The sequence below is a fragment of the Taudactylus pleione genome, unplaced genomic scaffold (assembly GCF_031769625.1).
Source record: "Taudactylus pleione unplaced genomic scaffold, aTauple2 ptg001064l, whole genome shotgun sequence".
NCBI lineage: Eukaryota > Metazoa > Chordata > Amphibia > Anura > Myobatrachidae > Taudactylus > Taudactylus pleione.
The window spans coordinates 45,824-622,539 of NW_028285465.1; the positions used below are offsets into that span (position 1 = coordinate 45,824).

General features: G+C 48.1%; 1 protein-coding gene across 1 annotated transcript; it reads left to right on the top strand.

Annotated features, from left to right (window-relative positions):
- Window positions 1-22,322: 22,322 nt before the first annotated feature.
- On the top strand, window positions 22,323-402,666 carry LOC148453897 (cell adhesion molecule CEACAM19-like). Its single transcript, XM_088461548.1, has 7 exons — window positions 22,323-22,404; window positions 27,373-27,739; window positions 242,573-242,589; window positions 394,000-394,108; window positions 395,644-395,690; window positions 401,840-401,862; window positions 402,586-402,666. Exons 1-7 carry the CDS (start codon window positions 22,323-22,325, stop codon window positions 402,664-402,666), a joined length of 726 nt encoding a protein of 241 aa, XP_088317674.1.
- The last annotated feature ends 174,050 nt before the right edge of the window (window positions 402,667-576,716 follow it).

A 576,716-nucleotide genomic window follows, 5' to 3' on the forward strand; every position in this document is an offset into this window, starting at 1 on the left:
AATGACATTGAGGGTACAAAGTAGACGATGTGCCCGATAGCTCATCCGATCTGCCCGGATCGGTAGAGATATCATCTAGTGCAGTGGTAGCCAAACTCGGTCCTCAAGAGCTACCAACAGTTCACCTGTGCACCAGATAGGTGGTCTGGAAAACTTGAAGTCATTACACACTAACACATTTGAAAAGATCCACAGGTGGAGCTAATTATTACACTTGTGATTCTGTGAGGAGACATGGAAAACATGCACTGTTGGTAGCTCTTGAGGACCAGGGTTGGCTACCCGTGGTCTAGTGTGTACCGGGCATAAGATACATAGTCTGAGCAGAGAGCGAGCCTTTCTGTTACTGAAGGAGGACCAGGGTGCTGTCGCCATGATTTCTACAGTAGGGCTAGGGGAGACAGGGAGAGAGAGACAATGAGGAGACAGATGTGGGGGAGAGAGAGAGAGACATGGAGCAGAAAGAGACACGAAGGGGAGAGAAAGACATGGAGGTGGAGAGAGAGAGAAACATGGGGGTGAAAGAACAAGACATGAGGGACAGAGAGAGAGATGAGAGTAAAGGGAGAGAGATACAATGGAGGTAGAGAGAGACTGGGGGGAGAGAGGAACAAAACTACAATAGCTAGTAACCCCAGTGGGTTCAAATATGCCTTCCCACAAACATGTAACTCAGACCTCCCCACAGGCATGCATGTAAACACAGGACCTCCACACATAACACAAACTTACATGTCTCTGAAACCCCCCCAAAGCAGTATCATCGGCCCACACTCTCCATGTCTGTGCCCTCCCCCACATAACAGTATCAACAGCCTCCTCTCTCCATAGTTCTCTGCCCCCTCCCCCCCTCCAGCTCTTACCTGTATCTTGTGTGGCTGGGGCAGGTCCTGCTCCTGTAGTTCCGCGCTCTGGCTGGCTTGTCCTCCTCTGCAGCTGCTCAGGGCTCAGACAGGAAGTGAAAGTAAACAAACTTCCTGTCTAGCTGAGGCTGAATACGGGGTCTCTGGCATGCTGCTGTGATCTCCTGTTATTTACTCCTGGCTGGCTCAGAGCGCAGAGTACGAGGAGGAGCCACACAGTAAGGTAAGGGCCATGCAGCTTTGGCTATAGAGGCTGTGCCGCACCGCTGCACAGCCTAATTAATAGTGATCTCCAGCCCTAGCTTCTGCTGCAGCTCACGCATGCGCGTAGTCACAGCTCAGCCTCTGCAATGTCAGTGCCCCAACCACAGCCACGGCACTGTCACTGTGTGACAGCGGCCACGGCTGCTAATGATAGGGGCGTCCAGTCTAGTGATGGTCAGACCCGCTTTCACGGTGGCTCAATCTGCCCCTGCTCACAGTGTGTCAGACCTTCCTTGCAGCTCCCTTTGCACTAGTAGGCTAACGCCGGTGACAAGTACTGCAGCTCCACTATCTTCCACTCGTGGCCATACTCCTCCCCCCGCAGCTGTACTCACGAGACCCGACCTTCTCCGCCGCGGCTGTGCTCCAGAGTCCTGACACCCCCCCTTCCACTCACGCCAGTACTTCAGACCTGCACTCACAGAGGAGCTGTACTAGGGGATGTCCTACACTGACACTCTGACAGCCTGTGAGCAGTGTCAGTGTAGAAGGCGGGCAGAGACATGTAGCTCTCCAGCTCAGCGCTGCAGCCACTCATCTGCCCTCAGCTCAAAAAAAATGTTTAGTGCTCGAAGTGCCGGTATGCCATTCCGCTGTACACCGCCACACTTCGAGCACTGCTTGAAACCAAGAAGCCAATGTAAGGGCATTACCATACGGTGTTATTTCTTTCATATTAAAGGTGCATCTATTCTAATGTTTATCTTACACAGATATGGGAGCTGATGCACCTATTTCCAGCACTATTACTTACAGAGGGGCCTCTCACTGGGTGTGAGTGTGGAACACAGAATGAACTCTTAAATCCGCTTTAGTCAGAGGTTCCCAAACTCCGCCATTACAGTCCAGGTTTTAAGGATATCTATGCTTAATCACAGGTGACTTAATTAGTACAGCAGTCAATATGATTTAACCATCTGGGTTCAAGCATGGATATCCTTAAGACCTGGACTGTAATGGAGGAGTTGGGGAACCACTGTGCTACGTTATTACCCTATGAACATTTTTGCTTTTTACTTCCCTTAAGTTAACAATCAGAGGAGGAAAGAAAGAGAAAAAAAAGGAGACCTCTGGAGAAACTCGTCATTAGATGTCTCTAAGGGGCCCATTTATCAATGATCACATGGTCAGTGTGATCTGGGCGCAATATTAGTGCTCATGACCGCATTGCAGTAAGCGATCATACCGGCCAAGTGTATTAAAGAGCACCCGCAGGGACAGGGGCTCCGAGTGAAGTGACCAAGTCAGCGGCCATTCCTGTGCCAGGACTTCTGTGCATATATATAATACAATCTACAGACCACACGTGTGGTGGCGATTGTAGAGGGTGGGTAGGGATTCCCGGTAATTTTTGTGATGTGTAGCTTATAGGCTACAGCAGCACAACGCCATCTAATGATGGAGTTAGCGGTGGAAGCCAATCTCCGTAATGCTTCACATTCCAGATCTTGGTAAATCTGGCAGTATTGCACCTTTGAGGGTTGCGGCTACTGTCAGAAATAGAGGGATATCGGCAGCAGATATTGCAGATACATACAGAAACATGAACAAATTGTGCCTCTGTTACCTACATCCCAAAGATCATTCTTTACCCATCTGGCACAGCGAATATTACTGTATTGTATTCTTTAGTGAAAATTACACGTGTCACGTTTTTACGGCAGGCGTGTTCCTTTCAGTGTCGTGCAAAGTGAGTGCTGCTAATGGGAGCTCCAGAAATGACAGTCTGATACCCTAATGACAGTCTGCTGCCCTAATGCTTCATTCACTGCTCTTCAGGACCAGCTCATGTCTTTTTGCCCTGAGAGATCCCATGTTCTAGGTGCAGTGCTGCTTCCTCCAGTTGCCATGGGATCTATCATCAATGGTGATGCATTATATTCTCTGCATGCCAGGTCTGGATTGAAAACAGCAGAGACTGGGAATGGACTTTTCTCTCCTTCTCTAGTAGATCAGCAGCATCTTTTGTTGCCATCAGAACAAAGTTGGTTCAATTCCCAACTCATTAAAGCGCACTCACCAGTTTCCTTTATTTGTAACCATCTCCATGGCGCTAGCTCTATTAACTAAGCCCTAATTTTCCATTAGTATTACAAAATAATAATTTATTTATCTGTCATCTATTTAACACGTAAGTTGTTTGTAAGATCAGAAGGACAGAACCGTCCGTCCTTTTTGCTAATATGTGTTTCTTATGTTATACTACCATACGCATACGCATTGTAGGACAGGATTTTGTCTTATGCGTTTGCCTGTACCAATAATAGATTGTAAGCACAGGTTATATTTTCTTATGATTACTTCCTACTTATTGTATAGTTTAGGCTATATAAAGCAATATAAAGAGAACAAGATATTCCTTAATTGGGCACACATGGAACAATAATTTCTACTATTGGAGGAATTTAGCAATGGAGATATTGACAAAACTTAAAATACAGTATAACTGTTATTATTATATCAAAAATTGTAAAGTTGTCCACAAAATATAACAGTATGAATTCATATAAGGATCAAGAATATGACCCAAAAAATATGTAAAAAATAAAGAAATGAAACCACTATATATCTCTTGTATAATTATTTCTTGAAATGAGTATAGTAATATTCCATTAATGATGGTACATGTATTTTTCGGGTGTATGTAGAGCTGAGGACAAGTCGTATTTCTAATATTGAATAAATGTAAGATAAAGATAATATTCAGGGGTCTTATCCCTTAATCATCATTCCTGTCTTATATATCCAAATTAAGATTGTACAATAAATCTGAGAGATGTTTCAACCCAACAGGTATAATGTATTGATCTAATAGGTGCCGTATCTCTTAGGTGACCCAAATCGTTATCCAGATCCGATAAGTTGGTCAGGACATAGATATAATCCAGCAATATTGGTTATGATGTACAAACAATAACATAACACTCACTTAGGAATTGTAACAAATTCCAGAGCATTCATATAATTCGGGGTGTAATGTATTACCCTATTAAATATCTTACACATAGATTATTCATGTTATTAAACTTAATAGCTTGGTCTGGACAGAAGCATAATGAAAAAATATATCAGGATGTATATGCGTAATGTTACAACACCTTATTTACTTAAGGACTATTGTAATTCCCACAGCATATGTGTGATAAATGGTGTGTGCACTGCAACAAAATCACCCCTTCTCAGGAGGCTTATCCATAGATACATTTTGTCTCAGACATTCTTCAGCTAGTGTAATAAAATCTATAAGGGACTTAAATAAATCCTACACATAAACCAATGGGATGCAGTCAGGAAGCCGACGGTCGCAATGTCGACCGCCAGCTTCCCAACTATCAAATCCAGGCAAGGTACAAATGGAGCCCGACACTCGGTTTACAGATCGAAGGTAAGCCGGGTGCCGGGCGCGGACAGCCGTGGGGGGGAGGGTTAGGTTAGCCACACCTGTCATCAGTGTAGGTGCACAAGGGTGCTGTGCTCCTGTCTGTCAAGGGGCTGCTGCCCAAAAAATAAATAATTTTTTTTGTTTGCGGTTGTGTGCGTAGTCACATGATCGGAGAGCAGGATCCACATACCAGTCTTGTAGCTGCCGGCAGCAGGCATGATGACGATGCAAGGCCGTCAACGTCATCTATGAAGGCAGATGTACCAGGGCTTAAGTCAGGCCAAAAAGTCAGGCTAAAAAAATCTACTTTTACCCTGTTAAAGCAAAAAAAATGTAAAGCTAAGTCAGCTTTAGAGAAACAAAAAATTGGCAATATACCATTCACTACACGAAGTGGCAAGGAAAGGATAAGGCATTGGCCTGTATTTATGACTGATGGTTCTAATGATAATTTAAGCCCCTCTGCTGGTAGGACAGGTAAAAAGAAAATTCAAATTGTTAAGATGAGAAAGACACTGGAACCAACTGTGTGCTCGGAAAAATCACAAATCCCCGAGGAGAGTCCAAGTGTGTCTGCGGTTGCCATGTGTGAGCCTAACCTTTCTAATACTGTACTTGAAGAGGATCCTCCTTCCACCATTTGTGCGCCATCTGACGTAGAAATCGAGGATGCTTCTGTGGAATCGCACGAGGAAGATGAGGAGGATATTTATCTAGTTGGCGATAACAACAAGAATGATGAGGATGTTGATGATGATGAGGATGTTGACTGTGTAAAAACTGTAAATCAGGCAACAGTTGTTGCCATGGTGGGAAAAATCCCATTGTTGGCATGCCTGGGCAAAGGACCAAAAACTCCACATCTCATGTGTGGAATTATTTCCACCCATATCCGGACAACCTTTGCCAAGCCATTTGTAACCATTGCCAAGTGAGTAGAGGTAAGAACCTTAACCATCTTGGGACCTACTCCCTGTTACGTCACTTGCAGCACATTCATCAAATTGGAAAGGGTATTTCAAAATCTAAAACTTTGGGGACAAAGAAACCAAACAACAATCAGTCCAGTGTCACCTAGCTGTTCCCTTCTATCTGGATCCAAGCGCCTGCAATCTCTACCACCAACACATGCATCATCATCAACATCCTCATTTGTGATCAGAAGTAGTCCTGCATCCAAATTCATAAGCATGACTGACTCCTCTCCTTTCTGTGATAACTCAGAAGGATCCTGGAGTGCTACGCCTGTTGCTGCTGCTGGGGGTGGATTTTCATCCCAGAAAGGGACCAAGAAGACTACTACTAGCAGTGATTTAAAAAAAACAATTGACTATTAAACAATCCTTTTGATAGAGGAAGTAAGTACTGTATAACAGCTGTGTTCACAACGGATCACTGACGCCATGATGGCTCTGCTAGTATTAGATGGTGAAATAATAATAAAATGAGGATGATAGTGTGGAGGAAGTGCAAAAGGAGGATGAGGGGGAAATTTGTGTCCTATCTGATGGTAATGAGGATGTTGATGATGAGGATATTGTTTGCGTAAATCAGGCACCAGTGGTAGCAGTTCTTGCTTATGATAAAAAGAAAGCCAGAAAAGCCACATCTTGGGTGTGGAATTATTTTAATCTAAATTCTGACAACAGTTGTTAAGGCATCTGTTCCATTTGTAAAGCGAAAGTTAGCAGAGGAAGGGACGTTAACCATCTAGGCACCTCCGCCCTGTTACATCATTTGCAGCGAGTTAATGCAACTTGTTTAACAAAGTTATAATTTTTAATTTAATAACAACAGTCCAGTATCAGCTACCAGCAGTTTGGACCAGCACATGCAATCTCCACCACCAACACCCTCATCATCAACCTCCTCCTTTATAATTTCAGGTAGTCCTTCCAAAAAATGTTTTGTGGGGGCCCAAACAAACCAAGGAGTTCAGCCATGAAAGTGTCAGTCCTGGTGGCTAAAGTGCTTGGTTTGTTAAATTGTGCATGTCCATTTTAATATCTCACATAAGAGTCGGTGGGAGGGACTATTCCATCTTGCATCTCTTTTCTTTACATTTTGCATAATAGGGGCATTGCCGACTGACATTATTATAATTTATTAAAGAGCCATCCAGTCTGCCACTGCTGTGGCAATGTTTCATAGATGTCCTACATATTTTTTAAACTGCGGTGCATTTGTGTCGCTGCTCTGTCGCTTACTTTAGTCAGCCAGCTCGCTGCAGTCTTTGACCTATATTGGTGAAAAATAGTGAGCTGTGAGTTGGTTAAAAATGCATGGAAATGCCTGAAATTTATTGTTATTAAGGTTAATAATACTGTAGGAACAAAAATAGGCCCACATTATGTGGTTTTAGCTGTTTATAGAATTTTGGGGAAAACATACAGATCCAAAACCAAAACCTAACAACAAAACACCAATAAAAAAAATCCAAAACCAGATCCAGATCCAAAACCAAGGGACACCCAGATCCAAAACCAAAACACTGGGGTCAGTGCACATCTCTAGTTTTAACACTTTTATCCAATTCAAAAGTTTGCCTTCAAGTGTGATACTTTTTATGCAGGGGCCATATAACTTACGTATCCGTTATAATTTTAATTGGATCAAGTGTGCCAATTCCATTCCTTCTGTCACCCCAGGACCTAAAACTATACATATAATATCCATGGGGGTCTGAAAGCTAGACAGATGTTTGCTGTCCGCATTACCCATATCGGTGGGTTCTACAAAACCCTATTCTGTGGATTTTACCAAACCCTTATTCTGTGGGTTTCACCAAACCCTTATTCTGTGGGTTTCCTTAGTAGTTCTGGGCACACCATAACCGTACCTTTGGGATATAGATTGATTGGCAAAGTTGATATAAACAAATCCCAAAATTCTCCTACTATGGTCTGGAGATAATCTCCATCAATATGGCAACCTACCAACAACCTATACTTCCAGAGTCTATTCACTCTGGAAGTATAAAGATCACAAGTTGTATTAAGGGACAATACTCATGCGAATCAGGGAAACAAATTATCAGACTGTTAAACATAATAACACATTTGCTCATATTCAAATCTATAAGGATTATAATCTGTATACATTTTTAAAGGTTCATTAGACATGTCATTTCATAAAACAAAACCCAAAACCTTAAAAACAAAAACAAGAGTCAGAGACACATCCGTACCTGAATCCTCAGGCAGACACAGGAGTTCCCCAATACAGCGCAGTCTAACTTGAGCAGAAAACTACTGATCCCAGGGTTAGAGTTAGAATCCACTGTCCCGGTCACTCCCGACGTATCCGCCCTCAGATCAGCACAGGACATCTCGGTACGGGAACCTCCAAGTTTGACGGATCAATTAATAAATTTTCTTTGGTTAATCACCAACCAAAGCTCATTTATAGTATGTTAGACCCTTGTGTTACAGAGTACTCTCGAGAGGTAAATCAACACACAGCCACCAGTCTTGTGCTTTAAGATCCTCTGACTATAATTACATATCATATAATAATATAAAGCATCACATTGCAACATATCAGTATTTTCACACTACATCTTAATACAGCAGTCATTGTTAGTATTAATTACATTATTATCTATACACGAGGGAGTGAACTGTTAGGGAGGTTAGAATACACAGTCTATTCATAACATTATCTGGTGTGAAACCATCTGCACATTTGCACATTCCAAGGTTGTAAAACTCAAAGGTTAGCAAAAATCTTTCTCTGTAATATTCTGCAATTTAAAGCTATGAATAACTTTATAGGCACAGATCATCCATCTTGTTACAAAATGGAGTCTTATGTGGATCGCTTAATATCAGATTCTTCAATGGTATGTCTATTTTATACTAGTCTATGCTATTTGCTGCTCACCAGCCACCTTTCTCTCACTAAAAACATAATGTGGAGGGTACATAGGTGCAAATAATGTGGAGGGTGCATAGATGCAAATAATGTGGAGGGTGCATAGGTGCAAATAATGTGGAGGGTGCATAGGTGCAAATAATGTGGAGGGTGCATAGGTGCAAATAATGTGGAGGGCGCATAGGTGCAAATATTGTGGAGGGTGCATAGGTGCAAATAATGTGGAGGGTGCATAGGTGCAAACAATGTGGAGGGTGCATAGGTGCAAATAATGTGGAGGGTGTATAGGTGCAAATAGTGTGGAGGTGCATAGGTGCAAATAATGTGGAGGGTGCATAGGTGCAAATATTGTGGAGGGTGCATAGGTGCAAATATTGTGGAGGGTGCATAGGTGCAAATATTGTGGAGGGTGCATAGGTGCAAATAATGTGGAGGGTGCATAGGTGCAAATAATGTGGAGGGTGCATAGGTGCAAATAATGTGGAGGGCGCATAGGTGCAAATAATGTGGAGGGCGCATAGGTGCAAATATTGTGGAGGGTGCATAGGTGCAAATAATGTGGAGGGTGCATAGGTGCAAACAATGTGGAGGGTGCATAGGTGCAAATAATGTGGAGGGTGCAGAGGTGCAAATAGTGTGGAGGTGCATAGGTGCAAATAATGCGGATGGTGCATAGGTGCAAATATTGCGGAGGGTGCATGGGTGCAAATAATGTGGAGGGTGCATGGGTGCAAATATTGTGGAGGGTGCATGGGTGCAAATAATGTGGAGGGTGCATAGGTGCAAATAATGTGGAGGGTGCATAGGTGCAAATAATGTGGAGGGTGCATAGGTGCAAATAGTGTGGAGGGTGCATAGGTGCAAATAGTGTGGAGGGTGCATGGGTGCAAATAGTGTGGAGGGTGCATAGGTGCAAATAATGTGGAGGGTGCATAGGTGCAAATATTGTGGAGGGTGCATGGGTGCAAATAATGTGGAGGGTGCATGGGTGCAAATATTGTGGAGGGTGCATGGGTGCAAATAATGTGGAGGGTGCATAGGTGCAAATAATGTGGAGGGTGCATGGGTGCAAATAATGTGGAGGGTGCATAGGTGCAAATAATGTGGAGGGTGCATAGGTGCAAATAATGTGGAGGGTGCATAGGTGCAAACAATGTGGAGGGTGCATAGGTGCAAATAATGTGGAGGGTGCAGAGGTGCAAATAGTGTGGAGGTGCATAGGTGCAAATAATGCGGATGGTGCATAGGTGCAAATATTGCGGAGGGTGCATGGGTGCAAATAATGTGGAGGGTGCATGGGTGCAAATATTGTGGAGGGTGCATGGGTGCAAATAATGTGGAGGGTGCATAGGTGCAAATAATGTGGAGGGTGCATAGGTGCAAATAATGTGGAGGGTGCATAGGTGCAAATAGTGTGGAGGGTGCATAGGTGCAAATAGTGTGGAGGGTGCATGGGTGCAAATAGTGTGGAGGGTGCATAGGTGCAAATAATGTGGAGGGTGCATAGGTGCAAATATTGTGGAGGGTGCATGGGTGCAAATAATGTGGAGGGTGCATGGGTGCAAATATTGTGGAGGGTGCATGGGTGCAAATAATGTGGAGGGTGCATAGGTGCAAATAATGTGGAGGGTGCATGGGTGCAAATAATGTGGAGGGTGCATGGGTGCAAATAATGTGGAGGGTGCATGGGTGCAAATAATGTGGAGGGTGCATGGGTGCAAATATTGTGGAGGGTGCATGGGTGCAAATAATGTGGAGGGTGCATAGGTGCAAATAATGTGGAGGGTGCATGGGTGCAAATATTGCGGAGGGTGCATGGGTGCAAATATTGTGGAGGGTGCATAGGTGCAAATAATGTGGAGGGTGCATAGGTGCAAATAGTGTGGAGGGTGCATAGGTGCAAATAGTGTGGAGGGTGCATAGGTGCAAATAGTGTGGAGGGTGCATGGGTGCAAATATTGTGGAGGGTGCATAGGTGCAAATAATGTGGAGGGTGCATAGGTGCAAATATTGTGGAGGGTGCATGGGTGCAAATAATGTGGAGGGTGCATAGGTGCAAATATTGTGGAGGGTGCATGGGTGCAAATAATGTGGAGGGTGCATAGGTGCAAATATTGTGGAGGGTGCATGGGTGCAAATAATGTGGAGGGTGCATAGGTGCAAATAATGTGGAGGGTGCATGGGTGCAAATATTGTGGAGGGTGCATGGGTGCAATATTGTGGAGGGTGCATGGGTGCAAATAATGTGGAGGGTGCATAGGTCCAAATAATGTAGAGGGTGCATGGGTGCAAATACTGTGGAGGGTGCATGGGTGCAAATATTGTGGAGGGTGCATGGGTGCAAACAGGGCCAGTGCTTAACCACCCCTGCTTTCCCCAGCACATGTGCTGTAGTCACATGCCCCCCACAAACATAAATAAAGTTAGTATGGGCCGCACATCCAGGGGCATATCTATAATGGGTGTGCGGTGCACACAGGCCCCCAGAACTAGGGGGGCCTGCACCGAACGCCCTGCGCCCATATTATCTAAAACTTACCTCTCCAAGCTCATGCGTCAGATTTCTCAGGGCTGCTCAAAACGCCAGAGAATGACCGCCGCGGCCATTTTTCCGGCATTTTTGCGCATGCATATCCCATCTGCATATCTATGGATGGCAACATACTTAGCACAAAGAGACCGACTGCCAGCAGAATAACGAACATTGGTGCCACCCTACTGTCAATGACAATGATAAAAAACAATAAGAATGGTACTGCACACGTGCAGTCTTCACAATCGTAGTCCTCAGTATCAACTCATATCAGGTACAATAGTGCATTCTCCCTTATAGATTGCTAATGGAATAAAAATGGTCATATACAAGCTCAAGTTGTGAGCGCCCTCAGCAGAAAGAAGCAGGTTGGAGTTTTTAATGGACAAACAAGGACCACTGGAGAGGATGTAGGGCTTACTTCCCAACTCTCCCGGAAGGTCCTTGTGAGTCTTGAATTTGGGGGGTTCTTCCGGTCTCCTGACAGAGTTAGCCAGTCTCCCGGTGCCAGCCTCTACCTGACTGAAGTGGGCGGCAAGTTGCTCCCAAATGCCAGAAAATGAACAAAAACTGTTGTTTGAACAAATTGTTTAGATCAAATATTTAACAAACTTGTCTGATGACCATTTTCCTCTGTTTTCTGGCATTTAGGAGTAAATTGCTGATCATCAGTTACTCCCACATGTTACCAGATTTTCATTCCAACCAATCAGCTTAAGAATTAACGTTTACTATGCAAATGTTAAAATATTACTCTGTCATAATGAGCAAGAAAATAAAGTTTAAAAAGTTGTTGTGCATACTATTCCTTGTAGATACATACACTCTATATGTCAGTGATCATACACCTGACACTAGGTAGAGATGGTATACATAATGCTACCAAGCTAATATTTAAATCTCTGATGATGTTCACAATGATAATTTTGCACACACAAATAAAGGTTATTTTAAATAATATAGAAAAACTGTAAAAGTGCATAAAGGAGATAGAAATTCCCCTGGCCTATATATTAATGGCGAAAAATCACACAGTTGTATAGTAAATGAATATCATAATAAAATTACTAGTATCCCTAGACTTCAATTTGTCTCCATGATATTATCCTTTTTAAGAAAAGAAAGTATAAGGATGGTCAGGGTAAAGAATCTGCTATTACTGATGCTGCTGCTCCTCACCTGGGCCTAAGCTCATCTATGAGGAGGGAGTGATCACTAAAGAGCAGGTTGCCCCTAGAAACAACAGTGTAACAGTGATGTTGCTCAGCTGTTCATTTCTGCTGTTGAAGGTCTTACTAATTTAGCATTGGACCCACAATGAGAGAATTACTAAACCTGAGATAAGCAGCTGTTAATAGAGAGATAGAAGGAGAAAGTTTTAAGATGTTAACATATATAAGTATTAAATGACATTCAATAACCTTCAGTTTGCAATCCAAAAAAATAACATTTAAGCATTTTTGTCAGATTTTTCTGTCATTGTTTTGATACAGATGGTAATAAAACTTGCTGTATTTCTATCTTAGTTTCAAAAATATGTTACACTTTCTCAGATTCATAGTAACAAATTGAAGTCTAGGGGTACTAGTAATTTTATTATGATATTCATTTACTATACAACATTTGTGATTTTTCGCCATTAATATATAGGCCAGGGGAATTTCTATCTCCTTTATGCACTTTTACAGTTTTTCTATATTATTTAAAATAACCTTTATTTGTGTGTGCAAAATTTTCATTGTGAACAACATCAGAGATTTAAATATTAGCTTGGTAGCATTATGTATACCATCTCTACCTAGTGTCAGGTGTATGATCACTGACATATAGAGTGTATGTATCTACAAGGAATAGGATGTTAACATTTGCATATTAAAAGTTCATTCTTAATATTATCCAATCACATTTTTTCAGAGTGCTCACCAAACAGAGTTCTTTTCTTTCTATCCTTTTACTGATATCTCTGTACCCCAACTCTAGTGAGCACCACCGTGACCTCGATAACTTACTATTGGTAGTGTGACAATAAAGGAACCACAGTTCTTCCATCCATATATATCTTCTTATTATTATTAAATGTTCTGTATTGCTATTCAGCCAGTGTGACGATCTCTCCCTTTTCCCTCACTACATTTTCACATACTTTTGGGAAAAGTAAGTGTCGGGGCTATTCATCAAGTTCCGAAAAAGCATTGTTTTCGGAACATGATGATATTACTGAACGCCACTTTCAGGTGGAGTTCAGCTCAACCCGATAACCTCCACAGGCTGCTGTTTACACGGTATACAATCGGGAAGCCGGCTGCCTTAATATCGGCAGCCGGCTTCCCGACTGTCATATCCCGACGAGGGTGAAATGCCGGGCGTCTGGATGTAGATGCCTGACATTTCCCCGATGCCTGGAGACAGGTGCCTGGTATCCCGATCAAAGGGATGCGGGCGCCGCGAGCGGACAGCCGCGTGGGGGGGGTTAGGTTTAGTGCACCCGGGGGGGACTTAGGGTTAGGCACCCCCCAGGAGGGTTAGGGGTAGGCTAGGGGGAGGGAGGGTTAGAGTTAGGCACCCTGGGGGGGACTTAAGGTTAGGCACCCCCCTGAGGGACTTAGGTTTAGGCATCGGGAAAGGGGGGGTTAGGGTTAGGCACTTAGAGGGGGGTTTAGGGTTAGGCACTTGGGGGGAGGTTAGGGTTAGGTACCCCTAAGGAGGGTTAGGTTAGTCAGTACTTACCTATCGACGATCGTGATTTCCAGCGCTGTCGGGCTTCCGCTGCCGGGAACTCTGCTGTCGAAGCTGGATAATTGGCTGAGACAAGATCAGTTTAAAATTGAAGAGTGTGTGACGCCATCTTGCGAATGGCAGCTAGACTCCATTTTAGAAACAAGAATCTGCAAGACGCCATTTTGCGACCAGCGCCATTTTAAGTTACAACTCACGAGCTAAGTACAGATGGCAATGTTTTTGATAATCTACCAAGGGCAACTGGAAGAACAGCCTCCTGAGAAAAAGTAAATAGAATAGACAATGCACCAGAATACTGAGTGTTTTACATACAAATTGGGAATCCCTGTATGTAGACAAGTATAGTTGTGGCAATTGTAATATAACCCAGGCATTGATCTACACAATTGAATTTGTCTGAACCCTAAACAGGTTTTAATCCCGCACCCAGACAGAATGGCCCCGGCTTCACAGCTGGGGGTAACACATTTGCATTGCAGTCTGAAACTGTGAGTGAGGAATGTATGTATGTATGTGTGTGTATATATATATATATATATATATGTGTATGTACATGTATATATATATGTATATGTTAAGTCCATCATAGATGGAATCTCATGCATAAGCACCACACATTACGCACAGCTGAGCTGCTAACATGACGCTCAGTAGCGAATACACAATATACTGCATGCGAATGCTGTTTATTAGCCTCATGCGCATGCATCTGCCCCAAGTTAACTAGCGTCTTTTCCCATATCCCTAATACTTACATAATGCACACTTACACAAAAGGTTCCATAGCTATAAAGTAAAAGATTCAAGTTTTATTCATTTATTACAAATGCTGTGAAATAAAGACTATTTTGGTATCTAAGGTTTAATACATGATAAGTAAGCCGTTTTTGATATTATACTGATCCGCACTTTATCCACAGCTTCCCGGTATCAACGGTGTGAAGATCGGAACATGCATTCGCAACTTATGGACCGTAAAGACATAAAGAACCAAAATGTATTTTTGTGCATGCAGGGGAAATAGAGGAGGCAACAAGCTGTTAGAGGCTGTTCTGTGTCCATTTGAACCAACCTGTTAAATGCTCTGTAACAGATGCGCCCCCCTTGGGAACCAATGGCATCAGCAACAAGCCTTTCTATTGTGTTGTCTATTTCTGGGGGGTATAAATATGTGTGCTCTAACCCCGGGTTGTTAGTCTTCTTGCTGAATGCTGATTGACGGGGTTTCTTCCTGATGCCTACATCTGGTCCAGAAGCGCTGCGTATGTATACTGTACTTGGGTCTGTATAATTCCTTTGCGCTTAATTGTACACAGATCATAGTGTGTAACTGACTGTACTTTTTCTTGAATAATACTTTGTGCTTTGGAACCACATGTTCTAGGTCTGGAGTCTTTATTTACTGTATGATTGCATACGCAAAATAGCGTCATCCTTAGAAGGTATAGGCAGGACATTAGAAGGTATAGGCATGAGTGTATAGAGGTTCAAATATAGATTCCTTAGTTGGGGGCTCATAGTGAAGTCACTTATCTACTCACACGGCACATACGGTTATCGATATCTCACCAAAGGGTGGAGTGGCCACATGCAGGGTTTGCCTGCAACCACTCGGTGCTGAGAAATCGCTACCCATTTTCGTATGCGCCAAGGACGCTGACTAGAATCCAGGGACAAGAGAGGAAAAAGTTTGTTTTCCTTTGTTGATAGAACAATAATGTTTAAAGGGGTGCCGCAGTATTGAACACGTGGCTGAGTCACAGTTTTGCGCACCGTAAAGACGCACTTTTGTGTACGCAGCTAAAGGTTGTTATATGGTTGTGTGGTAGTCGCATTATTGTGTATGAGACTGGTTGCACAATAACGTATACGTACTTCCGGTTGTGCTGCCACGTGTTTAAACAAAGCCATTGAGGTTTACATTCTTTTCAAGTGTTGCCAATAATTGGGTTAACATGTAGTTTTCTGCGCATGAAAAGAGTGTGTGATTGTGAGTATTTGTTTAGGGTGTAACACGGGACCTAAAGGTTAAGGGTATTGTATGATCCTTAAGTACTAGGCGCAGGGGTTGGCCTAGTATCTCGGTAAGTAGCTTACCATTCTATACACATCGGCAGGTGTACATGTTGTCTTTGTTGTAGGGACCAGCTCTCAGTGTGATTGCAGTGTTCAGTAATTAGGTTGGGTTACTAGAGCATTGTAATTAAGCCGCATTGGAAACTTGTGATTGTAAACTGAGAGATAATAGGTGAGCTGGGGCATCTAGAAATTTCTTCCGTAGGTGAGCGAAGGCATCTAGAAATTTCTTCCGTAGGTGAGCGGGGGCATCTAGAAATTTCTTCCGTAGGTAAGTGAGAGTATCTAGACTGTCTTTCACCAAATTAAATCTTTATTGAAAAACTTAGGGTTCTCCCAGGATGAGGACCAAGCGATTGGTAGAGATGTTAAATGATTTGCTGGTGTTGGAAGCGCCTCTTGGGTCGGCGCGGCATATTATGCATATCAAGTACGGTGCCAATGCAACTAGGTATTGTGATTTATGGTTTAATATGACTAGGAAGAGTGTTAAACTGTTTCCTAGAATTAGTAGTTTTGATAAGGATGTATTAGATAATGTCCGGGAACACATCAGTCTGATGCGCTCCCGAGAGAAAAAGGTAAAATATTATGAATGTTTAAAGTTGTGGCAGCATGAAGGGGATGCGTGGCTTAAAAATGCGCAAGCGACGCAAACTAGCGTTGCAAGCGCATTGCCAGAAAATACATCCGCGACGCTAAATTGCAATACGGGTGAGCCGCAAAATGGCGCGCACGTGTGGCAAGGTAGCGTTGTGGAAGGTATTGCCAGCAGTTCACGCACACCACCTCCACCTTATGTGGATGGAGGTGCAAGTGCAGTTATCAAAAATACCCATAAAAATGTAACAAGCAATTTGTACCCTCTCTTAAGCAACCATAAAGAAAATGTTCATGATGTGGATGATGAGCCTATTGTAATGTCTGCCATTTCCCATGCTGTACAGATGATAGATGCTGCATCACCACAATCATGAGTGGTGCCATCATCTCCATCAGTAACAGTAAGGGAAGTGTTAACACCCTCTGCACCCGTAGAGGAAGTTGTTCATACCATACGTAGCAGCAGCAGATTAAACCCCCAGCCAGGTAACAAGGTCAAAGGTAGCAGCGCTGCCAGTCTGCATCCCATTCGGACAATAACTGTTCCAAACGGAAATGCAGATGCGAACGGTGTAGTGCCCACGAGGGAAGTGGTGATGCATTGTCCTTGGACAAGAGCAGTACTAAATTCCATCATAAATGATTTCCACAATCCCAAAAAGGAACTAGCCAAATGTCAAAGATTTTTGAGTAATTTGGGTAGTTCTCATGAGCCAACTAATAAAGATTGGCGTGTGGTGTTAAGGGCCTGTCTACCACGTAATACCGACGTGACAAAATTTGTCACGGATTGTGTATTGGATGGTGACGTTCCCTTAACAGACCAAGTAAACCAAGATAATATTTCCCGCATCATAACTCAATTGGGTACATATTTTCCAGTAGTAGTTAACTGGAACAAAATTTTCACTATAAAGCAAAAGGAGAGTGAATCTGCAGAAGATTATTGCGACCGGGCTCTGCAGGCTATCACCCAGTACACTGGGTTAGAGGATATTAAAGATAGCACTCACCACAGGGGAATGATTGTCACTATACTCATGGATGGTCTTAAAGAAAATCTAAAGACCCGGGTTCAGACCTCACAACCTGGGTGGAGGGGAGTCACAATAGATACCCTCATAGAATCTGCCATAGAACATGATAAAAACATCCCAAAGAAGAGAGAGACCCAGAGCGAAAAACTAATGGCTGTCAGTATCCAAGCTCTGGAAGGAATGAAGGTAACATCACAGCCAGCAGACACACCTGCACCCACACACACCTACACCTGAACAGTTACACGTCCTCACCAATCCCACACCACTGCACGCACAGCCTTATCCCACTTATCGCGCACTACCACAAGTCCCATACTACCCACAAACTCCATACCCCCCACAAAATCCTTTCCTTCAATATCCTTACCCATACCCACCACCTTTCCCTCTTGCTCAAATCCCACAACAATATTTTCATCCACCCCACTCAAAAACATGTTTTAACTGCAACCAAGTGGGACACATAAGTAAGTACTGCAAAGTAAAGAACACCACACATGAACACAGGTTTCCCATGGGTTCATAGGCAACCCCAGTATCTTCTCCGAGGCCTTATATGACTGTTTACAATCTTTTCAATCTGCCAATGGATCTGTTCTAATGTAAAATGTGGATGATTTATTGTTGTATTTAGGTCATGTTTAAATGATATTAAACTGTTGTGCTTTATCTCCCACCCACAGGACACAAGGTTGCTAAGGATAAACGGCAGCCATGCCAGGCTAAGGTCAAATACTTGGAATACTGTCCAACCCAGGGGTCCAGGCATTATTTAGAGCAGTAGCTATTAATAACAAGATTTAATTGCAGGAACCTGTATGCAGATACTATATCCCTAGAATTATTAAAAGTGATAGGGGGACTCATTTTACAGGTGACGTTTCCCAGAACACGTGTAAGGTGATGGTAATAACACCAAGATCATTCCAGATTATCATTTCTTTAATTGTCCCCCCTTTGAGATACTGTTTAAACAGGCAGCCTCATGTGAAAAAAAAATGATAATGATTAAGAGGTTATTGTACAGGGTCTGACTAAGATGACACAGTACAGATTCCAGTGCATGCACAGGGAAGTGTATAGGCAGTATGGGGCATTCGTAGACAGAGATCAGGAGGTAACAGAGGGGTGCCAAATCCGGCGCACGCAGAGGTAGCATGCTATGCGAGTGTTGCAGGTGAAAGCGGCTATACTCAGACATACAGCTGCTTAAATGGGAGGCCGTACACCAATGGAAAAATTACCCTGACAAAGGGCTGGTGCAAGTTTCAAGGTGAGACCGATGGTGTGTCTAAAGATGCACCAGCCAGTAATGCAGCATTGTACGATACTGCGAGTGGGCGTCTCAGTCCTTACGTCTGCATCAGTGTCCACCTCTGAATCAGGCCATAATCTTATCATCACTGAAATAAAGTGCTAGTTTTTCTGGCACTAATTAAGAAATTATTAGCACATAAGTCCTTGGAGTAATTCAAAATTAACTCCTTGTGTTAAGTGACACTTTCAAACTGGTGGTGAAATGACGAGTGACAGACAGATGTTGTCAATGGTCCTAGTCATTACTCACATTGGGGCATATCCAATTGCAACCGTAATTTTGAAAAACACAGCAGCGATGGGTTTTACCTGCAGCCATAAGGTTTTTCCTATCCATTAGGGTGCGTGATTTTTATCAAATTCTATTTCAACACCTCCAAACCAAATCTTATTTCTAAAATCTTTATTTTTCGGAAATATTGTCAGGACGTGCCTCTAAGACACTCCCCCATGACTAATTGTGGAAAGTTTCCAATTAGCTTAATTAGTCCAACAATTCCATGTAATTATTGTTTGTCAAAACTAAAAATGGCTTCAAATAAATCATCATTTTATATATATATATATATATATATATATATATATATATATATACAATCGAATCCTGCACTCACATCAAGAATAATTCGTCGGTGGGTTGCTATCCAAGATCAAATTTTAAACTGATCCAATTAATATCCACACAATATCCAGTCTCCAAGAAGTCATTCAATATGTAATCCAAAAATGACACAATTTATTCAGCATAATTTGTCCAAACGATTGCCATATAAATAATTTGTCGACGTTTCGGTTCGAATATGAACCTTTTTCAAGACCGGCAACAAATTGCAAAAATGCACCATGTGTGCATATTTCATATTACATCTAAAAATGAAACAACAAAGATATAATCAATATAAATTGAAAACTCAAATTACCAATAGAAAAATAGAAAATACAAGACACAGTGACACAGTCTATCAGGCTCCATACAAAATCTGCACAAAAGACCAACCACATTAACACATACACGACTGGACAAGAAGATTATGTGTATATATATGTACACATATTAGCATTCCAAAAGAAAAAGCTAGGAGTATCACAGAACTCCAAATGCTGCAACGCAAAACCCAATCAGGGCTATGTTACACAATTGTCCCAGCGAGTGTGCATCATGGATACCTATACAGTTGAATATCAATGAAGTGTGCACAATCACATAAAGAAATATATATTATATCACAAACATAAGTGCTAACGATGACATTGCCACACAATCATTGATAGCCTAGAAACATTAAATAGTCAACCTTAGATACAACATCCAACTAAACAGCGAGCATATGACAAAAAGACGTGCGCTTACCAGGTTCAAATGAACACCACACTCCGCTATCTCCACTCATGGGCAACGTGGGACTCCGGTACACTAACACACACACACGTGTGTGTCCCCAACTGCTTGCAATCCCCCGGGTTGCCCAACTACGCATCCCGGCAGAAGTGGTCACAGACCAACCCCTGGTCACATGTTCCCTGTCAGGCCTGAAGTTCCCTACACTAGAGTCTGTCACCATCAGTCTGGGTGCGTTCCATAGGTTGCCATGTATACATGGTAAACGATCGGGGCATAGCGCACTCTATACTGACTAAAGTAACTCAAAGTTAATCTGCATATCTACTCACAGGGAGGGACACGGTTAACCATTCATTCTTTGGATAAAAACGAACATTTAATAGACTTAATCGCTATAGTACATTAATGTAGAGGAAGACAGATTATTGGAGCCTGAATAGACACAGTGTTAGATTCCATCCATGCTGTCAATACCAAGAAGAGATAAATGGAAACTCTACACATACGTCTACAATGGAAAAATATTAAAGCCTGAGTAAACACATTGGTATATTCCATCCTATAGTAACAATATCACAAAAACAGAGAGAAAAAAATATAAACACCACACACATCTCCTATGTGCAAAAAGAAAAAATGAAAAAAATAAAAAAAATGAAAAAAAATACGAGATCAACAATAAGAAAATCAACAATAAAAAAATATATAAAAATATATACAAAAATTAAAAATACACACTAATAGAACTTAAACAATAAACAGATACAAATAAATTAAATATATACATGTGGGTACATGCATGCCTTGATGTACACATGCATCCTCACATGTACAAATAAATATTTAAACATAAATCAAGTATAGATGTGCACAGATGTAACCGTGGTAGTAAGATAATATATTAATTCAACGTAAAATATAGAGTATATTTTAAACTAATGCAATCTACCACTGTGTCAAGACAAAAGTCCAAGGGAGGACTGAAACGTCGACTACTTATGATGGCTTTCTGTTAATAAAATCCTTTTTCTACAACTACAAGTCTGGTGAGTGCGCTCAATATGTTTCTATGCTTTTGGAGCTACTATGCCCGTTCGAGTCTGTGATCCCAGCAATGGTGATACAAAAACGTGAATGTGGACCTTTTTGCTTATATATATATATATATATATATATATATATATATATACACAAGAAATAACTGTCACTCCCAGTCCAAATACTCAGAGCAAAAACAGTACAGTAAAGCACTGTTTTTTCTCTGAGTATTTGGACTGGGAATGCCACTTATCTCTTGTATATATATGTGGAGGGATACCACACCCCAAGGTGAGCACCCCAGCAAGCATTTGGAAGGCTCTGGAACAAAGTGAGTGCCGGTATTTTTTTATGTTTTATATAAATTTGTGTTTTCATTTGAATCTAACCTAAAATGTTTTTTTAGAATTTTTTACATATTAATTTTTTTATTGACCTAAAATTACCCCGAAATCACTTTTTTTTAGAATTTTTATTTGTTTTATGCGTACAAAATTAAACAAGAAAATGTTTGACAAGAAAAAGTTTGTTTTTTATATTTTATTTTATTTTTGGGGGTGACAGACTGATTTTTTCTAATTTTTGCATGGGTATGTTTTCATAAAAATATTTGCACCCGATTTTTTAAAATTGAATACCGCAGGAATTGGGAGTGCACATACCCTAGGTGAAAAAATGGGCACGACATTAGTTTTCTCTGTCGCAAAAATTGCACTCTCAAATCGATATTACAAATTCAGTGATCAAGTATGAACATTTTAAGGCACTTACAAACCAGACAACATTCCAGGGCTGTAGCTGTGTTACAATGTTGGAGTAGCTATCTCCACTCTTCTGAAATCAGCATTTCTTTGCCATTTTTAATTTAAAACCCCCATCCACCTCTGATTACTCACTGTAGTGATCTGTACCTTCCATTTCTTCACATAAACTTTTACAGAAGAAAGTGGAGAAGGTGGCTTCTGGAGAGTGAATACTGAAGACTCAGAAAACATCTCCAGTGTTAAACTGTATGAGGGAACTCAACCTTCTCCATCTAATGAGATTGAAATTATATTTGCACGGCCCTGTATATACTATTCATTGATCTGGAAAGCTATCTCAGCAGGGCAGGCGTGGAGGAAGAGTAGAACTATAGATCACAGTACACAATGGGATCAGAGATCTTGGGCCAGAGTGCATGGGAAAGTTGGAATTGGAATTGTAAAATAAAATATAAAGCCTCTCTCTTAGGAGAGGCAGGAAATTCAGCATGAAAGTTCACACAGCAGTGGTTCAAGTAAAGACTGAACTTAAATTAAGTATCATTACTAGAATTAAGATATTAGATGGAGGCAAGTGAGATTAGAGTGGTGATGGGACAGTTGACAGTTGGTGAATGATTATTGGACGTATCGGGGGTTGGCTAGTGAAACCCATGCTCTCGCAAGCACTTTGTGGCCCTCTTTTGGTCAGGGACTGTTTGTGGGCATCTCTGTACAAATCCCAGGCACATCTGCATGGTGGATTGGTGGTCCATAAGTACAATTAGTTCTCCATCTTTGGTATTAATATAGTTGTCATAACCCCTATTCCAGTTATCGTGATACATCACTGAAATGGTTTCCCAGCGCAGATACAGTCAGGTGCATAAATATTGGGACATTGACAGAATTTTCATATTTTGGCCTCTATTCACCACCACAATGGCTTTGAAATGAAACAAACAAGATGTGCTTTAACTGCAGACTTTCAGATTTAATTGAGGGTAATTACATCCAAATCAGGTGAACGGTGTAGGAATGACAACGGTTTCTATATGTGCCTCCCACTTTTTAAGGGGCCAAAAGTAATGGGACTATCAACTCAAAAGCTATTTCATGGACAGGTGTGGGCTATTCCCTTGTTATTTCATTATCAGTTAAGCAGGTAAAAGGTCTGGAGTTGATTCTAGGTGTGACATTTGCATTTGGAATCAGTTGCTGTCGACTCTCAATATGAGATCCAAAGAGCTGACACTATCAGTGAAGCAAGCCATCATTAGGCTGAAAAATTAAAACAAACCCATCAGAGAGATAGCAAAAACATTAGGTGTGGCCAAATCAACTGTTTGGAACATTCTTAAAAAGAAAGAACGCACCGGGAAATAATTCTTCTGTCATCCACCACAGTTGTTTTCCGTGGTCTTCCGGGTCTTTTGGTGTTGCTGAGCTCTCCGGTGCTAAGGGGTGTGCAGGTGCACAACCTATATGCATGCCAACAGTTAAAGACACATATATACACAGACACATATATACAGCTACACAAAAAGTTTCACAAACACACACACATATATAAATTTATATATTTTTTTTTACACCGACACTATTGTACAGACACATATATACAGCTGCACAGACATATCTGCACACACACACATTTATATATATCAGCCATAACCTTACAGGTGAATAACATTAATTATCTTGTTACAATGGTACCTGTCAATGGGTGGAGTATATTAGGCAACAAGTGAGCCGTCAGTTCTTGAAGTTGATGGGGTTTATTTACAAAGTGTCTGGTTGTAAATCCGGGTGTTTCTGATCATATTTATGACTATGCCCAATATTTAAAAGGGCAATGCTTTTAGTAGCCGTGTCTTGCTAGGAAAAGCATCACCCTTTTACATATCGGGCATAAAAATGATCAGAATAGACCCCGAACTTTGAAGTAGGAAAAATGGACAAGCGTTAGAATCTCAGTAACTTTGACAAGCGTCAAATTGTGATGTTTAGACGACTAGGTCAGAGCATTTCTAAAACGGCAGCTCTTCCAGTATGCAGTGCTTAGAACTTACCAGAAGTGGTCCAAGGAAGGACAGACAGTAAACCAGCAACATGGTCATATGCGCCAAGGCTTATTAATGCGCATGTGGGATGAAGGCTAGCCTGTCTGGTCCTATCACACAGAAAAGCTACTGTAGCACAAATTGAGCAGGGGACCAGAATCAGAAGCTGTGCTGGCTTTTTCACAGAACACATGAAATTGCCATTGAGGCCAAAAGCAGGGAAGAAATGAGGAGATAGTGTCGGTCCCAGCTAATAAGACCTGTGGCAGTCGTAGGCATCATCGAAAAAAGGAGTCTGTTTCAGAGAAATCCCTCATTTGTTTGATAGGCGGCCTCAACAGTGGCCTCCTTAGGTGACGACACCTGTGGTAGCTCTCTACAGCTGCCTAGTGGTAGCGCCACTGCTGCATCCAAGGATGCTAACAGCATCCATCTCTGAATCAGGACCAGAGTACACCCCTGCAACATGCCCGCAAAACTCCCATACAGGGGCCTGTGTGCAGCCTTATGGGCCCTCTCCTCTTCAGCAGAGCAGTAGACTGTGGCTTTGTGCCTGAGTCTACTGCACATGCGCAGGTCTCCGGGAACATGGCGTCCGTGACTTATTTCTGGGGACATCTTTACTGAATATGTGCAAATCACTGGGAAAATGTCCACAGCGTCATTTTCCTGGTGATTAAATTCTATAGAACTGGTCAACGTGGTACTCCTCTGGAGAGGTAAATATAATTTTTATATGAGTGCAAGATGTTCAGTGTGGGCCCCCCTGCACCCCGGGACCTGTGTGCAGCGCACACCCTGCATCCATTATAGATACGCCAATGCTCCCATAACATGCCTATCAGATGGAAGATCTTTGTGCATCTGCATAGCCACCTCCCAGTCACCGCCCAGGAACACCTATCATTTTCCAGAGTCTATGCATCTCAATTTATCCTGCATCTCTGTGCACACTGCACAGAGGGCCTGATTCAGACCCGCTCACGAGCGCAGGACGCTCACAAGCGGGTCGATTGTGCCCTACTGCGCATGCGCACGACGGAGGGAGCTCCATCGTGCGCATGCGTGAGACCCGGCGAGCGATGGGCTTCCCATGGGAACGCCTACCGTCTGAAGCCGGCCCCACTGACATCATTAGTGATGTCAGTGGGAGTGATTTTGGCTCTGATAGAACCAAAATCACTCCAGGGCTTGCGGCAGCGAGACCCTACTGCAGGGTCTCCGTAGCAAGCCCGATGGTTGCGATGGTCAAGACCATCGCGACCATCATCATGGACGCTCGCATATGCTGTGGGTGGTCACCCACAGCTATGCAAGCGGCCAGGAGGCCGCTCCAAGTTGAGGGAGGAGGGCCCTGATTGAGAGTGAGCGCTCTGGTCAGAGCGTTCAGCTCTGAATCAGGCCCAGAGACCAAGTGACGCATACGCGGTGCAACTTTAGGGATTTAGACGGATGCACAGTCGCAAAAAAACATCAGCATTGTACCCAACTCAGCCCCTACATGTGGTTATATAGCATCAAAAATATATCACTAAAAGCAGTAGACAATCAATTACTTCTAGCCAGTCACTAGGAATTCCCTTCCCTGTATTAAACCTTTGGCATTATACAATGACACAAGGCTAATAACAACATAACTGTATAAATTACTCTGAAATGTCCTTATTTATCAACAAATGTAATCATGCAGTATTATATTATATTGTATTTGTACAAGCCTTGGTAACATCTGACTTTGTCCTATTACCCATATTTGCCTACTTTTGAAAAGTAGTTTCAGGGAGATTACACACTATAGTAAAAAGTGCGGCGCTAGATGTCTGACACCACCCAAAAGGCGTGTCTAGATCCACCTATGGGCGTATCTGTTGCCAATTGGGTGTGTTCTGGACCAAATTAAATTACAATTACTTTATGTAAATACTTGGCATGTGATACCAAAATATTCTGTATTGCTGACATGGAGGCAAATTATGGCCCTCATTCAGAGCCATTGGCTATTTGCGGTCGTTCGTTTTCTAAAAAGGGGTGGCTATTCAAATGAACCGTTCGCACTTTGCGGACTGTTCACGCTTCTAAGTCTGAACGAGCGAGCAAAACATGCGAACGTAAATTTGAAAAATACGCCCCCTGGCCGCTCGCACCATACGTCATGTCCGCTATTTATTAGATTAATCGAGTACATCGACCAGCGTATGAACTGCTCGCTATTCTTGTGGTTGGTTTTTTCAACCACTATTTTGCGAGCAGTTCTGAGTTAAAAAAAAACAAGTGACGTGGTCAATGACGCTGCTGGATTAATTATGCACTCCCTTAAAACGCCCGTTTTGACCTTTAAGCACGCCTGCGATCGGATTTCCACTCCCCGTTTTCAAGCACCTTCCCCTGTTACCACCCACATACGCCTCATTCTGTCACTCAAAATAGCAGGCATTCGCTATTTTGCGAACACATGAATTTTGACCGCACTGACTGGTTCGCGCACGCGTATAGCGATCCGTACGCATGCGCAGTTGGGCAAACATCGCTCGGAGCGAACGAGCTGCCGCTTATGAGTGGCTCTGAATTAGGCCCTATGTCAGTACATTCCCATAGACACGGGCATAAGAGGGCCTTGCAAAAGGAAATGTGGACAAAATAAGAATCTGTTCCCCCACAACGATTCTAATTAAAATTCTTCAATAGATGACCACACAAATATAATAACACATCTTACTATATGCTGACACCCTAGCCCCCCCACTGACATTAATATGTCTCTTCTCTGCCACACTGACATTACTAGATCTCCCCCTACCACATTAACATTATCAGATCCCCCACACACACATAAACATTCACATTAATAGATTCCACCACCCACAAACATGCACACACACACACATTCCCCTCACCTCACCTCTCCTGCAGCACTGACACTGACCACAACAGATATAAAGGAGATTTTTTGGGCTCAACCTCTGAATTGTGAAACACTCACACACAGCTCCTCGGGCTCAGACAGCTCAGCATCAGCTCCTCCTCCATGTGTCCTCCTCGGGCTCAGACAGCTCAGCATCAGCTCCTCATCCATGTGTCCTCCTCGGGCTCAGACAGCTCAGCATCAGCTCCTCCTCCATGTGTCCTCCTCGGGCTCAGACAGCTCAGCATCAGCTACTCCTCCATGTGTCCTCCTCGGGAATGGCTGGGCAGAGAATGCTGGGAGCATCAGTCTCTCCCAGTAGTCTGTGTGAACTTTGGCTGGTGAGTCAGCTGCTCTGTGCAGGGGTGGACCCAGGAGGGATCTCTCTGTAGTAAACGGACTCCCTGACCCTGCGTCTACATCTGGACTCGCGCATGCGCAGTCCGGACTTTCTGCAGCGCTGTGAGGAAAGCGGGGGATTACATCTAGTTTGCGGGGTAGCGGGAGCTCCCACCTCAATTCGGGAGGCTCCCGCGGAATTTGGGAGGGTAGGCAAGCATTCTATTACCTGATATATGTTTGTTTCTCTTTCAGCTCTCCTCAGTCTGTGGATGGATTTGACTAGTGGGATGATTAATATTCAGCTGATCCCTCAGTATCCAGTGATCCAGGAATCTGTCACCCTGAGTGTTACTGAGATCACTGGGAGTATTGTGTCTGTCACTTGGTATAAAGGACTAAACACCAGTGCTGGGGATCAAATCCTCACATATATTCCTGATGTTACTCCCTCACTAATTCCTGGGCCTCAGTACTTCCCTCGGGCCAGGCCTTTACCTAATGGCTCATTACTGATCTCAGATCTCCATATAACAGACAGCGGTGATTACACAGTGCAAATACAGACAGAGAAACCACAAGAACAAGCCTCTGTGACCCTGTCTATGGTGAGTAACGTGTAGTCACTGTGCCAGGCAGATGTGTGATGAATAATCAGAGCCGTAACTAGACTTTTTGGTGCCCTGTGCCAGAAAGAGCATTGGTGCCCCCCTCATTTTTCAAAGGGACAAAATGCACCCAAAAAAGGGCCATGGCTTCATGGGGAAGGGCAAGGGAAGAGATAGGAAAGGCCAGGAGATGCTGGGGATGAAATAAGAGGAAGCTATAAGCAAGAATGATAATAAACAGAAATTTGACAGGCCCAAACAGCGCCCCTTGACCTGTGGTGCCCTGTGCGATGGCACCGGCCACACTACGCTAGCTATGGCCCTGTGAATAATGATTGGTGCCTTCTCTGTGTGCGGCTGCTGGGTACAGTGGTAGCTCCAGCTCTGCATATGTATATATTACATCAGCCCTTACTACTAGGCTGGAAATCATAGAGTGGGACAAGCAGGCCCAGATTAACAATTCGGCAGATGGGACTACAGCCCCAGGCTTCCACATAAAACTAGGCCAATCATAATGACAGCATGATGATCAGTCACCCAGCTGGCCACATGGTCATCCATAAATCAGAAGTAATAAAATTGTGTTTGTATTTTCCTCACAAAATTATGCAATTTTTCTGCTTATATGTATTTAGGGAGACATTGGGGCTGATAGTGAAGGAATGTACACTCCTACATGTTACTGGCCACACCCACAAAGCACTGGCCACACCTCCTCCACTTTATGGGGTCTATTTACTAAGCTTTGGAGAGAGATAAAGTGGATGGAGATAAAGTACCAGCCAATCAGCTCCTAACTGCCATTTTTCAAACACAGCCTGTGACATGGCAGTTAGGAGCTGATTGCCTGGTACTTTATCTCCATCCAAGGCTTAGTAAATAGACCCCCTAAGACTCAACTGCCACTCTTTGACCATCTGAAAGGTTGGGATGCAATCTCGGTCTGACAATGATGGGTCTTTCTCCTCATTGGTGAGAGACACTCTCGGCCTCATGCAGAATATTACTTACATCTGTTCTGTTAGTGTAAAATATGCTTTCTGTATTGTAAATGCACTCCAAAAAATACATACATATACAACTATATCACCTCTAAAGTCCGTATGACTGGAGAGGTGAAACAGGTTCAGGGGTAAATGCAGAAATATGACAGTGGGGATATATATATATATATATATATATATATATATACACACAAAGAAATGCCCTTAACCTGCGCTCAGCTTTTATTAGTATATAATAAATGGCTACAAAACGTCTAAAACAATCCCCCTGTTAGTAGGGGCTAGAACACAATATTTTATAGAGTAGTATAGAAGATGTGCCCCAAAGAAAACAAATAACGAATTGTTCACTTCAATTAAATATATAAAAAAAGTCCAATATAAAATAAGCTCGTAATCCAATTTGCAGTATTATAAATTCTTAGAAGAGATGGATCCTACGGCCGACTTGTGCACTTTATGTATACTAAACACTTCAGTGTGGCTTTTCTCCCATACAATTGGATTTTCTTAATATGAAGAAAAACTCCTTATCTTCTTAAGGAGATAAATATCTAAAAATAAACCCTTGCACCAAGAATACACCCAAAGAAGGCCCAAAGGCCACCATTAATATAAAAATATTTATTATACATAAAATCTTTTTCAATCAACAGTATACAGCCAGATAGAATTCAGAGTTGTATTGATATAAAATAATATCACACCTCAATATGTATAACGCCCTTATATAGGGTAGATAGCACACACCCTTATATATACATAAATATATATATGGAGATGGAAAATTGCAGCACCAAAAGAGGTAGAAACTCATATGGTGCATACACACGATCAGATTTTTCCTTCAGATATGAACGATAACGATTTAAAAATCGTTCAGTCGTTCATATCTGAAGGAAAATCGTTCATATCTGACATGCCTGAACGATGGACGATCAACGATGCGCGTTCCCGTTTGTCAGATAACGATATCTGACATCTGATGGGTTTGCAGTCAGACTTGGACGATTCCATTCATTTTAATGCAGTCAAAAATCGTTCAATCGTTCAAATCGTTCAAATCGTTCAAAACTTTATTCAAATCGTTCAAATCGTTCAGATCGTTTAATCGTTCAATCGTTCATCTGACAAATCTGACAAGTCTGACAAATCTGACCGTGTGTACGCTCCATTACACTGATTTATAAAAAATAATTGAATAATTGTATACACAAATTAGTGTATAGAGGCCCTGATTCAGAGCCGGACGCTCTGAAAGAGCACTCGCTCTGAATCAGGGCATTTTTTTTTTGTGCGGCCTCCTGGAAGCTCGCATAGCTGTGGGTGACCACCCACAGCTATAGCGAGCGGCCAGGATGATGGTCGCGATGGTCAAGACCATCGCGACCATCGGGCTTGCGATGAGACCGTTGTGGTAGGGTGTCGTGGCCGCAAGTCCCAGAGAGATTTCGGCTCTAACAGAGCCGGAATCTGTCCACTAACATCACTCATGATGTCAGTGGGGCCGCCCCCAAATGGCAGGCGTTCACATGGGAACGCCTCTGTTTGGGCAGCCACCCCCCGGTCCATCCACCAAAGGGGGCGAGCTGTCACTTAACACCGACAGCTCGCCCCCTTTGTTGCGAGACCCGGATCGACGGATTTCCCGTCGCTAGCCGGGTCTCGCGCATGCGGACAACGGAGCCGGCCACTATCGACCCGGTTGCGAGCGCTCAGTGCTTGCGACCGGATCTGAATCAGGCCCAGAGACCAATGGGAAAGAAAACCTGTATAGATGGTGAGCTACCTGTATACAGCACTCCCCAGCAATAAAGGTGTCGGCTCAATCAGAAGTGCAACACTGGAGATCTGTTGCTGACGGAAACATACAATAATTAAATCTGCATTTGAGCGCCCAATGTCTTATATATTTTATGTGTATACAAAAAGGAATATTCAATTCCATGTAATAAGGTAATTATTTCAAAGTGCAATATGTGCTAATGTGCAAAAAATGTGATAAAACTCTAATAATCTTTGGTATTTTGTGTATTCGAAAATTATAGTACATTCATACCATAGAGTGCATCATGCAAAAAAAGTAGTACATAATAGACTTTTCTTAATGCTTTTAAAGTGCACCATGTTTATGTATACATTAGTAAATGCAACAATATACCCTTAAGTATCTAAAACAATGATAAAAATAATTGTTTATATCAGTGCATTGTGCAAAAAAGGTGCATACTAGAATTTTACAGCACCTATCATTTTGTGCAGCAATACTATCACCTATTAATATATATAAATATGCAAAAAATGGATACACAATTACTTTGAGCTAAAAGAGCAATTTAATAAGACAATATCTAGACATAAGAGGTGGAGTAGACAATAAGTCAACATGCATTGGACATTTTTTTTAACCACTTGCCTGGCACGGTCGTATCAGATACGACCATACCAGACTGGGCTTTCCCTGACTTGGTCGTATCTGATCTGATACAACTAGTCAGAAATGCCCTGTGGGTGGCTGTTGGAGGAGAATGTTCCTGCAGCCACCAGCCCCAGAGGGACCTCCACGGTCCCTCTGCAACTACATTTTCTAATCGTTTCTGCTGATCACTGCTGGGCACAGGGATCAGCCAGCCTGGCGCCTGCTCCCCTCTACGCACACACCCGGTGCTGCTCCTGGCAGATGCCGGGTTAGTGAACTAAATGGAGCCTCTGCTCCTATGTAAGCCCCGTGCAGCCTCTGCCTGCTCCCTCCCAGCCACTCGCTCCCCTCTTCACTGATCAGCTCGGCGCTGCTCCTTGCAGATGCCAGGCTGTTGCTATGAAAGGAGCCTGTGCTCCTGTGGTAATGAATATATAGCCGCTGGCCCCCTGATTAGACCTGGCGCTGCTCCACGCAGACGCCGGGTTATAAGACTGAATGGAGCCTGTGCTCCTGTGTAACCCCAGCGTGGCTACTCGCAGATGCCGGGGTAATGAACACATACACAGCTGCTGCCCCCCCCTGGTTTAGACCTGGCGCTGCTCCTCACAGACGCCGGGTTATTAGAATGAATGAAGCCTGTGCTCCTGTGTAACCATGATGCTGCACTGCCGGGGAAATTCAGTGACTGGAAACTCTGGGCCTGATTCAGACCCTGATTCAGACCCCTACCATCTGGGGCCGGCCCCACTGACATCACAAGTGATGTCAGTGGGAGTGCTCTCGGCTCTGATAGAGCCAAAAGCACTCCAGGGCTTACGGCAACGAGACCCTACCACAAGGGTCTCATCGCAAGCCGATGGTCGCAATGGTCTTGACCATCGCGACCATCTATTTGGCCACTCGCATAAGCTGTGGGTGGTCACCCACAGCTATGCGAGCAGCCAGGAGGCCGCTCTAAAAAAGAGAAGGACGGCCATTGGCAGGTTACAGTGATTTATCCCCGATCCATCCCTTCTCCCCTGCTTACAGAATATTTGGTGCTCTTGAAGTGTGCTGCTCATTCCTGACTGACACAGATCATATGCTGGCCCCTGAAGTGTGTACTGCTCATCCTTGACCCACACAGATCATACTGTATGATGGCCCCTGAAGTATGCCCAATTCATACCTACACACACTTCTCCTCCTTCTTCTCTTCCAAACAACAGGGGTGGGCAATCCTAAGGATTGTTCACTCCTACCTCTCCATATCTTCCCAGCAACAGGGGTGGACAAACCTATGAGGATTATTCACCTCATGATATTGGTGACATAGGGCCTGATTCAGACCCACTCGCAAGCGGCTGTCCGCTCACAAGTGGGTCGATGTTGTGCACTGTGCATGCGCACGACGGCGGGAGCTCCGTCGTGCGCATGCGCCAGACGCGACGAGCGAAGGAAAGTCCTTCGCTCGTTGTGTCTGATCAAACGGGGCGTGCTGTCGATGTTGATTGACAGCACGCCCCCTTTGGTGGGCGTGCCGGGGGCGTGCCTCCTGACGGGGGCGTTCCCAAGGGAACGCCTACCGTCAGAAGCCGGCCCACTGACATCACTAGTGATGTCAGTGGGAGTGATTTTGGCTCTGATAGAGCCAAAATCACTCCGGGCCTTGCGGTTGAAAACCTCAACCGCAGGCTCCGGCTCGCAGTTTCGATGGTCGCGATGGTCACGACCATTGCGGCCATCAAACTGCACACTCGTATAGGCTGTGGGTGATGACCCACAGCTATACGAGCGTCCAGGAGGACGCTCCATAATTATGGAGGGCGGCCCTCATTCAGAGCGTGCGCTCTGCTCAGAGCGTACGGCTCTGAATGAGGGCCATATTGTTGAGAGTCCTGTGATAGTGTAGCTGAGGAGAGAGAGAGATAGACATCAGTGATTGAGATAAGGATACAATTGTTAGATATTACAGTGACTGACACAATTATAAAAAAGTTATAAAAACTGTGATCATCAAAGTACGGTGAAAACCATTATCCATGTATCATCTACAATAAGAGTGCAGCGATGTCCACCAGTGATACAGATTCTGATTCTGGAAGTGACATGTATTCCAGTGATGAAGAATAACTACTTTTGGATGCCACTCACGAAGAGCAAGATCAAGAGGAGGGGCGCCAATTTTGCGCTCTAGACGCGCAAAACTGTGCTCCAGCGCCACCACAATTTCCCTTCATGGGTGAACACCAAGTGACAATAGAAAGTGGAATTCTGGGATATTTCAAATTGTTTTTTGACCTACACTTGGTCGAATTGATTACTGTGGAAACAAATCGGTATGCTGAACGGTGCAACACCACGCCAGTTTTCAAGAAGCAATGATTGGGTCCCAACAAGGGCTGCAGAAATACTGGTATTCTTATCTCTGCTAGTGCTGCAAGGCTTGATACAAAAACCTCTGCTGGAGTGGTACTGGTCTAAGAGGAATGCCCTGGCGACACCATTTTTTGCATCAATAATGTCCCACAGATGGTTTATCTTACTGAAAAAATTCCTACATTTTGTAGATAATCAGGCTGAAGAAAAAGCCCATCCCAACCCCAAACACCAGAAAATATGGCTTGTTTAGTCCTACTTGTCCAAGAGGTTTTCTGAACTACTGACCCCAGAACGAGACTGTCAGGACTTTAACTATTTCAGTACATAAAGACAACACTTGCCGAAAGTTCCACTGTGGTCATTGGAGGATCTATCCTTGTTACTGGCGCTCATCACATCCAGTGTACAGAGTGTTAAAGTGATCATCTGTTTCTTAGGTGTCGTCAGGTTGTTGGATTCCTTGATTGCTTATTATTCCAAACCTGATTCTATTTGGGTCACATGTTCTGAACTTCCTATGGATCACAGACCTCTAGTATAAACCCCTGTTACTAACTATGCCTCATATGCCTCAACTATGTCTGTGCAATGTTACTTTCAGGTCTTCCTTAAACTCTGCCAGATCCCCGCTGTGCCTGGTGTATGCTGTGGACCTCGCTACATTCCTGCTCGTGTTCCGGTTCAAGTTCTGATACATGTTATCAGCTGCACTACAGAGCTCAGCATTGCCATTGTTTTTCCGTTGTTATCCTGCTCTATTATTGCTATTCCATTCTACGCTACACTATTTGGTTTACTTGTTATTATTGACTCATACGGACACTGGGGTTACTTCTTCTACAGTTGTCAACTGCACTGTTACAGTCTATCCTACCAGGACCGCATTATGCCTCAGGGCTCAACCCCACTCCGGACCTTCATTACCCCGCAGGGCTCAACCCTGCTCCGGACCTTCATCCTGCCGCAGGGCTCAACCCTGCTCCAGGCCTTCATCACATCGCAGGACTCAACCATGTTCCGGACCCTCATCACATCTCAGGGCTCAACCCTGTTCCGGACCCTCGTCACATCTCAGGGCTCAACCCAGTTCTGGACCCTCATCACGTCTCAGGGCTCAACCGCATTCCGGACCCTCATCACGTCTCAGGGCTCAACCCTGTTCCGGATCCTCATTACATCTCAGGGCTTAACCTCATTCCGGATCTTGTTACATCTCAGGGATCAACATTGTTCCGGACCTCCGTCACGCTACAGGGCTCAACCCTGTTATTGACCTCCATTCTATCCTGAGGCCCTAGCCTTGTGTTGAACTCGGGGTTCCACCCCACACCAGTTCAATGTGTACTTTGAACTTTGTTTCTCACAGGGGCATTCCCCTGCACCTGTTAGTGCATGTCATGAACTTTGTGTTATTGAGATTTAATGTGGAACTTTGCCATATAGCTTTTGTTCTTGAATTCTTGTTCTTCTATTTACTTTTTTTTCGTGTCAGTGATATTTCATGAAAAAGTCATTCCTAAAACCACCTCAGTTTATATTTTCTAGTAAGAATGACTCTTCCCAGGAGCCTCAAGTGTCTATAGCTGTGACAGAGACATCTCCATTGCTGAAAGTCTACTGCTGTACAAAGGCAGACTGGGGTGGAAGCAGTATATTCCAAGTTAAATATCCAGATTTGGAATAAAAATGTACATGCTGTGTGAAGCAAAATCAGGATACATTTGGCACCAGCATTATATATACAGGCAAAGGGACTATAGTGGACACATAACAAGAGATATGGTAAGAACTTACCTTTGTTATCTCTGTTTCTACGAAGTCCATAGGGTCCACAGGGTTGACCTTGGGGTATAGGTTGGGAACCAAATCCGGGCACCACGCAGTTAAAGCTTTTAGCTCCCAGGATGCACTTGGGTCCACTCTCCCTATAACCCCACCCCCAGCCAGAGGCACCTCAGTTTGTAAGTAGCCAAAGGCCGGAGGAGGAGAAAAAAAGAGAGAAAACTGAAACACTCGATAACCATACTCACAGAAATGGGAGACGGAAAACCGGTGACCAGTCACACAGCCCATTTGAAGCCAGGTGCGTCAGGGCGGGCGCCCTGTGGACCCTATGGACTTCGTAGAAACAGAGATAACAAAGGTAAGTTCTTACCATATCTCTTGTTTTCTACTTCAGGGTCCATAGGGGGTCCACAGGGTTGACCTTGGGGATGTCCCAAAGCAGTTCAACCAAGGGAGGGGACGCTCCTGTGCTGAGAGGAGAATCCGCCGCCAAAAAGGAAGCATCCTGAGAGGCAAAGGAAAACAATGCCTAGAACCTTAAAAAGGTGTAGACAGAAGACCAGGTGGCCACCTAGCAAGGCAAACCAGCCAAGGCGCCACCGCGAGCCACCCACGAGGGTTACATGGCCTGAGAAAAAAACAAGCAGCAACAACAGAAAGGCCTACCCATGGGTAGGCCCCTGAAGAAGACATACGAGGCCGTCCAGCCAACATATGGCCATAGGCCGGCCATCCTTTCCTGTTAAAACCAGAAATCTCAGACCACCAATAAGGAGTCCGATTTCCGTCAGGAACTTGAATGGATCACATAAATCCACAGAGGCCGGACCACAGTCAATGAGGCCACACCAGCCGAGAGGACTGGGGACTGAATGGCCGCACCATAAGTTCCAGAATAATATGGAACCTGAAAATCACTAAGAAGAAACACAGGGTGAGAGCAACTCACACCCTAACAAGATGCCCTCCAGAAGAGGGAGCCACATGAGAACGCTCCCAATTCCGACACTCACCTGGTTGATATAAACTCCCTGATAGAAAGAGAGAAAGCCAAAGCAATAGACCATGTAATGGCTATTACAACCAGCGGTTCCATTAACTTTCCCCGGAGTTAACGAAGAACCACTCCTAACTCCCAAGGAGACCCTAGGGAGGACAAATGGAGGCATAATCCAGAAAACACTCCAAAGGATGAACTGGATATCAGAGCAGAGCAATTCCATAACCTAATCATACTGACAGTGTAGAGATCTGCACTGTCAGGAAGGCCAGGCCGAGGGAGAAACCCAAGCCAGCCGGAAGGAATGCCAGAATATCTGGAAATCCTGGACACCAGAGGATCGTATTGATAGGTATAATACCATAAGAATTATGGCTGCCACAGATTGTGGTAGGTCCCAGCAAAAGCTGATCCATGTGCTCCAATCATTCCAACGATGACAAAGCCATGGAAGCCGTAAGACCACTATAGGGACGTAGTCAAAGACAAATGACCCAGGTCCAAGGCAAACCCCAGGACCCTGAGACAACAGGTCTGGGTAGCGAAGCATCAGGAATGGAGTATTGATGGAGAGACTCCGAAAAACCAAGTACCCCTGACATCTGGGGCAATCAGGAGCCACCAGCAGGAAAGCATCTCTGTCTCTATTGAAACACTTCCCTCGAGGAAGAATGGAGACTGGAGAACACAGGTACGCAAATTGGAAGAACCCCTTCACCGACAAAGAGTCACTGAAGGTTGCTTCAGAATCCCCAGAGTTGGACTGTAACACCATAGTGTGATAGAGTCAGAAGGCCATGAGTGTCACCTCAGGAGGGCCCCCCCCCCTGCTCACCAGGAGATGAAACCTCTCTTGGGGAAGAGACTAGTCCCCGGGATGCACGTCGTAACGGCTGAGGACTCCCGCTTCCCAATGGAGAGCACCCGAAATGAACACTGTCGAGATGGTCGGGAGGAGACCCTCAGACAATGCCCGAATGTATGACATACCTGACATTGCCACCCAACGAACAGTATTGCTAAAAAGGAAGCCACTGTTCTGACCCTGTCGGACTGAACTTTTTCAGGTTCACCTGGAAACAAGGGCTATGCCAGAGTGAAGCCCAAGACAGGCTAAAGTTCCAACAAGTTAATTGACAGGGTGGAATCGACAGACATCCAATTGCACTGAAATGGATGCGAACCAGACACTGTCCTTAGCAAAGAATACCCTGGACGAGATGGCCATAGTCACCCGAAAAGGGACCGACTTGCCTCCGGGGAGAGCATCATCGTTTGAACAGTGATCCGACAGAAAAAACTCGTTCCATCTGGAGATAAGCCAATTATGGAAAGGCCTGGAATGGAACTGAGCCCATTCCACCCTTCCAAAGGCAGACACTGAATAGTGGACCATGCATCCCAGAGTGTAAAGACATATGGCGACTGCGCAGACATCCATGTACTCCTAATGGAAGAGTGGAGATGCCGTCTTAAGCCAGAAGAATTCTCAGATTTTGAGAATCCAGTAGGGCTCCTAGGTGAAGAATACCCAGAGAGGGATGCAGGGAGGACTTTTTTCCCCTTGATTAAACGTCTGCACCCTGAAGAACCCACAGTCAACCAGACCCGGCTGTAAAGTACCCCGGTGATCCTGCTAAGAGCAGGAGGCCATCCAGGTACAAGAGCATTGGGATATACTGAACAGAAGAACTGTCAGAAAATCCAAAACGCTGGTAAACCCCTGTGGGGCTGAGATCAGTCCCAACAGGCAGAGCCCGAAAAATCGTAAGTGCTGTGATACAGCAAACCTCAGTCCATGCTGAGGTAAGGTCTCTGTAAGTACCCGTAGGCACGCGTCCTGTATATCCAGTGATACCATAAAGTCCCCGGGTTCCAAACATAGTATGATGGAGCATAGGGATTGCTTCCTGAACCCAGGTAGCTTTAGGAACTGGTTCGGGGAATTGAGACAGAGAATAGGCCAAAGAGGACCATTCAGCCACCGCACCAGAAAGAAAGCAGAACAACCAGTCCCTCGCTGAGAAAGTGGGGATGGCCCAATTAGCTCCGCTTACCGCAACAACTGTATAGCTTTCTGGATTTGTAAGGCCCTGTTCCGAATAAGGGCCTGCATACCATCACATGGAAATAGGCCGCCTGAGCAAAGAGAGGGCGTACCCTCCTACCCACGTAGCCGCGGCAACTAGACACTAGTACCGGGCAAACTGAGAAATCGCCATCTCCCAGTGGTAGGCCTCTCTCGTCAGGCTGACGATATATCCGTTGGTTCAGAAGCAGGATCGGCTGGCAGTCCAGGCTTGCTCGGAACTGGATATGTCGGCCCTTGTAAAGGCCGACAGTCTATGAAGAAACAGACCTTTAGGCTGACCCAGAGGACAAAAAGACTTAATAGTCTGAGGCCCGGTAGTGAGCATAGCTGACGGCGGGAAATTTGTACTGCCACTGTCAAGGTCAGATATACCCTATAGATGGTATCTGCACCTCTGCATTCCCAGAGCGCAGCCATAGGGTATTACGGAGGATACCGTCGCAGCCGGAACTCTGAAAGTTTGGAGCTGGTATCCAATATAGGCATGTCCACCTATGACAACTGCATATATTACGTGAGCGACCAAATACACTTGAACCCCAGACGTGTTGGAGGGGAAAAACATTACAAATGCATCAGCTCAGTATGCAATAGTATTAACCAACCATGCTATCGCCATGGTAGGATGGGTAACAACCCCTGAAAGCGAGTATACTGATTTCAGGCAGAGTTACCACCTACGGATCAGAAGTATCCGACCACGCAGGAATGGGATGCGTAGTAACGTCTGTAATCCGACGAGTAACACGCCCATCCACCCCAGGAGGGGCTCATGATGACCCTCAGGGAATTTGGGACAGGAGACCAAACACTGTTGTAATACCTCATATCTGGCAACAGCCAGAGTCCCGCCCTGCGATCCACCCGCTAGTCAGCAACAGGGACCCAGAAGGCACGTAATACTGAGGGTGTATGATACAGGTGCAGGTCAACATTCACTCTAACCAGAATGGACCTGCTACCAGCCCTAAAACAGGGATAAAAATACTTGAGATAGGCTTCCCCCCCGTGTAAGAGGGAAAGAGCCCAAAACAGTATCCAGTTCACGGTAGAGCCAAGTGGGAAGTAAGCACAGGGCGTCCACCACGCCAATTTGCGTTTCATAGAAAAACGACTTCCACCCAGGGTGGCTGTTGTGGTAATCCCTGCAAGGGGCATGACAGACTATTGTGGCACCAGGGGGAATTCATATACTCGAAAAAACCCCTGTAGGGAGCGGTAGTCTGTGTCACAGGGGAAGAGTGCAAGAAACTGCGAGATACCCTGAGATGAAAAGGGCAGTATGGTGAAGTAACCCCAAGTGAGGTACAACAATGGGGCCCGCCCGGCGATCCGCAATTAAGAGGATCCCGAGAAAACAAACCGCCCAAGGGGGTCGTGAAAGGGACCGGCACCCGATCACGCCACATACAGAACCCTTTAAGAGTTAAATCCTCCGCACTAACACCTGCAGCACATGGCTTGCAGGATAGTAAAAATGGGTGCAGTATAACGCTCTATCTCCTGGTCAGACATATCTGACCAACCCTCTTGGCGGAAATATTAAGCAGCGCTATACTGGTCCTGACTGATGCCAAAAATTAGCTGCAGGGACCCATTTTCAGCATATGCAACACACAGTTCCACTCAAAATATGGCAACGTGCAGCACGCAACAGTATGTGACAAACCTCACAAATATTAACAAGTATATAAATGTGAGGTCTCAGAACCACCCCAAGTACAGTTGTATTAGGGCAGATAAGGAAAGGGATAGATATACACTGACAGGTGAGAGAATAAAGTACAGTCAGCACTAGCATAAGTCACATACCATGCAGATATACACATATATACATAAACATGTCATATAATATACTGCACTATTACACTGCATGCAACTTACCCAGATTCAGTGTCTGGGAAGGCTACAGCGCTGTGTACACTGACCTGATGGTGAGGTACGCAGGGGGACTGGACTCACTGCCATCTCCAGAGATTTCTGCTGCACCACAGAGAAAATGGCCGCTGGAGACCTCAGAAGAAGCGTGGCCCGCGGAGGAAGCAGCTCAGCGACGCCAGACTATGGATACTGAAAGGCGCGCTGAGCTGAGGGGAGGAGCCGCTGTAACAGGGAAGGCTGTCTCCCCTGGCCGGCTATTAACCCCCGGGACGCCGGCTCCCTGCACCGAACACTAAGTCCCTGGTGGTCTAGTGGACACACGGGGTATGGGGGGCCCGCTGCCACTGCCGGCGCCTCCGGTCTGTCCCCAGAGACCGGAGGCACAGGACTGCATTTCAAATGCGCGGATCACCGCAAGCGGTGACCCGCGCCTTACCTGCTCCCCGTGGATCCGGCAGCAGTCCTGGGTGCCCGCAGAGTCCGGCTAGTACAGACTCTGGGGTCCCGCTGAGATCCCCAGATCTGTACTGGCGTCTCAGCACCAGCGGGGTGACGGAGCGGCAGCTTAGACGTCCTATGGACAGTCTGACACTGCCGCTCTGAAGAATCCAAAGGAAAAATAAAAAACTCTGTCCTTCAGAAAAAATAAAGCTTAGGGGCTGCTAATCAGCTCCCCACTGCACTAAACGGTGACCCGATTCCGGCCGGGCACCAACTTAAACTGAGGTGCCTCTGGCTGGGGGTGGGGTTATAGGGAGAGTGGACCCAAGTGCATCCTGGGAGCTAAAAGCTTTAACTGCGTGGTGCCCGGATTTGGTTCCCAACCTATACCCCAAGGTCAACCCTGTGGACCCCCTATGGACCCTGAAGTAGAAAATACCAAGGTTTACCATTATCTGTGCAAATAGTAATGAGTCTATTGAAACCCTTACTCAATAAGGGATATTGCTTCACAACAGACAATTTTTATACATCCCCTCTATTGGCCGATATATTGCTGACCTATCGGACTGACCTGAAAAGATGCCCCTGAAGCACTGAAGAAGAAAAAACTGCAAAAGGGAGATATTGTAGGCTTTCAACGGGGAAAAGTGTGTGTGATGAGGTGGAGAGATAAAAAAAAGATGTCTGTATCATATCTACAGTCCACAACATAGAACTTGTAGAAATTGAAAAATCCTACACAACCAAAATCAAACCACAGGCTGTTATTGATTATAATTTGACAATAGGTGGGGAAGACCGTGCAGACCAGCACATTACTAATTATCCCATAAGCCGTAAAAGGGGTAAGAAATTTTATATCAAAATATTTACCCACCTATTAGACCAAGCAATTTGGAATGTTTACATCCTGTTTAAAAAAAATGAAGGTGGTAAAACCCACCTACAATTTAGACTGGAGCTAATAGAGAATCACCACACAGCAGAGACCTGCACAACAAAACGTGGCCGGCCACCACCTAGCCCAAACCGCTTACAGCTAACAGAGAGGCACTTCCCAGAGTATGTCCCTACTACAGAAAAAGACAATGCAGCCAGAAAATGTGCTGTTTGCTGCTCTAAGAGAGATGAAAGTGGCAAAAAAATACGCAAAGAGACACGATTCTACTGCATAGAGTGCGACGTTGGACTTTGTGCTGTGCCTTGTTTCAAAGTCTTTCATACTGAAAAAAATGTCTAAATGTTCCATTACACTGAAAACTACTGTTACATGAGTTTTATATAAGTCTTAAATAGTTTAAAAGTGTTTAAAGTTCAAGTTCATGAATTTGAAAAAAAATAGCTATTTTATGGTATACAGTGTACTATGGGCCTGATTCAGAGCCACTCGTAAGCGGCAGCTCGTTCGCTCTGAGCGATGTTTGCCCAACTGCGCATGCGTATGGATCGTTATACGCATGCTCGAACCAGTCAGTGCGGCCGAAATTCATGTGCTCGCAAAATAGCGAATGCCTGCTAATTTGAGTGACAGAAAGAGGCGTATGTGGGTGGTAACAGGGGAAGGTGCTTGAAAATGGGGAGTGGAGATCCGATCGCAGGCGTGCTTAAAGGTCAAAACGGGCATTTTATGGGTGTGCATATTTAAAACAGCAGCGTCATTGACCACGTCACTGGGTTTTTTTTAAGCCAGAACTGCTCGCAAAATTGTGGTAGCAAAAACCAACCACAAGAATAGCGAGCAGTTCATACCCTGTTCGATGTACTCGATTAATCTAATAAATAGCGGACAGGACGTAGGATGCGAGCGGCCAGGGGGTGTAGTTTCCCAAAAAACGACCGCAAGTTTTGTACGCTCGTTCAGACCTAGAGGCGTGAACAGACCGCAAACAGCGAACGGTTCATTTGAATAGCCACCCCTATTTTCTGGACGAGCGAGCGCTAATTGCGTCCGGCTCTGAATCAGGCCCTATGTTTCAAAATAGAAAAAAAAAACTGAAAAAAAAAGATTTTCTTTCATAAAATTGTGTTGAATAAGTTTTAACTAGATGTTCTTGACCTAATTCAATCATAAAAAACCCGACAATTTCGGAGCTGTTTTTGGGAAAAGAATTTGCCCGTTAAGTGGTTAAAAAAATTAATTAATTAATAATATACTGTACATAACACATCACATGAAGTATATAAAAATGGCTTATCAGGTAAAACAATGGTAAGTTCATGAAAGGTGAGAGAAGTCTCCAACGCGTTTTATCCGGGTAACAGACTTCTTGAAGAAGGAAGCACAGGTACATACAGAGAATAATCAAATGAACATAAAAGATCCCAGCACTCCTCTTGCTTGTCAGTCCACTGCAGTGGCTTGCAGCAACAATCAGCCATGCTCTCGCAGCATAGCCCTTTGTCCCTGGCACTACAGCCACTTAGGCCTACTAATTGGCTGCTTGCCGGCATCAGTGCATGGAAGACTAGGTGAATGGGGGGTTCAGAATCCTCCTCTGCTGCTGATTTCATGCTGGCTCTGGGTGACATAGAAAACCCGGAATTCCATATTTCCACTTTGAGCTGTGCAGCCGTGAAAACCCGAAGTTCCAAACTGCTGCTGTAGCTGCAGAATATGCTGGTCTTGTTTTCTTCTCCCTTAGGGGTATATTAACTAAAGTGTGGGTTTTTAGAAGTGGAGATATTGCCCATAGCAACCAGTCAGATTCTAGCTATTATCTTCTAGAAGCTGCTAGATAAATGGTAAGTAGAATCTGATTGGTTGCTATGGGCAACATCTCCAATTCAGAAAACCCGCACTTTAGTATATATTTCCCTGCTGATCCCACCAGAATGTGGGCAACTCAGGTGAGAGACCACCCCTCTCACCACAATGTAATATAAAAAAAAATATATACACTGTATATATATATATATATATATATATATATATATGTATATATAATTATATATATATATAAATCTCAGTCTGCCGGCACTCAAATAAACCAAACAACTTGCTCCAGTGCACAAGTAACAGAAAATCCAGGATAATGAAAAAACTGTCACTTAGAGTCAATAGTCACCAAAATCCACGTATATATAGTCAAATGTTTTCGGGGTCATAGGCCCGTCCTCAGGACAAAATACATACAACAATAAATTATAAAATATTGTTGTATGTATTTTGTCCTGAGGACGGGGCTGTGACCCCAAAAACGTTTGACTATATATATGTGGATTTTGGTGACTACTGACTCAGTGCTTTTTTTTTCATTATCCTATATATATATATATATATATATATATATATATATATATATATAATATATATATACACATAGTTATATACACAGTCCAGTATGCTGCACTCACAATTCAGAGTGTATTATCCAGGGTGCTCCACTACAGGCCGCAAAGTGCAAATAAAAAAAATGGGCACTCACCAATCAGTAGAAAAAATCTCCAATTTATCACTTACAAAGTACATGACTTTGGTCAACATTTCGGTCCCCAAAGGACCTTTGTCAAGACAAGTGAACCACCACAATGCTACCTTAACCAAAGAAGTCCATAGCCCAATGACCCTCCAGTCACCTAAATAGCCACCCCAATTAGTTAAGCACCACTCCCAACACAATACCCGGAAGTAGGAGCATATACATAATACAACAAATCAGTTGTGGCTAATGCCAGTACTTACAATCAAAAATGCATGGCCACCATCAAGTTTTATCGGCAGCAGCTCTGACACATAGTGTCTGTGGCTCATACTGTCCCCAAACATGCAAAGCACGTGGCGCCACGAACCGGAAGTGCCATGCGTTCCACTGCGTGGAACCGCGTGGAACGCACCCCAACCGGAAGTGACGCGGCCAGCCACACTTGGTTGCTAGACAGCGTGCTAAAGCCAATACTGCTAGTGTTAACAATCAGAAATCTATGGCCATCAACAAGAGTGTCAGCAGCAGCACTCTAGTACATAGTAACCATAAAGCATACTGTAAATGGCGCCGCAAACCGGAGAGCCTTGCGCTCCACAGATTGGAACACATCCCAACCGGAAATTACGCGGCTAGCCATGCACAGTTGCTAGGCAACGCACAAACGCTGCTAGTACTGTCAAATAGCAACAACACAGCCACAGATCTGACTGCTGAAACAACACTGGAAATAGAGCTGATGTAGATCTAATCCTGACATCCATAAGTGACTACACAAATAGGTAATAAAGGACAAGGATATACCTATTGACAAGAACATACACTAAACATATATTACAATAATCATAATAAATAACTGTTTGAAAAAACACAAAAACCCAGAAAAATAAATAAACAATGTGTGCCAGCATAGCTAAGTATTCCACATGTACACGAATATCACATATTTGTGCATGTACATATCATAGAGAACTCATCATCATGGAAAACATATATATGCACATACATGTACACGAATACACATGTACCCACATATACATGCACTTCACCACAAAAAAATGCTATAAGGGTGATATTCATTCAGGCCTCTTGGTGCCACAGTGTCCAACTTGAATATCCATCTGGCCTTCATTTTCTTCAGGAGAAGCTCCCTATCACCACCACGACTCGGTGGGGGTACATGATCTATTAGTATGCAATTCAATGAAGCCGCAGGGTGACCAAGTGCCGCAAAGTGCTTGGCCACTGGCTTATCAGAGTGCTTTGTTTGTAAAGCAGCTCGAATTGTCGATCGGTGGTTAGCCATATGGTCCCTAAACGGTCTTGTTGTCATCCTGACATAATAGAGACCGCACGGGCACATCAAAATATAGATAACAAAGTCCAAAGTGCAATATAACTGATGGCAAATTGCTATATTCTTCCCACTGTGGGGATGGGAGAAATGAGTCCCCGTGGCCATGGATCGACACGTAATACAGTAAGGACACCTGTAGCAGCTGGGTCGACGAATAGACAACCAATGTGTCTCTGTCACCTTCGGTTATTGCATAGTAGTTGGCGCAAATTGGGACCACGGTGGTACGCCATCAAGGGTGGTTGTTTGTTAATACTTTTAGGAGCTGGATCAGTGGTGATAATGGACCAATGACATCTGATGGCCTTATTTGTAGCCTTAGCAGCCAAATCGTAGGTAGCAGGGTATATCATTCTTGACGGGTTAATATTTCTTTTGGTGGTAATTTGTAAATGACGCTGGCGTGCCTTTGACAAACATCTATTTACTACTGTCGGTGAGTACCCTCGTGCGAGGAATCTGTCACGCATCTCCAACAATTGTATTTCAGACACATCCTGAGATGTATTATTTCTTAGAACACGTAGAAATTGTGATATGGGGAGTGACTCCTACAGGTTGCTTATGTGATGGCAAGATGCATGCAGCAATGTATTACGGTCTGTAGATTTGCGATATAGGGTTGAGCTCACACCTGTACCATGATGTGAAATGGTCACGTCAAGGAAATTTATAGTATATTTATCTAAATTAGTGGTGAAGCGTATGGGGCCATCGATTGCATTGAGGGCAGAAACCATGTTGAAAAATTCAACATCGGTACCCCTCCAAATCAAAAACAGATTGTCAATATACCTTTCATAACAAACAATCTTTGGGCCAAAATGGCCCAAAATATATTTCTTTTCATACTGCTGCATGTACAGATTGGCATACGATGGGTCCAGATTCGACCCCATCGCCATGCCCAACAATTGAATATAATAATCACCACAGTAGAAAAAATTATTAGAACCAAGTACAAGATTAATTAGCTCACATAGGAACTCAATTGGAGGTCCCACATGCGTACCACTACCAAGACTGGTTCTGACCGCCTCAATACCATCCTGGTGTGGTATCACGATATAAAGGGATGATACATCCAAGGTGGCCAACCACATCACATCAGTAAGATCATTCAGTAACAAAATTTTGTCAAGCAAATCAGTTGTATCACGTAAATAACTCTCCATTGCAACTACACGCGGTTGGAGAAACCCATCAACAAAAATCGCTAGGGGCTGAAGCGCAGAGCCCCTAGCAGATATAATTGGACGCCCTGGCGGGTCGACCAATGTCTTGTGTATTTTGGGTAGTAGGTAGATAATCGGGCATATAGGATGTGGAACTGTTAAATAGGCTGCCACACTTTCATCAATCCACCTATTTTGCACTGCCCTACTAACTACCTTATCAACCCTACCTTTGATCTTATACATTGGATTGGTAGCCACCTTGGTCTAAGTATGTGTATCACTCAACTGGCGAAGCACACCCGGTCATAGTCGTACCAGTCCTGTACCACAACGGCCCCACCCTTATCAGCCTGACGTATCACCAGTGACTCATCATGTATCAATCCATGTAATGCTTGTCTCGTACATAAGTCAAATTGTCATATCTTTTGGAAACATCGGAGACGGACATATCATGTTCCACTAGTCGTAAAAAAGTCTTGATACTGGCGTTACTTGACTGAGGATCAAACGAGCTGGGATTTTTAAATTTGCTAATGGTGTTCATTTCACTAGAGTTTGAGAAATATTCATGAAGATGTAATTTACGTCCAAATTTATAATGTTCTATAGACCAATTAAATTTATCGTGTTGTACCGTAGGTACAAAAGAAAGACCAAGTGAGAGGACCTCTGTTTCAGCCTGAGTAAGTGATCTACTAGAGAGATTATAAATAGGCTCTAGTTCTTCTGTCGCCCCCTTCCCCATTTTCTTGTGTTTACCCCTGCACCTGCTTGGGTATCGGGGGCCCGTCTGGAACCTAGGCCTTGGCCTCTGCCTAAAACAACTCCACTAGGAGGACGTTGGTTACTCGATTCACTTTCAGAATTTGATTGGGAAGGTGACATATCAAATCTAGCAGGAACCGTATATTTTGGGGTGCCACCTGGGCATCTAGAAAAATTATCGCCCCTAAGCCACCGAAAGACTTGGGGGTTAGTATAGTCAGAATTAACAGTAGCTATTTTTTTATGTTTAAACGTAATAAGGTCCCTCTGATAACTGTTAGTCTGTTCTTGCAATTTCACCAACGAACTCTCAGTATTATCAGTGGTCAAGGTATCAAGATGGCTGCTATTAAACAGCCTTATTTCATCTCTGACTTTGGGCAATTCAGTCCCCACCTCCTCAATTACATATTCACACACACACATGCTTATATATATATATATATATATATATACAGAGAAATATAGCACACATATATACACATACATACATATTTGCACATACACACACGTACACATCACACATACTGTACCTTATACACACACACACACACACACACACACACACACACACACACACACACACACAGGTCACTTGTTGAGCATGCAATTACAACAATGGGTACAGATGCAGAACAAGCAGGCCTTTGTGTAGAGTAGTAAAGAAATGTCTGTGCTGCACTGGCTGTAACACTGAAGAAATATCTTTACACTCTGCCCCGATTACTGGACCACAAATGTATATGGAGAACATACCCACTTTTCAACCAGACACACCAGGGTAAGGGAGAGGAATATTTAAATCCCACTGAGGATCTATATAGAAGGAGTGGGATAGCACTGCAATGGGGGTGGTGATAGGCCCTCTTTTATATATTTTTCTCTCTCTACACACATTAAACACCACCAGTATTTCAATCACCCCCCCCCCGCATTACAGTGCTGATTCACTCCTTCTATCTATGACAATTAGAGAGGCTGGACACCTCCAAACACAGCTGCACACAACTCCCTCCCCGTGTGTCCCAAACCCCCCCCATGTTTCACTTTGAGCGCACTGTCACAGAACTTCACTTAGGATTTAGTTGGCACTTGTTTTCTTATCCTACTGACTCCTGCTTTTACCACCTACACAGCTTCGGTTCTGCGCTCCTCACTGGTCAGTGCGTGAGGCTGCGATGGTACTCGATGTTATAAATGGTTTTGCGGTCTTGCTAAGGATTATGAATGTGTGTAAGGTAAAGTGGCTGTACTTATCACAGCCGTAGGGAGGGTGCTGCGGCTGGTACCTCCGCACAGGGCGGTAGCATCCAATGTCACCGGCCGCAACCTGTCCGGCTCCGGAGGTCTGTAGAGAGACCTCCTGCAGTGCTGCTTGGAACTCGCAGAGCGACGCCGAAGAAGTTACCCACCCTCCACCCACCCCCAGGTGGAAATAGGTAAGCACTCAGAGGGAGGAGGGGGTGGAGGGGAATGCGAGGGGTGGCAGTGCAGCACAGGGCACACTGCCGTCCAGATACGGTACTTATGTTGTGCTGCATCCACATAGCGATCGCAGTGGATTAGCATACTATCGAGTAATCGCTATTGCAATTGCAGTTGCAATCCGTAACGAAGCAGGCCATTTATCCCTTGCTTTGGAAGGTCCTCTTATAGCAGCATCTGACTCAGACTGCAAAGTCCACTCAGATCTTATACTAAGGGGGAAATATACTAAGATTCATATTGGTGTGTGATCTCTAATCACATCTCTTCATCTGAACATTTTCCACAGTAAATCACAAATTTACTAAAGAGTGTATTTGGCTGGCATTTGATGGTGATACTCACCATGTTCTGGTGTGTGCGACTTCACTTGTATTGACCCATAATCACACATGAATTCACAAATTCCAGTAGCGTGTTTATCAGAAGCAAATATAGATTAGTGAGATCCGTGTATGCTTCTCTGTGTAAAAAAAGCCTTTAAAGTGTTAATTAAAAAAATAATGATGTTGGGTCCCCTCTCCCAAGCCTAACAAGTCCAAGGCTCTTTTAAGCCAGCCTTGGTTCAAAAAATACAGTGAAAAAAATGTGCAGGGGTCCCCCGTATTTATTGACCCAGCACCGGGCTCTTGGATCTGGCCCTCGTCCTAAAAATATGCAGAAAACTTTGAGCAGGGGTCCCGTATTTTTAGAACCAACACCAGGCTCCACTAGTGAGTGGGTAATGCCACAGCCTCCCCTGCATGCCGGTACTTCATAGAACCACAAGTGCACAACATGAGGGGCATTAAGGGCCCGCTGGTACCTATAGTCTCCATGTAAGAGAAATATAAAAATAATGACAGTATACTGTACACATACTAAATATTTTATTCTTTTATTATACATGCAGTCACTCATTCACTCGCTCGCACTCACACTACATACTTAACTTGTCTCTTGTGTTGGTTCGTCCCCTTGTCCAGTAGCATCCTAGGTGAAGATTAGTCCTCTTAAGTAGCATCCTTAGGTAAGAAAATAACAAACCTAACAGACGGACATAGCAGAGCTATATATGTACATACTATACATACAGTACTGATGCCGAATGTGGCACGAGTGTGTTCCTGCACTTGGAGCCCCGCCAGCCAATCAACGGCTGCTGCAGAAGGAAACAGACCTTTGATTGGCTTTGAATGACTATCTCTGAGCCAATCAGCAGGCTGGCCATTGATAGACGTAGACAGTCACTCACAGTGGGTTGGGTACGGGATCCCGATGTCACGGCCAGGGTATTTCAGCATGGCGCTAGGCAGGCGTTACCTGTGAGGTCGTTGTGGCGCGGGCTGTCTGGTGGCGGAGCTGGTGTCTGGCGGGGGGCTTTGGCAGCACGCGTTGTTGTTCGGCCCTGTTGTCACTCTGCGCTGGTGAGGCCTGGCGGTGTCTCCGTTCCGTTTGGCATGGGCGCCGCCATCTTGCCTTCTGGCCATGTGATGCGGCTGGCCAATCCTGGTGAGTCACATGTTCCCTCTGGCCAGTAACAGCACAGCATGGGGTATTTAGGAAGGGTCAGTGCCTTCCTTCTTTGCCAGTGCAACGTGTATCTCAGCCTAGCTGAGAGGGAGTTCTCTGTGCTTTCCTGTTCCTGTGAATTCGCTGTCTGCCAGTCTGCCTGTCAGCTCCTAGCTCCCACTGGACTACCCCGCTTCCTCCATCACCCTTGCCCATACCTGAGTGCCTGAGCTTGCTGACATCCTGCGCTTCAGTTCACTACTTGTATACCTGGCTTGTTTATTTTCAGCTCACTACCTGCAAACCTGGCTTGACTATTTTCAGTTTCACTACCTGCACACCTGGACAGCTTTAATTGTTTCTACTTGGACATTAACCCTTTTACTCCCACCACAGAACTGTTGTGCACATTATATATTCCTGGACTTTTATTTACTGCCATTATCTGTCTACTCAAGCACTTATTAAAAATTCTAGTTTTATTTTTAAATTTGCTTCTGTGATCACTCCTGCTACCACCCCGGCTCCACTAACAACCCAGAACATCACAGTTTGCACTGGCCCCATGGAGCCGGCCACGGATCAGGAGTCAGGAGTGGATTTGTTCAGGTGCATTTCTGGTCATTTAGAAAATCTGGAAAACATGCAGCATCAGATGGCTCAATTTCTGCAAGAGATGTCCAAGCGACAGGATAGTTTGCAAACTTCCTTTTCTACCCCTGGAGTACCAGCATCTACATCCGCTTTAGCGTCTGGGAATACAGGAGGCAGATCATCTCCCCGCTTACATCTTCCTTTACCAAGTAAATTTGATGGCAACCCTAAACTCTGCCGAGGATTCCTAAATCAGTGTGACATACATTTTACCCTGCAGCCTGACAACTTTCTAACTGCAAGAACTAAAGTGGCTTATATAGTCTCTCTGTTATCCGGCCAGGCCTTGGAATGGGCTTCCCCACTCTGGGAGCGCTCAGATCCGCTGCTGGATAATTACGCAGGCTTTGCGTCATCCTTCAGGAGGATTTTCGATGAACCTGGGCGTACTGTATCAGCATCATCAAACATCATGACACTGAGACAAGGGGTCCGTCCTGTCAGTCAATATGCCGTGCAATTTCAAATTTTAGCATCAGAGCTCAAATGGAATGAGGAAGCCCTCACCTCGACCTTCTGGCATGGGTTGTCAGACCGACTAAAGGATGATCTAGTCACTCGAGAGCTTCCTACTAATCTGAACGACATGATTTCGTTGTGTATCAAAGTTGACCTACGCTTCAGGGAACGTCAGGCTGAAAAAAACAGAACTGACCGGCAAAGGTCATTTACCCCCTCCATTTCTACCCGTCCCATTCCTTCCCCTACTGAAGAGGAGCCTATGCAGGTGAATCATACACACCTCTCTAAAGAAGAACGTCAGAGAAGAATGCAAAAGAACCTCTGTCTGTACTGCGGAGAGTCCGGTCACCTGCTGATCTCCTGCCCCCGTAAACCGGGAAATGCCAAATCCTAACTGACCCTGGAGACATCAAGTTAGGAGTTATGAACCCGTCTCCAAAGATTAAAGATTTCACGATTACCCTAGCCTTGGATCTTAAACCCAAACCTGTCTTTGCTACTGCTCTACTCGACTCGGGAGCAGCCGGAAATTTCATAACGTCTAGTTTCATAGATAAATTTCAGATTCCTTGTTTGTCTCTCAACCATGCCATCTCTCTGACCTCTATAGACGGACGCCCTCTAACTAACGGGATAGTCACCAAAGAGCCTCAACCAGTATTGGTCCGAATTGGGGCACTTCATTCTGAGTCCTTAAAATTCCTGGTTATATCAGAGGCCTCTCAAGAAATTGTTCTTGGTCTACCCTGGTTACGTCAACATAATCCCAGGATTGATTGGAGTTCTATGCAGATTCTGTCATGGGGTATGGACTGTCAGAGATCCTGTCTTCCAAAAATTCGACCTGTGAGAAAGACAGTTCCATTAGTTTCTTCTGCCATTCCCAAGGAATATCAGATGTTCGCCGATGTTTTCTCTGAACAACAAGCAAATATCTTACCCCCTCATAGGGAATGGGACTGTCCAATTGAATTGATACCTGATAAGATACCACCTCGTGGTCGTACCTATCCGCTGTCCTTGCCTGAGACTCAAGCCATGACCGAATACATCCGGGACAACCTGGCAAAGGGGTTCATTCGCCCCTCTACTTCACCTGCCGGAGCTGGGTTTTTCTTCGTTGGCAAGAAGGACGGTGGTCTAAGACCATGTATCGATTATCGAGGCCTTAATGACATTACTGTAAAGAATCGATACCCTCTTCCCCTGATTACTGAGTTGTTTGATAGGGTCAAGGGCTCTGTCATTTTTTCTAAATTAGATCTAAGAGGGGCTTACAACCTCATTCGTATCCGAGCTGGCGATGAATGGAAGACCGCTTTTAATACCAGAGATGGACATTTCGAGTATTTAGTAATGCCTTTTGGATTGTGTAACGCCCCTGCTGTCTTTCAAAGTTTCGTTAATGAGATTTTCCGGGATCTGTTATATGTTTCTGTTGTTGTCTATCTGGATGACATACTGATTTTTTCACCCTCTGTGGCTAAACATCAAGAACATGTTAAAGAAGTTCTGACCCGTTTGAGAGAAAACCACCTTTACTGCAAACTGGAGAAGTGCGTCTTTGGAGTGCCCAGTGTACCTTTTCTCGGCTATGTAATATCTGGCTCCAGTTTAGAAATGGACCCCAAGAAGGTACAGGCAATTCTGGATTGGACCCGACCTCAGACACTGAAGGCCATCCAGAGATTGTTGGGCTTCGCAAATTATTATAGATGCTTCATTAAGGGATTTTCTACACTGCTGGCTCCCATTACAGCCTTGACCCGCAAAGGTGCTAATCCTGCCCAATGGTCACCTGAGGCAGAGTCTGCCTTTCATCTTCTAAAACAGGCCTTTATCTCAGCACCAGTTCTTCGACAACCCGATCTGGACAGGCCTTTTTTGTTGGAAGTAGACGCATCATCTGAAGCTGTGGGAGCAGTCTTGTCTCAACATTATGAGGACAACCGAGTCCATCCGTGTGGGTTCTTTTCTAAAAAATTCTCTCCTGCCGAAAGGAACTACGCCATAGGTGAGCAAGAACTACTAGCTGTAAAGTTGGCGTTGAAGGAATGGAGATATTTGCTAGAAGGCGCTAAGTTTCCATTTACTATATTTACGGACCATAGAAATCACCTATTTCTCAAAAACCTCCAATGTGTGAGTCCTCGTTTGGCCCGCTGGGCAATATTCTTTGCCAGGTTTCAGTTCACCCTGACCTTCCGGTCTGGAGCACTTAATCAGAAGGCTGATGCCCTATCGAGATCTCTCCTCTGTGATGATCAATCTGAAAATCAAAGCAATACCCCTGTCTTGGAATCAAGAGTTTTTGCCGCATTACAACTTCAGCCTCTTTCGGGAAAATCATTTGTGGCCCCGGAATTAAGGAAGCAGCTTCTCACTTGGGCACATTCCTCTCGCTTCGCAGGGCACTCAGGCACTCGGAAGACCTTGGAGTTCCTGAAAAGACACTATTGGTGGCCTTCTATGAAGGCAGATGTAATGGAGTTTATCTCTTCCTGCTCCTCCTGTGCCCAGCATAAATCATCACGACAAGCTCCAGCTGGGGAATTGCTTCCATTACCTACCCCATCACGTCCATGGACGCATCTCTCCATGGATTTCGTCACAGACCTGCCAGTCTCTCAAGGTTTCAACACTATCTGGGTTGTAATAGACCGATTTTCTAAGATGGTCCACTATATACCGTTGAAGAAGTTACCTTCTGCCCCTGACCTGGCACAGTTGTTTGTCCAACACATATTTCATCTACATGGCCTTCCTGCTGAAATTGTCTCTGACCGTGGTGTGCAGTTTACTGCAAAATTCTGGAGGGCTTTGTGTTCTGTTCTTCAAGTGAAGTTAAACTTTTCCACGGCCTACCATCCGCAAAGCAACGGCTCCACCGAGAGAGTTAATCAAGATCTAGAGACTTTCTTAAGAATTTTTATGTCATCTTCCCAGGACAATTGGGCTGCCTTGCTGCCGTGGGCTGAGTTTGCACATAATGCTTCCTACCACTCGTCAACTAACCAAACGCCATTTCAGGTTGTATATGGCCTTCATCCTCGTGTTCCCGAATTCCGAAGCCTGCCTGTTTTCGATGTTCCGGCCGTGGAGGACACGGTGCAGAATTTTGCTGCCATCTGGACTCCAGTACGGTCTGATTTGTTGAAGGCATCCTCTCGCTATAAGACCCAGGCCGATAAGAAGCGTAGAATAGTCCCACGCATGCAAGTAGGAAACCAGGTCTGGTTGTCTACTCGGAACCTTCGTCTAAGAGTTCCGTCTATGAAATTCGCACCCCGCTTCATCAGTCCCTTCACCATAACAGAAGTCATTAATCCAGTGGCCTACCGTTTACAGTTACCCCCATACCTAAAAATTCCCAATTCCTTCCATGTTTCCTTATTAAAGCCCCAAGTCCTGAATAAGTTCCATAATGCTCTACCTGCTTCTCCTCGAGTCCAGACGGAGAGAGGAGTTGAGTTTGAAGTCGCCCAGATCTTGGACTCTCGTCTGCGCAGAGGTCATCTTCAGTATTTGTTGGACTGGAAAGGTTACGGTCCAGAGGAACATTGCTGGACTGATGCTCGTGATGTCCACGCTCCCACGCTCATCAGGAGATTCCATTCTGCCCATCCGGAGAAGCCTGGTGAGTGTCCTGAGGCCACCCCAAAAGGGGGGGTACTGTCACGGCCAGGGTATTTCAGCATGGCGCTAGCGGGTGTTACCTGTGAGGTCGTTGTGGCGCGGGCTGTCTGGTGGCGGAGCTGGTGTCTGGCGGGGGGCTTTGGCTGCGTGCGTTGTTGTGCGGCCCTGTTGTCACTCTGCGCTGGTGAGGCCTGGCGGTGTCTCCGTTCCGTTTGGCATGGGCGCCGCCATCTTGCCTTCTGGCCATGTGATGCGGCTGGCCAATCCTGGCGAGTCACATGTTCCCTCCGGCCAGTAACAGCACGGCATGGGGTATTTAGGAAGGGTCAGTGCCTTCCTTCTTTGCCAGTGCAACGTGTATCTCAGCCTAGCTGAGAGGGAGTTCTCTGTGCTTTCCTGTTCCTGTGAATTCGCTGTCTGCCAGTCTGCCTGTCAGCTCCTAGCTCCCACTGGACTACCCCGCTTCCTCCATCACCCTTGCCCATACCTGAGTGCCTGAGCCTGCAGATATCCTGTGCTTCAGTTCACTACTTGTATACCTGGCTTGTTTATTTTCAGCTCACTACCTGCAAACCTGGCTTGACTATTTTCAGTTTCACTACCTGCACACCTGGACAGCTTTAATTGTTTCTACTTGGACATTAACCCTTTTACTCCCACCACAGAACTTTTGTGCACATTATATATTCCTGGACTTTTATTTACTGCCATTATCTGTCTACTCAAGCACTTATTAAAAATTCTAGTTTTATTTTTAAATCTGCTTCTGTGATCACTCCTGCTACCACCCCGGCTCCACTAACAACCCAGAACATCACACCCGACGGACAGAATGCCAAAGTTCAGAATACTCACAGTGACCCCCCCCCGATAGTCAGAATGCCAACAGACTTTGATAAGTATTCTAACCCTAACCTACCCCTAACCCACCTTTCCCGCAGCCTAACCCTAACCCCCCCTCGCAGCTTAACCTTAACCCTTCCCTCCCACAGCCTAACCCTAACCCTGCCCTAAATGCCTAACTTTAAACCTAACTCTAATACTAACCCTAACCTTAATACTCACTGTTGGGATGTCATCGGTCAAGATCCTGGAGCCGGGATTCAGACTGCTGTCGTGATTTCAGTGCCGGGATTCTGATCACCAGTATCCTGAACGCCTGGATGCTGACTACATCCCCTCACAGCCATTCAGCAGCTTACCAGTAAGGAAATGGTTATGGTAACTGAAGCACATTCAAGTAACTGACTGTAAGTGCCAGATCATGGCCAGATTTAGGGTATGCTAATAGGCTGCAGTCTCGGGGCACCACCACCAGGAAGAAGGATCATATTTTGTTATTACATTACTCCTCGCCGACACCTGGCGGCATCCAATGAAAAATCTCTCTTTGCAATATCCAGTGGTAACTCAGGGCCTGATTCAGACTTGGACGCTAAGTCGCGAACAAACGCAGCCAAAAGGGGCCGGGTATGCAAATGCCGCGATCACACTGTCTGTTGGAAGGACGCCCTATATGCCTTAGAGAGCGACGGCAGAGCGAACGCAAGCCAGTATAAAGACGCCCACCTTTCTCTCTTAGCACACGTCATCTCCAGGAAGTGTGTGATTAATCGGTGACATTGAGAGCCATCGGAGCTGCACGCAGCGCTTGAGGTAGACCCTACCCCACCGCAAGCACAGCGATCAGTGCTGTCTAAAATACAACCAAGTGACTTGTACAATGACGCATCTTTGCTAATTATGCACAACCCTAAAACACCGTTTAGACGCCCAGACACGCCGGCAATCGCAGCACCACTCCCCCGTTCACAAGCACCTTCCCCTGTTACCACCCACAAACGGCGCTGTCACTCAAATTAGCATCCCGTCTGTGTAATAAGAGCGCACAATTCCTGAGCGCAGTGAGTGACTCACGCATGCGCATATTGATGCATACGCATGCGTGAATATGCAATTATTGGCCATAGCGTGCGTTCACGGCTTAGCATCCGGGTCTGAATCAGATCCTCAGTCCCACATGAATCCGGAGCTGCTGCCTCACACTGACACTGAATGGTGCTCAGCTCTCTGCTTTTATCCCTGATGAACATCATCACGCAGCAACACAGCAATACTGCCAGAAAGGAGCCGTGTAATAGCACCGCAGTTCATGCAAAAAATAAAGAGGAGAGAGAAAAAGGAAGGAAAAGAGAAATAGAGAACCAGATCTAAAATAGTTATTGCAAGAGGGAAGGAGTCACTTAATGGCATATGACAGTCGTTACCAAAATGAGTGCTGTGGCACTCTAATGTTGCCATGGGGCACTTGCAGGAGTGCTATGGGTATGATAGGCAAAACCAATATAGGTTGCTGCCAATCATAAAATATGTGTACAAACAGGAACGCAATCCTGTCTACCATCACACAACTGAACCTCAGGATGACATATAAGTAGAATTTACTTCATATAATATTTGTTGAATTTCTCATTAAAAATTTTGGCCTAGGGATGCCGTGAAAACAATGCTGATACTGTACTCTAGGGCACCAAGTTTGGAAACCAATGGCATAAGGTAAGAAAATGGTGGAGTAGAGGAGGCTTAATGATCTGTATGACATTTGTAAAAAGGCCCACATGAACAACTATATAAGGGATGGTGTCAGATAGGACCAGGCATGAATACATAAAAAAATATAGTATGGGGGCAAAGAGAATCAGACCCTCTAAAAATAGAAGGAATGTGTAGAAAGAAACAAGCCCAAATGATAAATATATAGGGGGGGCAGATATATGTAATGGCACTTCACTAACCATTAATATGTGTATTGGCACTAATAAAGCAGCATACTGCATACTAAGCACATGAGAAGAAATGGTCACTGCACTATTATAAAATCCTTCCAGCCCCCATTCTAACCAGCTGCTCCATTCTCCATTCTCTCTGTCTATCTACTCCATCTGTGTCACCCATCTGTATGCCCAGAGCCGTAACTAAACTTTTTGGTGCCCTGTGCCAGAGAGAGCACCCCATTTTTTAAATATGGACATAAGATAGTGCACCTGAAAAAGGGCCATAGCCTCCTGGGGAAGGGCCAGGGAAGAGATAGGAGAGGCCAGGAGATGCTGGGGATAAAAGAAGAGGAAGCTACAAGTGAGAATGATAATAAACAGGAAAATTGACAGGCCCAAACATCGCACCCTGCCCTGCGGTGCCCTGTGCCATGGCACTGGTCAGACTACCCTAGATATGGCCCTTTGTATGCCTCTCCCCATTAGAATGTAAGCTCTTACAAGCAGGGCCCTCTTCCCTTATGTGCCTCTCCTTTCCTTACTTATACTATCATCTACTCCAAACTCCCCACAAGGGCACCTAACACTTGGTTGCTGCTGCTGCTTATTTTGAGTGTTATGATCGCTAATGGTGCAATGTGTATAACCATGTCCTTGTCCTGCATTGTTATGTACTGTAAGTCACTGGTTTCTTGTTCGCTCATTTGTTTATGTACTTTGTTAGGTGCTGCAGAACCCTTGTAGTGCCATATAAATAAATGAATAATAATAATAATAATTATAAATATGTATCTATCAAATTAGCAGTTATGACATGCACATGCTTGCCATAATTATAGTATATAAAAGGTATAAAATCAGCATTTTATATACTCACAGGCAGATCAGTTACCATGAACTAACAAATGTGGTCAATAGATTAGTAAGCCATTAAGTGATGCCATTATGTTGCATATTCAAAGAAAAAGATGTGTAGTGTGGCTAAGTCGCAAGGTCCGTGGCATGATTTGAGCACAGGTGTATGAGGATGAGGACACATCTGTACATAAATCAGGGAAGCAAAAAAACCAATACAATAAACAGGGGTAAGGGATGATGGGGAAAAGGGGAACGCAGCACAAGTAAATACAGACAATGTGTTCTCTAAATTATAGAAAATATAATCACATGATGCAATGGTTATGTCTGACAGAGGTGCTCTCAAGGAGTAAAAAACTGAGTACAAGGGAAAAAAGAGAAAAGTAACTCCTTTGATTGAGGCACACTGTGTCACATATATTAAAATGTAACTTTTAATTGAATAAATTAAACATTCTTTGTACAAAAAAACACATCATATGGTCATCATGTTTAAACCAAAGAAACTAGAGTGTGATCACACCTAGTATGAGAAATAGGAAGGTATGCAATCATATATCATTTATGTATTTAAGAGATACCATACCCATTCGAATTAGCAGCAAACAAATCAAAGTGTTAGTGCAATCAAGAATGTCCTAGAAATAGCAGCAAAAATTAATACACATATATCTGAAAGATACCATTGATATATAGATTAACAATAAATGAAATGTCAAAGTGCTAAGCGCAAAAATATCCTAAAAATAGCAGCAAAAAATTCCTAAGTGTTGATACACATGTGAATAACAATGAAAAAATATAAGTTTGGTATAAAACAATTCATCCAATCAATATCTTCATTGTGTATATGATCACTAATTATTCCCATGCTATAACTTTGTGGTACCACTATGATTGATGTACAGTGCAAAAATACAAACCTACACAAGTCAAGTAGATGTTGTAGAAAAAACGTAAACACAACAATGTCATTTAAATTAATATAAATATGAAAAGAATATGAAACAAATTTGTCAAACAGTTATTAAATCAGAATATTCACTGCATGCATGAACAATGACCATTTCTCATATCATGCATTGTTAATACTATAGGTGCATCAATACAAAGTGCAAAAGTGCATACGTGTGTGTATCACAAGGACATGATGAGACAACCCTCTATATTAGTTAAAAAGAGTGTAGAAGGCGAAAATAAAAATACATTTAAATATAAATGTCAATAATTAATACATAAATCATTGCCTATTTCAATGAATGCAGTGATAACACGGACCTGACAGTTTGGTAATTGACAGAAAATCTGAGGCATCCCTCATTATTCAAAAATCATCCCCATGGCAGATTGCAGGAAATTGAAAAGAAAGTATCTGTGCATTTACAGGGAATTGTGGATCTCCTATTGCCAGCCTTACATAAGCATAGGACTGGGAATGAGAGTCCCCGTCCCAAAGCACAGTGAAATATAGAAAGCACTCTCTCTGCTGTCATTGCAGGCAGTGGGATCCCCCTGTTGCCGCAGTATTGCAGGGTGGGAACAACATAGCTGGCAACTGATGAGAGTCTGGTGAAAGGAGGATAGTACAGAAAATACCTGGTAGCGCAATCAGCGGGGAGAGGAAGAGAAAAATAATGCCTGAGCTGCCGTCCGTGTGATCCAGAGTGCCTGTGTGCACAGGGACTCCCGGCCCCCGACGCGCATTTCGCCTGAGAGACTTTGTCAAGAGGGCTCACGTGTTGATGTTGTGGCCGGAAATAAATCCCACCGGCCATCTCATGATTGGATAGGATGCTCTGATAGACAGAGTAATCCTCCAATGCCAACTGCGGAAATAATGTTCCAATAGCGCAGTAAATAACACATCTGAGGGCTGGTTTAGTGTCTATAAAGAAAACATAGCAACACAAACCATCCCTACTATAATCAATTAATTTACTTAATGTTGACTCATGGAAACAGGACTACACGGCATTATTAAATTTAAGAAAAATATATAAATGAATATTGGTCAGGATTTGATGTTAATAACGAAACAAGATAAGTGCGGGGAGAGGGAGGAGGGTTAGGGGTAGTGTAGTGTTTGCGGGGAGTGGGATCAAGGTTAGGGGTAATGTAGTGTGTGAGGGGAGCGACAGCAGGATTAGGGGTAGTGTATTGTGTGCGGGGAGCAGGAGCATGGATAGGGGTAGGGTAGTGTGTATGGGGAGTGGGAGCAGGGTTAGGGGTAATGTAGTGCATGTGGGAAGCAGCATCAGCATTAGGGGTAGTGCAGGGTGTGCGGGGAGTGGCGGTAGGGGAAGTGTAGTGTGTACGGGGAGTGGCAACAGGGTTAGGGGTAGTGTAGTGTGTGCGAGGAGTGGCAGCAGGGTTAGGGGTATTGTAGTGTGTACGGGGAGAGGCAGCAAGGTTAGGGGTAGTGTAGTGTGTACGGGGAGTGGCAGCAGGGTTAGGGGTAGGGTAGTGTATGTGGGGAGCAAGAGCAGAGTTAGGGGTACAGTAGTGTAGCGGGGAGCGGCAGCAGGGTTATGGGTAGTGGAGTGTGTGCGGGGAGCAGCAGCAGGGTTAGGGGTAATGTAGTGCGTGTGGGGAGTGGGAGCAGGTTTAGGGGTTCTGTAGTGTGTGTGGGGAGCGGCAGCAGGGTTAGGGGTAGTGTACTGTGTTCGGGGAGTGGCAGCAGAGTTAGAAGTAGTGTAGTGTGTGCGGGGAGTGGGAGCAGGGTTAGGGGTAGTGCATTGTGTGCGGGGAGAGACAGCAGGGTTAAGAGTAGTGTAGTGTGTTTGGGGAGTGGGAGTAGGGTTAGGGGTAGTGTAGTGTGTGCGGGGAGTGAGAGCAGGGTTAGGGGTAGTGTAGTGTGTGCGGGGAGTGGGAGCAGGGTTAGGGGGGGTAGTGTGTTCAGGGAGTGGGAGCAGGGTTAGGGGTAGTGTAGTGTGTGCATGGAGCGGGAGCATGGGTAGGGGTAGTGTAGTGTGTTCAGTGAGCGGCAGCAGGGTTAGGGGTAGTGTAGTGTGTGCGGGGAGCAGGAGTAGAGTTAGGGGTAGTGTAGTGTGGGCAGGGAACGGCAGCAGGGTTAGGGGTAGTGTAGTGCGTGTGGGGAACAGGAGCAGAGTTAGGGGTAGTGTAGTGTGTGTGGGGAGTGGGAGCAGAGTTAGGGGTAGTGTAGTGTGTGCGGGGAGCGGCAGCAGGGTTAGGGGTAGTGTAGTGTGTGCGGGGAGTGGCAGCAGGGTTAGGGGTAGTGTAGTGTGTGCGGAGAGTGGCAGCAGGGTTAGGGGTAGTGTAGTGTGTACGGGGAGTGGCAGCAGGGTTAGGGGTAGTATAGTGTGTGTGGGGAGCAGGAGCAGAGTTAGGGGTAGTGTAGTGTGTGCGGGGAGCGGCAGCAGGGTTAGGGGTAGTGTAGTGTGTGTGGGGAGCGGCAGCAGGGTTAGGGGTAGTGTGTTGTGTGCATGGAGCGGGAGCATGGTTAGGGGTACTGTGTCGAGTGTGCGGGGAGCAGAAGCAGAGTTAGAAGTAGTGTAGTGCATGTGGGAAGCAGCATCAGCATTAGGGGTAGTGTAGTGTGTGCGAGGAGTGGCAGCAGGGTTAGGGGTAGTGTAGTGTGTACGGGGAGTGGCAGCAGGGTTAGGGGTAGTGTAGTGTGTACGGGGAGTGGCAGCAGGGTTAGGGGTAGTGTAGTGTATGTGGGGAGTAAGAGCAGAGTTAGGGGTACAGTAGTGTAGCGGGGAGCGGCAGCAGGGTTATGGGTAGTGGAGTGTGTGCGGGGAGCAGCAGCAGGGTTAGGGGTAATGTAGTGCGTGTGGGGAGTGGGAGCAGGTTTAGGGGTTGTGTAGTGTGTGTGGGGAGCGGCAGCAGGGTTAGGGGTAGTGTACTGTGTTCGGGGAGTGGCAGCAGAGTTAGAAGTAGTGTAGTGTGTGCGGGGAGTGGGAGCAGGGTTAGGGGTAGTGTATTGTGTGCGGGGAGAGACAGCAGGGTTAAGAGTAGTGTAGTGTGTTTGGGGAGTGGGAGTAGGGTTAGGGGTAGTGTAGTGTGTGCGGGGAGTGAGAGCAGGGTTAGGGGTAGTGTAGTGTGTGCGGGGAGTGGGAGCAGGGTTAGGGGGGGTAGTGTGTTCAGGGAGTGGGAGCAGGGTTAGGGGTAGTGTAGTGTGTGCATGGAGCGGGAGCATGGTTAGGGGTAGTGTAGTGTGTTCAGTGAGCGGCAGCAGGGTTAGGGGTAGTGTAGTGTGTGCGGGGAGCAGGAGTAGAGTTAGGGGTAGTGTAGTGTGGGCAGGGAGCGGCAGCAGGGTTAGGGGTAGTGTAGTGCGTGTGGGGAACAGGAGCAGAGTTAGGGGTAGTGTAGTGTGTGCGGGGAGAGGGAGCAGAGTTAGGGGTAGTGTAGTGTGTGCGGGGAGCGGCAGCAGGGTTAGGGGTAGTGTAGTGTGTGCGGGGAGTGGCAGCAGGGTTAGGGGTAGTGTAGTGTGTGCGGAGAGTGGCAGCAGGGTTAGGGGTAGTGTAGTGTGTGTGGGGAGCGGCAGCAGGGTTAGGGGTAGTGTGTTGTGTGCATGGAGCGGGAGCATGGTTAGGGGTACTGTGTCGAGTGTGCGGGGAGCAGAAGCAGAGTTAGAAGTAGTGTAGTGCATGTGGGAAGCAGCATCAGCATTAGGGGTAGTGTAGTGTGTGCGAGGAGTGGCAGCAGGGTTAGGGGTAGTGTAGTGTGTACGGGGAGTGGCAGCAGGGTTAGGGGTAGTGTAGTGTGTACGGGGAGTGGCAGCAGGGTTAGGGGTAGTGTAGTGTATGTGGGGAGTAAGAGCAGAGTTAGGGGTACAGTAGTGTAGCGGGGAGCAGCAGCAGGGTTATGGGTAGTGGAGTGTGTGCGGGGAGCAGCAGCAGGGTTAGGGGTAATGTAGTGCGTGTGGGGAGTGGGAGCAGGTTTAGGGGTTGTGTAGTGTGTGTGGGGAGCGGCAGCAGGGTTAGGGGTAGTGTACTGTGTTCGGGGAGTGGCAGCAGAGTTAGAAGTAGTGTAGTGTGTGCGGGGAGTGGGAGCAGGGTTAGGGGTAGTGTATTGTGTGCGGGGAGAGACAGCAGGGTTAAGAGTAGTGTAGTGTGTTTGGGGAGTGGGAGTAGGGTTAGGGGTAGTGTAGTGTGTGCGGGGAGTGAGAGCAGGGTTAGGGGTAGTGTAGTGTGTGCGGGGAGTGGGAGCAGGGTTAGGGGGGGTAGTGTGTTCAGGGAGTGGGAGCAGGGATAGGGGTAGTGTAGTGTGTGCATGGAGCGGGAGCATGGTTAGGGGTAGTGTAGTGTGTTCAGTGAGCGGCAGCAGGGTTAGGGGTAGTGTAGTGTGTGCGGGGAGCAGGAGTAGAGTTAGGGGTAGTGTAGTGTGGGCAGGGAGCGGCAGCAGGGTTAGGGGTAGTGTAGTGCGTGTGGGGAACAGGAGCAGAGTTAGGGGTAGTGTAGTGTGTGCGGGGAGAGGGAGCAGAGTTAGGGGTAGTGTAGTGTGTGCGGGGAGCGGCAGCAGGGTTAGGGGTAGTGTAGTGTGTGCGGGGAGTGGCAGCAGGGTTAGGGGTAGTGTAGTGTGTGCGGAGAGTGGCAGCAGGGTTAGGGGTAGTGTAGTGTGTACGGGGAGTGGCAGCAGGGTTAGGGGTAGTGTAGTGTGTGTGGGGAGCAGGAGCAGAGTTAGGGGTAGTGTAGTGTGTGCGGGGAGCGGCAGCAGGGTTAGGGGTAGTGTAGTGTGTGTGGGGAGCGGCAGCAGGGTTAGGGGTAGTGTGTTGTGTGCATGGAGCGGGAGCATGGTTAGGGGTACTGTGTAGAGTGTGCGGGGAGCAGAAGCAGAGTTAGAAGTAGTGTAGTGCATGTGGGAAGCAGCATCAGCATTAGGGGTAGTGTAGTGTGTGCGGGAAGTGGCAGCAGGGTTAGGGGTAGTGTTGTGTGTTCAGTGAGCGGCAGCAGGGTTAGGGGTACTGTAGTGTGTATGGGGAGTGGCAGCAGGGTTAGGGGTAGTGTAGTGTGTGCGGGGAACGGCAACAGTGTTAGGGGTAGTGTAGTGTTTGCGGGGAGTGGGATCAGGTTTAGGGGTAATGTAGTGTGTGCAGGGAGAGGGATCAGGGTTAGGGTTAGTGAAGTGTGTGCGGGGAGCGACAGCAGGATTAGGGGTAGTGTATTGTGTGCGGGGAGCAGGAGCATGGTTAGCGGTAGGGTAGTGTGTATGGGGAGTGGGAGCAGGGTTAGGGGTAATGTAGTGCATGTGGGAAGCAGCATCTGCATTAGGGGTAGTGCAGTGTGTGTGGGGAGTGGGAGCAGGGCTATGGGTAGTGTAGTGTGTACGGGGAGAGAGCAGGGTTAGGGGTAGTGTAGTGTATGGGGGAGTGGGAGCAGGGTTAGGGGTAGTGTGTAGGGGGAGCGGGAGCAGAGTTAGGGGTAGTGTAGTTTGTGCGGGGAGTGGGAGCAGGGTTAGGGGTAGTGTAGTGTGTTCAGGGAGTGGGAGCAGGGTAAGGGGTAGTGTAGTGTGCGCATGGAGCGGGAGCATGGTTAGGGGTAGTGTAGTGTGTTCAGTGAGCGGCAGCAGGGTTAGGGGTAGTGAAGTGTGTGCGGGGAGCAGGAGCAGAGTTAGGGGTAGTGTAGTGTAGGCAGGGAGCGGCAGCAGGGTTAGGGGTAGTGTAGTGCGTGAGGGGAACAGGAGCAGAGCTAGGGGTAGTGTAGTGTGTGCGGGGAGTGGGAGCAGGGTTAGGGGTAGTGTAGTTTGCGCGGGGAGCAGGAGCAGAGCTAGGGGTAGTGTAGTGTGTGCTAGGAGCGGGAGCAGGGTTAGGGGCAGTGTAGTGTGTGTGGGGAGCAGGAGCAGAGCTAGGGGTAGTGTAGTGTGTGCGGGGAGTGGGAGCAGGGTTAGGGTTAGTGTAGTTTGCGAGGGGAGCAGGAGCAGGGTTATGGGTAGTGTAGTGTGTGCGGTGAGCAGGAGGAGAGTTAGGGGTAGTGTAGTGTGTGCGGGGAGTGGGAGCACGGTTAGGGGTAGTGTAGTGTGTGCGGGGAGCAGGAGCAGAGTTAGGGGTAGTGTAGTGTGTATGAGGAGTGGCAGCAGGGTTAGGGGTAGTGTAGTGTGTGCAGTGAGTGGCAGCAGGGTTAGGGGTAGTGTAGTGTGTATGGGGAGTGGCAGCAGGGTTAGGGGTAGTGTGGTGTGTGCGGGGAGCGTCAGAGGGTTAGGGGTAGTGTAGTGTGTGCGGAGAGTGGCAGCAGGGTTAGGGGTAGTGTAGTGTGTACGGGAAGTGGCAGCAGGATTAGGGGTAGTGTAGTGTGTGTGGGGAGCAGGAGCAGAGTTAGGGGTAGTGTAGTGTGTGCGGGGAGCGGCAGCAGGGTTAGGGGCAGTGTAGTGTGTGTGGGGAGCGGCAGCAGGGTTAGGGGTAGTGTGTTGTGTGCATGGAGCGGGAGCATGGTTAGGGGTACTGTGTAGAGTGTGCGGGGAGCAGAAGCAGAGTTAGGGGTAGTGTAGTGTGTATGAGGAGTGGCAGCAGGGTTAGGGGTAGTGTAGTGTGTGCAGTGAGCGACAGCAGGGTTAGGGGTAGTGTAGTGTGTATGGGGAGTGGCAGCAGTGTTAGGGGTAGTGCAGTGTGTGCAGTAAGAGGCAGCAGGGTTAGGGGTAGTGTAGTGTGTATGGGGAGTGGCAGCAGGGTTAGGGGTAGTGTGGTGTGTGCGGGGAGTGGCAGCAGGGATAGGGGTAGTGTAGTGTGTGCGGAGAGTGGCAGCAGGGTTAGGGGTAGTGTGGTGTGTACGGGGAGTGGCAGTAGGGTTAGGGGTAGTGTAGTGTGTGTGGGGAGCAGGAGCAGAGTTAGGGGTAGTGTAGTGTGTGCGGGGAGCGGCAGCAGGGTTTGGGGTAGTGTAGTGTGTACGGGGAGTGGCAGCAGGGTTAGGGGTAGTGTTGTGTGTTCAGTGAGCGGCAGCAGGGTTAGGGGTACTGTAGTGTGTATGGGGAGTGGCAGCAGGGTTAGGGATAGTGTAGTGTGTGCGGGGAACGGCAACAGTGTTAGGGGTAGTGTAGTGTTTGCGGTGAGTGGGATCAGGTTTAGGGGTAAAGTAGTGTGTGCAGGGAGAGGGATCAGGGTTAGGGTTAGTGAAGTGTGTGCGGGGAGCGACAGCAGGATTAGGGGTAGTGTATTGTGTGCGGGGAGCAGGAGCATGGTTAGCGGTAGGGTAGTCTGTATGGGGAGTGGGAGCAGGGTTAGGGGTAATGTAGTGCATGTGGGAAGCAGCATCTGCATTAGGGGTAGTGCAGTGTGTGTGGGGAGTGGGAGCAGGGCTATGGGTAGTGTAGTGTGTACGGGGAGAGGCAGCAGGGTTAGGGGTAGTGTAGTGCGTGTGGGGAGAGTAAGCAGTGTTAGGGGTAGTGTAGTGTATGGGGGAGTGGGAGCAGGGTTAGGGGTAGTGTGTACGGGGAGCGGGAGCAGAGTTAGGGGTAGTGTAGTTTGTGCGGGGAGTGGGAGCAGGGTTAGGGGTAGTGTAGTGTGTGCGGGGAGTGGGAGCAGGGTTAGGGGTAGTGTGTACGGGGAGCGGGAGCAGAGTTAGGGGTAGTGTAGTTTGTGCGGGGAGTGGGAGCAGGGTTAGGGGTAGTGTAGTGTGTGCGGGGAGTGGGAGCAGGGTTAGGGGTAGTGTAGTGTGTTCAGGGAGTGGGAGCAGGGTTAGGGGTAGTGTAGTGTGCGCATGGAGCGGGAGCATGGTTAGGGGTAGTGTAGTGTGTTCAGTGAGCGGCATCAGGGTTAGGGGTAGTGTAGTGTGTGCGGGGAGCAGGAGCAGAGTTAGGGGTAGTGTAGTGTGGGCAGGGAGCGGCAGCAGGGTTAGGGGTAGTGTAGTGCGTGTGGGGAACAGGAGCAGAGCTAGGGGTAGTGTAGTGTGTGCTAGGAGCGGGAGCAGGGTTAGGGGCAGTGTAGTGTGTGCGGGGAACAGGAGCAGAGCTAGGGGTAGTGTAGTGTGTGCGGGGAGTGGGAGCAGGGTTAGGGTTAGTGTAGTTTGCGAGGGGAGCAGGAGCAGGGTTATGGGTAGTGTAGTGTGTGCGGTGAGCAGGAGGAGAGTTTAGGGTAGTGTAGTGTGTGCGGGGAGTGGGAGCACGGTTAGGGGTAGTGTAGTGTGTGCGGGGAGCAGGAGCAGAGTTAGGGGTAGTGTAGTGTGTATGAGGAGTGGCAGCAGGGTTAGGGGTAGTGTAGTGTGTGCAGTGAGCGACAGCAGGGTTAGGGGTAGTGTAGTGTGTATGGGGAGTGGCAGCAGTGTTAGGGGTAGTGCAGTGAGTGGCAGCAGGGTTAGGGGTAGTGTAGTGTGTATGGGGTGTGGCAGCAGGGTTAGGGGTAGTGTGGTGTGTGCGGGGAGTGGCAGCAGGGTTAGGGGTAGTGTAGTGTGTACGGGGAGTGGCAGCAGGATTAGGGGTAGTGTAGTGTGTGTGGGGAGCAGGAGCAGAGTTAGGGGTAGTGTAGTGTGTGCGGGGAGCGGCAGCAGGGTTAGGGGCAGTGTAGTGTGTGTGGGGAGCGGCAGCAGGGTTAGGGGTAGTGTGTTGTGTGCATGGAGCGGGAGCATGGTTAGGGGTACTGTGTAGAGTGTGCGGGGAGCAGAAGCAGAGTTAGGGGTAGTGTAGTGCATGTGGGGACCAGGAGCAGAGTTAGAAGTAGTGTAGTGCATGTGGGAAGCAGCATCAGCATTAGGGGTAGTGTAGTGAGTGCAGGGAGTGGCAGCTGGGTTAGGGGTAGTGTTGTGTGTGCAGTGAGCGGCAGCAGGGTTAGGGGTAGTGTAGTGTGTATGGGGAGTGGCAGCAGGGTTAGGGGAAGTGTAGTGTGTGCGGGGAACGGCAACAGTGTTAGGGGTAGTGTAGTGTTTGCGGGGAGTGGGATCAGGTTTAGGGGTAATGTAGTGTGTGCAGGGAGAGGGATCAGGGTTAGGGTTAGTGAAGTGTGTGCGGGGAGTGGGAGAAGAGTTAGGGTTAGTGAAGTGTGTGCGGGGAGCGACAGCACGATTAGGGGTAGTGTATTGTGTGCGGGGAGCAGGAGCATGGTTAGCGGTAGGGTAGTGTGTATGGGGAGTGGGAGCAGGGTTAGGGGTAATGTAGTGCATGTGGGAAGCAGCATCTCCATTAGGGGTAGTGCAGTGTGTGTGGGGAGTGGGAGCAGGGCTATGGGTAGTGTAGTGTGTACGGGGAGAGGCAGCAGGGTTAGGGGTAGTGTAGTGCGTGTGGGGAGAGTAAGCAGTGATAGGGGTAGTGTAGTGTATGGGGGAGAGGGAGCAGGGTTAGGGGTAGTGTGTACGGGGAGCGGGAGCAGGGTTAGGGGTAGTGTAGTGTGTGCGGGGAGTGGCAGCAGGGTTAGGGGTAGTGTAGTGTGTGTGCGGAGCAGAAGCAGAGTTAGGGGTAGTGTAGTGTGTGCGGGGAGCGGCAGCAGGGTTAAAGGTAGTGTAGTGTGAGTGGGGAGCGGCAGCAGGGTTAGGGGTAGTGCAGTGTGTGTGTGCATGGAGCGGTAGCATGATTACGGGTATAGTGGAGTGTGTGCTGGGACCAGGAGCAGAGATATGGGTGGAGTAGTGTGTGCGGGGAGTGGCAGCAGGGTTAGGGGTAGTGTAGTGTGTGCGGGGAGCGACAGCAGGATTAGGGGTAGTGTAGTGTGTGCGGGGAGCAGGAGCATGGTTAGGGGTAGGGTAGTGTGTATGGGGAGTGGGAGCAGGGATAGGGGTAATGTAGTGCATTTGGGAAGAAGCATCAGCATTAGGGGTAGTGTAGTGTGTGAGGGGAGTGGCAGCAGGGTTAGGGGCAGTGTAGTGTGTGCGGGGAGTTGGAGAAGGGTTAGGGGTAGTGTAGTGTGTGAGGGGAGTGGGAGCAGGGTTAGGGGTAGTGTAGTGTGTATGGGGAGTGGCAGCAGAGTTAAGCGTAGTGTAGTGTGTGCTGAGAGTGGGAGCAGGGTTAGGGGTAGTGTAGTGTGTGCTGGGAGTGGGAGCAGGGTTAGGGGCAGTGTAGTGTGTGCGGGGAGCTGGAGTAGGGATAGAGGTAGTATAGTGTGCGCGGGGAGTGGCAGCAGGCTTAGGGGTAGTGTAGTGTGTATGGGGAGTGGCAGCAGGGTTAGGGGTAGTGTAGTGCGTGTGGGGAGAGCAAGCAGTGATAGGGGTAGTGTAGTGTAAGGGGGAGTGGGAGCAGGGTTAGGGGTAGTGTGTACGGGGAGCGGGAGCAGGGTTAGGGGTAGTATAGTGTGTGCGGGGAGTGGCAGCAGGGTTAGGGGTAGTGTAGTATGTGTGCGGAGCAGAAGCAGAGTTAGGGGTAGTGTAGTGTGTGCGGGGAACGGCAGCAGGGTTAAAGGTAGTGTAGTGTGAGTGGGGAGCGGCAGCAGGGTTAGGGGTAGTGCAGTGTGTGTGTGCATGGAGCGGTAGCATGATTACGGGTATAGTGGAGTGTGTGCTGGGACCAGGAGCAGAGATATGGGTAGAGTAGTGTGTGCGGGGAGCGGCAGCAGGGTTAGGGGTAGTGTAGAGTGTGCGGGGAGCGACAGCAGGATTAGGGGTAGTGTAGTGTGTGCGGGGAGCAGGAGCATGGTTAGGGGTAGGGTAGTGTGTATGGGGAGTGGGAGCAGGGATAGGGGTAATGTAGTGCATTTGGGAAGAAGCATCAGCATTAGGGGTAGTGTAGTGTGTGAGGGGAGTGGCAGCAGGGTTAGGGGCAGTGTAGTGTGTGCGGGGAGTTGGAGAAGGGTTAGGGGTAGTGTAGTGTGTGAGGGGAGTGGGAGCAGGGTTAGGGGTAGTGTAGTGTGTATGGGGAGTGGCAGCAGAGTTAAGCGTAGTGTAGTGTGTGCTGAGAGTGGGAGCAGGGTTAGGGGTAGTGTAGTGTGTGCTGGGAGTGGGAGCAGGGTTAGGGGCAGTGTAGTGTGTGCGGGGAGCTGGAGTAGGGATAGAGGTAGTGTAGTGTGTGCGGGGAGTGGCAGCAGGGTTAGGGGTAGTGTAGTGTGTACGGGGAGTGGCAGCAGGGTTAGGGGTAGTGTAGTGTGTGTGGGGAGCAAGAGAAGAGTTAGGGGTAGTGTAGTGTGTATGGGGAGTGGCAACAGAGTTAGGGGTAGAGTAGTGTGTGCTGGGGGTGGGAGCAGGGTTAGGGGCAGTGTAGTGTGTGCGGGGAGCTGGAGTAGGGATAGAGGTAGTGTAGTGTGTGCGGGGAGTGGCAGCAGGGTTAGTGTAGTGTGTACGGGGAGTGGCAGCAGGGTTAGGGGTAGTGTAGTGTGTGTGGGGAGCAAGAGAAGAGTTAGGGGTAGTGTAGTGTGTATGGGGAGTGGCAGCAGAGTTAGGGGTAGAGTAGTGTGTGTCGGGAGTGGAAGCAGGGTTAGCGGTAGTGTAGTGTGTGCGGGGAGTGGGAGCAGGGTTAGGGGTAGTGAAGTGTGTGCGGGGAGAGGGAGCAGGGTTAGGGGTAGTGTAGTGTGTGAGGGGAGTGGGAGCAGGGTTAGGGGTAGTGTAGTGTGTGAGGGGAGTGGCAGCAGGCTTATGGGTAGTGTAGTAGTATGCAGTGAGCGGCAGCAGGGTTAGGGGTAGTGTAGTGTGTGAGGGGAGTGGGAGCAGGGTTAGGGGTAGTGTAGTGTGTATGGAGAGTGGCAGCAGAGTTAGGGGTAGTGTAGTGTGTGCGGGGAGCGCGAGCAGGGTTAGAGGTAGTGTAGTGTGTGCGGGGAGTGGGAGCAGGGTTAGGGGTAGTGTAGTGTGTGCGGGGAGTGGGAGCAGGGTTAGGGGTAGTGTAGTGTGTGAGGGGAGTGGGAGCAGTGTTAGGGGTAGTGTAGTGTGTATAGGGAGTGGCAGCAGAGTTTGGGGTAGTGTAGTGTGTGCGGAGAGCCGGAGCAGGGTTAGAGGAAGTGTAGTGTGTACGGGGAGTGGCAGCAGGGTTAGGGGTAGTGTAGTGTGTGTGGGGAGCAAGAGCAGAGTTAGGGGTAGTGTAGTGTGTGTGGGGAGCAGGAACAGAGTTAGGGGTAGTTTAGTGTGTCGGGGAGCGGCAGCAGGGTTAGGGGTAGTGTAGTGTGTGCATGGAGCGGGAGCAATGTTAGGAGTAGTGTAGTGTGTGCGGGGAGCAGGAGCAGAGATAGGGTTAGTGTAGTGTGTGTGGGGAGCGGCAACAGGGTTAGGGGTAGTGTAGTGCGTGTTGGGACCAGGAGTAGAGTTAGGAGTAGGGAAGAGTGTGCTAGGAGCGGGAGCATGGTTAGGGGTAGTGTGTAGTATGTGTGGGGAGCAGGAGCAGAGATAGGGGTAATGTAGTGTGTGCGGGGAGCAGGAGCAAAGTTAGGGGTAGTGTAGTGTGTGCGGGGAGTGGGAGCAGGGTTAGGGGTAGTGTAGTTTGCGCGGGGAGCAGGAGCATGGTTATGGGTAGTGTAGTGTGTGCAGGAAGCAGGAGCAGAGTTAGGGGTAGTGTAGTGTGTGCGGGGAGTGGGAGCACGGTTAGGGGTAGTGTAGTGTGTGCGAGGAGCAGGAGCAGAGTTAGGGGTAGTGTATTGTGTGCAGTGAGCGGCAGAAGGGTTAGAGGTAGTTTAGTGTGGATGGGGAGTGGCAGCAGGGTTAGGGGTAGTGTAGTGTGTGCAGTGAGCGGCAGCAGGGTTTGAGGTAGTGTAGTGTGTGCGGGGAGTGGCAGAAGAGTTAGGGGTAGTGTAGTGTGTACGGGGAGTGGCAGCAGGGTTAGGGGTAATGTAGTGTATGTGGGGAGCAAGAGCAGAGTTAGGGGCACTGTAGTGTGTGCAGGGAGCGGCAGCAGGGTTAGGGGTAGGTTAGTGTGTGCATAGAGCGAGAGCAGGGTTAGGGGTAGTGTAGTGTGTGCTGGGAGTGGGAGCAGGGTTAGGGGTAGTGTAGTGTGTGCGGGGAGCGGCAGCAGGGTTAGAGGTAGTGTAGTGTGTGCATGGAGCGGCGGAAGCATGGTTAGGAGTAGTGTAGTGTGTGCGGGGAGCAGGAGCAGAGTCAGGGGTAGTGTAGTGTGTGTGGGGAGCGGCAGCAGGGTTAGGGATAGTGTAGTTTGTGTGGGGACCAGGAGCAGAGTTAGGAGTAGTGTAGTGTGTTATAGGAGCGGGACCAGGGTTAGAGGCAGTGTAGTGTGTGCGGAGAGCAGCAGCAGAGTTAGGGGTAATGTAGTGTGTGCGGGGAGCAGGAGCAGAGTTAGGGGTAGTGTAGTGTGTGCGGGGAGCAAGAGCAGAGTTAGGGGTGGGGTAGTTTAGCGTGTGCGGGGAGTGGGAGCACGGTTAGGGGTAGTGTAGTGTGTGCGGGGAGCAGGAGCAGAGTTAGGGGTAGTGTAGTGTGTGCGGGGAGCGGCAGCAGGGTTAGGGGTAGTGTAGTGCGTGTGGGGACCAGCAGCAGAGTTAGGAGTGGTAGCAGGGTTAGGGGTAGTGTAGTTTGCGCGGGAAACAGGAGCAGGGTTATGGGTAGTGTAGTGTGTGCGGGGAGCAGGAGCAGAGTTAGGGGTAGTTTAGTGTGTGCGGGGAGTGGGAGCACGGTTAGGGGTAGTGTAGTGTGTGCGGGGAGCTGGAGCAGAGTTAGGGGTAGTGTAGTGTGTGCGGGGAGCAGGAGCAGAGTTAGGGGTAGTGTAGTGTGTGCGGGTAGTGGGAGCAGGGTTAGGGGTAGTGTAATGTGTGCATGGAGCGGGAGCATGGTTAGGGGTAGTGTAGTGTTTGCGAGGAGCAGGAGCAGAGTTAGGGGTAGTGTAGTGTGTGCGGGGAGCGGCAGCAGAGTTAGGGGTAGTGAAGTGCGTGTGGGGACCAGGAGCAGGGTTAGGAGTAGTGTAGTGTGTGTGGGGAGTGGGATCAAGGTTAGGGTTAGTGAAGTGTGTGCGGGGAAAGGCAGCAGGGTTAAGGGTAGTGTAGTGTGTGCGGGGAGTGGGATCAGGGAAAGGGGTAGTGTATTGTGTGCGGGGAGAAGGAGCATGGTTAGGGGTAGGGTAGTGTGTATGGAGAGTGGGAGCAGGGTTAGGGGTAATGTAGTGCATGTGGGAAGCAGCATCAGCATTAGGGGTAATGTAGTTTGTGCGGGGAGAGGGAGCAGAGTTAGGGGTAGTGTAGTGTGTGCAGTGAGCGGCAGCAGGGTTAGGGGAAGTGTAGTGTGTATGGGGAGTGGCAGCTAGTATAGGGGTAGTGTAGTGTGTGCGGGAAGCGGGAACGGAGTTAGGGGTAGTGTAGTGTGTGCGGGAAGTGGGATCAGGATTAGGGTTTGTGAAGTGCGTGTGAGGGGAGCGACAGCAGGATTAGGGGTAGTGTATTGTGTGCGGGGAGCAGGAGCATGGTTAGGGGTAGGGTAGTGTGCATGGGGAGTGGGAGCAGGGTTAGGGGTAGTGTAGGGTGTGCGGGGAGTGGCAGCAGGGTTAGGGGTAGTGTAGGGTGTACGGGGAGAGGCAGCAGGGTTAGGGGTAGTGTAGTGTGTACGGGGAATGGCAGCAGGGTTAGGGGTAGTGTAGTGTGTGCGGGAGAAGGGTGAGGGGTACAGTAGTGTCTGCGGGGAGTGGCAGCAGGGTTAGGGGTAGTGTAGTGTGTACGGGGAGTGGCAGCAGGGTTAGGGGTAGTGTAGTGTGTGTGGGGAGTTGAAGCAGAGTTAGAGGTAGTGTAGTGTGTGTGGGGAGCGGCAACAGGGTTAGGGGTAGTGTAGTGCATGTTGGGGTTAGGAGTAGTGAAGAGTGTGCTAGGAGCGGGAGCATGGTTAGGGGTAGTGTGTAGTATATGCGGGGAGCAGGAGCAGAGATAGGGGTAATGTAGTGTGTGCGGGGAGCAGGAGCAGAGTTAGGGGTAGTGTAGTGTGTGCGGGGAGTGGGAGCAGGGTTAGGGTCAGTGTAGTTTGCGCGGGGAGCAGGAGCATGGTTATGGGTAGTGTAGTGTGTGCAGGAAGCAGGAGCAGAGTTAGGGGTAGTGTAGTGTGTGCGGGGAGTGGGAGCACGGTTAGGGGTAGTGTAGTGTGTGCGAGGAGCAGGAGCAGAGTTAGGGGAAGTGTATTGTGTGCAGTAAGCGGCAGAAGGGTTAGAGGTAGTGTAGTGTGGATGGGGAGTGGCAGCAGGGTTAGGGGTAGTGTAGTGTGTGCAGTGAGCGGCAGCAGGGTTTGAGGTAGTGTAGTGTGTGCGGGGAGTGGCAGCAGAGTTAGGGGTAGTGTAGTGTGTACGGGGAGTGGCAGTAGGGTTAGGGGTAATGTAGTGTATGTGGGGAGCAAGAGCAGAGTTAGGGGTACTGTAGTGTGTGCAGGGAGCGGCAGCAGGGTTAGGGGTAGGTTAGTGTTTGCATGGAGCGAGAGCAGGGTTAGGGGTAGTGTAGTGTGTGCTGGGAGTGGGAGCAGGGTTAGGGGTAGTGTAGTGTGTGCATGGAGCGGAAGCATGGTTAGGAGTAGTGTAGTGTGTGCGGGGAGCAGGAGCAGAGTTAGGGGTAGTGTAGTTTGTGTGGGCACCAGGAGCAGAGTTAGGAGTAGTGTAGTGTGTGCTAGGAGCGGGACCAGGGTTAGAGGCAGTGTAGTGTGTGCGGAGAGCAGCAGCAGAGTTAGGGGTAATGTAGTGTGTGCGGGGAGCAGGAGCAGAGTTAGGGGTAGTGTAGTGTGTGCGGGGAGCAGGAGCAGAGTTAGGGGTGGGGTAGTTTAGCGTGTGTGGGGAGTGGGAGCACGGTTAGGGGTAGTGTAGTGTGTGCGGGGAGCAGTAGCAGAGTTAGGGGTAGTGTAGTGTGTGCGGGGAGCGGCAGCAGGGTTAGGGGTAGTGTAGTGCGGGTGGGGACCAGCAGCAGAGTTAGGAGTGGGAGCAGGGTTAGGGGTAGTGTAGTTTGCGGGGGTAACAGGAGCAGGGTTATGGGTAGTGCAGTGCGTGCGGGGATCAGGAGCAGAGTTAGGGGTAGTGTAGTGTGTGTGGGGAGTGGGAGCACGGTTAGGGGTAGTGTAGTGTGTGCGGGGAGCAGGAGCAGAGTTAGGGGTTGTGTAGTGTGTGCGGGGAGCAGGAGCAGAGTTAGGGGTAGTGTAGTGTGTGCGGGTAGTGGGAGCAGGGTTAGGGGTAGTGTAATGTGTGCATGGAGCGGGAGCATGGTTAGGGGTAGTGTAGTGTGTGCGAGGAGCAGGAGCAGAGTTAGGGGTAGTGTAGTGTGTGCGGGGAGCGGCAGCAGGGTTAGGGGTAGTGTAGTGCGTGTGGGGACCAGGAGCAGGGTTAGGAGTAGTGTAGTGTGTGCGGGGAGTGGGATCAAGGTTAGGGTTAGTGAAGTGAGTGCGGGGAAAGGCAGCAGGGTTAAGGGTAGTGTAGTGTGTGCGGGGAGTGGGATCAGGGATAGGGGTAGTGTATTGTGTGCGGGGAGAAGGAGCATGGTTAGGGGTAGGGTAGTGTGTATGGGGAGTGGGAGCAGGGTTAGGGGTAATGTAGTGCATGTGGGAAGCAGCATCAGCATTAGGGGTAATGTAGAGTGTGCGGGGAGAGGGATCAGGGTTAGGGTTTGTTAAGTGTGTGTGAGGGGAGCGACAGCAGGATTAGGGGTAGTGTATTGTGTGCGGGGAGCAGGAGCATGGTTAGGGGTAGGGTAGTGTGCATGGGGAGTGGGAGCAGGGTTAGGGGTAATGTAGTGCATGTGGGAAGCAGCATCAGCATTTGCATTAGGGGTAGTGTAGGGTGTGCGGGGAGTGGCAGCAGGGTTAGGGGTAGTGTAGGGTGTACGGGGAGAGGCAGCAGGGTTAGGGGTAGTATAGTGTGTACGGGAAATGGCAGCAGGGTTAGGGGTAGTGTAGTGTGTGCGGGAGAAGGGTTAGAGGTACTGTAGTGTGTGCGGGGAGTGGCAGCAGGGTTAGGGGTAGTGTAGTGTGTACGGGGAGTGGAAGCAGGGTTAGGGGTAGTGTAGTGTATGTGGGGAGCAGAAGCAGAGTTAGAGGTAGTGTAGTGTGTGCGGGGAGCGGCAGCAGGGTTAGGGGTAGTGTAGTGTGTGAGGGGAGCGGCAGCAGGGTTAGGGGTAGTGTAGTGTGTGTGCAAGGAGCGGGAGCATGGTTAGGGGTAGTGTAGTGTGTGCTGGGAGCAGGAGCAGAGTTAGGGGTAGTATAGTGTGTATGGGGAGCGGGAGCAGGGTTAGGGGTAGTGTAGTGTGTGGGGAACAGGAGCAGAGTTAGGGGTAGTGTAGTGTGTGCGGGGAGCAGAACCAGAATTAGGGGTAGTGTAGTATGTGCGGGGAGCGGCAAGAGGGCTAGGGGTAGTGTAGTGCGTGTGGGGACCAGGAGCAGAGTTAGGGGTAGTGTAGTGCGTGCGGGGAGCAGGAGCAGAGTTAAGGGTATTGTAGTGTGTGCGAGGAGAAGAGTTAGGGGTAGTGTAGTGTGAGCGGGGAGCAGGAGCAGAGTTAGGGGTAGTGTAGTGTGTGCGGGAAGCGGGAGCAGGGTTAGAGGTAGTGTAGTGTGTACGGGGAGTGGCAGCAGGGTTAGGGGTAGTGTAGTGTGTAGGGGTAGTGTAGTGTGTGCATGGAGCGGGAGCATGGTTAGGGGTAGTGTAGTGTGTTCGGGGAGCAGGAGCAGAGTTAGGGTTAGTGTAGTGTGTGCAGGGAGCGGCAGCAGGGTTAGGGGTAGTGTAGTGTGTATGGGGAGTGGCAGCAGGGTTAGGGGTAGTGTAGTGTGTGCAGTGAGCGGCAGCAGGGTTAGGGGTAGTGTAGTGTGTATCGGGAGTGGCAGCAGGGTTAGGGGTAGTGTAGTGTATGCAGTGAGTGGCAGCAGGGTTAGGGGTAGTGTAGTGTGTATGGGGGGTAGCAGCAGGGTTAGGGGTAGTGTAGTGTGTGCGGGGGGTGGCAGCAGGGTTAGGGGTAGTGTAGTGTGTGCGGGGAGTGGCAGCAGGGTTAGGTGTAGTGTAGTGTGTGTGGGGAGCAGGAGCACAGTTTGGGGTAGTGTAGTGTGTGCAGGGAGCGGTAGCAGGGTTAGGGGTAGTGTAGTGTGTGTGGGGAGCGGCAGCAGGGTTAGGGGTAGTGTGTTGTGTGCATGGAGCGGGAGCATGGTTAGGGGAACAGTGTAGTGTGTGCAGGGAGCAGGAGCAGAGTTAGGGGTAGTGTAGTGCATGTGGGAAGCAGCATCAGCATTAGGGGTAGTGTAGTGTGTGCAGAAGCGGGAGCAGAGTTAGGAGTAGTGTAGTGTGTGCGGGGAACGGCAACAGTGTTAGGGGTAGTGTAGTGTTTGCGGGGAGTGGGATCAGGGTTAGGGGTAATGTAGTGTGTGCGGGGTGAGGGATCAGGGTTAGGGTTAGTGAAGTGTGCGCGGGTAGCGGCAGCAGGATTAGGGGTAGTGTATTGTGTGCGGGTTGGAGGAGCATGGTTAAGGGTAGGGTAGTGTGTATGGGGAGTGGGAGCAGGGCTAGGGGTAATGTAGTGCATGTGGGAAGCAGCATCAGCATTAGGGGTAGTGTAGTGTGTGCGGGGAGAGGGAGCAGGGTTAGGGGTAGTGTGGTGTGTACGGGGAGAGGCAGCAGGGCTAGGGGTAGTGTAGTGTGTACAGGGAGTGGCAACAGGGTTAGGAGTAGTGTAGTGTGTGCGGGGAGTGGCAGCAGGGTTAGGGGTAGTGTAGTGTGAGCGGGGAGCGGCAGCAGGGTTAGGGGTAGTGTAGTGCGTGTGGGGACCAGGACCAGAGTTAGGGGTAGTGTAGTGTTTGCGGGGAGCAGGAGCAGAGTTAGGGGTAGTGTAGTGTGTGCGCGGAAAAGGAGCTGGGTTAGGGGTAGTGTAGTGTAGCGGGTAGCGGCAGCAGGGTTATGAGTAGTGTAGTGTGTGCGGGGAGCGGGAGCAGGGTTATGGGTAGTGTAGTGTGTGCGGGGAGCGGGAGCAGGGTTAGGGGTAGTGTAGTGTGTGCGGGGGAGTGGGAGCAGAGTTAGGGGTACTGTAGTGCGTGTGGGGAGTGGGAGCAGGGTTAAGGGTAGTGTGTGTGGGGACCAGGAGCAGAGTTAGGGGTAGTGTAGTGTGTGCGGGGAGCAGGAGCAGAGTTAGGGGTAGTGTAGTGTGTGCGGGGAGTGGGAGGAGGGTTAGGGGTAATGTAGTGTGTGGGGAGCAGTAGCATGGTTAGGGGTAGTGTAGTGTGTGAGGGGAGTGGGAGCAGGGTTAGGGGTAGTATAGTGAGTGCTGGGAGAGGGAGCAGGGTTAGGGGTACTGTAGTGTGTGGGGAGCAGTAGCATGGTTAGGAGTAATGTATTGTGTGAGGGGAGTGGGAGCAGGGTTAGGGGTAGTGTAGTGTTTGCGGGGACTGGGATCAAGGTTAGGGGTAATGTAGTGTGTGCGTGTAGATGGATCAGGGTTAGGGTTAGTGAAGTGTGTGCGGGGAGCGACAGCAGGATTAGGGGTAGTGTAGTGTGTACGGGGAGAGGCAGCAGGGTTAGGGGTAGTGTAGTGCGTGTGGGGAGAGTAAGCAGTGTTAGGGGTAGTGTAGTGTATGGGGGAGTGGGAGCAGGGTTATGGGTAGTGTGTACGGGGAGCGGGAGCAGAGTTAGCGGTAGTGTAGATTGTGCGGAGAGCAGGAGCATGGTTAGGGGTAGTTTAGTGTGTATGGGAAGTGGGACCAGGGTTAGGGGTAATGTAGTGCATGTGGGAAGCAGCATGAGCATTAGGGGTAGTGCAGGGTGTACGGGGAGTGGCAGCAGGGTTAGGGGTAGTGTAGTGTGTATGGGGAGTGGCAGCAGGGTTAGGGGTAGTGTAGTGTGTGCGGAAGCGGGAGCAGAATTAGGGGTAGTGTAGTGTGTGAGGGGAACGGCAACAGTGTTAGGGGTAGTGTAGTGTTTGCGGGGAGTGGGATCAGTGTTAGGGGTAATGTAGTGTGTGCGGGAGAGGGATCAGGGTTAGGGTTAGTGAAGTGTGTGCGGGGAGCGACACCAGGATTAGGGGGAGTGTATTGTATGTGCGGAGCAGGAGCATGGTTAGGGGTAGGGTAGTGTGTATGGGGAGTGGGAGCAGGGCTAGGGGTAATGTAGTGCATGTGGGAAGCAGCATCAGCATTAGGGGTAGTGTAGTGTAGCGGGGAGCGGCACCAGGGTTATGGGTAGTGTAGTGTGTGCGGGGAGCGGGAGCAGGGTTAGGGGTAGTGTAGTGTGTGCGGGGAGTGGGAGCAGGGTTAGGGGTAGTGGAGTGTGTGGGGAGCAGTAGCATGACAAGGGGTAGTGTAGTGTGTGAGGTGAGTGGGAGCAGGGTTAGGGGTAGTGTAGTGTGTGTGGGGACCAGGAGCATAGTTAGGGGTAGTGTAGTGTGTGCGGGGAGCAGGAGCAGAGTTAGCGGTAGTGTAGTGTGTGCGGGGAGTGGGAGCAGGGTTAGGGGTAGTGGAGTGTGTGGGGAGCAGTAGCATGACAAGGGGTAGTGTAGTGTGTGAGGTGAGTGGGAGCAGGGTTAGGGGTAGTGTAGTGTGTGCTGGGAGTGGGAGCAGGGTTAGGGGTAGTGTAGTGTGTGGGGAGCAGTAGCATGGTTAGGGGTAGTGTAGTGTGTGAGGGGAGTGGGAGCAGGGTTAGGGGTAGTGTAGTGTGTGCGGGGAACGGCAAAAGTGTTAGGGGTAGTGTAGTGTTTTCAGGGAGTGGGATCAAGATTAAGGGTAATGTAGTGTTTGCGTGTAGAGGGATCAGGGTTAGGGTTAGTGAAGTGTGTGCGGGGAGCAGGAGCATGGTTAGGGGTAGGGTAGTGTGTATGGGGAGTGGGATAATGGTTAGAGGTAATGTAGTGCATGTGGGAAGCAGCATCTGCATTAGGGGTAGTGCAGGGTGTGCGGGGAGTGGCAGCAGGGTTAGGGGTAGTGTAGTGCGTGTGGGGAGAGCAAGCAGTGATAGGGGTAGTGTAGTGTAAGGGGGAGTGGGAGCAGGGTTAGGGGTAGTGTGTACGGGGAGCGGGAGCAGGGTTAGGGGTAGTGTAGTGTGTGCGGGGAGTGTCAGCAGGGTTAGGGGTAGTGTAGTATGTGTGCGGAGCAGAAGCAGAGTTAGGGGTAGTGTAGTGTGTGCGGGGAACGGCAGCAGGGTTAAAGGTAGTGTAGTGTGAGTGGGGAGCGGCAGCAGGGTTAGGGGTAGTGCAGTGTGTGTGTGCATGGAGCGGTAGCATGATTACGGGTATAGTGGAGTGTGTGCTGGGACCAGGAGCAGAGATATGGGTAGAGTAGTGTGTGCGGGGAGCGGCAGCAGGGTTAGGGGTAGTGTAGAGTGTGCGGGGAGCGACAGCAGGATTAGGGGTAGTGTAGTGTGTGCGGGGAGCAGGAGCATGGTTAGGGGTAGGGTAGTGTGTATGGGGAGTGGGAGCAGGGATAGGGGTAATGTAGTGCATTTGGGAAGAAGCATCAGCATTAGGGGTAGTGTAGTGTGTGAGGGGAGTGGCAGCAGGGTTAGGGGCAGTGTAGTGTGTGCGGGGAGTTGGAGAAGGGTTAGGGGTAGTGTAGTGTGTGAGGGGAGTGGGAGCAGGGTTAGGGGTAGTGTAGTGTGTATGGGGAGTGGCAGCAGAGTTAAGCGTAGTGTAGTGTGTGCTGAGAGTGGGAGCAGGGTTAGGGGTAGTGTAGTGTGTGCTGGGAGTGGGAGCAGGGTTAGGGGCAGTGTAGTGTGTGCGGGGAGCTGGAGTAGGGATAGAGGTAGTGTAGTGTGTGCGGGGAGTGGCAGCAGGGTTAGGGGTAGTGTAGTGTGTACGGGGAGTGGCAGCAGGGTTAGGGGTAGTGTAGTGTGTGTGGGGAGCAAGAGAAGAGTTAGGGGTAGTGTAGTGTGTATGGGGAGTGGCAACAGAGTTAGGGGTAGAGTAGTGTGTGCTGGGGGTGGGAGCAGGGTTAGGGGCAGTGTAGTGTGTGCGGGGAGCTGGAGTAGGGATAGAGGTAGTGTAGTGTGTGCGGGGAGTGGCAGCAGGGTTAGTGTAGTGTGTACGGGGAGTGGCAGCAGGGTTAGGGGTAGTGTAGTGTGTGTGGGGAGCAAGAGAAGAGTTAGGGGTAGTGTAGTGTGTATGGGGAGTGGCAGCAGAGTTAGGGGTAGAGTAGTGTGTGTCGGGAGTGGAAGCAGGGTTAGCGGTAGTGTAGTGTGTGCGGGGAGTGGGAGCAGGGTTAGGGGTAGTGAAGTGTGTGCGGGGAGAGGGAGCAGGGTTAGGGGTAGTGTAGTGTGTGAGGGGAGTGGGAGCAGGGTTAGGGGTAGTGTAGTGTGTGAGGGGAGTGGCAGCAGGCTTATGGGTAGTGTAGTAGTATGCAGTGAGCGGCAGCAGGGTTAGGGGTAGTGTAGTGTGTGAGGGGAGTGGGAGCAGGGTTAGGGGTAGTGTAGTGTGTATGGAGAGTGGCAGCAGAGTTAGGGGTAGTGTAGTGTGTGCGGGGAGCGCGAGCAGGGTTAGAGGTAGTGTAGTGTGTGCGGGGAGTGGGAGCAGGGTTAGGGGTAGTTTAGTGTGTGCGGGGAGTGGGAGCAGGGTTAGGGGTAGTGTAGTGTGTGAGGGGAGTGGGAGCAGTGTTAGGGGTAGTGTAGTGTGTATAGGGAGTGGCAGCAGAGTTTGGGGTAGTGTAGTGTGTGCGGAGAGCCGGAGCAGGGTTAGAGGAAGTGTAGTGTGTACGGGGAGTGGCAGCAGGGTTAGGGGTAGTGTAGTGTGTGTGGGGAGCAAGAGCAGAGTTAGGGGTAGTGTAGTGTGTGTGGGGAGCAGGAACAGAGTTAGGGGTAGTTTAGTGTGTCGGGGAGCGGCAGCAGGGTTAGGGGTAGTGTAGTGTGTGCATGGAGCGGGAGCAATGTTAGGAGTAGTGTAGTGTGTGCGGGGAGCAGGAGCAGAGATAGGGTTAGTGTAGTGTGTGTGGGGAGCGGCAACAGGGTTAGGGGTAGTGTAGTGCGTGTTGGGACCAGGAGTAGAGTTAGGAGTAGGGAAGAGTGTGCTAGGAGCGGGAGCATGGTTAGGGGTAGTGTGTAGTATGTGTGGGGAGCAGGAGCAGAGATAGAGGTAATGTAGTGTGTGCGGGGAGCAGGAGCAAAGTTAGGGGTAGTGTAGTGTGTGCGGGGAGTGGGAGCAGGGTTAGGGGTAGTGTAGTTTGCGCGGGGAGCAGGAGCATGGTTATGGGTAGTGTAGTGTGTGCAGGAAGCAGGAGCAGAGTTAGGGGTAGTGTAGTGTGTGCGGGGAGTGGGAGCACGGTTAGGGGTAGTGTAGTGTGTGCGAGGAGCAGGAGCAGAGTTAGGGGTAGTGTATTGTGTGCAGTGAGCGGCAGAAGGGTTAGAGGTAGTTTAGTGTGGATGGGGAGTGGCAGCAGGGTTAGGGGTAGTGTAGTGTGTGCAGTGAGCGGCAGCAGGGTTTGAGGTAGTGTAGTGTGTGCGGGGAGTGGCAGAAGAGTTAGGGGTAGTGTAGTGTGTACGGGGAGTGGCAGCAGGGTTAGGGGTAATGTAGTGTATGTGGGGAGCAAGAGCAGAGTTAGGGGCACTGTAGTGTGTGCAGGGAGCGGCAGCAGGGTTAGGGGTAGGTTAGTGTGTGCATAGAGCGAGAGCAGGGTTAGGGGTAGTGTAGTGTGTGCTGGGAGTGGGAGCAGGGTTAGGGGTAGTGTAGTGTGTGCGGGGAGCGGCAGCAGGGTTAGAGGTAGTGTAGTGTGTGCATGGAGCGGCGGAAGCATGGTTAGGAGTAGTGTAGTGTGTGCGGGGAGCAGGAGCAGAGTCAGGGGTAGTGTAGTGTGTGTGGGGAGCGGCAGCAGGGTTAGGGATAGTGTAGTTTGTGTGGGGACCAGGAGCAGAGTTAGGAGTAGTGTAGTGTGTTATAGGAGCGGGACCAGGGTTAGAGGCAGTGTAGTGTGTGCGGAGAGCAGCAGCAGAGTTAGGGGTAATGTAGTGTGTGCGGGGAGCAGGAGCAGAGTTAGGGGTAGTGTAGTGTGTGCGGGGAGCAAGAGCAGAGTTAGGGGTGGGGTAGTTTAGCGTGTGCGGGGAGTGGGAGCACGGTTAGGGGTAGTGTAGTGTGTGCGGGGAGCAGGAGCAGAGTTAGGGGTAGTGTAGTGTGTGCGGGGAGCGGCAGCAGGGTTAGGGGTAGTGTAGTGCGTGTGGGGACCAGCAGCAGAGTTAGGAGTGGTAGCAGGGTTAGGGGTAGTGTAGTTTGCGCGGGTAACAGGAGCAGGGTTATGGGTAGTGTAGTGTGTGCGGGGAGCAGGAGCAGAGTTAGGGGTAGTGTAGTGTGTGCGGGGAGTGGGAGCACGGTTAGGGGTAGTGTAGTGTGTGCGGGGAGCTGGAGCAGAGTTAGGGGTAGTGTAGTGTGTGCGGGGAGCAGGAGCAGAGTTAGGGGTAGTGTAGTGTGTGCGGGTAGTGGGAGCAGGGTTAGGGGTAGTGTAATGTGTGCATGGAGCGGGAGCATGGTTAGGGGTAGTGTAGTGTGTGCGAGGAGCAGGAGCAGAGTTAGGGGTAGTGTAGTGTGTGCGGGGAGCGGCAGCAGAGTTAGGGGTAGTGAAGTGCGTGTGGGGACCAGGAGCAGGGTTAGGAGTAGTGTAGTGTGTGTGGGGAGTGGGATCAAGGTTAGGGTTAGTGAAGTGTGTGCGGGGAAAGGCAGCAGGGTTAAGGGTAGTGTAGTGTGTGCGGGGAGTGGGATCAGGGAAAGGGGTAGTGTATTGTGTGCGGGGAGAAGGAGCATGGTTAGGGGTAGGGTAGTGTGTATGGAGAGTGGGAGCAGGGTTAGGGGTAATGTAGTGCATGTGGGAAGCAGCATCAGCATTAGGGGTAATGTAGTTTGTGCGGGGAGAGGGAGCAGAGTTAGGGGTAGTGTAGTGTGTGCAGTGAGCGGCAGCAGGGTTAGGGGAAGTGTAGTGTGTATGGGGAGTGGCAGCTAGTATAGGGGTAGTGTAGTGTGTGCGGGAAGCGGGAACGGAGTTAGGGGTAGTGTAGTGTGTGCGGGAAGTGGGATCAGGATTAGGGTTTGTGAAGTGCGTGTGAGGGGAGCGACAGCAGGATTAGGGGTAGTGTATTGTGTGCGGGGAGCAGGAGCATGGTTAGGGGTAGGGTAGTGTGCATGGGGAGTGGGAGCAGGGTTAGGAGTAGTGTAGGGTGTGCGGGGAGTGGCAGCAGGGTTAGGGGTAGTGTAGGGTGTACGGGGAGAGGCAGCAGGGTTAGGGGTAGTGTAGTGTGTACGGGGAATGGCAGCAGGGTTAGGGGTAGTGTAGTGTGTGCGGGAGAAGGGTGAGGGGTACAGTAGTGTCTGCGGGGAGTGGCAGCAGGGTTAGGGGTAGTGTAGTGTGTACGGGGAGTGGCTGCAGGGTTAGGGGTAGTGTAGTGTGTGTGGGGAGTTGAAGCAGAGTTAGAGGTAGTGTAGTGTGTGTGGGGAGCGGCAACAGGGTTAGGGGTAGTGTAGTGCATGTTGGGGTTAGGAGTAGTGAAGAGTGTGCTAGGAGCGGGAGCATGGTTAGGGGTAGTGTGTAGTATATGCGGGGAGCAGGAGCAGAGATAGGGGTAATGTAGTGTGTGCGGGGAGCAGGAGCAGAGTTAGGGGTAGTGTAGTGTGTGCGGGGAGTGGGAGCAGGGTTAGGGTCAGTGTAGTTTGCGCGGGGAGCAGGAGCATGGTTATGGGTAGTGTAGTGTGTGCAGGAAGCAGGAGCAGAGTTAGGGGTAGTGTAGTGTGTGCGGGGAGTGGGAGCACGGTTAGGGGTAGTGTAGTGTGTGCGAGGAGCAGGAGCAGAGTTAGGGGAAGTGTATTGTGTGCAGTAAGCGGCAGAAGGGTTAGAGGTAGTGTAGTGTGGATGGGGAGTGGCAGCAGGGTTAGGGGTAGTGTAGTGTGTGCAGTGAGCGGCAGCAGGGTTTGAGGTAGTGTAGTGTGTGCGGGGAGTGGCAGCAGAGTTAGGGGTAGTGTAGTGTGTACGGGGAGTGGCAGTAGGGTTAGGGGTAATGTAGTGTATGTGGGGAGCAAGAGCAGAGTTAGGGGTACTGTAGTGTGTGCAGGGAGCGGCAGCAGGGTTAGGGGTAGGTTAGTGTTTGCATGGAGCGAGAGCAGGGTTAGGGGTAGTGTAGTGTGTGCTGGGAGTGGGAGCAGGGTTAGGGGTAGTGTAGTGTGTGCATGGAGCGGAAGCATGGTTAGGAGTAGTGTAGTGTGTGCGGGGAGCAGGAGCAGAGTTAGGGGTAGTGTAGTTTGTGTGGGCACCAGGAGCAGAGTTAGGAGTAGTGTAGTGTGTGCTAGGAGCGGGACCAGGGTTAGAGGCAGTGTAGTGTGTGCGGAGAGCAGCAGCAGAGTTAGGGGTAATGTAGTGTGTGCGGGGAGCAGGAGCAGAGTTAGGGGTAGTGTAGTGTGTGCGGGGAGCAGGAGCAGAGTTAGGGGTGGGGTAGTTTAGCGTGTGTGGGGAGTGGGAGCACGGTTAGGGGTAGTGTAGTGTGTGCGGGGAGCAGTAGCAGAGTTAGGGGTAGTGTAGTGTGTGCGGGGAGCGGCAGCAGGGTTAGGGGTAGTGTAGTGCGGGTGGGGACCAGCAGCAGAGTTAGGAGTGGGAGCAGGGTTAGGGGTAGTGTAGTTTGCGGGGGTAACAGGAGCAGGGTTATGGGTAGTGCAGTGCGTGCGGGGATCAGGAGCAGAGTTAGGGGTAGTGTAGTGTGTGTGGGGAGTGGGAGCACGGTTAGGGGTAGTGTAGTGTGTGCGGGGAGCAGGAGCAGAGTTAGGGGTTGTGTAGTGTGTGCGGGGAGCAGGAGCAGAGTTAGGGGTAGTGTAGTGTGTGCGGGTAGTGGGAGCAGGGTTAGGGGTAGTGTAATGTGCGCATGGAGCGGGAGCATGGTTAGGGGTAGTGTAGTGTGTGCGAGGAGCAGGAGCAGAGTTAGGGGTAGTGTAGTGTGTGCGGGGAGCGGCAGCAGGGTTAGGGGTAGTGTAGTGCGTGTGGGGACCAGGAGCAGGGTTAGGAGTAGTGTAGTGTGTGCGGGGAGTGGGATCAAGGTTAGGGTTAGTGAAGTGAGTGCGGGGAAAGGCAGCAGGGTTAAGGGTAGTGTAGTGTGTGCGGGGAGTGGGATCAGGGATAGGGGTAGTGTATTGTGTGCGGGGAGAAGGAGCATGGTTAGGGGTAGGGTAGTGTGTATGGGGAGTGGGAGCAGGGTTAGGGGTAATGTAGTGCATGTGGGAAGCAGCATCAGCATTAGGGGTAATGTAGAGTGTGCGGGGAGAGGGATCAGGGTTAGGGTTTGTTAAGTGTGTGTGAGGGGAGCGACAGCAGGATTAGGGGTAGTGTATTGTGTGCGGGGAGCAGGAGCATGGTTAGGGGTAGGGTAGTGTGCATGGGGAGTGGGAGCAGGGTTAGGGGTAATGTAGTGCATGTGGGAAGCAGCATCAGCATTTGCATTAGGGGTAGTGTAGGGTGTGCGGGGAGTGGCAGCAGGGTTAGGGGTAGTGTAGGGTGTACGGGGAGAGGCAGCAGGGTTAGGGGTAGTATAGTGTGTACGGGAAATGGCAGCAGGGTTAGGGGTAGTGTAGTGTGTGCGGGAGAAGGGTTAGAGGTACTGTAGTGTGTGCGGGGAGTGGCAGCAGGGTTAGGGGTAGTGTAGTGTGTACGGGGAGTGGAAGCAGGGTTAGGGGTAGTGTAGTGTATGTGGGGAGCAGAAGCAGAGTTAGAGGTAGTGTAGTGTGTGCGGGGAGCGGCAGCAGGGTTAGGGGTAGTGTAGTGTGTGAGGGGAGCGGCAGCAGGGTTAGGGGTAGTGTAGTGTGTGTGCAAGGAGCGGGAGCATGGTTAGGGGTAGTGTAGTGTGTGCTGGGAGCAGGAGCAGAGTTAGGGGTAGTATAGTGTGTATGGGGAGCGGGAGCAGGGTTAGGGGTAGTGTAGTGTGTGGGGAACAGGAGCAGAGTTAGGGGTAGTGTAGTGTGTGCGGGGAGCAGAACCAGAATTAGGGGTAGTGTAGTATGTGCGGGGAGCGGCAAGAGGGCTAGGGGTAGTGTAGTGCGTGTGGGGACCAGGAGCAGAGTTAGGGGTAGTGTAGTGCGTGCGGGGAGCAGGAGCAGAGTTAAGGGTATTGTAGTGTGTGCGAGGAGAAGAGTTAGGGGTAGTGTAGTGTGAGCGGGGAGCAGGAGCAGAGTTAGGGGTAGTGTAGTGTGTGCGGGAAGCGGGAGCAGGGTTAGAGGTAGTGTAGTGTGTACGGGGAGTGGCAGCAGGGTTAGGGGTAGTGTAGTGTGTAGGGGTAGTGTAGTGTGTGCATGGAGCGGGAGCATGGTTAGGGGTAGTGTAGTGTGTTCGGGGAGCAGGAGCAGAGTTAGGGTTAGTGTAGTGTGTGCAGGGAGCGGCAGCAGGGTTAGGGGTAGTGTAGTGTGTATGGGGAGTGGCAGCAGGGTTAGGGGTAGTGTAGTGTGTGCAGTGAGCGGCAGCAGGGTTAGGGGTAGTGTAGTGTGTATGGGGAGTGGCAGCAGGGTTAGGGGTAGTGTAGTGTATGCAGTGAGTGGCAGCAGGGTTAGGGGTAGTGTAGTGTGTATGGGGGGTAGCAGCAGGGTTAGGGGTAGTGTAGTGTGTGCGGGGGGTGGCAGCAGGGTTAGGGGTAGTGTAGTGTGTGCGGGGAGTGGCAGCAGGGTTAGGTGTAGTGTAGTGTGTGTGGGGAGCAGGAGCACAGTTTGGGGTAGTGTAGTGTGTGCAGGGAGCGGTAGCAGGGTTAGGGGTAGTGTAGTGTGTGTGGGGAGCGGCAGCAGGGTTAGGGGTAGTGTGTTGTGTGCATGGAGCGGGAGCATGGTTAGGGGAACAGTGTAGTGTGTGCAGGGAGCAGGAGCAGAGTTAGGGGTAGTGTAGTGCATGTGGGAAGCAGCATCAGCATTAGGGGTAGTGTAGTGTGTGCAGAAGCGGGAGCAGAGTTAGGAGTAGTGTAGTGTGTGCGGGGAACGGCAACAGTGTTAGGGGTAGTGTAGTGTTTGCGGGGAGTGGGATCAGGGTTAGGGGTAATGTAGTGTGTGCGGGGTGAGGGATCAGGGTTAGGGTTAGTGAAGTGTGCGCGGGTAGCGGCAGCAGGATTAGGGGTAGTGTATTGTGTGCGGGTTGGAGGAGCATGGTTAAGGGTAGGGTAGTGTGTATGGGGAGTGGGAGCAGGGCTAGGGGTAATGTAGTGCATGTGGGAAGCAGCATCAGCATTAGGGGTAGTGTAGTGTGTGCGGGGAGAGGGAGCAGGGTTAGGGGTAGTGTGGTGTGTACGGGGAGAGGCAGCAGGGCTAGGGGTAGTGTAGTGTGTACAGGGAGTGGCAACAGGGTTAGGAGTAGTGTAGTGTGTGCGGGGAGTGGCAGCAGGGTTAGGGGTAGTGTAGTGTGAGCGGGGAGCGGCAGCAGGGTTAGGGGTAGTGTAGTGCGTGTGGGGACCAGGACCAGAGTTAGGGGTAGTGTAGTGTTTGCGGGGAGCAGGAGCAGAGTTAGGGGTAGTGTAGTGTGTGCGCGGAAAAGGAGCTGGGTTAGGGGTAGTGTAGTGTAGCGGGTAGCGGCAGCAGGGTTATGAGTAGTGTAGTGTGTGCGGGGAGCGGGAGCAGGGTTATGGGTAGTGTAGTGTGTGCGGGGAGCGGGAGCAGGGTTAGGGGTAGTGTAGTGTGTGCGGGGGAGTGGGAGCAGAGTTAGGGGTACTGTAGTGCGTGTGGGGAGTGGGAGCAGGGTTAAGGGTAGTGTGTGTGGGGACCAGGAGCAGAGTTAGGGGTAGTGTAGTGTGTGCGGGGAGCAGGAGCAGAGTTAGGGGTAGTGTAGTGTGTGCGGGGAGTGGGAGGAGGGTTAGGGGTAATGTAGTGTGTGGGGAGCAGTAGCATGGTTAGGGGTAGTGTAGTGTGTGAGGGGAGTGGGAGCAGGGTTAGGGGTAGTATAGTGAGTGCTGGGAGAGGGAGCAGGGTTAGGGGTACTGTAGTGTGTGGGGAGCAGTAGCATGGTTAGGAGTAATGTATTGTGTGAGGGGAGTGGGAGCAGGGTTAGGGGTAGTGTAGTGTTTGCGGGGACTGGGATCAAGGTTAGGGGTAATGTAGTGTGTGCGTGTAGATGGATCAGGGTTAGGGTTAGTGAAGTGTGTACGGGGAGAGGCAGCAGGGTTAGGGGTAGTGTAGTGCGTGTGGGGAGAGTAAGCAGTGTTAGGGGTAGTGTAGTGTATGGGGGAGTGGGAGCAGGGTTATGGGTAGTGTGTACGGGGAGCGGGAGCAGAGTTAGCGGTAGTGTAGATTGTGCGGAGAGCAGGAGCATGGTTAGGGGTAGTTTAGTGTGTATGGGAAGTGGGACCAGGGTTAGGGGTAATGTAGTGCATGTGGGAAGCAGCATGAGCATTAGGGGTAGTGCAGGGTGTACGGGGAGTGGCAGCAGGGTTAGGGGTAGTGTAGTGTGTATGGGGAGTGGCAGCAGGGTTAGGGGTAGTGTAGTGTGTGCGGAAGCGGGAGCAGAATTAGGGGTAGTGTAGTGTGTGAGGGGAACGGCAACAGTGTTAGATAAACGAAATGACTGTATAGGAGTGGAGAGGGTTAAACTTCCTAGGCTGGGGGCAGACCAGTGTGAGGAATCATGTGATAATTAGGGCCAATGGGTTTTTAGGGTTGTAGGTTATAGCAGGGATATTAGAGATTGTTGGAGGCGGAGTCAGCCTCTTTTGTTCCTGTCTTGGAGTGGGGTAAGTGCTCTTACCTGAGCTGTTATAGTATCTGCATAGCTATCCTTCTCTGTGTTTCTTTACTCTTCTTATCTTTATTCTTCAGCTTCTTCTGCATCTATCCCTCTCTCTTTTCCACACCCCCCCCCCCCACACACTTGCGCTGTGCACTCTCTAGCTACCTCCTAACCCTTATAAGGACTGTGAGCCCCAACCCCCCCCCATTTGTTACCATGCCCCACCCGCACCGCGCATCGCGGACCCCCGCCCATTACCGGGTGCAGGAAGAAGGCCCAGGGAGTTCTGGGGAGGCTCCTGCCTCTCAAGAGGGAGCTGAAGGGGCTAGCGCGAGTCGCGCGGCCCCACGGCGTCATGGGCGGCCGGGCGCGGCCACGCTTACCCGCGGCCGTCAAGCAGGTGGTGTCAGGGCGGCTGGATACAGCCGCCAGCGGGGGGAAGGCGCGGCTGCTCTGAGCAGCCGCGAGAGGCAGTTAGTGAGCCCGCGGGAGGGCAGAGCTGCCGCGATTAGGGCGGTAAGCGCTCGCCCCCCGCGGGTTCAAAGGTCACAGGCGCACACGCGCACCGCGAGAAGGGCTGCTAATAGCCCTGTTAGTGCCCAGAGGGGCAGGGGGGACTTCCCCACAGTTAATGAAGTGGGGAATGTGGAGGTAGGGGAGATGGACAGCCCTGGCAGCACATTAGGGGCTTTGTCAGACAGGGAGGCAGGCAGCCATTTTAGGACAGGGAGAGCTGATGAAAGGGGGGCGGGGCTTGCACTTAATATGGAGGATGATTAGCAGGCTAGTCAGCAATCAGCAGACAGGGCCATGTCTGGGGCAGCAGCTTCTGGCTATGTGGATACTCAGGTCCCTAGTAGGGGTGCAAGTCAGTCCTTTGACCCTGCAGCTTTTGCGGCCATTATGTCATCAATGACATCTGCTTTTGCTCCCATGGTTGCGGCATTGGCTCCTAGCCAAGCAGATAGTGAAAGGGTGGATCAGAGGCAGCGTTCAATTTCTGCTACTCTAGGGCCAGCGGTAGATCAGTTCATGCAGGCTTGCAGGGCTATGGGCTCCGCTGCGGCTCAGTTGGCAAGACCAGAGGCGTCTGGGGCTGGTGCGGCTGTGTCTTCTCCTGCTGTGTCGACCGTGCCCAGGGTTTCGGCCCAGGGGGCGGCTTCATCGTCTGCTTCAGATACTGCTGAGGGCGAAGCTATGGAACAGGATTTCAGCGTCGAGGAGGCTTCATCATCGGTCATGTCCGGGAGGGAGCAGTCCGGATCGTCAGGTGAGATCTCAGAAGATGATGATGTTGCTGACTCTGCCTCCTCTTCTTCCTCTGTCTCTGACTTGTCGTCGACCTCTTCTTCTCTGGCTTCTTCTGTCAGCAGCGCGAAAAAGGCGCGGAAGAGGGCTGCTAAATATGCGCGCAAGGAGGCGGATAGGCGGGATAAGCGGGCTAAGCGGCAGCGTCAGAGTAGTAGCGCGCGGAAGTCCAAGAAGCGTCAGCATCAACCAGGTGTGGTGCACTGCGACAATACAGCAGTATTGCGGGGTCTGCGCGATTGTTGCAAGAAAAAAAATCAGGAAGGGCGATTATGTGGACATGTTCATTTTAACTGAGCAAGCCAAAAAAGATTTCAAGGCAGCTAAGCTTAAAGGCGGAGTGGGGTTGGAAGCTTTTCGTTCCTATGATAACTGGCTTGCTGGGTTTTGCGTATTCGCAGCATGCTACTTGAAAGATCACCCAGGGGAGCACCTGAACGTAATAAGGTATATCCACCTGATTCATGGGATGCAGCGTAAATCCAGGGGCAGCGCCTGGAGAACATATGATGAGGAATTTAGGCGCAAGCAGGACGAATCCAAGCGCTTAGATTTTGGGTGCAAGGATGTGGAAGTGTGGCTTGACGTCACGCAACCACCAAAAGGTGGAGGGGAGGATTCTCGGGTAGGCGGGGATACTCATAAGGGGGGGTCTGGGGCGTGGCGCCCGAGTTCTGATCCCTCCCCGGGGCGTCGACAGACGGGCCCCGGTCGGCTTTCTGCGCAGACACCTTTTAAAGGTAAATGTTTTGCCTTTAATAATGCCTCCTGTTCCCAGGGCCAACGGTGTCGTTTTCGACACCTTTGCTTGCGTTGCAACGGATCGCACCCCGCCTCTAATTGTTTCAGGTTGTCAGCCCAACAGGGATCTAAGTCGGGAGGAGGAGCTATTCCCAAAGCGGGAGGTAGCGCAGGCGCTAAATAGGGCACCAACCCCTATCCGTTTGGATGCTATGTCCAGGTGGCTAGGGTGGTACCCTAATAGGCAGGACGCTAAGTTTTTGTTTTTCGGGTTCAAGTTGGGTTTTCGTTTACCAGTTATAGGGGAAGTTCGAGTCGGTTCCCCGAGAAATTTACTATCAGCTCGACTTTTTCCTGACGTTCTTCAGTTAAAAGTCGAGAAAGAGGTTCAGTTAGGACGTATGGTGGGTCCATTTGCGCATCCTCCAATGGGGAATCTGATTCTTTCCCCAGTGGGGATGGTGCCTAAGAAAACTCCAGGAAAATTTCGGCTGATCCAGCATCTGTCTTATCCATTGGGGTCCTCCGTTAATGACGCTATACCTCCTGAATTCTGTTCAGTGAGGTATCAGTCTTTTGATGATGCTCTCAGTATCGTTAGGGCATATGGACGCGGGGCCCTCATGGCTAAGATGGATGTGGAGTCAGCTTTTCGTTTGCTTCCTTTGCACCCCGAATCGTTTAGGTTCATGGGTTTTCGCATTGGGGGGGAATACTTCATAGACAAGTGCTTGCCTATGGGGTGTTCGATTTCTTGCGCATACTTTGAAAAATTTAGCACTTTCCTTCATTGGTGCGTAGAGTTTTCATGTGGGGGTCATGGGATAGCGCACTATCTCGATGACTTCCTCTGCGTGGGGCCCGCTGGGTCAGAGCGTTGTAACGAGTTACTTGGTTCCATGAGAGCGCTGTTTTTTCATTTTGGAGTACCTGTGGCAGACGAAAAGACAGAGGGACCCCTCTCGTGTTTGTCATTTTTAGGTATCGAGATTGATACCTTGGCTGGATCCCGTCGGCTGCCGCGCGATAAAATTGACAAATTGCGAGATTCCATTTCAGAGTGTTTGGTTGCGCGCAAAATTTCGCTCAGGCAGGCCCAATCACTGTTGGGTTGTATGAACTTTGCCTGTAGAGTTATACCGATGGGGAGGGTATTTTGCAGAAAGCTAGAGAGGGCCACAGCGGGGGTTTCCAAACCTCACCATTTGATCCGTTTATCGTCAGAAATAAAGAGAGACCTGGAAGTTTGGGTTTCCTTTTTGGCAGATTTTAATGGGATCAGGATATGGTTATCCCCTCTGGTGGGCAATGTCGATTTGCAGCTTTTCACCGATGCAGCAGGATCTTCGGGGTTCGGTTGCTACCTGAGGGGATCCTGGTGCGTCGCAACTTGGCCGGAGGAGTGGATTCGTGCAGGTTTGACAAGAGATATGCTGCTCTTAGAACTGTTCCCAATAATGGTCGCCTTGGAGGTCTGGGGCGTGCGCATCTGCAATCGCAGCATTCTGTTCAGATGTGACAATCTGGGCGTGGTGCATGCGATAAACGGGCAGCGAGCAAAGTCGTTGCTGGTTTTGCGTGTGCTAGTGCAGCTGGTGCTTGCCTGTTTGCGCCATAATGTGCTGTTTCGAGCTCAACACGTACCCGGAGTTGACAACGGGATTGCCGATGCGCTGTCCAGATGTCAATGGGGTCGGTTCCGTACATTGGCTCCTGATGCAGAGACTGATGGTGTGCTGTGCCCCTCTTATGTTTGGCAGGTTATCAAGCCGGACTGGAGGGGTTAGCGGAGCTGTCCATTGCACCAAGTACCCTCAAGGCTTACCGTCGGTCTTGGGAAGAATGGGAAGTTTTTTCCCGTAGCCAAGGCCTTGGAGGTAAGGGTCAGCATCAATTGATGCTTGCTTTTATTTGGCAGCTGTATGTATCTGGCAAATCGAGAGCGGTAGTTTCACGGTACCTGGCAGGTATTTCGTTTTTCTCCAAATTGCAGGGAATCCCTGACCTTACAAGGAGTTTTGTCATCACAAAGGCCTTGAAAGGTTGGGCGCGCGCTGAGCCGGTTAACCCCGGTAAAAGACGGCCTATAGACATTTATCTGTTACCGTCCATTCTAGGAGCGGTTGCGGACGTGGCGGCCTCCGGTTTCGAAACGCTTTGTTTAAGTTAGCTTTTTCCATGGCTTTTCATGGTGCTTTCCGGGTGTCGGAATTGGTTGCTCCCTCCAAGTGGAGGGATTCAACTATGCTGCGTTCGGATGTGAAGGTGGGTGAGAGGTCCTTGCTGTGCAGATTGCGTCGTTCTAAGACCGATCAGTTAGGCAGGGGTCGCTGGATAACATTGGTCCCCTTGTCGAATTTGTCCGGTCGGCTTGGCCACTCGTTATGCATCTGTCAGACCCTCAGCGGAGGGCTCATGGCTGATGCATGGCGATGGGCTTCCGCTGACAAAATTTCAGTTTAGTTGGATGCTGCGGCGATGTCTTTGCAGCGTGGGCCTCTCACCAGGGGAGTTCGGCACGCATTCGTTTCGAATTGGTGCTGCCACTTCCGCCGCTGCTGCGGGATTTCCAGAGTCACAGATTCAAGCTCTGGGCCGATGGAAATCAGCCAGTTATAAGCGTCACATTCGACCGAATCATTGAGGTTAATGTTGTGCATGCACGTTACATATGGTTTGTTATGTTTTACGAAATGTCATTGGTCCTGGTCTTGTTTGTTTTCCCCTGTCTTTCCTACTCGGGGACTAGCTACTCGCCATTGATTTCAGTGGGAGTCTGGAGAGTTTTGACGATTTTTTTACCTGATCTGACGGATTTAATTCGGCTATTTGGTTTATAATTACAATTATATGTCCCTCAGCAGGTTTTACGTTTTCTCTCTGGTCGAGTTCACTTGTGTTATCCGATATCTCTCCCAAACCTCCCCCCCCGCTCTCCCCCCCCCTTCTTTTTTATTTTAACTTATCCTCTTGTGTCTTCATGTTGCTTCAAATTGGCACAGAAGCTTGTTGATCTTTAAAGATTCAAATCAAAATTTTTTCTTTTTGGCAGATCCTCAGTAATATGTTCCCCGTTAGATACACATGATTAAATATGCTAAAATTTTACAATAACTTTAATGTTTTCTTTGTTTTTCCCTCATTATAGGAATGGCTTTTGATGATTGTACTGTATGGATAATTGGCCATTCATTTGTTTTTTGGGCGGCTAGGTTCATGCAGGCGCAGGACGCGCCGTTGTTTCCGGGGGCTAGTGGAGTTAGATGGATAGGGGTCAGAGGTATGTTGTGGGAGAGCCTTAAGCCTAAACTCTTGCAGCAGGTTCAGCGGTATGGCTTACCGAGAGTCGTGGTTATTCATCTAGGCGGGAATGATTTGGGCAAGAGGACATCTCTGGATTTAAGGCATGCGGTGGTGGAGGATTTGGGTCAGATTATAATGGCATGGCCAGCTTGCACAATAGTTTGGTCTTTCATGGTCCCTAGATTGTGTTGGCGTGGTGTGGTTGACGGCAGAGCCATTGATGAAGCCCGGAAGAAAGTGAACTTTGCGGTTTCAAAATTTGTGTTGGAAAATGGTGGGGCAGTGGTCAGACATCCTAGGATAAAATTTCGGTATACTTACCTTTTTCGGTCTGACGGGGTTCATTTAGCGGAGGAAGGTATGTTTATTTTTCTTGAGGATCTGTTTGAGGTTGTGGTTTCTGTGCGTTAGTTCTATGGTGGCGGTGCAAGGTTTCTTTTGGCAGAACCTTGCTTTTGGCGGGAAAGAACGGCAGGTTACCTATTAGCACTGTGAATATTTGTTTACTCATTGTTTTGCTCACCTTCGTTGACTCATAAAGTCTGCTGGACCACCCTGCCGGGGGCAGCATCATCACCTTACCGGGTGGGTAGTCAAGATAGAAGGCTTGAGCGTATTGTGTTGTGGTTGGAGTGTTTATAGTGTTAGGCTTGGGCTGTTGTTAGCCGTTCTTTCTTTGCCACCATATTTAAATTAATTTAATTAATATAGTAACTAATTCATTATATGTTTCTAAATAAATAGCTAACAAATTCTGCCAAATACAAGTCTCCGTGTCTTTATTTCAATTAAGTATGTTATTGTCACTGATTCACACGCAGGTCAATCCTCAGACGATGGGAAGTTTAGATAAACGAAATGACTGTATAGGAGTGGAGAGGGTTAAACTTCCTAGGCTGGGGGCAGACCAGTGTGAGGAATCATGTGATAATTAGGGCCAATGGGTTTTTAGGGTTGTAGGTTATAGCAGGGATATTAGAGATTGTTGGAGGCGGAGTCAGCCTCTTTTGTTCCTGTCTTCCCACCCTCCCTCCCTAAAGTTTATTTTTATGGGCTCTTTTTGATTTGGGTTTGGTGATTGTTTCGTTGGCTATTTTAGGCGGGAAAGAACGGCAGGTTACCTATTAGCACTGTGAATATTTGTTTACTCATTGTTTTGCTCACCTTCGTTGACTCATAAAGTCTGCTGGACCACCCTGCCGGGGGCAGCATCATCACCTTACCGGGTGGGTAGTCAAGATAGAAGGCTTGAGCGTATTGTGTTGTGGTTGGAGTGTTTATAGTGTTAGGCTTGGGCTGTTGTTAGCCGTTCTTTCTTTGCCACCATATTTAAATTAATTTAATTAATATAGTAACTAATTCATTATATGTTTCTAAATAAATAGCTAACAAATTCTGCCAAATACAAGTCTCCGTGTCTTTATTTCAATTAAGTATGTTATTGTCACTGATTCACACGCAGGTCAATCCTCAGACGATGGGAAGTTTAGGGGTAGTGTAGTGTTTGCGGGGAGTGGGATCAGTGTTAGGGGTAATGTAGTGTGTGCGGGAGAGGGATCAGGGTTAGGGTTAGTGAAGTGTGTGCGGGGAGCGACACCAGGATTAGGGGGAGTGTATTGTATGTGCGGAGCAGGAGCATGGTTAGGGGTAGGGTAGTGTGTATGGGGAGTGGGAGCAGGGCTAGGGGTAATGTAGTGCATGTGGGAAGCAGCATCAGCATTAGGGGTAGTGTAGTGTAGCGGGGAGCGGCACCAGGGTTATGGGTAGTGTAGTGTGTGCGGGGAGCGGGAGCAGGGTTAGGGGTAGTGTAGTGTGTGCGGGGAGTGGGAGCAGAGTTAGGGGTAGTGTAGTGTGTGTGGGGAGTGGGAGCAGGGTGAGGGGTAGTGTAGTGTGTGTGGGGACCAGGAGCATAGTTAGGGGTAGTGTAGTGTGTGCGGGGAGCAGGAGCAGAGTTAGCGGTAGTGTAGTGTGTGCGGGGAGTGGGAGCAGGGTTAGGGGTAGTGGAGTGTGTGGGGAGCAGTAGCATGACAAGGGGTAGTGTAGTGTGTGAGGTGAGTGGGAGCAGGGTTAGGGGTAGTGTAGTGTGTGCTGGGAGTGGGAGCAGGGTTAGGGGTAGTGTAGTGTGTGGGGAGCAGTAGCATGGTTAGGGGTAGTGTAGTGTGTGAGGGGAGTGGGAGCAGGGTTAGGGGTAGTGTAGTGTGTGCGGGGAACGGCAAAAGTGTTAGGGGTAGTGTAGTGTTTTCAGGGAGTGGGATCAAGATTAAGGGTAATGTAGTGTTTGCGTGTAGAGGGATCAGGGTTAGGGTTAGTGAAGTGTGTGCGGGGAGCAGGAGCATGGTTAGGGGTAGGGTAGTGTGTATGGGGAGTGGGATAATGGTTAGAGGTAATGTAGTGCATGTGGGAAGCAGCATCTGCATTAGGGGTAGTGCAGGGTGTGCGGGGAGTGGCAGCAGGGTTAGGGGTAGTGTAGTGTGTACGGGGAGAGGCAGCAGGGCTAGGGGTAGTGTAGTGTGTGCAGGGAGTGGCAGCAGGGTTAGGGGTAGTGTAGAGTGTACGGGGAGCGGCAGCAGGGTTAGGGGTAGTGTAGTGCGTGTGGGGACCAGTGCAGAGTTAGGGGTAGTGTAGTGTGTGCGGGGAGCAGGAGCAGAGTTAGGGGTAGTGTAGTGTGTGCGGGGAGAGGGAGCTGGGTTAGGGGTAGTGTAGTGTAGCGGGGAGCGGCAGCAGGGTTATGGGTAGTGTAGTGTGTGCGGGGAGCGGGAGCAGGGTTAGGGGTAGTGTAGTGTGTGCGGGGAGTGGGAGCAGAGTTAGGGGTAGTGTAGTGTGTGTGAGGAGTGGAAGGTTAGCGGTAGTGTAGTGTGTGTGGGGACCAGGAGCAGAGTTAGGGGTAGTGTAGTGTGTGCGGGGAGTGGGAGCAAGGTTAGGGGTAGTGTAGTGTGTGGGGAGCAGTAGCATGGTTAGGGGTAGTGTAGTGTGTGCAGGGAGTGGGAGGAGGGTTAGGGGTAGTGTAGTGTGTGTGGGGAGTAGTAGCATGGTTTGGGGTAGTGTAGTGTGTGAGTGGAGTGGGAGCAGGGTTAGCGGTAGTGTAGTGTGTACTGGGAGTGGGAGCAGGGTTAGGGTTAGTGTAGTGTGGGGAGCAGTAGCATGGTTAGGGGTATTGTAGTGTGTGCAGGGAGCAGTAGCATGGTTAGGGGTAGTATAGTGTGTGCGGGGAGTGGGAGCAGGGTTAGGGGTAGTGTAGTGTGTGGGGAGCAGTAGCATGGTTAGGGGTAGTGTAGTGTGTGAGGGGAGTGGGAGCAGGGTTAGGGGTAGTGTAGTGTGTGCTAGAAGTGGGAGCAGGGTTAGGGGTAGTGTAGTGTGTGAAGAGCAGTAGCATGGTTAGGGGTAGTGTAGTGTGTGAGGGGAGTGGGAGCAGGGTTAGGGGTAGTGTAGTGTGTGCGGGGAACGGCAAAAGTGTTAGGGGTTGTGTAGTGTTTTCAGGGAGTGGGATCAAGATTAAGGGTAATGTAGTGTGTGCGTGTAGAGGGATCAGGGTTAGGATTAGTGAAGTGTGTGCGGGGAGCAGGAGCATGGTTTGGGGTAGAGTAGTAGTGTGTATGGGGAGTGGGAGAATGGTTAGGGGTAATGTAGTGCATGTGGGAAGCAGCATCTGCATTAGGGGTAGTGCAGGGTGTGCGGGGAGTGGCAGCAGGGTTAGGGGTAGTGTAGTGTGTGCGGGGAGTGGCAGCAGGGTTAGGGGTAGTGTAGTGTGTACGGGGAGAGGCAGCAGGGCTAGGGGTAGTGTAGTGTGTGCAGTGAGCGGCAGCAGGGTTAGGGGTAGTGTAGTGTGTACGGGGAGTGGCAGCAGCGTTAGGGGTAGTGTAGTGTGTGTGTGGAGCAGGAGCAGAGTTAGGGGTAGTGTAGTGTGTGCGGGGAGAGGGAGCTGGGTTAGGGGTAGTGTAGTGTGTGCGGGGAGCAGGAGCAGAGTTAGGGGTAGTGTAGTGTGTGCAGGAAGCGGAAGCAGGGTTAGGGGTAGTGTAGTGTGTACGGGGAATGGAAGCAGGGTTAGGGGTAGTGTAGTGTGTGCGGGGAGTGGGAGCAGAGTTAGGGGTAGTGTAGTGTGTGTGGGGAGTGGAAGGTTAGCGGTAGTGTAGAGTGTGTGGGGACCAGGAGCAGAGTTAGGGGTAGTGTAATGTGCGCATGGAGCGGAAGCAGGGTTAGGGGTAGTGTAGTGTGTGCGTGGAGTGGGAGCAAGGTTAGGGGTAGTGTAGTGTGTGGGGAGCAGTAGCATGGTTAGGAGTAGTGTAGTGTGTGAGTGGAGTGGGAGGAGGGTTAGCGGTAGTGTAGTGTGTACTGGGAGTGGGGTTAGGGTTAGTGTAGTGTGTGGGGAGTAGTAGCATGGTTAGGGGTAGTGTAGTGTGTGCAGGGAGCAGTAGCATGGTTAGGGGTAGTATAGTATGTGAGGGGAGTGGGAGCAGGGTTAGTGTAGTGTGTGTGAGGAGTGGAAGGTTAGCAGTAGTGTAGTGTGTATGGGGACCAGGAGCAGAGTTAGGGGTAGTGTAGTGTGTGCGGGGAGCAGGAGCAGAGTTAGGGGTAGTGTAGTGTGTGCGGGGAGTGGGAGCAAGGTTAGGAGTAGTGTAGTGTGTGGGGAGCAGTAGCATGGTTAGGGGTAGTGTAGTGTGTGCGGGGAGTGGGAGGAGGGTTAGGGGTAGTGTAGTGTGTGTGGGGAGCAGTAGCATGGTTAGGGGTAGTGTAGTGTGTGAGTGGAGTGGGAGCAGGGTTAGCGGTAGTGTAGTGTGTACTGGGAGTGGGAGCAGGGTTAGGGTTAGTGTAGTGTGTGGGGAGCAGTAGCATGGTTAGGGGTATTGTAGTGTGTGCAGGGAGCAGTAGCATGGTTAGGGGTAGTATAGTGTGTGAGGGGAGTGGGAGCAGGGTTAGGGGTAGTGTAGTGTGTGGGGAGCAGTAGCATGGTTAGGGGTAGTGTAGTGTGTGAGGGGAGTGGGAGCAGGGTTAGGGGTAGTGTAGTGTGTGCTGGGAGTGGGAGCATGGTTAGGGGTAGTGTAGTGTGTGGGGAGCAGTAGCATGGTTAGGGGTAGTGTAGTGTGTGAGGGGAGTGGGAGCAGGGTTAGGGGTAGTGTAGTGTGTGCGGGGAACGGCAAAAGTGTTAGGGGTAGTGTAGTGTTTTCAGGGAGTGGGATCAAGATTAAGGGTAATGTAATGTGTGCGTGTAGAGGGATCAGGGTTAGGGTTAGTGAAGTGTGTGCGGGGAGCAGGAGCATGGTTAGGGGTAGGGTAGTGTGTATGGGGAGTGGGAGAATGGTTAGGGGTAATGTAGTGCATGTGGGAAGCAGCATCTGCATTAGGGGTAGTGCAGGGTGTGCGGGGAGTGGCAGCAGGGTTAGGGGTAGTGTAGTGTGTACAGGGAGAGGCAGCAGGGCTAGGGGTAGTGTAGTGTGTGCGGGGAGTGGCAGCAGGGCTAGGGGTAGTGTAGTGTGTACGGGGAGTGGCAACAGGGTTAGGGGTAGTGTAGTGTGTGTGTGGAGCAGGAGCAGAGTTAGGGGTAGTGTAGTGTGTGCGGGGAGAGGGAGCTGGGTTAGGGGTAGTGTAGTGTAGCGGGGAGCGGCAGCAGGGTTATGGGTAGTGAAGAGTGTGTGGGGACCAGGAGCAGAGTTAGGGGTAGTGTAGTGTGTGCGGGGAGTGGGAGGAAGGTTAGGGGTAGTGTAGGGTGTGGGGAGCAGTAGCATGGTTAGGGGTAGTGTAGTGTGTGCGGGGAGTGGGAGGAGGGTTAGGGGTAGTGTAGTGTGTGTGGGGAGCAGTAGCATGGTTAGGGGTAGTGTAGTGTGTGAGTGGAGTGGGAGCAGGGTTAGCGGTAGTGTAGTGTGTACTGGGAGTGGGAGCAGGGTTAGGGTTAGTGTAGTGTGTGGGGAGCAGTAGCATGGTTAGGGGTAGTGTAGTGTGTGCAGGGAGCAGTAGCATGGTTAGGGGTAGTATAGTGTGTGAGGGGAGAGGGAGCAGGGTTAGGGGTAGTGTAGTGTGTGCGGGGTGTGGGAGCAGAGTTAGGGGTAGTGTAGTGTGTGTGAGGAGTGGAAGGTTAGCGGTAGTGTAGTGTGTGTGGGGACCAGGAGCAGAGTTAGGGGTAGTGTAGTGTGTGTGGGGAGCAGGAGCAGAGTTAGGGGTAGTGTAGTGTGTGCGGGGCGTGGGAGCAAGGTTAGGGGTAGTGTAGTGTGTGGGGAGCAGTAGCATGGTTAGGGGTAGTGTAGTGTGTGCGGGGAGTGGGAGGAGGGTTAGGGGTAGTGTAGTGTGTGTGGGGAGCAGTAGCATGGTTAGGGGTAGTGTAGTGTGTGCGGGGAGTGGGAGCAGGGTTAGGGTTAGTGTAGTGTGTGGGGAGCAGTAGCATGGTTAGGGGTAGTGTAGTGTGTGCAGGGAGCAGTAGCATGGTTAGGGGTAGTATAGTGTGTGAGGGGAGTGGGAGCAGGGTTAGGGGTAGTGTAGTGTGTGCGGGGGGTGGGAGTAGGATTAGGGGTAGTGTAGTGTGTGCGGGGGTAGTGTAGGGGGTAGTGTAGTGTGTGCGGGGAACGGCAACAGTGTTAGGGGTAGTGTAGTTTTTGTGGAGAGTGGGATCAAGGTTAGGGGTAATGAAGTGTGTGCGGGGAGAGGGATCAGGGTTAGGGTTAGTGAAGTGTGTGCGGGGAGCGACAGCAGGATTAGGGGTAGTGTATTGTGTGCGGGGCGCAGGAGCATGGTTAGCGGTAGGGTAGTGTGTATGGGGAGTGGGAGCAGGGTTAGAGGTAATGTCAGGCATGTGGGAAGCAGCATCAGCATTAGGGGTAGTGCAGGGTGTGCGGGGAGTGGCAGCAGAGCTAGGGGAGTGAAGTGTGTACGTGGAGTGGCAACAGGGTTAGGGGTAGTGTAGTGTGTGGGTTGTGGGAGCAGGGTAAGGGGTAGAGTAGTGTGTGCGGGGAGCGGCAGCAGGGTTAGGGGTAGTGTAGTGTGTACGGGGAGTGGCAGCAGGGTTAGGGGTAGTGTAATGTGTGTGTGGAGCAGGAGCAGGGTTAGGGGTAGTGTAATGTGTGTGTGGAGCAGGAGCAGAGTTAGGGGTAGTGTAGTGTGTGCGGGGAGCATGAGCAGAGTAAGGGGTAGTGTAGTGTGTGCGGGGAGCAGGAGCAGAGTTTGGGGTAGTGTAGTGTGTGCGGGGAGAGGGAGCTGGGTTAAGGGTAGTGTAATGTAGCGGGGAGCGGCAGCAGGGTTATGGGTAGAGTAGTGTGTGCGGAGAGCGGGAGCAGGGTTAGGGGTAGTGTAGTGTGTGCGGGGAGTGGGAGCAGAGTTAGGGGTAGTGTAGTGTGTGTGGGGACCAGGAGCAGAGTTAGGGGTAGTGTAGTGTGTGCGGGGAGTGGGAGAAAGGTTAGGGGTAGTGTTGTGTGTGTGGGGACCAGGAGCACAGTTAGGGGTAGTGTAGTGTGTGCGGGGAGTGGGAGCATAGTTAGGGGTAGTGAAGTGTGTGCGGGGAGTGATAGCAGAGTTAGGGGTAGTGTAGTGTGTGTGGGGACCAGGAGCAGAGTTAGGGGTAGTGTAGTGTGTGCTGGGAGTGGGAGCCGGGTTAGGGGTAGTGTAGTGTGTGCGGGGAGTGGGAGGAGGGTTAGGGGTAGTGTAGTGTGTGGGGAGCAGTAGCATGGTTAGGGGTAGTGTAGTGTGTGCTGGGAGTGGGAGCAGGGTTAGGAGTAGTGTAGTGTGTGCGGGGAGCAGGAGCATGGTTAGGGGTAGTGTAGTGTGTGTGGGGAGCAGTAGCATGGTTAGGGGTAGTGTAGTGTGTGCGGGGAGTGGGAGGAGGGTTAGGGGTTGTGGAGTGTGGGGGGAGCACCATCAGCATTAGGGGTAGTGCAGGGTGTGCGAGGAGGGGGAGCAGGGTTAGGGGTAGTGTAGTGTGTGGGGAGCAGTAGCATGGTTAGGGGTAGTGTAGTGTGTGCGGGGAGTGGGAAGAGGGTTAGGGGTAGTGTAGTGTAGGGGAGCAGTAGCATGGATAGGGGTAGTGTAGTGTGTGCGGGGAGCAGGAGCAGAGTTAGGGGTAGTGTAGTGTGTACAGGAAGCGGAAGCAGGGTTAGGGGTAGTGTAGTGTGTGCGGGGAGTGGGAGCAGAGTTAGGGGTAGTGTAGTGTGTGTGGGGAGTGGAAGGTTAGCGGTAGTGTAGTGTGTGTGGGGACCAGGAGCAGAGTTAGGGGTAGTGTAATGTGCGCATGGAGCAGAAGCAGGGTTAGGGGTAGTGTAGTGTGTACGGGGAATGGAAGCAGGGTTAGGGGTAGTGTAGTGTGTGTGTGGAGCAGGAGCAGAGTTAGGGGTAGTGTAGAGTGTGCGGGGAGCGGCAGCAGGCTTAGGGGTAGTGTAGTGCGTGTGGGGAGAGGGAGCAGGGTTAGGGGTAGTGTAGTGTGTGCGGGGAGTGGGAGAAGAGTTAGGGGTAGTGTAGTGTGTGCGGGGAGCAGGAGCAGAGTTAGGGGTAGTGTAGTGTGTGCGGGGAGTGGGAGCAAGGTTAGGAGTAGTGTAGTGTGTGGGGAGCAGGAGCTTGGTTAGGGGTAGTGTAGTGTGTGCGGGGAGTGGGAGGAGGGTTAGGGGTAGTGTAGTGTGTGCGGGGAGAGGGAGCAGGGTTAGGGGTAGTGTAGTGTGTGCGGGGAGTGGGAGAAGAGTTAGGGGTAGTGTAGTGTGTGCGGGGAGTGGGAGCAAGGTTAGGAGTAGTGTAGTGTGTGGGGAGCAGTAGCATGGTTAGGGGTAGAGTAGTGTGTGCGGGGAGTGGGAGGAGGGTTAGGGGTAGTGTAGTGTGTTTGGGGAGCAGTAGCATGGTTAGGGGTAGTGTAGTGTGTGAGTGGAGTGGGAGCAGGGTTAGCGGTAGTGTAGTGTGTACTGGGAGTGGGAGCAGGGTTAGGGTTAGTGTAGTGTGTGGGGAGCAGTAGCATGGTTAGGGGTATTGTAGTGTGTGCAGGGAGCAGTAGCATGGTTAGGGGTAGTATAGTGTGTGAGGGGAGTGGGAGCAGGGTTAGGGGTAGTGTAGTGTGTGGGGAGCAGTAGCATGGTTAGGGGTAGTGTAGTGTGTGAGGGGAGTGGGAGCAGGGTTAGGGGTAGTGTAGTGTGTGCTGGGAGTGGGAGCAGGGTTAGGGGTAGTGTAGTGTGTGGGGAGCAGTAGCATGGTTAGGGGTAGTGTAGTGTGTGAGGGGAGTGGGAGCAGGGTTAGGGGTAGTGTAGTGTGTGCGGGGAACGGCAAAAGTGTTAGGGGTAGTGTAGTGTTTTCAGGGAGCGGGATCAAGATTAAGGGTAATGTAGTGTGTGCGTGTAGAGGGATCAGGGTTAGGGTTAGTGAAGTGTGTGCGGGGAGCAGGAGCATGGTTAGGGGTAGGGTAGTGTGTATGTGGAGTGGGAGAATGGTTAGGGGTAGTGTAGTGTAGCGGGGAGCGGCAGCAGGGTTATGGGTAGTGAAGAGTGTGTGGGGACCAGGAGCAGAGTTAGGGGTAGTGTAGTGTGTGCGGGGAGTGGGAGCAAGGTTAGGGGTAGTGTAGGGTGTGGGGAGCAGTAGCATGGTTAGGGGTAGTGTAGTGTGTGCGGGGAGTGGGAGAATGGTTAGGGGTAGTGTAGTGTAGCGGGGAGCGGCAGCAGGGTTATGGGTAGTGAAGAGTGTGTGGGGACCAGGAGCAGAGTTAGGGGTAGTGTAGTGTGTGCGGGGAGTGGGAGCAAGGTTAGGGGTAGTGTAGGGTGTGGGGAGCAGTAGCATGGTTAGGGGTAGTGTAGTGTGTGCGGGGAGTGGGAGGAGGGTTAGGGGTAGTGTAGTGTGTGTGGGGAGCAGTAGCATGGTTAGGGGTAGTGTAGTGTGTGAGTGGAGTGGGAGCAGGGTTAGCGGTAGTGTAGTGTGTACTGGGAGTGGGAGCAGGGTTAGGGTTAGTGTAGTGTGTGGGGAGCAGTAGCATGGTTAGGGGTAGTGTAGTGTGTGCAGGTAGCAGTAGCATGGTTAGGGGTAGTATAGTGTGTGAGGGGAGAGGGAGCAGGGTTAGGGGTAGTGTAGTGTGTGCGGGGTGTGGGAGCAGAGTTAGGGGTAGTGTAGTGTGTGTTAGGAGTGGAAGGTTAGTGGTAGTGTAGTGTGTGTGGGGACCAGGAGCAGAGTTAGGGGTAGTGTAGTGTGTGTGGGGAGCAGGAGCAGAGTTAGGGGTGGTGTAGTGTGTGCGGGGAGTGGGAGCAAGGTTAGGGGTAGTGTAGTGTGTGGGGAGCAGTAGCATGGTTAGGGGTAGTGTAGTGTGTGCGGGGAGTGGGAGGAGGGTTAGGGGTAGTGTAGTGTGTGTGGGGAGCAGTAGCATGGTTAGGGGTAGTGTAGTGTGTGCGGGGAGTGGGAGTAGGGTTAGGGTTAGTGTAGTGTGTGGGGAGCAGTAGCATGGTTAGGGGTAGTGTAGGGTGTGCAGGGAACAGAAGCATGGTTAGGGGTAGTATAGTGTGTGAGGGGAGTGGGAGCAGGGATAGGGGTAGTGTAGTGTGTGCGGGGGGTGGGAGTAGGATTAGGGGTAGTGTAGTGTGTGTGGGGAGCAGGAGCACAGATAGGGGTAGTGTAGTGTGTGCGGGGAGCGGGAGCAGGGTTAGGGGTAGTGTAGTGTGTGTGGGGAGTGGGAGCAGGGTTAGGGGTAGTGTAGTGTGTGTGGGGACCAGGAGCAGAGTTAGGGGTAGTGTAGTGTGTGCGGGGAGCAGGAGCAGAGTCAGCGGTAGTGTAGTGTGTGCGGGGAGTGGGAGCAGGGTTAGGGGTAGTGTTGTGTTTGGGGAGCAGTAGCATGGTTAGGGGTAGTGTAGTGTGTGAGTGGAGTGGGAGCAGGGTTAGCGGTAGTGTAGTGTGTACTGGGAGTGGGAGCAGGGTTAGGGTTAGTGTAGTGTGTGGGGAGCAGTAGCATGGTTAGGGGTAGTGTAGTGTGTGCAGGGAGCAGTAGCATGGTTAGGGGTAGTATAGTGTGTGAGGGGAGTGGGAGCAGGGTTAGGGGTAGTGTAGTGTGTGGGGAGCAGTAGCATGGTTAGGGGTAGTGTAGTGTGTGCGGGGAGTGGGAGGAGGGTTAGGGGTAGTGTAGTGTGTGTGGGGAGCAGTAGCATGGTTAGGGGTAGTGAAGTGTGTGAGTGGAGAGGGAGCAGGGTTAGCGGTAGTTTAGTGTGTGCTGGGAGTGGGAGCAGGGTTAGGGGTAGTGTAGTGTGTGGGGAGCAGTAGCATGGTTAGGGGTAGTGTAGTGTGTGAGGGGAGTGGGAGCAGGGTTAGGGGTAGTGTAGTGTGTGCGTGGAACGGCAAAAGTGTTAGGGGTAGTGTAGTGTTTTCTGGGAGTGGGATCAAGATTAAGGGTAATGTAGTGTGTGCGTGTAGAGGGATCAGGGTTAGGGTTAGTGAAGTGTGTGCGGGGAGCAGGAGCATGGTTAGGGGTAGGGTAGTGTGTATGGGGAGTGGGAGAATGGTTAGGGGTAATGTAGTGCATGTGGGAAGCAGCATCTGCATTAGGGGTAGAGCAGGGTGTGCGGGGAGTGGCAGCAGGGTTAGGGGTAGTGTAGTGTGTACGGGGAGAGGCAGCAGGGCTAGGGGTAGTGTAGTGTGCGGGGAGTGGCAGCAGGGTTAGGGGTAGTGTAGTGTGTACGTGGAGCAGGAGCAGAGTTAGGGGTAGTGTAGAGTGTGCGGGGAGCGGCAGCAGGGTTAGGGGTAGTGTAGTGCGTGTGGGGACCAGTGCAGAGTTAGGGGTAGTGTAGTGTGAGCGGGGAGCAGGAGCAGAGTTAGGGGTAGTGTAGTGTGTGCGGGGAGAGGGAGCTGGGTTAGGGGTAGTGTAGTGTAGCGGGGAGCGGCAGTAGGGTTATGGGTAGTGTAGTGTGTGCGGAGAGCGGGAGCAGGGTTAGGGGTAGTGTAGTGTGTGCGGGGAGTGGGAGCAGAGTTTGGGGTAGTGTAGTGTGTGTGAGGAGTGGAAGGTTAGCGGTAGTGTAGTGTGTGTGGGGACCAGGAGCAGACTAAGGGGTAGTGTAGTAGTGTAGTGTGTGGGGGGAGCAGGAGCAGAGTTAGGGGTAGTGTAGTGTGTGCGGGGAGTGGGAGCAAGTTTAGGGGTAGTGTAGTGTGTGGGGAGCAGTAGCATTGTTAGGGGTAGTGTAGTGTGTGCGGGGAGTGGGAGGAGGGTTAGGGGTAGTGTAGTGTGTGTGGGGAGCAGTAGCATGGTTAGGGGTAGTGTAGTGTGTGAGTGGAGTAGGAGCAGGGTTAGCTGTAGTGTAGTGTGTACTGGGAGTGGGTGCAGGGTTAGGGTTAGTGTAGTGTGTGGGGAGCAGTAGCATGGTTAGGGGTAGTGTAGTGTGTGCAGGGAGCAGTAGCATGGTTAGGGGTAGTATAGTGTGTGAGGAGAGTGGGAGCAGGGTTAGGGGTAGTGTAGTGTGTGCGGGGGGTGGGAGTAGGATTAGGGGTAGTGTAGTGTGTGTGGGGAGCAGGAGCAGAGTTAGGGGTAGTGTAGTGTGTGCGGGGAGCGGGAGCAGGGTTAGGGGTAGTGTAGTGTGTGGGGAGCAGTAGCATGGTTAAGAGTAGTGTAGTGTGTGCAGGGAGCAGTAGCAGGGTTAGGGGTAGTGTAGTGTGTGAGTGGAGTGGGAGCAGGGTTAGAGGTAGTGTAGTGTGTGAGGGGAGTGGGAGCACGTTTAAGAGTAGTGTAGTGTGTGCAGGGAGCAGTAGCAGGGTTTGGGGTAGTGTAGTGTGTGAGTGGAGTGGGAGCAGGGTTAGGGGTAGTGTAGTGTGTGAGGGGAGTGGGAGCACGTTTAGGGGTAGTGTAGTGTTTGGGGAGCAGTAGCATGGTTAGGGGTAGTGTAGTGTGTGAGGGGAGTGGGAGCAGGTTTAGGGGTAGTGTAGAGTGTGGGGAGCAGTAGCATGGTTAGGGGTAGTGTAGTGTGTGGGAGGAGGGTTAGGGCTAGTGTAGTGTTTGCGGGGAGTGGGATCAAGGTTAGGGATAATGTAGTGTGTACGGGGAGTGGAAGCAGGGTTAGGGGTAGTGTAGTGTGTGTGTGGAGCAGGAGCAGAGTTAGGGGTAGTGTAGAGTGTGCGGGGAGCGGCAGCAGGCTTATGGGTAGTGTAGTGCGTGTGGGGACCAGTGGAGAGTTAGGGGTAGTGTAGTGTGTGCGGGGAGCAGGAGCAGAGTTAGGGGTAGTGTAGTGTGTGCGGGGATAGGGAGCTGGGATAGGGGTAGTGTAGTGTAGCGGGGAGCGGCATCAGGGTTATGGGTAGTGTAGTGTGTGCGGGGAGCGGGAGGAGGGTTAGGGGTAGTGTAGTGTGTGCGGGGAGTGGGAGCAGAGTTAGGGGTAGTGTAGTGTGTGTGGGGAGTGGAAGGTTAGCGGTAGTGTAGTGTGTGTGGGGACCAGGAGCAGAGTTAGGGGTAGTGTAATGTGCGCATGGAGCGGAAGCAGGGTTAGGGGTAGTGTAGTGTGTACGGGGAAAGGAAGCAGGGTTAGGGGTAGTGTAGTGTGTGTGTGGAGCAGGAGCAGAGTTAGGGGTAGTGTAGAGTGTGCGGGGAGCGGCAGCAGGCTTAGGGGTAGTGTAGTGCGTGTGGGGACCAGTGCAGAGTTAGGGGTAGTGTAGTGTGTTCGGGGAGAAGGAGCAGGGTTAGGGGTAGTGTAGTGTGTGCGGGGAGTGGGAGCAGAGTTAGGGGTAGTGTAGTGTGTGCGGGGACCGGGAGCAGGGTTAGGGGTAGTGTAGTGCGTGTGGGGACCAGTGCAGAGTTAGGGGTAGTGTAGTGTGTTCGGGGAGCAGGAGCAGAGTTAGGGGTAGTGTAGTGTGTGCGGGGAGTGGGAGCAGGGTTAGGGGTAGTGTAGTGTGTGGGGAGCAGTAGCATGGTTAGGGGTAGTGTAGTGTGTGCGGGGAGTGGGAAGAGGGTTAGGGGTAGTGTAGTGTGTGGGGAGCAGTAGCAGAGTTATGGGTAGTGTAGTGTGTGCTGGGAGTGGGAGCAGGGCTAGGGGTAGTGTAGTGTGTGAGTGGAGTGGGAGCAGGGTTAGGGGTAGTGTAGTGTGTGCAGGGAGTGGGAGGAGGGTTAGGGGGTAGTGTAGTGTGTGCGGGGGTAGTGTAGGGGGTAGTGTAGTGTGTGCGGGGAACGGCAACAGTGTTAGGGGTAGTGTAGTTTTTGTGGAGAGTGGGATCAAGGTTAGGGGTAATGAAGTGTGTGCGGGGAGAGGGATCAGGGTTAGGGTTAGTGAAGTGTGTGCGGGGAGCGACAGCAGGATTAGGGGTAGTGTATTGTGTGCGGGGCGCAGGAGCATGGTTAGCGGTAGGGTAGTGTGTATGGGATGTGGGAGCAGGGTTAGAGGTAATGTCAGGCATGTGGGAAGCAGCATCAGCATTAGGGGTAGTGCAGGGTGTGCTGGGAGTGGGAGCAGGGTTAGGGGTAGTGTAGTGTGTGTGGGTTGTGGGAGCAGGGTAAGGGGTAGAGTAGTGTGTGCGGGGAGCGGCAGCAGGGTTAGGGGTAGTGTAATGTGTGTGTGGAGCAGGAGCAGGGTTAGGGGTAGTGTAATGTGTGTGTGGAGCAGGAGCAGAGTTAGGGGTAGTGTAGTGTGTGCGGGGAGCAGGAGCAGAGTTTGGGGTAGTGTAGTGTGTTCGGGGAGAGAGAGCTGGGTTAAGGGTAGTGTAATGTAGCGGGGAGCGGCAGCAGGGTTATGGGTAGAGTAGTGTGTGCGGAGTGCGGGAGCAGGGTTAGGGGTAGTGTAGTGTGTGCGGGAAGTGGGAGCAGAGTTAGGGGTAGTGTAGTGTGTGGGGGGAGTGGGAGCAGGGTTAGGGGTAGTGTAGTGTGTGTGGGGACCAGGAGCAGAGTTAGGGGTAGTGTAGTGTGTGCGGGGAGTGGGAGCAGGGTTAGGGGTAGTGTTGTGTGTGTGGGGACCAGGAGCAGAGTTAGGGGTAGTGTAGTGTGTGCGGGGAGTGGGAGCATAGTTAGGGGTAGTGAAGTGTGTGCGGGGAGTGATAGCAGAGTTAGGGGTAGTGTAGTGTGTGTGGGGACCAGGAGCAGAGTTAGGGGTAGTGTAGTGTGTGCTGGGAGTGGGAGCCGGGTTAGGGGTAGTGTAGTGTGTGCGGGGAGTGGGAGGAGGGTTAGGGGTAGTGTAGTGTGTGGGGAGCAGTAGCATGGTTAGGGGTAGTGTAGTGTGTGCAGGGAGTGGGAGCAGGGTTAGGAGTAGTGTAGTGTGTGCGGGGAGCAGGAGCATGGTTAGGGGTAGTGTAGTGTGTGTGGGGAGCAGTAGCATGGTTAGGGGTAGTGTAGTGTGTGCGGGGAGTGGGAGGAGGGTTAGGGGTTGTGTAGTGTGTGGGGAGCACCATCAGCATTAGGGGTAGTGCAGGGTGTGCGAGGAGGGGGAGCAGGGTTAGGGGTAGTGTAGTGTGTGGGGAGCAGTAGCATGGTTAGGGGTAGTGTAGTGTGTGCGGGGAGTGGGAAGAGGGTTAGGGGTAGTGCAGTGTGTGGGGAGCAGTAGCATGGATAGGGGTAGTGTAGTGTGTGCGGGGAGCAGGAGCAGAGTTAGGGGTAGTGTAGTGTGTGCAGGAAGCGGAAGCAGGGTTAGGGGTAGTGTAGTGTGTACGGGGAATGGAAGCAGGGTTAGGGGTAGTGTAGTGTGTGCGGGGAGTGGGAGCAGAGTTAGGGGTAGTGTAGTGTGTGTGGGGAGTGGAAGGTTAGCGGTAGTGTAGAGTGTGTGGGGACCAGGAGCAGAGTTAGGGGTAGTGTAATGTGCGCATGGAGCGGAAGCAGGGTTAGGGGTAGTGTAGTGTGTACGGGGAATGGAAGCAGGGTTAGGGGTAGTGTAGTGTGTGTGTGGAGCAGGAGCAGAGTTAGGGGTAGTGTAGAGTGTGCGGGGAGCGGCAGCAGGCTTAGGGGTAGTGTAGTGCGTGTGGGGACCAGTGCAGAGTTAGGGGTAGTGTAGTGTGTGCGGGGAGAGGGAGCAGGGTTAGGGGTAGTGTAGTGTGTGCGGGGAGTGGGAGAAGAGTTAGGGGTAGTGTAGTGTGTACGGGGAGCGGGAGCAGGGTTAGGGGTAGTGTAGTGTGTGCAGGGAGTGGGAGCAGAGTTAGGGGTAGTGTAGTGTGTGTGGGGAGTGGAAGGTTAGCGGTAGTGTAGTGTGTGTGGGTACCAGGAGCAGAGTTAGGGGTAGTATAGTGTGTGCGGGGAGCAGGAGCAGAGTTAGGGGTAGTGTAGTGTGTGCGGGGAGTGGGAGCAAGGTTAGGGGTAGTGTAGTGTGTGGGGAGCAGTAGCATGGAAAGGGGTAGTGTAGTGTGTGCGGGTAGTGGGAGGAGGGTTAGGGGTAGTGTAGTGTGTGTGGGGAGCAGTAGCATGGTTAGGGGTAGTGTAGTGTGTGAGTGGAGTGGGAGCAGGGTTAGGGGTAGTGTAGTGTGTACTGGGAGTGGGAGCAGGCTTAGGGTTAGTGTAGTGTTTGGGGAGCAGTAGCATGGTTAGGGGTAGTGTAGTGTGTACAGGGAACAGTAGCATGGTTAGGGGTAGTGTAGTGTGTGCAGGGAGAAATAGCATGGTTAGGGGTAGTATAGTGTGTGAGGGGAGTGGGAACAGGGTAAGGGGTAGTGTACTCTGTGCGGGGGGTGGGAGTAGGATTAGGGGTAGTGTAGTGTGTGTGGGGAGCAGGAGCAGAGTTAGGGGTAGTGTATTGTGTGCGGGGAGCAGGAGCAGGGTTAGGGGTAGTGTAGTGTGTGGGGAGCAATAGCATGGTTAGGGGTAGTGTAGTGTGTGCGGGGAGTGGGAGGAGGGTTAGGGGTAGTGTAGTGTTTGGGGAGCAGTAGCATGGTTAGGGGTAGTGTAGTGTGTGAGGGGAGAGGGAGCAGGTTTAGGGGTAGTGTACTGTTTGGGGAGCAGTGGCATGGTTAGGGGTAGTGTAGTGTGTGAGGGGAGTGGGAGCAGGTTTAGGGGTAGTGTAGTGTGTGGGGAGCAGTAGCATGGTTAGGGGTAGTGTAGTGCGTGCGGGGAGTGGGAGGAGGGTTAGGGGTAGTGTAGGGTTTGCCGGGAGTGGGATCAAGGGTAGGGGTAATGTAGTGTGTGCGGGGAGAGTGATCAGGATTAGGGTTAGTGAAGTGTGTGCGGGGAGCGACTGCAGGATTAGGGGTAGTGTATTGTGTGCGGAGAGCAGGAGCATGGTTAGGGGTAGGGTAGTGTGTATGGGGAGTGGGAGCAGGGTTAGGGGTAATGTAGTGTGTGCGGGGAACGGCAACAGTGTTAGGGGTAGTGTAGTTTTTGTGGAGAGTGGGATCAAGGTTAGGGGTAATGAAGTGTGTGCGGGGAGAGGGATCAGGGTTAGGGTTAGTGAAGTGTGTGCGGGGAGCGACAGCAGGATTAGGGGTAGTGTATTGTGTGCGGGGCGCAGGAGCATGGTTAGCGGTAGGGAAGTGTGTATGGGGAGTGGGGGAAGGGTTAGAGGTAATGTCAGGCATGTGGGAAGCAGCATCAGCATTAGGGGTAGTGCACGGTGTGCGGGGAGTGGCAGCAGGGCTAGGGGAGTGTAATGTGTACGTGGAGTGGCAACAGGGTTAGGGGTAGTGTAGTGTGTGGGTTGTGGGAGCAGGGTAAGGGGTAGAGTAGTGTGTGCGGGGAGCGGCAGCAGGGTTAGGGGTAGTGTAGTGTGTACGGCGAGTGGCAGCAGGGTTAGGGGTAGTGTAATGTGTGTGTGGAGCAGGAGCAGAGTTAGGGGTAGTGTAGTGTGTGTTTGGAGCAGGAGCAGAGTTAGGGGTAGTGTAGTGTGTGCGGGGAGCATGAGCAGAGGAAGGGGTAGTGTAGTGTGTGCGGGGAGCAGGAGCAGAGTTAGGGGTAGTGTAGTGTGTGCGGGGAGAGGGAGCTGGGTTAAGGGTAGTGTAATGTAGCGGGGAGCGGCAGCAGGGTTATGGGTAGAGTAGTGTGTGCGGAGAGCGGGAGCAGGGTTAGGGGTAGTGTAGTGTGTGCGGGGAGTGGGAGAAGGGTTAGGGGTAGTGTAGTGTGTGTGGGGACCAGGAGCAGAGTTAGGGGTAGTGTAGTGTGTGCGGGGAGTGGGAGCAGGGTTAGGGGTAGTGTTGTGTGTGTGGGGACCAGGAGCAGAGTTAGGGGTAGTGTAGTGTGTGCGGGGAGTTGGAGCAGAGTTAGGGGTAGTGAAGTGTGTGCGGGGAGTGATAGCAGAGTTAGGGGTAGTGTAGTGTGTGTGGGGACCAGGAGCAGAGTTAGGGGTAGTGTAGTGTGTGCGGGGAGAGGGAGCAGGGTTAGGGGTAGTGTAGTGTGTGCGGGGAGTGGGAGAAGAGTTAGGGGTAGTGTAGTGTGTACGGGGAGCGGGAGCAGGGTTAGGGGTAGTGTAGTGTGTGCAGGGAGTGGGAGCAGAGTTAGGGGTAGTGTAGTGTGTGTGGGGAGTGGAAGGTTAGCGGTAGTGTAGTGTGTGTGGGTACCAGGAGCAGAGTTAGGGGTAGTATAGTGTGTGCCGGGAGCAGGAGCAGAGTTAGGGGTAGTGTAGTGTGTGCGGGGAGTGGGAGCAAGGTTAGGGGTAGTGTAGTGTGTGGGGAGCAGTAGCATGGAAAGGGGTAGTGTAGTGTGTGCGGGTAGTGGGAGGAGGGTTAGGGGTAGTGTAGTGTGTGTGGGGAGCAGTAGCATGGTTAGGGGTAGTGTAGTGTGTGAGTGGAGTGGGAGCAGGGTTAGGGGTAGTGTAGTGTGTACTGGGAGTGGGAGCAGGCTTAGGGTTAGTGTAGTGTTTGGGGAGCAGTAGCATGGTTAGGGGTAGTGTAGTGTGTACAGGGAACAGTAGCATGGTTAGGGGTAGTGTAGTGTGTGCAGGGAGAAATAGCATGGTTAGGGGTAGTATAGTGTGTGAGGGGAGTGGGAACAGGGTAAGGGGTAGTGTACTCTGTGCGGGGGGTGGGAGTAGGATTAGGGGTAGTGTAGTGTGTGTGGGGAGCAGGAGCAGAGTTAGGGGTAGTGTATTGTGTGCGGGGAGCAGGAGCAGGGTTAGGGGTAGTGTAGTGTGTGGGGAGCAATAGCATGGTTAGGAGTAGTGTAGTGTGTGCAGGGAGCAGTAGCAGGGTTAGGGGTAGTGTAGTGTGTGAGTGGAGTGGGAGCAGGGTTAGGGGTAGTGTAGTGTAGTGTGTGAGGGGAGTGGGAGCAGGTTTTGGGGTAGTGTTGTGTGTGGGGAGCAGTAGCATGGTTAGCGGTAGTGTAGTGTGTGCGGGGAGTGGGAGGAGGGTTAGGGGTAGTGTAGTGTTTGGGGAGCAGTAGCATGGTTAGGGGTAGTGTAGTGTGTGAGGGGAGAGGGAGCAGGTTTAGGGGTAGTGTACTGTTTGGGGAGCAGTGGCATGGTTAGGGGTAGTGTAGTGTGTGAGGGGAGTGGGAGCAGGTTTAGGGGTAGTGTAGTGTGTGGGGAGCAGTAGCATGGTTAGGGGTAGTGTAGTGCGTGCGGGGAGTGGGAGGAGGGTTAGGGGTAGTGTAGGGTTTGCCGGGAGTGGGATCAAGGGTAGGGGTAATGTAGTGTGTGCGGGTAGAGTGATCAGGGTTAGGGTTAGTGAAGTGTGTGCGGGGAGCGACTGCAGGATTAGGGGTAGTGTATTGTGTGCGGAGAGCAGGAGCATGGTTATGGGTAGGGTAGTGTGTATGGGGAGTGGGAGCAGGGTTAGGGGTAATGTAGTGTGTGCGGGGAACGGCAACAGTGTTAGGGGTAGTGTAGTTTTTGTGGAGAGTGGGATCAAGGTTAGGGGTAATGAAGTGTGTGCGGGGAGAGGGATCAGGGTTAGGGTTAGTGAAGTGTGTGCGGGGAGCGACAGCAGGATTAGGGGTAGTGTATTGTGTGCGGGGCGCAGGAGCATGGTTAGCGGTAGGGAAGTGTGTATGGGGAGTGGGAGAAGGGTTAGAGGTAATGTCAGGCATGTGGGAAGCAGCATCAGCATTAGGGGTAGTGCACGGTGTGCGGGGAGTGGCAGCAGGGCTAGGGGAGTGTAATGTGTACGTGGAGTGGCAACAGGGTTAGGGGTAGTGTAGTGTGTGGGTTGTGGAAGCAGGGTAAGGGGTAGAGTAGTGTGTGCGGGGAGCGGCAGCAGGGTTAGGGGTAGTGTAGTGTGTACGGCGAGTGGCAGCAGGGTTAGGGGTAGTGTAATGTGTGTGTGGAGCAGGAGCAGAGTTAGGGGTAGTGTAGTGTGTGTTTGGAGCAGGAGCAGAGTTAGGGGTAGTGTAGTGTGTGCGGGGAGCATGAGCAGAGTAAGGGGTAGTGTAATGTGTGCGGGGAGCAGGAGCAGAGTTAGGGGTAGTGTAGTGTGTGCGGGGAATGGGAAGAGGGTTAGGGGTAGTGTAGTGTGTGGGGAGCAGTAGCAGAGTTATGGGTAGTGTAGTGTGTGCGGGGAGAGGGAGCAGGGCTAGGGGTAGTGTAGTGTGTGAGTGGAGTGGGAGCAGGGTTAGGGGTAGTGTAGTGTGTGCAGGGAGTGGGAGGAGGGTTAGGGGTAGTGTAGTGTGTGCGGGGAACGGCAACAGTGTTAGGGATAGTGTAGTGTTTGCGGAGAGTGGGATCAAGGTTAGGGGTAATGTAGTGTGTGCGGGGAGAGGGATCAGGGTTAGGGTTAGTGAAGTGTGTGTGGGGAGCGACAGCAGGATTAGGGGTAGTGTAGTGTGTGCGGGGCGCAGGAGCATGGTTAGCGGTAGGGTAGTGTGTATGGGGAGTGGGAGCAGGGTTAGAGGTAATGTCAGGCATGTGGGAAGCAGCATCAGCATTAGGGGTAGTGCAGGGTGTGCGGGGAGTGGCAGCAGGGCTAGGGGAGTGTAGTGTGTACGTGGAGTGGCAGCAGGGTTAGGGGTAGTGAAGTGTGTACGGGGAGAGGCAGCAGGGCTAGGGGTAGTGTAGTGTGTACGGGGAGTGGCAACAGGGTTAGGGGTAGTGTAGTGTGTGCGGGGAGCGGCAGCAGGGTTAGTGGTAGTGTAGTGTGTACGGGGAGTGGCAGCAGGGTTAGGGGTAGTGTAGTGTGTGTGGAGCAGGAGCAGAGTTAGGGGTAGTGTAGTGTGTGCGGAGAGCAGGAGCAGGGTTAGGGGTAGTGTAGTGTGTGCTGGGAGTGGCAGCAGGGTTAGGGGTAGTGCAGTGTGTATGGGGAGTGGCAGCAGGGTTAGGGGTAGTGTAGTGTATGTGGGGAGCAAGAGCAGAGTTAGGGTTACTGTAGTGTAGCGGGGAGCGGCAGCAGGGTTATGGGTAGTGTAGTGTGTGCGGGGAGCGGGAGCAGGGTTACGGGTAGTGTAGTGTGTGCGGGGAGCGGGAGCAGAGTTAGGGGTAGTGTAGTGTGTGTGGGGAGCAGGAGCAGAGATAGGGGTAGTGTAGTGTGTGCGGGGAGCAGGAGCAGAGTTAGGGGTAGTGTAGTGTGTGCGGGGAGTGGGAGCAGGGTTAGGGGTAGTGTAGTGTGTGGGGAGCAGTAGCATGGTTAGGGGTAGTGTAGTGTGTGCGGGGAGTGGGAGGAGGGTTAGGGGTAGTGTAGTGTGTGGGGAGCAATAGCATGGTTAGGGGTAGTGTAGTGTGTGAGGGGAGTGGGAGCAGGGTTAGGGGTAGTGTAGTGTGTGCTGGGAGTGGGAGCAGGGTTAGGGGTAGTGTAGTGTGTGGGGAGCAGTAGCATGGTTAGGGGTAGTGTGTGAGGGGAGTGGGAGCAGGGTTAGGGGTAGTGTAGTGTGTGCGGGGAATGGCGAAAGTGTTAGGGGTAGTGTAGTGTTTTCAGGGAGTGGGATCAAGTTTAGGGGTAATGTAGTGTGTGCGTGTAGAGGGATCTGGGTTAGGGTTAGTGAAGTGTGTGCGGGGAGCAGGAGCATGGTTAGGGGTAGGGTAGTGTGTATGGGGAGTGGGAGCAGGGTTAGGGGTAATGTAGTGCATGTGGGAAGCAGCATCAGCATTAGGGGTAGTGCAGGGTGTGCGGGCAGTGGCAGCAGGGTTAGGGGTAGTGTAGTGTGTACGCGGAGAGGCAGCAGGGCTAGGGGTAGTGTAGTGTGTGCGGGGAGTGGCAGCAGGGTTAGGGGTATTGTAGTGTGTACGGGGAGTGGCAGCAGGGTTAGGGGTAGTGTAGTGTGTGTGTGGAGCAGGAGCAGAGTTAGGGGTAGTGTAGAGTGTGCGGGGAGCGGCAGCAGGGTTAGGGGTAGTGTAGTGCGTGTGAGGACCAGTGCAGAGTTAGGGGTAGTGTAGTGTGTGCAGGGAGCAGGAGCAGAGTTAGGGGTAGTGTAGTGTGTGCGGGGAGAGGGAGTTGGGTTAGGGGTAGTGTAGTGTAGCGGGGAGCTGGAGCAGGGTTAGGGGTAGTGTAGTGTGTGCGGGGAGTGGGAGCAGAGTTAGGGGTAGTGTAGTGTGTGTGGGGAGTGGAAGGTTAGCGGTAGTGTAGTGTGTGTGGGGACCAGGAGCAGAGTTAGGGGTAGTGTAGTGTGTGCGGGGAGCAGAGTTAGGGGTAGTGTAGTGTGTGCGGGGAGTGGGAGCAAGGTTAGGGGTAGTGTAGTGTGTGGGGAGCTGTAGCATGGTTAGGGGGTAGTGTAGTGTGTGCGGGGAGTGGGAGGAGGGTTAGGGGTAGTGTAGTGTGTGTGGGGAGCAGTAGCATGGTTAGGGGTGGTGTAGTGTGTGAGTGGAGTGGGAGCAGGGTTAGGGGTAGTGAAGTGTGTACTGGGAGTAGGAGCAGGGTAAGGGTTAGTGTAGTGTGTGGGGAGCAGTAGCATGGTTAGGGGTAGTGTGTGCAGGGAGCAGTAGCATGGTTAGGGGTAGTGTAGTGTGTGCAGGGAGCAGTAGCATGGTTAGGGGTAGTGTAGTGTGTGCAGGGAGCAGTAGCATGGTTAGGGGTAGTATAGTGTGTGAGGGGAGTGGGAGCAGGGTTAGGGGTAGTGTAGTGTGTGCGGGGGGTGGGAGTAGGATTAGGGGTAGTGTAGTGTGTGTGGGGAGCAGGAGCAGAGTTAGGGGTAGTGTAGTGTGTGCGGGGAGCGGGAGCAGGGTTAGGAGTAGTGTAGTGTGTGCAGGGAGCAGTAGCAGGGTTAGGGGTAGTGTAGTGTGTGAGTGGAGTGGGAGCAGGGTTAGGGGTAGGGTAGTGTGTGAGGGGAGTGGGAGCACATTTAGGGGTAGTGTAGTGTTTGGGGAGCAGTTGCATAGTTAGGGGTAGTGTAGTGTGTGAGGGGAGTGGGGGCAGGTTTAGGGGTAGTGTACTGTTTGGGGAGCAGTGGCATGGTTAGGGGTAGTGTAGTGTGTGAGGGGAGTGGGAGCAGGTTTAGGGGTAGTGTAGTGTGTGGGGAGCAGTAGCATGGTTAGGGGTAGTGTAGTGCGTGCGGGGATAGGGAGGAGGGTTAGGGGTAGTGTAGGGTTTGCGGGGAGTGGGATCAAGGGTAGGGGTAAAGTAGTGTGTGCGGGGAGAGTGATCAGGGTTAGGGTTAGTGAAGTGTGTGCGGGGAGCGACAGCAGGATTAGGGGTAGTGTATTGTGTGCGGGGAGCAGAAGCATGGTTAGGGGTAGGGTAGTGTGTATGGGGAGTGGGAGCAGGGTTAGGGGTAATGTAGAGTGTGCGGGGAACGGCAACAGTGTTAGGGGTAGTGTAGTTTTTGTGGAGAGTGGGATCAAGGTTAGGGGTAATGAAGTGTGTGCGGGGAGAGGGATCAGGGTTAGGGTTAGTGAAGTGTGTGCGGGGAGCGACAGCAGGATTAGGGGTAGTGTATTGTGTGCGGGGCGCAGGAGCATGGTTAGCGGTAGGGAAGTGTGTATGGGGAGTGGGAGCAGGGTTAGAGGTAATGTCAGGCATGTGGGAAGCAGCATCAGCATTAGGGGTAGTGCAGTGTGTGCGGGGAGTGGCAGCAGGGCTGGGGGAGTGTAGTGTGTACGTGGAGTGGCAACAGGGTTAGGGGTAGTGTAGTGTGTGGGTTGTGGGAGCAGGGTAAGGGGGAGAGTAGTGTGTGCGGGGAGCGGCAGCAGGGTTAGGGGTAGTGTAGTGTGTACGGGGAGTGGCAGCAGGGTTAGGGGTAGTGTAATGTGTGTGTGGAGCAGGAGCAGAGTTAGGGGTAGTGTAGTGTGTGTGTGGAGCAGGAGCAGAGTTAGGGGTAGTGTAGTGTGTGTGGGGAGCATGAGCAGAGTAAGGGGTAGTGTAGTGTGTGCGGGGAGCAGGAGCAGAGTTAGGGGTAGTGTAGTGTGTGCGGGGAGAGGGAGCTGGGTTAAGGGTAGTGTAATGTAGCGGGGAGCGGCAGCAGGGTTATGGGTAGAGTAGTGTGTGCGGAGAGCGGGAGCAGGGTTAGGGGTAGTGTAGTGTGTGCGGGGAGTGGGAGCAGAGTTAGGGGTAGTGTAGTGTGTGGGGGGAGTGGGAGCAGGGTTAGGGGTAGTGTAGTGTGTGTGGGGACCAGGAGCAGAGTTAGGGGTAGTGTAGTGTGTGCGGGGAGTGGGAGCAGGGTTAGGGGTAGTGTTGTGTGTGTGGGGACCAGGAGCAGAGTTAGGGGTAGTGTAGTGTGTGCGGGGAGTGGGAGCAGAGTTAGGGGTAGTGAAGTGTGTGCGGGGAATGACAGCAGAGTTAGGGGTAGTGTAGTGTGTGTGGGGACCAGGAGCAGAGTTAGGGGTAGTGTAGTGTGTTCAGGGAGTGGGAGCCGGGCTAGGGGTAGTGTAGTGTGTGCGGGGAGTGGGAGGAGGGTTAGGGGTAGTGTAGTGTGTGGGGAGCAGTAGCATGGTTAGGGGTAGTGTAGTGTGTGCTGGGAGTGGGAGCAGGGTTAGGAGTAGTGTAGTGTGTGCGGGGAGCAGGAGCATGGTTAGGGGTAGTGTAGTGTGTGTGGGGAGCAGTAGCATGGTTAGGGGTAGTGTAGTGTGTGCGGGGAGTGGGAGGAGGGTTAGGGGTAGTGTAGTGTGTGGGGAGCACCATCAGCATTAGGGGTAGTGCAGGGTGTGCGAGGAAGGGGAGCAGGGTTAGGGGTAGTGTAGTGTGTGGGGAGCAGTAGCATGGTTAGGGGTAGTGTAGTGTGTGCGGGGAGAGGGAAGAGGGTTAGGGGTAGTGTAGTGTGTGGGGAGCAGTAGCATGGATAGGGATAGTGTAGTGTGTGCGGGGAGCAGGAGCAGAGTTAGGGGTAGTGTAGTGTGTGCAGGAAGCGGTAGCAGGGTTAGGGGTAGTGTAGTGTGTGGGGAGCAGTAGCATGGTTAAGAGTAGTGTAGTGTGTGCAGGGAGCAGTAGCAGGGTTAGGGGTAGTGTAGTGTTTGGGGAGCAGTAGCATGGTTAGGGGTAGTGTGTTGTGTGAGGGGAGTGGGAGCAGGTTTAGGGGTAGTGTAGAGTGTGGGGAGCAGTAGCATGGTTAGGGGTAGTGTAGTGTGTGCGGGGAGTGGGAGGTGGGTTAGGGGTAGTGTAGTGTTTGCGGGGATTGGGATCAAGCTTAGGGATAATGTAGTGTGTGTGGAGCAGGAGCAGAGTTAGGGGTAGTGTAGAGTGTGCGGGGAGCAGTGCAGGGTTTGGGGTAGTGTAGTGTGTACGGAGAGTGGAAGCAGGGTTAGGGGTAGTGTAGTGTGTGTGTGGAGCAGGAGCAGAGTTAGGGGTAGTGTAGAGTGTGCGGGTAACGGCAGCAGGCTTAGGGGTAGTGTAGTGTGTGTGGGGACCAGTGCAGACTTAGGGGTAGTGTAGTGTAGCGGGGAGCGGCAGCAGGGTTATGGGTAGTGTAGTGTGTGCGGGGAGCGGGAGCAGGGTTAGGGGTAGTGTAGTGTGTGCGGGGAGTGGGAGCAGAGTTAGGGGTAGTGTAGTGTGTGTGGGGAGTGGAAGGTTAGCGGTAGTGTAGTGTGTGTGGGGACCAGGAGCAGAGTTAGGGGTAGTGTAATGTGCGCATGGAGCGGAAGCAGGGTTAGGGGTAGTGTAGTGTGTACGGGGAATGGAAGCAGGGTTAGGGGTAGTGTAGTGTGTGTGTGGAGCAGGAGCAGAGTTAGGGGTAGTGTAGAGTGTGCGGGGAGCGGCAGCAGGCTTAGGGGTAGTGTAGTGCGTGTGGGGACCAGTGCAGAGTTAGGGGTAGTGTAGTGTGTGCGGGGAGAGGGAGCAGGGTTAGGGGTAGTGTAGTGTGTGCGGGGAGTGGGAGAAGAGTTAGGGGTAGTGTAGTGTGTACGGGGAGCGGGAGCAGGGTTAGGGGTAGTGTAGTGTGTGCAGGGAGTGGGAGCAGAGTTAGGGGTAGTGTAGTGTGTGTGGGGAGTGGAAGGTTAGCGGTAGTGTAGTGTGTGTGGGGACCAGGAGCAGAGTTAGGGGTAGTATAGTGTGTGCGGGGAGCAGGAGCAGAGTTAGGGGTAGTGTAGTGTGTGTGGGGAGTGGAAGGTTAGCGGTAGTGTAGTGTGTGTGGGGACCAGGAGCAGAGTTAGGGGTAGTATAGTGTGTGTGGGGAGCAGTAGCATGGATAGGGGTAGTGTAGTGTGTGCGGGTAGTGGGAGGAGAGTTAGGAGTAGTGTAGTGTGTGGGGACCAGGAGCAGAGTTAGGGGTACTGTAGGGTGTGCGGGGAGCAGGAGCAGAGTTAGGGGTAGTGTAGTGTGTGCGGGGAGAGGGAGCTGGGTTAAGGGTAGTGTAATGTAGCGGGGAGCGGGAGCAGGGTTAGGGGTAGTGTAGTGTGTGAGGGGAGTGGGAGTAGGTTTAGGGGTAGTGTTGTGTGTGGGGAGCAGTAGCATGGTTAGGGGTAGTGTAGTGTGTGCGGGGAGTGGGAGGAGGGTTAGGGGTAGTGTAGTGTTTGCGGGGAGTGGGATCAAGGTTAGGGGTAATGTAGTGTGTGCGGGGAGCGACAGCAGGATTAGGGATAGTGTATTGTGTGCGGGGAGCAGGAGCATGGTTAGGGGTAGGGTAGTGTGTATGGGGAGAGGGAGCAGGGTTAGGGGTAATGTAGTGCATGTGGGAAGCAGCATCAGCATTAGGGGTAGTGCAGGGTGTGCGTGGAGTGGCGGTAGGGGTAGTGTAGTGTGTACGGGGAGGGGCAACAGGGCTAGGGGTAGTGTGGTGTGTGCGGGGAGTGGCAGCAGGGTTAGGGGTATTGTAGAGTGTACGGGGAGTGGCAGCAGGGTTAGGGGTAGTGTAGTGCGTGTGAGGACCAGTGCAGAGTTAGGGGTAGTGTAGTGTGTGCAGGGAGCAGGAGCAGAGTTAGCGGTAGTGTAGTGTGTGCGGGGAGAGGGAGTTGGGTTAGGGGTAGTGTAGTGTAGCGGGGAGCTGGAGCAGGGTTAGGGGTAGTGTAGTGTGTGCGGGGAGTGGGAGCAGAGTTAGGGGTAGTGTAGTGTGTGTGGGGAGTGGAAGGTTAGCGGTAGTGTAGTGTGTGTGGGGACCAGGAGCAGAGTTAGGGGTAGTGTAGTGTGTGCGGGGAGCAGGAGCAGAGTTAGGGGTAGTGTAGTGTGCGCGGGGAGTGGGAGCAAGGTTAGGGGTAGTGTAGTGTGTGGGGAGCTGTAGCATGGTTAGGGGGTAGTGTAGTGTGTGCGGGGAGTGGGAGGAGGGTTAGGGGTAGTGTAGTGTGTGTGGGGAGCAGTAGCATGGTTAGGGGTAGTGTAGTGTGTGAGTGGAGTGGGAGCAGGGTTAGGGGTAGTGAAGTGTGTAATGGGAGTAGGAGCAGGGTAAGGGTTAGTGTAGTGTGTAGGGAGCAGTAGCATGGTTAGGGGTAGTGTAGTGTGTGCAGGGAGCAGTAGCATGGTTAGGGGTAGTGTAGTGTGTGCAGGGAGCAGTAGCATGGTTAGGGGTAGTGTAGTGTGTGCAGGGAGCAGTAGCATGGTTAGGGGTAGTGTAGTGTGTGCAGGGAGCAATAGCATGGTTAGGAGTAGTATAGTGTGTGAGGGGAGTGGGAGCAGTGTTAGGGGTAGTGTAGTATATGCTGGGAGTGGGAGCAGGGTTAGGGGTAGTGTAGAGTGTATGGGGAGTGGCAACAGGGTTAGGGGTAGTGTAGTGTGTGCGGGGAGCGGCAGCAGGGTTAGGGGTAGTGTAGTGTGTGCAGGGAGCAGTAGCATGGTTAGGGGTAGTGTAGTGTGTGCAGGGAGCAGTAGCATGGTTAGGGGTAGTGTAGTGTGTGCAGGGAGCAGTAGCATGGTTAGGGGTAGTGTAGTGTGTGCAGGGAGCAATAGAATGGTTAGGAGTAGTGTAGTGTGTGTGGGGAGCAGGAGCAGAGTAAGTGCAGTGTGTGCGGGGAGCGGGTGCAGGGTTAGGAGTAGTGTAGTGTGTGCAGGGAGCAGTAGCAGAGTTAGGGGTAGGGTAGTGTGTCAGGGGAGTGGGAGCACGTTTAGGGGTAGTGTAGTGTTTGGGGAGCAGTAGCATGGTTAGGGGTAGTGTAGTGTGTGTGGGGAGCAGGAGCAGAGTTAGGGGTAGTGTAGTGTGTGCTAGGAGTGGGAGCATGGTTAGGTGTAGTGTAGTGTGTGAGTGGAGTGGGAGCACGTTTAGGGGTAGTGTAGTGTTTGGGGAGCAGTAGCATGGTTAGGGGTAGTGTAGTGTGTGTGGGGAACAGGAGCAGAGTTAGGGGTAGTGTAGTGTGTGCTAGGAGTGGGAGCATGGTTAGGTGTAGTGTAGTGTGTGAGTGGAGTGGGAGCAAGGTTAGGGGTAGTGTAGTGTGTGCGGGGAGTGGGAGCAGGGTTAGGGGTAGTGTAGTGTTTGCGGAGAGTGGGATCAAGGTTAGGGGTAATATAGTGTGTGCGGGGAGAGGGATCAGGGTTAGGGTTAGTGAAGTGTGTGCGGGGAGCGACAGCAGGATTAGGGGTAGTGTATTGTGTGCGGGGCGCAGGAGCATGGTTAGCGGTAGGGTAGTGTGTATGGGGAGTGGGAGCAGGGTTAGAGGTGATGTAGTGCATGTGGGAAGCAGCATCAGCATTAGGGGTAGTGCAGGGTGTGCGGGGAGTGGCAGCAGGGCTACGGGAGTGTAGTGTGTACGGGGAGTGGCAACAGGGTTAGGGGTAGTGTAGTGTGTACGGGGAGAGGCAGCAGGGCTAGGGGTAGTGTAGTGTGTACGGGGAGTGGCAACAGGGTTAGGGGTAGTGTAGTGTGTGCGGGGAGAGGCAGCAGGGTTAGGGGTAGTGTAGTGTGTGTGTGCAGCAAGAGCAGACTTAGGGGTAGTGTAGTGTGTGTGGAGCAGGAGCAGAGTTAGGGGTAGTGTAGTGTGTGTGTGGAGCAGGAGAAGAGTTAGGAGTAGTGTAGTGTGTGGGGACCAGGAGCAGAGTTAGGGGTAGTGTAGGGTGTGCGGGGAGCAGGAGCAGAGTTAGGGGTAGTGTAGTGTGTGCGGGGAGAGGGAGCTGGGTTAAGGGTAGTGTAATGTAGCGGGGAGCGGGAGCAGGGTTAGGGGTAGTGTAGTGTGTGAGGGGAGTGGGAGTAGGTTTAGGGGTAGTGTTGTGTGTGGGGAGCAGTAGCATGGTTAGGGGTAGTGTAGTGTGTGCGGGGAGTGGGAGGAGGGTTAGGGGTAGTGTAGTGTTTGCGGGGAGTGGGATCAAGGTTAGGGGTAATGTAGTGTGTGCGGGGAGCGACAGCAGGATTAGGGATAGTGTATTGTGTGCGGGGAGCAGGAGCATGGTTAGGGGTAGGGTAGTGTGTATGGGGAGAGGGAGCAGGGTTAGGGGTAATGTAGTGCATGTGGGAAGCAGCATCAGCATTAGGGGTAGTGCAGGGTGTGCGTGGAGTGGCGGTAGGGGTAGTGTAGTGTGTACGGGGAGGGGCAACAGGGCTAGGGGTAGTGTGGTGTGTGCGGGGAGTGGCAGCAGGGTTAGGGGTATTGTAGAGTAGACGGGGAGTGGCAGCAGGGTTAGGGGTAGTGTAGTGCGTGTGAGGACCAGTGCAGAGTTAGGTGTAGTGTAGTGTGTGCAGGGAGCAGGAGCAGAGTTAGGGGTAGTGTAGTGTGTGCGGGGAGAGGGAGTTGGGTTAGGGGTAGTGTAGTGTAGCGGGGAGCTGGAGCAGGGTTAGGGGTAGTGTAGTGTGTGCGGGGAGTGGGAGCAGAGTTAGGGGTAGTGTAGTGTGTGTGGGGAGTGGAAGGTTAGCGGTAGTGTAGTGTGTGTGGGGACCAGGAGCAGAGTTAGGGGTAGTGTAGTGTGTGCGGGGAGCAGGAGCAGAGTTAGGGGTAGTGTAGTGTGCGCGGGGAGTGGGAGCAAGGTTAGGGGTAGTGTAGTGTGTGGGGAGCTGTAGCATGGTTAGGGGGTAGTGTAGTGTGTGCGGGGAGTGGGAGGAGGGTTAGGGGTAGTGTAGTGTGTGTGGGGAGTAGTAGCATGGTTAGGGGTAGTGTAGTGTGTGAGTGGAGTGGGAGCAGGGTTAGGGGTAGTGAAGTGTGTAATGGGAGTAGGAGCAGGGTAAGGGTTAGTGTAGTGTGTAGGGAGCAGTAGCATGGTTAGGGGTAGTGTAGTGTGTGCAGGGAGCAGTAGCATGGTTAGGGGTAGTGTAGTGTGTGCAGGGAGCAGTAGCATGGTTAGGGGTAGTGTAGTGTGTGCAGGGAGCAGTAGCATGGTTAGGGGTAGTGTAGTGTGTGCAGGGAGCAATAGCATGGTTAGGAGTAGTATAGTGTGTGAGGGGAGTGGGAGCAGTGTTAGGGGTAGTGTAGTATGTGCTGGGAGTGGGAGCAGGGTTAGGGGTAGTGTAGTGTGTGGGGAGCAGTAGCATGGTAAGGGGTAGTGTGTGAGGGGAGTGGGAGCAGGGTTAGAGGTGATGTAGTGCATGTGCGAAGCAGCATCAGCATTAGGGGTAGTGCAGGATGTGCGGGGAGTGGCAACAGGGTTAGGGGTAGTGTAGTGTGTACGGGGAGAGGCAGCAGGGCTAGGGGTAGTGTAGAGTGTATGGGGAGTGGCAACAGGGTTAGGGGTAGTGTAGTGTGTGCGGGGAGCGGCAGCAGGGTTAGGGGTAGTGTAGTGTGTGCAGGGAGCAGTAGCATGGTTAGGGGTAGTGTAGTGTGTGCAGGGAGCAGTAGCATGGTTAGGGGTAGTGTAGTGTGTGCAGGGAGCAGTAGCATGGTTAGGGGTAGTGTAGTGTGTGCAGGGAGCAATAGCATGGTTAGGAGTAGTATAGTGTGTGAGGGGAGTGGGAGCAGGGTTAGGGGTAGTTTAGTGTGTGCGGGGGGTGGGAGTAGGACTAGGGGTAGTGTAGTGTGTGTGGGGAGCAGGAGCAGAGTTAGGGGTAGTGCAGTGTGTGCGGGGAGCAGGTGCAGGGTTAGGAGTAGTGTAGTGTGTGCAGGGAGCAGTAGCAGAGTTAGGGGTAGTGTAGTGTGTGAGTGGAGTGGGAGCAGGGTTAGGGGTAGGGTAGTGTGTGAGGGGACTGGGAGCACGTTTAGGGGTAGTGTAGTGTTTGGGGAGCAGTAGCATGGTTAGGGGTAGTGTAGTGTGTGCAGGGAGCAATAGCATGGTTAGGAGTAGTATAGTGTGTGAGGGGAGTGGGAGCAGGGTTAGGGGTAGTGTAGTGTGTGCGGGGGGTGGGAGTAGGACTAGGGGTAGTGTAGTGTGTGTGGGGAGAAAGAGCAGAGTTAGGGGTAGTGTAGTGTGTGCTGGGAGTGGGAGCAGGGCTAGGGGTAGTTTAGTGTGTGCAGGGAGCAGGAGCATGGTTAGGTGTAGTGTAGTGTGTGAGTGGAGTGGGAGCAGGGTTAGGGGTAGTGTAGTGTGTGCGGGGAGTGGGAGGAGGGTTAGGGGTAGTGTAGTGTGTGCGGGGAACGGCAACAGTGTTAGGGGTAGTGTAGTGTTTGCGGAGAGTGGGATCAAGGTTAGGGGTAATATAGTGTGTGCGGGGAGAGGGATCAGGGTTATGGTTAGTGAAGTGTGTGCGGGGAGCGACAGCAAGATTAGGGGTAGTGTATTGTGTGCGGGGCGCAGGAGCATGGTTAGCGGTAGGGTAGTGTGTATGGGGAGTGGGAGCAGGGTTAGAGGTGATGTTGTGCATGTGGGAAGCAGCATCAGCATTAGGGGTAGTGCAGGGTGTGCGTGGAGTGGCGGTAGGGGTAGTGTAGTGTGTACGGGGAGTGGCAACAGGGTTAGGGGTAGTGTAGTGTGTGCGGGGAGTGGCAGCAGGGTTAGGGGTAGTGTAGTGTGTACGGGGAGTGGGAGCAGGGTTAGGGGTAGTGTAGTGTGTGGGGAGCAGTAGCATGGTTAGGGGTAGTGTAGTGTGTGCGGGGAGTGGGAGGAGGGTTAGGGGTAGTGTAGTCTGTGCGGGGAGCAGGAGCAGAGTCAGGGGTAGTGCAGTGTGTGTGGGGAGCAGGAGCAGAGTTAGGGGTAGTGTAGTGTGTGCTGGGAGGGGGAGCAGGGCTAGGGGTAGTTTAGTGTGTGCAGGGAGCAGGAGCATGGTTAGGGGTAGTGTAGTGTGTGAGTGGAGTGGGAGCAGGGTTAGGGGTAGTGTAGTGTGTGTGGGGACCAGGAGCAGAGTTAGGGGTAGTGTAGTGTGTGCGGGGAGTGGGAGCAGGGTTAGGGGTAGTGTTGTGTGTGTGGGGACCAGGAGCAGAGTTAGGGGTAGTGTAGTTTGTGTGTGGAACCAGGAGCAGAGTTAGGGGTAGTGTAATGTGTGCGGGGAGTGGGAGCAGAGTTAGGGGTAGTGTAGTGTGTGTGGGGACCAGGAGCAGAGTTAGGGGTAGTGTAGTGTGTGCGGGGAGTGGGAGCAGAGTTAGGGGTAGTGTAGTGTGTGTGGGGACCAGGAGCAGAGTTTGGGGTAGTGTAGTGTGTGCGGGGAGTGGGAGCAGAGTTAGGGGTAGTGTAGTGTGTGTGGGAACCAGGAGCAGAGTTAGTGGTAGTGTAGTGTGTGCGGGGAGTGGGAGCAGGGTTAGGGGTAGTGTAGTGTGTGGGGAGCAGTAGCATGGTTAGGGGTAGTGTAGTGTGTGCATGGGAGTGGTAGCAGGGTTAGGGGTAGTGTAGTGTGTGCGGGGAGCAGGAGCATGGTAAGGGGTAGAGTAGTGTGTGTGGGGAGCAGTAGCATGGTTAGGGGTAGTGTAGTGTGTGCGGGGAGTGGGAGGAGGGTTAGGGGTAGTGTAGTGTGTGGGGAGCAGCATCAGCATTAGGGGTAGTGCAGGATGTGCGAGGAGGGGGAGCAGAGTTAGGGGTAGTGTAGTGTGTGGGGAGCAGTAGCATGGTTAGGGGTAGTGTAGTGTGTGCGGGGAGTGGGAAGAGGGTTAGGGGTAGTGTAGTGTGTGGGAGCAGTAGCATGGTTAGGGGTAGTGTAGTGTGTGCGGGGAGCAGGAGCAGAGTTAGGGGTAGTGTAGTGTGTGCGGGGAGCAGGAGCAAAGTTAGGGGTAGTGTAGTGTGTGATGGGAGTGTGAGCAGGGCTAGGGGTAGTGTAGTGTGTGCAGGGAGCAGGAGCATGGTTAGGGGTAGTGTAGTGTGTGCGGGGAGTGGGAGGAGGGTTAGGGGTAGTGTAGTGTGTGCAGTGAGCGGCAGCAGGGTTAGGGGTAGTGTAGTATGTGCGGGGAGTGTGAGCAGGGTTAGGGGTAGTGTAGTGTGTGCAGTGAGCGGCAGCATGGTTAGGGGTAGTGTAGTGTGTGCAGAGGATTGGGAGCAGGGTTAGGGGTAGTGTACTGTGTGTGTGGAGTGGGAGCAGGGTTAGGGGTAGTGTATTGTGTGCTGGGAGTGGGAGCAGGGTTAGAGGTAGTGTAGTGTGTGTGGGGAGAGGGAGCAGGGTTAGGGGTAGTGTAGTGCGTGTGGGGAGTGGGAGCAGGGTTAGGGGTAGTGTAGTGTGTGCGGGGAGCGGCAGCAGGGTTAGGGGTAGTGTAGTGCGTATGGAGAGTGGGAGCAGGGTTAGGGGTAGTGTAGGGTGTGCGGGGAGTGGGAGTAGGGTTAGGGGTATTGTAGTGTGTGGGGAGTGGCAGCAAGGTTGTCGGTAGTCTAGTTTGTGCTGGGAGTGGGAGCAGGGTTAGGGGAAGTGTAGTGTGTGCGGGGAGTGGGAGCAGGGTTAGGGGTAGTGTAGTGTGTGCAGTGAGCGGCAGCAGGGTTAGGGGTAGTGTAATGTGTGCGGGGAGTGGGAGCAGGGTTAGGGGTAGTGTAGTATGTGCGGGGAGTGGGAGCAGGGTTAGGGGTAGTGTAGTGTGTGCAGTGAGCGGCCGCAGGGTTAGGGGTAGTGTAGTGTGTGCGGGGAGTGGGAGCAGGGTTAGGGGTAGTGCAGTGTGTGAGGGGAGTGGGAGCAGGTTTAGGGGTAGTGTAGTGTGTGTGGGGAGCGGCAGCAAGGTAAGGGGTAGTGTATTGTGTTCGGGGAGTGGGAGCAGGGTTAGGGGTAGTGTATTGTGTGCTGGGAGCAGCAGCTTGGTTAGGAGTAGTGTAGTGTGTGCGCGGAGTGGGAGCAGGGTTAGGGGTAGTGTAGTGTGTGAGGGGAGTGGGACCAGGGTTAGGGATAGTGTAGTGTGTGCGGGGGATTGGGAGCAGGGTTAGGGGATGTTTAGTGTGTGCGGGAAGCAGCAGGAGGGCTAGGGATAGTTTAGTGTGTGCTGGGAGCGGGAGCAGGTTTAGCGATAGTGTATTGTGTGCAGGGGATTGGGAGCATGGTTAGGGGTAGTGTAGTGTGTGCGTGGAGTGGGAGCAGGGTTAGGGGTAGTGTATTGTGTGCTGGGAGTGGGAGCAGGGTTAGGGGTAGTGTAGTGTGTGTGGGAAGAGGGAGCAGGGTTAGGGGTAGTGTAGTGTGTGTGGGGAATGGGATCAGGGTTAGGGGTAGTGTAGGGTGTGTGGGGAGTGGGATCAGGGTTAGGGGTAGTGTAGTGTAGGGTGTGTGGGTAGTGGGAGCAGGGTTAGGGGTAGTGTAGTTTGTGTGGGGAGTGGCAGCAGGATTAGGGGTAGTATACTGTATGCTGGGAGTGGGAGCAGGGTTAGGGGTATAGTAGTGTGTGTGGGGAGTGGCAGCAAGGTTGTCGGTAGTGTAGTTTGTGTGGGGAGTGGGAGCAGGGTTAGGGGTAGTGTAGTGTGTGCGGGGAGTGGGAGCAGGGTTAGGGGTAGTGTATTGTGTTCGGGGAGTGGGAGCAGGGTTAGGGGTAGTGTATTGTGTGCGGGGGATTGGGAGCATGGTTAGGGGTAGTGTAGCTTGTGCGTGGAGTGGGAGCAGGATTAGGGGTAGTGTATTGTGTGCTGGGAGTGGGAGCAGGGTTAGGGGTAGTGTAGTGTGTGTGGGGAGTAGGGTTAGGGGTAGTGTAGTGTGTGCGGTGAGCGGGAGCAAGGATGGGGGATGTGTAGTGTGTGCGGGGAGTGGGAGAAGGGGTAGTGTAGTGTGTGCGGGGAGCGGCAGCAGGGTTAGGGGTAGTGTGTGTGGGGAGAGGAAGCAGGGTTAGGGGTAGTGTAGTGTGTGCAGGGAGCGGCAGCAGGGTTAGGGGTAGTGTAGTGCATGTGGGGAGTGGGAGCAGGGTTAGGGGCAGTGTAGGGTGTGCGGGGAGTAGGGTTAGGGGTATTGTAGTGTGTGTGGGAGTGGCAGCAAGGTTGTCGGTAGTCTTGTTTGTGCGGGGAGTGGGAGCAGGGTTAGGGGAAGAGTAGTGTGTGCGGGGAGTGGTGGAGCAGGGTTAGGGGTAGTGTAGTATGAGCGGGGAGTGGGAGCAGGGTTAGGGGTAGTGTAGTGTTTGCAGTGAGCGGCAGCAGGGTTAGGGGTAGTGTAGTGTTTGCGGGGAGTGGGAGTAGGGTTAGGGGTAGTGTAGTGTGTGCGGTGAGCGGGAGCAAGGATTGGGGATGTGTAGTGTGTGCGGGGAGTGGGAGAAGGGTTAGGGGTAGTGTAGTGTGTGCGGGCAGCGGCAGCAGGGTTAGGGGTAGTGTAGTGTGTGTGGGGAGAGGAAGCAGGGTTAGGGGTAGTGTAGTGTGTGCAGGGAGCGGCAGCAGGGTTAGGGGTAGTGTAGTACGTGTGGGGAGTGGGAGCAGGGTTAGGGGTAGTGTAGGGTGTGCGGGGAGTGGGAGTAGGGTTAGGGGTATTGTAGTGTGTGTGGGGAGTGGCAGCAAGGTTGTCGGTAGTCTAGTTTGTGCGGGGAGTGGGAGCAGGGTTAGCAGAAGTGTAGTGTGTGCGGGGAGTGGGAGCAGGGTTAGGGGTAGTGTAGTATGAGCGGGGAGTGGGAGCAGGGTTAGGGGTAGTGTAGTGTTTGCAGTGAGCGGCGGTAGGGGTAGTATAGTGTTTGCGGGGAGTGGGAGCAGGGGTAGTGTAGTGTGTGAGGGGAGTGGGAGCAGGTTTAGGGGTAGTGTATTCTGTGCAGGGGATTGGGAGCATGGTTAGGGGTAGTGTAGTGTGTGCGTGGAGTGGGAGCAGGGTTAGGGGTAGTGTAGTGTGTGCGGGGAGTGGGAGCAGGGTTAGAGGTAGTGTAGTATGTGCAGGGAGCAGGGTTAGGGGTAGTGTAGTGTGTGCGGGGAGCAGGGTTAGGGGTAGTGTAGTGTGTGCGGGGAGCGGGAGCATGGTTAGGGGTAGTGTAGTGTGTATGGGGAGTGGGAGTATGGTTAGGGGTAGTGAAGTGTGTATGGGGAGTGGCAGCAAGCTTAGGGGTAGTATATTGTGTTTGGGTAGTGGGAGCAGGGTTAGGGGTAGTGTATTGTGTGCAGGGAGAGGAAGCAGGGTTAAGAGTAGTGTAGTGTGTGTGGGGAGTGGGAGCAAGGTTAGGGGTAGTGTAGTTTGTGCAAGGAGTGGGAGCAGGGTTAGGGGTAGTGTATTGTGCGCTGGGAGCAGCAGCATGGTTAGGAGTAGTGTAGTGTGTGCGGGGAGTGGGAGCAGGGTTAGGGGTAGTGTAGTGTGTGAGGGGAGTGGGACCATGGTTAGGGATAGTGTAGTGTGTGCGGGGGATTGGGTGCAGGGTTAGGGGATGTGTAGTGTGTGCGGGAAGCAGCATCAGGGCTAGGGATAGTTTAGTGTGTGCTGGGAGCTGGAGCATGTTAGGGGTAGTGTAGTGGTAGTTAGTGCGTGTGGGGAGTGGGAGCAGGGTTAAGGGTAGTGTAGAGTGTGCAAGTAGCGGCAGCAGGGTTAGCGGTAGTGTAGTGCGTGTGGGGAATGGCATCAGGGTTAGGGGTAGTGTAGGGTGTGTGGGGAGTGGGATCAGGGTTAGGGGTAGTGTAGTTTGTGTGGGGAGTGGCAGCAGGATTAGGGGTAGTATACTGTATGCGGGGATTGGGTGCAGGGTTAGGGGTATTGTAGTGTGTGTGGGGAGTGGCAGCAAGGTGGTCGGTAGTGTAGTTTGTGCGGGGAGTAGGAGCAGGGTTAGGGGTAGTGTAGTGTGTGCGGGGAGTGGGAGCAGGATTAGGGGTAGTGTATTGTGTTCGGGGAGTGGGAGCAGGGTATGGGGTAGTGTATTGTGTGCGAAGGATTGGGTGCATGGTTAGGGGTAGTGTAGCATGTGCGGGGAGTGGGAGCAGGATTAGGGGTAGTGTATTGTGTGCTGGGAGTGGGAGCAGGGTTAGGGGTAGTGTAGTGTGTGTGGGGAGTGGGAGTAGGGGTAGTGTAGTGTGTGCGGGGAGTGGGAGCATGGTTGGGGGATGTGTAGTGTATGCGGTGAGTGGGAGCAGGGTTAGGACTAGTGTAGTGTGTGCGGGGAGCGGCAGCAGGGTTAGGGGTAGTGTAGTGTGTGTGGGGAGAGGGAGCAGGGTTAGGGGTAGTGTAGTGTGTGCAGGGAGCGGCAGGAGGGTTAGGGGTAGTGTAGTGCGTGTGGGGAGTGGGAGCAGGGTTAGGGGTAGTGTAGGGTGTGCGGGGAGTGGGAGTAGGGTTAGGGGTATTGTAGTGTGTGTGGGGAGTGGCAGCAAGGTTGTCGGTAGTGTAGTTTGTGCGGGGAGTGGGAGCAGGGTTAGGGGTAGTGTAGTGTGTGCGAGGAGTGGAAGCAGGGTTAGGGGTAGTGTATTGTGTTCGGGGAGTGGGAGCAGGGTTAGGGGTAGTGTATTGTGTGCGGGGGATTGGGAGCATGGTTAGGGGTAGTGTAGCTTGTGCGGAGAGTGGGAGCAGTATTAGGGGTAGTGTATTGTGTGCTGGGAGTGGGAGCAGGGTTAGGGGTAGTGTAGTGTGTGTGGGGAGTGGGAGTAGGGTTAGGGGTAGTGTTGTGTGTGCGGGGAGCGGGAGCATGGTTGGGGGATGTGTAGTGTGTGCAGTGAGTGGCAGCAGGGTTAGGGCTAGTGTAGTGTGTTCGGGGAGCGGCAGCAGGGTTAGGGGTAATGTAGTTTGTGGCGAGAGGGACCAGGGTTAGGGGTAGTGTAGTGTGTGCAGGGAGCTGCAGCAGGGTTAGGGGTAGTGTAGGGTGTGCCGGGAGTGGGAGTAGGGTTAGGGGTATTGTAGTGTGTGTGGGGAGTGGCAGCAAGGTTGTCGGTAGTCTAGTTTGTGCGAGGAGTGGTAGCAGGGTTAGGGGAAGTGTAGTGTGTGCGGGGAGTGGGAGCAGGGTTAGGGGTAGTGTAGTAGGTGCGTGGAGTGGGAGCAGGGTTAGGGGTTGTGTAGTGTGTGCAGTGAGCGGCAGCAGGGTTAGGGGTAGTGTAGTATGTGCGGGGAGTGGGAGCAGGGTTAGGGGTAGTGCAGTGTGTGCAGTGAGCGGCAGCAGGGTTAGGGGTAGTGTAGTGTGTTCAGAGGATTGGGAGCAGGGTTAGGGGTAGTGTACTGTGTGTGTGGAGTGGGAGCAGGGTTAGGGGTAGTGTATTGTGTGCTGGTAGGGGGAGCAGAGTTAGGGGTAGTGTAGTGTGTGTGGGGAGAGGGAGCAGGGTTAGGGGTAGTGTAGTGCGTGTGGGGAGTGGGAGCAGGGTTAGGGGTAGTGTAGTGTGTGCGGGGAGCGGCAGCAAGGTTAGGGGTCGTGTAGTGCGTATCGGGAGTGGGAGCAGGGTTATGGGTAGTGTAGGGTGTGCGGGGAGTGGGAGTAGGGTTAGGGGTATTGTAGTGTGGGTGGGGAGTGGCAGCAAGGTTGTCGGTAGTCTAGATTGTGCTGGGAGTGGGAGCAGGGTTAGGGGAAGTGTAGTGTGTGCGGGGAGTGGGAGCAGGGTTAGGGGTAGTGTAGTGTGTGCAGTGAGCGGCAGCAGGGTTAGGGGATGTGTAGTGTGTGCGGGGAGTGGGAGCAGGGTTAGGGGTAGTGTAGTATGTGCGGGGAGTGGAAGCAGGGTTAGGGGTAGTGTAGTGTGTGCAGTGAGCGGCAGCAGGGTTAGGGGTAGTGTAGTGCGTGCGGGGAGTGGGAGCAGGGTTAGGGGTAGTGCAGTGTGTGAGGGGAGTGGGACCAGGTTTAGGGGTAGTGTAGTGTGTGTGGGGAGCGGCAGCAGGGTTTGGGGTAGTGTATTGTGTTCGGGGAGTGGGAGCAGGGTTAGGGGTAGTGTATTGTGTGCAGGGGATTGGGAGCAGGGTTAGGGGTAGTGTATTGTGTGCTGGGAGCAGCAGCATGGTTAGGAGTAGTGTAGTGTGTGCGGGGAGTGGGAGCAGGGTTATGGGTAGTGTAGTGTGTGAGGGGAGTGGGACCAGGGTTAGGGATAGTGTAGTGTGTGCCGGGATTGGGAGCAGGGTTAGGGGATGTGTAGTGTGTGCGGGGAGTAGCAGGATGGCTAGGGATAGTTTAGTGTGTGCTGGGAGCGGGAGCAGGTTTAGCGATAGTGTATTGTGTGCAGGGGATTGGGAGCATGGTTAGGGGTAGTGTAGTGTGTGCGTGGAGTGGGAGCAGGGTTAGGGGTAATGTATTGTGTGCTGGGAGTGGGAGCAGGGTTAGGGGAAGTGTAGTGTGTGTGGGAAGAGGGAGCAGGGTTAGGGGTAGTGCAGTGCGTGTGAGGAGTGGGAGCAGGGTTAGGGGTAGTGTAGTGCGTGTGGGGAGTGGGAGCAGGGTTAGGGGTACTGTAGTGTGTGCGTGGAGTGGGAGCAGGGTTAGTGGTAGTGCGTGTGGGGAATGGGATCAGGGTTAGGGGTAGTGTAGGGTGTGTGGGGAGTGGGATCAGGGTTCGGGGTAGTGTAGGGTGTGTGGGGAGTGGGAGCAGGGTTAGGGGTAGTGTAGTTTGTGTGGGGAGTGGCAGCAGGATTAGGGGTAGTATACTGTATGCGGGGAGTGGGAGCAGGGTTAGGGGTATTGTACTGTGTGTGGGGAGTGGCAGCAAGGTTGTCGGTAGTGTAGTTTGTGTGGGGAGTGGGAGCAGGATTAGGGGTAGTGTAGTGTGTGCGGGGAGTGGGAGCAGGGTTAGGGGTAGTGTAGTGTGTGAGGGGAGTGGGACCAGGGTTAGGGATAGTGTAGTGTGTGCAGGGGATTGGGTGCAGGGTTAGGGGATGTGTAGTGTGTGTGGGAAGCAGCATCAGGGCTAGGGATAGTTTAGTGTGTGCTGGGAGCTGGAGCATGTTAGGGGTAGTGTAGTGGTAGTGTAGTGCGTGTGGGGAGTGGGAGCAGGGTTAAGGGTAGTGTAGAGTGTGCAAGTAGCGGCAGCAGGGTTAGCGGTAGTGTAGTGCGTGTGGGGAATGGGATCAGGGTTAGGGGTAGTGTAGGGTGTGTGGGGAGTGGGATCAGGGTTAGGGGTAGTGTAGTTTGTGTGGGGAGTGGCAGCAGGATTAGGGGTAGTATACTGTATGCGGGGATTGGGTGCAGGGTTAGGGGTATTGTAGTGTGTGTGGGGAGTGGCAGCAAGGTGGTCGGTAGTGTAGTTTGTGCGGGGAGTAGGAGCAGGGTTAGGGGTAGTGTAGTGTGTGCGGGGAGTGGGAGCAGGATTAGGGGTAGTGTATTGTGTTCGGGGAGTGGGAGCAGGGTATGGGGTAGTGTATTGTGTGCGAAGGATTGGGAGCATGGTTAGGGGTAGTGTAGCATGTGCGGGGAGTGGGAGCAGGATTAGGGGTAGTGTAGTGCGTGTGGGGAGTGGGAGCAGGGTTAGGGGTACTGTAGTGTGTGCGTGGAGTGGGAGCAGGGTTAGTGGTAGTGCGTGTGGGGAATGGGATCAGGGTTAGGGGTAGTGTAGGGTATGTGGGGAGTGGGATCAGGGTTCGGGGTAGTGTAGGGTGTGTGGGGAGTGGGAGCAGGGTTAGGGGTAGTGTAGTTTGTGTGGGGAGTGGCAGCAGGATTAGGGGTAGTATACTGTATGCGGGGAGTGGGAGCAGGGTTAGGGGTATTGTAGTGTGTGTGGGGAGTGGCAGCAAGGTTGTCGGTAGTGTAGTTTGTGTGGCGAGTGGGAGCAGGATTAGGGGTAGTGTAGTGTGTGCGGGGAGTGGGAGCAGGGTTAGGGGTAGTGTAGTGTGTGAGGGGAGTGGGACCAGGGTTAGGGATAGTGTAGTTGTGCGGGGGATTGGGTGCAGGGTTAGGGGATGTGTAGTGTGTGCGGGAAGCAGCATCAGGGCTAGGGATAGTTTAGTGTGTGCTGGGAGCTGTAGCATGTTAGGGGTAGTGTAGTGGTAGTGTAGTGCATGTGGGGAGTGGGAGCAGGGTTAAGGGTAGTGTAGAGTGTGCAAGTAGCGGCAGCAGGGTTAGCGGTAGTGTAGTGCGTGTGGGGAATGGGATCAGGGTTAGGGGTAGTGTAGGGTGTGTGGGGAGTGGGATCAGGGTTAGGGGTAGTGTAGTTTGTGTGGGGAGTGGCAGCAGGATTAGGGGTAGTATACTGTATGCGGGGATTTGGTGCAGGGTTAGGGGTATTGTAGTGTGTTTGGGGAGTGGCAGCAAGGTGGTCGGTAGTGTAGTTTGTGCGGGGAGTAGGAGCAGGGTTAGGGGTAGTGTAGTGTGTGCGGGGAGTGGGAGCAGGATTAGGGGTAGTGTATTGTGTTCGGGGAGTGGGAGCAGGGTATGGGGTAGTGTATTGTGTGCGAAGGATTGGGAGCATGGTTAGGGGTAGTGTAGCATGTGCGGGGCGTGGGAGCAGGATTAGGGGTAGTGTATTGTGTGCTGGGAGTGGGAGCAGGGTTAGGGGTAGTGTAGTGTGTGTGGGGAGTGTGAGTAGGGGTAGTGTAGTGTGTGCGGGGAGTGGGAGCATGGTTGGGGGATGTGTAGTGTATGCGGTGAGTGGGAGCAGGGTTAGGACTAGTGTAGTGTGTGCGGGGAGCGGCAGCAGGGTTAGGGGTAGTGTGGTGTGTGTGGGGAGAGGGAGCAGGGTTAGGGGTAGTGTATTGTGTGCAGGGAGCGGCAGCAGGGTTAGGGGTAGTGTAGTGCGTGTGGGGAGTGGGAGCAGGGTTAGGGGTAGTGTAGGGTGTGCGGGGAGTGGGAGTAGGGTTAGGGGTATTGTAGTGTGTGTGGGGAGTGGCAGCAAGGTTGTCGGTAGTGTAGTTTGTGCAGGGAGTGGGAGCAGGGTTAGGGGTAGTGTAGTGTGTGCGGGACGTGGAAGCAGGGTTAGGGGTAGTGTATTGTGTTCGGGGAGTGGGAGCAGGGTTAGTGGTAGTGTATTGTGTGCGGGGGATTGGGAGCAGGGTTAGGGGTACTGTAGTGTGTGCGTGGAGTGGGAGCAGGGTTAGTGGTAGTGCGTGTGGGGAATGGGATCAGGGTTAGGGGTAGTGTAGGGTGTGTGGGGAGTGGGATCAGGGTTCGGGGTAGTGTAGGGTGTGTGGGGAGTGGGAGCAGGGTTAGGGGTAGTGTAGTTTGTGTGGGGAGTGGCAGCAGGATTAGGGGTAGTATACTGTATGCGGGGATTGGGTGCAGGGTTAGGGGTATTGTAGTGTGTGTGGGGAGTGGCAGCAAGGTGGTCGGTAGTGTAGTTTGTGCGGGGAGTAGGAGCAGGGTTAGGGGTAGTGTAGTGTGTGCGGGGAGTGGGAGCAGGATTAGGGGTAGTGTATTGTGTTCGGGGAGTGGGAGCAGGGTATGGGGTAGTGTATTGTGTGCGAAGGATTGGGAGCATGGTTAGGGGTAGTGTAGCATGTGCGGGGCGTGGGAGCAAGATTAGGGGTAGTGTATTGTGTGCTGGGAGTGGGAGCAGGGTTAGGGGTAGTGTAGTGTGTGTGGGGAGTGTGAGTAGGGGTAGTGTAGTGTGTGCGGGGAGTGGGAGCATGGTTGGGGGATGTGTAGTGTATGCGGTGAGTGGGAGCAGGGTTAGGACTAGTGTAGTGTGTGCGGGGAGCGGCAGCAGGGTTAGGGGTAGTGTGGTGTGTGTGGGGAGAGGGAGCAAGGTTAGGGGTAGTGTAGTGTGTGCAGGGAGCGGCAGCAGGGTTAGGGGTAGTGTAGTGCGTGTGGGGAGTGGGAGCAGGGTTAGGGGTATTGTAGTGTGTGTGGGGAGTGGCAGCAAGGTTGTCGGTAGTGTAGTTTGTGCGGGGAGTGGGAGCAGGGTTAGGGGTAGTGTAGTGTGTGCGGGGAGTGGAAGCAGGGTTAGGGGTAGTGTATTGTGTTCGGGGAGTGGGAGCAGGGTTAGTGGTAGTGTATTGTGTGCGGGGGATTGGGAGCATGGTTAGGGGTAGTGTAGCTTGTGCGGAGAGTGGGAGCAGTATTAGGGGTAGTGTATTGTGTGCTGGGAGTGGGAGCAGGGTTAGGGGTAGTGTAGTGTGTGTGGGGAGTGGGAGTAGGGTTAGGGGTAGTGTTGTGTGTGCGGGGAGGGGGAGCATGGTTGGGGGATGTGTAGTGTGTGCAGTGAGTGGCAGCAGGGTTAGGGCTAGTGTAGTGTGTTCGGGGAGCGGCAGCAGGGTTAGGGGTAGTGTAGTTTGTGGGGAGAGGGACCAGGGTTAGGGGTAGTGTAGTGTGTGCAGGGAGCTGCAGCAGGGTTACGGGTAGTGTAGGGTGTGCGGGGAGTGGGAGTAGGGTTAGGGGTATTGTAGTGTGTGTGGGGAGTGGCAGCAAGGGTTGTCGGTAGTCTAGATTGTGCTGGGAGTGGGAGCAGGGTTAGGGGAAGTGTAGTGTGTGCGGGGAGTGGGAGCAGGGTTAGGGGTAGTGTAGTGTGTGCAGTGAGCGGCAGCAGGGTTAGGGGAAGTGTAGTGTGTGCGGGGAGTGGGAGCAGGGTTAGGGGTAGTGTAGTATGTGCGGGGAGTGGGAGCAGAGTTAGGGGTAGTGTAGTGTGTGCAGTGAGCGGCAGCAGGGTTAGGGGTAGTGTAGTGCGTGCGGGGAGTGGGAGCAGGGTTAGGGGTAGTGCAGTGTGTGAGGGGAGTGGGACCAGGTTTAGGGGTAGTGTAGTGTGTGTGGGGAGCGGCAGCAGGGTTTGGGGTAGTGTATTGTGTTCGGGGAGTGGGAGCAGGGTTAGGGGTAGTGTATTGTGTGCAGGGGATTGGGAGCAGGGTTAGGGGTAGTGTATTGTGTGCTGGGAGCAGCAGCATGGTTAGGGGTAGTGTAGTGCGTGTGGGGAGTGGGAGCAGGGTTAGGGGTACTGTAGTGTGTGCGTGGAGTGGGAGCAGGGTTAGTGGTAGTGCGTGTGGGGAATGGGATCAGGGTTAGGGGTAGTGTAGGGTGTGTGGGGAGTGGGATCAGGGTTCGGGGTAGTGTAGGGTGTGTGGGGAGTGGGAGCAGGGTTAGGGGTAGTGTAGTTTGTGTGGGGAGTGGCAGCAGGATTAGGGGTAGTATACTGTATGCGGGGAGTGGGAGCAGGGTTAGGGGTATTGTAGTGTGTGTGGGGAGTGGCAGCAAGGTTGTCGGTAGTGTAGTTTGTGTGGGGAGTGGGAGCAGGATTAGGGGTAGTGTAGTGTGTGCGCGGTGTGGGAGCAGGGTTAGGGGTAGTGTATTGTGTTCGGGGAGTGGGAGCAGGGTTAGGGGTAGTGTATTGTGTGCGGGGGATTGGGAGCATGGTTAGCGGTAGTGTAGCTTGTGCGGGGAGTGGGAGCAGGGTTAGGGGTAGTGTATTGTGTGCTGGTAGAGGGAGCAGGGTTAGGGGTAGTGTAGTGTGTGTGGGGAGTGGGAGTAGGGTTAGGGGTAGTGTAGTGTGTGCGGTGAGCGGGAGCAAGGATGGGGGATGTGTAGTGTGTGCGGGGAGTGGGAGAAGGGTTAGGGGTAGTGTAGTGTGTGCGGGTAGCGGCAGCAGGGTTAGGGGTAGTGTAGTGTGTATGGGGAGAGGAAGCAGGGTTAGGGGTAGTGTAGTGTGTGCAGGGAGCGGCAGCAGGGTTAGGGGTAGTGTAGTGCGTGTGGGAAGTGGGAACAGGGTTAGGGGTAGTGTAGGGTGTGCGGGGAGTGGGAGTAAGGTTAGGGGTATTGTAGTGTGTGTGGGGAGTAGCAGCAAGGTTGTCGGTAGTCTAGTTTGTGCGGGGAGTGGGAGCAGGGTTAGAGGAAGTGTAGTGTGTGCGGGGAGTGGGAGCAGGGTTAGGGGTAGTGTAGTATGAGCGGGGAGTGGGAGCAGGGTTAGGGGTAGTGTAGTGTTAGCAGTGAGCAGCAGCAGGGTTAGGGGTAGTGTAGTGTTTGCGGGGAGTGGGAGTAGGGTTAGGGGTAGTGTAGTGTGTGCGGTGAGCGGGAGCAAGGATGGGGGATGTGTAGTGTGTGCGGGGAGTGGGAGTAGGATTAGGGGTAGTGTAGTGTGTGTGGGGAGCAGGAGCAGAGTTAGGGGTAGTGTAGTGTGTGCGGGGAGCGGGAGCAGGGTTAGGAGTAGTGTAGTGTGTGCAGGGAGCAGTAGCAGGGTTTGGGGTAGTGTAGTGTGTGAGTGGAGTGGGAGCAGGGTTAGGGGTAGGGTAGTGTGTGAGGGGAGTGGGAGCACGTTTAGGGGTAGTGTAGTGTTTGGGGAGCAGTAGCATGGTTAGGGGTAGTGTAGTGTGTGCGGGGAGTGGGAGAAGGGTTAGGGGTAGTGTAGTGTGTGCGGGGAGCGGCAGCAGGGTTAGGGGTAGTGTAGTGTGTGCGGGGGATTGGGAGCATGGTTAGGGGTAGTGTAGCTTGTGCGGGGAGTGGGAGCAGGGTTAGGGGTAGTGTATTGTGTGCTGGTAGAGGGAGCAGGGTTAGGGGTAGTGTAGTGTGTGTGGGGAGTGGGAGTAGGGTTAGGGGTAGTGTAGTGTGTGCGGTGAGCGGGAGCAAGGATGGGGGATGTGTAGTGTGTGCGGGGAGTTGGAGAAGGGTTAGGGGTAGTGTAGTGTGTGCGGGGAGCGGCAGCAGGGTTAGGGGTAGTGTAGTGTGTATGGGGAGAGGAAGCAGGGTTAGGGGTAGTGTAGTGTGTGCAGGGAGCGGCAGCAGGGTTAGGCGTAGTGTAGTGCGTGTGGGGAGTGGGAACAGGGTTAGGGGTAGTGTTGGGTGTGCGGGGAGTGGGAGTAGGGTTAGGGGTATTGTAGTGTGTGTGGGGAGTGGCAGCAAGGTTGTCGGTAGTCTAGTTTGTGCGGGGAGTGGGAGCAGGGTTAGGGGAAGTGTAGTGTGTGCGGGGAGTGGGAGCAGGGTTAGGGTTAGTGTAGTATGAGCGGGTGAGTGGGAGCAGGGTTAGGGGTAGTGTAGTGTTTGCAGTGAGCGGCAGCAGGGTTAGGGGTAGTGTAGTGTTTGCGGGGAGTGGGAGTAGGGTTAGGGGTAGTGTAGTGTGTGCGGTGAGCGGGAGCAAGGATGGGGGATGTGTAGTGTGTGCGGGGAGTGGGAGAAGGGTTAGGGGTAGTGTAGTGTGTGCGGGGAGCGGCAGCAGGGTTAGGGGTAGTGTAGTGTGTGTGGGGAGAGGAAGCAGGGTTAGGGGTAGTGTAGTGTGTGCAGGGAGCGGCAGCAGGGTTAGGGGTAGTGTAGTGCGTGTGGGGATTGGGAGCAGGGTTAGGGGTAGTGTAGGTTGTGCGGGGAGTGGGAGTAGGGTTAGGGGTATTGTAGTGTGTGTGGGGAGTGGCAGCAAGGTTGTCGGTAGTCTAGTTTGTGCGGGGAGTGGAAGCAGGGTTAGGGGAAGTGTAGTGTGTGCGGGGAGTGGGAGCAGGGTTAGGGGTAGTGTGGTATGAGCGGGAAGTGGGAGCAGGGTTAGGGGTAGTGTAGTGTTTGCAGTGAGCGGCAGCAGGGGTAGGGGTAGTGTAGTGTTTGCGGGGAGTGGGAGCAGGGTTAGGGGTAGTGTAGTGTGTGAGGGGAGTGGGAGCAGGTTTAGGGGTAGTGTATTGTGTGCAGGGGATTGGGAGCATGGTTAGGGGTAGTGTAGTGTGTGCGTGGAGTGGGAGCAGGGTTAGGGGTAGTGTAGTGTGTGTGGGGAGAGGGAGCAGGGTTTGGGGTAGTGTAGTGCGTGTGGGGAGTGGCAGCAGGGTTAGGGGAAGTGTAGTGCGTGTGGGGAGTGGGAGCAGGGTTAGGGGTAGTGTAGGGTGTGCGGGGAGTGGGAGCAGGGTTAGGGGTAGTGCAGTGTGTGCAGTGAGCGGCAGCAGGGTTAGGGGTAGTGTAGTGTGTTCAGAGGATTGGGAGCAGGGTTAGGGGTAGTGTACTGTGTGTGTGGAGTGGGTGCAGGGTTAGGGGTAGTGTATTGTGTGCTGGTAGTGGGAGCAGGGTTAGGGGTAGTGCAGTGTGTGTGGGGAGAGGGAGCAGGGTTAGGGGTAGTGTAGTGCGTGTGGGGAGTGGGAGCAGGGTTAGGGGTAGTGTAGTGTGTGCGGGGAGCGGCAGCAGGGTTAGGGGTAGTGTAGTGCGTATGGGGAGTGGGAGCAGGGTTAGGTGTAGTGTAGGGTGTGCGGGGAGTGGGAGTAGGGTTAGGGGTATTGTAGTGTGTGTGGGGAGTGGCAGCAAGGTTGTCGGTAGTCTAGATTGTGCTGGGAGTGGGAGCAGGGTTAGGGGAAGTGTAGTGTGTGCGGGGAGTGGGAGCAGGGTTAGGGGTAGTGTAGTGTGTGCAGTGAGCGGCAGCAGGGTTAGGGGAAGTGTAGTGTGTGCGGGGAGTGGGAGCAGGGTTAGGGGTAGTGTAGTATGTGCGGGGAGTGGGAGCAGGGTTAGGGGTAGTGTAGTGTGTGCAGTGAGCGGCAGCAGGGTTAGGGGTAGTGTAGTGCGTGTGGGGAGTGGGAGCAGGGTTAGGGGTAGTGCAGTGTGTGAGGGGAGTGGGACCAGGTTTAGGGGTAGTGTAGTGTGTGTGGGGAGCGGCAGCAGGGTTTGGGGTAGTGTATTGTGTTCGGGGAGTGGGAGCAGGGTTAGGGGTAGTGTATTGTGTGCAGGGGATTGGGAGCAGGGTTAGGGGTAGTGTATTGTGTGCTGGGAGCAGCAGCATGGTTAGGAGTAGTGTAGTGTGTGCGGGGAGTGGGAGCAGGGTTGGGGGTAGTGTAGTGTGTGAGGGGAGTGGGACCAGGGATAGGGATAGTGTAGTGTGTGCCGGGATTGGGAGCAGGGTTAGAGATGTGTAGTGTGTGCGGGAAGTAGCAGGAGGGCTAGGGATAGTTTAGTGTGTGCTGGGAGCGGGAGCAGGTTTAGCGATAGTGTATTGTGTGCAGGGGATTGGGAGCATGGTTAGGGGTAGTGTAGTGTGTGCGTGGAGTGGGAGCAGGGTTAGGGGTAGTGTATTGTGTGCTGGGAGTGGGAGCAGGGTTAGGGGTAGTGTAGTGTGTGTGGGAAGAGGGAGCAGGGTTAGGGGTAGTGCAGTGCGTGTGAGGAGTGGGAGCAGGGTTAGGGGTAGTGTAGTGCGTGTGGGGAGTGGGAGCAGGGTTAGGGGTACTGTAGTGTGTGCGTGGAGCGGGTGCAGGGTTAGTGGTAGTGCGTGTGGGGAATGGGATCAGGGTTAGGGGTAGTGTAGGGTGTGTGGGGAGTGGGATCAGGGTTCGGGGTAGTGTAGGGTGTGTGGGGAGTGGGAGCAGGGTTAGGGGTAGTGTAGTTTGTGTGGGGAGTGGCAGCAGGATTAGGGGTAGTATACTGTATGCGGGGAGTGGGAGCAGGGTTAGGGGTATTGTAGTGTGTGTGGGGAGTGGCAGCAAGGTTGTCGGTAGTGTAGTTTGTGTGGGGAGTGGGAGCAGGATTAGGGGTAGTGTAGTGTGTGCGCGGAGTGGGAGCAGGGTTAGGGGTAGTGTATTGTGTTCGGGGAGTGGGAGCAGGGTTAGGGGTAGTGTAATGTGTGCGGGGGATTGGGAGCATGGTTAGCGGTAGTGTAGCTTGTGCGGGGAGTGGGAGCAGGGTTAGGGGTAGTGTATTGTGTGCTGGTAGAGGGAGCAGGGTTAGGGGTAATGTAGTGTGTGTGGGGAGTGGGAGTAGGGTTAGGGGTAGTGTAGTGTGTGCGGTGAGCGGGAGCAAGGATGGGGGATGTGTAGTGTGTGCGGGGAGTGGGAGAAGGGTTAGGGGTAGTGTAGTGTGTGCGGGTAGCGGCAGCAGGGTTAGGGGTAGTGTAGTGTGTATGGGGAGAGGAAGCAGGGTTAGGGGTAGTGTAGTGTGTGCAGGGAGCGGCAGCAGGGTTAGGGGTAGTGTAGTGCGTGTGGGAAGTGGGAACAGGGTTAGGGGTAGTGTAGGGTGTGCGGGGAGTGGGAGTAAGGTTAGGGGTATTGTAGTGTGTGTGGGGAGTGGCAGCAAGGTTGTCGGTAGTCTAGTTTGTGCGGGGAGTGGGAGCAGGGTTAGAGGAAGTGTAGTGTGTGCGGGGAGTGGGAGCAGGGTTAGGGGTAGTGTAGTATGAGCGGGGAGTGGGAGCAGGGTTAGGGGTAGTGTAGTGTTTGCAGTGAGCAGCAGCAGGGTTAGGGGTAGTGTAGTGTTTGCGGGGAGTGGGAGTAGGGTTAGGGGTAGTGTAGTGTGTGCGGTAAGCGGGAGCAAGGATGGGGGATGTGTAGTGTGTGCGGGGAGTGGGAGAAGGGTTAGGGGTAGTGTAGTGTGTGCGGGGAGCGGCAGCAGGGTTAGGGGTAGTGTAGTGTGTGCGGGGGATTGGGAGCATGGTTAGGGGTAGTGTAGCTTGTGCGGGGAGTGGGAGCAGGGTTAGGGGTAGTGTATTGTGTGCTGGTAGAGGGAGCAGGGTTAGGGGTAGTGTAGTGTTTGCAGTGAGCGGCAGCAGGGTTAGGGGTAGTGTAGTGTTTGCGGGGAGTGGGAGTAGGGTTAGGGGTAGTGTAGTGTGTGCGGTGAGCGGGAGCAAGGATGGGGGATGTGTAGTGTGTGCGGGGAGTGGGAGAAGGGGTAGTGTAGTGTGTGCGGGGAGCGGCAGCAGGGTTAGGGGTAGTGTAGTGTGTGTGGGGAGAGGAAGCAGGGTTAGGGGTAGTGTAGTGTGTGCAGGGAGCGGCAGCAGGGTTAGGGGTAGTGTAGTGCGTGTGGGGATTGGGAGCAGGGTTAGGGGTTGTGTAGTGCGTGTGGGGATTGGGAGCAGGGTTATGGGTAGTGTAGGTTGTGCGGGGAGTGGGAGTAGGGTTACGGGTATTGTAGTGTGTGTGGGGAGTGGCAGCAAGGTTGTCGGTAGTCTAGTTTGTGCGGGGAGTGGGAGCAGGGTTAGGGGAAGTGTAGTGTGTGCGGGGAGTGGGAGCAGGGTTAGGGGTAGTGTAGTATGAGCGGGAAGTGGGAGCAGGGTTAGGGGTAGTGTAGTGTTTGCAGTGAGCGGCAGCAGGGGTAGGGGTAGTGTAGTGTTTGCGGGGAGTGGGAGCAGGGTTAGGGGTAGTGTAGTGTGTGAGGGCAGTGGGATCAGGTTTAGGGGTAGTGTATTGTGTGCAGGGGATTGGGAGCATGGTTAGGGGTAGTGTAGTGTGTGCGTGGAGTGGGAGCAGGGTTAGGGGTAGTGTAGTGTGTGTGGGGAGAGGGAGCAGGGTTTGGGGTAGTGTGTGCGGGGAGCGGCAGCAGGGTTAGGGGAAGTGTAGTGCGTGTGGGGAGTGGGAGCAGGGTTAGGGGTAGTGTAGGGTGTGCTGGGAGTGGGAGTAGGGTTAGGGGTATTGTAGTGTGTGTGGGGAGTGGCAGCAAGGTTGTCGGTAGTCTAGTTTGTGCGGGGAGTGGGAGCAGGGTTAGGGGAAGTGTAGTGTGTGCGGGGAGTGGGAGCAGGGTTAGGGGTAGTGTAGTGTGTGGGGGGAGAGGGAGCAGGGTTAGGGGTAGTGTAGTGCGTGTGGGGAGTGGGAGCAGGGTTAGGGGTAGTGTAGTGTGTGCGGGGAGCGGCAGAAGGGTTAGGGGTAGTGTAGTGCGTGTGAGGAGTGGGAGCAGGGTTAGGGGTAGTGTAGGGTGTTCGGGGAGTGGGAGTAGGGTTAGGGGTATTGTAGTGTGTGTGGGGAGTGGCAGCAAGGTTGTCGGTAGTCTAGTTTGTGCGGGGAGTGGGAGCAGGGTTAGGGGAAGTGTAGTGTGTGCGGGGAGTGGGAGCAGGGTTAGGGGTAGTGTAGTGTGTGCAGTGAGCGGCAGCAGGGTTAGGGGTAGTGTAGTGTGTGCGGGGAGTGGGAGCAGGGTTAGGGTTAGTGTAGTGGGTGCAGGGAGCGGCAGCAGGGTTAGGGGTAGTGTAGTGTGTGCAGGAAGTGGGAGCAGGGTTAGGGGTAGTGTAGTGTGTGTGTGGAGTGGGAGCAGGGTTAGGGGTAGTATAGGGTGTGCGGGGAGTGGGAGTAGGGTTAGGGGTATTGTAGTGTGTGTGGAGAGTGGCAGCAAGGTTGTCGGTAGTCTAGTTTGTGCGGGGAGTGGGAGCTGGATTAGGGGAAGTGTAGTGTGTGCGGGGAGTGGGAGCAGGGTTAGGGGTAGTGTATTGTGTGCGGGGGATTGGAAGCATGGTTAGGGGTAGTGTAGTGTGTGTGGGGAGAGGGAGCAGGGTTAGGGGTAGTGTAGTGTGTGCAGGGAGCGGCAGCAGGATTAGGGGTAGTGTAGTGTGTGCAGGGAGTGGGAGCAGGGTTAGGGGTAGTGTAGTGTGTTCGTGGAGTGGGAGCAGGGTTAGGGGTAGTGTATTGTGTGCTGGGAGTGGGAGCAGGGTTAGGGGTAGTGTAGTGTGTGGGGGGAGAGGGAGCAGGGTTAGGGGTAGTGTAGTGCGTGTGGGGAGTGGGAGCAGGGTTAGGGGTAGTGTAGTGTGTGCGGGGAGCGGCAGCAGGGTTGGGGTAGTGTAGTGCGTGTGGGGAGTGGGAGCAGGGTTAGGGGTAGTGTAGGGTGTTCGGGGAGTGGGAGTAGGGGTTAGGGGTATTGTAGTGTGTGTGGGGAGTGGCAGCAAGGTTGTCGGTAGTCTAGTTTGTGAGGGGAGTGGGAGCAGGGTTCGGGGAAGTGTAATGTGTGAGGGGAGTGGGAGCAGGGTTAGGGGTAGTGTAGTGTGTGCAGTGAGCGGCAGCAGGGTTAGGGGTAGTGTAGTGTGTGCGGGGAGTGGGAGCAGGGTTAGGGGTAGTGTAGTGGGGTGCAGGGAGCGGCAGCAGGGTTAGGGGTAGTGTAGTGTGTGCAGGAAGTGGGAGCAGGGTTAGGGGTAGTGTAGTGTGTGTGGGGAGTGGGAGCAGGGTTAGGGGTAGTATAGGGTGTGCGGGGAGTGGGAGTAGGGTTAGGGGTATTGTAGTGTGTGTGGGGAGTGGCAGCAAGGTTGTCGGTAGTCTAGTTTGTGCGGGGAGTGGGAGCAGGATTAAGGGAAGTGTAGTGTGTGCGGGGAGTGGGAGCAGGGTTAGGGGTAGTGTAGTGTGTGCAGTGAGCGGCAGCAGGGTTAGGGGTAGTGTAGTGTGTGCGGGGAGTGGGAGCAGGGTTAGGGGTAGTGTAGTGGGTGCAGTGAGCGGCAGCATTGTTAGGGGTAGTGTAGTGTGTGCATAGAGTGGGAGCAGGGTTAGGGGTAGTGTGCATTGTGTGAGGGGAGCGGGAGCAGGTTTAGGGGTAGTGTAGTGTGTGTGGGGAGCGGCAGCAGGGTTAGGGGTAGTGTATTGTGTTCGGGGAGTGGGAGCAGGGTTAGGGGTAGTGTATTGTGTGCAGGGGATTGGGAGCAGGGTTAGGGGTAGTGTATTGTGTGCTGGGAGCAGCAGCATGGTTAGGAGTAGTGTAGTGTGTGCGGGGAGTGGGAGCAGGGTTAGGGGTAGTGTAGTGTGTGAGGGGAGTCGGACCAGGGTTAGGGTTAGTGTAGTGTGTGCGGGGGATTGGGAGCAGGGTTAGGGGATGTGTAGTGTGTGTGTGGGAAGCAGCAGCAGGGCTAGGGATAGTTTAGTGTGTGCTGGGAGCGGGAGCATGTTACGGGTAGTGTAGTGGTAGTGTAGTGCGTGTGGGGACTGGGAGCAGGGTAAGGGGTAGTGTAGTGTGTGCAAGTAGCGGCAGCAGGGTTAGGGGTAGTGCAGTGTGTGTGGGGAATGGGATCAGGGTTAGGGGTAGTGTAGGGTATGTGGGGAGTGGGATCAGGGTTAGGGGTAGTGTAGGTTGTGTGGGGAGTGGGAGCAGGGTTAGGGGTAGTGTAGTTTGTGTGGGGAGTGGCAGCTGGATTAGGGGTAGTATACTGTATGCGGGGAGTGGGAGCAAGGTTAGGGGTAGTGTAGTGTGTGCGGGGAGTGGGAGCAGGGTTATGGGTAGTGTATTGTGTTCGAAGAGTGGTAGCAGGGTTAGGGGTAGTGTATTGTGTGCGGGGGATTGGAAGCATGGTTAAGGGTAGTGTAGCTTCTGCGGTGAGTGGGAGCAGGGTTAGGGGTAGTGTATTGTGTGCTGGGAGTGGGAGCAGGGTTAGGGGTAGTGTAGTGTGTGTGGGGAGTAGGGTTAGGGGTAGTGTAGTGTGTGCGGGTAGCGGGAGCAAGGATGGGGAATGTGTAGTGGGTGCGGGGAGTGGGAGCAGGGTTAGGGGTAGTGTGTGCGTGGAGCGGCAGCAGGGTTAGGGGTAGTGTAGTGTGTGTGGGGAGAGGGAACAGGGTTAGGGGTAGTGTAGTGTGTGCAGGGAGCGGCAGCAGGGTTAGGGGTAGTGTAGTGTGTGCAGGGAGTGGGAGCAGGGTTAGGGGTAGTGTTATGTGTTCGTGGAGTGGGAGCAGGGTTAGGGGTAGTGTATTGTGTGCTGGGAGTGGGAGCAGGGTTAGGGGTAGTGTAGTGTGTGGGGGGAGAGGGAGCAAGGTTAGGGGTAGTGTAGTGCGTGTGGGGAGTGGGAGCAGGGTTAGGGGGGGTAGTGTAGTGTGTGCGGGGAGCGGCAGCAGGGTTAGGGGTAGTGTAGTGCGTGTGGGGAGTGGGAGCAGGGTTAGGGGTAGTGTAGGGTGTGCGGGGAGTGGGAGTAGGGTTAGCGGTATTGTAGTGTGTGTGGGGTGTTGCAGCAAGGTTGTCGGTAGTCTAGTTTGTGCGGGGAGTGGGAGCAGGATTAGGGGAAGTGTAGTGTGTGCAGTGAGCGGCAGCACGGTTAGGGGTAGTGTAGTGTGTGCGGGGAGTGGGAGCAGGGTTAGGGGTAGTGTAGTGGGTGCAGTGAGCGGCAGCAGTGTTAGGGGTAGTGTAGTGTGTGCAGAGAGTGGGAGCAGGGTTAGGGGTAGTGTGCAGTGTGTGAGGGGAGCGAGAGCAGGTTTAGGAGTAGTGTATTGTGTGTGGGGAGCGGCAGCAGGGTTAGGGGTAGTGTATTGTGTTCGGGGAGTGGGAGCAGGGTTAGGGGTAGTGTATTGTGTGCAGGGGATTGGGAGCAGGGTTAGGGGTAGTGTATTGTGTGCTGGGAGCAGCAGAATGGCTAGGAGTAGTGTAGTGTGTGCGGGGAGTGAGAGCAGGGTTAGGGGTAGTGTAGCGTGTGAGGGGAGTGGGACCAGGGTTAGGGATAGTGTAGTGTGTGCGGGGGATTGGGAGCAGGGTGAGGGGATGTGTAGTGTGTGTGGGAAGCAGCAGCAGGGCTAGGGATAGTTTAGTGTGTGCTGAGAGCGGGAGCATGTTAGGGGTAGTGTAGTGGTAGTGTAGTGCGTGTGGGGAGTGGGAGCAGGGTTAGGGATAGTGTAGTGTGTGCAAGTAGCGGCAGCAGGGTTAGGGGTAGTGTAGTGCGTGTGGGGAATGGGATCAGGGTTAGGGGTAGTGTAGGGTGTGTGGGGAGTGGGATCAGGCTTAGTGGTAGTGTAGGTTGTGTGGGGAGTGGGAGCAGGGTTAGGGGTAGTGTAGTTTGTGTGTGGAGTGGCAGCAGGATTAGGGGTAGTATACTGTATGCGGGGAGTGGGAGCAGGGTTAGGGGTATTGTAGTGTGTGTGGGGAGTGGCAGCAAGGTTGTCGGTAGTGTAGTTTGTGCGGGGAGTGGGAGCAGGGTTAGGGGTAGTGTAGTGTGTGCGGGGAGTAGGAGCAAGGTTATGGGTAGTGTATTGTGTTCGGGGAGTGGGAGCAGGGTTAGGGGTAGTGTATTGTGGGCAGGGGATTGGGAGCATGGTTAGTGGTAGTGTAGCTTGTGCGGGGAGTGGGAGCAGGGTTAGGGGTAGTGTATTGTGTGCTGGGAGTGGGAGCAGGGTTAGGGGTAGTGTAGTGTGTGTGGGGAGTGGGAGTAGGGTTAGGGGTAGTGTAGTGTGTGCGGGGAGCGGGAGCAAGGATGGGGAATGTGTAGTGTGTGCGGGGAGTGGGAGCAGGGTTAGGGGTAGTGTAGTGTGTGCCGGCAGCAGGATTAGGGGTAGAGTAGTGTGTGTGGGGAGAGGGAGCAGGGTTAGGGGTAGTGTAGTGTGTGCAGGGAGCGGCAGCAGGGTTAGGGGTAGTGTAGTGCGTGTGGGGAGTGGGAGCAGGGTTAGGAGTAGTGTAGGGTGTGCGGGGAGTGGGAGTAGGGTTAGGGGTATTGTAGTGTGTGTGGGGAGTGGCAGCAAGGTTGTCGGTAGTCTAGTTTGTGCGGGGAGTGGGAGCAGGGTTAGGGGAAGTGTAGTGTGTGCGGGGAGTGGGAGCAGGGTTAGGGGTAGTGTAGTATGTGCGGGGAGTGGGAGCAGGGTTATGGGTAGTGTAGTGTGTGCAGTGAGCGGCAGCAGGGTTAGGGGTAGTGTAGTGTGTGTGGGGAGTGGGAGCAGGGTTAGGGGTAGTGTAGTGTGTGAGGGGAGTGGGAGCAGGTTTAGGGGTAGTGTATTGTGTGCAGGGGATTGGGAGCATGGTTAGGGGTAGTGTAGTGTGTGCGGGGAGTGGGAGTAGGGTTTGGGGTATTGTAGTGTGTGTGGGGAGTGGCAGCAAGGTTGTCGGTAGTCTAGTTTGTGCGGGGAGTGGGAGCAGGGTTAGGGGAAGTGTAGTGTGTGCGGGGAGTGGGAGCAGGGTTAGGGGTAGTGTAGTATGTGCGGGGAGTGGGAGCAGGGTTAGGGGTAGTGTAGTGTGTGCAGTGAGCGGCAGCAGGGTTAGGGGTAGTGTAGTGTGTGCGGGGAGTGGGAGCAGGGTTAGGGGTAGTGTAGTGTGTGAGGGGAGTGGGAGCAGGTTTAGGGGTAGTGTATTGTGTGCAGGGGATTGGGAGCATGGTTAGGGGTAGTGTAGTGTGTGCGTGGAGTGGAAGCAGGGTTAGGGGTAGTGTATTGTGTGCTGGGAGTGGGTGCAGGGTTAGGGGTAGTGTAGTGTGTGTGGGGAGTGGGAGCAGTTTTAGGGGTAGTGTAGTGTCTGTGGGGAGCGGCAGCAGGGTTAGGGGTAGTGTATTGTGTTCGGGGAGTGTTAGCAGGGTTAGGGATAGTGTTGTGTGTGCGGGGGATTGGGAGCAGGGTTAAGGGTAGTGTTGTGTGTGCGGGGAGTGGGAGCAGGGTTAGGGGTAGTGTGTGCAGTGAGCTGCAGCAGGGTTAAGGGTAGTGTAGTGTGTGCGGTGGAGTGGGAGCGGGGTTAGGGGTAGTGTATTATGTGCAGGGGATTGGGAGCAGGGTTAGGGGTAGTGTAGTGTGTATGGGGAGCGGCAGCAGGGTTAGGGGTAGTGTATTGTGTTCGGGGAGTGGGAGCAGGGTTAGGGGTAGTGTATTGTGTGCAGGGGATTGGGAGCAGGTTTAGGGGTAGTGTAGTGTGTATGGGGAGCGGCAGCAGGGTTAGGGGTAGTGTATTGTGTTCGGGGAGTGGGAGCAGGGTTAGGGGTAGTGTATTGTGTGCAGGGGATTGGGAGCAGGGTTAGGGGTAGTGTATTGTGTGCTGGGAGCAGCAGCATGGTTAGGAGTAGTGTAGTGTGTGCGGGGAGCGGGAGCAGGGTTAGGGGTAGTGTAGTGTGTGAGGGGAGTGGGACCAGGGTTAGGGTTAGTGTAGTGTGTGCGGGGGATTGGGAGCAGGGTTAGGGGATGTGTAGTGTGTGTGGGAAGCAGCAGGGCTAGGGATAGTTTAGTGTGTGCTGGGAGCGGGAGAATGTTAGGGGTAGTGTAGTGGTAGTGTAGTGCGTGTGGGGACTGGGAGCAGGGTAAGGGGTAGTGTAGTGTGTGCAAGTAGCGGCAGCAGGGTTAGGGGTAGTGCAGTGCGTGTGGGGAATGGGATCAGGGTTAGGGGTAGTGTAGGGTGTGTGGGGAGTGGGATCAGGGTTAGGGGTAGTGTAGGTTGTGTGGGGAGTGGGAGCAGGGTTAGGGGTAGTGTAGTTTGTGTGGGGAGTGGTAGCAGGATTAGGGGTAGTATATTGTATGCGGGGAGTGGGAGCAAGTTTAGGGGTATTGTAGTGTGTGTGGGGAATAGCAGCAAGGTTGTCGGTAGTGTAGTTTGTGCTGGGAGTGGGTGCAGGGTTAGGGGTAGTGTAGTGTGTGCGGGGAGTGGGAGCAGGGTTATGGGTAGTGTATTGTGTTCGGAGAGTGGGAGCAGGGTTAGGGGTAGTGTATTGTGTGCGGGGGATTGGAAGCATGGTTAGGGGTAGTGTAGCTTGTGCGGGGAGTGGGAGCAGGGTTAGGGGTAGTGTATTGTGTGCTGGGAGTGGGAGCAGGGTTAGGGGTAGTGTAGTGTGTGGGGAGTGGGAGTAGGGTTAGGGGTAGTGTAGTGTGTGCGGGGAGCTGGAGCAAGGATGGGGAATGTGTAGTGGGTGCGGGGAGTGGGAGCAGGGTTAGGGGTAGTGTAGTGTGTGCTTGGAGCGGCAGCAGGGTTAGGGGTAGTGTAGTGTGTGTGGGGAGAGGGAGCAGGGTTAGGGGTAGTGTAGTGTGTGCAGGGAGCGGCAGCAGGATTAGGGGTAGTGTAGTGTGTGCAGGGAGTGGGAGCAGGGTTAGGGGAAGTGTAGTGTGTTCGTGGAGTGGGAGCAGGGTTAGGGGTAGTGTATTGTGTGCTGGGAGTGGGAGCAGGGTTAGGGGTAGTGTAGTGTGTGGGGGGAGAGGGAGCAGGGTTAGGGGTAGTGTAGTGCGTGTGGGGAGTGGGATCAGGGTTAGGGGTAGTGTAGTGTGTGCGGGGAGCGGCAGCAGGGTTAGGGGTAGTGTAGTGCGTGTGGGGAGTGGGAGCAGGGTTAGGGGTAGTGTAGGGTGTTCGGGGAGTGGGAGTAGGGTTAGGGGTATTGTAGTGTGTGTGGGGAGTGGCAGCAAGGTTGTCGGTAGTCTAGTTTGTGCGGGGAGTGGGAGCAGGGTTAGGGGAAGTGTAGTGTGTGCGGGGAGTGGGAGCAGGGTTAGGGGTAGTGTAGTGTGTGCAGTGAGCGGCAGCAGGGTTAGGGGTAGTGTAGTGTGTGCGGGGAGTGGGAGCAGGGTTAGGGGTAGTGTAGTGGGTGCAGGGAGCGGCAGCAGGGTTAGGGGTAGTGTAGTGTGTGCAGGAAGTGGGAGCAGGGTTAGGGGTAGTGTAGTGTGTGTGGGGAGTGGGAGCAGGGTTAGGGGTAGTATAGGGTGTGCGGGGAGTGGGAGTAGGGTTAGGGGTATTGTAGTGTGTGTGGGGAGTGGCAGCAAGGTTGTCGGTAGTCTAGTTTGTGCGGGGAGTGGGAGCAGGATTAGGGGAAGTGTAGTGTGTGCGGGGAGTGGGAGCAGGGTTAGGGGTAGTGTATTGTGTGCGGGGGATTGGAAGCATGGTTAGGGGTAGTGTAGCTTGTGCGGGGAGTGGGAGCAGGGTTAGGGGTAGCGTATTGTGTGCTGGGAGTGGGAGCAGGGTTAGGGGTAGTGTAGTGTGTGGGGAGTGGGAGTAGGTTTAGGGGTAGTGTAGTGTGTGCGGGGAGCGGGAGCAAGGATGGGGAATGTGTAGTGGGTGCGGGGAGTGGGAGCAGGGTTAGGGGTAGTGTAGTGTGTGCTTGGAGCGGCAGCAGGGTTAGGGGTAGTGTAGTGTGTGTGGGGAGAGGGAGCAGGGTTAGGGGTAGTGTAGTGTGTGCAGGGAGCGGCAGCAGGATTAGGGGTAGTGTGCAGGGAGTGGGAGCAGGGTTAGGAGTAGTGTAGTGTGTTCGTGGAGTGGGAGCAGGGTTAGGGGTAGTGTATTGTGTGCTGGGAGTGGGAGCAGGGTTAGGGGTAGTGTAGTGTGTGGGGGGAGAGGGAGCAGGGTTAGGGGTAGTGTAGTGCGTGTGGGGAGTGGGAGCAGGGTTAGGGGTAGTGTAGTGTGTGCGGTGAGCGGCAGCAGGGTTAGGGGTAGTGTAGTGCGTGTGGGGAGTGGGAGCAGGGTTAGGGGTAGTGTAGGGTGTTCGGGGAGTGGGAGTAGGGTTAGGGGTATTGTAGTGTGTGTGGGGAGTGGCAGCAAGGTTGTCGGTAGTCTAGTTTGTGCGGGGAGTGGGAGCAGGGTTAAGGGAAGTGTAGTGTGTGCGGGGAGTGGGAGCAGGGTTAGGGGTAGTGTAGTGTGTGCAGTGAGCGGCAGCAGGGTTAGGGGTAGTGTAGTGTGTGCGGGGAGTGGGAGCAGGGTTAGGGGTAGTGTAGTGGGTGCAGGGAGCGGCAGCAGGGTTAGGGGTAGTGTAGTGTGTGCAGGAAGTGGGAGCAGGGTTAGGGGTAGTGTAGTGTGTGTGGGGAGTGGGAGCAGGATTAAGGGAAGTGTAGTGTGTGCGGGGAGTGGGAGCAGGGTTAGGGGTAGTGTAGTGTGTGCAGTGAGCGGCAGCAGGGTTAGGGGTAGTGTAGTGTGTGCGGGGAGTGGGAGCAGGGTTAGGGGTAGTGTAGTGGGTGCAGTGAGCGGCAGCAGTGTTAGGGGTAGTGTAGTGTGTGCAGAGAGTGGGAGCAGGGTTAGGGGTAGTGTGCAGTGTGTGAGGGGAGCGGGAGCATGTTTAGGGGTAGTGTAGTGTGTGTGGGGAGCGGCAGCAGGGTTAGGGGTAGTGTATTGTGTTCGGTGAGTGGGAGCAGGGTTAGGGGTAGTGTACTGTGTGCAGGGGATTGGGAGCAGGGTTAGGGGTAGTGTATTGTGTGCTGGGAGCAGCAGCATGGTTAGGAGTAGTGTAGTGTGTGCGGGGAGTGGGAGCAGGGTTAGGGGTAGTGTAGTGTGTGAGGGGAGTCGGACCAGGGTTAGGGTTAGTGTAGTGTGTGCGGGGGATTGGGAGCAGGGTTAGGGGATGTGTAGTGTGTGTGGGAAGCAGCAGCAGGGCTAGGGATAGTTTAGTGTGTGCTGGGAGCGGGAGCATGTTACGGGTAGTGTAGTGGTAGTGTAGTGCGTGTGGGGACTGGGAGCAGGGTAAGGGGTAGTGTAGTGTGTGCAAGTAGCGGCAGCAGGGTTAGGGGTAGTGCAGTGTGTGTGGGGAATGGGATCAGGGTTAGGGGTAGTGTAGGGTATGTGGGGAGTGGGATCAGGGTTAGGGGTAGTGTAGGTTGTGTGGGGAGTGGGAGCAGGGTTAGGGGTAGTGTAGTTTGTGTGGGGAGTGGCAGCAGGATTAGGGGTAGTATACTGTATGCGGGGAGTGGGAGCAAGGTTAGGGGTATTGTAGTGTGTGTGGGGAGTAGCAGCAAGGTTGTCGGTAGTGTAGTTTGTGCGGGGAGAGGGAGCAGGGTTAGGGGTAATGTAGTGTGTGCGGGGAGTGGGAGCAGGGTTATGGGTAGTGTATTGTGTTCGAAGAGTGGTAGCAGGGTTAGGGGTAGTGTATTGTGTGCGGGGGATTGGAAGCATGATTAAGGGTAGTGTAGCTTCTGCGGTGAGTGGGAGCAGGGTTAGGGGTAGTGTATTGTGTGCTGGGAGTGGGAGCAGGGTTAGGGGTAGTGTAGTGTGTGTGGGGAGTAGGGTTAGGGGTAGTGTAGTGTGTGCGGGTAGCGGGAGCAAGGATGGGGAATGTGTAGTGGGTGCGGGGAGTGGGAGCAGGGTTAGGGGTAGTGTGTGCGTGGAGCGGCAGCAGGGTTAGGGGTAGTGTAGTGTGTGTGGGGAGAGGGAGCAGGGTTAGGGGTAGTGTAGTTTGTGCAGGGAGCGGCAGCAGGGTTAGGGGTAGTGTAGTGTGTGCAGGGAGTGGGAGCAGGGTTAGGGGTAGTGTTATGTGTTCGTGGAGTGGGAGCAGGGTTAGGGGTAGTGTATTGTGTGCTGGGAGTGGGAGCAGGGTTAGGGGTAGTGTAGTGTGTGGGGGGAGAGGGAGCAAGGTTAGGGGTAGTGTAGTGCGTGTGGGGAGTGGGAGCAGGGTTAGGGGGGGTAGTGTAGTGTGTGCGGGGAGCGGCAGCAGGGTTAGGGGTAGTGTAGTGCGTGTGGGGAGTGGGAGCAGGGTTAGGGGTAGTGTAGGGTGTGCGGGGAGTGGGAGTAGGGTTAGGGGTAGTGTAGTGTGTGTGGGGAGTGGCAGCAAGGTTGTCGGTAGTCTAGTTTGTGCGGGGAGTGGGAGCAGGATTAGGGGAAGTGTAGTGTGTGCGGGGAGTGGGAGCAGGGTTAGGGGTAGTGTAGTGTGTGCAGTGAGCGGCAGCAGGGTTAGGGGTAGTGTAGTGTGTGCGGGGAGTGGGAGCAGGGTTAGGGGTAGTGTAGTGGGTGCAGTGAGCGGCAGCAGTGTTAGGGGTAGCGTAGTGTGTGCAGAGAGTGGGAGCAGGGTTAGGGGTAGTGTGCAGTATGTGAGGGGAGCGAGAGCAGGTTTAGGGGTAGTGTATTGTGTGTGGGGAGCGGCAGCAGGGTTAGGGGTAGTGTATTGTGTTCGGGGAGTGGGAGCAGGGTTTGGGGTAGTGTATTGTGTGCAGGGGATTGGGAGCAGGGTTAGGGGTAGTGTATTGTGTGCTGGGAGCAGCAGAATGGCTAGGAGTAGTGTAGTGTGTGCGGGGAGTGGGAGCAGGGTTAGGGGTAGTGTAGCGTGTGAGGGGAGTGGGACCAGGGTTAGGGATAGTGTAGTGTGTGCGGGGGATTGGGAGCAGGGTGAGGGGATGTGTAGTGTGTGTGGGAAGTAGCAGCAGGGCTAGGGATAGTTTAGTGTGTGCTGAGAGCGGGAGCATGTTAGGGGTAGTGTAGTGGTAGTGTAGTGCGTGTGGGGAGTGGGAGCAGGGTTAGGGATAGTGTAGTGTGTGCAAGTAGCGGCAGCAGGGTTAGGGGTAGTGTAGTGCGTGTGGGGAATGGGATCAGGGTTAGGGGTAGTGTAGGGTGTGTGGGGAGTGGGATCAGGCTTAGGGGTAGTGTAGGTTGTGTGGGGAGTGGGAGCAGGGTTAGGGGTAGTGTAGTTTGTGTGTGGAGTGGCAGTAGGATTAGGGGTAGTATACTGTATGCGGGGAGTGGGAGCAGGGTTAGGGGTATTGTAGTGTGTGTGGGGTGTGGCAGCAAGGTTGTTGGTAGTGTAGTTTGTGCGGGGAGTGGGAGCAGGGTTAGGGGTAGTGTAGTGTGTGCGGGGAGTAGGAGCAAGGTTATGGGTAGTGTATTGTGTTCGGGGAGTGGGAGCAGGGTTAGGGGTAGTGTATTGTGGGCAGGGGATTGGGAGCATGGTTAGTGGTAGTGTAGCTTGTGCGGGGAGTGGGAGCAGGGTTAGGGGTAGTGTATTGTGTGCTGGGAGTGGGAGCAGGGTTAGGGGTAGTGTAGTGTGTGTGGGGAGTGGGAGTAGGGTTAGGGGTAGTGTAGTGTGTGCGGGGAGCGGGAGCAAGGATGGGGAATGTGTAGTGTGTGCGGGGAGTGGGAGCAGGGTTAGGGGTAGTGTAGTGTGTGCCGGCAGCAGGATTAGGGGTAGTGTAGTGTGTGTGGGGAGAGGGAGCAGGGTTAGGGGTAGTGTAGTGTGTGCAGGGAGCGGCAGCAGGGTTAGGGGTAGTGTAGTGCGTGTGGGGAGTGGGAGCAGGTTTAGGGGTAGTGTAGGGTGTGCGGGGAGTGGGAGTAGGGTTAGGGGTATTGTAGTGTGTGTGGGGAGTGGCAGCAAGGTTGTCGGTAGTCTAGTTTGTGCGGGGAGTGGGAGCAGGGTTAGGGGAAGTGTAGTGTGTGCGCGGAGTGGGAGCAGGGTTAGGGGTAGTGTAGTATGTGCGGGGAGTGAGAGCAGGGTTAGGGGTAGTGTAGTGTGTGCAGTGAGCGGCAGCAGGGTTAGGGGTAGTGTAGTGTGTGTGGGGAGTGGGAGCAGGGTTAGGGGTAGTGTAGTGTGTGAGGGGAGTGGGAGCAGGTTTAGGGGTAGTGTATTGTGTGCAGGGGATTGGGAGCATGGTTAGGGGTAGTGTAGTGTGTGCGTGGAGTGGGAGCAAGGATGGGGAATGTGTAGTGTGTGCGGGAAGTGGGAGCAGGGTTAGGGGTAGTGTAGTGTGTGCGGGGAGCGGCAGCAGGGTTCTGGGTAGTGTAGTGTGTGTGGGGAGAGGGAGCAGGGTTAGGGGTAGTGTAGTGTGTGCAGGGAGCGGCAGCAGGGTTAGGGGTAGTGTAGTGTGTGTGGGGAGTGGGAGCAGGGTTAGGGGTAGTGTAGGGTGTGCGGGGAGTGGGAGAAGGGTTTGGGGTATTGTAGTGTGTGTGGGGAGTGGCAGCAAGGTTGTCGGTAGTCTAGTTTGTGCGGGGAGTGGGAGCAGGGTTAGGGGAAGTGTAGTGTGTGCGGGGAGTGGGAGCAGGGTTAGGGGTAGTGTAGTATGTGCGGGGAGTGGGAGCAGGGTTAGGGGTAGTGTAGTGTGTGCAGTGAGCGGCAGCAGGGTTAGGGGTAGTGTAGTGTGTGCGGGGAGTGGGAGCAGGGTTAGGGGTAGTGTAGTGTGTGAGGGGAGTGGGAGCAGGTTTAGGGGTAGTGTATTGTGTGCAGGGGATTGGGAGCATGGTTAGGGGTAGTGTAGTGTGTGCGTGGAGTGGGAGCAGGGTTAGGGGTAGTGTATTGTGTGCTGGGAGTGGGTGCAGGGTTAGGGGTAGTGTAGTGTGTGTGGGGAGAGGGAGCAGGGTTAGGGGTAGTGTAGTGCGTGTGGGGAGTGGGAGCATGGTTAGGGGTAGTGTAGTGTGTGTGGGGAGCGTCAGCAGGGTTAGGGGTAGTGTAGTGCGTGTGGGGAGTGGGAGCAGGGTTAGGGGTAGTAGTGTAGGGTGTGCGGGGAGTGGGAGTAGGGTTAGGGGTATTGTAGTGTGTGTGGGGAGTGGCAGCAAGGTTGTTGGTAGTCTAGTTTGTGCGGGGAGTGGGAGCAGGGTTAGGGGTAGTGTAGTGTGTGCGGGGAGAGGGAGCAGGGTTAGGGGTAGTGTAGTGTGTGTATTGAGCGGCAGCAGGGTTAGGGGTAGTGTAGTGTGTGCGGGGAGTGGGAGCAGGGTTAGGGGTAGTGTAGTATGTGCGGGGAGTGGGAGCAGGGTTGGGGGTAGTGTAGTGTGTGCAGTGAGCGGCAGCAGGGTTAGGGGTAGTGTAGTGTGTGCGGGGAGTGGGAGCCGGTTTAGGGGTAGTGTAGTGTGTGTGGGGAGTGGCAGCAGGGTTAGGGGTAGTGTATTGTGTTCGTGGAGTGGGAGCAGGGTTAGGGGTAGTGTATTGTGTGCAGGGGATTGGGAGCATGGTTAGGGGTAGTGTAGTGTGTGCGTGGAGTGGGAGCAGGGTTAGGGGTAGTGTATTGTGTGCTGGGAGTGGGAGCAGGATTAGGGGTAGTGTAGTGTGTGTGGGGAGTGGGAGTAGGGCTAGTGGTAGTGTGTGCGGGGAGCGGAGGCATGGTTGGGGGATGTGTAGTGTGTGCGTGAAGTAGCAGCAGGGCTAGGGGTAATTTAATGTGTGCTGGGAGCGGGAGCATGTTAGGGGTAGTGTAGTGTGTGTGGGGAGTGGGAGCAGGATTAGGGGTAGTGTAGTGTGTGCGGGGAATGGGAGCAGGGTTAGGGGTAGTGTAGTGTGTGTGGAGAGGGAGCAGGGTTAGGGGTAGTGTAGTGTGTGCAGGGAGCGGCAGCAGGGTTAGGGGTGGAGTGGGAGCAGGGTTAGGAGTAGTGTAGGGTGTGCGGGGAGAGGGAGTAGGGTTAGGGGTATTGTAGTGTGTGTGGGGAGTGGCAGCATGGTTGTCGGTAGTGTAGTCTGTGCGGGGAGTGGGAGCAGGGTTAAGGGAAGTATAGTGTGTGAGGGGAGTGGGAGCAGGGTTAGGGGTAGTGTAGTGTGTGCAGGGAGTGGGAACAGGGTTAGGGGTAGTGTAGTGTGTGTGTGGAGAGGGAGCAGGGTTAGGGGTAGTGTAGTGTGTGTGTGTGGAGAGGGAGCAGGGTTAGGGGTAGTGTAGTGCGTGCAGGGAGCGGCAGCAGGGTTAGGGGTAGTGTGGGGAGTGGGTGCAGGGTTAGGCTTAGTGTAGGGTGTGCGGGGAGTGGGAGTAGGGTTAGGGGTATTGTAGTGTGTGTGTGGGGAGTGGCAGCAAGGTTGTCGGTAGTCTAGTTTGTGCGGGGAGTGGGAGCAGGGTTAAGGGAAGTGTAGTGTGTGAGGGGAGTGGGAGCAGGGTTAGGGGTAATGTAGTGTGTGCAGTGAGCGGCAGCAGGGATAGGGGTAGTGTAGTGTGTGCGGGGAGTTGGAGCAGGGTTAAGGGTAGTGTATTGTGTGCGGGGGATTGGGAGCGTGGTTAGGGGTAGTGTAGTGTGTGCGGGGAGTGGGAGCAGGGTTAGGGGTAGTGTATTGTGTGCTGGGAATGGCAGCACGGTTCGGAGTAGTGTAGTGTGTGCGGGGAGCGGGAGCATGGTTGGGGGATGTGTAGTGTGTGTGCGGGAAGCAGCAGCAGGGCTAGGGGTAGTTTAGTGTGTGCGGGGAGTGGGAGCAGGGCTAGGGGTAGTGTAGTGTGTGCGGGGAGCAGTAGCATGGTTAGGGGTAGTGTAGTGTGTGAGGGGAGTGGCAGCAGGGTTAGGGGTTGTGTAGTGCGTGTGGGAAGTGGGAGCAGGGTTAGGGTTAGTATAGTGTGTGCGGGGAGTGGGAGCAGGGCTAGGGGTAGTGTTGGGTGTGCTGGGAGCAGCAGCAGGGTTAGGGGTAGTGTAGTGCTGTGGGGAGTGGGAGCAGGTCAATGGGTAGTGTAGTGTGTGCAAGGAATGGGAGCAGGGTTAGGGGTAGTATAGTGTGTGCGGGGAGTGGGAGCAGGGCTAAGGGTAGTGTAGTGTGTGCTGGGAGCAGCAGCAGGGTTACGGGTAGTGTAGTGCATGTGGAGGGTGGGAGCAGGGCTAGGGGTAGTGTAGTGTGTGCGGGGAGTGGGAGCAGGGCTAGGGGTAGTATAGTGTGTGCGGGGACTGGGAGAAAGGCATACTTGCTTACTTTTTGAAAACTAGTTTCAGAGAGATTATAGTCGGTCGCTGTTGAGGGTGTGCCATGCTCCTCCCAAAGGAGTGTCTAGCTTCATCGATGTTATCGGTGGTTGACATCGATGGTATGAAACTATCGCCTGAACCATCAATGTTTTCATCTACCGATGGTCATCCCTGTTTTAATACGGGCAGCGGGCCAATCAGGGAGAGGGGCTTTGTGGGCCGTGTCGGGTGGCGGAGCTTAGCTCCAGTGTACCATCGATGGCAAAACCATCAACCAACGGTGGTCAACCATCAATGTTTTTTTAACCATCGATAGTTGACTGCCATCCCATTTCAACAGTGGGTGCTCCAGACAGGGCGTGCAATCAGAATGCCGGCCGCTGAGATTCCGGCGGTGAGAATGCACTTGTCAGAATACCAGTGCCGACATCCCGACTGCCTGCATCCTGAAGGTACGTACTGGTGTTAGGGGGAGGGTTAGACTTTGGGTAAGGGGATAGGATTAGGCACTGGGGGAGGTTATGTTTAGGCTATAGGGAGGAAGGGTTAGGTTTAGGGGTAGAGTTAGGGGTTAACTTAGACTTACTTATCTGGGGGCATCGGCATTCTAAACTTGTCAGGATGCCGGTGTCGGAGTTTCTGACTGCCGAGTGCCAGCATCCCGTACCCAATCCCTTAACTAGGATACATTGGCCAAATGAAATAGGGTGAGAGTTTAGATAATGTGAGAGTTTAACAGTAACTCTCACATTGGTCGAGTTTTATCTTCAAAATGGGAAAATATCTGGATGAGAGTTTAAATCGTGAGAGTTTTTCGAGTCTAAAAACATGTGAGTTTATAATGGCTGAGTTTAAAAAGTGTGAGAGCTTACTGCTAAACTCTCACATTTTCTAAATTCTCACTCTATTACATTTAGCCCATGAACTGGTTTCTGTGTTCTTTACATTTTTTTTACTTTGAAGTACAAATAAAAAAATAATTTCCCATTGGATTTACAAAGAATGTCAATTTTGTCCTCTGTCATTCTCATAAATAATAATATATAATTATAATATATATTTTAATTGAATTTGTTTTTAATGATGCAGTTATGTGGATTATATTTATACAGTAGCTACATGATATTAATTCACTTTTAGATATGATACTGTGGGCTTTATTTAACAACGAGTTTTATCACTCACGAGTGATAAAACTCGCTGCATATGATAAATGGTGCTCCAGCCAATCAGCTACACACAACTTGTGGTGGCCAGCGGCTAGTATTCAGATTCCAGACATCGCGCATCATGTAGTCCTATCATCCGGTCCCTATCTCATCATGACTTGTGCATGCCCAGACAGCATTCCCTATGGGGAATCCAGGGTGCTGTCAAACCATCTGGGGTAGCGGGAGACTCTGCAGTGATGCAGGGGAGTAGGTGTGGTACCCTATATTCTGTACTAGTATGCCCCTCCATATGTGTAAATACTAGGGGTGAGCGGGTTCGGATTTCTGAAATCCGAACCCCCCCGAGCCCCCCCGATCCGAGTCCGATCCGAGTCAGGCTCGACTTTTCCCGCCTGACTCGGATCTGACATCGAGGCAAAACGTCATCATCCCGCCTTCCGAGTCTCGCGGGTTTTGGATCCTATATAAGGTACCCGCGTCGGCGCCATTTTCTCACTCGGCTGTGGACAGTGAAGAGGGAGGGTGGGAGTTAGTGCTGTGTAGTGTAGTGTAGTGTAGTGCTGCTGTTGTCCACTACTTCAAAGTCCATAGGGGCTGGCTGTGTTGTGCTGTGCTGCTGTTGTTAATAGGGGCTGTGTCCACTACTTCAAAGTCCATAGGGGCTGGCTGGACTGTGTTGTGCAGTCAGTTCTCCATAGGGGCTGTGTCCACTCCAAAGTCCTGTGCAGTGTCCCAGTCCTAAAGGGGTGCTGTAGTGTTGTCCAGGGGGTGCTCTGTCCATCAGGGGTGCTCCCCCCAAGTGCTAAAAAAATAATATATTTTCTGTGTTTGTGAATTGTGTGCGCAGTAGCCGCACGTGCATCAACAAAGTAGTGCCAAGCGTGCGCCTGTGTCATAAGTAAAGGGCCGGCTGGCTTGACCGTTAAAGGGTGCTGTAACCCCCGAAAGTACACTCCAGTCCAAACCAAAAAAAAATTATTTTCTGTGTTTGTGAATTGTGTGCGCAGTAGCCGCACGTGCATCAACAAAGTAGTGCCAAGCGTGCGCCTGTGTCATAAGTAAAGGGCCGGCTGGCTTGACCGTTAAGGGTGCTGTAACCCCCGAAAGTACACTCCAGTCCAAACCAAAAAAAAAATTATTTTCTGTGTTTGTGAATTGTGTGCGCAGTAGCCGCACGTGCATCAACAAAGTAGTGCCAAGCGTGCGCCTGTGTCATAAGTAAAGGGCCGGCTGGCTTGATCGTTAAGGGTGCTGTAACCCCCGAAAGTACACTCCAGTCCAAACCAAAAAAAAAATTATTTTCTGTGTTTGTGAATTGTGTGCGCAGTAGCCGCACGTGCATCAACAAAGTAGTGCCAAACGTGCGCCTGTGTCATAAGTAAAGGGCCGGCTGGCTTGACCGTTAAGGGTGCTGTAACCCCCGAAAGTACACTCCAGTCCAAACCAAAAAAAAAATTATTTTCTGTGTTTGTGAATTGTGTGCGCAGTAGCCGCACGTGCATCAACAAAGTAGTGCCAAACGTGCGCCTGTGTCATAAGTAAAGGGCCGGCTGGCTTGACCGTTAAGGGTGCTGTAACCCCCGAAAGTACACTCCAGTCCAAACCCAAAAAAAAATTATTTTCTGTGTTTGTGAATTGTGTGCGCAGTAGACGCACGTGCATCAACAAAGTAGTGCCAAGCGTGCGCCTGTGTCATAAGTAAAGGGCCGGCTGGCTTGACCGTTAAGGGTGCTGTAACCCCCGAAAGTACACTCCAGTCCAAACTAGGGGTGAGCGGGTTCGGATTTCTGAAATCCGAACCCCCCCGAGCCCCCCCGATCCGAGTCCGATCCGAGTCAGGCTTGACTTTTCCCGCCTGACTCGGATCTGACATCGAGGCAAAACGTCATCATCCCGCCTTCCGAGTCTCGCGGGTTTTGGATCCTATATAAGGTACCCGCGTCGGCGCCATTTTCTCACTCGGCTGTGGACAGTGAAGAGGGAGGGTGGGAGTTAGTGCTGTGTAGTGTAGTGTAGTGTAGTGCTGCTGTTGTCCACTACTTCAAAGTCCATAGGGGCTGGCTGTGTTGTGCTGTGCTGCTGTTGTTAATAGGGGCTGTGTCCACTACTTCAAAGTCCATAGGGGCTGGCTGGACTGTGTTGTGCAGTCAGTTCTCCATAGGGGCTGTGTCCACTCCAAAGTCCTGTGCAGTGTCCCAGTCCTAAAGGGGTGCTGTAGTGTTGTCCAGGGGGTGCTCTGTCCATCAGGGGTGCTCCCCCCAAGTGCTAAAAAAATAATATATTTTCTGTGTTTGTGAATTGTGTGCGCAGTAGCCGCACGTGCATCAACAAAGTAGTGCCAAGCGTGCGCCTGTGTCATAAGTAAAGGGCCAGCTGGCTTGACCGTTAAAGGGTGCTGTAACCCCCGAAAGTACACTCCAGTCCAAACCAAAAAAAAATTATTTTCTGTGTTTGTGAATTGTGTGCGCAGTAGCCGCACGTGCATCAACAAAGTAGTGCCAAGCGTGCGCCTGTGTCATAAGTAAAGGGCCGGCTGGCTTGACCGTTAAGGGTGCTGTAACCCCCGAAAGTACACTCCAGTCCAAACCAAAAAAAAAATTATTTTCTGTGTTTGTGAATTGTGTGCGCAGTAGCCGCACGTGCATCAACAAAGTAGTGCCAAGCGTGCGCCTGTGTCATAAGTAAAGGGCCGGCTGGCTTGATCGTTAAGGGTGCTGTAACCCCCGAAAGTACACTCCAGTCCAAACCAAAAAAAAAATTATTTTCTGTGTTTGTGAATTGTGTGCGCAGTAGCCGCACGTGCATCAACAAAGTAGTGCCAAACGTGCGCCTGTGTCATAAGTAAAGGGCCGGCTGGCTTGACCGTTAAGGGTGCTGTAACCCCCGAAAGTACACTCCAGTCCAAACCAAAAAAAAAATTATTTTCTGTGTTTGTGAATTGTGTGCGCAGTAGCCGCACGTGCATCAACAAAGTAGTGCCAAACGTGCGCCTGTGTCATAAGTAAAGGGCCGGCTGGCTTGACCGTTAAGGGTGCTGTAACCCCCGAAAGTACACTCCAGTCCAAACCCAAAAAAAAATTATTTTCTGTGTTTGTGAATTGTGTGCGCAGTAGACGCACGTGCATCAACAAAGTAGTGCCAAGCGTGCGCCTGTGTCATAAGTAAAGGGCCGGCTGGCTTGACCGTTAAGGGTGCTGTAACCCCCGAAAGTACACTCCAGTCCAAACTAGGGGTGAGCGGGTTCGGATTTCTGAAATCCGAACCCCCCCGAGCCCCCCCGATCCGAGTCCGATCCGAGTCAGGCTCGACTTTTCCCGCCTGACTCGGATCTGACATCGAGGCAAAACGTCATCATCCCGCCTTCCGAGTCTCGCGGGTTTTGGATCCTATATAAGGTACCCGCGTCGGCGCCATTTTCTCACTCGGCTGTGGACAGTGAAGAGGGAGGGTGGGAGTTAGTGCTGTGTAGTGTAGTGTAGTGTAGTGCTGCTGTTGTCCACTACTTCAAAGTCCATAGGGGCTGGCTGTGTTGTGCTGTGCTGCTGTTGTTAATAGGGGCTGTGTCCACTACTTCAAAGTCCATAGGGGCTGGCTGGACTGTGTTGTGCAGTCAGTTCTCCATAGGGGCTGTGTCCACTCCAAAGTCCTGTGCAGTGTCCCAGTCCTAAAGGGGTGCTGTAGTGTTGTCCAGGGGGTGCTCTGTCCATCAGGGGTGCTCCCCCCAAGTGCTAAAAAAATAATATATTTTCTGTGTTTGTGAATTGTGTGCGCAGTAGCCGCACGTGCATCAACAAAGTAGTGCCAAGCGTGCGCCTGTGTCATAAGTAAAGGGCCGGCTGGCTTGACCGTTAAAGGGTGCTGTAACCCCCGAAAGTACACTCCAGTCCAAACCAAAAAAAAATTATTTTCTGTGTTTGTGAATTGTGTGCGCAGTAGCCGCACGTGCATCAACAAAGTAGTGCCAAGCGTGCGCCTGTGTCATAAGTAAAGGGCCGGCTGGCTTGACCGTTAAGGGTGCTGTAACCCCCGAAAGTACACTCCAGTCCAAACCAAAAAAAAAATTATTTTCTGTGTTTGTGAATTGTGTGCGCAGTAGCCGCACGTGCATCAACAAAGTAGTGCCAAGCGTGCGCCTGTGTCATAAGTAAAGGGCCGGCTGGCTTGATCGTTAAGGGTGCTGTAACCCCCGAAAGTACACTCCAGTCCAAACCAAAAAAAAAATTATTTTCTGTGTTTGTGAATTGTGTGCGCAGTAGCCGCACGTGCATCAACAAAGTAGTGCCAAACGTGCGCCTGTGTCATAAGTAAAGGGCCGGCTGGCTTGACCGTTAAGGGTGCTGTAACCCCCGAAAGTACACTCCAGTCCAAACCAAAAAAAAAATTATTTTCTGTGTTTGTGAATTGTGTGCGCAGTAGCCGCACGTGCATCAACAAAGTAGTGCCAAACGTGCGCCTGTGTCATAAGTAAAGGGCCGGCTGGCTTGACCGTTAAGGGTGCTGTAACCCCCGAAAGTACACTCCAGTCCAAACCCCCCAAAAAATTATTTTCTGTGTTTGTGAATTGTGTGCGCAGTAGCCGCACGTGCATCAACAAAGTAGTGCCAAGCGTGCGCCTGTGTCATAAGTAAAGGGCCGGCTGGCTTGATCGTTAAGGGTGCTGTAACCCCCGAAAGTACACTCCAGTCCAAACCAAAAAAAAAATTATTTTCTGTGTTTGTGAATTGTGTGCGCAGTAGCCGCACGTGCATCAACAAAGTAGTGCCAAACGTGCGCCTGTGTCATAAGTAAAGGGCCGGCTGGCTTGACCGTTAAGGGTGCTGTAACCCCCGAAAGTACACTCCAGTCCAAACCTAAAAAAAAATTATTTTCTGTGTTTGTGAATTGTGTGCGCAGTAGCCGCACGTGCATCAACAAAGTAGTGCCAAGCGTGCGCCTGTGTCATAAGTAAAGGGCCAGCTGGCTTGACCGTTAAAGGGTGCTGTAACCCCCGAAAGTACACTCCAGTCCAAACCAAAAAAAAATTATTTTCTGTGTTTGTGAATTGTGTGCGCAGTAGCCGCACGTGCATCAACAAAGTAGTGCCAAGCGTGCGCCTGTGTCATAAGTAAAGGGCCGGCTGGCTTGACCGTTAAGGGTGCTGTAACCCCCGAAAGTACACTCCAGTCCAAACCTAAAAAAAAATTATTTTCTGTGTTTGTGAATTGTGTGCGCAGTAGCCGCACGTGCATCAACAAAGTAGTGCCAAGCGTGCGCCTGTGTCATAAGTAAAGGGCCAGCTGGCTTGACCGTTAAAGGGTGCTGTAACCCCCGAAAGTACACTCCAGTCCAAACCAAAAAAAAATTATTTTCTGTGTTTGTGAATTGTGTGCGCAGTAGCCGCACGTGCATCAACAAAGTAGTGCCAAGCGTGCGCCTGTGTCATAAGTAAAGGGCCGGCTGGCTTGACCGTTAAGGGTGCTGTAACCCCTGAAAGTACACTCCAGTCCAAACCTAAAAAAAAATTATTTTCTGTGTTTGTGAATTGTGTGCGCAGTAGCCGCACGTGCATCAACAAAGTAGTGCCAAGCGTGCGCCTGTGTCATAAGTAAAGGGCCGGCTGGCTTGACCGTTAAGGGTGCTGTAACCCCCGAAAGTACACTCCAGTCCAAACCAAAAAAAAAATTATTTTCTGTGTTTAGCCGCACGTATATATCAAATCGATATAACATAAATGGAGGACCAAACTTTCTCCGATAAAAATAAAATAGAGAAAGATCAAGAACCACTTCCTCCTAGTGCTGAAGCTGCTGCCACTAGTCATGACATAGACGATAACATGCCATCAACGTCGTCTGCCAAGGCCGATGCCCAATGTCATAGTAGAGGGCACATACAATCCCAAATGGCAAAGTTCAGGAAAATGACCTTGAAAAAGACATTTAAATCAGCTGAAGAGAAACGTAAACTTGCCAATATGCCATTTACGACACGGAGTGGCAAGGAACGGCTAAGGTCGATCCCTAGTATGTTCATGACTAGTGGTTCAGCTTCACATGACGATGGAAGCACTCCTCCCACTAAAAAAATCAAAAGAGTTAAGCTGGCAAAAGCACAGCGAAGAACTGTGCTTTCTAAGAAGATATCACAAATCCCCAAGGAGAGTCCAAGTGTGGTGGTGGTTGCGATGCCTGACCTTCCCAGCACTGGACGGGAAGAGGTGGCTCTTTCCACCATTTGCACGCCCCCTGCAAGTGCTGAAAGGAGCACCCACAGTCCACTTGCTGATATGCAAATTGAAGATGTCACTGTTGAAGTACAACAGGATGAGGATACTGGTGTAGCTGGCGCTGAGGAGGAAGTTGGCGAGGAGGATTCTGATGGTGATGTGGTTTGTTTAAATCAGGCTCCGGGGGAGACAGTTGTTGTCCGTGGGATGAAAAAGCCCATCACGGTCATGCCTGGGCAGAAGACCAAACATTCCACCTCTTTGGTCTGGCAATATTTCTATCCAAATCCGGACAACAACTGTCTTGCCATATGTACCATATGTAAAGGTGAAATAAGTAGGGGTAGGGACGTCAACCACCTAGGAACATCCTCCCTTATACGGCACCTGCAGCGCGTTCATAAAAAGTTACTGTCAAGTTCAGAAACTTTGGCTCAGACCGTAAGCAGTCCAGGGACACCTAAATCCCGTTGTCCTGTTGTATCCAAGCGCCTGCAAACCACACCGTCAACTCCCTCCTCGTCAATTTCCTCCTTAGTCAGGATCGGAAGTAGTCCTGCAGGCCATATCACTGGCATGACTGACTCTCCTATCCGGGATTCCTCCGGAGGATCCTGCATTGCTACGCCTACTGCTGCCGCTGCTGCTGTTGCTGCTGCTGCTGGGAGTCGTTCATCATCCCAGAGAGGAAGTAGGAACACCACTACTTTTACTAAACAATTGACCCTCCAACAGTCCTTAGCGAGGAGGATGAAGTACGACAGCAGTCATCCTGAAGCAAAACGTATAACTGAGGCCTTGACTGCTATGTTGGTGTTAGACGTGCGTCCGGTATCCGCCATTAGTGCAGTGGGATTTAGACAATTGATGGAGGTAGTGTGTCCCCGGTTCCAAATCCCGTCTAGATTCCACTTCACTAGGCAGGCGATACCGAGACTGTACAGAAACGTCAGAAAAAGTGTCCTCAGTGTCCTGAAAAATGCCGTTGTACACAATGTCCACTTAACCACGGACATGTGGACAAGTGGAACAGGGCAGACTAAGGACTATATGACTGTGACAGCCCACTGGGTAGATGTATCACCTTACGCAGCAACAGCAGCAGCGTCACCAGTAGCAGCATCTCAGAAACGCCAGCTCGTTACAAGGCAGGCTACGCTGTGTATCACCGGTTTCAGTAAGAGGCACACCGCCGACAACCTCTTAGAGAAACTGAGGGAAATCATCGCCCAGTGGCTTACCCCACTTAGACTCTCCTGGGGATTTGTGATATCTGACAACGCCACCAATATTGTGCGGGCATTACATCTGGGCAAATTCCAGCACGTCCCATGTTTTGCTCACACAATAAACTTGGTGGTGCAGAATTTTCTGAAAAGCGACAGGGGCGTGCAGGAGACGCTTTGGGTGGCCCGAAAAATTTCTGGCCACTTTCGCCATTCAGCGACTGCGTGCCGAAGACTGGAGCGCCAGCAAACACTCTTGAACCTGCCCCGCCATCACCTGAAGCAAGAGGTTGTGACGCGGTGGAACTCAACCCTCTATATGCTTCAGAGGATGGAGGAGCAGCAAAAGGCCATACAAGCCTATACATCCACCTATGACATAGGCAAAGGAGGGGGTATGCACCTGACTCAAGCGCAGTGGAGAATGATTTCCGTGTTGTGCAAGGTTCTTCAGCCCTTCGAACTTGCCACACGTGAAGTCAGTTCAGACACTGCCAGCTTGAGTCAGGTCATTCCCCTCATCAGGCTTTTGCAGAAGCAGCTGGAGAAAGTGAAGGAGGAGCTAAGACGGAGCGATTCCGCTCGGCATGTGGGACTTGTGGATGAAGCCCTTCATTCGCTTTGCCAGGATTCCAGGGTGGTCAATCTGTTGAAATCAGACCACTACATTTTGGCCACCGTGCTCGATCCTAGGTTTAAAGCCTATGTGGTGTCTCTCTTTCCGGCCGACACAAGCCTGCAGAGGTGCAAAGACCTGCTGGTGAACACACTGTCAGCTGAAGCGGAACGTGACACGTCAACGGCTCCTTCTTCATTTTCTCCCGCAACTGGGGCTGCCAGGAAAAAACTTAGGTATCCTAAGCAACCCGCTGGCAGTGATGCAGGGCAGGCAGGACCAAGTTTGGACATCTGGTCCGGACTGAAGGACCTGGCAACAATTTCTGACATGTCTACTGTCACTGCATATGATACTGTCACCATTGACAGAATGGTGGAGGATTACATCGGTGACAGCATCCAAGTAGGCATGTCAGACAGTCCATACCTGTACTGGCAGGAAAAAGAGGCAATTTGGAGGCCCCTGTACAAACTGGCTCTATTTTACCTGAGTTGCCCCCCCTCCAGTGTGTACTCCGAAAGAGTGTTTAGTGCAGCCGGGAACCTTGTCAGCGAAAGGCGTAGGAGGTTGCTTCCACAGAATGTGGAGAAGATGATGTTCATCAAAATGAATTATCAGCTCTTCCAGGGAGACCAGCCTCCAGAACGTACAGAGGGACCTGTGGTGGTGGATTCAAGTGGGGACGAGTTAATACTTTGTGAGGATGAGGATGTACACACTGAAGAGGGTGAGGAATCGGTGGATGAGGAGGATGAGGATGACATCTTGCCTCCGTAGAGCCAGTTTGTGCAGGGACACATTAATTGCCAGCTTGTTTTGTGGGGGCCCAAACGAACCAATCATTTCAGCCACAGTTGTGTGGCAGACCCTGGCGCTGAAATGATTGATTTGTTAAAGTGTGCATGTCCTGTTTATACAACATAAGGGTGGGTGGGAGGGCCCAAGGACAATTCCATCTTGCACCTCTTTTTTTCTTTGCATTATGTACAGTTTGGGGCCTAGTTTTTCTAACTGCCATCCTGTCTGCCACTGCAGTGTCACTCCTAGATGGGTCACGTGTTTGTGCCGCCCACTCGTGTCGCTTAGCATAGTCATCCAGCTACCTCGGTGCAACCTTTTGGACATAAAAACACTATTGTGAGGTGTGAGGTGTTCAGAATAGACTGGAAATGAGTGGAAATTAAGGTTATTGAGGTTAATAATAGCATAGGAGCAGAAAAACCTACAAATTCTGTGATTTTAGCTGTTTTTATGCTTTTTTTCAAAAAAATACAGATCCAAAACACAAAACCCAGAACCCAAAACACGGAAGGGTGGTTTTGGCAAAACCAATCCAGATCCAAAACACGAAGAAAGATCCAGATCCAAAACCAAAACACAAAACACGAAAAGTGGCCGGTGCACACCCCTAGTCCAAACCAAAAAAAAAATTATTTTCTGTGTTTGTGAATTGTGTGCGCAGTAGCCGCACGTGCATCAACAAAGTAGTGCCAAGCGTGCGCCTGTGTCATAAGTAAAGGGCCGGCTGGCTTGACCGTTAAGGGTGCTGTAACCCCCGAAAGTACACTCCAGTCCAAACCTAAAAAAAAATTATTTTCTGTGTTTGTGAATTGTGTGCGCAGTAGCCGCACGTGCATCAACAAAGTAGTGCCAAGCGTGCGCCTGTGTCATAAGTAAAGGGCCAGCTGGCTTGACCGTTAAAGGGTGCTGTAACCCCCGAAAGTACACTCCAGTCCAAACCAAAAAAAAATTATTTTCTGTGTTTGTGAATTGTGTGCGCAGTAGCCGCACGTGCATCAACAAAGTAGTGCCAAGCGTGCGCCTGTGTCATAAGTAAAGGGCCGGCTGGCTTGACCGTTAAGGGTGCTGTAACCCCTGAAAGTACACTCCAGTCCAAACCTAAAAAAAAATTATTTTCTGTGTTTGTGAATTGTGTGCGCAGTAGCCGCACGTGCATCAACAAAGTAGTGCCAAGCGTGCGCCTGTGTCATAAGTAAAGGGCCGGCTGGCTTGACCGTTAAGGGTGCTGTAACCCCCGAAAGTACACTCCAGTCCAAACCGAAAAAAAAATTATTTTCTGTGTTTAGCCGCACGTATATATCAAATCGATATAACATAAATGGAGGACCAAACTTTCTCCGATAAAAATAAAATAGAGAAAGATCAAGAACCACTTCCTCCTAGTGCTGAAGCTGCTGCCGCTAGTCATGACATAGACGATAACATGCCATCAACGTCGTCTGCCAAGGCCGATGCCCAATGTCATAGTAGAGGGCACATACAATCCCAAATGGCAAAGTTCAGGAAAATGACCTTGAAAAAGACATTTAAATCAGCTGAAGAGAAACGTAAACTTGCCAATATGCCATTTACGACACGGAGTGGCAAGGAACGGCTAAGGTCGATCCCTAGTATGTTCATGACTAGTGGTTCAGCTTCACATGACGATGGAAGCACTCCTCCCACTAAAAAAATCAAAAGAGTTAAGCTGGCAAAAGCACAGCGAAGAACTGTGCTTTCTAAGAAGATATCACAAATCCCCAAGGAGAGTCCAAGTGTGGTGGTGGTTGCGATGCCTGACCTTCCCAGCACTGGACGGGAAGAGGTGGCTCTTTCCACCATTTGCACGCCCCCTGCAAGTGCTGAAAGGAGCACCCACAGTCCACTTGCTGATATGCAAATTGAAGATGTCACTGTTGAAGTACAACAGGATGAGGATACTGGTGTAGCTGGCGCTGAGGAGGAAGTTGGCGAGGAGGATTCTGATGGTGATGTGGTTTGTTTAAATCAGGCTCCGGGGGAGACAGTTGTTGTCCGTGGGATGAAAAAGCCCATCACGGTCATGCCTGGGCAGAAGACCAAACATTCCACCTCTTTGGTCTGGCAATATTTCTATCCAAATCCGGACAACAACTGTCTTGCCATATGTACCATATGTAAAGGTGAAATAAGTAGGGGTAGGGACGTCAACCACCTAGGAACATCCTCCCTTATACGGCACCTGCAGCGCGTTCATAAAAAGTTACTGTCAAGTTCAGAAACTTTGGCTCAGACCGTAAGCAGTCCAGGGACACCTAAATCCCGTTGTCCTGTTGTATCCAAGCGCCTGCAAACCACACCGTCAACTCCCTCCTCGTCAATTTCCTCCTTAGTCAGGATCGGAAGTAGTCCTGCAGGCCATATCACTGGCATGACTGACTCTCCTATCCAGGATTCCTCCAGAGGATCCTGCATTGCTACGCCTACTGCTGCCGCTGCTGCTGTTGCTGCTGCTGCTGGGAGTCGTTCATCATCCCAGAGAGGAAGTAGGAACACCACTACTTTTACTAAACAATTGACCCTCCAACAGTCCTTAGCGAGGAGGATGAAGTACGACAGCAGTCATCCTGAAGCAAAACGTATAACTGAGGCCTTGACTGCTATGTTGGTGTTAGACGTGCGTCCGGTATCCGCCATTAGTGCAGTGGGATTTAGACAATTGATGGAGGTAGTGTGTCCCCGGTTCCAAATCCCGTCTAGATTCCACTTCACTAGGCAGGCGATACCGAGACTGTACAGAAACGTCAGAAAAAGTGTCCTCAGTGTCCTGAAAAATGCCGTTGTACACAATGTCCACTTAACCACGGACATGTGGACAAGTGGAACAGGGCAGACTAAGGACTATATGACTGTGACAGCCCACTGGGTAGATGTATCACCTTACGCAGCAACAGCAGCAGCGTCACCAGTAGCAGCATCTCAGAAACGCCAGCTCGTTACAAGGCAGGCTACGCTGTGTATCACCGGTTTCAGTAAGAGGCACACCGCCGACAACCTCTTAGAGAAACTGAGGGAAATCATCGCCCAGTGGCTTACCCCACTTAGACTCTCCTGGGGATTTGTGATATCTGACAACGCCACCAATATTGTGCGGGCATTACATCTGGGCAAATTCCAGCACGTCCCATGTTTTGCTCACACAATAAACTTGGTGGTGCAGAATTTTCTGAAAAGCGACAGGGGCGTGCAGGAGACGCTTTGGGTGGCCCGAAAAATTTCTGGCCACTTTCGCCATTCAGCGACTGCGTGCCGAAGACTGGAGCGCCAGCAAACACTCTTGAACCTGCCCCGCCATCACCTGAAGCAAGAGGTTGTGACGCGGTGGAACTCAACCCTCTATATGCTTCAGAGGATGGAGGAGCAGCAAAAGGCCATACAAGCCTATACATCCACCTATGACATAGGCAAAGGAGGGGGTATGCACCTGACTCAAGCGCAGTGGAGAATGATTTCCGTGTTGTGCAAGGTTCTTCAGCCCTTCGAACTTGCCACACGTGAAGTCAGTTCAGACACTGCCAGCTTGAGTCAGGTCATTCCCCTCATCAGGCTTTTGCAGAAGCAGCTGGAGAAAGTGAAGGAGGAGCTAAGACGGAGCGATTCCGCTCGGCATGTGGGACTTGTGGATGAAGCCCTTCATTCGCTTTGCCAGGATTCCAGGGTGGTCAATCTGTTGAAATCAGACCACTACATTTTGGCCACCGTGCTCGATCCTAGGTTTAAAGCCTATGTGGTGTCTCTCTTTCCGGCCGACACAAGCCTGCAGAGGTGCAAAGACCTGCTGGTGAACACACTGTCAGCTGAAGCGGAACGTGACACGTCAACGGCTCCTTCTTCATTTTCTCCCGCAACTGGGGCTGCCAGGAAAAAACTTAGGTATCCTAAGCAACCCGCTGGCGGTGATGCAGGGCAGGCAGGACCAAGTTTGGACATCTGGTCCGGACTGAAGGACCTGGCAACAATTTCTGACATGTCTACTGTCACTGCATATGATACTGTCACCATTGACAGAATGGTGGAGGATTACATCGGTGACAGCATCCAAGTAGGCATGTCAGACAGTCCATACCTGTACTGGCAGGAAAAAGAGGCAATTTGGAGGCCCCTGTACAAACTGGCTCTATTTTACCTGAGTTGCCCCCCCTCCAGTGTGTACTCCGAAAGAGTGTTTAGTGCAGCCGGGAACCTTGTCAGCGAAAGGCGTAGGAGGTTGCTTCCACAGAATGTGGAGAAGATGATGTTCATCAAAATGAATTATCAGCTCTTCCAGGGAGACCAGCCTCCAGAACGTACAGAGGGACCTGTGGTGGTGGATTCAAGTGGGGACGAGTTAATACTTTGTGAGGATGAGGATGTACACACTGAAGAGGGTGAGGAATCGGTGGATGAGGAGGATGAGGATGACATCTTGCCTCCGTAGAGCCAGTTTGTGCAGGGACACATTAATTGCCAGCTTGTTTTGTGGGGGCCCAAACGAACCAATCATTTCAGCCACAGTTGTGTGGCAGACCCTGGCGCTGAAATGATTGATTTGTTAAAGTGTGCATGTCCTGTTTATACAACATAAGGGTGGGTGGGAGGGCCCAAGGACAATTCCATCTTGCACCTCTTTTTTTCTTTGCATTATGTACAGTTTGGGGCCTAGTTTTTCTAACTGCCATCCTGTCTGCCACTGCAGTGTCACTCCTAGATGGGTCACGTGTTTGTGCCGCCCACTCGTGTCGCTTAGCATAGTCATCCAGCTACCTCGGTGCAACCTTTTGGACATAAAAACACTATTGTGAGGTGTGAGGTGTTCAGAATAGACTGGAAATGAGTGGAAATTAAGGTTATTGAGGTTAATAATAGCATAGGAGCAGAAAAACCTACAAATTCTGTGATTTTAGCTGTTTTTATGCTTTTTTTCAAAAAAATACAGATCCAAAACACAAAACCCAGAACCCAAAACACGGAAGGGTGGTTTTGGCAAAACCAATCCAGATCCAAAACACGAAGAAAGATCCAGATCCAAAACCAAAACACAAAACACGAAAAGTGGCCGGTGCACACCCCTAGTAAATACATATGTTAAAATTGTACAATTATTTTAATTCAGATATAGTAGTGGCTGTTATATGTTCTTTATATTACTGTATTTTGTCCCAGTGCTGTGTCCCCTCTTTGTGTGCTTTCACCAACATCCCACCCCTCCAGAGTGTGAGTTACAGCGGCCGGTGAGGAGCTGGGTTGGATCAGGGGAGACCAGCGGCGCCCATTCATTCAACACATATATAGAAAGCAGGCAGGCTGGAGGTGGGTGTGAGGGCGAATCACGGCTGAACAGAGGATACAAGTGCCAGCCTTCACTGCATATCCCTCAGTGCCAACGGGAGGTCCGGAGGCAGGAGCGGTGGTGGATCTAGGTGGATTTATCCAAGGAGGTGGGGCAGCTAGTATTCAGACTGGGTTCCCTACGAGACAGTGGGGAATCCGGGATTTTGTTAAACAGGGTTAGGGGTAGTTTAGTGTAGAACCCAGAGGCTTCTATAGGCAACACAATCTATAGCTGGCTTTGCAATCCTGGGAGGAAATTCAAGTGAAAAAAACAAGAGCATAACAGACATGTTTTGAGTGTAGTATTTTAGGATCAAATATATCAGTTAAAATGATATAATACAAATAAAGGCATTCTACTAACAATGAGAGTGCCTTCCAAGCACTAAAGCACATCATATGCATGGTAAGGGGTGTTAATCTATTATACTAGTGTTAGTTACCTCTGTCTTTGCAGACAGTTACGGACAGTTAAGAACAAATGAAAGAAAAATCATTACATCATAATAAGAGGAATATTTAATTATTTTCAAAGTTGCAGTTAAGGAGCATGAGAAGTCATTGCCGTCAGTGGGATTGCCGGCTGGCTGGACCTGGCGTCTACACATTGATGGAAATGTTCCATGACTTTAATCTCAGCATTCAGAACTTTGCAATTGTGGAATTCAGAGCAGTAGTGATATTATCTTACATTGTGCAGTTTCATAGATAATAGTTGTCTGCCTTTGTCCTCATTGGGAAATCCAGAAGCCTCATTGCAGTGTGGTGGGAAAACGCTTGTGATCAGCTAATGGGACTCACTGTCATTTCAGGCCATAGTCATTCAGCATTAGGGATAGCCAATGGTAGGTTAACCATCAATGGACTTCATTGATGTTACAATTGGTGGTTGATATCAATGGTATGAAAATATCACCTGACCATCAATGTTTTCATCTACCGATGGTCATCCCTGTTTTAATACGGGCAGCGGGCCAATGAGGGAGAGGGGCTTTGTGGGCCGTGTCGGGCGGCGTAGCTAAGCTCCAGTGTACCATCCATGGCAAAACCATCAACCAGCGGTGGTCAACCATCAATGTTTTTTTAACCATCGATAGTCGACTGCCATCCCAATTCAGCAGTGGGTGCTCCAGGCGGGGGTGCGGTCAGAATCCCGGCTGCTGAGATTCCGGCGGTGAGAATGCACTTGTCAGAATACCAGCGCCGACATCCCGACTGTCTGCATCCCAAAGGTACGTACTGGGATTAGGGGGAGGGTTATAGTTTGGGAAAGGGGATAGGGTTAGGCACTAGGGGGAGGTTAGGTTTAGGCTGTGGGGAGGAAGGGTTAGGTTTAGGGGTAGAGTTAGGGGTTAACTTAGACTTACTTACCTGGGGGCGTCGGCATTCTAACCTGGTCAGGATGCTGGTGTCGGGGGTTCTGACCGCCGAGATCCCGAGCGCCAGCATCCCGTGCCCAATCCCTGAACGAGGACACAAATGGCCAAATGTAATAGGGTGAGAGTTTAGATAATGTGAGAGTTTAGCAGTAACTCTCACATTGGTCGAGTTTTATCTACAAAATGGGAAAACATCTCGATGAGAGTTTAAATCGTGAGAGTTTTTTGAGTCTAAAAACATGTGAGTTTATAATTGCCGAGTTTAAAAAGTGTGAGAGTTTACTGCTAAACTCTCACATTTTCTAAATTCTCACTCTATTACATTTAGCCCAGGGATGGGGAACCTCTTGCCCGGGGACCTTTTAAGGCCCTCGGAATCAGGGGTGTATCTAGCTATTGGCCAGGATGGCACTTGCCAGGGGCGCCTGCTGGAGGAGGGGCGCCACCTGACAGTGCCACCCTCTGCCGGGGATAGAATCACTAATCACTACACTCCATCCCACCATAACACTTTAATGTCACCCTAATGTGCAGCGCGGCACCCTAAAGTAAGAAGACTACATGTCCCAGGGTGCAGCGCAGCGGTCAAAGCCACGTGTGTGTTGAGGAAGTGGTGGATTGGCTGCAGCAGTGCTCTGGGCTGGCGGCGGTATGGAGACTGCGCCGGCTGTGGTATGGAGATTGATGCGCCCTCATCTTCATAAAATACTTTGTCCATGTGACTTCCCCAACCTTGGTGTCTGGGGGAGCTCCCGGGTCTCTGTAACCTGTACACCATCCTCTTTCATCACTGCACGGCGGCAGCTGGCGCTGAGCGATCCCTGTGCTCCCTCCACACCCTTTGATGCCAGTTTCCCCTCCTGTGCGTCTCACGTTCTGCGTAAGTTTGTCACCTCCTATGTGTATCATCTCCTGTGTGTGTCACCTCCTATGTGTGTGTATCATCTCCTGTGTGTGTCACCTCCTATGTGTGTGTATCACCTCTGTGTATCATCTCCTGTGTGTCTCACCTCCTATATGTGTGTGTCACCTCGTGTGTGTGTGTGTCTCACCACCTGTGTGTGTGTCTCACCTCCTATGTGTGTGTGTGAGTCACGTCCTTTATATGTCTCTTCCTATGTGTGTTTGTGTCACCTCTGTGTGTCACCTCCAGTTTGTGTGTCACCTTCTGTGTGTCATCTCCTGTGTGTGTGTGTGTCACCTCCTGTTTGTGTGTGTCACCTTCTGTGTGTCATCTCCTGTGTGTGTGTCACCTCCTGTGTGTGTCACCTATATGTGTATGTCACCTCCTGTGTGTGTGAGCTCCTGTGTGTGTCACCTTCTCTGTGTCACCTCCGATGTGTGTGTATCACCTTCTGTGTGTGTGTGTCACCTTCAGTGTGTGTCATCCAGGGTTGTATCTACCCCTAGACCAGGATGCCACTCACCATGTTTGCTGGCAGTAATCTTTATTTTGTCTTTTGTTTTTCCGAAAATATGGGTCCGTGGGGAAGGGGGGGGGCGGCAGTCCCTTTCTTTGCCAGGGGCGCTTGGACCCCTAGATACACCCCTGCTCGGAATCATTTGGTCTGGCCCTCTGAGCTTTTTTCTGCTAGCCTCATTTGGCTAGCGTGGTGCCTAGAATGGCACCCTGCACCCAGAATCTATGCAGCAGTGCCACCTGGAGCGTCCTTAAGATGCTTCAGACAGTCACACCGCTGCCCTTACAGCTCCCAGGAACATCCTCAGAATGCTCCAGGCATTGCTGTAATCACAGGCGATTGTGGCCCCGCCCCTGTGTGACCATGCGGAGGGGGCATGGCCTGAACCAGGCCAGCAAATAATATTATATATATATATCAAAATGGCCCTCGGCAAAAAAAAGGTTCCCCACCCCTGATTTAGCCCATGAACTGGTTTCTGTGTTCTTTACATTTTATTTTACATTGAAGTACAAATAAAAAAATAATTTCCCATTGGATTTACAAAGAATGTCAATTTGTCCTCTGTCATTCTCATAAATTATAATATATAATTATAATAATGTATATTTTAATTTAATTTGTTTTTCATGATGCAGTTATGTGGATTATATTTATACAATACGGTAGCTACATGATATTAATTCACTTTTAGATATGATACTTTATTTATCAACGAGTTTTATCACTCATGAGTGATAAAACTCGCTGCATATGATAAATGGTGCTCCAGCCAATCAGCTGATTGGCTGGAGAACCATTTATCATATGTAACGAGCATTATCACTCGTTGTGAGTAATAAAACTCGTTGATACATGGGGCCCACGTAAGAGGTCAATTGATTTAGAGTAGGGGTGTGCATCGGCCACTTTTCGTGTTTTGTGTGTTTTCGAGGTAGCTGGATGACTATGCTAAGCGACACAAGTGGGCGGCACAAACATGTGGCCCATCTAGGAGTGGCACTGGAGTGGCAGGCTGGATGGCAGTTTGAAAAACTAGGCCCCAAAGAGTACATAATGCAAATAAAAAGTGAGGCGCAAGATAGAATTGTCTTTGGGATTATGTTGTATAAACAGGACATGCACACTTTGACAAACCAATCATTTCAGCGCCAGGGTCTGCCACACAACTGTGGCTGAAATGATTGGTTCATTTGGGCACCCACAAAACAAGCTGACAATTAATCTGTCCCTGCACAAACTGGCTCTGCAGAGGCAAGATGTCGTCCTCATCCTCATCCACCGATTCCTCACCTTCGTCAGTATTGTGGACATCCTCATCCTCACAGAGAATTAATTTGTCCCTGCTGGAATCTACCACCACAGGTCCCTCTGTACTTTCTGGAGGCTGGTCTTCCCGAAACAATCGATAATCATTTTGATGAACATCATCTTTTCCACGTTTTGTGGAAGCAACCTCTTACGCCTTTCACTGACAAGATTCCCGGATGCACTAAAAACTCTTTCGGAGTACACACTGGAGGGGGGGTCAACTTAAGTAAAATAGAGTCAGTTTGTACAGGGGCCTCCAAATTGCCTCTTTTTCCTGCTAGTACAGGTACGGACTGTCTGACATGCCTACTTGGATGCTGTCACCGATGTAATCCTCCACCATTCTTTCAATGGTGACAGTATCATATGCAGTGACAGTAGACATGTCAGAAATTGTTGGCAGATCCTTCAGTCCAGACCAAATGTCCAAACTTGGTCCTGTCTGCCCTGTGTCACCACCAGCGGGTTGGTTAGGATATCTAAGTTGTTTCCTGGCAGCCCCAGTTGCGAGAGAAAATGAATGAGCTGTTGCCGTGTCATGAAAGAGAGACACCACGTAGGTTTTAAACCTAGGATCGAGCACGGTGGCCGAAATGTAGTGGTCTGATTGCAACAGATTGACCACCCTCGAATCCTGGGAAAGTGAATGAAGGGCTTCATCCACAAGTCCCACATACCGAGCAGAATTGCTCTGTCTTAGCTCCTCCTTCACTTTCTCCAGCTGCTTCTGCAAAAGCCTGATGAGGGGAATGACCTGACTCAAGCTGGCAGTGTCTGAACTGACTTCACGTGTGGCAATTTCAAAGGCCTGGAGAACCTTGCACAACACGGATATCATTCTCCACTGCGCTTGAGTCAGGTGCATACCCCCTCCTTTGCCTATGTCATAGGTGGATGTAAAGGCTTGAATGGCCTTTTGCTGCTCCTCCATCCTCTGAAGCATATAGAGGGTTGAGTTCCACCGTGTTACAACCTCTTGCTTCAGGTGATGGCAGGGCAGGTTCAAGAGTGTTTGCTGGTGCTCCAGTCTTCGGCACACAGTCGCTGAATGGCGAAAGTGGCCAGAAATTTTTCGTGCCACCCAAAGCGTCTCCTGCATGCCCCTTTCATTTTTTTTAAAATTCTGCAACACCAAATTTATTGTGTGAGCAAAACATGGGACGTGCTGGAAGTCGCCCAGATGTAATGCCGGCACAATATTGGTGGCGTTGTCAGATATCACAAATTCCCAGGAGAGTCTAAGTGGGGTAAGCCATTGGGCGATGATTTACCTCAGTTTCTCTAAGAGGTTGTCGGCGGTGTGCCTCTTACTGAAACCGGTGATGCACAGCGTAGCCTGCCTTGGAACGAGCTGGTGTTTCTGAGATGCTGCACTGGTGACACTGCTGTTGTTGCTGCGTAAGGCGATACATTTACCCAGTGGGCTGTCACAGTCATATACTCCTTAGTCTGCCCTGTTCCACTTGTCCACATGTCCGTGGTTAAGTGGACATTGGGTACAACCGCATTTTTTAGGACACTGAGGACACTTTTTCTGACGTCTCTGTACATTCTCGGTATCACCTGCCTAGTGAAGTGGAATCTAGACGTGATTTGGTACCAGGGACACACTATCTCCATCAATTGTCTAAATCCCACTGCACTAATGGCGGATACCGGACGCACGTCTAACACCAACATAACTGACAAGTAACTTTTTATGAACGTGATGCCTGTTTACGTAAAAATATAACCCATGTCATCATCATAACCAGATAATATATACTGTAGTAGCAGAAGTTTTTGTGCAGGAAAAATATGAATTTCCCTGATCTGTGTCTCTCCAGGCTCCCCTGTGTTACTCCAGACTAGGGATGTGCAAGCAAAGATAAATTCAGATTTTCCCGCCAAGTTCAGATTTTTCCCGCCAAAAATCGGGTCTCAGAAAAAGGCAAAACGTCATCTTTCATGGACAAACACAGGGCCGACTCTAGTGGTGTTCGACCAGTGTGGTCACACAGGGGCGCCACCCATAGAGGGTGCACCCCTCTCCAACATCCCGATTTCAGCGGGACAGTACTATCCTGCTGTTCCACCCGTGGGCCGAAGTGGCCCACGGGTGGTCAAATCAGGAGGTTGGGGACCCTCACCGCTGCAGCTGTGCGCCGGTTCCGGACCCCCAGAGTGTGAATGGATGCACAGCGCATGTGAGCGGCATCCATTCAGTGACGGGAGAGGGCAGGGGGGAGCCCAGCCAGTGATGGAGGGCTGGGCTTTACCCCCAGCCTGACATTATTTGGAGGCGTGTCATGCGGGCACGCCGCCAAATAACATCACTTAGGGGGCGTGACCTATGGTAATGAGGCCACACCCCAATTTCAGTCGCGCGCAGCTTCACCACGCGTGATTTGTAGGGCGCTACGTACCGGGCAGGCATAGGGTGCTCAGACCCCTGGAGCCGGCCCTGGACAAACATCATTTTTCATGGACTGTTGTCCAGGAATGATGATGTTTGCCCATCAAAGATGACGTTTTGCCTCTTTCGAAGGCTCGAATTTTGGCAGGAAAAATCCGAACTGCGCAGGAAAATCCAAACTAATCCAAGCCTGAACATCCCTACTCCAGACCCCCTCAATGTCTCCATCCCTAGGCCAACCTGTGGTTCTCCAGGCTGTGTCTTTATCTCCAGTCCTCCATGTCTCTCTATCTCCAGGCCCCCTTGTCTCTCACCAAGAACCCGTGCCGTACCTCCTGGGCCTCTTCATCCCCAGGACCCTCTGCATCTTTCCATCCTCAGTCCCACTTGTGGCCTCATTCCCCCAGCCCCAGTGTGCATTTCTCAGCCCCATTACCCTGACCCCAATGTGCGTCTATGAACAGACAAAAGAAGGAAAAACTCTCTTTTTGGGGGCAATCTGTGTGATTATATCAGTTATGACAGATAAATACTTAACTTTTAATGAGTATACATTAAAAACATATTTTGATCAACTCAGCCATACAGTTCACGTGTGGCTTGATATCCGACATACATATATCAATGTGACAATACATACAATTAACATTAAAACACACGAAAATATATAATGGATTTATTCTAGGAAAGCTAAGCGAAAATATTCCAAAATAATAACAGAGAACTATGCGAGGCCAAGACCCTCAATAAGCATATGATATTCAATGGTACAATGACCGATCAGTATCAATGTTCTCTATATTTTTATTTGTCAAGATGCCATCATTATCCTCGGCATTACTGTGGTATCATGATCAATCATAGTGTCAGCAGACATACAAAAATTAATTGATTAAAAGATATAGTGAGCTTAATCTTCAGGTATTGGTGGGCTAATCACCGATCATATAGCCATATATTTAGTGGGCTAATCAATTAAACAGATATTTGTGACTCGTTATGCTCATATACTAAACACCATGCGTATTCAATTAAGACACATGACATTTGAACATGTAGAACGAGAGCATGCTAGTATGGATTCCTGAAGTCACCAGATAATAGTATGAGGTACCATAAGAGAATATAGAGTGATATAGATAGTAAATAGAATAGTCTACACCCTTCTAATGGATATATAAACAGCAGCTGCTGCACGTCATCATGTGTGAAAATAGCGGATGGCGTGTGAGCGTGCTTTTTAATACCACAGGGGTAGGAATAAGTATATTGGGCATCTGCTATTAGAGCCAGTCAGAAATAGAAGGATCCTGATATAATATGGAGCAGGAACCTACTCTGACTGGACCACAATGAGAGTACCCATAGTGAAAAGAGATGATACTGTGTTGTTATTAGATGTAAATACCATAGTACATGATCGGGGCTGGTGCTGCTGCCACTCACTTACCTCTAGGGCTGTGGTGAGTGGTGAGAAGCCCAGCTCCGTATACAATGATTTAGAAGAAAGTAAGTTCCAGCTACACTTAGACGCTACTGGCTGAGCAGCACTCTGTCTGCCTTCAGGTGTTGCAGAGCTACCTGCTCTCGCCAAGTATGGTGGTCATATAGTGTGTTTGGAGAAAGTAGGGGTGAAAGGTACCTAATTCTGTATCAGAGTGGTTTGGATTGTAGGTGGTTGGATCGCATGCAGAGCCCGCTTGTGTGCTGCTGACACGTGTCCCGCTTGTACTTCGCGGGAATCGGGATCTGAGATGCGCGTTTCGCTTCCGCTTCTTCCGTCAGATGTGCGTCTCTCAGACCCATTCCCATGGCCCCAGTGTGTATCTCTCAGCCCCATTCTCCTGGCCCCAGTGTGCGTCTCTCAGACCCATTCCGCCAGCCCCAGTGTGCATCTCTCAGCCCCATTCCCCCGGCCTCAGTGTGCAACTCTCAACCCCATTCCCCGAGCCCCAGTGTGCATCTCTCAGCCCCATTCCCCCGGCCCAGTGTGCATCTCTCAGCCCCATTCCCCCGGCCCCAGTGTGCGTCTCTCAGCCCCATTCCCCTGGCCCCAGTGCGCGCCTCTTAGCCCCATTCCCCCGGCCTCAGTGTGCATCTCTCAACCCCATTCCCCGGGCCCCAGTGTGCATCTCTCAGCCCCATTCCCCCGGCCCAGTGTGCATCTCTCAGCCCCATTCCCCCGGCCCCAGTGTGCGTCTCTCAGACCCATTCCCCTGGCCCCAGTGCGCGCCTCTTAGCCCCATTCCCCCGGCCTCAGTGTGCATCTCTCAACCCCATTCCCCGGGCCCCAGTGTGCATCTCTCAGCCCCATTCCCCCGGCCCAGTGTGCATCTCTCTGCCCCATTCCCCCAGCCCCAGTGTGCGATAGCGTCATTCCCCAGCCCATGTCACCCCAGCCCTGTGCAGTCAGCTCCAACCTTCCCCTCAGTCCCCTGTGCAGTTAGCTCCAACTCCCACCCAGCCCCCTGTGCAGTCAGCTCCAACCTCCCCCCCCGCCCCCTGTGCAGTCAGCTCCAATCCCTCCCAGCCTTATGTGCAGTCAGCTCCAACATCCCGTCCGCCAAAACCCCTGTGCAGTCAGCTCCAACCTTCCCCCCAGTCCCCTGTGCAGTTAGCTCCAACTCCCACCCAGCCCCCTGTGCAGTCAGATCAAACCCAATCCCCTGTGCAGTCAGCTCCAACCTCCCCCCGCCCCCTGTGCAGTCAGCTCCAATCCCTCCCAGCCTTCTGTGCAGTCAGCTCCAACGTCCCGTCCCCCAAAACCCCTGTGTAGTCAGCTCCAATCCTCTCCCCTCCCTGCAGTTGCATCCACTGATAGCACTTACCTGCTCTGTGCTGCTCCGTTCTCTGGCTGCGCCACTGCTTGTGGAAGAGCTGCTGCTGGGCATGCGCAGCAGCTCCCCCGGTGGCCATTTTTTATTTAAGGTAAGCTCCTGCGCATGCGCATGCTCCAATTGTGGCAGAGGGTGTGAGAGAGTGCAGGGCAGCTGCCGGCCACTGCCCTGGATGGCGGTGGGTGAGCAGCGGCGGTTCAGTGAAGTGGGCTAATGGGTGGTCCTGTGCACCCCCAGACCACCCCCCAGTTTCACCTATGGTTACAGTTAATTGACAGGACAAGTGACACAGCAGCTGCTGCACCCACTGAAGGTCTGCCCCCCTTTATATACTGCAGCCTAAGGCATGGACAACACAGCAGCAGCATTCAGCCCAAGACCCCGACAGGACACACACACTGATTGACTGACAGTGACTACACATCTGCTAGCTTCTCTCTCCACAGCCGGAGTGAAAATGGAGCAGATTGCGGGGACCTTTATATAATCCAAAACCCGCGAGAATCCGACAGCGAGAGGATGACGTTTTGCCTCATTTTGAGATCCGAGTCAGGCGGGAAAACCTGAGCCGGTCTTGGATCCGACTCGGAATTGCAATGTTCGGGTGGGTCTGGTTCTTTGAGAACCGGACCCGTTCATCTCTAGACTTAGGCGGCACTAGGCAAAGGCGCGGAGGGCATTGTAAGCATAGGCCCATTGGTTAAGTAGACATTAGGCCCCATTAGTGAGAATGTCTGCTGGTATGTAATCTTGTCATTTAGTCATTGTAGCTCCCGCAGCCAGGCCCCCATTAAAGGTAGGCTGTTAGTAAGGTACCTGCTTGTGTATTTGGTTCTGTAACTGTGAATAGGAATACTGTAGGCCTATGCTAATTCTTTGACATTGCATATATAAATGATATTGTTCTAATGTTATATAGGAATTTATATTGTACGTTCATAATGACATTTGAGATATAATGATTTCCAAATTTTGAATATCTATATATGTTTCTTGTAGGACTATCAGCATTGCAAGAAAGTTTGTCTAAAATGGGTATTGAGCTCTCCACTGTTTTACTTACAATTATTTGTTTTCTAATATTTGTATCTATATAGTTATTAGTATTTTAACTATTCCAATGTTATTATGAACACTGATCCAGAACCTTTCCTCTGAATTTAGGAATTGCAGTCTTATCACAGACAGCCTCAGAAGGATTAATTACAGGTGAATTGGATTATCTAATGACCCTTTGGTGAATAAATAGGATCACCCATGAAGCAGTGCTATATCCTCTGATGAAATGACCAGATGGAGAAGAAACGCGTTAGTAGCCTGCCCTGACTTGTCATTGATTACTGATTTGAGCAGACATCCAGCAGCTCTCTCTATTCACCACCTTACACAGCACATGACTACATGCTGACAGCTATTAGAAATGAGGTGGCCTTGCTGGTGACCATAACAGGCTTTTGCACCACCTTCTAGCCACCCCTCCACACACTATAGAAATGTTTTTAATTCAAATTCAATAAACTTAATGTGCAGAGGTCTGAGGCACATTTAAGGAGCCTGTGGAGTGTTAGATTGGCCTGATTCTGAATCGGACACAGCGGTGATGTATGTGAATGCATCCTGAGTTTGTATGTATAGAGTCGCAGTACAGATGTGGCCTCATACATTGTTTCTGCAGTCACACCAAACAGCCCCTCTTGGAGCATCAGGTCCTGTACGACTCTGCTTTTGCCAAGCGTCTTGTTTGCCTCATTTTTTTGCCTGGATTACGCACGCAGGTCTGTTGCGAAAATATTCTAATGACTGCAATCACAAAGCTATTATAGAGATGCCCAATGCCAGCATAGAGATGCCAACTACCGCTTTCGCACATCCATAATACCTTGCAATCCTGCGTATACATCAGGAACATTGAGTAACATCGGCCCCTCAGGTCTGACCTTACTCAGACATTGCTAACCTCGTCGCACGCAGTGAGTACACAAGCTGTGTATGCTGTCGCAGTGACTAATTTATGCACGCCCATGCAACAACGTTCAAACATAAAGGCACGCCTGCATTTCTCCAACCACTCCCCCGTCACCACCCCCAAACGCTGATGTCCCGTCCCTCTGTCTGCGATGGCTTTGTATCTGCATGATCGATCGCTGCATTATCGCAATGCTAACTCGTGCACGCACACTGCATACACCTGTGCAGTTTGCACCATCAACCGATCTGCGTACACAGTTGCAATTGTGATCCATGATAAATCAGGCCCTGTGACAACTAAGTTTAAACAATAAGCTCATGATACAGCACTAGTTCACTTGCAAATTAACTGACTCCAGTAATATATACACGTCCTTTATCAAGTCATGGAGATGATATATCAGTCAGTAAGAAGAGTGGAGAAGTTGTCCATAGCAACCAATCAGCATCTTATTCTCACCTGTTGAGGGTGTGGAAAGAGTTATTAAGCTCTGTATTTTCATTGTAATATAGTAATTCTGTCTTTCTTCCTTTATTCCCATGAACACCAATGGAGACATTAATGGATTAGAACTGAATGTATTTGTTTAGCACCACTGTAATACATAACATTGTTTTTTATAGTGTTTCATGTGTATTAGTCCATATCTGCTGCAGAACCCCCATCATACAGCCAGTGGATGCTGCCATTTTTGTGGGCATCCCTCTACAGTTTTCAGAGGATTTCCCATAAAATGTGTTTAATAAATAAATATGCCCCTGAGTCTGAATCTTATCTATAGTTATACTGGGACAGCACAGGATTTGGGGCAAGCACTGCATGACCGTTACTATAGATCCCTAATGAGTCATATAACCTAGTAGCATCACAAGGGGGGTGCGGTGGGTGCGGGCTGCACCCGGGTGTTAACCACCGAGGAGTGACACCAAGGTGCTGGCTCCTCCTTAGTGACAGGAGCTGGGTGCTGCACTGTAGCATTAAGTGCAGCACTCGGCACCTGTCACAGTGAGGGAACCGGCGCTCCGCACCTCCGGCCCCCCACACCACCCCAGTGATGATAACCACAGGCCGGGGACAGGGTTTGGGCCGTGAGGCCACAACCCCTATAAGTGAGGCCATGCCCCCTGCCCACAAGACCATGCCTCCTTTGCGGTGGCACCGGGAGCATGGCATTCCTCCCCGCATCTGGTATCACCGCAGGGAGGCACGGCACTGATATAACCGGCATGAGGTAAGTTTCCCTTTACACTTACACATATCAGTGCTGTCTACCTGAGAAACCTTCAACCATTATATTCTAATTTGGATCTGATGCCCTTACACGTTGCTAGGAGCCAATGACATCACAGAGACAAGTGCAAACAGTTACATGTTACATCGTGCAGGACAAATAAATAACTATTTTGTGCCATTTATACAGAGTTGTTGCACTCGCATCTAAATATCTCACAGGTGTCTGTCCAATGCCTGGTCCTTACTGTCACTACTTGTGCACCTGGATCACACATGTTGCATTTCTGGTCCCACCCTGCTTCATAAACTCACTAACGTGTATTATCGTGTTACCATATAACAACTTTATTAAATACAATGTAACTTAACTTCTAAAATAAAGACACAGACAACAGTGTTGGCGTTTAAATATTTTGTCAGATTTATTTTTGACAAGTCATTACATTTTTAGACTATAAGTTAATAATAATAATGAAACAAAAAGAACGCACAGGACAATAACAACAAAACCGTTCAAACAAACACACACAAGCCAAGCATTGGTGATCATCTCTCCTTTAACTTCAACCACCGGTCCAGGTGGTATAGCCATTTCCCGTCCAGTACAATTGGCTGTCGCCTTACTACACTTCAATGAGAGCGCACCCAGTAAGCCTAAGTGTCATTCTTTTCCTCCAAGCGAGGCCTAAACCGATGCGCCGCCACCATAACTCAACCCTGTAACAATAAACACCTCAACCAGCAGAAAATTAGCCAATCCTGCAGGATTAAAAATGCACGCCATCTCCACGAAACAAATGTGCATCGCGGAATGAATAAACATCTGCTCCATTACACCACCACCATTCTCCACTACATCACTACCATTCTCCTACATGTACCTCATCACTGCAGTATTTTACCTCCTCCTACCCACATCCAACCGGGCACCAGAACCAGCACACCAACAAACACTCCTGTGGACAATGAAATACCACAACAACTGGCAGGAAGGCAGAGCTTCTGCTATCAAATGGCTCTAATGACAATAGAGCGCAAATCCAATGCAGTTCGCTGACTTAAATCATTCCCTAATGATGGGTAGAGAGGGAAAGAGTTGTCTGCAATGGATGCACAGAATTAAAATAGAACTTTTATTAGTCTTTAAAATATGTGAATCAATTATATAGTCCGTGAAATATTCAATGAAAGAAATTAAAGTGTTATATAGGTAAGAAAAATTTTAATTAAAATAGATTCTCGGTACCAATACAGGTGTGTATTTAATATTTTTCTGAAATATGGTAGTATCCTGGATATCTACTGTATATATTACCATTTATTTAATCTATTGCAATAAATAATTATTTAAACCAATTGCCACTCTGTCCGTATTATGTACATATATGTCCACATATCACAACACAAGTAGATACGTTCATTCACACACAGATGCAGAACCTTATAATACGGAAAGAAAAAACACAAACCAAGCAGTCGTACCATAGACACACCATACCGACAAGACATGGAAACGTAACAAGAGGGGGGAAGGGGGAGAGGAACAACGTAGCTAACCAGACTTGAGGCAAAAAACATAAAAAACCCCGAAGTAAACTAACCATCACGCCATATCATATATAATTCAGAAGCCAATTGGGCACCCGGGGAAAATAAAAAATTCCTCATAGACTCCCGCAGTAGATCGGCGAGTGGTTAGGCCTCCGGTGAGCTACGTTGGAGTAAAAATTAGCTAAACCCAGATGACTATAACATCGGAACGCAGCAGAACGCCACCGACCAAGGGATTGTATATCCCTGTCGGAGAAGCCAGCAGAAGCCGCAGATGAAGCAGCTCCTATTCTAAATGAGTGAGTACTGAACTCGCCCAGCTCGAGTTCTGAAAAAGCTAAACAACGCTGCAAAATTATGACAAAACTGATATTTCGCAACCAGGTATACATCCTTGTGCATCAACCATGTCCCATCTCATTGCCATGCATCTGCTCAACGATGCGCGCCTGCGCCACCGGACATACTGCGGGAATGGGATATGGTTGAAGTGAAATCCAGCCCCCTCTACCAGTCTGGTCCGTACTGGGGCACTGTATAAGGCCTAGCATCGCTTCCAGGCATACAATTGCGTCCGCAATAGTGAGTGGTGGGTCGGCCCTCTCAAAGGGGCAACTAATTCGCAGACCCAAAACGCTACATGAAGCGTCATGGCAAAAACCTAATTGTTTTTATTTTCAGCTTAGAATGCCCGCTGTTTCAAATGGAAGGGACCGCAGGAACCAAGTAAGCAACATGGACATATCAATGGGACAACTGCAGTCAACCGCTTAGGGGTTTTGACCTGGACCAACCCCTGCAGGCCCCTGAAATTATGAAGGACCTTAAGGGGCCGGGCCTTTCATACAACGCAGAGAAAAATAGACACACCTGCAAAAATATGCAGTACCACATCGAGCGAGTGGCCTTGCGAATACAGATCCCAAATAAAAGTCAGCATGACTCTCTGCAAGCTCTTACATGCCTGAGCCAGGAAAAACGCTCCCATTCCAGCCAACCTACCTGATAATAGCGCAAAATCCTGGGGGACAATGACCCTCAAAGCTAATTACTAAATGCCGGCCTGATGAACTGCCAAACCTGAGGAGGACACAGGTCACCGGCCAAAATGGCCTGAGGGGCTAATTCCTGAAACGGCAACAGTGTATCCGCAATCCAAATCTGTATACCAGGCACATGACTGGCAACAAAATGGACATCAAGCAGCAGGCAACACAGAACAATTCATTCAAGCAAACGAACAACTGGAAGAGAGGGCGAACTCTGAGGTCAAGCGCATGCACCGTGCCCAGGGTGTCGCAACAAAATCATACTCACGTTACCCAAACAGTCCCTCTAGGGTTCTAAAGCAACCACAATGGGGAACAGCTAAAGCAACAGCATGTTCTTAGTAAACCCCTACGCAACCCACGTGAACGGCCAAGGTGAAGCGCACCACGGACCGTTGAGGTAAGCCAAAAGACCAGTCACGACAGCAGCGTCAGTAAAATTGGAGCTGAGTGTTACTGCAGGAGTACTCAGCCACTTCCCTATGAGGATATAGCTGAGGGCGGGTTTTAGGGTAGCACGCCGCAAATATAATGAAAACCCACCTGCCAATTATGGTAGGAGCAATAGGCCTCCTCAACCGTGCCCCCCTCACCCAGCGCAGCAAGCGCTGGCCAGCCAACGGGCCCAGCTGTGTCTGAACATGAAGAAGCAATGGAAAAGCAATTGCTGATGACTGATCAATAGATGACCCAGGCGTGGAGACTAGGATGCTAGCAAAGGGGTCAAAAAATACTGGCCCGAGATGACAGCTTATGGATGGCAGCAATAGCAGCAGCTGGGTCAGAGGGTGTGGGGTGGGGTGTGCCACAGCCACGGGAGATAATGCCGCTGGCGTGGGTGTAACAAACCAGGAGAGTGGCAAGGGTGGGTATACAGGAGCATGAAATGGACAGAGGGCACCATCCAGGGTTCCGCAATTCATGGGGAGCTACATAGTATGATGGCCGCCTGTTTTATCTCGGTTAGTTTGCACTATACCCTAAATAAGTTACGGATATTTATTTATTTTTATTAATTTATAAGGAGACCTGGAATAATAATAATGGTGGTAGAGAGAACATGATTAGTGGTACTCACATTAATATAGGTGCAGTGTATATTTGGGAAGTAGGAGCATAGCTGAATATGGAGCTTCCCATAGGTGTTCCCCCTCCAGTGATAGCTGCTTGGGGCAGTGATTGCAGTAATAAGCTGTGAACCCTGTGGAATCTCACTCTAGCACATGTACTCTGTCAATTTAAGTTAAGTGCTCAGAATAATAATACAGTCTCCTCTATTGACTGATAACAATGATTCAAAGGAGATAAAAGTTAGATCCTAGGTACCATACATAAATAAAGCAGTGACAAAGCAGCTACACCTTAATGTCAGATAGCGCATCACTAAAGCATTCTATTCCCCCAATGGGACCTCAATGCCCATCATAAAAACTGCCACTGTTTGCTGGGTTTCTCTTCACTCTAGTATTCCCGCAGGCTGGCCATACCCCACTAGCACAGTACAGTATAGCACCCTGAATCGGCGGAGCCAGGACTGCCTAGCTCTATACATGGGAGACTACCATAACTGCTGGCGTAACAGTAGGGGAATGGGCACCCTGGACCCGAGCACCCACAGCAGCTGATGCACTTGCTGCTGCTGCGGTAATGGAGAGCCCACCACTACTGGACCCATACGCAACCTCTTCGCTATAAAGGAGGGGCCTGCCTTCCCCCTTGGGCAATCCTAACAGCCCTTGTTTGTAAAGGGACAGGGATCAGTGGCAAATGCAGAATCTCTACAGAGGGATTTCCAAATGCTTGATTAGTACATTTTACCATTAAGAGGGCATAATCAGCACTTAAACCAGCTATAATATACATCCTACGTATGTACCGAATGAAAGAATACTGGCACATACAGGACCAGCAAACACAGTAAGCAACTATATGTAGAAGTAGGGCCATCCTGTCTGAGCTGAATCTTTTTATTTCATATGTGAGCTCCATTACAGATCATTTGAGCAAGTTGGGGAATCTGCAAACTATACGTAATCAAAATACAAATTATCAATTTTAGAATATTAATTTAGATTAGATATTAATGTGTCAATGTATATGTGTATTTTGAAAACAACCAAAACAAAACTATTAGTCTAAATATAACATTTTAGTTAAAATTCTGGCCTCCACCACCCCTCACTAGCCAGCCAATCACTCGCCTTTGATGTTATTTATTATAAAAAATTGAAATGTAAAAATTATCAATTTAACATTAAATATTGAAAAAGAATAGATATTTGTCAATTAATTATGTTCATATTAATAATAAATGAAAGTATAAATACTATATAATCTCAATATATAAATTATCAATTTAAGATTAAATATTAAGTTAAATTAGAGTAGATATTAATTTGTCAATTTATATGTATATGTATATTTATAAAAACAATCAAAACAAAAGTATTTGTCTAAATATAAAATGTTAATTAAAATTCTGGCCTCCGCCACCCCTCACTAGCCAGCCAATCACTCACCTTTGATATTATTTATTTAAAAAAATTAAATATATAATTATTTTAACATTAAGGCCCGGATTCAATTAGGTACGAATTTGGGTGATTTTATCGTTGGCGATAAAATTGGACGATTTCACCAGCAAAATCGGATGATTTTTGCCAAAAATCAGGCTAAAATGGGTAGGTGCAATAAAATAACAGGTGCAAATAGGCAAAAATGTGAGGACATGCAGGAGTCTGTACCCCAAAAAAAGGCTGATGTACATCAGAAATTAATTTAGAAGTGTATTATTGGCTGTAATAAAAGTATTTAGGGTACTTTGGTTGGCAGTAAAATGCATATAGAAAAAAAATTATACAAAGCAATTTTTTTCAGGAAATTACTGTTTCATGTAAATTGGGGGTACGTTAAAATGGGTGCAAGTATATTTTAGGGTTGCAAAAGTGTGCTTTTAAAATGTAAAAAAACCGCCTGCTGCAACAATGTGCAATGTTTACAACATTTGATGCATCCATATAGCCCCCCAAAATACCAAACCCAATATATTAAACCCATTTTAATTGATTTTTTTTTTCACCCAAAATTTGACTGGTCATTTTTTTGCAAAATTACACAGATTGCAAGAAACTTTTGGGGTAATTTATGATTGGGGGTGTCCAAATGGTTCTAAAAGAAATCCCCACATTTTTAGGCAAAAATAGGGATTTTGCTAATATTTTCACCTGGTCTGAGATGGTGAAAACTTTTCGCCTGTTTTAGAGTATTCCATTCCCGTGGGTGTGATGATTTGCCACGAAATTAGCTGATTTTGTCGGCGAAATCTGAGGTTTTCATCCCCAGCGATAAAATTAGCCGATTTCGCAACTAATTGAATACAGCCCTTAATATTATAATACTGTAGATTAGATGATCAATTTGAGATTAAATAATAAATTACATTCAATATTAATCTATAATTAAATTTATATTTACAAAACAACAAAAATATTGGTCTAAATGTAAGATTTTAGTTAATATTCTGGCCTCCACCACCCCTTACTAGCCAGCCAATCACTCGCCTTTGATGTTATTTATTATAAAAAAATTAAATATATAAATGATCAGTTTAACATTAAATATTGAAATAGATTAGATATTTATATCAATTAATTATATATTTATATTAATAAATGAAAGTATAAATACTATATATTCTTAATATATAAATGATCAATTTAAAATTAAATATTGAGTTAAATTAGATTAGATATTAATGTGTCAATTTATATGTATATTTATAAAAACAATTATCAAAACAAAAATATTGGTCTAAATATAAAATGTTAGTTAATATTCTGGCCTCCACCACCCCTCTCTAGCCAGCCAATCACTCATCTTTGATGTTATTTATTATAAACATTTTCAATATATAAATTATCAGTTTAACATTAAATATTGAAAGAGATTAGATATTTATATCAATTAATTATATGTTTAGATTAATTAATTGAAGTATAAATACTATATATTCTCAATATGTAAGTTATCAGTTTAAGATTAAATATTGAGTTAAATTAGATTAGATATTAATGTATCGATTTATATGTATATTTATATGTATATTTATAAAAACAATTATCAAAACATAGGTATTGGTCTAAATATAAATTTTTGTTAATATTCTGGCCTCCACCACCCCTTACTTGCCAGCCAATCACTCACCTTTGATGTTATTTATTATAAAAATGTTCAATATATAAATTATCAGTTTAACATTAAATATTAATATAGATTAGATATTTAGTGTCAATTCATTATATGTTCATATTTACAATAAATGATAGTACACACTCTATATTTTCTCAATATGTAAATCAATTTAAGAATAAATATAAAATTAGATTAGATATTAATATGTACATTTCTGTATATTAATAAAAAAGTATCAAAACAAAAATTATGTTATAAATATAAAATTTTAATTAAAATTCTGGCCTCCACCTCCCCTCAATAGCCAGCCATCACTCACCTTTGATGTTATTTATTATAAAAAATGTCAATATATAAATTATCAGTTTAAATATTAACATAGATTAGATATTTAGTGTCAATTATATGTTCATATTTACAATAAATTATAGTATACACTCTATAGGTTCTCAATATATAAATGAATTTAAGATCAAATATAAAATTAGATATTAATATGTACATTTATATGTATATTAATAAAAAAGTATTAAAACAAAAATATTGTTATAAATATTAAATTTTAGTTAAAAATTCTGGCCTCCACCTCCCCTCACTAGCCAGCCATCACTCACCTTTGATGTTATTTATTATAAAAAAATATATAAATCACCAAGTAAATATTAAATATTAAAATAAAGTAGATATTTGTGATATTGATTAAATAAAATAATTATGATAAATAGTATATTTTCAAAATATAAATGATCAATTAAAGATTAAAAATTAAAGATTAGAAATGTATGTTTTAATTAAATAATATGTTCCTACTGAATAATAATAAAGATAATAAATGTAAAACTGCAATTCTTAAGAAATACTAATTTATATTAGACTATTTATATTGTAAAAATGCATAAAAAAATTCTACATAAAAGTATTTACTTACCTTGCTTACCTAACTTACCTTATAGGCTTTGTTGAGGATGATTGTCTCTATCTCCAGTACTTGCCGGGCATTGGAGGACATACTGTAGGTGTTTAATTGATGACGGGCGATCTTATGCCTTATATATAACTTGGGTTGACGGAGGGGCCAGGTGTTCTTATGCAGGCTTGATGTTGTTCTGTGGCTACTGATGGAACCAAGGGCTGCCTGCTCCTGTGGAAGATGTTTATTCCTCCAGCATCTGGGGAGGTGATGGTACCTTCGCTGGTGGCTGCAGGTAGAAAACAATCACACATTTTTCATATGAAAAAGGTCTTTCTGTAAGGAGAGATACATAAAAAGACTTAAATAAATTTCTTCCTGTTTAATAGAGAATTTATATTTTGAGATACATCAGGAAGTAACTGAGACTTCCTAAACTCTTAGCTCTTGAACCAAATTTTAAAGGTGGCAGAAATGGGTATTCAATGGGGAATGTGAAATATAATTATGAGGGACTTTTGTCAATTTTAGTCAGACCCAGTTTTTTATTTTGATTAACCCATTCACAAACATGTCACACATGCTCAGGTTCGTCTTGTTATGACACACATGAATAAGAATATTATGCAATAAAAGCACAGTGTATGGTCACATAGCATAATATCCACTCCTTTACCAATAAAAGGATTTATCCCATCCCTGCCATGGTCCCCATAATATAATGTGGATTACTGTATGATAAGCAGTGGGGTAAACATTACGAGATTCCTATATGTTACCTTCCAATTCTAAACACTTACTTTGCCGGGTATGAATGGGGGCTGCACTCGAAGATCTTCTAACTCCACCCAATCAATACCCTCAAAGAACGGATGATTACGTATCTCGCCGTTCACACCCAGACGCATCTGAGGGTCATCGCACAGGAGCTGAAAAGAGCAATGAGAGCATAATTATAGTGTCAGTCCAGCCACAGTTCACAAATTTGGCAGCAATATAATTTAGTCATGATTTTTTAGCATCACACAGGAAAAGCATTATTCTTTTACTGTAATCAGAATACATGCATCTAGTTTAGGATAAAACCAGGATAGAAGACACTGCTGGTGAAAAGATTTAGAACATCATAATTTTTCCAATTTGTATTGAAATTCACGCAGTTTAATGTCTCAGTGTATGCTCAAAATATAGCATAGAACAAAAACAATTGGAGATAAAAAAAGAAATCATAGAATCATTTTGTTTAACATAACAGAATCTAAAAATTTTACTCCTCAATGTAGCCACCCTTTGCAGATATAACCGATGAACACACTTGTGGTATTCTTTTGTAAATTGGAAATCAATATTGCTTGGATAATTCTTCCCAACACTGTTGCAGAAGTTCCCACAAATTTGTTGCACTTGTAGGTTGTTTTCACCCTTTCTGCCCAGTTCATCCAAAACAAGCTCAATTGTGTAGATGTCTGCAGATGGTGACACTGCCTGGAGGTATTTTAGGTCATTATTTTGCTATAGGATGAACCTGTGACCAGGTAGGTATAGACCAGAGGGTATAGCATTTGGCTGCAAACTGTTGTGGTAGATCTTTTGGTACAGGGTACCAGTCACACAGTCACTCTGTTTAAGTTGTGAACTTAGGTTCCAGCAAAATAACCCCAGACCATAACGCTTCCTTCTTCTTCTTTGAGAGATGATGTCACAGGGGTTTATTTACTAAGAGCTGGCTTGTAAAAGCAGCCATTTGAAATTTTGCGTTTAAATATGCTGGTAATATAGTAATTAAACCACATGCACTGAGGAACCATCCATTTGAATTCTCGACAGCATACGAAAACCCTGCCTAATGTAAAAAAGATTTCATATTTTTTATTCCAGTCTTAAGTAGTCCAGTGGTTGTGCTTCATAGCCCAGACAAGCCTTTTTCATTTGCTGCAGAATATCTGTAAATTCTTAACACACTTGTTCCCTGAAAGTCACACTATTTTTCAGTTTTTGCTGACCTAACTTTTTTCTGAACCACTTAACTGACGAATTTTGTTTCCAAAAACCGCTCCAAAATTGTCGGGTTTTTTTATGACTGAATTAGGTCAAGAACATGTTTTTCTGAATTTTTTTTTCTATTTTTTTTTTAAACACAGTATACCATAAATATAGCAAAATTTATGATATACTGTAGTGATGGTTATTGACAGCTGCACAATCGATGGCAGTCCCAACCGATGTTAAGGAAACATTGATGACTGGAGTTTTAAACAATCGATGATTATCTATCGATGTGGCAACCATCGATAAAAAATCATCACCTTTTTTTAGACTAAAGCTACCGATGTTTCCTTAACATCGGTTCAGGCTGCCATCGATGGTATAGTATCGATGACCATAAGCAATGGCACAACAACTTGTTAGTGGTCATAGACCATCGATAGTTTGTAAACCATCGATGGTCAGTGGCCATCCCTAGTATACTGTATAGTATACCATCCCTAATCAGAGGCCCTTTATCGAATCTTGATCGATACAGGACCACCATAATCAAAACAAAATTGCCTATAACACCAATATAAGCATAAAAAAAAATTGTTAACAAAATAATATATATATATATATATATATTTACACACACACACACATATATATAAATATATATATATATATACACACACACATATATATATGCATATAATATGTATATATATGTATATATCGTATATATACATATATACTGTGTGTGTATATATGTGTATATATATATATATATATATATATATATATAGGCAGGGCTCTTCTGTGTATATACATTGGTGGGAGGGTAAGTGGGAGGGACAGAACTATGCTTGCTGCCCCACGGGACCTATATCCAGCGGCTAGAGCAGCTGCTGGTGTGCGAGAGGGAGGAGGGAAAGGAGGAGGACAGCCTTGTGTATTTACCCGGCGGCTGCTCCATTCCCTCTTCAGCCGCCGTGTGCGGGTTCCAAAGGGGGGAGGATTTGCCCGGCGGATGTGCTGTTTCTTCAGCCGCTGAGCTGCCGCTATCTATACGGCAGCTGGAGAGGAGGATCTGCCCGGCGGCTGCTCCTTTCCCTCTGCAGCCACCGGGTATGGGTGTGATGCTGGGGAGAGGCTCACAGTGTGGGTGGCATACGGGGGAGGATTTGCCCGGCGGCACAGCAGTTTCTTCAGCCGCCGGGCTGCTGCGATCTCTACAGCGGCGGGGGGAGAATTTTACCTTTAGCCGGCTGTGTGGTTAGGCGGAGGGGAGGATTTGCCCAGCGGCTGCTCCGTCCTGGAGCACCGCGGGCTGTGAGTGTGATGTGCCCGGTGGCTGCTCCGTCTCCTCTACAGCCGCCGGGTAAAGGGGGCCGTCGGCACGGGGCTGCCCGAGTACTGCTACAAGCAGTGATCAGGCATAGGGGTAGGAGCTAAGGGAGCAGAGGGACCGGGAGGTCCCTCTGAGATAGGCGGCTGCTGGAAGTTAACTTCCAGCAAGCCGCTCACTGGGCGTTTCTGACTGGTCGTATCAGATACGACCATGTCAGGGAAAGCCCAGTCTGGTATGGTCGTATCTGATCCGACCATGCCAGGCAAGTGATTAAACCTCTAGCAGCTTATAGCTTTATATTGTATTATTGCAGGTTATTCACTGGAGTTGATTTACTTAAATTTTAAAAGAGTGGGAAAATGGGAATGTTGTAAAACGTGTTACTGATGGTGTATGTCAGTGGTAAAGTGACTCCTGCAGCACTGATTGGTCTGACTTGGAGTTTTCTTCAGCCACCACTTGTTTATGATTGTCAGAAAGGGGGAACCAAGAAAAGTAATGTGATGTATGTAATACAGATATTTTCCCCATATATATCTACCTGACAATTCATAGCAAGAACAAATACATGACAGATACTAGAGAATGGGAGTTTTATAGAAATAATGGAGGATAACCAATGGAACACACTGTTCATGACATCCTTGTACCTAGTGCTGAATGCTAAGTGTCTTCTCACACTCACCTCTTCAATGATGTCTCTCATATTCGGGCTTAGGTCACAGCCCGATAAAGCCGAGATCTTCAAGTCGTGCGGGAATTGACCAGATGTCATGTTGAACAGTACTATCCCGAAGGAGTACCAGTCAACTCCCGCATCGTACTGTTGGCTTGAGACAATCTGTCAATAAAAGGTAAGAAATTTGCTACATTATACTGTTTTATAGACTGGAAAACACAACTGGGCACAATTTACCATCAGATGATAGATTGATAAATTACACCATACATGTGAGATGAATGAAAACTCAGATCATGTATACCACTCATAGGCATGATGGGGGACACATTTACCAGGATGGACACACTGACCACACATTTACCGGGACAGACACACTCACAGTATTTTCATGAGAATAGGGAAGGGGGGAATGAATAAAAATAGAATGAATTGATATGGGGAAATGATGGGAAAATGGAAGTATATGATTATAATGGTGATAATGATGCTGAAACTGAAGGCATTAGTGGTTTTGAGGTGGGCTTAATAAATAATTAGGGGGATATAAGGTATCGACCACAATAGTGATCTTGGTATTAAATATAATTTTTCTGCTCTCAGTTTTATGTTGTGGTCAAAATAATTCTCTGTATTTTGTTATGGCCACAGGCAGGGGCGGATTGGGATGGAAAATCATTCAACCATCGTGGTTATCATTTTAATGCATTAACATGCATGGCCGGATCTAGACCATATATAGCCCAAGGCAAAAATTTCCTTTAGCGTCCCCTCTCACCCACCTTACCAAATAATGCCCCAAAATAGCAGGGTGGCAGAACCCAAGGGAAAGGTGCCATTGTAGGCAGTGGAGAAAAAATGACGGTATAAGTGAGGGAAGGAGAAGCATATAAGGGAAGAGGGCCCTGCTCATGAGAGCTTAGTGTACAGGTCAGCCCTCAGGTAGGCCAGGTCAGCCTCACAAAGTAACTCACACGTTCAAGGCAACAATCTGTAACTCAGTGGTAAATAGAAGCAGACCTGGTGAGGATACACTGCACCGCCTGAGTGTACAGAAACAGGGAGCAATACTGTGACAACTCACACAACAGCCTTGTATACACATCTCTGTATCATTCATTCATTTTCTATAACAGATTTCTCAGTCCATCATAAAGATGAGAGGAAACAAGACAACACACAATATAACCATACTGCCAATTTTATAACAAAGTGTTCTTTATACACAGCTGGTACATCTATTTTGCAGCTGGAATATACATATATATACACATACATACACACATACATACATGTATGCAGTTATATATTGTACTGTATGTGTGTGCATGTGCAGACACAATGGGACCATATAACAGGATTTCCATAGTAGTCATATCATAGCACCGGGGCATCAAGTATATGGGCACAGCAGGGGTCCCTGACATCAGTGGCTCTATAGAGGATGCCAAGGGGTCCATGGTACTGTGCTGCAGGCAGGGACGCTATTAAATCGGATTTACAAGGGTCTGGGGAATGGTTACAGGAGGATCTATGGTAATAGGGTAGAAGAGCAGCAAAAGACCAATTTAATGCATCAGTAACATGGGGACATGGTCCCATGAAGGGCAATAAAGCAGTCTGAAGGTAGCATCCGGGGTAGCAATGGGATTGGGTGAGGGGTGGTAAGTGGATACATGGTGCAAGGACTGGAGATAAACACACATCAGATGCCTATGTATGTACCCTCAGCTATACCCAGGCATTTCACTGATCACACATATCAGCTGCCCAATTTATCTACAGCTATGCCCAGGCACTATACACATCCAACCTCCAGCTATATGTACCCCCAGTGGCGTCCTCACCTTTAGTTGCACCCGGTGTGGGTGTACAAGGAGGAGCGCGGCATAGCAGTGCACTGGGGAAAAGGGGCGGAATCTCAGGACAAGTGGGCGGAGCCTCACATGTGGGGGCGGGGCTGCGCGCCCGAACCCTGGTTTTAGTGTCTCCGGGGGGTCCAGGAGGTGCGGGCTGCCCCCGGGGACCAGTGTGTTTGTAGTGCTGGCTCCTTCACTGTGACAGGAGCCGAGTGCTGCACGTAATTCTACAGTGCAACACCCGGCTCCTGTCACCAGAGGGGGAGTCTGCACTTTGGTGTCACCCCTTGGCGGGTGACACCCGGGTGCGGCCCGCACACCCCGCACCCCCCTTGTGACGCCACTGTGTACCCCCAGCTATACATAATGTATGTGCCCCTAGCTATACCAGGCAGTGGACCTCCTCCCACACCCCATCCATCCTAGAACTACTGTTCTAACTGCTGTCTAATCCCCCACCCCCCCCGCTGACACTTACTAACAGAGGACATATTCACCATGGCTGCAGCAGTGGCTGTCTCCAAAGCAGCATCTCCAGGGAGAAGTGGAGGCGGGGAAGGAGTCTCCGGTGGTGGGAGGGGGGCTACAGCTGCTTGCAGGGCTCTGGGAAGTTGGAGAACCTGGGTAGGGATAGCCCTCAGCAGCAATCTCCAGCAGGTCCGAGCTTCTTCTCCTCTAGTCAAGGGTTCAGTTAGCGGCAGCCTTGAGTGCGCCTCTAGTATAAGAAACGGCGCTAGCGTGTGACGGCTGCAGACATAGAGGGTGATGAAGGCGGGCCGCGGACGGGCTGGAGGCAGAGCTGTCAGTGGTGACTGACGGCTCTGCAAAGGCTTATGGGAGGAGCTGCTGCGGGCATATGCAGCAGCTCCCTAGTTAGCCATTTTCTTTAACTACAGGTACTGGGCAGTAACTTTGCCCGATCGGAGCTCTCAGCTCTAATCGCGGCAGCGGCCAGCGGAACAGAGTAGGAGTGAATGAAGGGCAGCCCAATCTGCCCCTGGTCACAGGAATGCTCACTGTATCCTATGGCAGCCACTAGGTTGTTCTCTGTGTTGTGGTCTTTGTATTGTATGGCAGGAGCAAGAATGCTCGCTATAGGGCAGCACTGTGGTGCAGTGGTTAGCTTGCTGTCTTACACTACTGAGGTGTTGGGCTTGATTCCTACTAAGGCCCTATCTGTGTGGAGTTTGTATGCTCTCCCAATGTTTTTGTGGGTTTCCTTTGGGTACTGCAGTTTGCACCCAAAATCCACCCTTAAAATGTAATGTCTTCTAACAAACATCTTAACCTTAAGTATATGTGTGTGTACAGGGAATATAGATTGTAAGCTCCACTGGGACAGGGAATAACTAGATGATTCCAGTGAAATATATGTGTAAATAAATACCTTAATAAATATATTCATTTGTATTGCATAAAATACTCTGGGCTCTATTTACTACAATCCGCATATTGAATGCGGATTGTAGTGTGATATTACCGAGTGAATTCGCATTGCGAATTCAGGCAATATCACAGGGATTTACTATAAATCCCTTGCAGGGACAGAGCTTGCGATAAAGCTCTGTCCCTGCGGATCCCATCCGCACTCTAGTCGCAGTATTTTCGTAAAAAATACCGCGACTAAGAGCCCGCGACTAAGAGCCCGCGCATGCGCCGACCCACCGTCGCTGCTACCCCCCACCGATGCTAAGCCCCGCCCCCCGGCACTAAGCCCCACCCCTGCGTTCGCGGACCCCCCCTCCCTCCCCCCCGCGACCCCCCCCCTCCCTTCATTACACTTACCTGCATCCTCCTGGCCTCTGGTGATCTTCTCCGGGCTTCCCGATCAGGTGATCTCCCATACTGCACTGGGACCCGATCACCTGATGACCGGGCAGCAGTGCACTGTGGGAGACCAGCTAACCGGAGAGGAGCCATCACTGGAGGCCCGATCACCGGTCCCTGGATTCAGGTAAGTAAAAAAAAATGTTTAATTTTTTTTTTCAGCAATCAGCGTGTAGTCTGTTTAGACCACACAGCTGATTACTGTTACCGGCGCCCGCCTCTGCTCTCCCCGTTAGGTGGCGTTATTATCACAGGGCTTCCCCCGGTATTTTTTTACAATTTATTTTTAGTAACTATGGTCGGATCACATTTCCCATTACAATTATGGGAAATGCGATCTGCTTTACTAAAAATAAGTGATAATTAGGGGTTGGAGTAGAATTTTACTAATTCTACTCCAATTGCCCTATAGTAACTACAGGTGAAACTAAAATAATGTGAAAAGGGTGTGAAAACACCCCTTTTCACTTTATTTTAGTAAAAATAATGTTAATAAATAGAGCCCTCTGTCATGTATGGTGGTCACTAGGTTGCTCTCTGCATTGTGTGTCAATTAGTAGGATACTCTTTATATTATGTGGCAGTCACAAGTATGCTCTCTGTATAGTATATCAGTCACTAGGATGCTCTCTTTATTAATATAAAAAAATATGCTTGCATTGTATGATGGTAACTTGCATGCTTTCAGTATTATACACAAGTCCTTAGGATATTTTTAAGGGTAAGAACATACCTGCCACTATGGTTGGGTCACCTTAATTTTTTTTGTACATTTAGGCAGAGGCAATGATTAATTTTTTTTATTCTGCGTGTTGCATTGGCCTCATCTATCAGTGTTCTCCCCATGCTACTATATTTCTTTGGCAGTCCTTCCGGCACAATTTGTCAGAAAGTCGCGCTGCACTGACATTTCCTTTAGAAATGTCAGTGCAGAGCGACTGATTGGCCATGTCACAGTGTAGCTGATTGCTCGGACCCACCCCGCTGGTTGGAAGATGACGGCCACCCCCCTCCACTTCGACCTCGAACCACCTTGTTGGAAAGCTGCCCCCGCCGGAAGCTGGCCGTCCCCTCCACTTCGATCCCCGCCCACCCTGCATGAAGGCAAGCATTGCCTCCTACCCAGTGCCTGCCAAACAGTAAGTGAGATGCCAGATGGGGGGAGGGTGCTCAATAGGCTTCTGCTTACCTGCTGTGATAGGGTTCAGACCGCCCAGCCTTCCCCCACTTTGTTCCCCCACTCCCAAAATGCCTGAACACTGTATCAATAAGATGGCTAGGGCTAATGGTTTTCTGCTAACCCTACCTATTTTTATATTAGCCACACATACGATTTCTCCCTGTCTGCTTGAGGACACTATTAGATTTTTCCAGGACACTTTAAGTTCCTGACACATCCCAGGTGAAAAGTGGTGGGTCTTCCTGATTAGCCTTGCCTGTGTGGGTTATGGTAATACAATGACTGGTACCCCTAGGTAGAACTGTTGCCAAGCTTGTGATCCTAGCATAATGGACCGCTGTCCCATAGAGTGATGCCCATTATTCAAAAATACATAAACATACACACATTTCATATAAACTGTTATGGACTAAAATACTCCCCAAAACCAAAACCCTTATTCCCCACTTTTTAAAATCTAAAATAAAATATTTTCTTCTCTTTCTATCCACTGTAGCGCTCAAGGGAAATAGTTGTCTTTACTTCTTTCTTGTTGGATAATTGATTCATTAAAATTATAGGACGAGACCCAATTATTATTAAATACTAAATCTTCCTCCCTGATCCATCATAGTCTAAATTGAGAAAATAAACAAATTTTGAAATATCCCCATAAAAAGAGCCATCTACTCGCTAAGAACAACCTGTGCAAAATAACCAAAGATAGATTACCCTGGTTCCTCTTCTCAGCCAATCAGTCATAAGCCGCCTGCGTGGGAAAACATCTGTGATTGGCTGGCAGTGAAGGGAAATCCTGAGTGGACATGAATTAAGGCCTTATTCAAAGCTGTATGCTGTTAGCATTGGTGCTGCACTTTTGGACACAGCAGCTATGCTAATATATGCGAAAACCGCAGGAGGCATCTTGTGTAAACAGACGCATCCTGACAGCTTCTGTGATCTGCTGCTGCATCCGAGGACGCAGCATCACATCACCATCGGCCATCTCAGTAAGCCTAAGCTTACTCAGAATGGCCGCCAGAACTTCTCTGCTGGGGCCAGGAAATTGACCCCGGCCTCTGCACTCGCCTCCATTTTCAGGTATGCTGCCTGGTACCACCAACTCCCCACACCCAAATGGCCCCAACCTGTCATACAGGCTAGGACTTAAGGTGTGTACACTGTCACACGTACAATATTGTGAACGATATGAACGATAATGATGTCCTTATCCTTCATACTGTTCAACATCGCTCCGTGCGTATGCATGACATCGTTTACGATGCACGCTCCCGTGGAACGTTAACGATGTCTGCCGTCATGCGAACATGCAGGCCAACCTAACTATATTGTCAGGCCCTGAATGTTTGGGGACTGTGGGAGGTGATGTCACTAACCGGTATCGTTAATGATATCGTTCAGTGTGTAAGCTCAATGTCGGGAATGACATTGAGCCCGTCAGGTGAGGGGACAACAATGAATGATATCGCTCATAGAGCATATCATTCTGCTTGTACCCAGCTTTAGGGGGCACTGGGTGCAACAATACAGGACCTGCTCTGCACATTCGCAGAACAGGTAATGAGCATAAGCAATCCCTCCACCATCTGAGTTGTACACATAAGATCGGGTTTGTATAGAGCTCTGAATCAGGCCCTTAGATCAGTATGCAGTGATTGTTTGTAGTATAGTAATGATGGCAACCTGGGCAAAAGGTAAGAGTGGAAATGTCCAACATATATACGAATAGCACTAATACTGTATACTGTACACATCACCTCTATGTGATAAACTCACCTCTGGGGCAATGTAGCCTCGTGTCCCTGCATAGCCCACGGCACCCTGGATCTTGTTAACAGCCAGCCCGAAATCGGCGATTTTAATGTGGCCGGATCCATCAATAAGTATGTTCTCTGGTTTTATATCTCTGTAAAAGAGACATTTTACACTTAGTATTTCATTAAGTACTTGTTTGCATAGACAGTATATGACACACATCATAAGTATCATAAGTGACTAAGGCTAATTTACCAATGGGGAAAAATGCATCTTCCATGGGACAACTGTCTTTTACACCTGGTGGGTCAGGGTGATCCGCTGTTGTGTGGACAGTTCCAAGGATCATGGATGCTGTGGTGTAGCTACTATAGGTGCAGGGTGTGCTATACACATGATCCCTAAGCTAAGGGGGCCCCGGACTGCCCATGGAATGCTATGGTGTAGCTACTCTAGGTGCAGGGTGTGTTGTACACATGATTCCTAAGCTAAGGAGGCCCCGGACTGCCCATGGAATGCTATAGTGTAGCTACTATAGGTGCAGTGTGTGTTGTACACATGATTCCTAAGCTAAGGAGGCCCCGGACTGCCCATGGAATGCTATAGTGTAGCTACTATAGGTGCAGGGTGTGTTGTACACATGATCCCTAAGCTAAGGGGGCCCCGGACTGTCCATGGAATGCTATAGTGTAGCTACTATAGGTGCAGGGGGGAGGCAATCGGGAAGCCGACTGCCTAAATACCGGCAGCCGGCTTCCCGACTGTCTTATCCCAGCAAGGGTGAAATGCCGGGCGTCTAGATGTAGACACCCGCATTTCCCCGACGCCGGGCGCCGCGAGCGGACAGCCGCGGGGGGGGGGAGGGTTAGGTTTAGGGCTCCCGGGGGGGACTTAGGGTTAGGCACCCCCCCGGGAGGGTTAGGGTTAGGCTAGGGGGAGGGAGGGTTAGGGTTAGGCACCCCCCCCGGGGGACTTAGGTTTAGGCAGCGGGGAAGAGGGTGGTTAGGGTTAGGCACTTAGAGGGGGGATTAGGGTTAGGCACTTGGGGGGGAAGTTAGGGTTAGGCACCCCTAAGGAGGGTTAGGGTTAGGGGGGTTAGGTTAGTAAATACTTACATATCCAGGATCGGGATTTCCAGTGCTGTCAGGCTTCCGCTGCGTCCAGTGGTGGGCTAGGCCGGGGGGCAGGGTGCCATGTGCCCCCCGGGCCACAGTGTCATGCGGGCCGCGGGCAGTCTGTGTCACTGTGACACAGACTGCACCGCGTGTGTAGCGCTGACTGGATGGAGTTCGGTCAGCGCTACACAGCACAAACACACAGCCGCCGGAGCCGGCAGCTGTGTGTTTGCTTTAGCAGCTGATGAGAGTCAGACAGACTCTCATCGGCTGCTGCTCCCACTGCCAGAGCCAGACATCTTCCGGCTCCCGCAGTGGGTAATGGAAGTGACGCGTGACGTGTCACTCTCATGATGCAAAGCGGCGGATGGAGGAGCTGATCTCGGCGGCGGGAGCAGGAGCGGGTGTCAGGTAAGTGTTTTTTTTTTTTTATATATTATGTGTCTACTGCGGGGGGTCTGGCACTATAAGGAGGAGACCACTACTGGGGGCACTACAAAGGGGGGACTACTACTACTGGGGGCGCTACAAGGGGGGGGGACTACTACTACTGGGGGCACTACAAGGGGGGGGACTACTACTACTGGGGGCACTACAAGGGGGGGACTACTACTACTGGGGGCACTACAAGGGGGAGACTACTACTACTACTGGGGGCACTACAAGGGGGGTACTACTACTGGGGGGGACTACTACTAGGGGCACTACAAGGGGAGGGGACTACTACTAGGGGCATTGCATAGGGGGGAGGGGACTACTACTAGGGGTACTACATAGGGGGGAGGGGACTACCACTGGGGGCACTGCATCGAGGGACCACTGCTGGGGGCTCTATATAAAGGGCAATAGTGGGGGTACTGCATAGGGGAAGACTACAACTGGGGCCACTATTTAAGGGGCACTGCATAAGGGTTACCACTACTGGGGGCACTATATAAGGGGCTTACTACTGGGGGCACTGCATAGGGGGGATTACTACTGGGGGCACTACTCGAGGCCTGCATAAGGGTGTCCTCTCCTGTGGCACAGGGTGGCACTGCATATGGGCACTACGACAGGGGGCTGCCCCTAATCTTTATTTTTACCTTACATTAATCCCATATGGACCTGCCTCCTCCCTAGAACACTTGAGGGGGGGACGCACGTTCTTTCGGGCACCCTGGCTACACGCTACTCCTCTGCCAGGGCCGCCTGCATGCATTTGCCCCCTAGGCTAAAAGTTGCCAGCCAGCCCCTGGCTGCGTCGCACTCTGCTCCTGTCGGGCTGCCGCTGACGGGAATCGAACTGCCGGCCAGGCGGCCGGCGGGATTTCATACCAATCCCGTGCAGGGTGTGTTGTGCACATAATCCCTAACATAAGGGGGTCCTGGACTGCCCATGGAATGCTATGGTGTAGCTACTCTAGGTGCAGGGTGTGTTGTACACATGATTCCTAAGCTAAGGGGTCCCCGGACTGCTCATGGAATACTATAGTGTAGCTACTATAGGTGCAGGGTGTGTTGTACACATGGTTCCTAAGCTAAGGGGGCCCCGGACTGCCCATGGAATGCTATAGTGTAGCTACTATAGGTGCAGGGTGTGCTATGTACATAATCCCTAACATAAGGGGGTCCTGGACTGCCCATGGAATGATATGGTGTAGGTACCACAGGTGCAGGGTGTGCTGTGCACATAATCCCTAAAATAAGGGGACCTGGACTGCCCATGGAATGATATGGTGTAGGTACCACAGGTGCAGGGTGTGCTGTGCACATAATCCCTAAAATAAGGGGACCTGGAACTGCCCATGGAAAGCCATGGCATAGCTACCATAGATGTAGGGTGTGCTGTGTACATGATCCTTAAGCTAAAGGGGCCCCGGCTGCTCACTCTGCTCACTGAGCACCGCTCACTGGACAGCCATTGCCACCATATTTTCAGCATTTTCCTCGAAAATAAGAGTAGACTATAGCAAATACTATGGCGTCAGTGCCAGAGTCTATGATAACTTCTGCACATCTGTTTTCTGTGCAGGTGCCAGTGATTTATTTCTGGGGAGGAGAGGGCCCATGTAAATACCTGGCATAGAGGGCAACTCATTGATTAAAGTGCCCCTGATGAAGTGGATGTGCACCTTGAAGTGTGGTTGCTGAATAAAAGGGGGAATGTGTATAAAGATGTATACAGTACAGATCTGCATTATGTCTGGTTAATATCCTATTCAATGATTTTTTCTTCAGACATGTAAAACCAGCTCTCACATATACAATAGCAGAGACAGCCACAGACCAAACAAAAAGGACCCACATCACCAATTAGCATAAACAGTGTGAGGAAGCGGGTATTGCGCCCATGAAACGCGTTACTAGATATTATGCACACCCTTTTATGACTAGCCCTATGTGATATGATGACCACCCTTTCTGTGTTACTGTATGGAAAATTCATAATAAATTCATGTTAAAGACACAGATAAGACACTTCAATTGTTAGGACCTGCGCCTTAAAGATTTATTGCCTACAAACTTTTTCTGAGAGGTTTTAGGGTAATAAACACTAATGATTGATTGGATGGTTACATCAGTAGGTTGGCTCAAATCACCCCCTTCCAAACCTCTGTGAGGCGGCTCAGCTGTAACGGACCTCAAATAGGCCCTGGTTATTTAATATATGACAGCCAGCTTTTTGGAGCCAGGAAAAAGGATATTCAAATATACACACAGTATTTCTATGCACTGCAGTGATGTGTACGGCAGTGATAGGTAGTAGGAAGACCACTGCAGGGACATAAGGGTCAGCCTAACCTGGCACATTATGGGGGTGTGACCATGCCCCTCTAAGATACAGCCGCGCCCCTCCATTATATGGCCACACCCCCATTCATATCGGACAGAGCCATTATTAGGTATGCCAATAGCACAGATGCCCCCCTCCTACGTATTGCTAAGTATTTATTTTATTTTATAAGGGTGTAACTACTTTCATTCAATTCCCATTGTAAACACAGTTACATCAGGGATGACCACGAATCCCCAAAGTGACATTTCTTCTATGTTTATGTAAATGAGGAAAGAAAGGCAGATACCGATGTATGAAGCCCTTGGCATGCAGGTACTGGAGACCAGAGACAATTTCAGCCGCGTAGAATCTGTTAAAGAAGAAATGTAAAAATATTGTAAAGTCCCAGATCCAGTTCTGTGTGAGGATTCTTTATATACAAAAAAAGTCATGTACATGGAATATATATGTTATTTACAGGGCAATTGGGAAATTATGAACAATGTTGAGGGCTGTTGTACAAATTTGTAATAGAGCAAAATCTGTTCAGTGCAGCACAGATTGTGCCATATATGTAATACCATAAGCCGCAGATGTAAGACCCTTATAATTAGGGATGTGCAGGCTCGGTTCTACTCGGTTCCGTTCGGTTCTTTTTACCGGATCTTATTGGGTTTCAGCTGTCACGAGTTTTGGATAGCCAATAAGATTCGGTAAAAAGAACCGAACGGAACCGAGTAGAACCGAGCCTGCACATCCCTACTTATAATGGAGCTTCTGTGCTATGGTGTGTGTGTACCAGGCAGCCACTGCATAAAAATGTGTCCTCATATACCTAGCACCCATATGCCATATGGCACGAAACACCATCGTCACTGAGCCACTCCAAGAGATATGTCTTATTTGCATCGCAGATACAGCAAAACACCACTCACAGTGTACTAGAGACTCTGGGCTGTGACTCTAACTACACAGGAATTAGTTTTACACTTGTACAAAGTCACAGATGAAACACAATGGCGCTTGTCATGAGAAAAAGTCGCACCCGATTCATCGAAGAAATTAGCATACAGATCCAGACTCGCACACAGATATACAAATGTCACACATCGAATTGATCAGTGTAAGCTAGTAATGTCGTTTTGTCACTCCCAGGCCAATTCGACCAGTACCTGGCGCATCGAGATGGGCTATTTTTCCCGATTAGAGCCACAGTGTATAAGAAAGGACGGGATGTAGTCATATTGCTGGTGGATGGAATGCCGGCTTTCAATATACCGACGCTGGAATCCCGTCGCCCGGCACAATGCCAATGCTGCAACCCCCTTAGGGATCGTAAGACAGCGAGGCCAGGTAAGTCTTAGCTGTGGGGGGAGGGTTAGGTTTAGCCATCCCCAGAGGATTTAGGGCTAGGTACCCCCCAGGGAGCGTTAGGGTCAGACTGCAGAAAGGGCCGGTTAGGGTTAGGCACCATCGGAAAAAGTTAGGATTAGGCAACCCCCCGGGGAGGGTTAGGCTTAGGGTGTGGGAAGGGGCGGTTAGGGTTAGGCAACACTGGGGCAGTTAGGGCTAGGCACCCCCGCAGGGAAGTTAGGGTTAGACACCACTAAGGGAGGATTAGGGGGGGAGAGGTGTAGGGATAGTATACTTACAGCCGACATCAGGATTCTGCTCTGTTCAGGCTGCCACCGGCGGGATTTGTAGCCACCGGTATTTCATACCCAACCCATAAGGACACCTCTGTATTTCCTATAGCACTAAGCTGCTTACTACCTCCCCCCATAGCCAGGCTCTCCTCCTCTCTGTTGGTTTCTCTGCCGCAGACAGGTCTTCTGAGCATCTGGTCCGGAGAAAGAGTAAAGGTGCGAGCAGCCGCTGTATAATACACTATGCCTCAGCTGCTTGTAATTTCCATCTGCTGCTAGGACTGGCTGTTCAGGTGATGTCACTTCCCAGTAACCCATGGGCATCCAGTCACAGCCGCTGCATGGTATTATAATAACTATATAGCTCTGCCTCCATGGGGGAGGGAGGAGAGAGCCATAGTGTTTATATGGGGCATAGAGAGATGCAATGTGGGATAGGGACTGAGTAAGGGAGCTATAGATAAGGGTTAAGCTGGGTACACACTATAGTATGGTGCAACCTCACCAATGGTGCAATGTAATCATACATTGCACGCGCCATACACACTGCACAAGCCGGTATACAATGGCGCGATGTGTCATTACGTGCTGCATGTAACTGCACCACGTGATTCATTGCATTGTCCCATCTACCATGCAGAACAGCAGAAAGGATGATGCAATGAACGACAGCCGTGAATCATGGAATGACCGTACACACTATACGATGTGCATAGATGCGGATTCCCACATTTTCCATGAGCGGGAACACGCTGCACCTGTCCTGCTGTGTCATGGCTGCAGTCTGGGGTCCTCCCATGGAGCCACGCTAGTTAGCCAGCCCCCCAGTGCCCCGCCATAAGTACCAAGCCTGGGGCTGGAGTTGCGGTGCAGCGGAGGGGTGATGGAGCAGCAAGGCTGGCGTCCATAGCACTGCCTAGCGCTGCCTGCTCTTCAGGAAAACCAAATAAAAGAAAACATAAAATAAAGCTTGGCTGCTTAAAAGCAGCCCAACTGTGCAGACGGTGATCCAGATCCTGCCGGACATCAACGACAAACTGAATTGCCTCAGGCTGTGGGTGGGGTATAGGGGGGAAGGACTGGGGCATCCTGGGACAGAAAAGCTTTAACTGTTGGTGTCCAGTCCTCCTAACCATCACCTATACCTCATTGTCTCCCCTGTGTAGCCCTATGGATCCTGAAGAAGAAATATTGCTCTGATTTGCGTCACAGCGATATATCATACGATACATTGTATATTGTGTACCCAACTTAAGAAAGACAAATACAGGTTGGAAAGAGTTATAGGTAGAAGAGACAAAGTGATGGGTGACCAACAACTGAGAAGGTGATAAAGCATATTGTCTAAGTGTGTGTGTGTGTGTGTGTGTGTGTGTGTGTGTGTGTGTGTGTGTGTGTGTGTGTGTGTGTGTGTGTGTGTGTGTGTGTGTGTGTGTGTGTGTGTGTGTGTGTGTGTGTCTGTGTGTGTGTGTATTTGTGTGTAAGTGTCTGGCTGTGTCTTCTGACCTGAAATTATTTCTTCTTTTTATCCATCTAAAATTTGGTTGTGTACATAAAATGTGGTAATCATTGGCGGCCAGTGCTGGTATAACCAGTAGGACAAGTGTAATGAGGGTAGTGGTCTGACAGCTGTTCTGCCACTGATTATAATGTATCTAATCCCCCACACTGTAAGCTCCTATGTCTCATATCTTCTCTCACACACAATTAGAGTTTTTACATCAGCTCAGTGATAGAACTTACGTTACAGCCTGGACCTCAAGACGGCCTCTTCTCACCAGAAGATCGAACAGGTCTCCACCGCTGGCATACTCCATGACGAAGGCCAGGTTGTTCTATTACAGGGCACAGACAGAACAAAGTCACATATTTGCCAGTTACTCTAGTACAGTCATTACTCTTACAGTTACCTGGTCTGGGTGCTCAGAATGTACAGCAGGCACCGCGCTCTCCACCATCTATTACACTGTGACTATTACTGTATCTGACATGTCCTACACTATAACACTATGGGTATGGACACAATAGGGGTGATTTATAATTAATAAATATAAAATGTGTCTCCTCTGACCTCTTCTGTCTGCGTGTGCGCACATACGTGTGGACAAGCCCGCATGATACATACATTTCCCAGGACATTATAGTGATATGAGGGAGTGATTACTGTGTGGATCCGGCCTGGAATGTGTTTAGGTATAAAACAAGCCTGGAGTGACTAAGCACAGCCGCTAATGTCCCACACTCCTCATTACATCACTGTTCCCCAATGGCTGCTCCCTAACTGCTTGCTACCTCCTTGTGTGATTACACCATGCCAGACACTGGGCCTGATCCTGAGTCACACACAATAGCACACGCAGCAGGGTCTATTGGTGGTCACCTGCCTGCGGGTTTATGCAAATGGCATACAGACTCCTCCCCTGGTGTACATCCATGTGGCCGATTGTACAAGGACTGAGACGCCCACTCACAGCGACCAGGGACGCAGTAATACCGATTGGTGCGTCCTTATACGTCACCATCGCTCGCACCATCAGCCTTATGGCAGCTGCAGCTTCTCCATCTGCCTATGGCCTCATATGCCTGCAGCTGTGTACACACCCAGAATGGACTATTAATCTACTCACCTCCCCCAATGCCCATCACTTACCACAACATGTGTAATACCGGGCATCCCGATCTCAGCAGCGCCTCTGTAAGTACACCATGTATAACGCAGGCGCTGTAATGGTTCTTAGGAAATTTTGCACATGCGCAGTTGCAAAAAAATGTGATATGACATATCCTTCACACTTACTCTGCTCTGTGCTCTCTCTGCTCATCATACATTACCCCATTTATATATATTACATATATAAGGGTAAAGACCGGCACTCCAAATATCTCCAGTAATTTCCCAGGTGCCCTCCAAGGGGAAACTGTAGTTAAGTTACAAGCAGAAGCTCTCACAGGACTTGTACATAGAAAGAAAAACACTGCAACCCAAGCAGGTTTAGTCCATATACTGTACATACTGTATACACTGATTGTACTAATTCCTGAGGATGTCTTCCTTGGGCACAGAGAACAGAAGCGGCTCCTACACTCTTGGATGATAGGATTGCTGCCGAGAGAGGAGGGGGAGACACTGAAGTCCTGGCCAGCCGAGTCCCAGTGCCTGCACAATGGATCTGACAGGCACCCAGGACCGACACATGTGCACGAGTGGCGGTGGTGCCGCACATACACATAACACCAGCTCCTAGGGACTGCATTAGCATCAGCCCCTAGAAGCCAGGTAGGGCTGCCTGGAAGGCAGAGGAGCGGCTTCCCACTGGAACAGAAGCTCTCTGCTAATCACAGCCCGGATTGGCAGCCCCAGGAGAGAAGACACCTCCCCTTGGGACTACCTGTCCTGTGCATCACTGGCAGGTAATGCTTCCAATGGGATGAGAACAGACAGAAGCGGCCGGCGCTCATAGACGGGGGCAGGGGTGTAACACCACTAGCAGCTCTTTGTAAGAAGTATCCCCCTCTTCCTTGGATAATTAGACAAATTTGAAAAAAGCGCTCCGTGGTGTTTGGACAGAATATAGGATTTAGCAGACTATGGGCCTGAACCCTAATGTTCAGGACCCGTATTTATATGTATATGAAAATGAAAATAGTCACAATAGAAAGTCTTTAAAAATCAAAACTGGTGTGCAAAAACTTGAGGCTGGGTGTTCAAGACTTTAAGTCCCTTGACCCACAATTTGGTTTTTCTGATAGGGAGTGTTCTGATGGGAACCTTTTAAAAGTCAATATAAAGTATGAGACCAAATGAAAAGTTAATATACAGGTGGGCAAAAACTGTCGGCTGGGTGTTGGTTTTAACAGTAGCAGATTAAATCAGTTATGCAAAAACTGTAGGCAGAATGTTGCGTGAGAATAAATGGGCTTTGTCCAGGATTTGATTCCAATTGGCCTCCTCCTCCACTGCTCACACCACCTCAGAGAAGGAACGCAGTATCAGAGTGACAGGTACACTAGAATGCAGTGTCATAGGTGAGGAATATCAATTTACCTGACCATGATGTCTGCTGGTCCTGCACGTATTGCGTCTGCAAATGCTGATTGTAAGTGTCAGTGGGTGGCTTAAGGTAGGTAATGAAGACTGAGTATGCTGGACTTATTGGAAATTAAAACTGTTTATTAAACAGTATAAGAAAGTATTACCCTTCAAACAGGGATTGCAATTAAAAGTACATGAGTAAGGGTAGCAATGTGCCAACGCGTTTCATCTCATATAGAGACTTCTTCAAGGGCTGATGTCCTAGGTGCATCTTTCTCATCTTATATACTCACTGCAATTAGCTATACATCTCCTGCTGTGATAGCGCCGCACTTCCGGGTGGTACTTCCGGGTTGCGTGCGCACGCTCATAGTAGCGGTGGTTAGTCAGCGTGTCCCCCTAGTGTCTATCTTCTGTGTACAAATTAAGTCAGCGGCGGCACGGTGTCCGTGCTGCCGTCTGATCACAATGGTTGAGAGTCACGCAGGACTTACTCCTGTCATAATGTCCTCCCTCGTGGTGGCGGCCATCTTTGGTGAGACTAATGTTATGCTACTGTTCGCGATAGAGTGATTACTCCAATGCTATCTGATAGAGAGGGTGAGAGTGGTGTATTAGACTCTCTTACTTCTTTGTCCTTATTATTAAGGGTGGCCATCTTTGGTTAGGTATATTCTGCCCAGTGTGTGATAGCAGCTAAGGATATGCATTAACATATAAATGTGGGTAGATATACAAAGGCATTATATCTTATGGACCAATGGAGCTTTTGGGACATGCCCCTGGTGGAGATATCGATCTATCATTTGAAATAAGGGTAAATTAAATTGCGGACTTGCAATGACAATAGTCAGTCAATTAACTGATTAACTGACTAATCAACCAATAGACCAGTTAATTAGCCAATTAGCCAGTCTCCTATGTAATTTAATCGAAAACGATAGGTCATAAAATATTAATTAAATATAATGGATGTAAGAGAGAAGAAAAAGAGAGAGAAAAAAGAATATAATAAGGAAGCAACTAAAAATAAAAAGACTGAAATATTGAATTAAATATGTACATATCCAATACAGGTGTTGGTGTGTGTTACTATGTACATAGGTAAGGTGGGGGTTACCTATGAACCTTACTAAGGAATTTTTTAACAAAGATGGGGTTCAATCATCTCTTTTATTGTGATCACAGATTAGGGATCTATATTAAGACCTTCTGAGTGTAGAGTTTGTAGGTCATAAATCCATCGGCTCTCTGCACGATTTATGATATCTATTTTGTCGCCTCCCCTCCAGTTGTAATTTATTTTGTCAATTCCCATGAATTTCAGCCCCTTAGGGTTGCCCTGGTGAATAGATTTGAAGTGTTCAGAAACACTGTGGTTCTCAAAACCTGTGCGGATGTTTCTGCAATGTTCGTAGATCCTTATTTTAAGGGGTCTTGTGGTACGTCCCACATATTGAAGCCCAAATGGGCACTCCTATGGGAAGTCACTGCCAGTCAATGTAGTCATGGACTGCCACTGGCTCACTGTGTTGGTGGATTTTACTGGGGGAGCTGCAACCCCTAGGAAAAAGCCACCACTGGATAGGAGTATTACACACTTTATAATACAGCAGTATAAAAATAGTACAGAGCATTCACCCTGGACCACAAGGATGATTGTAACATGCAGGGTAATACCTCGGTCCGGAATGTCAGGATGCTATGAACTAAGAAGGGGCTCCCAGATGTTGCTTGTAAAACTGTCATCTCCTCCAGGGCTTCCGCCTCCTCTCTCTCTGACATTCCTCTGATGTTCTGGACCTTTATGGCAACTTCCTTCATGGTGATGTTATCGTACGCCAGCAGGACCTGTATGTGTCAGTGATACCGAGATGTTACATGGTCAGGAGCACAAATAGCTGTCACTATGTATGTAGAACCGGGCTGGTTTTGCCTTTTTAAATTAATGTTGCTTTAATAAAAAAGGGCTGACTTGCTGGAATCTTGTTGATGCCGGCATCTCATAGGCTATTACATATTTCCTCATAGAGCTGTTATTGGGTCAGGAAATCTATCCTGAAAAAGCCATAAAGTATAATCTGGAATCTGATTTGCTAATATGCTGCTTTGTAAATGTTAATCTTCTACAAGTTCCTGGTTATCCCTCATAATTAATAAGGACTGTCTACAATTCTATATACGTAGTTATCAAAATGTGAATGCTGGTTGTGACTATAGCTGGTTACAGAGTCTGCTCTCAGCCCTGCCCACATACATACTGTTAGCTATGAGGAAGATAACCAACAAAGGGGGACTCAGCGAATGAGTAATATCTCCCGAAGGGCAGTGATCCTGGGGAGGGGACACAACGGTTATGCTAGGTGGGAAGGGAGGTGTCTGATCTGTTTATCTAGACTAGTTATTTTAGAATGCACATTAGTACTCTGTTGTGTAAATGATATTTAATTAAAGGTGAAATAACAGTAGCTATGATATTTCTTAGTTATTATCATTTTTCGACAGCGGAATGCAGGCTAGGGACCTATGATAGGCATCGAAATACCGATGCCTATCATAATCCTGATGCCGAGGACGCCATCCTGAACTAAGGTAAATCCGGAGCGCCCTTAGCGTTAGCCACCAGAGGGGTAAGGTTAGTATGAGGGAGTCTAGCAGGGTTAGTGTTAGGTTTGGGAGGCAGAGAGATTAGGGTTAGGCACCCCTAGAATGGAGTGTTAGGGTTAGGCACCCCCAGGGAAAGATTAGGGTTAGGCACCCGCCCAGAAGAGCGGAAAGGGGGGTTTAGGGATAGGCACCCCCAGGGGTAGGTTAGGGTTAGGCACTAAGGGACTAAGGGGGGTGGTTAGGGTTAGGCACCGGGGGGGAGGGATAGGGTTAGTGGGGGACAAGGGGACATTAGGGTACTTACCGGCCCCTGTCGGGATCTTAATCCCGTCGGACATCCGCTGTCTGGATTTGAACCGGCAGCTAAATAGCCACCGGCATTTCAATCCCATTCCATAGACAGACAGCATCTAGCCAGTGACTAATGGTAAATAGTGACAGGTAGTACCCAACATGCCCAAGTACAGTTTTATCAAATCCTGGCACTAAATATATTTTACACATCTTTCTTCATATAGAATTTGTATTACTCAAACACATTTACATTCACTTATAGAGCGCTATCATTTATGGTACAGATAAACCATAATGGCTCAATAATCAGATATTTGCAGAAGGATGAGGTGGTTTGTAATTGGGAGAAAATGACCGTTGTTGTGACATGTTATGATATACAGAATAATTTATCTACAGTATGTGTATCTGCAATAAGATAGAATAGATACGCATAATAAAGTCAGGAAACTTACTACTCCAAAGCCGCCCCGGCCGATCTGATGTTTGAAGTTGAATCTCTTGATGGTATTAGAGGTGTCCTCGGGGCAGGCTGGTGAGGTGCTGCTTGGTCCTTGTGTAGTAAAATAAGGCACAGGTTATTCATGCATTGATTAACAGGATATAAGGACACAGTAAGATGATGATAATTACTGACCTGGGATATTTGGGACCACATAATAAAATGCATTGTAGGGGCCCCTTTATAGCTGAATACACTGATAGCTAATCGGAAACACCAGGTCTCATTGTACAGTAACCTTCAGCTCATAAATGTACTTTAATGTACACAATGCTCCCAGTTATCTCTTTATACTCTGTTCTTTTTTATTTGTTGTATATTTGTTTTATTCTTAATATCAAAATAAAATAAACTAGGGCCCAGCACATCTTTGCTGAGTTCCACATCGGTGACCTATTTTTGACATTCCTCTTATGGAGAGGGTCAGAGAACAGCCTGTGCCAACCTTTTTTCCCATTCCCAGCTATGCCAGCCTCTCTGCCCTTTCCCTGACTGTGACAGCACCATTCTATGCCTGTGTTAGCTTTTTAGACCAATCTCTGTCTGCATTATCTTTTCTGCTCTCTGTCTGTCTTTTCCAGACTCTTTGGGCTCTATTTATTAACATTATTTTTACTAAAATAAAGTGAAAAAGGGTGTTTTCACAGCCTTTTCACATTATTTTAGTATCACCTATAGTTATTACAGGGCAATTGGAGTAGAATTCGTAAAGTTCTACTCCAACCCCTGAGTATCACTTATTTTTAGTAAGCAGATCGCATTTCCCTTAATTGTAATGGGAAATGTGATCCGACTAAAGTTATTAAAAATAAATTGTACAAAAATACCGGGGAAAGCCCTGTGATAATAACGCCACCTGGAGGTGGCGTTATCCAGGGTCTCTCCCGGTTACCGGGCTTCTACTCTGCTCTAAAAGGCAGAGCAGAGCCCGGAGCCGGTCCCAGTGATTAGCTGTGTATTCTAAACAGACCGCAAGCTGATACACTGCAAAATAAAAAAAGTAAAAAAAAAAATTTACTTACCTGACTACATGGACCGGTGGTCTGGGCTCCGGTGATGACTCCCCTCCGGTCAGCTGGTCTCCCATGCTGCACTGCGGCCCAGTCATCAGGTTATCGGGTCCCTGTGCAGTATGGGATATCAGCTAACCGGATGCATGGAAGACATTACCGGAGCATCGATGACTGCAGGTAAGTGCTATTAAGGGAGGGGGGATGCGGGGGGGTCCGCGATCGCGGGGCGGGGCTTAACTACAGGGGCGTGGCTTAGCGCCGAGGGGGTAGTAGCAGCGGCGGCCGGTCGGCGCATGCGCGGGCACTTTGTCACTGTATTTTTGGTGAAAATACTGTGACTAGTGTGCGGAGGGGATTCGCAGGGACAAAGCTTTATCGCAAGCTCTGTCCCTGCAAGGGATTTGCAGTAAATCCCTGCGATATTGCCTGAATTCGCAATGCGAATTCAGTCGATAATATCACACTACAATCTGCATTACAAATGCGGATTGTAGTAAATAGAGCCCTTTGTCCTTCCCCTGTCTCTTTCAGGCTCTGTGCTAGGGATGGGAATCATTTGATGGTTCATCAGAAACATCGGTCAGATGGTCTTCGATGTTCGATGCTCAACCCTGCAATGTTTAGAATCAAATGTTTCATCACCATCGCTAGATTTCTCCCCCAAAGTGTTTCCCTGCTTTTCCAATGTTTTTTTTTGTGACACTGGGCCTGATTCAGACCCGGTCGCAAGCGCTGAGCGCTCGCAACCGGGTCGATGGTGGCCCAGAGTGCATGCACACGACGGAGCCGGCTCCGTCGTGCGCATGCGCGAGACCCGGATAGCGACGCCTCCGGGTCTCGTACCAAAGGGGGCGTGCTGTCGATGTTGAGTGACAGCACGCCCCATTTGGTGGGCGGGCCAGGGGAGTGGCTGCCCAAACGGAGGCGTTCACAGTGTTGTCAGTGGGACAACACTGTTAGAGCCAAAATCTCTCTGGGGCTTGCGGCAATGATACCCTACCACAAGGGTCTCGTCACAAGCCCGATGGTTGCGATGGTCTTGACCATCGCGACCATCTTCCTGGCCGCTCGCTATAGCTGTGGGTGGTCACCCATAGCTATGCGAGTGGCCAGGAGGCCGTTCTAAAAAAAAAAAGACCGGCGCATCCGGCTCTGAATCAGGGCCACTGTGTGGTGCTGTCACTGCTTTGGGCTGTCAGCTGGCTCGCTCCTTGTTTATAGTCAATTACAATTTAGGGGCATATTCAATTAGCCGCAAAAAGTCGGCTAAGTTTCGCCTCCCGGACTTTCCGCCTACACCGCATGTTTTTGGAGAAAAGTCTATTCAAGTGCGTGACCGCTTTTTGCCCAATTCAATTGTAAAGGATGTGAAAACGGAACCTTTCAAAACTCAAACAGGCAAAAAGTGCTCTCAGTTTTGGGAAATCAGCCTGACACCCCCCAAAAGATGCACTGACATTGGGGATCACTATAGATCGCAGTGCGTGTGCGCAAATCAGTGCGAGAGATCGGGAAGCGTTCAGTCACTGTGCATAGACTGCCCAGCAGAGTGAGTGACAGGAGAAGATGTTTGTGGGTGGTGACAGGGGCTGGCTGCTAGAGACGGGGGAGTGGAGGTGCGAACGCAGGCGTGCCTGAGCGTCTCAATGCCGTTTCAGAGGCGTGCATAATTTAGAGGCAGTGTCATAGTACACGTCACCTGGCTGGATTTTACACTAAAGTGCTCGCAGTGTTTGCGGTAGGGTATGGTCAGCCTCAAGCGCTGCGATCACATCCGATGGTACCCAATGTACCGATAGTTGCATACACTTCCTGGAGATGACGTGTGCAAGTTGGCGTCTTAAGGCAGGCTAGTGGACGTCTCCATACGCAAAGCGATTGCACGCCAAGACAAAGTGGACGTGCTAATGCCTTGGCGTGCGATCGCCTGCCTTCCCGAATTTGTATACGCATCGAGCAAGCGAACGCATATAGCGAGTGGGTCTGAATCAGGTCCTCTGGTCAGCCAATTAGCAGAAGCACCAATTAACAGTCCCACCCCTGGCTCACTGCCACTGGTGCTGCTCTAGGTGAACACTGGTTGGATTCTGGGGTGTCTGGCTGCTGCAGCTATTGAGGAGAGAGAGTACTTTATGTACAGGAACGTAGCTTAAACCCCTAGGGATTTGAGTGCACAGATAGGAATCAGTATAGTGGTATTGATAGGGTTAAATTTGGTAAGTTTTTGTCAGCCTATTAGGATAGTGTAGGTCATACTGGTGGGAGGAGTTTAGTGATTTAGTTCAGTGTTAGGCAGGGCTCTGCCTCTTCTTTTTCTTGGACTTTCAGGCAAGTACAGGATATTTGGGCTGTGATAAAGCCTTTCTTTATACTTTATCTTCCTACTTTCTTACTTTCTCTATTCTGCCTTTTCTGCTCTGCCTTTCCCTCTCTCTATCCTAAGTGTGCTGCCCGCAGTAGTATAGTAATAAAATTCAACCCCCCCCACCTCCTCACCTTAGTGCTTGCTGAGATGTCCAGTCCTCGGCGCTCTGCTCCTATACCAGCGCGTTATGTAGAGTCCCTAGGGACTCTCACGCGCAGGTGGGCCTCCTCTTGTCTGGCCGGGGAGAGGGAGGTGAGGGTGTCTTTTGGCCTCCCCCCCCGCCGCAGATGCTCCCCCTACATCACCAGTCACCGCAGCTCCAGCTCCGGAGTCTGTGGATGGCTCCGGGGTTCAGGGCCAGCGGGGGCGTGGGCGCACACTGGCGTCCTCTCCCAGCGATAGGGGCAGCTCTATTCAAGCTGTCCGCAGGCGGGGTAGGCGCCGGCGGGCTCCCGCTTCCTCCCCCGATAGCAGCGGGAGCACCGCTGCTGTACCACGTGGTCGGGGCAGCCGCCGGCGGGCTCCAGCCTCCCCACCCAGTAGCGCGGCGCTAGCACCAATAATAAGGGGTCCCGGCAGCCCGCGGGTGTGCGCCCGTGGGCATATGAACGGCCCCATCAAGGCAGCAGTTTGGCGGCCGGGTCCTCTAGGGACGCCGGCGCCATTTTAGAGGCAGAGGGCGGCGGCCATTTTGGCTTACAGAGGTCAGGGTCAGAATTAGGAGGATCTCCTGATCCTTCAGGATCCAGTCAGGGTGAGGAAGGTGCTGTGTTCCCGCAACGACCATATGCCAGGCGGGGTGATAGGCAGGTTAATACGCGCGTGCATGGTTTAAGGGATTGGGGGTCCTCCTGTCCCTATGCTGCCAGCCGCACAAGTGCCCCTCAGGCCATTAGTACCCCTGCTCCTACGCCCTCCCCAGAGTTAGGTGCACTGACAGGAGTGTTGGTGGCTCTGGTAGGCGCACTTACGCCTCTATTACATAATGTGAACGGGTCCGGCGGAGGGGATCAGACTCCTGCGTTACAGCAATTGACGCCACTTGTTGCGCAGTTGTCCGCGATGTGTAGCCTACCTGCACCTGTGACAACCACCGTTTCTCCTTCTCCTCTGTCTCCTCCGTCTCTCTCTTCCTTGCCGGTTGGTACCAGGCCCTCAAGGTCTGGTCCCGCCACACGGGGTGGGAATGAAGGGAATGTGAACACGTTGTCGCTGGCCTCCTCCTCTGTTGTTGCAGGTCTCTCCGGAAGAGGTGTGGAGGAATCCACGTCTTATAATTCCCGGAAGTCATTTCGGGTGGCGGATCCGGTCGTTCCTGGGCAGTCCGGCGTTTCTGCATCGGGTTCATTGGCCGAGGGTCACAGATCCAATGACACCCCACAGGATGAAGGGGCGTCCACTTCGGGTGAGTCGGATAGTGAGTGGGGTGAGGGGCTAGTTAGCTCAGAATCTAGTGATACATTCACTTCTAGCGGAAGTCGTAGGCATCACCGTCGTAAAGCCAAGCGGCCGCGTCGCTCACGTGCATCTAGATGGTCGCGTCGCCGCCGTCGGTCCTCCAGTGAAAGCGGGGAATCGGATATTAGCCCAGGGGACGTCGTCCGCTGTGCTAATACGGCAATTCTCCGTGGGCTAAGGCCGCGTATGCGTGAGAAAATTAATAAGGGCAAGTACGTTGACGTGTTTGCTCTTACGTCCAAATCTCGCAAAGCTTTAGCCGCTGCAAAAAAGAAAGGGGGCATCGGGGAGGATGTCCATCGTTCTTATATAAATTGGCTCAGTGGCTTTTATGTTTTTGCGGGCTGTTACCTTAAAACCCGTCCGGAAGAGGCCATGAACGTGATACGATACCTTCACCTGATTCAGGGGCTTTTCCGTACGTCACGCGGCCCTGTATGGCGACAGTACGACGAGGAGTTTCGCCGCAAACAGTCAGGCGTAAAAATTATGGATTTGGGGTGGAGGGACGTGGAAGTCTGGTTGGAGGTAACACAGCCCGCTCCTCTGACCACTGAGGTATCTTCCGGACGGAAGTCCGGCAGCCAGGGAAACGCCCAGAGTCGTTTCTCTAAGGTTCCGGCTGCCAAAGGCCGTTGTTTTGCTTTTAACAACGGCAATAGTGCAGCGGGAGCCCGGTGTCATTTTCGACACCACTGTCTGCGTTGCGGTGCCCCCTATCCAGCCAAGGAATGCCCCAGATTGCCTGCCCCTGCTTCTTCCGCTGGCTCCAGACCTACTGGGTCCGGTGCCGCTCCATAGAGCTCCATCGCCAGTCCGCGTGGAGGCAATCCGTAAGTGGTTGTTTAGGTACCCATTGCGCGAGACGGCGTTGTTTTTGCTTGATGGCTTCACCGAGGGGTTTCAGCTCCCGGTGGTGGGTAATGTGCTGTTAGGGGAACCCAAAAACTTACGTTCAGCTTACCTATTGCCGGGTATTCTGAAAGACAAAGTGGCCAAGGAGGTGCAGCTGGGGCGCATGGCTGGGCCTTTTGCTGCCCGTCCTTTGCTCAATTTAGTTCTCTCTCCATTGGGAGTGGTGCCCAAGAAGGCCCCCGGGAAGTTCAGGTTGATACAACATCTATCCTTTCCAGCTGGGGGGTCGGTGAACGATGCCCTACCCGAATCGTTAGCTCGGGTTTGTTATCAGTCATTCGAAGATGCCCTTAGTTTAGTGAAATTGGAGGGTACGGGGGCCTTGTTGGGTAAGGTCGATGTGGAGTCTGCCTTTCGCCTATTGCCTTTGCAACCCGACTCGTTTCGGTTCATGGGCTTTAGGTTAGAGGACGGCTTTTACTTCGACAAGTGTCTCCCCATGGGATGCTCCGTGTCGTGTTCTTATTTTGAAGCTTTTAGTTCTTTCCTGCATTGGTGTGTTTGCGTGGGCACTGGGGAGTCCGGGGTGGCCCACTACCTCGATGACTTCCTATGTGTTGGGCCGGCTGGTTCCCCTCATTGTGCGGAGCTTATGTTTTCTCTGCAGGCTTTGTTTAGTGAGTTCGGGGTCCCAATTGCTTCCGATAAAACGGAGGGGCCTTGCACTCGTCTATCGTACCTTGGTATCGAGATCGATACGGCTGCCGGTTGTTGCCGTTTGCCTGCAGAGAAGATAGCGAAGCTTCGCGACGCCATTACGCTTGCATTGTCACTAGGTAGGATTACCTTGAGGCAAGGGCAATCGTTACTAGGGCTCTTCAATTTTGCATGCAGGGTAATCCCCATGGGGCGGGTTTTCTGTCGTAAATTAGAGAGAGCGACCACAGGAACACGCCGACCCCATCATTTCATACGATTGTCTTCCGAAATTAGGAGAGATCTTCGAGTTTGGGATGTTTTTTTTTTTTGGAAACATACAATGGCATTAGTTTTTGGTTGCATCCCCCAGCTGCCAGTGCACAGCTGCAGCTTTTCACGGATGCAGCCGGTGCTACTGGTTTTGGAGCCTACCTGGAGGGCTCTTGGTCCGCTTCCCAGTGGCCTTCATCTTGGGTTGCCGGGGGGCTGACCAAGAATCTTCTTTTACTCGAGCTGTTTCCCATAGTTGATGCCCTGGAGTTGTGGGGTGATCGGCTCCGTAACCGGCATGTCATATTTTGGTGCGACAACTTGGGGGTAGTTTATGGTATTAACCGGCAGAAGTCTACATCCTTGACGGTTCTTAGGCTCCTTGCACAGCTTGTTTTGCGCTGTCTGGCATGTAATGTTCACTTCGAAGCAAGGCATGTTCCCGGCGTAGACAATTCCATTGCAGATGCGCTATCCCGCTTTCAATGGGTTAGATTTAGGGAACTTGCACCTTCTGCGGCAGCGATTGGTGATATCTGCCCCCCTCATTGTTGGCAGGTTATTTGTCCGGAATGGAGGGGTTAGCGCGGCACTCGCTCGCCCCCAGCACGTTGAGGTCCTACCAGTCTGCCTGGAACCAGTGGGAGTCCTTTTTCTCCCGCAAGCGTGACGGAGGTAAGCGGATTTACCAAGTCTTTTTATCTTTTATATGGGGTCTATATTCTGCTGGTAAGTCCAGGGCGGTGGTGGCGAGAATCATTTGCGGCGTTTCGTTTTTCTTGCGCTTGCATGGGCGTCGGGATTTTACCAAGGGATTCTTAGTACAAAGGGCTGTTAAAGGTTGGGCTAGAATGGCCCCGGTTCAGGATGACCCCAGAAGACCAGTTACTTTTTCGTTACTTTTTTTTAGTTTGTGATTGTATTGTCTGATGTTTGCACGTCCCCTTATGAAACGATACTTTTCCGGCTCGCTTTTGCGATGGCCTTTCACGGGGCTTTTCACATCAGCGAGTTGGTAGCTGCTTCTCGTCGGGCCCCTCCTGCTTTACTTTATTCACACATTATCGTCGCCCGGTCTCTGATGTGTAAGCTGCAGCGATCCAAAACAGATCAGTTGGGTAGAGGTCGCTGGGTGTATTTGGCGGCATGTTCGGATGCATGTGTTTGCCCAGTTGCGCTGGCCAGGCAGTATTTGCGCCTTCGGCCCAACTTGCCAGGTGCGTGGTTGATCCATGGTGATGGTTCCCCCTTGACCATGTATCAATTCTGATCTGTCCTTCAGCGGTGTACCCAGTACCTCGGCTTGCCTCAAGGGGTATACGGTTCCCATTCCTTTCGGATCGGGGCGGCTACAGCCGCAGCCCGTGCTGGATGGTCGGTTTCAGAAATTAAAGCGCTAGGGCGATGGAAATCGAACGCTTATAAACGCTATGTTCGGCACTGATATGTTTGCTTCTGCATTGTATATTGTCTTACTATTGTATTATTATAACTTGGAATTTTTCTGTTACCGCTCGTCACCGTTATCGGTGGGGGCCCTGAGGGATTTTGCCCTGTTTTTGCCCTGAACCACGGAAACTGATTGGCTATTGTTATCCGGGCAGGTTTTTTCAGGTTTTCACCTCGGGCCAAGTTAGGTTTTTTTCCCCCTTTGCTCCCCCTCCTCCTCCCCCCTGTCTTTTATCTTTACCTTTCTTTCTCTCTTTTGATGCCGACATTTCGTTTTTGCTAAGTTTTGGCTTCCATTTGGTAACCTTGTTACATTGTGTTTTTTCTTGCAGGAGCTAATTTGGACCCTCGCCCCATATGGGTCGTGGGTCACTCATTTATCCATTGGGCAGCTACATCGCCCTTGGCGTGTGACCCTCAGTCATTTGTAGCAGTAGACAGCATTCGCTGGTTAGGCAGGAGAGGTATGCGCTGGGACGCGCTGCTAGGTTTGCTGTTAGAGATGGCGTCGTGTTTTGGGGCTCCTGGTGTTCTAGTCTTGCATTTGGGGGGCAATGATCTGGGGTCTCAGTCATCCTTAGATTTGAGGTACAAGGTAGTTAAGGATCTTGAGACCATTTGTTCCTGGTGGCCATGGTGTAATCTGGTTTGGTTGGCTATCATTCCCAGGCAGTGTTGGAGGAGCGCGAGGCCTGGGGTGTTAGTCGACAAGGCAAGACGCAAGGTTAATTCCCTAGTGGCAAAAAGAGTGGTAGCTTTAGGTGGCCTGGTGATAAATCATCCTTTGATACGCTTTAGAGATTCTCACCTGTTCCGTTCGGATGGAGTTCACCTTACTGAAGAGGGGACGCCGCTGTTCTTGGAAAGTATCTTTAGGGGATTAGGTAGTTTAGTTTAGACTGATGGCGGGCCTGTCTTTAAGAGGTGTCGTCGGGCGTGGCTGGAAGGAGCGTCAGGTAAAGGGTTAGGTTCACTGCAATTTATTTTGGGGTGCAATCGGCATCAATACACTGTTGACGTTAACCTTCTGGGGTCAGCTGCACTGGCTTACTGGCCGGGCCTTTTTATGAGTGTATTGGTGCCTGATTTGGAGACCTTAAAGATTACTTGCTTAAAGGGCAATTGGCCCTGCAAGTATGGTGGAGGATAGTGGAAATTGCTTAAAGTGAATTTGGACCATTGGCTTATGACGCTCTTTCTTTCCGTCACCAGTCGTTTTTTGTATTTAAAATAAAGGCTGATCTTATTTTTATAGCAATAAAGTTGTCTGTGTCTTTATTTTACATAAGTTATGTAAGGTTTGTTAAGCTGTACTGGTTTGGATTTGTGTTCACATATACCGATAGGGCGTTTATGGTAACTGAGCAGTCAGTGTCACAGTGTCACTGTCAGGCACTCACTGCATGTGCACTGTATGACAGACCCAGCAGTGCCTCAGTGTGTTCTGGTGTGACGGCATTGGTGAGGAGCTGAGAGAGAGAGAGTGTGTGTGTGATGATATAAGGCGGGATGTACTAACCTTGCGGAGTACATCCTGCCATGCTTTGCATTTCCAACTGATCGCATATGCACTAACATATGCGATCAGTAGCGCAAAGGACAACTCTTCCGATAAAAGCTGTTTTTTGCGATGTGCGCTGTGCCGTGGACTTCCGGGTTTATGACCCGGGAGTCCATCTGACCATGCGCAGAGTGACGCGTCGGCCGTGGGGCATGCTGGGAGGGATCCGATCAGACTCTCTGCTCCTCCCCTGTCTGCACCAGACTCTCTGCTCCTCCCTTGTCAGAGCCAGACTCTCTATTCCTCCCCTGTCTGCACCAGACTCTCTGCTCCTCCCCTGTCTGCACCAGACTCTCTGCTCCTCCCCTGTCTGTGCCAAACTCTCTGCTCCTCCTCTGTCTGCACCAGACTCTCTGCTCCTCCTCTGTCTGCACCAGACTCTCTGCTCCTCCTCTGTCTGCACCAGACTCTCTGCTCCTCCTCTGTCTGCACCAGACTCTACGCCCTTCCCCTGTCTGCACCAGACTCTCTGCTCCTCCCCTGTCTGCACCAGACTCTCTGCTCCTCCCCTGTCTGCACCAGACTCTCTGCTCCTCCTCTGTCTGCACCAGACTCTCTGCTCCTCCTCTGTCTGCACCAGACTCTACGCCCTTCCCCTGTCTGTATCAGACTCTCTGCTCCTCCCCTGTCTGCACCAGACGTATACGCGCTTCACCTGTCTGCACCAGACTTGACTCTGTGCCCTTTCCCTGTCAGCAGCAGCCCCTCTGCACTTCCCTTTCGGCAGCAGCTCCACTACCCCTCACCTTTCATTGGCAGCCTCTCTGCCCTTCCCGTCAGCAGCAATAATTGTCCCCCACCACCAGCATTTCCTCTGGGCCCCTCAAACTTTAGATACTGCCCTGTACTTTGTCCTGCCTCCTCCTTTTTCTTCTAGTTCTCACCTCTTCATCCCTTACATATCTTATACTTTTACTGAAGTCCAAGAAGTTCTGGGGCTGCTGACCTGAAGCGTTATGGACTACCGGAGGCACAACCGTGTCCAGGACCACGTAAATGAATGTGAGGATGGCAGGTGAGCACAATCTTGGGACTTTAGTATTTTTGTTGAGCAACTGTATAGATGATTGTTCCAATAGTATGGATCCTAAACATCAAGCTTTTACTCCATAATCACATGCATTAATTGGTTTTAAGGAACTAGCGGTCAGGGATCCTCATGCAAATTATCAAAGCACCAAAAGCCCTATTATTACTGGTGAACAAGGAGATGTTTTTGTTTTTTATACTGCATTAGCCAATTCCTCTTTGGGCTGATCCTGTAGTTGTAGGACAAATCATATCACCGCCAGGGTCTGCCCGTACCCCTAAAGTGGCATGAAGCTGAAATGGGCACCAACCATTACATTCCACGAATGGGCCCTTCATGTCTCAGTTCAGCTCTTGATATAAAACACAACTTTTTTTTTTACTACTTATTATTACAGAATGTAGAGTTTTTATAACCTATCAAAAAGAGTCTGAAACTGTTTGCATCTATATTCCCACTTGAGAAAAATATGTTGACATCAATTCCTTTAGTTTAAATATAGTTAAATATTTAAAGTTGTACCAAGTAAAGTACAGTATGTACTATAGATCCAGAAAAATAAAAACAAAAACCATAAGCACATTAAGGGGAAAATTTACTACGGGTTTGAACTGCCTTTGGTTTGGCTGCGGTTTCCCATTGGGATTGCATCCTGCTGATTTACTAAGCGCAAAAACACTGAGAAGCCACACTTTAGAGTAGGACTTTGAATGAACATCAATATTTTTCCCAGTAGAATAATATAAACCCCAGATTTACTAAGTGGCTGGTTTAGAACCCATTGCAGTGGGATTTTTCAAAACCATTGTACAGTACATGTCCCTGTCTCCATAAATGATATTTGTACTAATCATTTTTTTTTTATTTAAACATCTTCATCTGAATAACTGTAGTAAGCACATACAGATACAAGGAACATGGGGAAATCCCTCAGTATTGTTTATATAGTAATATTTTCATTATAAGGGCGGGATGAAAAATGCTGTCAAACCCTGAAAATGGAGGTTTGACCGCATTTCTCATGTACACCAAGCCCCGAATGAGATGCACTCCGGGGCTTGGTTGCGATGGGTAACGGCATCTTCTTGATGGCGTTACCCATAAAAGCCTATGGGCTTCTTTCTGCAGAGTGCTATAAGATCTGATTGGATCACTCCCAGCACCCCCTGCGGCATGCACAGAAGGACGCCGGAAAGTTTCTGGGTCATAGACCCGGAAGTCCCTCCATCGCAAAAGGCCATTCTTACCGAGAGAGCAGCCCTTTGCGGCGCTGGTCATGCGTCCCGCCCTAAGTCTTTGTCAATGTAAAAAATAAAAAGAACCTTTCCTGATGAAAACCGCCTTCCCCTCCCTACCTGGCATTGGCTGATCATCCGCCAACGTTTCAGCCTCGTCCGACGCTCTCTTTCTCTTCGGGAATATAATAGATCCCTCATGTCTCCATCTCCTCTTCTTGTCTTCCTTTCTTCTCTTTCCATCGTCACCTTTTAAGACATTAAAAAAGATCAGAAGCCTGAATAATAATAATAATAATAATAATAAACCTTAATTACATATACTGTAACTGCTGCCTTATTATTAGGGACACATAACCCACAGAGAGACACTAACAGAGACCAGATATAAGGAGGACTAGCTATTTGTATATAACACATCTATATACATTTTATTACCAAGTTCCCAAATTATCCAACACATATCTTATAAGATAACCTAATATTACTGTTACTGTTATTCATAGAATATATCATATTGTACCCAAAGGATAACGCAGGAGAAATTGTTACTCACATACAATGTTATATATAATGGCGGCACCAGTCTTATAACATGACTGATATTAATCTCAGTAATATAGGGCACGAGTCAGAGATGAACGCTAATGTCACCACCGCCGCTGCCATTTTGTACGGAGCAGCTGTGCGGAAATATGCAGATGTGCAGGCACCGGGATTTGTACTGAGATGAACACTGGCGGTTTCGCAAATCCAAGCAGCTGCGTATAAAGACGCAGCATCGGCCTCCTGAGTAACCCTACGGTCATGTAAAATGCCCGCTGGAACTGAGACATCGGAACCACTTTTACTGCGTACAGGATCGCAATCACAGGCAGAGACTCACCCAGAATACGGTCATGAGCAGCGGCGGCTCTTACCCTCTTAGATGAGGGGGGCTGCCACCACTGGAAACGAGCGTCACTCAAATCTACCTGCGGGTCCCGGCATCAATCTGTCAAGTGCTGGGAGCTGCGCGTGCACATGTGCATGTCACCAGCTTCCAAAGGGCTGCATTGTCTGCAGCCCCTAGGAGCCGGTTAGGGCTGGTGTAAAGGCAGAGTAGTGGCTTCATACTGGAAGCCGCTCTCTGCTAATAGCAGCCGGGACTGGCAGCCCCAGGGGGAGGAGACACCTCCCCCTGAGACTGCCTGTTGTATATCTGACTGGCAGGTGGCTCCTCCAATAGGAAGCCACTGCCAGTCACAGTAGTGTAGAGAATGCAGTCACGGACTGCACTGACTTTATACTGAAGTGGCGGATATTACTGGGGGGGCTGTAGCCTCACAGCCCCTAGGCAAGATCCGCCACTGGTCATGAGACATCAGCATTTAAGTCATCACCTCCCTGTTACCACCCACAAATGGTCCCTGCCTGTCACTCACTTCACGGATAAATCTTCACTGCGAGCGACAGCAATAAATAAACTTGACGCATGCGCAGGGTGACATATACACATGTACAGGCTACCGATAATCTATAACCATGTTCATATCCGCAATGTGTCCATCTCTGAGTCAGGCCCATAGTCCATATACTGTGTATAGTAATTATGTGTAGCACTCATTTGTACTCAAATAAACCCTGCTGGGTGCCCTCCATAAGAGACAACTGTCGACTGACCCGTAAGTAGAGAAATAGTGATAGGAGACTGCAGCGCTCTGGGCTTATGGAATAAAGATTCAAGAAACTACAGTTTGCAATGTTTCAGCGCTTTAATGCGCTTTTGTCAAGCAATACAATTGTATTGCTTGACAAAAGCGCATTAAAGCACTAAAACGTTGCAAACTCTAGTTTTCCAATCTCATACATGCACTGCGCTCACCTATTTACACTCCAAGCTGTATTTCATTTAAATAGAGGAAATGTATCTGGCCAGTCCCTACATGGAGTCACAGTAATATGGGAATTGCTCTGTATCCTTTCCCACCAGGTATCACACAGCTCAGGCACTGCAGATAGATGGGTGACGTGCAGTAACGCCTATTGTGTATTATGTAATGTTGGGGTCACATTTTCCCTTGTGCCCCATTTTCCCATATATAAGCCAAACCTTGCCAGCTAATTCCCCCGGTGCCCATTAATGTGAATGCTTGGGGGAGGTTCTGTCTCTATAAGCCTATGAGCCAGCAGCCCTGAGCCCATGGATATAGCATAGTGTGTGTATAACATGTGTGTGACAGCTGGTGGCAGAGGATACAGAGTAATGCTCATGTTACTGTGCCCCCGTGTAGGGACCGGCTAGAAGAGGGGAGATTTTCCTTTTATTAATATCTGTATCTGAATAACTGTAATAAGCAGCTCATCACATGCAGCATCATGAAACCCCTTATTATTGTTTATATAGTAACATTTTCTATTAAACACTTTGCCAGTGTAACATTATAAAGTAAATTAGATGAATATCCAACTACATTTAGTGTCTCTGATACTGCTGGGGCCCTACATCTGCCCCATACTAATGGGTGTACTCCCTGATGTACCCTCCTTCCCCTCTCTACCTGGTCTCTGCTGGTCTCCATGTAATGCTTTCTCCTTGCTGCCCGATGTCTTCCTCTTCTCTACCAGGGATTCCTGTTGTCGCCATTTTCTCTTCCGGCTCCTCTTCCCGCTCCTCTTCTCTTGATAATCTTCAGGGCCTGGTATCTTCCTTTCCAGCTCAGATGCTCCCTTCCTGGCTGGCTCTGGTGCTGTCTCTCTGTTGTTCATCTTCCTGCTCCTCTTCCTTCCGGCCATTGTCACTGACTCCTGTGCTGGCTGCTGCTACTGCTCACTGGGCTCCGTCTTCTCCAAAAACGTCAGTTGGAAGATGTAACTGCCGCTCACAACTTTGAAAGTAAACAATGCTGTTGCCATGACTACAGGTGCATGAGGCCAGGATGGGAATCCTGTCATGTGACCAGCTTGCTGCTCTCTCATATACACTATAACACATATATACTATTAGTGAGGATCTGTGTTTCATGGAGAGGTAGAGGAATTTGTGGAATAGACTTTTATTTAGTGTATTTTGAAGATTAAGTCAATTACACATTATTTTTGCATTATTTCAAGTTTTTTTGTAAATCTATTTATAACTGCAGAAATGGAACATAGGTCAAAATGTACATAAGGTTATATGGTACCTGCATGGTAACTAATTCACCATTATAATAATACAACAGAAGACAGGTCCCCTGGACCAGTCTGCCGGGTAGAAGAAGGCAATACTGTAATTGAGGTCAGGGTGCCTTTGTGCTTTCATCTAGTAAGTAACAACACAGGTGAAGTGGAATTAGGGAGGTGAGAGGGCTGGATATGATTGTACAGAGACCCACCAATTATAAAGTGTAGTAGGATATTAAAGCTTAGAAGCAGCTGCAAATTAATTATACAGTGAAAGCAGGGGGGGGGGGGGGGGCTATTATAGAGGCACCAAGAATGGTAATGTTTTATGAATTCAGAATGGTCTAATATAAGAGACTAGGCACATCTAATATGCTGAGAGGGGGTTTCTGACAAGAGTGCAGGTAAAATGATGATGATGATAAATTGATCAGTTAAAAATGTACATTTATTAGGTATTTAATTAATAAGCAGCATTAGGTCAAAAAATTGTTCTGGGAGCGATAGGAAAAGAAGGGTCTGTCCTACTCTCTCTAATAAGATAATCTCTCTCTTTTTATTCTTCAAATGCAGAGCGCTATGTTGGGGGAATTCATATATGGTGATCTATGTGATATAATACATAGATAATGGCACAGACATATAAGTAATGGGAAAATCAGAAGATACTGATCCAATTATTCATAGATGATGTATATCAAGCCCCTATTACCGTGGACAGAAGTGCAATATCTGCATAAGTCTTTCAGGTATTTAGAAAATAGAAATGTATGAAATATCATACAGTCACTTTACATGAATAATTCCTGATATATGGTCACATAAAACGTATCTTCTGCAGGAATGACCAACAATCTGTATCACTCTTACACTGTTATACCCCTTTTCCACCAAAATTCTGGGTCTGACCCGGAGTTGGAACAGGGTTCCTATACGGATCAGACCCGGAATTTAGCTGGCGCCGACTCAGGATATTCCCGAGTCGGCGCCGCTCACACCGCAGTCGGGTCTGCATAGACCCGGCTTTTCCGGCGTGAAAGTGGACGCTTGGAGATGACGTCATCTCCAAGCGCCACTGAAGCCGGACCAATCGGCCGGCATGCGGCTCACTCCAGGTCATCAAGACCCGGAGTGCGCCGTACACACAGCAAGGTTTCATAGGCTACGCCCGTGTTAAACCCTGCTATTTACCTGGGTTGGATTGCTGGGTCACTCGACCCAGCAGTCCAACCCTCACCCCTTTTACACCAAGGAGCTGCCCGGGTTAACCCTTCAATAACCCGGGTTTTAGCTCCAGTGTAAAAGGGTTATAATTGTATAATCTCAGGGGTTTGTATATCACAGCATGGGGTACAATATATCAGTGGTTTCCTTGCAGGATGTAGTGTGAGAAGCATGTGTATGAGTGTAATACATCAGGGTGATTATCAGCATGTGTTACAGCATGGGAGATCAAGGAGCCAATATAGGAATAAACTTATATGCACTAGGTGACCGGTCTATGTGGAGATTGCGGCCCAAATAACCACATAAAATCTATGCACTCTGTAACTGCGCCTCCGTATATAGGGCCTATATATATGTATACAGCTGCTGTGTGAATATATGCATACGATAATCGTTCTGCTGTGTAAATATTGGCATAGCATACACCTCTGAATCTGTCCCATAGCTGTTATACTGTAGAAATCGGTGTCTGGTGACGGCTATGCTCCTTTGTGGTCTCTGGTGATGTAACGAGCGTGAGTGACACATAATTGGGACACCAAGCACTGGCCACGTGGTGCTAAGCTGCAGGTGTATGCAGAGCCGGATTTAGACCTCATGGGGCCCTAGGCAAGGTACCGGTTTGGGACCCCCTCCCTCAAACAATCCTGTGCATACATTACAGTAGGTGTCTCTGGACCCCACTTGGAATGTCACAGGCGAAAACGGGAAAGAAGGAAATGGGAGGAAAGGGTGAAAAATAGGGTGACAGGAAGAAAGCTCATCAGGGTCCCTACCTGCCTGGCCTTGTTGGGTGCAGCACTGCTGCTGCTGATTGCTACTGGTGGGCGGCGGCGGGGCTAGCCAGGTGGATGATGGATCACCAGCAGGGAGGGACAGGGGCGGATCTAGACTCTTACTTTTGGGTGGGCGGTGTGTGTATATGCAGTGGTGACAAGGATGTGCTTGCCACCGCATCGGCGATCCATCCATCATCATAGATCCCAATGGGGGCCCAGGGAGTGAGGTACGTGTCGCCTGGGTCCTCAGACTCCTCATTAGTCCGTTTTTAGTCACCTGTAGGAGGGGGACCTTGTGTGTCATATCAGGGCCGGGCTAGACCAAGTAGAGCCCAGGACAAAAAAATCAATACAGGTTGAGTCTCCAATATCCAAATATTCCGAAATACAGAATATTCCGAAATACGGATTTTTTTTGGCATGACTGAGAAAATTAAACCTTTGATTTTTGATGGTTCAATGTACACAAACTTTGTCTAAGGCAGAAATTATTACAAATATTGTATAAAATTACCTTCAAGCTGTGTGTATAGGGTGTATATGAAACATAACTGAATTTTATGTATGTACACAAACTTTGTTTGAGCCACAAAATTATTGAAAATATAGTATAAAATGACCAGCAGGCTGTGTGTATAAGGTGTATATAACACATAAATGCATTATGTGTGTATATTGGGGTCCCATTCCCAAGATATTCCATTATGATATGCAAATATTCCAAAATACGGAATATTCCATTATCCAAAATACCCCTGGTCCCAAGCATTTTGGATATCGGAGACTCAACCTGTACTGTATTTGTGTGTACTAAATAAAAACTCACCTTACCTATATGGTGGTTTCTCGGCAATGGGGAACCTCTAAAGAAATTGATCCTCCGTGGGCAGACAGTGTCCTCAATCAGTAGTCACTATTCACGTTGAATATCACATGGTCCGGAAGATGCCTGTTTGTGTAGGAATATAACCAATGTCATCATCGTACAACAGAAGTTCAACCTGAAATGTGCCCCCTGTGTCCGCTCCAGCCTCCTGCCCCGTGTTCCCCCCAGCTTCCACCTATCTATGTCCCCTCCAGTCCCCTGGCATTCCAGCCTCCAGTCCTCTGTGTACCCTCCAGCCCCCCATCATTCCAGCCTCCAACCACCTGTCATTCCAGCCTTCAGCCCTGTTTCCCCTCCAGCCACCTGTCCTCTCCAGCCCCTCATCATTCCAGCCTTCAGCCCTCTGTGTCCCTTCCAGCCACCTGTCATTCCAGCCTCCTGTCCCCTCATCATTCCAGCCTTCAGTCCTCTGTGTCCCCTCCAGCCCCCTGTCATTCAGCTTTCAGCCCTCTGTGTCCCCTCCAGACCCTCATTCTTCCAGCCTTCAGCCCTCTGTGTCCCCTCCAGCCACCTGTCATTCCAGCCTCCTGTTCCCTCATCAATCCAGCCTTCAGTCCTCTGTGTCCCCTCAAGCCCCCTGTCATTCAGCTTTCAGCCCTCGGTTGATGCTAGATCCAGTAGCGGTTCTAGGTCCAGGCAAGCCGGGCCGTCGCCCGGAGCACCATGGTGTCTGGCGGGCGCTGGAAACGCCCACCCTCCCTCCCGGTGCTAAAGTGTTTATGAAGCTTCAGGGGGAGGGAGCGGAGGAGGGAAGGGGCGGCCACACAGGACGGCGCTGGGCGCAGCAAAGCCTAGCGCCGGCCCTGGCTAGATGTGGCTAAAGGACCTCTCTGATGTATCAACCACGTGACCGCTGCAGGAGGCTGGACTGCTCCTGCGTTACCATCCAGGAGGGCACAGAGGGGGCATAAATATCTGTGGTGAGCGTAGCGAGGCACCGTGCCCGAAGCGTGGCGAGCGCAGCGAGCCCTCGAGGGGACACTTTTGGTCCCCCGTTAGCATCCCTGCCCCTCCCCCTTTCATGCCGGGTCACGTGGGTGTGACGTCACAGGTCCCCTGCAGCCCTCTATTCTAGTCATTACCTTCAGCCCTCTGTGTCCCCTCCAGCCACCTGTCATTCCAGTCTCTAGCCCCGTGTCCCTCAAAGCCCCACAACATTCCGGCCTCCTGTCTCCCTTCCAGGCCCGTCATCCTGTCTCCCCTCGAAGACCCCTGTCATTCCAGCCTCCAGCCCCGAGTAACCTCAACAACCAACCAGCTCCCCGGGCCAACCCTCCAACTTACCTTCATTTCGGCAGCTGGACTGCTCCTTTTTCTTTGAGTTTGGGGTCCTGCTGCTCCAACAACGGCAGCCAGTGTAGTAGTGTGTGCTGCTACTTGCTCCTCAGGCTCTGACTCTTCCTGACTGAGCAGAGTTGTCTCTGCAGAGAGCCGTCTGGATCGAGGGGGCGTGGCCTAATCGTGGGTCCGTGGCCACGCCCCCTTATGGAGAAAAAACTTTGTTTTCCCCTTTTGTGTTACGGGGGCCCTGGATCCGCCACAGGAGGGACACAGCGGCGGGCCGTGGATCGGGTGAGTCACTGTGTGCCTTGTGCACACACGCAGACCCTTCCCTCTTGCGCAGGCAGGCTGCCTCGTGCACACAGTCTCTCTTTCCCAGAGAGCACCATGCAGACAGCCGTGCGGGACTCTCTGGGTGAGGAGGCGGGACCGCGTGACGTCATGGCGTCACGCGGTACTCGCGAAGTGCTCCTCTGGGAGTCCTGTGACAGGTGATTTCTAAGGGCAAAGGGGCCCGTCCACGGGCCCCTTGGGTCCCGCCGGGCCCTAGGCGAGCGCCTAGGATGCCTAGTGGGAAATCCGGCCCTGGGTGTATGAATCCCTGCCCTGGGGTCACTAGGCTGCAGGGGGAGCGGGAATCTCTGTCAGCTGATGTAGATTGCCAGCTGTAGATTGTGGTCTTTACAACAAAGGAGAGCAGAAATGGAGCACAGGGGTCACCAGATACCGCTGGGAAAGACAAAATATCTTCTGCACCTGGATTTCTAAGGTACATATAACAGCTATATAAGGGGGAGCACTTACAGTTTGCAAAGACATTATTTGTTCCCCAATCTCCGTATAGACCGATCACCTGGTGCATAGAGGTACATTCCTAATGTGGCCTCTGATATCAGTGGTACCATTCAGTGTAATTACTGTTTTTTATTTCATTGAATCCCCTGAATGTATGCTGCCTATTACAAATGGATACACTTTGTTTCCAGAGCTGTAATATTGATGATTATGAGTGTATGCAGTCAGTGCTCTGCAACAAAGTGCTATATATTTTATTATATTCTAGTGGTTCACACCCTCATTGATAAAATAATTTTTTACTTGCATTAATTTATTGTTTTATCCAACTCAGTACCCAGCTCTTTTCTTTTTTTATATATTTTCCATTATGGAGACTCATGTGGGTTCCTGCACCTTATGCCGCATACACACTAGACGATAAGTTGGACGATATGAACGATAACGATATCATTATCGTTCATCGCTTTCAATATCGTCCATTCTGTATGCAAGACATAATTAACGATGCGCGCTCCCGCGGATTGTTAATGATGTCTTTCATCGCTCGTACTCGCAGCGCAACCTGACGATATTATTATTATTATTAACAGTTTCTTATATAGCACAGCATATTCATTTGCGCTTTACAAAAGGAAATATCATTAATAGAACCTAACTGGGTAGTAACAGACAGACATAAAGGTAAGAGGATGATATCATCAGGTTCTGCAAGTACGGGGATGAGGGAGGGTGCCATCACTGAACGATATCGTTAATGATATCATTCGGTGTGTATGCTCAATGACGATAATGACAGTGAGTCTGGCAACGCAGGGGAAACACTTAGCGCTATTGATCAGGGAGCATATCGTTAAGTGTGTATGAGCCCTTAGCTAAAGAGTCCAGCTGCCAATCAGCAGACATTGCCATAGTAACGTTGAAGAGCCTAATTATTTAGTGCTGAGTGGTTTGGAAGCTGTGGATATAATTAATTGTGGGGCTGTTTATTGTCAGAAATAGGTCTATTTATTTAATCTGAATACTACTTATTTATTGCCGGGCTGTTTGGAGGGGGAAGGAGTGTATTATTGTGAATACTATTATTTTAATGTCAGGGCATGTTGGGGATAAACAGGTCTATTTATGAAATGTGACTACTAATTTAAAGTTGTGGCTGGTTGAGGAGAATAGGAGGGAGGCCTAATTGTTACATGTGGGTGCTATAGATATAACAAGTCATAATTGGAGAGCTGGAGGCTTAGGGGTCTATTCATGATGTTAATTATGGGGGTCCGATAATTTCCCCAGGGATTTCCCCTGTACCCCTGTTGGCCAGTCCAACCTGACTGAGCTTAAACCACCAGAAGCAGCAGAGGGAAGTGGAAGCTGCAATAACAGGTAGGAAAGAAGGACATTGTGTCAGCTGTCCTGATTCTGGTGGGCCGTCCTGGTTTTGGGTGACTGTCACGCTCAGTAAAAACATTGTAGGGACAGTTGATAGATATCTCCTCCGTCACATTACTCTCCACATGACGTCAGAGCTGCATGCAGTGCACTCAGCATTGGATTTTATGTGGATGGGAAAATGTTTGGAGCAGCTTAGTTTTCATTTTTATTATTTCTTGGACTCTTTATTTGACTTGTTGTAGCCATTAACTGTTTTATGTGGCAGCTATCACATTGTTTTCTACTAGTTCAAACCACTGCAAACATCAAACAAAGGAACAAAACAATGTACAGTGGTCCTGATTCACTAAGGATCGCAACTGCGTATGCAATTGCGATTACACATGCAGTTCAACTGCGATAGTATGCTAATCCATTGCAATCGATATCCCGTCGCAGCACTACACAGGGACGCCCACTTTACTTTACACACATATGTACTGTCTAGCAAGACTGCAAAACCATCGGTACAATCGAGTACCATCGCATCCTCACACACACTTGCACAAGCTCTTACCTTACTAAGAAATTGCTAACGTCTATGCACGCTATGACGCCTCATACTGCGTAGGCCATTGGATTGGCTAATTTATGCACGCCCCTGCAACAGCGTGCAAAAGCAACTAGGATGCCTGCGTTTCTCAGACCACCCCCCACAAACAGCACTTCCTGTCAACCACTCTGTGATGGATCTGTGTAGTCACTGCGATCGCAGTCCCGATCGCAGCAGGTGGTTTGCGCACTTTGATGCATATGCATGCGCAGTGTGAAATAATCAGCCGATTGAGTGCACAATCACAGTTGCGTACGGTAGTGAATCAGCCCCACCGTATATTCCGAACTGTCTCTATATATTATTTTAAAATATCACCTGAAGAGCCAACATTGTCCATTTTTTTAAGTTTCTTGGCCTCAAGGATGACAACGATGAGTTTAGGAGTCACAGGAGTATAATACAGTGAGAAGCACGTGCCTCTGAGTCCTTCATACTGTAATAAGGTTTAAGCAATAAATAGAAGTCAGTACGGTAAATCTGGTTACGTGTATTTGTTGGAAGGTGATGACATTATTCCCAGGATGTGGCCCTGCCCCGGTGTCACTGTGCCCCCACCTCTGATTTGGCTGCAGCTCCCAGCTCTTTCCACTCCTCAGTGACATGCAGCAGATCCATGTCCCCGGCTGCAGCCGCACCTCCCCGATCACATCATACTGCCAGAGACGGCTAAAGTCATACACCTGCATCACAGCCTCTGATTCCTGTATCTCTGACTGTAGCACCTGAAGTATATTAAAGAGAGTTACTACAATCTACACCAGTAACAGTATACATTATAAATCTGCTGCTAATGTGCATTACACGGTAGCCTTCTGCTGGCAGCAGCGTACTATGGACAACTGGGAAAAACGCTGCTGCATGTTACTGGACAGGAGAGTATTCATTAATACCGGTTCTATTATACTAAGGGGCCTATTAAGTAATATTTGCAGGATATCCCCCACAAACAGATTTTTTGGGGTCCCTGAAAATATTAAGGATCCTCCCAATGTACCATGGAGGGACCACAACAGATATCTCCAATAACTGCCTCATGGGCCTATTCATTAAACCTAAAAATTCTCTGGAGATAATTAGCTTTAGAACTCGCATGGAGTTCTACCTAATTATAGGTGGAATTCATCATTCCACCTCTCCATAAGTATCTATTCCGAAAAGCTGTCACTTTTGCGATGACAGCTTTTCGGGAAATAGATACTTTTCCCTGCCTACACTACCTTATCGCATCTGGAAACAGTGCTGCGCATGCGCTGTTACATCTGTAAAACCAGTGCATGCGCAGCACTGCCTTCAGATGCGTTAAGTTTGTGTACCCCCCCACCCCCTCCCCCCTCCGCTCACCTCCCCCCCCGACTTACCTGTCCGCGCAGCAGCCTCCGACTCCGTCCTGCTGGTCTGTCATGTGGTTTCCCAGCAGACCACATGACAGATTAGAAAAAAAAAAAACTTTTTTTTTTGTCTAAACTTTCTTGTGCTCTGCTGGGGAGCACACATGTCCGACAAGCCTCCGGAGCCTGAGGACGGAGCAGAGCGCCGGAGGGACTCGTCGGGGGACCTGCACACGCGGATACAGGTAAGTTTCACCTGCTATTCGCCACCTCACATTGGCGAATAGTAACTGCATCAAATTCCGAAAATTGATAATTTTCGGAATTTGATGAATACCACAATTTCCACATCCCCATACTAATGTACTAATGTACTAATGTATGGGGAGTGTGGAAATTAACGCAGGGGAACTTAGCAAGGAGATATCTGTGATATCTTCTGTGCTATGTGGCTACATGAATACCAAAATAACGTTATTTAAGGAAAATGTCCTTAAAAACGTTATTTTAGTGTTGATGAATAGGCCTAATAGTCACTCCATTTCCAACAGGAGGAGCAGCGCCCAAAGGATTCTACAGGCTAGGCTTCATTTAAAACAAAAAGACAAAGTATTCCTTCAATGGGTCACTCACGGATTAAATATAATCTGAATCATATGTTACAGTGACCAAAAGAAAACAAAAAATATAACCTTTATTCATTAATAATAATAAAAAGCAGCAAAATATTTATGGATTTTTATATATAATAAAAAGAAATAGTGTATGTGATCTAAAACTCTGTGTTCTCCACAATTGTTGTAATCTCCACAATTTAAATCAGTGTCTTCCTCACTTTTCAATTATATACCACACTGTAATATGTAACAGCAGCCTGGTTAATTGCTGTTCCCAAAGCACTATAGCTCTTGTTACATAGCCCAATATATTAGTCTCTAAATAATAATTCACAAATGTGACTCATTTATCTCATTAGAAATTGTTAATTATCACAATTTATAAGATAATAATATCATAGTATGATTATATACAGTGTCCACTTGATTGGTTAAATTGGCACTTAAGGTAAACTGGTATATAATTATATCCTTTATTATATTGTCAGGACTTAATATGTTTTAATTGTATCATCTACAATCATATTGGTCACAATTATGTTATTTATCAACCCTTACTAGATTTTGTTCAAAGGCTGTGAGTACAATCAGTTGTATTTCCTCACCTATTGTGATACTCTCAATGTCAAACTAAAAAGATATCTAATCTGACTGTTGCAGTGTATTTATTTGAAACACTGCAATACGCTTGTTATACCCCTTTTACACCAGAGCAAAAACATGGGTTTTTGCTGGGTCTACCCGGGTCACAGCTCAGTGTAAAAGGGTCCCTGAAAAATAACCTGGGTCAAGTGACCCTGCAATCCAACCCAGGTAGCTACCAGGGTTGGACCAAGGATGGACCCAGGTAATAGTGCAGTGTAAACGGTGCAACCCGGGTTATCTGACCTGGATCATGCCTAAAATGAGCGGATTGGTGGTTGTGGAGCATTCACCTCCCACTTTTTATGACCTCACAGGTTTAGCAGGGCAGACCTGAGTTCAGTGTGAACAGGGCTGACCTGGGAGTAACCCAGATCAAAGGTGCAGTGTAAATGGGTCTGACCTGGGTCTGACCAGGGTTGCAACCATGTCCAAAAACCCAGGTCGGACCTGGGTTTTTGGTGGAAAAGAGGTATTAGTCACCCTAATCTCATTGCAGGTATACTATAGCATTTATCATCTTTCAACGTGTCACTTTCATTAGGCCGTCGTCTCATCGGCAATTCAATGGGGTTGAATAGACAGATAATTAGTGAGCTGGTCTGAGACGCTATAGAGCGCTTTTCAATTGCATCATAAATCTCCCTGTGCTACCAGCGTGCACTCTGCGGGTATGGTGTAACGTTTATCACGCTCATTCACATCACAGTTATTAAGTCTAGTTTGTGCGGGGAGTGGGAGCAGGGTTAGGGGAAGTGTAGTGTGTATGGGGAGTGGCAGCAAGTATAGGGGTAGTGTAGTGTGTGCGGGAAGCGGGAGCGGAGTTAGGGGTAGTGTAGTGTGTGCGGGAAGTGGGATCAGGGTTAGGGTTTGTGAAGTGTGTGTGAGGGGAGCGACAGCAGGATTAGGGGTAGTGTATTGTGTGCGGGGAGCAGGAGCATGGTTAGGGGTAGGGTAGTGTGCATGGGGAGTGGGAGCAGGGTTAGGGGTAATGTAGTGCATGTGGGAAGCAGCATCAGCATTAGCATTAGGGGTAGTGTAGGGTGTGCGGGGAGTGGCAGCAGGGTGAGGGGTAGTGTAGGGTGTACGGGGAGAGGCAGCAGGGTTAGGGGTAGTGTAGTGTGTACGGGGAATGGCAGCAGGGTTAGGGGTAGTGTAGTGTGTGCGGGAGAAGGGTTAGGGGTACTGTAGTGTGTGCGGGGAGTGGCAGCAGGGTTAGGGGTAGTGTAGTGTGTACGGGGAGTGGCAGAAGGGTTAGGGGTAGTGTAGTGTGTGTGGGGAGCAGAAGCAGAGTTAGAGGTAGTGTAGTGTGTGCGGGGAGCGGCAGCAGGGTTAGGGGTAGTGTAGTTTGCGCGAGGAGCAGGGTTATGGGTAGTGTAGTGTGTATGGGGAGTGGCAGCAGGGTTAGGGGTATTGTATTGTGTGCAGTGAGCGGCAGCAGGGTTAGGGGTAGTGTAGTGTATGCAGTGAGAGGCAGCAGGGTTAGGGATAGTGTAGTGTGTATGGGGGGTGGCAGCAGGGTTAGGGGTAGTGTAGTGTGTGCGGGGGGTGGCAGCAGGGTTAGGGGTAGTGTAGTGTGTGCGGGGAGTGGCAGCAGGGTTAGGGGTAGTGTAGTGTGTGTGGGGAGCAGGAGCACAGTTTGGGGTTCTGTAGTGTGTGCAGGGAGCAGCAGCAGGGTTAGGGGTAGTGTAGTGTGTGTGGGGAGCGGCAGCAGGGTTAGGGGTAGTGATTTGTGTGCATGGAGCGGGAGCATGGTTAGGGGAACAGTGTAGTGTGTGCGGGGAGCAGGAGCAGGGTTAGGGGTAGTGTAGTGTGTGAGGGGAGCGGCAGCAGGGTTAGGGGTAGTGTAGTGTGTGAGGGGAGCGGCAGCAAGGTTAGGGGTAGTGTAGTGTGTGCAAGGAGCGGGAGCATGGTTAGGGGTAGTGTAGTGTGTGCGGGGAGCAGGAGCAGAGTTAGGGGTAGTATAGTGTGTATGGCGAGCGGTAGCAGGGTTAGGGGTAGAGTAGTGTGTGGGGAGCAGGAGCAGAGTTAGGGGTAGTGTAGTGTGTGTGGGGAGCAGAACCAGAGTTAGGGGTAGTGTAGTATGTGCGGGGAGCGGCAAGAGGGTTAGGGGTAGTGTAGTGCGTGTGGGGACCAGGAGCAGAGTTAGGGGTAGTGTAGTGCGTGCGGGGAGCAGGAGCAGATTTAGGGGTATTGTAGTGTGTGCGAGGAGCAGGAGCAGATTTAGGGGTAGTGTAGTGTGTGCGGGGAGCAGGAGCAGAGTTAGGGGTAGTGTAGTGTGTACGGGGAGTGGCAGCAGTGTTAGGGGTAGTGTAGTGTGTAGGGGTAGTGTAGTGTGTAGGGGTAGTGTAGTGTGTGCAGGGAGCAGCAGCAGGGTTAGGGGTAGTGTAGTGTGTTCAGTGAGCGGCAGCAGAGTTAGGGGTAGTGTAGTGTGTTCGGGGAGCAGGAGCAGAGTTAGGGGTAATGTAGTGTGTGCAGGGAGCGGCAGCACGGTTAGGGGTAGTGTAGTGCGTGTGGGCAACAGGAGCAGAGTTAGGAGTAGTGTAGTGTGTGCTAGGAGCGGGAGCAGGGTTAGGGGCAGTGTAGTGTGTGCGGGGAGCAAGAGCAGAGTTAGGGGTAGTGTAGGGTGTGTGTGGAGCAGGAGCAGAGTTAGGGGTAGTGTAGAGTGTGCGGGGAGCAGTGCAGGGTTTGGGGTATAGTGTGTACGGGGAGTGGAAGCAGGGTTAGGGGTAGTGTAGTGTGTGTGGAGCAGGAGCAGAGTTAGGGGTAGTGTAGAGTGTGCGGGGAGCGGCAGCAGGCTTAGGGGTAGAGTAGTGCGTGTGGGGACCAGTGCAGAGTTAGGGGTAGTGTAGTGAGTGCGGGGAGCAGGAGCAGAGTTAGGGGTAGTGTAGTGTGTGCGGGGAGAGTGAGCTGGGTTAGGGGTAGTGTAGTGTAGCGGGGAGCGGCAGCAGGGATATGGGTAGTGTAGTGTGTGCGGGGAGCGGGAGCAGGGTTAGGGGTAGTGTAGTGTGTGGGGAGCAGTAGCATGGTTAGGAGTAGTGTAGTGTGTGCAGGGAGCAGTAGCAGGGATAGGGGTAGTGTAGTGTGTGAGTAGAGTGGGAGCATGGTTAGGGGTAGTGTAGTGTGTGAGGGGAGTGCGAGCAGGTTTTGGGGTAGTGTAGTGTGTGGGTAGCAGTAGCATGGTTAGGGGTAGTGTATTGTGTGCGGGGAGCAGGAGCATGGTCAGGGGTAGAGTAGTGTGTATGGGGAGTGGGTGCAGGGTTAGGGGTAATGTAGTGCATTTGGGAAGCGGCATCAGCATTACGGGTAGTGCAGGGTGTGCGGGGAGTGGCGGTAGGGGTAGTGTAGTGTGTACGGGGAGTGGCAACAGGGTTAGGGGTAGTGTAGTGTGTGCGGGGAGTGGCAGCAGGGTTAGGGGTAGTGTAGTGTGTACGGGAAGTGGCAGCAGGGTTAGGGGTACTGTAGTGTGTGTGTGGAGCAAGAGCAGACTTAGGGGTAGTGTAGTGTGTGCGGGGAGCGGCAGCAGGGTTAGGGGTAGTGTGGTGCGTGTGGGGACCAGGAGCAGAGTTAGGGGTAGTGTAGTGTGTGCGGGGAACAGGAGCAGAGTTAGGGGTAGTGTAGTGTGTGCGGGGAGAGGGAGCTGGGTTAGGGGTAGTGTAGTGTGTGCGGGGAGTGGGAGCAGAGTTAGGGGTAGTGTAGTGTGTGTGGGGAGTGGGAGCAGGGTTAGGGGTAGTTTAGTGTGTGTGGGGACCAGGAGCAGAGTTAGGGGTAGTGTAGTGTGTGCGGGGAGCAGGAGCAGAGTTAGGCGTAGTGTAGTGTGTGCGGGGAGTGGGAGCAGGGTTAGGTGTAGTGTAGTGTGTGGGGAGCAGTAGCATGGTTAGGGATAGTGTAGTGTGTGCTGGGAGTGGGAGGAGGGTTAGGGGTAGTGTAGTGTGTGCGGGGAGCAGGAGCAGAGTTAGGGGTAGTGTAGTGTGTGTGGGGAGCAGGAGCAGAGTTAGGGGTAGTGTAGTGTGTGCTGGGAGTGGGAGCAGGGCAAGGGGTAGTTTACTGTGTGCAGGGAGCAGGAGCATGGTTAGGGGTAGTGTAGTGTGTGAGTGGAGTGGGAGCAGGGTTAGGGGTAGTGTAGTGTGTGCGGGGAATGGGAGGAGGGTTAGGGGTAGTGTAGTGTGTGCGGGGAACGACAACAGTGTTAGGGGTAGTGTAGTGTTTGCGGGGAGTGGGATCAAGGTTAGGGGTAATGTAGTGTGTGCGGGGAGAGGGGTTAGGGTTAGTGAAGTGTGTGCGGGGAGCGACAGCAGGATTAGGGGTAGTGTATTGTGTGCGGGGAGCAGGAGTATGGTTAGCGGTAGGGTAGTGTGTATGGGGAGTGGGAGCAGGGTTAGGGGTAATGTAGTGCATGTGGGAAGCAGCATCAGCATTAGGGGTAGTGCAGGGTGTGCGGGGAGTGGCAGCAGGGCTAGGGGAGTGTAGTGTGTACGGGGAGTGGCAACAGGGTTAGGGGTAGTGTAGTGTGTACGGGGAGAGGCAGCAGGGCTAGGGGTAGTGTAGTGTGTACGGGGAGTGGCAACAGGGTTAGGGGTAGTGTAGTGTGTGTGGGAAGCGGCAGCAGGGTTAGGGGTAGTGTAGTGTGTACGGGGAGTGGCAGCAGGGTTAGGGGTAGTGTAGTGTGTGTGGAGCAGGAGCAGGGTTAGGGGTAGTGTAGTGTGTGAGGGGAGTGGGAGCACGTTTAGGGGTAGTGTAGTGTTTGGGGAGCAGTAGCATGGTTAGGGGTAGTGTAGTGTGTGAGGGGAGTGGGAGCAGGTTTAGGGGTAGTGTCGAGAGTGGGGAGCAGTAGCATGGTTAGGGGTAGTGTAGTGTGTGCGGGGAGTGGGAGGAGGGTTAGGGGTAGTGTAGTGTTTGCGGGGAGTGGGATCAAGGTTAGGGGTAATGTAGTGTGTGCGGGGAGTGGCAGCAGGGTTAGGGGTAGTGTAGAGTGTGCGGGGAGCAGTGCAGGGTTTGGGGTATAGTGTGTACGGGGAGTGGAAGCAGGGTTAGGGGTAGTGTAGTGTGTGTGTGGAGCAGTAGCAGAGCTAGGGGTAGTGTAGAGTGTGCGGGGAGCGGCAGCAGGCTTAGGGGTAGTGTAGTGCGTGTGGGGACAAGTGCAGAGTTAGGGGTAGTGTAGTGTGTGCGAGGAGCAGGAGCAGAGTTAGGGGTAGTGTAGTGTGTGCGGGGAGAGGGAGCTGGGTTAGGGGTAGTGTAGTGTAGCGGGGAGAGGCAGCAGGGTTATGGGTAGTGTAGTGTGTGCGGGGAGAGGGAGCAGGGTTAGGGGGAGTGTGTGTGTGCGGGGAGTGGGAGCAGAGTTAGGGGTAGTGTAGTGTGTGTGGGGAGTGGAAGGTTAGCGGTAGTGTAGTGTGTGTGGGGATCAGGAGCAGAGTTACTGGTAGTGTAATGTGCACATGGAGCGGGAGCATGGTTAGGGGTAGTGTAGTGTAGCGGGGAGCGGCAGCAGGGTTTTGGGTAGTGTAGTGTGTACAGGGAGTGGAAGCAGGGTTAGGGGTAGTGCAGTGTGTGTGTGGAGCAGGAGCAGAGTTAGGGGTAGTGTAGAGTGTGCGGGGAGCGGCAGCAGGCTTAGGGGTAGTGTAGTGCTTGTGGGGACCAGTGCAGAGTTAGGGGTAGTGTAGTGTGTGTGTGGAGAGGGAGCAGGGTTAGGGGTAGTGTAGTGTGTGCGGGGAGTGGGAGCAGAGTTAGGGGTAGTGTAGTGTGTGCGGGGAGCGGGAGCAGGGTTAGGGGTAGTGTAGTGTGTGCGGGGAGTGGGAGCAGAGTTAGGGGTAGTGTAGTGTGTGTGGGTAGTGGAAGGTTAGCGGTAGTGTAGTGTGTGTGGGGACCAGTAGCAGAGTTAGGGGTAGTGTAGTGTGTGCGGGGAGCAGGAGCAGAGTTAGGGGTAGTGTAGTGTGTGCGGGTAGTGGGAGGAGGGTTAGGGGTAGTGTAGTGTGTGTGGGGAGCAGTAGCATGGTTAGGGGTAGTGTAGTGTGTGAGTGGAGTGGGAGCAGGCTTAGGGTTAGTGTAGTGTGTGGGGAGCAGTAGCATGGTTAGGGGTAGTGTAGTGTGTGCAGGGAGCAGTAGCATGGTTAGGGGTAGTGTAGTGTGTGCGGGGAGCAATAGCATGTTTAAGGGTAGTATAGTGTGTGAGGGGAGTGGGAGCAGGGTTAGGGGTAGTGTAGTCTGTGCGGGGGGTGGGAGTAGGATTAGGGGTAGTGTAGTGTGTGTGGGGAGTAGGAGCAGAGTTAGGGGTAGTGTAGTGCGTGCGGGGAGCGGGAGCAGGGTTAGGGGTAGTGTAGTGTGTGGGGAGCAGTAGCATGGTTAGGAGTAGTGTAGTGTGTGCAGGGAGCAGTAGCAGGGTTAGGGGTAGTGTAGTGTGTGAGTGGAGTGGGAGCAGGGTTAGGGGTAGTGTAGTGTGTGAGGGGAGTGCAAGCAGGTTTTGGGGTAGTGTAGTGTGTGGGGAGCAGTAGCATGGTTAGGGGTAGAGTGTGCGGGGGGTGGGAGGAGGGTTAGGGGTAGTGTAGTGTTTGCGGGGAGTGGGATCAAGGTTAGGGGTAATGTAGTGTGTGCGGGGAGAGTGATCAGGGTTAGGGTTAGTGAAGTGTGTGCGGGGAGCGACAGCAGGATTAGGGGTAGTGTATTGTGTGCGGGGAGCAGGAGCATGGTTAGGGGTAGAGTAGTGTGTATGGAGAGTGCGAGCAGGGTTAGGGGTAATGTAGTGCATGTGGGAAGCAGGATCAGCATTACGGGTAGTGCAGGGTGTGCGGGAGTGGCGGTAGGGGTAGTGTAGTGTGTACGGGTAGTGGCAACAGGGTTAGGGGTAGTGTAGTGTGTGCGGGGAGCGACAGCAGGATTAGGGGTAGTGTATTGTGTGCGGGGAGCAGGAGCATGGTTAGGGGTAGAGTAGTGTGTATGGAGAGTGCGAGCAGGGTTAGAGGTAATGTAGTGCATGTGGGAAGCAGCATCAGCATTAGGGGTAGTGCAGGGTGTGCGGGGAGTGGCAGCAGGGCTAGGGGTAGTGTAGTGTGTACGGGGAGAGGCAGCAGGGCTAGGGGTAGTGTAGTGTGTACGGGGAGTGGCAACAGGGTTAGGGGTAGTGTAGTGTGTGCGGGGAGCGGCAGCAGGGTTAGGGGTAGTGTAGTGTGCACGGGGAGTGGCAGCAGGGTTAGGGGTACTGTAGTGTGTGTGTGGAGCAAGAGCAGACTTAGGGGTAGTGTAGTCTGTGCGGGGAGCGGCAGCAGGGTTAGGGGTAGAGTGGTGCATGTGGGGACCAGGAGCAGAGTTAGGGGTAGTGTAGTGCGTGTGGGGACCAGTGCAGAGTTAGGGGTAGTGTAGTGTGTGCGTGGAGAGGGAGCAGGGTTAGGGGTAGTGTAGTGTGTGCGGGAAGTGGGAGCAGAGTTAGGGGTAGTGTAGTGTGTGCGGGGAGCGGGAGCAGGGTTAGGGGTAGTGTAGTGTGTGCGGGGAGTGGGAGCAGAGTTAGGGGTAGTGTAGTGTGTGTGGGTAGTGGAAGGTTAGCGGTAGTGTAGTGTGTGTGGGGACCAGGAGCAGAGTTAGGGGTAGTGTAGTGTGTGCGGGGAGCAGGAGCAGAGTTAGGGGTAGTGTAGTGTGTGCGGGTAGTGGGAGGAGGGTTAGGGGTAGTGTAGTGTGTGTGGGGAGCAGTAGCATGGTTAGGGGTAGTGTAGTGTGTGCGGGGAGTGGGAGGAGGGTTAGGGGTAGTGTAGAGTTTGCGGGGAGTGGGATCAAGGTTAGGGTTAATGTAGTGTGTGCGGGGAGAGTGATCAGGGTTAGGGTTAGTGAAGTGTGTGCGGGGAGCGACAGCAGGATTAGGGGTAGTGTAGTGTCTGCGGGGAGCAGGAGCATGGTTAGGGGTCGGGTAGTGTGTATGGGGAGTGGGAGCAGGGATAGGGGTAATGTAGTGCATGTGGGAAGCAGCATCAGCATTAGGGGTAGTGCAGGGTGTGCGGGAAGTGGCGTAGGGGTAGTGTAGTGTGTACGGGGAGTGGCAACAGGGTTAGGGGTAGTGTAGTGTGTGCGGGGAGTGGCAGCAGGGTTAGGGGTAGTGTAGTGTGTACGGGGAGTGGCAGCAGGGTTAGGGGTAGTGTAGTGTGTACGGGGAGTGGCAGCAGGGTTCGGGGTAGTGTAGTGTGTGTGTGGAGCAAGATCAGACTTAGGGGTAGTGTAGTGTGTGCGGGGAGCGGCAGCAGGGTTAGGGGTAGTGTAGTGCGTGTGGGGACCAGGAGCAGAGTTAGGGGTAGTGTAGTGTGTGCGGGGAACAGGAGCAGAGTTAGGGGTTGTGTAGTGTGTGCCGGGAGAGGGAGCTGGGTTAGGGGTAGTGTAGTGTGTGCGGGGAGTGGGAGCAGAGTTAGGGGTTGTGTAGTGTGGGTGGGGAGTGGGAGCAGGGTTAGGGGTAGTTTAGTGTGTGTGGGGACCAGGAGCAGATTTAGGGGTAGTGTAGTGTGTGCGGGGAGCAGGAGCAGAGTTAGGGGTAGTGTAGTGTGTGCGGGGAGTGGGAGCAGGGTTAGGGGTAGTGTAGTGTGTGGGGAGCAGGAGCATGGTAAGGGGTAGTGTAGTGTGTGCGGGGAGTGGGAGGAGCGTTAGGGGTAGTGTAGTGTGTGCGGGGAGCAGGAGCAGAGTTAGGGGTAGTGTAGTGTGTGTGGGGAGCAGGAGCAGAGTTATGGGTAGTGTAGTGTGTGCTGGGAGTGGGAGCTGGGCTAGGGGTAGTGTAGTGTGTGAGTGGAGTGGGAGCAGGGTTAGGGGTAGTGTAGTGTGTGCGGGGAGTGGGAGGAGGGTTAGGGGTAGTGTAGTGTGTGCGGGGAACGGCAACAGTGTTAGGGGTAGTGTAGTGTTTGCGTAGAGTGGGATCAAGGTTAGGGGTAATGTAGTGTGTGCGGGGAGAGGGATCAGGGTTAGGGTTAGTGAAGTGTGTGCGGGGAGCGTCAGCAGGATTAGGGGTAGTGTATTGTGTGCGGGGCGCAGGAGCATGGTTAGCGGTAGGGTAGTGTGTATGGGGAGTGGGTGCAGGGTTAGAGGTAATGTAGTGCATGTGGGAAGCAGCATCAGCATTAGGGGTAGTGCAGGGTGTGCGGGGAGTGGCAGCAGGGCTAGGGGTAGTGTAGTGTGTACGGGGAGAGGCAGCAGGGCTAGGGGTAGTGTAGTGTGTACGGGGAGTGGCAACAGGGTTAGGGGTAGTGTAGTGTGTGCGGGGAGCGGCAGCAGGGTTAGGGGTTGTGTACTGTGTACGGGGAGTGGCAGCAGGGTTAGGGGTAGTGTAGTGTGTGTGTGGAGCAGGAGCAGAGTTAGGGGTAGTGTAGTGTGTGTGTGGAGCAGGAGAAGAGTTAGGAGTAGTGTGTGGGGACAAGGAGCAGAGTTAGGGGTAGTGTAGTGTGTGCGGGGAGCAGGAGCAGAGTTAGGGGTAGTGTAGTGTGTGCGGGGAGAGGGAGCTGGGTTAAGGGTAGTGTAATGTAGCGGGGAGCGGCAGCAGGGTTATGGGTAGTGTAGTGTGTGCGGAGAGCGGGAGCAGGGTTAGGGGTAGTGTAGTGTGTGCGGGGAGTGGGAGCAGAGTTAGTGGTAGTGTAGTGTGTGTGAGGAGTGGGAGCAGGGTTAGGGGTAGTGTAGTGTGTGTGGGGACCAGGAGCAGAGTTAGGGGTAGTGTAGTGTGTGCGGGGAGTGGGAGCAGGGCTAGGGGTAGTGTTGTGTGTGTGGGGACCAGGAGTAGAGTTAGGGGTAGTGTAGTGTGTGTGGGGACCAGGAGCAGAGTTAGGGGTAGTGTAGTGTGTGCGGGGAGTGGGAGCAGAGTTTGGGGTAATGAAGTGTGTGCGGGGAGTGATAGCAGAGTTAGGGGTAGTGTATTGTGTGCGGGGAGTGGGAGGAGGGTTAGGGGTAGTGTAGTGTGTGGGGAGCAGTAGCATGGTTAGGGGTAGTGTGTGCTGGGAGTGGGAGCAGGGTTAGGGGTAGTGTAGTGTGTGCGGGGAGCAGGAGCATGGTTAGGGGTAGTGTAGTGTGTGTGGGGAGCAGTAGCATGGCTAGGGGTAGTGTTGTGTGTGCGGGGAGAGGGAGGAGGGTTAGGGGTAGTGTAGTGTGTGGGGTGCAGCATCAGCATTAGGGGTAGTGCAGGGTGTGCGAGGAGGGGGAGCAGGGTTAGGGGTAGGGTAGTGTGTGGGGAGCAGTAGCATGATTTGGGGTAGTGTAGTGTGTGCGGGGAGTGGGAAGAGGGTTAGGGGTAGTGCAGTGTGTGGGGAGCAGTAGCATGGTTAGGGGTAGTGTAGTGTGTGCGGGGAGCAGGAGTAGAGTTAGGGGTAGTGTAGTGTGTGCGGGGAGCAGGAGCAAAGTTAGGGGTAGTGTAGTGTGTGGGGAGCAGTAGCATGGTTAGGGTTAGTGTAGTGTGTGGGGAGCAGTAGCATGGTTAGGGTTAGTGTAGTGTGTGCTGGGAGTGGGAGCAGGGCTAGGGGTAGTGTAGTGTGTGCGGGGAGTGGGAGGAGAGTTAGGGGTAGTGTAGTGTGTGCAGGGAGCAGGAGCATGGTTACGGGTAGTGTAGTGTGTGCGGGGAGTGGGAGGAGGGTTAGGTGTAGTGTAGTGTGTGCGGGGAGTGGGAGGAGAGTTAGGGGTAGTGTAGTGTGTGCGGGGAGCAGGAGCAGAGTTAGGGGTAGTGTAGTGTGTGCAGGGAGTGGGAGGAGAGTTAGGGGTAGTGTAGTGTGTGCGGGGAGCAGGAGCAGAGTTAGGGGTAGTGTAGTGTGTGGGTTGTGGGAGCAGGGTTGGGGGCATACTTTTGGAAACCATTTTCAGGGAGATTGCAGAAAGCGCCGCGCGTAGCGCCGTTTTTGCAGCGTGGTCTACTCTACCTATGGGTGTATATATTCCTATAATCTGACACCCTAGCTCCCCCACTGACATTAATATCTATCACACACATGCACATTACTAGAGCTCACTACACAGTACACACACACATTACTAGAGCTCACTACACAGTACACACACACACACACACACACACACACACACACACACACACACACACACACACACACACACACACACACACACACACACACACACGTACATGAGTAGATATAGGGAGTAGGGACTGACCTGCCACTGCTGGGAGAGCAGAAGGACCCGGAGGAAGACTCCATCAGCTGCTGGCTGCCCAGAGTAGTGCCCGCGGACGAGAAGACTTCAACTAAGGAGCCTGCTGCCAGGACCGGAGGGAAGGAGCCACCGTCGCAGAGGACTTCATACTGCTGCTGATGCCCATAATTAGAAAGACCCCGCCGAGGGGGCCGGAGAGACAGCCTGACGCCGCAGGCAGAAGAAGGGCCAGCCCCTGAAGAAGACAACTGTTAGTAGTATGCTTTGAGGACCACCTTGCATGGCGGTAGAAAAGTCCACCACTGCCGCGTCTGCTGCTGAAGCCTCCGTCGCTCACAGGTACTGTGTACATAGACGGCCACCGCTACCCATAACCCCGCAGTGGCCGGCCTTCACGTCACACGTTGTGATGTCTCCATTTGTAGGCTCCGCCCCTCACACATGCGCAGTCCTTATTTTAATAGGGATGGAAAAACCGGGAGTAATGGTAATGTTTGCGGGGCAGCAGGAACATAAGGTAAAAATCTGGAGGCGCCCACTAAAAGCGGGAGGTTAGGCATGTATGGGGCAGTGTAGTGTGTACGGGGAGTGGGAGCAGGGATAGGGGTAGTGTAGTGTGTGCGGGGAGCGGGAGCAGAGTTAGGGGTAGTGTAGTGTGTGTGGGGACCAGGAGCAGAGATAGGGGTAGTGTAGTGTGTGCGGGGAGTGGGAGCAGGGTTAGGGGTAGTGTAGTGTGTGTGGAGCAGTAGCATGGTTAGGGGTAGTGTATTGTGTGCGGGGAGTAGGAGGAGGGTTAGGGGTAGTGTAGTGTGTGGGGAGCAGTAGCATGGTTAGGGGTAGTGTAGTGTGTGCTGGGAGTGAGAGCAGGGTTAGGGGTAGTGTAGTGTGTGCGGGGAGCAGGTGCATGGTTAGGGGTAGTGTAGTGTGTGTGGGGAGCAGTAGCATGGTTAGGGGTAGTGTAGTGTGTGCGGGGAGTGGGAGGAGGGTTAGGGGTAGTGTAGTGTGTGGGGAGCAGCATCAGCATTAGGGGTAGTGCAGGGTGTGCGAGGAGGGGGAGCAGGGTTAGGGGTAGTGTAGTGTGTGGGGAGCAGTAGCATGGTTAGGGGTAGTGTAGTGTGTGCGGGGAGTGGGAAGAGGGTTAGGGGTAGTGTAGTGTGCGGGGAGCAGGAGCATGGTTAGGGGTAGTGTAGTGTGTACGGGGAGTGGCAGCAGGGTTAGGGGTAGTGTAGTGTGTGTGTGGAGCAGGAGCAGAGTTAGGGGTAGTGTAGTGTGTGTGTGGAGCAGGAGAAGAGTTAGGAGTAGTGTAGTGTGTGGGGACCAGGAGCAGAGTTAGGGGTAGTGTAGTGTGTGCGGGTGAGCAGGAGCAAAGTTAGGGGTAGTGTAGTGTGTGCGGGGAGAGGGAGCAGGGTTAGGGGTAGTGTAGTGTGTGCGGGGATTGGGAGCAGAGTTAGGGGTAGTGTAGTGTGTGCGGGGAGAGGGAGCTGGGTTAAGGGTAGTGTAATGTAGCGGGGAGCGGCAGCAGGGTTATGGGTAGTGTAGTGTGTGCGGAGAGCGGGAGCAGGGTTAGGGGTAGTGTAGTGTCTGCGGGGAGTGGGAGCAGGGTTAGGGGTAGTGTAGTGTGTGTGGAGCAGTAGCATGGTTAGGGGTTTTGTAGTGTGTGCTGGGAGTGGGAGCAGGGTTAGGGGTAGTGTAGTGTGTGCGGGGAGTGGGAGCAGAGTTAGGAGCAGTGTAGTGTGTACGGGGAGTGGCAGCAGGGTTAGGGGTAGTTTAGTGTGTGTGTGGAGCAGGAGCAGAGTTAGGGGTAGTGTAGTGTGTGTGTTGAGCAGGAGAAGAGTTAGGAGTAGTGTAGTGTGTGGGGACCAGGAGCAGAGTTAGGGGTAGTGTAGTGTGTGTGGGGACCAGGAGCAGAGTTAGGGGTAGTGTAGTGTGCGCGGGGAGTGGGAGCAGAGTTAGGGGTAGTGAAGTGTGTGCGGGGAGTGATAGCAGAGTTAGGGTTAGTGTATTGTGTGCGGGGAGTGGGAGGAGTGTTATGGGTAGTGTAGTGTGTGGGGAGCAGTAGCATGGTTAGGGGTAGTGTAGTGTGTGCTGGGAGTGGGAGCAGAGTTAGGGGTAGTGTAGTGTGTGCGGGGAGCAGGAGCATGGTTAGGGGTAGTGTAGTGTGTGTGGGGAGCAGTAGCATGGTTAGGGGTCGTGTAGTGTGTGCGGGGAGTGGGAGGAGGGTTAGGGGTAGTGTAGTGTGTGGGGAGCAGCATCAGCATTAGGGGTAGTGCAGGGTGTGCGAGGAGGGGGAGCAGGGTTAGGGGTAGTGTAGTGTGTGGGGAGCAGTAGCATGATTAGGAGTAGTGTAGTGTGTGCGGGGAGTGGGAAGAGGGTTAGGGGTAGTGTAGTGTGTGGGGAGCAGTAGCATGGTTAGGGGTAGTATAGTGTGTGCGGGGAGCAGGAGCAAAGTTAGGGGTAGTGTAGTGTGTACTGGGAGTGGGAGCAGGGCTATGGGTAGTGTAGTGTGTGGGGAGCAGTAGCATGGTTAGGGTTAGTGTAGTGTGTGGGGAGCAGTAGCATGGTTAGGGTTAGTGTAGTGTGTGGGGAGCAGTAGCATGGTTAGGGGTAGTGTAGTGTGTGCTGGGAGTGGGAGCAGGGCTAGGGGTAGTGTAGTGTGTGCGGGGAGTGGGAGGAGAGTTAGGGGTAGTGTAGTGTGTGCAGGGAGCAGGAGCATGGTTAGGGGTAGTGTAGTGTGTGCGGGGAGTGGGAGGAGAGTTAGGGGTAGTGTAGTGTGTGCGGGGAGCAGGAGCAGAGTTAGGGGTAGTGTAGTGTGTGGGTTGTGGGAGAAGGGTTAGGGTCATACTTTTGGAAACCATTTTCAGGGAGATTGCAGAAAGCGCAGCGCGTAGCGCCGTCTTTGGAGCGTGGTCTACTCTACTATGGGTGTATATATTCCTATAATCTGACACCCTAGCTCCCCCACTGACATTAATATCTGTCACACACATGCACATTACTAGAGCTCACTACACAGTACACACACACATTACTAGAGCTCACTACACAGTACACACACACACACACACACACAGATGTACATGAGTAGATATAGGGAGTAGGGACTGACCTGCCACTGCTGGGAGAGCAGAAGGACCCGGAGGAAGACCCCATCAGCTGCTGGCTGCCCAGAGTAGTGCCCGCGGACGAGAAGACTTCAACTAAGGAGCCTGCTGCCAGGACCGGAGGGAAGGAGCCACCGTCGCAGAGGACTTCATGCTGCTGCTGATGCCCTTAATTAGAAAGACTCCGCCGAGGGGGCCGGAGAGACAGCCTGACGCCGCAGGCAGAAGAAGGTCCAGCCCCTGAAGAAGACCACTGTTAGTAGTATGCTTTGAGGACTACCTTGCATGGCGGTAGAAAAGTCCACCACTGCCGCGTCTGCTGCTGAAGCCTCCGTCGCTCAGAGGTACTGTGTACATAGACGGCCACCGCTACCCATAACCCCGCAGTGGCCGGCCTTCACGTCACACGTTGTGATGTCTCCATTTGTAGGCTCCGCCCCTCGCACATGCGCAGTCCTTATTTTAAAGGGGATGGAAAAACCGGGAGTAATGGTAATGTTTGCGGGGCAGCAGGAACATAAGGTAAAAATCTGGAGGCGCCCACTAAAAGCGGGAGGGTAGGCATGTATGGGGCAGTGTAGAGTGTACGGGGATTGGGAGCAGGGATAGGGGTAGTGTAGTGTGTGCGGGGAGCGGGGTCTGGGTTAGGGTAGTGTGTGCGGGGAGCAGGAGCAAAGTTAGGGGTAGTGTAGTGTGTGCGGGGAGTGGGAGCAGGGTTAGTGGTAGTGTTGTGTGTGTGGGGACCAGGAGCAGAGTTAGGGGTAGTGCAGTGTGTGTGGGGACCAGGAGCAGAGTTAGGGGTAGTGTAGTGTGTGCGGGGAGTGGGAGCAGAGTTAGGGGTAGTGAAGTGTGTGTGGGGAGTGATAGCAGAGTTAGGGGTAGTGTAGTGTGTGTGGGGACCAGGAGCTTGAATAGGGGTAGTGTAGTGTGTGCGGGGAGTGGGAGCAGGGTTAGGGGTAGTGTAGTGTGTGTGGAGCAGTAGCATGGTTAGGGGTAGTGTATTGTGTGCGGGGAGTGGGAGGAGGGTTAGTGGTAGTGTAGTGTGTGGGGAGCAGTAGCATGGTTAGGGGTAGTGTAGTGTGTGTGGGGAGCAGTAGCATGGTTAGGGGTAGTGTAGTGTGTGCTGGGAGTGGGAGGAGGGTTAGCGGTAGTGTAGTGTGTGCGGGGAGCAGGAGCGGAGTTAGGGGTAATGTAGTGCATGTGGCAAGCAGCATCAGCATTAGGGGTAGTGCAGGGTGTGCTGGGAGGGGGAGCAGGGTTAGGGGTAGTGTAGTGTGTGCGGGGAGTGGGAGCAGGGTTAGGGGTAGTGTAGTGTGTGGGGAGCAGTAGCATGGTTAGGGATAGTGTAGTGTGTGAGGGGAGTGGGAGCAGGGGCAGGGTTAGGGGTAGTGTAGTGTGTGGGGAGCAGTAGCATGGTTAGGGGTAGTGTAGTGTGTGCAGGAAGTGGAAGGAGGGTTAGGGGTAGTGTAGTGTGTGGGGAGCAGCAGCATGGTTAGGGGTAGTGTAGTGTGTGCGGGGAGTGGGAGGAGGGTTAAGTGTAGTGTAGTGTGTGCGGGGATCGGTAACAGTGTTAGGGGTAGTGTAGTGTTTGCGGGGGGTGGGATCAAGGTTAGGGGTAATGTATTGTGTGCGGGGCGCAGGAGCATGGTTAGCGGTAGGGTAGTGTGTTTGGGGAGTGGGAGCAGGGTTAGAGGTAATGTAGTGCATGTGGGAAGCAGCATCAGCATTAGTGGTAGTGCAGGGTGTGCGGGGAGTGGCAGCAGGGCTAGGGGAGTGTAGTGTGTACGGGGAGTGGCAACAGGGTTAGGGGTAGTGTAGTGTGTGCGGGGAGCGGCAGCAGGGTTAGGGGTAGTGTAGTGTGTACGGGGAGTGGCAGCAGGGTTAGGGGTAGTTTAGTGTGTGTGTGGAGCAGGAGCAGAGTTAGGGGTAGTGTAGTGTGTGTGTGGAGCAGGAGAAGAGTTAGGAGTAGTGTAGTGTGTGGGGACCAGGAGCAGAGTTAGGGGTAGTGTAGTGTGTGCGGGGAGCAGGAGCAGAGTTAGGGGTAGTGTAGTGTGTGCGGGGAGAGGGAGCTGGGTTAGGGGTAGTGTAGTGTGTGTGGGGACCAGGAGCAGAGTTAGGCGTAGTGTAGTGTGTGCGGGGAGTGGGAGAAGGGTTAGGGGTAGTGTAGTGTGTGCGGGGAGTGGGAGGAGAGTTAGGGGTAGTGTAGTGTGTGCGGGGAGCAGGAGCAGAGTTAGGGGTAGTGTAGTGTGTGGGTTGTGGGAGAAGGGTTAGGGTCATACTTTTGGAAACCATTTTCAGGGAGATTGCAGAAAGCGCAGCGCGTAGCGCCGTCTTTGGAGCGTGGTCTACTCTACTATGGGTGTATATATTCCTATAATCTGACACCCTAGCTCCCCCACTGACATTAATATCTGTCACACACATGCACATTACTAGAGCTCACTACACAGTACACACACACATTACTAGAGCTCACTACACAGTACACACACACACACACACACACAGATGTACATGAGTAGATATAGGGTGTAGGGACTGACCTGCCACTGCTGGGAGAGCAGAAGGACCCGGAGGAAGACCCCATCAGCTGCTGGCTGCCCAGAGTAGTGCCCGCGGACGAGAAGACTTCAACTAAGGAGCCTGCTGCCAGGACCGGAGGGAAGGAGCCACCGTCGCAGAGGACTTCATGCTGCTGCTGATGCCCTTAATTAGAAAGACCCCGCCGAGGGGGCCGGAGAGACAGCCTGACGCCGCAGGCAGAAGAAGGTCCAGCCCCTGAAGAAGACCACTGTTAGTAGTATGCTTTGAGGACTACCTTGCATGGCGGTAGAAAAGTCCACCACTGCCGCGTCTGCTGCTGAAGCCTCCGTCGCTCAGAGGTACTGTGTACATAGACGGCCACCGCTACCCATAACCCCGCAGTGGCCGGCCTTCACGTCACACGTTGTGATGTCTCCATTTGTAGGCTCCGCCCCTCGCACATGCGCAGTCCTTATTTTAAAGGGGATGGAAAAAACGGGAGTAATGGTAATGTTTGCGGGGCAGCAGGAACATAAGGTAAAAACCTGGAGGCGCCCACTAAAAGCGGGAGGGTAGGCATGTATGGGGCAGTGTAGAGTGTACGGGGATTGGGAGCAGGGATAGGGGTAGTGTAGTGTGTGCGGGGAGCGGGAGCAGGGTTAGGGTAGTGTGTGCGGGGAGCAGGAGCAAAGTTAGGGGTAGTGTAGTGTGTGCGGGGAGTGGGAGCAGGGTTAGTGGTAGTGTTGTGTGTGTGGGGACCAGGAGCAGAGTTAGGGGTAGTGCAGTGTGTGTGGGGACCAGGAGCAGAGTTAGGGGTAGTGTAGTGTGTGCGGGGAGTGGGAGCAGAGTTAGGGGTAGTGTAGTGTGTGTGGGGACCAGGAGCTTGAATAGGGGTAGTGTAGTGTGTGCGGGGAGTGGGAGCAGGGTTAGGGGTAGTGTAGTGTGTGTGGAGCAGTAGCATGGTTAGGGGTAGTGTATTGTGTGCGGGGAGTGGGAGGAGGGTTAGTGGTAGTGTAGTGTGTGGGGAGCAGTAGCATGGTTAGGGGTAGTGTAGTGTGTGTGGGGAGCAGTAGCATGGTTAGGGGTAGTGTAGTGTGTGCGGGGAGTGGGAGGAGGGTTAGCGGTAGTGTAGTGTGTGCGGGGAGCAGGAGCGGAGTTAGGGGTAATGTAGTGCATGTGGGAAGCAGCATCAGCATTAGGGGTAGTGCAGGGTGTGCTGGGAGGGGGAGCAGGGTTAGGGGTAGTGTAGTGTGTGCGGGGAGTGGGAGCAGGGTTAGGGGTAGTGTAGTGTGTGGGGAGCAGTAGCATGGTTAGGGATAGTGTAGTGTGTGAGGGGAGTGGGAGCAGGGTTAGGGGTAGTGTAGTGTGTGGGGAGCAGCAGCATGGTTAGGGGTAGTGTAGTGTGTGCGGGGAGTGGGAGGAGGGTTAAGTGTAGTGTGTGCGGGGATCGGTAACAGTGTTAGGGGTAGTGTAGTGTTTGCGGGGGGTGGGATCAAGGTTAGGGGTAATGTATTGTGTGCGGGGCGCAGGAGCATGGTTAGCGGTAGGGTAGTGTGTTTGGGGAGTGGGAGCAGGGTTAGAGGTAATGTAGTGCATGTGGGAAGCAGCATCAGCATTAGTGGTAGTGCAGGGTGTGCGGGGAGTGGCAGCAGGGCTAGGGGAGTGTAGTGTGTACGGGGAGTGGCAACAGGGTTAGGGGTAGTGTAGTGTGTGCGGGGAGCGGCAGCAGGGTTAGGGGTAGTGTAGTGTGTACGGGGAGTGGCAGCAGGGTTAGGGGTAGTTTAGTGTGTGTGTGGAGCAGGAGCAGAGTTAGGGGTAGTGTAGTGTGTGTGTGGAGCAGGAGAAGAGTTAGGAGTAGTGTAGTGTGTGGGGACCAGGAGCAGAGTTAGGGGTAGTGTAGTGTGTGCGGGGAGCAGGAGCAGAGTTAGGGGTAGTGTAGTGTGTGCGGGGAGAGGGAGCTGGGTTAGGGGTAGTGTAGTGTGTGTGGGGACCAGGAGCAGAGTTAGGCGTAGTGTAGTGTGTGCGGGGAGTGGGAGAAGGGTTAGGGGTAGTGTAGTGTGTGCGGAGAGCGGCAGCAGGGTTAGGGGTAGTGTAGTGTGTGCGGGGAGTGGGAGCAGAGTTAGGGGTAGTGTAGTGTGTGTGGGGAGTGGGAGCAGGGTTAGGGGTAGTGTAGTGTGTGTGGGGACCAGGAGCAGAGTTAGGCGTAGTGTAGTGTGTGCGGGGAGTGGAAGCAGGGTTAGGGGTAGTGTTGTGTGTGTGGGGACCAGGAGCAGAGTTAGGGGTAGTGTAGTGTGTGTGGGGACCAGGAGCAGAGTTAGAGGTAGTGTAGTGTGTGCGGGAGTGGGAGCAGAGTTAGGGGTAGTGAAGTGTGTGTGGGGAGTGATAGCAAAGTTAGGGGTAGTGTAGTGTGTGTGGGGACCAGGAGCAGAGATAGGGGTAGTGTAGTGTGTGCGGGGAGTGGGAGCAGGGTTAGGGGTAGTGTAGTATGTGTGGAGCAGTATCATGGTTAGGGGAAGTGTATTGTGTGCGGGGAGTGGGAGGAGGGTTAGGGGTAGTGTAGTGTGTGGGGAGCAGTAGCATGGTTAGGTTTAGTGTAGTGTGTGCTGGGAGTGGGAGCAGGGTTAGGGGTAGTGTAGTGTGTGCGGGGAGTGGGAGCAGAGTTATGGGTACTGAAGTGTGTGTGGGGAGTGATAGCAGAGTTAGGGGTAGTGTAGTGTGTGTGGGGACCAGGAGCAGAGATAGGGGTAGTGTAGTGTGTGCGGGGAGTGGTAGCAGGGTTAGGGGTAGTGTAGTGTGTGTGGAGCAGTAGCATGGTTAGGGGTAGTGTAGTGTGTGCTGGGAGTGGGAGCAGGGTTAGGGGTAGTGTAGTGTGTGCGGGGAGTGGGAGCAGAGTTAGGGGTAGTGAAGTGTGTGTGGGTAGTGATAGCAGAGTTAGGGGTAGTGTAGTGTGTGGGGACCAGGAGCAGAGTTAGGGGTAGTGTAGTGTGTGCGGGGAGCAGGAGCAGAGTTAGGGGTAGTGTAGTGTGTGCGTGGAGAGGGAGCTGGGTTAAGGGTAGTGTAATGTAGCGGGGAGCGGCAGCAGGGTTATGGGTAGTGTAGTGTGTGCGGAGAGCGGGAGCAGGGTTAGGGGTAGTGTAGTGTGTGCGGGAGTGGGAGCAGAGTTAGGGGTAGTGTAGTGTGTGTGGGGAGTGGGAGAAGGGTTAGGGGTAGTGTAGTGTGTGTGGGGACCAGGAGCATAGTTAGGGGTAGTGTAGTGTGTGCGGGGAGTGGGAGCAGGGTTAGGGGTAGTGTTGTGTGTGTGAGGACCAGGAGCAGAGTTAGGGGTAGTGTAGTGTGTGTGGGGACCAGGAGCAGAGTTAGGGGTAGTGTAGTGTGTGCGGGGAGTGGGAGCAGAGTTAGGGGTAGTGAAGTGTGTGTGGGGAGTGATAGCAGAGTTAGGGGTAGTGTAGTGTGTGTGGGGACCAGGAGCAGAGATAGGGGTAGTGTAGTGTGTGCGGGGAGTGGGAGCAGGGTTAGGGGTAGTGTAGTGTGTGTGGAGCAGTAGCATGGTTAGGGGTAGTGTATTGTGTGCGGGGAGTGGGAGGAGGGTTAGGGGTAGTGTAGTGTGTGGGGAGCAGTAGCATGGTTAGGGGTAGTGTAGTGTGTGCTGGGAGTGGGAGCAGGGTTAGGGGTAGTGTAGTGTGTGCGTGGAGCAGGAGCATGGTTAGGGGTAGTGTAGTGTGTGTGGGGAGCAGTAGCATGGTTAGGGGCAGTGTAGTGTGTGCGGGGAGTGGGAGGAGGGTTAGGGGTAGTGTAGTGTGTGGGGAGCAGCATCAGTATTAGGGGTAGTGCAGGGTGTGCGAGGAGGGGGAGCAGGGTTAGGGGTAGTGTAGTGTGTGGGGAGCAGTAGCATGGTTAGGGGTAGTGTAGTGTGTGCGGGGAGTGGGAAGAGGGTTAGGGGTAGTGTAGTGTGCGGGGAACAGGAGCATGGTTAGGGGTAGTGTAGTGTGTACGGGGAGTGGCAGCAGGGTTAGGGGTAGTGTAGTGTGTGTGTAGAGCAGGAGCAGAGTTAGGGGTAGTGTAGTGTGTGTGTGGAGCAGGAGAAGAGTTAGGAGTAGTGTAGTGTGTGGGGACCAGGAGCAGAGTTAGGGCTAGTGTAGTGTGTGCGGGGAGCAGGAGCAAAGTTAGGGGTAGTGTAGTGTGTGCGGGGAGAGGGAGCAGGGATAGGGGTAGTGTAGTGTGTGCGGGGAGTGGGAGCAGAGTTAGGGGTAGTGTAGTGTGTGCGGGGAGAGGGAGCTGGGTTAAGGGTAGTGTAATGTAGCGGGGAGCGGCAGCAGGGTTATGGGTAGTGTAGTGTGTGCGGAGAGCGGGAGCAGGGTTAGGGGTAGTGTAGTGTGTGCGGGGAGTGGGAGCAGAGTTATGGGTAGTGTAGTGTGTGCGGGGAGAGGGAGCTGGGTTAAGGGTAGTGTAATGTAGCAGGGAGCGGCAGCAGGGTTATGGGTAGTGTAGTGTGTGCGGAGAGCGGGAGCAGGGTTAGGGGTAGTGTAGTGTCTGCGGGGAGTGGGAGCAGGGTTAGGGGTAGTGTAGTGTGTGTGGAGCAGTAGCATGGTTAGGGGTTTTGTAGTGTGTGCTGGGAGTGGGAGCAGGGTTAGGGGTAGTGTAGTGTGTGCGGGGAGTGGGAGCAGAGTTAGGGGTAGTGAAGTGTGTGTGGGGAGTGATAGCAGAGTTAGGGGTAGTGTAGTTTGTGCGGGGACCAGGAGCAGAGTTAGGGGTAGTGTAGTGTGTGCGGGGAGCAGGAGCAGAGTTAGGGGTAGTGTAGTGTGTGCGGGGAGAGGGAGCTGGGTTAAGGGTAGTGTAATGTAGCGGGGAGCGGCACCAGGGTTATGGGTAGTGTAGTGTGTGCGGAGAGCGGGAGCAGGGTTAGGGGTAGTGTAGTGTGTGCGGGGAGTGGGAGCAGAGTTAGGGGTAGTGTAGTGTGTGTGGGGAGTGGGAGCAGGGTTCGGGGTAGTGTAGTGTGTGTGGGGACCAGGAGCAGAGTTAGGGGTAGTGTAGTGTGTGCGGGGAGTGGGAGCAGGGTTAGGGGTAGTGTTGAGTGTGTGGGGACCAGGAGCAGAGTTAGGGGTAGTGTAGTGTGTGTGGGGACCAGGAGCAGAGTTAGGGGTATTGTAGTGTGTGTGGGGACCAGGAGCAGAGTTAGGGGTAGTGTAGTGTGTGCGGGGAGTGGGAGCAGGGTTAGGGGTAGTGTTGTGTGTGTGGGGACCAGGAGCAGAGTTAGGGGTATTGCAGTGTGTGTGGGGACCAGGAGCACAGTTAGGTGTAGTGTAGTGTGTGCGGGGAGTGGGAGCAGAGTTAGGGGTAGTGAAGTGTGTGTGGGGAGTGATAGCAGAGTTAGGGGTAGTGTAGTGTGTGTGGGGACCAGGAGCATGAATAGGGGTAGTGTAGTGTGTGCGGGGAGTGGGAGCAGGGTTAGGGGTAGTGTAGTGTGTGTGGAGCAGTAGCATGGTTAGGGGTAGTGTAGTGTGTGCTGGGAGTGGGAGCAGGGTTAGGGGTAGTGTAGTGTGTGGGGAGCAGCATCAGCATTAGGGGTAGTGCAGGGTGTGCGAGGAGGGGGAGCAGGGTTAGGGGTAGTGTAGTGTGTGGGGAGCAGTAGCATGGTTAGGGGTAGTGTAGTGTGTGTGGGGAGTGGGAAGAGGGTTAGGGGTAGTGTAGTGTGTGTGGGGACCAGGAGCAGAGTTAGGCGTAGTGTAGTGTGTGCGGGGAGTGGGAGCAGGGTTAGGGGTAGTGTAGTGTGTGCGGAGAGCGGCAGCAGGGTTAGGGGTAGTGTAGTGTGTGCGGGGAGTGGGAGCAGAGTTAGGGGTAGTGTAGTGTGTGTGGGGAGTGGGAGCAGGGTTAGGGGTAGTGTAGTGTGTGTGGGGACCAGGAGCAAAGTTAGACGTAGTGTAGTGTGTGTGGGGAGTGGGAGCAGGGTTAGGGGTAGTGTTGTGTGTGTGGGGACCTGGAGCAGAGTTAGGGGTAGTGTAGTGTGTGCGGGGAGTGGGAGCAGGGTTAGGGGTAGTGTTGTGTGTGTGGGGACCAGGAGCAGAGTTAGGGGTAGTGCAGTGTGTGTGGGGACCAGGAGCAGAGTTAGGGGTAGTGTAGTGTGTGCGGGGAGTGGGAGCAGAGTTAGGGGTAGTGAAGTGTGTGTGGGGAGTGATAGCAGAGTTAGGGGTAGTGTAGTGTGTGTGGGGACCAGGAGCAGAGATAGGGGTAGTGTAGTGTGTGCGGGGAGTGGGAGCAGGGTTAGGGGTAGTGTAGTGTGTGTGGAGCAGTAGCATGGTTAGGGGTAGTGTATTGTGTGCGGGGAGTGGGAGGAGGGTTAGTGGTAGTGTAGTGTGTGGGGAGCAGTAGCATGGTTAGGGGTAGTGTAGTGTGTGTGGGGAGCAGTAGCATGGTTAGGGGTAGTGTAGTGTGTGCGGGGAGTGGGAGGAGGGTTAGCGGTAGTGTAGTGTGTGTGGGGAGCAAGAGCAGAGTTAGGGGTAATGTAGTGCATGTGGGAAGCAGCTTCAGCATTAGGGGTAGTGCAGGGTGTGCTGGGAGGGGGAACAGGGTTAGGGGTAGTGTAGTGTGTGCGGGGAGTGGGAGCAGGGTTAGGGGTAGTGTAGTGTGTGGGGAGCAGTAGCATGGTTAGGGATAGTGTAGTGTGTGAGGGGAGTGGGAGCAGGGGCAGGGTTAGGGGTAGTGTAGTGTGTGGGGAGCAGTAGCATGGTTAGGGGTAGTGTAGTGTGTGCGGGGAGTGGAAGGAGGGTTAGGGGTAGTGTAGTGTGTGGGGAGCAGCAGCATGGTTAGGGGTAGTGTAGTGTGTGCGGGGAGTGGGAGGAGGGTTAGGTGTAGTGTAGTGTGTGCGGGGATCGGTAACAGTGTTAGGGGTAGTGTAGTGTTTGCGGGGGGTGGCATCAAGGTTAGGGGTAATGTATTGTGTGCGGGGCGCAGGAGCATGGTTAGCGGTAGGGTAGTGTGTATGGGGAGTGGGAGCAGGGTTAGAGGTAATGTAGTGCATGTGGGAAGCAGCATCAGCATTAGGGGTAGTGCAGGGTGTGCGGGGAGTGGCAGCAGGGCTAGGGGAGTGTAGTGTGTACGGGGAGTGGCAACAGGGTTAGGGGTAGTGTACTGTGTGCGGGGAGCGGCAGCAGAGTTAGGGGTAGTGTAGTGTGTACGGGGAGTGGCAGCAGGGTTAGGGGTAGTTTAGTGTGTGTGTGGAGCAGGAGCAGAGTTAGGGGTAGTGTAGTGTGTGTGTGGAGCAGGAGAAGAGTTATGAGTAGTGTAGTGTGTGGGGACCAGGAGCAGAGTTAGGGGTAGTGTAGTGTGTGCGGGGAGCAGGAGCAGAGTTAGGGGTAGTGTAGTGTGTGCGGGGAGAGGGAGCTGGGTTAGGAGTAGTGTTGTGTGTGTGGGGACCAGGAGCAGAGTTAGGCGTAGTGTAGTGTGTGCGGGGAGTGGGAGCAGGGTTAGGGGTAGTGTAGTGTGTGCGGAGAGCGGCAGCAGGGTTAGGGGTAGTGTAGTGTGTGCGGGGAGTGGGAGCAGAGTTAGGGGTAGTGTAGTGTGTGTGGGGAGTGGGAGCAGGGTTAGGGGTAGTGTAGTGTGTGTGGGGACCAGGAGCAAAGTTAGACGTAGTGTAGTGTGTGCGGGGAGTGGGAGCAGGGTTAGGGGTAGTGTTGTGTGTGTGAGGACCAGGAGCAGAGTTAGGGGTAGTGTAGTGTGTGTGGGGACCAGGAGCAGAGTTAGGGGTAGTGTAGTGTGTGCGGGGAGTGGGAGCAGAGTTAGGGGTAGTGAAGTGTGTGTGGGGAGTGATAGCAGAGTTAGGGGTAGTGTAGTGTGTGTGGGGACCAGGAGCAGAGATAGGGGTAGTGTAGTGTGTGCGGGGAGTGGGAGCAGGGTTAGGGGTAGTGTAGTGTGTGTGGAGCAGTAGCATGGTTAGGGGTAGTGTATTGTGTGCGGGGAGTGGGAGGAGGGTTAGGGGTAGTGTAGTGTGTGGGGAGCAGTAGCATGGTTAGGGGTAGTGTAGTGTGTGCTGGGAGTGGGAGCAGGGTTAGGGGTAGTGTAGTGTGTGCGTGGAGCAGGAGCATGGTTAGGGGTAGTGTAGTGTGTGTGGGGAGCAGTAGCATGGTTAGGGGCAGTGTAGTGTGTGCGGGGAGTGGGAGGAGGGTTAGGGGTAGTGTAGTGTGTGGGGAGCAGTAGCATGGTTAGGTTTAGTGTAGTGTGTGCTGGGAGTGGGAGCAGGGTTAGGGGTAGTGTAGTGTGTGCGGGGAGTGGGAGCAGAGTTATGGGTACTGAAGTGTGTGTGGGGAGTGATAGCAGAGTTAGGGGTAGTGTAGTGTGTGTGGGGACCAGGAGCAGAGATAGGGGTAGTGTAGTGTGTGCGGGGAGTGGTAGCAGGGTTAGGGGTAGTGTAGTGTGTGTGGAGCAGTAGCATGGTTAGGGGTAGTGTAGTGTGTGCTGGGAGTGGGAGCAGGGTTAGGGGTAGTGTAGTGTGTGCGGGGAGTGGGAGCAGAGTTAGGGGTAGTGAAGTGTGTGTGGGTAGTGATAGCAGAGTTAGGGGTAGTGTAGTGTGTGGGGACCAGGAGCAGAGTTAGGGGTAGTGTAGTGTGTGCGGGGAGCAGGAGCAGAGTTAGGGGTAGTGTAGTGTGTGCGTGGAGAGGGAGCTGGGTTAAGGGTAGTGTAATGTAGCGGGGAGCGGCAGCAGGGTTATGGGTAGTGTAGTGTGTGCGGAGAGCGGGAGCAGGGTTAGGGGTAGTGTAGTGTGTGCGGGGAGTGGGAGCAGAGTTAGGGGTAGTGTAGTGTGTGTGGGGAGTGGGAGAAGGGTTAGGGGTAGTGTAGTGTGTGTGGGGACCAGGAGCATAGTTAGGGGTAGTGTAGTGTGTGCGGGGAGTGGGAGCAGGGTTAGGGGTAGTGTTGTGTGTGTGAGGACCAGGAGCAGAGTTAGGGGTAGTGTAGTGTGTGTGGGGACCAGGAGCAGAGTTAGGGGTAGTGTAGTGTGTGCGGGGAGTGGGAGCAGAGTTAGGGGTAGTGAAGTGTGTGTGGGGAGTGATACCAGAGTTAGGGGTAGTGTAGTGTGTGTGGGGACCAGGAGCAGAGATAGGGGTAGTGTAGTGTGTGCGGGGAGTGGGAGCAGGGTTAGGGGTAGTGTAGTGTGTGTGGAGCAGTAGCATGGTTAGGGGTAGTGTATTGTGTGCGGGGAGTGGGAGGAGGGTTAGGGGTAGTGTAGTGTGTGGGGAGCAGTAGCATGGTTAGGGGTAGTGTAGTGTGTGCTGGGAGTGGGAGCAGGGTTAGGGGTAGTGTAGTGTGTGCGTGGAGCAGGAGCATGGTTAGGGGTAGTGTAGTGTGTGTGGGGAGCAGTAGCATGGTTAGGGGCAGTGTAGTGTGTGCGGGGAGTGGGAGGAGGGTTAGGGGTAGTGTAGTGTGTGGGGAGCAGCATCAGTATTAGGGGTAGTGCAGGGTGTGCGAGGAGGGGGAGCAGGGTTAGGGGTAGTGTAGTGTCTGGGGAGCAGTAGCATGGTTAGGGGTAGTGTAGTGTGTGCGGGGAGTGGGAAGAGGGTTAGGGGTAGTGTAGTGTGCGGGGAACAGGAGCATGGTTAGGGGTAGTGTAGTGTGTACGGGGAGTGGCAGCAGGGTTAGGGGTAGTGTAGTGTGTGTGTAGAGCAGGAGCAGAGTTAGGGGTAGTGTAGTGTGTGTGTGGAGCAGGAGAAGAGTTAGGAGTAGTGTAGTGTGTGGGGACCAGGAGCAGAGTTAGGGCTAGTGTAGTGTGTGCGGGGAGCAGGAGCAAAGTTAGGGGTAGTGTAGTGTGTGCGGGGAGAGGGAGCAGGGATAGGGGAAGTGTAGTGTGTGCGGGGAGTGGGAGCAGAGTTAGGGGTAGTGTAGTGTGTGCGGGGAGAGGGAGCTGGGTTAAGGGTAGTGTAATGTAGTGGGGAGCGGCAGCAGGGTTATGGGTAGTGTAGTGTGTGCGGAGAGCGGGAGCAGGGTTAGGGGTAGTGTAGTGTGTGCGGGGAGTGTGAGCAGAGTTAGGGGTAGTGTAGTGTGTGCGGGGAGAGGGAGCTGGGTTAAGGGTAGTGTAATGTAGCAGGGAGCGGCAGCAGGGTTATGGGTAGTGTAGTGTGTGCGGAGAGCGGGAGCAGGGTTAGGGGTAGTGTAGTGTCTGCGGGGAGTGGGAGCAGGGTTAGGGGTAGTGTAGTGTGTGTGGAGCAGTAGCATGGTTAGGGGTTTTGTAGTGTGTGCTGGGAGTGGGAGCAGGGTTAGGGGTAGTGTAGTGTGTGCGGGGAGTGGGAGCAGAGTTAGGGGTAGTGAAGTGTGTGTGGGGAGTGATAGCAGAGTTAGGGGTAGTGTAGTTTGTGCGGGGACCAGGAGCAGAGTTAGGGGTAGTGTAGTGTGTGCGGGGAGCAGGAGCAGAGTTAGGGGTAGTGTAGTGTGTGCGGGGAGAGGGAGCTGGGTTAAGGGTAGTGTAATGTAGCGGGGAGCGGCACCAGGGTTATGGGTAGTGTAGTGTGTGCGGAGAGCGGGAGCAGGGTTAGGGGTAGTGTAGTGTGTGCGGGGAGTGGGAGCAGAGTTAGGGGTAGTGTAGTGTGTGTGGGGAGTGGGAGCAGGGTTCGGGGTAGTGTAGTGTGTGTGGGGACCAGGAGCAGAGTTAGGGGTAGTGTAGTGTGTGCGGGGAGTGGGAGCAGGGTTAGGGGTAGTGTTGAGTGTGTGGGGACCAGGAGCAGAGTTAGGGGTAGTGTAGTGTGTGTGGGGACCAGGAGCAGAGTTAGGGGTATTGTAGTGTGTGTGGGGACCAGGAGCAGAGTTAGGGGTAGTGTAGTGTGTGCGGGGAGTGGGAGCAGGGTTAGGGGTAGTGTTGTGTGTGTGGGGACCAGGAGCAGAGTTAGGGGTATTGCAGTGTGTGTGGGGACCAGGAGCACAGTTAGGTGTAGTGTAGTGTGTGCGGGGAGTGGGAGCAGAGTTAGGGGTAGTGAAGTGTGTGTGGGGAGTGATAGCAGAGTTAGGGGTAGTGTAGTGTGTGTGGGGACCAGGAGCATGAATAGGGGTAGTGTAGTGTGTGCGGGGAGTGGGAGCAGGGTTAGGGGTAGTGTAGTGTGTGTGGAGCAGTAGCATGGTTAGGGGTAGTGTAGTGTGTGCTGGGAGTGGGAGCAGGGTTAGGGGTAGTGTAGTGTGTGGGGAGCAGCATCAGCATTAGGGGTAGTGCAGGGTGTGCGAGGAGGGGGAGCAGGGTTAGGGGTAGTGTAGTGTGTGGGGAGCAGTAGCATGGTTAGGGGTAGTGTAGTGTGTGTGGGGAGTGGGAAGAGGGTTAGGGGTAGTGTAGTGTGTGCGGGGAGCAGGAGCAGAGTTAGGGGTAGTGTAGTGTGTGCGGGGAGAGGGAGCTGGGTTAGGGGTAGTGTTGTGTGTGTGGGGACCAGGAGCAGAGTTAGGCGTAGTGTAGTGTGTGCGGGGAGTGGGAGCAGGGTTAGGGGTAGTGTAGTGTGTGCGGAGAGCGGCAGCAGGGTTAGGGGTAGTGTAGTGTGTGCGGGGAGTGGGAGCAGAGTTAGGGGTAGTGTAGTGTGTGTGGGGAGTGGGAGCAGGGTTAGGGGTAGTGTAGTGTGTGTGGGGACCAGGAGCAAAGTTAGACGTAGTGTAGTGTGTGTGGGGAGTGGGAGCAGGGTTAGGGGTAGTGTTGTGTGTGTGGGGACCTGGAGCAGAGTTAGGGGTAGTGTAGTGTGTGCGGGGAGTGGGAGCAGGGTTAGGGGTAGTGTTGTGTGTGTGGGGACCAGGAGCAGAGTTAGGGGTAGTGTAGTGTGTGCAGGGAGTGGGAGCAGAGTTAGGGGTAGTGAAGTGTGTGTGGGGAGTGATAGCAGAGTTAGGGGTAGTGTAGTGTGTGTGGGGACCAGGAGCAGAGATAGGGGTAGTGTAGTGTGTGCGGGGAGTGGGAGCAGGGTTAGGGGTAGTGTAGTGTGTGTGGAGCAGTAGCATGGTTAGGGGTAGTGTATTGTGTGCGGGGAGTGGGAGGAGGGTTAGTGGTAGTGTAGTGTGTGGGGAGCAGTAGCATGGTTAGGGGTAGTGTAGTGTGTGTGGGGAGCAGTAGCATGGTTAGGGGTAGTGTAGTGTGTGCGGGGAGTGGGAGGAGGGTTAGCGGTAGTGTAGTGTGTGCGGGGAGCAAGAGCAGAGTTAGGGGTAATGTAGTGCATGTGGGAAGCAGCATCAGCATTAGGGGTAGTGCAGGGTGTGCTGGGAGGGGGAACAGGGTTAGGGGTAGTGTAGTGTGTGCGGGGAGTGGGAGCAGGGTTAGGGGTAGTGTAGTGTGTGGGGAGCAGTAGCATGGTTAGGGATAGTGTAGTGTGTGAGGGGAGTGGGAGCAGGGGCAGGGTTAGGGGTAGTGTAGTGTGTGGGGAGCAGTAGCATGGTTAGGGGTAGTGTAGTGTGTGCGGGGAGTGGAAGGAGGGTTAGGGGTAGTGTAGTGTGTGGGGAGCAGCAGCATGGTTAGGGGTAGTGTAGTGTGTGCGGGGAGTGGGAGGAGGGTTAGGTGTAGTGTAGTGTGTGCGGGGATCGGTAACAGTGTTAGGGGTAGTGTAGTGTTTGCGGGGGGTGGCATCAAGGTTAGGGGTAATGTATTGTGTGCGGGGCGCAGGAGCATGGTTAGCGGTAGGGTAGTGTGTATGGGGAGTGGGAGCAGGGTTAGAGGTAATGTAGTGCATGTGGGAAGCAGCATCAGCATTAGGGGTAGTGCAGGGTGTGCGGGGAGTGGCAGCAGGGCTAGGGGAGTGTAGTGTGTACGGGGAGTGGCAACAGGGTTAGGGGTAGTGTAGTGTGTGCGGGGAGCGGCAGCAGAGTTAGGGGTAGTGTAGTGTGTACGGGGAGTGGCAGCAGGGTTAGGGGTAGTTTAGTGTGTGTGTGGAGCAGGAGCAGAGTTAGGGGTAGTGTAGTGTGTGTGTGGAGCAGGAGAAGAGTTATGAGTAGTGTAGTGTGTGGGGACCAGGAGCAGAGTTAGGGGTAGTGTAGTGTGTGCGGGGAGCAGGAGCAGAGTTAGGGGTAGTGTAGTGTGTGCGGGGAGAGGGAGCTGGGTTAGGGGTAGTGTTGTGTGTGTGGGGACCAGGAGCAGAGTTAGGCGTAGTGTAGTGTGTGCGGGGAGTGGGAGCAGGGTTAGGGGTAGTGTAGTGTGTGCGGAGAGCGGCAGCAGGGTTAGGGGTAGTGTAGTGTGTGCGGGGAGTGGGAGCAGAGTTAGGGGTAGTGTAGTGTGTGTGGGGAGTGGGAGCAGGGTTAGGGGTAGTGTAGTGTGTGTGGGGACCAGGAGCAAAGTTAGACGTAGTGTAGTGTGTGCGGGGAGTGGGAGCAGGGTTAGGGGTAGTGTTGTGTGTGTGAGGACCAGGAGCAGAGTTAGGGGTAGTGTAGTGTGTGTGGGGACCAGGAGCAGAGTTAGGGGTAGTGTAGTGTGTGCGGGGAGTGGGAGCAGAGTTAGGGGTAGTGAAGTGTGTGTGGGGAGTGATAGCAGAGTTAGGGGTAGTGTAGTGTGTGTGGGGACCAGGAGCAGAGATAGGGGTAGTGTAGTGTGTGCGGGGAGTGGGAGCAGGGTTAGGGGTAGTGTAGTGTGTGTGGAGCAGTAGCATGGTTAGGGGTAGTGTATTGTGTGCGGGGAGTGGGAGGAGGGTTAGGGGTAGTGTAGTGTGTGGGGAGCAGTAGCATGGTTAGGGGTAGTGTAGTGTGTGCTGGGAGTGGGAGCAGGGTTAGGGGTAGTGTAGTGTGTGCGTGGAGCAGGAGCATGGTTAGGGGTAGTGTAGTGTGTGTGGGGAGCAGTAGCATGGTTAGGGGCAGTGTAGTGTGTGCGGGGAGTGGGAGGAGGGTTAGGGGTAGTGTAGTGTGTGGGGAGCAGCATCAGTATTAGGGGTAGTGCAGGGTGTGCGAGGAGGGGGAGCAGGGTTAGGGGTAGTGTAGTGTGTGGGGAGCAGTAGCATGGTTAGGGGTAGTGTAGTGTGTGCGGGGAGTGGGAAGAGGGTTAGGGGTAGTGTAGTGTGCGGGGAACAGGAGCATGGTTAGGGGTAGTGTAGTGTGTACGGGGAGTGGCAGCAGGGTTAGGGGTAGTGTAGTGTGTGTGTAGAGCAGGAGCAGAGTTAGGGGTAGTGTAGTGTGTGTGTGGAGCAGGAGAAGAGTTAGGAGTAGTGTAGTGTGTGGGGACCAGGAGCAGAGTTAGGGCTAGTGTAGTGTGTGCGGGGAGCAGGAGCAAAGTTAGGGGTAGTGTAGTGTGTGCGGGGAGAGGGAGCAGGGATAGGGGTAGTGTAGTGTGTGCGGGGAGTGGGAGCAGAGTTAGGGGTAGTGTAGTGTGTGCGGGGAGAGGGAGCTGGGTTAAGGGTAGTGTAATGTAGCGGGGAGCGGCAGCAGGGTTATGGGTAGTGTAGTGTGTGCGGAGAGCGGGAGCAGGGTTAGGGGTAGTGTAGTGTGTGCGGGGAGTGGGAGCAGAGTTAGGGGTAGTGTAGTGTGTGCGGGGAGAGGGAGCTGGGTTAAGGGTAGTGTAATGTAGCAGGGAGCGGCAGCAGGGTTATGGGTAGTGTAGTGTGTGCGGAGAGCGGGAGCAGGGTTAGGGGTAGTGTAGTGTCTGCGGGGAGTGGGAGCAGGGTTAGGGGTAGTGTAGTGTGTGTGGAGCAGTAGCATGGTTAGGGGTTTTGTAGTGTGTGCTGGGAGTCGGAGCAGGGCTAGGTGCAATGTAGTGTGCGGGGAGTCGGAGCAGGGCTAGGGGTAATGTAGTGTGTGCGGGGAGCAGGAGCAGAGTTAGGGGTAGTGTAGTGTGTGCTGGGAGTGGGAGCAGGGCTAGGGGTTGTGTAGTGTGAGTGGAGCGGCAGCAGGGTAATGGGTAGTGTAGTGTGTGCGGAGAGCGGGAGCAGGGTTAGGGGTAGTGTAGTGTCTGCGGGTAGAGGGAGCTGGGGTAGGGGTAGTGTAGTGTAGTGTAGCAGGGAGCGGAAGCAGGGTTTTGGGTAGTGTAGTGTGTGCGGAGAGCGGGAGCAGGGTTAGGGGTAGTGTAGTGTGTGCGGGGAGTGGGAGCAGAGTTAGTGGTAGTGTAGTGTGTGTGGGGAGTGGGAGCAGGGTTAGGGGTAGTGTAGTGCGTGTGGGGACCAGGAGCATGGTTAGGGGTAGTGTAGTGTGTGCAGGGCGCAGGAGCATGGTTATGGGTAGTGTAGTGTGTGCAGACAATGCGGGAGCAGGGTTAGGGGTAGTGTAGTGTGTGCAGAGAGCGGGAGCAGGGTTAGGGGTTGTGTAGTGTGTGCGGGTAGATGGAGCTGGGGTAGGGGTAGTGTAGTGTAGTGTAGCAGGGAGCGGAAGCAGGGTTTTGGGTAGTGTAGTGTGTGCGGAGAGCGGGAGCAGGGTTAGGGGTAGTGTAGTGTGTGCGGGGAGTGGGTGCAGAGTTAGGGGTAGTGTAGTGTGTGTGGGGAGTGGGAGCAGGGTTAGGGGTAGTGTAGTGCGTGTGGGGACCAGGAGCAGAGTTATGGGTAGTGTAGTGCGTACGGGGAGCAGAAGCAGAGTTATGGGTAGTGTAGTGTGTGGGGAGCAGTAGCATGGTTAGGGTTAGTGTAGTGTGTGCGGGGTTTGGGAGGAGGGTTAGGTGTAGTGTAGTGTGTGCGGGGAGTCGGAGCAGGGCTAGGTGCAATGTAGTGTGCGGGGAGTCGGAGCAGGGCTAGGGGTAATGTAGTGTGTGCGGGGAGCAGGAGCAGAGTTAGGGGTAGTGTAGTGTGTGCTGGGAGTGGGAGCAGGGCTAGGGGTTGTGTAGTGTGAGTAGAGCGGCAGCAGGGTTATGGGTAGTGTAGTGTGTGCGGAGAGCGGGATCAGGGTTAGGGGTAGTGTAGTGTGTGCGGGTAGAGGGAGCTGGGGTAGGGGTAGTGTAGTGTAGTGTAGCAGGGAGCGGAAGCAGGGTTTTGGGTAGTGTAGTGTGTGCGGAGAGCGGGAGAAGGGTTAGGGGTAGTGTAGTGTGTGCGGGGAGTGGGAGCAGAGTTAGTGGTAGTGTAGTGTGTGTGGGGAGTGGGAGCAGGGTTAGGGGTAGTGTAGTGCGTGTGGGGACCAGGAGCATGGTTAGGGGTAGTGTAGTGTGTGCAGGGAGCAAGAGCATGGTTATGGGTAGTGTTGTGTGTGCTGGGAGTGGGAGCAGGGTTAGGGGTAGTGTAGTGTGTGGGGAGCAGCATCAGCATTAGGGGTAGTGCAGGGTGTGCGAGGAGGGGGAGCAGGGTTAGGGGTAGTGTAGTGTGTGGGGAGCAGTAGCATGGTTAGGGGTAGTGTAGTGTGTGTGGGGAGTGGGAAGAGGGTTAGGGGTAGTGTAGTGTGTGGGTAGCAGTAGCATGGTTAGGGGTAGTGTAGTGTGTGCGGGGAGCAGGAGCAGAGTTAGGGGTAGTGTAGTGTGTGCGGGGAGCAGGAGCAGAGTTAGGGGTAGTGTAGTGTGTGCTGGGAGTTGGAACAGGGCTAGGGGTAGTGTAGTGTGTGGGGATCAGTAGCATGGTTAGGGGTAGTGTAGTGTGTGCTGGGAGTGGGAGCATGGTTAGGGGTAGTGTAGTGTGTGAGTGGAGTGGGAGCAGGGTTAGGGGTAGTGTAGTGTGTGGGGAGCAGTAGCATGGTTAGGGGTAGTGTAGTGTGTGCGGCGAGCAGGAGCAGAGTTAGGGGTAGTGTAGTGTGTGCAGGGAGCAGGAGCAGAGTTAGGGGTAGTGTAGTGTGTGCGGGGAGCAGGAGCAGAGTTAGGGGTAGTGTAGTGTGTGCGGGGAGTGGGAGGAGGGTTAGGGGTAGTGTAGTGTGTGCGGGGAGCAGGGGCAGAGTTAGGGGTAGTGTAATGTGTGGGTTGTGGGAGCAGGGTTAGGGGCATACTTTTGGAAACAATTTTCAGGGAGATTGTAGAAAGCGCCGCGCGTAGCGCCGTTTTGGGAGCGTGGTCTGCTCTACTATGGGTGTATATATTCCTATAATCTGACACCCTAGCTCCCCCACTGACATTAATATCTGTCACACACATGCACATTACTAGAGCTCACTACACAGTACACACACACATTACTAGAGCTCACTACACAGTACATAGTACACACACACACACACACACACACACAGACATGTACATGAGTAGATATAGGGAGTAGGGACTGACCTGCCACTGCTGGGAGAGCAGAAGGACCCGGAGGAAGACCCCATCAGCTGCTGGCTGCCCAGAGTAGTGCCCGCGGACGAGATGACTTCAACTAAGGAGCCTGCTGCCAGGACCAGAGGCAGTGGCGGACTGGGCCGGGGGGCAGGGTGTCATCTGCCCCCCGGGCCGGTACAGTTGTGCAGCACTAGGGCCGCTGCTGCACTACTGTCGCGTGGGGGGGATAGGGGTTTTCCAGTCCAGTCATCGGACGAGTACCGATGACTGGACCGTAGTATGTTCTTTGCTCCTATTCCACACAGCCGGTGCTGCTGCGGAGGAGCTACTGTGGTGTCGCAAGATGATGACATCATCATCTTGCGACTCGAGTATCTCTCTTCCACATGCTCGTGGACTGGGAAGGGATAGCAGCGCTGGACCATACATGGGTGGGCTGCCTGAGAGTGACATGGCCTCTCTGTGTGTTTGAGAGACTAAAGCCCTGCATGCCACCGTGGGGCTGACAGGTAAGGAGCAGCTCTCGGCACAGTGCTTCACCAGGCAGGCACTTATATACAGTGTATATACATATATATATATATATATATATATTCAGTGTGTATAAATATATATTATATATATATTATACAGTGTATATATATATATGTGTGTGTATTTATATATATATTATACAGTGTATATATATATCTATATATATATATATATAATACAGTGTGTATATATATATATATATATATATATATATAAATCTTCTATCGGATGAGTTGTTGTCATGTGTGCAAACCACTTATCATACCAACTTAAAATAAAGACACTGAGACGTGGATTTGGCAGATAACTTGATGGCGATTTATTGGAGCAAAATAAATTATTATTATTATTATTTATTTAAGGTTGTATGGTGGCAAAGAAAGGATGGCCAGAAATAAGCCAAATCTGCTATGCCAACACACAAACAACAAAAGGCATAGCAGGTGTAGATCGCCCAGAGTGCATACACATAACCATGTAACTCATATCATCAACAAAAAGGTAACGCTCACCCCCATCTTGACTTCCCACCCGTTTAAGTGGTGATACTGCCCCCCGTTAGGTTGGTACAGCCAACTACCAGTCAACGAAGGGAGCGTCCTTAAATCATAATTGCACCCGGACTGGTGACCTGCCGTTCTTTCCCGCCACCCAAGACAAACCTACTGCATACAACATTTATAGGAGAGGGAGGGCGGGAAATCTGGAACAAAGAGGGTTAAGCCCACACTTCAAGCCCATTATATAAAGTTCCTGTTGCAAAAAACGCCCCTAACTGCCATAGGCTAACTCCCACTAGTCATTTGCATACATGCCTGCCCCCATCCTAGAGGTTTAAAACACCTCTTTTCTTATGCAATCTTTCGGTTTCTCTATATATTACAGTGTGTGTATATATATATTATACAGTATAAGTGTATATATATATATATAACAGTATAAATATATATTATACAGTATAAATATATATAATACAGTGTATGTGTATATATTATACAGTGTAAATATGTATTCACACACGTGTGTGTGTATGTATATATGTATATATATATATATATGTGTGTGTGTGTGTGTGTATATATATATATATATATTGTTAAATTTGTAAATACCTTTTAATACATTCCTGCCTATAAACCTCTAAGATTCACCTGCCTAGAACCTCTAAGACAAAACCTGCCTATAAACCTCTAAGATTCACCTGCCTAGAACCTCTAAGACAAAACCTGCCTGTACCTTCTAAAACCACAAGATGTCGCTATTTTGATTATACCATTAATGAAATACCAAGACAGTTGAATAGCGGTCCGAAGCGCTAAAGATTATTATTCAGGTAAAAGTACAGATGTTACAACGCTATGATCTAATAATGAGCGCAAATAAATTGTACAAACATTAGGTCATAAGGTACAGTTAAAATACATGAAACGGTTATTAAAGATCAAAATACAATGAGCAATATGAGACAGAGAGAGAGAAAGAGAGACACATTTTTATACAATGAGAGATATATCAATGTCTGCTGAGAGCACATGTTCAAGATGGCTGGTGATGGAGTGTGTGTGAGGGGGGGTTTGGGAATGCTTCCTGCCCTATTGTTCAAACCGCATGGTCTACAAACAAACTCCATTATGAAGCTACCTCATTGAAATCTCCCATAATGCCATAGTTAATTAAATATGCACGCTGGATATCATATGCCAACACATCAGGCAAACACTGCACCATTTAATATTCCAACATGTACCACACAAGCTGATTCCAATATACAACAATACCATCCTACTACAGACCTCATCCAGTAGTCACTAGACCGTGGGGAGGGGGAAGGGCCGAAGCACATGTTTTTCCTTTGTTTGCAAGTCTCATGATCCCTAGGCAAACTCCATCCTGCACCAAGCTGCAACTCCGCAAATCATCCATCAATGACTACAACAATTCCACAATCAATCCCTTTCCTGCATGCTAACAACAGACTATTGTACCCTACAGTGTAGATGAAGAGTACAGATTAGATAACATATCATCCACTGTATGCTAACACAGACTCATGAATATCCTTAGAAAACTACAAACCACACACCATGCTAAGCTAATAACAGATTAACACCTAACATAGCTACAGACACCCAAATAGGCTAAATATTGCACATTTTATACTCAGCTATAACAACCCAGAGGAACTGAGACCCATTCTTCTGTTGTCTGGTCAGGGAGTGTACCTCTCTCTTCCTTCTAAAATCTGCAAGTGCCTCTGCTAAACTGTGTTTTCTCAGGATGTGCATGCTATGTTCCCGCCCCCTTTTACCTGTGAGGTCATCAGAAAGGGAGTATCCTTTTGGTTATCTGAAACTACTGTTAATTAAATTCTACTCCCAGTTAGCTAGCTCTATTGATTAGACTGGAATAACCAGTCCTTTGGACAAAAAAGTAAACAGTCCTACACCATGTTATTGTCTTTTGGTAAAGGTTAGAAATCTGTTACAGGGCATTTATTGGACAATTCCAAATGGATACAAAAGGTCTCCAACCTCCTTTTGTATCCTCCACCTGCAAATCTAAGCTGCTATGGAAAACAACATTTCAAATAGATATTCTCTCTAACATTCATATTTCATAGCCGCATGTTCTGATCTTCATATTGATGTCACCGGAATGCTGTGGAAATAGAGTCGATCAGTACGGTTCCACACACAGTTCAATTGTCATTTACTAAGCCATAGTTACAGAAAACATTAATTTCTTTATATACTAACATTGCGTTTAAATTATCCTTTTTGCGTTACGGGACCATTGCTTTTAAATGTATGTATGCGGGGAAAACAGCACTGAATTGCATTGTGCGTCTGATTGCAAACAGATTCTGTCTTCGCCAATTATCCGGTTTTGACAGTCCACCCTTTGATAGCCAATCAAGCGCTATCACAACCTGTTCTGAATCTGTTTAGCCATGCATGAGAATATACCGTTCAATGTTATTATGGTATGACACAGTATGGTCATTTGAACCATTCAGATAATGCGTCTCCGGGAGGGACATGAAACTGTCCTTATACGCACACCGCGGATCCTTAAGGGATCATGGGAAAGATGTTGGGATGCACCTATCCTATAAGGAGAGCCTTGGAAGGGGTTGGGACTGCATTACCTAAGATGACTTAAAACAACATAAACGTTATATCCATGCATGACCACTCAAACTCAGGCTACATTATTATACACTACATATTGGACCGGCACTCCCCTGGTTTGGTATAGCACTCCTCCTTTTGACTCCTCTGCATCAATGCTGACATCAGCTCCCATTGTCTGTATCAGTACCCCATCACCGAAACCAGGAATCCCCGAGCAACCCAGGATGGTGAAAACTCTGAAAAAGAATACAAAAATGAACACAGCGGACTGGTCCATTGCTGCAACACTGATCTGCAATTTCTTTAGCTCAGATAGCTCACAGTCACCTTTTAATCTTCCCGGCACAAGCTCGTGATCGACAGGTCCATGCTATCGGCCTCGTCTCTGCCTTGCATCTCCCCCGGTAGATTAATCCTCCCTGTATTTGGTGGAATGGACTCTGGCATCTTAGTCGGCCACCCTTTGAGGATGTAGAATTTCGTTAACACATCGGATATGGTTCTATCCCCCGATCAATCAGGCAATCTGAACACAAGAAATTATTAGATCAAATGAATTTTTGTCCAGGTTTAACATCATTACAGTTTGCTTCAGGCATGTTAGTTAATAACACTTCAATTCCTGTTGTTCTTACACATTGTCATGAGAACCTGCACAGTAACCTCATAATATTTTCACATGAGGCTACCTGGCAAACAGTATCTCAACGGGAGACAGACAGGTGGTCTGGGATGATCTTGAAACTAGTACCTATCACATTTCACATGTTGTAAAAGATATTACTTGTGAAATGAGTATTCCTTCCATCACTAATTCTAAGGATACTGTATTGATACAAAAATTCCTGCAATAAAAAAATTCTGTTATAAATGTCTACGGTTCTATTGTTTCCTTGTCCCCTGAGTAGGGCTGTACTTCAAATATTTAACCTTAGCCGGGTATGGCTGTCGTATGTCTTTGGCAGCCTTGCGTCCTGTATATGAGAGATAAAGCACAACAGTTTAATATCATTTAAACATACGGGCTGAAAAGATTTTAAACAGTTCTATAAAGCTTTGACAAACAATACTGGGTTAGTCCTTGGGACCCTGAGGCTTTCGTGTCTGTGTGCAGTGTACCTCTCCCTTATATGGAAGCAAGAGGGCACTGGTAGTTGGGGTATGGGAGGGAGAAAATAAACAATAGTTAAGCTACCTTACTCTGGATCTCTTACATTTTTATGGGTTTTCACATTGACTGTACCTACACCCCCATCCACATATGACGGTGGTGGTGCGCGTGAACCATCTGTACTACCTTCCACAACGCTACCGTGCCACACGTGCGCGCTATTTCGCAGCTCGCACGCATTGCAATTCAGCGCTGCGGGTTTATTCTCTGGTAATGTGCTCACGACGCTAGTTTGCGTCGTTTGCACATTGTTAAGCCACGCATCCCCTTCATGCTGCCATATTTTTTCTAAACATTAAAAATACTTAATCTTTTTTCTCTCGGGATCGCACCATACTGATGTGATCCTGGACATTATCTAACACATTTTTATCAAAACCACCAATTCTGGGAAACGTTCTAACACTCATTCTCGTCATATTCCTCCATTAGCAGCACATCATTGCCTAACATTTCTACCGTTTGCGTGGCTCCCATTTTGAGACAACTCCTACGCTTTTCAATAAAGATTTAAGCCGGTGAAAGACAATCAAGATACTTTCACTTACCTACGGACGAAATTTCTAGATGCGCTTCGCTCACCTACAGACGTTATTTCTAGATGCGCCAGCTCACCTACGGACATTATTTCTAGATGCGCCAGCTCACCTACGGATGAAATTTCTAGATGCGCCAGCTCACCTACGGATGAAATTTCTAGATGCGCCTCGCTCACCTACAGACGTTATTTCTAGATGCGCCAGCTCACCTACGGACATTATTTCTAGATGCGCCAGCTCACCTACGGACATTATTTCTAGATGCGCCAGCTCACCTACGGATGAAATTTCTAGATGCGCCTCGCTCACCTACAGACGTTATTTCTAGATGCGCCAGCTCACCTACGGATGAAATTTCTAGATGCGCCTCGCTCACCTACAGACGTTATTTCTAGATGCGCCAGCTCACCTACGGACATTATTTCTAGATGCGCCAGCTCACCTACGGACATTATTTCTAGATGCGCCAGCTCACCTACGGATGAAATTTCTAGATGCGCCTCGCTCACCTACAGACGTTATTTCGAGATGCGCCAGCTCACCTACGGATGAAATTTCTAGATGCGCCAGCTCACCTACGGATGAAATTTCTAGATGCGCTTCGCTCACCTACAGACGTTATTTCTAGATGCGCCAGCTCACCTACAGACGTTATTTCTAGATGCGCCAGCTCACCTACGGACATTATTTCTAGATGCGCCAGCTCACCTACGGACATTATTTCTAGATGCGCCAGCTCACCTGTTCTCTCTCAGCTCACAATCACACCTAGTGCGGCTCAACTATAATGCTCAAATATTATTGAACATTGCAGTCACACTGAGAGCCGGTCCCTAACAAAAATAACAAACCATACACCTGCTACTGTGTTTAGAACGGTAAAGCTGCTTACCGAGCGACTAGGCTAACCCTTGCACCTAGCCCTTAAGAATCATAAGGTACCCTTAACTTTAGGGAATAAATTACCCCTATCAACAATACACACACTGTTACACACTTTTTTCTCTGCGCAGAAAATAAACGTTTAACCCAGATATTGGTAGATAGAAAAAAAAATGTAAACCTCAATGGCTTTGTTCAAACATGTGGCAGCAGAACCGGAAGTGCGTATACGCTTATTGTGCGACCGGCCGCATACACAATTATGCGACTACCACACAAGCGTATAATGACTTTTTAACTGCGTACGCAAAAATGCATCTCTGCCGCATACTCAATACTGCGGCACCCCTCTAAACGTAAGGTTCTATCAACAGAGAAAAAAAACTTTTTATTTTTTTTTCTCTTGTCCCTGAATTCTGATCAGCGCTTCCTCTACACAATAACCGGCAGTACGCTCTCAGCAACACTGTGGTAATGAGAGACTAATGCGTCTCTCAAAAGGCGCCTCCACCCTTTTGCTGAGAGAGGACTGACCGATTGTTATCGTGTATCAGATAGTGTGATAAACCGATGCGAGCCCCCACTGTTAAATTTGTAAATACCTTTTAATACATTCCTGCCTATAAACCTCTAAGATTCACCTGCCTAGAACCTCTAAGACAAAACCTACCTATAAACCTCTAAGATTCACCTGCCTAGAACCTCTAAGACAAAACCTGCCTGTACCTTCTAAAACCACAAGATGTCGCTATTTTGATTATACCATTAATGAAATACCAAGACAGTTGAATAGCGGTCCGAAGAGCTAAAGATTATTATTCAGGTAAAAGTACAGATGTTACAACGCTATGATCTAATAATGAGCGCAAATAAATTGTACAAACATTAGGTCATAAGGTACAGTTAAAATACATGAAACGGTTATTAAAGATCAAAATACAATGAGCAATATGAGACAGAGAGAGAGAGAGAGACACATTTTTCTACAATGAGAGATATATCAATGTCTGCTGAGAGCACATGTTCAAGGTGGCTGGTGATGGAGTGTGTGTGAGGGGGGGGGGTTTGGGAATGCTTCCTGCCCTATTGTTCAAACTGCATGGTCTACAAACAAACTCCATTATGAAGCTACCTCATTGAAATCTCCCATAATGCCATAGTTAATTAAATATGCACGCTGGATATCATATGCCAACACATCAGGCAAACACTGCACCATTTAATATTCCAACATGTACCACACAAGCTGATTCCAATATACAACAATACCATCCTACTACAGACCTCATCCAGTAGTCACTAGACCGTGGGGAGGGGAAAGGGCCAAAGCACATGTTTTTCCTTTGTTTGCAAGCCTCATGATCCCAAGGCAAACTCCATCCTGCACCAAGCTGCAACTCCGCAAATCATCCATCAATGACTACAACAATTCCACAATCAATCCCTTTCCTGCATGCTAACAACAGACTATTGTACCCTACAGTGTAGATGAAGAGTACAGATTAGATAACATATCATCCACTGTATGCTAACACAGACTCATGAATATCCTTAGAAAACTACAAACCACACACCATGCTAAGCTAATAACAGATTAACACCTAACATAGCTACAGACACCCAAATAGGCTAAATATTGCACATTTTATACTCAGCTATAACAACCCAGAGGAACTGAGACCCATTCTTCCGTTGTCTGGTCAGGGAGTGTACCTCTCTCTTCCTTCTAAAATCTGCAAGTGCCTCTGCTAAACTGTGTTTTCTCAGGATGTGCATGCTATGTTCCCGCCCCCTTTTACCTGTGAGGTCATCAGAAAGGGAGTATCCTTTTGGTTATCTGAAACTACTGTTAATTAAATTCTACTCCCAGTTAGCTAGCTCTATTGATTAGACTGGAATAACCAGTCCTTTGGACAAAAATGTAAACAGTCCTACACCATGTTATTGTCTTTTGGTAAAGGTTAGAAATCTGTTACAGGGCATTTATTGGACAATTCCAAATGGATACAAAAGGTCTCCAACCTCCTTTTGTAGCCCCCACCTGCAAATCTAAGCTGCTATGGAAAACAACATTTCAAATAGATATTCTCTCTAACATTCATATTTCATAGCCGCATGTTCTGATCTTCATATTGATGTCACCGGAATGCTGTGGAAATAGAGTCGATCAGTACGGTTCCACACACAGTTCAATTGTCATTTACTAAGCCATAGTTACAGAAAACATTAATTTCTTTATATACTAACATTGCGTTTAAATTATCCTTTTTGCGTTAGGGGACCATTGCTTTTAAATGTATGTATGTGGGGAAAACAGCACTGAATTGCATTGTGCGTCTGATTGCAAACAGATTCTGTCTTCGCCAATTATCCGGTTTTGACAATATATATATATATTAGTCCCACTTTATGCTGGCCAATAATCTGGTCCCCAGTCATATGATTAAAATTACCAAGCACAAAAAGAGGGCAGCATACTGAGAATATCATCAAAAAAATCCAATGTATTAAGGTCAAAGTGAGGTAACGTTTCGGGGTGCAACCCCCTTTCTCAAGTCAACACCACAGATATCTATTGGCTTGAGAAAGGGGGTTGCATCCCAAAACGTCACCTCACTTTGACCTTAATACATTGGATATCTTGATATTCTCTGAGTGTTGTCTTTTTTGCGAGTGTGTGTGTGTGTGTATATGTTAGGGGTGTGCACCGGCCACTTTTCGTGTTTTGTGTTTTGGTTTTGGATCTTTCTTCGTGTTTTGGATCTGGATTGGTTTTGCCAAAACCACCTTCCGTGTTTTGGGTTCTGGGTTTTGTGTTTTGGATCTGTATTTTTTTTTAAAAAAGCATAAAAACAGCTAAAATCACAGAATTTGTGGGTTTTTCTGCTCCTATGCTATTATTAACCTCAATAACCTTAATTTCCACTCATTTCCAGTCTATTCTGAACACCTCACACCTCACAATAGTGTTTTTATGTCCAAAAGGTTGCACCGAGGTAGCTGGATGACTATGCTAAGAGATACGAGTGGGCGGCACAAACACGTGGTCCATCTAGGAGTGGCACTGCAGTGGCAGACAGGATGGCAGTTTGAAAGACTAGGCCCCAAACTATACATAATGCAAAGAAAAAAAAGAGGTGCAAGATGGAATTGTCCTTGGGCCCTCCCACCCACCCTTATGTTGTATAAACAGGACATGCACACTTTAACAAACCAAACATTTCAGCGCCAGGGTCTGCCACACGACTGTGGCTGAAATGATTGGTTCGTTTGGGCCCCCACAAAACAAGCTGGCAATTAATCTGTCCCTGCACAAACTGGCTCTACGGAGGCAAGATGTCGTCCTCATCCACCGATTCCTCACCCTCTTCAGTGTTGTGTACATCCTCATCCTCACAGAGTATTAATTCGTTCCCGCTGGAATCCACAACCACAGGTCCCTCTGTACGTTCTGGAGGCTGGTCTCCCTGGAAGAGTTGATAATTCATTTTATGAACATCATCTCCACATTTTGTGGAAGCAACCTCCTACGCCTTTCGCTGACAAGGTTCCCGGCTGCACTAAACACTCTTTCGGAGTACACACTGGAGAGGGGGCAACTCAGTTAAAATAGAGCCAGTTTGTACAGGGACCTCCAAATTGCTTCTTTTTCCTGCCAGTACAGGTACGGACTGTCTGACATGCCTACTTGGATGCTGTCACCGATGTAAGCCTTTAACAGACAGACGCACGCTTGTCGCTGCTGCTTTGAGGATGCAAGTGCGGCTACAGCCCACACAATTCACAAAGACAGAAAAAAAAAGAAGAATATTTTTATTGTTTGTGGAGCGCACTTTGAGGGTTACACCACCCTTTAACAGACAGACGCACGCTTGTCGCTGCTGCTTTGAGGATGCAAGTGCAGCTACAGCCCACACAATTCACAAAGACAGAAAAAAAAGAAGAATATTTTTATTGTTTGTGTAGCACACTTTGAGGGTGTCACCACCCTTTAACAGACAGACACACGCTTGTCGCTGCTGCTTTGAGGATGCAAGTGCGGCTCCATCGCACACAAGTCACAAACACATTAAAAAAATAGTTTTTTATTTTTTGGAGCACTTTGAGAGTTACACCACCCTTTAACAGACAGACGCACGCTTGTCGCTGCTGCTTTGAGGATGCAAGTGCGGCTACAGCCTACACAATTCACAAAGACAGAAAAAAAAAGAACAATATTTTTATTGTTTGTGTAGCACACTTTGAGGGTGTCACCACCCTTTAACAGACAGACGCACGCTTGTCGCTGCTGCTTTGAGCACAGTATCATATGCAGTGACAGTAGACTTGTCAGAAATTGTTGGCACGTCCTTCAGTCCGGACCAGATGTCCAAACCAGCCCTTGACTTATGACACAGGCGCACGCTTGGCGCTGCTACTATGTTGATGCACGTGCGGCTACATCGCTCACAAGTCACAAACACATTAAAAAAATAGTTTTTTATTTTTTGGAGCACTTTGAGGGTTACACCACCCTTTAACAGACAGACGCACGCTTGTCGCTGCTGCTTTGAGGATGCAAGTGCGGCTACAGCCCACACAATTCACAAAGACAGAAAAAAATAGAAGAATATTTTTATTGTTTGTGTAGCACACTTTGAGGGTGTCACCACCCTTTAACAGACAGACGCACGCTTGTCGCTACTGCTTTGAGGATGCAAGTGCGGCTACAGCCCACACAATTCACAAAGACAGAAAAAAGAAGAATATTTTTATTGTTTGTGTAGCACACTTTGAGGGTGTCACCACCCTTTAACAGACAGACGCATGCTTGTCGCTGCTGCTTTGAGGATGCAAGTGCGGTTACAGCCCACACAATTCACAAAGACAGAAAAAAGAACAATATTTTTATTGTTTGTGTAGCACACTTTGAGGGTGTCACCACCCTTTAACAGACAGACGCACGCTTGTCGCTGCTGCTTTGAGGATGCAAGTACGGCTACAGCCCACACAATTCACAAAGACAGAAAAAAAAGAACAATATTTTTATTGTTTGTGTAGCACACTTTGAGGGTGTCACCACCCTTTAACAGACAGACGCACGCTTGTCGCTGCTGCTTTAAGGATGCAGGTGCGGCTACAGCCCACACATTTCGCAAAGACAAAAAGAAGAATATTTTTATTGTTTGTGGAGCGCACTTTGAGGGTTACACCACCCTTTAACAGACAGATGCACGCTTGTCGCTGCTGCTTTGAGGATGCAAGTGCGGCTACAGCCCACACAATTCACAAAGACAGAAAAAAGAAGAAGAATATTTTTATTGTTTGTGGAGCGCACTTTGAGGGTTACACCATCCTTTAACAGACAGACGCAGGCTTGTCGCTGCTGCTTTGAGGATGCAGGTGGAATCTAGACGGGATTTGGAACCGGGGACACACTACCTCCATCAATTGTCTAAATCCCACTGCACTAATGGCGGATACCGGACGCACGCCTAACACCAACATAGCAGTCAAGGCCTCAGTTATACGTTTTGCTTCAGGATGACTGCTGTCGTACTTCATCCTCATCACTAGGGACTGTTGGAGGGTCAATTGTTTAGTAAAAGTACTGATGTTCCTACTTCCTCTCTGGGATGATGAACAACTCCCAGCAGCAGCAACAGCACTAGGAGGAAGTGGTTCTTGATCTTTCCTATTTTATTTTTATCGGAGAAAGTTTGGTCCTCCATTTATGTTATATTGATATATACGTGCGGCTAAAGCGCACACAAACACAGAAAATATTTTTTTATTTTTGCTGGAGAGTAGTGCACTTTGTGGGTTACACCACCCTTTAAGAAATGAGCCAGCCGGCTCTTTACTTATGGGACACAGGCGCACGCTTGGCGCTGCTCCTTTGTTGATGCACGTGCAGCCACAGCGCACACAATTCACAAACACAGAAAATAATTTTTTTTTTGGTTTGGAGTGTACTTTGGGGGTTACAGCACCCTTTAACGGTCAAGCCAGCCGGCCCTTTACTTATGACACAGGCGCACGCTTGGCACTACTTTGTTGATGCACGTTCGGATACTGCGCACACAATTCACAAACACAGAAAATAATTTTTTTTTTGGTTTGGACTGGAGTGTACTTTGGGGGTTACAGCACCCTTTAACGGTCAATCCAGCTGGCCCTTTACTTATGACACAGGCGCACGCTTGGCACTACTTTGTTGATGCACGTGCGGCTACTGCGCACACAATTCACAAACACAGAAAATAATTATTTTTTTGGTTTGGACTGGAGTGTACTTTGGGGGTTACAGCACCCTTTAACGGTCAAGCCAGCCGGCCCTTTACTTATGACACAGGCGCACGCTTGGCACTACTTTGTTGATGCACGTGCGGCTACTGCGCACACAATTCACAAACACAGAAAATAATTTTTTTTTTGGTTTGGACTGGAGTGTACTTTGGGGGTTACAGCACCCTTTAACTGTCAAGCCAGCCGGCCCTTTACTTATGACACAGGCGCACGCTTGGCACTACTTTGTTGATGCACGTGCGGCTACTGTGCACACAATTCACAAACACAGAAAATAATTTTCTTTTTGGTTTGGAGTGTACTTTGGGGGTTACAGCACCCTTTAACGGTCAAGCCAGCCGGCCCTTTACTTATGACACAGGCGCACGCTTGGCACTACTTTGTTGATGCACGTTCGGCTACTGCGCACACAATTCACAAACACAGAAAATATTTTTTTTTTTGGTTTGGACTGGAGTGTACTTTGGGGGTTACAGCACCCTTTAACGGTCAATCCAGCTGGCCCTTTACTTATGACACAGGCGCACGCTTGGCACTACTTTGTTGATGCACGTGCGGCTACTGCGCACACAATTCACAAACACAGAAAATATTTTTTTTTTTGGTTAGGACTGGAGTGTACTTTGGGGGTTACAGCACCCTTTAACGGTCACGCCAGCCGGCCCTTTACTTATGACACAGGCGCACGCTTGGCACTACTTTGTTGATGCACGTGCGGCTACTGCGCACACAATTCACATACACAGAAAATAATTTTTTTTTTGGTTTGGACTGGAATGTACTTTGGGGGTTACAGCACCCTTTAACGGTCAAGCCAGCCGGCCCTTTACTTATGACACAGGCGCACGCTTGGCACTACTTTGTTGATGCACGTGCGGCTACTGCGCACACAATTCACAAACACAGAAAATATTTTTTTTTTTGGTTTGGAGTGTACTTTGGGGGTTACAGCACCCTTTAACGGTCAAGCCAGCTAGCCCTTTACTTATGACACAGGCGCACGCTTGGCACTACTTTGTTGATGCACGTGCGGCTACTGCGCACACAATTCACAAACACAGAAAATAATTTTTTTTTTGGTTTGGACTGGAGTGTACTTTGGGGGTTACAGCACCCTTTAACGGTCAAGCCAGCCGGCCCTTTACTTATGACACAGGCGCACGCTTGGCACTACTTTGTTGATGCACGTGCGGCTACTGCGCACGCAATTCACAAACACAGAAAATAATTTTTTTTTGGTTTGGACTGGAGTGTACTTTGGGGGTTACAGCACCCTTTAACGGTCAAGCCAGCCGGCCCTTTACTTATGACACAGGCGCACGCTTGGCACTACTTTGTTGATGCACGTGCGGCTACTGCGCACACAATTCACAAACACAGAAAATAATTTTTTTTTTGGTTTGGACTGGAGTGTACTTTGGGGGTTACAGCACCCTTTAACGGTCAAGCCAGCCGGCCCTTTACTTATGACACAGGCGCACGCTTGGCACTACTTTGTTGATGCACGTGCGGCTACTGCGCACACAATTCACAAACACAGAAAATAATTTTTTTTTTGGTTTGGACTGGAGTGTACTTTGGGGTTTACAGCACCCTTTAACGGTCAAGCCAGCCGGCCCTTTACTTATGACACAGGCGCACACTTGGCACTACTTTGTTGATGCACGTGCGGCTACTGCGCACACAATTCACAAACACAGAAAATAATATTTTTTTTGGTTTGTACTGGAGTGTACTTTGGGGGTTACAGCACCCTTTAATGGTCAAGCCAGCCGGCCCTTTCCTTATGACACAGGCGCACGCTTGGCACTACTTTGTTGATGCACGTGCGGCTACTGCGCACACAATTCACAAACACAGAAAATAATTTTTTTTTTGGTTTGGACTGGAGTGTACTTTGGGGGTTACAGCACCCTTTAACTGTCAAGCCAGCCGGCCCTTTACTTATGACACAGGCGCACGCTTGGCACTACTTTGTTGATGCACGTGCGGCTACTGCGCACACAATTCACAAACACACAAAAAATATTATTTTTTTAGCACTTGGGGGGAGCACCACTGATGGACAGAGCACCTCCTGGACAACACTACAGCACCCCTTTAGGACTGGGACACTGCACAGAACTGTGGAGTGGACACAGCCCCTATGGAGAACTGACTGCACAACACAGTCCAGCCAGCCCCTATGGACTTTGAAGTAGTGGACACAGCCAGAGGCGTCACTAGGGTTGGTGTCACCCGGTGCTGTAATGCATGGTGACACCCCCCCTCCATCCACCAAAAAATAAAAAAATCGGGATCAAGGTGCGCAGCTCCGCAAACTCTCCCTCCTTACCAGCCCAGCAGTTACCCTGCTCCTCCCCATAGATGAAACTACATATTTGGTAGGGTTTTCCCAGTTCCAGCACTATGGGCGGTATACAGTTAGCCCCGAACATCGTTCAAGCGTTAATTGATACCAGCGATCGGCAAAACACGGGCATTTTTCGCCGATTATCCACGATTTTCGCCAATGTTTTTTTTCACCCTATCTTATTATTTTAGGCATAATAATAGGATAGTTCTCCTGTAAACACATAGGAGCCGCAATAAGCTCACGGACCTATTTGTTCTCGTTTTTTGGGGGGGGGAAAACGGCACTTATTGTGGATTATTTTTTGGGACACCTTAGGTCCTGAAAAAAAAACCCTGATAAGTGCCGGCGTCGGGACTAATTGGATACCCACCTATGTAGAAATTGTGTTACTGTTTCTTATCAGTTTGCCACTCTGTCTCAAGACTAGTGTGGCCAATCCTGAGATTCCTAGGCAGCCATTTCAGAGTAAAAGGCCTACTATAGCATGTATTTGCGATCACTGTAATATATATACACATACACACACAGTATATAGGCCTTTCCCATTTTTCTTATCACATTTGGTTACCATCGTAAGTTTTGATCTCTAGTTATAAAAGTGATGATGAGAAGTTATTGCGAATATATGAGTGCACCATGTGCAAATCAATTTTGGTATGTTTATATATTCTGGTAGCCTTTTATATGTGACAGATTATCAACCATATACCTTGTAGTAACTTTTTACATTTATTAAGCCTTTAAGCATGTTAAATTACCTGCACATTTGAAATTTTGGGTGTAATGAGCTTTTTACCCAAGTAATTACTTTGTTTTATTCACCTTGTTGTTTTCAACTCATAGGGGCCTATTTATCAACGCTAAAATAATGGTTTTAATGACACAGAATTACCGCAGCTGTAATCAGTGCTGCGCATGCGCCACTTTTGTGAATGTAACAGCGCATGCATAGCACTGATTACAGCTGCGGTAAGGTAGTGTAGGCAGGGAAAAGTATCTATTTCCTGAAAAGCTGTCATCGCAAAAATTACAGCTTTTCGGAATAGATAGTTATAGGGAGGAGGAATGATGAATCCCTCCAGTAATTAGGTAGAACTCCATGCGAGCGCTAAACCTAATTACCTCCATCGATATTTTTAGTAATGATGAATAGGCCCCATAACTTGTCATAGAAGGCAAATCAGATTATATAAACATACCAAAAGTAGCTTTTTCATGGAGTATGGATATATTCTTAATACCGTCTCATCATCATATATTATAGCCAATGATCAAAACATAGGGCCTGATTCAGAGAGATGGACGGAATTACACAGCTAAACACAAGCGGCAGTGCAAATCCGTCCATCTCACATGCAAATGTAGTCGCAGGCTAGGATCACCATTGCGACCAATAGTCGTGATGATTGCTCTTTTGGTCAGGCTGTGGGATCTTAAGCCTCCTGCAGCCTAGCCGGTGCCTGCTCACGCAAGAGGCCAGGAATCTGCGCCCACCAACGCAGACCCCGGCCTCATCCCTCCCGGAAAATGGAGGCGACAGTCCCCGTGTTTCCGGGAACAGTGCCCAGGCACAGATCAATCATACTGCCGCTTGGGGGATCTGTGAGCAGGATCACCACATGCACAGAATGGGTCCTGCACAGACCCTTCAACATCCTCTGAATGAAACCCATAGTTCTTGATTCTGAGTCAGCAGCATTGCCGATATGGATGCAATCAGCCAATGTTTTTTCATATTGCAAATGCATCTAAGATGCACAGAGAATGCACCCCGATGCTCTGTAAAGTACAGATCTGGAATCAGGGTTTGAGAATTTGAGTGTGCATTCTTGGGAGGTAAAAGAGGGGTGTAAAAAAAAGACACATGCTAATATTGCATCTTATGGGAGTGAGGTAGGTGTGTTGCTGAAAGTGGGCACATACAGAGAAGCATGGCCGCTCACAAAGGAGGCCATACTCAGGAGAAAGTGCACCTGATCTAGGGCTATTGCAAATTTCGATGGTGCGACCGATGTTACGCCAATAATGTGTCTAAAAGATATACTGGACGGTAATGTGGCGTCTATAGATTTTGCTAGTGGGCATCTCAGTCCATGCACAATGAAATGCACGCTAGTACACAGAGCAGTGAATTTGTACCGGCATTTGCGTAAGAACGCAGGCACGCCTGCGGCAAAAGATATAGCTGTGATAGCATCTGCTTCCAACTCAGAATCAGGCCCATACTGAGGTAACCAATTTTGTTACTTGCAAGTATGGGTGTGTATAGTTACATATATATATATATATACCTTTTAAGCAAACCTTTTTCCATATAAGTTCACTGAAACTTGCAACAAACCTATATATATTCCCACCATTTATACTTCATTGCAGATTAAATGCAATGCAGAGAGCCTCCCCCCTCCCTCACCCTCTTCTGCAGCTGCAAAAACAAATTACTTACCTTATAGCTTTAAGTAGTGCTTAAAGCTGACTGATCCCCTCTTTATCAGTGGCAGGCAGCTGTCAGTCACCACGGATCTCTCAGTCACTCTCCATCTACAGATGCAGCCTGATGGTGCTGGTCCCCCTCGGCGCTCTGGCTCTTCACAGGTTCCAATTTCACTGACAGTCACTCAGAGGCGCATGTGCCATGACATCATCACGTCATGACGTGCATGTGACCAGACACCAGCGGAATCCCGGAATCCAGCGGAAGCAGGTAGGCGGAGCTTGGGAGCTCCCACTCGTAGGTGATAGGCACACTCATTTCTCTCGGAGGGGGAGCTGTCAAACCGCAACCCCCTTCTGGGGGGGTTGGTAGCGGGGAACATACTGGTGAATGAGGACGGGACTCAGGTGTGTGGTGGCGGTAGCGCGTGCGTGGGGTGCGGGCAGGAGTCACTGCGGACATGAGTTTGTGGCTTTTGGTGTCATCCCCTTGGAGGGTGACACTCGGTGCGGCCCGCACCCCCCGCACCCCCCTTGTGACGCCACTGGACACAGCCCCTATTAACAACAGCAGCACAGCACAACACAGCCAGCCCCTATGGACTTTGAAGTAGTGGACAACAGCAGCACAGCGCAACACAGCACAGCACAACACTACTCTGCACTACACTACACTACACAGCCCAGCAAACCCTAACTCCCACCCTCCCTCTTCACTGTCCACAGCCGAGTGAGAAAATGGCGCCAACGCGGGTACCTTATATAGGATCCAAAACCCGCGAGACTCGGAAGGCGGGATGATGACGTTTTGCCTCGATTTCAGATCCGAGTCAGGCGGGAAAAGTCAAGCCTGACTCGGATCAGCCTCGGATCGGGGGGGTTCGGATTTCAGAAATCCGAACCCGCTCACCCCTAGTATATGTATATATATATATATATGTGTATATGTGTGTGTATGTGTGTGTGTGTATATATATATATATATATATATATACTTTGCAGTGCTTAGTATATGTGAGCTCTGTATATTGTAGAGTGCTATGTATGTGTATAGCATAATGCACAGTGATGTGTAGTGCAGTATTGCTCAATTTTGTGTGTAATGTATGCAGCATAATATTGCACTGTGCTGTGTATACTGTACAATGCTCAGTATATTTTTGTAAACCTTCATAATACCAATAAAATAAAATAAATACTGGGATTATCCAATATATTCCAGTTCAATGTTATTTACCCTGAGTGGTGTTAGACATGCCCCATAGCACAACACGACCCTCGATGGCATGCTGCAAGTGACAGACTGGCCGTAGGCATCACCGGGAAGTTCCCTGGGGGCCGCCTGTTGGCTTGGTGACTTTTTTTTTTAAGATGTGGACTAAAGCGAGATGTCCATACTGTAGACTGTACATACACCAGCCTCTATATCCCCCTTTGCTGCTGCTGCAGCTAGTGGCAGGAACACTTCCTTTGCTATTCTGACAGGTACCCCCTTCTGCCCTGTACTCTCTCCCACTGGTCCCTTAACCCCTGCAGCCCCTCCCCCTGCTCCCCTGCACTCTCTTCCACTGTCCCTTTCTCCCTTGCAGTCTCTCCCACTGTCCCCGTTTTCTCATCTGTACCTGTGCCCCCTCCTCATCTGTGCCTATGCTCCCTACCAGCATGATTGCCTCTTCCACCTTACCGCATGGGTGCGATCAGATTTGGTATGGATGGACGGTTCACATTCAACACCACAAAATTGAACCTAAGGATGGCAGGCAAGCACAAATTTCTGTTACTAAGGGGCATATTCATCACAATACGCATTTTTAATGCGGATGCGATAAATATTTTACTCCAAAGGCTCAATGTGTAAATTAATGTTTTCATTCAAACTTACTAAAATCCTCTGATAAACGCCTGCCCTGGTGAAGAGCTGGAAGCTTTCTGGTTTTGGTCTGTGCATGTTGCGGCAGTCGGCCTGTGCATATATCACCAGGGGCCAACGGAGAGGGATCCGGAGCACCCCTCTCCAGAAGAATTTGATAAATTGTAGCCCATAGGCTACTATAGGGTAACACTATCTGGACATGGCATTAACCTAACGGGGCCAAGCTCGGGAGTGTTTCACAATGTACTAGTAGAAAACTCGGGGCCACTTGCTTGTGTTTGCCCCCTAGGCTGAAAGTTGCCAGCCAGCCCCTGACCGGAGGGAAGGAGCCACCGTCGCAGAGGACTTCATGTTGCTGCTGATGCCCATAATTAGAAAGACCCCGCCGAGGGGGCCAGAGAGACAGCCTGAACGCCGCAGGCAGAAGAAGGGCCAGCCCCTGAAAAGGACCACTGTTAGGAGTATGCTTTGAGGACCACCTTGCATGGCGGTAGAAAAGTCCACCACTGCCGCGTCTGCTGCTGAAGCCTCCATCGCTCAGAGGTACTGTGTACATAGATGGCCACCGCAACCCATAACCCCGCAATGGCCGGCCTTCACGTCACACGTTGTGATGTCTCCATTTGTAGGCTCCGCCCCTAGCACATGCGCAGTCCTTATTTTAAAGGGGATGGAAAAACCGGGATTAATGGTAATGTTTGCGGGGCAGCAGGAACATAAGGTAAAAATCTGGAGGCGCCCGCTAAAAGCGGGAGGGTAGGCATGTATGGGGTAGTGTAGTGTGTATGGGGAGCGGGAGAAGGTTAGTGGTAGTGTAGTGTGTGCGGGGAGCTGGAGCAGGGTTAGGGGTAGTGTAGTGTGTGCGGGGAGCGGGAGCACATTAGGGGTAGTGTACTGTGTACGGGGAGTGGAGCAGGGTTAGGGGTAGTGTAGTGTGTACGGGGAGCGGAGCAGGGTTAGGGGTAGAGTAGTGAGTGCCGGGAGCAGGGTTAGGGGTAGTGTAGTGTGTGCAGGGAGTGGGAGCAGAGTTAGGGGTAGTGTAGTGTGTATGGGGAGTGGGAGCAGGGTTAGGGGTAGTGTAGTGTGTACGGGGAACAGGGTTAGGGGTGTTGTAGTGTGTGCAGGGTGTGGGAGCAGGGTTAGGAGTGTGTGCAGGGAGTGGGAGCAGGGTTAGGAGTAGTGTAGCAGGGTTTGACAAATTTTTCTAAAACCTAGGAGCCAGGATGAAAGTTTAGGAGCCAGACCCCCCCTTCACCCACGGCAGCATTACCAAACACCTATGCCCCAAGCAACCAACCCCCATGGCCACACCACTAACGGTGTATCCCAGGCAAACCACCCTCCCACAGCCACATTATTAAGCAGCTAACCCGCCTCTGCAGGCAACCTACCCCAGAAAGACCACCCCTCCGCAGCCAAACAACCCTGGACAAGCAAAGCTACCGTCGGCAGTGGCCGAACTAGAGAGTGGTGGGCCCAGATGCAAGAATATGCTTTGGGCAACCCTATGCAGTCCCCCAGTAGTCCCCCCTATGCCGTTCCCCCAGTAGTAGTCCCCCCTCTGCAGTGCCCGGAGTAGTAGTCCCCACTATGCATTGCCCTTATTAGTGCCCCCCTATGCAGTGCCCTAGTAACACCCCCCTTATATAGTGCCCCAGTAGCGGCCACACACCCCCGTACAGTGCCCCCAGTAGCGGCCACCCCCCCATGGTATGCCCCCAGAAGTGGTCCCCCCTATGCATTGCCCCCAGTAGTAGTCCCCACTATACAGTGCCCCCAATAGTAGTCCCCCTTATGCCGTGACCCCAGTAGTAGTCCCCACTATGCATTGCCCCTAGTAGAGGCTCCACCCTGTACAGTGCCCCAGTAGTGGCCCCCCCATAAAGTGGCCCCAGTAGCGGCCACCCCCACCTATGCAGTGCCCCCACAGTAGCGGCCAACCAAACTATGCAGTGCCCCCACAGTGTCACCAGTAGCGGCCACCATCCCTATGCAGTGTCCCGTAAGAAAAAAAAAATGCAACTTACCTGATCCACGCTCCTGCCGATGACCGCCGCTGTCCACTCCTCCTGGCCGCTCTGCACTATGGGAGAGACGTCATGACGTCTCTCACAACCTGCTGCGGGGTGAGCCGGAAGGCGGAGCTCGTGAGTGAGCTCCAGCCGGCTCACTCCGTGGACGACGCAGCAGCCAATGAGAGTCTGACAGACTCTCATCGGCTGCTATAACAAATATACAGCTGCCGCTGTCGGCTGTATGTTTGTTACTCTGTAGTGTGTACCGTGCTTGCGGTCTGCACTACAGGGCCCGCAGTGGCAAACGCAGGATTTTGAAAGGGGGGTTTCCAATAAAATAAAAAATCTAACCACAATAAATATTCCTTATATACTGTATGTATTTAATGGACAGTTCGGCAATACACAAACAATGACACAGACATGCACACACATACTGACACAACTACACACACAGACACACACATTGACAGAGACCAATTTCACTTAAACACATGAGTGCAGGTAAATAAGTACACCGTAATTTATTAGAGATCCTACACCCCTTCACCAGCCGGCACCCCCAACATGTGATACACACACATGCGGCTACAGGAGAGTGCCGGCAATAAAATCAGTGAGTGGGGCTATGGAATATTGACTTGAATGACCTGGAATCTGGGGAACACTTAGAACCCTAAAAGCTTTAGGGATTTTTATAATGCGAAATCAATTTTAACAGCATACAGCTTTGAATAAGGCCTTAATTCCTGTCCACTCAGTATTTCCCTTCACTGCCAGCCAATCACAGATGTTTTCCCACGCAGGCGGTTTATGACTGATTGGCTGAGAAGAGGAGCCAGGGTAATTCCTCTTTGGTTATTTTGCAGAGGTTGTTCTTAGCGAGCAGATGGCTCTTTTTATGGGGATATTTAAAAATTTGTTTATTTTCTCAATTTAGACTATGATGGATCAGGGAGGAAGATTTAGGGCCTGATTCAGAGCCACTCGTAAGCGGCAGCTCGTTCGCTCCGAGCGATGTTTGCCCAACTGCGCATGCGTACGGATCGTTATACGCATGCGCGAACCAGTCAGTGCGGCCGAAATTCATGTGCTCGCAAAATAGCGAATGCCTGCTAATTTGAGTGACAGGATGAGGCGTATGTGGGTGGTAACAGGGGAAGGTGCTTGAAAACGGGGAGTGGAGATCCGATCGCAGGCGTGCTTAAAGGTCAAAACGGGCGTTTTATGGGTGTGCATATTTAAAACTGCAGCGTCATTGACCACGTCACTGGGTTTTTTTTAAGCCAGAACTGCTCGCAAAATTGTGGTAGCAAAAACCAACCACAAGAATAGCGAGCAGCTCATACCCTGGTCGATGTACTCGATTAATCTAATAAATAGCGGACATGACTTAGGATGCGAGCGGCCAGGGGGCGTAGTTTCCCAAAAAACGACCGCAAGTTTTGTTCGCTCGTTCAGACCTAGAGGCGTGAACAGACCGCAAAGAGCGAACGGTTCATTTGAATAGCCACCCCTATTTTCAGGACGAGCGAGCGCTAATTGCGTCCGGCTCTGAATCAGGCCCTTAGTATTTAATAATAATTGGGTCTCGTCCTATACTTTTAATGAATCAATTATCCAACAAGAAAGAAGTAAAGACAACTATTTCCCTTGAGCGCTACAGTGGATAGAAAGAGAAGAAAATATTTTATTTTAGATTTTAAAAAGTGGGGAATAAGGGTTTTGGTTTTGGGGAGTATTTTAGTCCATAACAGTTTATATGAAATGTGTGTATGTTTATGTATTTTTGAATAATGGGCATCACTCTATGGGACAGCGGTCCATTATGCTAGGATCACAAGCTTGGCAACAGTTCTACCTAGGGGTACCAGTCATTGTATTACCATAACCCACACAGGCAAGGCTAATCAGGAAGACCCACCACTTTTCACCTGGGATGTGTCAGGAACTTAAAGTGTCCTGGAAAAATCTAATAGTGTCTTCAAGCAGACAGGGAGAAATCGTATGTGTGGCTAATATAAAAATAGATAGGGTTAGCAGAACACCATTAGCCCTAGCCATCTTATTGATACAGTGTTCAGGCATTTTGGGAGTGGGGGGACAAAGTGGGGGAAGGCTGGGCGGTCTGAACCCTATCACAGCAGGTAAGCAGAAGCCTATTGTGCACCCTCCCCCCATCTGGCATCTCACTTACTGTTTGGCAGGCACTGGGTAGGAGGCAATGCTTGCCTTCATGCAGGGTGGGCGGGGATCGAAGTGGAGGGGACGGCCAGCTTCCGGCGGGGGCAGCTTTCCAACAAGGTGGTACGAGGTCGAAGTGGAGGGGGTGGCCGTCATCTTCCAACCAGCGGGGTGGGTCCGAGCAATCAGCTACACTGTGACGTGGCCAATCAGTCGCTCTGCACTGACATTTCTAAAGGAAATGTCAGTGCAGCGCGACTTTCTGACAAATTGTGCCGGAAGGACTGCCAAAGAAATATAGTAGCATGGGGAGAACACTGATAGATGAGGCCAATGCAACACGCAGAATAAAAAAAATTAATCATTGCCTCTGCCTAAATGTACAAAAAAAATTAAGGTGACCCAACCATAGTGGCAGGTATGTTCTTACCCTTAAAAATATCCTAAGGACTTGTGTATAATACTGAAAGCATGCAAGTTACCATCATACAATGCAAGCATATTTTTTTATATTAATAAAGAGAGCATCCTAGTGACTGATATACTATACAGAGAGCATACTTGTGACTGCCACATAATATAAAAAATTCTGCTCCAACCCCTAATTATCACTTATTTTTAGTAAAGCAGATCGCATTTCCCATAATTGTAATGGGAAATGTGATCCGACCATAGTTACTAAAAATAAATTGTAAAAAAATACCGGGGGAAGCCCTGTGATAATAACGCCACCTAACGGGGAGAGCAGAGGTGGGCGCCGGTACCAGTAATCAGCTGTGTGATCTAAACAGACTACACGATGATTGCTGGAAAAAAAAATTATACATTTTTTTTTTACTTACCTGAATCCAGGGACCGGTGATCGGGCCTCCGGTGATGGCTCCTCTCCGGTTAGCTGGTCTCCCACAGTGCACTGCTGCCCGGTCATCAGGTGATCGGGTCCCAGTGCAGTATGGGAGATCACCTGATCGGGAAGCCCGGAGAAGATCACCAGAGGCCAGGAGGATGCAGGTAAGTGTAATGAAGGGAGGGGGGGTCGCAGGGTGAGGGAGGGGGGGTCCGCGATCACAGGGGGTGGGGCTTAGTGCCGGGGGCGGGGCTTAGCATCGGTGGGGGGTAGCAGCGACGGTGGGTCGGCGCATGCGCGGGCTCTTAGTCGCGGTATTTTTTCAGAAAATACTGCGACTAGAGTGCGGATGGGATCCGCAGGGAAAGAGCTTTATAGCAAGCTCTGTCCCTGCAAGGGATTTATAGTAAATCCCTGTGATATTGCCAGAATTCGCAATGCGAATTCACTCGGTAATATCACACTACAATCCGCATTCAATACGCGGATTGTAGTAAATAGAGCCCAGAGTATTTTATGCAATACAAATGAATATATTTATTAAGGTATTTATTTACACATATATTTCACTGGAATCATCTAGTTATTCCCTGTCCCAGTGGAGCTTACAATCTATATTCCCTGTACACACACATATACTTAAGGTTAAGATGTTTGTTAGAAGACATTACATTTTAAGGGTGGATTTTGGGTGCAAACTGCAGTTCCCAAAGGAAACCCACAAAAACATTGGGAGAGCATACAAACTCCACACAGATAGGGCCTTAGTAGGAATCAAGCCCAACACCTAAGTAGTGTAAGACAGCAAGCTAACCACTGCACCACAGTGCTGCCCTATAGCGAGCATTCTTGCTCCTGCCATACAATACAAAGACCACAACACAGAGAACAACCTAGTGGCTGCCATAGGATACAGTGAGCATTCCTGTGACCAGGGGCAGATTGGGCCGCCCTTCATTCACTCCTACTCTGTTCTGCTGGCCGCTGCCGCGATTAGAGCTGAGAGCTCCGATCGGGCAAAGTTACTGCCCAGTACCTGTAGTTAAAGAAAATGGCTGACTAGGGAGCTGCTGCATATGCCCGCAGCAGCTCCTCCCATAAGCCTTTGCAGAGCCGTCAGTCACCACTGACAGCTCTGCCTCCAGCCCGTCCGCGGCCCGCCTTCATCACCCTCTATGTCTGCAGCCGTCACACGCTAGCGCCGTTTCTTATACTAGAGTCGCACTCAAGGCTGCCGCTAACTGAACCCTTGACTAGAGGAGAAGAAGCTCGGACCTGCTGGAGATTGCTGCTGAGGGCTATCCCTACCCAGGTTCTCCAACTTCCCAGAGCCCTGCAAGCAGCTGTAGCCCCCCTCCCACCCCCGGAGACTCCTTCCCCGCCTCCACTTCTCCCTGGGGATGCTGCTTTGGAGACAGCCACTGCTGCAGCCATGGTGAATATGTCCTCTGTTAGTAAGTGTCAGCGGGGGGGGTGGGGGATTAGACAGCAGTTAGAACAGTAGTTCTAGGATGGATGGGGTGTGGGAGGAGGTCCTCTGCCTGGTATAGCTAGGGGCACATACATTATGTATAGCTGGGGGTACACAGTGGCGTCACAAGGGGGGTGCGGGGTGTGCGGGCCGCACCCGGGTGTCCCCCGCCGAGGGGTGACACCAAAGTGCAGACTCCCCCTCTGGTGACAGGAGCCGGGTGCTGCACTGTAGAATTACGTGCAGCACTCGGCTCCTGTCACAGTGAAGGAGCCAGCACTACAAACACACTGGTCCCCGGGGGCAGCCCGCACCTCCTGGACCCCCCGGAGACACTAAAACCATGGTTCGGGTGCGCAGCCCCGCCCCACATGTGAAGCCCCGCCCACTTATCCTGAGACCCCGCCCCTTTTCCCCAGTGTACTGCTACGCCACGCTCCTGCTTGTACACCCACACCGGGTGCAACTAAAGGTGAGGACGCCACTGGGGGTACATATAGCTGGAGGTTGGATGTGTATAGTGTCTGGGCATAGCTGTAGATAAATGGGGCAGCTGATATGTGTGATCAGTGAAATGCCTGGGTATAGCTGAGGGTACATACATAGTAGGGGTGTGCGCCGGCCACTTTTCGTGTTTTGGTTTTGGATCTGGATCTTTCTTCGTGTTTTGGATCCGGATTGGTTTTGCCAAAACCACCGTTCCGTGTTTTGGGTATTTTGGGTGTTTTGGTTTTGTATTTTTTTGAAAAAAAGCATAAAAACAGCTAAAATCACAGAATTTGTAGGTTTTTCTGCTCCTATGCTATTATTAACCTCAATAACCTTAATTTCCACTCATTTCCAGTCTATTCTGAACACCTCACACCTCACAATAGTGTTTTTATGTCCAAAAGGTTGCACCGAGGTAGCTGGGGACTATGCTAAGCGACACGAGTGGGCGGCACAAACACGTGACCCATCTAGGAGTGACACTGCAGTGGCAGACAGGATGGCAGTTAGAAAAACTAGGCCCCAAACTGTACATAATGCAAAGAAAAAAAAGAGGTGCAAGATGGAATTGTCCTTGGGCCCTCCCTCCCACTCTTATGTTGTATAAACAGGACATGCACACTTTAACAAACCAATCATTTCGCGCCAGGGTCTGCCACACAACTGTGGCTGAAATGATTGGTTCGTTTGGGCCCCCACAAAACAAGCTGGCAATTAATGTGTCCCTGCACAAACTGGCTCTACGGAGGCAAGATGTCATCCTCATCCTCCTCATCCACCGATTCCTCACCCTCTTCAGTGTGTACATCCTCATCCTCACAAAGTATTAACTCGTCCCCACTTGAATCCACCACCACAGGTCCCTCTGTACCTTCTGGAGGCTGGTCTCCCTGGAAGAGCTGATAATTAATTTTGATGAACATCATCTTCTCCACATTCTGTGGAAGCAACCTCCTACGCCTTTCGCTGACAAGGTTCCCGGCTGCACTAAACACTCTTTCGGAATACACACTGGAGGGGGGGCAACTCAGGTAAAATAGAGCCAGTTTGTACAGGGGCCTCCAAATTGCCTCTTTTTCCTGCCAGTACAGGTATGGACTGTCTGACATGCCTACTTGGATGCTGTCACCGATGTAATCCTCCACCATTCTGTCAATGGTGACAGTATCATATGCAGTGACAGTAGACATGTCAGAAATTGTTGCCAGGTCCTTCAGTCCGGACCAGATGTCCAAACTTGGTCCTGCCTGCCCTGCATCACCGCCAGCGGGTTGCTTAGGATACCTAAGTTTTTTCCTGGCAGCCCCAGTTGCGGGAGAAAATGAAGAAGGAGCCGTTGACGTGTCACGTTCCGCTTCAGCTGACAGTGTGTTCACCAGCAGGTCTTTGCACCTCTGCAGGCTTGTGTCGGCCGGAAAGAGAGACACCACATAGGCTTTAAACCTAGGATCGAGCATGGTGGCCAAAATGTAGTGGTCTGATTTCAACAGATTGACCACCCTGGAATCCTGGCAAAGTGAATGAAGGGCTTCATCCACAAGTCCCACATGCCGAGCGGAATCGCTCCGTCTTAGCTCCTCCTTCACTTTCTCCAGCTGCTTCTGCAAAAGCCTGATGAGGGGAATGACCTGACTCAAGCTGGCAGTGTCTGAACTGACTTCACGTGTGGCAAGTTCGAAGGGCTGGAGAACCTTGCACAACACGGAAATCATTCTCCACTGCGCTTGAGTCAGGTGCATACCCCCTCCTTTGTCTATGACATAGGTGGATGTATAGGCTTGTATGGCCTTTTGCTGCTCCTCCATCCTCTGAAGCATATAGAGGGTTGAGTTCCACCGCGTCACAACCTCTTGCTTCAGGTGATGGCGGGGCAGGTTCAAAAGTGTTTGCTGGCGCTCCAGTCTTCGGCACGCAGTCGCTGAATGGCGAAAGTGGCCAGAAATTTTTCGGGCCACCCAAAGCGTCTCCTGCACGCCCCTGTCGCTTTTCAGAAAATTCTGCACCACCAAGTTTATTGTGTGAGCAAAACATGGGACGTGCTGGAATTTGCCCAGATGTAATGCCCGCACAATATTGGTGGCGTTGTCAGATATCACAAATCCCCAGGAGAGTCTAAGTGGGGTAAGCCACTGGGCGATGATTTCCCTCAGTTTCTCTAAGAGGTTGTCGGCGGTGTGCCTCTTACTGAAACCGGTGATACACAGCGTAGCCTGCCTTGTAACGAGCTGGCGTTTCTGAGATGCTGCTACTGGTGACGCTGCTGCTGTTGCTGCGTAAGGTGACACATCTACCCAGTGGGCTGTCACAGTCATATAGTCCTTAGTCTGCCCTGTTCCACTTGTCCACATGTCCGTGGTTAAGTGGACATTGTGTACAGCGGCATTTTTCAGGACACTGAGGACACTTTTTCTGACGTTTCTGTACAGTCTCGGTATCGCCTGCCTAGTGAAGTGGAATCTAGACGGGATTTGGAACCGGGGACACACTACCTCCATCAATTGTCTAAATCCCACTGCACTAATGGCGGATACCGGACGCACGTCTAACACCAACATAGCAGTCAAGGCCTCAGTTATACGTTTTGCTTCAGGATGACTGCTGTCGTACTTCATCCTCCTCACTAAGGACTGTTGGAGGGTCAATTGTTTAGTAAAAGTAGTGGTGTTCCTACTTCCTCTCTGGGATGATGAACGACTCCCAACAGCAGCAACAGCAGCAGCGGCAGCAGTAGGCGTAGCAATGCAGGATCCTCCGGAGGAATCCCGGATAGGAGAGTCAGTCATGCCAGTGACATGGCCTGCAGGACTACTTCCGATCCTGACTAAGGAGGAAATTGACGAGGAGGGAGTTGACGGTGTGGTTTGCAGGCGCTTGGATACAACAGGACAACGGGATTTAGGTGTCCCTGGACTGCTTACGGTCTTAGCCAAAGTTTCTGAACTTGACAGTAACTTTTTATGAATGCGCTGCAGGTGCCGTATAAGGGAGGATGTTCCTAGGTGGTTGACGTCCCTACCCCTACTTATTTCACCTTTACATATGGTACATATGGCAAGACAGTTGTTGTCCGGATTTGGATAGAAATATTGCCAGACCAAAGAGGTGGAATGTTTGGTCTTCTGCCCAGGCATGACCGTGATGGGCTTTTTCATCCCACGGACAACAACTGTCTCCCCCGGAGCCTGATTTAAACAAACCACCACCATCAGAATCCTCCTCGCCAACTTCCTCCTCAGCGCCAGCTACACCAGTATCCTCATCCTGTTGTACTTCAACAGTGACATCTTCAATTTGCATATCAGCAAGTGGACTGTGGGTGCTCCTTTCAGCACTTGCAGGGGGCGTGCAAATGGTGGAAAAAGCCACCTCTTCCCGTCCAGTGCTGGGAAGGTCAGGCATCGCAACCACCACCACACTTGGACTCTCCTTGGGGATTTGTGATATCTTCTTAGAAAGCACAGTTCTTCGCTGTGCTTTTGCCAGCTTAACTCTTTTGATTTTTTTAGTGGGAGGAGGGCTTCCATCGTCATGTGAAGCTGAACCACTAGTCATGAACATACTAGGGATCGACCTTAGCCGTTCCTTGCCACTCCGTGTCGTAAATGGCATATTGGCAAGTTTACGTTTCTCTTCAGCTGATTTAAATGTTTTTTTCAAGGTCATTTACCTGAACTTTGTCATTTGGGATTGTATGTGCCCTCTACTATGACATTGGGCATCGGCCTTGGCAGACGACGTTGATGGCATGTTATCGTCTATGTCATGACTAGTGGCAGCAGCTTCAGCACTAGGAGGAAGTGGTTCTTGATCTTTCTCTATTTTATTTTTATCGGAGAAAGTTTGGTTCTCCATTTATGGTATATCGATTTGATATATACGTGCGGCTAAACACAGAAAATAATTTTTTTTTTGGTTTGGACTGGAGTGTAATTTGGGGGTTACAGCACCCTTTAACGGACAAGCCAGCCGGCCCTTTACTTATGACACAGGCGCACGCTTGGCACTACTTTGTTGATGCACGTGCGGCTACTGCGCACACAATTCACAAACACAGAAAATAATTTTTTTGGGGGTTTGGACTGGAGTGTACTTTCGGGGGTTACAGCACCCTTAACGGTCAAGCCAGCCGGCCCTTTACTTATGACACAGGCGCACGCTTGGCACTACTTTGTTGATGCACGTGCGGCTACTGCGCACACAATTCACAAACACAGAAAATATTTTTATTTTTAGTTTGGACTGGAGTGTACTTTCGGGGGTTACAGCACCCTTAACGGTCAAGCCAGCTGGCCCTTTACTTATGACACAGGCGCACGCTTGGCACTACTTTGTTGATGCACGTGCGGCTACTGCGCACACAATTCACAAACACAGAAAATAATTTTTTTTTTGGTTTGGACTGGAGTGTACTTTCGGGGGTTACAGCACCCTTAACGGTCAAGCCAGCCGGCCCTTTACTTATGACACAGGCGCACGCTTGGCACTACTTTGTTGATGCACGTGCGGCTACTGCGCCCACAATTCACAAACACAGAAAATAATTTTTTTTTTGGTTTGGACTGGAGTGTACTTTGGGGGTTACAGCACCCTTTAACGGTCAAGCCAGCCGGCCCTTTACTTATGACACATGCGCACGCTTGGCACTACTTTGTTGATGCACGTGCAGCTACTGCGCACACAATTCACAAACACAGAAAATAATTTTTTTTTTGGTTTGGACTGGAGTGTACTTTCGGGGGTTACAGCACCCTTAACGGTCAAGCCAGCCGGCCCTTTACTTATGACACAGGCGCACGCTTGGCACAACTTTGTTGATGCACGTGCGGCTACTGCGCACACAATTCACAAACACAGAAAATAATTTTTTTTGGGGTTTGGACTGGAGTGTACTTTCGGGGGTTACAGCACCCTTTAACGGTCAAGCCAGCCGGCCCTTTTCTTATGACACAGGCGCACGCTTGGCACTACTTTGTTGATGCACGTGCGGCTACTGCGCACACAATTCACAAACACAGAAAATAATTTTTTTTTTGGTTTGGACTGGAGTGTACTTTCGGGGGTTACAGCACCCTTAACGGTCAAGCCAGCCGGCCCTTTACTTATGACACAGGCGCACGCTTGGCACTACTTTGTTGATGCACGTGCGGCTACTGCGCACACAATTCACAAACACAGAAAATAATTTTTTTTTTGGTTTGGACTGGAGTGTACTTTGGGGGTTACAGCACCCTTTAACGGTCAAGCCAGCTGGCCCTTTACTTATGACACAGGCGCACGCTTGGCACTACTTTGTTGATGCACGTGCAGCTACTGCGCACACAATTCACAAACAGAAAATAATTTTTTTTTTGGTTTGGACTGGAGTGTACTTTCGGGGGTTACAGCACCCTTAACGGTCAAGCCAGCCGGCCCTTTACTTATGACACAGGCGCACGCTTGGCACTACTTTGTTGATGCACGTGCGGCTACTGCGCCCACAATTCACAAACACAGAAAATAATTTTTTTTTTGGTTTAGACTGGAGTGTACTTTTGGGGGTTACAGCACCCTTAACGGTCAAGCCAGCCGGCCCTTTCCTTATGACACAGGCGCACGCTTGGCGCTACTTTGTTGATGCACGTGCGGCTACTGCGCACACAATTCACAAACACAGAAAATAATTTTTTTTTGGTTTGGACTGGAGTGTACTTTCGGGGGTTACAGCACCCTTTAACGGTCAAGCCAGCCGGCCCTTTACTTAAGACACAGGCGCACGCTTGGCACTACTTTGTTGATGCACGTGCGGCTACTGCGCACACAATTCACAAACACAGAAAATAAATTTTTTTTTGGTTTGGACTGGAGTGTACTTTCGGGGGTTACAGCACCCTTTAACGGTCAAGCCAGCCGGCCCTTTACTTATGACACAGGCGCACGCTTGGCACTACTTTGTTGATGCACGTGCGGCTACTGCGCACACAATTCACAAACACAGAAAATAATTTTTTTTTTGGTTTGGACTGGAGTGTACTTTCGGGGGTTACAGCACCCTTAACGGTCAAGCCAGCCGGCCCTTTACTTATGACACAGGTGCACGCTTGGCACTACTTTGTTGATGCACGTGCTGCTACTGCGCACACAATTCACAAACACAGAAAATAATTTTTTTTTGGTTTGGACTGGAGTGTACTTTCGGGTGTTACAGCACCCTTTAACGGTCAAGCCAGCCGGCCCTTTACTTATGACACAGGCGCACGCTTGGCACTACTTTGTTGATGCACGTGCGGCTACTGCGCACACAATTCACAAACACAGAAAATAATTATTTTTTTGGTTTGGACTGGAGTGTACTTTCGGGGGTTACAGCACCCTTTAATGGTCAAGCCAGCCGGCCCTTTACTTATGACACAGGCGCACGCTTGGCACTACTTTGTTGATGCACGTGCGGCTACTGCGCACACAATTCACAAACACAGAAAATATTTTTTTTTTGGTTTGGACTGGAGTGTACTTTGGGGGTTACAGCACCCTTTAACGGTCAAGCCAGCCGGCCCTTTACTTATGACACAGGCGCACGCTTGGCACTACTTTGTTGATGCACGTGCGGCTACTGCGCACACAATTCACAAACACAGAAAATAATTTTTTTTTTGGTTTGGACTGGAGTGTACTTTGGGGGTTACAGCACCCTTAACGGTCAAGCCAGCCGGCCCTTTACTTATGACACAGGCGCACGCTTGGCACTACTTTGTTGATGCACGTGCGGCTACTGCGCACACAATTCACAAACACAGAAAATAATTTTTTTTTTGGTTTGGACTGGAGTGTACTTTGGGGGTTACAGCACCCTTTAACGGTCAAGACAGCCGGCCCTTTACTTATGACACAGGCGCACGCTTGGCACTACTTTGTTGATGCACGTGCGGCTACTGCGCACACAATTCACAAACACAGAAAATAATTTTTTTTTTGGTTTGGACTGGAGTGTACTTTCGGGGGTTACAGCACCCTTTAACGGTCAAGCCAGCCGGCCCTTTACTTATGACACAGGCGCACGCTTGGCACTACTTTGTTGATGCACGTGCGGCTACTGCGCACACAATTCACAAACACAGAAAATATTTTCTTTTTTTAGCACTTGGGGGGAGCACCCCTGATGGACAGAGCACCCCCTGGACAACACTACAGCACCCCTTTAGGACTGGGACACTGCACAGGACTTTGGAGTGGACACAGCCCCTATGGAGAACTGACTGCACAACACAGTCCAGCCAGACCCTATGGACTTTGAAGTAGTGGACACAGCCCCTATTAACAACAGCAGCACAGCACAACACAGCCAGCCCCTATAGACTTTGAAGTAGTGGACAACAGCAGCATTACACTACACTACACTACACTACACAGCCCTAACTCCCACCCTCCCTCTTCACTGTCCACAGCTGAGTGAGAAAATGCCCCGGTGCTATGATATGACTACTATGGAACTCCTGTTATATGGTCCCATTGTGTCTGCACATGCACACACATACAGTACAATATATAACTGCATACATGTATGTATGTGTGTATGTATGTGTATATATATGTATATTCCAGCTGCAAAATAGATGTACCAGCTGTGTATAAAGAACACTTTGTTATAAAATTGGCAGTATGGTTATATTGTGTGTTGTCTTGTTTCCTCTCATCTTTATGATGGACTGAGAAATCTGTTATAGAAAATTAATGAATGATACAGAGATGTGTATACAAGGCTGCTGTGTGAGTTGTCACAGTATTGCTCCCTGTTTCTGTACACTCAGGCGGTGCAGTGTATCCTCACCAGGTCTGCTTCTACATTACCACTGAGTTACAGATTGTTGCCTTGAATGTGTGAGTTACTTTGTGAGGCTGAATTGGCCTACCTGAGGGCTGACCTGTACACTAAGCTCTCATGAGCAGGGCCCTCTTCCCTTATATGCTTCTCCTTCCCTCACTTATACCGTCATTTTTTCCCCACTGCCTACAATGGCACCTTTCCCTTGGGTTCTGCCACCCTGCTATTTTGGGGCATTATTTGGTAAGGTGGGTGAGAGGGGACGCTAAAGGAAATTTTTGCCTTGGGCTATATATGGTCTAGATCCGGCCATGCATGTTAATGCATTAAAATGATAACCACAATGGTTGAATGATTTTCCATCCCAATCCGCCCCTGCCTGTGGCCATAACAAAATACAGAGAATTATTTTGACCACAACATAAAACTGAGAGCAGAAAAATTATATTTAATACCAAGATCACTATTGTGGTCGATACCTTATATCCCCCTAATTATTTATTAAGCCCACCTCAAAACCACTAATGCCTTCAGTTTCAGCATCATTATCACCATTATAATCATATACTTCCATTTTCCCATCATTTCCCCATATCAATTCATTCTATTTGTATTCATTCCCCCCTTCCCTATTCTCATGAAAATACTGTGAGTGTGTCTGTCCCGGTAAATGTGTGGTCAGTGTGTCCATCCTGGTAAATGTGTCCCCCATCATGCCTATGAGTGGTATACATGATCTGAGTTTTCATTCATCTCACATGTATGGTATAATTTATCAATCTATCATCTGATGGTAAATTGTGCCCAGTTGTGTTTTCCAGTCTATAAAACAGTATAATGTAGCAAATTGCTTACCTTTTATTGACAGATTGTCTCAAGCCAACAGTACGATGCGGGAGTTGACTGGTACTCCTTCGGGGTAGTACTGTTCAACATGACATCTGCTCAATTCCCGCACGACTTGAAGATCTTGGCTTTATCGGGCTGTGACCTAAGCCCGAATACGAGAGACATCATTGAAGAGGTGAGTGTGAGAAGACACTTAGCATTCAGCACTAGGTACAAGGATGACATGAACAGTGTGTCCCATTGGTTATCCTCCATTATTTCTATAAAACTCCCATTCTCTAGTATCTGTCATGTATTTGTTCTTGCTATGAATTGTCAGGTAAATATATATGGGGAAAATATCTGTATTACATACATCACATTACTTTTCTTGGTTCCCCCTTTCTGAGAATCATAAACAAGTGATGGCTGAAGAAAACTCCAAGTCAGACCAATCAGTGCTGCAGGAGTCACTTTACCACTGACATACACCATCAGTAACACGTTTTACAACATCCCCATTTTCCCACTCTTTTAAAATTTAAGTAAATCAACTCCAGTGAATAACCTGCAATAATACAATATAAAGCTATAAGCTGCTAGAGGTTTAACCACTTGCCTGGCATGGTCGGATCAGATACGACCATACCAGACTGGGCTTTCCCTGACATGGTCGTATCTGATACGACCAGTCAGAAACACCCAGTGAGTGGCTTGCTGGAAGTTAACTTCCAGCAGCCGCCCATCTCAGAGGGACCTCCCGGTCCCTTTGCTCCCTTAGCTCCTACCCTTATGCCTGATCACTGCTTGTAGCAGTACTCGGGCAGCCCCATGCCGATGGCCCCCTTTACCCGGCGGCTGTAGAGGAGACGGAGCAGCCGCTGGGCACATCACACTCACAGCCCACGGTGCTCCAGGATGGAGCAGCCGCTGGGCAAATCCTCCCCTCCGCCTAACCACACAGCCGGCTAAAGGTAAAATTCTCCCCCCGCCGCTGTAGAGATCGCGGCAGCCCGGCGGCTGAAGAAACTGCTCTGCCGCCGGGCAAATCCTCCCCCGTATGCCACCCACACTGTGAGCCTCTCCCCAGCATCACACCCATACCCGGTGGCTGCAGAGGGAAAGGAGCAGCCGCCGGGCAGATCCTCCTCTCCAGCCGCCGTATAGATAGCGGCAGCTCAGCGGCTGAAGAAACAGCACATCCGCCGGGCAAATCCTCCCCCCTTTGGAACCCGCACCCGGCGGCTGGAGAGGGAATGGAGCAGCCGCCGGGTAAATACACAAGGCTGTCCTCCTCCTTTCCCTCCTCCCTCTCGTACACCAGCAGCTGCTCTAGCCGCTGGATATAGGTCCCGCGGGGCAGCAAGCATAGTTCTGTCCCTCCCACTTACCCTCCCACCAATGTATATACACAGAAGAGCCCTGCCTATATATATATATATATATATATATATACACATATATACACACACAGTATATATGTATATATACATATATATATACATATTATATGCATATATATATGTGTGTGTGTGTGTGTGTGTATATATATATTTATATATATATATGTGTGTGTAAATATATATATTTTGTTAAAAAAAAAAATGTATGCTTATATTGGTGTTATAGGCAATTTTGTTTTGATTATGGTGGTCCTGTATCGATCAAGATTCGATACAGGGCCTCTGATTAGGGATGGTATACTATACAGTATACTAGGGATGGCCACTGACCATCGATGGTTTACAAACTATCGATGGTCTATGACCACCAACAAGTTGTTGTGCCATTGCTGATGGTCATCGATACTGTACCATCGATGGCAGCCTGAACCAATGTTAAGGAAACATCGGTGGCTTTAGTCTAAAAAAAAGTGATGATTTTTTTATCGATGGTTGCCACATCGATAGATAATCATCGATTGTTTAAAACTGCAGTCATCAATGTTTCCTTAACATCGGTTGGGGCTGCCATCGATTGTGCAGCTGTCAATAACCATCACTACAGTATATCATAAATTTTGCTATATTTATGGTATACTGTGTTTAAAAAAAAAAATTGAAAAAAAAATTCAAAAAATCGTGTTGGATAAGTTTTAAAAACATGTTCTTGACCTAATTCAGTCATAACAAAACCCGACAATTTTGGAGCGGTTTTTGGAAACAAAATTCGTCAGTTAAGTGGTTAAGAAAAAAGTTAGGTCAGCAAAAACTGAAAAATAGTGTGACTTTCAGGGAACAAGTGTGTTAAGAATTTACAGATATTCTGCAGCAAATGAAAAAGGCTTGTCTGGGCTATGAAGCACAACCACTGGACTACTTAAGACTGGAATAAAAAATATGAAATCTTTTTTACATTAGGCAGGGTTTTCGTATGCTGTCGAGAATTCAAATGGATGGTTCCTCAGTGCATGTGGTTTAATTACTATATTACCAGCATATTTAAACTAGGGGTGTGCACCGGCCACTTTTCGTGTTTTGTGTTTTGGTTTTGGATCTGGATCTTTCTTCGTGTTTTGGATCTGGATTGGTTTTGCCAAAACCACCCTTCCGTGTTTTGGGTTCTGGGTTTTGTGTTTTGGATCTGTATTTTTTTGAAAAAAAGCATAAAAACAGCTAAAATCACAGAATTTGTAGGTTTTTCTGCTCCTATGCTATTATTAACCTCAATAACCTTAATTTCCACTCATTTCCAGTCTATTCTGAACACCTCACACCTCACAATAGTGTTTTTATGTCCAAAAGGTTGCACCGAGGTAGCTGGATGACTATGCTAAGCGACACGAGTGGGCGGCACAAACACGTGACCCATCTAGGAGTGACACTGCAGTGGCAGGCAGGATGGCAGTTAGAAAAACTAGGCCCCAAACTGTACATAATGCAAAGAAAAAAAGAGGTGCAAGATGGAATTGTCCTTGGGCCCTCCCACCCACCCTTATGTTGTATAAACAGGACATGCACACTTTAACAAATCAATCATTTCAGCGCCAGGGTCTGCCACACAACTGTGGCTGAAATGATTGGTTCGTTTGGGCCCCCACAAAACAAGCTGGCAATTAATGTGTCCCTGCACAAACTGGCTCTACGGAGGCAAGATGTCATCCTCATCCTCCTCATCCACCGATTCCTCACCCTCTTCAGTGTGTACATCCTCATCCTCACAAAGTATTAACTCGTCCCCACTTGAATCCACCACCACAGGTCCCTCTGTACCTTCTGGAGGCTGGTCTCCCTGGAAGAGCTGATAATTCATTTTGATGAACATCATCTTCTCCACATTCTGTGGAAGCAACCTCCTACGCCTTTCGCTGACAAGGTTCCCGGCTGCACTAAACACTCTTTCGGAGTACACACTGGAGGGGGGGCAACTCAGGTAAAATAGAGCCAGTTTGTACAGGGGCCTCCAAATTGCCTCTTTTTCCTGCCAGTACAGGTATGGACTGTCTGACATGCCTACTTGGATGCTGTCACCAATGTAATCCTCCACCATTCTGTCAATGGTGACAGTATCATATGCAGTGACAGTAGACATGTCAGAAATTGTTGCCAGGTCCTTCAGTCCGGACCAGATGTCCAAACTTGGTCCTGCCTGCCCTGCATCACCGCCAGCGGGTTGCTTAGGATACCTAAGTTTTTTCCTGGCAGCCCCAGTTGCGGGAGAAAATGAAGAAGGAGCCGTTGACGTGTCACGTTCCGCTTCAGCTGACAGTGTGTTCACCAGCAGGTCTTTGCACCTCTGCAGGCTTGTGTCGGCCGGAAAGAGAGACACCACATAGGCTTTAAACCTAGGATCGAGCACGGTGGCCAAAATGTAGTGGTCTGATTTCAACAGATTGACCACCCTGGAATCCTGGCAAAGCGAATGAAGGGCTTCATCCACAAGTCCCACATGCCGAGCGGAATCGCTCCGTCTTAGCTCCTCCTTCACTTTCTCCAGCTGCTTCTGCAAAAGCCTGATGAGGGGAATGACCTGACTCAAGCTGGCAGTGTCTGAACTGACTTCACGTGTGGCAAGTTCGAAGGGCTGAAGAACCTTGCACAACACGGAAATCATTCTCCACTGCGCTTGAGTCAGGTGCATACCCCCTCCTTTGCCTATGTCATAGGTGGATGTATAGGCTTGTATGGCCTTTTGCTGCTCCTCCATCCTCTGAAGCATATAGAGGGTTGAGTTCCACCGCGTCACAACCTCTTGCTTCAGGTGATGGCGGGGCAGGTTCAAGAGTGTTTGCTGGCGCTCCAGTCTTCGGCACGCAGTCGCTGAATGGCGAAAGTGGCCAGAAATTTTTCGGGCCACCCAAAGCGTCTCCTGCACGCCCCTGTCGCTTTTCAGAAAATTCTGCACCACCAAGTTTATTGTGTGAGCAAAACATGGGACGTGCTGGAATTTGCCCAGATGTAATGCCCGCACAATATTGGTGGCGTTGTCAGATATCACAAATCCCCAGGAGAGTCTAAGTGGGGTAAGCCACTGGGCGATGATTTCCCTCAGTTTCTCTAAGAGGTTGTCGGCGGTGTGCCTCTTACTGAAACCGGTGATACACAGCGTAGCCTGCCTTGTAACGAGCTGGCGTTTCTGAGATGCTGCTACTGGTGACGCTGCTGCTGTTGCTGCGTAAGGTGATACATCTACCCAGTGGGCTGTCACAGTCATATAGTCCTTAGTCTGCCCTGTTCCACTTGTCCACATGTCCGTGGTTAAGTGGACATTGTGTACAACGGCATTTTTCAGGACACTGAGGACACTTTTTCTGACGTTTCTGTACAGTCTCGGTATCGCCTGCCTAGTGAAGTGGAATCTAGACGGGATTTGGAACCGGGGACACACTACCTCCATCAATTGTCTAAATCCCACTGCACTAATGGCGGATACCGGACGCACGTCTAACACCAACATAGCAGTCAAGGCCTCAGTTATACGTTTTGCTTCAGGATGACTGCTGTCGTACTTCATCCTCCTCGCTAAGGACTGTTGGAGGGTCAATTGTTTAGTAAAAGTAGTGGTGTTCCTACTTCCTCTCTGGGATGATGAACGACTCCCAGCAGCAGCAGCAACAGCAGCAGCGGCAGCAGTAGGCGTAGCAATGCAGGATCCTCCGGAGGAATCCCGGATAGGAGAGTCAGTCATGCCAGTGATATGGCCTGCAGGACTACTTCCGATCCTGACTAAGGAGGAAATTGACGAGGAGGGAGTTGACGGTGTGGTTTGCAGGCGCTTGGATACAACAGGACAACGGGATTTAGGTGTCCCTGGACTGCTTACGGTCTGAGCCAAAGTTTCTGAACTTGACAGTAACTTTTTATGAACGCGCTGCAGGTGCCGTATAAGGGAGGATGTTCCTAGGTGGTTGACGTCCCTACCCCTACTTATTTCACCTTTACATATGGTACATATGGCAAGACAGTTGTTGTCCGGATTTGGATAGAAATATTGCCAGACCAAAGAGGTGGAATGTTTGGTCTTCTGCCCAGGCATGACCGTGATGGGCTTTTTCATCCCACGGACAACAACTGTCTCCCCCGGAGCCTGATTTAAACAAACCACATCACCATCAGAATCCTCCTCGCCAACTTCCTCCTCAGCGCCAGCTACACCAGTATCCTCATCCTGTTGTACTTCAACAGTGACATCTTCAATTTGCATATCAGCAAGTGGACTGTGGGTGCTCCTTTCAGCACTTGCAGGGGGCGTGCAAATGGTGGAAAGAGCCACCTCTTCCCGTCCAGTGCTGGGAAGGTCAGGCATCGCAACCACCACCACACTTGGACTCTCTTTGGGGATTTGTGATATCTTCTTAGAAAGCACAGTTCTTCGCTGTGCTTTTGCCAGCTTAACTCTTTTGATTTTTTTAGTGGGAGGAGTGCTTCCATCGTCATGTGAAGCTGAACCACTAGTCATGAACATACTAGGGATCGACCTTAGCCGTTCCTTGCCACTCCGTGTCGTAAATGGCATATTGGCAAGTTTACGTTTCTCTTCAGCTGATTTAAATGTCTTTTTCAAGGTCATTTTCCTGAACTTTGCCATTTGGGATTGTATGTGCCCTCTACTATGACATTGGGCATCGGCCTTGGCAGACGACGTTGATGGCATGTTATCGTCTATGTCATGACTAGTGGCAGCAGCTTCAGCACTAGGAGGAAGTGGTTCTTGATCTTTCTCTATTTTATTTTTATCGGAGAAAGTTTGGTCCTCCATTTATGTTATATCGATTTGATATATACGTGCGGCTAAACACAGAAAATAAATTTTTTTTTGGTTCGGACTGGAGTGTACTTTGTGGGTTACAGCACCCTTTAATGGTCAAGCCAGCCGGCCCTTTACTTATGACACAGGCGCACTCTTGGCACTACTTTGTTGATGCACGTGCGGCTACTGCGCACACAATTCACAAACACAGAAAATAATTTTTTTTTGGTTTGGACTGGAGTGTACTTTGGGGGTTACAGCACCCTTTAACGGTCAAGCCAGCCGGCCCTTTACTTATGACACAGGCGCACGCTTGGCACTACTTTGTTGATGCACGTGCGGCTACTGCGCACACAATTCACAAACACAGAAAATAATTTTTTTTTGGTTTGGACTGGAGTGTACTTTCGGGGGTTACAGCACCCTTTAACGGTCAAGCCAGCCGGCCCTTTACTTATGACACAGGCGCACGCTTGGCACTACTTTGTTGATGCATGTGCGGCTACTGCGCACACAATTCACAAACACAGAAAATAATTTTTTTTTAGGTTTGGACTGGAGTGTACTTTCGGGGGTTACAGCACCCTTAACGGTCAAGCCAGCCGGCCCTTTACTTATGACACAGGCGCACGCTTGGCACTACTTTGTTGATGCACGTGCGGCTACTGCGCACACAATTCACAAACACAGAAAATAATTTTTTTTTTGGTTTGGACTGGAGTGTACTTTCGGGGGTTACAGCACCCTTAACGGTCAAGCCAGCCGGCCCTTTACTTATGACACAGGCGCACGCTTGGCACTACTTTGTTGATGCACGTGCGGCTACTGCGCACACAATTCACAAACACAGAAAATAATTTTTTTTTTGGTTTGGACTGGAGTGTACTTTCGGGAGTTACAGCACCCTTAACGGTCAAGCCAGCCGGCCCTTTACTTATGACACAGGCGCACGCTTGGCACTACTTTGTTGATGCACGTGCGGCTACTGCGCACACAATTCACAAACACAGAAAATAATTTTTTTTTGGTTTGGACTGGAGTGTACTTTCAGGGGTTACAGCACCCTTTAACGGTCAAGCCAGCCGGCCCTTTACTTATGACACAGGCGCACGCTTGGCACTACTTTGTTGATGCACGTGCGGCTACTGCGCACACAATTCACAAACACAGAAAATAATTTTTTTTTGGTTTGGACTGGAGTGTACTTTCGGGGGTTACAGCACCCTTAACGGTCAAGCCAGCCGGCCCTTTACTTATGACACAGGCGCACGCTTGGCACTACTTTGTTGATGCACGTGCGGCTACTGCGCACACAATTAACAAACACAGAAAATAATTTTTTTTTGGTTTGGACTGGAGTGTACTTTCGGGGGTTACAGCACCCTTTAACGGTCAAGCCAGCCGGCCCTTTACTTATGACACAGGCGCACGCTTGGCACTACTTTGTTGATGCACGTGCGGTTACTGCGCACACAATTCACAAACACAGAAAATAATTTTTTTTTAGGTTTGGACTGGAGTGTACTTTCGGGGGTTACAGCACCCTTAATGGTCAAGCCAGCCGGCCCTTTACTTATCACACAGGCGCACGCTTGGCACTACTTTGTTGATGCACGTGCGGCTACTGCGCACACAATTCACAAACACAGAAAATAATTTTTTTTTTGGTTTGGACTGGAGTGTACTTTCGGGGGTTACAGCACCCTTAACGGTCAAGCCAGCCGGCCCTTTACTTATGACACAGGCGCACGCTTGGCACTACTTTGTTGATGCACGTGCGGCTACTGCGCACACAATTCACAAACACAGAAAATATATTATTTTTTTAGCACTTGGGGGGAGCACCCCTGATGGACAGAGCACCCCCTGGACAACACTACAGCACCCCTTTAGGACTGGGACACTGCACAGGACTTTGGAACTGACTGCACAACACAGTCCAGCCAGCCCCTATGGACTTTGAAGTAGTGGACACAGCCCCTATTAACAACAGCAGCACAGCACAACACAGCCAGCCCCTATGGACTTTGAAGTAGTGGACAACAGCAGCACTACACTACACTACACTACACAGCACTAACTCCCACCCTCCCTCTTCACTGTCCACAGCCGAGTGAGAAAATGGCGCCGACGCGGGTACCTTATATAGGATCCAAAACCCGCGAGACTCGGAAGGCGGGATGATGACGTTTTGCCTCGATGTCAGATCCGAGTCAGGCGGGAAAAGTCGAGCCTGACTCGGATCGGACTCGGATCGGGGGGGCTCGGGGGGGTTCGGATTTCAGAAATCCGAACCCGCTCACCCCTAATTTAAACGCAAAATTTCAAATGGCTGCTTTTACAAGCCAGCTCTTAGTAAATAAACCCCTGTGACATCATCTCTCAAAGAAGAAGAAGGAAGCGTTATGGTCTGGGGCTATTTTGCTGGAACCTAAGTTCACAACTTAAACAGAGTGACTGGTACCCTGAACCAAAAGATCTACCACAACAGTTTGCAGCCAAATGCAATACCCTCTGGTCTATACCTACCTGGTCACAGGTTCATCCTATAGCAAAATAATGACCTAAAATACCTCCAGGCAGTGTCAAAACTACTTTCACAGAAAAGAACAAGACGGTAGGCTTCAAATCACAGAATGGCCAGCACCATCTGCAGACATCTACACAATTGAGCTTGTTTTGGATGAACTGGGCAGAAAGGGTGAAAACAACCTACAAGTGCAACAAATTTGTGGGAACTTCTGCAACAGTGTTGGGAAGAATTATCCAAGCAATATTGATTTCCAATTTACAAAAGAATACCACAAGTGTGTTCATCGGTTATATCTGCAAAGGGTGGCTACATTGAGGAGTCAAATTTTTAGATTCTGTTATGGTAAACAAAATGATTCTATGATTTCTTTTTTTATCTCCAATTGTTTTTGTTCTATGCTATATTTTGAGCATACACTGAGACATTAAACTGCGTGAATTTCAATACAAATTGGAAAAATTATGATGTTCTAAATCTTTTCACCAGCAGTGTCTTCTATCCTGGTTTTATCCTAAACTAGATGCATGTATTCTGATTACAGTAAAAGAATAATGCTTTTCCTGTGTGATGCTAAAAAATCATGACTAAATTATATTGCTGCCAAATTTGTGAACTGTGGCTGGACTGACACTATAATTATGCTCACATTGCTCTTTTCAGCTCCTGTGCGATGACCCTCAGATGCATCTGGGTGTGAACGGCGAGATACGTCATCATCCGTTCTTTGAGGGTATTGATTGGGTGGAGTTAGAAGATCTTCGAGTGCAGCCCCCATTCATACCCGGCAAAGTAAGTGTTTAGAATTGGAAGGTAACATATAGGAATCTCGTAATGTTTACCCCACTGCTTATCATACAGTAATCCACATTATATTATGGGGACCATGGCAGGGATGGGATAAATCCTTTTATTGGTAAAGGAGTGGATATTATGCTATGTGACCATACACTGTGCTTTTATTGCCTAATATTCTTATTCATGTGTGTCATAACAAGACGAACCTGAGCATGTGTGACATGTTTGTGAATGGGTTAATCAAAATAAAAAACTGGGTCTGACTAAAATTGACAAAAGTCCCTCATAATTATATTTCACATTCCCCATTGAATACCCATTTCTGCCACCTTTAAAATTTGGTTCAAGAGCTAAGAGTTTAGGAAGTCTCAGTTACTTCCTGATGTATCTCAAAATATAAATTCTCTATTAAACAGGAAGAAATTTATTTAAGTCTTTTTATGTATCTCTCCTTACAGAAAGACCTTTTTCATATGAAAAATGTGTGATTGTTTTCTACCTGCAGCCACCAGCGAAGGTACCATCACCTCCCCAGATGCTGGAGGAATAAACATCTTCCACAGGAGCAGGCAGCCCTTGGTTCCATCAGTAGCCACAGAACAACATCAAGCCTGCATAAGAACACCTGGCCCCTCCGTCAGCCCAAGTTATATATAAGGCATAAGATCGCTCGTCATCAATTAAACACCTACAGTATGTCCTCCAATGCCCGGCAAGTACTGGAGATAGAGACAATCATCCTCAACAAAGCCTATAAGGTAAGTTAGGTAAGCAAGGTAAGTAAATACTTTTATGTAGAATTTTTTTATGCATTTTTACAATATAAATAGTCTAATATAAATTAGTATTTCTTAAGAATTGCAGTTTTACATTTATTATCTTTATTATTATTCAGTAGGAACATATTATTTAATTAAAACATACATTTCTAATCTTTAATTTTTAATCTTTAATTGATCATTTATATTTTGAAAATATACTATTTATCATAATTATTTTATTTAATCAACATCAATATCACAAATATCTACTTTATTTTAATATTTAATATTTACTTGGTAATTTCTATATTTTTTTATAATAAATAACATCAAAGGTGAGTGATGGCTGGCTAGTGAGGGGAGGTGGAGGCCAGAATTTTTAACTAAAATTTAATATTTATAACAATATTTTTGTTTTAATACTTTTTTATTAATATACATATAAATTTACATATTAATATCTAATTTTATATTTGATCTTAAATTAATTTATATATTGAGAACCTATAGAGTGTATACTATAATTTATTGTAAATATGAACATATAATTGACACTAAATATCTAATCTATGTTAATATTTAAACTGATAATTTATATATTGACATTTTTTATAATAAATAACATCAAAGGTGAGTGATGGCTGGCTATTGAGGGGAGGTGGAGGCCAGAATTTTAATTCAAATTTTATATTTATAACAATTTTTGTTTTGATACTTTTTTATTAATATACAGAAATGTACATATTAATATCTAATCTAATTTTATATTTATTCTTAAATTGATTTACATATTGAGAACATATAGAGTGTGTACTATAATTTATTGTAAATATGAACATATAATGGATTGGCACTAAATATCTAATCTATATTAATATTTAATGTTAAACTGATAATTTATATATTGAACATTTTTATAATAAATAACATCAAAGGTGAGTGATTGGCTGGCTAGTAAGGGGTGGTGGAGGCCAGAATATTAACACAAAAATTATATTTAGACCAATACCTATGTTTTGATAATTGTTTTTATAAATATACATATAAATATACATATAAATCGATACATTAATATCTAATCTAATTTAACTCAATATTTAATCTTAAACTGATAACTTATATATTGAGAATATATAGTATTTATACTTCAATTAATTAATCTAAACATATAATTAATTGATATAAATATCTAATCTCTTTCAATATTTAATGTTAAACTGATAATTTATATATTGAAAATGTTTATAATAAATAACATCAAAGATGAGTGATTGGCTGGCTAGAGAGGGGTGGTGGAGGCCAGAATATTAACTAACATTTTATATTTGGACCAATATTTTTGTTTTGATAATTGTTTTTATAAATATACATATAAATCGACACATTAATATCTAATCTAATTTAACTCAATATTTAATTTTAAATTGATCATTTATATATTAATAATATATAGTATTTATACTTTCATTTATTAATATAAATATATAATTGATATAAATATCTAATCTATTTCAATATTTAATGTTAAACTGATCATTTATATATTTAATTTTTTTATAATAAATAACATCAAAGGCGAGTGATTGGCTGGCTAGTAAGGGGTGGTGGAGGCCAGAATATTAACTAAAATCTTATATTTAGACCAATATTTTTGTTGTTTTGTAAATATAAATTTAATTATAGATTAATATTGAATGTAATTTATTATTTAATCTCAAATTGATCATCTAATCTACAGTATTATAATATTAAGGGCTGGATTCAATTAGTTGCGAAATTGGCTAATTTTATCGCTGGGGATAAAAACCTCAGATTTTGCCGACAAAATCAGCTAATTTCGTGGCGAATCATCACACCCACGGGAATGGAATACTCTAAAACAGGCGAAAAGTTTTCACCATCTCAGACCAGGTGAAAATATTAGCAAAATCCCTATTTTTGCCTAAAAATGTGGGGATTTCTTTTAGAACCATTTGGACACCCCCAATCATAAATTACCCCAAAAGTTTCTTGCAATTTGTGTAATTTTGCAAAAAAATTACCAGTCAAATTTTGGGTGAAAAAAAAATCAATTAAAATGGGTTTAATATATTGGGTCTGGTATTTTGGGGGGCTATATGGATGCATCAAATGTTTTAAACATTGCACATTGTTGCAGCAGGCGTTTTTTTTACATTTTAAAAGCACACTTTTGCAACCGGAAAATATACTTGCACCCATTTTAACGTACCCCCAATTTACATGAAACAGTAATTTCCTGGAAAAAATTGCTTTGTATCATTTTTTTTCTATATGCAATTTACCGCAAACTAAAGTACCCTAAATACTTTTATTACAGCCAATAATACACTTCTAAATTAATTTCTGATGTACATCAGCCTTTTTTTGGGGTACAGACTCAATTTCCTGCATGTCCTCACATTTTTGCCTGTTTGCACCTGTTATTTTATTGCACCTACCCATTTTAGCCTGATTTTTGGCAAAAATCATCCGATTTTGCTGGTGAAATCGTCCAATTTTATCGCCAACGATAAAATCACCCAAATTCGTACCTAATTGAATCCGGCCCTTAATGTTAAAATAATTATATATTTAATTTTTTTAAATAAATAACATCAAAGGTGAGTGATTGGCTGGCTAGTGAGGGGTGGTGGAGGCCAGAATTTTAATTAACATTTTATATTTAGACAAATACTTTTGTTTTGATTGTTTTTATAAATATACATATAAATTGACAAATTAATATCTAGTCTAATTTAACTTAATATTTAATCTTAAATTGATAATTTATATATTGAGATTATATAGTATTTATACTTTAATTTATTATTAATATGAACATAATTAATTGACAAATATCTATTCTTTTTCAATATTTAATGTTAAATTGATAATTTTTACATTTCAATTTTTTATAATAAATAACATCAAAGGCGAGTGATTGGCTGGCTAGTGAGGGGTGGTGGAGGCCAGAATTTTAACTAAAATTTTATATTTAGACTAATAGTTTTGTTTTGGTTGTTTTCAAAATACACATATACATTGACACATTAATATCTAATCTAAATTAATATTCTAAAATTGATAATTTGTATTTTGATTACGTATAGTTTGCAGATTCCCCAACTTGCTCAAATGATCTGTAATGGAGCTCACATATGAAATAAAAAGATTCAGCTCAGACAGGATGGCCCTACTTCTACATATAGTTGCTTTACTGTGTTTGCTGGTCCTGTATGTGCCAGAACTCTTTCATTCGGTACATACGTATGATGTATTTTATAGCTGGTTTAAGTGCTGATTATGCCCTCTTAATGGTAAAATGTACTAATCAAGCATTTGGAACCCCCTCTGTAGAGATTCTGCATTTGCCACTGAGCCCTGTCCCTTTACAAACAAGGGCTGTTAGGATTGCCCAAGGGGGAAGGCAGGCCCCTCCTTTATAGCGAAGAGGTCGCGTATGGGTCCAGTAGTGGTGGGCTCTCCATTACCGCAGCAGCAGCAAGTGCATCAGCTGCTGTGGGTGCTCGGGTCCGGGGTGCCCATTCCCCTACTGTTACGCCAGCAGTTATGGTAGTCTCCCATGTATAGAGCTAGGCAGTCCTGGCTCCGCTGATTCAGGGTGCTATACTGTACTGTGCTAGTGGGGTATGGCCAGCCTGCGGGGGAATACTAGAGTGAAGAGAAACCCAGCAAACAGTGGCAGTTTTTATGATGGGCATTGAGGTCCCATTGGGGGAATAGAATGCTTTAGTGATGCGCTATCTGACATTAAGGTGTAGCTGCTTTGTCACTGCTTTATTTATGTATGGTACCTAGGATCTAACTTTTATCTCCTTTGAATCATTGTTATCAGTCAATAGAGGAGACTGTATTATTATTCTGAGCACTTAACTTAAATTGACAGAGTACATGTGCTAGAGTGAGATTCCACAGGGTTCACAGCTTATTACTGCAATCACTGCCCCAAGCAGCTATCACTGGAGGGGGAACATCTATGGGAAGCTCCATATTCAGCTATGCTCCTACTTCCCAAATATACATTGCACCTATATTAATGTGAGTACCACTAATCATGTTCTCTCTACCACCATTATTATTATTCCAGGTCTCCTTATAAATTAATAAAAATAAATAAATATCCGTAACTTATTTAGGGTATAGTGCAAACTAACCGAGATAAAACAGGCGGCCGTCATACTATGTAGCTCCCCATGAATTGCGGAACCCTGGATGGTGCCCTCTGTCCATTTCATGCTCCTGTATACCCACCCTTGCCACTCTCCTGGTTTGTTACACCCACGCCAGCTGCATTATCTCCCGTGGCTGTGGCACACCCCACCCCACACCCTCTGACCCAGCTGCTGCTATTGCTGCCATCCATAAGCTGTCATCTCGGGCCAGCATTTTTTGACCCCTTTGCTAGCATCCTAGTCTCCACGCCTGGGTCATCTATTGATCAGTCATCAGCAATTGCTGCTTTTCCATTGCTTCTTCATGTTCAGACACAGCTGGGCCCGTTGGCTGGCCAGCGCTTGCTGCGCTGGGTGAGGGGGGAACGGGTGAGGAGGCCTATTGCTCCTACCATAATTGGCAGGTGGGTTTTCATTATCTTTGCGGCGTGCTACCCTAAAACCCGCCCTCAGCTATATCCTCATAGGGAAGTGGCTGAGTACTCCTGCAGTAACACTCAGCTCCAATTTTACTGACGCTGCTGTCGTGACTGGTCTTTTGGCTTACCTCAACGGTCCGTGGTGCGCTTCACCTTGGCCGTTCACGTGGGTTGCGTAGGGGTTTACTAAGAGCATGCTGTTGCTTTAGCTGTTCCCCATTGTGGTTGCTTTAGAACCCTAGAGGGACTGTTTGGGTAACGTGAGTATGATTTTGTTGCGACACCCTGGGCACGGTGCATGCGCTTGACCTCAGAGTTCGCCCTCTCTTCCAGTTGTTCGTTTGCTTGAATGAATTGTTCTGTGTTGCCTGCTGCTTGATGTCCATTTTGTTGCCAGTCATGTGCCTGGTATACAGATTTGGATTGCGGATACACTGTTGCTGTTTCAGGCATTAGCCCCTCAGGCCATTTTGGCCGGTGACCTGTGTCCTCCTCAGGTTTGGCAGTTCATCAGGCCGGAATTTAGGAATTAGCTTTGAGAGTCATTGTCCCCCAGGATTTTGCGCTATTATCAGGTAGGTTGGCTGGAATACGAGCGTTTTTCCTGGCTCAGGCATGTAAGAGCTTGCAGAGAGTCATGCTGACTTTTATTTGGGATCTGTATTCGCAAGGCCGCTCGCTCGCTGTGGTACGGCATATTTTTGCAGGTGTGTCTATTTTTCTCTGCGTTGTATGAAAGGCTCGGCCCCTTAAGGTCCTTCATAATTTCAGGGGCCTGCAGGGGTTGGTCCAGGTCAAAACCCCTAAGCGGTTGACTGCAGTTGTCCCATTGATATGTCCATGTTGCTTACTTGGTTCCTGCAGTCCCTTCCATTTGAAACAGCGGGCATTCTAAGCTGAAAATAAAAACAATTAGGTTTTTGCCATGACGCTTCATGTAGCGTTTTGGGTCTGCGAATTAGTTGCCCCTTTGAGAGGGCCGACCCACCACTCACTATTGCGGACGCAATTGTATGCCTGGAAGCGATGCTAGGCCTTATACAGTGCCCCAGTATGGACCAGACTGGTAGAGGGGGCTGGATTTCACTTCAACCATATCCCATTCCTGCAGTATGTCCGGTGGCGCAGGCGCGCGTCGTTGAGCAGATGCATGGCAATGAGATGGGACATGGTTGATGCACAAGGATGTATACCTGGTTGCGAAATATCAGTTTTGTCATAATTTTGCAGCGTTGTTTAGCTTTTTCAGAACTCGAGCTGGGCGAGTTCAGTACTCACTCATTTAGAATAGGAGCTGCTTCATCTGCGGCTTCTGCTGGCTTCTCCGACAGGGATATACAATCCCTTGGTCGGTGGCGTTCTGCTGCGTTCCGATGTTATAGTCATCTGGGTTTAGCTAATTTTTACTCCAACGTAGCTCACCTGAGGCCTAACCACTCGCCGACCTACTGCGGGAGTCTATGAGGAATTTTTTATTTTCCCCGGGGGCCCAATTGGCTTCTGAATTATATATGATATGGCGTGATGGTTAGTTTACTTCGGGGTTTTTTATGTTTTTTGCCTCAAGTCTGGTTAGCTACGTTGTTCCTCTCCCCCATCCCCCCTCTTGTTACGTTTCCATGTCTTGTCGGTATGGTGTGTCTGTGGTACGACTGCTTGGTTTGTGTTTTTTCTTTCCGTATTATAAGGTTCTGCATCTGTGTGTGAATGAACGTATCTACTTGTGTTGTGATATGTGGACATATATGTACATAATACGGACAGAGTGGCAATTGGTTTAAATAATTATTTATTGCAATAGATTAAATAAATGGTAATATATACAGTAGATATCCAGGATACTACCATATTTCAGAAAAATATTAAATACACACCTGTATTGGTAAGGAGAATCTATTTTAATTAAAATTTTTCTTACCTATATAACACTTTAATTTCTTTCATTGAATATTTCACGGACTATATAATTGATTCACATATTTTAAAGACTAATAAAAGTTCTATTTTAATTCTGTGCATCCATTGCAGACAACTCTTTCCCTCTCTACCCATCATTAGGGAATGATTTAAGTCAGCGAACTGCATTGGATTTGCGCTCTATTGTCATTAGAGCCATTTGATAGCAGAAGCTCTGCCTTCCTGCCAGTTGTTGTGGTATTTCATTGTCCACAGGAGTGTTTGTTGGTGTGCTGGTTCTGGTGCCCGGTTGGATGTGGGTAGGAGGAGGTAAAATACTGCAGTGATGAGGTACATGTAGGAGAATGGTAGTGATGTAGTGGAGAATGGTGGTGGTGTAATGGAGCAGATGTTTATTCATTCCGCGATGCACATTTGTTTCGTGGAGATGGCGTGCATTTTTAGTCCTGCAGGATTGGCTAATTTTCTGCTGGTTGAGGTGTTTATTGTTACAGGGTTGAGTTATGGTGGCGGCGCATCGGTTTAGGCCTCGCTTGGAGGAAAAGAATGACACTTAGGCTTAGTGGGTGCGCTCTCATTGAAGTGGAGTAAGGCAACAGCCAATTGTACTGGACGGGAAATGGCTATACCACCTGGACCGGTGGTTGAAGTTAAAGGAGAGATGATCACCAATGCTTGGCTTGTGTGTGTGTTTGTTTGAACGGTTTTGTTGTTATTGTCCTGTGCGTTCTTTTTGTTTCATTATTATTATTAACTTATAGTCTAAAAATGTAATGACTTGTCAAAAATAAATTTGACAAAATATTTAAACGCCAACACTGTTGTCTGTGTCTTTATTTTAGAAGTTAAGTTACATTGAATTTAATAAGGTTGTTATATGGTAACACGATAATACACGTTAGTGAGTTTATGAAGCAGGGTGGGACCAGAAATGCAACATGTGTGATCCAGGTGCACAAGTAGTGACTGTAAGGACCAGGCATTGGACAGACACCTGTGAGATATTTAGATGCGAGTGCAACAACTCTGTATAAATGGCACAAAATAGTTATTTATTTGTCCTGCACGATGTAACATGTAACTGTTTGCACTTGCCTCTGTGATGTCATTGGCTCCTAGCAACGTGTAAGGGCATCAGATCCAAATTAGAATATAATGGTTGAAGGTTTCTCAGGTAGACAGCACTGATATGTGTAAGTGTAAAGGGAAACTTACCTCATGCCGGTTATATCAGTGCCGTGCCTCCCTGCGGTGACACCAGATGCGGGGAGGAATGCCATGCTCCCGGTGCCACCGCAAAGGAGGCATGGTCTTGTGGGCAGGGGGCATGGCCTCACTTATAGGGATTGTGGCCTCACGGCCCAAACCCTGTCCCCGGCCTGTGGTTATCATCACTGGGGTGGTGTGGGGTGCCGTAGGTGCGGAGCGCCGGTTCCCTCACTGTGACAGGTGCCGAGTGCTGCACTTAATGCTACAGTGCAGCACCCAGCTCCTGTCACTGAGGAGGAGCCAGCACCTTGGTGTCACTCCTCGGTGGTTAACACCCGGGTGCAGCCCGCACCCACCGCACCCCCCTTGTGATGCTACTAGGTTATATGACTCATTAGGGATCTATAGTAACGGTCATGCAGTGCTTGCCCCAAATCCTGTGCTGTCTCAGTATAACTATAGATAAGATTCAGACTCAAGGGCATATTTATTTATTAAACACATTTTATGGGAAATCCTCTGAAAACTGTAGAGGGATGCCCACAAAAATGGCAGCATCCACTGGCTGTATGATGGGGGTTCTGCAGCAGATATGGACTAATACACATGAAACACTATAAAAAACAATGTTATGTATTACAGTGGTGCTAAACAAATACATTCAGTTCTAATCCATTAATGTCTCCATTGGTGTTCATGGGAATAAAGGAAGAAAGACAGAATTACTATATTACAATGAAAATACAGAGCTTAATAACTCTTTCCACACCCTCAACAGGTGAGAATAAGATGCTGATTGGTTGCTATGGACAACTTCTCCACTCTTCTTACTGACTGATATATCATCTCCATGACTTGATAAAGGACGTGTATATATTACTGGAGTCAGTTAATTTGCAAGTGAACTAGTGCTGTATCATGAGCTTATTGTTTAAACTTAGTTGTCACAGGGCCTGATTTATCATGGATCACAATTGCAACTGTGTACGCAGATCGGTTGATGGTGCAAACTGCGCATGTGTATGCAGTGTGCGTGCACGAGTTAGCATTGCGATAATGCAGCGATCGATCATGCAGATACAAAGCCATCGCAGACAGAGGGACGGGACATCAGCATTTGGGGGTGGTGACGGGGGAGTGGTTGGAGAAATGCAGGCGTGCCTTTATGTTTGAACGTTGTTGCATGGGCGTGCATAAATTAGTCACTGCGACAGCATACACAGCTTGTGTACTCACTGCATGCGACGAGGTTAGCAATGTCTGAGTAAGGTCAGACCTGAGGGGCCGATGTTACTCAATGTTCCTGATGTATACGCAGGACTGCAAGGTATTATGGATGTGCGAAAGCGGTAGTTGGCATCTCTATGCTGGCATTGGGCATCTCTATAATAGCTTTGTGATTTAAGTCATTAGAATATTTTCGCAACAGACCTGCGTGCGTAATTCAGGCAAAAAAATGAGGCAAACAAGACGCTTGGCAAAAGCAGAGTCGTACGGGACCTGGCGCTCCAAGAGGGGCTGTTTGGTGTGACTGCAGAAACAATGTATGAGGCCACATCTGTACTGCGACTCTATACGTACAGAATCGGGATGCATTCACATACATCACCGCTGTGTCCGATTCAGAATCAGGCCAATCTAACACTCCACAGGATCCTTAAATGTGCCTCAGACCTCTGCACATTAAGTTTATTGAATTTGAATTAAAAACATTTCTATAGTGTGTGGAGGGGTGGCTAGAAGGTGGTGCAAAAGCCTGTTCTGGTCACCAGCAAGGCCACCTCATTTCTAATAGCTGTCAGCATGTACTCATGTGCTGTGTAAGGTGGTGAATAGAGAGAGCTGCTGGATGTCTGCTCAAATCAGTAATCAATGACAAGTCAGGGCAGGCTACTAACGCGTTTCTTCTCCATCTGGTCATTTCATCAGAGGATATAGCACTGCTTCATGGGTGATCCTATTTATTCACCAAAGGGTCATTAGATAATCCAATTCACCTATAATTAATCCTTCTGAGGCTGTCTGTGATAAGACTGCAATTCCTAAATTCAGAGGAAAGGTTCTGGATCAGTGTTCATAATAACATTGGAATAGTTAAAATACTAATAACTATATAGATACAAATATTAGAAAACAAATAATTGTAAGTAAAACAGTGGAGAGCTCAATACCCATTTTAGACAAACTTTCTTGCAATGCTGATAGTCCTACAAGAAACATATATAGATATTCAAAATTTGGAAATCATTATATCTCAAATGTCATTATGAACGTACAATATAAATTCCTATATAACATTAGAACAATATCATTTATATATGCAATGTCAAAGAATTAGCATAGGCCTACAGTATTCCTATTCACAGTTACAGAACCAAATACACAAGCAGGTACCTTACTAACAGCCTACCTTTAATGGGGGCCTGGCTGCGGGAGCTACAATGACTAAATGACAAGATTACATACCAGCAGACATTCTCACTAATGGGGCCTAATGTCTACTTAACCAATGGGCCTATGCTTACAATGCCCTCCGCGCCTTTGCCTAGTGCCGCCTAAGTCTAGAGATGAACGGGTCCGGTTCTCAAAGAACCAGACCCACCCGAACATTGCAATTCCGAGTCGGATCCAAGACCGGCTCGGGTTTTCCCGCCTGACTCGGATCTCAAAATGAGGCAAAACGTCATCCTCTCACTGTCGGATTCTCGCGGGTTTTGGATTATATAAAGGTCCCCGCAATCTGCTCCATTTTCACTCCGGCTGTGGAGAGAGAAGCTAGCAGATGTGCAGTCACTGTCAGTCACTCAGTGTGTGTGTCCTGTCGGGGTCTTGGGCTGAATGCTGCTGCTGTGTTGTCCATGCCTTAGGCTGCAGTATATAAAGGGGGGCAGACCTTCAGTGGGTGCAGCAGCTGCTGTGTCACTTGTCCTATCAATTAACTGTGACCATAGGTGAAACTGGGGGGTGGTCTGGGGGTGCACAGGACCACCCATTAGCCCACTTCACTGAACCGCCGCTGCTCACCCACCGCCATCCAGGGCAGTGGCCGGCAGCCGCCCTGCACTCTCTCACACCCTCTGCCACAATTGGAGCATGCGCATGTGCAGGAGCTTACCTTAAACAAAAAAATGGCCACCGGGGGAGCTGCTGCGCATGCCCAGCAGCAGCTCTTCCACAAGCAGTGGCGCAGCCAGAGAACGGAGCAGCACAGAGCAGGTAAGTGCTATCAGTGGATGCAAACTGCAGGGAGGGGAGAGGATTGGAGCTGACTGCACAGGGGTTTTGGGGGACGGGACGTTGGAGCTGACTGCACAGAAGGCTGGGAGGGATTGGAGCTGACTGCACAGGGGGCGGGGGGAGGTTGGAGCTGACTGCACAGGGGATTGGGTTTGATCTGACTGCACAGGGGGCTGGGTGGGAGTTGGAGCTAACTGCACAGGGGACTGGGGGGAAGGTTGGAGCTGACTGCACAGGGGTTTTGGGGGACGGGATGTTGGAGCTGACTGCACATAAGGCTGGGAGGGATTGGAGCTGACTGCACAGGGGGCGGGGGGGAGGTTGGAGCTGACTGCACAGGGGGCTGGGTGGGAGTTGGAGCTAACTGCACAGGGGACTGGGGGGAAGGTTGGAGCTGACTGTACAGGGCTGGGGTGACATGGGCTGGGGAATGACGCTATCGCACACTGGGGCTGGGGGAATGGGGCAGAGAGATGCACACGGGGGCTGGGAGAATGAGTCTGAGAGACGCACACTGGGGCCGGGGGAATGGGGCTGAGAGATGCACACTGGGCCGGGGGAATGGGGCTGAGAGATGCACACTGGGGCCCAGGGAATGGGGTTGAGAGATGCACACTGAGGCCGGGGGAAAGGGGCTGAGAGGCGCGCACTGGGGCCAGGGGAATGGGGCTGAGAGACGCACACTGGGGCCGGGGGAATGGGGCTGAGAGATGCACACTGGGCCGGGGGAATGGGGCTGAGAGATGCACACTGGGGCCCAGGGAATGGGGTTGAGAGATGCACACTGAGGCCGGGGGAAAGGGGCTGAGAGACGCACACTGGGGCCGGGGGAATGGGGCTGAGAGATGCACACTGGGCCGGGGGAATGGGGCTGAGAGATGCACACTGGGGCCCGGGGAATGGGGTTGAGAGTTGCACACTGAGGCCGGGGGAATGGGGCTGAGAGATGCACACTGGGGCTGGCGGAATGGGTCTGAGAGACGCACACTGGGGCCAGGAGAATGGGGCTGAGAGATACACACTGGGGCCATGGGAATGGGTCTGAGAGACGCACATCTGACGGAAGAAGCGGAAGCGAAACGCGCGTCTCAGATCCCGATTCCCGCGAAGTACAAGCGGGACACGTGTCAGCAGCACACAAGCGGGCTCTGCATGCGATCCAACCACCTACAATCCAAACCACTCTGATACAGAATCAGGTACCTTTCACCCCTACTTTCTCCAAACACACTATATGACCACCATACTTGGCGAGAGCAGGTAGCTCTGCAACACCTGAAGGCAGACAGAGCGCTGCTCAGCCAGTAGCTGGGCTTCTCACCATTCACCACAGCCCTAGAGGTAAGTGAGTGGCAGCAGCACCAGCCCCGATCATGTACTATGGTATTTACATCTACTAATAACAACACAGTATCATCTCTTTTCACTATGGGTACTCTCATTGTGGTCCAGTCAGATTAGGTTCCTGCTCCATATTATATCAGGATCCTTCTATTTCTGACTGGCTCTAATAGCAGATGCCCAATATACTTATTCCTACCCCTGTGGTATTAAAAAGCACGCTCACACGCCATCCGCTATTTTCACACATGATGACGTGCAGCAGCTGCTGTTTATATATCCATTAGAAGGGTGTAGACTATTCTATTTATTATCTATATCACTCTATATTCTCTTATGGTACCTCATACTATTATCTGGTGACTTCAGGAATCCATACTAGCATGCTCTCGTTCTACATGTTCAAATGTCATGTGTCTTAATTGAATACGCATGGTGTTTAGTATATGAGCATAACGAGTCACAAATATCTGTTTAATTGATTAGCCCACTAAATATATGGCTATATGATCAGTGATTAGCCCACCAATACCTGAAGATTAAGCTCACTATATCTTTAATCAATTAATTTTTGTATGTCTGCTGACACTATGATTGATCATGATACCACAATAATGCCAAGGATAATGATGGCATCTTGACAAATAAAAATATAGAGAACATTGATACTGATCGGTCATTGTACCATTGAATATCATATGCTTATTGAGGGTCTTGGCGTCGCATAGTTCTCTGTTATTATTTTGGAATATTTTCGCTTAGCTTTCCTAGAATAAATCCATTATATATGTTCGTGTGTTTTAATGTTAATTGTATGTATTGTCACATTGATATATGTATGTCGGATATCAAGCCACACGTGAACTGTATGGCTGAGTTGATCAAAATATGTTTTTAATGCATACTCATTAAAAGTTAAGTATTTATCTGTCATAACTGATATAATCACACAGAGTGCCCCCAAAAAGAGAGTTTTTCCTTCTTTTGTCTGTTCATAGACGCACATTGGGGTCAGGGTAATGGGGCTGAGAGATGCACACTGGGGCTGGGGGAATGAGGCTGAGAGCCACAGGTGGGACTGAGGATGGAAAGATGCAGAGGGTCCTGGGGATGAAGAGGCCCAGGAGGTACGGCACGGGTTCTTGGTGAGAGACAAGGGGGCCTGGAGATAGAGAGACATGGAGGACTGGAGATAAAGACACAGCCTGGAGAACCACAGGTTGGCCTAGGGATGGAGACATTGAGGGGGTCTGGAGTAGGGATGTTCAGGCTTGGATTAGTTTGGATTTTCCTGCGCAGTTCGGATTTTTCCTGCCAAAATTCGAGCCTTGGAAAGAGGCAAAACGTCATCTTTGATGGACAAACATCATCATTCCTGGACAACAGTCCATGAAAAATGATGTTTGTCCAGGGCCGGCTCCAGGGGTCTGAGCACCCTATGCCTGCCCGGTACGTAGCGCCCTGCAAATCACGCGTGGTGAAGCTGCGCGCGACTGAAATTGGGGTGTGGCCTCATTACCATAGGTCACGCCCCCTAAGTGATGTTATTTGGCGGCATGCCCGCATGACACGCCTCCAAATAATGTCAGGCTGGGGGTAAAGCCCAGCCCTCCATCACTGGCTGGGCTCCCCCCTGCCCTCTCCCGTCACTGAATGGATGCCGCTCACATGCGCTGTGCATCCATTCACACTCCGGGGGTCCGGAACCGCCGCACAGCTGCAGCGGTGGGGGTCCCCAGCCTCCTGATTTGACCACCCGTGGGCCACTTCGGCCCACGGGTAGAACAGCAGGATAGTACTGTCCCGCTGAAATCGGGATGTTGGAGAGGGGTGCACCCTCTATGGGTGGCGCCCCTGTGTGACCACACTGGTCGAACACCACTCGAGTCGGCCCTGTGTATGTCCATGAAAGATGACGTTTTGCCTTTTTCTGAGACCCGATTTTTGGCAGGAAAAATCCGAACTTGGAAAATCTGAATTTATCTTTGCTTGCACATCCCTAGTCTGGAGTAACACAGGGGAGCCTGGAGAGACACAGAAGTTTGATCAGGGAAATTCATATTTTTCCTGCACAAAAACTTCTGCTACTACAGTATATATTATCTGGTTATGATGATGACATGGGTTATATTTTTACGTAAACAGGCATCACGTTCATAAAAAGTTACTTGTCAGTTATGTTGGTGTTAGACGTGCGTCCGGTATCCGCCATTAGTGCAGTGGGATTTAGACAATTGATGGAGATAGTGTGTCCCTGGTACCAAATCACGTCTAGATTCCACTTCACTAGGCAGGTGATACCGAGAATGTACAGAGACCTCAGAAAAAGTGTCCTCAGTGTCCTAAAAAATTGTACCCTATGTCCACTTAACCACGGACATGTGGACAAGTGGAACAGGGCAGACTAAGGAGTATATGACTGTGACAGCCCACTGGGTAAATGTATCGCCTTACGCAGCAACAACAGCAGTGTCACCAGTAGCAGCATCTCAGAAACACCAGCTCGTTCCAAGGCAGGCTACGCTGTGTATCACCGGTTTCAGTAAGAGGCACACCGCCGACAACCTCTTAGAGAAACTGAGGTAAATCATCGCCCAATGGCTTACCCCACTTAGACTCTCCTGGGAATTTGTGATATCTGACAACGCCACCAATATTGTGCCGGCATTACATCTGGGCAACTTCCAGCACGTCCCATGTTTTGCTCACACAATAAATTTGGTGTTGCAGAATTTAAAAAAAAACGAAAGGGGCATGCAGGAGACGCTTTGGGTGGCACGAAAAATTTCTGGCCACTTTCGCCATTCAGCGACTGTGTGCCGAAGACTGGAGCGCCAGCAAACACTCTTGAACCTGCCCTGCCATCACCTGAAGCAAGAGGTTGTAACACGGTGGAACTCAACCCTCTATATGCTTCAGAGGATGTAGGAGCAGCAAAAGGCCATTCAAGCCTTTACATCCACCTATGACATAGGCAAAGGAGGGGGTATGCACCTGACTCAAGCGCAGTGGAGAATGATATCCGTGTTGTGCAAGGTTCTCCAGGCCTTTGAAATTGCCACACGTGAAGTCAGTTCAGACACTGCCAGCTTGAGTCAGGTCATTCCCCTCATCAGGCTTTTGCAGAAGCAGCTGGAGAAAGTGAAGGAGGAGCTAAGACAGAGCAATTCTGCTCGGTATGTGGGACTTGTGGATGAAGCCCTTCATTCACTTTCCCAGGATTCGAGGGTGGTCAATCTGTTGCAATCAGACCACTACATTTTGGCCACCGTGCTCGATCCTAGGTTTAAAGCCTACGTGGTGTCTCTCTTTCATGACACGGCAACAGCTCCTTCATTTTCTCTCGCAACTGGGGCTGCCAGGAAACAACTTAGATATCCTAACCAACCCGCTGGCGGTGACACAGGGCAGACAGGACCAAGTTTGGACATTTGGTCTGGACTGAAGGATCTGCCAACAATTTCTGACATGTCTACTGTCACTGCATACAATACTGTCACCATTGAAAGAATGGTGGAGGATTACATCGGTGACAGCATCCAAGTAGGCATGTCAGTCAGTCCGTACCTGTACTAGCAGGAAAAAGAGGCAATTTGGAGGCCCCTGTACAAACTGACTCTATTTTACTAAAGTTGACCCCCCTCCAGTGTGTGCTCCGAAAGAGTTTTTAGTGCATCCGGGAATCTTGTCAGTGAAAGGCGTAAGAGGTTGCTTCCACAAAACGTGGAAAAGATGATGTTCATCAAAATGATTATCGATTGTTTCGGGAAGACCAGCCTCCAGAAAGTACAGAGGGACCTGTGGTGGTAGATTCCAGCAGGGACAAATTAATTCTCTGTGAGGATGAGGATGTCCACAATACTGACGAAGATGAGGAATCGGTGGATGAGGATGAGGACGACATCTTGCCTCTGCAGAGCCAGTTTGTGCAGGGACAGATTAATTGTCAGCTTGTTTTGTGGGTGCCCAAATGAACCAATCATTTCAGCCACAGTTGTGTGGCAGACCCTGGCGCTGAAATGATTGGTTTGTCAAAGTGTGCATGTCCTGTTTATACAACATAATCCCAAAGACAATTCTATCTTGCGCCTCACTTTTTATTTGCATTATGTACTTTTTGGGGCCTAGTTTTTCAAACTGCCATCCAGCCTGCCACTCCAGTGCCACTCCTAGATGGGCCACATGTTTGTGCCGCCCACTTGTGTCACTTAGCATAGTCATCCAGCTACCTCGAAAACACACAAAACACGAAAAGTGGCCGATGCACACCCCTACTCTAAATCAGTTGACCTCTTACGTGGGCCTCGTGTATCAACGAGTTTTATTACTCACAACGAGTGATAATGCTCGTTACATATGATAAATGGTTCTCCAGCCAATCAGCTGATTGGCTGGAGCACCATTTATCATATGCAGCGAGTTTTATCACTCGTGAGTGATAAAACTCGTTGATAAATAAAGTATCATATCTAAAAGTGAATTAATATCATGTAGCTACCGTATTGTATAAATATAATCCACATAACTGCATCATGAAAAACAAATTAAATTAAAATATACATTATTATAATTATATATTATAATTTATGAGAATGACAGAGGACAAATTGACATTCTTTGTAAATCCAATGGGAAATTATTTTTTTATTTGTACTTCAATGTAAAATAAAATGTAAAGAACACAGAAACCAGTTCATGGGCTAAATCAGGGGTGGGGAACCTTTTTTCTGCCGAGGGCCATTTTGACATATATATAATATTATTTGCTGGCCTGGTTCAGGCCATGCCCCCTCCGCATGGTCACACAGGGGCGGGGCCACAATCGCCTGTGATTACAGCAATGCCTGGAGCATTCTGAGGATGTTCCTGGGAGCTGTAAGGGCAGCGGTGTGACTGTCTGAAGCATCTTAAGGACTCTCCAGGTGGCACTGCTGCATAGATTCTGGGTGCAGGGTGCCATTCTTGGCACCACGCTAACCAAATGAGGCTAGCAGAAAAAAGCTCAGAGGGCCAGACCAAATGATTCCGAGCAGGGGTGTATCTAGGGGTCCAAGCGCCCCTGGCAAAGAAAGGGACTGCCGCCCTCCTTCCCCACGGACCCATATTTTCGGAAAAACAAAAGACAAAATAAAGATTACTGCCAGCAAACATGGTGAGTGGCATCCTGGTCTAGGGGTAGATACAACCCTGGATGACACACACTGAAGGTGACACACACACACACAGAAGGTGATACACACACATCGGAGGTGACGCAGAGAAGGTGACACATACAGGAGCTCACACACACAGGAGGTGACATACACATATAGGTGACACACACAGGAGGTGACACACACACAGGAGATGACACACAGAAGGTGACACACACAAACAGGAGGTGACACACACACACACACACACACACACAGGAGATGACACACAGAAGGTGACACACAAACTGGAGGTGACACACAGAGGTGACACAAACACACATAGGAAGTGACATATAAAGGACGTGACTCACACACACACACACGAGGTGACACACACACATAGGAGGTAAGACACACACACAGGTGGTGAGACACACACACACACACGAGGTGACACACACATATAGGAGGTGAGACACACAGGAGATGATACACAGAGAAGGTGATACACACACATAGGAGGTGACACACACAGGAGATGATACACATAGGAGGTGACACACACAGGAGATGATACACACACATAGGAGGTGACACACACAGGAGATGATACACATAGGTGACAAACTTACGCAGAACGTGAGACGCACAGGAGGGGAAACTGGCATCAAAGGGTGTGGAGGGAGCACAGGGATCGCTCAGCGCCAGCTGCCGCCGTGCAGTGATGAAAGAGGATGGTGTACAGGTTACAGAGACCCGGGAGCTCCCCCAGACACCAAGGTTGGGGAAGTCACATGGACAAAGTATTTTATGAAGATGAGGGCGCATCAATCTCCATACCACCGCCGGCGCAGTCTCCATACCGCCGCCAGCCCAGAGCACTGCTGCAGCCAATCCACCACTTTCTCAACACACACGTGGCTTTGACCGCTGTGCTGCACCCTGGGACATGTAGTCTTCTTACTTTAGGGTGCCGCGCTGCACATTAGGGTGACATTAAAGTGTTATGGTGGGATGGAGTGTAGTGATTCTATCCCGGCAGAGGGTGGCACTGTCAGGTGGCGCCCCTCCTCCAGCAGGCGCCCCTGGCAAGTGCCATCCCGGCCAATAGCTAGATACACCCCTGATTCCGAGGGCCTTAAAAGGTCCCCGGGCAAGAGGTTCCCCATCCCTGGGCTAAATGTAATAGAGTGAGAATTTAGAAAATGTGAGAGTTTAGCAGTAAACTCTCACACTTTTTAAACTCGGCAATTATAAACTCACATGTTTTTAGACTCGAAAAACTCTCACGATTTAAACTCTCATCGAGATGTTTTCCCATTTTGTAGATAAAACTCGACCAATGTGAGAGTTACTGCTAAACTCTCACATTATCTAAACTCTCACCCTATTACATTTGGCCATTTGTGTCCTCGTTCAGGGATTGGGCACGGGATGCTGGCGCTCGGGATCTCGGCGGTCAGAACCCCCGACACCAGCATCCTGACCAGGTTAGAATGCCGACGCCCCCAGGTAAGTAAGTCTAAGTTAACCCCTAACTCTACCCCTAAACCTAACCCTTCCTCCCCACAGCCTAAACCTAACCTCCCCCTAGTGCCTAACCCTATCCCCTTTCCCAAACTATAACCCTCCCCCTAACCCCAGTACGTACCTTTGGGATGCAGACAGTCGGGATGTCTGACAAGTGCATTCTCACCGCCGGAATCTCAGCAGCCGGGATTCTGACCGCACCCCCGCCTGGAGCACCCACTGCTGAATTGGGATGGCAGTCGACTATCAATGGTTAAAAAAACATTGATGGTTGACCACCGCTGGTTGATGGTTTTGCCATGGATGGTACACTGGAGCTTAGCTACGCCGCCTGACACGGCCCACAAAGCCCCTCTCCCTCATTGGCCCGCTGCCCGTATTAAAACAGGGATGACCATCGGTAGATGAAAACATTGATGGTCAGGCGATATTTTCATACCATTGATATCAACCACCAATTGTAACATCAATGAAGTCCATTGATGGTTAACCTACCATTGGCTATCCCTAATGCTGAATGACTATGGCCTGAAATGACAGTGAGTCCCATTAGCTGATCACAAGCGTTTTCCCACCACACTGCAATGAGGCTTCTGGATTTCCCAATGAGGACAAAGGCAGACAACTATTATCTATGAAACTGCACAATGTAAGATAATATCAGTACTGCTCTGAATTCCACAATTGCAAAGTTCTGAATGCTGAGATTAAAGTCATGGAACATTTCCATCAATGTGTAGACGCCAGATCCAGCCAGCCGGCAATCCCACTGACGGCAGTGACTTCTCATGCTCCTTAACTGCAACTTTGAAAATAATTAAATATTCCTCTTATTATGATGTAATGATTTTTCTTTAATTTGTTCTTAACTGTCCGTAACTGTCTGCAAAGACAGAGGTAACTAACACTAATATAATAGATTAACACCCCTTACCATGCATATGATGTACTTTAGTGCTTGGAAGACACTCTCATTGTTAGTAGAATGCCTTTATTTGTATCATATCATTTAAACTGATATATTTGATCCTAAAATACTACACTCAAAACATGTCTGTTATGCTCTTGTTTTTTTCACTTGAATTTCCTCCCAGGATTGCAAAGCCAGCTATAGATTGTGTTGCCTATAGAAGCCTCTGGGTTCTACACGAAACTACCCCTAACCCTGTTTAACAAAACCCCGGATTCCCCACTGTCTCGTAGGGAATCCAGTCTGAATACTAGCTGCCCCACCTCCTTGGATAAATCCAACTAGATCCACCTCCGCTCCTGCCTCCGGACCTCCCATTGGCACTGAGGGATATGCAGTGAAGGCTGGCACTTGTATCCTCTGTTCAGCCGTGATTCGCCCTCACACCCACCTCCAGCCTGCCTGCTTTCTATATATGTGTTGAATGAATGGGCCCGCTGGTCTCCCCTGATCCAACCCAGCTCCTCACCGGCCGCTGTAACTCACACTCTGGAGGTCCCTCACACTGCTCTGCTGCTGCCTCCGAAAACACTGCGCTGACAACAGCAGCTGGCAGCCCCTCAGTGCAGGTTTCCCCACCCTAACAGTCCACAGTGCAGTCCCTTTTATAATCTCCCCTCGTGCCGGCTGTATTCCCGCTGGACTCTGGGGGGTGGGATGTTGGTGAAAGCACACAAAGAGGGGACACAGCACTGGGACAAAATACAGTAATATAAAGAACATATAACAGCCACTACTATATCTGAATTAAAATAATTGTACAATTTTAACATATGTATTTACACATATGGAGGGGCATACTAGTACAGAATACAGGGTACCACACCTACTCCCCTGCATCACTGCAGAGTCTCCCGCTACCCCAGATGGTTTGACAGCACCCTGGATTCCCCATAGGGAATGCGGTCTGGGCATGCACAAGTCATGATGAGATAGGGACCGGATGATAGGACTACATGATGCGCGATGTCTGGAATCTGAATACTAGCCGCTGGCCACCACAAGTTGTGTGTAGCTGATTGGCTGGAGCACCATTTATCATATGCAGCGAGTTTTATCACTCGTGAGTGATAAAACTCGTTGTTAAATAAAGCCCACAGTATCATATCTAAAAGTGAATTAATATCATGTAGCTACCGTATTGTATAAATATAATCCACATAACTGCATCATTAAAAACAAATTAAATTAAAATATATATTATTATAATTATATATTATTATTTAAGAGAATGACAGAGGACAAAATTGACATTCTTTGTAAATCCAATGGGAAATTATTTTTTTATTTGTACTTCAAAGTAAAAAAAATGTAAAGAACACAGAAACCAGTTCATGGGCTAAATGTAATAGAGTGAGAATTTAGAAAATGTGAGAGTTTAGTAGTAAGCTCTCACACTTTTTAAACTCAGTCATTATAAAGTCACATGTTTTTAGACTCGAAAAACTCTCACGATTTAAACTCTCATCCAGATATTTTCCCATTTTGAAGATAAAACTCGACCAATGTGAGAGTTACTGTTAAACTCTCACATTATCTAAACTCTCACCCTATTTCATTTGGCCAATGTGTCCTAGTTAAGGGATTGGGTACGGGATGCTGGCACTCGGCGGTCAGAAACCCCGACACCGGCATCCTGACAAGTTTAGAATGCCGACGCCCCCAGATAAGTAAGTCTAAGTTAACCCCTAACTCTAACCCTTCCTCCCTATAGCCTAAACCTAACCTCCCCCAGTGCCTAATCCTATCCCCTTACCCAAAGTCTAACCCTCCCCCTAACCCCAGTACGTACCTTCAGGATGCAGGCAGTCGGGATGTCGGCGCTGGTATTCTGACAAGTGCATTCTCACCGCCGGAATCTCAGCGGCCGGCATTCTGATTGCACGCCCTGTCTGGAGCACCCACTGTTGAAATGGGATGGCAGTCAACTATCGATGGTTAAAAAAACATTGATGGTTGACCACCGTTGGTTGATGGTTTTGCCATCGATGGTACACTGGAGCTTAGCTCCGCCGCCCGACACGGCCCACAAAGCCCCTCTCCCTGATTGGCCCGCTGCCCGTTTTAAAACAGGGATGACCATCGGTAGATGAAAACATTGATGGTTCAGGCGATAGTTTCATACCATCAATGACAACCACCGATAACATCGATGAAGCTAGACACTCCTTTGGGAGGAGCATGGCACACCCTCAACAGCGACCGACTATAATCTCTCTGAAACTAGTTTTCAAAAAGTAAGCAAGTATGCCTTTCTCCCAGTCCCCGCACACACTATACTACCCCTAGCCCTGCTCGCACTCCCCGCACACACTACACTACCCCTAGCTCTGCTCCCACTCTCCACATGCACTACACTACCCGTAACCCTGCTGCTGCTCCCAGCACACACTACACTACCCTTAGCCCTGCTCCCACTCCCCGCACACACTATACTACCCCTAACCCTGCTCCCATTCCCCGCACACACTACACTACCCCTTGCCCTGCTCCCACTCCCCACACGCACTACACTATCCCTAACCCTGCTGCTGGTCCCAGCACACACTACACTACCCCTAGCCCTGCACCCACTCCCCGCACACACTATACTAACCCTAGCCCTGGTCCCACTCCCAACACGAACTACACAACCCCTAACCCTGCTGCCACTCCCCTCACACACTACACTAACCCTAACCATGCTACTGCTCCCCGCACACACTACACTACCCCTAGCCCTGCTCCCACTCCCCGCACACACTAAACTACCCCTAGCCCTGCTGCAGCTTCCCGCACACACACTACACATCCCCCAACCATGCTCCCGCTCCCCGCACACACTACACTACTCCTAACCGTGCTGCCGTTCCCAGCACACAATACACTACCCCTAACCCTGCTCCCACTCCCCGCACACACTACACTACCCCTAACCACGCCTCCAATCCCCCGCACACAATACACTACCCCTAACCCTGCTCCCTCTCCCCGAACACAATACACTACCCCTAACCCTGCTCCCACTCCCCGCACACACTACACTACCCGTAACCTTGCTGCCGCTCACTGCACACACTACATTACCCCTAACCCTGCTCCCACTCCCCTCACAAACTAGACTACCGACAACCTTGCTGCCACTCCCCACACACACTACAATTCCCCTAACCCTACTCCCACTCCCCGCACACCCTACACTAAGCCTAACTCTGCACCCACTCCCCACACTACCCCTAACCCTGCTGCCGCTCCCTGCACGCACTACACTACCCCTAACCCTGCTCCCTCTCCACACACACACACTACACTACCCCTAACCCTGCTCCCTCTCCACACACACACACTACACTACCCCTAACCCTGTTCCCACTCCCAGCACACACTACACTACCCCTAACCCTGCTCCCACTCCCCTCACACACTATACTTCCCTTAAACCTGCTCCCACTCCCCGCACAAACTACACTAACGACAACCTTGCTGCCACTCCCCACACACACTACAATACCCCTAACCCTACTCCCTCTCCTCGCACACCCTACACTACCCCTAACCCTGCTCCCACTCCACCCCTAACCCTGCTGCCGCTCCCTGCACACACTACACTACCCCTAACCCTGCTCCCTCTCCACTCACACTACACTACCCCTAACCCTGCTCCCATTCCCCGCACACACTACACTACCCCTAATCCTGCTCCCACTCCCCACACACACTACACTACCCCTAACATGCTCCCGCTCCCAGCACACATTAAACTACCCCTAGCCCTGCTGCTACTTCACGCACACACTACACATCCCCCGACCATGCCTCCGCTCCCCGCACACACTACCCCTAGCCCTACTCCCACTCCCAACACACACTACACTACCCCTAACCCTGCTCCCACTCCACGCACACACTACACTACCCCTAACCATGCTCCCAATCCCCTGCACACAATACACTACCCCTAACCCTGCTCCCACTCCCCGAACACAATACACTACACCTAACCCTGCTGCCGCTCCCCACACACACTACACTACCCCTAAACCGGCTCCCACTCCCCTTACACACTGCACTACCCCTAACCCTGCTCCCACTCCCCGCACACACTACACTACCCCTAACCCTGCTGCCGCTCACTGCACACACTACACTACCCCCAACCCTGCTCCCACTCCCAGCACATACTACACTACCCCTAACCCTGCTCCCACTCCCCGCACACACTACACTACTCCTAACCCTGCTGCCGCTCAGTGCACACACTACACTACCCCTAACCCTGCTCCCACTCCCCGCACACACTACACTACCCCTAACCCTGCTCCCACTCCCCGGACAAACTAGACTACCGACAACCTTGCTGCCACTCCCCACACACACTACAATACCCCTAACCATGCTCCCAATCCCCTGCACACAATACACTACCCCTAAACCTGCTCCCACTCCCCTCACACACTACACTACCCCTAACCCTGCTCCCACTCCCCGCACACACTACACTACCCCTAACCTTGCTGCCGCTCACTGCACACACTACACTACCCCTATCCCTGCTCCCACTCCCCGCACATACTACACTACCCCTAACCCTGCTCCCACTCCCCGCACACACTACACTTCCCCTAACCCTGCTCCCACTCCCAGCACAAACTAGACTACCGACAACCTTGCTGCGACTCCCCACACACACTACAATACCCCTAACCCTACTCCCACTCCCCGCACACCCTACACTACCCCTAACCCTGCTCCCACTCCCCACACGCACTACACTACCTCTAACCCTGCAGCCGCTCCCTGCACACACTACTCTACCCCTAACCCTGCTCCCTCTCCCCACACACACTACACTACCCCTAACCCTGCTGCCGCTCCCCGCACACACTACACATTCCCCATCCTTGCTCCCACTCCACATACACACTACACTACCCCTAACCATGCTCCCAATCCCCTGCACACAATACACTACCCCTAAACCTGGTCCCACTCCCCTCACACACTACACTACCCCTAACCCTGCTCCCACTCCCCGCACACACTACACTACCCCTAACCCTGCTGCCGCTCACTGCACACAATACACTACCCCTAACCCTGCTCCCACTCCCCGCACATACTACACTACCCCTAACCCTGCTCCCACTCCCCGCACACACTACACTTCCCCTAACCCTGCTCCCACTCCCCGCACAAACTAGACTACCGACAACCTTGCTGCCACTCCCCACACACACTACAATACCCCTAACCCTACTCCCACTCCCCGCACACCCTACACTACCCCTAACCCTGCTCCCACTCCACACACGCACTACACTACCCCTAACCCTGCTGCCGCTCCCTGCACACTACACTACCCCTAACCCTGCTCCCTCTCCCCACACACACTACACTACCCCTAACCCTGCTGCCGCTCCCTGCACACACTACACTACCCCTAACCCTGCTCCCACTCCCCGCACACACTACACATTCCCCATCCTTGCTCCCGCTCCCCGCACACACTACACTACCCCTAACCCTACTCCCACTCCCCACACACACTACACTACCCCTAACCCTGCTCCCACTCCCAGCACACAATACACTACCCCTAACCCTGCTCCCACTCACCGCAAAAGCTACACTACCCCTAACCATGCTCCCAATCCCCCGCACACAATACACTACCCCTAACCCTGCTCCCACTCCCCGAACACAATACACTACCCATAACCTTGCTCCCACTCCCCGCACACACTACACTACCCCTAACCCTGCTCCCACTCCCCGCACAAACTATACTACCGACAACCTTGCTGCCACTCCCCACGCACACTACAATACCCCTAACCCTGCTCCCACTCCCCGCATACAGTATACTACCCCTAAACCTGCTGCCACCCCCCACACAAACTACACTACCCCTAACCCTGCTCCCTCTCCCCACACAACCTACACTAACCCTAACCCTGATCCCACTCCCCACACACCCTACACTACCTCTAACCCTGATCCCATTCCCCACACGCACTACTCTACCCCTAACCCTGCTGCCGCTACTTGCACACAGTACACTACCCCTAACCCTGCTCCCACTCCCCACACGCACTACACTACCACTACACTACCCCTAACATGCTCCGGCTCCCAGCACACACTAAACTATCCCTAGCCCTGCTGCTGCTTCCCACACACACTACACATCCCCTAACCCTGCTCCCAATCCCCCGCACACACTACACTATCCCTAACCCTGGTCCCACTCCCCTCACACACTACACTACCCCTAACCCTGCTCCCACTCCCCGCACAGACTACACTACTCCTAGCCATTCTGCTGCTCCCAGCACACAATACACTACCCCTAACCCTGCTCCCAATCCCCTGCACACAATACACTACCCCTACCCCTGCTCCCACTCCCCGAACACAATACACTACCCCTAACCCTGCTGCCGCTCCCCACACACAATACACTACCCTTAAACATGCTCTCGCTCCCCTCACTCACTGCACACTACCCCTAACCCTGCTCCCACTCCCTGCACACACTACACTACCCCTAACACTGCTGCTGCTCACTGCACCCACTACACTACCCCTAACCCTGCTCCCACTCCCCGCACACACTACACTACCCCTAACCCTGCTGCCGCTCACTGCACACACTACACTAACCCTAACCCTGCTTCCGCTCCCAGCACACACTACACTTCCCCTAACCCTGCTCCCACTCCCCGCACAAACTAGACTACCGACAACCTTGCTGCCACTCCCCACACACACTACAATACCCCTAACCCTACTCCCACTCCCCGCACACCCAACACTACCCCTAACCCTGCTCCCACTCCCCACACGCACTACACTACCCCTAACCCTGCTGCCGCTCCCCGCACACACTACACTACCCCTAACCTTGCTCCCACTCCCCACACGCACTACACTACCCCTAACCCTGCTCCCTCTCCCCCCACACACTACACTACCCCTAACCCTGCTCCCACTCCCAGCACACAATACACTACCCCTAACCCTGCTCCCTCTCCACGCACACACTACACTACCCCTAACCCTGCTCCCACTCCCTGCACACACTACACTACCCCTAACCCTGCTGCCGCTCACTGCACACCCTACTCTACCCCTAACCCTGCTCCCACTCCCCACACGCATTACACTACCCCTAACCCTGATGCCGCTCCCCGCACACACTACACTACCCCTAACCCTGCTCCCACTCCCCACACGCACTACACTACCCCTAACCCTGCTGCCACTCCCCACACGCACTACAATACCCTTAACCCTGCTCCCTCTCCCCACACACACTACACTACCCCTAACCCTGCTCCCACTCCCAGCACACAATTCACTACCCCTAACCCTGCTCCCACTCCATGCACACACAACACTACCCCTAACCATGCTCCCAATCCCCTGCACACAATACACTATCCCTAAACCTGCTCCCGCTCCCAGCACACACTAAACTATCCCTAGCCCTGCTGCTGCTTCCCCCACACACTACACATCCCCTAACCCTGCTCCCAATCCCCCGCACACACTACACTATCCCTAACCCTGCTCCCACTCATCGAACACAATACCCTACCCCTAACCCTGCTGCCGCTCCCCACACACACTACACTACCCCTAAACCATGCTCCCACTCCACTCACACACTGCACTACCCCTAACCCTGCTCCCATTCCCCGCACACACTACACTACCCCTAACCCTGCTGCCGCTCACTGCACACACTACACTGCCCCTAACCCTGCTCCCACTCCCCGCACATACTACACTACCCCTAACCCTGCTCCCACTCCCCGCACACACTACACTACCCCTAACCCTGCTTCCGCTCACTGCACACACTACACTACCCCTAACCCTGCTCCCACTCCCCGCACACACACTACACATCCCCCAACCATTGTCCCGCTCCCCGCACACACTACACTACTCCTAACCGTGCTGCCGTTCCCAGCACACAATACACTACCCCTAACCCTGCTCCCACTCCCCGCACACACTACACTAACCCTAACCACGCTCCCAATCCCCTGCACACAATACACTACCCCTAACCCTGCTCCCACTCCCCGAACACATTAAACTACCCCTAACCCTGCTCCCACTCCGCGAACACACTACACTACCCCTAACCCTGCTGCCGCTCACTGCACACACTACACTTCCCTTAACCCTGCTCCCATTCCCCTCACACACTACACTTCCCTTAACCCTGCTCCCACTCCCCGCACAAACTACACTACCGACAACCTTGCTGCCACTCCCCACACACACTACAATACCCCTAACCCTACTCCCACTCCCCGCACACCCTACACTAAGCCTAACCCTGCTCCCACTCCCCACACTACCCCTAACCATGCTACTGCTCCCTGCACACTACACTAACCCTTACCCTGCTCCTACTCCCAGTACACACTACACTACCCCTAACCCTGCTCCCACTCCACTCACACACTACACTACCCCTAACCATGCTACTGCTCTCCACACACACTACACTACCCCTAACCCTCCTCCCACTCCCCGCACACACTACACTACCCCTAACCCTGCTGCCGCTCACTGCACACACTACACTGCCCCTAACCCTGCTCCCACTCCCCGCACATACTACACTACCCCTAACCTTGCTCCCTCTCCCCGCACACACTACACTACCCCTAACCCTGCTGCCGCTCACTGCACACACTACACTACCCCTAACACTGCTCCCACTCCCCGCACACACACTACACATCCCCCAACCATGCTCCTGCTCCCCGCACACACTACACTACTCCTAACCGTGCAGCCGTTCCCAGCACACAATACACTACCCCTAACCCTGCTCCCACTCCCCGCACACACTACACTACCCCTAATCACGCTCCCAATCCCCCGCACACAATACACTACCCCTAACCCTGCTCCCACTCCCTGCACACACTACACTACCCCTAACCCTGCTCCCACTCCCCTCACAGACTATACTTCCCTTTCCCTTAACCCTGCTCCCACTCCCCACACACACTACAATACCCCTAACCCTACTCCCTCTCCCCGCACACCCTACTACCCCTAACCCTGCTCCCACTCCACCCCTAACCCTGCTGCCGCTACCTGCACACACTACACTACCCCTAACCCTGCTTCCTCTCCACACACACTACACTACCCCTAACCCTGCTCCCATTCCCCGCCCACACTACACTGCCCCTAATCCTGCTCCCACTCCCCACACACACTACACTACCCCTAACATGCTCCCGCTCCCAGCACACATTAAACTACCCCTAGCCCTGCTGCTACTTCACGCACACACTACACTTCCCCTAACCCTGCTCCCACTCCCCGCACAAACTAGACTACCGACAACCTTGCTGCCACTCCCCACACACACTACAATACCCCTAACCCTACTCCCACTCCCCGCACACCCTACACTACCCCTACCCCTGCTCCCACTCCCCACACGCACTACACTACCCCTAACCCTGCTGCCGCTCCCCGCACACACTACACTACCCCTAACCCTGCTCCCACTCCCCACACGCACTACACTACCCCTAACCCTGCTCCCTCTCCCCACACACACTACACTACCCCTAACCCTGCACCCACTCCCAGCACACAATACACTACCCCTAACCCTGCTCCCACTCCACGCACACACTACACTACCCCTAACCATGCTCCCAATCCCCTGCACAGAATACACTACCCCTAAACCTGCTCCCACTCCCCTCACACACTACACTACCCCTAACCCTGCTGCTGCTCCCTGCACACACTACACTACCCCTAACCCTGCTCCCTCTCCCCACACACATTAAACTACCCCTAGCCCTGCTGCTACTTCACGCACACTCTACACATCCCCCAACCATGCCTCCACTCCCCGCACACACTACCCCTAGCCCTACTCCCACTCCCCACACACACTACACTACCCCAAACCCTGCTCCCACTCCCAGCACACAATACACTACCCCTAACCCTGCTCCCACTCCATGCACACACTACACTACCCCTAACCATGCTCCCAATCCCCTGCACACAATACACTACCCCTAACCCAACTCCCACTCCCCGCACACCCTACACTACCCCTACCCCTGCTCCCACTCCCCACACGCACTACACTACCCCTAACCCTGCTGCCGCTCCCCGCACACACTACACTACACCTAACCCTGCTCCCACTCCCAGCACACAATACACTACCCTAACCCTGCTCCCACTCCACGCACACACTACACTACCCCTAACCATGCTCCCAATCCCCTGCACACAATACACTACCCCTAAACCTGCTCCAACTCCCCTCACACACTACACTACCACTAACCCTGCTCCCACTCCCCGCACACACTACACTACCCCTAACCCTGCTCCCACTCCCCGCACACACTACACTACCCCTAACCCTGCTCCCTCTCCCCACACACATTAAACTACCCCTAGCCCTGCTGCTACTTCACGCACACACTACACATCCCCCAACAATGCCTCCACTCCCCGCACACACTACCCCTAGCCCTACTCCCACTCCCCACACACACTACACTACCCCTAACCCTGCTCCCACTCCCAGCACACAATACACTACCCCTAACCCTGCTCCCACTCCATGCACACACTACACTACCCCTAACCATGCTCCCAATCCCCTGCACACAATACACTACCCCTAACCCTGCTGCCACTCCCTGCACACACTACACTACCCCTAACCTTGCTCCCTCTCCCCACACACACTACACTACCCCTAACCCTGCTGCCGCTCCCCGCACACACTACACTACCCCTAACCCTGCTCCCACTCCCCGCACACACTACACATTCCCCATCCTTGCTCCAGCTCCCCGCACACACTACACTACCCCTAACCCTACTCCCACTCCCCACACACACTACACTACCCCTAACCCTGCTCCCACTCCCAGCACACAATATACTACCCCTAACCCTGCTCCCACTCCCCGCACAAGCTACACTACCCCTAACCATGCATCCAATCCCCCGCAAACAATACACTACCCCTAACCCTGCTCCCACTCTCCGAACACAATACACTACACATAACCCTGCTCCCACTCCCCGCACACACTACACTACCCCTAACCCTGCTCCCACTCCCCGCACAAACTACACTACCGACAACCTTGCTGCCACTCCCCACACACACTACAATACCCCTAACCTTGCTCCCGCTACCCGCATACAGTATACTACCCCTAATCCTGCTGCCACTCCCCACACAAACTACACTACCCCTAACCATGCTCCCAATCCCCTGCACACAATACACTATCCCTAAACCTGCTCCCGCTCCCAGCACACACTAAACTATCCCTAGCCCTGCTGCTGCTTCCCTCACACACTACACATCCCCTAACCCTGCTCCCAATCCCCCGCACACACTACACTAACCCTAACCCTGCTCACACTCGCCGAACACAATACACCTCCCCTATCCCTGCTGCCGCTCCCCACACACACTACACTACCCCTAAACCTGCTCCCACTCCCCTCACACACAGCACTACCCCTAACCCTGCTCCCACTCCCCGCACACACTACACTACCCCTAACCCTGCTGCCGCTCCCCGCACACACTACACTACCCCTAACCCTGGTCCCACTCCCCGCACACACTACACATTCCCCATCCTTGCTCCCGCTCCCCGCACACACTACACTACCCCTAACCCTACTCCCACTCCCCACACACACTACACTACCCCTAACCCTGCTCCCACTCCCAGCACACAATACACTACCCCTAACCCTGCTCCCACTCCCCGCACAAGCTACACTACCCCTAACCATGCATCCAATCCCCCGCACACAATACACTACCCCTAACCCTGCTCCCACTCTCCGAACACAATACACTACACATAACCCTGCTCCCACTCCCCGCACACACTACACTACCCCTAACCCTGCTCCCACTCCCCGCACAAACTACTCTACCGACAACCTTGCTGCCACTCCCCACACACACTACAATACCCCTAACCTTGCTCCCGCTACCCGCATACAGTATACTACCCCTAATCCTGCTGCCACTCCCCACACAAACTACACTACCCCTATCCCTGCTCCCACTCCCCACACAACCTACACTACCCCTAACCCTGATCCCACTCCCCACACACCCTACACTACCCCTAACCCTGATCCCATTCCCCACACGCACTGCACTACCCCTAACCCTGCTGCCGCTAATTGCACACACTACACTACCGCTAACCCTGCTCCCACTCCCCACACGCACTACACTACACTACACTACACTACCCCTAACATGCTCCGGCTCCCAGCACACACTAAACAATCCCTAGCCCTGCTGCTGCTTCCCACACACACTACACTACCCCTAACCCTGCTCCCTCTCACCACACACACTACACTACCCCTAACCCTGCTCCCACTCCCAGCACACAATACACTACCCCTAACCCTGCTCCCACTCCACGCACACACTACACTACCCCTAACCATGCTCCCAATCCCCTGCACACAATACACTATCCCTAAACCTGCTCCCGCTCCTAGCACACACTAAACTATCCCTAGCCCTGCTGCTGCTTCCCTCACACACGACACATCCCCTAACCCTGCTCCCAATCCCCCGCACACACTACACTAACCCTAACCCTGCTCACACTCGCCGAACACAATACACCTCCCCTATCCCTGCTGCCGCTCCCCACACACACTACACTACCCCTAAACCTGCTCCCATTCCCCTCACACACAGCACTACCCCTAACCCTGCTCCCTCTCCCCGCACCCACTACACTACCCCTAACCCTGCTACCGCTCACTGCACACACTACACTGCCCCTAACCCTGCTCCCAGTCCCCGCACATACTACACTACCCCTAACCCTGCTCCCACTCCACGCACACACTACACTACCCCTAACCCTGCGGCCGCTCACTGCACACAATACACTACCCCTAACCCTGCTCCCACTCCCCGAACACAATACACTACCCCTAACCCTGCTCCCTCTCCCCACACACATTAAACTACCCCTAGCCCTGCTGCTACTTCACGCACACACTACACATCCCCCAACCATGCCTCCACTCCCCGTACATACTACACTATCCCTAACCCTGCTCCCACTCCCCGCACACACTACACTACCCCTAACCCTGCTGCCGCTCAATGCACACACTACACTACCCCTAACCCTGCTCCCACTCCCCGCACACACTACACTTCCCCTAACCCTGCTCCCACTCCCCGCACAAACTAGACTACCGACAACCTTGCTGCCACTCCCCACACACACTACAATACCCCTACCCCTACCCCTACTCCCACACCCCGCACACCCTACACTAACCCTACCCCTGCTCCCACTCCCCACACGCACTACACTAGCCCTAACCCTGCTCCCACTCCCCACACGCACTACACTACCCCTAACCCTGCTCCCTCTCCCCACACACACTACACTACCCCTAACCCTGCTCCCACTCCCAGCACACAATACACTACCCCTAACCCTGCTCCCACTCCACGCACACACTACACTACCCCTAACCATGCTCCCAATCCCCTGCACACAATACACTACCCCTAAACCTGCTCCCACTCCCCTCACACACTACACTACCCCTAACCCTGCTCCCACTCCCCGCACACACTACACTACCCCTAACCCTCCTCCCACTCCCCGCACACACTACACTACCCCTAACCCTGCTGCCGCTCACTGCACACACTACACTGCCCCTAACCCTGCTCCCACTCCCCGCACATACTACACTACCCCTAACCTTGCTCCCTCTCCCCGCACACACTACACTACCCCTAACCCTGCTGCCGCTCACTGCACACACTACACTACCCCTAACACTGCTCCCACTCCCCGCACACACACTACACATCCCCCAACCATGCTCCTGCTCCCCGCACACACTACACTACTCCTAACCGTGCAGCCGTTCCCAGCACACAATACACTACCCCTAACCCTGCTCCCACTCCCCGCACACACTACACTACCCCTAATCACGCTCCCAATCCCCCGCACACAATACACTACCCCTAACCCTGCTCCCACTCCCTGCACACACTACACTACCCCTAACCCTGCTCCCACTCCCCTCACAGACTATACTTCCCTTTCCCTTAACCCTGCTCCCACTCCCCACACACACTACAATACCCCTAACCCTACTCCCTCTCCCCGCACACCCTACACTACCCCTAACCCTGCTCCCACTCCACCCCTAACCCTGCTGCCGCTACCTGCACACACTACACTACCCCTAACCCTGCTTCCTCTCCACACACACTACACTACCCCTAACCCTGCTCCCATTCCCCGCCCACACTACACTGCCCCTAATCCTGCTCCCACTCCCCACACACACTACACTACCCCTAACATGCTCCCGCTCCCAGCACACATTAAACTACCCCTAGCCCTGCTGCTACTTCACGCACACACTACACTTCCCCTAACCCTGCTCCCACTCCCCGCACAAACTAGACTACCGACAACCTTGCTGCCACTCCCCACACACACTACAATACCCCTAACCCTACTCCCACTCCCCGCACACCCTACACTACCCCTACCCCTGCTCCCACTCCCCACACGCACTACACTACCCCTAACCCTGCTGCCGCTCCCCGCACACACTACACTACCCCTAACCCTGCTCCCACTCCCCACACGCACTACACTACCCCTAACCCTGCTCCCTCTCCCCACACACACTACACTACCCCTAACCCTGCACCCACTCCCAGCACACAATACACTACCCCTAACCCTGCTCCCACTCCACGCACACACTACACTACCCCTAACCATGCTCCCAATCCCCTGCACACAATACACTACCCCTAAACCTGCTCCCACTCCCCTCACACACTACACTACCCCTAACCCTGCTGCTGCTCCCTGCACACACTACACTACCCCTAACCCTGCTCCCTCTCCCCACACACATTAAACTACCCCTAGCCCTGCTGCTACTTCACGCACACTCTACACATCCCCCAACCATGCCTCCACTCCCCGCACACACTACCCCTAGCCCTACTCCCACTCCCCACACACACTACACTACCCCAAACCCTGCTCCCACTCCCAGCACACAATACACTACCCCTAACCCTGCTCCCACTCCATGCACACACTACACTACCCCTAACCATGCTCCCAATCCCCTGCACACAATACACTACCCCTAACCCAACTCCCACTCCCCGCACACCCTACACTACCCCTACCCCTGCTCCCACTCCCCACACGCACTACACTACCCCTAACCCTGCTGCCGCTCCCCGCACACACTACACTACACCTAACCCTGCTCCCACTCCCAGCACACAATACACTACCCTAACCCTGCTCCCACTCCACGCACACACTACACTACCCCTAACCATGCTCCCAATCCCCTGCACACAATACACTACCCCTAAACCTGCTCCAACTCCCCTCACACACTACACTACCACTAACCCTGCTCCCACTCCCCGCACACACTACACTACCCCTAACCCTGCTCCCACTCCCCGCACACACTACACTACCCCTAACCCTGCTCCCTCTCCCCACACACATTAAACTACCCCTAGCCCTGCTGCTACTTCACGCACACACTACACATCCCCCAACAATGCCTCCACTCCCCGCACACACTACCCCTAGCCCTACTCCCACTCCCCACACACACTACACTACCCCTAACCCTGCTCCCACTCCCAGCACACAATACACTACCCCTAACCCTGCTCCCACTCCATGCACACACTACACTACCCCTAACCATGCTCCCAATCCCCTGCACACAATACACTACCCCTAACCCTGCTGCCACTCCCTGCACACACTACACTACCCCTAACCTTGCTCCCTCTCCCCACACACACTACACTACCCCTAACCCTGCTGCCGCTCCCCGCACACACTACACTACCCCTAACCCTGCTCCCACTCCCCGCACACACTACACATTCCCCATCCTTGCTCCAGCTCCCCGCACACACTACACTACCCCTAACCCTACTCCCACTCCCCACACACACTACACTACCCCTAACCCTGCTCCCACTCCCAGCACACAATATACTACCCCTAACCCTGCTCCCACTCCCCGCACAAGCTACACTACCCCTAACCATGCATCCAATCCCCCGCAAACAATACACTACCCCTAACCCTGCTCCCACTCTCCGAACACAATACACTACACATAACCCTGCTCCCACTCCCCGCACACACTACACTACCCCTAACCCTGCTCCCACTCCCCGCACAAACTACACTACCGACAACCTTGCTGCCACTCCCCACACACACTACAATACCCCTAACCTTGCTCCCGCTACCCGCATACAGTATACTACCCCTAATCCTGCTGCCACTCCCCACACAAACTACACTACCCCTAACCATGCTCCCAATCCCCTGCACACAATACACTATCCCTAAACCTGCTCCCGCTCCCAGCACACACTAAACTATCCCTAGCCCTGCTGCTGCTTCCCTCACACACTACACATCCCCTAACCCTGCTCCCAATCCCCCGCACACACTACACTAACCCTAACCCTGCTCACACTCGCCGAACACAATACACCTCCCCTATCCCTGCTGCCGCTCCCCACACACACTACACTACCCCTAAACCTGCTCCCACTCCCCTCACACACAGCACTACCCCTAACCCTGCTCCCACTCCCCGCACACACTACACTACCCCTAACCCTGCTGCCGCTCCCCGCACACACTACACTACCCCTAACCCTGGTCCCACTCCCCGCACACACTACACATTCCCCATCCTTGCTCCCGCTCCCCGCACACACTACACTACCCCTAACCCTACTCCCACTCCCCACACACACTACACTACCCCTAACCCTGCTCCCACTCCCAGCACACAATACACTACCCCTAACCCTGCTCCCACTCCCCGCACAAGCTACACTACCCCTAACCATGCATCCAATCCCCCGCACACAATACACTACCCCTAACCCTGCTCCCACTCTCCGAACACAATACACTACACATAACCCTGCTCCCACTCCCCGCACACACTACACTACCCCTAACCCTGCTCCCACTCCCCGCACAAACTACTCTACCGACAACCTTGCTGCCACTCCCCACACACACTACAATACCCCTAACCTTGCTCCCGCTACCCGCATACAGTATACTACCCCTAATCCTGCTGCCACTCCCCACACAAACTACACTACCCCTATCCCTGCTCCCACTCCCCACACAACCTACACTACCCCTAACCCTGATCCCACTCCCCACACACCCTACACTACCCCTAACCCTGATCCCATTCCCCACACGCACTGCACTACCCCTAACCCTGCTGCCGCTAATTGCACACACTACACTACCGCTAACCCTGCTCCCACTCCCCACACGCACTACACTACCACTACACTACCCCTAACATGCTCCGGCTCCCAGCACACACTAAACAATCCCTAGCCCTGCTGCTGCTTCCCACACACACTACACTACCCCTAACCCTGCTCCCTCTCACCACACACACTACACTACCCCTAACCCTGCTCCCACTCCCAGCACACAATACACTACCCCTAACCCTGCTCCCACTCCACGCACACACTACACTACCCCTAACCATGCTCCCAATCCCCTGCACACAATACACTATCCCTAAACCTGCTCCCACTCCTAGCACACACTAAACTATCCCTAGCCCTGCTGCTGCTTCCCTCACACACGACACATCCCCTAACCCTGCTCCCAATCCCCCGCACACACTACACTAACCCTAACCCTGCTCACACTCGCCGAACACAATACACCTCCCCTATCCCTGCTGCCGCTCCCCACACACACTACACTACCCCTAAACCTGCTCCCATTCCCCTCACACACAGCACTACCCCTAACCCTGCTCCCTCTCCCCGCACCCACTACACTACCCCTAACCCTGCTACCGCTCACTGCACACACTACACTGCCCCTAACCCTGCTCCCAGTCCCCGCACATACTACACTACCCCTAACCCTGCTCCCACTCCACGCACACACTACACTACCCCTAACCCTGCGGCCGCTCACTGCACACAATACACTACCCCTAACCCTGCTCCCACTCCCCGAACACAATACACTACCCCTAACCCTGCTCCCTCTCCCCACACACATTAAACTACCCCTAGCCCTGCTGCTACTTCACGCACACACTACACATCCCCCAACCATGCCTCCACTCCCCGTACATACTACACTATCCCTAACCCTGCTCCCACTCCCCGCACACACTACACTACCCCTAACCCTGCTGCCGCTCAATGCACACACTACACTACCCCTAACCCTGCTCCCACTCCCCGCACACACTACACTTCCCCTAACCCTGCTCCCACTCCCCGCACAAACTAGACTACCGACAACCTTGCTGCCACTCCCCACACACACTACAATACCCCTACCCCTACCCCTACTCCCACACCCCGCACACCCTACACTAACCCTACCCCTGCTCCCACTCCCCACACGCACTACACTAGCCCTAACCCTGCTCCCACTCCCCACACGCACTACACTACCCCTAACCCTGCTCCCTCTCCCCACACACACTACACTACCCCTAACCCTGCTCCCACTCCCAGCACACAATACACTACCCCTAACCCTGCTCCCACTCCACGCACACACTACACTACCCCTAACCATGCTCCCAATCCCCTGCACACAATACACTACCCCTAAACCTGCTCCCACTCCCCTCACACACTACACTACCCCTAACCCTGCTCCCACTCCCCGCACACACTACACTACCCCTAACCCTGCTCCCACTCCCCGCACACACTACTCTACCCCAACCCTGCTGCCGCTCCCTGCACACACTACACTACCCCTAACCCTGCTCCCTCTCCCCACACACATTAAACTACCCCTAGCCCTGCTGCTACTTCACGCACACACTACACATTCCCCAACCATGCCTCCACTCCCCGCACACACTACCCCTTGCCCTACTCCCACTCCCCACACACACTACACTACACCAAACCCTGCTCCCACTCCCAGCACACAATACACTACCCCTAACCCTGCTCCCACTCCATGCACACAATACACTACCCCTAACCATGCTCCCAATCCCCTGCACACAATACACTACCCCTAACCCTACTCCCACTCCCCGCACACCCTACACTACCCCTACCCCTGCTCCCACTCCCCACACGCACTACACTACCCCTAACCCTGCTGCCACTCCCCGCACACACTACACTACCCCTAACCCTGCTCCCACTCCCCGCACACACTACACTACCCCTAACCCTGCTGCCGCTCCCTGCACACACTACACTACCCCTAACCCTGCTCCCTCTCCCCACACACATTAAACTACCCCTAGCCCTGCTGCTACTTCACGCACACACTACACATCCCCCAACCATGCCTCCACTCCCCGCACACACTACCCCTAGCCCTACTCCCACTCCCCACACACACTACACTACCCCTAACCCTGCTCCCACTCCCAGCACACAATACACTAACCCCAAACCCTGCTCCCACTCTATGCACACACTACACTACCCCTAACCTTGCTCCCAATCCCCTGCACACAATACACTGCCCCTAACCCTGCTGCCGCTCCCTGCACAAACTACACTACCCCTAACCTTGCTCCCTCTCCCCACACACACTACACTACCCCTAACCCTGCTGCCGCTCCCCGCACACACTAAACTACCCCTAACCCTGCTCCCACTCCCCGCACACACTACACATTCCCCATCCTTGCTCCCGCTCCCCGCACACACTACACTACCCCTAACCCTACTCCCACTCCCCACACACACTACACTACTCCTAACCCTGCTCCCACTCCCAGCACACAATACACTACCCCTAACCCTGCTCCCACTCCCCGCACAAGCTACACTACCCCTAACCATGCATCCAATCCCCCGCACACAATACACTACCCCTAACCCTGCTCCCACTCTCCGAACACAATACACTACACATAACCCTGCTCCCACTCACCGCACACACTACACTACCCCTAACCGTGCTCCCACTCCCCGCACAAACTACACTACCGACAACCTTGCTGCCACTCCCCACACACACAACAATACCCCTAACCTTGCTCCCGCTACCCGCATACAGTATACTACCCCTAATCCTGCTGCCACTCCCCACACAAACTACACTACCCCTAACCCTGCTCCCACTCCCCACACAACCTACACTACCCCTAACCCTGATCCCACTCCCCACACACCCTACAGTACCCCTAACCCTGATCCTATTCCCCACACGCACTGCACTACCCCTAACCCTGCTGCCGCTAATTGCACACACTACACTACCGCTAACCCTGCTCCCACTCCCCACACGCACTACACTACCACTACACTACACTACCCCTAACATGCTCCCGCTCCAAGCACACACTAAACAATCCCTAGCCCTGCTGCTGCTTCCCACACACACTACACATCCCCTAACCCTGCTCCCAATCCCCCGCACACACTACACTACCCCTAACCCTGGTCCCACTCCCCTCACACACTACACTACCCCTAACCCTGCTCCCACTCCCCTCACACACTGCACACTACCCCTAACCCTGCTCCCACTCCCCGCACACACTACACTACCCCTAACCCTGCTGCAGCTCACTGCACACACTACACTACCCCTAACCCTGATCCCACTCCCCACACACACTACACTACCCCTAACCCTGCTGCCGCTCACTGCACACACTACACTACCCCTAACACTGCTCCCACTCCCCGCACACACTACACTTCCCCAAACCCTGCTCCCACTCCCCGCACAAACTAGACTACCGACAACCTTGCTGCCACTCCCCACACACACTACAATAAACCTAACCCTACTCCCACTCCCCACACGCACTACACTACCCCTAACCCTGCTGCCGCTCCCCGCACACACTACACTACCCCTAACCCTGCTCCCACTCCCCACACGCACTACACTACCCCTAACCCTGCTCCCTCTCCCCCCGCACACTACACTATCCCTGACCCTGCTCCCACTCCCAGCACAAAATACACTACCCCTAACCCTGCTCCCACTCCACACACACACTACACTACCCCTAACCCTGCTCCCACTCCCTGCACATACTACACTACCCCTAACCCTGCTGCCGCTCACTGCACACCCTACACTACCCCTAACCTTGCTCCCACTCCGCACACGCACTACACTACCCTAACCCTGCTGCCGCTCCCTGCACACACTACACTACCCCTAACCCTGCTTCCTCTCCCCACACACACTACACTACCCCTAACCCTGCTCCCACTCCCAGCACAAAATACACTACCCCTAACCCTGCTCCCACTCCACACACACACTACACTACCCCTAACCCTGCTCCCACTCCCTGCACATACTACACTACCCCTAACCCTGCTGCCGCTCACTGCACACCCTACACTACCCCTAACCTTGCTCCCACTCCGCACACGCACTACACTACCCTAACCCTGCTGCCGCTCCCTGCACACACTACACTACCCCTAACCCTGCTTCCTCTCCCCACACACACTACACTACCCCTAACCCTGCTGCCGCTCCCTGCACACACTACACTACCCCTAACCCTTCTCCCACTCCCCGCACACACTACACATCCCCCATCCTTGCTCCCGCTCACCGCACACACTACACTACCCCTAACCCTACTCCCACTCCCCACACACACTACACTACCCCTAACCCTGCTCCCACTCCCCACACGCACTACAATACCCCTAACCCTGATGCCGCTCCCAGCACACACTACACTACCACTAACACTGCTCCCACTCCCCACACGCACTACACTACCCCTAACCCTGATGCCGCTCCCCACACACACTACACTACCCCTAATCCTGCTCCCTCTCCCCACACACACTACACTACCCCTAACATGCTCCCGCTCGCAGCACACATTAAACTACCCCTAGCCCTGCTGCTACTTCACGCACACAATACACATGCCCCAACCATGCCTCCGCTCCCCGCACACACTACCCCTAGCCCTACTCCCACTCCCCACACACACTACACTACCCCTAACCCTGCTCCCACTCCCAGCACACAATACACTACCCCTAACCCTGCTCCCACTCCACGCACACACTACACTACCCCTAACCATGCTCCCAATTCCGTGCACACAATACACTACCCCTAACCCTGCTGCCGCTCCCCACACACACTACACTACCCCTAAACCTGCTCCCACTCCCCTTACACACTGCACTACCCCTAACCCTGCTCCCATTCCCCGCGCACACTACACTACCCCTAACCATGCTGCCGCTCACTGCACACACTACACTACCCCCAACCCTGCTCCCACTCCCCGCACATACTACACTACCCCTAACTCTGCTCCCACTCCCTGCACACACTACACTACCCCTAACCCTGCTCCCACTCCCCGCACAAGCTACACTACCCCTAACCATGCATCCAATCCCCCGCACACAATACACTACCCCTAACCCTGCTCCCACTCTCCGAACACAATACACTACACATAACCCTGCTCCCACTCCCCACACAACCTACACTACCCCTAACCCTGATCCCACTCCCCACACACACTACACTACCCCTAACCCTGCTGCCGCTCACTGCACACACTACACTACCCCTAACCCTGCTCCCACTCCCCGCACACACTACACTACCCCTAACCGTGCTCCCACTCCCCGCACAAACTACACTACCGACAACCTTGCTGCCACTCCCCACACACACAACAATACCCCTAACCTTGCTCCCGCTACCCGCATACAGTATACTACCCCTAATCCTGCTGCCACTCCCCACACAAACTACACTACCCCTAACCCTGCTCCCACTCCCCACACAACCTACACTACCCCTAACCCTGATCCCACTCCCCACACACCCTACAGTACCCCTAACCCTGATCCTATTCCCCACACGCACTGCACTACCCCTAACCCTGCTGCCGCTAATTGCACACACTACACTACCGCTAACCCTGCTCCCACTCCCCACACGCACTACACTACCACTACACTACACTACCCCTAACATGCTCCCGCTCCAAGCACACACTAAACAATCCCTAGCCCTGCTGCTGCTTCCCACACACACTACACATCCCCTAACCCTGCTCCCAATCCCCCGCACACACTACACTACCCCTAACCCTGGTCCCACTCCCCTCACACACTACACTACCCCTAACCCTGCTCCCACTCCCCTCACACACTGCACACTACCCCTAACCCTGCTCCCACTCCCCGCACACACTACACTACCCCTAACCCTGCTGCAGCTCACTGCACACACTACACTACCCCTAACCCTGATCCCACTCCCCACACACACTACACTACCCCTAACCCTGCTGCCGCTCACTGCACACACTACACTACCCCTAACACTGCTCCCACTCCCCGCACACACTACACTTCCCCAAACCCTGCTCCCACTCCCCGCACAAACTAGACTACCGACAACCTTGCTGCCACTCCCCACACACACTACAATAAACCTAACCCTACTCCCACTCCCCACACGCACTACACTACCCCTAACCCTGCTGCCGCTCCCCGCACACACTACACTACCCCTAACCCTGCTCCCACTCCCCACACGCACTACACTACCCCTAACCCTGCTCCCTCTCCCCCCGCACACTACACTATCCCTGACCCTGCTCCCACTCCCAGCACAAAATACACTACCCCTAACCCTGCTCCCACTCCACACACACACTACACTACCCCTAACCCTGCTCCCACTCCCTGCACATACTACACTACCCCTAACCCTGCTGCCGCTCACTGCACACCCTACACTACCCCTAACCTTGCTCCCACTCCGCACACGCACTACACTACCCTAACCCTGCTGCCGCTCCCTGCACACACTACACTACCCCTAACCCTGCTTCCTCTCCCCACACACACTACACTACCCCTAACCCTGCTCCCACTCCCAGCACAAAATACACTACCCCTAACCCTGCTCCCACTCCACACACACACTACACTACCCCTAACCCTGCTCCCACTCCCTGCACATACTACACTACCCCTAACCCTGCTGCCGCTCACTGCACACCCTACACTACCCCTAACCTTGCTCCCACTCCGCACACGCACTACACTACCCTAACCCTGCTGCCGCTCCCTGCACACACTACACTACCCCTAACCCTGCTTCCTCTCCCCACACACACTACACTACCCCTAACCCTGCTGCCGCTCCCTGCACACACTACACTACCCCTAACCCTTCTCCCACTCCCCGCACACACTACACATCCCCCATCCTTGCTCCCGCTCACCGCACACACTACACTACCCCTAACCCTACTCCCACTCCCCACACACACTACACTACCCCTAACCCTGCTCCCACTCCCCACACGCACTACACTACCCCTAACCCTGATGCCGCTCCCAGCACACACTACACTACCACTAACACTGCTCCCACTCCCCACACGCACTACACTACCTCTAACCCTGATGCCGCTCCCCACACACACTACACTACCCCTAATCCTGCTCCCTCTCCCCACACACACTACACTACCCCTAACATGCTCCCGCTCGCAGCACACATTAAACTACCCCTAGCCCTGCTGCTACTTCACGCACACAATACACATGCCCCAACCATGCCTCCGCTCCCCGCACACACTACCCCTAGCCCTACTCCCACTCCCCACACACACTACACTACCCCTAACCCTGCTCCCACTCCCAGCACACAATACACTACCCCTAACCCTGCTCCCACTCCACGCACACACTACACTACCCCTAACCATGCTCCCAATTCCGTGCACACAATACACTACCCCTAACCCTGCTGCCGCTCCCCACACACACTACACTACCCCTAAACCTGCTCCCACTCCCCTTACACACTGCACTACCCCTAACCCTGCTCCCATTCCCCGCGCACACTACACTACCCCTAACCATGCTGCCGCTCACTGCACACACTACACTACCCCCAACCCTGCTCCCACTCCCCGCACATACTACACTACCCCTAACTCTGCTCCCACTCCCTGCACACACTACACTACCCCTAACCCTGCTCCCACTCCCCGCACAAGCTACACTACCCCTAACCATGCATCCAATCCCCCGCACACAATACACTACCCCTAACCCTGCTCCCACTCTCCGAACACAATACACTACACATAACCCTGCTCCCACTCCCCGCACACACTACACTACCCCTAACCCTGCTCCCACTCCCCGCACAAACTACACTACCGACAACCTTGCTGCCACTCCCCACACACACTACAATACCCCTAACCTTGCTCCCGCTACCCGCATACAGTATACTACCCCTAATCCTGCTGCCACACCCCACACAAACTACACTACCCCTAACCCTGCTCCCACTCCCCACACAACCTACACTACCCCTAACCCTGCTCCCACTCCCCACACAACCTACACTACCCCTAACCCTGATCCCACTCCCCACACACACTACACTACCCCTAACCCTGCTGCCGCTCACTGCACACACTACACTACCCCTAACCCTGCTCCCACTCCCCGCACACACTACACTTCCCCAAACCCTGCTCCCACTCCCCGCACAAACTAGACTACCGTCAACCTTGCTGCCACTCCCCACACACACTACAATACCCCTAACCCTACTCCCACTCCCCACACGCACTACACTACCCCTAACCCTGCTGCCGCTCCCCGCACACACTACACTACCCCTAACCCTGCTCCCACTCCCCACACGCACTACACTACCCCTAACCCTGCTCCCTCTCCCCCCGCACACTACACTATCCCTGACCCTGCTCCCACTCCCAGCACAAAATACACTACCCCTAACCCTACTCCCACTCCCCACACACACTACACTACTCCTAACCCTGCTCCCACTCCCAGCACACAATACACTACCCCTAACCCTGCTCCCACTCCCCGCACAAGCTACACTACCCCTAACCATGCATCCAATCCCCCGCACACAATACACTACCCCTAACCCTGCTCCCACTCTCCGAACACAATACACTACACATAACCCTGCTCCCACTCCCCGCACACACTACACTACCCCTAACCCTGCTCCCACTCCCCGCACAAACTACACTACCGACAACCTTGCTGCCACTCCCCACACACACAACAATACCCCTAACCTTGCTCCCGCTACCCGCATACAGTATACTACCCCTAATCCTGCTGCCACTCCCCACACAAACTACACTACCTCTAACCCTGCTCCCACTCCCCACACAACCTACACTACCCCTAACCCTGATCCCACTCCCCACACACCCTACAGTACCCCTAACCCTGATCCCATTCCCCACACGCACTGCACTACCCCTAACCCTGCTGCCGCTAATTGCACACACTACACTACCGCTAACCCTGCTCCCACTCCCCGCACGCACTACACCACCACTACACTACACTACCCCTAACATGCTCCCGCTCCAAGCACACACTAAACAATCCCTAGCCCTGCTGCTGCTTCCCACACACACTACACATCCCCTAACCCTGCTCCCAATCCCCCGCACACACTACACTACCCCTAACCCTGGTCCCACTCCCCTCACACACTACACTACCCCTAACCCTGCTCCCACTCCCCTCACACACTGCACACTACCCCTAACCCTGCTCCCACTCCCCGCACACACTACACTACCCCTAACCCTGCTGCAGCTCACTGCACACACTACACTACCCCTAACCCTGATCCCACTCCCCACACACACTACACTACCCCTAACCCTGCTGCCGCTCACTGCACACACTACACTACCCCTAACCCTGCTCCCACTCCCCGCACACACTACACTTCCCCAAACCCTGCTCCCACTCCCCGCACAAACTAGACTACCGACAACCTTGCTGCCACTCCCCACACACACTACAATACCCCTAACCCTACTCCCACTCCCCACACGCACTACACTACCCCTAACCCTGCTGCCGCTCCCCGCACACACTACACTACCCCTAACCCTGCTCCCACTCCCCACACGCACTACACTACCCCTAACCCTGCTCCCTCTCCCCCCGCACACTACACTATCCCTGACCCTGCTCCCACTCCCAGCACAAAATACACTACCCCTAACCCTGCTCCCACTCCACACACACACTACACTACCCCTAACCCTGCTCCCACTCCCTGCACATACTACACTACCCCTAACCCTGCTGCCGCTCACTGCACACCCTACACTACCCCTAACCTTGCTCCCACTCCGCACACGCACTACACTACCCTAACCCTGCTGCCGCTCCCTGCACACACTACACTACCCCTAACCCTGCTTCCTCTCCCCACACACACTACACTACCCCTAACCCTGCTGCCGCTCCCTGCACACACTACACTACCCCTAACCCTTCTCCCACTCCCCGCACACACTACACATCCCCCATCCTTGCTCCCGCTCACCGCACACACTACACTACCCCTAACCCTACTCCCACTCCCCACACACACTACACTACCCCTAACCCTGCTCCCACTCCCCACACGCACTACACTACCCCTAACCCTGATGCCGCTCCCAGCACACACTACACTACCACTAACACTGCTCCCACTCCCCACACGCACTACACTACCCCTAACCCTGATGCCGCTCCCCACACACACTACACTACCCCTAATCCTGCTCCCTCTCCCCACACACACTACACTACCCCTAACATGCTCCCGCTCCCAGCACACATTAAACTACCCCTAGCCCTGCTGCTACTTCACGCACACAATACACATGCCCCAACCATGCCTCCGCTCCCCGCACACACTACCCCTAGCCCTACTCCCACTCCCCACACACACTACACTACCCCTAACCCTGCTCCCACTCCCAGCACACAATACACTACCCCTAACCCTGCTCCCACTCCACGCACACACTACACTACCCCTAACCATGCTCCCAATTCCGTGCACACAATACACTACCCCTAACCCTGCTGCCGCTCCCCACACACACTACACTACCCCTAAACCTGCTCCCACTCCCCTTACACACTGCACTACCCCTAACCCTGCTCCCACTCCCCGCGCACACTACACTACCCCTAACCATGCTGCCGCTCACTGCACACACTACACTACCCCCAACCCTGCTCCCACTCCCCGCACATACTACACTACCCCTAACCATGCTCCCACTCCCCGCACACACTACACTACCCCTAACCCTGCTCCCACTCCCCGCACAAGCTACACTACCCCTAACCATGCATCCAATCCCCCGCACACAATACACTACCCCTAACCCTGCTCCCACTCTCCGAACACAATACACTACACATAACCCTGCTCCCACTCCCCGCACACACTACACTACCCCTAACCCTGCTCCCACTCCCCGCACAAACTACACTACCGACAACCTTGCTGCCACTCCCCACACACACTACAATACCCCTAACCTTGCTCCCGCTACCCGCATACAGTATACTACCCCTAATCCTGCTGCCACACCCCACACAAACTACACTACCCCTAACCCTGCTCCCACTCCCCACACAACCTACACTACCCCTAACCCTGATCCCACTCCCCACACACCCTACACTACCCCTAACCCTGATCCCATTCCCCACACGCACTGCACTACCCCTAACCATGCTGCCGCTAATTGCACACACTACACTACCGCTAACCCTGCTCCCACTCCCCACACGCACTACACTACCACTACACTACCCCTAACATGCTCCCGCTCCAAGCACACACTAAACAATCCCTAGCCCTGCTGCTGCATCCCACACACACTACACATCCCCTAACCCTGCTCCCAATCCCCCGCACACACTACACTACCCCTAACCCTGGTCCCACTCCCCTCACACACTACACTACCCCTAACCCTGCTCCCACTCCCCGCACACACTACACTACTCCTAACCATGCTGCTGCTCCCAGCACACAATACACTACCCCTAACCCTGCTCCCAATCCCCTGCACACAATACACTACCCCTAACCCTGCTCCCACTCCCCAAACACAATACACTACCCCTAACCCTGCTGCCGCTCCCCACACACACTACACTACCCCTAAACCTGCTCCCGCTCCCCTCACACACTGCACACTACCCCTAACCCTGCTCCCACTCCCCGCACACACTACACTACCCCTAACCCTGCTGCAGCTCACTGCACACACTACACTACCCCTAACCCTGATCCCACTCCCCACACACACTACACTACCCCTAACCCTGCTGCCGCTCACTGCACACACTACACTACCCCTAACCCTGCTCCCACTCCCCGCACACACTACACTTCCCCTAACCCTGCTCCCACTCCCCGCACAAACTAGACTACCGACAACCTTGCTGCCACTCCCCACACACACTACAATACCCCTAACCCTACTCCCACTCCCAGCACCCCCTACACTACCCCTAACCCTGCTCCCACTCCCCACATGCACTACACTACCCCTAACCCTGCTGCCGCTCCCCGCACACACTACACTACCCCTAACCCTGCTCCCACTCCCCACACGCACTACACTACCCCTAACCCTGCTCCCTCTCCCCCCGCACACTACACTATCCCTGACCCTGCTCCCACTCCCAGCACACAATACACTACCCCTAACCCTGCTCCCACTCCACACACACACTACACTACCCCTAACCCTGCTCCCACTCCCTGCACATACTACACTACCCCTAACCCTGCTGCCGCTCACTGCACACGCTACACTACCCCTAACCTTGCTCCCACTCCCCACACGCACTACACTACCCTAACCCTGCTGCCGCTCCCTGCACACACTACACTACCCCTAACCCTGCTTCCTCTCCCCACACACACTACACTACCCCTAACCCTGCTGCCGCTCCCTGCACACACTACACTACCCCTAACCCTTCTCCCACTCCCCGCACACACTACACATCCCCCATCCTTGCTCCCACTCCCAGCACACAATACACTACCCCTAACCCTGCTCCCACTCCCCGCACAAGCTACACTACCCCTAACCATGCTCCCAATCCCCCGCACACAATACACTACCCCTAACCTTGCTCCCACTCCCCGAACACAATACACTACCCCTAACCCTGCTCCCACTCCCCGCACACACTACACTACCCCTAACCCTGCTCCCACTCCCCGCACAAACTACACTACCGACAACCTTGCTGCCAGTCCCCACACACACTACAATACCCCTAACCCTGCTCCCACTCCCCGCACACAGTATACTACCCCTAATCCTGCTGCCACTCCCCACACAAACTGCACTACCCCTAACCCTGCTCCCACTCCCCACACACCCTACACTACCCTTAACCCTGATCCCACTCCCCACACACCCTACACTACCCCTAACCCTGATCCCATTCCCCACACGCACTACACTACCCCTAACCCTGCTTCCGCTACTTGCACACACTACACTACCCCTAACCCTGCTCCCACTCCCCACACGCACTACACTACCACTACACTACCCCTAACATGCTCCCGCTCCCAGCACACACTAAACTATCCCTAGCCCTGCTGCTGCTTCCCGCACACACTACACTACCCCTAACCCTGCTGCCGCTCACTGCAAACACTACACTACCCCTAACCCTGCTCCCACTCCCCGCTCATACTACACTACCCCTAACCCTGCTCCCACTCCCCGCACACACTACACTTCCTCTAACCCTGCTCCCACTCCCCGCACAAACTAGACTACCGACAACCTTGCTGCCACTCCCCACACACACTACAATACCCCTAACCCTACTCCCACTCCCCAGACACCCTACACTACCCCTAACGCTGCTCCCACTCCTCACACGCACTACACTACCCCTAACCCTGATGCCGCTCCCTGCACACACTACACTACCCCTAACCCTGCTTCCTCTCCCCACACACACTACACTACCCCTAACCTTGCTGCCGCTCCCCGCACACACTACACTACCCCTAACCCTGCTCCCACTCCCCTCACACACTACTCTTCCCTTAACCCTGCTCCCACTCCCCGCACAAACTACACTACCGACAACCTTGCTGCCACTCCCCACACACACTACAATACCCCTAACCCTACTCCCTCTCCCCGCACACCCTACACTACCCCTAACCCAGCTCCCACTCCACCCCTAAACCTGCTGCCGCTCCCTGCACACACTACACTACCCCTAACCCTGCTCCCTCTCCACACACACTACACTACCCATGACCCTGCTCCCATTCCCCGAACACACTACACTACACCTAATCCTGCTCCCACTCCCCACACACACTACACTACCCCTAACATGCTCCCGCTCCCAGCACACATTAAACTACCCCTAGCCCTGCTGCTACTTCACACACACAATACACATCCCACAACCATGCCTCCGCTCCCCGCACACACTACCCCTAGCCCTACTCCCACTCCCCACACACACTACACTACCCCTAACCCTGCTCCCACTCCCAGCACACAATACACTATCCCTAACCCTGCTCCCACTCCACGCACACACTACACTACCCCTAACCATGCTCCCAATCCCCTGCACACAATACACTACCCCTAACCCTGCTGCCGCTCCCCACACACACTACACTTCCCCTAAACCTGCTCCCACTCCCCTTACACACTGCACTACCCCTAACCCTGCTCCCACTCCCCGCGCACACTACACTACCCCTAACCATGCTGCCGCTCACTGCACACGCTACACTACCCCCAACCCTGCTCCCACTCCCCGCACTTACTACACTACCCCTAACCCTGCTCCCACTCCCCGCACACACTACACTACCCCTAACCCTGCTGCCGCTCACTGCACACACTACACTACCCCTAACCCTGCTCCCACTCCCCGCACACACTACACTTCCCCTAACCCTGCTCCCACTCCCCGCACAAACTAGACTACCGACAACCTTGCTGCCACTCCCCACACACACTACAATACCCCTAACCCTACTCCCACTCCCCGCACACCCTACACTACCCCTAACCCTGCTCCCACTCCCCACACGCACTACTCTACCCCTAACCCTGATGCCGCTCCCAGCACACACTACACTACCCCTAACACTGCTCCCACTCCCCACACGCACTACACTACCCCTAACCCTGATGCCGCTCCCCGCACACACTACACTACCCCTAATCCTGCTCCCTCTCCCCACACACACTACACTACCCCTAACATGCTCCCGCTCCCAGCACACATTAAACTACCCCTAGCCCTGCTGCTACTTCACGCACATAATACACATCCCCCAACCATGCCTCCGCTCCCCGCACACACTACCCCTAGCCCTACTCCCACTCCCTACACACACTACACTACCCCTAACCCTGCTCCCACTCCCAGCACACAATACACTACCCCTAACCCTGCTCCCACTCCACGCACACACTACACTACCCCTAACCATGCTCCCAATTCCCTGCACACAATACACTACCCCTAACCCTGCTGCCGCTCCCCACACACACTACACTACCCCTAAACCTGCTCCCACTCCCCTTACACACTGCCCTACCCCTAACCCTGCTCCCACTCCCCACGCACACTACACTACCCCTAACCATGCTGCCGCTCACTGCACACACTACACTACCCCCAACCCTGCTCCCTCTCCCCGCACATACTACACTACCCCTAACCCTGCTCCCACTCCCCGCACACACTACACTACCCCTAACCCTGCTGCCGCGCACTGCACACACTACACTACCCCTAACCCTGCTCCCACTCCCCGCACACACTACACTTCCCCTAACCCTGCTCCCACTCCCCGCGCAAACTAGACTACCGACAACCTTGCTGCCACTCCCCACACACACTACAATACCCCTAACCCTGCTCCCACTCCCCGCACACCCTACACTACCCCTAACCCTGCTCCCACTCCCCACACGCACTACACTACCCCTATCCCTGATGCCGCTCCCCGCACACACTACACTACCCCTAACCCTGCTCCCACTCCCCACATGCACTACACTACCCCTAACCCTGCTCCCTCTCCCCACACACACTACACTACCCCTAACCCTGCTCCCACTCCACGCACACACTACACTACCCCTAACCATGCTCCCAATCCCCTGCACACAATACACTACCCCTAAACCTGATCCCACTCCCCTCACACACTACACTACCCCTAACTCTGCTCCCACTCCCCGCAAACACTACACTACCCCTACCCCTGCTGCCACTCACTGCAAACACTACACTACCCCTAAACCTGCTCCCACTCACCGCTCATACTACACTACCCCTAACTCTGATCCCACTCCCCGCACATACTACACTTCCCCTAACCCTGCTCCCACTCCCCGCACAAACTAGACTACCGACAACCTTGCTGCCACTCCCCACACACACTACAATACCCCTAACCCTACTCCCACTCCCCGCACACCCTACACTACCCCTAACCCTGCTCCCACTCCCCACACGCACTACACTACCCCTAACCCTGCTGCCGCTCCCTGCACACACTACACTACCCCTAACTCTGCTTCCTCTCCCCACACACACTACACTACCCCTAACCCTGCTGCCGCTCCCTGCACACACTACACTACCCCTAACCCTTCTCCCACTCCCCGCACACACTACACATCCCCATCCTTGCTCCCGCTCACCGCGCACACAACACTACCCCTAACCCTACTCCCACTCCCCACACACACTACACTACCCCTAACCCTGCTCCCTCTCCCAGCACACAATACACTACCCTTAACCCTGCTCCCACTCCCCGCACAAGCTACACTACCCCTAACCATGCTCCCAATCCCCTGCACACAATACACTACCCCTAACCCTGCTCCCACTCCCCGAACACAATACACTACCCCTAATCCTGCTCCCACTCCCCGGACACACTACACTACCCCTAACCCTGCTCCCACTCCCCGCACAAACTACACTACCGACAACCTTGCTGCCCGTCCCCACACACACTACAATACCCCTAACCCTGCTCCCACTCCCCGCACACAGTATACTACCCCTAATCCTGCTGCCACTCCCCACACAAACTGCACTACCCCTAACCCTGCTCCCACTCCCCACACACCCTACACTACCCCTAACCCTGATCCCACTCCCAACACACCCTACACTACCCCTAACCCTGATCCCATTCCCCACACGCACTACACTACCCCTAACCCTGCTTCCGCTACTTGCACACACTACACTACCCCTAACCCTGCTCCCACTCCCCACACGCACTACACTACCACTACACTACCCCTAACATGCTCCCGCTCCCAGCACACACTAAACTATCCCTAGCCCTGCTGCTGCTTCCCGCACACACTATACTACCCCTAACCCTGCTGCCGCTCACTGCAAACACTACACTACCCCTAACCCTGCTCCCACTCCCCGCTCATACTACACTACCCCTAACCCTGCTCCCACTCCCCGCACACACTACACTTCCTCTAACCCTGCTCCCACTCCCCGCACAAACTAGACTACCGACAACCTTGCTGCAACTCCCCACACACACTACAATACCCCTAACCCTACTCCCACTCCCCAGACACCCTACACTACCCCTAACGCTGCTCCCACTCCTCACACGCACTACACTACCCCTAACCCTGATGCCGCTCCCTGCACACACTACACTACCCCTAACCCTGCTTCCTCTCCCCACACACACTACACTACCCCTAACCCTGCTGCCGCTCCCCGCACACACTACACTACCCCTAACCCTGCTCCCACTCCCCTCAAACACACTACACTTCCCTTAACCCTGCTCCCACTCCCCGCACAAACTACACTACCGACAACCTTGCTGCCACTCCCCACACACACTACAATACCCCTAACCCTACTCCCTCTCCCCGCACACCCTCCACTACCCCTAACCCTGCTCCCACTCCACCCCTAAACCTGCTGCCGCTCCCTGCACACACTACACTACCCCTAACCCTGCTCCCTCTCCACACACACTACACTACCCATGACCCTGCTCCCATTCCCCGAACACACTACACTACCCCTAATCCTGCTCCCACTCCCCACACACACTACACTACCCCTAACATGCTCCCGCTCCCAGCACACATTAAACTACCCCTAGCCCTGCTGCTACTTCACACACACAATACACATCCCCCAACCATGCCTCCGCTCCCCGCACACACTACCACTAGCCCTACTCCCACTCCCCACACACACTACACTACCCCTAACCCTGCTCCCACTCCCAGCACACAATACACTACCCCTAACCCTGCTCCCACTCCACGCACACACTACACTACCCCTAACCATGCTCCCAATCCCCTGCACACAATACACTACCCCTAACCCTGCTGCCGCTCCCCACACACACTACACTACCCCTAAACCTGCTCCCACTCCCCTTACACACTGCACTACCCCTAACCCTGCTCCCACTCCCCGCGCACACTACACTACCCCTAACCATGCTGCCGCTCACTGCACACGCTACACTACCCCCAACCCTGCTCCCACTCCCCGCACTTACTACACTACCCCTAACCCTGCTCCCACTCCCCGCACACACTACACTACCCCTATCCCTGCTGCCGCTCACTGCACACACTACACTACCCCTAACCCTGCTCCCACTCCCCGCACACACTACACTTCCCCTAACCCTGCTCCCACTCCCCGCACAAACTAGACTACCGACAACCTTGCTGCCACTCCCCACACACACTACAATACCCCTAACCCTACTCCCACTCCCCGCACACCCTACACTACCCCTAACCCTGCTCCCACTCCCCACACGCACTACACTACCCCTAACCCTGATGCCGCTCCCAGCACACACTACACTACCCCTAACACTGCTCCCACTCCCCACACGCACTACACTACCCCTAACCCTGATGCCGCTCCCCGCACACACTACACTACCCCTAATCCTGCTCCCTCTCCCCACACACACTACACTACCCCTAACATGCTGCCGCTCCCAGCACACATTAAACTACCCCTAGCCCTGCTGCTACTTCACGCACACAATACACATCCCCCAACCATGCCTCCGCTCCCCGCACACACTACCCCTAGCCCTACTCCCACTCTCCACACACACTACACTACCCCTAACCCTGCTCCCACTCCCAGCACACAATACACTACCCCTAACCCTGCTCCCACTCCACGCACACACTACGCTACCCCTAACCATGCTCCCAATTCCCTGCACACAATACACTACCCCTAACCCTGCTGCCGCTCCCCACACACACTACACTACCCCTAAACCTGCTCCCACTCCCCTTACACACTGCCCTACCCCTAACCCTGCTCCCACTCCCCGCGCACACTACACTACCCCTAACCATGCTGCCGCTCACTGCACACACTACACTACCCCCAACCCTGCTCCCACTCCCCGCACATACTACACTACCCCTAACCCTGCTCCCACTCCCCGCACACACTACTCTACCCCTAACCCTGCCTCCGCTCACTGAACACACTACACTACCCCTAACCCTGCTCCCACTCCCCGCACACACTACACTTCCCCTATCCCTGCTCCCACTCCCCGCACAAACTAGACTACCGACAACCTTGCTGCCACTCCCCACACACACTACAATACCCCTAACCCTGCTCCCACTCCCCGCACACCCTACACTACCCCTAACCCTGCTCCCACTCCCCACACGCACTACACTACCCCTAACCCTGATGCCGCTCCCCGCACACACTACACTACCCCTAACCCTGCTCCCACTCCCCACATGCACTACACTACCCCTAACCCTGCTCCCTCTCCCCACACACACTACACTACCCCTAACCCTGCTCCCACTCCACGCACAAACTACACTACCCCTAACCATGCTCCCAATCCCCTGCACACAATACACTACCCCTAAACCTGATCCCACTCCCCTCACACACTACACTACCCCTAACTCTGCTCATACTCCCCGCAAACACTACACTACCCCTACCCCTGCTGCCGCTCACTGCAAAAACTACACTACCCCTAACCCTGCTCCCACTCCCTGCTCATACTACACTACCCCTAACCCTGATCCCACTCCCCGCACATACTACACTTCCCCTAACCCTGCTCCCACTCCCCGCACAAACTAGACTACCGACAACCTTGCTGCCACTCCCCACACACACTACAATACCCCTAACCCTACTCCCACTCCCCGCACACCCTACACTACCCCTAACCCTGCTCCCACTCCCCACACGCACTACACTACCCCTAACCCTGCTGCCGCTCCCTGCACACACTACTCTACCCTTAACCCTGCTTCCTCTCCCCACACACACTACACTACCCCTAACCCTGCTGCCGCTCCCCGCACACACTACACTACCCCTAACCCTTCTCCCACTCCCCGCACACACTACACATCCCCCATCCTTGCTCCCGCTCACCGCACACACTACACTACCCCTAACCCTACTCCCACTCCCCACACACACTACACTACCCCTAACCCTGCTCCCACTCCCAGCACACAATACACTACCCCTAACCTTGCTCCCACTCCCCGCACAAGCTACCCTACCCCTAACCATGCTCCCAATCCCCCGCACACAATACACTACCCCTAACCCTGCTCCCACTCCACGAACACAATACACTACCCCTAACCCTGCTCCCACTCCCCGCACACACTACACTACCCCTAACCCTGCTCCCACTCCCCGCACAAACTACACTACCGACAACCTTGCTGCCACTCCCCACACACACTACAATACCCCTAACCCTGCTCCCACTCCCCGCATACAGTATACTACCCCTAATCCTGCTGCCACTCCCCACACAAACTGCACTACCCCTAACCCTGCTCCCACTCCCCACACATGTGTATTGTACACCTCTGTATGTAAATGCGAATAGATACTGACAGTCGGGATGGAGAAGCACAGAGAAGAAAACTACACTACCCCTAACCCTGCTCCCACTCCCCGCTCATACTACACTACCCCTAACCCTGATCCCACTCCCCGCACATACTACACTTCCCCTAACCCTGCTCCCACTCCCCGCACAAACTAGACTACCGACAACCTTGCTGCCACTCCCCACACACACTACAAAACCCCTAACCCTACTCCCACTCCCCGCACACCCTACACTACCCCTAACCCTGCTCCCACTCCCCACACGCACTACACTACCCCTAACCCTGCTGCCGCTCCCTGCACACACTACACTACCCCTAACCCTGCTTCCTCTCCCCACACACACTACACTACCCCTAACCCTGCTGCCGCTCCCCGCACACACTACACTACCCCTAACCCTTCTCCCACTCCCCGCACACACTACACATCCCCCATCCTTGCTCCCGCTCACCGCACACACTACACTACCCCTAACCCTACTCCCACTCCCCACACACACTACACTACCCCTAACCCTGCTCCCACTCCCAGCACACAATACACTACCCCTAACCTTGCTCCCACTCCCCGCACAAGCTACACTACCCCTAACCATGCTCCCAATCCCCCGCACACAATACACTACCCCTAACCCTGCTCCCACTCACCGAACACAATACACTACCCCTAACCCTGCTCCCACTCCCCGCATACACTACACTACCCCTAACCCTGCTCCCACTCCCCGCACAAACTACACTACCGACAACCTTGCTGCCACTCCCCACACACACTACAATACCCCTAACCCTGCTCCCACTCCCCGCATACAGTATACTACCCCTAATCCTGCTGCCACTTCCCACACAAACTGCACTACCCCTAACCCTGCTCCCACTCCCCACACATGTGTATTGTACACCTCTGTATGTAAATGCGAATAGATACTGACAGTCGGGATGGAGAAGCACAGAGAAGAAAGCAGAACAGAGGTCAATGACAGTGAAATGGGTTGCATTTGGTGGGATCTGCATCAGAATGACAGCTGGATTTGGCACTACAGGGAATTGGCTCTCTACTACCTTATTAACACCTCTAAGGTCTTGTACTAGCCTATAGCCCCTCCCACCACTCTTCTTCACTGGAAAGATGGGACTGTTGGCTACACTAGCTGTACGAACTAAAATTCCCTGTTGCAATAATCGCTCAATTATTGGATAAACCCCTAATTCTACCTCCTGTTTAAGTGGGTACTGGGGAATTTTTGGAGCTTGCCTACCGCTTGTTAAGTTTACCATTACGGGACTTATGTTTGCCATTAATCCAGTGTCCTGTCCATCTTTAGTCCAAAGGGAATCTGGAATTAGGGACAACATTTCATTTATCTGAGATGGATTTTCATTTAAACTAGTAGAGTGATACCTTATCCTTTGGGGAGTGTCCAACATATCCCGCACCTCATGTGCAACTCTCTCTGGGATGTCTAAAAATACACCATCAGAGGTGCAATATATAACACATCCCATCTTACATAACAAGTCTCTACCCAGAAGGTTAGTAGGAGCCGCAGCAGCCAGGAGAAAAGAATGCCTGGTATGCAAAGGCCCAATAGTAACCTCTGTGGACTTTGTTAAAGGATAATGTTCCACTTTTCCTGTTACACCCATGGTTGGTACTGTCTCGTTGGTCACCTGTAAATTAACGGGAGATTTTATCACTGACCTGGTCGCCCCTGTGTCTACAAGAAAAGGATATTCAGTACCAGCTACATCAACCATCATGACCGGTTCTTCCCTAGTACTTCCCGTTAACCTGACTATCTGTAGTCTACAGGTATGACCTGACCCCTAGCGTTGGCTACCATTCTCCAATAAAGCATTTACGGCCACAATTGGAGCTGGTGCCTGCTGGACATTTACTGGCCTCCGTGCATATCCCTTATGGGGATATCCAGGTCTTCCCTGATTTGGGGTTCCTATTCTTTTTACTGTACAGTTTCTACTTAAGTGTCCTGGTTGTTTACAGTTAAAACATGTTCGTGGATCGGGTGAAGACATGTGTTGTTGTGAAGTTTGAGCAGAGGCTAAAGGTGGTGGATATGGGTAAGGATAGGGAGGGTAAAGGTATTGTGGGGGATAAGAAGTTTGTGAGTAGTATGGGACCTGTGGTTGTATCGGGTTGGTGGGATAGAGTTGTGTTTGTTGTTGCATGGGGTTAGTGAGGGCACATGCTTGTTCCGATGTAAGTGTATGTGCAAGTGCAAGTGTGTCGGTTGGCTGTGATGTTACCGTCATTCCCTCCAGATCTTGTATACTGACAGCCATTAGTTTTTCACTCTGGGCTTCTCTCTTCTTTGAGATGTTTTTATCATGTTCGATGGCGGTTTCTATGAGGGTATCTATTGTGAGTCCCCGCCAGCCAGGCTGTGAGGTCTGAACCTGGGTTTTTAAACTCTCTTTCAGACCATCCACGAGTACCGTGACTATCATTCCCCTGTGGTGAGTGCTATCTTTAATATCTTCTATCCCAGTGTACTGGGTGATAGCCTGCAGAGCCCGATCGCAATAATCTTCTGCAGTTTCACTCTCCTTTTGCTTAATGGTGAAAATTTTATCCCAGTTAACTACTACCGGAAAATATATACCCAATTGAGTTACAATGCGGGAAATGTTACCTTGGTTTACTTGGTCCGTTAAGGGAACGTCACCATCCAATACACAATCCGTGATAAATTTTGTCACGTCTGTATTGCGTGGTAGGCAGGCCCTTAACACCACACTCCAATCTTTATTAGTGGGCTCATGTGAACTACCCAAATTTCGCAAAAATCTTTGACATTTGGCTAGTTCCTTTTTTGGGATCGGGGAAATCATTTATGATGGAATTTAGTTCTGCTCTTGTCCAAGGACAATGCATTACTACTTCCCTCGTGGGCACTATACCGTTCGCATCTGCATTTCCATTTGGAACGGTTATTGTCCGAATTGGATGCAGATCGGTAGCGCTGGTACCTTTGACCTGGTTACCTGGCTGGGGGTTTAGTCTGCTGCTGCTACGTATGGTATGAACAACTTCCTCTATGGGTGCAGAGGGTGTTAACACTTCCCTTGCTGTTACCGATGGAGATGGCGGCACCGCTCGTGATTGTGGTGATGCAGCATCTATCATCTGCACAGCATGGGAAATGGCAGACATTACAATAGGCTCATCATCCACATCATAAACATTTTCTTTATGGTTGCTTAAGAGAGGGTACAAATTGCTTGTTACGTTTTTATGGGTATTTTTGGTAACTGTACTTGCACCTCCATCCACATAAGGTGGGGGAGGTGAGCATGAACTGCTGGCAATACTCTCCACAATGCTACCTTGCCGCACGTGCACATCCCCTTCATGCTGCCACAGTTTTAAACATTCATAATATTTAACATTTTTCTCTCGGGAGCGCATCAGACTGATGTGATCCCGGACATTATCTAGTACATTTTTATCAAAACTACCAATTCTGGGAAACGGTCTAACACTCTTCATCGTCATTTTAAACCATACATCACAATACCTTATTGCATAAGTACCGTACTTAGTATGCATAATACGATGAGCCGATCCGATAGGCGCCTCCATTAGCAGCACATCATTTTCTAACATCTCTACTGTTTGCGCGGCTCCCATTCTGAGACAAAATCCTACGCTTTTCAATGAAGATTTAAACTGGTGAAAGACAATCAAGATACTTTCACTTACCTGTGGACGATTTAAGTCGGCGGCGCCCACACATCTGGATAAGATTTGAAAAAGGCAACTTCCACACCCAGATAAGATTTAGTAAGGCAACTTCCACAACTATGGAAGTTTATATGTCGGCCACTTCCACGCACCTCTCTACAACAAAGACAACATGTACATCTGCTACTGTGTATAGAACGGTAAAGCTGCTTACAGAGCGACTAGCACTTAACCCTTAAAGGTCATACGGTACCTTTAACTGTAGGGAACAAGTTACCCTTACCAACAAAACACTCACTGTTACACACTTTTTCCTGCGCTGAGAAATACACGTTAACCCACGTGGCAGCACAACCGGAAGTACGTATACGCTATTGTGTGACCAGTCGCATACACAATAATGTGACTACCACACAACCGTATGACAACCTTTAGCTGCATAAAAAAAAGTGCGTCTTTGCTGTGCGCAAACCTGCGACTTAGCCGCGTACTCAAACAAACTTTTCCTCTCTTGTCCCTGGATTCTAGTCAGCTTCCTTGATTCACATGGAGATGGATAGCGATCTTTCAGCACAAAGCGGTTGCAGGAAAACCCTGCATGTGGCCACTCCACCCTTTGCTGAAATATCGATAGCCATATGTACCGCGTGAGCAGGTAAGTGACTTCACTACGAGCCCCCCACTAACGATACTGGATCAGAACCTCTATACACAACTTCCTATACCTTCTAATATCCTGCCTATACCTTCTAATATCCTGCCCATACCTTCTAAGGATGACGCTAATTTGCGTACGCAGTCATACAGTAAATAAAGACTTAAGACCTGGAATCTGTGGTTCCAAAGCACAAGTATTATTCAAGTAAAAGTACAGTCAGTTACACGCTATTGATCCAGACACAATTCAGGCGCAAAGGAATTATACAGACCCAAGTACAGTACACATACGCAGCGCTTCTGGTACCAGATGTCAGGCATCAGCAAGAAACCCCTCATCTATCAGCATTCAGCACTAAAAGACCCAGTGTTGGAGCACATATATTTATACCCCCCAGGGATAGACAAAAAAATAGAGAAGTTTGTTGCTGATGCTATTGGTTCCCAAGGGGGATCCATCTGTTACGGAGCATTTAACAGGCTGATTCAAATAGACTCATCCCAGCCTCTAACAACTGGGGGTCTCTGCCCTCCCACCCCATGCAATCATCCTAACAGTTGTTCATATAATATACATTTTGTTGCTTGAAGTCTCTGTGGTCCATAAGTTGAGAATGCATGATGCGATCTCCCCACCGATAACACCGGAATACTGTGGAAAGAGTACGCATCAGTACGAAACCAAACACGGCTTATTTAGCATGTATAAAACCTTAGTTACCAAATATCTTTATTTCACAGCATTTATACTAACTGAACAAACTTAAATCTTATACCTTAAAGCTAATGGAACCTTGTAAGTGGATATGTAATGTGTGAGTGTACGGGGTTTGATATGAAGACGCTAGTTAACTGGGTACAGATGCGTGCGCATTTAGCTACTAAACAGTGTTTTTCTTATGCATTCACTAATATGCAACTAGTTAACAGCGCAATTGTGCGTATTACTGTGTATATGAGAAATGATGGAAGATGCAATCGCATGGTGCTAATAGTAATCTCGCCATATGTACTTAATTGTGAGTTTATCTAAAATGGCGCTTGGGCGGCCATTCGCAAAATGGCGTCTTGCAATCTGATTTCCAAGATGGCATCTTGCGGCCAGTCGCAAGATGGCATCACCGCGATTCAATTTTAAACTGAACTTGTCTCAGCCAATTACTCAGCTTCGACAATACACATGAGAATAACAATGAAAAAATATAAGTTTGGTATAAACCAATTCATCCAATCAATATCTTCATTGTGTATATGATCACTAATTATTCCCATGCTATAACTTTGTGGTACCACTATGATTGATGTACAGTGCAAAAATGCAAACCTACACAAGTCAAGCAGATGTTGTAGAAAAAACATAAACACAACAATGTCATTTAAATTAATATAAATATGAAAAGAATATGAAACAAATTTGTCAAACAGTTATTAAATCAGAATATTCATTGCATGCATGAACAATGACCATTTCTCATATCATGCATCGTTAATACTATAGGTGCATCAATACAAAGTGCAAAAGTGCATACGTGTGTGAATCACAAGGACATGATGAGACAACCCTCTATATTAGTTAAAAAGAGTGTAGAAGGCGATAATAAAAATAAATATAAATGTCAATAATTAATACATAAATCATTGCCTATTTCAATGAATGCAGTGATAACACGGACCTGACAGTTTGGTAATTGACAGAAAATCTGAGGCGTCCCTCATTATTCAAAAATCATCCCCATGGCAGATCGCAGGAAATTGAAAAGAAAGTATCTGTGCATTTACAGGGAATTGTGGATCTGCTATTGCCAGCCTTACATAAGCATAGGACTGGGAATGAGAGTCCCCGTCCCAAAGCACAGTGAAATATAGAAAGCACTCTCTCTGCTGTCAGTGCAGGCAGTGGGATCCCCCTGTTGCCGCAGTATTGCAGGGTGGGAACAACATAGCCGGCAACTGATGAGAGTCTGGTGAAAGGAGGATAGTACAGAAAATACCTGGTAGCGCAATCAGCGGGGAGAGGAAGAGAAAAATAATGCCTGAGCTGCCGTCCGTGTGATCCAGAGTGCCTGTGTGCACAGGGACTCCCGGCCCCCGACGCGCGTTTCGCCTGAGAGACTTTGTCAAGAGGGCTCACGTGTTGATGTTGTGGCCGGAAATAAATCCCACTGGCCATCTCATGATTGGATAGGATGCTCTGATAGACAGAGTAATCCTCCAATGCCAACTGCGGAAATAATGTTCCAATAGCGCAGTAAATAACACATCTGAGGGCTGGTTTAGTGTCTATAAAGAAAACATAGCGACACAAACCGTCCCTACTATAATCAATTAATTTACTTAATGTTGACTCATGGAAACAGTACTACACGGCATTATTACATTTAAGAAAGATATATAAATGAATATTGGTCAGGATTTGATGTTAATAACGAAACCAGATAAGTATGGTATAACTTATGATAAGAGATACTTATTCCAGTAACAAATCAAGATAAGTATAGTATAACTTATAATCAGAGATAAATGGAAAGTACTTAAAAAAGGGGGGGGTTCAGAAAAAGTAATCTCCTCTCATCACAAAAACAGCCTATTTGCATACAATATGCACTGTACAATATGTGAGAAAGATGATAAAATTAAAAATTAAAGATTAAATACTGCACTATAGAAACTAATAGATATTATCAGTGTAGATACATAAAAAATGGCCACATTATATGATAAAATTAAATTTATACTTAATGTACAAAAATTATTGATGTGTGAAATGAAGAAAATAAAAAATAAAAAATGATCGAGATTAAAAATATGCTAAAAAAATGAATCATTCTGCATGGTGTAAAAATGTGATATGCATAAGTGATAATTTGTAATGGGAAAAGTGAAAATAAATAAATAATGATAAAAGAAGGGAGGTGATAAGAAGTGTGAAGGAGTAGTGTACAGAATTGAAAAACAATAACTCGTGCTCTAATAATAAAATAGTGACAAAAGTGTAAGAAAGTTATCCCAACCTGTTCTTGCTGATTTATATTATTTTACTAAGAGAAAGTGTAGGATGTATGTTGTACTGTACATACATAGCTTCACCATCACTAGGACAAATAATTTAAGGGGCAAACACACTAGACGGTTCACTCCATGAGCGACATCGTTTAGTGTGTCCCCGGCAGGGGTGTGCTCAATGTCTTTTTTAAGGTGTCACTGCTAGGGCCATGGAGCAGACTTAAATACCCCCAAACCGGAAATCCCTTTAAATAGGGGGTGTGGTCATCTTTATAAACACTATAACCATAAAGGTATCTATACTGTATAATATACATTATAGATACCTTATATTCTATTACCGGGATTTTCGTGTCCATTATTCTCATGGTCCTTATAAGGATCAAGGAGGTCTTCCTTACTTACTTCCGGGACCACGGCTTGTGTGTTCCATAGTCTGGAAAGCACAGTGTGTCCACTGGAAGTGGTATTACATCTATCACCATCAAGCGTGATGGGACTAGCTCATCTCATGGTGACGCGACATAACGCTGCGCCTATGCCCACGCTGACATCTATGCAGAGGGACACGTGATGTAACCACTGCGCATAATCTAACATGGCCGTGCGTTCCAGGGGGGAAGCATCTTCTAATGGAAAACATGGCTGTGTGTGTCAGCCAAAATATGATCTCATCATATGTTTACACTAAGGGCAAAATTTACTAAGCGGCGGGTTCTAAAATGTGTTTTGACTGGTTTGGCGGCAGTTTTGCTATATGTAGATTTACTAAGACCAAAATCGCTGCAAAACTGCCATCTAAACACATTTTAGAATAGAATAGAACAGGGCTGTCATTTAGAAACTGCTGAAAAACCGCCACCAAACCCCTGGGGTTTCGAACAGAATAGAACCCGCCGTCAAACCGCCACCAAACCCTAGTGGTTTAGAATCCTCCCCACTTAATAAATTTTGCACTAAGTGTGGATAGCTTACACTGACACGTGGTAAACCTAATACCGCTGAAATAAAAAAGAGCATAAATAAACGTCTTGTATAGGATATCTAGAATGCATATGTAAGAAATATATATATACACATACATATAATATATCTAAAATATCTGTGTAAATATAATTGTAAGAAATAATAAATATACATATATGTTTAAAAATACATATAAAATGCTTTCATAATACTTTGAAAAATTTTTTAAAATAGCATTATGACACAAAGGGCCTGATTCAGAGCCGGATGCTCTGACAAGAGCGCTCGCTCTGAATCAGGGCCGTCCTACCTATTATTGGAGCGGCCTTTAGGCCCCCTGGCACGCCCACCAAAGGGGGCGTGCTGTCACTCACCATCGATAGCACGCCCCCTTTGGTGCGAGACCCATAACGACGGCTTGGCCGTCGTTATTCGGGTCTGCGCATGCGCACGACGGAGCCGCCTCCGTCATGCGCACCATCGACCCGCTTGCGAGTGCTCAGCGCTCGCGAGCGGGCCAGAATCAAGCCCAAAATGATTAAACAATGTGATAAATTACATAATAAATAATTACATGTTCCATAAAAACAGATACAAAAATGTTACATCAACATAAAACGAGAATGTTCACTAGTACACTAAAATTCATACAGGAGATGTCAAACGGACAGTATGGGATTTAAATATCTTATAGAAACCATTTTGTTTTGAACTCTAAGTTTAAACCTTTAGGTGTAAAAGTGCCTAAACTGAAGATAGTACTCATCTCTGTCCTGGCTAAGCGTTCTTCCATATTGTTTTCCTCCAATAATTGGGCACCAATTGTATACCACAGAAAGAAATGAACTTAGATGGATTGCATTCATGTTGATCTTTAAAATGTGCTGAAACTCCATGTGTTATAAGGCCCTTTTTAATGTTTCGGAGAAGTTCAGCCATTCTCTCTTTTAGTTTATGCGTAGTCCGCCCTACATATTGTTTGTCTCAATCACACCTTAATAAATAAACTACACTTTTGCTGTGACAAGTTATAATGCTATAATTTCAAATTCTTTTTTATTATAACTGGAAATGTATTTTGTAATAACTGAATACGTGCTTTTACAATTTTTGCACATGGGGCACTGGCCACATCGATAAAAACCTTTAGGGGTCTATTTACTAAGCAGTGTTAGGAGACAGAGTGATCAGTGATAAGGTGCCAGCCAATCAGCTCCTAACTGCCATCTCACAGGCTGTGTTTGAAAAATGACAGTTGGGAGCTGATTGGCTGGCACCTTCTCAGTTTTCACTCTGTCTCCTAACACTGCTTAGTAAATTGACCCCTTAGACTTAATAGGCTTAATCATCGGTTGTGTGTCCAGAGAACTCCTCACTATGGGGTAAATTTGCTAAGATGGGAGTTCTATTTAAGAAGTGGAGATGTTGCCCATAGCAACCAATCAGATTCTACTTCTCATTTATCTAACACCTTCTAGTAGATAATACCTAGAATCTGATTGGTTGCTATTGGCAACATCACTTCTTAATAGAACTCCCATCTTAGTAAATTTACCCCTATGTGTTTTCATATATTGTACGCCTTACGGTAGACAAATTTAGGTTTCTCTTGAAGATACTTAACAATAATGGGATCCTTAAGTAATAGTCCCCAATGTTTCTTTATTATTCTTTCTAGTTCCTGATGTTGGCTAATATACTTAGTATTGAAAGGTATTCTTAAATTATCATCTTTCTTCCATTCTTTTGATCCTATTAGTTCCTGCTGACTGGAAGCTGCATATAATATTTAATATATGGTTTCTCTATTTTCTCCTGTTATGTGATTCAGGGGTCTATGTACTAAAGGGAGAAAAGGGGTAAAAATGCTAAAGGCAGAGAAAATCCCTGTACATACCGCTTCTCAGTATGTACTAAAGGGATTTTCTCTGCCTATAGCCTGCCAGCGCTAAGTGCAGGCTACAATATCACACTGGACCTAGGGCACTTAGCGCTGCCATAAACACCTATGTCCCAGGTATTACTAAGAGGAGATGTCATTTACCGTCATCTGACTTCCCCAGCGCTGATATCGCCTCCTGTAGCTGCTGATATCTGCTACTCCTCACTGGAGAAGCAGGACTTCAGCTGTGTCAGGTTGGCCATTTTTAAATAAAGTGTGTTGAAAAAAAAAAAAGTCACTACTGTTGCTGCTGCTGGCGGCCGGAGCCTGGAGATGGTGAGTCACACACAGGGCTGTCAGGGGAAGGGAGTGTCAGCTGTTACCACTGAGGGGGTGACTAAACGTTCACCCTCCACGGCTGGTCTATTTTTAGTAAGTGCTGCGTTAGCCATCTCCTGCTTCACAGCGGTAGCAGGCGAAGCAGGAGTGGCATTAACGCAGCGTATTAGTAAATAGACTCCTTAATGATTAATATCATGCAATTGGAAATCTCCTGTAGAGTAATGGTGCATACACACGATCAGATTTTTCCTTCAGATATGAACGATAACGATTTAAAAATCGTTCAGTCGTTCATATCTGAAGGAAAATCGTTCATATCTGACATGCCTGAACGATGGTACGATCAACGATGCGCGTTCCCGTTTGTCAGATAACGATATCTGACATCTGATGTGTTTGCAGTCAGACTTGGACGATTCCATTCATTTTAATGCAGTCAAAAATCGTTCAATCATTCAAATCGTTCAAATTGTTCAAAACTTTGGTAAAATCGTTCAAATCGTTCAGTCGTTCATCTGACAAATCTGACAAGTCTGACAAATCTGACCGTGTGTACGCTCCATAACACGTATTTTAACCTAGAAGGAAATTGTAGACACCTGGGGGTATATTTACTAAAGTACGGGTTTTTAGAAGTGGAGATGTTGCCCATAGCAGCCAATCAGATTTTAGCTATTATCTTCTAGAAGGTGTTAGATTAATGTTAAGTAGAATCTGATTGGTTGCTATGGGCAATCAACACTTAAATTACTTTCACAATTCATTTGTTTATTGATGAAATTATGTAAAAATGTTTCCGTGGAAGGTAATTTGTGTTTAGGCACTGTACATCAGAGACTCAATACAAACCAGGAAACTAAAGGCTGTTTTTTAACCTGATGGCCGTTAAATACAGAAGTTGGGGTTCTGAGCCTAACAGAGTCCCAGCTTAGATCACTTTGGGGGTTCTGAGTCCTGACTCGGGTCTTCTCGCAAGTTTGAAACTCGGATCTAAAAAAACTGGATCTTGCGTATTTTGGATTGCATATAAATCGTGATTTCAGGTGCTGTGTGGTGGTCAAAACATGAATGGAAAAGAATGTTAATGATGTTAATAGTACTATAGGAACAAAAGCAGGTCCAAATTACAAGAGATTAGCTGTTTTTATAATTTTTTAAAGGAATGCAAAACCAAAACCATAACACTTGAGGTTGGTTTTACCAAAACACGACTATGATTTAGAACCAAAATAAGGGGGTCTGCATACATCTGTAGTTGCTATGGGCAACTACTCCCCTGGTCCACTTCTCCACTCTTCACACTGCTTGATACTACAACCCCCTTGAAGGTCTTTAACTGGGGGCTGGGTGATTGACAATTGTAAGGGAATCTATGATTGTTGGAGGAGATTTGTTGCATGGTGGGTTTTAGAAATGTATATAAGGCAGACTCATTCACTAGACAGGCCTCTTTGTCCCTGACACTCACCCCTTCCTGCCCCCAAAATCTGTGCATGAGATGTTGTATTGTAGTTGCACTTGCCACTAGAACCCCTTTAATATTTACTATACTAGCACCCTATTTCTTGTACTCACCTTCAGTATACAAAGTTTTATACAGTAACACAGATGAAAGGTTTCTACTTGCAGAGCTGTCACCTTATAGACTAAGATGTTAATTTTATTTGCTCTCAGCTTTTCCTACAAATCTAATTTGTACTGTACTACATTCTTTTTACAGAATTCCCACCTGGCACAAATGTAGGACTTATCATAGGAATTCTGGTTGCAGTTCTGTTAGTGGTGGCTCTTGTTGCTGCGTTATATTATCTGTTCATTGTACGTAAATGGCGCAAAAAGTAAGTAACTAACATAAAACAACATCTCAATTCCTAATAGTCAGCTGGAGTAGATAACCTAGGTCCTTGTAGCTCTTGCAGAATTATTGTTGTTTGTTCCTCCTCTATGTTGTTCTTCATTGTACTGTATCTCATTGTTCACTCTATCACAGAAGTTCCCAAAAAGCGGTCCTCAACGCTCCTCAACAGTTCAGATTTTTAGAGCTATCCATGGCTGAGCACAGGTGACTTTATTAGTACCTCAGTCAATTTGATTTAACCACCTGTGTTCAACCATGGATATCTCTAAAACCTGAACTGTTGGGGAGCCTTGAGCACTGCATTTGGGAACCTCTGGTCTATCACCTTTGTCATAGTTACCAAATAGGTCTTTTTTTTTCAAGGTTCAGGGCTGGATTAAGGCTTGTGGTGCCACGGGGTAACTAAGTTGTAGGAGCCCCATCAATAAAATTTACACCCCACTGCTACTATGCCCCTAACCCTGCCCCACAGTGCCCCATTTTTGCTACACAGTGCCACCCCACACCTCCCCAGTGCCCCTGAGTACTCACTTCCCATGGCATGGCCAGGCTCCACTTGAATATTTCCAGCTCTGTGCTCTGCATGCACAATGCATACAGCTCAAAGCATCTCCCGAGTCCCATCATCAGTTTCACAGATGTGATGTGTCACATGAGGCTGATGAGGAGACTCAGGAGCCACTCTCCTCTGTATGTACTGTGCATGCAGAACACATTTGCCCCTGTCCAGGAACCAGGGACGTTCAGTGAGGGTAGGCAGGGGAGGCAGAGACTTGGTATAAAAATTATTAGAATAATAGAAAGAAGATATTTATAACATAAACATATTCTTTGTTTACTGTAATAATTTTTTTAGTTAATACTCACCATCTCTGTAAAGCACCCTGGTACTGCAGGGTGACAAGAGATGAAGCAGCAACAGCTCAGCCTCGCTTCTGTATAGTCAGACACTGCTTCAAGAGCTGGGGACGGGGCCAAACCATGGACAGTAAGCTGCACAGAAAGAGAGCTAATAGTGGCATGCCTCTGAATATGTGTCATGTGACCAGGAAGTGCACTGCAGTGTTTAGAGAATGGAGCTCACTCAGCTCAGTCAGCAGAAACAAGAGAAGACACAGTGACGCAGGTAGGAGAATCAATGGATACTGAAACTTAGTGTAGTTAGAGGAGAGTTACAGTGAGTAGGGGGTGAGACAGCCTCCCAGCACCCAGACCCATCTCCATGTGTGCCTCCCCAGCCATTGACCTCACCACACGTGCCAGGAACAGGTGCTGGGCACATGCTCTTGACAATTTTAGGGTCAGACCAACCATGCTCGGTGGCCCCCCTGTGTGTGGGAGACCCAGGGCGACCGCCCTATGTTGCCCCCTCCCTCCCCTCTAGGCCCCTTAATCCAGCCCTACCAAGGATAGTCCCAGGATTTAGATATTCTACCTGGCAAGTCTCTCTTTTTTAGTATTGTCACACTGAGGAGTGCATCTATAGTCTTTGATGAAATCACTGCTATTTTTCAGGCCTTCAAGTAACATGAATTCAGTGATGGAAATGCCAACTAGCAATGGTAAGTTGCATCAACCATATCTGTCTTTAGTGTATAAAGTGTAAGACGCCCACAAATGCAGCAATAGCTCAGCCGATATCAGGCAATTCTGCCAATATCATGAATTAGAACATAAAAGGCCTGATTCTGGGTCAGAGGCAATGTCGATGATGGACGCAGCTGAGCATTCTTTTTTATACTGCACATGTGTCTACAGTAAGTGGCAGGGCGCATCCCTCCAGAGCACTTGCGCACAGGCTTGCAGCTGTGATTAAGATGCACAGCCTCAGAAATGTCTATGAAATGTATTTTGCATTCTTGGGCAGTGACTGGAAGGTGACAGGAAGCTGGCTCTGCAGAAGCATGGAGATTGTCAGTCTTCTGGGCGTGTTATGGAAGTGTCGTGAGCATGTTGCAGAAGTTGTTATGTACACAGATGCTTAATCCTTCACACAGGAGACAATACTCTGACAGACAATCTGCTCCTATAGTAGCATGGGGCTGGTACAAGTAACAATGGAGCGACTGACGGTTACATCTACAGACACACCAAGTGGCAGCTCTAAGTGGGCGTATCTGTCCTCACACATGCAGACTCCTGACTGTACACTGGGGAAGGGCTTGTAGCAGTATTTGCATAAAGTCACAGAAGCAATATCGGCAAAAGACGCACAGACGCACACCTGACTTAGAATTAAGCCAGTATATTCACTGATGATTTACCTTCATATAAAATCTTCTTTATCTTATATATGTATATATTTATTTATTACCAGTTATTTATATGGCACACACATATTCCGCAGCGCTTTACAGAGAATAGTTGGCCATTCACATCAGTCCCTGCCCCAGTGGAGCTTACAATCTATGTTCCCTATCACATGCACACACACATACTAGGGTTAATTTTTGTTTTGAGCTAATTAACCTACCGGTATATTTTTGGAGTGTGGGAGGAAACCAGAGTACCCGGAGGAAACCCACGCAAGCACAGGGAGAATATATAAGCTCCGCACAGTTAGGGCCATGGTGGGAATTGAACCCATGACCTCAGTGCTGTGAGGCAGTAATGCTAACCATTACACCGTCTGTGCTGCCCCACATATATATATATATCTCCAGAATATAGTGTGTATTATTCCAACAGTGTTCTTGTCTTCTGCTATATTCTATCATGAGAATGTAAACAAAAAATAAAATAAAAATATATATCTATGTATATATATAGGAAAGCACAATAGTGTATGCTGTTTCAGAATGGGTCCTGCGTAATCGGACCCTGCATGGCATTTAAGGGGTGGTGCAGGGGCAAAGTTGGCCGGCATTTCTGGAAACAGGGGTCGTGTCCACCCCATTTTCCGGGAGTGGCTAGGCCAGGTACTGCATTGACGGATGCAGCTTCCTGGCCTCGCAAGCCTGCCAGCCTGAGTAAGCTGAGGTTTACTCAGCTAGCCAACAGCATGGTGCCGATGGTCACAATGGTGATCCCAGCTTGCAACCTCAGTTGCAGGGCTGCGATCACAAATGCCGCAGGGGGTGTCATACACCTCCTGCTTCATTTCCATATTAGTAAGAACGGAATTGCAAAGCCTGCCTGCGTGCAGCTTTGCAATGCCATCCGATGCTGAATCACAACCTATGTTATATACAATTGCACTGCTTTGACTCAGTCCAAATATAAGTTGCAAACCCAGTATAGACTCTAGAGCACTTAACACCATTTAAACACCAGAGATGAACATCAGGAGTAAATACCAGAGGCCACCTTTTTGATAAGGTGCTGATAGTGGTGAAATGCGTTAGACCTACTAACCACTGGACATTTTGTTACAAGCCCACATAGCTATCTTATTGCTCAAACATTTCTGAGAACTGCACCTGCTAACTTGGGGTCATGGAAGAGTCACACGATTTACATCACACTATTACCCATTCCAGTTTACTTGGAGGGACTGCTACCACACCAGGAAACTCTTCTTGAGTCCCAACGTCCCGCAAGTGAGAGTCAAGTTATCTTCACCTTTGGTAATCTATTCCAAGTACGCTCTGCTGTGACTATAGAATAAGGGCTTTTAATATTATAGCTATACTAGGATTGATTCAGTCTGGACGTTAGAACCTTTTAATAAATATAAAGAAGTTTCCAAAGATTCAAGGATGTTCTAGCTTATAGACATTTTATTACTTCATGCTGTGTGATTATATACTTATTAAAGATTGTTGCATACATGTATTTATGATTAAATACATTGTTACATTGTGCTGCGACATACTGTAGCAAAAAGTGAAATGCTTCTATCTCCTTCCCACAACTTAAGCAGTTACCTAAAGACTTCTGGTAATGCCTCAAACCCCCCACCCCACCCCCACAGCCAGCCACATACTGTATGCCTGACTTCACAATTGTGTGTTTTAATAAGCGTCTGCAGAACATATTATGCAAACACCATTTATATGCATCTATATTATTATATTCCAAATATATGTAATTATCCTGTATTTCATGGGAAGACAAAACTACTGCATATCATTAACAAACAGTAAGAATAAGAAAGCAGCCTCTGAGTTCTGCTTCTCAAAAATAGGAACATGTGGTATTGTGTAACCTTGTCTGTGATCACAGTGCCGTCCTGTGGAGAAGACAGGTTTGTGTGTCTAACCTATAGGGGAAGAGGATTCATGTTCACTCAGTGTGTTATGATAATGTTATTTTGGAAGTGCAGACCATGAGATGAGGAAGTGGAATGTAGATGTAAATGATGAAAGTTCAATAGAAATTAGTATGAGGTGATTCCTTCCTGATTTACATCTAGTTTCTGTCATCCGCTTTCTAGAAAAGTGTTTTCTTTAGGTAAGCGAAATGCTAAAAGCAAAGCCCAAAAGTGAATGCCCTAATCATGTACAGTACAGCACATAGCTTTTCTTGGGTAAACAGACGTGCCCTAAAGAGAGCCACCAATCACAATGCACTCTCCCAGATATACCCCTATATTAATAGACTCACCAGTCCAGCTCAGACCTTCCTGATCTGCAAGACAGATAAGCTATTGTTGTTCCCAAGCCCCACTCCCAGCTCCTCCTTCCCTAATCCTTATTCACAATCCCTGCTCTGTGTCCTTACCTACCCTACTTACCCAGCTCTTACCCCATTCATCAAATGTGTTCCATCTCACTGATCTATCCCATACCCATCCCCTACCACCACCTATACCAGGGGTGGACAATAAGTGGCAAATCCCAGCATGCCTTGCAATAGTTTTAGCATGGCTAAATAGCAAAAATGTGGCAGGGCATGCTGGGATTTGATTCTACAACACCTGGAGGACTGCTTATTGCCCACCCCTAACCTACACCATCACCTACACCACCACCTACACCACCACCTATGCCATTGAACTTACTGTAGATTTCCATGGTGATAGCTCCCACTGCATCTGTATACAATCAATTAAAATAGATCAGCTGTAATGGAGTCTGTATAACTTAAGCTATACAAATTAAGGTTCCAATAATGCTATGCAATGTAGAATTCCCGCCCTGTACCTCTGCCATCTCATGCCCAACCTGTGTAGCTTACATAGTGCCCTGCCCCTCATCTCTGTACTCCTGCCTATAAGCCTGTTCCCATTCTGCAACTTCCCATTCTGCAAACACAACATCATTATTACATGCTCAGCTCTTAATATTTGCATTAGGCTTACAAAGCCAAAATAAAAATAAACCGGCTGAGTGCCTTTGTGTGGCTAGGCTGGCAAATAATGATTTAGGTTTTTACGTACTGTACTCTACAAGTTCTTACGCAAACTCAGAACAGGGAAGTTACAGGTATACAAAAAAGTGAAGCCACGCTCATAGCGTTTAATGCAAATGGTGTGAGCTTTCTCACTCCCTGCTGTATTGCTTCATACATATTATTAGTGATTAGGAGCAGTCTCAATCTACAGATCACACATTTGTATGGTTTCTCTAGTGTTTAACCCTTACTCCCATAATCTAATTCCAACCTCTCCCTAGTGCCTAACTCTAACCCCCCATAATCTAACCCTTACACTCCTCCTAGTGCCTAACCCTAATCCTCCCATAATCTAACTATAACCTTCCCCTAGAGCCTAACCCTAACCTCCCTACATCTGTAGCCTAACCCTAACTCTCCTCCTTGTATCTAACCCTAGCCCCCTAATCTAACTCTAACCTTACCCTAGAGCCTAACCCTAAACCCCAATAATTTAACTCTAACCTCTCCATAGTGCCTAACCCTAACACCCTATAATCTAACTGTAACCTCTCCCTAGTACCTAACCCTAACCTCCCTGCATCTGTAGCCTAATCCTAACTCTCCTCCTAGTGCATAACCCTAACCCCCATAATCTAACGCTAACCTTCCCCTAGAGTCTAACCTTTACCCCTCATAATTTAACTCTAACCTCTCCTTAGTGCCCAACCCTAACCCCCCATAAACTAACTCCTTGCGCAAGGTAGTACACAGCACCCTGGCTAAATCAATTTGTGACTCCTCATTTTCCTTAGATCCCCAAGCACGCAAGCCCGTATATAATGGAGGCCTCGTTTATTGATCATCTGTTTTTTGGGACACTGGCACAGCTGAATCAGACTGTGAGGTGTGCCAATTTTTTTTATTTCGACAGGTATCCATTAAGGGACATATATATTGAAATCTTGTGAGATTTTTTTATTTTTTTTTATCTTTACTTTTTAATTATTATTATCTTTCTCCTCTTTTTAAGCCTAATGTGATGTTTGCTACATATTGATACATTGTATTGTATTGTCTGGATGATACATTTTTTATAAGTAAAATAAACATGGTTTATACTGTGACAATTTAGTAACTGTTTCCATTGCGCAGTTCTTTGTATCATATTGGCTATATTATCTTTTTAACCCTCACAGAAGGTTAATTGGACTACAGCATTAGATCCAGTGTGTTTTAATAACTTGGTAGCGCCTATTTTCCAAGGGACGTCCCAGCTTTTCAATATTTGTGCCTGGAATTTTTCCATAACTGAGTGAGTGTACATTTCATTTCCCCTTATGCTGCTGACCTGATGCAATTTTCACCAGGGCCGAACTAGGATTTTTGTCACCAGGGGCAAGACAGTAATTTGGCGCCCCCCCTGGTAATTCCCTCTGCAGTAGTGCCCCTATAGTAATGCCCCCTGAGGTAATGCCCCTGTAGTAGTGCCCATATAGTAATGCCCCTGTAGTAGTGCCCATATGATAATGCCCCCATAGTAATGCCCCGATAGCAATGCCCCTGTAGTAGTGCCCATATTGTAATGCCCATATGTTAATACCCCCATAGTAATGCCCCTGTAGTGCCCATGCTCCCATATTAATGCCCTTGTTGTAATGCCCCTGTAGTGTCCATGCCCCCATAGTAATATCCCTGTAGTGCCTTTACAGTAATGCCCTGTAGTGCTCATGCCCCCACAGTAATGCCCCTGTGGTAATGCCTCTGTAGTGCCCATGCCCCAATAGTAAAGCCCCTGTAGTGCTCATGCCCCATTAGTAATGCCCATTATTGCCCATGCCCCATAGTAATGCCCCTGCCCCATAATAATGCCCCTGTAGTGCAGCTTATTAAAAAAAAAAATACTTACCTTGAACCCTGCTCCTGCATCCAGCATCGCGTCCGGTCCGCCGGCTGCTCCTCGGAACTATGGGGGAAACATCATGACGTCTCCCCCATAGTGCCCATGGGGAGAGCCGGAAGCTGGAGTTCGGGAGAGAACTCCAGCCTCCGGCTCCGGCTACACCGCGCCGCTGCAGAGAAGGAGCCGGGCGCCCGCTGGTAATAAATATTACCAGTGGGCGTCCGGCTTGGAGCCTCTCTGCAGAGCCGGGCTGGAGGTCACTGGCACCGGGTACAGCGGCGCACCCGGTGCACGTGCACCTCCAGCCCCCCCCCCTAGTTGCGGCCCTGCTTTCACTGCCTGTTTTGATTCTATGGGTTTCATACCTCCCAACTACCCAATTTAGGTGGAACAGTTCTAATTTGAGGGTTTATCCCCCTACCGTCCCACTTGCTGAGAACAAATGCAGACTCACAAACTCCATTACTGTTGTTTATGGTCTCATTTATGTGAAGAGATAATGTAACAAATAAAATAATGTAATTAATAATTAAATGTACTTTTTTTTCCATTTAGGTCATAGTGGCTCTCCATCTATGGTTAGTAATCACATTACTGTAATTTACTATTATTATTATTATTATTATTATTATTATTATTATTATTATAATAGTGGTGTAGATTATTATTATTACCAGTTATTTATATTGCGCACACATATTCCGCAGTGCTTTACAGACAATTTTTGGCCATTCACATCAGTCCTTATCACATATTATATCCCCTATCACATATTATCACATATTATATTCCCTATCACATATTATATCCCCTATCACATATTATCACATATTATATTCCCTATCACACTTACACACTAGGGTTATTTTTTTTGTCAAGAGCCAGTGAACCTATCAGTATATATTTGGATTGTGGAAGGAAACCAGAGCACCCAGAAGAAACCCACGCCATCATAGGGAGAATATACAAACTCCACATAGTAAGGCCATTATCATCTAAAGATACCTAGAAATTGAGCAAATGATTTTAAGCATTGCTAAGTAGAGCAGCATCAACTCAAATAGTTTGAGTCATCGCTTTGGGATGACCGTGCCTACATCAGAGCAGTTGATCAGCTTAGAGGACATGTAGAGTAACCAGCACCATATTGGCAAGGTAGGAGCATGTATTAGTGATACTGCTATACAAAAGGAGAAGCACAGCTAGACGTATAGAAGGGCAGACTGCCACCATTATATGTTAGCAAATGACAACCTGGAAAAATCAGACTTTTTCTAACCCGTATTAATATTTTATTACAGGAACAGCCAGAGCTACAATATGCCGATATTGCATTCAAGAACAAAGATCCAAGAAAACAACAGGTGAAGCCCCCTCCCTAATACTTACTTGCCATTGTAATAGTATATAATGGTAATGTTATATTATGTAATGTTACGGTAGCTATCGTTATATTATTATTATTATCATCATAGTCAGCTTTTAACAGAGTAGCACAAATAGTAATTTTCACTGTTCAGGTTTAACTGCATGAATACAGTATATATGTTCATTTTACATTGTGAGAGGGGCGGCTGTAGGCAGAGGGCTCAGGGCCTGATTCAGAGTTGGGAATAGAGAGAGATATCGCTCAACTGATCATCTTGGTGAAACCATGCTGCACTGCAGGTGGGGCAGATTTAAAATGTGCAGAGAGATTTAGATTTGGGAGGGAGGTGTCCAAACTGATTTCTAAACTGTACAGTAATAAAGCTGTGCAGTATTTGTGGGCTACATGCAAAATCAGCCAGTATTTATCCCACATGTTAAAAATCTATGTATTTACACCCCTTGCATTGCAATATGGTTTGTCCAGGTTCACAGTTAAGTGCTATATCTCTCTCTATTCCCAACTCTGAATCAGGCCCTCAGTACAGCTTTACTACAGCCCATGGCAGGAGATGCAGGATAGGCAAGAGCTATGGGCTTGATCCAGAGATAGATACAAATGCCATTGCAGCTGCAATCTCTCACGGATCATAATTGCAAAATTATACTAATGAGCCTCTAACCGCCCAGCGCTTGACGCCCACTGACAGCATCTCACATCCACCTCTCATGCACAAAACCAGATACATGGGATACAGATCAGGTGGCCATCAGCCTTCTGAGTAGGTCTAAGCTGTCGCAGACACAGTGGGTCTCCAGACACACAGAGGGCTCTCCTGCTGCCAGCAAGGACGCAGAGCCTAATTTATGCACACCCAGAAAACACTGTTTAAATGGTCCCGACATGCCTATGTGCAATCGCTCAATCTGCATTAAATATCAGTATTGCGTCCACATCTGAATCAAGCTCTATATATACTCTACTAGAGAGGATCGGATAGGGATTATATATGTGACACCATATGGTAATGTGGTCATGGGACAGCCTGTTGTGATGCCCCCATTTACCCTCCCTGTGCCTACATCCTCCGGTCCCTCTGCTCTTTGAGCAACGTTTCAATATATACATAACAGCTTATTTATTACATATGGCAGCAGAGAACTGAGGCTTCAAGTACATTAGTTACAGTACTTAGAGCCCAGTAGATTGTATTAAGACTATAGTGGGAGATGTATCAAGCCTTGGAGAAAGATGGTCTATTTACTAAGCTTTGGATGGAGATAAAGTGGAAGGAGATAAAGTACCAACCAACCAGCTCCTTCCTGTCATTTTTCAAACACAGTCTGTAACATGACAGTTAAGTCAGGTACACAAGGAACGATATGCTCTATGAGCGATATCATTCAGTGTTGTCCCCTCATCTACCGGGCTCAATGTAGTTCCCAACATTGAGCATACACGCTGAATGATATCATTAACAATATCAGTCAGTGATGTCACCGGCCACAGTCCCCGAACATGCAGGGCCTGACGATATCATCAGGTTGGCCTGCATTTTCGGGCGACAGCAGACATCGTTAACAATCCGCGGGAGAACTCATAGTTAGCGATGTCATGCTTACACACGGAATGTTATTGAACGATAATGATATCGTTACTAATCCTAACTGTCATGTATTTAAAAAATGACAGTTAGGAGCTGATTGGTTGGAGCACTATTTAAGATTAGAATCAAATGATAACAAACATTTTACTCGTTGATAAATTTGGGTGTTGGTTGCTCATAGTTACCTGTTTTAAGAGTACTAGGGAATCAGTGAGTTTTCCCAGATTGCATTGCAAGTGAACCTATCTTCCTAAATTTTTCATATTAAAACATTCACTGGATAATAAGTAAAAGCATTTCAGTTTCAATCTTTACATCACAAGTATTTGTGACGTTCACAACTAGTAAGTGTGCGTGCTGCGTCTTTGTACCCCTATGTCCAATATCTACCTGAGCTCCTCCATTATTTAACGTGATTGCAATCAAGTAGCAAAAGGGAAAATTAGAAAAAAATAATTAAATGTAATTAACAAAAAATATTTATATGATGCTCATTAGATTAATTATACTTGTAACCGAATAAAAAATATACAATATCATATAAGCATATAATGTAACTACACAGAACAGTGCTACCTTTAGGCAACTGCCTAATTTGCCTATGTGGTGAATGCAGTTGCTGCTATCTCTATGTATGTACATTGGCGGTCAGTACATCCTGCCTGTACATTATATACAGTGAATAATATTTTAAAAACAATTTACTCATTTAATAACCTGTCCATGTATTTTTTTCTTTTAGCCTCCATCAGGAGCATTGTATGAAAATGGGAGTTCACAGGGGCAGCCTCCAGCTGAGAACATTGTATACTCCGAAATAAGATTACAGTGACCTCTTCCCCGAACGGGAAACAGTATTCCATTATTTCTACAATTCATTCATTTTATCACACGTCAGCTCTGCATCAGGATTTCAGGAGTGATCATCTTCTTGTGACGCTGTCTGAAGGATAAGATGTTGGTCTGGCAATGTCAGGAAGTAGCTCAGTCTGTGATAGCGGAACATGAGCTGTCTATGGCTGGTCAGTGTCACAATATATTGTTCTCACCTTGAAGAGATCGCTGTGATGTTGGAAAGACTGATAACATACTATATAATTCATGTCTCAAAATAAACGCAGATTATGGACTTGCTGGAGAACGTCTGTGTCAGTTTATGTTGCTGACTATATTGTGTCTGTTATGTATCCATAGATTAAACTGTATTGTATCCATGGACTTAGCTTTACACTGTTCTAAGGGGTAAATTTACTAAAGTGAGAGTTTTTAGAATTGGAGATGTTGCCCATAGCAACCAATCAGATTCTAGCTATTATCTTCCAGAAGGTGCTAGTTAAATGTTAAGTAGAATCTGATTTTTTGCTATGGGCAATATCTCCACATCTAAAAAGTTTCACCTTAGTAAATACCCCTTAGATGCAACTACTTAAGGCCTCAATTTCAGTAAGAAATAAATATTTTGCCTTATGCCTTTATATGGTCATGGAACTGTTGATGACTTATAATATCCTTATAAATTACCTCATGAGTTACTACTCTTGTGCCCTTAGTTCAAATGTGGATCTGTAATATCTTGATAACAGCAGGATAAATACTACATTAAATTAAATATGAGATTGGGGATGCAGTTTATAGACCGGCGAACTAAATGCCGCCGGTCTATATCCCAACAGGAGAAGCCCAACGGAGGACTATCTTAATACCGATGTCGGAACACCGAAGGATGACAGCCTGAATGAGGTAAGTCCGAGGCATCCTTAGTGTTAGCTGTGTGGGGGGGAGGAGAGAGTTAGGTTTAGGGAGTGTAGCGGGGTTAAGGTTGGTTTTTTTGGGGGGAAGGTTAGGATTAGGCACCTCTAGAGGAGAGGGTTAGGGTTAGGCACCCCCGGGGGTAGGTTAGGATTAGGCACCCCCCGGGAGGGTTAGGTTTAGGGTGCAGGAAGGGGGCATTAGGTTTAGGCACCCACGAGGGGGACTTAGGGTTAGGCACCACCCTGGGAGTTTTAGGGTTAAGCACTCCTAGGGGAGGGTTAGGGTTATGGGGGGAGAGGGGTTGGTTAGGGTACTTACCGGCCGGCTTTGGGATCTCCTTCTGTCAGGCTTCTCCAGGCTAAACAGCCGCCGGTATTTCTTACTGATACCTAAGATTGTTAGGATTAGAAATTTGCAGGTATTTGAAGGCTCCATAGCAAACGTTTGTAAGGGCCCCTATGTACCACCAAATGATTAAATGTATATAACACATGTAGCCCTGACAAGGAAGATGGGTCCCCCTCAGCTCTGGGCCACATACCAGCTACACCCCTTGCACCTATGATAGTTATGCCCATGCCTGTGTTACAAGGGTTCAAGAATTTGTTTTTGTGAAATCTGATTGAGTTTAAAATTGACTAAGCTAACAAACATAATCATAAACACAATAGGTAATTTGTTTTGTATTTTGTTAAAAACTTTGTTCCAGCGTGTAATATACCCGGCATGAGAAAAACTATTGTACATTAATGATAATTTTTACCTGAAAGTACAGAGTAAACTCGCAGTTTTTCATTCGCACCTCCCTGGGGGTAAGAGATGTATACGAAGGTACATCTTCTTCTGGTCGGGCAGCTGAGGTCCTTCATAGCTCACCTGACAAAATGGTGGACAGACCCAGCAATATATTTCATGTATTTGTGTAGCAGCACAAAAGAATTGTTATAAATTGTCCTGAAAACTTGTCTTCATGCCACATACATAGCAGTTTATGCACAGTTCATCTTACTGAGAGATACTTCCTGTGCAAATAATATTCATTATGGGACCAGGATATCATGTATTATCTGAAGTTTTAGTAAGTATGTAAATGCTGATCATTGTACATAATATGGGTGTGAATATGTTCATAGGTACAAATAAAAAGACTTTGTACTGTATTTCATAATATTCTTCTATATCTTATTCTTATGTATGAACACTTGCAAAATTAAAATGTTAAAAAATGTAGAAAAGAAGAACAATAAATCAATCAAACAGGACAAGACCGAATGTCCCTCCTACTGAAGACTCTGCACTATACAACCAGAAATATTCCCTTACCACAAGTGCATTGATTTTTTCTATAGTGTCACCCTCTGTCAGTGTTGGACTGATGTATGAAGAATTCCCTGTAAATCCAGTTGTAAAACATACAGATTTTATACACAATCCATATTAATACACAATAAGCTATACTCTATAGCTATATAAGAATAAAGTGTTGTTTTATGTTTGTTATTCTTCTGTATTGTTTTGGCAATATCTGGGGCAAATAAAGCCCCTTTTCTAGTTTTTTTGTTGAAAAAAAAAAAATGATGTGCTACTTCAGGGTTGGGTTTTTTATCTATGAATAGGGATGCCCAGAGCCGTAAGTAATAATTTTGATGCCCTGTGCCAGAAATAGCATTGGTGAACCTCCCCCCTCTTTGTCTAAACAGGCACAGTGCACACCGCAGGCATGCGGCACAAAAAAGGTTGTGGTCTTGTAGGGAAAGGTCGTGGCCACTCTATAATACCCCCAATTCACATTACCAGACACAGTAGTGCCCCTTATTCACATTACACTAGATAGCAGTGTCCCTTATAGACGTTACGCTACACAACAACAATAGTAATGCCCCTTACACATTATGACCACACAGTAGTAGGTGCCATTACACATCAAGTAACACAGTTTTAATGCCCCTTATACATTATGACCACACAGTTGTTATGCCCATTTCACATTATCCACAAATTAGTAGTGCCCCTTACACATTATAACCACACAGTAGTAATGCCCCATACACATTATGACCACACAGTAGTAATGCCCCTTACACATTATAACCACACAGTAGTAATGCTCCTTACACATTATGACCACACAGTAGTAATGCCCCTTACACATTATAACCACACAGTAGTAATGCTCCTTACACATTATGACCACACAGTAGTAATGACCCTTACACATTATGAACACACAGTAGTAATGACCCTTACACATTATGAACATACAGTAGTAATGCCCCTTAGACATTATGACCACACAGTAGTAATGCCCCTTACACATTATGACCACACAGTAGTAATACTCCTTACACATAATGAACACACAGTAGCAATGCCCCTTACACATTATAACCACACAGTAGTAATGCCCCTTACACATTATCCACAAAGTAGTAATGCCCCTTACACATTATGCCCAAAGTAGTAATGCCCCTTACACATTATCAACAAAGTAGTAATGCCCCTTACACATTATCCACAAAGTAGTAATGCCCCTTACACATTATAACCACACAGTAGTAATGCCCCTTACACATTATAACCACACAGTAGTAATGCTCCTTACACATTATGCCAAAAATAGTAATGCCCCTTACACATTATGCCCAAAGTAGTAATGCCCTTTACACATTATGCCCAAAGTAGTAATGCCCCTTATGCATTATGCCCAAAGTAGTAATGCCCCTTACACATTATGCCCAAAGTAGTAATGCCCCTTACACATTATCCACAAAGTAGTAATGCCCCTTACACATTATGCCAAAAATAGTAATGCCCCTTACACATTATGCCCAAAGTAGTAATGCCCTTTACACATTATGCCCAAAGTAGTAATGCCCCTTACGCATTATGCCCAAAGTAGTAATGCCCCTTACACATTATGCCCAAAGTAGTAATGCCCCTTACACATTATGCCCAAAGTAGTAATGCCCCTTACTCATTATGCCCAAAGTAGTAATGCCCCTTACACATTATGCCCAAAGTAGTAATGCCCCTTACACATTATAAATAATAATAATGACAGCCCCTAAGGGGAATGGAAGACTCTTCACAAATCCTCAAGTGGTTAAATTGTAGAGAAATAGCCTCATCTCAGATGGTGCAGAAACACATGCAATAAAATAAATCAGCCCTTACATCTAAAAGTTTCATTGTATCTGGATGAGGTAGTTTCAATGGTTTTTAAGGACATGTTTTCTCCATATACACAGGAAAACTTCACTTCTCCAAATAATTCCTCAATGGCTCAGATATAAAAGAGAAAAACACAAAACATAGTGCAATATAGCCAAAAAAATGTAAAAACTTTTATTCTGACATCACACTCACATTTAAAAGAACTTTACAAAGCATATAACCACAATGGGTATACATACTGTATGGTGCACACTCGCTCATCTCATATTGTTTTTTTCAGGATTGCTATTTCATATGTAGTTAGGTTGTAAATGATAAGTATGTTAAACATGATAAGTGTGCATGTTAGAAAACACAAGGTTAGTGATTATAAAAGGGGGTTTATAAAATCATAAAAAATCCATAGAAAATTCATAAAAGGAACAAAATTAAGATTTTTTTCGAAAAGTTTAAGAATTTATTAAAAATATGCTAATTCTATATCAGTATGTAGCCAATATGGCTTTGTTTTCTTCTGTTTTAATGTGGTGGTCAGATCGCCACCTCTCCGCAGGGTTTGAACTTGTTGGATACCTACAAAAAAAAATAAGAACATCTTAAATGAGCAGACACACTGAGTTTATAGTCCTTTAAGTATATTGTAAATGTGTTCTGCTATTCGTGTTTTAAGTTTTCTTTTGGTTTGCCCTATGTATTGGGTTTTTACAAAGACATTCCAAAAAGTATATTGCTCCCTCAGTTTCATAGCTGATACTATTTTTTATTTTATACTCCTTTTTTGTTTGATTGCACTGGAATCTTTTTATTGGTTTGGTACTGCATTTCTGATTTTTACATCCTTTGCATTTCAAACAGTGGAAGAATCCTTTTTTATTTTCATCTTTTTCTTGGTCAGTTTTTAAGAAACTTTTGGTGAGCTACTGTTTGAATTTTTTTGCTTTTCTATATATTATTCTGAGCTTTGGAGGTATGATTGATCTGATTTCATTATCCAGGTGGAGTACAGATATGCCCAGCAATAGTGTTGCAGATGGCCTCGCAAATTGGCGGCCTGTGATTGGGTACGCGTACTGCATATGCAACCGTGCCTTCATAGAAATTAATGGTACGATCGCAGTGTGCACCATAGCTAACTGTAGCATATGGATGATTGGGGAATTGGATGGTGTGATGCACACACATGTTTTTGGTGCGATCAGCCACAATGTAACTGGGTGCATCTGTATATGCCAGAATTTTGCCACAATTTTTTCTATTTCTTTATAAATTACTGTTGTATTGGGTTATGAATGTGACTTGTGGATCTTCTTTCTTTGTTTTTGTTTGGTACTTAAGGTCTTTTTTTTACATTGCTGTGGTTTTCAATTTGTTGTAGTAATAATGTCTCTTTGTAACCTTTATTTTCAAATTGTTTTTTTCATAATTCCACATTGATTTTGAAATATAATTGGTTATAATTCCTTCTTATCCTTTGGAATTGACCTCCCACTATGTTTTTAATCCAGTTGACATGGTGGTTGCTGTTAATAAGTAGCATATAATTGTCGCTGAATTCTTTGATGTGTGTTCTGGTATTAATTTTTTCTTCTTTTATATAGATTTCTAGATCTAAAAAGACAACCATCTCAGTGCTATATAATTTATGGTGGTAAATTCTAAGTTAAGTTGTTTTTGATATGTTAAATAACGTTTTTTAGTTGATCTTCTGGTCCGTCCCATATAAAGAACACATCATTGATGTATTATTTCCAATTTATGATGTGTTTGTTGTTATTCTAGATTTGTCATTCTTCCCACCAAGCCACAGATATGTTGGCATAGCTGGGTGCAAATAATGTACCCTTTACCCTATAATGTACACTGTACCTTTTTTCTGTAAAAAGAAATTGTTGTCATACAAAAAATAATTATGTCACAAAATTAAATCTATGCTCTCCATTATGAAATTAATATGTATTGGGTATTTCTGTTTGTTCAGAGAGGAACTGGCATGCAGCTTCGCATTCTTTGTCATGATGTATGCATGTAGAGAGTGACTTGACGTAACTAGTGCATATAATATAGGTGTTTTTCCACTGTGTTTATACATTAAGTCCCTATGGTACTTTTTTTTCTAGTTCTACTAGATCTTGCAGATAAACACCAATATATTTTGAAAGGTGGGACGTAAGAGAATTGATACCCAAAATTATTGTCTGGCTTTTGTGGATCTTTGGTAGATGGTAAAAAGTGGGAAATTTTTGGAATAGATTTGTTATATAATCATATTCTTTCTTTGTTAATATTCCCATCTTGAGGGCTTCATTGAGATGTTCAATTAGCTTTTTTGGAAATTCTTTGTTGGATCTTTTTTGAGTTTTTCATGTTTCCTCATCTGAAAAGAGTTTCAAGTTCTCTAAGTGCTTTCCTTTCTTATGATAAGTTCAGAATTATTTTCATTCTTTCTGAAAGGCTTTCAATTTCTACTTCCATCAACTTCTTAAACATATGGGAACCTTTTACATGAGTCAGATGAAATGTCGATGCTGGTTTCAGTGATGTGTATATATATTGTTGGGTAATGTTGGTGGTTTGTCTTATCAAAGGGCTTTTCATATACCATTTCATCAGGCATAGTTTTCTGATATTTTTTTTAGAATCAATGTATTGATCAAACGTATTGATTGTAGAATGAGGTGTGAATTTTAAACCTTTTTTAAGTACATTTTCTTGTTCCAGAGTGAATTCTTTTCAACTGAGATTGTTTATTAATTTCTTTTCGTCTGTAGGTAAGGTATTGAGGTTTGGTTTATTTTTTTCTACTTTCACCTCTTGTTCCTCTCTGTCTTCATTTTGTCATTTACTCCATTTTTTCTGTGATGATTTCTTGTGCTCTGGTGGTTCTTCTGTGTTCCAGGTTGCTTCTAAAAATCAATCTCATCTTCTTCGTCTGATAATAAGATAATTTCTCTTTGGAATTTCTTTTTCACAATTGACTCTTTTTCATTTTATCTTCTTTCAGTATTGGTCATGAGGGTTTGGTAATTTGATGTTTCTTCTCTTTGAGCTTATTGAATTCCTTGATGGAATGACTGCCTTACTAATTTATATGGATTATTTCCTGAATATGAAATATTATTTCGATTGTATGGTAGATATTTTTTGGGGGCTCCTGTTGTTCTTGGATGTTACTTAAGTAGAGACTGTCTTCAGAAGAATCCCATATGTGTTATGAACCTCTGGGTGATTCACTGTGAAAAAATTTTCAGGAAAAGGAAGCTCAATAAGATGTTGTGAGCTGATTGATCAAGAGTCAATTGATAAAAGAGTTGATTATGAGGACAACATGGCTCCTAATTGAAATGCACTTGGCTAGTAGCAGTCTTGATGACTGGTATGCACTTGGCTAGTTGCAGCCTGAATAGCTGGTATGCGCTTGGCTAGTTGCAGTCTTGAGGACTGGTATGCACGTGGCTAGTTGCAGCCTGAATAGCTTGTATGCACTTGGCTAGTTGCAGTCTGAATAGCTGGTATGCACTTGGTTAGTTGCAGTCTTGAGGACTGGTATGCACTTGGATAGTAACAGCCTGAATAGCTGGTATGCACTTGGCTAGTTGCAGCCTGAATAGCTGGTATGCACTGAGGGATATCATGAATTTCTTCAAAAGTTATGTCTTGCTTGAATATACAGACATTGAATTGCAACTGAAATTGAGGAGTTGTAAATTGGAGATAGTGCACATAACACTGAATAGTAGTGCAGACAGCTAGATGTTATTAGCTGATTGACCACACAGACACAGAGAGGCTGCTGAGAGAGCTGGAATGAATAAATAAAAGATCACAATACTGAAGTGCAGCTGACACTGCTATAATGTACTTGCTGAGAATCCACACAGACACTGAGGTGTGGCAGGTACTGCTCCCGTAGTCATGTGCAAGTTAATCACACACGCGGGGAAATGGCAGCCACTGCTTAGATGTAATTTGCAGGGAGCACACAGACACTGAGGTGTGGCAGGTACTGCTCTGATGTCACTTGCAGATAATTACACACATGATGAGAAGCGTCAGCCACTGCTTAGATGTAACTTGCAGGGAGATCATAGACACTGAACATGAGGAGCTGGAACACACAGAAGGATAACCTCTCACTGGAATCGGAAGCCACAACAAACGCTATAGCTGGCATCAGAGTAGAGCACCAGCAGAGGTAAAGAAGAAAGGTGGTCCAATCAGTGCAGGGAGGTGGAGAAAGAACAGTCAGGTAGAAAGATCTTGTGGAGCAGCAGCATGGCAATCTTGTCTGCTAGCAATGGGCCTGAGAAAATAACCCAGAGCACCATTGTCAGACAAGGTGCAGGGGCGGCTTGTGACAATGCGGGAAGAAACACGTTAGGTATTGGAAATTACCCCTATAGCACAGTTTTTACAAGCACAGCTTCTCCACAAAGACCAGCACCTGTATTGTATGCCTGTTTTTACTCGTCAATTTATACGGGCAGACCGCTGGTTGTACCCCACTGTAAGCGTGACACATTGATTGACGGCGTGCTGCTGACCACACCAGGAGACAGAGAATGGGCAGACTGTTGATTGTGCCCCACTGTGAGTGAGATACGTTGATTGGCGGCGGAGACAGCAGGAGACAGAGGACTATATTCAATTAGAGGCGAAAAGCCATTTTTGCCTGTTTTTTTGAGAACATTTTGCCTAAAAAAAATTTGCCAAATTAAATTCCAGGACAATTTCGCCTAAGCGGAAACAATTCTCCAAAAAAGATTCTCCAATCAATAGCAGGTGAAAAGAAATGCAAAATCTGTATTTTGGGGTGCAAACATGGGGAAATGACTCAGAACCCTTGGGATAGCCCCCCAAAGGACAAGTGTACAAAAAACCAAAAACCTAAGAACACCCCAAAAAAGACATGTAATTTTTGGGGTGAAAATTTAAAAAGTGGGGGGATAAACATAAAAAGTAGTGAAATAGACTTCTTGGGGGTCCCCAAGTATGGGTCAGGTGTTTTTGGGATTGCAGGTGCATGCAGCAGGTGGATTTTTCATGTTTTTAAAAAGTTAACTTTAGAGACGAATAAAAACATGCTAGCACCCGTTTTCAAGTACCCCAAATTTGACAGGAATACTTATTTTCACCAAAAATACAGCTTTATGCCATTCTTCACCACTTTTACAAAGACGCTAATAGCAAGCAATTTACACAACTTAAGTACCCAAAATAGTTTTATTAGGGCTATTAGTACACATCTATATTGATTCTCTATGTTAATGTATCTTTTTCTGGGGTACAGACTGATTTCCTGAATTCTTTCAGTACTTTTCGCCTGTTCCGCATTCGCCTATTTCTGTTTTCGCATGTTTTGCAATTGAATTAGGCGAAAAGCTGGGACGAGCACGGAATGAATTCGCCTCTGAAACAGGCGAATGAGTCGGATAGCCGAAAACTTTGCCTCTAATTGAATTCCCCTCAGAGAGCGGGGGATTCATCAAGGCGCTGCGTTGGGTTTGCCCTGCTGCGGCGGCCACACCACAAGCTACCTGTCGCCCCGCTCCCCTGGCTAATATTCCTATGGAGTTATACAATAGGCCGTGTTAGTTGATACACCGAGGAGGCTGTTTCACCAGCGGCTTACTACAAGTACCGGCAAGTGACTGAGCTTATTGTCGGCTATATCGACTATTAACATTATAGGTATACCCTATGAGCGTCGTTTTGACGCTCAGACACACCTGCATTCGCACCACCATCTCCCTGGTTTTCAAGGACCTTCCCCGTTTAGAGTGGAGATTTGTCATCATTTCGGTGGTTTTCTGAACATTGTGCTGACTCAATACATCTTTTATAAAGCGATTATATATTTAGCTGTTTTTCAAACATCATTTATAACTTAAAGGTGTGTGGATTTTTTATTTATTTCACACAGAGGGTCTCATTCAGACCCGCTCGTGAGCGTTGTATGCTCGCAAGCGGGTCGATGTTTCCCAAATGCCCATGCGCACGACGGAGGCTGCTCCGTCGTGTGCATGCGCGAGACCCGGCGAGCGACGGTGAAGCCGTCGCTTGGGGTCTCGCACCGAAGGGGGCGTGCTGTCGATGGTGAGTGACAGCACGCCCCCTTTGGAGGGCGTGCCGGGGGCGTGGCTGCCCAGACGGAGGCGTTCCCATGGGAACGCCTACCGTCTGGGTCCGGCCCCACTGACATCAATAGTGATGTCAGTGGGAGTGTTTTTGGCTCTGATAGAGCCAAAAGCACTCCGGCTTGCGGCAGACGAGACCCTACCGCAAGGGTCTCATCGCAAGCCCGATGGTCGCGATGGTCTTGACCATCGCGACCATCTTTTTGACCGCTCGCATAAGCTGTGGGTGGTCACCCACAGCTATGCGAGCGGCCAGGAGGCCGCTCCAATTTAAGGTAGGCTGGCCCTGCTTCAGAGCAAGCGCTGTGGTTAGAGCGTCCGGCTCTGAATCAGGCCCAGAGACTTTTATATATACTGGACGCAGCTGTGAGGATCTTTTACATTTTATGCAGTATAAATTGGAGCTGTGGGGATTTGGATACAATTTAGAAGACTACTATTGCTACTGTTGTTGCATTTCAAATATTGCTATAAGTTTCATTATGACCTTACTGTGTATATGTTTTCATATATTTATATCTTTCGCTATAAGAGTCTATAAACGTGTTTTCTGAAAATATATATTTATTTGTGGATATTTATTTCATTTTCACAGCGCTGTTTTTATAATCAACAGAAACTGTTTATCCCGTTTACTGCTGAGGGATTTCTCGCCTCTGAGAAAATATTATCAGGCTGGTCATACATTATTCCAACATAAATATCATTAACTGTAGAAAACTATTTATTAAACCAAACTTAAAGTGTTGGGGAAAAAAATCTCAAAAAGTAAAACACACAAAAACACGTAAACGTAAAAAATAAACTTCATCATGGCCACATAAGCAGACAAACCATGAGACGAGTATACTAAGTGATCAAATACACTCCTACTGTATGTGAATGGTACAAATCAATTGAGAAAGTTAAAACAGGTTACATACCTTAAAGCATAGGGCCTGATTCAGACGCGTTCGCACGCAGCCGTCAGGGGGCCGAATATGCAAATCCTACATTTGCACAGGAAGACATCAGGACGCCCACTATGTCTTAGTGTGTGGCGGCAATGCAATCGCAAGCAGGTCTAATGCCGCCCACTTTCCCTTCGCAGCACACGTCATCTCCAGGAAGTGTATATATCGGTAACATTGAGAACCATCGGAGGCATACGCAAAGCTTATGGTTAACCCTACCCTACCGCAAGCACTGCGAGTGCTTCAGTGTTTTAAACAGCCAGGTGACGTGTACAATGATGCTGCCTTTTAATTATGCACGCCCTAGGAGCAGCGTTTTGACGCTCAGACACACCTGCGTTCGCACCACCATCTCCCCGGTTTTCAAGGACCTTCCCCATTTACCACCCACAGACTGCACTTTCTGTCTCTCAAACTAGAGGGCCGTCTGTGTATTCCAAGCGATCGCTTCCCGATCGCTATGACTGGCTCGCGCGTTGCAATGCATACGCAGATAGCGAAAACTGGCCAGCAGCGTGCGAACGCAGCTTAGTGAGCGGGTCTGAATAGAGCCAATAGTTCCGTACAGCAATGCTACCAGCAACACTACCCTACATAATATAACCCCTCTGCACTAACCATTAACCACAGATTATTACATTCACTCCAGCTGGAAAAAAATAGATGAAAATTACAATTTTTTTGTATGAATCTAAAATATATATATATACTGTGTGTCTGGAAACTTTCCGGATGCACTGTGTGTATATATACAGTATATATATATATATATATATATATATATATATATATTTTCTACTCTGCTGTATAGGAGTGTCACATATCAATGTAATCAGCACAGTCTCTTGGTGGGTCCTAGTTGCATCACATTGGCAAAAAGAAAAGACAGAAAAAAGATGCCTGGCAGAGTCTCATGGGACCGGACGTGTCAAGACGTGACTGCAGCAAAGACGAGTGAGGACAGATCTGTAGGGTCACATTCTGTAATATCCTGTGAGTTGCGGCAAGCAGAGATATTTCCTTGATTTAGCTGTGAGAATTAATGTGGCAAATTTTTTGAAAGCAAAATCAACTTGGTTTTACTGTTTAAAAAGTTGCCTCTTAAAAACACAGAGATACAGTAACTTCCTAACATGTCAGTACTAGCCACAACGCACAGGCTATTACATTTGGCCCCAGGGGTGTATTAAGAGAGGAGGGGGCCCATGTGCTGTCTCCGTTCAGGGCCCCCCTCCTTTCTACCCAGTGGTTGGCAGCGCCCTGTGCCGGACAGTAGATTTTGGGCACCAATAGACTCTAGCGATGTCCCAGAGTCTTAGTGTAAAAGAGACACTGTAGTGTATAACTAATGTGTAATATATGTAATATACAAATCACACAAGTATTAGGAGTCAGACATTGGCTTTTCAAAAGTGAATGAACTATTTACTATATGTAACATGTATTTATAAGTGCATGTTATAAGCCAGCAACACACGGGCTGATCAGCGTTAGTGCTGAGTGACAGGTTGTGTCTCTGAGGCACAGTGGAGCTGAACATATGGCCCGATTCAGATGTGGATGGTATCTGGATGTTCACGCAGTTGAGCGATTATCGATGGACTGCGCATACATCTTAGCCACAATACGCACGCGTGGCGATTGAATTGTGATGAAATGCAACTACAGTTGTAGCGTGGATTTATCCGCAACTGATTGACAGACAGGGGCCATTTTGTGGGAGGTAACAGGGAGTGGCGGCAAAAACGTGGGCATGTTGTGACAGATATTGGGCGTGTAACTGCCTCCATCCGGGATCCCGTACACAGAAAATATGGCACCAAGGTCTCAGTTCCCGCAGCCATTCTGCGCAACCCTAGGTTAACTCAGATGCTCGATTATCAAAGAATCTGCGAACACCCAGTGAAGCAGAGGGGGGGCAGTGGATACTAATTACCCTGGCCAGAGTTTGTTGGAGGGGCCCATGGGGACCCCTCTCCCTCCCACCTGTCAGCAGCCCAGCACACACTGCTGTGTTGCAGCAGTCTCCTCTGCCTGCAGGAGAGCTATCTCACTCCCTCCTGGATTAGTGCCATGCTGAGGGGCTCACAGTGCCCCCCACCCTGGCGCACAGAGAAACAGTTTTTCTTTTCCTAAGGGGACATGACAATGACTCCTGCGATTAGGCCACACCCCCTTCCCCCACCCTTCTGCGATGCTGCCGGCAGTCATCTCAGTGTATTTCAGTTGGCTGTAGCATTAGCATATTATCACATGGCAGCTGTGTACAAATTCATAGCTGCTAATACATTAGCCTCTACATCTGAATCAGACCTCGGCTGCTATTTCAATAACCCTCAAAAATTTCAAGACATAAATCTCTGTCACCTTTTACCTTCCTTGAAATGGGAATCAGTAATCTACAGTATCAAGATCCCTATTAAAGGTCAGCCTAGCAATAGGAAAAATATATACTACACATGTATTCAGTGGCGTAACTAGGGTTAGGAAAAACTCAGGCGCGCGTGGAAAAAATGGGCGTGGTCACTTAAAAATGGGGCGTGTTAACATGACACACCCCTTTATTTTCACGCTGAACATTCCTATCCATATGCACCTTAACCCCAGTAGTACCCCTTATACAGTACCCCCAGTATGCAGTTGTGGTCCCTCTTATGCAGGCCAATAGTAGTGCCCCTTATACAGTATCCCCAGTAGTGGTCCAGCTTATACAGCCCCCAATTAGTTCCCCTTACTCAGTACCCCCAGTAGTGGGCCCCCAAATGCAGTGCCCCACGTAGTGTTCCCCCTTATGCAGTGCCCCCAGTAGCAGTCCCCACAATGCAGTGCGCCCAGTAGCAGTATCCCCTTATGCAGTGCCCTTCATATGGTGCCCCCAGTAGTAGTCCCCCCCCTATGCAGTGCCCTATATATAGTGACCCAGCAGTAGTCCCCCCCCAATGCAGTTTTCCCAGTAGTGGTCCCCTTATGCAGGCACCCTGTAGTGATCCCCCCTATCCAGTGCCCCCTGTAGTGGCCCTTCCTATTACTTCCCCCAGTAGTGGTCCCCCGAGTGCAGTGCCTCTAGTAGGCCCCTTTTATAATGCCCCCAGTGGTAGTTCCCCCCCAAGTAGTAGTCTCCAGTAGAGTAGGTCCTCCCAATGGTGCCCCCAGTAGTAGCCACCACTCCCCCAGTAGAGGTCCCCCCAGTAGTAGCCACCCCTCCCCCAGTAGAGGTCCCCCCAGTAGTAGCCACCCCTACCCCAGTAGAGGTCCCCCCAGTAGTAGCCACCCCCCTCCCCCGTTGTGCAGATAGGTTAAAAAAAAAATCATGACGTCAGTCCCATTACCCACTGCAGGAGCTGGACGGAAGTCCGGCTCTTGCAGTGGGTGCTGCAGCAGTCAATGAGAATCTATCTGACTCTCATTGGCTGCTGTTTAACACACGCATCGCCACCAGCGCTGGTGGCGATGCGTGTGTTATGCACAGCCTGAGCCCGCCTCCTGGCGCTATTGGGCAAGTACTCAGGGGTAGGGAATGGGCTCAGGCGTGCAGCACAGGACTGGCGCTGGAAGCCTAGCGCCGGTCCTGTGTAAATATGTAGAGCTGACCGCACTCACTGCGGTCAACGCTACACTGGCTAACTAGGGTGGGTGGGCCGGTACTGTGGCCGGCGGCGCCCCCCCGCGCCGCCGGTCCAACGGCGCCCAGGGCACGAACCCCGCCCGCCCTGCCCTAGTTACGCCACTGCATGTATTACAGTGTGGTCTAAATCCAGCATATGAGCTGGTTCATGTACTGTATTAGTGCTTGATGAGACCCGGGGTTAACACATATATTTGTTTTACTGTAGTTTAGTTGGAATCTGTATTATATCCCGCCGGACGTAAGCCCGGCGGATATAATACAGATGCCGGAAGCTAGAGAGGACAAGACAAGAGAGGAAAGTATTGGGGCTATCGCTAGCTCTCTCACCCCCTAACACTAACCCTCCCTTAGCGGTGCCTGACCCTACCCCCCCCCTAGTACCTAAAACAAACCTCTCCCCAGGGGTGCCTAAACCTCCCGCACCCTAAACCTAACTGTTCCGGGGGGTGCCTAACCCTAATCTCCCCCCGGGGGTGCCTAACCCTAAGCCCCCTTCCCTTAACCTAACCCTCCTGGGGGGTGCCTAACCCTAAGTCCGCCCCCAGGAGCCCCTAACCTAACCCTCCCCCCTGCGCGGCTATCCGCTCCCGCTGCCCGGCTTACCTTCATTCGGTATGCCGGGCGTCGGGATCCCAGCGTAGGGCTAATGATAGGCATCGGGATTTTGATGCCTATCATTAGTACCTTGCCTGGTTATGACAGTCGGGAAGCCGTCGGTCGCATACCGTTTATTTATATAGTTATATATTTCTTCCATCACTTTTTTTAATTGGGTGGAACATACCATGGTACTCACCACCACAAGAATGGCAGGAATATGTAGTCCCAGTACTATTCAGCTAATGGAGAAAGTGTAGGTGTTTTTTGCAGGCTGGATTCTCCCAGGCATTTCATCCATATGGTCACCAGGATTTGTCTCACATTGCCCTATGAGTCTCCCTCTTACAACTTGACCAGGCCAGACCATTTGTTGACTGGGCACATTTTAACAATGAGATATAACCTCTTTAGCACTCGCTAGTGTAACTAAGATTACTGCTATTTGTCACCATATCGCTTACACCATCTATCGCCTTCCAGGCATTGCTGTGTCCCAGCCGGGTGAAAGTGTCATGAGCATGGGCAGACTGGCCATCACTCATGCATATGACACAGCAGCCCGTCACTAGCAGCGGTAAGCTGCCAGCAACAGAGGGGAGGATGCCGTTGAAGAGTGGGCGTTGCTGGATCTCACTGGAAGGGTAAGTAATGTTGAATTCTAGTGACATATTCGAAATATGCTGCTGGTAATAAAACTTTTTACTAAATGGTTCCCTAAATGGGGTCCTGCAATTGTAAGTTATGTATAATTTATAGTCCTCAATAGAGCGATGATCATAATGGTGAAGATGATGATGATGAAGAACACTTTTGGTCCAAATTAGGGTGTGCACCGGCCACTATTCATGTTTTGGTTTTGGATCTGGATCTTTCTTTGTGTTTTGGATCTGGATTGGTTTTGCTAAAACCACCCTTCAGGGTTTTGGTTTTGGATCTGTATTTTTTTGGAAAAAAGCATAAAAACAGCTAAAATCACAGAATTAGGTTTTTTTTGTACCAATGCTATTATTAACCTCAATAACATTAATTTCCACTCATTTCCAGTCTATTCTGAACACCTCACACCACACAATAATGTTTTTAGGCCAAAAGGTTGCACCGAGGTAGATGGATGACTATGCTAAGCGACACAAGTGGGCGGCACAAACACGTGGCCCATCTAGAAGTGGCACTGCAGTGGCAGACAGGATGGCAGTTTGAAAAACTAGGCCAAAAACAGTACATAATGCAAAGAAAAAAACCACCCTTTCGTGTTTTGAGTTCTGGGTTTTGTTTTTTGGATCTGTATTTTTTTGGAAAAAAGAATAAAAACAGCTAAAATCACAGACTTTGTGGGGTTTTCTGTTCCTATGCTATTATTAACCTCAATAACATTAATTTCCACTCATTTCCAGACTATTAGAGCACCTCACACCTCACAATATTGTTTGTAGGCCAAAAAGTTGCACCGAGGTAGCTGGATGACTATGCTAAGCGACACAAGTGGGCGGCACAAACACGCGGCCAATCTAGGAGTGACACTGCAGTGGCAGACAGAATGGCAGTTTGAAAAACTAGGCCCCAAACAGTACATAATGCAAAGAGAAAAAAAAAAGGTGCAAGATGGAATTGTCCTTAGGCCCTCCGAACCACCCTTATGTTGAATAAACATGCACACTTTAACAAACCAATCATTTCAGCACCAGGGTCTGCCTCATGACTGTGGCTGAAATGATTGGTTTGTTTGGGCCCACACAAAACAATCTGGCAATTAATCTGTCCCTGCACAAACTGGCTCTGCTGTACAGAGGCAAGATGTCGTCCTCATCCTCATCCACCGATTCCTCACCCTCTTCAGTGTTGTGTACATCCTCATCCTCACAGAGTATTAATTCATCCCCACTGGAATCCACCACCGCAGGTCCCTCTGTGCTTTCTGGAGGCTGGTCTTCCCGGAAGAATTGATAATTTATTTTGATGAACATCATCTACTCCACATTTTGTGGAAACAACCTCCTACGCCTTTCGCTGACAAGGTTCCCGGCTGCACTAAAAACTCTTTCGAAGTACACACTGGAGGGGGGCAACTTAGGTAAAATAGAGCCCTTTTGTACAGGGACCTCCAAATTGCCTCTTTTTCCTACCAGTACAGGTACAGACTGTCTGACATGCCTACTTGGATGCTGTCACCAATGTAATCCTCCACCATTCTTTCAATGGTGACAGCATCATATGCAGTGACAGTAGACATGTCAGAAATTGTTGCCAGGTCCTTCAGTCTGGACCAGATGTCCAAACTTGGTCCTGCCTGCCCTGCATCACCGCCAGCGGGTTGGTTAGGATATCTAAGTTGTTTCCTGGCAGCCCCAGTTGCGGGAGAAAATGAAGAAGGAGCTGTTGCCTTCAGCTGACAGTGTTTTTCTCCAGCAGGTCTTTGCACCTCTGTAGGCTTGTGTCCGCCTAAAAGAGAGACACCATGTAGGCTTTAAATCTCGGTTTGAGCATGGTGGCCAAAATGTAGTGGTCTGATTTCAACACATTGACCACCCTGGAATCCTGGCAAAGCGAGTGAAGGGCTTCATCCAGAAGTCCCACATACTGAGCAGAATTTCTCCGTCTTAGCTCCTCCTTCACTTTCTCCAGCTGCTTCTGCAAAAGCCTGATGAGGGGAATGACCTGACTCAAGCTGGCTGTGTCTGAACTGACTTCACGTGTGGCAAGTTCAAAGGGAAGGAGAACCTTGCACAACACGGAAATCATTCTCCACTGCGCTTGAGTCAGGTGCATACCCCCTCCTTTGCCTATGTCTTAGGTGGATGTATAGGCTTGAATGGCCTTTTGCTGCTCCTCCATCCTCTGAAGCATATAGAGGGTTGAGTTCCACTGCATTACAAACTCTTGCTTCAGGTGATGGCAGGGCAGGTTCAAGAGTGTTTGCTTGTGCTCCAGACTCGCAGTCGCTGAATGGCGAAAGTGGCCCAAAATTTTTCGGCCTACCCAAAGCGTCTCCTGCACGCCCCTGTTATTTATCAAAAAATTCTGCACCACCAAATTTATTGTGTGAGCAAAACATGGGACATGCTGGAATTTGCCCAGATGTAATTCCCGCACATTGGTGGCGTGGTCAGATATCACAAATCCCCAGGAGAGTCTATGTGGGGTAAACCATTGGGCGGTGATTTCCCTCAGTTTCTCTAAGAGGTTGTCGGCGGTGTGCCTCTTACTGAAACCGGAGATACTGCTACTGGTGACGCTGCTGTTGTTGCTGCGTAAGGCGATACATCTACCCAGTGGGCTGTCACAGTCATATAGTCCTTAGTTTGCCCTGTTCCACTTGTCCACATGTCCATGGTTAAGTGGACATTGGGTACAACCGCATTTTTTAGGACACTGAGGACACTTTTTCTGATGTCTCTGTACATTCTCGGTATTGCCTGAAGTGGAATCTAGATGGGATTTGGTACCGGGGACACACTACCTCCATTTACTTCCGATCCTGATTGAGAAGGAAATTGATGAGGAGGGAGTTGCTGGTGTGGTTTGCAGGGGCTTGGATACAACAGGACAAAGGGATTTAGGTGTCCCTGGACTGCTTATGGTCTTAACTAGGGGTGTGCACCGGCCATTTTTCGTGTTTTGTGTTTTGCTTTTGGATCTGGATCTTTCTTCGTGTTTTGGATCTGGATTGGTTTTGCCAAAACCACCCTTCCGTGTTTTGGGTTTTGGATCTGTATTTTTTTTAAAAAAAGCATAAAAACAGCAGAATTTGTGGGTTTTTACTGCTCAGCCAGCCCTACACTACCCACCCTCCGTGTTCACTCTCCATAGCCGGAGCGACATGGCACCGACGAGGGCTCCTCCTTATATAGCAGAGATGAAAGCTCGTGAGCTGCAAGATTTAGTCTCTGAGGTTTTGCCTCGGTTTGAGATCTGGTCACCCCGGATCTCTAAGTTCGGGTGGGTTCTGATCTCTGAGATCCGAACCCGCTCATCTCTTGTTTCAACGCCGTTGCAGGGGCGTGCTTAAATTATCCACTGCGATGGCCTACTGATATAGGACCTCATTCAGAGCCGCTTGCAAATATGAGTGCTCGCTCTGAATGACGGTGGCTGCTTCCTTTTTAAAATCCGGCCTGCTGGCTGCTCGCTAAGCTGTTGGTGACCACCCACAGTTTTAGCAAGAGGCCAGGTTGGTCAAGACCATCGCGACCATCGGGGCTTGCGACGAGACCCTTGTGGTAGGGTCTCGTCTGCCGCAAGCCCCAGTGAACTTTCGGCTCTAATAGAGCCGGAAGCTCACCACTGACATCACGAGTTATATCAGTGGGGCCGACCCCAAATGGCAGGGGAACGCCTCCATTTGGCCAGCCACCCCCCACACCGCCTACAAAACGGTGCGAGCTGTTGATCACCATCAACAGCCACCCCTTTTGTAGTAAGCCCCAGAGTGAGAGAATTTCTCTCTCACTCTGGGGCTTGCGCACGCTCAGTGCGGCCGCTGCGAGACCGCAGGGCCTCAACATCGACCCTCTTGCAAGCGCTCAGCAATTGCATGCAGGTCTGAATGAGGCCCAGAGTGCGCAGAAGTTAGCAATTTCTGAGAAAAGTCAGTGCTTCTGAAAGTGCGTGAGGCTGCGATGGTACTCGATTGTATCTATGGTTTCACAGTCTTGCTAAACATTCCGAATGTATAAGATAAGGTGGGCATCGCTGAGTATGGCATTGTGATCGCTATGGATTAGCATACTATCGCAGTTGAACTGAGTGCGTAATCGTTATTGCATTAGCAGTTGCGTTCCATAGTGAATCAGGCCCTAGGACACTACTATTGTATTAACGTTACTAGGCACTATGATGGGATAAAAATTTAATAATATAATAATAAATTATCTACAGTAGGGCATTATGAGGCATAAAATAAAATTGGGCACTACTATGAGCCATATAATGAACTTGGCATTACTATGGGGCATAACATTAACAATTGATGTGGAATGAGGTGTCTCTCTTGGAGTATTGGGCTGGGGGCACATACGAAATGTTGCTATGGGGCCCTCAAAGTTTTGGCTACGCCCCTGTACACATGCCGATGTCATGATGTACACAGAGCAATGACATCTCAGCTTTCGGCCCATACTGTACATGAGGCTCCTCCATGCTGGTCACGGCACTGAAAATGGCATTTTAGTAGACCTAGGGATTCATTTACTAAGCTGCAGTTTATTGTGTGGTTTGACAATTACAATAAATTCGATGAGGTTTTAAGATTTAAACCACAATATTTATTATCCTGCAGTTTGGAGGCCGAAAATTAAAATAGGGTCCTAAGGACTGAGGATTGCAATCCCCTATACTGCTGCACCAGCCAAACTGCATTATAATACCAGATATGAAATGCATAAATGCAGAGCCGTAACTAGACTTTTTGGTGTCCTGTGCCAGAAAGAATATTGGCGCCACCCTCATTTTTCAAAGGGACATAATGCACTCAAAAAAGGGCCATGGCTTCATGGGGAAGGTCCAGGGAAGAGATGGGGAGGCCAGGGGATGCTGGGGATGAAATAAGAGGAAGCTACAAGCAAGAATGATAATATACAGAAATTTGACAGGCCCAAACAGCGCCCCCTGACCTGTGATGCCCTGTGCGATGGCACCAGCCACACTGCCCTAGCTACGGCCCTGCATAAATGTATCACAGCCAATAATTTAGCCAGCGGTGGTATTGCTATGCGGATGACTATCAAAGAATCAAATGGCAATCAACCATATGGTCTAGAAAACGCTAACTCTCCGCCTCTCGATACCCTAACCCACCCTCCCTGGTGCCTGACCCTAACCTCCCCCCTAGTGCCTAATCCTAACCTCCCCCTCCCTGCACCCTAAACCTAACCCTCCCCTCTTATTGCCTAACCATAACCCTCCCCCAAGTGCCTAACCCCTAAACCTAACTCTCCACTCAACCCTGTACTTACCTGCGGTATCCCGGCGGTCGGGTTGACAAACGTATCCCGTTTGTGAGCAAATGGTCAATTGTCATTTGCTCCAGTACATTACTAGATTTTTATTCCAACCAGCCAGTTTGGACAGATAGCTGATAGATAATTATATAGTGTATGCCCAGCATAAGTAATGCAAATTGATGACCTGATATAACAGCTGAGATGCTAATGTTTAAAGTTCTATCAGCTGGAGAGCTCAGTGCACACAATTAGCCAATCAGAAGTGACTAGCTGGTGCTGCTGGTTGTCATCATTGTGTTTGGTTGCACCAGCACTCCAGCCACCGCAAGAGATACATCTCTAGGCAGGTGTATCTGCCTTCAGGTCTGCTGCAGTCATAACTATAAGAACACGCCCCCTTTCATTCCCTTCCTCTTCTCCAGGATCTAAAGGCGCTCATACAGGGTGCGATGGCACTGTGCGAGGCGACAGGGGATCTGACATCTGCCTACCCTCCAACATGATCCATTCCATTAGGTACAATATGCTCTGCTCCTGGACTTCCCACCTAATGTATGATTGCGGTCATCTGGAAACAACATAACGGGCTGATATCGTCCTAGCTTTACACTTATGATTTCTTAAGACCCCCCATACACGGTGCAATAAAGCAGCCGATCCGATGGATTGGTACGATTCGGCTGCTATATCGCACTGTATGGGCATGATATCGGACAAAGCGCGCTCCCGTGGGGTCATACAACGCATCCCCAAATCTTCTTGCAGGATCAATTGATCTGGGGATGCGATGTGCGATCCCCTGCATTGCTATGCAGGTGAGGAGGGGGGAGCCAGCATATCTGGTGGTCGGATACCTACAGGCTGTGTGTATAGGGTGTATATGAAACATACTGTAAATGAATTTCATGTATGTACACAAACTTTGTTTGAGCCACAAAATTACTGAAAATATTGTATAAAATTACCATCAGGCTGTGTGTATAAGGTGTATATAACACATAAATGCATTCTGTGTGTATATTTGGGTCCCATTATGATATGCAAATATTCCAAAATACAGAATATTCCGTTATCCAAAATACCCCTGATCCCAAGCATTTAGATATTGGAGACTCAACCTGTATATACATTCAAATGGGATCATTAGTATAATTTCCCTGCATTACCAGTGCCAGAATAATGTCCGCATGGGCCAGGAGCTGAAATGTATGATGGGCCTATTGTGTGGAGCTGCAAGGGGAGTAACAAGTGCTGCAGCAGTGTGAGTAGTGATGTGGGGTGGTGACCATAGTGATGTAGGTGTGGTTTACATAGTGGATGGCAAAGGGCGCTCCATGAGCTAGCTCTGCTATGCCGATGACTGTGTGTAATATACTCCTGCATTGATAGGCCGGAATATAAAGCTTATTCACACTCAAACTTGCGTGTGAATAAGCTTCTTTAAATCCATGGAGTGCTGCCTATAAATGCAGGAGTGCGTGGCACTCATAGGCAAAGTATGGTGCTATGGTGGCTGGTGCCCTCCTAATTACCTGTGAAGGGAGAGGACCATGTAGCAGATGAATGTGCAGCTCTGGACGGCTTGTACAAATCACACTAAAATCCATTTAGGTTATTAACAATTCAGAACTTGTATTTGTCCCTTAGGTAATCCTGACGGAAGTATGAATACAAGTTCTGAGTTGTTGATAACCTAAATGGACTTTAGTGTGTTCTAGATAAGCCGTCCAGAGTGCTGTCCATTCAACTGATATATATATAGCAACCAATCAGATTCTACTTAACATTTAACTAGCACCTTCTGGAAGATAATAGCTAGAATCTGATTGGTTGCTATGGGCAACATCACTTTTAAAACTCACTTCTAAAAACTCTCACTTTAGTAAATTTACCCCATAATGTCAACATTCATCTAGGGGATGGTTAGGGTTAGGCTGTGGGGGGTGGAGGAGTATAGGGTAGGCACTGCAGGGAGGGGTTGTACTAGGGGGAGGTTACAGTTAGCCTGGGTACAGCCTAGACATTGTGTACCCAGCCTGATCGGGGGAGCCGGCATCGGTAAGTGCATACACACTTGCCGATGCGGGCAGAAACGGCGAGAGCTATACTGCATTCGGCAGCATGGCCCTTGCTAACGACATCCCCCGTTGGCCCTGCATGTAGGGCCAACAGAGGATGTCGCTGACGACGTGCCAGAGCGAGCATCATAGTAGGTACACACTAAATGATGTGCCCATACCTCCCAACATGACCCTCTCCACAGTCCAAAATTCAAATAGGGGAGTCACACCAACAGTCAGTGAGTCCCAGTGATGTTGGGCAGTGTGTGAAATGACAGTTGGTGTGTCTCCCCTATTTGAATTTTGAACTGTGCTGCAGCCTCACCTCTTACCAGGGAAGTCCAGGACCAGAGCATTGTGTCCCTCCTGGAGAGGGTCATGTTGGGAGGTATGTGTGCCTAATATGTCGGTCTGATCCGTCAAATCCGACGACATACAGTATCGCCTAGTGTGTACCCAGCATTAGACTGCAGAGGGAAGACAGCTGCAGCTGTCAAGAGCAGGTTAGAGACTGCTGGGCCAACAGGAGTGATATGTTCATTATGTTGATATATCATACCACACCCGCTTCAGTCCCCTTAAGTGTGCCTCAAGCTCCTGACCCTACTTACCACTGTGTGTGTGTAAATACATTGTGTATATATTAGGGGTGAGCGGGTTCGGATTTCTGAAATCCGAACCCCCCGAGCCCCCCCGATCCGAGTCCGATCCGAGTCAGGCTCGACTTTTCCCGCCTGACTCGGATCTGAAATCGAGGCAAAACATCATCATCCCGCCTTCCGAGTCTCGCGGGTTTTGGATCCTATATAAGGTACCCACGTCGGCGCCATTTTCTCACTCGGCTGTGGACAGTGAAGAGGGAGGGTGGGAGTTAGGGCTGGCTGGGCTGTGTAGTGTAGTGTAGTGCTGCTGTTGTCCACTACTTCAAAGTCCATAGGGGCTGGCTGTGTTGTGCTGTGCTGCTGTTGTTAATAGGGGCTGTGTCCACTACTTCAAAGTCCATAGGGGCTGGCTGGACTGTGTTGTGCAGTCAGTTCTCCCTAGGGGCTGTGTCCACTCCAAAGTCCTGTGCAGTGTCCCAGTCCTAAAGGGGTGCTGTAGTGTTGTCTAGGGGGTGCTCTGTCCATCAGGGGTGCTCCCCCCAAGTGCTAAAAAAATAATATATTTTCTGTGTTTGTGAATTGTGTGCGCAGTAGCCGCACGTGCATCAACAAAGTAGTGCCAAGCGTGCGCCTGTGTCATAAGTAAAGGGCCAGCTGGCTTGACCGTTAAAGGGTACTGTAACCCCCAAAGTACACTCCAGTCCAAACCAAAAAAAATAATTATTTTCTGTGTTTGTGAATTGTGTGCGCAGTAGCCGCACGTGCATCAACAAAGTAGTGCCAAGCGTGCGCCTGTGTCATAAGTAAAGGGCCGGCTGGCTTGACCTTTAAAGGGTGCTGTAACCCCCAAAGTACACTCCAGTCCAAACCAAAAAAAAAATTATTTTCTGTGTTTGTGAATTGTGTGCACAGTAGCCGCACGTGCATCAACAAAGTAGTGCCAAGCGTGTGCCTGTGTCATAAGTAAAGGGCCGGCTGGCTTGACCGTTAAAGGGTGCTGTAACTCCCAAAGTACACTCCAGTCCAAACCAAAAAAATATATATTTTCTGTGTTTGTGAATTGTGTGCGCAGTAGCCGCACGTGCATCAACAAAGTAGTGCCAAGCATGCGCCTGTGTCATAAGTAAAGGGCCGGCTGGCTTGACCGTTAAAGGGTGCTGTAACCCCCAAAGTACACTCCAGTCCAAACCAAAAAAATATATATTTTCTGTTTGTGAATTGTGTGCGCAGTAGCCACACGTGCATCAACAAAGTAGTGCCAAGCGTGCGCCTGTGTCATAAGTAAAGGGCCGGCTGGCTTGACCGTTAAAGGGTGCTGTAACCCCCAAAGTACACTACAGTCCAAACCAAAAAAAAAATTATTTTCTGTGTTTGTGAATTGTGTGCGCAGTAGCCGCACGTGCATCAACAAAGTAGTGCCAAGCGTGCGCCTGTGTCATAAGTAAAGGGCCGGCTGGCTCATTTCTTAAAGGGTGGTGTAACCCACAAAGTGCACTACTCTCCAGCAAAAATAAAAAAAAAATATTTTCTGTGTTTGTGTGCGCTTTAGCCGCACGCATATATCAATATAACATAAATGGAGGACCAAACTTTCTCCGATAAAAATAAAATAGGGTAAGATCAAGAACCACTTCCTCCTAGTGCTATTGCTGTTGCTGCTGGGAATTGTTCATCATCCCAGAGAGGAAATAGGAACATCACTACTTTTACTAAACAATTGACCCTCCAACAGTCCCTAGCGATGAGGATGAAGTAGGACAGCAGTCATCCTGAAGCAAAACGTATAACTGAGGCCTTGACTGCTATGTTGGTGTTAGACGTGCGTCCGGTATCCGCCATTAGTGCAGTGGGATTTAGACAATTGATGGAGGTAGTGTGTCCCCGGTTCCAAATCCCGTCTAGATTCCACCTGCATCCTCAAAGCAGCAGCGACAAGCATGTGTCTGTCTGTAAAAGGGTGGTGACACCCTCAAAGTGTGCTACACAAACAATTAAAATATTGTTCTTTTTTTTTCGGTCTTTGTGAAATGTGTGGGCTGTAGCCGCACTTGCATCCTCAAAGCAGCAGCGACAAGCGTGCATCTGTCTGTTAAAGGGTGGTGTAACCCTCAAAGTGCGCTCCACAAACAATAAAAATATTCTTTTTTTTTTCTGTCTTTGTGAATTGTGTGGGCTGTAGCCGCACTTGCATCCTCAAAGCAGCAGCGACAAGCGTGCATCTGTCTATTAAAGGATTACATCAGTGACAGCATCCAAGTAGGCATGTCAGACAGTCCGTACCTGTACTGGCAGGAAAAAGAAGCAATTTGGAGGTCCCTGTACAAACTGGCTCTATTTTACCTGAGTTGCCCCCCCTCCAGTGTGTACTCCGAAAGAGTGTTTAGTGCAGCCGGGAACCTTGTCAGCGAAAGGCGTAGAAGGTTGCTTCCACAAAATGTGGAGAAGATGATGTTCATAAAATGAATTATCAACTCTTCCAGGGAGACCAGCCTCCAGAATGTACAGAGGGACCTGTGGTTGTGGATTCCAGCGGGGACGAATTAATACTCTGTGAGGATGAGTATGTACACACTGAAGGGGGTGAGGAATCGGTGGATGAGGATGACATCTTGCCTCCGTAGAGCCAGTTTGTGCAGGCACAGACTAATTGCCAGCTTGTTTTGTGGGGGCCCAAACGAACCAATCATTTCAGCCACAGTTGTGTGGCAGACCCTGGCGCTGAAATGATTGCTTTGTTAAAGTGTGCATGTCCTGTTTATACAACATAATGGTGGGTGGGAGGGCCCAAGGACAATTCCATCTTGAACCTCTTTTTTTTCTTTGCATTATGTACAGTTTGGGGCCTAGTTTTTCAAACTGCCATCCTGTCTGCCACTGCAGTTTCACGCCTAGATGGGTCACGTGTTTGTGCCACCCACTCGCGTCGCTTAGCATAGTCATCCAGCTACCTCGGTGCAACCTTTTGGACATAAAAACACTATTGTGAGGTGTGAGGTGTTCAGAATAGACTGGAAATGAGTGGAAATTAAGGTTATTGAGGTTAATAATAGCATAGGAGCAGAAAAACCTACATGTTCTGTGATTTTAGCTGTTTTTATGCTTTTTTTCAAAAAAATACAGATCCAAAACACAAAACCCAGAACCCAAAACACGGAAGGGTGGTTTTGGCAAAACCAATCCAGATCCAAAACACGAAGAAAGATCCAGATCCAAAACCAAAACACGAAAAGTGGCCGGTGCACACCCCTAGTATATATATATATATATATATATATATACACACACACACAAACATACACTTACATATGTGTATATATTTATACATACACACATATTACATTTTATATATAATCATATATATATATATATATATAAATATATATGCTCCTGTTCCCACCTTAACACCTATTAGATAGATAATCTATTTCGAAAAAAATAATATATATATATACACACATATACTCAGGGGCCAGAAATTACACTGACCTGTGTGATCATGACATGCTCGGCTGTTTCCCTTCTGTAGTTAGGAACCTCAGCCTGCCATACACAGCTTCGGAGTAGGACTAGGGCGGTATAGGGGGGCGGAGTTTCAGATTACTTGGGGGTGGGGCTTCAGTGGGATAGAAGTGGGTGGAGCTTTGGGCCAACTGACCAGCCGAGAGGAGAGGGTGCTATTTATCAATGAGCTGTTAGGTGGTAACGGGCGGCCGGGAGGTGAGGGAACTGGGCTGTTGGTGGTGGTGACAGGAAAAACATTATTTTTCCTATCTACACTGCAGTGTATTCTGTGGGCCTATTTTCAATGGGAGGCCTGTAGCTGAGAGCTCCACCCACCCCATTGTTAATCCGGCCCTGGTTAAAAGGCACAATGATCCCCGTGCACTTTCTAAAAAGTATCAGTGTTTTCATCAACAAGTAGAACTTACTAACTGCTTTTGGGCTCATTTACATTTGGATGTACATTGATTTTATGACACGCCCCTCAGATGTAGCAGTACACGCCCACTTTACCATGTGCTTATAGGTGCTACTTTCGCAATCTCCCTGAAATGCTTTTTCAAAAGCAGGCAAGTATGCTTAAGAGGTGCCAAAATCAGAATACAGACGTATATGCACATTTTATAGTATGTAGATGCAGTGTGAAAATGCATATCTGACTCAACACAATAGCTGTACATCCAGCACTACATGAGCCTCACTCTATATGTTTCCACAGATGCATAGTATGGGCCTGAATGTATCACAGACACACACAGCGCACAGATAATACACATCACTGCAGTGTGTAATGATTACATTCTGCTCATCCCAATTATGTTTTTATTTACTGACATGTAGTCATCACATTGTATTTACTATTAACCCCCAATGCCCTGCCTGAGATACATAGCAGTGCCCCCTGCCAGGGCACCTAGTGATGTCATAGTGGCAGCTGATGATGTCACTATTGGAGGTGTGATGGGTATAACAAGGCAGCTGGATGCTTCCTGTGTTATATCTGATATTGCTGGACTAGTGACAGTACAGATATTTCTCTTCTCATTTCTGAGTGGATAAAATGATTTTCCGATGAAGAAGGCGGGAAATAACCATCCTAAGAACCATCAAATGACTGTAAGTATCTCTTATAGAGCCATGGACTCACTTTATTACTGATGGGTAATGGTAATAGGTCACTGTCATATGATTTCATATAAGTTCAGGGAAGCGTTAGATACATTAGTTTTAAAAGCTCCCATTTTCTCTGTATTTATATTATTTACTATAGAGTATTCATGTGTTTTGCTTAGTAGCTTTCCAGACTTTCTAATATTATGTTAATGTTGTTAATGAAAATAAAAGCAAAAATATTGAGAAATGCTGTTATACAAGGGGATGTGCATCTGTATCACTGTTTGGTTTGCTTTATATTAGTGTTTTTGCCGCTATAGGGAGATTACCTGGGCATTAAAAATCCTGCATTGTTCTTATGTCTGTTTCATTATTTCACAGGTCGCTCTGCGCATTCGTCCATTTAATAGGACAGAGGCCAAGAACAGCGCCCGATGCATTGTACACCAGCTCGGGCCGCAGGTAAGAAAATGCTAATAACATTAATTTAGTTTAACCAACTGAATTATTTAACATTAAACACATTTAATTATACAATTGTTTCCTTACCAATACATTATTCTTACATTTATTTGTTGTTTAAATTTGACTTTATATAGCACATTATTTATATGATTTTTCACGATTTATATATATATATATATATTTATATCTGTGTTTAGCAATATGATAAGAAAATGTTTTGCTTCATGTATCAGAGGTGGAACGCTATCACAGTCCCCATATACCCATAAGCAAATCAGAGTAATGAGCTGCTGCACAGATAGTGCCAGGTGTTACCTCTCTGTGCACAAGAAATGAGCAAATCATGGACCATTGCTGGACTATGCAAATGCTGGGCCTGCTGCAAAACACCATTGCAGGGCTCCTAAGCTGCTCCTCCCTATTAGTAACCAGCTGAATATGTTTGTCAGACAGGGGTGTGACCCCTCAGACCAGTAGGAAGTGGTGAGCTCTCTGCTTGTGGCTTCCTATTGGTCAGTGTGGTCACACCCCTCTAGGCTGCACCAGCTATTGCTATATCCTCTGAAGATAGTGTGAGGAGAAGATGTATCTATGTTTATACTGCAGAGATGCCGGATAACATCTTCCATCTCACCCTATCTGCCCAATCTGCCCAATCCAGGGCTCTCGGTTCAGTAGGGAAAAAAGATGTCATGCAATTCCCTCCAATAAAGAGGTTATGCTGAGACTTGTAGTTCCACAATAGGTAGCAAACCATTTGAGACACAATCCAATATGTTAGTATAATATGTGTGATTTTACTTTTTTCCATTAATATAAACTGGACTTAAGTTCTTTGGCTCCAGACGCAGAGGTGCTTGTAGGGCCTGGTGACATATACTGACCATGTGTCTTCTCTTTCCTTACAGACAGTACTACTGCAGGACCCTGGCGAGGATCCTGATGATGTCCTGCGTTGCTGCAGGACCAGGGAGAGGACGTTCACCTTTAATGAGGTGTTTGACCAGGCAGCTACCCAGGTGATTGTAATCCTGAGATATTTACAATGAATAATAAGTTAATAATATATATAATACAGTACTCAGAGACATCTTATGAGAGGAGGGTTCCTGTGTTCTGTCTCTGAACGGGTCCCCCCCAAACCATATTTCTTTTGAGGCAGCTGCATGGTAAGTACATACAGTGGGTGCATGGAGTGCAGTGTGGGCCTCCCTGGATTCAGGTGCCCATGTGCACCACACACCCTACACATACATTATACATATGGCAGTGCTGCTCATGCTGCATCTTGTAAGGGAGTAAAATAGCGCATGAGAACAATTTATCATCATATGTGACTATAGCATCAGCCAGTAATGCTTGTACAGCTGTCATTTCTCCTTATTCACTTATTCACTATAGGGCATATTGTTACATTATTTTCATGATTGCTTATGTAGCATCAATAAATGTGTCTCATTTCAGGAGCATGTCTATCAGTCCACAATGAAGAACCTAGTGAATGATATCATCTCGGGGTACAGTGCTGCTATATTTGCATACGGCCCAACAGGTAATATTAATGTTATTAATACATAAGTCTACTTGTTTATATTGTATGTGTAAATGTAGTGAGCTGGTGAAATGAGTGGTGGTAAAACATGTGACCATCTGTACTGTTAGTAATTGTGAGCTAGTAGTTTCCTTACAGACTGTGCAGTTATCCAGGTGGTTCCAGGTGGTTGTACATGGCACAATCCGGGTCTGAGCACTGAATATTCAGTATAGTGATGACAGATACAGGATAATAGATGAATATTTGAACTGAAAACATCCAATAATGGCACGTCATAGTTCTTAAGGATAACTCTTCTATTTGGGGCATGGTGATAGCATGAGAATGGTTACAGGTGTGGTAGTTAGAATATTGTTATAGATTTGGTATATAGTCTAACAATATATTACACTATAGCTGTACTGGTAAAATGGTATTGGATCATATAACTATGTTACAATGTTGTTTTGTGTTTAATAAAATGCCCCAAAATGTGCATATATTAGATTTTTATATAGCATCTTAAATGATGTTTCCAGTTACATTGTCAGCTTGTGATAGGCTGTGGTTACCACTGCTCCTAACTCTCACTGACCAGGGGGATAGGTGCACCCATCACCAAATATGGAGGCAGAACAAATATAGAATAGTGCACAGCCTATCCATTCACTAACAAGCAGTGACATCCCTGAGAGAGTGACCTGATGAGCAGCATCCTGATGAATATTGGCTTAGTCACATGATGTCTGTCGCTGTTCATTACTGACATGACACATTGTATATAATGACATATCTGCCATTCTTTCTTGTAATGTCAGTGAGTGTATGCCTAATACCTTTATATTTATCACAGGCACCGGGAAGACCTTTACTATGATGGGCAATGGTCATGAGCCCGGAGTGATATTTCGCGCTCTGAAAGATCTATATAAGACCATCGAGGTGCAGAGAGGGCAGAATAAGTTCTCAGTGTCAGTGTCCTATGCTGAGGTAAATATATGAGGAATATGTGCTTGGTTTATACTCTATGGCCCGTATTCAATTTGAGAGCGAAAAGCCCGTGCTGGACTTTTCGCTCCACATCGCTGATTTTCTGGGGATAAAGTATCGGGCAAGTGCTCGCTTTATCCCCTATTCAATTTAAAAATAGCGAAAACGGGACCCGGTGAATTTGGATCGTCGAAAAAAAACGGGAATTTTCTGGAAATATTCTAGGGACCCCCCCTAAAGATGTCCAGATATGGGGGTTCAGTCTGGGTACCCCCGATTAGCCCTGCAGAATAACATCTGCATTTTTAAATAGCCGCAGCAGGTGTTTTTTCCCAACATTGCAGAAGTGATGCAGAAGAGCACTTAGCTTTTTTCTTTCATTTTTAAAAGTGGTCCCATCAAATTTGGGGTACATGAAAATGGGTACTAGCATATTTTTAAGTTCCTAAACTAAATTTTTTTAAATTCTGCAAAAATGCACCTGCCGCTACTCTGCGCAATGAAGAAAACACCAGCCGCATATAAGGGAACCCCTGTGGATTTAATTTGTCTATTTTAGAAGTGGTTTTTAGGTTGTTTTTTTTATCACCCCCCAAAAAAGTAATTTTTTTGGGGGTGTCCCGATTTTTTTTTTTTACTTTTTTTTGCACATTTCGTTTTAAGAGGGCATTCCCAAGGGTGCAGGCTATTTTTTTTTAAGCCTGTGCCCCTAAACCCCAAATCTGCACTTTTTTTTCACCTGCTAAAGGTAATTGAAAAATTATCCCTGTTTTTTTAAAATGACTTTTCGCACCATCTACGAAAAAAAACGTGAATTTTCAGGAAATATGCCTGGGACCCCCCTAAAGATGTCCAGACATGGGGGATCACTATGGGTACCCCCATTTTTGCCTGCTGAAGGAAGTCGGAGTTTGTAATAGCCGCGGCAGGTGCATTTTTGCGGCTATGAAGAAGTGGTGAAGAATAGCACTTAGATTTTGTTTGGGGGAAAATAACTATTCCTATCAAATTTGGGGTACATGAAAGTTATTTTTAAAATTCTGCAAAAGTGCACCTGCCGTTTGTCCCTGCAATGAAGAAAACACCTGCCGCATACATGGGGACCCGACCTGAATTAATTTAGATAGTTTGGCACTTTGTACCCCTATTTTTATTTTTAATCCCCAAAATGAAACTTTATTTTTTTGAGGTGTCCCGATTATTTTTAAACTTTTTTTGATGCAGTTTTTTTTAAATGACACTCCCAGGGGTGCAGGCTATTTTTTGTAAGCCTGCACCCCTAAACCCCAATTCTGCACTTTTTTTCGCCAGCAAAATGCTGGTGAAAACTTATCCCTGTTTTTTTTATCATTGACTTTCCGCACCGGCGAAAAGTCAATGTAATTGAATACGGGGGTAATTCAAATAGGCGAAAATGACGCCTATTTGACATGGACATTTTGCCTCAAATTGAATACGGCCATATGTGTTTCATTTAGAGGTGGATGGAACTCTGGGGGTTTGCATAAGATATGCATTTACATACTGCGCATGTACGGGCAGCGGTGAGCATACATAGGCCAAGTAAATTGCAGCACAATTAGACATGATGCAAAGGCAGATTTTGGGTAATGCCGGTGCTGGAGGGCTGGATGCAACTACACAGAGTGATGATTGCTGTTAGCAGCGCTATCCTCTGATTGGCTGATTGTGTATCTACCCCATCAGCTGATAGTAGTAGATTCATTAGAATCCCAGCTATGTTATATGGAGTCACGGCAATATATTCACATTACTTAATTGATACCACTAGGACTACTGCAGGACACAATCATCTCATTTGAGTTTAGATTGAGGTAACAACAGATGTTTGTATTATTATTATTATTATTAGCCTAAATTATTAACAAAGTACATTAACAGCTGAGCAGACAAGAAAACAGTGACTTACAGTACAAGACAATGCTGGACAAATACATTGTATATAACTATTGCTGCAACAGTGATCATAACACTGAAATAAGTAGCATGGTTGCAGAAGTCAAGGGTTAGGTGCTGTAAATAATAGTAAGGGAAGGAAAAGCACATTGGGAAGAGGGCCCTGCTCGTGGAAGCTTACATTCTATACGGTAGGGGCAGACAGACAGGGGTGACACAGATGGATAGACAGTGAGCATGGGACAGAGTGTTAGGATGAGAGATGGAAGGCTTTGATGGAGATGTGCGTCTTGAGAGTCTGTTTGAAGTTTTGTAGAGAGGTGAAGAGTCTGACAGGGAGACGTAGAGAATTCCAGAGGTAGGGAGCAACATGTGCAAAATCTTGGAGGCAGTCATAGGAAGAAGCAATCAGATGATAGGAGAAGCAGCATTCATTAGTGGAGTAAAGAGGGCAGACGGGAGTATGAAGGGAAATTAGGTCAGAGATGTAACTGGGAGAGGATTGGTAATGGCTTTGTAAGTGAGTGTGAGGAGCTTGAATTGGGTTCTGAAAGGGAAGGGCTTGTAGGAGAGGGGAGTCAGATGTAGTATGAAAGGAAAGGGCTTGTAGGAGAGGGGAGGCAGATGTAGTATGAAAGGGAAGGGCTTGTAGGAGAGGGGAGGCAGATGTAGTATGAAAGGAAAGGGCTTGTAGGAGAGGGGAGGCAGATGTAGTATGATAGGGAAGGGCTTGTAGGAGAGGGGAGGCAGATGTGGTATGAAAGGAAAGGGCTTATAGGAAAGGGGAGGCAGATGTAGAATGAAAGGGAAGGGCTTGTAGGAGAGGGGAGGCAGATGTAGTATGAAAGGGAAGGGCTTGTAGGAGAGGGGAGGCAGATGTAGTATGAAAGGAAAGGGCTTGTAGGAGAGGGGAGGCAGATGTAGTATGAGAGGAAAGGGCTTGTAGGAGAGGGGAGGCAGATGTAGTATGAAAGGAAAGGGCTTGTAGGAGAGGGGAGGCAGATGTAGTATGAAAGGGAAGGGCTTGTAGGAGAGGGGAGGCAGATGTAGTATGAAAGGGAAGGGCTTGTAGGAGAGGGGAGGCAGATGTAGTATATTTGGAGAGGAAGATGAGCTGGGCAGCAGCATTGAGGACAAATTGCAGAGGAGAGAGATAGGAGTTAGGCAGGTCAGATAGGAGGAGGTTAATAATATACTAATAACCCGCATCTCTACCCCATCTCTGTGTTATTGTGCGCTATACACACACCTGACATACACCTGCAGCTAATGCTGTATTTTAGCTGGAAGCATCTTGAGATAATTCTGGAACAACAAATGCATGAAATAAGCTTTTTCTGTGTCCTCTTTATGTACATTCTGCGCACATATGTGGCCAACTATAAATGATCCCCCTACATGTGTAATTGGGCATAAGTAGTAATCACCAGGCCGTAACAAAGTTTGAGGGGGCTACTAAGACCCTCTATTCTGTTTTTTTTGAAAATTCATGGGACTGGTGCAGAACTGAAAGCTAAGATGGGCCCCTGCCCTATATGTACATTCCTTACAAAAACTTTCTTTATGATATACAGCATCTGGAGAACCACAAGTAACACAAGCCCTTTCCAGAGAGTAAATGTGGATTACACACTTGTGCTTGTATTGCAGAGAGTGATTATTCCTTCATTACATTTTCAGGTCTACAATGAAACCGTTCGGGATCTGCTAAGACCGTCCTCTGGATGTCTGAACCTTAGAGAGGATCCCTATGGTAACACCAGGATAGAAGGGATTGCAGAGTTCTTCCCCAGCAGTCCTGAGGAGGTGACTATCATTAGTCTGTGCTACCCTTATGCAGCATCCATGCTCCACCACTAATCATCCCTGTCTATATTATTATTATTATCATCTTTTAGTTATAAGGCACCACAAGGGTTCTGCAGCACTGAACAAGGGGGATACATATGACAATAGGTTATATAAGTACAGACTAATACAAACATGTTTGCTGTCTGTAAAGAACCTATTAATGTGTGAATGAATAAGCAGAGCCCATGACTATGTGGTCGCTGGTGTAGTGACCCTGCTGTATCTATAACACATGGGCAAGTGTAACTTTATGCGTTGTTTTGTGTAACCACAAGAGTGTTGGTCCATCTATATTACTTTCTTTTTCAGGCCATCGCATTACTGATGAAAGGGAATAAGCGCCGCTCTAAGGCAGCCACAGCTGCCAATAAGAACTCATCCCGCTCCCATGCTGTTGTACAAGTCACCGTAAAGCAGACGAGCAGTGATGGAGTGTGCACGGGCCGGCTGTACATGGTAGACCTGGCGGGATCAGAGCGAGCATGCCAGGTATCACTTGTATTTTACATCTCATTATCATTTCTTTGTATTTCCCCTGCAATGCCAAAGGGGTAAATATGGTAAGAGTTTGCTATCCTTCTGCAGTGTTCATGCTTCACCACTAGTCGTCAGGGGGAGTCTGCACTTTGGTGTCACCCCTCGGCGGGTGACACCCGGGTGCGGCCCGCACCCCCCTTGTGACGCCACTAAGTACTCCCTAAAAGAGGTCTTTCTCCCCTTAGAGTGGTGATTCCCAATCTGTTACTGCCCACCACCCCCTTTGTTACATACATTTATGTCAGTGACCCCCACCCACTAAGACCTTACTCTTATCAAAGTATATAAATTATTGACTATAGTAATTTTTTAATTAATAACATAATCTAGTATTAAATTAATGATACTAATAATGGAATTACATATTTTTTAAGTAGCTTGGGGTAAATTACATGCAGTAAGAAAAGCATTTCAGCCAATATCACTAACTAAAACTAAGGTGAAAGGGAGTCACTGTCTTAGGACACAAATGAAGTAAATTGTGTAATTAGTTTTATCATACAATAGTTTATGTGTTTATACCACATCCACACTGTGACTGAAGCCAGATGTGTTCTCATTATCTTTTCTGTTTCTATATCAGACTAAGAACACTGGCCAAACCCTGAGAGAAAGTGGCTATATAAACTGCTCGCTTCTGGCCCTAAGGATCTGCATTATGGCACTACGCAAGAGACCAGGCGGCCATATCAATTATTGGGACAGCAAATTGACCTGGCTGCTAAAGGTATGTTATTACTAGGGGTGTGCACCGGCCACTTTTCGTGTTTTGTGTTTTGGTTTTGGATCTGGATCTTTCTTCGTGTTTTGGATCTGGATTGGTTTTGCCAAAACCACCCTTGCGTGTTTTGGGTTCTGGGTTTTGTGTTTTGGATCTGTATTTTTTTGAAAAAAAGCATAAAAACAGCTAAAATCACAGAATTTGTAGGTTTTTCTGCTCCTATGCTATTATTAACCTCAATAACCTTAATTTCCACTCATTTCCAGTCTATTCTGAATACCTCACACCTCACAATAGTGTTTTCATGTCCAAAAGGTTGCACCGAGGTAGCTGGATGACTATGCTAAGCGACACAAGTGGGCGGCACAAACACGTGACCCATCTAGGCGTGAAACTGCAGTGGCAGACAGGATGGCATTGAAAAACTAGGCCCCAAACTGTACATAATGCAAAGAAAAAAAAGAGGTGCAAGATGGAATTGTCCTTGGGCCCTCCCACCCACCCTTATGTTGTATAAACAGGACATGCACACTTTAACAAACCAATCATTTCAGCGCCAGGGTCTGCCACACAACTGTGGCTGAAATGATTGGTTCGTTTGGGCCCCCACAAAACAAGCTGGCAATTTATCTGTCCCTGCACAAACTGGCTCTACGGAGGCAAGATGTCATCCTCATCCTCCTCATCCACCGATTCCTCACCCTCTTCAGTGTGTACATCCTCATCCTCACAGAGTATTAATTCGTCCCTGCTGGAACCACAGGTCCCTCTGTACGTTCTGGAGGCTGGTCTCCCTGGAAGAGTTGATAATTCATTTTATGAACATCATCTTCTCCACATTTTGTGGAAGCAACCTCCTACGCCTTTCGCTGACAAGGTTCCCGGCTGCACTAAACACTCTTTCGGAGTACACACTGGAGGGGGGGCAACTCAGGTAAAATAGAGCCAGTTTGTACAGGGACCTCCAAATTGCTTCTTTTTCCTGCCAGTACAGGTACGGACTGTCTGACATGCCTACTTGGATGCTGTCACCGATGTAATCCTTTAACAGACAGACGCACGCTTGTCGCTGCTGCTTTGAGGATTCAAGTGCGGCTACAGCCCACACAATTCACAAAGACAGAAAAAAAAAAGAATATTTTTATTGTTTGTGGAGCACACTTTGAGGGTTACACCACCCTTTAACAGACAGACGCACGCTTGTCGCTGCTGCTTTGAGGATGCAAGTGCGGCTACAGCCCACACAATTCACAAAGACAGAAAAAAGAAGAATATTTTAATTGTTTGTGTAGAACACTTTGAGGTGTCACCACCCTTTAACAGACAGACGCACGCTTGTCGCTGCTGCTTTAAGGATGCAGGTGCGGCTACAGCCCACACATTTCACAAAGACCAAAAAAAAAAGAACAATATTTTAATTGTTTGTGTAGAACACTTTGAGGTGTCACCACCGTTTAACAGACAGACGCACGCTTGTCGCTGCTGCTTTAAGGATGCAGGTGCGGCTACAGCCCACACAATTCACATAGACAAAAAAAAAAAGAACAATATTTTAATTGTTTGTGTAGCACACTTTGAGGGTGTCACCACCCTTTAACAGACAGACGCACGCTTGTCGCTGCTGCTTTGAGGATGCAAGTGTGGCTACATCGCACACAAGTCACAAACACATTAAAAAAATAGTTTTTTATTTTTTGGAACACTTTGAGAGTTACACCACCCTTTAACAGACAGACGCACGCTTGTTGCTGCTGCTTTAAGGATGCAGGTGCGGCTACAGCCCACACAATTCACAAAGACCGAAAAAAAAAGAACAATATTTTAATTGTTTGTGTAGAACACTTTGAGGGTGTCACCACCCTTTAACAGACAGACGCACGCTTGTCGCTGCTGCTTTAAGGATGCAGGTGCGGCTACAGCCCACACAATTCACAAAGACAGAAAAAAAAAGAACAATATTTTAATTGTTTGTGTAGCACACTTTGAGGGTGTCACCACCCTTTAACAGACAGATGCACGCTTGTCGCTGCTGCTTTAAGGATGCAGGTGCGGCTACAGCCCACACAATTCACATAGACAGAAAAAAAAAGAACAATATTTTAATTGTTTGTGTAGCACACTTTGAGGGTGTCACCACCCTTTAACAGACAGACGCACGCTTGTCGCTGCTGCTTTGAGGATGCAAGTGTGGCTACATCGCACACAAGTCACAAACACATTAAAAAAATAGTTTTTTATTTTTTGGAACACTTTGAGAGTTACACCACCCTTTAACAGACAGACGCACGCTTGTTGCTGCTGCTTTAAGGATGCAGGTGCGGCTACAGCCCACACAATTCACAAAGACCGAAAAAAAAAGAACAATATTTTAATTGTTTGTGTAGAACACTTTGAGGGTGTCACCACCCTTTAACAGACAGACGCACGCTTGTCGCTGCTGCTTTAAGGATGCAGGTGCGGCTACAGCCCACACAATTCACAAAGACAGAAAAAAAAAGAACAATATTTTAATTGTTTGTGTAGCACACTTTGAGGGTGTCACCACCCTTTAACAGACAGATGCACGCTTGTCGCTGCTGCTTTAAGGATGCAGGTGCGGCTACAGCCCACACATTTCACAAAGACCAAAAAAAAAGAACAATATTTTAATTGTTTGTGTACACACTTTGAGGGTGTCACCACCCTTTAACAGACAGACGCACGCTTGTCGCTGCTGCTTTGAGGATGCAGGTGGAATCTAGACGGGATTTGGAACCGAGGACACACTACCTCCATCAATTGTCTAAATCCCACTGCACTAATGTCGGATACCGGACGCACGTCTAACACCAACATAGCAGTCAAGACCTCAGTTATACGTTTTGCTTCAGGATGACTGCTGTCGTACTTCATCCTCATCGCTAGGGACTGTTGGAGGGTCAATTGTTTAGTAAAAGTAGTGATGTTCCTACTTCCTCTCTGGGATGATGAACAACTCCCAGCAGCAGCAACAGCACTAGGAGGAAGTGGTTCTTGATCTTTCCCTATTTTATTTTTATCGGAGAAAGTTTGGTCCTCCATTTATGTTATATTGATATATATACGTGCGGCTAAAGCGCACACAAACACAGAAAATATTATTTTATTTTTGCTGGAGAGTAGTGCACTTTGTGGGTTACACCACCCTTTAAGAAATGAGCCAGCCGGCTCTTTACTTATGGGACACAGGCGCACGCTTGGCGCTGCTCCTTTGTTGATGCACGTGCAGCCACAGTGCACACAATTCACAAACACAGAAAATAATTTTTTTTTTGGTTTGGACTGGAGTGTACTTTCGGGGGTTACAGCACCCTTAACGGTCAAGCCAGCCGGCCCTTTACTTATGACACAGGCGCACGCTTGGCACTACTTTGTTGATGCACGTGCGGCTACTGCGCACACAATTCACAAACACAGAAAATAATTTTTTTTTTGGTTTGGACTGGAGTGTACTTTCGGGGGTTACAGCACCCTTAACGGTCAAGCCAGCCGGCCCTTTACTTATGACACAGGCGCACGCTTGGCACTACTTTGTTGATGCACGTGCGGCTACTGCGCACACAATTCACAAACACAGAAAATATTTTTTTTTTTGGTTTGGACTGGAGTGTACTTTCGGGGGTTACAGCACCCTTAACGGTCAAGCCAGCCGGCCCTTTACTTATGACACAGGCGCACGCTTGGCACTACTTTGTTGATGCACGTGCGGCTACTGCGCACACAATTCACAAACACAGAAAATAATTTTTTTTTTGGTTTGGACTGGAGTGTACTTTCGGGGGTTACAGCACCCTTAACGGTCAAGCCAGCCGGCCCTTTACTTATGACACAGGCGCACGCTTGGCACTACTTTGTTGATGCACGTGCGGCTACTGCGCACACAATTCACAAACACAGAAAATAATTTTTTTTTTGGTTTGGACTGGAGTGTACTTTCGGGGGTTACAGCACCCTTAACGGTCAAGCCAGCCGGCCCTTTACTTATGACACAGGCGCACGCTTGGCACTACTTTGTTGATGCACGTGCGGCTACTGCGCACACAATTCACAAACACAGAAAATAATTTTTTTTTTGGTTTGGACTGGAGTGTACTTTCGGGGGTTACAGCACCCTTAACGGTCAAGCCAGCCGGCCCTTTACTTATGACACAGGCGCACGCTTGGCACTACTTTGTTGATGCACGTGCGGCTACTGCGCACACAATTCACAAACACAGAAAATATTTTTTTTTTTGGTTTGGACTGGAGTGTACTTTCGGGGGTTACAGCACCCTTAACGGTCAAGCCAGCCGGCCCTTTACTTATGACACAGGCGCACGCTTGGCACTACTTTGTTGATGCACGTGCGGCTACTGCGCACACAATTCACAAACACAGAAAATAATTTTTTTTTTGGTTTGGACTGGAGTGTACTTTCGGGGGTTACAGCACCCTTAACGGTCAAGCCAGCCGGCCCTTTACTTATGACACAGGCGCACGCTTGGCACTACTTTGTTGATGCACGTGCGGCTACTGCGCACACAATTCACAAACACAGAAAATAATTTTTTTTTTGGTTTGGACTGGAGTGTACTTTCGGGGGTTACAGCACCCTTAACGGTCAAGCCAGCCGGCCCTTTACTTATGACACAGGCGCACGCTTGGCACTACTTTGTTGATGCACGTGCGGCTACTGCGCACACAATTCACAAACACAGAAAATATATTATTTTTTTAGCACTTGGGGGGAGCACCCCTGATGGACAGAGCACCCCCTGGACAACACTGCAGCACTCCTTTAGGACTGGGACACTGCACAGGACTTTGGAGTGGACACAGCCCCTATGGAGAACTGACTGCACAACACAGTCCAGCCAGCCCCTATGGACTTTGAAGTAGTGGACACAGCCCCTATTAACAACAGCAGCACAGCACAACACAGCCAGCCCCTATGGACTTTGAAGTAGTGGACAACAGCAGCACTACACTACACAGCCCTAACTCCCACCCTCCCTCTTCACTGTCCACAGCCGAGTGAGAAAATGGCGCCGACGTGGGTACCTTATATAGGATCCAAAACCCGCGAGACTCGGAAGGCGGGATGATGACGTTTTGCCTCGATTTCAGATCCGAGTCAGGCGGGAAAAGTCGAGCCTGATTCGGATCGGACTCGGATCGGGGGGGCTCGGGGGGGTTCGGATTTCAGAAATCTGAACCCGCTCACCCCTAGTTATTACTATGAGATTTCCTACATACATAGGACCATACAACTGTAATTGATGTCAGGAGAGAGAAGGGCCCAGTGTGCAGTCTCCATGCCAGCCTCCCCCTTCTCTTACAGGCACATGCACTAATTATACTCTGACACTGCACTTTCTCTACTGGGCATGTGCAGGACTTTGGCAATATGGCACCCATGTCATTCTCTCGGTGTCTACATTAGTGATTACAGTATAGGTTATGGGTGCAGGGTGTGGACATGTGTACCGTATACCCTGCACCCATTATAGACACACCCCGGGGTGTATTTATAATGGGTACAGGGTGTGTAGTTCAGGGGGGCCTGCACCGCACACCCTGCACCCATATTTTTTTATTTATACTTACCACTCCCACTGAGTAGCGCTACACAAAATGCTTTGAAAATAACTGCTGCTGCCTTTTTCCTGGTGTTTTTTGCATGTGCAGTAGGAAGTCACCAGGAAAATGGCTGTCGCACCATTTTCCCGATGACTTACGCATGCGTAGTAGACTCCGGGCACACCTACTGCTGCTGTCAGTTCACTGATGGCAGCTGATGAGAGAGAAGGGGGCTATGGAGAGAGGAGGGGGTCCATGCTCACTCCGCGTCTGGGGCCCCCTCCTCTTCCCCCGGCTGCTGTCAGAGAACTATCTCTTAATACGCCCCTGGATACACCCATGGCTGATGTATAAGTAGCATTAGTCACCTCTTAGATATCTTGTTGGGATACAAGCATTAAGGAATATGAATGTGAGTTATCAAATAGGGCCATGTGGTATAGTGTATGGGGGTGTGGCCACAGCTTATTGTAAATGCTGAGGTCCTGTGTACAGGGAATGTGGCCACAGCATCTATGCCTGAACCCCAGTCATCTGGAATATTGTTCATAAAACATCATTGCTTTGTGTTATCTCAGACAATGGCTGCAATCAACCATGATATTAGTATTTAGTGCAATCATTTGTTTCTCACAAACATAGTATAAAACAATAGTAGTAGATCTATAAGCTGCTCATTACAATGTACAAGGATTACTCAGTGATCTCTCCTATAACCAGAGCTTTCTCTATCACAGGGCGCACTGAGTGGCAGGAGCAGAATGGTGATGATCACACACATCAGCCCTGCGGATGCTGCCTATGAAGACTCTCGCAGCACACTCACCTACGGGAGCAAGGCCAAGCACATCAAAACACTGGTGAGCAGCCCCAAGGGGTAACGGCATATTTATCTATGTTACTGGGTATAACTGTGGTTCAATAAAGGATTTATTATTAAATAAAACAAATATTATGAACATTCAAAATCAGTTTTATTAGAAGATTGGTTGGAATGTGATCATTTACTTTCTATTGGAAATTCAGCTACCGATTAAAATATGTTAAAAATATCTACTACAGGCTCAATGAGTCATAAAAGCTACACCTGGGGTATTACATGTCTGTGTGAGGGCATGTAGGTTACCCATCCATAATCTACTGTCTCCCTGTTTTCTCTGAGTGTACCGGTGCCCAGTAACTAACTCTCTGCTGTTTACCCTTCTCCTGCAGGTGGAGAGGAACCGTGTTTGTGCCCCCCACAAAATCCCTGAGGCTACAAGAGACGACAAAGTGCAGCTGAAAGACCCTCGTCCTCCAGGTATTTTTGTATCTTATAATGAAAAGATTAAGAGGTCGGTTTATCATAGTTGTGCATGAACAATCTGCATCACCCACTTATCGCAGCAATACAGATTGTAGTTACACCACAAGTTACCATGCTGGGAGGTGGGAGGTATGTTCATATGCTGGTCATTACAGTTACAGATTAGGCAAAGGAAGCAACTGACCCAGGAACAATAGGAACAAATAGGGGTTTACACTTCCAAACTATAATCCATTGACTAACTAAAGCAAAACATATACCAGACATAGTAGTAACTGTACTATTTCTATATTCTTTTCTACAGAGCCAGCCCATAAGAACCATAAGGACAAAGCCCCCAGTTCCAGTAACACTGGTCCTATGAGACGCTCTGAGTAAGTACCTTGTGCAGATATTACATGAACAATATGTAACAATGTGATTTAAGGATAGAAATATAAAGTGATGATAATTAGTGTAATTTATAGATAAGAATAGATTGTTATGAAGTATTTTTTTAGCTATTACTATATAAATGTTATACACCATAATATGTAGCTACAGGTAGATTATTATATTATACTAACCTTAGCTATTGTTACATTCTCTTGGAGTCCTTTAGGTGCAAATGTGTTTGTTTTCTCTTCTTAGGGCTTTGCTGCTTAAATTGTCATCAGTGTTCCCAAGAATAGACCTGGTAGTACCTCAGACCATGGTCCCTATGCCAGAGAAACACCTGGCAGTACCTGAGGCTGTGGTCCCTATGCCAGATAAACACCTGGCAGTACCTGAGGCCATGGTCCCTATGCCAGATAAACACCTGGCAGTACCTGAGGCTGTGGTCCCTATGCCAGATAAACACCTGGCAGTACCTGAGGCTGTGGTCCCTTTGCCAGATAAACACCTGGCAGTACCTGAGGCCATTGTCCCTATGCCAGAAAAACACCTGGCAGTACCTGAGGCCATGGTCCCTATGCCAGATAAACACCTGGCAGTACCAGAGGCTGTGATCCCTATGCCAAGAAAACACCTGGCAGTACCTGAGGCTGTGGTCCCTATGCCAAGAAAACACCTGGCAGTACCTGAGGCCATGATCCCCATGCCAAAAAAACACCTGGCAGTACCTGAGGCTGTGGTGCATATGCCAAGAAAACACCTGGCAATACCTGAGGTAAGTGCTTTCAGTGTGATTGTGGTTACTTACCTTTTTCTTATGTCCTAGTATTTGTATATCTCTTTGTCATACAATGTAATGCTTATTACACTGACATTTACATCTTATATTACTCCACAAGTGTCACAATTTATACACAATATGAGAAAAATAGGTTTCTTGTAATACAAATGATCTTGCAAAAACATAGGCCCTCATTCAGAGCCGCTCGCTATTTGCGGTCGTTCCTTCTAAAACAAGGGGTGGCTATTCAAATGAACCGTTCGTTAATTGCGGTCTGTTCACGCCTCTAAGTCTGAACGAGCAAGCAAAACTTGCAGTTGTAATTTTGAAAAATACGCCCCCTGGCCGCTCGCATCCTACGTCATGTCCGCTATTTATTAGATTAATCGAGTACATCGAACAGCGTATGAACTGCTCGCTATTATTGTGGCTGGTTTTTTCAACTGCTATTTTGCGAGCAGTTCGGAGTAAAAAAAAACCAAGTGATGTGGTCAATGACGCTGCTGTATTAATTATGCACTCCCTTAAAATGCCCGTTTTGACCTTTAAGCACGCCTGCGATCTAATTAAACACCCCCGTTTTCAAGCACCTTCCCCTGTTACCACCCACATACACCTCCCTCTGTCACTCAAAATAGCAGGCATTAGCTATATAGCGAACAAATGATTTTCGGCCGCACTGACTGGTTCGCGCATGCGTATTAAAATCCGTACGCATGCGCAGATGTGCGAACATCGGTCAGAACGAACGAGCGGCCGCTTACGAGCGGCTCTGAATCAGGGCCATAGTCCATTATAATTGTAAATTAAATAAAAGTAATTGATGGAGGACAAGTCCATGTCCATGATTCAATTCAAAGCAATGATGAGTAGCCACGGGAGGGAGCTCCCAGAGCTATTCCATTCAGCCTGATGTTTGGCCCGACTAAGGATTTCTTCTCGCACCCTCCTAGGGGTGCGAGGAGAAATCCAAAAAAGTGCGCTAACAGCCTCGCAGCCGGAACTTTGGTAGAAGAATGCCAGTTCTCGCGACTAAACACCCATGTTTCCGAATTAACAGCTATTTTCCGAATTAACAACGCGCTGAATTGTATCGCGGCCAATAAGATAAGCTAAATGTATAAAACTAAGAAATGTGAACAAAGGCATGAAAAACCTCCAGATAAAACTAGTAAAACAAATTTATTCTAATTATGTATAATACATGTAGTCATCCATTGTAGTATTATAGAATTAAATACTGAAATTCTATTAGATATTCAGATGCCAATTAAAATATGTTAGAAATATCTACTACAGGCTCAGTCATAAAAGCTACACCTGTGGTATTACATGTCTGTGTGAGGACACGTATGTTACCCATCCATAATCTCCTTTCTCCCTCTGTACTCTGAGTGTGCCGGTGCCCAGTAACTAACTCTCTGCTGTCACCCTTCCTCCTGCAGGTGAAGGCGCACCATCTGAGTCTGGCCCACAAGATCCCTGACGGCGCCAGAAAAATCAATGTTCAACTGAGACTTGTCCACCAGGTATTCTTGTACCATGTAATTAAAAATTGAAGGGATTTGTTTATCATAGTTGTGGACTAACAATCTGCATCACAGCTTATTGCAGCAATACAAATTGTAGTTACCCCACAAGTTACAATGCTGGGGTGGCTGGGAGGTGTGTACATATGCTGGACTTTACAGTTGTACATATTTATCTATGTTACTGGGTATAACTGTGGTAGAACAAGGGATTTAGGGGTATATTTAATAAACTGAATTTTCTCTCTCCATACTTTTTACTTTCTATCGCATTTTCCTACTATATAAAGTTTGCTGCCGGGACAGCTGAAGCGATAATGGGCTGTCCCAGCAAATTGTTACTCACTACACCCCTGTTGGCTCCTTCTGCCGGACGTCGGGGCTCTTGTGCACATGCATATCCTGTAGGTCGTGCATGCGCAGTCCCGTCACTGCTCCGAAAAGGAGCAGTGAAGCCACTCGCAGGGACAACAGGTTTCGTATTAGCTGTCACCACGCTGGAGCAATGATGAATTTCTGCGGCAGCCACGGTGTTAGAATGTTAATTATCGGGGTCGTTTGGACCCCAATAATTAACATCATGAATAGGACCCTGTGTGAGGACACGTAGGTTACCCATCCATAATCCCCTGTCTCCCTGTATTCTCTGAGTGTGCTGGTGCCCAGTAACTAACTCTCTGCTGATTACCCTTCCTCCTGCAGGTGGAGAGAAACCGTGTGTGTGCCCCCAACAAAATCCTTGAGGCTACAAGAGAAGACAAAGTGCAGCTGAAAGACCCTCATCCTCCAGGTATTTTTTTATCTTATAATGAAAAGATTAAGAGGTCGGTTTATCATAGTTGAGGTCTAACAATCTGCATCATCACTTATCCCAGCAACAGATTGTAGTTACATGCTGGGAGGTATGTACATACGCTGGTCATTACAGCTACAGATTAGGCAAAGGAAGCAACTGACCCTGGAACAATAGAAACAAATAGGGGTTTACACTTCTAAACTATATTCCATTGACTAATACCCCTTTTATACCAGACCAAAAACCTGGGTTTTTGCTGGGTCTACCCGGGTCGCAGCTCAGTGTAAAAGGGTCCCTGAAGAATAACCCGGGGTAAGTAACCTGGCAATTCAACCCAGGTAACTACCAGGGTCAGACCCAGAATGGACCTGGCTAATGGTGCAGTGTAAACGGCGCAACCCGTGTTATGCGACCTGGGTCATGCCTAAAATGAGCTGATTGGTGGTTGTGGAGAAGTCACCTCCCACTTTTTATGATCTCACAAGTTAAGCAGGGCAGACCCAGGTTCAGTGTGAACGGGGCTGACCTGAAAGTAACCCAGATCGATGGTGCTGTGTAAATGGTGTCTGACCTGGGTTGGAACCATGTCTCAAAACCTAGGTCGGACCCGGGTATTTGGTGGAAAAGAGGTATTACTGAAGCAAAACATATACCAGACATAGTAGTAACTGTACTATTACTGTATTCTTTTCCATAGAGCCAGCCCATAAGGACCATAAGGACAAAGCACCCAGTTCCAGTAACACTGGTCCTATGAGACACTCTGAGTAAGTACTTTGTGCAGATATCACATGAACAATATGTAACAATGTGATTTATGGATAGAAATTATGAAAATTAGTGTAATTTATAGAAATAAATAGATTGTGATCTATGAAGTATTTTTTAGATATTACTATATAAATGTTAATCATAATACACCATAATATGTAGCTCTGGGTACATTATTATATTAGACTAATCTTGCAAATGCGTCTGTTTTCTCTTTTTAGGGCTTTGCTGCATATATCACACCCTGTGGTCCCTATGCCAAAAAAACACCTGGCAGTACCTGAGGCTGTTCTCCCTATGCCAAGAAAACACCTGGCAGTACCTGAGGCTGTTCTCCCTAGGCCAAGAAAACACATGGCAGTACCTGAGGCCATTGTCCCTCGGCCAAGAAAACACCTGGCAGTACCGGAGTACGTTGTCCCTCAGCCAAGAAAACACCTGGTAGTACCTGAGGCCATTGTCCCTCAGCCAAGAAAACACCTGACAATACCTGAGGCCATTGTCCCTAGGCCAAGAAAGCTCCTGGCAATACCTGAGGCCATTGTCCCTAGGCCAAGAAAGCTCCTGGCAGTACCTGAGGCCATTGTCCCTCAGCCAAGAAAACACCTGGCAATACCTGAGGTAAGTGCTCTCAGTGTCATTGTGGTTACTAACCTTTTCCTTATGTCCTAGTATGTAAATATCTCTTTGTCATACAATGTATTGCTTATTACACTGACATTTACATACACAATGCACAATATGAGAAAGGAAAAATAGGTTTCTTGTAATACAAATGATCTTGCAAAAACTGGAAATAGAGTTTGATATCTCACTCAACTGATCATATTGGTGAAACCATGCTGCACTGCAGGTGGGGCAAATTTAAAATGTGCAGAGATATTTAGATTTGGGATGGAGGTGTCCAAACTGACATGTAAATTGTGGCGTAATAATAAAGCTGTGCAGTATTTGTAGGCTACATTCAGAAGCAGCCAGTATTTACCCTGCATGCAAAAAAAATGTATGTATTTACACCCCATGCATTGCAATATGGTTTGTCCAGGTTCACAGTTAAGTGCTATTGCTCACTCTATTCCCAAAGGTGAATCAGACCCTTAGTCCATAATTGTAAATGAAATAAAAATAATTGGTAGTGGACAAGTCCATGGCCACGATTCAATTCAAAGCAATGATTAATAGCCTCTGTATAAACGCCCCTGGCTACACCTGTGGTATTACATGTCTGTGTGAGGACATGTAGGTTACTTATCCATATGCTCCTTTCTCCCTGTGTACTCTGAGTGTGCCAGTGCCCAGTAACTAACTCTCTGCTGTCCTCCCTTTCTCCTGCAGGTGAAGGCGCACCATCTGAGTCTGGCCCACAAGATCCCTGAAGGTGCCAGAGCAATCAATGTTCAGCTGAGACTCGTCCTCCAGGTATTCTTGTACCATGTAATTAAAAGTTTAAGGGGTCTGTTTATCATAGTTGTTGACTAACAATCTGCATCACAGCTTATCGCAGCAATACAAATTGTATTTACCACACAAGTTACCATGCTGGGACAGTTGGGACGAGTGTACATATGCTGGTCTTTACAGCTGTGCAGTATTTAAAAAAAATAAAAATGGCTGCCTTGGGGTATGCTGTTATGGAGTTGTGTATATGGCTTATATGGCATAGGCCTGGCATGCAGATTAGGCAAAGGAAGTGACTGATCTGGGAACAATAGGAACAAATAGAGGTTTATACTTACTAGCTATGGAGCTGATTCAGAGCCGCTCGCTAGATGCGATCGCTCGCATGATGTGTATGCAGATTGCGTAGGCAGTACTATCCCACAGCAATGCATTAGTACGCCCAATATTTCTTAGGGAGCGATCACATAGTGTATGTAGACACCCACCAGCCTGTCTTAAGACGCCCACTTGTGCACGTCATGTCCAGGAAGTGTATGCAACCATCGGTACATCGGGTAACATCGGATGCGATCGCAGTGCTTGAGGTTGACCATACCCTGCCGCAAGCACTGTGAGCACTTCAGTGTAAAAACAAGCCAGGTGACGTGTACTTTGATGCTTTCTTATAATTATGCACACCTCTAACACGTCATTGAGATGCTCAGGAACGCCTACGTTTGCACTTCCACTCCCCCGTTTTTAATGGCCAGCCCGTTACCACCTACAAACGGCTTCTCCTGTCACTCTCTCTGCTGTGCTGTCTATGCGCAGCGAGCGAACACATTGGGAACTTTCGCTAAGGTTTGCGCACACTGCATACACACTGCATACCATCGTCAGCAGCGAGCGTTTGCATCTTAGCGAGCGGGTCTGAATGAGCTCCTATAATCCATTGACTAACTGATGCAAATCATATACCAGCCATAATAGTAACTGTATTATTTCTGTATTCTTTTCCATAGGACCGTACTAGAAGGACAAGCAGCTCAGTTCCAGGGACATTGTTCTTATGAGATGCACGTAAGTACTTTGTGCTGATATCGCATGAACAACATGTAACAATGGGAATTATGGCTAAAAATTTCACATAATGACAAATAGTGTCATTTATAGATAAGAATCGATTATTCTGAAATATTTTTAGCTAGTTATAGTTAAATGTTCATCATATACCATAACAAGGCCGTAACTAGGGTGGTGCGGCTGCTGCCTCTGCACAGAGTGCAACATGCCCTGAGGCAGGAACCTGACGCAATCTCTATATGCCACTGGGCACCCACTGCTATGTATTAGTAGCTGTGCACCCGGCTACATTACTGTAGCTGCAGCCCTGCCTGTCACTCTCAGGTTGCTCCGCCTCCTGATCCATCTGCAGGGATGGGAGAGATGTCATGACGTCTCTCCTCAGCTCCAAGAGAAGCTGTTTGTTGGAAGTTGGAGCATGGGAGTGCAGGAGAGGGCGGCAGTGGCAGGCAGCGTGACAGGTTCGGCACCAGTATCCTACATAGAAGGGCCCAGTGTGAGTGTCACTTTGACACACTGGACTCCAGTGCACAGTCACAGCAGGTAAATAGGTTACACATATCAAAGTACCCTCATACTGACTACTGACAGTTACACCATTTTAACTATAGCAAAAGCTAATAAAACAAATATATAGTATGTATGCAGCAGTTTCAGGGACTCACTGGAACCTCATATATTATACAATATTACTTTACACCATGGGGATATATTTCATCTACAGATTTCCTGTCAGTAATATAATGTAAGGACACTACTACCAGCCTCTACTATTAGGAAATGGTGTCCTACAGAGAATAATATATTGTGTTCTTCCATCTATGAGCTTAATTCACTACAGATCGCAATACTGCGTACACACACAGTTCAACTGCGATAACAAGCTAATCTACCGTGATCACAATGCAAACTCAGCACTATATAAGGACGCCCACTTTACCATACGCACATCCATAATACTCAGCACTACATAAAGACACCCACTTTACCATACACACATCCATAATACTCAGCACTACATAAGGATGCCCACTTTACCATACGCACATCCATAATACTCAGCACTATATAAGGATGCCCACTTTACCATACGCACATCCATAATACTCAGCACTACATAAAGACGCCCACTTTACCATACACACATCCATAATACTCAGCACTACATAAGGATGCCCACTTTACCATACCAACATCCATAATACTCAGCACTACATAAGGTACCCACTTTACCATATACACATCCATAATACTCAGCACTACATAAGGACGCCCACTTTACCATACACACATCCATAATACTCAGCACTACATAAAGGCGCCCACTTTACCATATACACATCCATAATACTCAGCACTACATAAGGACGCCCACTTTACCATACACACTTCCATAATACTCAGCACTACGTAAGGGCGCCCACTTTACCATACGCACATCCATAATACTCAGCACTACATAAGGGCAACCACTTTACCATACGCACATCCATAATACTCAGCAGAATAGCAAAACCATTGGTACAATTGAGTACCATCGGACCCATACAAACACTTGCACAAGCCCTGACCTTACCCAGAAATTGCTAACAGCCAAGCACACTATGAGGCCTCAGGCTGTGTATGGCTTCACAGTGACTCATTTATACATGCACTTGAAACGGTGTGCAAATGCGCTGGCACGCCTGACCACCCCCCCATCACCACCCACAAACAGCACTTCCTGTCAGTCACTCTGTGATGGTCTGCATAGCCTCTGCGAATGCAGTGTCCAGCTCACACACTGCGATGCGTACACATGTGCAGAACGCAACAATCGGCCAATTGCAGGTGTATTAGCAACTGAGATCCAAGCTGAATCAGGCCCTATGTACCGTACATACCTTCCAGCTATTATACACACAGAATGGGGACAAACAATATTAACAGCCAAGAGCCCCAGGACCAGACTGGTACAGTATCATTTGCCATGGCCCCTCCAGTGTTGCAAACTAACAGTAATATGAAATGATGACATGGTGGAGGGGCCACTGATGCTCCTTCTCACACAGGACACCACAATATCTATATACTCCTCTGCCATAATATCTAGTTATGGATTTCACTCATATACTAATCTTTGCATCTCAGTAACTATCATAGAGCACATTACATTTTACTTACAATGTCACTGTAATATATTTATATTTCTGTATAATAATATAGAATAACTGATGAGTATAAAATGAGGAGGACAATGTCCCAATGACTTGAATCAGCCTCATTAAGTTGTATAATGTTCTCATGGAGTCATTTAGGTACTATGGTGTCTGTTTTCTCTTTTAGGGGTTTGTGGCCCCTTGATCTCTATGCCAAGAAAACATCTGGCAATGCCAAGGAAACATCTGGCAATACCGTAAGTGCTTTCAGTGTAATTGTGGCTACTTTCACTTTCCTTATGACCTAGCATTTATACAACCCATATACAAGCTGGCACTCGGGATCTGGTCGTCAGAATCCTGACACCGAGATCCGGGCAGGGATAGGATACTGACACCTGTCGATAAGTATCCTAACCCTACCACTAACCCTCCCTCCCTGCACCTTAAACCTAACCTCCCCCCTAGTGCCTAAACCTAGCCCTCCCCCCTAGTGCCTAACCCTAACCGTCCCCGGAGTGCCTATCCCTAACACCCCCCCCCCTAGTGCCTATCCCTAACCCTCCCCCCTAGTGTCTAAACCTAGCCCTCCCCCCTAGTGCCTAACTCTAACCCTCCCCCGAGTACCTATCCCTAACCCTCCCCCCCTAGTGCATAAACCCTAACCCTCCCCCTAGTGCTTAACCCTAACCTTCCCCCTAGTGCCAGCCTAACCCCTAACCCCCCTTAGTGCCTAACCCTAACCCCACTACTTACCATAGGTATGCCGGCACCGGGATTCTGAGCCCTGGCACCCCGACTGCCAGGATTTAAACTACATCCCATTTATACATCTCTTTGTCATACCAATATATTTCTTATTACACTGCTCCTGTATTTCAATTTAATTAATACTGCCCTTGATGATTTGAGAGTAGTTACCCTCCCCAAATCCTTACCCTCTTCATGTCACCCCCTTGTGCCACTACTTCAATCTTTTCCCTTTTGAATGTAAGCTCTCACTAGCAGGGCCCTCCTTCCTTTTGGCTACTATACTAAGAAGAGTCCATTCTGGTCAGTACTATGCAGGACCCCTTCATTTAAAAAATCTCAGTCACATATATATTGCTGATATTACTTTCTCCATAACTGTATCTATATTAGCATGTGCATTGCAATTACAGTATACTAAGCAGACCCCAATCTGGTGACCAGTATACTAAGCAGACCCCAATCTGGTGGCCAGTATACTAAGCAGACCCCAATCTGGTGGCGATTATACTAAGCAGACCCCAATCTGGTGGCCAGTATACTAAGAAGACCCCAATCTGATGGTCAGTATACTAAGAAGACCCCAATCTGGTAGTCTGTATACTAAGAAGACCCCAATCTGGTAGTCAGTATACTAAGTAGACCCCAATCTGGTGGCCAGTATACTAAGCAGACCCCAATCTGGTGGCTAGCATATAAATCAGATACTCAATTAGGTATGTGTTGTATAAAACAGTCCCATAATCTGATGGCTAGTGTATGGCAGATATCCAATTTAATAGTTTGTGCATTAAACAGGTGTCAAAGATGGGTTATTAATTTATCATCTACACTTTATTCAGGTTCATCAATGGGGGTGGGGTGAGACAATAAGACTAGAGGCTTTGTAGATATCATTTGACCCTGCATCTGTATATGATATTGGTTATACCAACATTGTGCTGTATTTTTCCCATTCCTGTCAATGGACATTCCAGTGGCCCATTTGTTGCAATGGAGTTGTGTGCTGCACATAGAAACTCTATTGAAATCAATAGGAATTGACAGGAATGGAGCCTCATAGCATTGCTAATTATTATTATTTTTCCCATGTTAGCAGAGATTCATTTAATCTGTACTGATGTTTGGTTATAGCAAAGAATCCCCATGACTCCCCTCACAGCCTACCAATCACAACAGCTAGTGTAGGAAACCACTTGTAATTGGCTAAGCAGCCAGCTCATAGTCATTCTGCAGAGAAAGTCTGAGCGGAACTGTTTGTGTCTTCCATTGTTATTTTATTTCTTGTGGATTACACATTAGGAAGAGTACCAATACATTACAAGAAGAAAAAAATAATGTGACTACCAATTAAAAAGATTTTCCTGTAAATAAAAATATTTACAATGTATTTTCCTTAAAAATTAAGAAGATCCCATTAAATTACAAATTAAAATATTTTCTTATGGATTCAATATACTGTATAACACAATCCCATTGGATTACAAATTAAAATTTGGGATAAAAATTACTTTTATTTTTACATGACTGACACTATGATTGCTTACACTTTGTCATTACACACTTTTCATTAGAATACTTTGGGAAATTGTATTTTGGTTACAATTTCTCTGTCATTGCTGTTATACTTAGAGTATTCTCACTATTGTTAAAACAGAAATGTTTAATTCTTCCTATGAATTGATGATGTGAAACTTTCATTTAATTCCCTTTAGATCAAGACTACAGCTCGTTGTAGCGCACGTTCTGTCATCCATCTGGAATGTGCCCATAGAAGGTGATGAAAAGATCTGCTTGGGCCGAAGCCATCACCTTGTTGCATTGTCCAATAACACCATCGGCCACTTATCAAATTAACATCTTACCAATTAAATAAACATCATTGGTGATTTTAGTGGTTTAAATTCATTACATTTCATAACTGAATTTTATTATATACTTATTTTATTGTATTCCTTTTGTAACATTATTCTTAGGTCTCATAAGGTTTATGTTAGGGCAGTAGCAGTAGAATTAGAGAGATGATAAGACCTTTACAACTTGAGGAGTTCACCTTTAGCAAGCTGCCTTTCCCTTACAGCAAGACGTGCTTAAGCCCTGGGGATGGTCTTCATTTCCCACCCTACAAACACACTAATATATAGTAAGTTTTTGCAGGGACGGATTCTAGGCAGGGTGGACAGGGCGGTCACCCAGGGCTCCCCGCAGATTGAGGGCCCCCACACTATACCAAGCATTGCCCTGAACTGGGCCACTCTGGACCGGTATACACTACCTTTCCGGTTTGTTTTGGCTTGTTACTTGAGTTGAGACTGACGAAGAAAACTTTGTCTCCGCCTCTTCATTGGGTGGCCCATCCGTGGCTGCCTATCAAAGCCTCGCCCCCTCACTGGCACATTGCTGCGATTTGGGGGTTTATGTGTGGGGACTGGGCTTGATGCCGTGACATGCCCGTCCCCATGAGAAACTTGATGCTGGAACTGAAGCCTAAAACAAAAACAGGTAGTGTGACACTACTAGTGTCAGTGTGTGTGTGCTCGTGCTCTCTCCCTTTGTCTCTCTCCCTCATTCTCCTTTCCTGTCTCTAAGGGTAATTTTATTGGTAGGGGGCCTCACAAGTTAGTTGCCCTGGGGACCCCACAAGCTGTAATCCGGCCCTGAGTTTTTGGACTGTGGGAGGGGAATGTAGTCACCATCCTGGAGTACACATTGCCGCTGCTCAGAATCCCGACAGGAGTCAGAATCGGGGTTAGGTTTATGTACTAAGGGGAGGGTAAGGGATAGTTAGGGTTAGGCTGTGGGGGGCAGAGTTGGGGTTAGGCTGCGGGGGAGAGGGTTGGGGTTAGGCTGCGGTGGGGGGAGGGTTGGGGTTTGACTTTGGGAAAGTTAGGGTTAAGCTACAGGCAAGGTGGGTTAGGGTTAGGAGACATACCTACATGGGTCAGGATTTCCTCTGTCAGGATTACAGCGCCGGGATTCTGAATGTCGGCATTGCATGTGCTGGGATTGTGTACCAGACCTGTGGGAGGAAACAAGGCACCTGGGGGAACCACACAAAGATGAGGAGGAAGATGGGGGAGAAAGTTGCAGCATTGATTTGGTAAGTGGAAACACAAGACACGCACCATGCAGACTCTTCAACAGTAACGTTGGTATTATTTTTTACTTATTAAAGTCATCCTGCCATGGCACTGCCCCCACACTGTTATAGTATGTTAGGTATCCCTTCCGTCCTGGCCACAGTGATCGGGACACAGCAACAGCTGGAAGAAGGAGGTGGGGTGCCGTTGGCTGGACACCACAGTAGCCGTGGCTTGCTTCCAGGAGCAGTGGCTCCTGCTTCCATGGAGGTTAATGGCTGCTCTGCAGCCGCGCTGGAAAGGGGGTGTTGCTGTCTTTCAATCACTGTTCATTGAGGGGGGTGCTACTGTCAGTCACACTACGGTGATGGTCCTTGATGCATGCGCAGTGTGAATCAGAAGCATGCGCGGTTTATTGATAATCGCTCAACTGTGAAAACATCGGCTTAGTGTACAACTCCGAACCAGGCCCCAAATACCCTGTGGCGTGTGACATGTTATGTGACATGATATTCTCTCTCTGGTAGGTGGCTGTCACTGATATATGTATATACTGATTTGTTTTTATGTGAGTGCATCTATTAAAGATATATTTTTCCTTTTAAAAACCAGTATCATGCTATATACTGTACGTTTTTTTGTTTATCGCACACATCCCATATGGAATGCTGTTATGGAGAAAAGTGTGAAAGAATCATTGGACATACGCTTGAAACCAGTGGTCGAAGTGGGAATTTTGAAGTGGGGGAATGGAAAAACTAAGGCTGTACTTATGCGTGTGTCGTAAAATGGGGGATGGCCACTCATCAGTGTAGTGTACCCTACCGTAGTACCCTTTATACACATTATGCTACACAATAGTAGTGCCCCTTTTACAATGCCCACAGTAGTAGCGTCCCTATACAATGCGCACAATAGTAGTGCTCCTTATGCAATGCCCACAGTAGTTGTGCAACCATGCAATGCCCACAGGAGTAGTGCAACCATGCAATGCCCACAGTAGTAGTGCAACCATGCAATGCCCACAGTAGTTGTGCCCCCTATACAATGCCCACAGTAGTGCCCCTTATACAATGCCCACAGTAGTAGTGCCCCTATGCAATGCCCGTAGTAGTAGTACCCCTTATAGAATGCCCACATTAGTTGTGCCACTTATACAATGCCCACAGACTGCATTGTATAAGGGGCACTAGTACTGTGGGAACTTTCACATTAGCACATGCACACAGTGCAATAACTTTGTAATAACTGGGTAGCAGTGCTGAGGGTGTGGTGGGTGCCCTGTCATTATTCTATTCTGTCCAGCAAGGAACACCGGACACCATCATAACAGCCACAATTTGCCTGTGTGTGCACTGCAGCATTCACTCAGCTCAGCAGCAGTGACCCAGGGCAGAGACCCAAGCAGGAGCGTGTATCGTGAATGACATTGAGGGTACAAAGTAGACGATGTGCCCGATAGCTCATCCGATCTGCCCGGATCGGTAGAGATATCATCTAGTGCAGTGGTAGCCAAACTCGGTCCTCAAGAGCTACCAACAGTTCACCTGTGCACCAGATAGGTGGTCTGGAAAACTTGAAGTCATTACACACTAACACATTTGAAAAGATCCACAGGTGGAGCTAATTATTACACTTGTGATTCTGTGAGGAGACATGGAAAACATGCACTGTTGGTAGCTCTTGAGGACCAGGGTTGGCTACCCGTGGTCTAGTGTATACCCGGCATAAGATACATAGTCTGAGCAGAGAGCGAGCCTTTCTGTTACTGAAGGAGGACCAGGGTGCTGTCGCCATGATTTCTACAGTAGGGCTAGGGGAGACAGGGAGAGAGAGACAATGAGGAGACAGATGTGGGGGAGAGAGAGAGAGACATGGAGCAGAAAGAGACACGAAGGGGAGAGAAAGACATGGAGGTGGAGAGAGAGAGAAACATGGGGGTGAAAGAACAAGACATGAGGGACAGAGAGAGAGATGAGAGTAAAGGAAGAGAGATACAATGGAGGTAGAGAGAGACTGGGGGGCAGAGAGGAACAAAACTACAATAGCTAGTAACCCCAGTGGGTTCAAATATGCCTTCCCACAAACATGTAACTCAGACCTCCCCACAGGCATGCATGTAAACACAGGACCTCCACACATAACACAAACTTACATGTCTCTGAAACCCCCCCAAAGCAGTATCATCGGCCCACACTCTCCATGTCTGTGCCCTCCCCCACATAACAGTATCAACAGCCTCCTCTCTCCATAGTTCTCTGCCCCCTTCCCCCCTCCAGCTCTTACCTGTATCTTGTGTGGCTGGGGCAGGTCCTGCTCCTGTAGTTCCGCGCTCTGGCTGGCTTGTCCTCCTCTGCAGCTGCTCAGGGCTCAGACAGGAAGTGAAAGTAAACAAACTTCCTGTCTAGCTGAGGCTGAATACGGGGTCTCTGGCATGCTGCTGTGATCTCCTGTTATTTACTCCTGGCTGGCTCAGAGCGCAGAGTATGAGGAGGAGCCACACAGTAAGGTAAGGGCCATGCAGCTTTGGCTATAGAGGCTGTGCCGCACCGCTGCACAGCCTAATTAATAGTGATCTCCAGCCCTAGCTTCTGCTGCAGCTCACGCATGCGCGTAGTCACAGCTCAGCCTCTGCGATGTCAGTGCCCCAACCACAGCCACGGCACTGTCACTGTGTGACAGCGGCCACGGCTGCTAATGATAGGGGCGTCCAGTCTAGTGATGGTCAGACCCACTTTCACGGTGGCTCAATCTGCCCCTGCTCACAGTGTGTCAGACCTTCCTTGCAGCTCCCTTTGCACTAGTAGGCTAACGCCGGTGACAAGTACTGCAGCTCCACTATCTTCCACTCGTGGCCATACTCCTCCCCCCGCAGCTGTACTCACGAGACCCGACCTTCTCCGCCGCGGCTGTGCTCCAGAGTCCTGACACCCCCCCTTCCACTCACGCCAGTACTTCAGACCTGCACTCAAAGAGGAGCTGTACTAGGGGATGTCCTACACTGACACTCTGACAGCCTGTGAGCAGTGTCAGTGTAGAAGGCGGGCAGAGACATGTAGCTCTCCAGCTCAGCGCTGCAGCCACTCATCTGCCCTCAGCTCAAAAAAAATGTTTAGTGCTCGAAGTGCCGGTATGCCATTCCGCTGTATACCGCCACACTTCGAGCACTGCTTGAAACCAAGAAGCCAATGTAAGGGCATTACCATACGGTGTTATTTCTTTCATATTAAAGGTGCATCTATTCTAATGTTTATCTTACACAGATATGGGAGCTGATGCACCTATTTCCAGCACTATTACTTACAGAGGGGCCTCTCACTGGGTGTGAGTGTGGAACACAGAATGAACTCTTAAATCCGCTTTAGTCAGAGGTTCCCAAACTCCGCCATTACAGTCCAGGTTTTAAGGATATCTATGCTTAATCACAGGTGACTTAATTAGTACAGCAGTCAATTTGATTTAACCATCTGGGTTCAAGCATGGATATCCTTAAGACCTGGACTGTAATGGAGGAGTTGGGGAACCACTGTGCTACGTTATTACCCTATGAACATTTTTGCTTTTTACTTCCCTTAAGTTAACAATCAGAGGAGGAAAGAAAGAGAAAAAAAAGGAGACCTCTGGAGAAACTCGTCATTAGATGTCTCTAAGGGGCCCATTTATCAATGATCACATGGTCAGTGTGATCTGGGCGCGATATTAGTGCTCATGACCGCATTGCAGTAAGCGATCATACCGGCCAAGTGTATTAAAGAGCACCCGCAGGGACAGGGGCTCTGAGTGAAGTGACCAAGTCAGCGGCCATTCCTGTGCCAGGACTTCTGTGCATATATATAATACAATCTACAGACCACACGTGTGGTGGCGATTGTAGAGGGTGGGTAGGGATTCCCGGTAATTTTTGTGATGTGTAGCTTATAGGCTACAGCAGCACAACGCCATCTAATGATGGAGTTAGCGGTGGAAGCCAATCTCCGTAATGCTTCACATTCCAGATCTTGGTAAATCTGGCAGTATTGTACCTTTGAGGGTTGCAGCTACTGTCAGAAATAGAGGGATATCGGCAGCAGATATTGCAGATACATACAGAAACATGAACAAATTGTGCCTCTGTTACCTACATCCCAAAGATCATTCTTTACCCATCTGGCACAGCGAATATTACTGTATTGTATTCTTTAGTGAAAATTACACGTGTCACGTTTTTACGGCAGGCGTGTTCCTTTCAGTGTCGTGCAAAGTGAGTGCTGCTAATGGGAGCTCCAGAAATGACAGTCTGATACCCTAATGACAGTCTGCTGCCCTAATGCTTCATTCACTGCTCTTCAGGACCAGCTCATGTCTTTTTGCCCTGAGAGATCCCATGTTCTAGGTGCAGTGCTGCTTCCTCCAGTTGCCATGGGATCTATCATCAATGGTGATGCATTATATTCTCTGCATGCCAGGTCTGGATTGAAAACAGCAGAGACTGGGAATGGACTTTTCTCTCCTTCTCTAGTAGATCAGCAGCATCTTTTGTTGCCATCAGAACAAAGTTGGTTCAATTCCCAACTCATTAAAGCGCACTCACCAGTTTCCTTTATTTGTAACCATCTCCATGGCGCTAGCTCTATTAACTAAGCCCTAATTTTCCATTAGTATTACAAAATAATAATTTATTTATCTGTCATCTATTTAACACGTAAGTTGTTTGTAAGATCAGAAGGACAGAACCGTCCGTCCTTTTTGCTAATATGTGTTTCTTATGTTATACTACCATACGCATACGCATTGTAGGACAGGATTTTGTCTTATGCGTTTGCCTGTACCAATAATAGATTGTAAGCACAGGTTATATTTTCTTATGATTACTTCCTACTTATTGTATAGTTTAGGCTATATAAAGCAATATAAAGAGAACAAGATATTCCTTAATTGGGCACACATGGAACAATAATTTCTACTATTGGAGGAATTTAGCAATGGAGATATTGACAAAACTTAAAATACAGTATAACTGTTATTATTATATCAAAAATTGTAAAGTTGTCCACAAAATATAACAGTATGAATTCATATAAGGATCAAGAATATGACCCAAAAAATATGTAAAAAATAAAGAAATGAAACCACTATATATCTCTTGTATAATTATTTCTTGAAATGAGTATAGTAATATTCCATTAATGATGGTACATGTATTTTTCGGGTGTATGTAGAGATGAGGACAAGTTGTATTTCTAATATTGAATAAATGTAAGATAAAGATAATATTCAGGGGTCTTATCCCTTAATCATCATTCCTGTCTTATATATCCAAATTAAGATTGTACAATAAATCTGAGAGATGTTTCAACCCAACAGGTATAATGTATTGATCTAATAGGTGCCGTATGTCTTAGGTGACCCAAATCGTTATCCAGATCCGATAAGTTGGTCAGGACATAGATATAATCCAGCAATATTGGTTATGATGTACAAACAATAACATAACACTCACTTAGGAATTGTAACAAATTCCAGAGCATTCATATAATTCGGGGTGTAATGTATTACCCTATTAAATATCTTACACATAGATTATTCATGTTATTAAACTTAATAGCTTGGTCTGGACAGAAGCATAATGAAAAAATATATCAGGATGTATATGCGTAATGTTACAACACCTTATTTACTTAAGGACTATTGTAATTCCCACAGCATATGTGTGATAATTGGTGTGTGCACTGCAACAAAATCACCCCTTCTCAGGAGGCTTATCCATAGATACATTTTGTCTCAGACATTCTTCAGCTAGTGTAATAAAATCTATAAGGGACTTAAATAAATCCTACACATAAACCAATGGGATGCAGTCAGGAAGCCGACGGTCGCAATGTCGACCGCCGGCTTCCCAACTGTCAAATCCAGGCAAGGTACAAATGACAGGCATCAAAATCCCGACGCCAGTCATTAGACCTATGCCGGGAGCCCGACACTCGGTTTACAGATCGAAGGTAAGCCGGGTGCCGGGCATGGACAGCCGTGGGGGGGAGGGTTAGGTTAGCTACACCTGTCATCAGCGTAGGTGCGCAGGGGTGCTGTGGCCCTGTCTGTCAAGGGGCTGCTGCCCAAAAAATAAATAAACAATTTTTTTTGTGTGCGTGTTCGCCACACCTGTCATCGGCTTAGGTGCGCAGGGGTTCTGTGCTCCTGTCTGTAAAGGGGCTGCTGCCCAAAAAATATATAAACAATTTTTTTTGTTTGTGGTTGTGTGCGTAGTCACATGATCGGAGAGCAGGATCCACATACCAGTCTTGTAGCTGCCGGCAGCAGGCATGATGACGATGCAAGGCCGTCAACGTCATCTATGAAGGCAGATGTACCAGGGCTTAAGTCAGGCCAAAAAGTCAGGCTAAAAAAATCTACTTTTACCCTGTTAAAGCAAAAAAAATGTAAAGCTAAGTCAGCTTTAGAGAAACAAAAAATTGGCAATATGCCATTCACTACACGAAGTGGCAAGGAAAGGATAAGGCATTGGCCTGTATTTATGACTGATGGTTCTAATGATAATTTAAGCCCCTCTGCTGGTAGGACAGGTAAAAAGAAAATTCAAATTGTTAAGATGAGAAAGACACTGGAACCAACTGTGTGCTCGGAAAAATCACAAATCCCCGAGGAGAGTCCAAGTGTGTCCGCGGTTGCCATGTGTGAGCCTAACCTTTCTAATACTGTACTTGAAGAGGATCCTCCGTCCACCATTTGTGCGCCATCTGACGTAGAAATCGAGGATGCTTCTGTGGAATCGCACGAGGAAGATGAGGAGGATATTTATCTAGTTGGCAATAACAACAAGGATGATGAGGATGTTGATGATGATGAGGATGTTGACTGTGTAAAAACTGTAAATCAGGCAACAGTTGTTGCCATGGTGGGAAAAATTTAATTGTTGGCTTGCCTGGGCAAAGGACCAAAAACTCCACATCTCATGTGTGGAATTATTTCCACCCATATCCGGACAACCTTTGCCAAGCCATTTGTAACCATTGCCAAGTAACAGTGAGTAGAGGTAAGAAGCTTAACCATCTTGCAACCTCCTCCCTGTTACGTCACTTGCAGCGCATTCATCAAATTGGAAAGGGTATTTCAAATTCTAAAACTTTGGGGACAAAGAAACCAAACAACAATCAGTCCAGTGTCACCTAGCTGCTCCCTTCTATCTGGATCCAAGCGCCTGCAATCTCTACCACCAACACATGCATCATCATCAACATCCTCATTTGTGATCAGAAGTAGTCCTGCATCCAAATTCATAAGCATGACTGACTCCTCTCCTTTCTGTGATAACTCAGAAGGATCCTGGAGTGCTACGCCTGTTGCTGCTGCTGGGGGTGGATTTTCATCCTAGAAAGGGACCAAGAAGACTACTACTAGCAGTAATTTAAAAAAAACAATTGACTATTAAACAATCCTTTGATAGAGGAAGTAAGTACTGTATAACAGCTGTGTTCACAACGGATCACTGACGCCATGATGGCTCTGCTAGTATTAGATGGTGAAATAATAATAAAATGAGGATGATAGTGTGGAGGAAGTGCAAAAGGAGGATGAGGGGGAAATTTGTGTCCTATCTGATGGTAATGAGGATGTTGATGATGAGGATATTGTTTGCGTAAATCAGGCACCAGTGGTAGCAGTTCTTGTTTATGATAAAAAGAAAGCCAGAAAAGCCACATCTTGGGTGTGGAATTATTTTAATCTAAATTCTGACAACAGTTGTTAAGGCATCTGTTCCATTTGTAAAGCAAAAGTTAGCAGAGGAAGGGACGTTAACCATCTAGGCACCTCCGCCCTGTTACATCATTTGCAGCGAGTTCATGCAACTTGTTTAATAAAGTTATAATTTTTAATTTAATAACAACAGTCCAGTATCAGCTACCAGCAGTTTGGACCAGCACATGCAATCTCCACCACCAACACCCTCATCATCAACCTCCTCCTTTATAATTTCAGGTAGTCCTTCCAAAAAATGTTTTGTGGGGGCCCAAACAAACCAAGGAGTTCAGCCATGAAAGTGTCAGTCCTGGTGGCTAAAGTGCTTGGTTTGTTAAACTGTGCATGTCCATTTTAATATCCCACATAAGAGTGGGTGGGAGGGACTATTCCATCTTGCATCTCTTTTCTTTACATTTTGCATAATAGGGGCATTGCCGACTGACATTATTATAATTTATTAAACAGCCATCTAGTCTGCCACTGCTGTGTGGCAATGTTTCATAGATGTCCTACATTTTATTAAACTGCGGTGCATTTGTGTCGCTGCTCTGTCGCTTACTTTGGCCAGCCAGCTCGCTGCAGTCTTTGACCTATATTGGTGAAAAATAGTGAGCTGTGAGTTGGTTAAAAATGCATGGAAATGCCTGAAATTTATTGTTATTAAGGTTAATAATACTGTAGGAACAAAAATAGGCCCACATTATGTGGTTTTAGCTGTTTATAGAATTTTGGGGAAAACATACAGATCCAAAACCGAAACCTAACAACAAAACACCAATAAAAAAAATCCAAAACCAGATCCAGATCCAAAACCAGGGGACACCCAGATCCAAAACCAAAACACGGGGGTCAGTGCACATCTCTAGTTTTAACACTTTTATCCAATTCAAAAGTTTGCCTTCAAGTGTGATACTTTTTATGCAGGGGCCATATAATTTACGTATCCGTTATAATTTTAATTGGATCAAGTGTGCCAATTCCATTCCTTCTGTCACCCCAGGACCTAAAACTATACATATAATATCCATGGGGGTCTGAAAACTAGACAGATGTTTGCTGTCCGCATTACCCATATCGGTGGGTTCTACAAAACCCTATTCTGTGGATTTTACCAAACCCTTATTCTGTGGGTTTCACCAAACCCTTATTCTGTGGGTTTCCTTAGTAGTTCTGGGCACACCATAACCGTACCTTTGGGATATAGATTGATTGGCAAAGTTGATATAAACAAATCCCAAAATTCTCCTACTATGGTCTGGAGATAATCTCCATCAATATGGCAACCTACCAACAACCTATACTTCCAGAGTCTATTCACTCTGGAAGTATAAAGATCACAAGTTGTATTAAGGGACAATACTCATGCTAATCAGGGAAACAAATTATCAGACTGTTAAACACAATAACACATTTGCTCATATTCAAATCTATGATTATAATCTGTATACATTTTTAAAGGTTCATTAGACATGTCATTTCATAAAACAAAACCCAAAACCTTAAAAACAAAAAAACAAAAACAAGAGTCAGAGACACATCTGTACCTGAATCCTCAGGAAGACACAGGAGTTCCCTAATACAGCGCAGTCTAAATTGAGCAGAAAACTACTGATCTCAGGGTTAGAGTTAGAATCCACTGTCCCGGTCACTCCCGACGTGTCCGCCCTCAGATCAGCACAGGACATCTCGGTACGGGAACCTCCAAGTTTGACGGATCAATTAATACATTTTCTTTGGTTAATCACCAACCAAAGCTCATTTATAGTATGTCAGACCCTTGTGTTACAGAGTACTCTGGAGAGGTAAATCAACACACAGCCACCAGTCTTGTGCTTTAAGATCCTCTGACTATAATTACATGTCATCTAATAATATAAAGCATCACATTGCAACATATCAGTATTTTCACACTACATCTTAATACAGCAGTCATTGTTAGTATTAATTACATTATTATCTATACACGAGGGAGTGAACTGTTAGGGAGGTTAGAATACACGGTCTATTCATAGCATTATCTGGTGTGAAACCATCTGCACATTCCAAGGTTGTAAAACTCAAAGGTTAGCAAAAATCTTTCTCTGTAATATTCTGCAATTTAAAGCTATGAATAACTTTATAGGCACAGATCATCCATCTTGTTACAAAATGGAGTCTTATGTGGATCGCTTAATATCAGATTCTTCAATGGTATGTCTATTTTATACTAGTCTATGCTATTTGTTGCTCACCAGCCACCTTTCTCTCACTAAAAACATAATGTGGAGGGTACATAGGTGTAAATAATGTGGAGGGTGCATAGGTGCAAATAATATGGAGGGTGCATAGGTGCAAATAATGTGGAGGGTGCATAGGTGCAAATAATGTGGAGGGTGCATAGGTGCAAATAATGTGGAGGGTGCATAGGTGCAAATAATGTGGAGGGCGCATAGGTGCAAATAATGTGGAGGGTGCAAGGTGCAAACAATGTGGAGGGTGCATAGGTGCAAATAATGTGGAGGGTGCATAGGTGCAAATAGTGTGGAGGTGCATAGGTGCAAATAATGTGGATGGTGCATAGGTGCAAATATTGCGGAGGGTGCATGGGTGCAAATATTGTGGAGGGTGCATGCGTGCAAATAATGTGGAGGGTGCATAGGTGCAAAAATTGTGGAGGGTGCATAGGTGCAAATAATGTGGAGGGTGCATAGGTGCAAATAATGTGGAGGGTGCATAGGTGCAAATAATGTGGAGGGTGCATAGGTGCAAATAATGTGGAGGATGCATAGGTGCAAATAGTGTGGAGGGTGCATAGGTGCAAATATTGTGGAGGGTGCATAGGTGCAAATATTGTGGAGGGTGCATGGGTGCAAATAATGTGGAGGGTGCATAGGTGCAAATATTGTGGAGGGTGCATGGGTGCAAATAATGTGGAGGGTGCATAGGTGCAAATATTGTGGAGGGTGCATAGGTGCAAATATTGTGGAGGGTGCATGGGTGCAAATAATGTGGAGGGTGCATAGGTGCAAATAATGTGGAGGGTGCATGGGTGCAAATAATGTGGAGGGTGCATAGGTGCAAATAATGTGGAGGGTGCATGGGTGCAAATAATGTGGAGGGTGCATGGGTGCAAATATTGTGGAGGGTGCATGGGTGCAAATACTGTGGAGGGTGCATGGGTGCAAATAATGTGGAGGGTGCATAGGTGCAAATAATGTGGATGGTGCATAGGTGCAAATATTGCGGAGGGTGCATGGGTGCAAATATTGTGGAGGGTGCATAGGTGCAAATATTGTGGAGGGTGCATAGGTCCAAATAATGTGGAGGGTGCATGGGTGCAAATATTGTGGAGGGTGCATGGGTGCAAATATTGTGGAGGGTGCATGGGTGCAAACAGGGCCAGTGCTTAACCACCCCTGCTTTCCCCAGCACATGTGCTGTAGTCACATGCCCCCCACAAACATAAATAAACAGTTAGTATGGGCCGCACATCCAGGGGCATATCTATAATGGGTGTGCGGTGCACACAGGCCCCCAGAACTAGGGGGGCCTGCACCGAACGCCCTGCGCCCATATTATCTAAAACTTACCTCTCCGAGCTCATGCGTCAGATTTCTCAGGGCTGCTCAAAACGCCAGAGAATGACCGCCGCGGCCATTTTTCCGGCATTTTTGCGCATGCATATCCCATCTGCATATCTATGGATGGCAACATACTTAGCACAAAGAGACCGACTGCCAGCAGAATAACGAACATTGGTGCCACCCTACTGTCAATGACAGTGATAAAAACAATAAGAATGGTACTGCACACGTGCAGTCTTCACAATCGTAGTCCTCAGTATCAACTCATATCAGGTACAATAGTGCATTCTCCCTTATAGATTGCTAATGGAATAAAAATGGTCATATACAAGCTCAAGTTGTGAGCGCCCTCAGCAGAAAGAAGCAGGTTGGAGTTTTTAATGGACAAACAAGGACCACTGGAGAGGATGTAGGGCTTACTTCCCAACTCTCCCGGAAGGTCCTTGTGAGTCTTGAATTTGGGGGGTTCTTCCGGTCTCCTGACAGAGTTAGCCAGTCTCCCGGTGCCAGCCTCTACCTGACTGAAGTGGGCGGCAAGTTGCTCCCAAATGCCAGAAAATGAACAAAAACTGTTGTTTGAACAAATTGTTTAGATCAAATATTTAACAAACTTGTCTGATGACCATTTTCCTCTGTTTTCTGGCATTTAGGAGTAAATTGCTGATCATCAGTTACTCCCACATGTTACCAGATTTTCATTCCAACCAATCAGCTTAAGAATTAACGTTTACTATGCAAATGTTAAAATATTACTCTGTCATAATGAGCAAGAAAATTAAGTTTAAAAAGTTGTTGTGCATACTATTCCTTGTAGATACATACACTCTATATGTCAGTGATCATACACCTGACACTAGGTAGAGATAGTATACATAATGCTACCAAGCTAATATTTAAATCTCTGATGTTGTTCACAATGAAAATTTTGCACACACAAATAAAGGTTATTTTACATAATATAGAAAAACTGTAAAAGTGCATAAAGGAGATAGAAATTCCCCTGGCCTATATATTAATGGCGAAAAATCACACAGTTGTATAGTAAATGAATATCATAATAAAATTACTAGTATCCCTAGACTTCAATTTGTCTCCATGATATTATCCTTTTTAAGAAAAGAAAGTATAAGGATGGTCAGGGTAAAGAATCTGCTATTACTGATGCTGCTACTCCTCACCTGGGCCTAAGCTCATCTATGAGGAGGGAGTGATCACTAAAGAGCAGGTTGCCCCTAGAAACAACAGTGTAACAGTGATGTTGCTCAGCTGTTCATTTCTGCTGTTGAAGGTCTTACTAATTTAGCATTGGACCCACAATGAGAGAATTACTAAACCTGAGATAATCAGCTGTTAATAGAGAGATAGAAGGAGAAGGTTTTAAGATGTTAACATATATAAGTATTAAATGACATTCAATAACCTTCAGTTTGCAATCCAAAAAAACAACATTTAAGCATTTTTGTCAGATTTTTCTGTCTTTGTTTTGATACAGATGGTAATAAAACTTGCTGTATTTTTATCTTAGTTTCAAAAATATGTTACACTTTCTCAGATTCATAGTAATACATGGAGCTACTATAATCATTGAAACAAATAAACACACATCTCAGTGATCTCAAAGTTGTCATAAAAGATTGAAAAAAGTCTCACCATTTATGTATGGTTACTAGACTGCTAAAGTTTCACATGCATTAGAAAAAGGGGGCAACCAATCTCTTTATGTAAAATTTGTGTCAATATAAGGAATGGAGGGGTTTATAAACCACCGTCAGTATTCTAGAGCATGAATGCCTCAGTGTCTCATAGGTGGATTAAATCGTTGGATGTTATTTACATATAGTATGATCTACACATAAGATGCATATACACACAACGATTTTTTGAACGATTATCGATAACGATATCGTTTATCGTTCAATCGTTGAAAAAATCGTTCACTTTCTGAGTTAAAACGATGATCGATTATCGCTCATGCGCGTTTGTAGTTTGTAGTTTGTAGTTCAGTCAGACTGACCAACTGAACGATTTTCATTAAGGGAATATGCAAAAATCATTTGTAGTTCAAAAAAAAAGAGAACAGAAGAGATTGGTTGCCCCCTTTTTCTAATGCATGTGAAACTTTAGCAGTCTAGTAACCATACATAAATGGTGAGACTTTTTTCAATCTTTTATGACAACTTTGAGATCACTGAGATGTGTGTTTATTTGTTTCAATGATTATAGTAGCTCCATGTATTACTATGAATCTGAGAAAGTGTAACATATTTTTGAAACTAAGATAAAAATACAGCAAGTTTTATTACCATCTGTATCAAAACAAAGACAGAATAATCTGACAAAAATACTTAAATGTTATTTTTTTGGATTGCAAACTGAAGGTTATTGAATGTCATTTAATACTTATATATGTTAACATCTTAAAACCTTCTCCTTCTATCTCTCTATTAACAGCTGATTATCTCAGGTTTAGTAATTCTCTCATTGTGGATCCAATGCTAAATTAGTAAGACCTTCAACAGCAGAAATGAACAGCTGAGCAACATCACTGTTACACTGTTGTTTCTAGGGGCAACCTGCTCTTTAGTGATCACTCCCTCCTCATAGATGAGCTTAGGCCCAGGTGAGGAGTAGCAGCATCAGTAATAGCAGATTCTTTATCCTGACCATCCTTATACTTTCTTTTCTTAAAAAGGATAATATCATGGAGACAAATTGAAGTAATTTTATTATGATATTCATTTACTATACAACATTTGTGATTTTTCGCCATTAATATATAGGCCAGGGGAATTTCTATCTCCTTTATGCACTTTTACAGTTTTTCTATATTATTTAAAATAACCTTTATTTGTGTGTGCAAATTTTTCATTGTGAACAACATCAGAGATTTAAATATTAGCTTGGTAGCATTATGTATACCATCTCTACCTAGTGTCAGGTGTATGATCACTGACATATAGAGTGTATGTATCTACAAGGAATAGTATGTTAACATTTGCATATTAAAAGTTCATTCTTAATATTATCCAATTACATTTTTTCAGAGTGCTCACCAAACAGAGTTCTTTTCTTTCTGTCCTTTTACTGATATCTCTGTACCCCAACTCTAGTGAGCTCCACCGTGACCTCGATAACTTACTATTGGTAGTGTGACAATAAAGGAACCACAGTTCTTCCATCCATATATATCTTATTATTATTATTAAATGTTCTGTATTGCTATTCAGCCAGTGTGACGATCTCTCCCTTTTCCCTCACTACATGCAATTTGCATTGAATGATGTCATTCTAGCCCCACTGACTGTAAAATGCAGGGAGCAGGGCCACAATTACAGGAATGTGGTGCCACATCCCCAACCATCAAAGAGGTCACCAATTCTAGGGTTGGGGCTATAACAGACAGTCATACACGTATACAGATATAGATATATAGCGGGAGAGAGAGAGAGGTGCGTAGACTTACCTACAGTATACATAGATACACACACACACAAATACACTCATATATATATATATATATATATATACACTGCATTTTGTTTATTTATGCTGTACATGCATTATTACATAGGTACACATATACTCATATAAACTCATATACATGAATAAACACACACATACAGACCCTAACATGCAAAGGGATGAAAGTATACACAGATACATGGGGGCCTATTTATCATCACTTATTTTTCACAAAAGCATGTGAAAATTAACATTTTCACATACTTCTGTGAAAAGTAAGTGTCGGGGCTATTCATCAAGTTCCGAAAAAGCATTGTTTTCGGAACATGATGATATTACTGAACGCCACTTTCAGGTGGAGTTCAGCTCAACCCGATAACCTCCACAGGCTGCTGTTTACACGGTATACAATTGGGAAGCCAGCTGCCGATATTAATAATATCGGCAGCCGGCTTCCCGACTGTCATATCCCGGCGAGGGTGAAATGCCGGGCGTCTGGATGTAGACGCCTGACATTTCCCCAATGCTGGGAGACAGGTGCCTGGTATCCCGATTGAAGGGATGCGGGCGCTGCGAGCGGACAGCTGGGGGGGGGAGGGTTAGGTTTAGTGCACCTGGGGGGGACTTAGGGTTAGGCACCCCCCGGGAGGGTTAGGGGTAGGCTAGGGGGAGGGAGGGTTAGAGTTAGGCACCCCGGGGGGGACTTAAGGTTAGGCACCCCCCTGAGGGACTTAGGTTTAGGCATCGGGAAAGGGGGGGTTAGGGTTAGGCACTTAGAGGGGGGTTTAGGGTTAGGCACTTGGGGGGGAGGTTAGGGTTAGGCACCCCTAAGGAGGGTTAGGGGGTTAGGTTAGGTTAGTCAGTACTTACCTATCGACGATCGTGATTTCCAGCGCTGTCGGGCTTCCGCTGCCGGGAACTCTGCTGTCGAAGCTGGATAATTGGCTGAGACAAGATCAGTTTAAAATTGAAGCATGCGTGATGCCATCTTGCGAATGGCAGCTAGACTCCATTTTAGAAATAAGAATCTGCAAGACGCCATTTTGCGACCAGCGCCATTTTCAGTTACAACTCACGAGCTAAGTACATATGGCAATGTTTTTGATAATCTACCAAGGGCAACTGGAAGAACTGCCTCCTGAGAAAAAGTAAATAGAATAGACAATGCACCAGAATACTGTGAGTGTTTTACATACAAATTGGGAATCCCTGTATGTAGACAAGTATAGTTGTGGCAATTGCAATATAACCCAGGCATTGATCTACACAATTGAATTTGTCTGAATCCTAAACAGGTTTTAGTCCCGCGCCCAGACAGAATGGCCCCGGCTTCACAGCTGGGGGTAACACATTTGCATTGCAGTCTGAAACTGTGAGTGAGGAATGTATGTATGTATGTGTGTATATATATATATATACATGTGTGTATGTACATGTATATATGTATATATATGTATATGTTAAGTCCATCATAGATGGAATCTCATGCATAAGCACCACACATTATGCACAGCTGAGCTGCTAACATGACGCTCAGTAGCGAATACACAATATCCTGCATGCAAATGCTGTTTATTAGCCTCATGCGCATGCATCTGCCCCAAGTTAACTAGCGTCTTTTCCCATATCCCTAATACTTACATAATGCACACTTACACAAAAGGTTCCATAGCTATAAAGTAAAAGATTCAAGTTTTATTCATTTATTACAAATGCTGTGAAATAAAGACTATTTTGGTATCTAAGGTTTAATACATGATAAGTAAGCCATTTTTGATATTATACTGATCCGCACTTTATCCACAGCTTCCCGGTATCAACGGTGTGAAGATCGGAACATGCATTCGCAACTTATGGACCGTAAAGACATAAAGAACCAAAATGTATTTTTGTGCATGCAGGGGAAATAGAGGAGGCAACAAGCTGTTAGAGGCTGTTCTGTGTCCATTTGAACCAACCTGTTAAATGCTTTGTAACAGATGCGCCCCCCTTGGGAACCAATGGCATCAGCAACAAGCCTTTCTATTGTGTTGTCTATTTCTGGGGGGTATAAATATGTGTGCTCTAACCCTGGGTTGTTAGTCTTCTTGCTGAATGCTGATTGACGGGGGTTTCTTGCTGATGCCTACATCTGGTCCAGAAGCGCTGCGTATGTATACTGTACTTGGGTCTGTATAATTCCTTTGCGCTAAATTGTACACAGATCATAGCGTGTAACTGACTGTACTTTTTCTTGAATAATACTTTGTGCTTTGGAACCACATGTTCTAGGTCTGGAGTCTTTATTTACTGTATGATTGTGTACGCAAAATAGTGTCATCCTTAGAAGGTATAGGCAGGACATTAGAAGGTATAGGCAGGAGTGTATAGAGGTTCAAATATAGATTCCTTAGTTGGGGGCTCATAGTGAAGTCACTTACCTACTCACACGGCACATACAGTTATCGATATCTCACCAAAGGGTGGAGTGGCCACATGCAGGGTTTGCCTGCAACCGCTCGGTGCTGAGAAATTGCTACCCGTTTTCGTATGAGCCGAGGACGCTGACTAGAATCCAGGGACAAGAGAGGAAAAAGTTTGTTTTCGTTTGTTGATAGAACAATAATGTTTAAAGGGGTGCCAAAGTATTGAACACGCAGCTGAGTCACAGTTTTGCGCACCGTAAAGACACACTTTTGTGCACGCAGCTAAAGGTTGTTATATGGTTGTGTGGTAGTCACATTATTGTGTATGCGACTGGTTGCACAATAACGTATATGTACTTCCGGTTGTGCTGCCACGTGTTTAAACAAAGCCATTGAGGTTTACAATAATTGGGTTAACATGTAGTTTTCTGCGCAGGAAAAGAGTGTGTGATTGTGAGTATTTGTTTAGGGTGTAACACGGGACCTAAAGGTTAAGGTTATTGTATGACCCTTAAGTACTAGGCGCAGGGGTTGGCCTAGTAGCTCGGTAAGTAGCTTACCATTCTATACACATCGGCAGGTGTACATGTTGTCTTTGTTGTAGGGACCAACTCTCAGTGTGATTGCAGTGTTCAGTAATTAGGTTGGGTTACTAGAGCATTGTAATTAAGCCGCATTGGAAACTTGTGATTGTAAACTGAGAGATAATAGGTGAGCTGGGGCATCTAGAAATTTCTTCTGTAGGTGAGCGGGGGCATCTAGTAATTTCTTCCATAGGTGAGCGGGGGCATCTAGAAATTTCTTCCGTAGGTGAGCGGGGGCATCAAGAAATTTCTTCCGTAGGTAAGTGAGAGTATCTAGACTGTCTTTCACCAAATTAAATCTTTATTGAAAAACTTAGGGTTCTCCCAGGATGAGGACCAAGCGATTGGTAGAGATGTTAAATGATTTGCTGCTGTTGGAAGTGCCTCTTGGGTCGGCGCGGCATATTATGCATATCAAGTACGGTGCCAATGAAACTAGGTATTGTGATTTATGGTTTAATATGACTAGGAAGAGTGTTAAACTGTTTCCTAGAATTGGTAGTTTTGATAAGGATGTATTAGATAATGTCCGGGTACACATCAATCTGATACACTCCCGAGAGAAAAAGGTAAAATATTATGAATGTTTAAAGTTGTGGCAGCATGAAGGGTATGCATGGCTTAAAAATGCGCAAGCGACGCAAACTAGCGTTGCAAGTGCATTGCCAGAAAATACATCCGCGACGCTAAATTGCAATACGGGCGAGCCTCAAAATGGCGCGCACGTGCGGCAAGGTAGCGTTGTGGAAGGTATTGCCAGCAGTTCACACACACCACCTCCACCTTATGTGGATGGAGGTGCAAGTGCAGTTATCAAAAATACCCATAAAAATGTAACAAGCAATTTTTACCCTCTCTTAAGCAACCATAAAGAAAATGTTCATGATGTGGATGATGAGCCTATTGTAATGTCTGCCATTTCCCATGCTGTACAGACGATAGATGCTGCATCACCACAATCATGAGTGGTGCCGTCATCTCCATCAGTAACAGTAAGGGAAGTGTTAACACCCTCTGCACCCGTAGTGGAAGTTGTTCATACCATACGTAGCAGCAGCAGATTAAACCCCACAGCCAGGTAACAAGGTCAAAGGTAGCAGCGCTGCTGGTCTGCATCCCATTCGGACAATAACTGTTCCAAACGGAAATGCAGATGCGAACGGTGTAGTGCCCATGAGGGAAGTGGTGATGCATTGTCCTTGGACAAGAGCAGAACTAAATTCCATCATAAATGATTTCCCCAATCCCAAAAAGGAACTAGCCAAATGTCAAAGATTTTTGAGGAATTTGGGTAGTTCTCATGAGCCAACTAATAAAGATTGGCGTGTGGTGTTAAGGGCCTGTCTACCACGTAATACCGACGTGACAAAATTTGTCACGGATTGTGTATTGGATGGTGACGTTCCCTTAACAGACCAAGTAAACCAAGATAATATTTCCCGCATCATAACTCAATTGGGTACATATTTTCCAGTAGTAGTTAACTGGAACTAAATTTTCATTATAAAGCAAAAGGAGAGTGAATCTGCAGAAGATTATTGCGACCGGGCTCTGCAGGCTATCACCCAGTACACTGGGTTAGAGGATATTAAAGATAGCACTCACCATAGGGGAATGATTGTCACTATACTCATGGATGGTCTTAAAGAAAATCTAAAGACCCGGGTTCAGACCTCACAACCTGGGTGGAGGGGAGTCACAATAGATACCCTCATAGAATCTGCCATAGAACATGATAAAAACATCCCAAAGAAGAGAGAGACCCAGAGCGAAAAACTAATGGCTGTCAGTATCCAAGCTCTGGAAGGAATGAAGGTAACATCACAGCCAGCAGACACACCTGCACCCACACACACCTACACCTGAACAGTTACACGTCCTCACCAATCCCACACCACTGCACGCACAGCCTTATCCCACTTATCACGCACTACCACAAGTCCCATACTACCCACAAACTCCATACCCCCCACAAAATCCTTTCCCTCAATATCCTTACCCATACCCACCACCTTTCCCTCTTGCTCAAATCCCACAACAATATTTTCATCCACCCCACTCAAAAACATGTTTTAACTGCAACCAAGTGGGACACATAAGTAAGTACTGCAAAGTAAAGAACACCACACATGAACACAGGTTTCCCATGGGTTCATAGGCAACCCCAGTATCTTCTCCCAGGCCTTATATGACTGTTTTCAATCTTTTCAATCTGCCAATGGATCTGTTCTAATGTAAAATGTGGATGATTTATTGTTGTATTTAGGTCATGTTTAAATGATATTAAACTGTTGTGCTTTATCTCCCACCCACAGGACACAAGGTTGCTAAGGATAAACGGCAGCCATGCCAGGCTAAGGTCAAATACTCGGAATACTGTCCAACCCAGGGGTCCAGGCATTATTTAGAGCAGTAGCTATTAATAACAAGATTTAATTGCAGGAACCTGTATGCAGATACTATATCCCTACAATTATTAAAAGTGATAGGGGGACTCATTTTACAGGTGACGTTTCCCAGAACACGTGTAAGGTGATGGTAATAACACCAAGATCATTCCAGATTGTCATTTCTTTTATCTGTCCCCCCTTTGAGATACTGTTTAAACAGGCAGCCTCATGTGAAAAAAAAATGATAATGATAATGAGGTTATTGTACAGGGTCTGACTAAGATGACACAGTACAGATTCCAGTGCATGCACAGGGAAGTGTATAGGCAGTATGGGGCATTCCTGGACAGAGATCGGGAGGTAACAGAGGGGTGCCAAATCCGGCGCATGCAGAGGTAGCATGCTATGCGAGTGTTGCAGGTGAAAGCGGCTATACTCAGACATACAGCTGCTTAAATGGGAGGCCGTACACCAATGGAAAAATTACCCTGACAAAGGGCTGGTGCAAGTTTCAAGGTGAGACCGATGATGTGTCTAAAGATGCACCAGCCGGTAATGCAGCATTGTACGATACTGCGAGTGGGCGTCTCAGTCCTTACGTCTGCATCAGTGTCCACCTCTGAATCAGGCCATAATCTTATCATCACTGAAATAAAGTGCTAGTTTTTCTGGCACTAATTAAGAAATTATTAGCACATAAGCCCTTGGAGTAATTCAAAATTAACTCCTTGTGTTAAGTGACACTTTCAAACTGGTGGTGAAATGACGAGTGACAGACAGATGTTGTCAATGGTCCTAGTCATTACTCACATTGGGGCATATCCAATTGCAACCGTAATTTTGAAAAACACAGCAGCGATGGGTTTTACCTGCAGCCATAAGGTTTTCCCTATCCAATAGGGTGCGTGATTTTTATCAAATTCTATTTGAACACCTCCAAACCAAATCTTATTTCTAAAATCTTTATTTTTAGGAAATATTGTCAGGACGTGCCTCTAAGACACTCCCCCATGACTAATTGTGGAAAGTTTCCAATTAGCTTAATTAGTCCAACAATTCCATGTAATTACTGTTTGTCAAAACTAAAAATGGCTTAAAAATAAATTACCCAAAAATCATCATTTTCTATATATATATATATATATATATATATATATATATATATATATATATATATATATATATATATATACATACATACATATATACAATCGAATCCTGCACTCACATCAAGAATAATTCGTCGGTGGGTTGCTATCCAAGATCAAATTTTAAACTGATCCAATTAATATCCACACAATATCCAGTCTCCAAGAAGTCATTCAATATGTAATCCAAAAATGACACAATTTATTCAGCATAATTTGTCCAAACGATTGCCATATAAATAATTTGTCGACGTTTCGGTTCAAATATGAACCTTTTTCAAGACCGGCAACAAATTGCAAAAATGCACCATGTGTGCATATTTCATATTACATCTTAAAATGAAACAACAAAGATATAATCAATATAAATTGAAAACTCAAATTACCAATAGAAAAATAGAAAATACAAGACACAGTGACACAGTCTATCAGGCTCCATACAAAATCTGCACAAAAGACCAACCACATTAACACATACACGACTGGACAAGAAGATTATGTGTATATATATATGTACACATATTAGCATTCCAAAAGAAAAAGCTAGGAGTATCACAGAACTCCAAATGCTGCAACCCAAAACCCAATCAGGACTATGTTACACAATTGTCCCAGCGAGTGTGCATCATGGATACCTATACAGTTGAATATCAATGAAGTGTGCACAATCACATAAAGAAATATATCACAAACATAAGTGCTAACGATGACATTGCCACACAATCATTGATAGCCTAGAAATATTAAATAGTCAACCTTAGATACAACATCCAACTAAACACAGAGCATATGACAAAAAGACGTGCGCTTACCAGGTTCAAATGAACACCACACTCCGCTATCTCCACTCACGGGCAATGTGGGACTCCGGTACACTAACACACACACACGTGTGTGTCCCCAACTGCTTGCAATCCCCCAGGTTGCTCAACTATGCATCCCGGCAGAAGTGGTCACAGACCAACCCCTGGTCACATGTTCCCTGTCAGGCCTGAAGTTCCCTACGCTAGAGTCTGTCACCATCAGTCTGGTTGCGTTCCATAGGTTGCCATGTATACATGGTAAACGATCGGGGCATAGCGCACTCTATACTGACTAAAGTAACTCAAAGTTAATCTGCATATCTACTCACAGGGAGGGACATGGTTAACCATTCATTCTTTGGATAAAAACGAACATTTAATAGACTTAATCGCTATAGTACATTAATGTAGAGGAAGACAGATTATTGGAGCCTGAATAGACACAGTGTTAGATTCCATCCATGCTGTCAATACCAAGAAGAAGAGATAAATGGAAACTCTACACATACGTCTACAATGGAAAAATATTAAAGCCTGAGTAAACACATTGGTATATTCCATCCTATAGTAACAATATCACAAAAACAGAGAGAAAAAAATATAAACACCACACACATCTCCTATGTGCAAAAAGAAAAAATAAAAAAAAAATGAAAAAAAAAACAAGATCAACAATAAGAAAATCAACAATAAAAAAATATATAAAAATATATACAAAAATTAAAAATACACACTAATAGAACTTAAACAATAAACAGATACAAATAAATTAAATATATACATGTGGGTACATGCATGCCTTGATGTACACATGCATCCTCACATGTACAAATAAATATTTAAACATAAATCAAGTATAGATGTGCACAGATGTAACCGTGGTAGTAAGATAATATATTAATTCAACGTAAAATATAGAGTATATTTTAAACCAATGCAATCTACCACTGTATCAAGACAAAAGTCCAAGGGAGGACTGAAACGTTGACTACTTATGATGGCTTTCTGATAATAAAATCCTTTTTCTACAACTACAAGTCTGGTGAGTGCGCTCAATATGTTTCTATGCTTTTGGAGCTACTATGCCCGTTCGAGTCTGCGACCCCAGCAATGGTGATACAAAAACGTGAAAGTGGACCTTTTTGCTTATATATATATATATATATATATATACACACACACAAGAAATAACTGTCACTCCCAGCCCAAATACTCAGAGCAAAAACAGTACAGTGAAGCACTGTTTTTTCTCTGAGTATTTGGACTGGGAATGCCACTTATCTCTTATATATATATGTGGAGGGGTACCACACCCCAAGGTGAGCACCCCAGCAAGCATTTGGAAGGCACTGCAACAAAGTGAGTGCCGGTATTTTTATGTTTTATATAAATTTGTGTTTTCATTTGAATCTAACCTAAATTGTTTTTTTAGATTTTTTTTACATATTAATTTTTTATTGACCTAAAATTACCCCGAAATCACTTTTTTTTATAATTTTTATTTGTTTTATGCGTACAAAATTAAACAAGAAAATGTTTGACAAGAAAAAGTTTGTTTTTTATATTTTTTTTTGTTTTTGGGGGTGACAGACTGATTTTTTCTAATTTTTGCATGGGTATATTTTCATAAAAATATTTGCACCCGATTTTTTAGAATTGAATACCGCAGGAATTGGGAGTGCACATACCCTAGGTGAAAAAATGGGCACGACATTAGATTTTTCTGTCTCAAAAATTGCACTCTCAAATCGATATTACCAATTCAGTGATCAAGTATGAAAATTTTAAGGCACTTACAAACCTGACAACATTCCAGGGCTGTAGCTGTGTTACAATGTTGGAGTAGCTATCTCCACTCTTCTGAAATCAGCATTTCTTTGCCATTTTTAATTTAAAACCCCCATCCACCTCTGATTACTCACTGTAGTGATCTGTACCTTCCATTTCTTCACATAAACTTTTACAGAAAAAAGTGGAGAAGGGTGGCTTCTGGAGAGTGAATACTGAAGACTCAGGAAACATCTCCAGTGTTAAACTGTATGAGGGAACTCAACCTTCTCCATCTAATGAGATTGAAATTATATTTGCACTGCCCTGTATATACTATTCATTGATCTGGAAAGCTATCTCAGCAGGGTAGGAGTGGAGGAAGAGTAGAACTATAGATCACAGTACACAATGGGATCAGAGATCTTGGGCCAGAGTGCATGGGAAAGTTGGAATTGGAATAGTAAAATAAAATATAAAGCCTCTCTCTTAGGAGAGGCAGGAAATTCAGCATGAAAGTTCACACAGCAGTGGTTCAAGTAAAGATTGAACTTAAATTAAGTGTCATTACCAGAATTAAGATATTAGATGGAGGCAAGTGAGATTAGAGTGGTGATGGGACAGTTGACAGTTGGTGAATGATTATTGGACGTATCGGGGGTTGGCTAGTGAAACCCATGCTCTCGCAAGCACTTTGTGGGCCTCTTTTGGTCAGGGACTGTTTGTGGGCATCTCTGTACAAATCCCAGGCACATCTGCATGGTGGATTGGTGGTCCATAAGTACAATTAGTTCTCCATCTTTGGTATTAATATAGTTGTCATAACCCCTATTCCAGTTATTGTGATACATCACTGAAATGGTTTCCCAGCGCATATACAGTCAGGTGCATAAATATTGGGACATTGACAGAATTTTCATATTTTGGCCTCTATTCACCACCACAATGGCTTTGAAATGAAACAAACAAGATGTGCTTTAACTGCAGACTTTCAGATTTAATTTGAGGGTAATTACATCCAAATCAGGTGAACGGTGTAGGAATGACAACGGTTTCTATATGTGCCTCCCACTTTTTAAGGGGCCAAAAGTAATGGGACTATCAACTCAAAAGCTATTTCATGGACAGGTGTGGGCTATTCCCTCGTTATTTCATTATCAATTAAGCAGGTAAAAGGTCTGGAGTTGATTCTAGGTGTGACATTTGCATTTGGAATCAGTTGCGGTCGACTCTCAATATGAGATCCAAAGAGCTGTCATCATCAGTGAAGCAAGCCATCATTAGGCTGAAAAATCAAAACAAACCCATCAGAGAGATAGCAAAAACATTAGGTGTGGCCAAATCAACTGTTTGGAACATTCTTAAAAAGAAAGAACGCACCGGGAAATAATTCTTCTGTCATCCACCACAGTTGTTTTCCATGGTCTTCCGGGTCTTTTGGTGTTGCTGAGCTCTCCGGTGCTAAGGGGTATGCAGGTGCACAACCTATATGCATGCCAACAGTTAAAGACACATATGTACACAGTTACACAAAAAGTTTCACAAACACACACACATATATATATATATATTTTTTTTTTACACCGACACTATTGTACAGACACATATATACAGCTGCACAGACATATCTGCACACACACACATTTATATATATCAGCCATAACCTTACAGGTGAATAACATTAAATATCTTGTTACAATGGCACCTGTCAATGGGTGGAGTATATTATGCAACAAGTGAGCCGTCAGTTCTTGAAGTTGATGGGGTTTATTTACAAAGTGTCTGGTTGTAAATCCGGGTGTTTCTGATCATATTTATGACTATGCCCAATATTTAAAAGGACAGTGCTTTTACTAGCCGTGTCTTGCTAGGAAAAGCATCACCCTTTTACATATCGGGCATAAAAATGATCAGAATAGACCCCGAACTTTGAAGTAGGAGAAATGGACAAGCGTTAGAATCTGAGTAACTTTGACAAGCGTCAAATTGTGATGTTTAGACGACTAGGTCAGAGCATTTCTAAAACGGCAGCTCTTCCAGTATGCAGTGCTTAGAACTTACCAGAAGTGGTCCAAGGAAGGACAGACAGTAAACCAGCAACATGGTCATATGCGCCAAGGCTTATTAATGTGCATGTGGGATGAAGGCTAGCCTGTCTGGTCCTATCACACAGAAAAGCTACTGTAGCACAAATTGAGCAGGGGACCAGAATCAGAAGTTGTGCTGGCTTTTTCACAGAACACATGAAATTGCCATTGAGGCCAAAAGCAAGGAAGAAATGAGGAGATAGTGTCGGTCCCAGCTAATAAGACCTGTGGCAGTCGTAGGCATCATCGAAAAAAGGAGTCTGTTTCAGAGAAATCCCTCATTTGCTTGATAGGCAGCCTCAACAGTGGCCTCCTTAGGTGATGACACCTGTGGTAGCTCTCTACAGTTGCCTAGTGGTAGCGCCGCTGCTGCATCCAAGGATGCTAACAGCATCCATCTCTGAATCAGGACCAGAGTACACCCCTGCAACATGCCCGCAAAACTCCCATACAGGGGCCTGTGTGCAGCTGTATGGGCCCTCTCCTCTTCAGCAGAGCAGTAGACTGTGGCTTTGTGCCTGAGTCTACGGCACATGCGCAGGTCTCCGGGAACATGGCGTCCGTGACTTATGTCTGGGGACATCTTTACTGAATATGTGCAAATCACTGGGAAAATGTCCACAGCGTCATTTTCCTGGTGATTAAATTCTATAGAACTGGTCAACGTGGTACTCCTCTGGAGAGGTAAATATAATTTTTATATGAGTGCAAGATGTTCAGTGTGGGCCCCCCTGCACCCAGGGGCCTGTGTGCTGCGCACACCCTGCATCCATTATAAATACGCCAATGCTCCCATAACATGCCTATCAGATGGAAGATCTTTGTGCATCTGCATAGCCACCTCCCAGTCACTGCCCAGGAACACCCAGCATATTGCAGAGTCTATGCATCTCAATTTATCCTACATCTCTGTGCACACTGCACAGAGGGCCTGATTCAGACCCGCTTACGAGCGCAGGACGCTCGCAAGCGGGTCGATTGTGCCCTACTGCGCATGCACGCGACGGAGGGAGCTCCATCGTGTGCATGCGCGAGACCCGTCGAGAGATGGGCTTCCCATGGGAACGCCTACCGTCATTAGTGATGTCAGTGGGAGTGATTTTGGCTCTGATAGAACCAAAATCACCCCAGGGCTTGCGGCAGCGAGACCCTACCGCAGGGTCTCCGTCGCAAGCCCGATGGTCGCGATGGTCAAGACCATCGCGACCATCATCATGGACGCTTGCATATGCTGTGGGTGGTCACCCACAGCTACGCGAGCGGCCTGGAGGCCGCTCCAAGTTGAGGGAGGAGGGCCCTGATTGAGAGCGAGCGCTCTGGTCAGAGCATTCAGCTCTGAATCAGGCCCAGAGACCAAGTGACGCATACGCGGTGCAACTTTAGAGATTTAGACGGATGCACAGTCGCAAAAAAACATCAGCATTGTACCCAACTCAGCCCCTACATGTGGTTATATAGCATCAAAAATATATCACTAAAAGCAGTAGACAGTCAATTACTTCTAGCCAGTCACTAGGAATTCCCTTCCCTGTATTAAACCTTTGGCATTATACAATGACACAAGGCTAATAACAACATAACTGTATAAATCACTCTGAAATGTCCTTATTTATCAATAAATGTAATCATGCAGTATTATATTATATTGTATTTGTACAAGCCTTGGTAACATCTGTCTTTGTCCTATTACCCATATTTGCCTACTTTTGAAAAGTAGTTTCAGGGAGATTACACACTATAGTAAAAAGTGCGGCGCTAGATGTCTGACACCACCCAAAAGGCGTGTCTAGATCCACCTATGGGCGTATCTGTTGCCAATTGGGTGTGTTCTGGACCAAATTAAATTACAATTACTTTAAGTAAATACTTGGCATGTGATACCAAAATATTCTGTATTGCTGACATGGAGGCAAATTATGTCAGTACATTCCCATAGACACGGGCATAAGAGGGCCTTGCAAAAGGAAATGTGGACAAAATAAGAATCTGCTCCCCCACAATGATTCTAATTAAAATTCTTCAATAGATGACCACACAAATATAATAACACATCTTACTATATGCTGACACCCTAGCCCCCCCACTGACATTAATATGTCTCTTCTCTGCCACACTGACATTACTAGATCTCCCCCTACCACATTAACATTACCAGATCCCCCACACACACATAAACATTCACATTAATAGATTCCACCACCCACAAACACGCACACACACACACATTCCCCTCACCTCACCTCTCCTGCAGCACTGACACTGACCACAACAGATATAAAGGAGATTTTTTTGGCTCAGCCTCTGAATTGTGAAACACTCACACACAACTCCTCGGGCTCAGACAGCTCAGCATCAGCTCCTCCTCCATGTGTCCTCCTCGGGCTCAGACAGCTCAGCATCAGCTCCTCCTCCATGTGTTCTCCTCGGGCTCAGACAGCTCAGCATCAGCTCCTCCTCCATGTGTTCTCCTCGGGCTCAGACAGCTCAGCATCAGCTCCTCCTCCATGTGTCCTCCTCGGGCTCAGACAGCTCAGCATCAGCTCCTCCTCCATGTGTTCTCCTCGGGCTCAGACAGCTCAGTATCAGCTCCTCCTCCATGTGTCCTCCTCGGGCTCAGACAGCTCAGCATCAGCTCCTCCTCCATGTGTCCTCCTCGGGCTCAGACAGCTCAGCATCAGCTCCTCCTCCATGTGTACTCCTCGGGCTCAGACAGCTCAGCATCAGCTCCTCCTCCATGTGTCCTCCTCGGGCTCAGACAGCTCAGCATCAGCTCCTCCTCCATGTGTCCTCCTCGGGCTCAGACAGCTCAGCATCAGCTCCTCCTCCATGTGTCCTCCTCGGGCTCAGACAGCTCAGCATCAGCTCCTCCTCCATGTGTCCTCCTCGGGAATGGCTGGGCAGAGAATGCTGGGAGCATCAGTCTCTCCAAGCAGTCTGTGTGAACTTTGGCTGGTTAGTCAGCTGCTCTGTGCAGGGGTGGACCCAGGAGGGATCTCTCTGTAATAAACGGACTCCCTGACCCTGCGTCTACATCTGGACTTGCGCATGCGCAGTCCGGACTTTCTGCAGCGCTGTGAGGAATGCAGGGGATTACATCTAGTTTGCGGGGTAGCGGGAGCTCCCACCTCAATTCGGGAAGCTCCCGCGGAATTTGGGAGGGTAGGCAAGCATTCTATTACCTGATATATGTTTGTTTCTCTTTCAGCTCTCCTCAGTCTGTGGATGGATTTGACCAGTGGGATGATTAATATTCAGCTGATCCCTCAGTATCCAGTGATCCAGGAATCTGTCACCCTGAGTGTTACTGAGATCACTGGGAGTATTGTGTCTGTCACTTGGTATAAAGGACTAAACACCAGTGCTGGGGATCAAATCCTCACATATATTCCTGGTGTTACTCCCTCACTAATTCCTTGGCCTCAGTACTTCCCTCGGGCCAGGCCTTTACCTAATGGCTCATTACTGATCTCAGATCTCCATATAACAGACAGCGGTGATTACACAGTGCAGATACAGACAGAGAAACCACAAGAACAAGCCTCTGTGACCCTGACTGTCTATGGTGAGTAACGTGTAGTCACTGTGCCAGGCAGATGTGTGATGAATAATCAGAGCCGTAACTAGACTTTTTGGTGCCCTGTGCCAGAAAGAGCATTGGTGCCCCCCTCATTTTTCAAAGGGACATAATGCACCCAAAAAAGGGCCATGGCTTCATGGGGAAGGGCAAGGGAAGAGATAGGAAAGGCCAGGAGATGATGGGGATGAAATAAGAGGAAGCTACAAGCAAGAATGATAATAAACAGAAATTTGACAGGCCCAAACAGCGCCCCTTGACCTGTGGTGCCCTGTGCGATGGCACCGGCCACACTACCCTAGCTACGGCCCTGTGAATAATGATTGGTACCTTCTATGTGTGCGGCTGCTGGGTACAGTGGTAGCTCCAGCTCTGGATATGTTTATATTACATCAGCCCTTACTACTAGGCTGGAAATCATAGAGTGGGACAAGCAGGCCCAGATTAACAATTCGGCAGATAGGGCTACAGCCCCAGGCTTCCACATAAAACTAGGCCAATCATAATGACAGCATGATGATCAGTCACCCAGCTGGCCACATGGTCATCCATAAATCAGAAGTAATAAAATTGTGTTTGTATTTTCCTCACAAAATTATGCAATTTTTCTGCTTACATGTATTTAGGGAGAAATTGGGGCTGATAGTGAAGGAATGTACACTCCTACATGTTACTGGCCACACCCACAAAGCACTGGCCACACCTCCTCCACTTTATGGGGTCTATTTACTAAGCTTTGGAGAGAGATAAAGTGGATGGAGATAAAGTACCAGCCAATCAGCTCCTAACTGCCATTTTTCAAACACAGCCTGTGACATGGCAATTAGGAGCTGATTGCCTGGTACTTTATCTCCATCCAAGGCTTAGTAAATAGACCCCCTAAGACTCAACTGCCACTCTTTGACCATCTGAAAGGTTGGGATGCAATCTCGGTCTGACAATGATGGGTCTTTCTCCTCATTGGTGAGAGACACTCTCGGCCTCATACAAAATTTTACTTACATCTGTTCTGTTAGTGTAAAATATGCTTTCTGTATTGTAAATGCACTCCAAAAAATACATACATATACAACTATATCACCTCTAAAGTCCGTATGACTGGAGAGGTGAAACAGGTTCAGGGGTAAATGCAGAAATATGACAGTGGGGATATATATATATATATATATATATATAAACACACAAAGAAATGCCCTTAACCTGCGCTCAGCTTTATTAGTATATAATAAATGGCTACAAAACGTCTAAAACAATCCCCCTGTTAGTAGGGGCTAGAACACAATATTTTATAGAGTAGTATAGAAGATGTGCCCCAAAGAAAACAAATAACGAATTGTTCACTTCAATTAAATATATAAAAAAAGTCCAATATAAAATAAGCTCGTAATCCAATTTGCAGTATTATAAATTCTTAGAAGAGATGGATCCTACGGCCGACTTGTGCACTTTATGTATACTAAAAACTTCAGTGTGGCTTTTCTCCCATACAATTGGATTTTCTTAATATGAAGAAAAACTCCTTATCTTCTTAAGGAGATAAATATCTAAAAATAAACCCTTGCACCAAGAATACACCCAAAGAAGGCCCAAAGGCCACCATTAATATAAAAATATTTATTATACATAAAATCTTTTTCAATCAACAGTATACAGCCAGATAGAATTCAGAGTTGTATTGATATAAAATAATATCACACCTCAATATGTATAACGCCCTTATATAGGGTAGATAGCACACACCCTTATATATACATAAATATATATATGGAGATGGAAAATTGCAGCACCAAAAGAGGTAGAAACTCTTACACTGATTTATAAAAAAAAAGGTTTTTTTCCATAATTGTATAATTGTATACACAAATTAATGTATAGAGGCCCTGATTCAGAGCCGGACGCTCTGAAAGAGCACTCGCTCTAAATCAGGGCGTTTTTTTTTGTGTGACCACCCACAGCTATAGCGAGCGGCCAGGATGATGGTCACGATGGTCAAGACCATCGTGACCATCGGGCTTGCGATGAGACCCTTGTGGTAGGGTGTCGTGGCCGCAAGCCCCAGAGAGATTTCGGCTCTAACAGAGCCGGAATCTATCCACTAACATCACTCGTGATGTCAGTGGGGCCGCCCCCAAATGGCAGGCGTTCACATGGGAACGCCTCCGTTTGGGCAGCCACCCCCCCGGTCCGCCCACCAAAGGGGGCGAGCTGTCACTTAACATCGACAGCTCGCCCCCTTTGTTGCGAGACCCTGATTGACGGATTTCCCGTCGCTAGCCGGGTCTCGCGCATGCGGACAACGGAGCCGGCCACCATCGACCCGGTTGCGAGTGCTCAGTGCTTGCGACCGGATCTGAATCAGGCCCAGAGACCAATGGGAAAGAAAACCTGTATAGATGGTGAGCTACCTGTATACAGCACTCCCCAGCAATATAGGTGTCGGCTCAATCAGAAGTGCAACACTGGAGATCTGTTGCTGACGGAAACATACAATAATTAAATCTGCATTTGAGCACCCAATGTCTTGTATATCTTATGTGTATACAAAAAGGAATATTCAATTCCATGTAATAAGGTAATTATTTCAAAGTGCAATATGTGCTAATGTGCAAAAAATTTGATAAAACTCTAATAATCTTTGGTATTTTGTGTATTCGAAAATTATAGTACATTCATACCATAGAGTGCATCATGCAAAAAAAGTAGTACATAATAGACTTTTCTTAATGCTTTTAAAGTGCACCATGTTTATGTATACATCAGTAAATGCAACAATATACCCTTAAACAATGATCTAAAACAATATCTAAACAATAAACAATATCTAAAACTGATAAAAATAATTGTTTATATCAGTGCATTGTGCAAAAAAGGTGCATACTAGAATTCCACAGCACCTATCATTTTGTGCAGCAATACTATCACCTATTAATATATATAAATATGCAAAAAATGGATACACAATTACTTTGAGCTAAAAGAGCAATTTAATAAGACAATATCTAGACATAAGAGGTGGAGTAGACAATAAGTCAACATGCATTGCACATTTTTTTTAACCACTTGCCTGGCACGGTCGTATCAGATACGACCATACCAGACTGGGCTTTCCCTGACTTGGTCGTATCTGATCTGATACAACCAGTCAGAAATGCCCTGTGGGTGGGTGGCTGTTGGAGGAGAATGTTCCTGCAGCCACCAGCCCCAGAGGGACCTCCACGGTCCCTCTGCAACTACATTTTCTAATCGTTTCTGCTGATCACTGCTGGGCACAGTGATCAGCCAGCCCAGCGCCTGCCCCCCTCTATGCACACACCCGGTGCTGCTCCTGGCAGATGCCGGGTTAGTGAACTAAATGGAGCCTCTGCTCCTATGTAAGCCCCGTGCAGCCTCTGCCTGCTCCCTCCCAGCCACTCGCTCCCCTCTTCACTGATCAGCTCGGCGCTGCTCCTTGCAGATGCTGGGCGGTTGCTATGAAAGGAGCCTGTGCTCCTGTGGTAATGAATATATAGCCGCTGGCCCCCTGATTAGACCTGGCGCTGCTCCACGCAGACGCCGGGTTATAAGACTGAATGGAGCCTGTGCTCCTGTGTAACCCCAGCGTGGCTACTCGCAGATGCTGGGGTAATGAACACATACACAGCTGCTGCCCCCCCTGGTTTAGACCTGGCGCTGCTCCTCACAGATGCCAGGTTATTACAATGAATGAAGCCTGTGCTCCTGTGTAACCATGATGCTGCACTGCCGGGGAAATTCAGTGACTGGAAACTCTGGGCCTGATTCAGACCCGCTCGCGAGTGCTGAGCGCTCGCAAGCGGGTCAATGTTGGCCCAGTGCGCAGGCGCACGAGGGAGCCGGGTCAGTCGTGCGCATGCGCGAGACCCGGATAGCGACGGCCAAGCCATCGCTCTGGGTCTCGCTACAAAGGGGGCGTGCTGTCGATGGTGAGAGACAGCACGCCCCCTTTGGTGGGCGTGGCTGCCCAGACGGAGGCGTTCCCATGGGAACGCCTACCATCTGGGGCCGGCCTCACTGACATCACAAGTGATGTCAGTGGGAGTGCTCTCGGCTCTGATAGAGCCAAAAGCACTCCAGGGCTTACGGCAATGAGACCCTACCACAAGGGTCTCATCGCAAGCCCGATGGTCGCAATGGTCTTGACCATCGCGACCATCCTTTTGGCCACTCGCATAAGCTGTGGGTGGTCACCCACAGCTATGCGAGCAGCCAGGAGGCCACTCTAAAAAAGAGAAGGACGGCCATTGGCAGGTTACAGTGATTTGGAACTCATACTTTATCCCCGATCCATCCCTTCTGCCCTGCTTACAGAATATTTGGTGCTCTTGAAGTGTGCTGCTCATTCCTGACCGACACAGATCATATGCTGGCCCCTGAAGTGTGTACTGCTCATCCTTGACCCACACAGATCATACTGTATGATGGCCCCTGAAGTATGCCCAATTCATACCTACACACACTTCTCCTCCTTCTTCTCTTCCAAACAACAGGGGTAGGCAATCCTAAGGATTGTTCACTCCTACCTCTCCATCTCTTCCCAGCAAAAGGGGTGGACAAACCTATGAGGATTATTCACCTCATGATATTGGAGACATATTGTTGAGAGTCCTGTGATAGTGTAGCTGAGGAGAGAGAGAGATAGACATCAGTGATTGAGATAAGGATACAATTGTTAGATATTACAGTGACTGACACAATTATAAAAAAGTTATAAAAACTGTGATCATCAAAGTACGGTGAAAACCATTATCCATGTATCATCTACAATAAGAGTGCAGCGATGTCCACCAGTGATATAGATTCTGATTCTGGAAGTGACATGTATTCCAGTGATGAAGAATAACTACTTTTTGATGCCACTCATGAAGAGCAAGATCAAGAGGAGGGGCGCCAATTTTGCGCTCTATACGCGCAAAACTGTGGTCCAGCGCCACCACAATTTCCCTTCATGGGTGAACACCAAGTGACAATAGAAAGTGGAATTCTGGGATATTTCAAATTGTTTTTTGACCTACACTTGGTCGAATTGATTACTGTGGAAACAAATCGGTATGCTGAACGGTGCAACACCACGCCAGTTTTCAAGAAGCAATGATTGGGTCCCAACAAGGGCTGCAGAAATACTGGTATTCTTATCTCTGCTAGTGCTGCAAGGCTTGATACAAAAACCTCTGCTGGAGTGGTACTGGTCTAAAAGGAATGCCCTGGCGACACCATTTTTTGCATCAATAATGTCCCACAGATGGTTTATCTTACTGAAAAAATTCCTACATTTTGTAGATAATCAGGCTGAAGAAAAAGCCCATCCCAACCCCAAACACCAGAAAATATGGCTTGTTTAGTCCTACTTGTCCAAGAGGTTTTCTGAACTACTGACCCCAGAACGAGACTGTCAGGACTTTAACTATTTCAGTACATAAAGACAAACTACACTTGCCGAAAGTTCCACTGTGGTCGTTGGAGGATCTATCCTTGTTACTGGCATTCATCACATCCAGTGCACAGAGTGTTAAAGTGATCATCTGTTTCTTAGGTGTGGTCAGGTTGTTGGATTCCTTGATTGCTTATTATTCCAAACCTGATTCTATTTGGGTCACATGTTCTGAACTTCCTATGGATCACAGACCTCTAGTATAAACCCCTGTTACTAACTATGCCTCATATGCCTCAACTATGTCTGTGCAACGTTACTTTCAGGTCTTCATTGGACTCTGCCAGATCCCCGCTGTGCCTGGTGTATGCTGTGGACCTCGCTACATTCCTGCTTGTGTTCCGGTTCAAGTTCTGATACATGTTATCAGCTGCACTACAGAGCTCAGCATTGCCATTGTTTTTCCGTTGTTATCCTGCTCTATTACTGCTATTCCATTCTACGCTACACTATTTGGTTTACTTGTTATTATTGACTCATACGGACACTGGGGTTACTTCTTCTACAGTTGTCAACTGCACTGTTACAGTCTATCCTACCAGGACTGCATTATGCCTCAGGGCTCAACCCCACTCCGGACCTTCATTACGCCGCAGGGCTCAACCCTGCTCCGGACCTTCATCCTACCGCAGGGCTCAACCCTGCTCCAGGCCTTCATCACATCGCAGGACTCAACCATGTTCCGGACCCTCATCACATCTCAGGGCTCAACCCTGTTCCGGACCCTCATCACATCTCAGCGCTCAACCAAGTTCCGGACCCTCATCACGTCTCAGGGCTCAACCGCATTCCGGACCCTCATCACATCTCAGGGCTCAACCCTGTTCCGGACCCTCATCACATCTCAGCGCTCAACCAAGTTCCGGACCCTCATCACGTCTCAGGGCTCAACCGCATTCCGGACCCTCATCACGTCTCAGGGCTCAACCCTGTTCCGGATCCTCATTACGTCTCAGGGCTTAACCTCATTCCGGATCTATTTACATCTCAGGGATCAACATTGTTCCGGACCTCCGTCACGCTACAGGACTCAACCCTGTTATTGACCTCCATTCTATCCTGAGGCCCTAGCCTTGTGTTGAACTCGGGGTTCCACCCCACACCAGTTCAATGTGTACTTTGAACTTTGTTTCTCACAGGGGCATTCCCCTGCACCTGTTAGTGCATGTCATGAACTTTGTGTTATTTAGATTTAATGTGGAACTTTGCCATACAGTTTTTGTTCTTGAATTCTTGTTCTTCTATTTACTTTTATTTCGTGTCAGTGATATTTCATGAAAAAGTCATTCCTATAACCACCTCAGTTTATATTTCCTAGTAAGCCTGACTCTTCCCAGGAGCCTCAAGTGTCTGTAGCTGTGACAGAGACATCTCCATTGATGAAAGTCTACTGCTGTACAAAGGCAGACTGGGGTGGAAGCAGTATATTCCAAGTTAAATATCCAGATTTGGAATAAAAATGTACATGCTGTGTGAAGCAAAATCAGGATACATTTGGCACCAGCATTATATATACAGGCAAAGGGACTATAGTGGACACATAATACCAAGGTTTACCATTATCTGTGCAAATAGTAATGAGTCTATTGAAACCCTTACTCAATAAGGGATATTGCTTCACAACAGACAATTTTTATACATCCCCTCTATTGTCCGATATATTGCTGACCTATCGGACTGACACCTATGGGACCCTGAGAATGACCTGAAAAGATGCCCCTGAAGCACTGAAGAAGAAAAAACTGCAAAAAGGAGATATTGTAGGCATTCAACGGGGAAAAGTGTGTGTGATGAGGTGGAGAGATAAAAAAAAGATGTCTGTATCTTATCTACAGTCCACAACATAGAACTTGTAGAAACTGAAAAATCCTACACAACCAAAATCAAACCACAGGCTGTTATTGATTATAATTTGACAATGGGTGGGGTAGACCGTGCAGACCAGCACATTACTAATTATCCCATAAGCCGTAAAAGGGGTAAGACATTTTATATCAAAATATTTACCCACCTATTAGACCAAGCAATTTGGAATGCTTACATCCTGTTTAAAAAAAATGGAGGTGGTAAAACCCACCTACAATTTAGACTGGAGCTAATAGAGAATCACCACACAGCAGAGACCTGCACAACAAAACATGGCCGGCCACCACCTAGCCCAAACCGCTTACAGCTAACAGAGAGGCACTTCCCAGAGTATGTCCCTACTACAGAAAAAGACAATGCAGCCAGAAAATGTGCTGTTTGCTGCTCTAAGAGAGATGAAAGTGGCAAAAAAAATATGCAAAGAGACACGATTCTACTGCATAGAGTGCGACGTTGGACTTTGTGCTGTGCCTTGTTTCAAAGACTTTCATACTGAAAAAAATGTCTAAATGTTCCATTACACTGAAAATTACTGTTACATGAGTTTTATATAAGTCTTAAATAGTTTAAAAGTGTTTAAAGTTCAAGTTCATGAATTTAAAAAAAATAGCTATTTTATGGTATACTATGTTTCAAAATAGAAAAAAAAACAGAAAAAAAAAAGATTTTCTTTAATAAAATTGTGTTGAATAAGTTTTAACTAGATGTTCTTGACCTAATTCAATCATAAAAAACCCGACAATTTCGGAGCTGTTTTTGGGAAAAGAATTTGCCCGTTAAGTGGTTAAAAAAATAAATTAATTAATAATATACTGTACATAACACATCACATGAAGTATATAAAAATGAGTTATCAGGTAAAACAATGGTAAGTTCATGAAAGGTGAGAGAAGTCTCCAACGCGTTTTATCCGGGTAACAGACTTCTTGAAGAAGGAAGCACAGGTACATACAGAAAATAATCAAATGAACATAAAAGATCCCAGCACTCCTCTTGCTTGTCAGTCCACTGCAGTGGCTTGCAGCAACAATCAGCCATGCTCTCGCAGCATAGCTCTTTGTCCCTGGCACTACAGCCACTTAGGCCTACTAATTGGCTGCTTGCCGGCATCAGTGCAAGGAAGACTAGGTGAATGGGGGGTTTAGACTCCTCCTCTGCTGCTGATTTCATGCTGACTCGGTGACATAGAAAACCCGGAATTCCATATTTCCACTTTGAGCTGTGCAGCCCAGAAAACCCGAAGTTCCAAACTGCTGCTGTAGCTGCAGAATATGCTGGTCTTGTTTTCTTCTCCCTTAGGGGTATATTTACTAAAGTGCGGGTTTTTAGAAGTGGAGATATTGCCCATATCAACCAGTCAGATTCTAGCTATTATCTTCTAGAAGCTGCTAGATAAATAGTAAGTAGAATCTGATTGGTTGCTACGGGCAACATCTCCAATTCAAAAAACCCGCACTTTAGTATATATTTCCCTGCTGATCCCACCAGAATGTGGGCAACTCAGGTGAGAGACCACCCCTCTCACCACAATGTAATATAAAAAAAAAATATATACACTGTATATATATATATATATATATATATATATATATATATATATATATTAGGGATGTGCAGGCTCGGATAGGTTCGAGTTTGCACGCCGAGTTCGGATTTTTCCCTCCAAAAAAACGGAACTCAGAACGAGGCAAAACGTCATCTTGCATGCACAAACATCATCATTCCCAGACAAAGTCCAGGAATGATGATGTTTGTCAAAACTTCTCACCCTTTTCAACCAGACACACCAGGGTTATTGCATAGGGCGCATTAGTAGTTGGCGCAAATTGGGACCACGGCGGTACGCCATCAAGGCTGGTTGTTTGTTAATACTTTTAAGAGCTGGATCAGTGGTGATAATGGACCAATGACGTCTGATGGCCTTATTTGTAGTCTTATCAGCCAAATCGTAGGTAGCAGGGTATATCATTCTTGACAGGTTAATATTTGACAAACATCTATTTACTACTGTCGGTGAGTACCCTCGTGCGAGGAATCTGTCACGCATCTCCAACAATTGTATTTCAGACACATCCTGAGATGTATTATTTCTTAGAACACGTAGAAATTGTGATATGGGGAGTGACTCCTACAGGTTGCTTATGTGATGGCAAGATGCATGCAGCAATGTATTACGGTCTGTAGATTTGCGATATAGGGTTGAGCTCACACCTGTACCATGATGTGAAATGGTCACGTCAAGGAAATTTATAGTATATTTATCTAAATTAGTGGTGAAGCGTATGGGGCCATCGATTGCATTGAGGGCAGAAACCATGTTGAAAAATTCAACATCGGTACCCCTCCAAATCAAAAACAGATTGTCAATATACCTTTCATAACAAACAATCTTTGGGCCAAAATGGCCCAAAATATATTTCTTTTCATACTGCTGCATGTACAGATTGGCATACGATGGGGCCAGATTCTACCCCATCGCCATGCCCAACAATTGAATATAATAATCACCACAGTAGAAAAAATTATTAGAACCAAGTACAAGATCACTTAGCTCACATAGGAACTCAATTGGAGGTCCCACATGCGTACCACTACCAAGACTGGTTCTGACCGCCTCAATACCATCCTGGTGTGGTATCACGATATAAAGGGATGATACATCCAAGGTGGCCAACCACATCACATCAGTAAGATAATTCAGTAACAAAATTTTGTCAAGGAAATCAGTTGTATCACGTAAATAACTCTCCTTTGCAACTACACGCGGTTGGAGAAACCCATCAACAAAAATCACTAGGGGCTGAAGCGCAGAGCCCCTAGCAGATATAATTGGACGCCCTGGTGGGTCGACCAATGTCTTGTGTATTTTGGGTAGTAGGTAGATAATCGGGCATATAGGATGTGGAACTGTTAAATAGGCTGCCACACTTTCATCAATCCACCCATTTTGCACTGCCCTACTAACTACCTGATCAACCCTACCTTTGATCTTATACATTGGATTGGTAGCCACCTTGGTCTAAGTATGTGTATCACTCAACTGGCGAAGCACTTCCCGGTCATAGTCGTACCAGTCTTGTTCCACAACGGCCCCACCCTTATCTGCCTGACGTATCACCAGTGACTCATCATGTATCAATCTATGTAATGCTTGTCTCTGTACATAAGTCAAGTTGTCATATCTTTTGGAAACATCGGAGACGGACATATCATGTTCCACTAGTCGTAAAAAAGTCTTGATACTGGCGTTACTTGACTGAGGATCAAACGAGCTGGGATTTTTAAATTTGCTAACGGTGTTCATTTCACTAGAGTTTGAGAAATATTCACGAAGATGTAATTTACGTCCAAATTTATAATGTTCTACAGACCAATTAAATTTATCGTGTTGTACCGTAGGTACAAAAGAAAGACCAAGTGAGAGGACCTCTGTTTCAGCCTGAGTAAGTGATCTACTAGAGAGATTATAAATAGGCTCTAGTTCTTCTGTCGCCCCCTTCCCCATTTTCTTGTATTTACCCCTGAGCCTGCTTGGGTATTGGGGGCCCGTCTGGAACCTAGGCCTTGGCCTCTGCCTAAAAAAACTCCACTAGGAGGACGTTGGTTACTTGATTCACTTTCAGAATTTGATTGGGAAGATGACATATCAAATCTAGCAGGAACCGTATATTTTGGGGTACCACCTGGGCATCTAGAAAAATTATCGCCCCTAAGCCACCGAAAGACTTGGTGGTTAGTATAGTCAGAATTAACAGTAGCTATTTTTTTATGTTTAAACGTAATAAGGTCCCTCTGATAACTGTTAGTCTGTTCTTGCAATTTCACCAACCAACTCTCAGTATTATCAGTGGTCAAGGTATCAAGATGGCTGCTATTTAACAGTCTTATTTCATCTCTGACTTTGGGCAATTCATTCCCCACCTCCTCAATTACATATTCACACACACATGCTTATATATATATATACAGAGAAATATAGCACACATATATACACATACATACATATTTGCACATACACACACACACACACAAAGGTCACTTGTTGAGCATGCAATTACAACAATGGGTACAGATGCAGAACAAGCAGGCCTTTGTGTAGAGTAGTAAAGAAATGTCTGTGCTGCACTGGCTGTAACACTGAAGAAATATCTTTACACTCTGCCCCGATTACTGGACCACAAATGTATATGGAGAACATACCCACTTCTCCCCCTTTTCAACCAGACACACCAGGGTAAGGGAGAGGAATATTTAAATCTCACTGAGGATCTATATAGAAGGAGTGGGATAGCACTGCAATGGGGGTGGTGATAGGCCTTTTTTTTATATATTTTTCTCTCTCTACACACATTAAACACCACCAGTATTTCAATCAACCCCCCTCCCCCCCCCCCCCCGCATTACAGTGCTGATTCACTCCTTCTATCTATGACAATTAGAGAGGCTGGACACCTCCAAACACAGCTGCACACAACTCCCTCCCCGTGTGTCCCAAACCCACCCCCATGTTTCACTTTGAGCGCACTGTCACAGAACTTCACTTAGGATCTAGTTGGCATTTATTTTCTTATCCTACTGACTCCTGCTTTTAACACCTACACAGCTCCAGTTCTGCGCTCCTCACTGGTCTGTGCGTGAGGCTGCGATGGTACTCGATGTTATAAATGGTTTTGCGGTCTTGCTAAGGATTACGAATGTGTGTAAGGTAAAGTGGCTGTACTTATCACAGCCGTAGGGAGGGTGGTGCGGCTGGTACCTCCGCACAGGGCGGTAGCATCCAAGGTCACAGGCCCGCAACCTGTCCGGCTCCGGAGGTCTGTAGAGAGACCTCCTGCAGTGCTACTTGGCACCCGCAGAGCGACGCCGAAGAAGTTACCCGCCCTCCACCCACCCCCAGGTGGAAATAGGTAAGCACTCAGAAGGAGGAGGGGGTGGAGGGGAATACGAGGGGTGGCAGTGCATCACAGGGCACACTGCCACCCAGATACGGCACTGGTACTTATGTTGTGCTGCGTCGGCATAGCGATCGCAGTGGATTAGCATACTATCGCGTAATCGCTATTGCAATCCGTAATGAAGCAGGCCATTTATCCCTTGCTTTGGAAGGTCCTCTTATAGCAGCATCTGACTCAGACTGCAAAATCCACTCAGATCTTATACTAAGGGGGAAATATACTAAGATTCATATTGGTGTGTGATCTCTAATCACAGCTCTTCATCTGAACATTTTCCACTGTAAATCACAAATTTACTAAAGAGTGTATTTGGCTGGCATTTGATGGTGATACTCACCATGTTCTGGTGTGTGCGACTTCACTTGTATTGACCCATAATCACACATGAATTCACAAATTCCAGTAGCGTGTTTATCAGAAGCAAATATAGATTAGTGAGATCCGTGCATGCTTCTCTGTGTAAAAAAAGCCTTTAAAGTGTTAATTAAAAAAATAATGATGTTGGGTCCCCTCTCCCAAGCATAACAAGTCTAAGGCTCTTTTAAGCCAGCCTTGGTTAAAAAAAAAACAGGGAAAAAAATGTGCAGGGGTCCCCCGTATTTATTGACCCAGCACCGGGCTCTTGGATCTGCCCTCGTCCTAAAAATATGCAGAAAACTTTGAGTAGGGGTCCCGTATTTTTAGAACCAACACCAGGCTCCACTAGTGGGTGGGTAATGCCACAGCCTCCCCTGCATGCCGGTACTTCATAGAACCACAAGTGCACAACATGAGGGGCATTAAGGGCCCGCTGGTACCTGTAGTCTCCATGTAAAAGAAATATAAAAATATTGACAGTATACTGTACACACACTAAATGTTTTATTCTTTTATTATACATGCAGTCACTCATTCACTCACTCGCACTCACACTACATACTGAACTTGTCTCTTGTGTTGGTTCGTCCCCTTGTCCAGTAGCATCCTAGGTGAAGATTAGTCCTCTTAAGTAGCATCCTTAGGTAAGAAAATAACAAACCTAACAGACGGACATAGCAGAGCTATATATGTACATACTATACATACAGTACTGATGCCGAATGTCACACGAGTGTGTTCCTGCACTTGGAGCCCCGCCAGCCAATGAACGGCTGCTGCTGAAGGAAACAGACCTTTGATTGGCTTTGAATTACTATCTCTGAGCCAATCAGCAGGCTGGCCATTGATAGACGTAGACAGTCACTCACAGTGGGTTGGGTACGGGATCCCGACGGACAGAATGCCAAAGTTCAGAATACTCACAGTGGCACCCCGATAGTCAGAATGCCAACAGACTTTGATAAGTATTCTAACCCTAACCTTCCCCCTAACCCACCTTTCCCGCAGCCTAACCCTAACCCTCCCCCTCTCGCAGCTTAACCTTAACCCTTCCCTCCCACAGCCTAACCCTAACAATGCCCTAAATGCCTAACTTTAAACCTAACTCTAATCCTAACCCTAACCTTAATACTCACTGTTGGGATGTCATCGGTCAAGATCTTGGAGCCGGGATTCAGACTGCTGTCGTGATTTCAGTGCCGGGATTCTGATCACCAGTATCCTGAACGCCTGGATGCTGACTACATCCCCTCACAGCCATTCAGCTGCTTACCAGTAAGGAAATGGTTATGGTAACTGAAGCACATTCAAGTGACTGACTGTAAGTGCCAGATCATGGCCAGATTTAGGGTATGCTAATAGGCTGCAGTCTCGGGGCACCACCACCAGGAAAAAGGATCATATTTTGTTATTACATTACTCCTCGCCGACACCTGGAGGCATCGAATGAAAAATCTCTCTTTGCAATATCCAGTGGCAACTCAGGGCCAGATTCAGACCCGGACGCTAAGCCGCGAGCAAATGCAGCCAAAAGGGACCGGGTATGCAAATGCCGCGATCACACTGTCTGTTGGAAGGACGCCCTCTATGCCTTAGAGAGCGACGGCAGAGTGAACGCAAGCCAGTATAAAGATGCCCACCTTTCTCTCTTAGCACACGTCATCTACAGGAAGTGTGTGACTAATCGGGGACATTGAGAGCCATCGGAGCTGCACGCAGCGCTTGAGGTAGACCCTACCCCACCGCAAGCACAGCGATCAGTGCTGTCTAAAATACAACCAAGTGACTTGTACAATGACGCATCTTTGATAATTATGCACAACCCTAAAACACCGTTTAGACGCCCAGACACGCCGGCGTTCGCAGCACCACTCCCCCGTTCACAAGAACCTTCCCCTGTTACCACCCACAAACGGCGCTGTCACTCAAAGTAGCATCCCGTCTGTGTAATAAGAGTGCACAATTCCTGAGCGCAGTGAGTGACTTGCGCATGCGCATATTGATGCATACGCATGCGCGAACATGCAATTATTGGCCATAGCGTGCGTTCACGGCTTAGCGTCCGGGTCTGAATCAGATCCTCAGTCCCACATGAATCCGGTGCTGCTGCCTCACATTGACACTGAATGGTGCTCAGCTCTCTGCTTTTATCCCTGATGAACATCATCACGCAGCAACACAGCAATACTGCCAGAAAGGAGCCGTGTAATAGCACCGCAGTTCATGCAAAAAATAAAGAGGAGAGAGAAAAAGGAAGGAAAAGAGAAATAGAGAACCAGAGATAAAATAGTTATTGCAAGAGAGAAGGAGTCACTTAATGGCATATGACAGTCGTTACCAAAATGAGTGCTGTGGCACTCTAATGTTGCCATGGGGCACTTGCAGGAGTGCTATGGGTATGATAGGCAAAACCAATATAGGTGGCTGCCAATCATAAAATATGTGTACAAACAGGAACGCAATCCTGTCTACCATCACATAACTGAACCTCAGGATGACATATAAGTACAATTTACTTCATATAATAATATTTGTTGAATTTCTCATTAAAAATTTTGGCCTAGGGATACCATGAAAACAATGCTGATACTGTACTCTAGGGCACCAAGTTTGGGAACCAATGGCATAAGGTAAGAAAATGGTGGGGTAGAGGAGGCTTAATGATGTGTATGACATTTGTAAAAAGGCCCACATGAACAACTATATACGGGATGGTGTCAGATAGGACCAGGCATGAATAAATAAAAAAATATAGTATGGGGCAAAGAGAATCAGACCCTCTAAAAATAGAAGGAATGTGCAGAAAGAAACAAGCCCAAATGATAAATATAAAGGGGGGGCAGATATATGTAATGGCACTTCACTAACCATTAATATGTGTATTGGCACTAACAAAGCAGCATACTGCATACTAAGCACATGAGAAGAAATGGTCACTGCACTATTATAAAATCCTTCCAGCCCTCATTCTAACCAGCTGCTCCATTCTCCATTCTCTCTGTCTATCTACTCCATCTGTGTCACCCGTCTGTATGCCCAGAGCCGTAACTAAACTTTTTGGTGCCCTGTGCCAGAGAGAGCACCCCATTTTTTAAATATGGACATAAGATAGTGCACTTGAAAAAGGGCCATAGCCTCCTGGGGAAGGGCCAGAGAAGAGATAGGAGAGGCCAGGAGATGCTGGGGATAAAAGAAGAGGAAGCTACAAGTGAGAATGATAATAAACAGGAAAATTGACAGGCCCAAACATCGCACCCTGCCCTGCGGTGCCCTGTGCCATGGCACTGGTCAGACTTCCCTAGCTATGGCCCTTTGTATGCCTCTCCCCATTAGAATGTAAGCTCTTACAAGCAGGGCCCTCTTCCCTTATGTGCCTCTCCTTTCCTTACTTATACTATCATCTACTCCAAACTCCCCACAAGGGCACCTAACACTTGGTTGCTGCTGCTGCTTATTTTGAGTGTTATGATCGCTAATGGTGCAATGTGTATAACCATGTCCTTGTCCTGCATTGTTATGTACTGTAAGTCACTGGTTTCTTGTTCGCTCATTTGTTTATGTACTTTGTTAGGTGCTGCAGAACCCTTGTAGTGCCATATAAATAAATGAATAATAATAATAATAATTATAAATATGTATCTATCAAATTAGCAGTTATGACATGCACATGCTTGCCATAATTATAGTATATAAAAGGTATAAAATCAGCATTTTATATACTCACAGGCAGATCAGTTACCATGAACTAACAAATGTGGTCAATAGATTAGTAAGCCATTAAGTGATGCCATTATGTTGCATATTCAAAGAAAAAGATGTGTAGTGTGGCTAAGTCGCAAGGTCCGTGGCATGATTTGAGCACAGGTGTATGAGGATGAGGACACATCTGTACATAAATCAGGGAAGCAAAAAAAACCCAATACAATAAACAGGGGTAAGGGATGATGGGGAAAAGGGGAACGCAGCACAAGTAAATACAGACAATGTGTTCTCTAAATTATAGAAAATATAATCACATGATGCAATGGCTATGTCTGACAGAGGTGCTCTCAAGGAGTAATAAACTGAGTACAAGGGAAAAAAGAGAAAAGTAACTCCTTTGATTGAGGCACACTGTGTCACATATATTAAAATGTAACTTTTAATTGAATAAATTAAACATTCTTTGTACAAAAAAACACATCATATGGTCATCATGTTTAAACCAAAGAAACTAGAGTGTGATCACACCTAGTATGAGAAATAGGAAGGTATGCAATCATATATCATTTATGTATTTAAGAGATACCATACCCATTCGAATTAGCAGCAAACAAATCAAAGTGTTAGTGCAATCAAGAATGTCCTAGAAATAGCAGCAAAAATTAATACACATATATCTGAAAGATACCATTGATATATAGATTAACAATAAATGAAATGTCAAAGTGCTAAGTGCAAAAATATCCTAAAAATAGCAGCAAAAAAATCCTAAGTGTTGATACACATGAGAATAACAATGAAAGAATACAAGTTTGGTATAAAACAATTCATCCAATCAATATCTTCCTTGTGTATATGATCACTAATTATTCCCATGCTATAACTTTGTGGTACCACTATGATTGATGTACAGTGCAAAAATACAAACCTACACAAGTCAAGTAGATGTTGTAGATAAAACTTAAACACAACAATGTCATTTAAATTAATATAAATATGAAAAGAATATGAAACAAATTTGTCAAACAGTTATTAAATCAGAATATTCATTGCATGCATGAACAATGACCATTTCTCATATCATGCATTGTTAATACTATAGGTGCATCAATACAAAGTGCAAAAGTGCATACGTGTGTGAATCACAAGGACATGATGAGACAACCCTCTATATTAGTTAAAAATAGTGTAGAAGGCGAAAATAAAAATAAATTTAAATATAAATGTCAATAATTAATACATAAATCATTGCCTATTTCAATGAATGCAGTGATAACACGGACCTGACAGTTTGGTAATTGACAGAAAATCTGAGATATCCCTCATTATTCAAAAATCATCCCCATGGCAGATCGCAGGAAATTGAAAAGAAAGTATCTGTGCATTTACAGGGAATTGTGGATCTGCTATTGCCAGTCTTACATAAGCATAGGACTGGGAATGAGAGTCCCCGTCCCAAAGCACAGTGAAATATAGAAAGCACTCTCTCTGCTGTCAGTGCAGGCAGTGGGATCCCCCTGTTGCCGCAGTATTGCAGGGTGGGAACAACATAGCTGGCAACTGATGAGAGTCTGGTGAAAGGAGGATAGTACAGAAAATACCTGGTAGCGCAATCAGCGGGGAGAGGAAGAGAAAAATAATGCCTGAGCTGCCGTCCGTGTGATCCAGAGTGCCTGTGTGCACAGGGACTCCCGTCCCCCGACGTGTGTTTCGCCTGAGAGACTTTGTCAAGAGGGCTCACGTGTTGATGTTGTGGCCGGAAATAAATCCCACCGGCTATCTCATGATTGGATAGGATGCTCTGATAGACAGAGTAATCCTCCAATGCCAACTGCGGAAATAATGTTCCAATAGCGCCATAAATCACACATCTGAGGGCTGATTTAGTGTCTATAAAGAAAACATAGCAACACAAACCGTCCCTACTATAATCAATTAATTTACTTAATGTTGACTCATGGAAACAGTACTACACAGCATTATTAAATTTAAGAAAAATATATAAATGAATATTGGTCAGGATTTGATGTTAACAACGAAACCAGATAAGTATGGTATAACTTATGATAAGAGATACTTATTCTAGTAACAAATCAAGGTAAGTATAGTATAACTTATAATCAGAGATAAATGGAAATTACTTAAAAAAGGGGGGGGTTCAGAAAAAGTAATCTCCTCTCATTACAAAAACAGTCCATTTGCATACAATATGCACTGTACAATATGTGAGAAAGATGATAACATTAAAAATTAAAGATTAAATACTGCACTATAGAAACTAATAGATATTATCAGTGTAGATACATAAAAAAAGCCCACATTATTTGATAAAATTAAATTTATACTTAATGTACAAAAATTATTGATGTGTGAAATGAAGAAAATAAAAAATGATCAAGATTAAAAATATGCTAAAAAAATGAATCATTCTGCATGGTGTAAAAATGTGATATGCATAAGTGATAATTTGTAATGGGAAAAGTGAAAATAAATAAATGATGATAAAAGAAGGGAGGTGATAAGAAGTGTGAAGGAGTAGTGTACAGAATTGAAAAACAATAACTCGTGCTCTAATAATAAAATAGTGACAAAAGTGTAAGAAAGTTATCCCAACCTGTTCTTGCTGATTTATATTATTTTACTAAGAGAAAGTGTAGGATGTATGTTGTACTGTACATACATAGCTTCACCATCACTAGGACAAATAATTTAAGGGGCATACACACTAGACGGTTCGCTCCATGAGCGACATCGTTTAGTGTGTCCCCGGCAGGGGTGTGATCAATGTCTTTTTTAAGGTGTCACTGCCAGGGCCATGGAGCAGACTTAAATACCCCCAAACCGGAAATCCCTTTAAATAGGGGGTGTGGTCATCTTTATAAACAATATAACCAAAAAGGTATCTATACTGTATAATATACATTATACATACCTTATATTCTATTACCAGGATTTTCGTGTCCATTATTCTCATGGTCCTTATAAGGATCAAGGAGGTCTTCCTTACTTACTTCCGGGACCACGGCTTGTGTGTTCCATAGTCTGGAAAGCACAGTGTGTCCACCGGAAGTGGTATTACATCTATCACCATCAAGCGTGATGGGACTAGCTCGTCTCATGGTGACGCGACATAACGCTGCGCTCGCTCTGAATCAGGGCCATCCTACCTATCATTGGAGCAGCCTCCTGGCCGCTCGCATAGCTGTGGGTGACCACCCACAGCTTATGCGAGCGGCCAAAAAGATGGTCGTGATGGTCAAGACCATCCATATGAACGCCTCCGTCTGGGCAGCCACGCCCCCGGCACGCCCACCAAAGGGGGCGTGCTGTCACTCACCATCGACAGCACGCCCCCTTTGGTGCGAGACCCATAACGACGGCTTGGCCGTCGTTATTCGGGTCTGCGCATGCGCACGACGGAGCCGCCTCCATCGTGCGCATGCGCACTTGGGCACCATCGACCCGCTTGCGAGTGCTCAGCGCTCGCGAGCGGGCCAGAATCAAGCCCAAAATGATTAAACAATGTGATAAATTACATAATAAATAATTACATGTTCCATAAAAACAGATACAAAAATGTTACATCAACATAAAATGAGAATGTTCACTAGTACACTAAAATTCATACAGGAGATGTCAAACGGACAGTATGGGATTTAAATATCTTATAGAAACCATTTTGTTTTGAACTCTAAGGTTAAACCTTTAGGTGTAAAAGTGCCTAAACTGAAGATAGTACTCATCTCTGTCCTGGCTAAGCGTTCTTCCATATTGTTTTCCTCCAATAATTGGGCACCAATTGTATACCACAGAAAGAAATGAACTTAGATGGATTGCATTCATGTTGATCTTTAAAATTTGCTGAAACTCCATGTGTTATAAGGCCCTTTTTAATGTTTCGGAGAAGTTCAGCCATTCTCTCTTTTAGTTTATGCGTAGTCCGCCCTACATATTGTTTGTCACAATCACACCTTAATAAATAAACGACACTTTTGCTGTGACAAGTTATAATGCTATAATTTCAAATTCTTTTTTATTATAACTCGAAATGTATTTTGTAATAACTGAATACGTGCTTTTACAATTTTTGCACATGGGGCACTGGCCACATCGATAAAAACCTTTAGGGGTCTATTTACTAAGCAGTGTTAGGAGACAGAGTGATCAGTGATAAGGTGCCAGCCAATCAGCTCCTAACTGCCATCTCACAGGCTGTGTTTGAAAAATGACAGTTGGGAGCTGATTGGCTGGCACCTTCTCAGTTTTCACTCTGTCTCCTAACACTGCTTAGTAAATTGACCCCTTAGACTTAATAGGCTTAATCATCGGTTGTGTGTCCAGAGAACTCCTCACTATGGGGTAAATTTGCTAAGATGGGAGTTCTATTTAAGAAGTGGAAATGTTGCCCATAGCAACCAATCAGATTCTACTTCTCATTTATCTAACACCTTCTAGTAGATAATACCTAGAATCTGATTGGTTGCTATTGGCAACATCACTTCTTAATAGAACTCCCATCTTAGTAAATTTACCCCTATGTGTTTTCATATATTGTCCGCCTTACGGTAGACAAATTTAGGTTTCTCTTGAAGATACTTAACAATAATGGGATCCTTAAGTAATAGTCCCCAATGTTTCTTTATTATTCTTTCTAGTTCCTGATGTTGGCTACTATACTTAGTATTGAAAGGTATTCTTAAATTATCATCTTTCTTCCATTCTTTTGATCCTATTAGTTCCTGCTGACTGGAAGCTGCATATAATATTTAATATATGGTTTCTCTATTTTCTCCTGTTATGTGATTCAGGGGTCTATGTACTAAAGGGAGAAAAGGGGTAAAAATGCTAAAGGCAGAGAAAATCCCTGTACATACCGCTTCTCAGTATGTACTAAAGGGATTTTCTCTGCCTATAGCCTGCCAGCGCTAAGTGCAGGCTACAATATCACACTGGACCTAGGGCACTTAGCGCTGCCATAAACACCTATGTCCCAGGTATTACTAAGAGGAGATGTCATTTACCATCATCTGACTTCCCCAGCGCTGATATCGCCTCCTGTAGCTGCTGATATCTGCTACTCCTCACTGGAGAAGCAGGACTTCAGCTGTGTCAGGTTGGCCATTTTTAAATAAAGTGTGTTGAAAAAAAAAAAAGTCACTGCTGTTGCTGCTGCTGGCGGCCGGAGCCTGGAGATGGTGAGTCACACACAGGGCTGTCAGGGGAAGGGAGTGTCAGCTGTTACCACTGAGGGGGTGACTAAACGTTCACCCTCCACGGCTGGTCTATTTTTAGTAAGTGCTGCGTTAGCCATCTCCTGCTTCACAGCGGTAGCAGGCGAAGCAGGATTGGCATTAACGCAGCGTATTAGTAAATAGACTCCTTAATGATTAATATCATGCAATTGGAAATCTCCTGTAGAGTAATGGTGCATACACACGATCAGATTTTTCCTTCAGATATGAACGATAACGATTTAAAAATCGTTCAGTCGTTCATATCTGAAGGAAAATCGTTCATATCTGACATGCCTGAACGATGGTACGATCAACGATGCGCGTTCCCGTTTGTCAGATAACGATATCTGACATCTGATGTGTTTGCAGTCAGACTTGGACGATTCCATTCATTTTAATGCAGTCAAAAATCGTTCAATCATTCAAATCGTTCAAATTGTTCAAAACTTTGGTAAAATCGTTCAAATCGTTCAGTCGTTCATCTGACAAATCTGACAAGTCTGACAAATCTGACCGTGTGTACGCTCCATAACACGTATTTTAACCTAGAAGGAAATTCTAGACACCTGGGGGTATATTTACTAAAGTACGGGTTTTTAGAAGTGGAGATGTTGCCCATAGCAGCCAATCAGATTTTAGCTATTATCTTCTAGAAGGTGTTAGATTAATGTTAAGTAGAATCTGATTGGTTGCTATGGGCAATCAACACTTAAATTACTTTCACAATTCATTTGTTTATTGATGAAATTATGTAAAAATGTTTCCGTGGAAGGTAATTAGTGTTTAGGCACTGTACATCAGAGACTCAATACAAACCAGGAAACTAAAGGCTGTTTTTAAGCCTGATGGCCGTTAAATACAGAAGTTGGGGTTCTGAGCCTAACAGAGTCCCAGCTTAGATCACTTTGGGGGTTCTGAGTCCTGACTCGGGTCTTCTCGCAAGTTTGAAACTCGGATCTAAAAAAACTGGATCTTGCGTATTTTGGATTGCATATAAATCGTGATTTCAGGTGCTGTGTGGTGGTCAAAACATGAATGGAAAAGAATGTTAATGAAGTTAATAGTACTATAGGAACAAAAGCAGGTCCAAATTACAAGAGATTAGCTGTTTTTATAATTTTTTAAAGGAATGCAAAACCAAAACCATAACACTTGAGGTTGGTTTTACCAAAACACGACTATGATTTAGAACCAAAATAAGGGCGTCTGCATACATCTGTAGTTGCTATGGGCAACTACTCCCCTGGTCCACTTCTCCACTCTTCACACTGCTTGATACTACAACCCCCTTGAAGGTCTTTAACTGGGGGCTGGGTGATTGACAATTGTAAGGGAATCTATGATTGTTGGAGGAGGTTTGTTGCATGGTGGGTTTTAGAAATGGATATAAGGCAGACTCATTCACTAGACAGGCCTCTTTGTCCCTGACACTCACCCCTTCCTGCCCCCAAAATCTGTGCATGAGATGTTGTATTGTAGTTGCACTTGCCACTAGAACCCCTTTAATATTTACTATACTAGCACCCTATTTCTTGTACTCACCTTCAGTATACAAAGTTTTATACAGTAACACAGATGAAAGGTTTCTACTTGCAGAGCTGTCACCTTATAGCCTAAGATGTTAATTTTATTTGCTCTCAGCTTTTCCTACAAATCTAATTTGTACTGTACTACATTTTCTTTACAGAATTCCCACCTGGCACAAATGTAGGACTTATCATAGGAATTCTGGTTGCAGTTCTGTTAGTGGTGGCTCTTGTTGCTGCGTTATATTATCTGTTCATTGTACGTAAACGGCGCAAAAAGTAAGTAACTAACATAAAACAACATCTCAATTCCTAATAGTCAGCTGGAGTAGATAACCTAGGTCCTTGTAGCTCTTGCAGAATTATTGTTGTTTGTTCCTCCTCTATGTTGTTCTTCATTGTACTGTATCTCATTGTTCACTCTATCACAGAAGTTCCCAAATGCGGTCCTCAAGGCTTCTCAACAGTTCAGGTTTTTAGAGCTATCCATGGCTGAGCACAGGTGACTTTATTAGTACCTCAGTCAATTTGATTTAACCACCTGTGCTCAACCATGGATATCTCTAAAACCTGAACTGTTGGGGAGCCTTGAGCACTGCATTTGGGAACCTCTGGTCTATCACCTTTGTCATAGTTACCAAATAGGTCTTTTTTTTTCAAGGTTCAGGGCTGGATTAAGGCTTGTGGTGCCACGGGGTAACTAAGTTGTAGGAGCCCCATCAATAAAATTTACACCCCACTGCTACTATGCCCCTAACCCTGCCCCACAGTGCCCCATTTTTGCTACACAGTGCCACCCCACACCTCCCCAGTGCCCCTGAGTACTCACTTCCCATGGCATGGCCAGGCTCCACTTGAATATTTCCAGCTCTGTGCTCTGCATGCACAATGCATACAGCTCAAAGCATCTCCCGAGTCCCATCATCAGTTTCACAGATGTGATGTGTCACATGAGGCTGATGAGGAGACTCAGGAGCCACTCTCCTCTGTATGTACTGTGCATGCAGAACACATTTGCCCCTGTCCAGGAACCAGGGACGTTCAGTGAGGGTAGGCAGGGGAGGCAGAGAGTTGGTATAAAAATTATTAGAATAATAGAAAGAAGATCTTTATAACATAAACATATTCTTTGTTTACTGTAATAATTTTTTTAGTTAATACTCACCATCTCTGTAAAGCACCCTGGTACTGCAGGGTGACAAGAGATGAAGCAGCAACAGCTCAGCCTCGCTTCTGTATAGTCAGACACTGCTTCAAGAGCTGGGGACAGGGCCAAACCATGGACAGTAAGCTGCACAGAAAGAGAGCTAATAGTGGCATGCCTCTGAATATGTGTCATGTGACCAGGAAGTGCACTGCAGTGTTTAGAGAATGGAGCTCACTCAGCTCAGTCAGCAGAAACAAGAGAAGACACAGTGACGCAGGTAGGAGAATCAATGGATACTGAAACTTAGTGTAGTTAGAGGAGAGTTACAGTGAGGAGGGGGTGAGACAGGCTCCCAGCACCCAGACCCATCTCCATGTGTGCCTCCCCAGCCATTGACCTCACCACACGTGCCAGGAACAGGTGCTGGGCACATGCTCTTGACAATTTTAGGGTCAGACCAACCATGCTCGGTGGCCCCCCTGTGTGTGGGAGACCCAGGGCGACCGCCCTATGTTGCCCCCTCCCTCCCCTCTAGGCCCCTTAATCCAGCCCTACCAAGGATAGTCCCAGGATTTAGATATTCTACCTGGCAAGTCTCTCTTTTTAGTATTGTCACACTGAGGAGTGCATCTATAGTCTTTGATGAAATCACTGCTATTTTTCAGGCCTTCAAGTAACATGAATTCAGTGATGGAAATGCCAACTAGCAATGGTAAGTTGCATCAACCATATCTGTCTTTAGTGTATAAAGTGTAAGACGCCCACAAATGCAGCAATAGCTCAGCCGATATCAGGCAATTCTGCCAATATCATGAATTAGAACATAAAAGGCCTGATTCTGGGTCAGAGGCAATGTCGATGATGGACGCAGCTGAGCATTCTTTTTTATACTGCACATGTGTCTACAGTAAGTGGCAGGGCGCATCCCTCCAGAGCACTTGCGCACAGGCTTGCAGCTGTGATTAAGATGCACAGCCTCAGAAATGTCTATGAAATGTATTTTGCATTCTTGGGCAGTGACTGGAAGGTGACAGGAAGCTGGCTCTGCAGAAGCATGGAGATTGTCAGTCTTCTGGGCGTGTTATGGAAGTGTCGTGAGCATGTTGCAGAAGTTGTTATGTACACAGATGCTTAATCCTTCACACAGGAGACAATACTCTGACAGACAATCTGCTCCTATAGTAGCATGGGGCTGGTACAAGTAACAATGGAGCGACTGACGGTTACATCTACAGACACACCAAGTGGCAGCTCTAAGTGGGCGTATCTGTCCTCACACATGCAGACTCCTGACTGTACACTGGGGAAGGGCTTGTAGCAGTATTTGCATAAAGTCACAGAAGCAATATCGGCAAAAGACGCACAGACGCACACCTGACTTAGAATTAAGCCAGTATATTCAGTGATGATTTACCTTCATATAAAATCTTCTTTATCTTATATATTCTTATATATGTATATATGTATATATTTATTACCAGTTATTTATATGGCACACACATATTCCGCAGCGCTTTACAGAGAATAGTTGGCCATTCACATCAGTCCCTGCCCCAGTGGAGCTTACAATCTATGTTCCCTATCACATGCACACACACATACTAGGGTTAATTTTTGTTTTGAGCTAATTAACCTACCGGTATATTTTTGGAGTGTGGGAGGAAACCAGAGTACCCGGAGGAAACCCACGCAAGCACAGGGAGAATATATAAGCTCCGCACAGTTAGGGCCATGGTGGGAATTGAACCCACGACCTCAGTGCTGTGAGGCAGTAATGCTAACCATTACACCGTCTGTGCTGCCCCACATATATATATATATATATATATATATCTCCAGAATATAGTGTGTATTATTCCAACAGTGTTCTTGTCTTCTGCTATATTCTATCATGAGAATGTAAACAAAAAATTAAATAAAAATATATATCTATGTATATATATAGGAAAGCACAATAGTGTATGCTGTTTCAGAATGGGTCCTGCGTAATCGGACCCTGCATGGCATTTAAGGGGTGGTGCAGGGGCAAAGTTGGCCGGCATTTCTGGAAACAGGGGTCGTGTCCACCCCATTTTCCGAGAGTGGCTAGGCCAGGTACTGCATTGACGGATGCAGCTTCCTGGCCTCGCAAGCCTGCCAGCCTGAGTAAGCTGAGGTTTACTCAGCTAGCCAACAGCATGGTGCCGATGGTCACAATGGTGATCCCAGCTTGCAACCTCAGTTGCAGGACTGTGATCACAAATGCCGCAGGGGGTGTCATACACCTCCTGCTTCATTTCCATATTAGCAAGAACGGAATTGCAAAGCCTGCCTGCGTGCAGCTTTGCAATGCCATCCGATGCTGAATCACAACCTATGTTATATACAATTGCACTGCTTTGACTCAGTCCAAATATAAGTTGCAAACCCAGTATAGACTCTAGAGCACTTAACACCATTTAAACACCAGAGATGAACATCAGGAGTAAATACCAGAGGCCACCTTTTTGATAAGGTGCTGATAGTGGTGAAATGCGTTAGACCTACTAACCACTGGACATTTTGTTACAAGCCCACATAGCTATCTTATTGCTCAAACATTTCTGAGAACTGCACCTGCTAACTTGGGGTCATGGAAGAGTCACACGATTTACATCACACTATTACCCATTCCAGTTTACATGGAGGGACTGCTACCACACCAGGAAACTCTTCTTGAGTCCCAACATCCCGCAAGTGAGAGTCAAGTTATCTTCACCTTTGGTAATCTATTCCAAGTACACTCTGCTGTGACTATAGAATAAGGGCTTTTAATATTATAACTATACTAGGATTGATTCAGTCTGGACGTTAGAACCTTTTAATAAATATAAAGAAGTTTCCAAAGATTCAAGGATGTTCTAGCTTATAGACATTTTATTACTTCATGCTGTGTGATTATATACTTATTAAAGATTGTTGCATACATGTATTTATGATTAAATACATTGTTACATTGTGCTGCGACATACTGTAGCAAAAAGTGAAATGCTTCTATCTCCTTCCCACAACATAAGCAGTTACCTAAAGACTTCTGGTAATGCCTCAAACCCCCCACCCCACCCCCACAGCCAGCCACATACTGTATGCCTGACTTCACAATTGTGTGTTTTAATAAGCATCTGCAGAACATATTATGCAAACACCATTTATATGCATCTATATTATTATATTCCAAATATATGTAATTATCCTGTATTTCATGGGAAGACAAAACTACTGCATATTAGGGGTGAGCGGGTTCGGATTTCTGAAATCCGAACCCCCCCGAGCCCCCCCGATCTGAGTCCGATCCGAGTCAGGCTCGACTTTTCCCGCCTGACTCGGATCTGAAATCGAGGCAAAACGTCATCATCCCGCCTTCCGAGTCTCGCGGGTTTTGGATCCTATATAAGGTACCCGCGTCGGCGCCATTTTCTCACTCGGCTGTGGACAGTGAAGAGGGAGGGTGGGAGTTAGGGCTGTGTAGTGTAGTGTAGTGTAGTGCTGCTGTTGTCCACTACTTCAAAGTCCATAGGGGCTGGCTGTGTTGTGCTGTGCTGCTGTTGTTAATAGGGGCTGTGTCCACTACTTCAAAGTCCATAGGGGCTGGCTGGACTGTGTTGTGCAGTCAGTTCTCCATAGGGGCTGTGTCCACTCCAAAGTCCTGTGCAGTGTCCCAGTCCTAAAGGAGTGCTGTAGTGTTGTCCAGGGGGTGCTCTGTCCATCAGGGGTGCTCCCCCCAAGTGCTAAAAAATAATATATTTTCTGTGTTTGTGAATTGTGTGCGCAGTAGCCGCACGTGCATCAACAAAGTAGTGCCAAGCGTGCGCCTGTGTCATAAGTAAAGGGCCGGCTGGCTTGACCGTTAAAGGGTGCTGTAACCCCCGAAAGTACACTCCAGTCCAAACCAAAAAAAAATTATTTTCTGTGTTTGTGAATTGTGTGCGCAGTAGCCGCACGTGCATCAACAAAGTAGTGCCAAGCGTGCGCCTGTGTCATAAGTAAAGGGCCGGCTGGCTTGACCGTTAAGGGTGCTGTAACCCCCGAAAGTACACTCCAGTCCAAACCAAAAAAAAATTTATTTTCTGTGTTTGTGAATTGTGTGCGCAGTAGCCGCACGTGCATCAACAAAGTAGTGCCAAGCGTGCGCCTGTGTCATAAGTAAAGGGCCGGCTGGCTTGACCGTTAAGGGTGCTGTAACCCCCGAAATTACACTCCAGTCCAAACCAAAAAAAAAATTATTTTCTGTGTTTGTGAATTGTGTGCGCAGTAGCCGCACGTGCATCAACAAAGTAGTGCCAAGCGTGCGCCTGTGTCATAAGTAAAGGGCCGGCTGGCTTGACCGTTAAGGGTGCTGTAACCCCCGAAAGTACACTCCAGTCCAAACCAAAAAAAAAATTATTTTCCGTGTTTGTGAATTGTGTGCGCAGTAACCGCACGTGCATCAACAAAGTAGTGCCAAGCGTGCGACTGTGTCATAAGTAAAGGGCCGGCTGGCTTGACCGTTAAAGGGTGCTGTAACCCCCAAAGTACACTCCAGTCCAAACCAAAAAAAAAATTATTTTCTGTGTTTGTGAATTGTGTGCGCAGTAGCCGCACGTGCATCAACAAAGTAGTGCCAAACGTGCGCCTGTGTCATAAGTAAAGGGCCGGCTGGCTTGATCGTTAAGGGTGCTGTAACCCCCGAAAGTACACTCCAGTCCAAACCAAAAAAAAATTATTTTCTGTGTTTGTGAATTGTGTGCGCAGTAGCCGCACGTGCATCAACAAAGTAGTGCCAAGCGTGCGCCTGTGTCATAAGTAAAGGGCCGGCTGGCTTGACCATTAAAGGGTGCTGTAACCCCCAAAGTACACTCCAGTCCAAACCAAAAAAAAAATTATTTTCTGTGTTTGTGAATTGTGTGCGCAGTAGCCGCACGTGCATCAACAAAGTAGTGCAAAGCGTGCGCCTGTGTCATAAGTAAAGGGCCAGCTGGCTTGACTGTTAAAGGGTGCTGTAACCCCTGAAAGTACACTCCAGTCCAAACCAAAAAAAAATTATTTTCTGTGTTTGTGATTTGTGTGCGCAGTAGCCGCACGTGCATCAACAAAGTAGTGCCAAGCGTGCGCCTGTGTCATAAGTAAAGGGCCGGCTGGCTTGACCGTTAAAGGGTGCTGTAACCCCCAAAGTACACTCCAGTCCAAACCAAAAAAAAAATTATTTTCTGTGTTTGTGAATTGTGTGCGCAGTAGCCGCACGTGCATCAACAAAGTAGTGCCAAGCGTGCGCCTGTGTCATAAGTAAAGGGCCGGCTGGCTTGACCGTTAAAGGGTGCTGTAACCCCCGAAAGTACACTCCAGTCCAAACCAAAAAAAAATTATTTTCTGTGTTTGTGAATTGTGTGCGCAGTAGCCGCACGTGCATCAACAAAGTAGTGCCAAGCGTGCGCCTGTGTCATAAGTAAAGGGCCGGCTGGCTTGACCGTTAAGGGTGCTGTAACCCCCGAAAGTACACTCCAGTCCAAACCAAAAAAAAAATTATTTTCTGTGTTTGTGAATTGTGTGCGCAGTAGCCGCACGTGCATCAACAAAGTAGTGCCAAGCGTGCGCCTGTGTCATAAGTAAAGGGCCGGCTAGCTTGACCGTTAAAGGGTGCTGTAACCCCCAAAGTACACTCCAGTCCAAACCAAAAAAAAAATTATTTTCTGTGTTTGTGAATTGTGTGCGCAGTAGCCGCACGTGCATCAACAAAGTAGTGCCAAGCATGCGCCTGTGTCATAAGTAAAGGGCCGGCTGGCTTGACCGTTAAAGGGTGCTGTAACCCCCAAAGTACACTCCAGTCCAAACCAAAAAAAAAATTATTTTCTTTGTTTGTGAATTGTGTGCGCAGTAGCCGCACGTGCATCAACAAAGTAGTGCCAAGAGTGCGCCTGTGTCATAAGTAAAGGGCCGGCTGGCTTGACCGTTAAGGGTGCTGTAACCCCCGAAAGTACACTCCAGTCCAAACCAAAAAAAAAATTATTTTCTGTGTTTGTGAATTGTGTGCGCAGTAGCCGCACGTGCATCAACAAAGTAGTGCCAAGCGTGCGCCTGTGTCATAAGTAAAGGGCTGGCTGGCTTGACCGTTAAAGGGTGCTGTAACCCCCGAAAGTACACTCCAGTCCAAACCAAAAAAAAAATTATTTTCTTTGTTTGTGAATTGTGTGCGCAGTAGCCGCACGTGCATCAACAAAGTAGTGCCAAGAGTGCGCCTGTGTCATAAGTAAAGGGCCGGCTGGCTTGACCGTTAAGGGTGCTGTAACCCCCGAAAGTACACTCCAGTCCAAACCCAAAAAAAAATTATTTTCTGTGTTTGTGAATTGTGTGCGCAGTAGCCGCACGTGCATCAACAAAGTAGTGCCAAGCGTGCGCCTGTGTCATAAGTAAAGGGCCGGCTGGCTTGACCGTTAAAGGGTGCTGTAACCCCCAAAGTACACTCCAGTCCAAACCAAAAAAAAAATTATTTTCTGTGTTTAGCCGCACGTATATATCAAATCGATATAACATAAATGGAGGACCAAACTTTCTCCGATAAAAATAAAATAGAGAAAGATCAAGAACCACTTCCTCCTAGTGCTGAAGCTGCTGCCACTAGTCATGACATAGACGATAACATGCCATCAACGTCGTCTGCCAAGGCCGATGCCCAATGTCATAGTAGAGGGCACATACAATCCCAAATGGCAAAGTTCAGGAAAATGACCTTGAAAAAGATATTTAAATCAGCTGAAGAGAAATGTAAACTTGCCAATATGCCATTTACGACACGGAGTGGCAAGGAACGGCTAAGGTCGATCCCTAGTATGTTCATGACTAGTGGTTCAGCTTCACATGACGATGGAAGCCCTCCTCCCAGTAAAAAAATCAAAAGAGTTAAGCTGGCAAAAGCACAGCGAAGAACTGTGCTTTCTAAGAAGATATCACAAATCCCCAAGGAGAGTCCAAGTGTGGTGGTGGTTGCGATGCCTGACCTTCCCAGCACTGGACGGGAAGAGGTGGCTCTTTCCACCATTTGCACGCCCCCTGCAAGTGCTGAAAGGAGCACCCACAGTCCACTTGCTGATATGCAAATTGAAGATGTCACTGTTGAAGTACAACAGGATGAGGATACTGGTGTAGCTGGCGCTGAGGAGGAAGTTGGCGAGGAGGATTCTGATGGTGATGTGGTTTGTTTAAATCAGGCTCCGGGGGAGACAGTTGTTGTCCGTGGGATGAAAAAGCCCATCACGGTCATGCCTGGGCAGAAGACCAAACATTCCACCTCTTTGGTCTGGCAATATTTCTATCCAAATCCGGACAACAACTGTCTTGCCATATGTACCATATGTAAAGGTGAAATAAGTAGGGGTAGGGACGTCAACCACCTAGGAACATCCTCCCTTATACGGCACCTGCAGCGCGTTCATAAAAAGTTACTGTCAAGTTCAGAAACTTTGGCTAAGACCGTAAGCAGTCCAGGGACACCTAAATCCCGTTGTCCTGTTGTATCCAAGCGCCTGCAAACCACACCGTCAACTCCCTCCTCGTCAATTTCCTCCTTAGTCAGGATCGGAAGTAGTCCTGCAGGCCATGTCACTGGCATGACTGACTCTCCTATCCGGGATTCCTCTGGAGGATCCTGCATTGCTACGCCTACTGCTGCCGCTGCTGCTGTTGCTGCTGCTGGGAGTCGTTCATCATCCCAGAGAGGAAGTAGGAACACCACTACTTTTACTAAACAATTGACCCTCCAACAGTCCTTAGCGAGGAGGATGAAGTACGACAGCAGTCATCCTGAAGCAAAACGTATAACTGAGGCCTTGACTGCTATGTTGGTGTTAGACGTGCGTCCGGTATCCGCCATTAGTGCAGTGGGATTTAGACAATTGATGGAGGTAGTGTGTCCCCGGTTCCAAATCCCGTCTAGATTCCACTTCACTAGGCAGGCGATACCGAGACTGTACAGAAACGTCAGAAAAAGTGTCCTCAGTGTCCTGAAAAATGCCGTTGTACACAATGTCCACTTAACCACGGACTTGTGGACAAGTGGAACAGGGCAGACTAAGGACTATATGACTGTGACAGCCCACTGGGTAGATGTATCACCTTACGCAGCAACAGCAGCAGCGTCACCAGTAGCAGCATCTCAGAAACGCCAGCTCGTTACAAGGCAGGCTACGCTGTGTATCACCGGTTTCAGTAAGAGGCACACCGCCGACAACCTCTTAGAGAAACTGAGGGAAATCATCGCCCAGTGGCTTACCCCACTTAGACTCTCCTGGGGATTTGTGATATCTGACAACGCCACCAATATTGTGCGGGCATTACATCTGGGCAAATTCCAGCACGTCCCATGTTTTGCTCACACAATAAACTTGGTGGTGCAGAATTTTCTGAAAAGCGACAGGGGCGTGCAGGAGACGCTTTGGGTGGCCCGAAAAATTTCTGGCCACTTTCGCCATTCAGCGACTGCGCGCCGAAGACTGGAGCGCCAGCAAACACTCTTGAACCTGCCCCGCCATCACCTGAAGCAAGAGGTTGTGATGCGGTGGAACTCAACCCTCTATATGCTTCAGAGGATGGAGGAGCAGCAAAAGGCCATACAAGCCTATACATCCACCTATGACATAGGCAAAGGAGGGGGTATGCACCTGACTCAAGCGCAGTGGAGAATGATTTCCGTGTTGTGCAAGGTTCTCCAGCCCTTCGAACTTGCCACACGTGAAGTCAGTTCAGACACAGCCAGCTTGAGTCAGGTCATTCCCCTCATCAGGCTTTTGCAGAAGCAGCTGGAGAAAGTGAAGGAGGAGCTAAGATGGAGCGATTCCGCTCGGCATGTGGGACTTGTGGATGAAGCCCTTCATTCGCTTTGCCAGGATTCCAGGGTGGTCAATCTGTTGAAATCAGACCACTACATTTTGGCCACCGTGCTTGATCCTAGGTTTAAAGCCTATGTGGTGTCTCTCTTTCCGGCCGACACAAGCCTGCAGAGGTGCAAAGACCTGCTGGTGAACACACTGTCAGCTGAAGCGGAACGTGACACGTCAACGGCTCCTTCTTCATTTTCTCCCGCAACTGGGGCTGCCAGGAAAAAACTTAGGTATCCTAAGCAACCCGCTGGTGGTGATGCAGGGCAGGCAGGACCAAGTTTGGACATCTGGTCCGGACTGAAGGACCTGGCAACAATTTCTGACATGTCTACTGTCACTGCATATGATACTGTCACCATTGACAGAATGGTGGAGGATTACATCGGTGACAGCATCCAAGTAGGCATGTCAGACAGTCCATACCTGTACTGGCAGGAAAAAGAGGCAATTTGGAGGCCCCTGTACAAGCTGGCTCTATTTTACCTGAGTTGCCCCCCCTCCAGTGTGTACTCCGAAAGAGTGTTTAGTGCAGCCGGGAACCTTGTCAGCGAAAGGCGTAGGAGGTTGCTTCCACAGAATGTGGAGAAGATGATATTCATCAAAATGAATTATCAGCTCTTCCAGGGAGACCAGCCTCCAGAAGGTACAGAGGGACCTGTGGTGGTGGATTCAAGTGGGGACGAGTTAATACTTTGTGAGGATGAGGATGTACACACTGAAGAGGGTGAGGAATTGGTGGATGAGGAGGATGAGGATGACATCTTGCCTCCGTAGAGCCAGTTTGTGCAGGGACACATTAATTGCCAGCTTGTTTTGTGGGGGCCCAAACGAACCAATCATTTCAGCCACAGTTGTGTGGCAGACCCTGGCGCTGAAATGATTGATTTGTTAAAGTGTGCATGTCCTGTTTATACAACATAAGGGTGGGTGGGAGGGCCCAAGGACAATTCCATCTTGCACTTCTTTTTTTTCTTTGCATTATGTACAGTTTGGGGCCTAGTTTTTCTAACTGCCATCCTGTCTGCCACTGCAGTGTCACTCCTAGATGGGTCACGTGTTTGTGTCGCCCACTCGTGTCGCTTAGCATAGTCATCCAGCTACCTCGGTGCAACCTTTTGGACATGAAAACACTATTGTGAGGTGTGAGGTGTTTAGAATAGACTGGAAATGAGTGGAAATTAAGGTTATTGAGGTTAATAATAGCATAGGAGCAGAGAAACCAACAAATTCTGTGATTTTAGCTGTTTTTATGCTTTTAAAAAAAAAAATACAGATCCAAAACACAAAACCCAGAACCCAAAACACGGAAGGGTGGTTTTGGCAAAACCAATCCAGATCCAAAACACAAAGAAAGATCCAGATCCAAAACCAAAACACGAAAAGTGGCCGGTGCACACCCCTACTGCATATCATTAACAAACAGTAAGAATAAGAAAGCAGCCTCTGAGTTCTGCTTCTCAAAAATAGGAACATGTGGTATTGTGTAACCTTGTCTGTGATCACAGTGCCGTCCTGTGGAGAAGACAGGTTTGTGTGTCTAACCTATAGGGGAAGAGGATTCATGTTCACTCAGTGTGTTATGATAATGTTTTTTTGGAAGTGCAGACCATGAGATGAGGAAGTGGAATGTAGATGTAAATGATGAAAGTTCAATAGAAATTAGTTTGAGGTGATTCCTTCCTGATTTACATCTAGTTTCTGTCATCCGCTTTCTAGAAAAGTGTTTTCTTTAGGTAAGCGAAATGCTAAAAGCAAAGCCCAAAAGTGAATGCCCTAATCATGTACAGTACAGCACATAGCTTTTCTTGGGCAAACAGACGTCCCCCAAATCCAGCCACCAATCACAATGCACCCTCCCAGATATACCCCTATATTAATAGACTCACCAGTCCAGCTCAGACCTTCCTGATCTGCAAGACAGATAAGCTATTGTTGTTCCCAAGCCCCACTCCCAGCTCCTCCTTCCCTAATCCTTATTCACAATCCCTGCTCTGTGTCCTTACCTACCCTACTTACCCAGCTCTTACCCCATTCATCAAATGTGTTCCATCTCACTGATCTATCCCGTACCCATCCCCTACCACCACCTATACCAGGGGTGGACAATAAGTGGCAAATCCCAGCATGCCTTGCAAGTTTTAGCATGGCTAAATAGCAAAAATGTGGCAGGGCATGCTGTGATTTGATTCTACAATACCTGGAGGACCGCTTATTGCCCACCCCTAACCTACACCATCACCTACACCACCACCTACACCACCACCTATGCCATTTAACTTACTGTAGATTTCCGTGGTGCTAGCTCCCACTGCATCTCTATACAATCAATTAAAATAGATCAGCTGTAATGGAGTCTGTATAACTTAAGCTATACAAATTAAGGCTCCAATAATGCTATGCAAAGTAGAATGCCAGCCCTGTACCTCTGCCATCTCATGCCCAACCTGTGTAGCTTACATAGTGCCCTGCCCCTCATCTCTGTACTCCTGCCTATAAGCCTGTTCCCATTCTGCAACTTCCCATTCTGCAAACACAACATCATTATTACACGCTCAGCTCTTAATATTTGCATTAGGCTTACAAAGCCAAAATAAAAATAAACCGGCTGAGTGCCTTTGTGTGGCTAGGCTGGCAAATAATGATTTAGGTTTTTACGTACTGTACTCTACAAGTTCTTACGCAAACTCAGAACAGGGAAGTTACAGGTATACAAAAGAGTGAAGCAACGCTCATAGCGTTTAAAGCAAATGGTGTGAGCTTTCTCACTCCCTGCTGTATTGCTTCATACATATTATTAGTGATTAGGAGTAGTCTCAATCTACAGATCACACATTTGTACGGTTTCCCTAGTGTTTAACCCTTACTCCGATAATCTAATTCCAACCTCTCCCTAGTGCCTAACTCTAACCCCCATAATTTAACCCTTACACTCCTCCTAGTGCCTAACCCTAATCCTCCCATAATCTAACTATAACCTTCCCCTAGAGCCTAACCCTAACCTCCCTACATCTGTAGCCTAACCCTAACTCTCCTCCTTGTATCTAACCCTAGCCCCCTAATCTAACTCTAACCTTACCCTAGAGCCTAACCCTAAACCCCAATAATTTAACTCTAACCTCTCCATAGTGCCTAACCCTAACACCCTATAATCTAACTGTAACCTCTCCCTAGTACCTAACCCTAACCTCCCTGCATCTGTAGCCTAATCCTAACTCTCCTCCTAGTGCATAACCCTAACTCCCCATAATCTAACGCTAACCTTCCCCTAGAGTCTAACCTTTACCCCTCATAATTTAACTCTAACCTCTCCTTAGTGCCCAACCCTAACCCCCCATAAACTAACTCCTTGCGCAAGGTAGTACACAGCACCCTGGCTAAATCAATTTGTGACTCCTCATTTTCCTTAGATCCCCAAGCACGCAAGCCCGTATATAATGGAGGCCTCGTTTATTGATCATCTGTTTTTTGGGACACTGGCACAGCTGAATCAGACTGTGAGGTGTGCCAATTTTTTTTATTTCGACAGGTATCCATTAAGGGACATATATATTGAAATCTTGTGAGATTTTTTTATTTTTTTTTATCTTTACTTTTTAATTATTATTATCTTTCTCCTCTTTTTAAGCCTAATGTGATGTTTGCTACATATTGATACATTGTATTGTATTGTCTGGATGAAACATTTTTTATAAGTAAAATAAACATGGTTTATACTGTGACAATTTAGTAACTGTTTCCATTGCGCAGTTCTTTGTATCATATTGGCTATATTATCTTTTTAACCCTCACAGAAGGTTAATTGGACTACAGCATTAGATCCAGTGTGTTTTAATAACTTGGTAGCGCCTATTTTCCAAGGGACGTCCCAGCTTTTCAATATTTGTGCCTGGAATTTTTCCATAACTGAGTGAGTGTACATTTCATTTCCCCTTATGCTGCTGACCTGATGCAATTTTCACCAGGGCCGAAACTAGGATTTTTGTCACCAGGGGCAAGACAGTAATTTGGCGCCCCCCCTGGTAATTCCCTCTGCAGTAGTACCCCTATAGTAATGCCCCCTGAGGTAATGCCCCTGTAGTAGTGCCCATATAGTAATGCCCCTGTAGTAGTGCCCATATGATAATGCCCCCCATAGTAATGCCCCCATAGCAATGCCCCTGTAGTAGTGCCCATATTGTAATGCCCATATGTTAATACCCCCATAGTAATGCCCCTGTAGTGCCCATGCTCCCATATTAATGCCCTTGTTGTAATGCCCCTGTAGTGTCCATGCTATCATAGTAATGCCCCTGTAGTGCCCATGCCCCCATAGTAATATCCCTGTAGTGCCTTTACAGTAATGCCCTGTAGTGCTCATGCCCCCACAGCAATGCCCCTGTGGTAATGCCTCTGTAGTGCCCATGCCCCAATAGTAAAGCCCCTGTAGTGCTCATGCCCCATTAGTAATGCCCATTATTGCCCATGCCCCCATAGTAATGCCCCTGCCCCCATAATAATGCCCCTGTAGTGCAGCTTATTAAAAAAAAAAATACTTACCTTGAACCCTGCTCCTGCATCCAGCATCGCGTCCGGTCCGCCGGCTGCTCCTCGGAACTATGGGGGAAACATCATGACGTCTCCCCCATAGTGCCCATGGGGAGAGCCGGAAGCTGGAGTTCGGGAGAGAACTCCAGCCTCCGGCTCCGGCTACACCGCGCCACTGCAGAGAAGGAGCCGGGCGCCTGCTGGTAATAAATATTACCAGTGGGCGCCGAGCTTGGAGCCTCTCTGCAGAGCCGGGCTGGAGGTCACTGGCACCGGGTACAGCGGCGCACCCAGTGCACATGCACCTCCAGCCCCCCCCCCCTAGTTGCGGCCCTGCTTTCACTGCCTGTTTTGATTCTATGGGTTTCATACCTCCCAACTACCCAATTTAGGTGGAACAGTTCTAATTTGAGGGTTTATTGCTGAGAACAAATGCAGACTCACAAACTCCATTACTGTTGTTTATGGTCTCATTTATGTGAAGAGAGGTCCATTTAGGTCATAGTGGCTCTCCATCTATGGTTAGTAATCACATTACTGTAATTTACTATTATTATTATTATTATTATTATTATTATTATTATTATATCAGTGGTGTAGATTATTATTATTATTACCAGTTATTTATATTGCGCACACATATTCCGCAGTGCTTTACAGACAATTTTTGGCCATTCACATCAGTCCTTATCACATATTATATCCCCTATCACATATTATCACATATTATATTCCTTATCACATATTATATCCCCTATCACATATTATATTCCCTATCACACTTACACACTAGGGTTATTTTTTTTGTCAAGAGCCAGTGAACCTATCAGTATATATTTGGATTGTGGAAGGAAACCAGAGCACCCAGAAGAAACCCACGCCATCATAGGGAGAATATACAAACTCCACATAGTAAGGCCATTATCATCTAAAGATACCTAGAAATTGAGCAAATGATTTTAAGCATTGCTAAGTAGAGCAGCTTTAACTCAAATAGTTTGAATCATCGCTTTGGGATGACCGTGGCTACATCAGAGCAGTTGATCAGCTTACAGGACATGTACAGTAACCAGCACCATATTGGCAGGGTAGGAGCATGTATTAGTGCTACTGCTATACAAAAGGAGAAGCACAGCTAGACGTATAGAAGGGCAGACTGCCACCATTATATGTTAGCAAATGACAACCTGGAAAAATCAGACTTTTTCTAACCCGTATTAATATTTTATTACAGGAACAGCCAGAGCTACAATATGCCGATATTGCATTCAAGAACAAAGATCCAGGAAAACAACAGGTGAAGCCCCCTCCCTAACACTTACTTGCCATTGTAATAGTATATAATGGTAATGTTATATTATGTAATGTTACGGTAGCTATCGTTATATTATTATTATTATCATCATAGTCAGCTTTTAACAGAGTAGCACAAATAGTAATTTTCACTGTTCAGGTTTAACTGCATGAATACAGTATATATGTTTTTTTTACATTGTGAGAGGGGCGGCTGTAGGCAGAGGGCTCAGGGCCTGATTCAGAGTTGGGAATAGAGAGAGATATCGCTCAACTGATCATCTTGGTGAAACCATGCTGCACTGCAGGTGGGGCAGATTTAAAATGTGCAGAGAGATTTAGATCTGGGAGGGAGGTGTCCAAACTGATTTCTAAACTGTAGAGTAATAAAGCTGTGCAGTATTTGTGGGCTACATGCAAAATCAGCCAGTATTTATCCCACATGTTAAAAATGTATGTATTTACACCCCTTGCATTGCAATATGGTTTGTCCAGGTTCACAGTTAAGTGCTATATCTCTCTCTATTCCCAACTCTGAATCAGGCCCTCAGTACAGCTTTACTACAGCCCATGGCAGGAGATGCAGGATAGGCAAGAGCTATGGGCTTGATCCAGAGATAGACACAAATGCCATTGCAGCTGGAATCTCTCACGGATCACAATTGCAAAATTATACTAATGAGCCTCTAACCGCCCAGCGCTTGACGCCCACTGACAGCATCTCACATCCACCTCTCATGCACAAAACCAGATACATGGGATACAGATCAGGCGGCCATCAGCCTTCTGAGTAGGTCTAAGCTGTCGCAGACACAGTGGGTCTCCAGACACACAGAGGGCTCTCCTGCTGCCAGCAAGGACGCAGAGCCTAATTTATGCATGCCCAGAAAACACTGTTTAAATGGTCCCGACATGCCTATGTGCAATCGCTCAATCTGCATTAAATATCAGTATTGCGTCCACATCTGAATCAAGCTCTATATATACTCTACTAGAGAGGATCGGATAGGGATTATATATGTGACACCATATGGTAATGTGGTCATGGGACAGCCTGTTGTGATGCCCCCATTTACCCTCCCTGTGCCTACATCCTCCGGTCCCTCTGCTCTTTGAGCAACGTTTCAATATATACATAACAGCTTATTTATTACATATGGCAGCAGAGAACTGAGGCTTCAAGTACATTAGTTACAGTACTTAGAGCCCAGTAGATTGTATTAAGACTATAGTGGGAGATGTATCAAGCCTTGGAGAGAGGAGACGGTCTATTTACTAAGCTTTGGATGGAGATAAAGTGGACGGAGATAAAGTACCAACCAACCAGCTCCTACCTGTCATTTTTCAAACACAGTCTGTAACATGACAGTTAAGTCAGGTACACAAGGAACGATATGCTCTATGAGCGATATCATTCAGTGTTGTCCCCTCATCTACCGGGCTCAATGTCGTTCCCAACATTGAGCATACACGCTGAATGATATCGTTAACAATATCAGTCAGTGACGTCACCGGCCACAGTCCCCGAACATGCAGGGCCTGACGATATCATCAGGTTGGCCTGCATTTTCGGGCGACAGCAGACATCGTTAACAATCCGCGGGAGAACTCATAGTTAGCGATGTCATGCTTACACACAGAATGTTATTGAACGATAATGATATCGTTACTAATCCTAACTGTCATGTATTTAAAAAATGACAGTTAGGAGCTGATTGGTTGGAGCACTATTTAAGATTAGAATCAAATGATAACAAAAATTTTACTCGTTGATAAATTTGGGTGTTGGTTGCTCATAGTTACCTGTTTTAAGAGTACTAGGGAATCAGTGAGTTTTCCCAGATTGCATTGCAAGTGAACCTATCTTCCTAAATTTTTCATATTAAAACATTCACTGGATAATAAGTAAAAGCATTTCAGTTTCAATCTTTACATCACAAGTATTTGTGACTTTCACAACTAGTAAGTGTGCGTGCTACGTCTTTGTACCCCTATGTCCAATATCTACCTGAGCTCCTCCATTATTTAACGTGATTGCAATCAAGTAGCAAAAGGGAAAATTAGAAAAAAATAATTAAATGTAATTAACAAAAAATATTTATATGATGCTCATTAGATTAATTATACTTGTAACCGAATAAAAAATATACAATATCATATAAGCATATAATGTAACTACACAGAACAGTGCTACCTTTAGGCAACTGCCTAATTTGCCTATGTGGTGAATGCAGTTGCTGCTATCTCTATGTATGTACATTGGCGGTCAGTACATCCTGCCTGTACATTATATACAGTGAATAATATTTTAAAAACAATTTACTCATTTAATAACCTGTCCATGTATTTTTTTCTTTTAGCCTCCATCAGGAGCATTGTATGAAAATGGGAGTTCACAGGGGCAGCCTCCAGCTGAGAACATTGTATACTCCGAAATAAGATTACAGTGACCTCTTCCCCGAACGGGAAACAGTATTCCATTATTTCTACAATTCATTCATTTTATCACACGTCAGCTCTGCATCAGGATTTTAGGAGTGATCATCTTCTTGTGACGCTGTCTGAAGGATAAGATGTTGGTCTGGCAATGTCAGGAAGTAGCTAAGTCTGTGATAGCGGAACATGAGCTGTCTATGGCTGGTCAGTGTCACAATATATTGTTCTCACCTTGAAGAGATCGCTGTGATGTTGGAAAGACTGATAACATACTATATAATTCATGTCTCAAAATAAATGCAGATTATGGACTTGCTGGAGAACGTCTGTGTCAGTTTATGTTGCTGACTATATTGTGTCTGTTATGTATCCATAGATTAAACTGTATTGTATCCATGGACTTAGCTTTACACTGTTCTAAGGGGTAAATTTACTAAAGTGAGAGTTTTTAGAATTGGAGATGTTGCCCATAGCAACCAATCAGATTCTAGCTATTATCTTCCAGAAGGTGCTAGTTAAATGTTAAGTAGAATCTGATTTTTTGCTATGGGCAATATCTCCACATCTAAAAAGTTTCACCTTAGTAAATATCCCTTAGATGCAACTACTTAAGGCCTCAATTTCAGTAAGAAATAAATATTTTGCCTTATGCCTTTATATGGTCATGGAACTGTTGATGACTTATAATATCCTTATAAATTACCTCATGAGTTACTACTCTTGTGCCCTTAGTTCAAATGTGGATCTGTAATATCTTGATAACAGCAGGATAAATAGTACATTAAATTAAATATGAGATTGGGGATGCAGTTTATAGACCGGCGAACTAAATGCCGCCGGTCTATATCCCAACAGGAGAAGCCCAACGGAGGACTATCTTAATACCGATGTCGGAACGCCGAAGGATGACAGCCTGAATGAGGTAAGTCCGAGGCATCCTTAGTGTTAGCTGTGTGGGGGGGAGGAGAGAGTTAGGTTTAGGGAGTGTAGCGGGGTTAAGGTTAGATTTTTTTGGGGGAAGGTTAGGATTAGGCACCTCTAGAGGAGAGGGTTAGGGTTAGGCACCCCCGGGGGTAGGTTAGGATTAGGCACCCCCCGGGAGGGTTAGGTTTAGGGTGCAGGAAGGGGGCATTAGGTTTAGGCACCCACGAGGGGGACTTAGGGTTAGGCACTACCCTGGGAGTTTTAGGGTTAAGCACTCCTAGGGGAGGGTTAGGGTTATGGGGGGAGAGGGGTTGGTTAGGGTACTTACCGGCCGGCTTCGGGATCTCCTTCTGTCAGGCTTCTCCAGGCTAAACAGCCGCCGGTATTTCTTACTGATACCTAAGATTGTTAGGATTAGAAATTTGCAGGTATTTGAAGGCTCCATAGCAAACGTTTGTAAGGGCCCCTATGTACCACCAAATGATTAAATGTATATAACACATGTAGCCCTGACAAGGAAGATGGGTCCCCCTCAGCTCTGGGCCACATACCAGCTACACCCCTTGCACCTATGGTAGTTATGCCCATGCCTGTGTTACAAGGGTTCAAGAATTTGTTTTTGTGAAATCTGATTGAGTTTAAAATTGACTAAGCTAACAAACATAATCATAAACACAATAGGTAATTTGTTTTGTATTTTGTTAAAAACTTTGTTCCAGCGTGTAATATACCCGGCATGAGAAAAACTATTGTACATTAATGATAATTTTTACCTGAAAGTACAGAGTAAACTCGCAGTTTTTCATTCGCACCTCCCTGGGGGTAAGAGATGTATACGAAGGTACATCTGCTTCTGGTCGGGCAGCTGAGGTCCTTCATAGCTCACCTGAAAAAATGGCGGACAGACCCAGCAATATATTTCATGTATTTGTGTAGCAGCACAAAAGAATTGTTATAAATTGTCCTGAAAACTTGTCTTCATGCCACATACATAGCAGTTTATGTACAGTTCATCTTACTGAGAGATACTTCCTGTGCAAATAATATTCATTATGGGACCAGGATATCATGTATTATCTGAAGTTTTAGTAAGTATGTAAATGCTGATCATTGTACATAATATGGGTGTGAATATGTTCATAGGTACAAATAAAATGACTTTGTACTGTATTTCATAATATTCTTCTATATCTTATTCTTATGTATGAACACTTGCAAAATTAAAATGTTAAAAAATGTAGAAAAGAAGAACAATAAATCAATCAAACAGGACAACATGACCGAATGTCCCTCCTACTGAAGACTCTGCACTATACAACCAGAAATATTCCCTTACCACAAGTGCATTGATTTTTTCTATAGTGTCACCCTCTGTCAGCGTTGGACTGATGTATGAAGAATTCCCTGTAAATCCAGTTGTAAAACATACAGATTTTATACACAATCCATATTAATACACAATAAGCTATACTCTATAGCTATATAAGAATAAAGTCTTGTTTTATGTTTGTTATTGTTCTGTATTGTTTTGGCAATATCTGGGGCAAATAAAGCCCCTTTTCTAGTTTTTTTGTTGAAAAAAAAAAAAATGATGTGCTACTTCAGGGTTGGGTTTTTTATCTATGAATAGGGATGCCCAGAGCCGTAAGTAATAATTTTGATGCCCTGTGCCAGAAATAGCATTGGTGAACCCCCCCCCTCTTTGTCTAAACAGGCACAGTGCACACGGCAGGCATGCGGCCCAAAAAAGGTTGTGGTCTTGTAGGGAAAGGTCGTGGCCACTCTATAATACCCCCAATTCACATTACCAGACACAGTAGTGCCCCTTATTCACATTACACTAGATAGCAGTGTCCCTTATAGACGTTACGCTACACAACAACAATAGTAATGCCCCTTACACATTATGACCACACAGTAGTAGGTGCCATTACACATTAAGTAACACAGTTTTAATGCCCCTTATACATTATGACCACACAGTTGTTATGCCCATTTCACATTATCCACAAATTAGTAGTGCCCCTTACACATTATAACCACACAGTAGTAATGCCCCATACACATTATGACCACACAGTAGTAATGCCCCTTACACATTATAACCACACAGTAGTAATGCTCCTTACACATTATGACCACACAGTAGTAATGCCCTTACACATTATAACCACACAGTAGTAATGCTCCTTACACATTATGACCACACAGTAGTAATGACCCTTACACATTATGACCACACAGTAGTAATGCCCCTTACACATTATAACCACACAGTAGTAATGCTCCTTACACATTATGACCACACAGTAGTAATGCCCCTTACACATTATAACCACACAGTAGTAATGCTCCTTACACATTATGAACACATAGTAGTAATGCCCCTTAGACATTATGACCACACAGTAGTAATGCCCCTTACACATTATGACCACACAGTAGTAATACTCCTTACACATAATGAACACACAGTAGCAATGCCCCTTACACATTATAACCACACAGTAGTAATGCCCCTTACACATTATCCACAAAGTAGTAATGCTCCTTACACATTATGCCCAAAGTAGTAATGCCCCTTACACATTATCAACAAAGTAGTAATGCCCCTTACACATTATCCACAAAGTAGTAATGTCCCTTACACATTATAACCACACAGTAGTAATGCCCCTTACACATTATCCACAAAGTAGTAATGCCCTTTACACATTATGCCAAAAATAGTAATGCCCCTTACACATTATGCCCAAAGTAGTAATGCCCTTTACACATTATGCCCAAAGTAGTAATGCCCCTTATGCATTATGCCCAAAGTAGTAATGCCCCTTACGCATTATGCCCAAAGTAGTAATGCCCCTTACACATTATGCCCAAAGTAGTAATGCCCCTTACTCATTATGCCCAAAGTAGTAATGCCCCTTACACATTATGCCCAAAGTAGTAATGCCCCTTACACATTATAAATAATAATAATGACAGCGCAAAACCATGTAATGCAGCCCCTAAGGGGAATGGAAGACTCTTCACAAATCCTCAAGTGGTTAAATTGTAGAGAAATAGCCTCATCTCAGATGGTGCAGAAACACATGCAATAAAATAAATCAGCCCTTACATCTAAAAGTTTCATTGTATCTGGATGAGGTAGTTTCAATGGTTTTTAAGGACATAAGTTTTCTCCATATACACAGGAAAACTTCACTTCTCCAAATAATTCCTCAATGGCTCAGATATAAAAGAGAAAAACACAAAACATAGTGCAATATAGCCAAAAAAATGTAAAAACTTTTATTCTGACATCACACTCACATTTAAAAGAACTTTACAAAGCATATAACCACAATGGGTATACATACTGTATGGTGCACACTCGCTCATCTCATCAATTAATTACCCTCCCAGATTGAATAGGATTTTGAAGCTCAGAATCCTAGGATCCTCCCTCCTCCTTAGGGCAGCAGTCAGAGACGATGGCAGCGGTTCCCCATAAACAGTCTGTTATCATGTATAGTACTTTACAGTACATACTTTAGTACAGTAAAGTCCACAGGTAGGAGCAAAAATAAGAAAAAGGCGCAAAAGAAGTAGCAATTTGCACTATGGCCTTGCTTAAAAGACTTCAGCACACATAACATGTGGCACTGGTCACATCACAGCAGTCCTGGGTGCACAACAATACCCATCTTATAAAATGTATGAAACAAGCGCTAATTCTTATGTGTAAGCAATCTTCATTTTAAAACAATAACAACATAAAAATCAATATATAAAAAACAAAAACATCTTGAATAAATGTTTACAGCTCTTGTTAGAGTGGGTTGAAGGGTGGATCAATGTGATGATAGTGGTTATCTGCAATAACTAGAATAAATCTGTCCCTGCCTTACCCTATACTGGTGATCTTCCTCCTCCTGGATGCAGCCCAGTTATAAGCCAGCTCATCTTCCTGTGCGGTCCGTTCTTCTGCTTCTCCAGAAGCTTGCTGAAACGATGACAGATTCATGACATTCGCCACATCGCAGTTGTATGACATCACTGGCAGCCCAATATGAGACGGGAATGTTACTGCTCGAACTATGTCCCTTTCCCACTACACCAACGCGTTTCACACTTCACAAGTTTTTTTTCAAGGATGGGACTACACTTCTAATGCTCTTTATTTATACTAAAAAAAGCTTTATTGTCCAATTTAGGGTTGAAGACAGGAAGTCATTTTCAAATAAGCGTCTAGCTCATGGTAAAAATTGTAAAGAAAAACATACAAAATAAAAAGTTTTTTATTCTTTTATGTTTCATTGTTTTTTTCAGGATTGCTATTTCATATGTAGTTAGGTTGTAAATGATAAGTATGTTAAACATGATAAGTGTGCATGTTAGAAAACACAAGGTTAGTGATTATAAAAGGGGGTTTATAAAATCATAAAAAATCCATAGAAAATTCATAAAAGGAACAAAATTAAGATTTTTTTCGAAAAGTTTAAGAATTTATTAAAAATATGCTAATTCTATATCAGTATGTAGCCAATATGGCTTTGTTTTCTCCTGTTTTAATGTGGTGGTCAGATCGCCACCTCTCCGCAGGGTTTGAACTTGTTGGATACCTACAAAAAAAAATAAGAACATCTTAAATGAGCAGACACACTGAGTTTATAGTCCTTTAAGTATATTGTAAATGTGTTCTGCTATTCGTGTTTTAAGTTTTCTTTTGGTTTGCCCTATGTATTGGGTTTTTACAAAGACATTCCAAAAAGTATATTGCTCCCTCAGTTTCATAGCTGATACTATTTTTTATTTTATACTCCTTTTTTGTTTGATTGCACTGGAATCTTTTTATTGGTTTGGTACTGCATTTCTGATTTTTACATCCTTTGCATTTCAAACAGTGGAAGAATCCTTTTTTATTTTCATCTTTTTCTTGGTCAGTTTTTAAGCAACTTTTGGTGAGCTACTGTTTGAATTTTTTTGCTTTTCTATATATTATTCTGGGCTTTGGAGGTATGATTGATCTGATTTCATTATCCAGGTGGAGTACAGATATGCCCAGCAATAGTGTTGCAGATGGCCTCGCAAATTGCAGGCCTGTGATTGGGTACGCGTACTGCGTATGCAACCGTGCCTTCATAGAAATTAATGGTACGATCGCAGTGTGCACCATAGCTAACTGTAGCATATGGATGATTGGGGAATTGGATGGTGCGATGCACACACATGTTTTTGGTGCGATCAGCCACAATGTAACTGGGTGCATCTGTATATGCCAGAATTTTGCCACAATTTTTTCTATTTCTTTATAAATTACTGTTGTATTGGGTTATGAATGTGACTTGTGGATCTTCTTTCTTTGTTTTTGTTTGGTACTTAAGGTCTTTTTTTTACATTGCTGTGGTTTTCAATTTGTTGTAGTAATAATGGCTCTTTGTAACCTTTATTTTCAAATTGTTTTTTTCATAATTCCACATTGATTTTGAAATATAATTGGTTATAATTCCTTCTTATCCTTTGGAATTGACCTCCCACTATGTTTTTAATCCAGTTGACATGGTGGTTGCTGTTAATAAGTAGCATATAATTGTCGCTGAATTCTTTGATGTGTGTTCTGGTATTAATTTTTTCTTCTTTTATATAGATTTCTAGATCTAAAAAGACAACCATCTCAGTGCTATATAATTTATGGTGGTAAATTCTAAGTTAATAAGTTGTTTTTGATATGTTAAATAACGTTTTTTAGTTGATCTTCTGGTCCGTCCCATATAAAGAACACATCATTGATGTATTATTTCCAATTTATGATGTGTTTGTTGTTATTCTAGATTTGTCATTCTTCCCACCAAGCCACAGATATGTTGGCATAGCTGGGTGCAAATAATGTACCCATCACTGTACCTTTTTTCTGTAAAAAGAAATTGTTGTCATACAAAAAATAATTATGTCACAAAATTAAATCTATGCTCTCCATTATGAAATTAATATGTATTGGGTATTTCTGTTTGTTCAGAGAGGAACTGGCATGCAGCTTCGCATTCTTTGTCATGATGTATGCATGTAGAGAGTGACTTGACGTAACTAGTGCATATAATATAGGTGTTTTTCCACTGTGTTTTCTCTATCACGAAGAATATACATTAAGTCCCTATGGTACTTTTTTTTCTAGTTCTACTAGATCTTGCAGATAAACACCAATATATTTTGAAAGGTGGGACGTAAGAGAATTGATACCCAAAATTATTGTCTGGCTTTTGTGGATCTTTGGTAGATGGTAAAAAGTGGGAAATTTTTGGAATAGATTTGTTATATAATCATATTCTTTCTTTGTTAATATTCCCATCTTGAGGGCTTCATTGAGATGTTCAATTAGCTTTTTTGGAAATTCTTTGTTGGATCTTTTTTGAGTTTTTCATGTTTCCTCATCTGAAAAGAGTTTCAAGTTCTCTAAGTGCTTTCCTTTCTTATGATAAGTTCAGAATTATTTTCATTCTTTCTGAAAGGCTTTCAATTTCTACTTCCATCAACTTCTTAAACATATGGGAACCTTTTACATGAGTCAGATGAAATGTCGATGCCGGTTTCAGTGATGTGTATATATATTGTTGGGTAATGTTGGTGGTTTGTCTTATCAAAGGGCTTTTCATATACCATTTCATCAGGCATAGTTTTCTGATATTTTTTTTAGAATCAATGTATTGATCAAACGTATTGATTGTAGAATGAGGTGTGAATTTTAAACCTTTTTTAAGTACATTTTCTTGTTCCAGAGTGAATTCTTTTCAACTGAGATTGTTTATTAATTTCTTTTCGTCTGTAGGTAAGGTATTGAGGTTTGGTTTATTTTTTTCTACTTTCACCTCTTGTTCCTCTCTGTCTTCATTTTGTCATTTACTCCATTTTTTCTGTGATGATTTCTTGTGCTCTGGTGGTTCTTCTGTGTTCCAGGTTGCTTCTAAAAATCAATCTCATCTTCTTCGTCTGATAATAAGATAATTTCTCTTTGGAATTTCTTTCTCACAATTGACTCTTTTTCATTTTATCTTCTTTCAGTATTGGTCATGAGGGTTTGGTAATTTGATGTTTCTTCTCTTTGAGCTTATTGAATTCCTTGATGGAATGACTGCCTTACTAATTTATATGGATTATTTCCTGAATATGAAAAATTATTTCGATTGTATGGTAGATATTTTTTTGGGGCTCCTGTTGTTCTTGGATGTTACTTAAGTAGAGACTGTCTTCAGAAGAATCCCATATGTGTTATGAACCTCTGGGTGATTCACTGTGAAAAAATTTTCAGGAAAAGGAAGCTCAATAAGATGTGGTGAGCTGATTGATCAAGAGTCAATTGATAAAAGAGTTGATTATGAGGACAACATGGCTCCTAATTGAAATGCACTTGGCTAGTAGCAGTCTTGATGACTGGTATGCACTTGGCTAGTTGCAGCCTGAATAGCTGGTATGCGCTTGGCTAGTTGCAGTCTTGAGGACTGGTATGCACGTGGCTAGTTGCAGCCTGAATAGCTTGTATGCACTTGGCTAGTTGCAGTCTGAATAGCTGGTATGCACTTGGTTAGTTGCAGTCTTGAGGACTGGTATGCACTTGGATAGTAACAGCCTGAATAGCTGGTATGCACTTGGCTAGTTGCAGCCTGAATAGCTGGTATGCACTGAGGGATATCATGAATTTCTTCAAAAGTTATGTCTTGCTTGAATATACAGACATTGAATTGCAACTGAAATTGAGGAGTTGTAAATTGGAGATAGTGCACATAACACTGAATAGTAGTGCAGACAGCTAGATGTTATTAGCTGATTGACCACACAGACACAGAGAGGCTGCTGAGAGAGCTGGAATGAATAAATAAAAGATCACAATACTGAAGTGCAGCTGACACTGCTATAATGTACTTGCTGAGAATCCACACAGACACTGAGGTGTGGCAGGTACTGCTCCCGTAGTCATGTGCAAGTTAATCACACACGCGGGGAAATGGCAGCCACTGCTTAGATGTAATTTGCAGGGAGCACACAGACACTGAGGTGTGGCAGGTACTGCTCTGATGTCACTTGCAGATAATTACACACATGATGAGAAGCGTCAGCCACTGCTTAGATGTAACTTGCAGGGAGATCATAGACACTGAACATGAGGAGCTGGAACACACAGAAGGATAACCTCTCACTGGAATCGGAAGCCACAACAAACGCTATAGCTGGCATCAGAGTAGAGCACCAGCAGAGGTAAAGAAGAAAGGTGGTCCAATCAGTGCAGGGAGGTGGAGAAAGAACAGTCAGGTAGAAAGATCTTGTGGAGCAGCAGCATGGCAATCTTGTCTGCTAGCAATGGGCCTGAGAAAATAACCCAGAGCACCATTGTCAGACAAGGTGCAGGGGCGGCTTGTGACAATGCGGGAAGAAACACGTTAGGTATTGGAAATTACCCCTATAGCACAGTTTTTACAAGCACAGCTTCTCCACAAAGACCAGCACCTGTATTGTATGCCTGTTTTTACTCGTCAATTTATACGGGCAGACCGCTGGTTGTACCCCACTGTAAGCGTGACACATTGATTGACGGCGTGCTGCTGACCACACCAGGAGACAGAGAATGGGCAGACTGTTGATTGTGCCCCACTGTGAGTGAGATACGTTGATTGGCGGCGGAGACAGCAGGAGACAGAGGACTATATTCAATTAGAGGCGAAAAGCCATTTTTGCCTGTTTTTTTGAGAACATTTTGCCTAAAAAAAATTTGCCAAATTAAATTCCAGGACAATTTCGCCTAAGCGGAAACAATTCTCCAAAAAAGATTCTCCAATCAATAGCAGGTGAAAAGAAATGCAAAATCTGTATTTTGGGGTGCAAACATGGGGAAATGACTCAGAACCCTTGGGATAGCCCCCCAAAGGACAAGTGTACAAAAAACCAAAAACCTAAGAACACCCCAAAAAAGACATGTAATTTTTGGGGTGAAAATTTAAAAAGTGGGGGGATAAACATAAAAAGTAGTGAAATAGACTTCTTGGGGGTCCCCAAGTATGGGTCAGGTGTTTTTGGGATTGCAGGTGCATGCAGCAGGTGGATTTTTCATGTTTTTAAAAAGTTCACTTTAGAGACGAATAAAAACATGCTAGCACCCGTTTTCAAGTACCCCAAATTTGACAGGAATACTTATTTTCACCAAAAATACAGCTTTATGCCATTCTTCACCACTTTTACAAAGACGCTAATAGCAAGCAATTTACACAACTTAAGTACCCAAAATAGTTTTATTAGGGCTATTAGTACACATCTATATTGATTCTCTATGTTAATGTATCTTTTTCTGGGGTACAGACTGATTTCCCGAATTCTTTCAGTACTTTTCGCCTGTTCCGCACTCGCCTATTTTTGTTTTCGCATGTTTTGCAATTGAATTAGGCGAAAAGCTGGGACGAGCACGGAATGAATTTGCCTCTGAAACAGGCGAATGAGTCGGATAGCCGAAAACTTTGCCTCTAATTGAATTCCCCTCAGAGAGCGGGGGATTCATCAAGGCGCTGCATTGGGTTTGCCCTGCTGCGGCGGCCACACCACAAGCTACCTGTCGCCCCGCTCCCCTGGCTAATATTCCTATGGAGTTATACAATAGGCCGTGTTAGTTGCTACACCGAGGAGGCTGTTTCACCAGCGGCTTACTACAAGTACCGGCAAGTGACTGAGCTTATTGTCGGCTATATCGACTATTAACATTATAGGTATACCCTATGAGCGGCGTTTTGACGCTCAGACACACCTGCGTTTGCACCACCATCTCCCCGGTTTTCAAGGACCTTCCCCATTTAGAGTGGAGATTTGTCATCATTTCGGTGGTTTTCTGAACATTGTGCTGACTCAATACATCTTTTATAAAGCGATTATATATTTAGCTGTTTTTCAAACATCATTTATAACTTAAAGGTGTGTGGATTTTTTATTTATTTCACACAGAGGGTCTCATTCAGACCCGCTCGTGAGCGTTGTATGCTCGCAAGCGGGTCGATGTTTCCCAAATGCGCATGCGCACGACGGAGGCTGCTCGGGGTCGCTTGGGGTCTCGCACCGAAGGGGGCGTGCTGTCGATGGTGAGTGACAGCACGCCCCCTTTGGAGGGCGTGGCTGCCCAGACGGTGGCGTTCCCATGGGAACGCCTACCATCTGGGTCCGGCCCCACTGACATCAATAGTGATGTCAGTGGGAGTGTTTTTGGCTCTGATAGAGCCAAAAGCACTCCGGCTTGCGGCAGACGAGACCCTACCGCAAGGGTCTCATCGCAAGCCCGATGGTCGCGATGGTCTTGACCATCGCGACCATCTTTTTGACCGCTCGCATAAGCTGTGGGTGGTCACCGACAGCTATGCGAGCGGCCAGGAGGCCGCTCCAATTTAAGGTAGGCTGGCCCTGCTTCAGAGCAAGCGCTCTGGTTAGAGCGTCCGGCTCTGAATCAGGTCCAGAGACTTTTATATATACTGGACGCAGCTGTGAGGATCTTTTACATTTTATGCAGTATAAATTGGAGCTGTGGGGATTTGGATACAATTTAGAAGACTACTATTGCTACTGTTGTTGCATTTCAAATATTGCTATAAGTTTCATTATGACCTTACTGTGTATATGTTTTCATATATTTATATCTTTCGCTATAAGAGTCTATAAACGTGTTTTCTGAAAATATATATTTATTTGTGGATATTTATTTCATTTTCACAGCGCTGTTTTTATAATCAACAGAAACTGTTTATCCGGTTTACTGCTGAGGGATTTCTCGCCTCTGAGAAAATATTATCAGGCTGGTCATACATTATTCCAACATAAATATCATTAACTGGAGAAAACTATTTATTAAACCAAACTTAAAGTGTTGGGGAAAAAAATCTCAAAAAGTAAAACACACAAAAACACGTAAATAAACTTCATCATGGCCACATAAGCAGACAAACCATGAGACGAGTATACTAAGTGATCAAATACACTCCTACTGTATGTGAATGGTACAAATCAATTGAGAAAGTTAAAACAGGTTACATACCTTAAAGCATAGGGCCTGATTCAGACGCGTTCGCACGCAGCCATCAGGGGGCCGAATATGCAAATCCTGCATTTGCACAGGAAGACATCAGGACGCCCACTATGTCTTAGCGTGTGGCGGCAATGCAATCGCAAGCAGGTCTAATGCCGCCCACTTTCCCTTCGCAGCACACGTCATCTCCAGGAAGTGTATATATCGGTAACATCGAGAACCATCGGAGGCATACGCAAAGCTTATGGTTAACCCTACCCTACCGCAAGCACTGCGAGTGCTTCAGTGTTTTAAACAGCCAGGTGACGTGTACAATGATGCTGCCTTTTAATTATGCACACCCTAGGAGCAGCGTTTTGACGCTCAGACACACCTGCGTTCGCACCACCATCTCCCCGGTTTTCAAGGACCTTCCCCATTTACCACCCACAGACTGCACTTTCTGTCTCTCAAACTAGAGGGCCGTCTGTGTATTCCAAGCGATCGCTTCCCGATCGCTATGACTGGCTCGCGCGTTGCAATGCATACGCGGATAGCGAAAACTGGCCAGCAGCGTGCGAACGCAGCTTAGTGAGCGGGTCTGAATAGAGCCAATAGTTCCGTACAGCAATGCTACCAGCAACACTACCCTACATAATATAACCCCTCTGCACTAACCATTAACCACAGATTATTACATTCACTCCAGCTGGAAAAAAATTGATGAAAATTACACTTTTTTTGTATGAATCTAAAATATATATATATACTGTGTGTCTGGAAACTTTCTGGATGCACTGTGTGTATATATACAGTATATATATATATATTTTCTACTCTGCTGTATAGGAGTGTCACATATCAATGTAATCAGCACAGTCTCTTGGTGGGTCCTAGTTGCATCACATTGGCAAAAAGAAAAGACAGAAAAAAGATGCCTGGCAGAGTCTCATGGGACCGGACGTGTCAAGACGTGACTGCAGCAAAGACGAGTGAGGACAGATCTGTAGGGTCACATTCTGTAATATCCTGTGAGTTGCGGCAAGCAGAGATATTTCCTTGATTTAGCTGTGAGAATTAATGTGGCAAATTTTTTGAAAGCAAAATCAACTTGGTTTTACTGTTTAAAAAGTTGCCTCTTAAAAACACAGATACAGTAACTTCCTAACATGTCAGTACTAGCCACAACGCACAGGCTATTACATTTGGCCCCAGGGGTGTATTAAGAGAGGAGGGGGCCCATGTGCTGTCTCCGTTCAGGGCCCCCCTCCTTTCTACCCAGTGGTTGGCAGCGCCCTGTGCCGGACAGTAGATTTTGGGCACAAATAGACTCTAGCGATGTCCCAGAGTCTTAGTGTAAAAGAGACACTGTAGTGTATAACTAATGTGTAATATATGTAATATACAAATCACACAAGTATTAGGAGTCAGACATTGGCTTTTCAAAAGTGAATGAACTATTTACTATATGTAACATGTATTTATAAGTGCATGTTATAAGCCAGCAACACACGGGCTGATCAGCGTTAGTGCTGAGTGACAGGTTGTGTCTCTGAGGCACAGTGGAGCTGAACATATGGCCCGATTCAGATGTGGACGGTATCTGGATGTTCACGCAGTTCAGCGATTATCGGTGGACTGCGCATACATCTTAGCCACAATACGCACATGTGGCGATTGAATTGTGATGAAATGCAACTACAGTTGTAGCGTGGATTTATCCGCAACTGATTGACAGACAGGGGCCATTTTGTGGGAGGTAACAGGCAGTGGCGGCAAAAACGTGGGCATGTTGTGACAGATATTGGGCGTGTAACTGCCTCCATCCGGGATCCCGTACACAGAAAATATGGCACCAGGGTCTCAGTTCCCGCAGCCATTCTGCGCAACCTTAGGTTAACTCAGATGCTCGATTATCAAAGAATCTGCGAACACCCAGTGAAGCAGCGGGGCGGGGCAGTGGATACTAATTACCCTGGCCAGAGTTTGTTGGAGGGGCCCATGGGGACCCCTCTCCCTCCCACCTGTCAGAAGCCCAGCACACACTGCTGTGTTGCAGCAGTCTCCTCTGCCTGCGGGAGAGCTATCACACCCTCTCCTGGATTTGTGCCATGCTGAGGGGCTCACAGAGCCCCCCACCCTGGCGCACAGAGAAACAGTTTTTCTTTTCCTAAGGGGACATGACAATGACTCCTGCGATTAGGCCACACCGCCTTCCCCCACCCTTCTGCGATGCTGCCGGCAGTCATCTCAGTGTATTTCAGTTGGCTGTAGCATTAGCATATTATCACATGGCAGCTGTGATAATACAAATTCATAGCTGCTAATACATTAGCCTCTACATCTGAATCAGACCCCGGCTGCTATTTCAATAACCCTCAAAAATTTCAATACATAAATCTCTGTTACCTTTTACTTTCCATCAAATGGGAATCAGTAATCTACAGTATCAAGATCCCTATTAAAGGTCAGGCTAGTAATAGGAAAAATATATACTACACATGTATTACAGCGTGGTCTAAACCCAGCATATGAGCTGGTTCTTGTACTGTATTAGTGCTTGATGAGACCTGGGGTTAACACATATATTTGTTTTACTGTAGTTTAGTTGGATTCTGTATTATATCCCGCCAGACGTAAGCCCGGCGGATATAATACAGATGCCGGAAGCTAGAGAGGACAAGACAAGACAGGAAAGTATTGGGGCTATCGCTAACCCTCTCCCCCCCTAACACTAACCCTCCCTTAGCGGTGCCCAACCCTAACCTCCCCACCTAGCGCCTAAAACAAACCTCTCCCCAGGGGTGCCTTATCCTCCCGCACCCTAAACCTAACCGTTCCGGGGGGTACCTAACCCTAAGCTCCCCCGGGGGTGCCTAACCCCCCTTCCCTTAGCCTAACCCTAATCCTCCTGGGGGGTGCCTAACCCTAAGTCCGCCCCCAGGAGCCCCTAACCTAACCCTCCCCCCTGCGCGGCTATCCGCTCCCGTTGCCCAGCTTACCTTCATTCGGTATGCTGGGCATAGGGATCCCAGCATAGGGCTAATGATAGGCATCGGGATTTTGATGCCTATCATTAGTACCTTGTCTGGATATGACAGTCGGGAAGCCGGCGGTTGGCTTCCTGACCGCATACCGTTTAGTTATATATTTCTTCCATCACTTTTTTTAATTGGGTGGAACATACCATGGTACTCACCACCACAAGAATAGCAGGAATATGTAGTCCCAGTACTATTCAGCTAATGGAGAAAGTGTAGGTGTTTTTTGCAGGCTGGATTCTCCCAGGCATTTCATCCATATGGTCACCAGGATTTGTCTCACATTGCCCTATGAGTCTCCCTCTTACAACTTGACCAGGCCAGGCCATTTGTTGACTGGGCACATTTTAACAATGAGATATAACCTCTTTAGCACTAGCTAGTAACTAAGATTACTGCTATTTGTCACCATATCGCTTACGCCATCTATCGCATTGCTGTGTCCCATCCGGGTGAAAGTGTCATGAGCATGGGCAGACTGGCCATCACACATGCACATAACACAGCAGCCCGTCACTGACAGCGGTAAGCTGCCAGCAACAGAGGGGAGGATGCCGTTGAAGAGTGGGGCATTGCTGGATCTCGCTGGAAGGGTAAATAATGTTGAATTCTAGTAACATATTTGAAATATGCTGCTGATAATAAGACTTTTTACTAAATCGGTCTCTAAATGGGGTCCTGCAATTGTAAGTTATGTATAATTTATAGTCCTCAATAGAGCGATGATGATAATGTTGAAGATGATGATGATGATGATGAAGAACACTTTTGGTCCAAATTAGGATGTGCACCGGCCACTTTTCATGTTTTGGTTTTGGATCTGGATCTTTCTTTGTTTTTTTAATCTGGATTGGTTTTGCTAAAACCACCCTTCTGGATTTTGGTTTTGGATCTGTATTTTTATGGAAAAAAGCATAAAAACAGCTAAAATCACAGAATTAGGTTTTTTTTGTACCTACGCTATTATTAACCTCAATAACATTAATTTCCACTCATTTCCAGGCTATTCTGATCACCTCACACCGCACAATATTGTTTTTAGGCCAAAAGGTTGCACCGAGGTAGCTGGATGACTATGCTAAGCGACACAAGTGGGCGGCACAAACAAGTGGCCCATCTAGAAGTGGAACTGCAGTGGCAGACAGAATGGCAGTTTGAAAAACTAGGCCAAAAACAGTACATAATGCAAAGAAAAAAAACACCCTTTTGTGTTTTGAGTTCTGGGTTTTGTGGTTTGGATCTGTATTTTTTTGGAAAAAAGCATAAAAACAGCTAAAATCACAGAATTTGTGGGGTTTTCTGTTCCTATGCTATTATTAACCTCAATAATATTAATTTCCACTCATTTCCAGACTATTCTGAACACCATACACCTCACAATATTGTTCGTAGGCCAAAAGGTTGCACCGAGGTAGCTGGATGATTATGCTAAGCGACACAAGTGGGCGGCACAAACACGTGGCCCATCTAGGAGTGACACTGCAGTGGCAGACAGGATGGCAGTTTGAAAAACTAGGCCCCAAACAGTACATAATGCAAAGAAAAAAAAGAGGTGCAAGATAGAATTGTCCTTGGGCCCTCCGATTCACCCTTATGTTGTGTAAGCAGGACATGCACACTTTAACAAACCAATCATTTCAGCGCCGCACGACTGTGGCTGAAATGATTGGTTTGTTTGGGCCCCCACAAAACAAGCTGGCAATTAATCTGGCCCTGCACAAACTGGTTCTACTGTACAGAGGCAAGATGTCGTCTTCATCCTCATCCACCGATTCCTCACCCTCTTCAGTGTTGTGTACATCCTCATCCCCACAGAGTATTAATTCATCCCCACTGGAATCCACCACCGCAGGGCCCTCTGTACTTTCTGGAGGCTGGTCTTCCCGGAAGAATTGATAATTCATTTTTATGTACATCATCTTCTCCACATTTTGTGGAAGCAACCTCCTACGCCTTTCACTGACAAGGTTCCCGGCTGCACTAAAAACTCTTTCGGAGTACACACTGGAGGGGGGGCAACTTAGATAAAATAGAGCCAGTTTGTACAGGGGCCTCCAAATTGCCTCTTTTTCCTGCCAGTACAGGTACAGACTGTCTGACATGCCTACTTGGATGCTGTCATCAATGTAATCCTCCACCATTCTTTCAATGGCGACAGCATCATATGCAGTGACAGTAGACATGTCAGAACTTGTTGCCAGGTCCTTCAGTCTGGACAAGATGTCCAAACTTGGTCCTGCCTGCCCTGCATCACCGCCAGCGGGTTGCTTAGGATACCTAAGTTTTTTCCTGGCAGCCCCAGTTGCGGGAGAAAATGAAGAAGGAGCTGTTGCCTTGTCACGTTCCGCTGCAGCTGACAGTGTTTTTCTCCAGCAGGTCTTTGCAAATCTGTAGGCTTGTGTCTGCCTAAAAGAGACACCATGTAGGCTTTAAACCTAGGTTTGAGCATGGTGGCCAAAATGTAGTGGTCTGATTTCAACACATTGACCACCCTGGGATCCTGGCAAAGCGAGTGAAGGGCTTCATCCAGAAGTCCCACATACCAAGTGGAATTGCTCCATCTTAGCTCCTCCTTCACTTTCTCCAGTTGCTTCTGCAAAAGCCTGATGAGGGGAATGACCTGACTCAAGCTGGCAGTGTCTGAACTGACTTCACGTGTGGCAAGTTCGAAGGGCTGGAGAACCTTGCACAACACGGAAATCATTCTCCACTGCGCTTGAGTCAGGTGCATACCCCCTCCTTTGCCTATGTCTTAGGTGGATGTATAGGTTTGAATAGCCTTTTGCTGCTCCTCCATCCCCTGAAGCATATAGAGGGTTGAGTTCCACTGCGTAACAAACTCTTGCTTCAGGTGATGGCAGGGCAGGTTCAAGAGTGTTTGCTGGTGCTCCAGACTTTGGCATGCAGTCGCTGATTGGCGAAAGTGGGCAGAAATCTTTCAGCCTACCCAAAGCGTCTCCTGCATGCCCCTGTTATCTCACAAAATTCTGCACCAACAAAGTTATTGTGTGAGCAAAACATGGGATGTGCTGGAATTTGCCCAGATGTAATGCCTGCACATTGGTGGCGTTGTCAGATATCACAAATCCCCAGGAGAGTCTAAGTGGGGTAAGCCAATGGGCGATGATTTCCCTCAGTCTCTCTAAGAGGTTGTCGGCGGTGTGCCTCTTACTGAAACCGGTGAAACACAGTGTAGCCTGCCTTGGAACGAGCTGGCTTTTCAGAGATACTGCTACTGGTGACACTGCTGTTGTTGCTGCATAAGGCGATACATCTACCCAGTGGGCTGTCACAGTCATATAGTCCTTAGTTTGCCCTGTTCCACTTGTCCACATGTCCGTGGTTAAGTGGACATTGGGTACAACCGCATTTTTTAGGACACTGAGGACACTTTTTCTGATGTCTCTGTACATTCTCGGTATCGCCTGCCTACAGTAGTGAAGTTGAATCTAGACGGGATTTGGTACCGGGGACACACTACCTCCATCTACTTCCGATCCTGATTGAGAAGGAAATTGATGAGGAGGGAGTTGCTGGTTTGTTTTGCATACGCTAGGATACAACAGGACAAAGGGATTTAGGTGTCCCTGGACTGCTTACGGTCTTAGCCACAGTCTCTGAACTTGACAGTAACTTCTTATGAACGCACTGCAGGTGATATTTAAGGGAGGATGTTCCTAGGTGGTAAACGTCCTTACCCCTACTTATTACTAGGGATGTGCGGCGACCCCCGTTTTTTTTTTTTTTCGGTTTTGGATCTGTATCTCCTTCTTGTTTTGGATCTGGTTTTGCAAAACCACCCTTGCGTGTTTTGGTTTTGGATCTGGATCTTTTTTTAAAAAATTATAAAAACAGTTAAAACAACATCATTTGGGCCTGTTTTTGTTCCTACAGTATTATTAACCTTAATAACATTTATTCCAAGTCATTTGCAGTCAATTTTGACCACCTCACAGCTCACAATATTGATTTTTTTCATCTAGGTTAGGCCTAGGGCCAAAATGTTGCATCCAGCTAGCTGGCTGACTAAACTAAGCGACAACAGTGGGCAGCACTAACATGTGGCCATTTTTAAAAAATTAAAGGGGCATACAGGAGATGCTGAGTGTGGCCATTACAATTTCTGGACATTCATAGACAATCAAATTCAAAATGTCAGACAGCAATGTCCCAAACAGCACATAATGCAGAGAAAAGAGGTGCAAGATGGAATAGTCCTTGGGCCCTCCCACCCACCCTTATGGTGTATATATGAAACAGGACATTCACAGTTTAACAAACCAATCATTTCAGTGACATAGACTGCCAATTGTGGCTGAAATGATTGGTTTGTTTGGACCCCCATAAAACAAGCTGCCAATGTGCATTGGACATGGAAATGATCCCATACACAAACTGGCTTTACATTACAACATCAGATAAGTCGTCGTCATCCCCATCAGTGTGTACATCCTCTTCTTAACGCAATATTAATTTGTCCCCGCTGGAATCCACCATAGGTGCCTCTGTATTTTTTTTATGTAATTGTTGGTAGAGGTCTTCCTCATGGAATTTGTAATTCATTTTAATAAACATCATCTTTTCCACATTTTGAGGAAGTAACCTCCTATGCCAATCACTGACAAGGTTGCCAGCTTCACTGAAAACTCTTTCGGAGTACACACTGGAGGGTGGGCAACTTAAGTAATGCAAAGCCAGTGTGTGTATGGGCCTCCAGCAGCGATTGATGACACAGGCAGCACTTGGGTTGCTGCTGTCTGATAATAAGTGCCGCTAATGTACTCGCACACACAGAACAAAAATACACTTTTTTTTTGTCCAGAACTTTGGGCCTGGAGCCCTGACCAAGGCAGAAGCGATTGACAACACAGGCAGCACGTTACCAGCCCAGATGGACACAGCACAGCAGCCCAGATGGACACAGCAGACAGCACCAGCCCAGATGGACACAGCAGACAGCACCAGCCCAGATGGACACAGCAGACAGCACCAGCCCAGATGGACACAGCAGACAGCAGCAGCCCAGATGGACACAGCAGACAGCAATAGCCCAGATGGACACAGCAGACAGCAGCAGCCCAGATGGACACAGCAGACAGCACCAGCCCAGATGGACACAGCAGACAGCACCAGCCCAGCCCTACACTACCCACCCTCCCTGTTCACTCTCCACAGCCAGAGTGACATGGTGCTGACGTGGGCTCCTCCTTATATAGCTGCGAGATTTAGGACCTTATTCAGAGTTGGTCACGAGCGCTGAGGATGTTGGTCCACAGGGCATGTGCACAACGGAGACGGCTCCGTCGTGCGCATGTGCGAGCCCCCGCTAACGACGAGTGATCCGTTGTTAGCGGGCTCGAAGCAGACGGAGCGAGCTGTCGATGTTGATTGACAGCTCACTCCGTTTGCTGGGTGGGCAGGGGGCATGCCTGCCCAAACGGAGGCATTCCCACCTGAACGCTAGCCGTTTGGGGGCGGCCTCACTGACATCACCAGTGATGTCAGTGGGGAGCTTCCAGCTGAAACACAGCAGGAAGCTCCCTGGGGCTTAAGGTTGACGAGACCCTACCCTAGGGTCTCGTCGTAAGCCCCGATGGTCGCGATGGTCTTGACCATCGCGACCATCTCCCTTAGCGGTTGTTAGAGCTGTGGGTGTTAACCCACAGCCTAAAGACTGACATGGAGGCAGCCGTTCAGGATGCAAGCGGCCGCCCTGTTTCTGAGCGACCACTTGCAGCCTACGACCGCCTCTGAATGAGGCCCTTAGTCTCTGAGGTTTTGCCTCGGTTTGAGATCTGGTCGCCCCGGATCTATAAGTTCGGGTGGGTTCTGATCTCTGTGATCAGAACCCGCTCATCTCTTGTTTCAACGCTGATGCAGAGGCGTGCATAAATTATCCACTGCGGTGGCCTACTGATAGAGGACCTCATTCAGAGCCGCTTGCAAAATGCGAGCGCTCGCTCTGAATGAGGGCGGCCACTTCCGTTTTAAAATGCAGCCTCCTGGCCACTCGCTAAGCTGTGGGCGACCACCCACAGTTTTAGTGAGTGGCCAGGTTGATGGTCGCGATGGTCAAGACCATCGCGACCATCAGGGCTTGCAACGAGACCCTTGTGGTAGGGTCTCATCTGCCGCAAGCTCCAGTGAAATTTCGGCTCTATTAGAGCCGGAAGCTCACCACTGACATCACGAGTGATGTCAGTGGGCCGACCCCAAATGGCAGGCGTTCCTTCGGGAACGCCTCAGTTTGGCCAGCCACCCCCCCACACCGCCTACAAAACGGTGTGTGCTGTTGATCACCATCGACAGCCGCCCATTTTGTAGTGAGCCCCAGAGCGAGAGAATTTCTCTCTCGCTCTGGGGCTTGCGCACGCACAGTGCGGCCGCTGCACGTGCGCAGGGCCTCAACATCGACCCGCTTGCGAGTGCTCAGCAATTGCGTGAGGGTCTGAATGAGGCCCAGAGTGCGCAGAAGTTAGCAATTTCTGAGTAAGGTCAGTGCTTCTGAAAGTGCGTGACGCTGCGATGGTACTCAATTGTACCAATGGTTTCACAGTCTTGTTAAACATTGCGAATGTATAAGATAAGGTGGGCATCGCTGAGTATGGCATTGTGATCACTATGGATTAGCATACTATCGCAGTGCGTAATCGTTACTGCATTCGCAGTTGCGTTCCAAAGTGAATCAGGCCCTAGGACACTACTATTGTATTAACGTTACTAGGCACTATGATGGGATAAAAATTTAATAATATAATAATAAGTTATCTACAGTAGGGCATTATGAGGCATAAAATTAAATTGGGCACTACGATTAGCCATATAATGAACTTGGCATTACTATGGGGCATAAAATTAACAGCTGATGTGGAATGAGGTGTCTGTCTTGGAGTATTGGGATAGGGGCACATTCAAAATGTTGCTATGGGGCCCTCAAAGTTTTGGCTACACCCCTGTACACATGGCGATGTCATGATGTACACAGAGCAATCACATCTCAGCTTTCGGCCCATACTGTACATGAGGCTCCTCCATGCTGGTCACGGCACTGAAAATGGCATTTTAGTAGACCAAGGGATTCATTTACTAAGCTGCAGTTTATTGTGTGGTTTGACAATTACTATAAATTCGATGAGGTTTTCAGATTTAAACCACGATATTTATTATCCTGCATTTTGTAGGCTGAAAATTAAAATAGGATCCTAAGTACTGAGGATTGCAATCCCCTATACCGCATGCTGCACCAGCCAAACTGCATTATAATACCAGATATGAAATGCATAAATGTATCACAGCCAATAATTTAGCCAGCAGTGGTATTGCTATGTAGATGCCTATCAGAGAATCAAATGACAATCAACCATATGGTCTTAATCACTGGAAAACGGGCAAAAATATTTGTTCAAATTGTTTAACTTCGTTTAGTTTAACCAATTTACTTTAAAGACCATTTTAGTCTATTCTCCAGTGTGTGTGAGGGGTTGGGTACAAGATGCCGGCACTCGGGATCCCGGTGGTCAGAATCCCGTCGCCTGTATCCCAACAGGGTTAGCATACTGACACTTATTGGTCAGCTGCTAACCCTCCGCCTCTCCCTACCCTAACCCACCCTCCCTGGTGCCTGACCCTAACCTCCCCCCAGTGCCTAATCCTAACCTCCCACTCCCTGTACCCTAAACCTAACCCTCCCCTCTTATTGCCTAACCGTAACCCTCCCCCAAGTGCCTAACCCCTAAACCTAACTCTAAACTCAACCCTGCTACTTACCTTCGGTATCCTGGCGGTCGGGATGACAAACGTATCCCGTTTGTGAGCAAATGGTCAATTGTCATTTGCTCCCATACATTACTAGATTTTTATTCCAACCAGCCAGATAGCTGATAGATAATTATATAGTGTATGCCCAGCATAAGTAATGCAAATTGATGACCTGACATAACAGCTGAGATGCAAATGATTAAAGCTCTATCAGCTGGAGAGCTCAGTGCACACAATTAGCCAATCAGAAGTGACCAGCTGGTGCTGCTGGTTGTCATCATTGTGTTTGGTTGCACCAGCACTCCAGCCACCGCAAGAGACACATCTCTAGGCAGGTGTATCTGCCTTCAGGTCTGCTGCAGTCATAACTATAAGAACACGCCCCCTTTCCTTCCCTTCCTCTTCTCCAGGATCCAAAGGCGCTCATACAGGGTGCGATGGCACCGTGCGAGGCGACAGGGGATCCGACATCTGCCTACCCTCCAACATGATCCATTCCATTAGGTACAAAATGCTCTGCTCCTGGACTTCCCACCTAATGTATGATTGCAGTCATCTGGAAACAACATAACGGGCCGATATCGTCCTAGCTTTACACTTACGATATCGTGAGACCCCCCATACACGGTGCAATAAAGCAGCCAATCCGATGGATTGGTACGATTCGGCTGCTATATCGCACTGTGTATGGGCATGATATCGGACAAAGCGCGCTCCCGTGGGGTCATACAACGCATCCCCAAATCTTCTTGCAGGATCAATTGATCTGGGGATGCGATGTGCGATCCCGTGCATTGCTATGCAGGTGAGGGAGGGAGGAGCCAGCATATCTGGTGGTCGGATACCTACAGGCTGTGTGCATAGGGTGTATATGAAACATAAATGAATTTCATGTATGTACACAAACTTTGTTTGAGCCACAAAATTACTGAAAATATTGTATAAAATTACCGTCAGGCTGTGTGTATAAGGTGTATATAACACATAAATGCATTCTGTGTGTATATTTGTGTCCCATTATGATATGCAAATATTCCAAAAAAAAGGAATATTCCGTTATCCAAAATACCCCTGGTCCCAAGCATTTAGATATTGGAGACTCAACCTGTATATACATTCAAATGGGATCATTAGTATAATTTCCCTGCATTACGAGTGCCAGAATAATGGCCCTCATTCAGAGCCGCTCGCTAGCGGCAGTACGCTCGTTCCGAATGATGTTCGCACATCTGCGCATGCGTACGGTTTTTAGTACGCATGCGCGAACCAGTCAGTGCGGCCGAAAATCGTTTGTACGCTATATAGCGAGTGCCTGCTATTTTGAGTGACAGAATGAGGCGTCTGTGGGTGGTAACAGGGGAAGGTGCTTGAAAACGGGGGAGTGGAATTCGAACGCAGGCGTGCTTAAAGGTCAAAACGGGCGTTTTAAGGGAGTGCATAATTAATACAGCAGCGTCATTGACCACGTCACTTGGTTTTTTTTAACTCAGAACTGCTCGCAAAATAGCGGTTGAAAAACCAACCACAAGAATAGCGAGCAGTTCAGACGCTGTTCGATGTACTCGATTAATCTAATAAATAGCGGACATGACGTATGGTGCAAGCGGCCAGGGGGCGTTTTTATCAAATAAACGAGCGTATGTTTTGCTCGCTCATTCAGACTTAGAGGTGTGAACAGACTGCAATGTGCAAACGGATCATTTGAATAGCCACCCCTTGTTTTTGAACGAACGACCGCAAATAGCGAACGGCTCTGAATGAGGGCCCATGTCCGCATGGGCCTGGAGCTGAAATGTATGATGGGCCTATTGTGAGGTGCTGCAGGGGGTGTAACAAGTGCTGCAGCAGTGTGAGTAGTGATGTGGGGTGGTGACCATAGTGGTGTAGGTGTGGTTTACAAAGTGGATGGCACAGGGCGCTCCTGAGCTAGCTCTGCTATGCCGATGACTGTGTGTAATACACTCCTGCATTGATAGGCGGAATATAAAGCTTATTCACACTCAAACTTGCGTGTGAATAAGCTTCTTTAAATCCGTGGAGTGCTGCCTATCAATGCCGGAGTGCGTGGCACTCATAGGCAAAGTATGGTGCTATGGTGGCTGGTGCCCTCCTAATTACCTGTGAGGGGAGAGGACCATGTAGCAGATGAATGTGCAGCTCTGGACGGCTTGTACAAATCACACTAAAATCCATTTAGGTTATTAACAATTCAGAACTTGCATTTGTCCCTTAGGTAATCCTGACGGAAGTATGAATACAAGTACTGAGTTGTTGATAACCTAAATGGACTTTAGTGTGTTCTAGATAAGCCGTTCAGAGTGCTGCCCATTCAACTGATATATATATAGCAACCAATCAGATTCTACTTAACATTTAACTAGCACCTTCTGGAAGATAATAGCTAGAATATGATTGGTTGCTATGGGCAACATCACTTTTAAAACTCACTTCTAAAAACTCTCACTTTAGTAAATTTACCCCATAATGTCAACATTCATCTAGGGGAAGGTTAGGGTTAGGCTGTGGGGGGTGGAGGAGTATAGGGTAGGCACTGCAGGGAGGGGTTGTACTAGGGGGAGGTTACAGTTAGCCTGGGTACAGCCTAGACATTGTGTACCCAGCCTGATCGGGGGAGCCGGCATCGGTAAGTGCATACACACTTGCCGATGCGGGCAGAAACGGCGAGAGCAATGCTGCATTCGGCAGCATGGCCCTTGCTAACGACATCCCCCGTTGGCCCTGCATGTAGGGCCAACAGAGAATGTCGCTGACGACGTGCCAGAGTGAGCATCGTCAGCATCATAGTGGGTATACACTAAGTGATGTGCCCATACCTCCCAACATGACACTCTCCAGGAGGGACACAATGCTCTGGTCCTGGACTTCCCTGGTAAGAGGTGGGGCTGCAGCACAGTCCAAAATTCAAATAGAGGAGTCACACCAACTGTCAGTGAGTCCCAGCCAGTGATGTTGGGCAGTGTGTGAAATGACAGTTGGTGTGTCTCCCCTATTTGAATTTTGAACTGTGCTGCAGCCTCACCTCTTACCAGGGAAGTCCAGGACCAGAGCATTGTGTCCCTCCTGGAGAGGGTCATGTTGGGAGGTATGTGTGCCTAATATGTCGGTCCGATCCGTCAAATCCGACGACATACAGTATCGCCTAGTGTGTACCCAGCATTAGACTGCAGAGGGAAGACAGCTGCAGCTGTCAAGAGCAGGTTAGAGACTGCTGGGCCAATAGGAGTGATATGTTCATAATGTTGATATATCATACCACACCCGCTTCAGTCCTCTTAAGTGTGCCTCAAGCTCCTGTCCCTACTTACCACTGTGTGTGTGTAAATACATTGTATATATATATATATATATATATATATACACAAACATACACTTACATATATGTGTATATATTTATACATACACACATATTACATTTTATATATAATCATATATATATATATAAATATATATGCTCCTGTTCCCACCTTAACACCTATTAGATAGATAATCTATTTCGAAAAAAATAATATATATATATACACACATATACTCAGGGGCCAGATATTACACTGACCTGTGTGATCATGACATGCTCGGCTGTTTCCCTTCTGTAGTTAGGAACCCCAGCCTGCTGTACACAGCTTCGGAGTAGGACTAGGACGGTATAGGGAGCGGAGCTTCAGATTACTTGGGGGTGTGGCTTCAGTGGGATAGAAGTGGGTGGAGCTTTGGACCAACTGACCAGCCGAGAGGAGAGGGTGATATTTATCAATGAGCTGTTAGGTGGTAACGGGCGGCCGGGAGGTGAGGGAACTGGGCTGTTGGTGGTGGTGACAGGAAAAACATTATTTTTCCTGTCTGCACTGCAGTGTATCCTGTGGGCCTATTTTCAATGGGAGGCCTGTAGCTGAGAGCTCCACCCGCCCCATTGTTAATCCGGCCCTGGTTAAAAGGCACAATGATCCCCGTGCACTTTCTAAAAAGTATCAGTGTTTTCATCAACAAGTAGATCTTACTAACTGCTTTTGGGCTCATTTACATTTGGATGTACATTGATTTTATGACACGCCCCTGAGATATAGCAGTACACGCCCACTTTCCATGTGCTTATAGGCGCTACTTTCGCAATCTCCCTGAAAAGCTTTTTCAAAAGCAGGCAAGTATGCTTAAGAGGTGCCAAAATCTGAATACAGACGTATATGCACATTTTATAGTATGTAGATGCAGTGTGAAAATGCATATCTGACTCAACACAATAGCTGTACGTCCAACACTACATGAGCCTCACTCTGTATGTTTCCACAGATGCATAGTATGGGCCTGAATGCATCACAGACACACACAGCGCACAGATAATACACATCACTGCTGTGTGTAATGATTACATTCTGCTCATCCCAATTATGTTTTTATTTACTGACATGTAGTCATCACATTGTATTTACTATTAACCCCCAATGCCCTGCCTGAGATACATAGCAGTGCCCCTTGCCAGGGCACCTAGTGATGTCATAATGGCAGCTGATGATGTCACTATTGGAGGTGTGATGGGTATAACAAGGCAGCTGGATGCTTCCTGTGTTATATCTGATATTGCTGGACTATTGACAGTACAGATATTTCTCTTCTCATTTCTGAGTGGATAAAATGATTTTCCGATGAAGAAGGCGGGAAATAACCATCCTAAGAACCATCAAATGACTGTAAGTATCTCTTATAGAGCCATGGACTCATTTTATTACTGATGGGTAATGGTAATAGGTCACTGTCATATGATTTCATATAAGTTCAGGGAAGAGTTAGATACATTAGTTTTAAAACCTCCCATTTTCTCTGTATTTATATTATTTACTATAGAGTATTCATGTGTTTTGCTTAGTAGCTTTCCAGACTTTCTAATATTATGTTAATGTTGTTAATGAAAATAAAAGCAAACATATTGAGAAATGCTGTTATACAAGGGATGTGCATCTGTATCACTGTTTGGTTTGCTTTATATTAGTGTTTTTGCCACTATAGGGAGATTACCTGGGCATTAAAAATCCTGCATTGTTCTTATGTCTGTTTCATTATTTCACAGGTCGCTCTGCGCATTCGTCCATTTAATAGGACAGAGGCCAAGAGCAGCGCCCGATGCATTGTACACCAGCTCGGGCCGCAGGTAAGAAAATGCTAATAACATTAATTTAGTTTAACCAACTGAATTAGTTAACATTAAACACATTTAATTATACAATTGTTTCCTTACCAATACATGATTCTTACATTTATTTGTTGTTTAAATTTGACTTTATATAGCACATTTATTTATATGATTTTTCACGATTTATATATATATATATATATATTTATTTATATCTTTGTTTAGCAATATGATAAGAAAATGTTTTGCTTCATGTATCAGAGGTAGAACGCTATCACAGTCCCCATATACCCATAAGCAAATCAGAGTAATGAGCTGCTGCACAGATAGTGCCAGGTGTTACCTCTCTGTGCACAAGAAATGAGGAAATCATGGACCATTGCTGGACTATGCAAATGCTGGGCCTGCTGCAAAACACCATTGCAGGGCTCCTAAGCTGCTCCTCCCTATTAGTAACCAGCTGAATATGTTTGTCAGACAGGGGTGTGACCCCTCAGACCAGTAGGAAGTGGTGAGCTCTCTGCTTGTAGCTTCCTATTGGTCAGTGTGGTCACACCCCTCTAGGCTGCACCATCTATTGCTATATCCTCTGAAGATAGTGTGAGGAGAAGATGTATCTATGTTTATACTGCAGAGATGCCGGATAACATCTTCCATCTCACCCAATCTGCCCAATCCAGGGCTCTCGGTTCAGTAGGGAAAAAAGATGTCATGCAATTCCCTCCAATAAAGAGGTTATGCTGAGACTTGTAGTTCCACAAAAGGTAGCAAACCATTTGAGACACAATCCAATATGTTAGTATAATATGTGTGATTTTACTTTTTTCCATTAATATAAACTGGACTTAAGTTCTTTGGCTCCAGCCGCAGAGGTGCTTGTAGGGCCTGGTGACATATACTGACCATGTGTCTTCTCTTTCCTTACAGACAGTACTACTGCAGGACCCTGGCGAGGATCCTGATGATGTCCTGCGTTGCAGCAGGACCAGGGAGAGGACGTTCACCTTTAATGAGGTGTTTGACCAGGCAGCTACCCAGGTAATTGTAATCCTGAGATATTTACAATGAATAATAAGTTAATAATATATATAATACAGTACTCAGGGACATCTTATGAGAGGAGGGTTCCTGTGTTCTGTCTCTGAACGGGTCCCCCCCAAACCATATTTCTTTTGAGGCAGCTGCATGGTAAGTACATACAATGGGTGCATGGAGTGCGGTGTGGGCCTCCCTGGATTCAGGTGCCCATGTGCACCACACACCCTACACATACATTATACATATGGCAGCGCTGCTCATGCTGCATCTTGTAAGGGAGTAAAATAGGGCATGAGAACAATTTATCATCATATGTGACTGTAGCATCAGCCAGTAATGCTTGTACAGCTGTCATTTCTCCTTATTCACTATAGGGCATATTGTTACATTATTTTCATGATTGCTTATGTAGCATCAATAAATGTGTCTCATTTCAGGAGCATGTCTATCAGTCCACAATGAAGAACCTAGTGGATGATATCATCTCGGGGTACAGTGCTGCTATATTTGCATACGGCCCAACAGGTAATATTAGTGTTATTAATACATAAGTCTACTTGTTTATATTGTATGTGTAAAAGTAGTGAGCTGGTGAAATGAGTGGTGGTAAAACATGTGACCATCTGTACTGTTAGTAATTGTGAGCTAGTAGTTTCCTTACAGACTGTGCAGTTATCCAGGTGGTTCCAGAAAGTGAGGCGTTAGGTACATGGCACAATCCGGGTCTGAGCACTGAATATTCAGTATAGTGATGACAGATACAGGATAATAGATGAATATTTGAACTGAAAACATCCAATAAGGGCACAAGTCATAGTTCTTAAGGATAACTCTTCTATTTGGGGCATGGTGATAGCATGAGAATGGTTGCAAGTGTGGTAATTAGAATATTGTTATAGATTTGGTATAACAATATATTACACTATAGCTGTACTGGTAAAATTGTTTTGGATCACATAATAACTATGTTACAATGTTGTTTGTGTTTAATATAATGCCCCAAAATGTGCATATATTAGATTTTTATATAGCATCTTAAATGATGTTTCCAGTTACATTGTCAGCTTGTGATAGGCTGTGGTTACCACTGCTCCTAACTGTCACTGACCAGGGGGATAGGTGCACCCATCACCAAATATGGAGGCAGAACAAATATAGAATAGTGCACAGCCTATCCATTCACTAACAAGCGGTGACATCCCTGAGAGAGTGACCTGATGAGCAGCATCCTGATGAATATTGGCTTAGTCACATGATGTCTGTCGCTGTTCATTACTGACATGACACATTGTATATAATGACATATCTGCCATTCTTTCTTGTAACGTCAGTGAGTGTATGCCTAATAAATTTATATTTATCACAGGCACCGGGAAGACCTTTACTATGATGGGCAATGGTCATGAGCCCGGAGTGATATTTCGCGCTCTGAAAGATCTATATAAGACCATCGAGGTGCAGAGAGGGCAGAATAAGTTCTCAGTGTCAGTGTCCTATGCTGAGGTAAATATATAAGGAATATGTGCTTGGTTTATACTCTATGGCCCGTATTCAATTTGAGAGCGAAAAGCCTGTGCTGGACTTTTCCCTCCACATCGCTGATTTTCTGGGGATAAAGTATCGGGCGAGTGCTCGCTTTATCCCCTATTCAATTTAAAAATAGCGAAAACGGGACCCGGTGAATTTGGATCGTCGAAAAAAAACGGGAATTTTCTGGAAATATTCTAGGGACCCCCCCTAAAGATGTCCAGATATGGGGGTTCAGTCTGGGTACCCCCGATTAGCCCTGCAGAATAACATCTGCATTTTTAAATAGCCGCTGCAGGTGTTTTTTCCCAACATTGCAGAAGTGATGCAGAAGAGCACTTAGCTTTTTTCTTTCATTTTTAAAAGTGGTCCCATCAAATTTGGGGTACATGAAAATGGGTACTAGCATATTTTTAAGTTCCTAAACTAAATTTTTTTAAATTCTGCAAAAATGCACCTGCCGCTACTCTGCGCAATGAAGAAAACACCAGCCGCATATAAGGGAACCCCTGTGGATTTAATTTGTCTATTTTAGAAGTGGTTTTTAGGTTGTTTTTTTTATCACCCCCCAAAAAAGTAATTTTTTTGGGGGTGTCCCGATTTATTTTTTTTACTTTTTTTTGCACATTTCGTTTTAAGGGGGCATTCCCAAGGGTGCAGGCTATTTTTTTTAAGCCTGCGCCCCTAAACCCCAAATCTGCACTTTTTTTTCACCTGCTAAAGGTAATTGAAAAATTATCCCTGTTTTTTTTAAATGACTTTTCGCACCATCTACGAAAAAAAACGTGAATTTTCAGGAAATATGCCTGGGACCCCCCTAAAGATGTCCAGACATGGGGGATCACTATGGGTACCCCCATTTTTGCCTGCTGAAGGAAGTCGGAGTTTGTAATAGCCGCGGCAGGTGCATTTTTGCGGCTATGAAGAAGTGGTGAAGAATAGCACTTAGATTTTGTTTGGGGGAAAATAACTATTCCTATCAAATTTGGGGTACATGAAAGTTATTTTTAAAATTCTGCAAAAGTGCACCTGCCGTTTGTCCCCGCAATGAAGAAAACACCTGCCGCATACATGGGGACCCGACCTGAATTAATTTAGATAGTTTGGCACTTTGTACCCCTATTTTTATTTTTAATCCCCAAAATGAAACTTAATTTTTTTGAGGTGTCCCGATTATTTTTAAACTTTTTTTGATGCAGTTTTTTTTAAATGACACTCCCAGGGGTGCAGGCTATTTTTTGTAAGCCTGCACCCCTAAACCCCAATTCTGCACTTTTTTTCGCCAGCAAAAAGCTGGTGAAAACTTATCCCTGTTTTTTTATCATTGACTTTCCGCACCGGCGAAAAGTCAATGTAATTGAATACGGGGGTAATTCAAATAGGCGAAAATGACGCCTATTTGACATGGACATTTTGCGTCAAATTGAATACGGCCATATGTGTTTCATTTAGAGGTGGATGGAACTCTGGGGGTTTGCATAAGATATGCATTTACATACTGCGCATGTACGGGCAGCGGTGAGCATACATAGGCCAAGTAAATTGCAGCACAATTAGACATGACGCAAAGGCAGATTTTGGGTTATGCCGGTGCTGGAGGGCTGGATGCAACTACACAGAGTGATGATAGCTGTTAGCAGCGCTATCCTCTGATTGGCTGATTGTGTATCTACCCCATCAGCTGATAGTAGTAGATTCATTAGAATCCCAGCTGTTATATGGAGTCACGGCAATATATTCACATTACTTAATTGATACCACTAGGACTACTGCAGGACACAATCATCTCATTTGAGTTTAGATTGAGGTAACAACAGATGTTTGTATTATTATTATTATTATTAGCCTAAATTATTAACAAAGTACATTAACAGCTGAGCAGACAAGAAAACAGTGACTTACAGTACAAGACAATGCTGGACAAATACATTGTATATAACTATTGCTGCAACAGTGATCATAACACTGAAATAAGTAGCATGGTTGCAGAAGTCAAGGGTTAGGTGCTGTAAATAATAGTAAGGGAAGGAAAAGCACATTGGGAAGAGGGCCCTGCTCGTGGAAGCTTACATTCTAAATAGTAGGGGCAGACAGACAGGGGTGACACAGATGGGTAGACAGTGAGCATGGGACAGAGTGTTAGGATGAGAGATGGAAGGCTTTGATGGAGAGGTGCGTCTTGAGAGTCTGTTTGAAGTTTTGTAGAGAGGTGAAGAGTCTGACAGGGAGACATAGAGAATTCCAGAGGTAGGGAGCAACATGTGCAAAATCTTGGAGGCAGTCTTGGGAAGAAGCAATCAGTTGACAGGAGAAGCAGCATTCATTAGTGGAGTAAAGAGGGCAGATGGGAGTATGAAGGGAAATTAGGTCAGAGATGTAACTGGGAGAGGATTGGTAATGGCTTTGTAAGTGAGTGTGAGGAGCTTGAATTGGGTTCTGAAAGGAAAGGGCTTGTAGGAGAGGGGAGGCAGATGTAGTATGAAAGGAAAGGGCTTGTAGGAGAGGGGAGGCAGATGTAGTATGAAAGGGAAGGGCTTGTAGGAGAGGGGAGGCAGATGTGGTATGAAAGGAAAGGGCTTGTAGGAGAGGGGAGGCAGATGTGGTATGAAAGGGAAGGGCTTGTAGGAAAGGGGAGGCAGATGTAGTATGAAAGGGAAGGGCTTGTAGGAGAGGGGAGGCAGATGTAGTATGAAAGGAAAGGGCTTGTAGGAGAGGGGAGGCAGATGTAGTATGAAAGGGAAGGGCTTGTAGGAGAGGGGAGGCAGATGTAGTATGAAAGGAAAGGGCTTGTAGGAGAGGGGAGGCAGATGTAGTATGAAAGGAAAGGGCTTGTAGGAGAGGGGAGGCAGATGTAGTATGAAAGGAAAGGGCTTGTAGGAGAAAGGAGGCAGATGTAGTATGAAAGGGAAGGGCTTGTAGGAGAGGGGAGGCAGATGTAGTATGAAAGGAAAGGGCTTGTAGGAGGGGAGGCAGATGTAGTATGAAAGGAAAGGGCTTGTAGGAGAGGGGAGGCAGATGTAGTATGAAAGGGAAGGGCTTGTAGGAGAGGGGAGGCAGATGTAGTATGAAAGGAAAGGGCTTGTAGGATAGGGGAGGCAGATGTAGTATGAAAGGGAAGGGCTTGTAGGAGAGGGGAGGCAGATGTAGTATGAAAGGAAAGGGCTTGTAGGAGAGGGGAGGCAGATGTAGTATGAAAGGGAAGGGCTTGTAGGAGAGGGGAGGCAGATGTAGTATGAAAGGGAAGGGCTTGTAGGAGAGGGGAGGCAGATGTAATATGAAAGGAAAGGGCTTGTAGGAGAGGGGAGGCAGATGTAGTATGAAAGGGAAGGGCTTGTAGGAGAGGGGAGGCAGATGTAGTATGAAAGGAAAGGGCTTGTAGGAGAGGGGAGGCAGATGTAGTATGAGAGGAAGGGCTTGTAGGAGAGGGGAGGCAGATGTAGTATGAAAGGAAAGGGCTTGTAGGAGAGGGGAGGCAGATGTAGTATGAAAGGGAAGGGCTTGTAGGAGAGGGGAGGCAGATGTAGTATGAAAGGAAAGGGCTTGTAGGAGAGGGGAAGGAGATGTAGTATGAAGGGAAGGGCTTGTAGGAGAGGGGAGGCAGATGTAGTATGAAAGGAAAGGGCTTGTAGGAGAGGGGAGGCAGATGTAGTATATTTGGAGAGGAAGATGAGCTGGGCAGCAGCATTGAGGACAGATTGCAGAGGAGAGAGATAGGAGTTAGGCAGGTCAGATAGGAGGAGGTTAATAATATACTAACAACACTAACAATCCGCATCTCTACCCCATCTCTGTGTTATTGTGCGCTATACACACACCTGACATACACCTGCAGCTAATGCTGTATTTCAGCTGGAAGCATTTTGAGATAATTCTGGAACAACAAATGCATGAAATAAGCTTTTTCTGTGTCCTCTTTATGTACATTCTGCGCACATATGCGGCCAACTATAAATGATCCCCCTACATGTGTAATTGGGCATAAGTAGTAATCACCTGGCCCGTAACAAAGTTTGAGGGGGCTACTAAGACCCTCTATTCTGTTTTTTTGAAAATTCATGGGACTGGTGCAGAACTGAAAGCTAAGATGGGCCCCTGCCCTATATGTACATTCCTTACAAAAACTTTCTTTATGATATACAGCATCTGGAGAACCACAAGTAACACAAGCCCTTTCCAGAGAGTAAATGTGGATTACACACTTGTGCTTGTATTGCAGAGAGTGATTATTCCTTCATTACATTTTCAGGTCTACAATGAAACCGTTCGGGATCTGCTAAGACCGTCCTCTGGATGTCTGAACCTTAGAGAGGATCCCTACGGTAACACCAGGATAGAAGGGATTGCAGAGTTCTTCCCCAGCAGTCCTGAGGAGGTGACTATCATTAGTCTGTGCTACCCTTATGCAGCATCCATGCTCCACCACTAGTCATCCCTGTCTATATTATTATTATTATCATCTTTTATTTATAAGGCACCACAAGGGTTCTGCAGCACTGAACAAGGGGGATACATATGACAATAGGTTATATAAGTACAGACTAATACAAACAGGTTTGCTGTCTGTAAAGAACCTATTAATGTGTGAATGAATAAGCAGAGCCCATTACTATGTGGTCGCTGGTGTAGTGACCCTGCTGTAGCTATAACACACGGGCAAGTGTAACTTTATGAGTTGTTTTGTGTAACTATATTACTTTCTTTTCAGGCCATCGCATTACTGATGAAAGGGAATAAGCGCCGCTCTAAGGCAGCCACAGCTGCCAATAAGAACTCATCCCGCTCCCATGCTGTTGTACAAGTCACCGTAAAGCAGACGAGCAGTGATGGAGTGTGCACGGGCCGGCTGTACATGGTAGACCTGGCGGGATCAGAGCGAGCATGCCAGGTATCACTTGTATTTTACATCTCATTATCATTTCTTTGTATTTCCCCTGCAATGCCAAAGGGGTAAATATGGTAAGAGTTTGCTATCCTTCTGCAGTGTTCATGCTTCACCACTAGTCGTCAGGGGGAGTCTGCACTTTGGTGTCACCCCTTGGCGGGTGACACCCGGGTGCGGCCCGCACCCCCCTTGTGACGCCACTAAGTACTCCCTAAAAGAGGTCTTTCTCCCCTTAGAGCGGTGATTCCCAATCTGTTACTGCCCACCACCCCCTTTGTTACATACATTTATGTCAGTGACCCCACCCACTAAGACCTTACTCTTATCAAAGTATATAAATTATTGACTATAGTAATTTTTTAATTAATAACATAATCTAGTATTAAATTAATGATACTAATAATGGAATTACATATTTTTTAAGTAGCTTGGGGTAAATTACATGCAGTAAGAAAAGCATTTCAGCCAATATCACTAACTAAAACTAAGGTGAAAGGGAGTCACTGTCTTAGGACACAAATGAAGTATATTGTGTAATTAGTTTTATCATACAATAGTTTATGTGTTTATACCACATCCATACTGTGACTGAAGCCAGATGTGTTCTCATTATCTTTTCTGTTTCAATATCAGACTAAGAACACTGGCCAAACCCTGAGAGAAAGTGGCTATATAAACCGCTCGCTTCTGGCCCTAAGGATCTGCATTATGGCGCTACGCAAGAGACCAGGCGGCCATATCAATTATCGGGACAGCAAATTGACCTGGCTGCTAAAGGTATGTTATTACTATGAGATTTCCTACATACATATGACAATACAACTGTACCTGATGTCAGGAGAGAGAAGGGCCCTGTGTACAGTCTCCATGCCGGCCTCCCCCTTCTCTTACAGGCACATGCACTAATTATACTCTGACACTGCACTTTCTCTACTGGGCATGTGCAGGACTTTGGAAATATGGCACCCATGTCATTCTCTCGGTGTCTACATTAGTGATTACAGTATAGGTAATGGGTGCAGGGTGTGGACATGTGCACCGTATACCCTGCACCCATTATAGACACACCCCGGGGTGTATTTATAATGGGTACAGGGTGTGTAGTTCAGGGGGTCCTGCACCGCACACCCTGCACCCATATTTTTTTATTTATACTTACCATTCCCACTGAGTAGCGCTACACAAAATGCTTTGAAAATAACCGCTGCTGCCTTTTTCCTGGTGTTTTTTGCATGTGCAGTAGGAAGTCACCAGGAAAATGGCTGTCGCACCATTTTCCCGATGACTTACGCATGCGTAGTAGACTCCGGGCATACCTACTGCTGCTGTCAGTTCACTGATGGCAGCTGATGAGAGAGAAGGGGGCTATGGAGAGAGGAGGGGGTCCATGCTCACTCCGCATCTGGGGCCCCCTCCTCTTCCCCCGGCTGCTGTCAGAGAACTATCTCTTAATACACCCCTGGATACACCCATGGCTGATGTATAAGTAGCATTAGTCACCTCTTAGATATCTTGTTGGGATACAAGCATTAAGGAATATGAATGTGAGTTATCAAATAGGGCCATGTGGTATAGTGTATGGGGGTGTGGCCACAGCTTATTGTAAATGCTGAGGTCCTGTGTACAGGGAATGTGGCCACAGCATCTATGCCTGAACCCCAGTCATCAGGAATATTGTTCATAAAACATCATTGCTTTGTGTTATCTCAGACAATGGCTGCAATCAACCATGATATTAGTATTTAGTGCAATCATTTGTTTCTCACAAACATAGTATAAAACAATAGTAGTAGATCTATAAGCTGCTCATTACAATGTACAAGGATTACTCAGTGATCTCTCCTATAACCAGAGCTTTCTCTATCACAGGGCGCACTGAGTGGCAGGAGCAGAATGGTGATGATCACACACATCAGCCCTGCGGATGCTGCCTATGAAGACTCTCGCAGCACACTCACCTACGGGAGCAAGGCCAAGCACATCAAAACACTGGTGAGCAGCCCCAAGGGGTAACGGCATATTTATCTATGTTACTGGATAAAACTGTGGTTCAATAAAGGATTTATTATTAAATAAAACAAATATTATGAACATTCAAAATCAGTTTTATTAGAAGATTGGTTGGAATGTGATCATTTACTTTCTATTGGAAATTCAGCTACCGATTAAAATATGTTAAAAATATCTACTACAGGCTCAATGAGTCATAAAAGCTATACCTGGGGTATTACATGTCTGTGTGAGGGCATGTAGGTTACCCATCCATAATCTACTGTCTCCCTGTGTACTCTGAGTGTACCGGTGCCCAGTAACTAACTCTCTGCTGTTTACCCTTCTCCTGCAGGTGGAGAGGAACCGTGTTTGTGCCCCCCACAAAATCCCTGAGGCTACAAGAGACGACAAAGTGCAGCTGAAAGACACTCGTCCTCCAGGTATTTTTGTATCTTATAATGAAAAGATTAAGAGGTCGGTTTATCATAGTTGTGCACTAACAATCTGCATCACCCACTTATCGCAGCAATACAGATTGTAGTTACACCACAAGTTACCATGCTGGGAGGTGGGAGGTATGTTCATATGCTGGTCATTACAGTTACAGATTAGGCAAAGGAAGCAACTGACCCAGGAACAATAGGAACAAATAGGGGTTTACACTTCCAATCTATAATCCATTGACTAACTAAAGCAAAACATATACCAGACATAGTAGTAACTGTACTATTTCTATATTCTTTTCTACAGAGCCAGCCCATAAGAACCATAAGGACAAAGCCCCCAGTTCCAGTAACACTGGTCCTATGAGACGCTCTGAGTAAGTACCTTGTGCAGATATTACATGAACAATATGTAACAATGTGATTTAAGGATAGAAATATAAAGTGATGATAATTAGTGTAATTTATAGATAAGAATAGATTGTTATGAAGTATTTTTTTTAGCTATTACTATATAAATGTTATACACCATAATATGTAGCTACAGGTAGATTATTATATTATACTAACCTTAGCTATTGTTACATTCTCTTGGAGTCCTTTAGGTGCAAATGTGTTTGTTTTCTCTTTTTAGGGCTTTGCTGCTTAAATTGTCATCTGTGTTCCCAAGAATAGACCTGGTAGTACCTGAGACCATGGTCCCTATGCCAGAGAAACACCTGGCAGTACCTGAGGCTGTGGTCCCTATGCCAGATAAACACCTGGCAGTACCTGAGGCCATGGTCCCTATGCCAGATAAACACCTGGCAGTACCTGAGGCTGTGGTCCCTATGCCAGATAAACACCTGGCAGTACCTGAGGCTGTGGTCCCTATGCCAGATAAACACCTGGCAGTACCTGAGGCCATTGTCCCTATGCCAGAAAAACACCTGGCAGTACCTGAGGCCATGGTCCCTATGCCAGATAAACACCTGGCAGTACCTGAGGCCATGGTCCCTATCCCAAGAAAACACCTGGCAGTACCAGAGGCTGTGGTCCCTATGCCAAGAAAACACCTGGCAGTACCTGAGGCCATGGTCCTCATGCCAAAAAAACACCTGGCAGAACCTGAGGCCATGGTCCCCATGCCAAAAAAACACCTGGCAGTACCTGAGGCTGTGGTGCTTATGCCAAGAAAACACCTGGCAATACCTGAGGTAAGTGCTTTCAGTGTGATTGTGGTTACTTACCTTTTCCTTATGTCCTAGTATTTGTATATCTCTTTGTCATACAATGTAATGCTTATTACACTGACATTTACATCTTATATTACTCCACAAGTGTCACAATTTATACACAATATGAGAAAAATAGGTTTCTTGTAATACAAATGATCTTGCAAAAACATAGGCCCTCATTCAGAGCCACTCGCCATTTGCGGTCGTTCCTTCTAAAACAAGGGGTGGCTATTCAAATGAACCGTTCGCTAATTGCGGTCTGTTCACGCCTCTAAGTCTGAACGAGCTAGCAAAACTTGCAGTTGTAATTTTGAAAAATACGCCCCCTGGCCGCTCGCATCCTACGTCATGTCCGCTATTTATTAGATTAATCGAGTACATCGAACAGCGTATGAACTGCTCGCTATTATTGTGGCTGGTTTTTTCAACCGCTATTTTGCGAGCAGTTCGGAGTAAAAAGAAACCAAGTGACGTGGTCAATGACGCTGCTGTATTAATTATGCACTCCCTTAAAACGCCTGTTTTGACCTTTAAGCACGCCTGCGATCTAATTCCACACCCCTGTTTTCAAGCACCTTCCCCTGTAACCACCCACATACGCCTCCCTCTGTCACTCAAAATAGCAGGCATTCGCTATATAGCGAACAAACGATTTTCGGCCGCATTGACTGGTTCGCGCATGCGTATTAAAATCCGTACGCATGCGCAGATGTGCGAACATCGGTCAGAACGAACGAGCGGCTGCTTACGAGCGGCTCTGAATCAGGGCCATAGTCCATTATAATTGTAAATTAAATAAAAGTAATTGGTAGTGGACAAGTCCATGACCATGATTCAATTCAAAGCAATGATGAGTAGCCACGGGAGGGAGCTCCCAGAGCTATTCCATTCAGCCTGATTTTTGGCCCGACTAAGGATTTCTTCTCGCACCCTCCTAGGGGTGTGAGGAGAAATCCAACAAAGTGCGCTAACAGCCTCGCAGCCGGAACTTTGGTAGAAGAATGCCAGTTCTCGCGACTAAACACCCATGTTTCCGAATTAACAGCTATTTTCCTAATTAACAACGCGCTGAATTGTATCGCGGCCAATAAGATAAGCTAAATGTATAAAACTAAGAAATGTGAACAAAGGCATGAAAAACCTCCAGATAAAACTAGTAAAACAAATTTATTCTAATTATGTATAATACATGTAGTCATCCATTGTAGTATTATAGAATTAAATACTGAAATTCTATTAGATATTCAGATGCCAATTAAAATATGTTACAAATATCTACTACAGGCTCAATCAGTCATAAAAGCTACACCTGTGGTATTACATGTCTGTGTGAGGACACGTATGTTACCCATCCATAATCTCCTTTCTCCCTCTGTACTCTGAGTGTGCCGGTGCCCAGTAACTAACTCTCTGCTGTCACCCTTCCTCCTGCAGGTGAAGGCGCACCATCTGAGTCTGGCCCACAAGATCCCTGACGGCGCCAGAAAAATCAATGTTCAACTGAGACTTGTCCACCAGGTATTCTTGTACCATGTAATTAAAAATTGAAGGGATTTGTTTATCATAGTTGTGGACTAACAATCTGCATCACAGCTTATTGCAGCAATACAAATTGTAGTTACCCCACAAGTTACCATGCTGAGGTGGCTGGGAGGTGTGTACATATGCTGGACTTTACAGTTGTACATATTTATCTATGTTACTGGGTATAACTGTGGTAGAACAAGGGATTTAGGGGCATATTTAATAAACTGAATTTTCTCTCTCCATACTTTTCACTTTCTATCGCATTTTCCTACTATATAAAGTTTGCTGCCGGGACAGCTGAAGCGATAATGGGCTGTCCCAGCAAATTGTTACTCACTACACCTCTGTTGGCTCCTTCTGCCGGACGTCGGGGCTCTTGTGCACATGCATATCCTGTAGGTCGTGCATGCGCAGTCCCGTCACTGCTCCGAAAAGGAGCAGTGAAGCCACTCGCAGGGACAACAGGTTTCGTATTAGCTGTCACCACGCTGGAGCAATGATGAATTTCTGCGGCAGCCGTGGTGTTAGAATGTTAATTATCGGGGTCGTTTGGACCCCAATAATTAACATCATGAATAGGCCCCTGTGTGAGGACATGTAGGTTACCCATCCATAATCCCCTGTCTCCCTGTATTCTCTGAGTGTGCTGGTGCCCAGTAACTAACTCTCTGCTGATTACCCTTCTCTTGCAGGTGGAGAGAAACCGTGTGTGTGCCCCCAACAAAATCCTTGAGGCTACAAGAGAAGACAAAGTGCAGCTGAAAGACCCTCATCCTCCAGGTATATTTTTATCTTATAATGAAAAGATTAAGAGGTCGGTTTATCATAGTTGAGGTCTAACAATCTGCATCATCACTTATCCCAGCAACAGATTGTAGTTACATGCTGGGAGGTTGGGAGGTATGTACATACGCTGGTCATTACAGCTACAGATTAGGCAAAGGAAGCAACTGACCCAGGAACAATAGAAACAAATAGGGGTTTACACTTCTAAACTATATTCCATTGACTAATACCCCTTTTATACCAGACCAAAAACCTGGGTTTTTGCTGGGTCTACCCGGGTCGCAGCTCAGTGTAAAAGGGTCCCTGAAGAATAACCCGGGGTAAGTAACCTGGCAATTCAACCCAGGTAACTACCAGGGTCAGACGCAGAATGGACCTGGCTAATGGTGCAGTGTAAACGGCGCAACCCGTGTTATGCGACCTGGGTCATGCCTAAAATGAGCTGATTGGTGGTTGTGGAGCAGTCACCTCCCACTTTTTATGATCTCACAAGTTTAGCAGGGCAGACCCAGGTTCAGTGTGAACGGGGCTGACCTGAAAGTAACCCAGATCGATGGTGCTGTGTAAACGGTGTCTGACCTGGGTTGGAACCATGTCTCAAAACCTAGGTCGGACCCGGGTATTTGGTGGAAAAGAGGTATTACTGAAGCAAAACATATACCAGACATAGTAGTAACTGTACTATTACTGTATTCTTTTCCAAAGAGCCAGCCCATAAGGACCATAAGGACAAAGCACCCAGTTCCAGTAACACTGGTCCTATGAGACACTCCGAGTAAGTACTTTGTGCAGATATCACATGAACAATGGAAATAGATTGTGATCTATGAAGTAGTTTTTTAGATATTACTATATAAATGTTAATCATAATACACCATAATATGTAGCTCTGGGTACATTATTATAATATACTAATCTTGCAAATGCGTCTGTTTTCTCTTTTTAGGGCTTTGCTGCATATATCACACCCTGTGGTCCCTATGCCAAAAAAACACCTGGCAGTACCTGAGGCTGTGGTCCCTATGCCAAGAAAACACCTGGCAGTACCTGAGGCTGTTCTCCCTAGGCCAAGAAAACACATGGCAGTACCTGAGGCCGTTGTCCCTCGGCCAAGAAAACACCTGGCAGTACCGGAGTACGTTGTCCCTCAGCCAAGAAAACACCTGGTAGTACCTGAGGCCATTGTCCCTCAGCCAAGAAAACACCTGACAATACCTGAGGCCATTGTCCCTAGGCCAAGAAAGCTCCTGGCAATACCTGAGGCCATTGTCCCTAGGCCAAGAAAGCTCCTGGCAGTACCTGAGGCCATTGTCCCTCAGCCAAGAAAACACCTGGCAATACCTGAGGTAAGTGCTCTCAGTGTCATTGTGGTTACTAACCTTTTCCTTATGTCCTAGTATGTAAATATCTCTTTGTCATACAATGTATTGCTTATTACACTGACATTTACATACACAATGCACAATATGAGAAAGGAAAAATAGGTTTCTTGTAATACAAATGATCTTGCAAAAACTGGAAATAGAGTTTGATATCTCACTCAACTGATCATATTGGTGAAACCATGCTGCACTGCAGGTGGGGCAAATTTAAAATGTGCAGAGATATTTAGATTTGGGATGGAGGTGTCCAAACTGACATGTAAATTGTGGCGTAATAATAAAGCTGTGCAGTATTTGTAGGCTACATTCAGAAGCAGCCAGTATTTACCCTGCATGCAAAAATTTTTTATGTATTTACTCCCCATGCATTGCAATATGGTTTGTCCAGGTTCACAGTTAAGTGCTATTTCTCACTCTATTCCCAAAGGTGAATCAGACCCTTAGTCCATAATTGTGAATGAAATAAAAATAATTGGTAGTGGACAAGTCCATGGCCACGATTCAATTCAAAGCAATCATTAATAGCCTCTGTATAAACGCCCCTGGCTACACCTGTGGTATTACATGTCTGTGTGAGGACATGTAGGTTACTTATCCATATGCTCCTTTCTCCCTGTGTACTCTGAGTGTGCCGGTGCCCAGTAACTAACTCTCTACTGTCCTCCCTTTCTCCTGCAGGTGAAGGCGCACCATCTGAGTCTGGCCCACAAGATCCCTGAAGGTGCCAGAGCAATCAATGTTCAGCTGAGACTCGTCCTCCAGGTATTTTTGTACCATGTAATTAAAAGTTTAAGGGGTCTGTTTATCATAGTTGTTGACTAACAATCTGCATCACAGCTTATCGCAGCAATACAAATTGTATTTACCACACAAGTTACCATCCTGTGACAGTTGGGACGAGTGTACATATGCTGGTCTTTACAGCTGTGCAATATTTAAAAAAAATAAAAAAGGCTGCCTTGGGGTATGCTGTTATGGAGTGGCGTATATGGCATAGGCCTGGAATGCAGATTAGGCAAAGGAAGTGACTGATCTGGGAACAATAGGAACAAATAGAGGTTTATACTTACTAACTATGGAGCTGATTCAGAGCTGCTCGCTAGATGCGATCGCTCGCATGATGTGTATGCAGATTGCGTAGGCAGTACTATCACACAGCAATGCATTAGCACGCCCAATATTTCTTAGAGAGCGATCACATAGTGTATGTAGACACCCACCAGCCTGTCTTAAGATGCCCACTTGTGCACGTCATGTCCAGGAAGTGTATGCAACCATCGGTACATCGGGTAACATCGGATGCGATCGCAGTGCTTGAGATTGACCATACCCTGCCGCAAGCACTGTGAGCACTTCAGTGTAAAAACAAGCCAGGTGACGTGTACTTTGATGCTTTCTTATAATTATGCACACCTCTAACACGCCATTGAGATGCTCAGGAACGCCTGCGTTTGCACTTCCACTCCCCCGTTTTTAATGGCCAGCCCGTTACCACCTACAAATGGCTTCTCCTGTCACTCTCTCTGCTGTGCTGTCTATGCGCAGTGAGCGAACACATTGTGAACTTTCGCTAAGGTTTGCGCACACTGCATACACACTGCATACCATCGGCAGCAGCGAGCGTTTGCATCTTAGCGAGCGGGGGTGAATGAGCTCCTATAATCCATTGACTAACTGATGCAAATCATATACCAGCCATAATAGTAACTGTATTATTTCCGTATTCTTTTCCATAGGACCGTACTAGAAGGACAAGCAGCTCAGTTCCAGGGACATTGTTCTTATGAGATGCACGTAAGTACTTTGTGCTAATATCGCATGAACAACATGTAACAATGGGAATTATGGCTAAAAATTTCACATAATGACAAATAGTGTCATT

Excerpts from the sequence above, each read along its gene's own strand:
- LOC148453897 (XM_088461548.1), top strand. The coding sequence starts at position 22,323 with ATGAAAGTTCACACAGCAGTGGTTCAAGTAAAGACTGAACTTAAATTA. Across the intron at positions 22,405-27,372 it reads AATTAAGATATTAGATGGAG|CTCTCCTCAGTCTGTGGATG; the intron begins GCAAGTGAGATT and ends TTTCTCTTTCAG. Across the intron at positions 395,691-401,839 it reads GGAAATGCCAACTAGCAATG|GTCATAGTGGCTCTCCATCT; the intron begins GTAAGTTGCATC and ends TTTTCCATTTAG.